Source organism: Ambystoma mexicanum, chromosome 10, assembly GCF_040938575.1.
Source record: "Ambystoma mexicanum isolate Mex_15411 chromosome 10, UKY_AmexF1_1, whole genome shotgun sequence".
Taxonomy (NCBI): domain Eukaryota; kingdom Metazoa; phylum Chordata; class Amphibia; order Caudata; family Ambystomatidae; genus Ambystoma; species Ambystoma mexicanum.
In genome coordinates this window covers 1,185,316,183-1,185,892,898 of record NC_090932.1, presented here as the reverse complement: position 1 = coordinate 1,185,892,898, position 576,716 = coordinate 1,185,316,183, and the positions used below count along the sequence as shown (strand labels likewise).

Sequence of the window (576,716 nt, the reverse complement as noted above, 5' to 3'; positions counted from 1 at the left end):
AACAGCTGGTAAGAGGTGCAAGTTCATGGGCGTCTTATGACAGTGCCTGGCAAATATCTAATTCCCACATAAAAACCCAAACTGATGGCTTTGCAATGCTTGTTTTTAACAAGAACTCAGTGCAAGGAACAGATCCCAGGACACACATACTGATATAAATCAAGTGGCTGAAGGCACACTTGGTTAAAACAGTTTTATTACAACAGGAGCTGGTTTACTGGTTTAGCTGCAATTAAGCCATTACCATTCAGAAGGCTGCTCAGAAAAACAGAGCAAGACTGCAAGAGATTTTGGTGGATATATCTTGAGTCGGGAGGGGCAGGAGGGGCAGATATTGGGTAGGAATGGCCATAGAGATGAACATGCCATGGGCGGGTAAATAAAAAGTATTCCTCCTCACATCTCTCCCATATCATCACTTCCCATGACAATAGTTTTGGCTCCTAAGCAGTGCTTTTAGTTCTCCTATGAACAAAACAAAAAAAAATAGCATTACGAGGGGAGAGGGGGTCTGAGCAATAGCTTATTTTGCTGCAACCTGACCTCTTTGGCTTGTTGGGAGCTATTCTAAAATAAAGGGTTGATAGCTGGTTATGGGAAAGCATGTTTTATGTTATGTCTTAATGAAGGATATTTTAAACAAGCAATTTAGCATGGAAGGATAGGTGGGAGAGGCCGTCGTCTTCTCCACAAGGAGACGTTGAGAGTGAGAGGTAAGGGCCTGCACCCTTGTCTCGTCTGTATTCCTGTCCTAGCCCGCCGATATCTGTGTAGCACCATGGGCCAGGGCTGTCCACAGGCTGGGAGGAAGGGGCATTTCTGTGTCTGCACGCGGCTCGCTAGGATGTCGACATGCGTTTCTCTGGTTTGGGTCCCGGTTGGCTCTGAGGGCCACTTCAACATTGGTAGGCTGACTTACTGTTAGCAAATGTTGGGCTGCATGTCTCGAGGGAACAGCCTATATTTGGGTATCCTGCTTGGCATCAGGACTTGGCAGGCATCCCCTTGGTAGCCATGACAAGTAGATAACCCAAGGGACAGTGTCAAGGTAAAAAGGAGGTGCAAGGGTCTTTGAGAAAAGAGGAGAATATGCCAGAGGATAAACAAGGGTGGTTAATGCTATTGAGGGAAATGGAGGAAGGTAAAATGAATGGGGCAATACTGAGGGGCCCTTAGAAAAAAGAAGGGAAACAAGAGTTTCTAAAGAGAATGGCACATGGGTCAGGAATGTTTCAGGAGCAGTGGCGCAGGGGGACAAGGTGTTGCCCACCATGCCTGACTGGGGAAACAAGTCCCGTCTCTGAGGAACTGAGAGATGTAGGAAGATGAAGAGTTACAGGAAGCATCTGGAGTGCCACTGCAGGAAGTGGGATCAGGGGCTAGTGTTTCCGGGGCAATGCGTCAGGGTATATTGCTGAGGACAGCCAAGGAGCAGGAAACAGGGCAGGTGGAGCTAGAGGTGGCGAATACAGGAGAGTAAGGGTGAAACTGCCCCATTACTAATGTAGCAACGGGGACAAGAACCACACTTTGCCACTGTAGAGATGCTTACAGCTTTCAGCTGCTGACTGTACCTCCCAAATTAGACTGCACACATTATCAATGCTGCATGAGATAAAAACAGGATTGGCTTTTAAGACATGTACATAAATTGCACTGCTGCGACTGGAGTGACTTTAATCAGTATCAGGGACCCCTGTGCAATGTTGAATTCTTTAAAGTTGAGTGACAATCCCCAAAGCAGAAATCTTCAAGGGAGCACAGAAGGTTAGTGTCACGACCATTGGCGCTTGGAGGATTTGGCGAAGGTGGAAGTTCCGTCGCCATTAGACGGTTCCGTTACGTTTTCGCTTCAACGTACGGTGCAGTCTAGTGTTTTCCAACATGGCCGCCCGCCGTGTATTTCTCCATCCGAATCTCAGCGGGCTGGCGCGTTGCAACTTGCTTTCCCGTTCGTTGCGTGCGCTCTGTAGCTTTGTCCCCTCTTAGCGATCTTCCAACCCCAATTCCTGCTACGCTCTCTCCCGCTTGCTCTCTCCCCTTTTCCTCGCTTCCTACTCTATCGGAAGTACTCCCTGCTGGTCGTTTCCTCCTATCAATGTTTTCAGGAGCTCTCTCCTCTGTGAAGCCCATTCACGCTGCTTCGTTTACCTTCTTGTGATTCCACCGCTTCTGCCTGGAGCCGATTTCTCTGGATACTGCGTTTAGTGCTCCACGCTTCAACGGACCTGCTTCAGGAGTCTTCTATCAACTTGTGGGGGTTTTTTGGGCCTCGGAGGCTTTTTCCCCCGATAACAACTGGCTGTCACGGGAGGGGGTCATCGTGAGGTTTCCTCTGTTGAGATTCACGGTGGCTTCTTTTCGAGGCAGACCGTATCTGCTCTCCAAGAAGAAGTCTCAAAGGGAGAAACCACGTCGAAGGAGAACCCACTACTCTTCTACATCAGGTGAGGAGGAGAACGGTATTTCGGGGGAACCTTTCCTATCAAGTGAGGAGGAGGACATTACAGACCTAGTGGGCAAATCTGCAGGCCAGTCACCAATCCTTGATAGCTTGCAACGCCAAAAAGAAGAAGACATGGCCACGCCACAGCAGTTACAGGAGCTGGTGGCCGCAGTTCAGAACCTTAATGTCGAGGTCCAAACACTCAAGGCCGGCAACGCAGCACTCCAACAGAGAGTAGCAACTAGAGAACAACAGGCTACTGATCTACCCCCTTTGCCTTTAGTGTCAGGAAAGTTTGATGGCACTGAGAGAAGGGTAAAAGAATTCCTTGATGCCTGCAATATACATTTCACCTTTAGACCCTATGCGTTTTCCACGGATCATGCTAAGGTGGGTTTCATGATCACACACCTAACTGGGAACGCCTTGGCATGGGCAACACCATTGGTATCCCAGTCAGATCCTGTGTTACAGGATTATACTGCCTTTAAGGATCTCCTTAAACAGACCTTTTTGCGGACGGAATGTGCCCACATTGCTAGTGAGGATTTACTGGATGTGCGGCAAGGGACCTCAGATTTACTATCTTACATAGCAACATTCAAGACCTTGGCTGCGGAAGCTGGGTGGCAAGAACAGGCTCAGTACACGATTTTCCGCAGAGGTTTACGGGAAGAACTTAAGGACGAACTTGCCAGGATTTCTCGTCCTGACTCTTTCTCGGATCTATTAGCAGCAGTACTAAGAATAGACTTCCGCCTAACCGAACGGAAAAACGAAAGAAAGAAGAGCCGTGGCCCAAACTTGTTCTCAGACTCTCACACCTCCACCTCCTCACCTGCTACTCGAAAGACCCGAGACGAACCCATGCAAGTCGGAACCACTAGACCTCCCTTGACCGCCGAAGAGAAGAGGAAGAGACGTGACGAAAATCTTTGTCTGTATTGCGGTTCTGCTGCCCACCTGTTGAGGGACTGCCCTTCTGTGCCCCCCCGAAGGTCGGGAAACGAGCGCCCTCGGTAGTTGGTAGGACGGACTACCGAGGGGTGCTTCCCTGTTCTTACACCACACTTTCCGTGACCTCTGCCAGAACGCCAGAGGACCTCCGCCTGATGGTGATAGGCATCACGCTCCGTTTCAGAGACAAGGAAATCGACACGCAAGCGTTGTTGGATTGCGGAGCCGCAGGAAACTTTTTGGACACCTTGTGGGCGGATAAGGTGGGTCTATTTAGAATTGCAAAAAAGGAGGATCAAAAGGTGGAAGGAGTGGATGGAACACCCCTATGTTCCGGACTCATAACTCATACCACCGAAGTTATACAAGTATCTATTCAGCAACACAAGGAGCGGTTATCATTTGACATAATCCGAGCAGCTCATTTCCCTGTCATCTTGGGTATCGGTTGGCTCCGGAAGCACAACCCAACTGTGGATTGGACAAACAACCTGTTAAGCTTTCATTCCAAGTACTGTTTGAAGGAGTGTTTACCTGAACCCCAACATGAATTGGTCAAGACGGTATGTGCTACGGAACAGAATACCGTAAATTGTATACCCAGTTGCTATTCCAAATTTACTGAAGTATTTGAAGAACAGGTACCCATTGAACTACCTCCGCATAGACCCGAAGACTGTGGTATTGATCTGGTTCCTCAGGCATTGGTTCCTTTCGGCAGGATGTATCCCCTCTCATTGTCAGAAAAGGCAGTTCTCAGGCGCTACCTTGACGACAATCTCGCCAATGGACTGATTCGTTCTTCTAAATCTCCCGCAGGCGCCTCTTTGTTTTTCATTCCTAAACGCGAGAGCAAGGAGTTGAGACCGTGTATAGACTACAGGGGTCTCAACAAAGTGACCATCAAAGACCGTTACCCGATGCCTATCATCCATGAGATCCTGGAAGCCGTTCAGGGCTCTGTAGTATTCACCAAGCTCGACCTACGAAACGCCTACCATCTACTCCGGATAAGAGCGGGTGATGAATGGAAGACGGCTTTTCGCACTCCCTACGGCCTTTACGAATACCAAGTAATGCCGTTTGGCCTAGTAAATGCACCCTCCATATTTCAGAGGTTCATGGACCGCCTATTTTCAGATCTTTTGGGTCAAAACACTGTGATCTACTTGGATGACATTCTGGTGTACTCTCGCAATTTAAAAGACCACATTCTTCATGTTGGAGAGGTCCTAAGTAGGCTTAAACAACATCACCTTCTAGTAAAGCCGGAGAAATGTACCTTTGCCCAGTCTTCTGTATCCTATTTAGGATTCATTCTATCCGAGCAAGGGATTACTATGGACCCCAAAAAGGTTGAATCCATTCTTGGTTGGCCGTCTCCCACCTCTGTCAAAGAGATACAACGGTTTTTGGGACTAGCCAATTTTTACAGAAAGTTTATACCAAACTTCTCACAACTCACTCTACCCATAACCTCGCTGCTAAAGAAATCTTCTGAACCTTTTATCTGGTCAACAGCCGCTGAGGATAGTTTTCTCCACCTGAAACGAAGTTTCTGTTCTGCACCTATACTTAGACAGCCCGATCAGCTGAGTCCTTTCATTCTGGAGACCGACGCTTCAGCGGCAGCCGTAGGAGCTGTTCTTCTGCAATTGGACCAGGGCCAGGAACACCCTGTGGCCTACTTCTCAAAGACACTAACTGCGAGCCAACGGAACTATTCAGTCATCGAGCGGGAGCTCTTGGCCATGAAGCTGGCTTGCCTCGAGTGGAGACATCTACTCCAAGGAAGCTTTCATCCTTTCCAAATACGCACCGATCATAAAAATTTACAGGTCCTCAGACAACAAGAATGTTACAACACTAGACAGGCCAGGTGGGCTCATTTCTTTGCTCAATTTCATTTTACTATTTCCTACATCCCGGGTACTCAAAATCAGATTGCTGATGCTTTGTCCCGCAAAGACGACCTGAACCCTACCTACAGAAAGGAGTTAATGTTCCCACATACCCGAATTGTCTCAACGGTGTCCTCTTTTATGCAGGAGGTAAGGGAAACCTCTTCAGATGTTCCTGCTCTAGACGTCAATAAGCTGCCTGTCTGTAGGAAAGATGGTCTATACTTCATCCAGGGAAGACTGTTCTTGCCCGCGCAGAAACATCGCCAACAGGCTCTTCAGTGGTGTCACGACGCCAGGACCGCCGGACATCGAGGAATTAGAGGAACATTGGAACTGTTAAAACGTTCTTTTCATTGGCCCAACATGAGGACAGATACCAAGACCTATGTACAATCTTGTTTAGTGTGCCAACAGAACAAGTATTCCACTCAAAAACCACTGGGATTGTTACAACAAGAACCTGTTCCGTCGGGTCCTTGGAATTCTATCTCTACTGACTTCATCGTAGAACTACCTAGTTCCCAGGGTTGTACTTGTATCATGGTTACTGTCGACACCTACTCCAAACTCGCTCATTTCTCTCCCTTATCCCAGCTGCCTACAGCCTCATTTATGGCTGAAGTATTCCTCAGGGATATCTTTAGATTACACGGCTTACCCCAGAAGATCGTATCCGATCGTGGTACTCAATACACCTCCAAGTTCTGGACGGCCCTATGTAAGCTCTTGGGCATGGAGAGGGCTCTCTCTTCTGGGTATCACCCTCAAACTAATGGCCAGACTGAAAGACTCAATGGTTCACTGGAACAGTATTTACGGTGTTTCACAAATCAACAACAAGACAACTGGGTCTCTCTACTTCCAACAGCTGAGTTTGCATATAATAATGCTGTGCATTCCGCAACGGGCATCAGCCCTTTTTTTTGCACTTATGGGTTCCATCCTAAATCCATCATACCAACAGCCTGGAATGAGACCAACATCCCGTCTTTAGAGACCACTCTCAATCGCCTGAATGAAGCTCATGACACAGCGGAACGTAGTCTAAGTGAGACTAGCCGACGGTATAAGGAACAATCCGATAGACATCGACGACAAGTGCCTTCTTGGGACAAGGGTACAGAGGTCATGTTGTCCACCAAGTTCCTACCCCGTTGGGTCCGTCCTTCTAAGTTGTCCCCTCGTTTCATTGGACCTTTCAAGATAGAGACAAAGATCAACCCTGTTGCCTACCGTTTAGAGTTGCCAAAGACTCTCCGACGGATACATCCGGTGTTCCATTCCTCCCTCCTTCGACCCTTTGTCCCTGATGCCAGGAAACAAGCTGCTCCCAAGTTAGTGATTCGACCTACTTCTACCTCGGAGGAATATGAGGTCTCCCAGATTCGAGACTCTCGGTACCATCAAGGACGCCTGGAGTACCTCATACATTGGAAAGGCTACCCCTCTTCCGAGGATACTTGGGAACCGGCTGCACAGGTTTTTGCCCCCCGATTGATTCTACGATTCCACCGTCTCCTCCCGGGTAAGCCTGGAGGAAGGGGCCTTCGAAGGGGGCATACTGTCACGACCATTGGCGCTTGGAGGATTTGGCGAAGGTGGAAGTTCCGTCGCCATTAGACGGTTCCGTTACGTTTTCGCTTCAACGTACGGTGCAGTCTAGTGTTTTCCAACATGGCCGCCCGCCGTGTATTTCTCCATCCGAATCTCAGCGGGCTGGCGCGTTGCAACTTGCTTTCCCGTTCGTTGCGTGCGCTCTGTAGCTTTGTCCCCTCTTAGCGATCTTCCAACCCCAATTCCTGCTACGCTCTCTCCCGCTTGCTCTCTCCCCTTTTCCTCGCTTCCTACTCTATCGGAAGTACTCCCTGCTGGTCGTTTCCTCCTATCAATGTTTTCAGGAGCTCTCTCCTCTGTGAAGCCCATTCACGCTGCTTCGTTTACCTTCTTGTGATTCCACCGCTTCTGCCTGGAGCCGATTTCTCTGGATACTGCGTTTAGTGCTCCACGCTTCAACGGACCTGCTTCAGGAGTCTTCTATCAACTTGTGGGGGTTTTTTGGGCCTCGGAGGCTTTTTCCCCCGATAACAACTGGCTGTCACGGGAGGGGGTCATCGTGAGGTTTCCTCTGTTGAGATTCACGGTGGCTTCTTTTCGAGGCAGACCGTATCTGCTCTCCAAGAAGAAGTCTCAAAGGGAGAAACCACGTCGAAGGAGAACCCACTACTCTTCTACATCAGGTGAGGAGGAGAACGGTATTTCGGGGGAACCTTTCCTATCAAGTGAGGAGGAGGACATTACAGACCTAGTGGGCAAATCTGCAGGCCAGTCACCAATCCTTGATAGTTAGGCGACTGTTGCTGAGATATTATGTGTTGAGATCAACCTGTAAACCCTTTGGTTTTTTACTTCCTTCTGTAAAATGTGCTCTAAAAGGCACCGCTTCCAAAAAGAAGGGGTTGGGCTCTGTTGCTTCATCATATTGACAGGAGGGGAGGGGGATTTTGCCCCTGTAGTGAAAATCAACAATCAGCACCCATGGAGATGAAGTCCAGAAACTCTAAGAAGAAAGAAAGTGAACAGAGATAACATTATGCAAATCAGAGGGAGGGCAAAGAACTCGGGAAGGACTGATCAGTTTGTGAGATGGAGAAAAGACAAGAGATGGGACCTGGACACCTCCTACAACACAGCACAAGGGCTGCCATTCCCCAAGCAACAGAGCACAGATGCAAAGCAGGCTCCCAAGGAGGACCAAGAGAACAGACACAGGACATCAGTGATTTAGATGTCGTGGGGACAAGAAGCAATGAAGAAACCGGGCTGCATGGTCTTAAAAGATACGGTTTGGAATGGGGTGATGCTAATGAAGGTGTGTCCAGTATTAAAGAGAGGTTTCACAGAGCCAATAGTGAGGCTTGAGAAAAGGCAGAGAGGTGTTGGCACTAAAGGGCAGTGGGATACAGATATCTGGCAACACAGGGGCAACATGAGAGAGAGGGTAGTGCCAGAGAAACGCCAGGGTTGGGGCTCAGCAGTGGGTGACAACATGTAAACTTATTACCCCTGCAAACCATTCCTGTCTACAGATAGCTGCATCACACTAGATCGAGCCCTTATTTTGTCGAAGCTAGATTATTGCAATGCTCTCTACATCAGCACCAGTAAACACAATATTGGCAAACTGCAAATCCTCCAAAACAATGCTTTAAGAACGGCATTAATCATCTCAAGAACACAGCACACTTCAAACGCCAGGTGCTCCTCGAAATGGATAGCCATTAACGACAGAAGGAAGTTCAAATCCTTAAACCTCACTTATAAATGCCTCACCAATGAAGCGCCAAAATACTTAGTGGACAAATTCACTAAATACACCTCGAAACACCCAATCAGAAAGGGGCAGACCAATAGCCTCAGGATTCCTAAATTTGAACTTAAGAAAGCTGGAGGGAGCAGTTTTACAGTTATGGCATTACAACTCTGGAACTCCATGCCTGACTCCCTAAGAGCAACCCCCTCATTTCTAACATTCAGGAAATATGCTAATTCTGGGTTGTTCTTTCTTGATCACTAAACCGGCCCCTCATACTAGTATGATTTTACAGCCTGAATAGCACTGGATAGAACTTCCCACTTAGACGAAGTTTTAAAGTCATTCATGCCTCTATAACTTCTCATTTTAGGACACTGCTATGTATATTCAGTCTGATGTAAATATCCTGTGATTATCCTGTACTTCTTTATGTCCACATTTATAACCTGTGATGTCAACTATTGCCACTGCCTATGGCATATGACCTATGATGTAATTTCTACCCATAGTGCAATTGCTCGCCTAGAATGTACATAATTTTTACCTGTTGTAAATGTCTGGAACCTTGTAACTTGTGTCACGCCCAGATACCTCAGGGTTCGGAGCGCCATATAAATTAATAAACAAAAAATATGCTTTGAGAAAAAGGTGAAGGGTCTGGACAACACTGAGTGCAGGAAATGTGCAACAACATGACTGACATAGCTGCTTGGATGGCTAAATAAAGAGCATTAGACTTTGTTCATTTTGTTTTATTTGGTTATACAAAATACCCTTTAACACACAACCAAAAACAGTAAAGTACAACCCCAGAGAATTATCAAAGTTCACTACAATTATTACAAAAACAGTTTGTCCAATCTTCTAATCAATACATTCATTCCATATCTCTCTCTCTCTCTCTCTCTCTCTCTCTCTCTCTCTCTCTCTCTCTGTCTCTACACATCAAACATGTACGTTTTTAATTGCTTCTTAAAAAGTGCCATAGTACCACTATCGGCAAAGTGTTTGGGCATTGAATTCCATAAGGAAGGGCCCAAAGGTTAAAACTAGCACTGCCAATTTTCTTCAGTGAGGAGAGAGGTTGGACCAAGCAGACGGTATCATTGGATCGCAACGAGCGCCAAATTATCTCTTTTTGATTTGAAATATAAAACACATTCAACATTACATGAATTTCATACATAAAAACATTTCAACATACATTAGCACCATAAAAGCACAAATACAGATATTTAATCCACCAAACAACATGTCTAAATACATATAATCAGAAAACATGTATCCTCTCATATTCTTCACTATGATTCAACGGCTCCAGCTTCAGAGAGTCTAAAAACCCAACCACTTTCAATACAGTAGAGGTTGTACGCTAAGCCAAACAATCATGGCAAAAATGTTCTGAATCCCCTGCGGTAAATAAATTCAAAAATGTCCTACAAAAACACCTCTCGTTTACCCTGTAGTGTATCACAACACACCAGTAAATGCTTCAGAGTTTCTGGGTTTCTCTGTTCATTACAAAATCTACAAGTGGCATGGTCCGATGAAATCAAACCATATCTAACAAAACATTTATTTGGTAAAAAACAGATTTTATCTGAACCTTAAAAATGAGCCACTTACCTGTCTATCTGGATAAAAAGAGATGCATGAATGCAAGACACCCACATGCTCACGCCCCCAACATAGGTGACTCAGAGACTCATAGCCATGCAATCCTTCAGTAGTTGCAATCCAATCAGATTCAAATAATAAACACTTCACATTTCCTGGATTGTCGTCAACCAAATCCTGCCTGGACAAGACAAGCTTCCTGAGCAGCTATGAGCAAAACATGGAAAATTAATTCATAAATGTAGCTGAATTCTGATCCGAAATTGTTTTAAGATCACAAACAAGAGAGCCCTTCAAAGGATTTAAAATCTTATTATAAAAAGATCAAATGTTCCGGTGAGCTCTACAGGTAAGGTTATCAGGTAATAAAATTGCGGCAAAAATGTCGCCATTAAAAAGAATCGTGACAAAAATGCTGTGGTTTGACCCGGTAAAGGTGGACCGCATTATAGCATTTAAGGGGAGTAGGGTTTGCGGGGGTGTCCCCCGCTACCCTTAAATGGAATAATCGGTCCGGGGGTTGCAGGGGTGTCCCCCGTATCCTTTACATGATTGTGGCAGCAAAAACACAGCATTTTTGCTGCAATATTTTGCATCCACAGCCATTTTTGCCGCGGTTTTAAGACATGGAACTCAGGTAAGGGAATGTAAACCGAGTTCACATCTGATCGCAACTACAGGGATTGAGTTAGGGATCCTGAAAGCGCTCCTACAAATCAAGCCTTCTAAAAATATAAAAAATTCTAAAACACACAATATCTTCAATTCCATATAAAACCTTGGGAACAATCTTCCCTTTGTAGGTTTTTATTATTTATTAATAATGTGTTACAGTTTATATTTAAACTTTACACATGCTGATAAATTATTTAAGTTCATCATATTACTTATTACATATTACATATTGATTCTAAACAGCTAGTCAACTAATCAATTATAAGAGATAAAAATAAAAATAAAAATGTTTAAAATACCATTAAACACAGCATAATTTGGACTTATTACACTTACAATTCTTCAGATCATTCAAACTTAATAACGATTGCACATACTGAGAATACTAGAACACATATGACAGAGATCATGAGCCACTACCTTAATCAATAACCTGCTGTTTAACTAATTCATATATAGATCTTCAAAGTTCTTTCAATTTCCGACCATACTCTAAAGGTGGCGATCTGCAACTGCATGCTCTGAGTGTTCATGAGGCGTTGCCAGAAGGCAGGTTCCCTTATGAACTCCGTATATTTGTAGGTTTTTAAAATTCGTACTACAGAGAATTTTCCATATTTTGCATCAACCCTGCTCAACTGATTAGACAAGGCCATTGCCCAACCTTTCTGCAGCTTGTGCAGTTTTGAGATTATTGGAAACCCAACATAGATAAAATGTTCTACTGTCTCCAATACCTCCTTACCAATCTGCCATTGATACTTTGGCATTTCTTTCCTCATGGTACAATGCATTATCTTAGTTTTGGCAGTGTTTATTTTCAGAGAGTAATAGGAGTTATATTTAGCAAATGACTCAATGAAACACTGCAGACCGATCTGTGCACAATCACAGATTAAAATGTCATCAGCATATGCCAACCATATTGGTTAAAAATTATGGAGTTTAGGAGGAGCAAAAGAAACTAATAATCACCTACGTCTGACACATATACATTAAATAGGCATGGAGCCAAGGTACATCCCTGTCTGACCCCTTTGAAGGTGGACATTTTACGTGAAAATGTCCCATTATGGTTTAGTCTGGCTTGAACATTGGAAAATCTAAAACTGGAAGGGGTACCTGGCTATTCCCTGATCACGCCAGTCAGGTGAAAGAAGGCATAAATAGATTTAAAAAACTGATCAGGTCATGTCCGAAAATATAGAGACCCACTATTTTATTGTATTTGTTATTTGTACCAACGAGAAATGAAAGACATTAAATCAAACGCATGTTAATACAGATGAAAGAAAAGAATACATTCCCAACAGGAAAACAACAAAACTAACAAACGTTTAAATGAACGAATACATTACAACGTGAATGTAATCTTGACTAAAAACGTTACGCCTTATCTGAGGTACAATATTTCTTTTCGCATGCCGTATCAATCGGTTAAGTCAACAGTGGCGTATGATAAGCACTGTCTGGTGATGGAATTGTCGACACGTCTGTGTTTCAGTCTTTTAGGAGGAGTGAGAAGTGATAATTGTATCGGCCTTTGTCAGGCAAAACAAATTCATTCAAATAGTTTAGCACAAAAACAGAACCACAACAAAATAGGCAAAGAAGACATTTAATTTCGCTAGCCTAAGTGCATTATTGCCTTAATGGGTAATCTACCATCATGGCAAATAAAGAAGGGGCGGGGTTAGTAAGAGAAAGTGAAAGATTTTGGATCAGTAGCCCTTCAGAATACTATTATTCTCTTGTTGACACTTAATCGGGTTTCTGGGTCCAGGATTTCGAATACATTCACTAGTCAGTTTATGTCATGTGTTTCCTTGGGCCTATCTTCATGCAATTGCTTTTTTCATATGCCAAGTGCCTCCTGAAATGTCCAGTGATGCCACCCAAGGTCAGTTAATGCCTCATTCACCTGGCATGAACACCATAAGTAAGGACGAGCCTCACATGCCTAACTGCTGCCATCATATGTGAAGTGCAGCCTCAAATGCCCAGTAATACCATTCCATGCCTTTTATGGATGGTATAGGGTACCATATGTGCAGTTTATGGTGTAAATGATTCCATCATGTCCCAAGCACCGCCTTAAATGATCCATAAATGCCACATAGTTCCTTACATGTAGGGTATCCTTACCATGAGTTATGTGCAGTCTGAAATATCCCAGACAATGTCAATGAATGCCTCTGGCAAAGGGTAAATCACTACATGTAATGTACAGTCTCATGGCCAGTTACTGCTGCCATCTGCTAAATGAAGCCTCCAATGGCAAAAAACATCATTTTGTTCCACATATTCATGTCATCCTTGCCATCAGGAGTCTGCAGCCTGTGGCTAATCAGATGTTTGGCCTATAGCTCCAATGACCACTTAAAGTTGACTATGCGTTTTAAGGCTGATGGGTCATGCGGTCCAAAACATCAGAAGAGGCTAAGGTGGCAAGCAACTGCAACAGGAGAGTTGCAGCCTCATATGTCACAAAAGCCTAAAAACATACTTATTTCCTCACACCTAATCCAGCCTCACCACCTCCCCTTCCTTCACCTGTCGATCCTAATCTTTCTATCCTGTCCTGAATACTTTAGTAACTTCTGGCTCACCTCCCAACATTTGAACTTTTAAACCTTGTAAGGCGCTCTAGAATCCTCTGCATGTTTTAGGTGTAGAAAGCATGGACGAAGATACCGGATGGGCTGGGGGTATAGCAGACAGTGGTGTGTCCCGGAGTTTTATTTGTGGTTGGTGGGCAATTACAGTTGCTGATAACAATAACAAAAATGTTGATAAATATTTCTCCACCAACGCTCTCACTCAAGTAAGCACTAAGCCTCATTTCACGTAGTGGGTGCCTCTGGTTGAGGTGAAAGCAACCCCTATTCCAACCAACACAATACGAGTCCACAGACGCGCGCCACATTAAAGAGATGCCTAAGTAGATTCTAAAAAAGACTTCGATTTAAAATGCTGCAGTGCAAACCAATGCATATTTATTTGAGCAAATCACCAAAATATGTCATTTTGGAAAAACAGAGAGACAGGAGATGGCTAGATATCCTAAAAACATGTCTTTTTAACTGCACAATTGATTACAAATCATATTGTGTAATAATTGGATACAAATTAAAAACATTAAAAGATCAACTCTGACATTTGCCAGTCTGCACTTTCCAAGTTCGTATTTCAGCAGGGCTCAATCAACCCTTTAAACTTCTTAGGTTGAGAAATTAAGTATTATTACATTTCCTAGCAAGGACACATATTTTTCAAGCACTTAGAAGCAGGAGTCAGATATGAAGCACTGTACATAAATATAAGATATAATGCCAAATATCTAACCTGATTTTGTGGAACTCTAGGCCACAGGCATATCCAAACATGAAATGTTTTTGCACAAATGACAGGTCTCAGTAACATAAAACAATCAAGTTAACTATTAACAAGAAGCTCTGGGTCTGAGGCATCCAGTCTGCCTGGCCTGTATAAATAAACACTAATCTCCAGCTGCACCGTTGCAAAGAAAGTACGTTAGAAGGGAAAACTTCACAAGGGGCCTCACTACGAGTATGGTGGCGTGGGGACAAATGGTGGTAACGCAGTGGTAACTCTTAAAACTGCATAACTGCTGCATTGCCGAACCACTGTACTACAACTTTGGTGGTAAGGTGGAGGATTTTCTTCAAGCATTTTATCCTCCTCCATACTGCCCAAAAACGGAAACATTCAATGGAATTACTGCCAGCGGTAATTCCTTCGAAGTCCCCATGGAGTCCTACGGACTCCGAAACATTTGTATTTACACTGCCTACCACCACTTGTAATCCCATGGTAATCTGCAGGACCAATGGGCGATAACACCGTTTGGTGGTATTTTTATGTATTTACCACCAAAATACTGCCAAACTTGTAATGGGGCACAAGGGGGTTTACGAAAAATAAAGCGGGTTCTGAAACCCACTGTATTTTCGTTTTACACACTGCCTCTGCATTCCTTGACCAGGGACGGCAGAGGCAGTGTCAGAGGTTGCAGGAGAGTTGCCAGGGTTTGCAGATGCTACCCTGGGTCACCCCCAAATGAAGTCCATGCTTCCTAACAAGTAATATCACTCAGTGGCATGTGCCTTCATGACAAAGCTACTGGTTCAGTGTCTTAGCTCTCATGGTGCTGTGAGCCTCAATTCAGAGGCTTAAGGACAAGATAGGTCCGTGTTCTCATTCTCTCAAACGTGGGACAGTCTGGCAAACACCTGCAGGAGTCCTTAACCTCCAATGAGGTCTTTGCTACCTGTATAGCTGGAAGAGAGGCAGGTCTTGCTTCAGCAGCAGGTCACTCCCAGTGTGCCCTGGGGATTGTTAGGGAGCAGAGTGTGCCTCTGCCTTTGATCAAATGTCTTAACTTTGCTGGTCTTGGACTTTGGAAAGGACTGATTTCCCAAAGGACACACGCAGATTATTCTTAAAGTGTTGAAGTCCAGATATTAATCAAAAAGGAGTCGGAGGTTCCCTCTTTTATAGGCAATAGTCTGCAGGTGGTTAGAGGAAAGCAAGCCTGCTTTAAGGGGTCCAATTAATGTCCTTAAGACAAGTGGTCTTTGCTTTCTGACATCATACTCAAAGGGCCTCATTACGACCCTGGCGGTAAGTACCGAACATTACCGCCATGGCGTAATTAACGTTTACGCCATGGCCGGATGCCGTAAAATGCGGCTCATTCCGACCCATCGCGCACGAGCATTACGCCATGGCGGTAATGTCAAGAATGCAATGGCGTAAAAGACCCCAAAACGTCCCCTACCGGCATCGTACGCTGCGCAAGGTGCACTACCGCCACCCATCTTAGCGGTCACTGCAATTAGCGGTCCCCGGAAATAAGCGGAAGCGGAAGTAGCGTCATCGCAGCGGAACGGGAACGAGCACGGCGGCCATCTTTAAAAACACAATCCATTGCCATCCTCCCCAACCATACCACATCTGACCCTGAGACCCATCCAAACCCATCACACACCCAAATACCTAGCTTAAAATGCCCAAAGTCGTTAAGAAGGCATGCGATCGGCAGCGCCAGGAACGCTTCTCCCGTGAGGAACTAAGCATGCTGGCGGAGACACTCCAGGACAATGCGGCGGTGGTGTTCTCCACCGAAATGACCAGGGCGGCGATTGCCAAAAAAAAAAAGCCATATGGGCTATGGTAGCACAGCGCGTCAGCGCAGTGGGGACCGTACCCCGCAACCCACAGCAGTGCAGGAAGCGGTGGGATGACTTGAGGCTCCGCGTCCGAAGCATCATCTCTGCCAATCGCAACCTGGCCCAGGCTACCGGGGGAGGAGCTGACTCCCCAATAAAACTCCAACCGTGGGAGGAAATATGTGCCAGCACAATAGGCATGGAAAGCATCGAAGGCGTAGGAGGGATGGAAAGAGGAGCGCCGACATCAGGCGATGAAGGTAGGTGCCCCAAATGAAGACATGCTATAGTCACTGACGTCCATTAATGTGTAGCACAATGTTGCCCTAGAGTGTAAATGCAACAAATCAGCTGGACACTGCCCACAGCCACATGCGACCTCCACCCTGTACACATGTAGCATGCACACCCTAACTGCAGACACCCACATACCTCCATCCATCATCCACACAGAAAGGAGACAACCTGCATGCCCCTGCCTCAAATGTGCTTCATCTAGTAACCAAAATCTGGTGAATCATTGCCATTCCAATGTCCGCAGACCCATCAATAACGCTATCCCTCCTTTGCCCCACCAGAGGCTCCGAATCCAACCACGAGGATGAGGACACCCCTGCCTCAAAAGCAGCCAAGAGGGCCAGGACCACCATGCATAGACCCTCCACCTTAGCTGCAGTGAGGAAGACATCGCAGCAGGCAGAATCATCTGCCAGCACACAGGACGCCCCCGCAACAGGCGCCCCAGCAGGCAGCATGCCAGCACCTGCAGCACCACACGTCCCCACAATCTTGGCTACCGAAGGCACCGTTTCTGCAGGGAGCAGCAGCATAGGGGAAACTGCTGCCATAGCAGCATGCTCAGACACTGACACCGATGAGCCCGATGTAGGACGCCCCACTGAGCAGCTTCATTCCCACTGTCTGTACCGGGGCAGCCCCCAGGAGGAGCCCACACAGGGGCATCCAGGAGAAGGGGACTGGCCTCTCACCCCATGCCCTGCAGAAGGTCTGCAGGAGGTGAGCAGCCCCTTCGCCACACCATCTGGAATGGGCATGGCCCAGCAGAGTGAAATTTCCCTTGAGGAGATTGTTTTATGACAGCAACAACTGTCCACGCTCCTCAATGAGCATGCTGCGGAATGTGGGGGGCTAGGGCAGCCATAGAACAATCTACGGAGACCCTAAGGGCCGAAATAGAGCGCAGTACGGAGACCCTGAGGGCTGCAATGGAGTCCACCTCAAGGGACATTTGCGGGGAACTTGCCGCCATGCGCCGTGGGCTCACAGAGCTGTCCCACACCCTTCAGGACATATTGCCTGTGAGCAGCCAGGGACATCCTCCACTGCAAGTTCTGCCCAGAGCAGCCCTGTCCGACGATCAGGACGAACCTGCGCTCCACAGGCAGGGGTGCCCCAGGGGCCGGGAGAGGAGGCATGTAATAGTGTGTGCCCACTGTCACAGGCATCTTTAGCCTCACAGGGTGTGTGTTGGGGTGTTCAGGGGGGAGGGGGTGTGTTGTGGTGTTCAGGGGGGAGGGGGTGTGTTGGGGTGTTCAGGGGGAGGGGGGAGGGGGTGTTGCACAACAATTTACTATTGAAATACACATTTTCCTTTTTCCCAAATCACATGTGTGGACATTTTCATTGCGTATGTGTGCTTTATTAGTGTACAGTCCACAGTGTGCATGTCCCAGAGACACACAGTGCCCCAAATGCCATCTCCATGTGATACACACCAGCCGTGTGTGCTAGAAGCATTGGTTGATGATATCTTGACGCATTTCACGCCCCTCCTGTGCATCGTCTCCTCCATGAGGTGCGGCCCCATCTGCACCCTCCTCATCCTCATCATCAGGTGGTTGCATTTCTGCGTCAGGGGGCAGGGGCACATTTCGTCTGACGCACATATTGTGTAGCATGACACATGCCATGACCATCTTTGCCACCTTCTCATGGCGGTACAGGAGTGCACCACCAGACCTGCTGAGGCAGCGAAACCGTGCCTTCAATAGGCGGAATGCCTGCTCAATGACCACACGGGTACCTGTATGTGCACGGTTGAAGTCCTCCTCGTGCTGGTTCTGTGGGTTCCCGACTGGTGTAAGGAGCCACCTCTTCAGGGGATAGCATGCATCACCTGTATGTGGGCGAGAATGCATGTGTCAGTCATGACGTCTAATTCGAACATGATGTGCCACCATGGCTTGCATCCAAATGTTACTTTGAACCAATTCTAAATGCACTAATTGATTCACACTATGCGACCCGTATATGCTCATGGCTCTCATGACCTGTTTTGCATGCCATCAACCAATGTATGCAGAGGGCTCGAGTGCCTTGTGAGTGCCCATCCACTGTGTTCGTTCATGCCGTTTGTTTTGGGGGCCTGGCACGTGTCCTGTGATGTCAATGCTCACATCATTTCAACATTGCTGTCGGCCTCATCATGACCCCAGTGAGCAATACTGATGTTGATAGGGACATTGTGGGCGCCCTGCTGTCTGTGTAATGGTGTGTTGATGTTTCTGTCCGTCATGTGCCTACTTCGTGCGCATTTATGGGGGACAGGCCTTTCGGTTGATGGTGTTTGTTGATGTGCATGTAGGTGCATTTCGTAGAAGTCAATGTGGTCTGAATTGGTAGAATGCACTTGCAGATGGTTGTGTCATGTTTGGGACACAACCTCATTCACATGGAAGGGCTGCATACATCAGGTATTGGGTTTACTGGTGTTGGGTGTAGTTTGGGTTGCTTTAGGGTATGATCTGGCTCCGTTGTCTCTGCTACTCACAGGCAGGTGGAGTATGCATCATTCCCCCCCCTTTCAGCCAGGTGGAGTATGCAACACCCCCCCCCCTTTCAGCCAGGTGGAGTATGCATCATCCCCCCCCCTTTCAGCCAGGTGGAGTATGCATCATTCCCCCCCCTTTCAGCCAGGTGGAGTATGCATCATTCCCCCCCCTTTTCAGCCAGGTGGAGTATGCATCATTCCCCCCACCCCTTTCAGCCGGGTGGAGTATGCATCATCCCCCCCCTTCAGCCTGGTGGAGTATGCATCATTCCCCCCCCTTTCAGCCAGGTGGAGTATGCATCATCCCCCCCCTTTCGGCCAGGTGGAGTATGCATCACCCCCCCCCTTTCAGCCAGGTGGAGTATGCATCACCCCCCCCTTTCAGCCAGGTGGAGTATGCATCATCCCCCCCCTTTCAGCCAGGTGGAGTATGCATTGGTACGTCGTTCACCTACCCACTTCACATTCCCATGGTCATGACATTAGACTCACCGAGTAGCCAGGATCGTGGGCCTGCATGTTGCTCCATGTAGCGTGGTATTGTGGAGTTCCTCAGGACCATTGAATCATGGGTTGATCCAGGGAATCGGGCACAACAATGTGTGATGATCTTGTTGGAGTCACAGACCATTTGCACGTTGATTGAGTGGAATTGTTTCCGGTTGCGGTACGGTACCTCCATGGCATGTGGAACCACCAATTCAACATGGGTGCAGTCGATGGCACCAATGCAACCAGGTATGCTGGCTAGTGCCTGGAAACCCACTTTGGTGTTTGCAATCTCCTCGGCAGTCCGTGGTAATGAGATGTGGTCGTCTGTGTGCTTGAGGAGGCCATCGAGCACTTGGATAAGCGTACGTGAGAATAATGGTTGTGAAATGCCATGCAAGTGCCCCACTGTGTGCTGGTAGGTGTCTGTGGCCAGGAAGTGGAGTACAGACACTACCTTCAGTAGGGGTGGGATGGCGGTTGGTGTTTCTATCATGCTGACGATGTCGTTGTGTGTCATGTCTACTATGGCGGTGATGGTGTCCCGGTCCAAACGGTACAGGGTGTGGATCTGCTCAGCAGTGAGGTTGAATGGACTGGCTCTGATGCGTGGGATTGGGGGCTGCCTGCGTGTTGGCACTGGCTGGGCTGGTGGGGCTTGCTGGCCCTGCCTTGCCCTCCTTCTCCTCCTGCGTCTCCTCTGTGCTACCTGTTGTTGTTGTTGTTGTTGTTGTTGTTGTAGCACTTGTATTGCTATCAGGTCCTCCAGCCCCAACATTGCTAGTCCTATTGGTATCATTGTGGAGTGTGACTGGGTGTGGGAAGGGGTGGGGTGTGCTCTTTTTGTACTTCCTGAGTCTGTATTGCCTCCACCTGTGCTGTTCCTGTGCACCTGTGGCAGCTGGATTCACTTTACATGGCCATTTACGGTTGGTTCGCGATGGCCTAATTAGCGCCATGCCGGTAAGGAACTTAATGGGCTGGGTGATGGCGTTAGGTGCATGTCCGCTTGGGTCGGCATTCGCGTGCCTTTCCGCCATGCCGGTAATTACGGTGTGGGAGGTCGCGTGCGCGCATCCTTGGAGCAGTTAGCGGCAGCGTTAACTACGATGCCGCTAATGGCATCGTAGTTAACGGTCACGGGTCAGGATCGGACCTGGCGGAAAACGATGGCGGTAATCATTTACCGCCATCGTTTTTCACTTACCGCCTGGGTCGTAATGAGGCCCAAAGTGTTTTGTGCTAAAGGAAGTGGAGGAGGCAGGAAGAAAAGAAAAGTGGGAACCAAGATGGTGGAACTCTTGCCCACTTGTGTTGAGCTCCCTCTGTCTACACTAACCACACTCCCTCCACAGATGCATAGCCTCAAAGGATGTATATATTCAACGGTTTATAGTAGATATTTCGAATTACATTATTGCGAATGCCAAAATGTAGAAAAAATGTTAACAAAAAAAAAATTCTAATGTCTTTTTTTTGTTCTTTTTTGTTTGAAATGTGGGGTTCCCCTCCAACCCTCCCTTTTTAATTTACCTTTTTTTTTACTCTCAAAACAATCAAAACATGTAAATTAAAAAATAATACATTCACATTTTTTTTTCGATAAAATGTTTTCAACATTTTTGTCATTCGAAATTTTTTTTTCGACATAGTAACTTGATACCATATTCAACACCTTGGTGTGAGGCCACTCCTTCTGTGTTGGGTGTGCCCTTTCATTCTTGTTTCCCATGGACAACCCCTGCAGTCTCTGGTCCTGCAGGGCTGGCATGAGCAGAGTCTCTGACCAGAATACATATAACCCTTCCACAGCTGAGCTGGGCTCATAGTGCTGGTGCATGAATATAAATCAGATGTGGCTCTTAATAGTTATGTAAACCCTCCACTACCGTGCCACACAGAGTATGGCTTAAATGTTCAGTTTTGCCTGCCAAGTTAAGAGTTTATAATAGTCATGCAATTTAAAAAAGATGTTTTGACTTAAATGCAACCTCTGCACTACAGTGACTTGGCTGCAACAGCAGCTGTAGAACAGGGCACCTGTGACTTCTGAACCTGCTCTGTGCCACTGGGGAGCTGGTGCTTGTTTGTGCCCACCCTGACTCACACGTGTAAAAATGAAATAAAACAGACAATCTGGCAGGGAATAAGGCACAAAAGCGCAGGCTGCAAGAGTTCAAGGAAAAGTTTATCTAGATCTCTGAGAGCGCTCTGACCACATCAAGGTTACAACACATTTATATAGTACATCTACATTTTTAACATATGATGCTACGTTGGACTAGGATTGGTCAGCCGTGGTGGTGACTTAGGTGTGGGCATCATCTCTTACTCCGGGTTGGTTGCTTGGTTGGCGGAAGGATTGACGTCAGACATTTGTGCTCTGAATGGGTGAAGGTCAGGTCGCTGTGAAACACGGTGGTCACTATCTAAGCTAAGAAAATACATTCAGAGTAATGCATGCACTAAATAACAGTCGATCAAAAGACTCTCAGTAGTGTATCATGTCGTTATACAAATCACTCAAGGGTTTATACCATCTACACATTTGGGTTACACAGGTCACAGGTTTAAGGGCCTTGACCACTATAATACTGTCATTGAACTACAGGGTTAGTCTCACAAGAATCTCAGGTATGTGGCACTTGTTAGTATTGGACACGATATACTGCACAGGGGTCTAATGTTAGTTGGGGGTCTGCTGGGTGGGTTTCATAGTATGTTTGGCAGTCTGGCACATGAAAGGGATGCCTTGCAAGGACACAGGGTTAGAATGGCAATAAGTTTCAATTGGCGAGGGTAAGAGGGCAAGGACACTTTTGTGGAGATGGACGAGCCCTGTGCTTGGCTCATGTTGGTTCACATGCAGGACAGTGATCTCAGAGGAAAAGGGATGTGTTACCTTTATTATTTGTTGCAAACAGCTCCGGCCTCAGCGTGACAATGGAGCCGCAGAGTTTTCCATTTGGAGTGGGGACGAGGGTGGGGGCCATGTGCTCTGAGCTACAGCGGCGGGCAAAAGGGAGAGATGCATTTTGTACTATCGCAGTGAGGCCTGGTTACCAAGATGGAGTCGAAAGGGGGTACAGAAAATGGATGCCCTTTGTCCTGCTCGGTGGTCCCATCTACGCGAATATCACCAAACGTTAGTATCGCATAAGGGCGAGGGGCGTATCCACCACTAGAGGCACTTGGTCCAAGTTTTGTACTGAGAGATGATGGTAGAGAGAGGCCCATTGGCCCCTCTCTCCCACACATTCCCCCCTTTCGTTACATCTAAAGTAACAAATACTTCTACTTTTTATTCTTTTCATTCTCCCTTGGGTAGTACTCAACCTCTGCCACCGCCTCGTCCCATGCGGGGGTACCTTTTATGGGCATCCAAGCTCTGCAAACACTTCTAAGGCTGTTTTCTCTTCTGGCATATACATCTGGGGTACACATTAAGTAAATACCTCCATCCCCATCTAGAGCTACCCTTACTTCTTGGTACCATTGCAACTCTCTTGGTTCCTTTATTGTTGTGTAATGCAAATTATCCACTATATCCCCATATTGCCTGTAAATTGCTGTCATTCTGTATTGTGGTGTGGTGTACTCTCCTGTTTGCATTTGTGCATCTATCATGGTAGCTACCATTGTCGGTCGGCCCAGTGTCACCATCATCATAGCCGAGGTTGGCATGCTTTTCTCACAACACCGTAGTCCCAGTTGGCACACACAAAAGAACAGGAGCACAAAAACGATGATGGGGATCAGTATTGTCATGACCACATTTACCCATGATGGTATCCAGCTGAACAAATTGTCGAACAATGTACTTTCTTCTGCTCCTCCTTCCGCTCTCATTCTCTCCCCTAAGTTGTGCACTGTGCTTATCACATGGGAGAGTGTCCCGTTATCAGCGTCTTCAGTTGGCGTGAATGTGCAACACGCCCCCCCAATTTTTCGGCAAACACCACCGTCCATCGCCGTGAGGAGATCGAGGACATATGTATTTTGCATTGTCATTAGGCGCAGAGCGCGGGGCTCTATTTTATTCATGTTGAACCCTACTTCAGTGTCGTTGGCCAGTTGAATGAGCTCCCAGCGCACTATTTGCAACCATTTGGCGTTTGCTCGTGCTTGCAGTCCAGGGGCAAGAAGTGAGGCAAAGAATGTCTATGCTGGTGAAAAGAGCTAGTATTTCTGCGGGTTCTCAGCAAGGAGTTTCGATGATTCGGATGAGATGTAATTGGAGGATCTTTTACTTCGTGTCAATCTTTTCTTTAGTTCATGTTCTGACAATAGTTAATATGCTGGAGCTTCTGTTCTCATTAGTTGGGGTGCTGCCGATGGTTCAGCCGATTGCCCTGCTGCCGATATGCCAGCCGATTGCTCTGCTGCCGATATGCCAGCCGATTGCTCTGCTGAACCTTGGATGTGGCTCTCTGGTATTACCATCAGGGCTGTGTGGAGGGTGCCTAAGCACAAGTTCCTTTCCACAATGCAGGGAGGTGCAGGTAAGCTTGCTTGCCGCAAACCCAATACATGTCCATTAGTGCAGCTGTGCCTTTCTTCATGTCAGCAATTATTACCGTTTTGTTGCATCTTCTTGCTTCCCCCATGTTCACTTTCCCTTCCCATCGGAAACACAGTTCATGTGGCACTTCTTTTTGTATTTTGATAGGTTTTTCTAATGCTGTGACCCATATTAGCTTTGCGACATGTTGCGACCAGATGGGGTCACATGCACCTTTTATCCATTGGAAAGTGTCATTTGGTAGGCCTCAAAGTGCTTCTGCTTTGCATTGTATTGTTTCTTCGTGCCATTTATTTTCTGCAAATCGTGTCCCCTTGATGACAAGAAATGGTTCCTCGAGGCAAATTACTCCTTGGCGCCGGCTTGTGCATGTTTTCTCATTCTCCAGCTTTTCCAATGTGACAGTGTGCTCTTTATTCTGCATAAAACCAGATGAATTAAACATTGGGCCTCCGACAAGGGCACATCCTGTGGTACTAACATTTTCGGTGTTCCTGATGCATGCGGGATGAGTGAACAGACGTAGCAGCTCTCATTTGTTGCTTGCTTCGCCGTGGCACTCATGTCAGAATATCATTTATTTGATTGATCAGGGTGGCAGGGATCTTCTATTTCATCTAACCCCAGGTCGTGATAGATGTCGTATCTTTTCCCTCCGGCCCCCCTTTTTCTCCTCCTCTTCCCTTCTTGATCATTGTTTTTCACCCTTTTGTAATGCAATGGAAACATCCCAGCCCATGTTGTATCATTACTATTCAATATGGCATAAGTATCATCATCAATAGCAGCAATATTGTGTGAGGTAGGGTGTATGGTTGTCTGTGCATTAATACTAATGTTAATTAAATCATTTGTCAATAATAATCTCCATCATATTCATTATATCCATAAGCATTACTCATATTTACATTGAAATGTAACACTGACACACTTGTTGATCCCACAGTGGTGTATTCTGAGGGTTGCATTCCATCTGTTTTGTTAACATTCATTTCATGTGACTCCTGCCATATAGTCTTCACCCCACTCCATATCATTTGCGATTCTTCTCTTATCATGTTAGCCCCGCTCCCCCCCTTTGCATGTCATCAACAAGAGATAAAAGGGTATAGTACCACGCTGCAAAAAACAACATTACTGACATAAAAATTGCAGCACATTTCAAAACGCATTCAACATCACTGAACCTTTTAGCCCTAATGGTGACCCTGTCGCTATCTAACATTAATTCGCTCTCTCCGCTCATGGGTCGTCGGGCCATTGTTCACCTGGAGCGGCGATATAAATTCGTTAAGTCATCACAATATATACATATATTTACATTCTTGTTCAACTTCACGTTTAATCATTATTTTCAGTCAGGCTTGTTCTGTTACTCCATTGCTCATGTACTTTTGCTGTAGAGACAACCATCAAAAAATGAATGTGGGAGATAGAGAGGGAGAGATAGGTGAGGTATATAGACAATATGCTGGCCAATCGAAGAGGAGAGGGGGTAGAGACAGAAAAGAAAGAAGGAGGAAGTAAGCTGTGCAGAACAAAATACATATCATCACTTTTATCTCTGCATATTCTTTTACTGACTCTTTTGTTATTTTCTTTCAACCTCATTTGTTGTCCCAGTAGCACTGTCTTGCTCCTCCTGGGGGATTGTACTACTGTGTGCCCTCCTCACATCGGATAAGTGCACCCAATACTTCAATCCCTTCACCTTCACTGTGATGGTTGTACTATAAATGACCTCGTAGGGGCCATGAAACCTGGGCGAATTCCACCCTCTCACAAAGCTGCGGACATACACATGTGCCCCCGGCATTAGTGGCCCGGTTGAACTATCTGTGGCCGGTGTAGTAGTATCAGTCATCACATTTTCAGTAAAAGGCAGTGCTATTTGTCACGCTATGCTGCATACTGCGCGTGTTAACTGGGTTAGGTATTCCTTGAACTCTTCCCCCAGCACTGTGGCAGCCCTGTGTGCATCCAATGTTCTTCTAATCGAGGATACTGGCGTGTGTATTCTCCTCCCAGTTACAATTTTGTGGGGGTTCAAATGGTGGTCTTTACACGGTTGCGTCCTAAATTGGAACAGTGCTAGGGGCAAGCAGTACACCCAGTTCTTTTTTAATGTGTTACACAACTTAGACAACTTACTCTTTAATAATCCGTTGATCTTTTCTACCATTCCATTCACCATTGGGTAATAAATTGAGCATAATTTGTGCTTGACCCCCAAGAGTGATGTCACTTCCTTAAAGAGGTCATTCACAAAGTGCGTACCATTGTCTGATCTAAATCACATTGCATATCCCCCATTGTGAAAACACCTCCTGCATGAGGAACTTGGCCACACATTTCGCTTCTGGGTGGGGACATGGGCTCGCTTCCACCCACCTTGAAAAGGGGCACACCACCACAATCAAATATCTTGCTCCGTTACACCGCTCTGCCATATCAGCATAGTCTATGTGGAGCTCTCTAAATGGTCCTGGCGGTCGGGGCAAGGTACCACGCAGTGTTCTTAATGTCATTCCAGAATTATATGTTTGGCATGTTATACATTCTACAATGAATTTTGACAGGTGCTCTTGTAAATTGGGGACGAACCAGTGTTCCTGTATGTCTGCAGCAATGTGTTGTTTCGCTACATGGCCGGGGAAATGCAACTGTTGGAATGCTATTTCTAGTAACTCTATGGGCATTAGAACCTTTCCTGTCGTCTCTTGTGGCTGATTGTATACATCCCCGTTTGCTCCACAGTTCTTGCTCCTCTTGGGACACTCGTCTTTTAAACTCTATTATCTGTGCTATTGGGCTATTATTGTATGCTTCCTCTTGTGGGTCTGTGGTGGTTGCTTTTGTGATGAACTCAAGTGTTGGTGTCACATTGAAATACGAGGCCTCCTTCACAGCTGCGTCGGCTGCCGCGTTTCCCAATGAGATTGCGTCTGTGTTGTTGGTATGGGCTTGGCATTTCACCACTGCCACTACCGATGGTACTGCTAGTGCATCTATCAGTTCATTCAACAATGTTGCATGCTGTACTGGCGAACCGTCTGCCTTCCTGAATCCTCTTCTACGCCACCGTTACAGCCCTGAGTGCACCGTGGTAGTTGCATAGGCTGAGTCTGAGTATATTGTCACCGCAGAGCCTTTGGCTGTGCGCAGGGCTTCAATCAAGGCAGTTAATTCTGCTGCCTGTGCTGAATAATGGGATGGGAGGCGCTTTCGCACAATTGTCTCATATTCATCTTCTTCCACGCGCACTACCACCATTCCAACGTGTTTTTCCCCCTGTCTCAGGGTTTATTGATGCTGACCCATCTATGAAATATATTTCTCCATCCTGTAGGGCATTCTCACTCGCTTTCGGGATGTCGTCCCCTTCTCCCTCATATGTGGCACAATCATGTTCTTTTATGTCCTCTGTCGTGCATGGCTCTGTAATAAATGTTGCTGGGTTCACTGTCTTGCACCTTAGCATTACCGAACGTCCCATGACAATGGTGGCGCGTTTTTCAATCGCAAAGGCCGCAGCTGCGAGGGCCTGTTCGCATGCGAAATGACCTTGCATTACTGGATCTAGTGTCCCACTGTAGTAAGCCAATGGTGTGTGACCTAGTGATGTCTTCTGTGTCAGTACTGCTGTCTTCAGTGTCCCATTGCAGTGTGAAAACAAGAAAGATTCCCTCTCATAATCTGGTTTTGTGAGGACTGGGGCGTCAGCGATGAGGTCTTTTAATTTCAAGTACTGTATTATCATTTCATGCGTCCATTTTATTGTCACCCTATTCTTCTGTGCCTCTTTTAATGCTTGTAGTAGGGGGCGTGTATATGCCGGGTAATCAAGGATCCATGCTCGGCAATAATTACAAATCCCAAGAAATTTCTGCATGTCTTTCACAGTTTTTGGTATTATTATGTTGCGTATAGCAGATGCTCTGTCTGGGAGTATTTGCTTCCCATCTTTTGATATTAACTATCCAAGATATGCAACCTCGACAAGGCAATATTGCAATTTCCCTTTGTCTACCTTGTATCCTTTGGCAGCTAGCACATTCAGTAGTGCTATCGAGTCTTCTCGACACTTTTCTTCTGTATGGCTACAGACAAGCAAATCGTCTACGTATTAAATGATAGTGCTCTCTACATCTATGTTTCCAATGTCTTCCCGTAACACCCTGTTAAAAATGCTGGGGCTTTCACAATACCCTTGCGGGATTCGGCAGTGTTCATACCTGTTGTTCCCTATTGTGAACGCTGTCAGGTACTGGGATCCTGGGTCGAGTGGTATGGAGAAGAAAGCATTCTTCAAGTCAATTACAGTAAAACATGTTGATTCTTTTGGCACACTGCACAATATTGATGCCGGGTTAGGCACTAATGGGAACTCTTTTTGAATGATGTCATTGAGTGGGCGGAGATCTTGGATCATCCTCCACGCCCCTCCCTTTGCTTTTCTGATCAGGAAAATCGCTGTATTACATGGGGAGGTTGATGGCACTATGATGCCTTGTTTCAGGAGTGCATTTATGGTCTCGCTAATTCCCTCCTGCGCTTCTTTTGATATGGGATATTGTTTTACTCTCGGCAGCATTGGACCCGGTTTGAGTTTTATTTTTTATTGGTGTCACCTCATGCAGCAGCCTTACATCGTGGGGCCCGGTGGTCCAAATTTCAGGTGCTACCTTTGTCATGTCTTCCTCAAATATAATCAATGGGGCTTTAACGCTAGCCATCAATGGGTTATGTACCTCTCTGTATTGGGCCATAATATCACATGGTATGCTTATTTCCATTATTATTTCTCCATCATCCTCACCATCAGTGAACAATTCCTCATCTGTTATATCTCGTAGCATTATGTTTGGGTCTATGCATAACACAGTCCTCCACTCGCACCCCTGCGCGTCCAGTCCTATGACCACAATACGTTTGCTGGATACTTTAACTGCCTCAATGTCTATGGACATTATTGTGCCTGGTACAGTGTCTGTGTGTGCAATTGGGTGGAATATGAAATCTGATGGTGTTCTCCATTCTTTTCTCGTTATCTCTGGCACCACTTGTGCTAACACCTTTATACCATATATGAACATGCTTATATCAATGGGTACCCCTCGCACTACAACTTCATTCATCACTGTGCTGATCATCAAGATTGCTCGTACTGGGCATACTCCTGGTGTTGAGCACACTATTCCTCGTTCTGTAAAGGAGATCGTCATATTCATTTTGCTCAACAAATCTCTACCCAGCAGGTTTATTGCTGCATCTTCGTGGTACAGTAAGGGTGCGCGCACGGTTTTTCACCCCACCGTTATATCAAGATCTTTAGTGTAAGGAATTTTTAAAATAGCCCCAGAGAAACCCTGCATCTCTAAATTCCTGCCTGAGAGCGGAAACCGCCCTTCCATAAGACATGATTTCTCTGCTCCAGAGTCTACCATAAAGATAAACTGCTTATTTCCTATCTCTGCCCCCACTAGTGGTTCCTCTTCTGCACATAGGGTGGTGGATAGGACTGGACACGCAAGTGTTCCCTGTGGGCTGTCCTAATCTGAATGTCTTTCTTGCCCTGGCACTGAGAAGACATTATCTCCTATCACGGTTACACCACGGTACGGTGTAGGCGCACCGTTTGCAGATGTTGCATTACAATTATTGGTCATGCTTCCCACTGCATTTTGTCTTGCCACTGATTGTGGTGGTGGTGGTTGCTGTCCTTGCTGTACCTGAGGTTCGTTATAGCAGTAGTCTTGCTGTCTCCTACTTCCCATTGGTAGTCCGTAGGGGCTACCTGAGTGTGGACACCCCCAACCTTGTTCGTTCTCCATGGGCTGTTACCCCTGGAAATACCCTGAAGGCCGCATTCTACAATCTCTAGAGTAGTGTCCCCATCTCCCATAGTTCCAACATGACCCTTGTGGTCCGCCTCTCATTCCTTGGCTGCCAAATCCCCTATTTCCCATACCTCCAAACCCCCCCTCTGGCCCCGGTACCCACCTCTTCCTCTTGCTGGTCTTTCTTGCCACTGTTGCCCACCGTATTGCTCTTCTCCGTTCCACTGTCCTTGCCCTCCTGCGGCCTGCAGCGCTGCTATTGTTGTAGCTCTGTTTCCCGCTCCTTCGTCCCCCTTGTTTTCTCCGTCTGTGGTTGCGCTGGCGTTGACGGCGGCGACCTTCACTAATTTGTTCTGTACCAGTTTCGCCTCGTCTGCCAGCCTTTTTTGTGCTATCTCCTTTTCTCTCTCTTTGATCCTCCTGCAGTGGTGCACAATTATACTCTGTATTTCAGGCTAGCCCTTGGCTTCTATCACAGCTATTTTGTCCAAGGCCTTCTGCACTTCCTTCGGGAGCCCCTTCTTGATGATAAAATAAAACAAGGCGGTGGACTGGTTCCACGCCGTGCCAGTTTCGCTTCTCCATAAATCCTGCACCCGCAGTATGAATTGCGTAAGATCCTCGTTCTTCTCCATTGAGGACTGCATCACTAAATGTCAATCTGGAATATCTGGAAACGTGTGCCTGAATGCATCCCATACTTCTGCTTGAACATTATTGAACGCCGATCCATCGTGGCGGTCACAACTCATCGTTACTCCGGGAAATCCAGCCTATTCCCACACTGTGGGCCTCATTACGACCCAGGCGGTAAGTTACCGCCTGGGCCGTGACTTTACCACCATGGCGTAAACTACGTTTACACCATGGTGGTTGGCGGACTTACCGCCCCATTCCGACCTAGGCGGGGCGGTAAGTCCCCAATCCCCATTTACCCTTCCCCATTCCCATTTTTGCCCCATAGGGCATAATGGGAGTGGGGAAGGCGTTAATTACGCCACCGTAAATTACGGTGGCGTAATTAACTCCATGGTCCCTTAGCGCCATGGATTTTAACACCTGCTCAAAGCAGGTGTTAAAAGCACCATGGCGCTAGGGGACCTCGTAATTGGCGGTAAGGGGTCGGCGCAGCTAACGCTGGCGTTAACCCCTTACCGCCAGGGTCGTAATGAGGCCCTGTGTCTGTTTGATCACCAATTGCTGACACTAATAAGCTCTTCACATCCCCTATCGCTACTCCTGCTGTGTTTTTCTCAAAGGCGTGTATCCATTTCCCAGCCTCTCCCGACAGTGGGGGGAGGACCTTTAGCAAGTTGGTTTTATCCATTTGAGCCCACAGAATGTAATGTGGCCTACCTGCTCCTTTATGTATCAATGGCATTTGTAACTTGTGTTTCTTCCCTACCTTACTTACCGCACCTTTCTTTGTCTTACTTACCATCATATTTCCCCCTCGCTGTCTTAGCCTACCCTGCCATAGTGGTGGCGATGGTGTGTCTGGGTACCGGCGGTTTGGCAATGGGGACCCGGTCTCGGCAGCTGCTTCTTCATATTCGTTTAAGTGACTCCACACTCCTTCTAGTTCTGATTCTTGCTCATTGTTCCCTTCACAACCTTCTCCTCTCTCTCACTGTCTGGGGTGGGTGGGCGTATAATCCTCACGGGTTTGTCATTTAGATGGAACAGGAATTCCCCTGACCGCCACTCTTTCTCTTGCCCTTGTGGTATGCGTGTTCCTTGTGATGATACTGACCGTGCTGGTTCTGAGATCGCTTGCGCCACTTCCCCTGCTGTGTTCAATGATGAAGTTTGTTAGGCGGAAACCTGTGCAGTTCCCTCTGGGACCACTGCAAAAGATTTATGACTACAGGCCTTGGCGGTGAACCCACTTGGTAGCAGTCTGCACCACACAGTATGTGGAGTATACAAAATAGGGCAATTCTTCACAGCAAGACAAGCAAACACGCAACGAGGCTTAGTGTAAAGATATTAAGGTATTTATTTATAACAAAACGTCTATGAAAAACACTAAGGCAAATCACGGCAAACAAATCAAAACACAATTACTCTACGACGATCAATCCCCCTAGCAATATCGACAACTCTAGGTTCTACTGGTACCACTTATTTTCAGACAGAGGTGTATACCTCAACCCAGATGACACTCGAATATTAGTTAGGACGGGAGAAAAAAAGATAGGCAGGTCACGAAATCAACACAGTTCAATCCTAGTGGATAAAATGCAAGGCAGGAAGGCAAGAATTACAATAGATCGTAAAGTTCAGAGGCCAGGCCCACTCGGAGAGAGTAAAGGCGCGATGTCCCAAAAAGTCTCTAGTGGAGATGCATTCGAGTCTGTATTGCAAATTGTTATCGGTGGATTGAACCAGTTCAGAAAAAAAAAGAATGAGAAAGCTTGGAGGCGACCCAACGGAACTGAGAGGATTAAGACACCTCACTCAAACCGATCGAAAGGGAAGCCAGGCGGGTACGGTACCTTGTTGTGGAGGGCAGCTCCGGCGGGGGCAGTTGTTCCTGGTGGTGGATGCACGTCGGGTCTTTGCCAAGAGTAGAGATGCGCTCGTCATCGAAGAAAATGAAGTCCAGTGCACCACCAGGGAAGAGACCAGCCGCGGAGTGCTCTGTCACAAGGCACCACCTTTTGGTCGCGGTTCAGGGGTAGTGGCTATCCGGTTGCCGAGGTGCTTCTGCACGGGAAATTCGACCACTGCGTCCTGAGGCGAATAAAAAGCAAAGGGGACTGGTTGTTCCCACCAGTCAGGGGAAGAGACTCTCAGGCAGGGAGATCTCCTCTGTCGTCGGGAAGTGGTGAGTCGGTTCCGCAGGGCTCCACCGGAGGTGTCGTCATGCAGGTCGGCTCAGCGTTACCCTCGTCGGATTCTTAGGTCCTGTGGCGACTTCTGAAGATCCAGTCCCAAAAGCCCTGCTTTTATGCAGAAAACCCCCATTCATTCAGCCTAGCTGTCAATCAACACATGCTAAGTGGTGAGCGGGAAGGCTCACCACCTGGGCCAATCACTCCAGAGTGCGATCGGAGTTGGCAAGGCAACTCGGTCCAGGGTGCCTAAACCCCCTCCCACACCCCTGTGGTAACCCAGACAGAATGGCACCACTTTGGAGGGTCTCTGTACAGAGCCCGCCAAAAGTGGAACAAAGGGCTCGACCTTTGGTTTAGGAGTCACAGAGACGAACACAGACGCCATTTTACAAACCGAGTTCTGGCAGAAAATACCACTCGATAAACCTATTTAAGATAAGTAGATCGGTGGTACGTCAGAGATTAATGAGAAAAAGTATCAATCTCCAACAATGGGACGAGTCCCATAGGGTTATGTTCGGGGACGAACATAACAAGTAGTTTCCACTGCCACCAGCCAAAACTCAACGAGGGGGACGGGACAGTGCCCCCTCGAGTAACAGATCCAGGAGTAATCGAATTACCCCTACTAGTACGTCCACAATAAGATGGTTTGTACTAGTTCTGTTAGTAAATTTAGGTCTAGTAAAGCCAATGGTGACTTTACATGCCCGGGGAGACCGTAGTCAGTCCCCGGGTATGGAGTCTATGGTGGGGGATACGCTAGGGCGCCCCGTGTTACGGCACGTAGGGTGCGGTGTAACACTCATAGAAAAACATATGAGACCCTATGGAGTAAAAGACCCCACAGCCCATCGAACACATTGACATATCAAAGGAATTACACACATACATGTCGAAGAGTGGGAGAAAAGAGTCTCACTCTTGGCAGGATGGAAAAAAACAAACTCCAGAAATCCAGCAAAGCTGCTGGGGGACTCACTAGGTTAGGAAATTCAGCCTAAACAGAGAATTCTCCCTAACAATGTTAGATCCGCTATGGATAATGGTGGCACCTCTCCTCCCCCTGGTAGCATTTGGCTCCTGTCGCAGAACGCTTGTAGCGCGTTATCTCCATCTGTGCATGCGCTAGCTGGCGGTCTAATTCTCCAGTGATATGTGCTAGATTCACGGGGGGTGCAATTGTTGGGCCATACAAACCTCCTTTATCATAGGGGGGTGGTGCTGTGGCAACTGCTCCTGTTATAGGTGTAGGAGTTGGACATGCTGGTACATACAGGGGCTCACTATATCCTACTGCTGGTCTGGACATTAGAGGATATATTTTAGTTGTATCGCCTTCAGCTGTAGTAGTTGTACACTCGCCCTTTGGCGTTCCGCTTACCTCTTCATGTGTTTTCTGTGTTTCATTCACTTTCTCTTTACTTACCTCTGCTGCAGGCGTAACATCTTCAAACATTCGCCATAGGTCTAGTACTTCCCTTCTGTTTTGCATTTGTTTCCCCTTATACCTTGCTAACAAGTGTGTAGATACTACTCTCTTGTCGATTGACCCACCCTCTGGCCAGATTGGCGTCACACTGTCCCCTTTTATCTCCGTCAACCATTGATCATGGTATTTTTGTATTTTCTCACTGTATAACGGAGGGTGCTGACAAATATGTGCTAGTGGTGTTATTCCTCCCATGATGATGTGTTTCTTTCCCTCCCTCTGTCTGTACTTACCTTTCGACCTCCCTTTCCCCTTAATCACTTCTTCACCAGTTGGATAATATACCACGTATCTTATCAATTACTTGTAATTTGCATGCACATATATGTATCAAGATATATATATATATTAACCCACTTTTCAACGTTAACCTTTTAGTTATTGCATGTTCAAATTCAACAGTTCATTGTTGCATATTTTGCCACTTCAACCACAAATTAATTACTTGGATATCCTTGACAAAAAAATGGACAGAACACAAAAGCACATATAACACTTATCATGCACATGCACTATCTGCGCGTGTTTTCTCCCCGTTGCTCTTTTTTCCACCCCTTTCCCATTTCGCCTACTCTTCTCATTCACTCCCCTCCTCTTACACCCTCTTACTCTTTTCCAAGAATCCTTTCGTACCCAGAAAAAGAATGTTCTAAATAACTACTCTGAGTCTACTCAATATACAAGACTCCTATTATTTTCTCTGTAACTTCACTTATTTATTCTGCACTGGACGAGACAATGCTACGCGGCACCGCCTTCTACCCCGTTCGGGCTAGGATACCACTTATCTTTTTCTCTTCACTTCTTACCAAAACCTAATGGCCATATAAAGGATAGATCGGAAAAGCCTCATCATCACTCACACAGGCCCTACTCTTCCCTACTACACGTTACCACCTGTCCCTCCTATTTCCCCCTTACCTTTCCTTCGTAACCTTCGCAACCGGCACTCACGTGTTCAGTCATGTGACCCGAGGGTCGCCGCTCGCAGTCCGACCCCAGTCAGGCTCGCACCCCAACCAAGCCGTGGCCCGCCTCAGCGAGCAGCTTTTCAGTCGGGTATTCGTCAACCGGGAACCCTTGACCCTTCTTCGTAGTGCGCACAGGCTGGTCGGCCGCGGAGGCGATAGTTTCACTGTGGGTGTCCTGGATCTCGCCGCTCGGCGCCGGCCTCAAGGCACCTCTCCGATCACATTGCAGGGGGTCACCAAATGTTGGTGCCCACCCTGACTCACACGTGTAAAAATGAAGTAAAACAGACACTCCCTGGCAGGGAATAAGGCACAAAAGCGCAGGCTGTGAGAGTTCAAGGAAAAGTTTATCTAGATCTCTGAGAGCGCTCTGACCACATCAAGGTTACAACACATTTATATAGTACATCTACATTTTTAACATATGATGTAATTGGACCAGGATTGGTCAGCCGTGGTGGTGGCTTAGGTGTGGGCATCATCTCTTCCTCCGGGTTGGTTGCTTGGTTGGCGGGAGGATTGACGTCAGACATTTGTGCTCCGGATGGGTGAAGGTCAGGTTGCTGTGAAACACGGTGGTCACTATCTAAGCTAAGAAAATACATTCAGAGTAATGCATGCACTAAATAACAGTCGATCAAAAGACTCTCAGTAGTGTATCATGTCGTTATACAAATCACTCAAGGGTTTATACCATCTACACATTTGGGTTACCCAGGTCACAGGTTTAAGGGCCTTGACCACTATAATACTGTCATTGAACTACAGGGTTAGTCTCACAAGAATCTCAGGTATGTGGCACTTGTTAGTATTGGGCACAATATACTGCACAGGGGTCTAATGTTAGTTGGGGGTCTGCTGAGTGGATTTCATAGTATGGTTGGCAGTCTGGCACATGAAAGGGATGCCTTGCAAGGACACAGGGTTAGAATGGCAATAAGTTTCAACTGGCGAGGGTAAGAGGGCAAGGACACTTTTGTGGAGAAGGACGAGCCCTGTGCTTGGCTCATGTTGGTTCACATGCAGGACAGTGATCTCAGAGGAAAAGGGATGTGTTACATTTATTATTTGTTGCAAACAGCTCCGGCCTCAGCTTGAGAATGGAGCCGCAGAGTTTTCCAGTTGGAGTGGGGACAAGGGTGGGGGCCATGTGCTCCGAGCTACAGCGGCGGGCAAAAGGGAGAGATACATTTTGTACTATCGCAGTGAGGCCTAGTTACCAAGATAGAGTCGAAAAGGGGTACAGAAATGGATGACCTGTGTCCTGCTCGGTGGTCCCATCTACGCAAATATAACCAAAAGTTAGTATTGCATAAGGGCGAGGGGCGTACCCACCACTAGAGGCACTTGGTCCAAGTTTTGTACTGAGAAGTGTTGGTAGAGAGGGGCCCATTGGCCCCTCGCTCCCACACAAGCTACAGATCAGGAAACTGATGCAGTGGGACACAGGTGTATTTTATGATTTTTTCATGGTGTTTATGATATGATATGGCATTTATAACACGCTTGTACACAAGTGAGAGTCTAGTTAGCAGGGCACTCTTTCTGAGATGGAATAAGCCACATCCTTTTATCAGTTAATAAAAATCCCAAAAGCCAGGGCTTCTACACCCTTGCCAGATGGCAATTCCTCACAGCGACATCATTAACTCTTTTATGTAGTGTATAAAGGACAATTCAGACAAATGTGTAAAACATGTGCACCACACCACGTATATGTGTTTTGTTCCACAGTAGTATGTCCTACTTACTGCATGAGGCCAGATGCCCAGAAGCTGCTTCTAACTCCTTCTCATCAATTCTCCATTTCATTACCATATTGCTCCTTCCTGCAGTATGTAAGGTTCTTACTTATAAGGGAGGTCAAGCCAATATCACGCCTACATATATGCATTCTTCTAGTGTTCATTGAACTGCTTTGTATTTGATGTAATACCTCCACATTTCCATTAACCATGGTTTTCACAGTAAACCCGCCTGCCTGGCTGCTTGTTTAAGTAATCCTCATCTTATTTTTTTATCTTATTTATTCATTTAGTGAAAATTACAGGGAGAAACATAGCATTTTTGGCACAAAACCTTTTAACATTGCTTTATAGAGTGGAGGACTATTGTCCTTAACAATGGGTGACAAGATGTTGATATAAGGCCAGATGATGCAGGGGAAGAGGAAGCATGAATCAGGGACAAGGATAGTATAGCATGATATAGGAACGGGATAGTGGAGGAAGTGATAGGTTTTAGCCTTAATGGGTGAGGGATAAGTGATGCAGGGATTTCTTTGAGACGTAGGGGGAGAGGAGAACAGAACAGGAAGATGTGGCATAGAATGCTATGCAAGTGGTTCTTCAGAAACTAGGAGAGGTCGCAGGTTAGATATATAGATCGAGTGGGAGTAGTGTGGACAGGCAGACTAAGAGCATTCCAGAGCAAGGGAGCAGGAAGAGGAACAGAGTATAAAAGAGAGGGAGATCAAGGGGTATGAGAGGTGACTGAGGTTGCGAGCAGAAGCTGAGTAGGGAAGGTAGTCATGAGAGAACAATAGGAGAGGAAGATATAGCCTGTTTGGATGGGAAGTAGAGAACTTCCGTCTTAGTGGTGTTGAGCATGAGCAAGTGAGATGCCATCCAGTATTTGATTGTGGAGAGAAAGTTAGACATTTTTTACCATAGCTTGTAAGATAAGGAGCGAAAGGAGAAGCATGCATGTGCTTATCTACGCACGCAGCCAAATGCACAGCAACAATATGACGAAGAGATTGCACTCTCACAAATGCCAATGCACATAAGTGTGTCACCATTTTAGTCAAGGTTTAAAAAGGATCACAAGATTTCAAGTTTTGTTACCTTTTAATGGACTGAAGGTTTTACGCTGTGATGAAGAACACATTAGCTTTCGAATGTCCAAAAGACCTTCTTCATCAGACACCTGTTACCATCGGTTGAAGAAGGTCTTTGGGACTTTTGAAAGCTAACATATTTTCCATCACAGCATAATACTGTCAGTTAGTCCAATAAAATGTTTCAAATCTAGAAACTTAGTAAATTACATTAACCATTTTATGAATTATTGCTTTTTCTAATATCTGATAGTGAATGTGGCCCATGGCCAGTATAAAGTTCACTTCAAGTATCTTTGCTGTCATATACACAGAGCTCGCTTTAGAAGAACTTCTGCATTAATTATACCCATCATTTCCATTGCACTCCCTTCTGAGGATCTTGCAGTCTAAGCACTAAAATAATAGGCTGCCTTTTTACCAAAGCCAATGTCAGACCATTGTAAGGATAATGATGCGTTATTTATATAACGCCTTAATCCAAAGCTCTTTACAGAGAACATATTTACATACAATATCACCCAACCGAAATTGGTACTCATTTATCGACCTCAGAAGGATGACAGGCTGAGTTGGCGTTCCCGGGATTCGAACCTGCGACTTGCAGATCACGTTCAGATCCCAGCAATGAGCACGCAACCCATTGAGCTATTTTACCGGCTTAGCTATCTAGGCTAGGATGCCAAGACAGAGTCCACTCTACATTGGCTCCACACGCAACAGCAAGCTGACAAAGTTCTAGAACAGTGGTCTTCAAACTGAGGTCCTGAAGGATGTTCAGGAAGGCATCAGACTCTTTAAAAAGAGATTAAGATGACTGTTTTTAATATAAAATATAAGCACATTTTCTACTATCATTAAAGCAGCCACCTTGGGTCCCTGTGGACACCTTTTGGGCCCCATAGGAGGTCCAGCCCCTAGGTGGAGGATGGGGTCCAGAAATAATATTTGTACTCAAGGAGGGGCTCGGTATAAAAAAGTTTAAATACCACTGTTGAGAAGCACTGGGAAAATGTCTGTTGCTGCCGCAATGAGAAGAAAAGTGTGGCACTGCCAAAAATGTGCCCTCTCTTCAAGGCCGCACATCTTGTTGTGGTATTTACAGCCGTTCTCCCACCAAGTGATTGTGTCATAATACAAAATCAAGTGTCTCAACCTGTTAGTGATTAAACATGACGCTAATTCGACCTGTAACAGCAATCTCGTGTAAAATACCTACCATGTTTCAGGGCTGCTAAGTACCTTATTCCTAATAAAGACATGATTATCTCTCGGCTTTTAATGAAAACAAAAGTAACGCAGCCATGAAACTATACATGCAATCATCCAAGCACTATAAAAACACTTTTCGCGCAGTCCTGGTGTTGTGTCCTCACCTATGTTTATGACCCTGTTTGAATGGGAGCTAAGTCCCATTTCTATTGTTGTTCTTTTGTTGTGGGCCGTGCCCCACGGTAGGCAGGAAGAGGCGGGGTCACCGCCTCAGGCGCCAGTTTCACGCCAATGATTAAAGAGATAAGAAGCTACTTGGCCGATTCCCGTGTCTTATTGTATCTGCGTCATTTAATAATTGCCCACTTGTCCCACCACCCCCATGTCAGAGTATTGTGACAGGGCTAAAATCCCTTGTTGCAGTCTTGTTGAAATAATCGGGCCGTGGGGTACTCTATTTGCCCTAAGCCGCATGAAACTGCCCCCCACCCATGATACCACCCTGCCCCTGCTGCTGTGCCCGGGAGTAACACCCAGCCTTCAGTCGATGGCACTAGTCATATTACATTTCCATCATAGCTTATACCCTTTAGAATGCGGCTTGTACAGCATTAGATTAAGGCCGATTTCAATCACATGCTGTGACACTTTCAATAGTCAAGCCACGAAAAGAGATTTCGTCATATCCTGTCCAGATCTTCTTGCTCTCCTCTGTACAACTCCTCCATGCTTCATTCTTGCCATCACTCACTCTGCAGTCCCTCACTTTCACTGCTGGACCCCTCAATCTTCGGGAGAGAGAGAGCAAAAAAACAAACAAAGCCGTGCTGACATGCCACCACTAGAAAGATCCTGGCTGAGATGGTAGCCCCTAAAGTACCTTTTGCCATAGCAAGGTGATGACATCATCATCACTCTAAAGAGAAAGTAAAAGCACTATTTTAAATATGGTTTCCCATATTTTATTTCTCTTTATTTTAATCAACATCTCATCCCTATTTAATTTGCACAATTCAGAATGAAACAGATTAATAAAAAACAGGAACCATATCTATGGAAGGATTTTGCCACATGTTAGGGAGCAATGAACAAAATTAATACTGCAATTTGCAGATTGCAGATTGCAGTTTCTTACGAGTTGCAAGGTAATTTATGTGAAAGTGAATTTCAAACTTTCCCTCTGCCTCGCACAGAAATGTATACATTGGGCCTCATTACGACCCTGGCGTTAACCAATGGCGCTATTAGCGTCATGGTTAACGCCGGTAATTTACAGGATCCGCCATGGTGACATGGGGAATTACCGGCCCATTCCAAGGTTGGCAGGGCGGTAATTCCCCATTTACCATTGGCCCTTCCCCATTCCCATTTTTGCCCCATAGGGCTCAATGGGAATGGGGAAGGCGGTAATTACTGTACCGCAAAATGCGGTACAGTAATCACCTTCAAGGTCCCTTTGTGGGTCCTTACCTTAACGGCTGGTACAGACCAGCCGTTAAGGTCGGGACCCGCAAAGGGACCTCGTAATCAGGCGTTAAGGGATTGCCGTACCGGTACCCTTACCGGTACCGGTAATCCCTTAACGCCAGGGTCGTAATGAGGGCCATTGTTTCTGTCTGCTCATACAGTACACAAGTCGACAGCATATGGGAGCTAAGTAGACACCATCCCCCTACTATATTTAAAGAGGGAACTTGCTCCCCATACGCCAAATATCAGAGCAAACTCTACCAGAGAGGCAGATGGGGTTTGGACAGGGATATCGCACATGAGAAGGTCTGACATGCGAATAAATCTGCTGGAACCCGTCAAGCTGTAAGAAAACATTTGCCTGTTGGGCACTCACTCAATTACACCAAATCTCAATCCACGTTAACTTACTGCAACTCCTTTCCGCCACACCAGAGGATGGAAGCTCTATTGCTTTTGCCAGGTCACCCGCTCTTAACCCATCCACCCCATCCATAGCATTTGCTGATGCAGTGCTCTCCATTTCCATGCCCTCTCGCCTGTTTCCTTTTGGGACAGACTGGCCTGAAATGTTATTCAAGTGATTTCCCAATGAGTAAGATTTCACAAGAGGCCAATAAGGGTTGCAAAAACTTGGCAGCATCTTGTGCTGTCTGACATATAACAGACTCTCCCCAGTTCGTATGGATGTAGAAAAGATCGATCATCTGTTGGGAAGTCTTCTGATTTCCAACCATCCCCCTCTCCCACCAATTTCACCAGCAGAGCATAGTTATCTGACTATGTCTCCTGCAAGCCGAATCCCCACACCTGTTTGTCAATACACACTCTGGCAGATTGGCCCACAGGGGAACTGAGAGATACATGAAGTTCCTCTGAGAGGCCTGTTAGGCTGGTCATGTCCCTCTGTCTGACAGATAACTGATTACCTCAAGCATATCATCTCCACTACCTGGTGGGAATTCTTAAAGTTTATCCATAGGCATTTCCCTTTGGAGTAAAACTTTCTCACCTATCACTGATCCTCGCCACTCCACTTCAATACACAAATAAATGCAGCATATCTTATATTTAATCAGGAATGCTTTCAAACAATGTTTAATTCCATTCCCTTTTGCAATCTGCATTACATATTTGTCTCTCTGAGTTGTTACATTGCATTAAAATCAGAAGAAAGAGTATTCAGCTAGAGCTGAAATCAAGAAATTATTCAGCTGAAGCCAAATGGCTGGTTTTTAGCCAGTATTCAGACAAATACTTACTGGAAGCCAGAGTTCAGTACACCGTTCCCAGAAATGTCCCTTTTTTTCTAAATTATGTAAAAGGGCTTCTGAATGTGGCTGAGGGTGCATTCCGGTACCCATTTAGAATTGGGGTACAACATTTTTGGGTTGAGATGCTAAAAACAATTTCAGAATCTGCCCCCCAGTATCTTTCTGGAGATGCTATTTAAGGTACAATTAAAGACAAGCCAATCAAAGAACAAAGGCACAAAAGTCGAACAGATCACACATATTCATTCATTTAGCTTTATTTTGACTGTGTGCCCTAAAAGCAAAAGTATACATACATAACAAGAAAAAGTATTAAAAAGAGATAAAGCTTAGATAATCACAATTAAAGTGGAAGTTCGCAAAACAATTGTATTGTCCCAGATCGTTCATGTATTTTTAAGCATACTGTAATCGATCTTAACATTTTTTCCTATGCATCTTACCTTAGTTTTCCTCACTTTTACATATGCGAAAACAACGGGTTGGGCGCAGCCATCTTGTGCTAATCGTATCCGTTGATGCATTGCCCTAAATTCAAGTGCCCTCGTGGCAAGAATACAGATTGCCCACCCCTCCACTGACATCACTAGAGGCTTTCACCCCTTTTCACAAGGCCAATGCACGCCTCTTGTCAACATTCTCTGTGCACAAGCTATTGACATCTCTCCATGGAAATACCAGGACTCCTCTTTCCTCGATAAGTATAAACAGACCATTTCTGACCAGACAACATTGCATTTTTCGATCGTCTCACTGTATTTAGTTTCGATCGCCCGTGATATGTCAAAACTGATTTAACTCGGTACTTGCATTTTCTTTAAATATTTGTCATATAATGTATCAATGTCTTCACCAAACCGTATATCATTTCGAAATGTCACAGTTTGTGCTGATTGTGCATTTATTTGCTTTATTTTTTTATTGCAATGTATTTTCTTCTTCTTTACCAGTAGTTCCTACATACAAACAAAAACGTTTTTATTTTTCTGACTGTAGATTTTGTACTTATTCATTTTTTAGGAACAATGGCTACAATACAGCCCTACCAGTACAAGCCTGAATATTCCTAAGAGGAACTAAATGAAAGAGAAAGAGAAAGAAGCGAAAACAATGGGGAATCAGACAATAGTTGGGCAGATGAATCACTCGAGCCTGAGCCTAGTCACATGGAAGACGTTTCCACCTGGTGTGCCTACAATCGTTGCAAAGTCATGACAACCGAGGTGGAGAAATGCTGCTGCCAAGAAAACTCTGGATGCTTGGCCTACATAGCCAAAGATGACACACCACTGCTATGCGTTACCGAGTTGCATGACTTCAGGGAAGCCTGCCTCACAAGGTCTGTGTTGAGGGTTATGATGGTGCTTATGTATGAACTTCACGCAACAGTTTGCCCTCACAATCCAAGTAACGAGTACGTATACTATAGATATGATGTAATTTTGACCACCGAGATGACTAACATTTCATGTTGTTCTCCTACATTGTCGTAACTTTTATTGATCACTTACAAATTAATTTAGTCTGTAAATTGAATACATTTCTCGTACTTATTGCAAATCAGGGTGTTCTTCGCTTACGTGTCTTTCACTTTCGACTAAAAAAAAATATTTGTCTATGGCCCAAACTGTTCTGGCTTGAATGGGTGTTCACTATTGTAATGTGTCGATACTTCAAAGCCCAAGTACCTTTTTCCAGAAAGTTACTTTTCTAAGGACAACTATGCCATCGATGCTTTTTCAAGTTAGGTGGTACACTTATCTGGTTTACTCAATTAAAATATTTATGTTTCTCTTTCACTGGTGATAGAGGCTGGTGACCTACCTTTCGTTTACATGGTGGCTTCATGGGAGACTTGGAATCCGCGTTTGACGAGTAATACCCACCTGTGTCTTTCGCGCCATTTGTACCAAGTTCCCCAGTGACAGCGGAAATTACAGGGTATTTTCACACACTGTGCTGCAACCTCAAGTATACAATGTGTAGTTTGTTTGTGCCATCAACATCACCAAACTAAATAAAATACAAATGAGCATATACAAATAGTTGTTTGAATTTTCAGTGAGTCAAGAACACGGCCAATCTTCTATGAGGGTCAAGAAAGAATGGTGGTGCCCTTTTGCGCTCACCTCGTCCCATTATCCCCCCTCCAGTAGTGGGTGGGAGGGAGTGTTCAAAGTACCAAACACCATGTACATCTCAAAGTGATCCTCCAGACCCCCTCTTCAAGACACCGCCCCAGCAATTAACATATGTTTGTGTCCCTTCAGCAGTGTTCCGGGCCTTTTGCGCTTGCCTCATACCCATCCATCCCCCTCCAGTATCAATGGCAGTTCGCACATTTGGCCGTGCACTCGCAAAGTGGCTGTTTGGGTGGGAACACTCAAGTTGCCAAACACCATGTGCACCACAAAAGGTTATTTCACACAGGAACCATTGTTCACATGGCCTCCTCAGACCCAGTGTCTCCAGACTCCTCTCTTCAAGTATATCCATCGCCCTTCGCCGCCACTATCGATGGTAGTTTGCACCTAAGACCAGGCACTCGCAAGCCAGCTGGGTGGGTGTGGACACTGAAGGTGCCACAAACTTTTGAATAGCTAGCCTCTGTGTAGCATTGAAAATAAACATTATACATTATACAAAATTATACAGACTCTTTGTTTCTGTGTTGGTGGCTTTTATTAACATAACAATAATAAATGAAACATGATTACTGTGTTTCTTGTTAACAAATCAACAGGTGTGCAGCGTTATCATAGTTCTGTACTTTTTGGGCACTTGGACCGAGAAACAGGAACTGACCCTTCTTAGCTCACTGAGTGCCCCCATTATGGGCTCTCAGGTCTGTGTGTTGGGGACCTGCCTCTTGTCTGGTGAGCACTCTTGCGCTTGCTGCCAGCTTCCTTCCAAGCCCATGCCACCACACCTGAGTGGGTCCATGGCCACTCGGGCTCACCCAAAAGACCCTTGCTATCCTACAGCTCTAGTTGCATCCCTTTGTTGCTAGTATGTTTAAAATCCCTGTATGGAATAATTGCATCCCATTTACTGATAGGTGTGTTCCATTTTTGTGGAAATGCTCCGGGTCAGAATAAACTATGCTCCCACCAGGATGTGATCGTGTTTTAAATGGTAGTTTGCTTCTTGTCTCTTTGGTCCACTTTCCTGCCCTACCCACAAAGGAATATCCCATGACACATGCAGATTTGTAGGGTTTCTCTTATCTGTTAATGGATATTGCTTATGTTAGTTCTGGTCTTATATATCTTGTGAAACAATGCGATTTTCAACCTCCTATCCTATTGACTACTTGTGTCCCTATGTCTCCACACCATGCTGATGTAGCTGATACTATGCCCAAGAATTGCATCTCATATTCTATGATATCCGCTGTCCACATGGCCAGGCCAGACCCAGTGTTTCCAGACCCCTCTTCAAGATCCCATCCCTGCAATCAACATATGTTTTTGTCCATTGAGCAGTGTCCCAGGCCTTTCGTGCTCACCTCATCCCCATTCATCCTCCTCCCTAGTATCAATGGCAGTTGCCACCAGGAACAGGGCACGAAAGAAAACCTGGCCCACAGTTCTAAGTCACTATTCATTCCTTTTCGGACACTGTTTAAATATTACCCAAGGGGGAGTATTTTGATGAAAAGGTGATGCAAATTGCGCATTAAAAAAATATATATTCACCAACAGTGTTCACTACTACTAGCCACATATTGAAGTAACTCATCAAACCGGCCCATATTGCCCAGAAAATTGGCCACTTTGATTTTAAAAAAATGGCCCACACATGATTTTTGCATTTGTGGGTCAACCCTGGCCCTATTGCCCTATAGGCAGTACAAGCAGGCCTTCGCCTGTGCGCTTGCAAAGGGGGCTGGGTGGGTGGGTATGGCAGATGTGAAACATTGGCATCGAGTCTGAGTGGGTGTCAATGAACATTTCACACATGCACACCCACTTTTATAAGCCTTTATAAACACCTTGACATTTACCAGGAGAACATCTTTGCAATCCACAAAGTATATCGTCATCAAGCTACCTGTTCCCAGGATACCTTATTCACATTCATATATTATTATTTGTAATCATTAATTATATTGTTTTATATAGATTTTACAGACTTTTCAAGTATGCATTCATGTATCGTTTTCGGTTCCCCTTCTGTGAGCCATGTCAAAACTCTGGGCACAGTCCTGCATATATTCCCAAAGGATATTGATTTAATAAGAAGATGGATTACAAATTGCAGTTTTCCAGTGGATGAGATTGAAAGTAGAGCCCTGGCTGTCTTGGGAGACGTGATGGCCAATCGACTCCACGTCTGCAGCCTGCACTTTATCGAAGATATGTATGAACAATCAAAGTACACAAAAACGCGTCGACACAGAACTCTTCATAGATTGCTTCCAAATGCAATTCTGACTCAATTTTGGCACACGCTGGCTCGGGTGAGTAGTGGACGATGAATTTGTTATGTTTATTGATATGTAGGACATTGGTCTGTATAAATATGTCTTCTCAATGATTTCTCAATTAATTTAAAATAGTGTATTGAAAAGGTAACTTCATGAACAGTTTAGAGTTTTCGGTTTCTATTTCCATCAATGTTGTATTACTCAAGTTTCCCTAGTTACCAGAATCACCCAAATATTAAAATGTTTCACTTTAGACTACTTTTTCTATCCCCGCTTTCGGGTCAATCTAATAAATCAGTGAAATGTGACTGTTAGTAAAACCTTCCATAGTGCCCTTCAAAAGTCACCTAATGTTTTTGAAAATTGTTGGTTGACATGTCCTTCTTTATGTAGAGCTCACTAATGGAAGCACAGACCCTCACCAGTGACGAAACCGCCATCACATCTAGTATTCCAATGGTGAGCCCTACCGATATGCATAAACTGATATTTTGGAGCGTTGGATGTGGCCACATTTCTAATTCTAATGTACCTTTTCCATTGTACTCTTTTCTGACATTGTACTGAAAATGAAGGAGCAAGCGTCTTCATCAATTACTTTTCCGGAGTCAACATCAACCTCAGCCGGCTATCAAGTAATTATATTGTACTAGTCCTTTATTTGTGAATGAACAATACATGCATGTGTTATGCTTGGAATTTAAACACATTAGTATTGGTTATTTACACAAATTGGCATGTATGGGTGTCTCTCAGTATGTACCATCATCTGCATCTCATGTTTTCAGTTTAATTTTGCTTTTTCAACCGTATTAAAATAAGTACTATGTTATAGGGAGATGCTGGAACTTTGACTACAATCACTTCCTCCTTTGCAATATGTCCAGAGTATGAGATATGCGTACTTACAATGTCCTTGCTAGAATGGAAGTAAATTCTAAAAGAATATACGTTGAGACTGAAATGCATGTAACGTTGCACTGTTTCAAACTTTTCTGATTTTGGTTATGACATTACACTTCCTCCATAATCCAGAATAGATTCAAAGGAAACATTACAAAGCAAAGTACTTTTGAAGGCAACATTAAAATCACTATGTTTTGCAGGGTGATCTCAGATCAATTCCATGTGTCATCTCGGAAGGTTAGCAGGTGAAATCTGAAATGTATATTATGCTATGTTAATGTTATGTTATGTTACTTTGCATTTATATAGCGCCTTATGTACCATTGGTATGATCTCAAGGTGATGGTAGGTTGAACGCCCTTGGAAACCGTAGTTCAAGTCAGTAGAGAAGAGAGTGAGAAAGTCAAAAGGTGCGTGTGTGTACCGGATATGTGTGCAGCAGGTGTGGCACTCGTGTGATAGCTTTTTCATAGCGGTAGGTGTGGTGGTTGGGAGATCAGGAGTATGTGTTCGATCTGGCATGGAGATACCAGACTGACTCTGGTTGTGTTAGGCATTAGGAGAATGCCTAGACTGGCGGGTGTGCAGCCAGCTGTGTTTAGTTAGGATGATGGGGAGTGTATGGTAGGTGTCAGTATTAGGACGGCTATGCCGAATGTGTCATAGTATTGCCGTGTTCTAGTTGAGTGGTGGTATATAGAAGAGAGTAAGCGTGGCAATGTGATATGGTGGTTTTCAGTAGGTGCTTGAGATCGAGCGCCTTCTTGCTCCATGCATTCCGTGCACTCCAACCATTCAATGACCAAATGATGTACACAGTTTTCGAAGGTATGTTCATACGAATGTTCTATTTGTGTTGCAACAACACACCTTCTAGTATAAAGTTCACAATCATTTTAAACTACTTTGTGAGGAAGTGCTCTGTGTGATGAAAGATTTTACATTTCAGTTTGAAATTTAACTTTTTTTAATGATTCTTCTCTCCAAGGAATGTACTCAAGATGTCGAATTAGAAGAGGCACATGGACCAGAGGTATACATAACCTAAAATCATATACGATTGAGCAACACATTGGATTGGGAATACATTTTTATAATGTTTCAATGTTTTGAAATCTGTCAAGTTTGTTCTGTTTGTGGATAAGTACATATGTTTGTTTGAGTCAAAAATACATTTGTATGATTTAAACCATATAAAAACACTCTTTTTTCAGCTTGATGTTGCAGTCAGCAAAGCGAAGGCCACGCTTTCTAATCGTATCTTCTGTGTGTGTGCTATACATTGAGCATGTTTTTCTATACATCTGTTAGGGCCCAGAAGGAAGAGGAGTGTAAAGACTCAGACAACAACTGATGTTGCTTGCCAAATGGATTTCACAATGGAGCAACTACTATTTGAAGCACATCGTGGTGCAGTCAATATCCAGACTTGTGATGCATATACCCAGTGGCCAGAAATTGAATGGAATCTCACCAGTGAACCATACAAAGCTACCATGGCCCATTGCTACTTTGTGGAAAATCGCCCAGATGAAACTGAAGACAATTGCTTGCAGACCCTTTGCCACAATCTACACCTTCTAAAATTGTTCCACCCATCAAACATTCAATGTTACCTGTTTCTCCGATTAATGCGGAAATATCACAGCCTGAACTAATAGAGGCTTAAGCTTCAATGCAATTAATTGACTGATCCATTTTGCTCAAGATCTTAACTTCAGTATGCCTAGTTTGGGGGAATTGTCCACCACCGTCGAGTTGCAAAACACAGTACTGCAGGACCATTGGCTATTAAAGGAGCAAAAATACATTGTATTCAACTGCTGCCTGCTAGATATTGTACAAATGATTAAATGTATCATACATTAAGAGGGAACATATGCAGGGGGCCATTGGTGAATTTCTCTTGTGTATTACAAGGCACCAACCTTAAAATCCAGGTCAGCTGTGTCCACCTCCATAACACATTTTCATGGTCTGTTCAACTGATGCTCAGCAAAGTGCCTGCTGGAAATGTACTTTGTTCAGCAGCTTTACTGTTCAGTGGATCGACTTTCAGGAAGATTTCCACTTTCTGTCAATTTGTAGGAGTTGAGTTCCTTGCTAAAACCCAGTATTACAAATATCAGAGGGAATTCGTATTCCCCACTATTAATCATGCCTGGAAACTCAAACAAATGTCAATGGACAGTGCATTCTGTGGCAAAAGTGTCAGACTAGCTGGCGACGGACAGTGTGGCCCATTGAACATCTGGAATCCAAGGGAATGCAAATAGATCTGATAGCCACTGACAGGCTTGTTTCAATAGCCAAGGACATGCAAGAGCAGTTTCCACACATTCATCATCAATTTGATGTATGGCACGTTGTGAAATCAATCAATAAAAAAAGTACAGCTGCTGGTGAAAAAAAAGGGCTCGGAAAACCTTTTTAAAGTGGTCTCAGTATATCAGCAACCATCTTTGGTGGAGCTCCAAAAACTTGTGATGGATCTGCAGAAATTCTACTTGAAAAATGGCATTCTTTGATGCACCATTGTTCCAACATACACTCATGGAAAGAAAACCGACATTTCCACAAATGTGAACTTGGATCTTTATGGAAGGTGCAGGAATGCAAGAAGAAGTGGTTGGTGCCGTGTTCCCCTCCACACACAGCACTTGAGAAGATTGTGTATGATAAAATGCTTTCAAGAGACCTGAAAGGACTCACCGAATTCTGTCATACTGGAGATTTGGAGGTGTTCAATAATATGTGCCTAAAGTACAAGCTCAAAAGGTTGTATTTCGGCATAGACAGTATGGAGGCCAGAACAAGGCTAGCTGTACTTGTGCACAAGAATGTTGGGATGGAACAAGCGAAAACTGCAGAAACTTTCGGGATGCTTCGTTACCTCATGACCTTTACAAAAGGAAGCAAACAATGGGTGGAAAAGCCAATCTACCAGGAAATGGATTTTGAATTTGTGAAAGATCTGACTATGACTGTGTTGGCCATGCATACTCATGGAATGGCTCCTGATTTTGTTCCCAGGACACATACAATGCCACAGAACATTGCAAATGAGCCTTGTCCTCCAAAATCGGAACTTGTTGGAAGGTTGACTTCCAGATTTAAATGATTTGTAGCTGTCTTTAAAATATGCTCACAATCAAATTTTTGATATGTTCCCCAATGTTTAGACATTGTACAGAAACAATCTAATGGTATTGCACTTGCAAATACAATGCTACATAATGTATTAAAAAGTATTTATTTATATCGATATAATCAGGATTATGGTGTATATATGTATATCTTTTACCGTTCCTTCATTTGTATTGCTTATCTTCTTTCTAGAAGACACAAGTCTGCTGTTGCTTTTGGTACTCTTGTCTTGAGACCACACAATCTCCTACTTTCCTTCGCTAAATAGTACCCTGATACAGCTGTACGCTCTTCTAATTGCCACTCCATGACAGTCAAAAACATCTCCAATCTGAGAGTGGGTGGCAGGTCTCTCTCCCCCGCAGGTGCCTGCCTTCCCAAAACGATCCATACCGCTGTCAGACCTCTGGAGCACCTTCTACAGTTCTGCAAACTGGTAAAAACAGTACCCTTCTACACCGATTTCCCTTCACCGGAAATGACCCAACTACTGCACTTACCCCTTGTCTGTTTCTCATGATTCCCACAGGTTCCCTAGCCCATCCTCTGAGCAAATACTACTCAGACCTACTAGTGACTTCAACTAAACTGGCAAAGTTTGGTCCGGACTGTGCCGAGGGTCGGTGAGTGCTCACATTACTTGCCGCTTTCCCCCTGGCACAACCAATCCCTTTTTTAGGCATGAATATCCCATAAAGCTATTCAATTTTGGCTGGGCTAGCCTGCGCTCCCTAACTATTCTCACCTTTTGAAAACTGTTCTGCTGCCAAGGACACATCCTACTCGAATAGTGGGAACCAATTCTTCATCGCATCAAGCCCCTTCCTGACTTGCTACAGCCTTGCCAAGAAGAACCGCTTTTTGCTTCACCTGCACAATCATGCACTTTTACGCACAACTGTACTGCTGAGCACAAGGCTCTCCACTTCTATGCTGGATTAGAAAGTTAGAGAATGACTCTGAAAAATTGTCTAATGCTTCTAGTGTCTTAACCAACCCTTCTCTTTACAGGTTGTGGCTGTGTTTTCCACATGTGTTGCATTAGGAAGCCTATTTTATACATGCTGTATAGTAGGGTATTGAGTGTCATAACTGTTTTCGCATAACTAAAGTTTACTTGTGTCTATTGGTCCGGTCAACAATACATGTATACATGTGTGTAATACATGTGTCTTTCATATACACTTGTCTAAGAGTACTTTGTGGTTTGTTGCTGTGTGTGCTCATTTTGGGCTTCCGATCACTCTCACCCTCCTAAATTGGTCTGGCTTGTCCTGAAAGTTCCCCTGTTTCACTAAACCGTGGGTGCCTCCTAAACTTATGCCCATCAGGTCAGAGCTTAGAAATCCATCTTAACACCCTGCACTAGCCCGTGTACAACCATAAGCTCCTCCTTCCATCCCTTATGCACTAGCACGGACGATAGGGACAAGGCCTAGTCAAAGCATGAATGTAATTTACTATTTTGGAATTATTTTTCACCAACCTGCGTTCCCATTTTGGCTTGTGGTGCTTTGAAATAGAATTTTGTTGTAGAATGTGCGGTACAAATGTCCACCTTGTGCGTCGTGTGGCAACATCACATGATAATGAACGCACTGGAGACCTATTATTTAGTATGAGCATGCAATGTCACCCTGTCTTGCATAATGCTAGAGTGGCCTGCTTCAGGTGTGCAAGGGAGCATGAACGGACATGCATGAACTATAGTAAGCGCCATGAAATATATGCCAGAAGTGTAAGTAGCAAACAAATGAATCAAGAGCGGAACAGGGACATAGTAATGATGGGTGGTTGGTATATAGCACACTAGGATTAGGGGTATGCTTTTTGCCCTGAAACAGTGCTAGACGAGGGAGAGGTGGGGTTTCAAATTAATTTTCTGACAGAGAAGGTATATCCCCGGAGGTAACAGCAACAAATCATTTTCTGGATTGTTCTTACGTTCCTGTGACAAAACATATTTTACATAGCTTTTTTTAACTGTCCGTGGTTTTCTGAACCACTTTCCCGAAGCATGTCTTGTCCAGATTTTTTGTTTTTGTGGCGTTCTTTAAGAAAATCGAAACCTACCCGTCTCTGGCCTCCATCACTGAACACAGGCTGCTATTGTTATTTGGCCTTGAGCGAAAGTCTGCAACTATGCGAATGACACAATGGGGGTCATTACAAGTTTTCCGGTCCTGCAATTACGGTACTGGTCAGCTTGCCAGTACCGTAGTTCCCGGACCAGCAAACTACAAGTTCTGCTTGCGGGTGCCATTACGACCGCCAGGTCTGTCCTGGCGGCCATACCGGCACCTGCGAGCAGAGCATTTCGGATGCCCGACACCATTCTCAAAGGTGCCGGTGCATCCGACCTCCCCATTCCCATTGAGCCCTACTGGGCTCAATGGGAATGGGGATTAATGCATTCCGGCGCCAGCAAATGTGCAATTACTGGGTCTGGCTGGGGTCTGGCGGCAACCTGCCGAAAAAATTGCACGTTTGGCGGCAGCCTGTCTGAGGCCCAATGTGTTGAATTCCCACAAAACATGATAACATTTACTATATTGAAAGTTGACATACGAAACTTTAGTTACACAGCCTAACATCAGGAGAATGGAACTTCCAGAAATTATGTAAGTTCAATTATACATGCAATTAAAAATGGTATGTGTGCTGTATGCAAAATGACTAATTCAGTGATGTGCAAATGTGCGATTTTACCAAAAGAATTGACACAGTACATTATGTTATGTTATGTTGAATATTTATACCGTGCACTATAAAAAAAAAGCAAGTGCATAACTCGCAGTGTGTTCATCCGTATAGTAATGATAGTTATTTGTGTATAGTTTAAAGAGGAGTGAATAGAGGTATGATTTTTTGGGACGTATTGCTTATTGATCTTGCACACCAATATATTCTGTGCAGAGTTATAGGTTGTTAGATGGACCATATTGTGATGATTATTCCTCGAAGACCCACAACCACAACCTCTATGAAGGCTAATAATATTTACACCGCATTGTCCCATGGGATAGCCTGCTGTGCTGTCACAGTTGCATCCTTGTGCACCATAAAGTGGGGGTTGGGGGAAGGTGTGGGGATGAACCTTTTCATTGGCACTTGGTTCTCTTTTCGATCACTAATCTTACCAGTTCCATTATAATGCCTGTGGTTCAACATAATACGTTACTATCTCTGTCTTTATTTTCTGGTAGTGCCCGCTATGTGAAGCGGGTGCATCTGGTTCTCCATCCCATTGGGAGCTATACCTACTTTAGAACATTAACCTTTCATGCACATTGTGGTCTCAACTACTCCCCCGATGTTGTCATGTCTGTGTTTATTCTGGGTGGTTTGTGTTTATGATTAGGTTTCATCCAGTTCTGAATTATATGGTAACTTGTTATATTCGATCATATATATATATTTTTTCTGTTATCTACACAGCTTTATTGTACCGTTCTGTGCATGCCATAGTTTCCAGCTACCGTCGGATGGATTGTTCAATCAACATTGGCGGATAATCAAAAAGGATGCTTATTTGATCACCATTATGTGGGACGATCGACAGGGACCAATCTGCCCTTGGCAGTACCATCAATAAGGAGCAACCTGTCAGCGTTTATGATGTTAAACCGTACTGAAGCTAAAGCATTGCACTTGAATGCAAAGAATCCAAATCTTCTCATGAACGGAACACCGTGTGCATCATTAGAAAGTTTTGCTGGTGTAACATAAGGACACACAAGAATTGGAGTACATGGATTGATCGCAATCGGCATATCATGAGGATGTTATAAAGAGCATTCGAAGCATGCGATGTTCGCTAGCTATAACTTGTATTGCAAAAACATATTGTTCATTTCTTGGACTTAATCTTCTCTTGTGAGCATTCTTTGCAAAATAAAAACACCTGTTACATTGCAGACTAGTGATGTTTTCTTAAAATTAAATGTTTTGATCTCCTATTTGGGACAAAAAAGAAAAGCTATGCGCTGTGAAAGGATATCTGTGTTTATCTTCCTGGTTGTGCATTAAGTAACGTTATGGCGTGAGTAATGATGGCGCACATTTGACTACGCTGGCCAAACACGTCATGAAAATAGGCGGAGCATATCGTTTGGACTAGTGATGTCAGTTTGAGGGGTGGGCGATCTGTTTTCTTGCCACAAGGGCACTTGAACTTAGGACCGATGCATCAACGGATACGATTAGCACAAGATGGCTGTGCCCAACACGTTGTTTTCGCATGTGCAAAAGTGAGGAAAACTAAGGTATGATGCATAGGAACATTTTTTAAGATCGATTACATTATGCTTAAAAATACATGCCCGAACAATCGGGACAATAATATTTTTGAGTGAAATTTTCCTTTAACAGCAACATCACATAATTAAAACAGAGAAGGTAGCCGAAATTTCAAAAAATAATTAAAGAATATATAAAACAGTGTCTGCAAATAAAGAGTTGCAAAATATCAGCTCATTCTTCTAAGGCCGTTGAGCAGTAAAGTGCAAATGCATAAACTGCATATAAATACAATTCCGCACACAAAAATACAACACAGTAACCATTTGCATGGCACATCGGTAGTCAATAGATCTGCTAACTTTGTAAAAATCTTCGCCCTGCTTGCTATTTAAATATTCTTTCCTCCATTTAAAAACTGTAAAAGAGGAGCAGTGTTTAATTAGTGTGAGGGCATCACTCATAAATCTAGCACCAAACTGAGTCAGCATTGGCTTAAACAACGTACGCCAAGCAACATCATACAAAGGGAAAATAAATAAAATGTGCAATTCGTCTTCATCATTGGTGGCACAGACTGGACATAATGTCGACTTATCCTTTCCTCAATGAGCAGTGAACATTGCTGGGAGTGGGAATATACAAAGTTGAAATTTTGGGTAGATACACTTCATCTTTCTAGCCACTTAATAGTCAAAACATGGTTCCATTCCCAAACTAGATTTAACTGAAATGAAGTTAGCTTTTAGGTGGCCTGCTTAACATATGCCAATCTTGTTCTCAAGGCCCAATCACAAACATGCCTCATGAGTACAGCCTTGGGCTGCAGACCAGATCTAGATGGATCAAAGCCATAATATTTCAAGAATACATTTCAAGAACATTGATTTGATATATTGGAGCCACAGCAGAGATCTGCCACCATCCCAATCTAGTACCTCAGCGAGGCCCTCTCCATAAAGCATAGTCTCCAGATTGTAAGCCATTATATAAGGGTTTCAGCATCATTGCATAATTGATCTCTATGTGTCCCTGTTCAAGTACTGCTGGGTCTTGAGGGGCACTGTAAGGTAGTCCTGAGAAACGCTTCAAAATTAATTCTCAGCTAACTGAAGGGAAATACATGGTACGTGGCCCATAATTCAGATCCATAAGAACTGGCTGGTATAGCCTGGGCCTTATATACCCTCAAGGCAGACGAGAGTCTTCTCCCTCCAAAACAGAAAGAGAAACCTGCACCAGATTGCCTAGCTGCTGTGAAAGCACTCTTATTAATATATCTAGCCCATTTCAGATTACTCGAAAGAGTGATTCCAAAGTATTCAAACAAATCCTCAGATTCTAACAGGAAATTATATTGAGATAGTATTTGGTGGGGGCACGCTGGGCACAACCTAGGGAACGACGTGTCATAACTTTGGTTTTTAAGGTGTTTATAGCTACGCCGTTTTTGTTACATATGGCCACAAAGGCATGACTTTTAGCTAAAAGAACCACATCATCTGCAATAAATAGAAGACTCCATTTGTAAGTGCCCAGTCTTGGAGCATCCATCGCCACTGCACTCATAACTGAGACTATGTTCTTTATGTTTAGCATAAATATGCACAATAACAAAGGGGCCAACACACAACCCTGCCTGACACCAGCATTAATAGTAGCTGGCATTCTGCCTCCCATACCGTGCCCGTGTCCAGTCTCGTTCAATGGGGATTTACCGGTGTAGTCCGACCCTGGAGGGACCGGTAATTCCCCATTGAACATGCCATTCCCCATCCCCATTTGAGCCCCCATAGGGCTGAATGGGAATGGGGAGGGCTCTAATAATGGGCTCGCGAATGGCTAGCTCATTATTAGCACCCTGGTCCCTTAGCGGGACCCCTAAGGGACGTGTGGTCAGACCACACGTTCCTTGCGGTTCCCTCCAAGGGACCTCGGAATCGGGCGGTAAGGGATTACCGGCACCTGTCTCCTTACCTCTGCCCGGTATACCTTACCGCCCGACTCGTAATGACCCCCCATGTTTTGTTAATGTTGAACTGAAGACTTTTGAAACAAAAAGATTCATGAAAAAGTTTATTTTTTATTTTTATTGCGGCTCATAATTTCCATTAAAGGGAAAGTGGGTCATAACTATCCGAATAAAAACACAACTCTCTGAATATTCAATAGTTTCTACAAACTATTCACAATGTAAATGATGAAACACAATATAAAATGGAAATCAGATCGAATAAGCCAAACTAAAAGTATCTAAAGGAACACAAATATCCCCAGGCTTGTTTTGGCCATTGTGGATCTCATCAATTAGGGAGAATGGGAATGCCTGGTTAGATATGAGCCAGAGTAGAGCCAGAGTGCCAGGCTTGGCTAAAAGAGATAAATACAAGCTGGGCCAGCAAAAGACCTATACTTGTTGCCCTCCCCCACCTCACAACATAAAACCCAATACATGGAGTCCTGGCTCTACTCCCCACCCCACAACTCCTCCACACCCAAAACGTCATACCCATTAACTGCCTATCCACAATATATAAGACAAGACCAACAACCGTACTCCTCCTTCCCCAATCCCCACAACATAATACTTGCCAATTATGGCAGATATAGCTCACAGAGAGAAAATGATGTGCATGCTAATGCATTTTCTTGGTAAGAGTTGATGCTGGGACTTGAGCCCAGTCTTCACTTGGGGCACTTAACCACATATATTCTATGGTCTACCTTGTATAAATACATAATGCATTCCTTCAATGAGCCAATTAATACTTATTTTTAGAGAGATTACTTGAAATGTAAACACATCACACAATGTGCCAAACTTGCTAATATATGAATCCTTATGTTAAGCAAAACGTATATGATTGTTTTTTTTGTTATGCTTGTACTGAATGGAAGAAGGTAAGTAACAGAAGGCAAAGTAATGGCAGACTAAAAAACCTCCTCTTTGTTTTGCAATTGTTCTTTCAAGGCATAAAAACCCCCAATAATAAAACTGTTGACAAGATCACCTGTTTGTGGTAATTGTTTGGCACAGACCTTTGGCTTGTTATTATGTGCAATGTGTATAAAATGGGAAGTTGCACAAAAAAGAAAATACTTTTGCATGCAAATCCAACAGATACCACTGAAATAAACAACTAGAACTCTGAGAGGAAGGGCACTTCTGTTTACATATGCAGGAATTAATTTCATATCATCCAACGTTCACACTTTGAGGCTTTCCATAGATAATGACCTATCCCCACTCAGTGATGTGTCTGCCACCTTGCACACAAGCAGCTATCTATTGCTGACAGCAATGAATGGAAACAAGGTTTCACATGGCTCTTCTTCCCAGGTATGCTTTCATGATGTTGTAGGAGGCACGTAAGGACACTAGGACCAAGAGCGTGTGCTAGGGTGAAAGGCAAAATGTCACACAGGCCCTGTGCTGAGTGCTGGGCAGGATGTCACACAGACACCACCCACCCCAGGCAAGGTTAGATTTGATTATTATTTTTCAGGGGTGAACTGGCATGATTTCACTTTGTTTTCTTGAGGCCAGTGCCTTGAAAGTCCAGCCATTCTCAAGGCAGCCACTTTGCCATAGCTGGCCCAAGTCTTATCTGGTGTGAGGCACAGCTTTATTCCTTTATCATGGGACGAACATCTGGGTGTAGTCCTTACACTAAGTGGGACTCTATAAACATTTGTCTTGTTATTTCAGTTTTGGGGGAGGGGTGGCGCTGAAATAGCAATTACGTCTGTTACCGCTTCCATTGAGGATATGTCCAGGAAGCATTTGCAAATGGTTATTCCCCATTTCTAGTGGTATGGAGAAGTTAAAAACACCTGAATCAAAGGTCGGACAGGTGAATTCTGAGTGGTTAGGATTGCTCCTAAGCTTTTCATCCATCACTTTTTATTTAGAGGGTGAGCTGTAACCAGCTTAAAAAACTGAAGAAATAAAATAGGCAACTGGAAAAGCTTTGAGTAAAGGTTACAACAAATAGGACACAATTGCATACCAAAAACAGATACATCTTTATAAAGCAGAAATCCTAAAAGCAAAGAAATGACACTATGCTGAACGCATCTTGAAAACAAGCAACGCACAGAAAGAGATGTTCAACATCATCAATCCCGTTGATGAAACAGTTTGAATTAACTTGCCAAACCCCTCACAGAAGCTCTGTGATGTATTGCAAAACCACTTTATAAACAGTTATAGACATCCAAAAAGTCATCAAGACAATGACCTAACCCCAGAGGCAATCACAATACTGAAGTATTGACAGAAGACTTCACTAATCTAGAGAAGAAAGGCAACTAAGCCAGTTCGTCAGTAACCCCTTGCCAACCTGACATCTACAAGAATATCCTCAACAAGGAGGCAACTGCTGAATACTTCTGCAACCTCATGAACCACTTGATGGAAACAGGAACTGTACTTTGGGGTTTCAAAGCTGCCTAAATCAACCACTTCTTAAAAATCAATCAGGAAACACATACAACTCCAACAAATTACCAGTCTATATCAAACATCCCTTACCCCACCAAACATATTTAGCAACCTGCGTATCTGGACAAATCCTGAGACATGTGAAACCAGCCACCTACTGGATAAGGCATAAGATGGGGTCAGGACTATGACAGTAACTGATTAAGCACTACCATCCATTGGGGACAGCCTAAAATGAACTCAGACTCCAACATCACTTCCGCCCTGATAGTATTAGAACTTTTTGAGGCCTTTGATAGAATTGGCCATGCAAACCTCATCAACGGGATCCATGAAGTAGGGGTGAGCAACACATCGCAACAGTGGATAAAACCCTTCCACACAGGAAGAATGGAAATCACCTGGCTACCAACCTTCAGCTAAACATCACACACACCATCCTCTGGTGTTCCACAAGGTTCATCTTTCTCACCACTACTCTTCAATATGTGCATGGCCTCACTCATAAAACTCATCAAAGCTCATTGGGATGAATCCTACAGACTCCTCACTAAACCCGTGCCTAAAGTGTCCTCCCAGGTGGCCAGGGAAAAACAGACACTTCCTGATCCTGACATTGGGGTGGTGTTCTGTGGGAGGATCACCTGGGAAAAGAAGAGACCCAGGGCAATGAGAGGACTCCGTGGGATGAGACGTAGTATTTGTCTTCCTCGAGAGAGGATGTCTCCTCAATGCCAAAGTGTGCAATGGCTTGCTGTAATAATCATCCTTTCATTCCACAAGTCATACATATAAATAGGGGTGAAAACAATCAAAACTCCTAAGACTTGGGAAAAATAAAAAGCCAATTGAAATCCTAGAGAATTGTAAAGCTAAATATCTTCCTAACACCCAAAGGTATAGTGAAAGGAAATCTGTGAAAAATAATGACCTAAAAGACATGCCTTCCTCTTTTCAATCAGGCCTGGTAACTAATCCTTATGTCATTCCCTTTACGGATATATTAAAGTACAGGCGAGGTCTTAAAAGTAAAAATAAAACTCGAAAAAATGACTTTTTCATTATGGACTTCAAGCCCCATAATTCCCGAAGTACTGAAATGAGGAAGAGGGCTAAAAAGGTACTATGTTGTAGGAGTGGTCAGGTCATTAATTCAAATGTCCCACTGTTAGGGAGAAATCTCAGAAAAGTGCTAATTCCCTCTACCTTAGAGACCCCCAGCTACTTTGCTGGATTTATTTTGAGGACTTGATTTTTTTTAACCTGGAGAGAGTGAGGCTCTTTTTCCCACTCATGTATTTTAATGTGATTTTTGAACAGTGTTTCTTTTGGTTGTGGAATGTGACAAAATCCATAGGCATCATCTTTTACATTGTGTCACACAGCACCTTCAGTGCAGTGACAAAGGGGACTTCCAGATTTCTCAAATGTTTAAATACCTTCTCTGGGATAAACTACTGTTTCCCAGAGCAGTAAAGTGAAATTGACTTTACTTACATTTGTAACTTTCTAGACCCATCACACGATATCTTACAATAGGGTGCTGGAGGGGTTACCTTGTATCCCCTTTGTCTAGCTTCTCGTGTAACATTTTTTTGTTACCCTTTGGCTGGTGGCAGTGGTTTACTTTTAACTACTGTGGTGTGCATTTACCGTGGGCTGCATTCGCAGCTGCAGTAAAGCATCCAAGGGAGCCATTTTTGTCAAAATGGCCCTGGTCTTCATTTTTTGCCATTTCTTTGTGGAAATGTCCTTCTTGAGATTTACTCTGCGTGCCAAATCAGGTTTGGTCCCTTTGTTCACTTTGCCTTTGGCGGTATTCACGAGTGAAGCCCGCCTCTGGCTCCAGGGTGTCTGGCAGGGGCAGGAAGTGAGGGAGGTGCCCGAAACTCCCTGTGCTTAGTCGCATAGGAGACCCAAATGTACTCAGTAGTGATTGGCCGGCTGACTGTCCGACAAGGACAGTCACCCTGCTGTGTGACTGACAGCTGGGCTGGAATTAATGGGAGAGAACTGAATAAAAGGCAAGGCTTTTGGCTTGGAAGGCAGAGTCAACCACTGGACGAAGGAACCGAAGAAGAACTTGAAGAGGACACCTTTTGCAAATCCTGGACTATTGGTTTGCCCGGTGAAGCCCTGCTACTGTGCTAAAACTTCAAATTTGTATCGACAGAGAAGCCCCTGCAAGGACGACTTCTCTCCTTGAGTTGGTGGGACTAATCAACTCCAAAGTATGCCACCTGGACATTCTCTCTGAGCTGGTTGACTTTCCACAGAGTTGCTGCTGGAACCGAAACGCCAGGGAGAGGAACACCAGATTGTGTGCGTTGCTTTTAAGCTGGCCAAGAGCTCCAGGAAGATCCTCCCAAACCCAGAAGCAAGGAAAGCCCATCTCGACAGCCAGGATTCGCAGTGTTGCTATTTGTGGTAGACGGGAGGAGCTGAAACACCTAACAGCCACTTGTTTGAAGATTGCTGGTTGCGAGTGGTGAACGTCCCATTGCAGTGCAGGAGTGCCCAGTAGTCTTCGCTCTTGTCCCCACGACTGAGGATCAGGAACAGTGAGAAACAGAAGTCATGTGCTGCACTTTTTCTTCAATACAAAGAAACTGTAAGAGTTTGAGAGAAGTTACCTCTTGTTGTAAAGTTGCTTGCATCTTCTACTACTCACAAGTCTAACAGCTTGTGGCCCTACATTGATTCTTCTTTTTCTTCAAAAACGTCTAAAACATTGTGCAAAGACTTTTCTTACTTACCTGCAAAGTAGTACTTCAGCTCATGTAGACTTTTGCCCATTGACTTTGGATTAGCCTGTTCCACCGAATGACTCTTATTGGGGGATCTGAAAGTATTTGCCTGTTTAAGAATATTTGTGGTACCTTGTATGTTCTAATAGCCTTTTGCTTTGACTTACTCTTAAATGATTCTAAATACAACAGTGATATATTAATGTCCTCAGTACCCCAGCAATTGAAGTCACCTGAGGGTGTAGGTTGTGTCTGTGGGCCATCCCAAAAGGGGACTCACTGATTTAGAGATATTAAGAGTGTGTATTTTGTGAAGTATATTTGAGTGTTACTGTTATATTGCTCCCTTCTGAAGAAGGCTCACCCTAACTGACTGATAAATAAATTAATAATGTTTATTCAAGAAACCTTGTGTGTAAGAGTTTATTTGAATACTTGTCATTGCGAACCTCTGTGCAACTCCCCTACAGCTCACATTGACCCCTCTTGAGATAAGCCTGGCTGCTCAACACGCTACCAACCTGTGTAGTACAGACTTATACCAAAGCTTGCATTCCTATTGCCAGGAAGTCAGGGTTGTAGTGCACCCAAAGGGTAATTACTGCATACAATCTTGCCTAACACCCACACCTGAGGGTGACAGAGAGGCTTAAAGGGACCCTTCAGGTGCAGGCCATAGGGAAGAAGCAGAGTAGTAGAGAAAGCAAGCAGCAGAAGTAATGTGGTTCATGCAGGCAGCCCAGACAGAAGCTGGAAGAGGAAGAAGACGCCAGGCCACTGTGCGTCAGAGAGCGGCTGCCGGTCCAGAGATGGACTGTGTCTCTCAAATCCTAAAGTGCAGAGGCTGCACCGCAGGAAGCAAAGGCGAGGGAAGCTTTCATTCCCAGGAGGCCATCTCATGTGGCTGGAGTTCACCAAGGGCCTTGAGGCTGTCTCTGGTGGCTGGAGTGCATCAAAGGGCCTCAGGAGAAAATGAATCTCCAGTTGCAGGTGGTGTGGGCAAAGGCAGACTATGCAAAGCAGTGTGCTGGGTTGCAAGGAGCAGAAGTCCTGTGGGCGGCCAGGTGACCAGAGGCGCATGTTTTACCCAGTGAGTTAATCTGCTGGTAGTGACCCTGGGGCACTCCGGACCCACTCGCGTGTCCAAGGTAGGTATTCAGCAGGAGAGCAACACTCGTGTATGAGTGAAAGCAGTTCTGAAAGTAATTTTCAATACAAAAATATTGGAAAGCAGCAAACGCAACACTTGTGTGTGATTGAATGTGGGTTTCCAAGCCATTTTTAATACCAAACTATTAAGCAGCAGCAAACGTCTTGTATAACAAAACCAAATGACTGTAACTATAAATGTGTGAGTTCATGGAAACACCAACAACCCGATGGGACGAAAGTGTTAAGAATGAATACCCGCAAGTCTTACCCCAGCCAAAAGCAACTAGAAGCAAGTCAAATTTAATCAAACAGATATTGCCAACGGCAGAAAGGGGCTAACGAAAGGTCCATAAGTGGTGAAACTTGTTTCCCATACTTTGTACAACATAGGGCAAATGTTGGTATAAACCCACCTTGCCAAAGCCAAGAGAGAGGCAGACAAGATATGATATGATATGATATGGCAATTGTAACACACCTATACACAAGTGTTTCATGGCGTGAAAAGCCCTATGCTTGTCAATATTTGGTTACCTGTGCAGTGGGGAAACAAGAGTGACAAAAAAAGGCTGCCCTTCTGGGAAAGACATTCAGAAGGAGATGAGCATTTTTTACAGAAAGTATTAAAGAGCACAAATGTGAATCTTGCTTTCTCTAAAAAGTTGTTAAAGGTTTTGAAACTGCAAATTGTTCAATACTGTAAACCTCTTGGCAGTTGACCTTAACCACAAGAGCATGTCTTGTTGTGAAACGCTGTGCGAGCATGGGAGTACACTTGGATGGAAAACCTTTGGAGGTAGTAGGTCTGGTATGGGAGTAATCCAGGTGGAAGTCGAAGAAGTGCTACAAAGCGGCCCTTACAGAGACAAACGATCTGCTTGTATTTCTGTAGAAAAGAGCTTTGTAAAGCTGCCAAGAAGTTGTGTTTCTTTAAAACTTACCAGTTGTGGCAAATCATCCTGACCAAGACAATTATTGTTGCTATTGATGAACTGTGAAGTTGCTCTTTATCTAAGGAGGATAAATTATATAAGGAAGTGGAAGAGTCTTCTATTTTCTTTGTTAAATCATCAGAGTATTGGAACTTTCTTTTGACCAATTGAACTAGCAAAGCACTGTATTGTAACTTTGCTGCAAACCAGAATGTCCTTATTTTCTTGAACTGTGAAGGAGAATTCCGCTTAAAATCTGGAGAAGGGGAATTCACCCAGGTTCTAAGAAGAGACTGTTGTTGCAATAAGAACTAAATTAATATTGTTTTGAACTGCCAAGCATTTCCGTATTTATTTGTTTTATGTATAAGTGTGAGGGACAGATATCCTTTGTTAGAGTGTTTCCTTAAGTTTATTTAAGGCAGGGAAATCCTCGTCAGGGTAGGGATAGTGAGACGTTTATCCAACCTTCTAAGTTAATAAAATGGCATTTGTTGAGAAAAGCTTACAAAGTTGTCCGCCTCACATTTCTGACCCCTCACAACATAGACTGAAATGTTACAACTATGTAGATGATACCCAAATTATCTAAGAAATCAACATCAATGAGGATATAGACCAACATCTTACCAACTGCCTCTCACAAATCAACGGATGGATGAAAAGCAACGGCCTTAAACTCAACCCAGACAACACTGAAATCATGATCATGCAAAATAACTGATCTCTACAACAGCATATATCATGGCTTACTGGAATGGGTTGCAGACTTGAAGCATCCAATGTAGTTAGAAATCTCTGCATTCTGCTGGAGAATGGCATAAACCTAAAACTCCAAGTCAATGCATTAGTAAATAAATGCTTCTTCCATCCGCGCACGATCAAGTGGATAATACCCTTTCTCACCTTCCTGCACTGAACACTTGCCATCATCTCTCTCGTCATGTCAAGAATAGATTACGCCAACAACATCTACATTGGATTGCCAGTCTACTCCACCAAAAAACTGCAATGGATATGGAAGGCAACAGCAAGACTACTCCTCAGACTCTGCAAGAGAGAGCACATCACACCAGTACTAAGATCCCTAGACTGGCTACCAGTCAAGAAACCTATCTATTTCAAAACACTGTACATTGTTCACAGAGCATTTTCTGGCCAGGAAGCAGAATTCCTGTAAGAAGAAATCTCAATCTGTAGACTAATAAGAAGCCTGAGATCTAGCAATGACATACATCTTGAACCCTAACAATGTTTGAAAATGAAATATGGTGGTTCAGTCTCAACACAAATCTGGAATTCACTTCCCATGGAAATATGCACAATAGAGGAACTTCTGGGCTTCAGGAAAGCACTTGCTACATGGATCCATACCAACCTAAAATGCCAAACCATGGTCTAAGAGAAGCTCACAGATTCAATACAAAAAGGTAGATGATGACGTACTAGGTCCTGTTCGGGATTCCAAGGTCACATGGACCAAATGGATTGGCATACCAGTAAAAGAGAAACCTAACATTGTTGTTCACAGCACAATGGATTTCAGTAAAAAATATATAACAGTCTATGCAACAATGACAAAATGATCACCATATCTTCCCAATAACCCTACTAAAACTCCTCAAACTCCTGCAGACACACCAAACACTAACCAAATCCAAGACCTGCACATGTCTACCACAAACACCCACACTAACACCAAACAGCATAACTCCACACCTCCTCCAATAACTCCCACTACAGCAACACAGTCAACCCACCCTACACCACAGGCACACAAGACCTCCCAAGCTGACTCAATTGTCTGAACGCCCACCACTGCATACCACCAAGAAGCAAACCCACACACAGTGACTGATTTATCCAAACTGAAACTACTTACAGAGCAGCAAAGCACACTTGCACTCTCCCTCTCCTACCACTAACAAACCAACCCATTCCCTGGTCCTCATCACGAGTTGGGCGGTATCCCAACTGTAATACCGTCCAACTCTAATAGTGTCAGCTCCCACTGCTCTGGCGGTACCGCCGGGTCACGGGTTGGGCATTAACGGTAAATCCACATTACCCATTGGGTTCAATGGGGCATTGTCGGCGCTAATACTGTGCGCTAATACAGCCAGCAGTAATACAGAGCGCTAATTGGGATTTTCACCTCCAGAAAACAACTGCAGGTAAAACAGCCCATTTAGCGCCCAACTCGTAATAGGCACTCAGATATGTCTGAGTGCTTGAAGACCCTAAAGCAGTATAAATCAGTATCATCACATTAACATAACATTGTACAAATCAGAGGTGAGACCAAAAGTGTAGTATTATTTCAATCACACCTCTAGAAGCACAACATTATAAACCTGAAACAAGAGTGAGCAGTATTGCACAAAATGTGGACCAAAAAACCTGCAATATCAAATGGAAAAAAGGCCCCAATTAGCAGTACATTTCCTGTAACTTACATGAACAAGTTGTGCCCGGGTCACAAATGTCATGAAAATATGTAGACCATAGATGGGCAAGTTCGAATGCCCTTCCCTCCCCACGCCCCATGTGCACAATTAGGGATACCAAGGGTGGCTTTCAGGAATAAGATTTGTCTTTGAAGACCTGCAAAAAGAAAAACTTTGCAACTGTTTTGAACAGGCGTAGTACAATATGCAATCCACAGAAGGATCATTTCTGACCCATTGTTTTGTTCCTGAGATAGAAGAGGTATGAACTTCTGCTGACCAAAATTAATGTTTTTGTTTTTACTTTCAGAGGGCTACAAATGTCTTTTCCTTTTTTTGTTAACATGGTGGGGGTCCGCCATAAATTAGTTTTGGCATGTATGCCTGACACTGAGGTATGCAAGTGTGCGGGCCAGCACATCATACCCTCAACCTTTACAATGTTTTGGTAACTTTCAGCAAGTCTTGTAGGATAAATTAGTCCACAGAGTTGGAACCCAGGAAGTGTCTGTGCGGATTATTCCCTGATTCTAGTGTTACGAAACATGGGCTCCAGGAAGAAATATTGTGTCCCATGAAAGATCAGCTGCAAGAAGAAGGGTTTTGCCCAGCAGGTTACTTTGTGAATTACAGGCAGATTCATAGTATCGGAAGGCAGAGGGTGGTGGCCGTGGAATGGGAGTTACGGTTCCACCTCCCGTTTGCCTTCCGCCTTCAAAAACAATTTGGCTTACACCACCATGATGTTTTCAGAACCAAAGGCGCTCCTCAATGAAGTATCTCAGGGCGTTACATCTGCTTGTCCCCTCCAACGCGAACACTCATCTAAACATCCAGCCCCTTTCCAAACTAACGGCAGTTTCAAGAGAGAAAACAATATAAAACAGAGGGAGGAAAGAAGTGGGGGCTATCTTCGACTCCTCCAATAATGGGAGACTATAGGCCATTTTTAATCAACAATGATGAGCCACCAATGGACCTAGGTACTGGCAATTAGCAGATATCCCGGTGGCTGAGACTCATTTGGAGCAGGAAACTTCTATGACATCTGCGGCCGCAGTTGAGGAACGTATTGAGGCTCTTCGCTCCTCTAGACCTATAGGCCTTTGTAATCTAGAAAAAAGAATGCCTTCCAGTATTAACCAAGATGATAATATGACATGTATTCCAAAGCACGACTTTAAACTTTCTTTAAAATCTTGTCCTGGCTCACGGAAGGGCTTTACCTCTCAATATTGTCTGGGTCTGGAAGCAATATTGCGGGAGGGGTCTGAACTGATTTCCAGTCACTGAAATGTGCTGGTGTTATTCCCCAAAATTCATCCATTGCTAACGATTACTTTCAGGGATTTAGATGCATTTCTTGATGCTCACAAAACTGATTCGGTTTGTTTACTTGTTTGTTCACGTTTAGTTTTTTTAAATGTTAATCGCTGAATAAGAGTTTTTTTTATTTGCTTGTTTATGATTTGTATGATTTTACAATTATGCACCAATTCCAAGTTAACAAGCTTGTATTGTCATTATTCTAATTAACACTAATAAACAAAAAAAAGAAAGAGAAGCAAAAATGTTATTATTCTAGTAAACACCATTAAACAAAAAAAGAGAAGTTAACAAGCTGAACAATTTAAATCCTGTATTCAAAATCATCCCAATGTATCAATTCAAAAATTGGCAGTTGGGCCCCTAGGAGCCTTAAGCAGGAGCCCCTTACAGGTGAGAAAGCGGGCCCAAAGGAAAATAAAACAGACCCAAGCAATTTGGGTCAAGGTTACAAGTACAAAATTGCACTAAAAGATAGTTATGCGGTGTTAAATATCATAAGGTGAAAACATTTAGCCAATTTGTTGGAGCTTTTTCATAAGGAAATTGTGAACTAGAAAGACTTCCTAATTATTACGACATCTGAATTGAAGTGGACAGCCCACTTTCAAGAACTGTCTGCCCTGCCAACAGGTTGCAGACTCCCTGATTTTGACTCCTCACTGGTACTTTGGAAATGATCTTTTAACAAGGATATAGAGTTTCTTTACATGTAGTCAAAGATGGACTCACCAATATCACTCTAAAAGAGTCTCCTCTATATACATTCTTTATAACACTCGTTATAACAGAATTACACATTAAGCAACCATACATTCAAATAAGTGCTGAGGTTACATTTAGGAGGCATGGCTTTCGGCAGGTAGAGTTAACATGAAAAAAGCTGACAAGTAATGAAATGTCCACACAGATGTATCAAATATGTATACTACATTAGTATAAATAATATTAGTTTACTATTATATTACTAAACGTTTATTAAAAGAACACCCATGCATTAAAAGTCAGCACTACTTGCTTACTCTGCAAACTCAGAACCTACATGCCTACATGCACATTTGTTAACCCTTGCATGGCTACTCCGCAGTGTACACACAGTGAAACTAAGCAATGCAGCACATAAGCAATACTGTTCAAATTGAAGGGGAAGGCAAAGCAAAATAAGAAGGGCTCGAGCAACAATGCCATGCACGTGTTTATAATGATAAGGTAACACTTTATTAGCTTTAAAAGTCCCCCATGCTCAATCGGTGCAGTAACCAGAGTGTCAGTGGGACCAGTGCAAAGTAAGGACCTGGAAAGGGGGTGAAGGCAGTCACAAAGTCCCTCAAAGGAAGATTTGGACAAAGCCAATAAAACCGTGTATTAGATAATGATGCTTTTCGGTCAATATCTAGGTGGCACCTTGGCTCCTTGCATTCCTGCATCACATACCACCCCCATAGCCGGAACATGTAGTGCCAGATACTGTCATTCCCCTCATATAATACCCTAAATTACACAAACAGTGATTCGTTGATTGCAAACTAGGATTGTGCCTATAAAAAAAAACCCAGAAAAGTAAATACATGAATAAAAGTGATTAGAAGAGCGAGAAACCCGCTATAAGCTGACATTTGGGAAATAGATACAGCCCGTCCCAGGATCGTGTGATCTGCTCTTCCGTGGATATTTTCCCTGTGCTAACAATCAAGCCAATTCTGTTGTATTTGTGTGCAGTTTACACCGAGGCTCAACCCAGTCCTAATTATCTAATCGAAGATGCAGACAAATGGCTATGTTCTGTATCTCAATAGGGAAGTGGAAGAGCTGTGCAAGATGAATTTGCACCATTTTTGAGGCAATGCAAATCTTAATATGGTATTGCCCCAGCTTATGGCATGATGCCCAATGTCCCACATTGTGAATTTAGTTCCTGACTCAGATTATTCTCAATCCTGCTCGTTTTATCTGGGGCATTTCCAAGTCGACCTGCACAAGGCCTTCCAACAGTGAGCCCTGACCTCTTTTCGAGTTTGGAAAAGGATTTCTACCATATGTTTTCAAATACTTGGAAAACCATTTCCTTCCTTCGTAAGAAGAGGATGAGGTAAGCGGTACAAGGGAAGCCTGTGTGTGCCACCATGTAGCTTCTATACTTGGTTGTATCTGCTTCTCTGAGAGTTCAACGTTATTTTTTCTTAATTTTACACTTACTGTGCAATGTTGATTCCACTTCCTGTGATGTTATGCGGATATAAGGCTGTGTTATGTCACTTTATTCAATGAAATCAAGGTTAAAGCTCATATAATGTTATTCCCTGCGATGCCAGTGTGGAGTCAAAGAGCAAACAACATAATTTCCCCTAGCAAGCACAATGCATTTGATAAAATGACATCAATAATTCTGGATTTCTAGCAAATGATGGCAGCTTATTCGCAGTTAGGTTATGTGACGTTTACATAGTGGATAACTGCCATTGTTATGGCCTCAAAGCGCTGTGGGTTGTCTGGTAATTGTGAAAACCATAGTCTGAACATTACATGACAAGGCGATAGTGCTACTGTTTTCAAATAACACTTTATTTTAAGATGCCGAACACTTTTGTTTCATGTCATTCGCTGATGGGCCACCCTGCTGTGAGCAGCTACTACTCAACATCTGGCACCCAGAAAAAAGGAATTCCAGAGTCAGAGAACTTTACATCCTAAGCGGGAAACTCAAGTGCAGTCAATGCATATCAAATGATATATCTTTCTCTTACAAAAACTAACATAATTTCAAATGTATAAACTGTCTGAAATGGTCTAAAATGGCTGAGGTCAGTATCAGTCCCCGAAGAAATGTCTTGACAATGACACATGGGATGTAAGTGGGGCCTCTTCAGTGTGTGTGGCAGAACTGACTAATGCAGGACACCACAGCAGAGGTCTGCAATAGCAGGAGGTCAAAGGCTCTTTGCAGCCAGTGCATACCCTCCTCCCCTACTCCATCCCCTGCCCCGGAAGAGTTCTCAGCCAGTATTAATGTAGGTTTGTAGCCAGAGCATGCCACATTTGCGAGCCCATCTCTACCAGGTTCACTTTTGGAAAAGAACACTCAGTGCAAAGAGAGAGGGCACGGGTGGCTTGTCGCGAACGGGCAGTGTGATTATAGGAATAGGAGGCAGGCAGTGTTCAGGCCAAAGTTGAGGGGGTCACTGTGTGAGTTGCGGACCCAACCCTCTACCAACGATGCATGGAGTCCATCCATGTTCAGGGAGTTTTGTATCACCCCCTTCATCCGGGCCTGTGCACAGCAGTAGTGGAACAATATGGGTCTCCCAAGTGGGCAATTTCAGTAAAGTCGGTCCCTACTGCACTCCAGCAACTTAAATTCTACAATTCCTAGGATAGCGATGAATGTGAGTTCCATATAGCACAAGCATATAGCACACGTAGGACAACAGGGACAGGATCCAATGGGGCATATGCCTGATAAGCAACCTGTGTCACATACTTACCTTACACACCCAAAGGTCTCTCTATAGAATTGTGGGTGGAACCGTGCTATGTGCAAATATACAGGGCCTCATCACAAGTTGGGTGGTAGCCCTTACCGCTGCATTTAAGGGCTGGCCCTATAACGAGTCTAGCTTATTTACCCCCAGCTCTGAGATGGTGGTAAATTTGCCGAAACAATTCACATGTTCAGCACAATTACTGCCAGCAGTATTACTGCGCAGTAATTGCACAGAGCATTCCCCATTGGATCCAATGAACCAAATGGGGAATGGGGAGTAATGTTAAGCACCCAACCTGTGATAATACAGCTGGGTGGGTGCTAACGCAAATAAAGTTGGGTTGTATCGCAGTCGGGATACCGCCCAACTCGTGATGTGGCCAATATTGTTACACCTGAATCTTGCACTGCACAATGCTAGCTTTCCTGGTAGCAAAGACACAACTGACAGTCTAACGGGTGCATTGCCAGGCAATTTTTCACAATCCCGCTACCCTCCACCTGAATGCAATGTATTTGTTATCTCCCCCCACTCCTTTCTGAAATAATTGCAGGCCTCATAGACACAATCGTGCATCATGTACACACTGATGTACAATATGATATTTGGCAACTGACATTGAGTGACTCTTGTAACATACTCATTCATCGGCATATAAAGTACTTCATACGTAAAGAAATTGTAGCGCTATCAGATGGTAGCTTGAAATTCCATAATTGTGCAGGTCTTTCTGCATGGTGGACTGTCCTCGTCAGATTGCATGCATTTGATCAATTTGTACTTTACTTGTTTTGCTAATACTTTGTAATTTCCAGAGACTTTTCCAGAGATGGAATTACACTCCACGTTTAGTACTTACCAGCAGGATATCTTGTGGAGCCATCAGTATTGCTTCAACCATACAGTATTCGTCATCAACATTTTTAAACTCACTCGTCCACTGTGCAATGTGCCCCTTACCATGATGCCAAAACCTGCATCTCGCACACATTTTATTTATTCTCCCCCACCCCAGATATGCATAGCTGAAAATTAACTTCACCTCTCGACTCTCCCAAAAGTGGGGCACTAGGTGAAAAGTGCACTGCCCATGCACAAGGAGCCTTACCCAATATGTTGCACTATTTAGGGTCCTGCTGTTTAGGCCCCCAAAGTCATCCATGGCACATAGTGATATACTGTGTTGAAGCTTGCATGTATGTTTGTGTAAGTCCTAACCATGGCATTATTAATGTGCAATATTGGACACTGCAATTTGTGGGCCTGGTTCGAACCTCTCTGGCAGTGGTTCAATTTTCCGTTTAAATGTAAAATGTCAAGATCAAAAATTCCTTTTAAATGAAAACACTCTGTTTGAAATCTGTGTTAGAGTTTTAAAATACATTGTACACAATATAGGGAAAGAGCATGACTTGTCTGGAGCATAAAGATGCACCATAAAAATGTACTATCGTACTGGCTTCACAGCCTGACCTTTTGTAGTGTTCCAGATCACATATGGCACTCTTGAGTATACATTGTTTTTTTAATGAATCAAATATTGGCCCAGGGGGGACAGTGATCCCCAGCTGGGTTACAAAATGTATGCCGTTGCTTTTTACCTTTTGTTTCATAATGCTGGACCCTAGGTCACTAGTGTTAAGTTAATGGTATGTGTTTTCTCAGGGGCCAATGACAATGTAGTGATATAGTTCGACCACTGTATATTTGTATGTATTAATTTATACAGTGATTTTGCCAAAGCACCGAACATATAGAACAAAATCAGTACAAAGTTAATGCAACATTATGCACAATCCAAAAGCAGATAACGTATAGCATGTAAGATAGCAAATGATTTTTGAGATGTGTGCAAAAGAGAGTAGGAAGGGATAGATATGATATGAAGTGGTAAATCATTTAAAAGTGTATAGACTAAAAGCCTGACAAAGCAAAAAAGAGATTGGGCACAGGATGGCCTGGGGGCGATAACAGAAACTGAGATTGGGAGCAAAGGGAACGAGAGAGGACACATAGAAAGACAAGCAATAAAATATTGTGAGGGGTGAGCCCATGAAGACGTTACAGAGAAAGCGGAAAGTAAAGAAGATTTGAAAAATAGCCAGTGAAGAGAATGGAGAGAAGAAGAAATAGAAGAGTGAAGTGGGATTTCTCAAACAGTGTAAAAAGCAGAATTGTAGATGGAACAAAGAGGGGCAAGGGGGTAAGCAAGAAGTCCAACAAGAAGACAGGAACAGTAGTAGCCAAGACGAGAAAGGACTAATGCAGTAATAACAAGTTTAGTGACATGAAATGTGAGCAAAGGGAAAACTTTACGAGTATTAAAGAGTTGGAAAGGATGTGAGCGAGGAATGTTAGAGATATGTGTTGAAAAGAAAAATAAAGAATCAAAAATGACCCCTATATTATGGGCAAAAGAAAATAAAGGAAGAGAAACAGGAGGGGATATAATATCGGGTAATGGAATAGGAGGGGCATAGTAGAAGCAGGAAAGAACAGCATTTCTGTCTTTGATGCATTAAGATCTATGTAATACAAGTTCATCCAAGTTTCAATTGCAAGAAGACCATCCGAAATAGTAGTGTGAAGAGTATCACGGAAGGAGGAAAGGGAAATAAAGAGGTGAGAGCTGTCAGTGAAGAAGTGTAAAGAGATCCCAAAAGAAGCAATAATAGCAGACAGAAGAGATATGTGCAATGAAAACAGATGTGGATCCAGGACCAATCCTTGAGGAATTCCATGTGCAAATGGGAATAAAGGGAACTTTGAGGTACCCCAGGTAACAGAAAAAGAGTTATTAGCCAGAAAGGACCTAATCCAAGAAAGAGCAATACTAGAAAGACCTATAGAGTGAAGACTAAAGAGAAGACTGGAATAAACATAGAAGAGGGTTTAGAGTGCTTAGCAGATAAAAGGGAATTGGTGATGAAGAGAAGACCCTTTTCTGTGGAGTGAAACAGATGACCACCTGATTAAGTAGGTGAAATATGAGAGTTAAGATCAAGATATGTTGTGACTTGGGAATAAACTGCATGTTCTAGAATTTTAGAGAGAGACAGACGAAGGGAAATAGGATGATAGCTTGTCAGTGAGGAAATATCCAGTGAAGGTATTTCCAGTAATGGCAAAATGACTGCACTCTTAAAATCAGTGGGAAAAGCTGCAAAGGAAAGAGACAGATTAATAAGAGAAGTTAGATAGAGTAACAGGAGAGGGAAAAGATGCTCTTTACCCTCTACACTTCATCTGTTTCTAAACGCGCCTCTACCTTTTGCTTTGCCTGCCTCCTTTCTCCTGATGACACTTACACGTTCTTCTCTTTTCTGCCTATGTGCCTGAGCTTTCCACAACCATCCCAAGCTGTCTCACTGCTATCCTTGACTGCATGGCACTTTGGTGCTGTATGCTGCACTGACTCCTCTAAGACAGAAGTTATCTATCTCCCCACCCATAATTCCCACATAATGCCCCTATTATGCACCCACCATTTCCAATATGTTTTCCCTCTGACTTCGCTACACCTACCCTCAAGGTTTGCAAACTGCTGGTCCTATTTGACAATCAATTCAAGCTTCAGCACTTAATAACTTCCACCGCTACTGGTGCAAGACTGATCATAAAAGAAATTAGGAAGGTCCACCCAACCTCTCTCATAAATCTGCCAAAACTCTTTTCTCTACTCTTGTTCTCAGCAGACTCGACAACGGTTGAATCCTCCTACCATGCTCTTACTCTACTCCTTTCACCCTTAAAACTAAGTTCAAAACTTTGTAACTAGAACACTCTAGACTATAACCTCCCCCTCTCTTTCCCAACCATGCCAGCTGGCTCTCAATGCACTGTCAATTCCTGTTCAAATATTTCCTTGTGGTTTCCAAATCTATCCATTATGGGCTTCCCCACCTCAATCTGAGTACCTTTATTTCTCAAACTTCACCACATTGCACAATTGACTCTAAGGCACTCGTTAATCTCATTGGGCCTCATTACATGGACGGTGGTGGACCAAGGTGCTATTAGCACCTTGTTCCATGCCGGTAAAATACCGGCACCGCCTTGGAGGAAAGGGGAATTACCACCCCATTCCAAGGTTGGTGGGGCGGTAATTCCCCCTTCCCCCATTGCCCTTCCCCATTCCCATTTTTGCCCCATAGGGCATAATGGGAATGGGGAAGGTGCTAATTACAGCACCGCAAATTGCGGTACCGTAATTAGCTCCCTGATCCCTTTGCGGGTTGGTCTCCAACCCGCAAAGGGACCTCGTAGTAAGGCGGTAAGGGTTAACGGTCACCGGTACCATTAACGGTGACCGTTAACCCTTACCGCCGTCCGTGTAATGAGGCCCATAGTCCCCACCCATTTTCTGCTGCCTCTCGCTTCCACTCATGCAGCCTTCTTACTCTATAGCACTTTAACTTCCAACATCCTGACATCAAGAACATCACACCCATTCTAGCATTTACATTCCCCCATAAACATCCCCTTTTCACCATTGATGGAACAGCTGTACCAAGCCATCTCATTATCCGTCAGAAGCAATCCCTACCGCATCTGTCATATTCCTTATTCTGAATTTTGACTAATTGTACATTGTTTTATATGTATGTATATTACGAATATATCAGTGTATTTATCTCCATGTTCAGTCAAGATATGATATGATATGATATGATATGATATGATATGATATGATATGGGATTTATAACACGCCTATAAACAAGTGTTTCAAGGCGTGACGAGGCAAGGGAGGGGGAACAGAAGGAAGACAGACAACGATCCTACTAGGCCAGGTGTCAATCAGATCACGCAAGGCAGTGGGGAGTACGACTGGCAGGGAGGGGACCTGGGCCCGAGTTCAGAGGGTGACAGGTAACCAGTGCAGTTTCAGCGTCAGCCAGGAAGTCAGCAGGGCAGAGGGGAAAAAGCAGAAGCAAAGAGAAATCTTTGGAGTGCTTCCAGAACCGGAGAAGATTCTCCTCAAGTTTCAGGGAGGCAGGGAGGCTGTTCCAGAGGGAGGTGTAAGTGATTTCAACCCGCCACTCCACCTAAGTCAATTCCTAGCGTGTGATGCACAGCTGGAACCCTTAATTATTTATTTATGTCTATAAGGTCTTTTATTTCTGAATGATGTACCCTTATATCACGCCCCTCTCTTTGAATCCCCCGGTCACACTGAACCAGGAAGCAGGCTGTTTTGCAAAGTTAAAAATATTTATTTATGGATGTCACAATATATATATATAGATATATATCACTATTTGAATGGTTATACAATGATCACCAATGGGGTGATATCACAATAAACAATCTCTTTAATCAGAAGGAGCAATGGCAGGAAAAACAATGCAGCAGAGAATAATACTTTGTGTGGGTTCAATCAAAATGCAATGTGAATACTCTTTCCCCCTGCACACTACTCAATCCCCCCAATATGTAAAATAAAGAGATGGAAGGAGAGAAAAAAAGGTTTCAGGAATACATCATTCAACAAAGGAGTATCAATCCCAATTCCCCCCAAGCAAACACAGAGAAAAACAGGAATGATTGCAACTTGTCAAAATGGTTTTTAAAGTTGGCTTTGCATGAATGAAAATAAAACACTGAAAATGGATTTAATTGACTAAGATGGCTTCAATACTAGTGGGAGCCGCTTGGTAGGGTATCACACAAACACTAGCAATGATTATTGAATCACTAGCAGGTTGAAAACTTAATTGTGAGGTCAGATGCAATGAACTGCTATTTCACACGTGAGGGATTTGAGCCAAATGAAACATTTGCGGCAAACTTTTCCGCGCGCGGTAAGCACGATTGCAGAAATTTTGTTTCTAGCATAAAAGGTGACGAAGTTATGAAGGTTTTTGTGGAGGTCCTTTTTCAGAAAGAGTCAAAATTAGCAAAAGAAAGATGCGCTTTTTAAAATGACAAACAAGATTTCTTCACACTTGGGGTAGACTATGAAGCCGCAAACTACACGACAGAGCAGCCACCAGCCCAGGATATCACTGGTTGATTTGGCCTGCCGAGACGCTTGCCATTCTTCAGAAAATATATTAGCGCAAAGATGATTTTAACACTACTATTATCAAAGGTATAGGGATGAGAGAACGAGTTCAGGTAAGACAAAAATATTTTCTTCAATGCAGTTCTGGATATAATAGAATGGGTTTGGATAGGATTACTTATGGACAATACATATGCTAGTGACAATTCTATGCTATGGATACTCACTACCAATGTTTGGAATGGACCCGTCAAGGATCTAGTCAAAGGTTTCTGGACTGGAATTCTGCTAGCACAACGAACTGGACTCAAGGCACTCTGGTTTTGCAATCAGCAAGGCACTCTGGACACTGCACAGCGGGATTGGACTGGATCTGACGGGTTCTGGCAATAATTCTGAGCAAGAAAGCAGCACAGCTCAGCCAGGCTGTTCTTTTTGTTCCCCTTAGAGATCTGTGGTCAAATCTGGTTTCAGGATTTTAAAAGACCAAGCTGAGAAGGGTTCAGCTTTGGAAATGGGCCTTTCTGCTTTCAAAGTTCTGGAGTCTGGAATCGGGAATATGGATTTCTCTTGCAAAGTGCTCCGCCAGCAATCGGATGGTGGGTGAATGTGTGTGTCTAGGTCCTAAGCTATCTCTATGTATGTATTTTCTAAAGGGGTGGGTATGCTGAATTATGCTAGGCACACCCGTAGGTATTCTATTGGTTAGGGACTCTCCTCTCCCCTGATTTGAGAAGAAAACAGGGTGTCATCATGACGCTGTGTTTTATGGTCCAGCAAAAACCTCCCCTTTGTTTCTGCACAGGAAATCTATTTTTCATACAAGACATATTTACAATTTTACACACTTGATAGTAATGGCATATTGATATCCCATATTTGGTGGAGCAAGTATTCATCTGAGCCCTGTCACAGTGAGAGCTTGGGTCTAGATTTGGCAATTTTTCACACTTTTGGTGTGGTGTTTCACACATTTTACCCAATGTCGGATTTATCCCCAATTTTACACATGTGTGCGCATGATATCTGGGCATAATCATGTGAAGTTTCATATTTCTGACATCACCACAATTGCTACAAAACCACAAATTCTGTAGTCTTGTCCCTGAACATAGCACAGAGTTCTGAGTACTTTTAAAACGTGACCAGAATTTTCATATTAACAATACTGTCATTGTACAATTTTTACAATTTCGCACAGTCCTGTGTCAGTCCTTTTCAAAAATAAACTTTTCTGTGTTTTCAGAATATATAACACTGTCTGTCCCGCCCCCAATGTTTTGCTGAGTCAAGAGCAATCCCCGCCTCTTTCCTCTAGCAGGGGTTTCTGTTGACACTTGCATCTGCATATTCTTTTCAGCCAAGGGAGTCCTTTGTCTCTCCCAGGAGCAGCAGAGCAAAATCCCCTCCCCTCTTCATTAACACCTGACGGGGAGTTCCTGGGCTTTGATGGGAAGCAGGAGAGATGCCTTTTGTTGGGGCAACTGTGGAATTTGCTTTGAAGTTCTTTGGCTTGCATCAGATTTACTTTACCGTCAATTGTTACATTTTTCTTAGCTGAAAAATAAACTTACAATTTCACAACAGGCAAACAAATCTCTAATTCTAGTCATTTTAAACATAGAGATTAGATAGTTGCAACCTATATTGCTTTTGATGGCAAGTCACTTAATTCCAACCACTTGATTTTAACTGCACAAGTTTAAACTTCCAGTGTAATTAAATGGTAGCTTTCATACAGGCAGCCGAGGGTACTGCACCCATATTTTACAGGTTTTCACAGATAAGCACACTCTTTAATGTGGATATTCTTATTATGGATTCTGCTTCTCCTGACATTGTGTGCTTCTGTTAATTCTTTAAATGAAGTGATGGGTAACACCCAGCAAGGATGTTGGACATTTCCTGATGTTTTGAACCATTATTTTTCAGTTTCATCAGCCAAGGAAAAAAGGATTTCAGAGCACCTTTGGGTTTCCTTGCAATAAACCACTGCCTTTCATGAAGTTTCCATTTGCACTCTGTGGGCAGCCCAATGACAGGTTTCAGCAGTGTGGTCGCCTGTTCCACCACTGATACAGGCAATGTAGATTGGCAGCCAACTTTCTGGTTTCACAATGCAATTTTCATAGGTTTAGCGTGCATAGGGCTTTATGCGGCTATTTGACTGGTTCTGGTGCCACCAGCACACAGTGATGTCGCAGGGTAGAGCGAGTGGGTCAGTACATCCCACAGAGGCCCCAGCCAAATAAAGAGATCTACCACCAACTCGTTGCTTGGAGAAGCGACTGACCCTGAGGGAGTTGGAGGTGGATGAGCAAAGAGCTGGAGAGGGAAGATATTTAGGAAGAGAGAGTTGAAGGTATTGAGGCCCCAGAAGGCCTTATGGACAATGCAGAGGGTTTTGAACTAAATCCTCACAGCCGCTGGGAGCCAGTGCAGAGATTTCAGTCCTGAAGAGATACGATCCCTGGCCTTGAGGTCAAGGACAAGTCACACTCCTGTTCTCGATGAGTTGCAGAGGGCAGAGAGTAGAAGCAGGCAGATTTAGAAAGACGCTGTTGCAGTAGCCCAGCCTAGAGAGAACCAGAGCTCTGGAGACAGTGAGCTTCTGTGGGAAGGAGAGGAAAGGAAGAATACCTCTCAGGAGGTGCAGCTGGTAATGTGACTTCATAGAGACGTCAGAGATGTGAGGAAAGAAGGAGAGTGTCCCCCTTTAGGCTTCCATTTCATCATCACCAACTGCTTTTCTTATAGATATTACAGTATTACTGCACAGAAAGTTGTTAGTGTTGATATTCAAAACACTATGTGACTTAAGAGAAGTGGCACAATTACTTACTTGTAATCTTCATTACTCCAAACTCTCATCTTCCTCGTTACAGTCCTTACTATTACGTGATTCCGCACTTAGAGGTCAGGTGCGTCCCATGGCCCCTAAAAAAATGTTGTGCTCTCGTATTTTATACAACTCCTCCCCTAAGCAGCTAGACAAGTCCCTCTGACTCAATAAGACTTCCTGTCAGATTATCATGCCATTTAAAAACACAATCCATCTCCAGAGGGAGGGATGCGAAGACATGTAACGAGGGAGACCTGGACTTAGAGTAACAATGATAACTGTTAGGTAATGGGGCCATTACCTCCTTGTCCAACTTCCACACCACTGTCTTCATCTCTGAGGATGCACCAACCCAGAATCCTTCCAGAGATGTAACCAAAACGATCACATGTATGTCATACTTTGGCACTTGTTCCTTGCTAGATATCTAACTTATCATAATATAACATTGCTGTTCAGAGACACGGAGCTAACAACTGAAAATTTAAATTGTGTCTGCAGGAGTTAGAGGAACTACCAAGAGCCACAGGGGACCTTGACACCAATGCCTAGAACTCCAAGGAAGCCACTGGCCTCTGACTGCCTCCTTTGTAACTGAAAGGAGTGCAAGAGAAATAGCCCAAGCATTAAGGCAGGGCAATAGGGTAATACTATATGCAACACAGTGTTAACAATAGACGTTATTCAACACATTTACTCAGATACCCAGCCACACTGTCTTCCAATCAGGACACATGGAAGAAAGCGCCTCAGGAGACTTGCCTGAAGGTAGCTGTAGCCACTAACAACCATAACAAAACCTGTCTAGGCAACAGGTAAATAAACCCTGACTGACAGTCAAAAAACTAGAATAAAGAAATTATTTCCAAGACATTTGCGAAAACCTCTGAAATGTCCTAACTGAAATATGAAGATGGAGGATTATGGTTTTCGATAAGAAAAGATCTCAGAAGTGGCAGCTAAACATATGATCTGTGGTGTCACCGAAAATGCATTTTAGTAACCCCATAAACTGGACTTTCAAGTATCAGCTGGCCTCACAGTACTCCAACAAATGGGTTGACTAATCTCCATAAAAGAAGACTACTTTAAATTGTTGGACATCAAATACATTTAGAAACTAGCCATTTTCATTCTAAATGATCTTCACTCACGAACATTATAATCACATAGTGGTTAACATTACTAACCCACACATCTTATATTTGGAATGGCAGAGTGAAGATTGCCTCCATAGGTTGTCCATGAACTGAGAAAAACATTCAAAACAAGCAATGACATATTTGGTTCTTCCGATTTAATATTGATATAATATTGTTATTGATGTCCCCAATGATATCATTTTATATGTCATTGTAAATCTCTTATGTGATATCATGTATGTTCTCATGGGCTTTGCAATGGGGGGATGCCAAGTTAAGATGGTCATCACTTCCCACTCCCACTAAATTTCAAGGGTTTTGTTGCGTTAAATCAGTTCACCTTAGCTCTCTATAAAAATAGGTTTGTTCACTGAATTTCAAGGTTTTTGTTATGCAATGATTTATTTAGGGCCGATTAGCCATGGCCTTTGGCCATGTCAAGTGGCAACAGCTTTGACACTGGCCTGGTGCTTGTTGCACTAATGATTGTAAAGGAGGGAAGTCCACTGTCCCCATCACACTGGCAGAGGTCCATAACTTCCTAGCCACCTCTGGATCCACTGCCCTTTGGCCATTTCCAGTGGCCCATTAGCCATGACCGATGGCCTCAGGGTCTATTTGCTATGGCTGCTTCTATTTAATTCCACTGGCCATTTATGTGTCCATTGTACATGTTGCACCAATTATTCCCAAAGACCCATTGACCCCTGCCTTCTAAATGTGATCTACGCAGGTGTAAAAAACGGTGCCAGTGATTTTTCCCCCACTTCCAATTCCTGCAATAATCATCTCTGGTTGTGCTAATTCCCACGTTATCGTACCATTTGCCAATTGCTGCGAAAACTGGAAAAATGCTCAAAAATGTAAAAGTGAAACCCATCCTCACTGGCATTCACCATGTGTCGCCCTCTTCTTTCATGGTCCCCCCACTTCCACCTTTTGTTTTTCCTTCCATGACCCTCTCCCATTATCCCCTTTCACTCTTCAGTTCGTGGGATGCATTTTCTTTCCAGTGCATCTTGCGACATTGCAGCTTGAATCTCATGCGATTCCCCTTATAATATTTGAATATTAAAAAGTCTTCCTCGTTCACTCTGGCACACACCAAGTGTTCTCCTCCTCTGTTCTTGGTCCCCCCCACTACCCTCAATTTTATTTTCCCTCCATGGCCCTCTACCATTACCTCTTTATACTCTTCTTTAGTGTGAAACTCTTTATTTTCTGAAAGCATCTTGCAATGTTAACGTGTTAATCTCACAGGATTCCCCTCGGATTCCCCCTGATAAGACACAAATGTTGAACCCCAACCCTGCCACTTCACATGGTTTCCTATTTTCTCCTCCCCTTCTTTAGCCTGATGTGAATTCACACCTTTTCTTCTACCAAATAGCATTTTCACCACTTTTCATGTTCTGCTTCCACCGGTATTATTGCGGGAGCCACTCGCACCAAGCAAAAAATGAAACAATTGGTGGCTTTTTATTTCTGAAAAGCCTCTCAGACCCTCTGCTGCAAGGTATCCTGTGAGATATATAAAAAATGTTCTGAAGCAGAGGGCACCTTCTTCTCTGTCGACTGTTTTTAAAACTACTGGACAGATTTACCCCAAACCAGCAAAAGGCACATCTGCCGTGCTTTGTGCCCAAGTTGATTCTTATTTGACCCACAGGTTTTTGCGCTATAGGTGTTCATTTGAAGCAGTTTTTCTCTTTGGGAAATGAATGGGACTAAGTCGAAAGCAGTGTTTTTTGTTTTCTTAATAACTTTTTCATCTGTTAATCAATTCTTGCAAAAATGTCCAGTTTGTGGGGGGTAGAAAATCATTTTTTGGGAGGAAATTTCATCTGAATCCATCAAATAAGTCAGGTTGTTAGCAATACAATTTTGGAAAACGTCTAACATGTACACATGTTTCACCTCAACTATAATATATATACATATGTGTGTGTATATATATATATATATATATATATATATATATATATATATATATATATATATATATATATTCAGTGAACAAACTTTGTTAAAGGGACATTATGGTTAAGTTGCACTAATAATAACCTATGAAATTCAATGAAAATCTTTGATTGTGCAGGGCATATTTCTTCCTGACAGAAGCCAACTTTGAATTCATTCCAGAGTATTTGCAGGAGCATGTGACTGTGGTGTACAGCATAGATCACAGATTTGTAGGAATTGATTAACTTCTTGACCTGTGAAGACTATAGTTTACAGGAAAGGATAAATCATCAATAGAGCATTATACCATTTAAAGTAGAATAGGAAATAGGCTATTTTTCCCCTTTAACTCTTAAGAAAATAACGTCAATCCAAGAAACCAAAGTATTTTTCTAAATAACATAGCTCATTAAAGAAAGTATTCTGCCTTAAGTGGACTCCTAATGAAGTGCTGATTCCTTTTCTATCTCACATGTAAACCCACATGCTCTGTGACCCTTTAAATTAACTTAGAAATTGTCCTCTTCAAAATAAAAGCTGCTATCCTGAACCAAAGCTTGTAGACAAAGTAGCCAAACATAGCCTTCCCAGTATTCTTGTGTCAATGTCCAAACTAGAAACCAACAATGCCCAAAACTTATAGTAGAATCAACCTTAGAATAAGAATGTTATATGTGAATCCAATGTTTTTTATCTGATGCCACCACTTGTCAATTGTATCAAAGAAAGTTAATTGAATAATGTATTGCACAGTTGTGATGAAAATGTTAATGCTTTTCTGAAATGTGATGCCACCAAGCAGTGATAATTTGAATACTTGTACTGGAAATATTACATATTTGTTGCCTAGTATAGTTATTTGGATTTGCTTACATGCAAATGGATATGTGTGTGTATTGTGAATGTAAACATTAGCAAGATAAAAGGAGGCCGGCTGTGTTTCTTTTCTACAGAGGAGCTGCATGTATTTGTGTGTAATATTATGTGTGAATTCTCGCATTCAAAGATAATTTAATTTTTGATTCATTACTTTAAATAAAACAGAATATTTAAATAAAACAAAACTTCTTTCTTCTCTCACATTTGGGGATTTTATTGCTGTGGTGGGGTATGTTAGATAAGAGGATGTTTCACCATAAAAATAATTTTAAAAACTGAGATTTATTTCCTACATTCTAGTCATTACAGTGTGAGATGCCTTAGAAGGCATGTGAGCTGGTAAGTGTAGTACTGCGGCCCAGCAGATAGTAGCTTGAGGCACAGTATTCTGGGGTAATGCTGTGTTTGCTTATACTTTGGTTTACTGTCTGAGTCTTCCTAATCCACCCTTCTATCTTTCAGACCAGTGTCCCTACTCTGTTTACCTCTTCTCTAAAGAATACTTAAATTTGTGTTCAGAGTTAGCTAAGTATATTTGACAATCACTAGCCCACATAGGCCTAAATTGATTTGTTGTTACTATCACCTGCTCTTTCACTGGCCATGCTAGTTTCCAGAATAGACTCTTTTCCATCAGAATTACCTTGGGATATTGAGCTTACATTACAACATTTGGATTTTCTTTTGTGTATGAAATTAGAAAAGTGCACTGGCACAGAAGGATGAAGGTGGATGGATTGGAGGGACGATCAGGGCAAAGCAAGCGTTTTGGATTGATTTACAACCTTACAACCATCACATGTTAGTGTTACACTGGCACAAAGTCTCCAAAGTCCATGTGATTCCACGTGACAGCCATCTCTCCATAATAACACATATAGTTTGGTATAAACTCCCTCTTTTGTGAAAAATAAACCCCTTGCATCTAGACAGTAACTTCTGATCCACATTACAGTCCCTTGTCATTTCTCACCACAATGATAGAATCACCCTACACACAGGCCTACCCACCTCTGCCCTCTCACCAATGACACCAAGAAGTCTCTCCATATTTCTCACAGATTCGACATGACTGGAACTTGGGTAAGATATACACAGTCAATCTTCTCCAACGACCTTTAATTAAAATCTAAAACATTTTCATGAATGTTAGACCATATAGAAACGTGGTGGGTTTGGACGCTATTCAAACACAGTTTGTGTGCGTTTTCCTTTCCCCTAAATAATAGGTGCATTGACATTGGTATTCTATGTGAATGAAAATGTAACGACCTCTAGCCACACAATGGAATGTGCTCTTTGCTCTCAAAAGATGGTCAATTGGACTAAAACTTTGTACTGTGAAATGGAAATTGTACTCTTTTTAAATAAATGTCAGGAGTAAAACTTTGACGTTACAATGGCTTAATAGTTTTGCTTTGATTTAATCGCAAACAACTGTTAGATCAAGTAGGATTCTTATAACTTGTCCTCTCCCCTTTTCTGTACTTTATGTGACCATCTTGGGGTCACCCACACTATCTTCACACAGGATCTTTTCTATTCATGAACCTACACTTTTTTTGCTCATGTGTGGTCTCCTCACTTTGCCTATAGAGATCCAAACCTCTAAAGTATGATAAATGGTTTGGTGTTTTCCCTTTCTGTTTCCTTTTTTAAATTTGAGATTGATCAAGTTTTTATTTGTTCTGTATTGATCACTTTGCATTTTGTGCTCCTCTGTTTTACATTTACTATTTTTGATATGGAACAATAATATGTTTCTATTTTTGTAAGCTGTGTCTTTGTGTTTCATTGGTGCATAATACATGTCTAGATTGGGATTTAGTGTTGTTTAAACCCATAGGTTGATATCTTGCAAACCCTGCACCGCAACAGTAGTTGAGGTATCACCTAATAGCAGCATTTTCTCTTCTGCTGACACATCTGTCACCAATGAGAAACATCCTTTATGCCATGGCCACCTCATCAAAGGCCTCTGTACATTTTACCTATGTAGGGAAGCAGTTGGATGGATATACCCTAGCTACTGCGCCCTCACCACTCTAATACTGGAACAGCAGGAGAAGAGCTACTTGTGGGACCCCCTGTGTTGTCCCTATACTGCACAGAGTGCACGAGAGACAATATGCACTCAGACAACCATACCAAATGTACCCTCACACTGGCAGTGTGGAAGTATATCTGCACCCACCATTGACCATCATGGAGCGCTGAGAGACATCTGACAAGGGAAGAGTGATGTCATGAAGAAGATATTTGAGGACATACTGAAGCTGAAGGGACAAGAGAAACATGTACAAAATGATAAATTAATCATGTATGCAAATAAAGATCAAGAAACTTGTGGATCAATTAGTGTAAATATGCAGCAACGCAAGGTAGATGAGACATCTAGAAGCTTGCCATAAAGGAAAAAATAACATGGCTAGGACAACCATAAATGGAAAATGGACGCCGGTTCAAGCAAAGATTCATTCTAACTGCCTCAGAAACCGACCAAGGCTGCAGAGTCAGGAGATGTTGGACAACAGCTTTGTGAGCAAACGAAGAGGAGGCTATGTTGGCCTGGGATAAAGGATGTTATTTCAGGGAATAGCTGCAAAGCACAAAGGGAGGCAGATGGATATGCCCTGAGTGTGAGACATATTTCTCTTTAGATGAAAGAAGATGAAAACATGCGCAAGAACCAAGTATTGGACAATTACCAGTGAATATGGCTCCTACAAGATGGAGTGAGCAAGCCTCTAGAGGCCACAGGTGTAATAACACCGAGTATAATTGAATTAAATAGCAGTAAATAGTAGGTCCAAATGAACAAATTTGCATTCTCCTCACCCGTGGTGCAGAAGTCAAAAACAAGGGCTATTCATTAAGCTTTAATTGAAGATAAGTCATCTGCTCATACTCTCTTGAACAGAGAAGACTCCAAGGCCAACTACAGATGGGAAACTTGGCTTATGGTCAAGCTGATGAGAGATGATGGACTAATTGGGAAAGTGGGGAGTAATCTGCCTTGACTCAAGCACCTGTGTTTTGGTTTCTGTACGTGCTGCTAGCGAGCCAAAAGTCCAATGTTGGAATGGAATGCCAACCAATTAGTGGGTGTAAGGGGCAGCCTACTATACAATGTTGCATAGACCAATCCGCTGCCATTTTGTGAGATATAATCAGTATCATACATATTTAGAGGTAGTTTGAGGTATGTTTTACAGATAAAAAACAGTGAATGAAGTACTAACCCATATATATTCTATAAGTAGATATGTTCCGCTAACCAACCCCTTCCGCCAATAGGTTTTACTGTTTGCCATGTAGGATGACATTAACGATGATGTATATTGCGGTATATGACCTCTCTGTAATCAAAAGTGTGAACGTGTGAGCAAGCATCAGTCCGATGTCTGCTGGTGTACCCTGCTTTATGAAATTGAGAATAAAGTAGTACTTTGCCATATTTTTTGAGGCTGTCCATTTATTTGGTCTGAGAACTTTATTGGTAATTCCATCTAGCACAAGAGATGCTTCAAGCTGCTAGAGCACAATTTGGTAGCAGAGGACAATTCAAGGTCTAATCGACCTAGGCACAGACCCTGGTTCCTAGACAACCGATTGCTCCTGCCATTAGCCAGAAGACAGCAGAGCTTCCTGTCGTGAGCGGTGTGCAAAATCATGTGAAAGAAAATACAGGTAGCAAGTCCCCCTTTGAAAATTCCTACCCGGTCCCTGCACGTGCCCCGTGAACAGAAGGCAAACTATTCAGTTGAGGGAGAGTCAATGCTGATGACTCGAGCTGAGCCACAGATTTAAGGAGAACATCGAAGGTGGAAAAAATAGGGGGAGGGACTGTGGTGTAAATAATATATATTATACATACATATATATTACATATAGCCCTTCAACAGCATTTAGTTGTATATTGCATATTTTGCACAGCTAGCGAAGCCAGGTATTTGTACTTGAATAGATAATTTTAATTCACATGAATCTCAGAACAAAAAATGATGTGCACTATGCACTGAATTCCAAATAATGCATTGGTTTTGTTTTAATAGATACCCTACATGAAATTATCTAAAATCTGTAATATCTTCCTACCTTTTATAATGCCTGATTCATAAGCATGTTTTGTTTTGTTTTGCCATAATGATTGGCTAAGTCGTTGAACCCAATCAAAGATGGCAGACATGAGTATTAGACTCAAAGGAAGTGTGTGCGACTCTCTATACCACAACCATAGAGCCTATGATAGAATAAATAGTCCTTTTTCTGTGTTCTTCACCCGTAACATGAACAAGTGGTTTGTTACCATGAAACGCATCGTTTTTTGTGTTGTTTTTTTCTGGCCTGGACATTTGATTTATTAAAGTATAACCTTTTGGTTGACATTTAATGGTTTCCTGGCTCAGTGTTTTGCTGAGATTCTCGCATGCAAAGCTGCTTCCTGGAGTGCCTTCCACCTTCCCTGCACCTGTGTACAGGGTTCATTACATACAAACACGCTGAGGGAAAAACGGTGTTGGAAGAGGCACCCGCTCCTCTAACCAGCAGAAAAGCGCAGCATTCGCTTTTTTTCTTCGAAAGGAGCCTCATACTTTTTACTCCGGACAGCCCAAGATTTATGGAAGTACTGTGAAGCAACAGTTCCAGCTCTCGGTGATGGACTTGCCACACTTGTGGCTGGAGGTACCTTGCCATCGGAGGGTGGAGGCGCATCCGACCATAATGGTAGGTCCAACACTGTTTGTTACTGGTTTACTGTATTTGCTATTCAAATAAGCTTCACTTAAACTGGGTTTCCGTCTAAAGGACTGTTTTCTGAGCATTTTGGCTTATTGAGAACTTTGCAAAGGAAGTGCGAACTATTTCTCTGGTGAGACAGCTAACCACAGTCAGTCATCTTACACAACAGATGTCTACACAAAAGGACAGAGAAAACGCACGCTAGGAGCAAGCAGTGTTTTTATTTTGTTAGAAACAAACCTGCGCTGCGGCAAGCAAGCCTAGCAACAAACCACCAGACACTCACAGGGTAATTCATAGAATTTCGCAGAAAAGTGTCGCAAGCGGCTGGTGCAGAGTGTCCGCGTGCGATTGTCTGCGCCAGGCACGTGCGCTAAAACCGATTTCCGCGCACAGCGTATTCATGGATTTTAGGCTCCCAAACCAGCCGTGGCGCAGAGTATCGCAGCTACCCTGCAGCAGCGCCAGTAACGCCCCCAAGAACGCCCTCGCGCAAGGAAAAGCCATCAAAATCGCTAAATCATCGCAAAGGGCTGCGCTAACCCTGGACCAGTTTACAGGGCTGCCAAACAAGGAACGCAAAGCGGGTAACGTGCATATCAGGGGTACGCGTGAAGTTATACACGCGATTAGCCAGGGTGCCAGGGTACGTGTATTTCAGGGGTGCGCAGGAAGTTCAACACGCGATAGTCCAGGGAACGTGTATTACAGGGGTACGCGGGAAGTTCAACACGCGATTGTCCAGGGAACGTGTATTACAGGGGTACGCGGGAAGTTCAACACGCGATTGTCCAGGGACCGTGTATTACAGGGGTACGCGGGAAGTCTTACATGCGATTAGCCAGGGCACGTGTAATACAGGGGTACGCGGGAATTATCACACGCGATTTGGCAGGGTAAGTGAATTACAGGGTTGCGTGGGAATTATCACACGCCATTTTGCTGGGTACGTGTATTACAGGGGTGCGTGGGAATTATCACACGCGATTAGGCTGGGTGGGTCCTCACAGGTGTTCCCTGTACACCCTCCACGGCCCCTGCAGGCAGCCCACAAAACAGGGGACTACCCTGCACACCTGCTCATGTCCCCCTGCACCCCCACCCCCCAGCCACCAGGGGCACCCACCACCAGGCCCCCACCCATGTCTCCTACCACCCCCACCCCCCAGCAGTGCAGGGGCAGCCTCCACCAGGCCCCCATTCATGTCTCCCACCACCCCCACACCCCAGCCACCAGGGGCAGCCTCCACCAGGCCCCCACTCATGCCCGACTCATGTCTCCCACCACCCCCACCCCCCAGCACTGTGGGGCACCTGCCAGCAGGCCCCAACCCATGTCACCCACCACCCCCACCCCCCAGCAGTGCAGGGGCATCCTCCACCAGGCCCACACTCATGTCCCCTATCACCCCCACCCCCCAGCAGTGCAGGGGCAGCCTCCACCAGGCCCCCACTCATGTCTCCCAGCGTGCTACGTGTATTCCATCCAGGGGTGCGCGGGAAGTTCCACTCGCAAATAGCCTGGGCGCGTGTATTTCAGGGGTGCGCGGGAAGTTCCACACGCGAATAGCCTGGGCGCGTGTATTTCAGGGGTGCGTGGGAAGTTCCACACGCGAATAGCCTGGGCGCGTGTATTTCAGGGGTGCGCGGGAAGTTCCACACGCGAATAGCCTGGGCGCATGCATTTCAGGGGTGCGCGGGAAGTTTTACACGCGATTTCAGCAGGGTACGTGTATTTCAGGGGTGCGCGGGAATTCTCACACGCGATTTGGCTTGGTACGTGTATTACAGGGGTGCGTGGGAAGTTCCACACGCGATTAGGCTGGGTGGGTCCTCACAGGTGTTCCCTGTACACCCTCCACGGCCCCTGCAGGCAGCCCACAAAACAGGGGACTACCCTGCACACCTGCTCATGTCTCCCACCACCCCCACCCCCCAGCAGTGCAGGGGCAGCCTCCACCAGGCACCCACTCATGTCCCCTATCACCCCCACCCCCCAGCCACCAGGGGCACCCTCCACCAGGCACCCACTCATGTCCCCTATCACCCCCACCCCCCCAGTCACCAGGGGGACCCTCCACCAGGCCCCCACTCATGTCTCCCACCACCCCCACCCCCCGCCACCAGGGGCACCCTCCACCAGGCCCCCACTCATGTCTCCCACCACCCCCACCCCCCAGCCACCAGGGGCACCCTCCACCAGGCCCCCACCCTTGTCCCCTATCACCCCCACCCCCCAGCAGTGCAGGGGCACCCTCCACCAGGCCCCCACTCATGTCTCCCACCACCCCCACCCCCCAGCAGTGCAGGGGCAGCCTCCACCAGGCACCCACTCATGTCCCCTATCATCCCCACTCCCCAGCCGCCAGGGGCACCCTCCACCAGGCCCCCACGCATGTCCCCTATCACCCCCACCCCCCCAGTCACCAGGGGCACCCTCCACCAGGCCCCCACTCATGTCTCCCACCACCCCCACCCCCCCGCCACCAGGGGCACCCTCCACCAGGCCCTCACTCATGTCTCCCACCACCCCCACCCCCCCGCCACCAGGGGCACCCTCCACCAGGCCCCCACTCATGTCTCCCACCACCCCCACCCCCCAGCCACCAGGGGCACCCTCCACCAGGCCCCCACTCATGTCTCCCACCACCCCCACCCCCCAGCAGTGCAGGGGCAGCCTCCACCAGGCCCCCACCCATGTCTCCCACCACCCCCACCCCCCAGCAGTGCAGGGGCAGCATCCACCAGGCACCCACTCATGTCCCCTATCACCCCCACCCCCCCGCCACCAGGGGCACCCTCCACCAGGCCCCCACTCATGTCTCCCACCACCCCCACCCCCCAGCAGTGCCGGGGCACCCTCCACCAGGCACCCACTCATGTCCCCTATCACCCCCACCCCCCCGCCACCAGGGGCACCCTCCACCAGGCCCCCACTCATGTCTCCCACCACCCCCACCCCCCAGCAGTGCAGGGGCACCCTCCACCAGGCCCCCACTCATGTCTCCCACCACCCCCACCCCCCAGCCACCAGGGGCACCCTCCACCAGGCCCCCACTCATGTCCCCTATCACCCCCACCCCCCCAGTCACCAGGGGCACCCTCCAGCAGGCCCCCACCCATGTCCCCTATCACCCCCACCCCCCAGCAGTGCAGGGGCACCCTCCACCAAGCCCCCACTCATGTCTCCCACCACCCCCACCCCCCAGCAGTGCAGGGGCAGCCTCCACCAGGCACCCACTCATGTCCCCTATCACCCCCACCCCCCGCCACCAGGGGCACCCTCCACCAGGCCCCCACTCATGTCTCCCACCACCCCCACCCCCCAGCAGTGCAGGGGCACCCTCCACCAGGCACCCACTCATGTCCCCTATCACCCCCACCCCCCAGCCACCAGGGGCACCCTCCACCAGGCCCACACTCATGTCCCCTATCACCCCCACCCCCCAGCAGTGCAGGGGCAGCCTCCACCAGGCCCCCACTCATGTCTCCCAGCGTGCTACGTGTATTCCAGGGGTGCGCGGGAAGTTCCACTCGCGAATAGCCTGGGCGCGTGTATTTCAGGGGTGCGCGGGAAGTTCCACACGCGAATAGCCTGGGCGCGTGTATTTCAGGGGTGCGCGGGAAGTTCCACACGCGAATAGCCTGGGCGCGTGTATTTCAGGGGTGCGCGGGAAGTTCCACACGCGAATAGCCTGGGCGCGTGTATTTCAGGGGTGCACGGGAAGTTCCACACGCGAATAGCCTGGGCGCGTGTATTTCAGGGGTGCGCGGGAAGTTCCACACGCGAATAGCCTGGGAGCGTGTATTTCAGGGGTGCGCGGGAAGTTCCACACGCAAATAGCCTGGGCGCATGCATTTCAGGGGTGCGCGGGAAGTTTTACACGCGATTTCAGCAGGGTACGTGTATTTCAGGGGTGCGCGGGAATTCTCACACGCGATTTGGCTTGGTACGTGTATTACAGGGGTGCGTGGGAAGTTACACACGCGATTAGGCTGGGTGGGTCCTCACAGGTGTTCCCTGTACACCCTCCACGGCCCCTGCAGGCAGCCCACAAAACAGGGGACTACCCTGCACACCTGCTCATGTCTCCCACCACCCCCACCCCCCAGCAGTGCAGGGGCAGCCCCCACCAGGCCCCCACTCATGTCCCCTATCACCCCCACCCCCCCAGTCACCAGGGGCACCCTCCACCAGGCCCCCACTCATGTCTCCCACCACCCCCACCCCCCCCGCCACCAGGGGCACCCTCCACCAGGCCCCCACTCATGTCTCCCACCACCCCCACCCCCCCGCCACCAGGGGCACCCTCCACCAGGCCCCCACTCATGTCTCCCACCACCCCCACCCCCCCGCCACCAGGGGCACCCTCCACCAGGCCCCCACCCATGTCACCCACCACCCCCACCCCCCAGCAGTGCAGGGGAAGCAGGCAGTCAGGCAGCAGCAGGTGGGAGCGTGCTCGGGCTCTGGGGGTCAGTAGTTCGGCCTTCCGGGCAGGAGCGTGGTATTCCGTGTGCGTACGCGTGGCCAGCTTGGTACGGAGTGATTTGGCACGTGAAAATCCTGCACGTCAGCGTGAAAACTGAGGAAAGGCCCTCAGCGCGTAAGCACGTCTGTGACGTGACCCGCACAGGTGTTTCCCACACAGCACGTGATGACAGAGCACACGTGGAAAGACTGCACGTCAGAGTGTAATCGCGTGTGATTGGTGGAAATGGCCCTACACGCAGAAGTGACAAAGCATGTAATTGGTGGAAATGGCCCTAGCGCGTACACGCCACGTAAGTGACGCTGGACGTGTGGGCCTGTATAAAAGGTACGTGTAGAACACATTTTCCTTGTACGTGCTTTTCGTGGAGAGCGAGTGGGTGAATTCTGTACTTCTTGTCGTTTCACACGCGATTTACTTCACGGCGTTTCAAGTTCATATTCCCTGTTACCTCTGACAGCTTTTTCTCTTTTTTCTCTTTTACTGGTATACCTGGGCCTGTTCCCTCAAACAGTGTTCCCTTCTACTGTTGTCCTGTCTCCTCAGACAGCGTACAAATCTTCTTTTGGCGGGGGTGTTGCCAACCAAACGTGCTCCTTTTACACGCTCGTTTACCAGGCAGACGGTGAGTCACGCACGTATCTAACATCTGTGCTTGCCCCGTGTGTAGCCTACCCCTTCAGAGGTCATTCTAGGCTGCGTGTGACACGCATACGTTCATTCTTGTGTTACTGGGTGCCACAGCGTAGTGCAGGTTTTTCTTTCTGCACACGTGGTCTAGGAGGGGTTGCGTGCACGTCATCTCCCTTTTTTGGGCCTCCTGTGCGTTGCGTGACCCGTCATCTTTCCCCAGGGGTTACAATCAGCCTTGCTAGAGCACTAGGGTACAATTACCATCTGGTACCCAACCCCTTTGACCCCCAATTGCCCAGGACAATAGTCTACATCCACTCCCATACGCACATTAACATCAGTGCCATGGCTGGGAGGCGAGGATTCCGTAAGGGTGGTAAAGGTGGAAGAGCCACAAGTGGTGGCCGTGGTGGATCCGGTAGGGGACGTGGTCGTAACTTGCAGGGTGAGCCTGTCCCCCCATGTGTGGAGGACCAGTCACGGGCACCCATAATCCCCCCCCCCTTCCCCCCACCCGTTGAGGCTGATGTGACTGACACCATCCATGCTCAGCCCTTGTTGGACCAGCCCATTGTGGCACCAGACCTGGCTGACTCCATGGCTGACTTCCAGGTCAGCAGGGCTACGACACGTGCGCTGGTGCACGTTGATGCCATCATGCCACGTGGATCTGGGGCAGCAAGGTCATCTGCTGCACCAAGGAGGCAGGGCGGAGAGGCTGCAGGGGCAGCTGCGGCTCCATCCACCCCAGCCCTCACACACCCTGCCAGGACAGTGTCGGTCCTAGTCCATGCTGCTGACATTCCCCCTGACACCATCACACTAGAGCCAATGCCTGCACCAACTCCCATGCTGAGTGTGCAATCCCACACTCCTGATACAGAGTCCACCAGGGCTCCTGCCCCTAGTGTCCAGAGCGGCGCAGGACACTCAGGATCACCACCACCTTCCAAGCGGAAGAGGAAGAGTGCTCGTCCGGCACAGGCTGATGCCCCAGACACGGCTACACAGTCCGGCCCATCCAGGAAGCCCAGCTTCACGGATGACGAACTGAATGCACTTGTCGAGTATGTGTCCGGACATGACAACGAGATGGTCATTGTTGCAGGATCCAAGACCACACCTGCACAACGCCAGGCACACTGGCAGACCGTTGCGGACATCGTAAGTGCCCTTGGAATCGTGAGGCGCACAGCCAATGATTGCTATAAGCGCTGGAATGACCTAAAGCGCAGGGCAAAGAGTAAGCTGGCCTCAAGTCATGCCGCAACTCTAGTGACTGGAGGTGGGTCTCCAGTAGTAGACATGGAACTCACTCCACATGAGTCAGTCGCTGGGACCTACGTCACGGAGGAACAGATCCAAGGCGTGGGAGATCTGGCTGATTACGAGGCATTGTCCGGTGAGTGCACATGCATGTGTGTGTCATCCATGTGCATGGTGTGTGTGTGAGGGCTTCTGTTTGTGTGCCAGGTGAGAGTGTGTGCGCCTGAGTCGTATGGGTCAGCCATGTGCTTCATGCAATACTTCCTGCGCAGCTGCATTTGGCCATAGCAGTATCCCTTCTGCCAACAGTAGACATCTAGCCCAACTGCACGCCAGTTGCCCTTGAAGTGTCACCTTGCCACAACATTGTTGCTTATTTTTCACTGTTCATTCAGTCAGATTGTTTGCATTCCCCCACTTTTACTAGCCATGTCGCTGTCCACTAGTCACATGTCTGACATGGCAATGGTGAAGTGGAGTGACTTTGTTACCTGGATATCATTTGTACACACATGTCCCTGTGCAATTGGACCATTTCAGACTGGCAGCTCCAGGAGAAAAATCTGACCTGTTAGAATTAGAAAAGCAATTACATGCGGGAACTGGACTGAATGAATAGGTGCTGCCCTCCTCTCCATCTTCACTCAATAGCAATGGTACATGCCATCTGTGTGATGGCATGTGTGTTTCACCTGGCAATCACAGGCCAATGTGTGATGCCACTGCCAGGCAGCATGCAGAAAATGTGTTCATTTTCCATCTTGGTGTCATCAGTGTGTGCCATTTGCCTGCACTTCATACGCAGTGAGGGTGCATGCATGGGAGGGTTTTAGTCATGTGGGACATGTGTCAATCAAGTACTGGTTCTCTTGCTTCTCAGCCCTCATTGTGTGCCATGGTGCTAATGCCTGTTTCCATTTCTTTGTTTTCATGTCTTTGCAGGGGAAGACGCACCTGATACTGCTGGGGTTGTGGAGATGGTGCAGACCCAGGAGGGATCTGAGGGCCGACCAACCACCAGTGAGGGACGTGGTGTGGTGGTGGGTGAGAACCCACAAGTGCTGCAGGTCGTGCTCTCAAGGGGTGTCTCTGGCTGCACCTCCCCCGAGCTGTACTCAGGTGTTGATTCGATGAGACCTACGTGCCGTCGCAGGTGAGTGTTCCAGGGAGGGATTCTGTTCTGTCTCACCCACCTGCACCAGGGTCAGAACCCTCCATGGGGATGTCAGTGTTGGCAGCTACGCCTTCGGTGGTTACGGATGCAGGGTCACACTCCGCGACATCTGATCCTGTTCCTGGGCCAGCAGATCAGAGGGGGAATGCAGTCCTGCAGCCTCAGGCAGTGCCGGCACAGCAAGGCGCAGTTCGACTTGCCCCAGACAGGTGTGGTGCCCGCCGACGTGGTGGCCGTACGCCACCCGGCAATACCGCATGGGAGCAATCCATTTACGGTATGGCAACCCAACAGGCTGCATCATCCGAGATGATGGCTCAGGCCATGGATAGGGTGGCCACTTCCATTGTCCCCCCAGAAAGGCTGATGGAGCGACTAGAGCAGGCAACCGACTCCATCTGCCAGTCACACAGGGAGGACATGTTGGGGTCCAACAGGGACAGGCGGGCGGCACTGGCGACTCTGCAGGAGGCCATCTCCATTGAGTCCCAGGGCCACAGGGAAGCCCTGAGGCAGGAGCTCCTTCACCTCAGGACGACTCTTGTTGAGCTTGAGGCTTCAACACACCAAAGGACAGAACAGCAGCTGGAGCGTCTCACCCGTATGCTCTCAGCTGAGATGCAGGCAACGAGGGCGGAGGTCCGGGCATCCCATGAGTTGTTGCATGGGGACCTCCGCACACTCATCCTCCAGAACCAGACCTACCACACCCGCATGCTTGCAGCCATGGAGGAGCAGACGAGGGCCTTGCGTGGGCTGCCTCCCATAGTGCAACCACCTCCGGATGCAGCTGCACAGGGTGATAATAGCGACAGCAGTGATACTCCCACAACAGGGTAGCCGTGTGGGCCATGAGCCCATGGAGGTGTTTTATTTTCCCAGGATCCACGCAGGTGGGTTCTGGTGTGCATCCTGTCCTCGGACCTCCTGGGTGGCCTCCCCAACCCCCCCGGGCCCATCAATGGCCATTTTTGATTGTTTCTTATTTTTATTTTTATTTTTATTTCTTTTATTCCCTATTTTTTTGGGACGATTTGTTGGCTTCCGTGGTTCCTGTGGGCATACGCTGCATTGTGGCTGGGAACATGCAGGCTTGTAATGTATTTGGTTCAGATGCTTGGGTTTGAGTCACACACACCCCTCCTGCTTCCCGTTTCCATGGGCTTGCAAAGGGTGTGCCCAAGTGACAGTGAATTACACAGTGACGTTGGACTCCCATGAGCTGTGTGGGCAGTCTGTAGTCAATACTTTGTATACATTCCTAGTGCATATTGCTGTTGTGTTGTACACTGCATGTTGCATTGATGTGTAACTCATCTTCTGTGTCTACCTCCCAATTTGCAGGTCCCTTCCTCATGTCTACACAAGGACCTCTAGTCTGGAGATGGGGTCCATGTTGGCAGCAGTGCACCTACAACTCTACATGGCGCCAACACTGCACAGTTGGTAGTGGTGGGAGTGCAGGCATTTCCAGGTGGTGAGACTACTAATATGTAACATTTGTGATGTCATGTTAATGGTACTACGTGCTCAGGTATGTTGTTGGTCCGGCATTGCTGTGAGCATTTCAGGTGTTGCAGGTTTCTAATAGGGACACTGTACATAGTGAGACTAGTGTCATGTTGTGGGGATTACTTTGTTTACCTGCAATTAGCATGACATGGCACGGTGTGTCGTGTGGCGGTGCTGGGGTTGGGTTGGCTGACATGGCACTGTCCTCTTGTTGCATTTTGCAAGTGGGTAATCATTTTAGCTGCTTGAATGTGTAACTTCACAAAACTGCATTGGTGGTGTCTGTGTGGGTAGGGATGCACACATTGTGACACTTCCAGGTGAACAATCTCAGGCTGATATGGTATTCACGGTTCATTCTCCAGACATTCAGGATCAGTGTCAGGTTGAGTCATCATTGATTGTCAGATGGAATGTGCCAGGGCAGTGTGCACTCCACAGGGGTGTGATTTCTATGTGAAGTAATTAGCCACTAGCTGTGTACGGGCTGCCTCCCCCCGTGCCCTTTCCCCTCCCATGCGCAGCGGCTGTGCATGTGGTTGGGGATGTGGGGCCACCACCATGTCCACGGCCAGGCCCCGGCGTGTTGCAACGTTGTGCAGGACACATGCTGCCACTATGATCCTGCACACTACTGGGGGAGCGTATAACAGCTGCCCGCCAGAACGGTCAAGGGAGCGAAAGCGTGACTTTAGCACTCCGAATGTGCGCTCCACTATGTCCCGGGTCGTAATGTGGGCTGTGTTATATCTTACCTCGGGTGGCGTGGTGGGGTTCCGAATTGGCGTCATCATGTGGGGGCTGAGAGGGTAGGCACTGTCCCCTGTGGAGGTGGTGATTGGTATCATTGGTGGGGTTGTGAACTTGCTCAGTATCCAACATGCATGCATGTGCAGTGGCATACATACTCACCAAGCAGCCATGTATCGCCATGCCGCCCAGCTTCTAGGTCCCGGCTTAAGGTGGACATTCAGTAAATGAAGCTGTCGTGGGTGGAGCCGGGATAGTTGGCATATACTGAGGTGATGATTCCCTTGGCATTACATGCTACCTGCACGTTGATGGAATGCCAGTGCTTGCGGTTCCTATAGATGTGCTCAGATGCCCTGGGGGGACGTAGAGCCACATGGGTGCAGTCGATGGCACCTAGCACTTTGGGGAATTGTGCCACACCGTAAAAATCCAGGGCGGCAGCATGCCTTTCTGCAGGTGTTCTGGGCAGGTATATGTGCCTGCGGACTGATGGGCGTGCAGTGATGATGTTCAAGACCTGGTGTAGGCAGCGTGACTGGGTGGGCTGTGACACCCCACCCACTATGGCACTTGTCCGCTGAAATGATCCAGTGGCTAAGAAGTGCAGTACATTGAGGACCTTCTCCAGGGGGCTGAGTGCTTGGGAGCACAGGGTGGGTGATGTGAGGTCATCCTCCCACTCACTCACCAGGTCCAGTATTATGTGTGGTGGAAACCTGTACCTCCCATACACCTGGTCATCAGGCATCCCGAAAAGGCTGGTTCTGGGTGTGAATATTCTGGCCCTGACTATCCTCCTCCTCCTCCTTTGGTAGCCCACTGCCACTGCTGCTAGGAACGGTATGTTCATCCTGGCGTCTGAGCTTGTTATTGTTAAAGTGCGCAAATTTATGCTTTGCGCATGTTCTAGGCGAGCGTGTGACCCGCGCACCCCTGGAATCCAGTTCCCAGTCCAATAGCGTGTGGAAATTCACACGCACCACGGGATACAGCGTGTGACCCGCGCACCCCTGGAATCCAGTTCCCAGTCCAATAGCGTGTGGAAATTCACACGCACCACGGGATACAGCGTGTGACCCGCGCACCCCTGGAATCCAGTTCCCAGTCCAATAGCGTGTGGAAATTCACACGCACCACGGGATACAAGTTCGCTGACGTACTTGCGTGTGTAAGTGCCCGCGCACCCATTAAATACACGTACATAGGCCAATCGCGTGTACGCGCACTTTTGTCCAATTACACACGATGACACTCTGACGTGCAGTATTTCCACGTGTGCCCCGTCATCACATGCTGAGTGGGGAACACCCGTGCGGGTCACGTCACAGACGCACTTACGCGCTGAGGGACTCTGGTCCAATAGAATCGCGTATGCGTGCTGACGCGCTTACGCGCTAAGGGCCTTTCCTCGGATTTCACGCTGACGTGCAGGATTTTCACGTGCCAAATCACTCTGTATCAAGCTGGCCACGCGAAAACACACGGAAGACCACGCTCCTGCCCAGAAGGCCGAGTTACTGCCCCCCAGTGCCCCGAGCAGCCTCCCACGTGCCATCTGCTGCTGCCTGCCTGCCTGCCTGCCTGCTGCCACCGTGCCCTGCCATTTGGTGCCTGCACATCAGCCATCTGCAGGGGTCCAGTTGCTGTGTCCACCCCTGCTGGAACTGAAGACTCCCGACTGGGATTACATCGCTCCACAGCCCAGCCCCAGGACCCAGTTGCCCACCCACACCTGCCTCTGGGGTTGCCATGTCGGGCACTTCCACATCTGGCACCAGTGGCAACCCCAGGCCAGAGGGGCAGAGGGGCACCAGCTTCACTGTCACCAAAGTTGGTGTCCTGGTGGAGCATGTTCTGGGGCAGTATGATGCCCTCTTTGGATCGTCCCGCGCCAGCAAGGAAGGACGGCAGAGGATCTGGGCCGACTGTGTGGTTGCCATCAACGCAGAGGGGGTGGCAACCCGCGACGTCCTGAAAATCAAGAAGCGCTGGGAGGACTTGAGGTCCAGGACCCTTGTGAAGGCCCGGCGCCTCGTGGAGGGGGGCCGGGGCCGCATGAGTTCCATCCAGATGAGGGTCCTGGAACGCGTACACCCAGCGCTCCACGCCCAGATCCTTGAGAGGGAGGCCCGTCTGGAGTTGAGCGGTAAGTGTCCAAGCATTACTGTGTCAGACAGGGCATGTTGCGGTGTGCTGGTTCTATGATACTTGCCTGTATGTGTGCCATAGGCCATGTATGCATGTATGTGTGCAGGGACATCATGGTAATGCATGTGCGACCAGTGATGTGTGACCCACATGGTTGTTGCATGTGTTCAAATGCCGCATGGGGAGCCCTATGCAGATTTTGAACATGAGAGCATGCCAGTCTCTGTACCTGGACATGGGTGGGGGTGAGGGATGGGTGCTGATGCCAGGTACATATATGGTAGCCATGTCTGTGTGCCTGACCTGCGTGTCTGTGACTTGTGCATGCCATGGATGCATGACACATGTGTGTGACAATGCACAGATTCAGTGAAGCAGCCAAATTACCCTTGTATCCGCTGTGTTTGGTGTGTTTGGGGCCAGATGGATGTGACTGAGGTGAAGTGTGTGCATGTGATAGGCATGAGCCATGATGCATGTGAGTTACATATCATTGAATGTTTCAAGAGTCCATTGGACATGCATGGAAATGTCCATGGCATGCACCATGCCTGTTACTGTGTGTGTTTTGCCTGGACTGACCCATGTGTTGTGGAGGGACATGATGGAAGTGTACTTTGACAGTGGTGCTCATCTGCTATTGCTTCCTGTCTAGGGGACCATTGTACAGTGCCCTGATGCTTGTGTTCTTTGTCTCCCTCTACGCAGCGGCTAGTGAAGAAGAGGGCGGAGACGGCGCTGTGGAGCAAGGCGGCGGGGATGCCCCCACGGCTGCAGCGGAAGGGGTGGGTGAGCCCCCACAGGGGCCTGCTACGGTGGGAGACGGTGAGGAGCCATCCAGGTTGGTGGTTTGCACAGAGGAGGAGGAGGCCGCCACTGGGGCACACATGGGGCCTGGTGGGGGCATCCCTGCTGGTGCAAGTGGTGCAGTCCAGGGCCAGGGGCAGGAGGCAGCACAGGTCACCGTGGAGGGGCCTGTGCATGTCGCTGTCCCTGACCCTGTGAGTGCACCACCATGCACCAGCAGGGATGCCCCGTCCCAGGCCCGTCCGCAGGTAGAGGGGATGTCCATGTCACCTGACTCCCCTCCACCTGCGGACGTGGGAACCCCTGGCCGTGCGGAGAAGGTCCTGATTGGGGTCGCGATGCGCACGGCTGTGATTCGTGATGCCGTGCGTGCTTCCCGGGAGGAGCATGCACGTCATCACGAAGTGCACCGTGCCGACGTGGCCCAATTGGGATCGGCCATGTTCGGGGGTTTCCTGCATGTGTTGGCCAATGTGGCGGCCCTCTCCTCCTCTGTGCAGGCTATCCACCAGTCGTTCTCCTTGCCGTCTTCCAGCCCAGATGCCACCAGGGCCCCCTGTGGACCTGCCCCGACCAATGCAGCCAGCTCGGTGGGGATCCCATCCCTGCCACAGTTGGGAGTCGGAGGTCCAGCAGGGGTGGACAACACAGCAACTGGACCCCAGCAGATGGAAGATGTGACAGCATCATCAGGCAGGGCACGTGCACGACGGCGTCGGTGGTTTCCATCAGCCTGGATGCCGTCGTGCTGGCAGAGGCAGTGGCGTCGGAGGCAGCAGCGGGCTCGACGTGGGAGGCATCATGGCTCGGGGCCATCAAGATCAGAGGGGCAGGCATCGGCCGGAGGGCAGGGCAACCCTGGGATGGTGGTGTCTTCCGTGTGGGAGCAGTTGGTCCAGCGGATAGGTGCGGAGCGGCAGCGGGCGGAAGAGGAGCGGCTCGCCATGGTCAGGGCGGAGTTCTCCATGCGTCGGGCGTTGAGGCGGGCTGAGTGCCTCGAGGAAGCTCGCAGGGAGTTTGAGCTGAACATGGGGTTATCCCTGCGAGACCTCGGGGCCAGGACAGAGTCCCGCCTCCAGGACATCGACATGGAGTTCGATGATGCCCTGGCCAGCAACATCAACAAGTGAGCCGCAGGACTTGCCCGCTGCCTTTGTATATAGTTATATAGTTAGTTAGTGTTAGGTTTCCTTTATTTGTTTTTATTATTTTGGACCGCTCGGACAATGGCCACTTTTTTGTATATATTTTTTTCATTAGGTAGTAGTAGGTTTCCTTTATGGTGTTGGGCTCATGGACCCTGGTACATTCCTGTATTTAGTTTGTTTTTTGAAGGAACATTTTCTTTTTTTCATTATTGTGTTCACCATGTGGAAATGGTTTTTCATTATTTTGCTTCTACTTGATATTGCTTTGGTCAACATTTGTTTTTGTATTCCTTTTTCGTTTTTTGATTTTTACTTTTGTTCTCCAATATGGACCATTTATTTTATTATCCACATAGTTGTATGTTTGATTTGTTTACTTATTTTTAATCTTTAATACATTTTTTATTTTTACTTCCACTTGTCTTATTTTGTCTTTGGTTTCATACATGTCATGATATGGGTTTTGACATTCACTTGCAGCCATTGTGTATGTGTGTGTGACGGACATGTGTTCATTTACATACTTGCCATTGGGGTTGTGTCATGTAATTGCATTCACTATGTGGGTGGATGCAATCCTTGCCTGGGTGTTTGTGCTGGGTTGCTGCCCATTACTGCCATGATTGTGTATCGTCAGGACCTGGGGGCAGGGGGACATGGGTGGGGGCCTGGTGGAGGCTGCCCCTGCACTGCTGGGGGTGGGGGTGGTGGGAGACATGAGTGGGGGCCTGGTGGAGGGTGCCCCTGGTGGCGGGGGGGTGGGGGTGGTGGGAGACATGAATGGGGGCCTGGTGGAGGGTGCCCCTGGTCACTGGGGGGTGGGGGTGATAGGGGACATGAGTGGGGGCCTGGTGGAGGGTGCCCCTGGTGGCTGGGGGGTGGGGGTGGTGAGAGACATGAGTGGGGGCCTGGTGGAGGGTGCCCCTGCACTGCTGGGGGGTGGGGGTGATAGGGGACATGGGTGGGGGCCTGGTGGAGGGTGCCCCTGGTGGCTGGGGGGTGGGGGTGGTGGGAGACATGAGTGGGTGCCTGGTGGAGGCTGCCCCTGCACTGCTGGGGGGTGGGGGTGGTGGGAGACATGGGTGGGGGCCTGGTGGAGGGTGCCCCTGGTGGCTGGGGGGTGGGGGTGGTGGGAGACATGAGTGGGGGCCTGGTGGAGGGTGCCCCTGCACTGCTGGGGGGTGGGGGTGATAGGGGACATGGGTGGGGGCCTGGTGGAGGGTGCCCCTGGTGGCAGGGGGGTGGGGGTGATAGGGGACATGAGTGGGTGCCTGGTGGAGGGTGCCCCTGCACTGCTGGGGGGTGGGGGTGGTGGGAGACATGAGTGGGGGCCTGGTGGAGGGTGCCCCTGGTGGCGGGGGGTGGGGGTGATAGGGGACATGAGTGGGTGCCTGGTGGAGGCTGCCCCTGCACTGCTGGGGGGTGGGGGTGGTGGGAGACATGGGTGGGGGCCTGGTGGAGGCTGCCCCTGCACTGCTGGGGGGTGGGGGTGGTGGGAGACATGAGTGGGGGCCTGGTGGAGGGTGCCCCTGGTGGCGGGGGGGTGGGGGTGATAGGGGACATGAGTGGGTGCCTGGTGGAGGCTGCCCCTGCACTGCTGGGGGGTGGGGGTGGTGGGAGACATGAGTGGGGGCCTGGTGGAGGGTGCCCCTGGTGGCGGGGGGTGGGGGTGATAGGGGACATGAGTGGGTGCCTGGTGGAGGCTGCCCCTGCACTGCTGGGGGGTGGGGGTGGTGGGAGACATGGGTGGGGTCCTGGTGGAGGCTGCCCCTGCACTGCTGGGGGGTGGGGGTGGTGGGAGACATGAGTGGGGGCCTGGTGGAGGGTGCCCCTGGTGGCGGGGGGGTGGGGGTGATAGGGGACATGAGTGGGTGCCTGGTGGAGGCTGCCCCTGCACTGCTGGGGGGTGGGGGTGGTGGGAGACATGGGTGGGGGCCTGGTGGAGGGTGCCCCTGGTGGCTGGGGGGTGGGGGTGGTGGGAGACATGAGTGGGGGCCTTGTGGAGGGTGCCCCTGGTGGCGGGGGGGTGGGGGTGATAGGGGACATGAGTGGGTGCCTGGTGGAGGCTGCCCCTGCACTGCTGGGGGGTGGGGGTGGTGGGAGACATGGGTGGGGGCCTGGTGGAGGCTGCCCCTGCACTGCTGGGGGGTGGGGGTGGTGGGAGACATGAGTGGGGGCCTGGTGGAGGGTGCCCCTGGTGGCGGGGGGTGGGGGTGATAGGGGACATGAGTGGGTGCCTGGTGGAGGCTGCCCCTGCACTGCTGGGGGGTGGGGGTGGTGGGAGACATGGGTGGGGGCCTGGTGGAGGCTGCCCCTGCACTGCTGGGGGGTGGGGGTGGTGGGAGACATGAGTGGGGGCCTGGTGGAGGGTGCCCCTGTTGACTGGGGGGGTGGGGGTGATAGGGGACATGAGTGGGGGCCTGGTGGAGGGTGCCCCTGCACTTCTGGGGGGTGGGGGTGATAGGGGACATGGGTGGGGGCCTGGTGGAGGGTGCCCCTGGTGGCTGGGGGGTGGGGGTGGTGGGAGACATGAGTGGGGGCCTGGTGGAGGGTGCCCCTGCACTGCTGGGGGGCGGGGGTGATAGGGAACATGGGTGGGGGCCTGGTGGAGGGTGCCCCTGGTGGCTGGGGGGTGGGGGTGGTGGGAGACATGGGTGGGGGCCTGGTGGAGGCTGCCCCTGCACTGCTGGGGGGTGGGGGTGGTGGGAGACATGAGTGGGGGCCTGGTGGAGGGTGCCCCTGGTGGCTGGGGGTGGGGGCGATAGGGGACATGAGTGGGTGCCTGGTGGAGGCTGCCCCTGCACTGCTGGGGGGTGGGGGTGGTGGGAGACATGAGTGGGGGCCTGGTGGAGGGTGCCCCTGCACTGCTGGGGGGTGGGGGTGATAGGGGACATGGGTGGGGGCCTGGTGGAGGGTGCCCCTGGTGACTGGGGGGGTGGGGGTGGTGGGGGACATGGGTGGGGGCCTGGTGGAGGCTGCCCCTGCACTGCTGGGGGTGGGGGTGGTGGGAGACATGGGTGGGGGCCTGGTGGAGGGTGCCCCTGGATGGTGGGGGGTGGGGGTGTTGGGAGACATGAGCAGGTGTGCAGGGTAGTCCCCTGTTTTGTGGGCTGCCTGCAGGGGCCGTGGAGGGTGTACAGGGAACACCTGTGAGGACCCACCCAGCCTAATCGCGTGTGTAACTTCCCATGCACCCCTGTAATACACGTACCAAGCCAAATCGCGTGTGATAATTCCCGCGCACCCCTGAAATACACGCGCCCAGGCTATTCGCGTGTGGAAATTCCCGCGCACCCCTGAAATACACGCGCCCAGGCTATTCGCGTGTGGAACTTCCCGCGCACCCCTGAAATACACGCGCCCAGGCTATTCGCGTGTGGAACTTCCCGCGCACCCCTGAAATACACGCGCCCAGGCTATTCGCGTGTGGAACTTCCCGCGCACCCCTGAAATACACGTACCCTGCTGTAATCGCGTGTGGGACTTCCCGCGCACCCCTGAAATACACGTACCCTGATGGAATCGCGTGTGGAACTTCCCGCGCACCCCTGAAATACACCTACCCGGATGGAATCGCGTGTGGAACTTCCCGCGCACCCCTGAAATACACGCGCCCAGTATATTCGCGTGTGGAACTTCCCGCGCACCCCTGGAATACACGTACCCTGGATAATCGCGTGAAAAACTTCACGCGAACCCCTGAAATACACGTAGCCCGCTCCCCCAGACCCGATCGCGTGAAAAACTTCACGCGAACCCCTGTAATACACATAGCCCGCTCCCCCAGGCCCGATCGCGTGAGAAACTTCACGTGAACCCCTGTAATACACGTAGCCCGCTCCCCCAGGCCCGATCGCGTGAAAAACTTCACGCGAACCCCTGTAAGACACGTAGCCCGCTCCCCCAGGCCCGATCGCGTGAAAAACTTCACGCAAACCCCTGTAATACACGTAGCCCGCTCCCCCAGGCCCGATCGCGTGAAAAACTTCACGCGAACCCCTGAAATACACGTAGCCCGCTCCCCCAGGCCCGATCGCGTGAAGTTGTACCCTGCTGAAATCGCGTGTGAGACTTCCCGCGCACCCCGGTATACACGCACACGTATTTTTTGTCAGCGGGTGTCCGTGTTTGTGGGTACCCCTTTGTACGTCATTTGTCCTGGAGGGCCACAGTATAGGACATTCATCATGGCAGTATATAGGTGCTATTTGTTGGCGCACCTTTTGGCGCACATTTCTTACAGCCGCAGAGACGCTACCGCCTGCTTTCTTGTGGCGGTCGTGTTTGTGCCTGTGCGCTGGTTTGAGCGTGCGCTTTTTTGCCCTATTCTATTCCATGAATACGTGTTGTAGGCGAGCGTGTGGGCGTTCCGCGCACTTGTGCCCTGTACTTCCCCCGTGACGCCCACGTTTTTGCAAGTTGTTCCCCATTCCGAGTGTTACGCCCGTGTTCCGCCTACTTTTGTTGCGTGTGCCGCGCTATGTGCGAATTTCGCTGTGGCCTGTGCGATTTTCGCTGTGACCTGGCGCACGCTGTTAGATGGCCTGTGCGCCAACGTGTGCGGCGCACTTTTTTATCGCACATCCGCTGGTTTTCTCGCGCACGGCCTTCCATGAATCGACGTGCGCTGCTTTTCGTGCGATTTTCGCACTTGCACTGCGATTTTCGCTTTTCCACTGCGATTTGCACGTTTTTGCCCACTTGCGCCGCGCTAATTATTCCATGAATCGGCCTGTCAGTGTAATGAAGAAATGAGACTTCTTAGAGAATTGGAAAAGCTCCAGAGAAGGGAGATAAGTAAATGGTGGGAAGAGTATTCGCTGCAAAACTATATTGACGTGGGACGGATTCCGAGAGGCTTACGAATATTAACCACACTGACAACTCAAAAAGACTAATCAAAGTGAAGAAGGAAAAGCCATTTGAGTAAACATGGAAAAGGGACTGAGAACATTTGAGGAAGAAATCAAGCTGCGGAAACAAAGAAAAATTCTCTGAGATAAGGAGGATTATGAAAAGGGAAGGGTCCTCACATTTGCCAAAAAGGTTCGATACTTTGAGGAAAACATTCCCAACAACAACACCTAATGTTGAGGACTCAGCATTTAGTATACCATCATCCTCTGATTTGGACTCTACGGAAAGTGAAAATGAGCAGCCCCAAAGAAAATGAATTTTTTAGAAGAGATGAGACTCTTAGGGATGGATGGCAGAAGCGGAAACAACAAAAAAACAAGAGGACGAGGACAGGGAAAATCGACCAAGTCTCGAGGCACAAGAAAACAAGGAGGGGCAAACACCTCAGACACCGCAGCAGCGGACAAGACGGACAGACAGACATGCTCTGGAACAAAAAACTGATGGGAATACAAAACCAACAACCAGACATGTCCATTGTCAATCTAACATCTCATGTTTTCTCAATGGAAGAACAAAACTTTGCCTTCATTTTTGCCCCTCCACCTCGTACAACTACGCTGAAACAAGAATAGACTTTGATGGGTATATGCCTAAGATCCGCCTGAAAAAATTATTTGCAGTCAATCCTCCCAAGACCAAAGATGATGAACCACGACTGGGATACACTCCTTTGGTCATAGAAGACATGCATGCATTACGAGATCTCATACATCTAGAAACCGAATGGCAAGAAAATGAAGACATAAGCGATCCCCAATGGGAAACTTATGAATATTTGCACTGATTGGCCTTATAAGAGTAATCTCAAACTTAAATCATGCTTAAACCCCATGTTGAACCCTGGTGGTAACATAGAGGCGTTTCAAGATCTGGTTATAAATGATCTCAAAAAGCTTAGGAAAACCAAAATCGACATTTCTAATAATTTAAATCGACGAGAGCATGAGATCCTTTCCAGCATGAGAACATTGGAAGATTACATCATTAAACCCTCTGACAAATGTACCAACATTGTCATAATGAACAGTTCTGATTATATCATTGAAGCTAACAGACAATTAAGGGATCACAAATGTTACAAGCTGCTGGATATGGACCCTACATTAGAAATGAATGACAAACTTTTCGGGTTACTGATGAAATGGAAAGAGAAAGGCCTATTGGAAGAAGACATGTGTAAATACCTGCATCCCAAGTTTCCAACAATGCCCACAATTTACTTCTTGCCAAAAGTCCACAAAAATTAAACAAGACCACCAGGGAGACCCATAGTAACTTTATGTGGGCATTACTTGAAAATGTGTCAAAACTAGTAGATGAAACATTGATAAAAATTTGTCACCAGCCTGCCGTCATATTTACAAGACACAAAGGATTTCCTAAATAAAATAGATGGCATACCCTGGGAAAAGACATACCTACTAGCCACATTAGATGTGGTCTCTTTATACACTTCGATTAAACACAAAGATGGACTGAAGTCTTGTCAGTACTTCCTTAAAACCAGATCATTGAACTACCTGGAGCATGGAAAGATGATTCTAGAGATGATCAACCTTTGCTTAACAAACAACAGCTTTTTATTTGATAATTTTTACACCCAGTTGCAGGGTACAGCCATGGGGACAACATTTACTCCCCATACGCAAATTTAACAATGGGATGGTGGGAGAAGTTTGCAGTGTGGGTCCCCTCTAACAGTCACCAGACGGACAAAGTGGTCCTGTGGCTGCGTTGCATAGACGATCTATTTGTAATTTGGGATGGACCCATTGACGAATGGTTGGAGTTTGTCAAGTCACTAAACATAATGAATATAATCTGCAGTTTACCGAGTGCCACAGTAAGCCCACTATTGTCTACTTAGACATACTCCTAACTGTGTCAGAAGATAGTCTAGTGACTGAACTGTACCGAAAACCCACCAGCTCCAACACACCACTGCATGCCAAAAGCAACCACCCCACATCATTAAAGTGGAGCATTCCCTATGGTGAATTTATCCGCATTAGACAGAACTGTTCCCAACTGGAAACTTATGACAAGGAATGTAGAATTATGGCCCTGAGGTTTCAACAAAGAGGTTACCCAAAAAAGGTGTTGGAGAGAGCTTATCTCAAAGCATGACAAAAGGATTGTTCTATTCTATTGATGCCCAAGGTCCAAATTGAAAAGGAAACGGAAGAAAAAGACACACGACTCATCTTGACATTCATAAAGCCTCTAAGCACATTCGCCATATATTACACAAACATTAGCATGTACTTAAGCAAGATGAGCATCTGGGGCGGACCTTGGGGGCCAATGTTAACATCACCTACAGACGTTCCACCTCTCTGAGAGATAGCCTAGTATCAAGCTACATGAGTCCCAGAACTACATCAGCGGTCCTAAGCTGGTTAAGTGCCAGTCCAGAAGGCTTTCATAAATGTTCAAAGTGTAAGGCTTGTAAGTTTGCAAAAAATATCAAAAACTACCAACATCCAGTATTAAATAATAATGTGATCATAAAATCTAGGATTACATGTGAAACAGAGTATGTTGTGTATGTCCTTACCTGCCCGTGTAATAAGTGGTATGTCGGGAGTACGATCGGCAAGCTAAAACTTAGAATTTTAGAACATATAAGAGCAATCAAAAATGTGGATCCAACATACCCTATGGCCCTACATTTCCAAGAAAAGCACAGAGGGAAACTCGAAGGATTTGGGTACTTTGGTATACATACCATCAATAAGACAGCAAGGGGTGGCAATCGGGAACTCCTTTTGAGACAAATGGAAACTAGATACATTTTAGGCTATGAGACCAAGAAACCACAGGGCCATAACTTAGATGAAGAACTATACACATTCCTAGGTACCTAACTTCTTCATGCAGCACCTTATGCAATTTAATGCACAGACTTTTTAAAAAGATCCTAGTTTCCAGCGTGATCTTTTATGTTCCTGCCCTTTCAATAACATGTGCTTTTAAGACTTTTTTCACTATGAATTGTATTACTAGCCTCGTGCCTACATAATTGCAAATGTTTTTTGTTGTTATTAGTAGTTTGTTTGCAGCATTCTCAGGAGATATGTTTCTCACAAGCATTAAGGTTAGAAGGTCCTTTAAAATCAATATATATGGAGGATTGAATGCACTTCAGACCTTCCTTTTCCTTTTTTGCTTCTTTCTATTATTTCTTTTTCATTTCTTTCTCCTGTCAGGGTGAGCAATGTATTTCTTGTTGAAATATTTATGAACATAGGTGAACTAGTAGTTGCATGCATATTTTTTCCTTTTTGTTTTTCTCCATCTTTGCTTGTAACACTTCTTGGTTCAGCAATATTATTTGTGGTCCGTTTTGTGACTGAGGTTTTTACTATGCGTAGGCAATTGACTTAATGGTTGTTCAGAATGTTTAACCCATGTAGTAACCAATGATTTGTGTGTATTTTCAAAGTACAGTATTTTTATGCACTAAGCACTTTATTTTATTCAAATATAGAGAATAATGTTGCGAGGCTGTTTTGCCGAGATTCTCGCATGCAAAGCTGCTTCCTGGAGTGCCTTCCACCTTCCCTGCACCTGTGCACAGGGTTCATTACATATATATATATATATATATATATATATATATATGTATATATATATATATATATATCGTGAAAACATGGAGGAAAGGAAAGCTGCACTCCAAGCATGAGGTCAGCAGGTCCCAATAAAAAAAATTACAAACTCGAATCCAATATACAGAACGAAAAGTATTAGGCAAAAAAACACACAGCAAAACAAAACAGGACGCCAGGGCAGTGTCCTCAACGACGCGTTTCGCGCTCCTCCTCCGAGTGCTTGATCACGTTAGGGAGACGTGAAAACAATCGATATATATAAAGGTAACAGGTTTTTGGAGGGATTATAAAGAAGAGAAGAAGATACCTCAATTCCCGACTCCAGGGGAATGGAAGGATTTGCAGTAAAAAGACTCCAAATAGGTGTGTTAAGGATACCTGAGGCAAAGCCAACAAGAACAGTGCTTATCAAATTCCAAAATGGGGTCAACATGAGAAGAGATACATTTACTAAAGATAGTAAAGTATGGCATATGCAGGGGGAAATGTATTGAAGTGCTCATGTGTTGGGTTATAAATATGTCAATGTTAAGCTTTTATGTGTTTTAACTAATAGATATAAAATGATAGTAAAAATGTTAGGGGATTTTTAGATTTTTTATTTAAGAATTCAACGTCAAGCAGAAGGATATAAATCAAAGGAAACCAATAAACAAATAAAAATGAGACTCTTAAAATATTAATGATAAAACAACAAGATATAAAAAATTGATAAGAAGTTTAAACGAAGGAACAAAAAAAGAACATTGTTGCATAAAATTTAAAAGAGGATAAAATATATATATTTTCCAATAAATAAGCGACAATTGATGGTACGCGCTCAAATTGATCAGTGTGGTTTATTTGATAACATAAAAAGAAGACTCAAAAATAGGCTCAATATAGACAGGCAAATTTGACTTGCCTCTATGGGGGGACACCTCTTTTCCGCTTACGCAGGGCATTACAAAGATATACATCTAAGATATGGAAATATCATTCAGAATGGGTCTGAGGCATGACTAATAAAACATTCATGCCATGGCCTCAGGATGGATCATTGTCAAAAACAGTATTGCGACATATGACAGCATTTTTGCATGCCACATACAAGGGAAAGATATTGCAGAAATATTGGCTATTTTAGCGTTATTGAATATGTATTAGAGTGAGAAAGAATATCCAGCCAAGAAGGAGTGAATGCTTTATCAGCATAAAGGGGAGAATAAAACGCCTTTGGCTCCCCTTTCCACTGAAAACAAGAGCGTAGCCACAAAGGAGAAGGGATTTCATCCCTTAAAGGAATTGAAAGCAGTGGCAGGATTCTTTAATCAGACATATGAGTCCCTCGCTTACAGCAGTGAGGACAATGTGGAAGAGAGCAAGAATAGAGAACGTAAATATATATCGACATGTTATGAAAGTAAACAGCATGAGGAGAGAAAGGACAGATACGATAGGCAGATGGAGATAGGAGGAGAAGCAAGGAAACAGAAGGAAATTAAGGACAAAGCTAAGAGAAAATAATAGAACAGAATAAATGGATGGGAGGTGCAATATTACTCAAGTTGGATGATGAGGGTATTGATGGGGTTTGAGAAAGAGAAGAAAGAGAAGAGTGGGAAAAGAAAGAAAGGGAAGAAGAGAGAGCATATAAAGAAGAGATAGACAGAGAATGCAAGCAAAGGGAAGAACAAAGAAGATGTGAGGCAAAGAAGGAAAAGGAGAGGCTAGAAGAGAAGAGACAAGAGGAGATAAAGGCACAAAGAATGAAAGAACGTAGGTTGCAAAGTAGGCGAGAGGAAGATGAATTAAGTGAAATGAGGAGAAGGGAAGAAGAAATGAACAGAAGCAGGGGACTAAAAGATGACGAGATAGAATATCTATGTCATAGAAGTATAGTGCCCATCGAAGCACAAGAATGACTTCAGGAAGAGTGAGGGTCACAACAGCCCCGCAGGGAGCTGCAAGGGATACCAAGAATATGAACATGGGCATAAGGAAAAGACGTAGAAGACACAAGGACAAGATTTTGGAATTTATATAGGTAAATGAGGGATAAAGAAGGGCATAAACCCCAAGAGGACATAGAAGGATTTCTTTCAAGTGAAATGGGAGGAAGGTCAGATGATGTCATAACAGACAAGCACAGAACGCTGTCTTTAAGCAGACTAGATCTTGATGATGCAGAACAAGATAATAGCCATACAAGCTGGGGCATTATGATATCAGATGAAGAAATGGAAGAAAATGAAACAGTGCGAAGGGAGAGCGTATGCAGAGTTTCGAAAACACTGAGTGAAGAAAATAGGGGTAAATTGGTCAGATTTAGAAGACTCCAAAGAGGGAAAACCGGAATCTACACCATATGCTGAGCGACCACAAGCATGATCGCGCAGTACAAGGGATGTATCCCCGCCCTATGTAAGCAGGTTAAGGGCATTACCAGGACAGAGACAAGCGGGCAAGACTAGCCGAAGACGAGGAGTATAGGCATGTATGATTACAGACCAGGATTTTCACAATTCCCATTATTAGTGAAAGGGGAGGATGACCACAATATATACCATCGCCACAAATGGATAAATATAATTTCAGATGCTAATTACTGAGTTTAATTTTTGGTGCTGGAAAATGGATTTTATGAGTTAGAGGGAATGATGTCAGGAAAGATGTTAACCATAGGTGACATAGAAGGCCTGCTGGTAGCTACCATAGGAGAGAGAGCTGACGACATTTAGAAATGAGCAGGATACGCAGGTGTGACTGCACAAAACACAACACACCATGGAGTGCCATTTAATAATTGCAGAGCAGATGTATGTTGGGTGCTCAGAGTACAATATCCTGATACATCAGATATGGGTGCGATTGTGAATAGGAAAATGGGGGAGGATGAACAACATGTAGCTTTTATTGAACATATTCAAGAGAGATCATGTCTTGAGACACGTGAACCGCGGGATTAAACAGTGGCATTATTTTACCATATTTTGTGTCAGGGACTGCCCGAGCTGGTTCAACTGCAGCTGAAGAAACAGGTGGGCATGGAAGCGAAACCATGGCCAGAAATACAATTGACGATCATGCATCACTGACGATTAATGCAGGAGAAAAATAAGAAGAAAGCTGAGAGTAGAAAGCAGGAAGAGGTGAAGTTAATTCATAACAAGTTGCCAAAAACAGCCATAGAGGGAGCGGTATTGACAATCAATGAAGATGGGGTGACACAGCAGTAAGGCAAGGTGTTAAGTATTTCAATCAGGCGATACACCTCGGTCTCAGCCTAGTACGCAGCGCACAACTGAAATGCTTATTTTGTTATATTTATGGATTCAATATTTGAGAGATACGCCACTCATATCACACCTGTTTTTCAAATACCCCGGGTCACGATGGACTAGGAACCAGGCTGGTTGGTAAAGGCAATATTTATTTATTTATTTAAAATTCAAAGATCATACACTTTTTAATATGGGGCAGCAATCACCAATGTGATGATAATACAATAGGAATGTAGGCAATGCACTTAAATTAACCCTTTAGCCACACAGATAGAAAACACCCGAGAATAGAGACACTTTTCAATTTTGGGAAAGATAGCACTCAAGTTAGGATTTACCCCTGCAATATTCCTAAACCCACAAATAATCATTTCTAAATAGATAGAAGGATGCAGCATGTAATCAGGAATGAGGAATAAGGAACCAAATTTGAATCCAACCTTCCCTCCCCAAACGAGAGAGAAAAACAGATTTGAACCCTTGCAAGGTTAAAATGACACTCGGAAATGGCTGAATAAAACAATGAATGTGTGCAAAAATCCTTAAATAAGTTCCATTCTCTACGGGAGCAACACTGGAAAGTTATAATCAATCATAAGCAATAGATTGAGCAAAAGCATACACATTTAAAATGAATGGAAGGTATAAAACAATTAAAAGTAAAAATAACACGTGTAAAACTTTGCAAAAATGTGAATTCCCGCCTGAAATTAACCAGACGGTTTTTGTGAAAAACGGGTGAAATTCACTGATTCAATGACAGTTTTGGTTGGGGTGTACCTATAAATCTTAGGTACAGTCAGGAAGTGAAATGACGTCTCTAGCTATTAAACTGAGGGAGATATGCAATGTAGAATAAGAGGTGTTTTTAGCAAAATTGGGTAGTGAAAATAGAACAGAAACTCAGTTTGGACAAGAATAGTTTTACTCTATACTAGAGCATTCAGGCTAGAATACCAAAGAGGGACAAAGTAAGCTCCTGGGTTAATTCATGAGTTCAACCCTAGTTCGCCAGCACCTGGCAGCGCAACCAGTCCGATCACTCAAAATAGGATTGATATTTTAGGATTTACAAGACAAGATAAAAATTACTAAAGAAATGGCAGGGTTGCAATAAGTATTCTGGCAATGTTACAAGTTATTAAGGTAAGGATAGGATGGTTTAGAGATTGGGATAGGACAAAGCAAGGCAAGTTATGCTATGGTTCTATGGTTCCTATTAATAATCACAGTCCACTTTTAATTTGGATTTTGGACAGTCAGCGCTCTGGATCAACACACAGATCTGGTCTAACACAGGACAGCCGGACAACTCAGTGTGACAGATCAGCAGGGCAATTCTGGTCACTGGATGGTACTGGACTGGCACTTCTGGTTACTGGATACTACAGATCAGCGGGATGGCAGATTTGCAGCAGGTATGCATGTAGTGGCAGCAGGCCAAGCTGCTTTAGGAAGCTTCCCACAATTTGGGTAATGGGATTCTTAGAATGGAGGTTTCAGATTGAGGCCTTGCTGGAAATGGGGTCAGCAATGAATAGGCCTTGGCTTTGCAAAGAAAATCTGGAATCGGGATCAAAACAGGATGAAGGAAACAGGAACCAGACACCACACAGAACTTCAGGAAGAGAGTCAGGAATCAGTCAGGAATCAGTGTGTCCTGAGTGCTAGTCAGGGGCCCTTATTTATAATGCCAGATGACATCATTACAGTATATGAAAGGGGCAGGACTCACTACGCCTGCCTCTAAAAACAAGATTGGGCAAGGGTAGAAGTCTCCGCCTAGCTCTTCGCTGATTGGATTTCAGGAAAAGGATGTCATGTTTATGATATGATTTTTTACTGTATCTAGAAACATCCACATTTACTTTACTGACAATACAATTTTGCCAAAAACAGATATTTATGCAGTTGTCACTTCTTAGTAAATCAGATACACAGGTTACATATTTTGTGCAGCACAGATTAGTCCAAACCTCCAGTCTGTGCGACCTTGTTTTGCCTTTCTGACACATTTTGGTAATTTTAAACATTAAAGATTTGGCCCAAAATAAGTTGACATTTGCAACATGGATGCTTTTCTGGTAATACAACATATATCACCATTTCTACCAAGTTTTCAAACACAGCCCACAATTCCACTTTTACACTGTGAAAATGCCACATTTTTACCAATTTTGACAGCTGAGATATAAGTCTTTTTAAAGTTCTTTATAAGATAGTCTTAAGAGAAATGGGAGTCATTGTCTGTCATTTTTTTCTTCCCAGCTAACACCAACTGGCAGTTGCTCCCAAGCAGGATGGGGGGCCTCTTTCTTAATTGAAGTTTTATTGCCCTTCACACTTGACAGGTGAGTGTCCCAAGACTTCTATTGTCACAGCCTGGAGCACATACAAATGTCTGATGAGCTTGTGAACTCCCATTGTCCTGTCCCATAGAACGTTTTTCAAGCTGGCAATTAGCACTTTTGGTGTCCTGGAAGTTTATGTTATGCCTCACTTCCTAAAGGAAGTTACAGGGCTGGAACTTGAACAATTGGAAGACCAGGTTTTTTTTAGAGCTTGTCAACTCAGCTCAGTTGATTTAAAAGTCTTTATTTCCTGATCTTTGAGTCTTGATTTAACAAACCGGTGGAATAAAAATAGCCTATGCATGTATTATCACCAGCCACATAATCCCTTTAAATTGCTAAGTAAGCAGGCCTTCGCTCAACAATTTACTTTGAAATAGGACATTTTTCTTCAGTCAGCAAAGCCCATTTAACCACATGTGTTTAAAAACTGCTAACATTTTTTCTTCTCATTTCGATTTTCATCTCCAGCAAATTCACACACTGCCATGCAGCTATGGTTATTCTCTTGAATGCTGGAGTTGTTCTGCAGCATGGATACATTTAAACATTCATGGCTCAGCTATTTAGAGTCTTTCTCTGAACAGCTGATTTTTAGATACTTTTGCAAAGCAAATAGACGCGTAAACTGAAAACAAAACCCCTGGTTGATTTCTTTCCAAGCTAGGATGACTGGGCCTGTCATTCAGGAACTAGACATGGTTTTGATAATGCTCAATGACTTCTCCTGGGCATGGTCGGGCCTTTTCAATCACAGCAGTTTCACTGATTCAATGACAGTTTTGGTTGGGGTGTACCTATAAATCTTAGGTACAGTCAGGAAGTGAAATGACGTCTCTAGCTATTAAACTGAGGGAGATATGCAATGTAGAATAAGAGGTGTTTTTAGCAAAATTGGGTAGTGAAAATAGAACAGAAACTCAGTTTGGACAAGAATAGTTTTACTCTATACTAGAGCATTCAGGCTAGAATACCAAAGAGGGACAAAGTAAGCTCCTGGGTTAATTCATGAGTTCAACCCTAGTTCGCCAGCACCTGGCAGCGCAACCAGTCCGATCACTCAAAATAGGATTGATATTTTAGGATTTACAAGACAAGATAAAAATTACTAAAGAAATGGCAGGGTTGCAATAAGTATTCTGGCAATGTTACAAGTTATTAAGGTAAGGATAGGATGGTTTAGAGATTGGGATAGGACAAAGCAAGGCAAGTTATGCTATGGTTCTATGGTTCCTATTAATAATCACAGTCCACTTTTAATTTGGATTTTGGACAGTCAGCGCTCTGGATCAACACACAGATCTGGTCTAACACAGGACAGCCGGACAACTCAGTGTGACAGATCAGCAGGGCAATTCTGGTCACTGGATGGTACTGGACTGGCACTTCTGGTTACTGGATACTACAGATCAGCGGGATGGCAGATTTGCAGCAGGTATGCATGTAGTGGCAGCAGGCCAAGCTGCTTTAGGAAGCTTCCCACAATTTGGGTAATGGGATTCTTAGAATGGAGGTTTCAGATTGAGGCCTTGCTGGAAATGGGGTCAGCAATGAATAGGCCTTGGCTTTGCAAAGAAAATCTGGAATCGGGATCAAAACAGGATGAAGGAAACAGGAACCAGACACCACACAGAACTTCAGGAAGAGAGTCAGGAATCAGTCAGGAATCAGTGTGTCCTGAGTGCTAGTCAGGGGCCCTTATTTATAATGCCAGATGACATCATTACAGTATATGAAAGGGGCAGGACTCACTACGCCTGCCTCTAAAAACAAGATTGGGCAAGGGTAGAAGTCTCCGCCTAGCTCTTCGCTGATTGGATTTCAGGAAAAGGATGTCATGTTTATGATATGATTTTTTACTGTATCTAGAAACATCCACATTTACTTTACTGACAATACAATTTTGCCAAAAACAGATATTTATGCAGTTGTCACTTCTTAGTAAATCAGATACACAGGTTACATATTTTGTGCAGCACAGATTAGTCCAAACCTCCAGTCTGTGCGACCTTGTTTTGCCTTTCTGACACATTTTGGTAATTTTAAACATTAAAGATTTGGCCCAAAATAAGTTGACATTTGCAACATGGATGCTTTTCTGGTAATACAACATATATCACCATTTCTACCAAGTTTTCAAACACAGCCCACAATTCCACTTTTACACTGTGAAAATGCCACATTTTTACCAATTTTGACAGCTGAGATATAAGTCTTTTTAAAGTTCTTTATAAGATAGTCTTAAGAGAAATGGGAGTCATTGTCTGTCATTTTTTTCTTCCCAGCTAACACCAACTGGCAGTTGCTCCCAAGCAGGATGGGGGGCCTCTTTCTTAATTGAAGTTTTATTGCCCTTCACACTTGACAGGTGAGTGTCCCAAGACTTCTATTGTCACAGCCTGGAGCACATACAAATGTCTGATGAGCTTGTGAACTCCCATTGTCCTGTCCCATAGAACGTTTTTCAAGCTGGCAATTAGCACTTTTGGTGTCCTGGAAGTTTATGTTATGCCTCACTTCCTAAAGGAAGTTACAGGGCTGGAACTTGAACAATTGGAAGACCAGGTTTTTTTTAGAGCTTGTCAACTCAGCTCAGTTGATTTAAAAGTCTTTATTTCCTGATCTTTGAGTCTTGATTTAACAAACCGGTGGAATAAAAATAGCCTATGCATGTATTATCACCAGCCACATAATCCCTTTAAATTGCTAAGTAAGCAGGCCTTCGCTCAACAATTTACTTTGAAATAGGACATTTTTCTTCAGTCAGCAAAGCCCATTTAACCACATGTGTTTAAAAACTGCTAACATTTTTTCTTCTCATTTCGATTTTCATCTCCAGCAAATTCACACACTGCCATGCAGCTATGGTTATTCTCTTGAATGCTGGAGTTGTTCTGCAGCATGGATACATTTAAACATTCATGGCTCAGCTATTTAGAGTCTTTCTCTGAACAGCTGATTTTTAGATACTTTTGCAAAGCAAATAGACGCGTAAACTGAAAACAAAACCCCTGGTTGATTTCTTTCCAAGCTAGGATGACTGGGCCTGTCATTCAGGAACTAGACATGGTTTTGATAATGCACAATGACTTCTCCTGGGCATGGTCGGGCCTTTTCAATCACAGCAGTTTCATAGTACATGGATGGATTTAGCCTCAAAACAGCATTTTTAAAGGTTGTAAAAGGTGTCATTTTAAAGGGAATTTTGGGGTTTTCAGCAAGGCAATATTGACCATTTCACTTACCTCAATGTTAAATGTTGCAGAGCACACTGGCACACTCCTGCGGTGTGTACTCTGTTCCTCCCCACCTGAAATGTGTGTGGCAGGGTTATGCAGCCATTTTCTTTGTTGGTTGTAAAAATGCAATTTTGAGATCCGGGCATGCACAGGTGTTAGCGCAGCCATTTTGCTGTTTCTTGCACCAATGCAGCAAAGCGATGTGGTAAAGCACATCTGAGCGGGTCAATACATCCCACACACGTAACATAATATATCCCCTAGATCAGAGTGGGTATAATTATTGGCCAAGAGGAACAGGGAAGGGGCCTAGAGGAGGAGGACGAGGTGGATTTCAAAACCCTCAATGAAGGGGAGGATTTAATGGTCGACAATCGCAAACATGTTGGAATTGTGGAAGAATGGGTCACATAGCCAGAACATGTAGTAGCAGAGGAGATATGCAGAAAAATTGTCAAGCTCCAAGAGGGGGGTGGGCTATGTTCCACAATATAATACAGAACCACTGGAGGATTATGCCCAAGATCACACGCAGACGTTGAAGTTCAACGTCAGCAACTGCAGACACAACAGTCTGTAGTACCACAATGGAATATGAATACAGCAGTTCAGCAAGCACCCACACCCAAATTGGGGAGTGTGAGTTTGGTAGGAGGAAATCCTTTCACAGGTACAGGGATGAATATATATCCACAATAGGACAGCCCATTGAGTGAACTGATGTGTTCAGTACTATCAGTGACACCAGACCCCCAAGAGGAATCAAGGGTCAAGGTGACGATAGGAGGCAAGACATTTTCATTTCTGGTAGACCTTGGAGCAACTCGTTCCTGTGTCCATGAGGAAAAATATCCAATGGCAGGTATTGCCATGAATGCTGAAGGCACACCCCTAAACGCTTATGCCAGAAAACATACAACCCGCTAGAGAAAAAAGTCCCAAGTGATTCTTGCAAGGATAACAAGTTTTAATCTCACAGAAAATATGTATGCCAGCAAAGAACTCCGCTGCTCGAGAATGGTCTGATGAAAGATAGTACAAGCAGAAGGTCATAAGGAGGCACACCATCATTACTATGACACATTTATACAATAAGAAACTGCGTGGGTGGTTGGTGATACCCTATACATGGGCAGTCTGCTCCATAGGATATACCAGGGTGCTATTGTTCGCAGCCCAGTCCGTCTGTCTTCCATCACGTGGGGTCAGCTGGGCTCATCTCTTAAGGCAAAGAAGGTTACATTCCTCATTAGTTACTATTGTAAGACAATGCTAATCTATCATTATGGCGTGCACCTGGGAAGCTCTGGGACTGGCACAGTGGGAGGCTTAAGTTCCAACTGACCCACACATTCTTCTCTCATTCTATATCGCACCATCCGCACCCAAGATTTTTACTGTTGCTTTGGACTATGATTTATTCCACCCTGTACCTCATATTACAAAGTTTGTCATTATGAAATAGGGTTGTGTTCTTTTAAATCTTTTATTACCATAGTGTTTATAGTTGGTGGTCAGGGGTCACCTACTATCGCGGAATTCTGGGGTCCCAGACTGGGGCAGTTTTGGGTGTCATAACTCTTGGTGGGCTGGGTGGGGGTTGGAGGTCTGCTTTTGGCCTGGCTGTGATAGACATGCATTGCAAGGCACTTGGTACAGTCTCACGGCCTTGCAGGGCAAATTCCTTCTTGGGATAACACATATTCTCAACAGCTATGGAACAAATTGAAGTTTCAATGGGAGCTAGTAACGTGGGTCTCTCTATCATCAGCACTTGGGCCTGTTCAGGTTTTTTCATAGGATCAGTGTTTACCACATAGCCATGCAGAACCAAATGTTCCTACCATAACTACAAAAATGGTGCTTCGTTATACGTGTGCACTAAATCTATGCATTTGTACTATTGCATTTGTGCAGGGTGTCTTAACATGCCCCCTCCCACCTAGTACATTGTAAGTGTATCTACGGGATTCACCTAACCATAAAGTGCCTAGGGCATTGGGAGATGTTCATTTCTTTTCCAACAATGCACAGGGATTCTCTGGGGGGATGAAGTTATTTCCTTTCACAGAAGAATAACCAATCTCTATGGGAGAGCACAGCGTCTTGATGCCATTATTATATTCTAGGAGGATGCCATTTAACATACTAGCGATGACGAAACTCATCACGACGATACTGAAGAAGGAATAGTGTGTTCCAGCCCAGGGATACATTATCTGTCCGTGATGGATTACAGGCCAGAAGGCATTACAAAGCGTTCCCTTAGATACAGATGTATTCCTGTATGGAGTGACTGTTTTATCATCATGGTTGCGCAGACTGATAGACAAGTGGTTAAGGATACCTGACGAGTTTTTGTTCAGACCATAAATCGCTTTGGATGATGAAGAAGGGCAGATTTAGTTAGAAGCAGCAATGGTTAGAGAGAAAAGGGTGGTTCTTCATGGGGCTGATGATGAGGGAAGAGGGTGGCAAACAGTGATAGCCCTCAGTGAAGGACACAGGTTGACAGATCTGGCAGACAAAGAGCTGTTTAAGCGTGAGTATTCAGATGATGATTTAGTATTTTTCACACGTTTCACCCATTGGATTAAAGTAGAGAATAGAGAAATACCACAGAGGATGCTGATAGTAAAAAAGACACAGGTATTTCTTCAGGAAGATGTAGACAAAGTGCTGAATACTTTATGGACCACAAGTCCATGTGATATGGGTCTATTAAAAGTGGTAGGAGCAGTTAAAATCAAGCTTAAACCAGGAGCTCTTTTACCACATGCAAGCAATACCACATGTCCAGAGACAGGCGGATGAAGGTACATTTGAGACAATTTCTTCTTTAATGAAGCAAGGCATATTGGTGCCATCTGATTCTCCATGTAACACAGCTGTGTACCCAGTGAAAAAATCAACAGGGGTTGTGGAGATGTATATAGGATATTCGCCATCTAAACAATATAGTCTAAGCTGAGTTTCCTTAAGTTCCAAATCCTGCAACAATATTGTGCAACATCCCATCCAAGGCCAAGTATTTTACAGTCATAGATTTAAAAAACACATTTTCAATTTCTCTTCACGAAGACTCACAAGATTTGACTTCCTTTTTGTATAGAAATATCCGCCTGAAACATACTTGTTTGCCCAGGGGTACTGTGAGTCCCCTTCGATCTTCAGATGCACTTGGGTAATGCCCAGCTCAAAAGTGCAATAGTTCAATATGTGGGTGTGCATTTTGATGTGCAGTGAGACAGAAGAAAGATGCAGAGAAGATTCAGTTAAGCTCATGACTATACTCTCAGAGAAAGGGTATAAGGTGGACAAGGCAACGTTACAATATTGTCAGAAGGATGTCTTGTATATAGGACAGCTGATTTCTCATGAAGAAAGGAACATGACACCTGAAAGAGCAGAAGCAAGTATGAAGACCTTGAAACCTAAAACATTGAGGGAAAAGCAGCAATGTCTAGGTCTATGTAATTATAGTAGGGCCTTGGTTTTCAACTACAGTACTTATAATCAACCACTTTTAAAAGGACTTAAAGAAGCACAGGTGGGCAAGAGTATGATTGTCAGATGCAAGCCAGTGAACACAGCAACGTTCACAGCTGAGCCAGTGGAGGAGGATGATTAGGTACATGATTGTACAATGTATATTGACAATTACAATGAAATTCCCCAAGTTAGAGAAAATGCTATTGGGAGGAGGGAAGTTGCTTTCATTGATGGTTTTTCAAAAATGTATCAAACAACTGGCGAAAGGCATACTAAATCAGCAGTTGTGAAGCTGAACCGAGAGGGTGAATTTGAGGTAGTGACAAGCACGGGACTGCCCTCGCATTACACAGCATAGGCTGCAGAATTAGTGGCACTTATCGTCGCGCTTCAGAGATTCGAAGATGAGGAAATTATGGTGTACTCTGACTCCACCTATGTGATGCCAATTGTACACACAGGTTTGTCACACTGGAAAAGGAGGGGCTTCCTCTGCGCAGATGGAACACCAGTGCAACATGCAACCCTATTGGATAAACATATTGAAGTATTAGCACTCCTATTTACGCTTGCAGTCATAAACAGTGCAGCCCACGCTAAAAGAGAAGACATTATTTCCGCGGGAATGAAGCCACAGAGTTAGAAGCCAAAAGGGCAGCCTATTTCATAGAGATCACAAATATTGAAACCGAAAGTGTTAAACCGATGACAGGACGATGCATGGTGGTAAAGGAGGGCTTTAACATTCTGTCATTAGTCCAGCTAAATGAGATACAAGGATGAGCATTACAAGAAGGAAAGGATTTATGGAAAAATGTGGGTGTTCTTTATCACCAACTGAGGAAATTTGGGGACGGGTGTTACGCTCACCTAGCTCCCACAGGGGCGTCGATCAGAACTGGACAGCTGCGGTTTCCATCCACTTGACGCATAGTGCAGAGATGACAGATTGGACTGGCCCACCTAATCTCGTCTGCTTGACCTGAAGAAGTATTCTCCTGAAAGTGGAGAAAGGGAATTAGCCACCCGTGGATTTGAGTGATACCCCCCCCCACTGTTCTCCCCTCTAATCACCTTCGATGTCTCTTTTTATATTCTCACCTTAGGTGAGCTCTCCATCCAGTGTAGAATGCAGGGGTGCGTAGATAACCAGTTACTTCAATGGTCCGAAGAAATTGGAGAGTTCCAGAACAATATTGACTCTGAGGTTCCTGGCGAGGAGCCATAAGTATATAGTTCGTAAGAGTTCAAAATGTCTGACTTTCACTCTTGTCCGATTCCTTGCAGCTTGCAACTTGACCCTAGAGAAGATTGCCTTGTGCGGCTGGTAAAGTTCAGGTAAGAGTCTGTATTATCCAACACTGTCCAGTAAATGACAACTGTATGTAATCTGTTGCTTTCTCCCTTATTACAAGTGCAGAGTGAGAAATTATGGCATTTTGAGGAATAATACCTCCGGCGGTAAAATCAGGTAAGTCTATTATGGTGAAAGAATTTCCCTTGGTTTGTTCTTTCAGCTCACCTGGCTGTCCTTTTGTTCCCCTTAGGTGCCGGAGTTCGGCGAAGATGAATGGAGGCTGCGCCGGCCTGTGGAGATGAAGAATGCCTCCGGCGGTAAATTCAGGTAATTCTATTGTGGTAACTAATATTGCCTTATTATTCTCTCGGCTCACCTTATTGTTCTTTATTCCCTTTAGGTGCCAGAGTTTGGCGAAGAAAGGATGAAAACAGAGGTGGATCTTGGAGGTGCTGCGAAGACTGGTGAGTATAGCGCGGCGCTGCAGCAGGCGATGCGACACGCATCAAATAACGTCTTTCTTCCTATTCAAAGGCGCGATGGATCCAGAATCAGGTGAGGAAATAAATATTGTTCTTGTTCTAACCTTTTTCCTTCTTTCTCCCTTTTTTTCTAAGAGCTCCAGACTCGAGGCGGGTGTGGCAGAAGACTGGATGCTGGCTTGCAGGCACGGTGAGCGTTACTCTGCAGGATGCAGAATAACGCGAAGCGTGAGCTGCTCTTCGGCGTGGTTTAAATAGCCTTCAAAGTAGTCGCAGGTACGAAGTTCCCAAGACCACACCCGAGTAAGAAAATAGTCCCTGAAATAAAGTAGTCCCCCTTCAGACTTCACATTGGTTTGAATGCTGAGCAGCATGGTCTGCATGAGGCACGTGAAAGTAAATGAGCCTGCCGCCTGTGGCGCCAGGACTGACCCCATCTATGAGCCTGGAGCCTACGGTTCCAGGACCGTACCCAGATAGCCCCTAGCCGGGGCTGCTGGGTTTTTCCCAAGTATCTGGATGCCTGCTCCCGGGACAGATGGACCTGGTCCGGATGCCCGGGGATAGGAATCATGACAACGGGATAGCACTGGAAAGCCAGTTCTGCCTCTATCATTATTGAGGATAGCACTGTAGCAACTCCACTATCCCACACATACAATTTAAGAGAGTCTAGCTGCTACAATTGCAGAAGAGTGGTTCTCGCCAAATCTGTTAGAGTATGTGGCACAGTTTATTGTAAATTGCATCATGTGCCAGAAATGTACTACTGGGTACACTTTGCTAACCGTGAGAGGAGGAAATCCTAGACCCAATGGGCCATTTCAGCACCTGTAGACATGCAATGTTTACAGATATATGCCGGTCATGGTATGTCCTTTTTCTAGATGGATCAAGGCAGGTCTATGCACACACCCTGACACCATGTGTGCTGCCAAGTTCCTTGTGCATGAAATCTTTCCAAGACTGTCTATCTGTGAGGTTTTGCGGTCTGACAATAGACCACATTTTGTAAATGAGTTATTTGAGCAAATAATTATCCTATTAGGCATTAAGCATACATTTCCCTCAGTTTATCATTAACAGGTGAATGGAACAATTAAATGGATTATTGAAGGAAGGATCGCAAAGATTAAGATGACCCTAAATAAGGGATGGCTACATTGCCTACCCCTAAAGGTATACGCCCTAAGAAACCAGCCTGGCTCAGATCACCATCTAACTCCTCATGAGTCAGTGACTGGATGCCGCATGAGAACTCCCCTTGCCCCTCCAACTAGGTTGAAAACGTATGCCCATGATGTAGCAAAGGCATTAGGTGAAGAAGTGCATGATTACCTAACAACAATGACTGCAAGTGTTTCTTTCATGTCTCAACAGGTCAACAACCAGAGGGAGAGGTCAAAGAGAAGCGACCAAGATAATCAAGCCATTGGAGTACAAGATGTGTTATGAAAAAAACTCTCTATACCCATGGGACCAGGTTCTGGCACAAATGTTTGTATGCACTTGCAGCACACCCACTTTGAAGGTCAGTATGAGGTGGAAGAAGTTACTGAAACAGCTGGAAAATTAAAAGGAAGGCGATCTTGCCTACATCTATATGACATCACGCCATATAAAGGAGAAACTCTGACCCCTCCTGAAGATACCAAAAGTGAAGCAAGAGAAGACGTTCCACACATGCAGACTCATTCGATGACCAGGAGCAAAGACAAGGAAAGTGAAGAACACATCCATATTTTGAATTAGGGGCCAATATCTTTCAGCATTTGATAAGGAATAAATAGACTTGCAGTTATCCTGGAACTTTCTGTTTAGTAAGGCCCAAGGAGCATTACATTGAACTACTGGACCTGAAAGAAGAAAAGCATACTTCATCTCTTTATGTTATCTATTGCAATAACATTACATACATTCTTGATTGCTGTTTTTACCTACATATTACAGACATATCCAGCTTTAGTAAGAAGACATGTGAATATAGTAACATTTTTGACAATCCTAAGAACAATTATATTATTTTCAGAATAATTCTAGCAATTATCTTGCCGTTCTTCATTTAAAAGTGTGATTAATTAAGAATGACAGAATTACACATTCAGAAAAAAGATAAAGTGAGGAGGTTTCAGAATATAAGAGATTCATTGCCATCAAGAAAATTGATGAGCTTTCATGGAATACTAATTGTGATGTCATTTTGGGTGATGATTTCTGTCTTCTTTCTGATCATTATGACATTTAGGCCAACATAATGGGAAACAATGAGATAGTTACTATTATCCCTGATGGAATTACGAACAGCATTTTATATAAACTTACTAGGCATTTAGTTCGATTTGAAAGGGATTTTGGGGAGGATCATGAAGATTTAAATACATATTTTGATAACCGATACTATTGCTCATAAAAAATGTGGGAAGACGAACGTCAGACAAAAGCTGCAATGTGTGTTCCCTAATACCTTATGCTTTGGGAACCTCTAAAATATTCATAGCAACAGAGGAATCAGTGAAAATGGCACATTGCCTGATGCACCTTACATTTTGCCTAACCAGAGGACAGTTCCAAGGCAGAACAGCATCCATAGTGTGGGCAAATAAAGCAATATCGCAAAGAGAAGACAATTATGTACAAGATATCAAGTCAAGAGAAAATCCAGAAACAATGCATCACATCATGAATATGAACAAACTGGAATAAATGGAGCAGAAATCAATATCGAAGAAAAAAGGATGTTACAATGCAAGGATAAGAAAGGGAAGGAAATACGAGAATGCTGGGAAAGAGGACAACTACAAATCAAAGGAGCAGTGCTTACTCCTGAAGGATCGGCTGATGGATTGGTTGTGTGCAAAGCAAGAGCAGTAAATGGACAATGGGAAGTAGTTGTGACAAATGCATCAAAAGAATGCAAAGACCAATGGCCTAAGATTGCAAGATTGCTGACATGGGTCGACGATGAGGGAGGACCATTGTAGATACTGCCCCTGATGAATGGGTCTTTATGCTTCCCGAAATAATGGCACAGTGAAGGTTGGAGAAACCATAAGAGTGTCATAGTCTTTGATGTACCAGGCATCAAGGAAGGAACAGCAGTCCTGATGGACCATTTTTGGGCCTGTGGATCTAGAGCATATATAAAGTTGCTACCAAAAGGGGGAGGAGTTTGTTTGTTGGTGCTGATAAGCATATCAGCATTAGTAGTACCACAAAGTGACCTGCAGATTACAGACTTCCCAGAAATGAACACACTCCTGAGGAAAACAAGATCCTTCCATCAAAGCAGACATAGGAGAGATAATTACTTCTCAGCAAAATCAGTAGAAGGATATTATGACATTCCAGATGAGCATAAATTGTCCAGAAGAACGGCTGTGATATTCACAGTGATATTCCTGCCAGGAATTCAGACTGCAGTACATCCTAAATTGTTACAGGTAACCAGATGAGAGCTGCTGCAAATGATTAACATGACAATAAAAGCATTTAATGCAATCAGAGAAGAGTTGAGGTCAATCAGGCTAATGGGCCTCAGAACAGGTATGTCCTGGACTTAATAACAGCAACGGAAGGAGGCATGTACACCACGATCGGGCCTTCTTGCTGTACATTTACACCATTCTATGATGAAGATAATGGGACTTTGACAGAAGCAATAACGATGTTGTCAACCTTGCATACGGAAATGGTGGATGAAGTAGCCAAGACTGAGTATGATGGCTGGTTTTCGTCTCTGTTTTCATGAATTCCAAATTGGTTGGCGGATGCCTTCAAATTACTTGGAGCAGTATTAGTATTTCTATTGCTAGGCTTTTGTCTCCTAAGGATCATCTTGGGACAGTGCAAGCACACCCACTTTGAAGGTCAGTATGAGGTGGAGGAAGTTACTGCAACAGCTGGAAAATTAAAAGGAAGGCGATCTTGCCTACATCTATATGACATCACGCCATTTAAAGGAGAAACTCTGACCCCTCCAGAAGATACCAAAAGTGAAGCAAGAGAATAAGTTCCACACATGCAGACTCATTCAATGGCCAGGAGCAAAGACAAGGAAAGTGAAGAACACATCCATATTTTGAATTAAGGACCAATATCTTTCAGCATTTGATAAGGAATAAATAGACTTGCAGTTATCCTGGAACTTTCTGTTTAGTAAGGCCCAAGGAGCATTACATTGAACTACCGGACCTGAAAGAAGAAAAGCATACTTCATCTCTTTATATTATCTATTGCAATAACATTACACACATTCTTGATTGCTGTTTTTACCTATATATTACAGTCATATCCAGCTTTAGTAAGAAGACACGTGAATATAGTAACATTTTTGCCAATCCTAAGAACAATTATATTATGTTGAGAACAATTCTAGCAATTATCTTGCCGTTCATCATTTAAAAGTGTGATTCATTAAGAATGACAGAATTACACATTCAGAGAAAAGATAAAATGAGGAGGTTTCAGAATATAAGAGATTCATTGCCATCAAGAAAATGGATGAGCTTTCATGGAATACTAATTGTGACGTCATTTTGGTTGATGATTTCTGTCTTCTTCCTGATCATTATGGCATTTAGGCCAACATAATGGGAAACAATGAGATAGTTACTATTATCCCTGATGGAATTACGAACAGAATTTTATATAAACTTACTAGGCATTTAGTTCGATTTGAAAGGGATTTTGGGGAGGATCATGAAGATTTAAATACATATTTTGATAACCGGTGCTATCGCTCATGAAAAATGTGGGAAGGTGAACGTCATACAAAAGCTGCAATGTGTGTTCCCTAACACCTTATGCTTTGGGAACCTCTAAAGTATTCATAGCAACAGAAGTATCAGTGAAAATGGCACATTGCCTGATGCACCTTACATTTTGCCTAACCAGAGGACAGTTCAAAGGCAGAACATCATCCATAGTGTGGGCACATAAAGCGATATCTCAAAGAGAAGACAATTATGTACAAGATATCAAGTCAAGAGAAAATTCAGAAACAATGCATCACATCATGAATACGAACAACCTGGAATAAATGGAGCAGGAATCAATATCGAAGAAAAAAGGATGTTATAATGCAAGGAAAAGAAAGGGAAGGAAAAACGAGAATGCTGGGAAAGAGGACAACTACAAATCAAAGGAGCAGTGCTTACTCCTGAAGGATCGGCTGATGGATTGGTTGTGTGCAAAGCAAGAGCAGTAAATGGACAATGGGAGTAAATGGACAATGGGAAGTAGTTGTGACAAATGCATCAAAAGAATGCAAAGACCAATGGCCTAAGATTGCAAGATTGCTGACATGGGTCGACGATGAGGGAGGACTATTGTAGATACTGCCACTGATGAATGGGTCTTTATGCTTCCCGAAATAATGGCACAGTGAAGGTTGGAGAAACCATAAGAGTGTCATAGTCTTTGATGTACCAGGCATCAAGGAAGGAACAGCAGTCCTGATGGACCATTTTTGGGCCTGTGGATCTAGAGCATATATGAAGTTGCTACCAAAATGGGGAGGAGTTTGTTCGTTGGTGCTGATAAGCATATCAGCATTAGTAGTACCACAAAGTGACCTGCAGATTACAGACTTCCCAGAAATGAACACACTCCTGAGGAAAACAAGACCCTTCCATCAAAGCAGACATAGGAGAGATAATTACTTCTCAGCAAAATCAGTAGAAGGATATTATGACATTCCAGATGAGCATAATTTGTCCAGCAGAACAGCTGTGATATTCACAGTGATATTCCTGCCAGGAATTCAGACTGCAGTAAATGCTAAATTGTTACAGGTAACCAGATGAGAGCTGCTGCCAATGATTAACATGACAATAAAAGCATTTAATGCAATCAGAGAAGAGTTGAGGTCAATCAGGCTCATGGGCCTCAGAACAGGTATGTCCTGGACTTAATTACAGCAACGGAAGGAGGCATGTACACCAAGATCAGGCCTTCTTGCTGTACATTTACACCATTCCATGATGAAGATAATGGGACTTTGACAGAAGCAATAACAATGTTGTCAACCTTGCATACAGAAATGGTGGATGAAGTAGCCAAGACTGAGTATGATGGCTGGTTTTCGTCTCTGTTTTCATGAATTCCAAATTGGTTGGCGGATGCCTTCAAATTACTTGGAGTAGTATTAGTATTTCTATTGCTAGGCTTTTGTCTCCTAAGGATCATCTTGGGACAGTGCAAGAAGACAGCCAAGAAAGCTATTGGGATGAAGATTATGATTGATATAGACACTGGAACCGGTGAGCAGATGCAGAAAGCGGAGAATACCCATGAAAATATAAAGAAAAACACCCTTGGACCTCCAGGAACAAAGTTCTAATACCCTAAGGATAATAAAAAATATGTGGGACACTGGATATTCTGTCCACCATCAGGAGAGTGCTGTCACATGCACTGGAGTGTGGATGACCATATAAAGAATGCAAGTCACCTGAGGGGGTGCAAAGATATGGATCCCAAATAAACAACAGTATGAAGTGAAGTTGAAGGAGACTGAAGAGGGGGGCATGTAGAGGAGCAGTTGGACACATATAGCCTAGCTCCCATCCCCTCACCACCATTATACTGGAAAGCAGGAGAGGAGCTGCTTGTCGGACCCCCTGTGTTGTCCCTATACTGCATTGAGTGTACAAGAGAAAATATGCACTCAGACAATTCTACCGAATGTACCCTCACACTGAGTGAGTGGAAGGATGTCTGAAAATACCATTGGACATCATGGAGCGCTGAGTGACATCTGATGATGCCAGTGTGATGTAACGAAGAAGATATATGAGGACATACTGAAACGATATGAAAATACTTAAACATGTCGATGCACTGAAGTGACAAGATAAACATGTACGAAATGATAAATTAATCATGTATGCAAAAGAAGATGAAGTAACTTGGGATCAATAAGTGTAAATATGCAGCAACACAAGGTAGATGAGACATATAGAAGCTTGCTATAGAGGAAAATCTAACGTGGCAAGGATGGCCATTGCTGGAAAATGGACGCTGGCTCAAGCAAAGATTAATTTCTGACTACCTCAGAAACAGACCAAGCTGCAGAGTTAGGAGATGCTGGAAAACAACTGTGTGCAAACGGACAGGAGTATATTTTGGCCTGGGATCAAGAATGCTATTTCAGGGAATAGCTGAAAAGCACTAAGGGAGGCAGACGGATAAGCCCTGAGCGTGAGACATCATTCTCTTAGATTTAAGAATATAAAAACATGTGCAAGAGACAAGTAGATTTAAGAATATAAAAACATGTGCAAGAGACAAGTATTGGACACTTAACAGTGAATAAGGATCCTACAAGATGAAGTGAGCAAATCTCTAGAGGCCAAAGGAGTAATAACACTGAGTATAATTGAATCAAATAGCAGTAAATACGAGGATGAAGTGGATGAATTTGAGGTATCTTCGCATGTGGTGCAGAAGTCGAAAACAAGGGTTATTCATTAAGCTGTGATTGATGATAAGTGATGTGCTGATACTCCCTTGAATGTCCTAGAACAGAGAAGACTGCAAGGTCAACTTCAGGTGGGAAACTTTGGCTTATGGTCAAGCTGATGAGAGATGATGAACTCAATGGGAAGGTGGGGAGTAATCTCAAGCACCTGGGTTTCGGTTCCTTTACGTGCTGCTAGCCGAGCGGAAAGTCCAAGGTTGGTTGGGAATGCCAAACGGTCAGTGGGTCTATGGTGCAACCTGCTATACAATTTTGCACAGACCGATCTGCTGCTATGTTGGCCTCCATAATCAGTATCATACGTATTTAGAGGTAGTTCGAGGTATGTCTTACAGATAAGAGACAGCCAATGAAGTGTCTACCCGTATACATTCTAAAAACAGACATGCTCCCCTGCCCAATCCCTCCCGCCAATAGGTTTTACAGTTTGCCACGTAGGATGACATCATAGATGATGCATATTGGATTATAAGGTGTGTGTGTGTGTGCGTCTGTAAGCATCTGTCCGTACCCTGCTTTATTAAATTGAGAATAAAGTAGTACTTTGTCTTATTATTTGAGTCTTTCTGGTTATTTGGTCTCAGATCTTTATTGGTAATTCCATCTAGCACAAGAGACTCATCAAGGTGCTAGAGCACACCACATTATGCATGCACTCATCAAACTACTTTGATTGCCACAGCAAACACTCATTACCTTCAAGACTACATGCATCATTTAAAAAGTCATCCCTTTGAATGCTTCCATCTACCAGGCGAACAAGGTCACCATCTCTGGTGTGCATCACTGCACAATAAGCCAGGAACTGACCAGATTAGAGATGCAAAGGTGCAAAAAGTAAGTTAAAATCAGGTTACATCTCACTGATGATACCCAATGAGACCAACATATGTCTATGGTTGCGTGTGGGCTAGTGCAGAAGCAGTTCAGGCTGTACTGCCTTGGAGTTGGACCATCCCCTGTTTTCATATGGTGTGGGCCCTTTTGCGATGGCAGAGCAGGATGAAAATCGGTGTTTTCGAGGGTTTCAAAGATGAATGTCAGTGGTTATGACTGATTCAAAATCTTCCATCCATCACTCTTCAGAGTTGCACTGCCTACATGCAATATGTATGATCACACAGTATTTAGCACTACAACGATATTTCCTACTAAGTAAAGATGTGCTTCGACAGTCACTCATCTCATTGTAGTGTTTATATTCACAAAAGTATAGTACTGGAACTGCAATGCATGCATTGTTACACTAGTACATGTTCCTCTATTCCCATTCATGACATCATAGCTCATGATAAAAACATGTATCTAAAGAAAAGGCAAGTCCTTTACATACAAATGCATCAGTTGCGCCTGGTGCGCTGGGTTGAAAAGGTGCGCATCTTATCCTGATGTGTGTGTTTTTTGTGCAACACTTTCATGTTGCATTGAAAAGACATTAATCTGATTCAAATGACTGTGTTTTCGTGCATCGCTTTGGTGTTGGTGGAAAGCTAAAACACCTCATTTACATTGACAACTTTGGTGTGCCTCTGAGCCATGTTGCACTGAAGAGACCTGGCTGCATATCAGACGTTTCCAGTGCAACACGACGAAAAATGGTGTAAACAGCACAAACCTGGGGCCAGAATATCTAACATTTGCACCAATGCTAAAATTTGAGTAAATGCTTAGATTACACTGAATGGAGCAAACAACTTTTTACCACATCCCGTACTATCTAAAAATGCCTGTGCTGGTGCAGAAATTAATAACAAGGGTTTGTGTATTATGTTCTCTGAATAATAATAATAATATAAAAATAAATACTACACTTCTTTTCATTTTCCACATCAAACATAGGAAATAAAACAGATGCTTAATTTTTGCCCTAGTGAAAACATGTTTTAGTACGATTGGGGTTAAACCTACTTGCTTCATTCCATATTATCTAAGCAGCTAAATTCACTTGGCCTACTTTTTTCCACAAGGACACGTTTTGATAATCAGGTCATTGCTTTGACTATGTTAGAAGACATGTCTCTCATTCAGAAGCTGCTGATGTCATGTAATAATAAGGCACATGTCTGAAAAAACGCACAAGAACGAAACAAGTGTCCCAGGAAAAGATAACACTTGTCACAAACTTCCGCCTGTGTGGAAGCTGGAGAGAAAAATGACATGGATGGGAAAGGTCACACAGGAAATAATCTTCCCCACCACAGGTGAAGGTCTTTATCTTCTTCAAGGAATAGCAAAGGGATGCAATATTGTCCCTCCATGGACACTTTGCACCAGTGGGGCCAAGCACATTTCCCTGTGATGGTTCACCTGTAGTGTGAGCAACGTGAAGAAGCACTGACCACGAGGCAAAGGGAGTGCACCCCACCTGGAGGTGGGGGTGGTGGTTGCTGCGCACCAGGGTGAGCCTAGAGCGAAGATATGTGGGCAGACCTTGCTCTGAATGCTGGGGGTGGAAAGGTACCACCACTGAATAGCCCACAACATAGGAGTGGTAAGTGTAGCACGCCATAATATACGACAGGGTCAGGGACAAGGGCCACAGTCATCAAAATACTGAGGGTAATATAGGGTACCGCCAATAACCAACCCTCCTAAATAACACCCTTCTGCAGACACCTACCAAACTCTGAACTAAACACAACCACATCTCTACAGCAAAACAAACTACACGCACTTCACCATACCGCAGCAATGAAACAAACCACACGTAGCCTCGCACAACAGCACATGACAGCCACCAACCGAAACACCTGGCTACACTCGCCGAATGGTGTAAACCAAACTGAAGCTGCCAACAGAACATCACAGCTCCCTTGCCATTTCTCCCACTCAGTCCTACTAACAACCCCTAACCTCTCGCCTTACAAATCTGCCAGAGCGCCAAGGGACCACGCAGGTGGTGACAGTGTGCGGTATAAGAGCCTTTAACTTAACCTAACCTAAAATGTAAAGTGCTGGATCAAAGAAAAGGCGGCTGAGCAGAAGTCGCATGCCAGTGCCTCTGGTGGCAGATGCAGTGCACCCATAACCATCACGAATCGTAGCTGAGGGCCTACTGGCAGCAACCCAGTAGCTGCAAAGGAGAGTGGATGAGCAGCCAGGTGACTTTGTGCAAGTCTGTGTGCGTGAGGAGGTGGTGCATGGTTGGGGAGTGGTCATGGGGTTGGTAGGCACTCAGCAAAGGGGATTGTGTACCTAAGGATGTGCACATTATGCAGGTCTCAATAAGTCTCATGTGGTGTCCGCTCATTTGGTCGGAAAAAAAAGATCGAATGACTATTTGGTCGAAACCAAATGGTCGGAAATAAAAATGGTCGAATTTTTTTTATTATTTATTTATATATTTGTTTTCGTTTTGTTTGGTTAAAAAAAAAAGTAATATATAAAAAGTGGGGTTGTCCCCCCAAACAAAAAAAAGTAAAAAAAAAAAAAACAAATTTGACCATTTGGATTTCGACCATTTGGTTGTCGACCAAATGACTGGTAACCGTTGCATGTGTATGTGAGCAATGGGGGGGACTGGGAAGAGAGGGGATTCATAAGGGAGAGTGTGGGGCAGGTGTGCATGTGTGGCGTGCACATGGATGCATGAAAGAGGGAAAGGTGTGACAGAGAGGCGTGTACATAGGATGGTGCACACGATGGGGTTTATGTGGGGGCAGTGCATGGGGCACATGCATGCTTATTTTGCACAGGAGGGGATGTGTGTTTGAGTGGCAAGGTGTGTATGACGAAATGTGATGCGTGCATAAGAGGGATAAGTGTGTGAGCTGGTGTGCATGAAGGAGTTTGAGTTGGCTGACATGTTATCTTTAATGACCTCACTCAAGGTGTAAAACGTGTGCACAGATTCAGCAGTGCTATGATACGTGCAATATGTGGCTCCAGGTTAGCTGAATTTGCCGGCAGTAAAAAAAAACTGCCAGTGCCATTCCAGTTTTCCCCTATACAATAGGGGAGGAAGGGGTCTGCAGCCTTTAGCTCTCCAAATGTTTTGGACTACAACTTCAATGATCCCTCACCATTGACTATGCTGGCTGGGCTGATGGTAGTTGTAGTCCAAAAGATCTGGAGATCCAAAGGTTGTGAAGCCTGGTTTAGGGGAACAGATGAGGGCATGTGTGGGAGTAAAGTGTGTGCAGAGGGATTCCCTGATAAAGAAATGGGGGTGCTGGCAGGTGCATGTTTTACTGGTGGCATTCTATTGCGGGTGAAAGGTCCGAGAATCGTGTAGATCAGTGGAAAATACTGCCCCATATACTTCCTTCACAGACCAAGAACCGCAGAACGTCATGGGAGAAGAGCCTAATGAGAATATGCCAACACGGGAGGGCGCAGAAGAGGAAATGCGGGATGGAGCATGGAGCATGGAGGAGGCACACGGAAGAGACACAGGGCCCTGTGGGTGCTGGCGTAACTGACCATGGTCAGCCAGCTACTTTGCAAATGCCAACAACACCAGGAGCGCCAAAAGATGACCAAATAAAACGGGAAGAGGGAATTTACCATGGTATGGATGATGGTGCGACATTTCCACCTGCCCATCAGGCCATGAATCCTGGTAAAAGTGTCCTTGCAGCCGCATCTCCAGCACTGTCCTGGTCCAGACACGGAACCCGTAAGCAAACATCAGAGCACAGCTGTCTTAGAAAAGAATCTCTCAGGGTGAATGTCTGCAGGCAGATCACTTTTGTGAGCAGGCGTTTTTTCGCAGGCAGGTAGGTGTTCCCTGCGTTCATCTTGTGATACCATGGCAAGTCCCTGAATACTCGTTTAATGTGATGCCTTGTCTGGAGCTTTTCTCAGCACTACCCAGCATCTTTGTCCTTTGTTGCTTCATATCTGGCTCTTGTGAATTCACAACTGAAGGGTGGGTGAATGTGCATTTCATGAGCTGTGGGTGAGCACCCTTCACTTTCCCAGAACAAAAAAATGAGTGTGAATCAGGAATATAGGTGTTAGCACTGCTCACGTGTCCAGGTGAGGCCCCCACGTGTCCAGGTGAGTCCCCCGTGCTGTGCCTTCCATGGATGAACCCTGAGAGCACCTCCTTCGTGTTTTGGGCGTTTGTTACGGATTAATGGCTTACATGTAGGCAATCGTAACCCATCAAACCCCTTCACTCATCCTCTCCCCATTGTGCTGACCACTCAGGTATACTGTCTGTGCAAGGTGTGCGTGTCAGGCCGCGTGTCTATGGGATTGGCAAATCTGCATTTACAAAGAGAAAAATAAAATGTCAAGAAGCTGAGTGTGCAGAACAACGTCGGCATGGGATGGGCTACTCGTCCTTGGCATTGGGCACCCTGAGCGCCCCGGCTGGTGAGACTGGAGAACCACATTGAGGAAAATCTTCACGTAGAACTTACAAAAGGCATGGGGTCGCCTCCCTCTGGGCCCTTAGATCATACAAAGTGCAGTAGAGCCAGTCAAATTTTCACGGAAGCAGGGAGGTTTCGCTGCGACATTTGCACCGAGCAACCAGTGCAAAAACAACACTTTGCACCAATTAGTCGGAGCAAATGTCAGTGCAAAATGCATTGCACCAATGCAAACCTGTGCCTTGCACCAATGTAAAGCGCTGGATGTGATCAGGTCCTACAGGTGTGGTGGCAGAACTGAAATACACATTAGAAAGGAGTGTGGGAGCCCATCTACTGAGAACAAATGTGGGTCAAATACCCTGTTCTTTGTAATTTATTTCACTCAGCAGGGTCTACAGCCACGTTTTAGCTCACTGCAGCCTTCAAAGAGAAGTATCCATGTAAGAAATATCAATTTGCATATCAGTCTTTGTCCCACCCACAAGGGCAGTCCAGCACCAAACTGCTAGACAATTCTCCTCTCAACAAGAGTACCATCAGCAACCCAAGACACATGTTTCGGCCATGTTAGGCCTCCTCAGTGAGGTGAAACTAAGCCCTTAGTATCAATTGACAGTGAATGTGATATGCAGGAGCAAGAGAGTCTGGTCCTGCCACTGCTTCAAGGGAGACCTGCCGCTTTAATCAGGAATCACAAAGAGCCCCATTAACCAAAGAGACCCTTTGATCCACAACAGACAGGAAATTGGGTGGGTCTTAGTATAACATGTTTTCACCCCGTAACCTTTTCTGTCGCAAAGTACCCTGGTTATGACTTCACACATACAGGAGATTGTTGGTGGGGAGCCAGGATTGGTTCATTAAGGTAGGCTTAGCCTACACCAATCCCTGTGGTCCATTTGGCTTTAAAATAGGGCAGAGCCCCTCTGTTGGCATATCAACTGAAGGCTTCCCCAGAGGACGAAGGAAGCACTTATCATTGGACCCTGGCTGAAGGTACAGTCTGACGTCTGCCAGTGAAGGAAGGCCAGGATCTCCAAGAGGGAAGCAGGACCCCTCCCCTAAACATTTCCCAGGGAACAGAGGGAGATACTGAATTCAGAGGACCCTTCAGCAGCTCCAGAACCAGTACCCAGCCAGCACACAGCGAGCCCTGCTGGGCTCTGCAGCAAGCTTCCTAGGAGGGAAGTGCCAGAGAGTCTCTGAACCCGAAACCAAGGATAAGTCAGCTGCCTGCAAAACACCCCCCAGCTTTAGGCCATCTGCCTTACAAGATGACATGAGACCAGAGAAGAGGCTAGGAGAAGATCATCGATGAGCATCTACTGACGTTTGCCTTAAAGGACATTTTCAAGACAGTCAAGTCCCTCAAGCTGCAATTGACTGCAACACTAACTGTTGTTACGCCGCAGTCACTTAAAGCCATCTAAGAAGTCTCGACAGATGCTACAGAACTGCTGACCAGCATTGCGACAATGATTCCTGACCCTGAGCTTCCGTGTAGGCCAGACTGCAGCCCTCTGTCCAGCTCCGCTCGCCAAACTGTTTGCCGCCTGATATCCGCAGCCGTTTCCCATCTTGAACTCTGTCACAGAAGCCTGCAAAGTGCCCTGAAACCAGCTTGACCCAGTCGAGCACCAAGGAAACCTACAAGCAAAAGATACATTGTGGTTCTGCCCCCCTGCTCCTCCTCCAAAGGCCCCATGCAACATTTTAAGACCTGTTGTTCCCTTTGTGCTGAAGCCAAGAAAACTAGAACTGTTGCAATTATTTACTATACCGACCACCCTCCTGTCAGTATCCAGAGTGCATGCCTTTTCCTTCTTTGAAACTGTCTGTCCTCTGCACTCCTTTACAAGGTGGCTGTATTTTGTAGTGTTGCTGGAACTGTCTGTAGTGGTAATAATAAATTAGATATTTCTATATAACCTTGACTGGACAGTCCCTTTTATCATTGGGTAGTAATTGTATTTTTTTGCTGTGTTGCAACTAACCAACGATCCACAACCTTTCACAGATAAGCCTGCCGTACCATCCACTTTACCAAAATTAGACAAGGAGGTGTATAATTTGCTTGTGTTTCCAATCTGTTTGGATCATTTCTGGTGTACTAGAGGGGTGGGGCTGATTGATGGTTTAGAACCTGATATTCATCCCTGGACTACTGGTGCCCCAGAAGTTGATTTCTCACAGTTGCTGTCATGACCCCTAACAGAATGGCAGGCTTTCATTTATATTCTTACCAGAAATGCTTGAGTAACACTGGCCAGCAATGGACAATGAGGGTGGCTGGTTGGCGTAAGCATCTATTCACACACATTGAGTGCCCCTGCCAAAATGGCAGCCAAGTTAGGACTCTGCCTGGAAAGTGAGATGGCACCCAAGCAACCCATACAGCTTGTATCTGCGGCGCTCTAGTGGCCAGGTGCAGCCCAGGGTTATAAATATCCCACCCTCGGCCACACCCAGTGCTTAGCGTTCCTTCCAGCAAGAGTGCTAGTGGTGTAGCACTTGCCGTTCTTCTGACACATGTGCCTGAGGATTTTCAGTTTCATTCATCTTACCTGCTTCCATCTTAGCAGCGGTCTGCTTGCTTTCCGGAACACCAGCTTGCCTCAAACACTTACACTGAATGAGCGATCACCAGCAGCAACACCAGTGTTCATACGTTCACGCCTCAGAGTCAATTGCAGGGTTCTTCTGCACTTGCAAAGAAAAGACAAATCAGTAAGTCCTGAGACCGTTGCATCCACACTCCCGGATCCCTGACAAATGCTGCTTACCAGGCATCCGCATACCGCTTCTGCACAGTTGACAGCGCATCGCGCGACTTCAGCATATCATAAGCCTTCTATCAGAAACTTTCTAAAGACATTGAGGACATTTAAAGAGACAGTGAAAACATTTAAAAACATTAAAAACCTCTGACTTTTCGCCGAGTAATACAGTAAAAACCATTCAGTTGGAACTTACATGAAGCATCTTGTGTGCCGCAGCAGGACTGGGCCATAGCTATCCAGTGAAGAAACTGGATCAGATGTTATCCTAACCGGTGTGAGTTCATCAGCCAAAACACTGAAGGTGAGCTTTGATCCTCCCCTAATACTCAACCTAAGAGGTAGTGGAAGAGAGGTAGAGGGGGGAAAGGTGTAGACAGCAGACAATAACGCACTTCACTTGTTTACTCTTAGGTTCCATCAGAAGTTTCATCGTTCTTCCTCATTCCATTGAGACACATCGCCAAACCACTCCCAACTGCGGTGCATGCTGGGCAATAGCCTGTCAGCGAAACAGTGGGGAGGGAGTGGCTTGTGCTAGCATCCTGCCCTCTCCTGCCTTCAGAGGACCTCCCAGATGCTGGGGCTCTCCACCTGCCACATGGGGGCTGCCACAGAACTGCTGGGGTAAACCTGGTGTATTTACAACTAGCGCACGTGGCACTGCATTTTTTTGCAAAAATGCATCTAAAATCGATATTTCCATCGTGCCTGCTGAGGATGGACTCCGAGGAGCAGCGCTTCTCATCTTTAATGCTATTCAAGACTTGAATTCTACTTTATGCTACCCTGCCTCACTGCGTTTGCTGCCTCCAACATGGCTGCTTGTTTTTGTCACCGAACAACTGCAGTCTTGTGGATTGGATTGGCCCTGCTCCCCCTCCCATTGGTTGCACTTGGCTTTGATAAGCCAATGAGGGAAACCGGGAGGCGGGAGCCGGCCATCCACCTAAGGCCCACAACAAAGGCCCTGTCTACCAGTGTCCACCACGGTACTCCGCAGATATGCATCAGCGAATGCCCCCCGTCCCCTTCCCTTGGTCGCAGTGTGAGTGAATGCCCACCACCCCCTCCCATTGATTGCCAGTGTGAGTAATGCCCCCCACCCCATTCCCTTGGTCGCCAGTGTGAGTAATGCCCCCGTCCCCTTCCCTTGGTCGCAGTGTGAGTGAATGCCGCCCACCGCCTCCCCTCGGTCTCCAGTGTGAGTAATGCCCCCTACCCTTGGTCACAGTTTAAGTAATGCCCCCCTCCCTCTCCCTATCCCCTTGGTTGCCAGTGTGAGTAATACCCCTACCCCCTACCCTTGGTCACCAGTGTGAGTAATGCCCCCTTCCCTTGGTCGCCCGCGTGAGTAATGCCCCCACCCCCTCCCCTTGGTCACCAGTGTGAGTAATGCCCCCCACCGCCTCCCCCTGGTCACCAGTGTGAGTAATGCCCCCCACTCCCTCCCCTTGGTCACAGTATGAGTGAATACCCCCACCCCCTCCCCTTGGTTGCAGTGTGAGTGAATGCCCCCACCCCCTCCCCTTGGTCACAATGTGAGTGAATGCCTCCCACCCCCTCCCCTTGGTCGCCAGTGTAAGTAATGCCCCCGCCCTCTCCCCTTGGTTGTAGTATGAGTAAATGCCCCCCCACCCCCTCCCCGTGGTCGCAGTATGAGTGAATGACCTCCACCCCCTCCCCTGGTCGCCAGTGTGAGTGAATGCCCCACCCCCTCCGCTGCCCTGTATGTCTCAACTCCCCCCACTCCCTCTGCTGCCCCCTTTATGTCTTACCCCTACACCCCTCCTCTCCCCCTGCATGTCCCCACTCTCCACCCCCCTGCCTGCCCCTGTTTGTCTCCATCCCACTTCACCTACCCCCTAGTCATTTCTTCCACTCCTCTCCTCCCACCCCAGTAGGTTTATGTAGTTGCCCGCCATACCATGAGATTTGCTCCAGGCTGGTGCCCGTTGATTGAAGCCTATGTACTAGTATGCACTTGCCACCGTCCAATAAGGGACTGGACCCATGCTATTCTATGTATGACACCAACTACGCACCTATGTGTAGCTTCTCTCCTATGTATTTGTGCTGGACACCACAAACTTGCCCATTAAACATGACCACGCATTCGTGTGCTGCTGCCGCCATGAAACCCTTAGGTAGCACCTAATGTATGCATACTATTCTTGACCTCGCAACTGTTTTGTAGCTGCCGCATTGCAACATGTGGCTGGCACCATGCTCTTGTCCACTGAAGCTGACCTCGCAACTTTATGTAGCTGCTGCTGTGTAAGATGTGGCTGGCACCATATATTTGCCAATTAATCTATGTAATCACTGTTATGCTCTTACTGTAATTGTCTGAAGCAACATCTATGTATGTATGCCCTCTAATTACACTTATGTAACCAAGCAAGCCTTCTTAACAGCGCCACGATGCCCGAGGGCAGTAGGCGCTTTACAAATTCAAATAAATAAATAAATAAATAAATAAATAAATAAATAAATAAATAAATCCTATTCCAGGAGCCACGCCACCATATCCTGAGAAACACGCCCCTTGATCCGGACCAGGAACTCCTTCAGGGCCCTAAGGTAAGCGTTACAGTTGCTCCACTTGTTTCATTTCAAATTAATCAAGCCAAGCATAAGATCCATTGGATTAAATCATACTTGAGGTAGTCTCAGCAATGGTTTAGTTCTACTTGATCGAAAATATTTGACCTTTTCCTATTTGATCACATTTTTTTGGGCTGTTTGACTGAAAATGTTGGGGGCCTACACTACCCTCCCTCACTTCCCGCCACCATAACCTATTCCCTTCCCCCTCCCTGTACATTTATTTAATTTAATTTTACCAAAAAGACGATAAATAATTTGGTCAAATGGAAAAGTTCATATGTTTTTCGATAATGTATGCTAATGCCTCAGCAATGCATGAAAGGCATTCATAGGGCCTCATTACACGGATGGCGGAGAACCATGGCGCTTTTAGCGCCATGGTTCATGCCGGTAAAATACCGACACCGCCTTGGCGGGAAGGGGAATTACCGCCCCATTCCAAGGTTGGCGGGGCGGTAATTCCCCCTTCCACCACTGCCCTTCCCCATTCCCATTTTTGCCCCATCGGGCATAATGGGAATGGGAAAGGCGCTAATTACGGTACCGCAAATTGCGGTACCGTAGTTAGCTCCCTGGGTCCCTTTGCGGGGTGGTTTTTAACGCCTGCAAAAAGCAGGTGTTAAATCCCCCAACCCGCAAAGGGACCTCGTAGTAAGGCGGTAAGGATTTACCGGTACCAGTATTTTACCGGTACCTGTAAATTCTTACCGCCATCCGTGTAATGAGGCCCATAGTCTTTCCTAGTGGCTAATGACTAGCTCTCACCAACTTTATTCTCTGAAACTTTGCATGTATATGAAGTGACTCTGAGTCATAAAACCTACCATTTAGTTGCCATTTCAGAAAAAAAGAAGGGTTATGATTCTGTAATACAAGAACGAAAATGTGTATTGAGGCAGGCTTTGTGTTTACTAAATGCTTCATCTAACCTGCCTTGGTCAGAATTTCATATTCTTAAAAAGAGAAGAAAACAACAATATACAAATCAGTTTTGAGCTCATCAGCAATATAATCAGACTGCTAAGTGGCAAAGGATGTTACACGTTTTGGGTACTAAAGAAGAATGTTGGGCTCTGATTACCAAAAATTCAAACTATCAAAGCTTTCCAAGGGAATTGTATTTGGGAGGAAATATCGGTATCATATTTTAGAAATGTGTATAATTCGGGTCTACTTAAGAATCCATATAATAATATTGAAATTACTCCTAGTACTGCTCTAGTCCCCTGGAATGCCTGCCTACCCTGATTTTAAATTTTTCTTCGGATAGTTGTGCTTTGTTGTCAACATATTATTTTCGAAACTTGTGCAGTCCTCTCAACTACCAATTACTTAGACAACTTCTTATATTATACCGATTTATATAAAGGGGCCCAGATCAGAACCTAGTAATTATCCCCCGATTGCTCTACAGGATATTACCAGTAAAAACTTGAGTTCTTTTTTTAAAGATCCTGAGGCCTGGATTAAAAATAATAATGTCATACCAATATAAGAGACAGGCTTTCATAACGAATGAACACCGCTATGAAAGGCCTACTATTCAACATAGTCAAGCATGATGCTTTGGAGGTGAAAAATAATCCTATCTTGCATCACTTGACCTCAGCTCTGCCTATGACGTATTGTGGTGCAAACTGGCATTGCGGGGCATCCCTAGGGCCCTCTTACGTATGATACAATTGTTATATTCGAACACAATGGTCCAGGTAAGAATTAATTTACATGGAGTGGTTTGAGCTGCAATCCACATGTCTAAGGGACTTAAACAGGCCTGTGTCCTTAGTCTCTGCCTCTTAAACCTTTTAACAATTCTGATCTTATAGTGAACAGAATTAACAACAATAATGTTAAGATTTGATCTTTTCCCGATTCGTGGGAGCCTATCTGGATGACCTCATCATAATGGATTGCACCCAAATAGGCTTACAGTGAAGTCTGGCTGTGGCACTGGAAATTCTGAAAATAACACTTTGAAGGTTAATCCATCTAAAGCTAAAGTTTTACACTTAAATAGGAAACCTATTAAAACGTAGCCCTTTATGAGGTATATTAGGTGATCTATATAACCAATTCTGATGGAATCCATATGTTTAGGATTCCGTATAAATGACTCAGTTGACACCAAAACTACCATTGGCCCTCATTACGACCCTGGCGGAATACGAAAAACGATGGCGGAAATGTAATACCGCCATCGAATACCGCCCGTTGCGATTATGACCCGTCACCGTAAAGTACGATGCGATTAGCGACACCGTAATGAACGCCAACGCTAACTGCACCAAGTACGCGCACGCGCGCCGTGCAAAACCGCAATATCCGCCATGGCGCAATGGTACGCGAATGCTGACCCCAGCGGACATTCACCTAACGCCATCAAGCATGGCGGAAAGTACCATTCCGCCATGGCGAGAACTACGGCATCGCGAACCAACCGTAATGGCCCTACTGAGTGCCTGTACTCCACTCCCTGGCCACATTGCACAACTTCTCGTAGGCGCAATGCAGTCACACCATGCAACCAGTGAAATGTACAAGTCACCCATGCATGCCAACGAACAAATGCATGCAGGGGCCCCAAGTGCCCTGTGAGTGGCCATCCCCAATTGGCAACACACCATTGCCGTACTGATGCAGCACAGGCATCTGAAGGTGCAAGTACATCAAAATGAACTGAAAATTCCATGACAAAAAACAACAACAGTCCCCCATCGCTTGCCACCAGTGTAAACCAACAGTCAAAGCAGTAACCTGAGGGAGACTGCACCAGCCCTGTACACATGGCAGTAGTCAAACCAACCATCAGCATAAGCACGTACCACACAACTGTACCCAGAAGCCGGAACCCAATGCAGAACACCTCACAATACATCGCGCCACAAATCGGAATATGCCACATTACTAGCAAAGAATAACGCTACACGGTTAATATCTGAATATAAATTTAATGCACATCAAAATCACCAAGCCCATACAGCCATTTGAGCATAAACTCACAAATGATCAGCATTACTGTGGGCTGCATCCGCAATAAATGACCAGCTTCCCCATGTGTGACGCCCTGTACCTCCATGGCACACAGGGGCTACATCCACGTCCAAAAAGGCAACATGGAAGCGCCTAGGACCGCAGGCCCGTCCCATGAAGTAGGCACTAGTCCAGCTGGAAGCTAGGTATGCTGCACCTAGCCACTAGTACTGCGTAAGGGCATGTGGGCCATTGGCGATCGTCCCATAAGATCGTAATGGTGCTCCAGTGATTAACTCGAAGCTGCAGGTGTCGACTGTAGAAGCCATCTGCAGGAGTGGCGTACAGATGGCAGCGGCAGAAGGGGAGGAGATACCTGTCACCCAAATGAAAAAAATATAGTATGGGCATCCGAACTTCATATGTATTACTCACTACATTCAATACACCAAACCTACAACCATATGCATGCTAGCCCACTCATAAGGATCGATTGCACCCAAAATTCACTTGCGAATCATTACGACACAAATCGAGGTGAATACACTATTTCAAACGAGTGTCTGTGTGCATGCGCCTGTCAGAACAGGATCCATCAGATGGGATCATCAACGTGCATAGACACAAGTGATTGAAGGCGCGTCGAGACAGGGAGGGTTCAACAAGGGCAGACAGACGATGGTCCCACTATGGCAGCCTTGCATCACATAGCGCAGGGGAATGGGATACATTCCAAATAGCCATGTACATGGCCGACTCCCAATTAAATCATCTTCCCATGCATCCATTCATCATTCCCTCATCCCGTAATGAAAACGCCTGAATATTCACTCACATAACATTCGAAATTTCCATTGAGTCTGTGCGTAATGCAGCCTTCAAAATCCACTGTGCTCCTGCCCGGATTCCTTGTGTAGTGAAGTCACATGTATTTGGGAACGTCCTGCCTTATCGTCCACTACGCTATAGCGCATCCCATTCAAATCATATCAATCATTGCATTCCCGTCATGGGCCCTGTCCCAAGGACATTCAACAATAGAACGTTACATTTCCAGTCAGACCTGTGGGCGTCTCCACGCCGCTAGTCGAAAACCGAAAGCGCTGTCCTTCGAATTCCTAATTTGCAACATCACGTTGAAAAGGCATCTGTGAACGCTTGTATTCACAAATACATCTATGCAGTGCGGCTGTGTGTGAAAATGGTAACTGCCCTCAATCACTGAAGGGACTCCCCGCCGTCGGTGAACGTCGGTACAGTGCTGCATGAGGGTCCACCGTTGATCGAGCACTACATTCCACTGACCCTTCACAAGTCTGCCCGCGAATGCAAATATCGTATGTGCAACAATGGGACCATAGCAGAATTAACATATAAACCAATATTCCACAGCCTTCGGGATTAAGAACATGAATGCAAATGCAAGATGCCATGCGTCGAATTGCAGCGTCGTGTGCGGGACGTGCTCGCACGAAAGGCATTGCAGCTGACAAAGGTGGAATGAATCACCACAGGTGAAGGCTATACAGCCTGAAAACACATAAATTGCATACCCAAACCCCTCCCACAACCACACCCACTCCAGAATGCTACCGGCAGGACTAGCGATGTTGGGCCTGGGGGACCTGATTGCACTGCAAGTACTCCAACTTCAAGAAGAAGACGAACGCCAACGACTGCAACAACCGGCCGCACAGAAGAGACGCAGGAGGAGGAGGAGGAGGGCAAGGCATGGCCAGCAAGCCCCACCAGCACAGCCACTACCACCACGCAGGCAGCCCGCAATCCCACGCCTCCGAGCTAATCCGTTCAACCTCACAGCTGAGCAGATCCACACCCTCTACCGTTTGGACCGGGACACCATAACCGCCATTGTCGACATGACACGCGCTGACCTTGTCAGCATGATAGATAGCCCAACCGCCATCCCACCCCTACTGAAGGTGGTGTCTGTACTCCACTTCCTGGCCACATGCACCTACCAGCACACAGTCGGACAGTTGCATGGCATTTCACAGCCCCTATTCTCACGGACACTATTCCAAGTGCTTGATGCCCTCCTGAAGCACTCAGACGACTACATCACTTTACCACGCTCAGAGCAGGAGCTTACAAACACAAAAGTGGGATTCCATGCACTTGGCGGCATACCGGGTTGCATTGGTGCCATCGACTGCACCCATGTGGAATTGGTTGTCCCACATGCCATGGAGGCCCAGTACTGCAACCGGAAACAATATCATTCTATCAATGTACAAATGGTGTGTGACTCCAACAGGATCTTTACACATTGTTCTGCCCGATTTCCAGGATCAACACATGATTCTATGGTCTTGCGGAACTCTAGAATACCACGCTACATGGAGCGACACGCAGGGCGCCGATCCTGGCTACTCGGTGAGTCTCATTTAATGCATGAGTATGTGGGGTAGGTGATGCGTGAATGACCTGGCAGGAAGGGGGGGGGGGTGCGTACGTAGCAATGACATTCCACAAACATCCTTTCTTGTCCACATACAGGTGATTGCGGGTATCCACTGAAGAGATGGCTCCTCACACCAATCCGGAACCCACAGGACCAGCATGAGGAGGACTACAACCATGCCCACTCACGTACCCGTGTGGTCATAGAACAGGCATTCGGCCTACTGAAGGCTCGTTTCCGCTGCCTCAGCAGGTCTGGCGGGGCACTCCTGTACCGCCATGAGAAGGTGGCAAAGATGGTCATGGCATGTGTCATGCTACACAACATGTGCGTACGTAGGAATGTGGCCATGCCCCCCGACGCAGAACTGCTAGCACCTGAAGATGGTCATGATGAGGGTGGGGATGTGGCAGCACCTCAAGGGGTCCGCGAGGCACAGGAGGCCCGTGAATTACGTCAGAATCTCATAGATGCATGCTTCTAGCACTCACGCCTGGTGGCTGTTACATGGACACGGGACTTGTGGCACTGTGTGTGTCTGGAACATGCACAATGTGGACTGTACGCCAAGATAGGCCTCGTACACAGAGATCAATGTCTACACATCTCATTGGATGATTGTGAAGAGTTGTATTGCATATGTGAAATGACATTACACACCCAATCGACCCGCCACCCAATGAAGCCCAACACACCCCCTACACCCTCCCACCTCCCCCCCGAACACCAGTGTCCAAAGACGCTCATCGTCAGTGGGCAGACGCTATTGCAAGCCCCCTCTCCGGGTATCAGGGGCACCCCTGCCTGCGGAGCGCCGGTTCCTCCCAGATCTACGTTGGGGGCTGCCCTGGACGGAACTTGCAACGGATGATGTCTCTGCCTGCTCACGTCCATGCATGTCCCTAAGGGTTTTTGAGAGCTCAGTGAGCACACGGCGCACAGCGGCAAGTTCACCACATACGTCTTTGGACGTCGCATGCAGTTCCCCCCTCAGGCTCTCGGTGCTTCTCTCCATTTGTCCCCTCAGGCTCTCGGTACTTCTCTCCATTTGTGCCCTTAGTGTCTCTGTACTACGCTCCATTTCTGCCCTAAGTGTCTCAGTAGATGTTTCAATGGCTGCCTTAGAACCCCCACATTCATCACCATGCTCCTTGAGGAGCGTGGCCATTTGCTGCTGTTGCACTATCATCTGCTCGAGGGACTGTTGCCTCTGCTGGGCCATGCCCATTTGCGGTGGTGTCACAGAGGGGCTGGACGGCTCATGTTGCCTTGCAACAGGCCTTGTGGGGGTTGGCCAGTCGTCGTCTTGTGGGTGCCCCTGCGTGGTGTCCTCATGGTGTACGGGATGAAACATACAGGGGGATTGGGACAGGTCATGGATGGATCCTACATCTACAGCACCGTTTTCTGTGTCGGAGCATGCTGGCATGAAAGCAGTGTCACCTATGGTGCTGCTGCCACCAGAAGCAGTGCCTTCTGTGGCATCCATTGGGGGGACCTGTGGTGCTGCTGTTGTGGACATGTTGGCTGCTGGGGTGCCTGTTGATGTCCCCTCCAGTGTGCTGCCACTCGATTTGTGCTGCTGCCGTGTCTTGATCCGTGCAGCTGAGGTGGAGGGTCTTTGGCTGTTGGTCTTGGCCCTCTTTGCAGGTGTGCTGGTAGGGGTGTCCTGAAGCTCGTCGTTGGAATCTGACCCTGTGGTGGAGTAAAGGAGGGCGAGCGTTATTCATGGGTCTGTGGTAATTGTAATGGCAATTGTATCACATGCATTGGGGTGGTACCTGGGGGTGATTTGGGTCAGGGCCTTGGAGGTGGTCTCATTTTTGTGTGCATTGGGGATGCAGTTATTTTGCAGTCTGCAGTTAGGGTGTGCATGCTGCACATGTAGAGTGTGTTTTTTGGATTTTTAAATATTTATTTATTTAATCTGACTTTTAAGGGGCGCTGTCATGGCAATGTATGTGGTCGTTCTCCTGGACATGTGTTTCTAGTGCACTATGGGGACACATGGTACTGCACATGGTTGGTAATTGTGGATTTGGCATAGTTTTATTTGGGCCACCTACCTGATTCTTCTGATGTCTGCACTCCTTTCTCCATCCCTCCGACTCCCTCTATGCTCTCCATTCCAATGGTGGAGGCACAGATTTCTTCCCAGGGGGTCAACTTGATGGGTGATTCCGATCCTCCCCCGGTAGCTGTGGCAATGTTCCGGTTGGCAGAGAGTATGCTCCGGACGCGTATCCGTAGGTCGTCCCATTGCTTTCTGCATTGCTGTGGGTTGCGGGGTGCGGTCCCCACCGCACTTACCCGCTGTGCCACCAGCGCGCATATGGCCTTCTTGTTCGCAAGTGCCGTCCTGGTCATTTGCGTCGAGAAGACGACGGCAGCGTTCTCCTGGAGGGTCTCTGTGAGCACGGTGAGTTCCTCGTGGGAGAAGTGGACCTGCCGCTTGCGGTCGCACGCTTTTTTAGCTACTTTTCCCATATTTATTTTTTTAACTGGGGTGGCTAACGGGTTGGGATGTGTCTCAGGGTTGGATTTTTAATGGTTGTGTTGGGATTCTGATTTTATAGGTGTACGGCGTGCTGTTTCCCGTTCCGGCCCCATGTTTTTACTTCCGTTTCCGTATATTTACGGTCACCGTATTTTGCGCTGACCGCTCATTACGGTGACCGCTAATATGGGTGGCGGAATTGCACCTAGGGCGACGTACGACGGCGGTAAGGGGCGTTTTGGGGTCATTTCCGCCATCGCGGACTTTGCACTTCCGCCATGGCGTAATGCTCGTGCCCGATGGGTCAGAATTAGCCGCACTTTCCTCCATCGTGCAGTGGCGGAAACGCTATTTACGCTATGGCGGTCATGTCAGTTGATTTCCGCCAGGGTCGTAATGAGGGCCATTGTCTTTAGTCCTAAAACTGAAAAGGTTTTATTTCGAACATGGTCGCTTTTCAGATCATCCTTTGTTTCATCTATATTTTAAAAAGATAGTACCAATCATGCTTTATGGAATGTAGCTGCTCCCACCTTTGCCCTGTGAAATCTTAAATAAATGGGACAGCCGCATTTGGCGCACATTTGTATCCTTGCCCCATTGCTTGCCTATACAGACTGAAAGAGCTGAACTGGATATTCCATCTTAATGGTCTCTTTCTATACTGAGAAGGTTTAACGTGTCAACTATTGTTCTTGAGGAAGAGGGGCATAATTTAGTATCCTAGTTTGTGCATTGAACGCTACATTTTAGAAGCATGTTTTGTATCCACTTAAAAAGGGATTGTGAATTTTGGCTGAACTGTTTGGATATTAAATTGTACAATTTGAAAGATGCCAGCTATTGTGACTTATAATTGGAAGAAAAATTATGATTATCTTCTAAATAGGTCCTTGCTGGAAGAATGTATGCTTTGCATTCCTGAACCATTTAAAAAACACATTCCTACCTAAGCAGGTTCCCTAGTAGGACTTGCCTGAGACAGTTTATGAATTTTAGTTTTAACCTGCTTCCAACGAATTAAATTTGAGGTGCCCATACCCATACTCATAAATCGCTCAGGAGGGTTTGCTTTTGTAATAAAGATAACCCAATACAAACGTTGAAGCGTTCATTCAAATTTTGTAAAGATACAATAGCAATGCAAATAAATTTTAAAAACTTCATTTTAATCATTTTGTTCAAACTGAATTTTCATTGATGCTGGGTCAACAGACATTAATTTATCTGTATATAAATTTTGTACGGATCTTTTTATATCAATTTTTATATTGCATGCACCTTTGTATGTACACTCTGTGAAAGGATTTGTAATTAACCATTGCACAAATAAAAAAAAAATGAGATTCCCAAATAAGTGAAATGGCCCAGTGCCACGATAGTGAAAACCCTTTGTGACTTTAATGCCTGTGGAATAAAAAACATGGGGCCTCATTACGACCCTGGCGGTACGGAACAAACGGGTCCGTAAAAGGTGCTGGCGCCGTTTACCCTGTACCGCCTCATTACAAGGTCCCCTTGCGGGACTCAGGAAGTAACGCCTGGTCAAACCAGGCGTGTTTACCGGGTCCCGCGGGGGGAAGAGGGAGCAAACAATGGGCCAACTCGTAATGGCCCATTGTTTGCTCCCTCTCCCATTCCCATTCAGCCTATGGGGGCTGAAATGGGAATAGGGAAGGACCGGGTCCGGGTCCTTGGAGGGAGGAATTACCGGGCCTTCCGAACTCGGAATGGCCCAGTAATTCCTCATTCTGAGGACCCGGACGTGATTTCGGCGGCAGCCATGCCGCCAATAGGGGCATGGCTACCGCAGAGGTCGTAATGAGGCCCATGGTGTTTATGGAAGGACAGATGGAAAAAATCCTGAGGCAAACCCCTGACCTGCCTGCCAAGCAATAGAAAGACAATATTGATGGGTAAATGTTTTAGGCAAAGCCCAGGTGGTAGCTCTACAGAAGTCGAGCAGAGAAACCCACTTTACCTCTATCCACTATGTGGCCATTGCTCTGGTAGAGGGAGAGGCTGTAATAGAGTAAGACAAGGAGACTGAGTCCTAATCCAACAGCTAATAGGTAGGGAAAAAAGACTCATGCCCCTTATTGAGGCCTCCAAATATCAAAAGGAGACTGCTTAAGGCCTTGAAGTGAGAGGTACCATCCAGCTAAACAAAGACCACTTTGGGTGCCTTTGCCTCTACATTCTTTGCTCCTCCTCCTCTTGCGGCTGACTACACCCTGATACAGCCCTTTCTAATTTGCATCTTGCTATTTCTGACACCCTAGCCATCCTTGCCCCTGTCATGAGAATGTGGCTGAAGCCTACCTCCAAGTGCAATTCTTGGTATGATTCTGACCTTGCCGTCCAGAAACGCAAGTGCAGGGTGGCTGAGAGGAAGTGGAGGGCTTCAGGTGCATCCTCTGATAAACTGGCATGCTGCTACCTCCAAAGGCAATAAAGACTCTCTGTCCTGTCCAAGAAGAGAGCACACATTCAAGCCCACCTCTCTGCGGCCTCTAACAACACGGCCGTACCCTTTAAAATCTGCAAGGAATTGGTTAATCCTGTTGCAGTCTCTACCTCTCCTGTTCCCTCCCAGGTCCTCTGTACGGCCGTGGCCTCTCACTTCTCCACTAAAACCCAGGGCATCCTGTTCTCGATCTCCTCTTCTTCTCCCTCTTCCTCTCTCTGCCCCCCTTTGGCCATCCATCCTTCCCCTCCTTAGTTCTATTCTTTCTCTCTGACAACACCTAACAAGGTTTCGAGACAAGTCAGATCTATGAAAGTGTTGCCAAAAAGGTGCTCCCTTGCTCCTCCAGAACCATCAAGGACCATATTGACATCCTTGCTCCAGCCTTGGATGATTTCTGTAATCACTCATTTGCCACTGCAACTTTCCCCTCCCCCCTTAAGCACTGTGTTGTGCACCCCCTCCTCAAGAAGCTGTCTGACGATCCTACCTGCCCAGCAAACTATCGCCCGATCTGCATCACCCCTTCCTGTGCAAACTCTTGGAAAGGTTGGCCATCTTCCAGCTTACTCTCCACACTGAATCTGTTAGTTGCCTCCATGTCCATCAGTCTGGCTTCAAAGCAGCCAGGGGCACGGATACTGCTATCCTGAACAACTGTGAAGATCTGCTCTCTAACTTTGATTCCAGCATTCCTTCCGTCCTCATCCTCCATGATCTTTCCTATGCTTTTGACATGGTCAACCATGCCATCCTGATCAATCGACTCTGTGAGAACCTGGGCATCATGGATCGGGCCCTGGAGAGGTTGACCTCTTTCCTCCTTGACTGCCCCTCCCAGGTCCGACTTGGTCCCTTTCTCCCTGCCACCGCTCTTTTGCCTGTGGCGTTCCTCAGGGCTGTATCCTCTGGCCCTGGTTATTCAACCTCTACTTGGCCCCTTTGGATCTCCTGATCTCTGCATTCTCCTCTAACTTTCAGTGTTACGCGGATGACACTCAGCTTTACTTCCGGCTCCCCTTAACATCCTCTCCTTTCGCTCATTCCTGACTGTCTATCCGTGATCCAGGATTGGTGCACCACCAACGATATCTGGCTTAATGCCAGTAAGACAGAGATCCTTCTCATTTGGACCCCTGCGCCTGCTTTCCCCCTCTCACTCTGGCCGACCTCCTTGGGGCCACTTCCTACGCCTTCCTGTGAGGCAAAAGACCTTTGGGTCATCTTTGACTCCACTCTCTCTTTCTCTCTGCACATCTCAGACGTTGCCAAGAAGTCCCACTACCAGCTGCACCTCTTCAAAGGGACTCTTTCCTTTCTCACTTTTCCCCAGATGCTCACTGCCTCTAGAGCCCTGGTTCTCTCTAGGCTGGACTATTAAAACAGCCTCTTTCTCAATCTGCCTTTCTCTACTCTCTGCCCGCTGCAACTAAACCAGACCAGAACTGCAAGACATATCCTTTGCCCCAAACCCAGGGAATGTATCTCTCCTGCTCTGAAATCTCTCCACTGGCTCCTGGTGTCTGCAGGGATCACGTTCAAGATCCTTTGCATTGTCCACAAGGCATTCCCGGGCCGGGTCCCGCGTTACATCCAACGATCTCTCCTAAAATACCTTCCTTCTTGAGCCCTTCACTCATCTACCTCCAACTCCCTAAGGGTCAGACGCTTCTCCAGGCAGAGAGTGGGCAGTAGATCTCCCTCTCCTTTGCAGATGCCTCCCTCTGGAATGGCCTCCCTGGCCCTCTCAGACTTGAACCGGAACTACCTGAAGTTCCAGAAGCAGCTCAAAACTTTCTTCTTCTCCTCTGCTTTCTCTCCCTCCCCTGCTGACCTACCTGATCTACCTCTCTGTCTGCTGACAGACTGCTTGGCTACTCTCACTGGGTACCAGGCTCTCTCCTGATCAGCCACCCTTGCACTGTCTCAGGGCTTAGTACACATTTAGGGTCTGTAACTGTAACTCTACAGTCCCTTGTCTCCTTGCACTAACCAGAGCCACGCTACCCTGGCTGCACTTAGTCAGAGCACTGCTGCCCTGTTTCCGTCCCATCTCCCTTGCACTTTTCTCCCTCCTTTTCCCCTTGCACTTCTCGTTCTCACACTTGCACGATCTGAATGACACAAGGCATAGAACGATTGTTTGTCTTGTCCTCCCTCTGTCTTCCCTCCCTTGTCTTGTTGCACCTAGAAACACTTGTGTACAGGTGTGTTATAAATGACATATTATATCATATCACACCACCTTCCTCACATCCAAGGATGACAACTGTTTCCTGGACTCCGCAGGTAGGTCTGGAGAAGTGTTTGGGAGCACAATTTCCTATGAGTAAAAAGTGGAAATCACCTAAGGGCAAAACATGGGATCACATGGTAAGGTGATTGCCTCTGGCTAGATGGGGAGTTAAGAAGGAGAACATAGGAGGGTCACCAGTTCACCTATCCTTCTAGCCAAAGGTATGGTGAACTAAATTGAAGTTTTAAGAATCCAGTCCTTCAGTTCTGCAAATTGAAGAGGCTCAAATGAGGACCCTGGAGGGCCTCGAGAACCAGGTGGAGGTCCCAAGGAGGAGTAAGGGATTTCACCCTGTGGCGAGATGTGGTAAAATTGCACAGAAGCATGGAGATGATTCTTGGACATCTGCCCAAGGAGCCTGGATGGCACGAATGGCCTGCCACTGAGCTCTGAGGGGGGAAACAGAGAGACCTGTCTGAAAACCATCTTAAAGAAACCTTGTTATATCCAGAAACCCACAACAAAGAGGAAGAAGATTATTGCTGCCACACCAGACTGCAAAGGTACCACAGTGCACATCAGAGAAATTAAGAACAGAGAGCTTATTGGTCTGAACTGCCAAGAATAAAAAAACAGGCCCTGACATTTTAGACCCTTTCTCTTAAGGACCATACTACCCATCACCAAGTGTTGAACGGCATTATGTCTTTTGCCAGGATTGATGGTGCAGAGTTAGGCAGAAAAAGGGAGGAGCGCTTTGAAAGTTATCAGAAGGAGGGTAAACCATGACCTCCAAGTCCAGTAAGTAGATGCCAGGATATCCTGGGCAAGAATGGGTCTGACCATCTCATAATTCTGGGGATCAGGGGGAAAGGAGGCAACATGTAAATGAGATTGGAATGCCAAGGGGTGGAGGGTGCATCATACTTGTAAAAACAACAGGGTAAGTTCGAGAACACAACAGGAAGTCAGCAGCCTTCCCCAACCATTAAACAGGTCAATACGTTATCACAAAAACAACGGTTCTTTGGGAGAATGGATTACAGTGCGCATTTCAATCGTAAGTCAACACACAGTAAAAAGGAAAAACAATGTGCTAGCTGTCCCTATGGGAAGAACACCATGTCCCTGACAGAAGTGCCTGGCCCTAGTTTGCATATGGTGTAGCACCTATCTAACAGGGATAGCTAAAAGAGTCTGTCCCTTATCGCTAGTAATTGTGACATACAATTCCAATAAAATACATCATGAACACATCCGATTGGCTGTTGGTCAATCGACAGAACTGGCTATTGGATTCTGCCAAAAAACAGCTCACAAATGCCAATGCAGCAGCTTGTCACTTGGGGAGTGCTCTAGTGCCAATTTATTGCACCGTTGTGTATTAGGGTCACCAAGTGCGGTTGGTGTGTTCCACAAATTAAACTACCAAAAAAGTCTTGTATATGACAAGCATATTTGAAAGGCTCACTCTGCTTGAGTGTGAACTGTGATTTTCTTTTCTTATGTCCCCATATTAATGTTAGTGATAATAGAAAGGTCATGGGAGCCCTCATGACCAAAATGGCCGACCGGTTTCGATTGGCAGGACAAGTTAGGCCATCTTCTTCAGGACCGTCGTTGTAGTCAGAAATGTATTCGGGTTCCAGCGTGCCTGTGTATTAGACACTGCGGGCGAACACCTTCATCATCTGTAGGGAGACAAAAAAGTGCGGGAAGGAGGGTATTAGTCAGCCCATTGCTACATCTTCCTCTAAGTGTAGCGGCTAGAAAGATAACAGAGTAACTCAAAGTGTAGAAATTAATCTGAATGTGTGGTAGTGCACTTGCTCTGGTGGCCCACTAGGACAGGTCGTGGGGAGTGGTTACAGGTCATTTGGTCGAAAATAAATGGTCAACAGGACAAATGGTCGACGCAATTTGGTCGAAAGACAAATGGTCACTTTTTTTTTTGTATTTTCACTTTAGGGACGGTATTTACTGTGAATACAATTTTATTCCAGTGCCACAGACAAGCATCTGAATATGATCTGTGCCTGTTTCTTCCTCCTCCTCCCTGTACAATCCATGTGAATTGACTCCTACATCACAGGTGAGACATCTGTCATCGTAAATTGTTTGCATGCTTTTGATGCACTAGTTTGGCACCCAACCATTTTTGGATCGCCAACCACTATTTTTCCTCAACAAGTGATTTTGCACATTAATAGCTACTAGCTAACACCTACTTGCCTCCCCCCAAACACACCTCTCCCCTTCACTCACCACAACCTGTCCTTGTGAGCCACCGTAGCAAGCGCACTACCACATAGTTAGGTCATTAGGCACCATTGTTGCCAGTTCAACATTCAGATTAATTTCTACACTTTGAGTTAATCTGTTATCTTTCTAGCTGCTACACTTAGAGGAAGATGTAGCAATGCGCTCACTAATACCCTCCTTCGCGCACTTTTTTGTCTCCCTACAGGTGATGAAGGTGTTCGCCCGCAGTGTCTAATACACAGGCACGCTGGAACCCGAATACATTTCTGACTACAGCGACGGTCCTGAAGAAGATGGCCTAACTTGTCCTGCCATTGAAACAGGTCGACCATTTTGGTCATGAGAGCTCTCATGACCTTTCTATTATCCCTAACATTAATATAGGGACATAAGAAAGAAAATCACAGTTCACACTCACGCAGAGTGAGCCTTTTAAATATGCTCATCATATACAAGACTTTTTTAGTAGTTTAATTTGTGGAACACACCGACCGCACTTGGTGACTCTAATACACAAGGGTGTAATACATTGGAACTAGAACACTCCCCAAGTGACAAGCTGCTGCATTGGCATTTCTGAGCAGTTTGTTGGCAGAATCCAATAACCAGTTCTGTCGATTGACCAATAGCCGATCGGATGTGTTCATGATGTATTTTATTGGAATTGTATGTCACAATTACTAGTGATAAGGGACAGACTCTTTTAGCTATCCCTGTTAGATAGGCGCTACATCATAGGCAACCTGGGGCCAGGCACTCCTGTCAGGGACAGGGTGTTCTTCCATAGGGACAGCTAGCACATTGTTTCTCTATTTTACTGTGTGTTGACTTCTGATTGATATGCACACTGTAATCCATTCTCCCAAAGAACCGGGGTTTTTGTGATAACGGGTGCATCATACTCGCAGGCTCTCTTTTCTAGTACCTTGGCGCAAAACATGGAGAGCCTTTGGTTGATTTTGAAGCCTCAAGGAGGCTGACGTGCTTGACCATGAACTGGAAGGCTGCTGGGCTGATCAACATCTCCTGCAACAGGATACATTCTTGCTACGGGAATCTTCCAGGGTGTTGTGGGTTTCCCCAATGTGTCAGTCCAGGTAAAACACTGTATTAATTTTGTCTGACTGAACCGTCCATCACAGATCTTGAATTTGTTTCATCGTGCAGGACCTCTTCAGTGGTTCCAGAGGCCAGGGGATGTTCAGAATTCCTGTGTCCGGGGGGCAAGAGCTGAATTCCATTCTGTAGCCGCCCTGGATCATTTTAATACTCATGTAACTGTAATGGAGGAGTTCCAGGTGCCACTGCAGAGACTGAGTCTTCTCCACCCAGGCTGATGAGAGTTAGTCCTAACAGTGAGGAGCATTCTGTTTTGGGAGGGGAAGCTGCTCTGATCTTCTGAGCCAGAGGTGGCTGCCTATCCCTGAATGGCAGTCTGCCCCAGAAAGCTGACTGTTGGTCTCTCGATCGGAAGAAGGATTGCTGACACCAGGAGGACTGTGTCTTCGGTTTCATCTTGAGTACCCCAGAATGCTTCCCATCCTTGTGCCACTGGTGCCCTATGCCTTACAACTCTTCACCAAAGAGTTTAGAGCCCTGCAGAGGGAGGGGTATGCTTCATTTTTCTGGGAATTCTCCATCTGACATGGATATGCCCCATGGATGCTACTGCTGTTCCCACAGTCAGTGAGGCTGCACAGGCCCCTTTGTGAGCCATACTGGATAAAAATAAAAAATCCACTTGATGATGCAGTGTCCAGAAGGAATGCATTCCTGGCCTACATCATTGTACATCATTACCTCGCTGTGATACCCAAAGGTCTGGGTGAGTAACAAATGTAATAAAAAATATAAAATAAAATTGCGGGAGTAAAGCAGAATCCTGGAATAGAGAATGAACAGCAGTTTCCTCCCAAAACATAGAAGGGTGGTCCAAAGGCTGGACAAATATGCGTTGGTTTCCTGAGATGCAGGCATGGCTTGCTCCTCGCCGCTGAGGTGATAGTTTCCTCATAAACCTTGGGATATGGATGTTGTCTGGCTTCCATTTCTGAAGAAATATTTCCTGATTTCGGCAGTGAGGGGAAGGCCTTTCTTTGTTTTTCTTGAATTGCCATGCAGTGGGCTTGGAATTGATAAAAAAAGGGGCTTCATTGCCTGAGGACTGCTTTCTTGAGGGAACATCACCCAACACCTTGCCAACAGACTCTTGAACAGGTATTCCCCCTTGAGGCCTTGCGTTCCTCAGTTGAGTCAGAAAAGGAATCTGAGGATGATGAAGAAAGGGAGGCAGAGGTGGGGATGAAGATGAGAGTCTGCTGTGGTGAGCCTTGGTCCTACCCTTTCGAGTAGCAGGTCTTTGCTCTTCCCTAAGAGTCTACCTAATTAGTGCCTCTAACTTCAGGGAGGATCTGCTCTTCTTCTTTCTGGAGGCTCGGCAGGAACTGGATTCACCAGGGGAAGAAGGTCCCCTGTTTTTTTTTTTTTCCTTAAGGTTTAGAAGGGGCCATGCTATACAACACCACGATGCCTAGAAACAGCGTGTGACATGCCGAAGCTCCTGGCATTTGATCTGAGTGGAATACATATACAAACTTTCCCTGACACACCTTTTATATTAAGAAAGACACCAATCAGACCTTAAATCTCTCTTTCAGGCACAGTTACACTGCTGTCAGCCCGTGGAGTATTTCATCAGGTCCTAAGCCGGTCAGAGCATTGGGCTGGTGGAGCAGGACCCTGCCCCAGAAACTCCTCCTGCTGCAGTCACCCAGATAACAATTCTGCTTTTCCCGGCCAGGCTAGTGCCTTCCAGCGTACCCTGCAGGGAAACCCAGATCAGCAGCCCAGTTTGAAGTTCACAGGCCCACCTACTACGCACACTAGATCATCTGAGCAGCACCAGCCCCCACAGCCCGCAAAGGAGGTGGGAGGATCGCAAAATCAGATCAATCAATGGGACGATGTGACGAATCAACTTCCGGGGCACAAGTGTTCCAGGGATGAATATCAGTTTCTAAACCATCAATCAACCCACACCTCTAATACACCAGAAGGAATCTGAACAGATGGGAATACAAGTAAATTATAACACCTCCTTGCCCAATTTTTCGTAAAGTGGACGGAATGGCAGGCTTATCTCTGCAAGGTTGTGGATCGTTGCTTAGTTGCAACACAGCGGAAAAACAATTATCACCCAATGATAAAACGGACTGTCCAGTCAAGGTTGTATAAAAATATCTACTTTATTATTACTACAACAGACAGTTATAGCACACTACAATTACAACCCACACTGTAAAGGAACACAGAGGACAGACAGTTTCACGAAGGAAAGGGATGCACTCTGGATACTGACAGGAGGGTAGTTGGTAAAGTAATCAGTCTTATAGTTAAAGATTATTTGGTTCCAGGACCAAAGGGGCAAAGGGTCACAACTGTCTCTAGGGGTCTTTGGAGAAGGACCAGGGGGTGCAGAAGCACAATATACCTGATGCTGAAGACGTTCTTGGTGCTCGACAGCGTTGAAGCGGTTCCAGGGTGCTTCGCAGCCCTTGAGACAGAGTTAGTGGCAGGAGACAGTTTGCCAAGTGAGGCTGGATGGACGTCTGCAGGTTATCCGGCGTGGAAGCTCGGGCCAAGAATCGTTGTATCTGTGCTGTTTGGCAGAACTGGAATGCTGTTCGAGGTATCTATTACGGCTATGGTGACTGCAGCGTGACAACAGTCAGTGATGCAGCCGGATGCGGTTCGAGGAATTGACTGTCTCAAAATTGTCCTTACAAAGACGGACGTTGGAAGATGCTTGTGTGGCACTCCTCCTAGATTCTTCACAGGGCTCATGTGCTTTCAAGGCGGATGGCCTAAAGCTCGGGAAGGTGTTAGCAGGCAAGAGCCTTCTACTTTGTCCAGAGGTCTCTCTGGCACTTCCCAAATAGGAAGCTTGCTGTCAGAAACTAGCAGGGCACGCTGTGTGCTGGCTGCGTACCAGCTCTGGAGCTGCTGGATGGGTCCTCTGAGTCTGGTATCTCCCTCTGTTCCCTGGGAGATGTTTAGAGGAGGGATCTTGCTTCCCTCTTGGAACTCCTGGCCTTCTTTCACTGGCGGAAGATGTAAGGTAGATCAAGGTAGACTGTACTTCAGCCCGGGTCCAAATAAGTCCTTCTTGTTACTCCTTGTTAAGTCTTCAGCTGATCTGATCAATGAGGGTACAAGCCCTCTTTTAAAGCCCAACGGGGCCCAGGGATTGGTGTAGGCCAAGCCTAACTTAAGCCAATCCTGGATCTCCACCAACAATCTTCAGCGATGCTTCAGGTCAGAACCAGGGTGCTTGGCAACAGACAGGGGGAGGATGACAACATATACTTCTAAGTCCCACCTGTTTTCCTCTCTGCTGTACATCAAAATGTCTCCCCAATTAACTGAGCTCCATGCAGCGCTTGACCACAACATGAGCCTCCTTTGAAGTAGGGAGTTGCAGGCACACCTTTGTCTCCTACAATTCACATACTTATCTGCTCTGAAAGGAGTGGTTCCAGACATGACATTCACTGCCCTTTCATACCAAGGAGGGGTGTTAGTACAAAGTTGACACGTTGCATTACAAAGAGGTGTTGGCGCCTGGTCTCCATTGTCACTTCCTGCACATAGTCGATCCTCGAGGCCTGCTAATTAACATTCTTCAGTATTCATCTCAACCAGCAAAGTTAGACAATGGAGATGCAAATCCATGGTGCCTTAAAATTCTAATCAGGCTGCCCATGGCCAAAGGGTTTTGATGTACCCATGGCTGTCAGGTGTCAGCTACACATGACAGGGGAGGGCGGCGCTGGTAACCTGTGTCCTCCCAGAGTACATGACTATTTTTCTGCTGTGAGGTGAGCGTGGAAAATGTGTGCAGGAATGGCCTCATCATTAATTCTTTAAAACTAACAAAAAAAGCCCAGGAGAGCACACTCTTCCCATGCGGATGGTCAAATTCCTCCCACCGACTCCGGCAGGCCCTGCACAAAAGAGGAATGGCAGCTGAGGGGCAGCAAAAAAAACAGGACATTAGGAAGATGGGTGTCCATCATATACCCTTGTCTACAGCCCTAGTCTTTGGGCTGGATTTGCCGGGATCCGGCAAAAAAAATTGACAAGAAATGTTTTCCTGGATCTCGGATCCATAAAATAGATTTGCACCCTTCAAGCATTTTACGCTTGCTATCTACTTTTGTTGCTGAAACCGGGATTCAAACTCATGTCGGTGGGGACCAAGGTCAAGAGACGTACCCACAAGACCTCTTAAATGTCTGGTCAGGTTACTTGGAAATGTACCTGTTAGGATTGTAGTCTGCAGAAAATATTGGAATACAGCTTTGTAGGTTTAAAAGGTGTGCACCTTTTATACTTTGCTTGCAACATTATAGGAAACGCTCATCCTCTCTTGGATTATTTTGCAGGTGTCAATGATTAATAATAATGTATTTCCTATAAAGGGCTACACGCCCATAGGTCTAATAGCACCAAAATAACAGAAGGCATTATTATCCTTCAGAGTGGAACTCAATGTGTCCACCTGGGAAGGATGAAAGGCTGAGTTGACACAGGAGGGATTCAAATCTGGCACAGCAGGCTGCGCACAGATATCAGGGGTCAGCGCTTAGCTCACTGTGCTGTCTCATGAAAGGGAAGTGTTTATTTATGGGGGCATGAGAAAACTCTCCTAGTCCCTCCTTGAATACCCCCCCCACCAGCGCTGCACGCCCCTCCTGCACCCTTTCCACGTACAGGTGGGAAACCAAAGTTAATAATTTTCATTTCCAGCACTTCTCGTGCGGTGGTCTGGGGATAACAAGCCTTTTTTCTTATTTGAGTTTGCGTCAAAGACTCCTGCGGGGGAGACCGACATCCTTTATTTAGTAAGGAGAAAGAGGCGACATGGGTAACGTAATGTTATGTTATTGGGATTATATACTGCGCAACGCTTCGACGAAAACTTCACTTTTGTTCCCATTCCCCTCCCCCTCCCCGGAAAACAACGCCCGCCCTTCCATTGAGGCGGCATCTTGTCGTGCTCCATTCTGCAGCCCTGCAGGCGGCCGCTGAAGTGATGCGCGCCAGGTATTTCCAGGCTCTGTCATGCTGCGTCCAGTTGTCTGGGATCAAGTGAGGCATTTCTTAATTTGTCACAGTGAATTGCTGTCGTGCTAACAGGAAGGAACCACGGAAAAAAGTGGGAAATACATTTCAAAGCAAAAGTAGATGTTGCTTTTTCTTCGCTGCGCCATTTTTGTCAAAAACTAAACTTCGCGCAGTTTATTGCATAACATGAGGGTCAAAAGACGTTGGCCGACGCTACCCTCTAATTAGCCTGGACGGGATCCTTACATTGACCTTTCACCCTATCCGATGGCTGACCCCTGCACCTTGATAGCTCATTGGCCAGTCGCGAGGATGATGGGGTTGACTGGGCAGGTCGGTGTTATTGAAGAGGGACCCTCTATGGATGTGGGAGGCGTTGTAAATGTTTTGGAAGATGAGTACCTTTTCCTGTACAGCGCGTGATATTTATTGCACCTCGGTGACCCTCTTCCTCGTCCCAGTACTTACTTGTTAATGCTTATGACAAAAACCCTTTCTCCAAAACCCTCTTTTTTATATATAACCACTCCTCCATCCGGGATGGAAAACAGTTGCCCTTCCCCGAATTCCCCTGTTGCAATTTCTCTCCTTCCAGAGATCCATTAGTAGTCCAGCGGGGCAGGGCTCCTGGTTTCCTTAGTTAAGACCTCACTTCTAGTATTTGTAGATCATATATTAGTCCAACCACGTTGGTGGGCGCAATTTCTGTTCAGCCCTCCACCTTGTTTCCCTTGCTCTTCTTGGGGGCGGGCTGGGGGGTAAGTGACGAGTTTGTTCACGAGGTTGGGGCAGTTTATTGTTCTAGGTCTTCTGTTCCCCTCCGATCTATGGTCTTTGGTATACGCAGTGCTGGGAATGGATTGTTTTTATTGGGTATCCCACCAGGTCGGAGTAGGGCGGGGAGGGAAGGGGTGGAAGGGTTGAAGGAGGGGGCATTTTACTCTTTTACTCACCCCCCCAATAAACATTTGCCTCTCAGCCCTTCAGAAGATAAATCATATACACCTGGAGAATATCCCAGTTTCTTATAACGTTGTCAGCAAAGTATAAAATGTGCACACATTCTACGCCTAAAAAGATGTGTTTTAATAATTACTGTAGAGTGCAATGTTAACAAGGGATTTCACAGGCCTCCTGCTCAGAACCTCAAGTGGTTTTGTGGGGGATCCTAGCGACCACGTTTCGAATCCTGGCCCTGCGACATGGTTTAAACCAAACAGTACGCAACAAGCTTTCTAAAATAAATGTAGAATGCAAATGGATTTCCCTGGATTGGGGAACCAGATCGCGGGAGACATTTTATCCCGTATCCGGGAAGATCTTGCTCAGACCGTGTTGGATATTATCAGGAGTTTCATCAACTATACAGAAAGCAGCCGTGAAATTCGATTCTAAGCGGTCGATTCAGTCCATACACAGTGTCCCATATATCATGAAACCTGTCTGAGATCGATAAGGCTCCTGTGAGAGGCTCTTTAATCTCGCGTGAGCTATGGATTTAGCCATCAAGAAAGAGAGATTGCATTTATATTGCCCACTCTATGGACATAGCATTCTCAGAGAGAGAGGATGTGATGTGTCTAAATCCTGGCTTCACCACGTTTAAAGATTGTGTGATCCTGGGCATGTCACTTTACTCTCTATACCTTCCTTATCTACCCGACTTTTTTTTAAAGAAAGGTGACTGCAAGCATTACGCGTTGTATGAAAACGCTGCAGAATGTAATGTGGGCTGTCTGCGCCCCCTCCCTGCAGGATACTCCGGCCGTCCCCAGCACGGGGAAGCCCTCGCGCCTGGAGCTCGGGTGAGGGGCGGTGCAGGCGGGATGAGAAGTGCAGGCAGGTTGTGGCTCTCTTCTTCTGTCACATGACCACTTTATTCGATCCGTCACTCGCTGTATCCAGTCTCCCCCTGAGGTCCCCGGCCCAGGACACACACACAGCCCCTCCGCGCCGGCTGCTATTACACGCAGAAGATGCTGTGGGGAGGTCCTTCTGCCCGCCTTCTCCGCCCTCACATCTCTGCCTCCTCCTCTCCTCCAAGTCCCCGGCTCTCTGTGTACAACAGTAAGAGGAGCTGAAAGGGGACGGTCTGGGGAGACGTTTTCACACTGCGGGGCGCCGGCGGAGCTGCCCCTTGGAGAGACCAGGCGAGCACCCACTGCTTCCGGACACGTGAAGCTGAGAGCTGCGGCGCTGCGGGGAGGAAAGGGTCTGGCGGTCTCCCACCCCACAAGAGTGGACAGAGGGTCTCCTGACACCTGGGGCTGATGGTGGGGCGTTTGGCACCCCAGAAGAGGACTGGGGGCGGAGTGCACGCCTAGAAGTGTACTGGGGACGGGCACCTCCGGGAGACATCCATTGACACCTGGGACCGAGGACTGCCACCATCTCAGGGGAGAAGGAAAGCTCCTATCTGCAGACTCACCTTTACCAGGAGGAGAATACAGTGAGGGGCTGCTGAGGAGGAGCGCGGGACATCGCTCACTCGGAGAAGTCCACTGGGCTGCTGTCAACCTCTGGATTGGGGGGACTGCCGTCATCCAGAGAGGGCTGCCTGGCTGTTCCAACCTAGTGGAGGACGGAGGCTCTGCCGGCACCCCTGCCTCTGGGCTGCTGTCATTCCAAGAGGACTGCGGGCTGCTGTCACCTCGTGCAGTGAGGGGGTGCCGGCCCCTGGCAAAGGGCTACAGGCTGCTGTCAACTCCTGGACTGGGCGGCAGGTGTCATTCCAGTAGGAGTGAGTGCTGCTGTCACCGCTTGGACTTGTTGACTCTGACCACTTAGAGGAGGACTGAGGAGCTGCTGTCACCCGCTAGACTGAGCTCCGCCTGGCACCCCGCGAGGATTGAGTACCGGGAGCAGCTCTAGCCCCCTGGACTAGGGCGCTGCTGTCAAAGGCTGTCAGCTGGGGAGGCGTGCGCGGGCTGCTGTCACTCGGGGAATGGAGTGTCAGACTGGACTCCTGCCTGTCCTGCTCTCCGCCCTGGCAGTCCTGGCTGGCTGCCTCGACCTCTTCCAGTCAGGTGAGTCTGGGTTGCACATGTCCTCCAACCTGAAGGGGGGCGAGGGGTCCAGTCCCTGTGGCTGCTGTTGGGGAATTAGTGTTCTTGTCTGCTCGTGTTCCTATTATACGCATATGATAAAGTGCTTCATGCGCCCCGAACTGGCTTCGCAGAGCATCCTGGTGCACTGGGGGTCGTGCACAGCAGACCATAAAACAGTATAATACTCCACGACAAAACACAACACTCTGGCGCCTCGGAACACAGCATCGTTACGTACACGGACTCATATATTTCACATAAACCATCACCTCTCTACATCAGCACATCGAAGCAACACCCCATGCGTAATACAGACCGTAACGCAACAGCACGACATCATAGCAACACGCCAACACATAACACCACCAAACGTAAAATCACGCCCTAGCGCGTTATCATTAATCCGACATCGCAGCAAACATCGCCACTTCGCAGCAACACGCTGTCAAATGATAAGACAACAACTTACCATCCTGCACGGACCCTGACATCACAAGATCGCACAAGGTTACATGACATCACACTAAAACAACTGCACATCATAGCAAGAGCCCAGCACATCATAACACTATGACTCGCCATCATATCGTACAATCATAGCACCGCATCCAGAAGCCTCGTATCACAACAGGGCAGACTTGCTTGACATGATGAAGTCATATTCACACAATCTAACATGCCACCACATCACACCCACATCCCAACAGACCATCACAGCATAACGCGATGACACAGCACCACCCCATCCTAACAGCACACAGTCACACCACCCATCATAAAACCACATCACAACAAGACCCCATGACACAGCCCCTCAAAATAACACCAATAGCTATCACAGCACATCATCGGATCATCACACCACATGCTATCACACGCCGACACCGTGCCCACCCCCCGTCTGCCCCCATACACACTGGTGCTTTGCGGGGGGTGGGGGACACTGAGACGACGAACCCTCACCTCTCTCATTGCCAGCTTGCCTGATTCATGGAATTATCTTTGCGTAAAAAACAGATGTGCGCGCCATTCTGCCCGAAAATCCCCGTTTGGAGTATGGGGATTTTCGGGCAGAATGGAGCGCAAATCTGCGTTTTACGCGCAAATAATTCCATGATTCAGTTGTTGCAGGGGCTATGTGGAGTACCCGAGTCTCCAGTCCCCGTGGAGAGTGAGTGGGCGCAGAGGGGCAGGTGGGTGGGGGCACCTGTCAAGCAGTGCAACTTAAGGAAACGCGTGTTGTGCATCCACGGGAAGAGGCAGGCCCGAGCTCGCCTCCGAATCCCTGCGCATTTCGCATGGCTAATGGGGCAGAAGGAGGAAAGGGCGGCCGTGCTCACGTTGTTTGTAAAGTGCGCAAAGCGCCGGCTCCTTGAGCTCGGGGGGCCGCCGGGTTGGTGTGTGGTCCTGGGAAGTGACGCGCAGCGAGGGGAGTTCCGTCGCTCGGAGGGGAGGCCGCCGTGGGCGGTCGCGGAGCCCCGCACGGCGTCCCCTGCTGCGCTGCGCAGGCCACCGCGACTCGCTGAGCGCAGGGAGCCGCTTGTCGCAGCCGGGCGGTGCTCACGTTACGCGCAGCCGGGCGGAAACAGACACCGGGGAGTTCAAGGCAGGAGAGCTTAGCCAGGACTTGATTGCTAAGAAAGAAAAAACATTTCTTTTGTGGTTGTGGTGAAAAAGAAAACCAGTTCAGCTAGTTAAGCGCCCAGGTTCAAGGTGGGTGGGGGCAGGGGCGCGGTAAGGTTGCAAAGGACGGCATGTGTGCAGTGGAGCGCCAGGCTGCGTTACAAGTTGGGGCGCTCCAGCTGTCAACATTAGAGTGGGGGTTAGGACGTCCACGGTGACCCCCTACCCCCTGCCATCCCTCTGTGGGATGACTGGTCTGCATGGAGCAGCCGTGAGCTATTCTAGAGTTATATCCGAACGGCCGGAAGGCTTGGGACAAAGCAGGTGTATAGAAGGTGACCAGATTTTCAAAATAAAAAACCGGGACAGCTGCAAACATCAAAGTAGGACCACAAAACTACCCCTTTACCCTCCTTCAACAACCGTTTGCTGGTCGGATCACACAGTAAATAATATATACTTTCCAACGCCAGCACTGCTCCATGATATAAACTCTGTTGTTCTACCTGTAAATGTAAGCATTAAAAAGCAAAGGTGCCTTTACATACGTTGATAAATACCTGCTTCTTAGCCAGTCTCCCGTGGCACGATGTTAATGCATGGGGCCGTTACCTGAAAAGTTGGAGGTTTGAATCCATCACGGGATGACGGTGTTGTGGTGTAAAACTCTCCATATATTTGTTTGATGTTTAAATGTCCTGTAATTGGTCACTTCCCTTTCCCCAAAACCGGGGCCGGTTTCCGGTTTTTAAATAGAAAAATCTCTCGGGACGGGCCAATTCTGGGACTGTCTCAGCGAAACCGGAACGTCTGGTCACTAGCGCTGGCCAAATGGCGAGCACTTGCCGGGTCCGTGATCCGGCAACAGATGTCTGGCCGGATCTCGGGACCAGGCCTGCCTCAGCCCCGGCCTGGCCTAATGCGGCTCCGAGCCCCCAGGTTCGCCAAGGGTCAAAGACGCCTCAGGCTCGGTGATGAAATCTGCGCTGTGTGAGTCCACACAAAGCATATTACATTACCGAGCCCCCAGCATCGCCGAGGGAACACAGCGAGTCTGAGGGGTGGTGAAATATGCCAGCAAAGATTCTGGTATTTGTAGTCTCACAGTCAAGATGGGGGTAATGTCACAATTGTACACATTTTGCCTACCATTTTTCTCCTTATGTTTTTAAAAGATATCTTGAAACGTACACAAACCACGGTAAGGTACGTACACAAATGTGTATATCCTTACATATATTTGTGTGTGTACCTTACTATGGCTTGTGTAATTTTCAGGCCATTTTTTTATAAAGCAGAGCATTGTTGAAAGTTGAAAGGCAAACAGTGGGGTGTGGGGGGGTGAAAAGTGGAGATGAGAGTGCAAGTGAGCTTTAAACATTTGCCCAGGATATCATGGGGCAAGAGGGTTTGCAATCCTGAAGACTTATTTTTCCTGATTGTGGCCCTTTGCTGCTTTTCAGGGCACAAGGAAAGGATACATGTGGGTGGACAATGTTGCTTTTTTCAGAGGGCAGACACAGCACCCCTTTGGGCAATGGCATAACACAAAATGTGGGGGACCCCTGCAAGGCCTGTTGAGCCCCCCCCCCCACTGGGCATGGGCAGCATGGGCCCTCCTGCAAGGCAGAGGCTGCCCATGCCCAGTGCCAGTGCCCTTGGGCGTTTTTGATGCCGACAATCTTGCTCAAGTGTTTGGCTACCAGGATTGCACCCAGGTTGCACATTCCCAGTGCTGAAGCTTACCCACAAGACCACATAACATTGTCATCAAAGCACATGACGCATATTTGGATATTTTGTTTTTTAGGGAATAGTGCACTATAGATTAATGGGTTTAAAAGGTGAGCACCTTTTATATTTTGCCAGTGTAGTTATTGTACAGAAGCAGCATGAAAGAAATCGCAGCATTTTAAAACTATTATTTTGAACATTTCCTTTGGGCGTAGTTCAACTCCCAGTTCCTCACCCTCTGAACTGTCTCCTCAGAACCCCGCCCCCTCCTTCAAACTCCGCTCCCACCCCAGCCCTTGTGAGATCCCTCTTTACATTTGTTCCATGTCCACCACTGCTGGTCACCCTTGGTGTATGGTCAGTTGAAGGCATGACATGTGAATGGCTCTGCCCCAGCCCCCTCTGCTTTCAGAGTTAATGGCTTGCTGGCATTCACCCGCATCTGCCCCTGCCCTCGCGTGCTTCAGATGCACCGGCTTGTCTGACATGATGTGACTGATTTTGCCACAGCGCTCTCGCGTTGCAGAGATGAGACATTGGCTAAGCTGACTCTGACCCACCACTGCTGTCTCTACTGCTGTGCTGGCTTTGCTCCCCTGCCACTGGCTGCATGACTGCATGCGGCAATTTCGCCCCGGAACCAAACCCTTTCTGATGTACCTACTGGTCATTTACACAGCTGTAGGGTGACCAGATTTAAAAAATAAAAAACCGGGACAGGGCAACTAACATAAAAGTAGGACTAACTCTTGAAAGTGGCTGCCAATGTACTACACTTCAGTAGCATTTGGAGGAGAAGGGGGTGTAAGTGTTCAAATAAACACGTTATTGATATTTTATTTCTATTGCGCTCGTACACAAGTGATTCAGAGCGCGAAATGTTATGTTATATGCATTTATCACAAACGAACACTATCTTAAGTTGTAAAATGCAGCATTTTTTGTGCATTCCTGCCTGCCAGCTAGGAGGACCTACTACCAAAAACTGGGACCACTGCAGTTTCCAATGGGAGCATAATCTTGAGAAAGGGGGACACAGCAGCAACAACCGGGACAGTCCTGGCAAAACCAGGACATCTGGTCACCCTACACAGCTGACACTGTCCCAGCTCTGCCCCCTCATTCAGAAGCGAATGTCCTTGAAATGTGGCTGGAAATGGTACTGTCCCGAGCCCAGCGCGCTATCATGGAGCGCCTACATCCTCGGTCGATCTGGGAGAGAACCAATGCAAAAGAGCCTGCCATCTCTGCGCGCAAAATTTTGTGTTTTTTCTTCAAAGTGTTTTAGTGGTGGGGGCTCATTTCTGTTAATCTTTGTGGCAAAACGTGCATTTTGAGCACTTTGGGTCTGTAACATCGGACAAAACAACTAGATAGACAATGCACTCACCCATCAAACTGGGCCACATAGCAGGAAACAAGTGGCCAGCACTAGCCCTTTGGGACAGTACTTTGGCATCGCCCTAGGCCAGTCCTACCTGATGTACCAGCCTCTCTGATGCGTTTGAGCCTGTTGAACCCCTGCATCCTCCCTGAAGTAGGAGCGCCTTTGACAGGTGTCCGACCTTCTCCCACTCCGCCAAACCCTAAAGTCCTGACTCAATGAAGCGTCTGAACCTGTTGCACTCCTACACCATCCCCAAAGCTCTGTTCTCGTCTCTAATATTTGGATAACACTATCCTAGGCTCAGACTTATTTGGGAGACACCGGGCACTGTTCCGTTCCCCAATGCAAATCTGACATGTGACTGACAACTTCCCAGCCCTACTGCCTATCAGCAAGGTTGGCCTCTCTGGCGTGTGGCCATCCTGGGCCTAGCCCATGTTCTGGCTTATTGTCACAATGTGTTTCCATGTGCTCACTAGGCGGTCAATACCCAGGGGTCAAGTCCTTAAAAAAAGGTGGAGGGGCTCATTAACATACCAATTGAATGTGATGTCACCAGAAATGAGTTTATCAAGGTGCCCTCTGAACAAAGTGTGGGAACTCCTGAAAAAGTGGGGAGGGGACTCTGTCTACCCACATGTACATCAACATGAGTCCTACCAATACCTGGTTGCTCTAGTGTGGAATTGGCAGAATAGCACTCACAGGTTTTGCCCTGTTTTGAAGTGATAGCAGGAGCAAGCTCTGGAGAAGGGCAAATAGCCACAGGGAGCGCAGAAGCAGGGACGGTGTTACAGCCTCTCAACCTTTTGAAATGAAAGGGGCCTCTTGCCCCATCACAACTACCCCCATGTTGTCAGTCAGCAGTCTTGTAACACTACAATACATTCCTTTCTCTATTTTCGTTATATGGCTTAAAATCTGAGCTCGGATATACAGAAGTGTTATCACCTCATTGGGCCTCATTACGACTCAGGCGGTAACCATGGCTCTAGTTGCGCCATGGTTGCCGTCAGTATTTTACTAACTCCGCCATGGTGAATGGCGGAATTACCGCCCCATTCCAAGGTTGGCGGTGCAGTAATTCACCATTGTCCCTTCCCCATTCCCATTTTTGCCCCCATAGGGCTCAATGGGAATGGGGAACACAGTAATTACGGTACCGCAAATTGCGGTAGCGTAATTATCTCGAAAGTCCCTTTGCGGGTTCCTTGTTTAACGGCTGGTAAAACCAACCGTTAAGCTCGGGACACGCAAAGGGACCTCGTAATTAGGCGGTAAGGGTTTAACGGCGCCGACACCTTTTTATGGCGCTGTTAACCCCTTACCGCCTGGGTCGTAATGAGGCACATTGTCTTCTAACACTGGTTACTCCACACCAGCCACTTGCTGACAAAGAAGGGTTTATAATTCTTCAGTGGGCATTTACTGTTTATGATCCCTGCTGGCTGGCCGTCTCGTGATAATGAGCAGCTACTAATGTTATCTTTGTCGTCAAACGTGCATGCAAAACCTACAAGCAGGGGGCAGAGAACACACACGGGTCTGTGCAGAAAACACTCAAGTGCATACAGCATGCTCTGAACATGTATTTTTACTCTATAGAAAGCACATATAAAACACTCGTATCTACCTACACAGCTCACGGGATATAGGTGCAGTGCAGAACACACATGCTCGTCAACAATCACGCACATGTGTGCCTTTGGCATAGCTTTATATAGTTTGCAAAACAATTCATTGTGGTCACTTCAGGAGTATTAAGTAAGCATGGGAAACTGACTAAAATTACTAATAAGTATAATACTCTATGAGACACACACGCTTACAATGAAGAACTAGTGATGAGAAGGAGAATAACGAGAAAGAGTATCAGACATCTTAAATCTCAATCTTGACGTCTTGTGTACGATGCTCTAAAGCTCAACACAGAGCTTCGTCCATCCTATAAAAACTGGACTCGGAGTACCAGAGCTCGAAGACTACAGATGGATTCTGAATCCATGTAAAATTGTCTCAAAAACAAGAATTCAAGAGCATTTTGGAAATTGATTAATAACTTAAAGCCTACGCACTCTGATATCCAAATTAATGCAGTTACTGAACAGTTTTGGGTGGATCATTTTATGGCTCTTTTTTCTCCTACCACTATTCACGAGACCATCTCTGTGCACTCTTATCTTGGTGATGCCCCATATATGGATTGTGAATATTTTAGACCTGGTGTTGTATACAGAACATTACAGAATCTTAGTTCCTCTTGCACAACGGGGTGGTAGTGGACTCTCTAATCTCTTATTTAAGAGTGATTCCATCAAATGGGCAGAAGTGTTGTCAACACCCTTTCAAAACATCGCCTTCGTGGTCATCTGCCTTTGTCACTCCCATTTACAAAAGTGTGGATAGATCTTGCATTCGAAATTATCATCCAATTACTATCCAAGATGCAGAAAGTAAAGTATTTGCTTCCATTCTTCTTTGACATCTGGAATCTTGGATATCTGTCTATTTGTGTTGCCTCTCTTGATCTAGGCTCTGCTTTTGATGCAGTGGGTAAAAATAAGCTATGGCTTAAGCTTCAGAAGTGGTGTATTCCACCTGGTCTTCTCAGGCTCATTGTATGTGTGTACTCCAATACTAGCATACAGGATTGACTGAACACAGGTGGTCTCTCTAGATCCATTCAAACTGCTTGTGGAGTTCACCAGTGTTGTGATTTGGCCTCCTGCCTTTTTAATTTATATCTTGCAGATATTGATGTTAATCTAAAATCGGCAATTTTGGTTTCACCCAAACTATGTCACTTTAGACCACACTCCCTGGCGTATGCTGGTGGCTTCCTATTATTTGACTGCACTGGAGTGGGTCTGCAAAAACTGATAAATGCCTTTCTCAGTTACGTTGAGAAACACCCCTTGAAAGTCAATCGGGAAAAGACAGTGGTTCTACAACGTTCTAAACTTAGAAATAAGAGCACTTATTCTTGGAGGATTAAGGACACCAAAATAAAGACAATATTTTATGACTCATTTAGGATTCTTGATTTATTCTAAATCATGTATGGGACATCTGAAACAATGGTTCAGGGACCACATTCATGCATTGCCCTCTCAAACAAAAAAGGTTGATCACAAGTACTGCACATGTTCTTTATAAAAAGCCAGCAATATCTTTTTACGAGAGAAAATTGGTGCCAAAATTAATATATGGCATAGAGACTTATCCAGCCAGTGTGACAAATTGTCTTTCTACTCTTGAGGCCATATTCTGGCAAAAAACACTTTGACTTCCAAACTCTTTATCAATTGATTCCATACGACATGAACGTGGCATAACTTCTTTACAGGCAAGAGCTGACTGGAAACTTTTAGCATTATATCGACAGATTCTATGTCCGATTAAGGGTTCCTTATTTGAAGACTTTCATAACATCGTGCAAACTGAGGGATGTGCCTGGGCCTGTTCAATAAAGACTAGATGCAATATCATACTTGGCAATATGAATCCCACCACTGAAGACCTTGTGAATTTTCCTGCAAAAGTAAAAATATCTCTATGTTATTTTGATTGGACTACTACAATAAATTTGCTGCCTCATATCAATCCCTAAGACATCTCCATACTGATTAAAAAAAAGCTAAGTAACACTGCACCCTTTTTATGCATCTATCCTGATTGACTCACCAGCTCTATCTGTCTACGTTTCCGGTGGAATCTTATACTTATTAAACAAACTCTTGTTCGACATCAAATTATCTCTCTCAAACAACCCACCTGTCACTTTTGCCTCATACCTGGCATAGTTGAATCATTAAAGCATTTGGTAACTGAATGTTTGGTGTTGGAGGATGTTCGATCACGCTATTTTTGGAAATATCCAACCACATTGCATACTGTTGGTATAGGACCATTCTGGCATTTATGTCTAGCTGGGTGCACAACCTCCTTGAATTTACAATTGGACACAGCAAGGTGAATCCTGGACCTTTTTTAAAATTTTTAATTTCTGATTTTTTGCGTATATTTCTCTATCCTGTACATGGTTTGAAATTAATTTGAAATGTATTTGAATAAATTGATTTTTTAACTTTCATTAACTTTTTTAACTAATTGTAAGCTATATACGATTAATAAATAGTCCATAGACGCCCCTCTGCAAGAAAGAACATGGCCCATTGACCTGTTCTTTGGGAAGGTACCCACTCAAGAGTTTGCAGCCACACTTTAGCTCAATGTACCTTTCACAGGTGGGAAATATCCATTTGCATATCAGTCTTTGTCCCGTCCACATGGGCAGTCCACCACCAAAATGCTATGGCAATTCCCTTCTGAACAAGAGTACCAACAGCAACCCCATACACGTGTTTCAGCCTTGTTGTGCCTCATCAGGGAGGTGGAGCTGTGCCTCTCTGAGTACAGTGAGCAAGGGGTCCATGTCTGGATGACCCTAGGAAACTTAGTGTGACTAAACCTAAGTCCCTTAAAGAATCACAAAATAGTCCATAGGCGCCCCTCTGCGAGAACGAACACGGCCCATTGACCTGTTCTTTGGGAAGGTACCCACTCGAGAGTCCGCAGCCACACTTTAGCTCACTATACCTTTCACAGGTGGGAAATATCCATTTGCATATCAATCAGTCTTTGTCCCGTCCACATGGGCGGTCCAGCACCAAAATGCTATTTTAATTCCCTTCTGAACAAGAGTACCAACAGCAACCCCATACACGTGTTTCAGCATTGTTGTGCTTCATCAGTGAGGTGGAGCTGTGCCCCTCTGAGCACAGTGAGCAAGGGGTCCATGTCTGGATGACCCTAGGAAACTTAGGGTGACTAAACCTAAGTTCCTTAAACAATCACAAAATAGTCCATAGGCGTCCCTCTGCGAGAAGGAATACAGGCCATTGACCTGTTCTTTTAGAAGGTAACCACTCGAGAGTCCGAAGCCACACTTTAGCTCACTGTACCTTTCACAGATGGGAAAAAGCCGTTTGCATATCAGTCTTTGTCATTCATATGTTGTTATTATAACCATCATGTTGAAATGGGCCCCCCTACACATATTTAGCCGGACCTGCAAAGGAGTCCATGTTTGGTGTAGCCAAATCACAGGTTTGCTGTGCCCTTCAGGTGAATGATCTTAGGCCCAAATCTACCGTGACCAACGCCACTGACCTCTGTTTGCACAGTCCTGAAACCGTATTTATAAGCCAAACTCCAATTCAGCCCAGGCGATGATTCAAATCTCTGATCCGCATCGAAGCCCAATGCACCATTTCTAATTTCACCTTCGCCCGATGCACGGCCATCACCAGTGGCCAACACGCCTAGCAGAAAACTGGCGCAGTACACGCATGAACCCCCGAGCTGCTAAGCCCCTGCGAGCCCTGCCACTTTTAGCATGTAGCCATGATATTACATGGCCTTACTGGCGGGCACTGTGTTAATGCGCGCTCAAGATCTGTAAGAAGGTGTATTTCCCTCAAAGAGCTTCACCTCGGTCTTTGAAAGATTGCTGTGCACATCATTTTCCAGGGCAACACATGTTCAAAACACGATAAGCTTGCTTCAACCCCAGAAGGGTGTGAACGAGGATTGTGCCTTTCCCATGAAACCCGGCTGGACGACCGTCATGACTCTAGCACCACAATATGGCTGTGTCTACAGTATTTACAGAGCACACGTGTGTAATGTCCCTAGAGCGTACAGAACACACCGTATGTGCAGAATAAGACATGTGTAAAAACATGCAGTGTTCATAGCACACATCTGCATATTACACACACATGTATAAGTGGCACAGAACGCATATGTCTACATACGTAAAACAATGTGTATACAACATTGGTAAATGCACATGTGCATTATGCAGAGGGTGTGCAGATTGCTCATGTATGCATACAGTATGTGCAGAACACAGACACTTGTACATACCAAATGCGCATAATGCATCTTTGTGTAATGTGCATAGTGTATGCAGGACACACACGTGTGCAGTAGTAGTTCATTTTTAATTGCCAAATGGCCGGCGAGCTAAAACCAACGAAGAGACAAAAAAGTGCACAGTAGTGCCCCCCACCCCAACCCCCAGGGCAGGAGAAACTAAGCTGACGTGCATGCCAAATGGGCCATGCATGGCTGCGGCATAGAGCACCCCAAACAAAGCATGGCCCATTGGGGAATCTGGTGAAGTCACCGCATGGAGAGGAACCTCCCCTGTGCCATCTCCTCACACAGCCGCTGGAAGAAGCGTTGGGGACATCAAGGTTTCAGAGCCTCGGATATGCAATGTCTTCATGCCTGGGACTCTGGACAGGTTGGCTCAGAATGAATCGAGGTCCGATGTGCAGGCCATATGCGGTCTGAAACGGAATGCCTGCAGGTGAAGCAGTGGGAGTGGGAGTGGGCGCAGGAATGGTGCAAGCACATATGCATGCCAAAAAAGGTGTGTGTGTACATGTGCACATGCGCCTGTGGGTTTGTGGTGGTGCATGTGTGTGCATGTGAACATGTGTGCGTGTACGGCCGGGGCAAGGCGGATTTATTGTTGTGACACTCCGACACAGGCACTGTGCTACAGTGGCAATAATAGACTTTATTGTGGGGCCATGGCTGATGAAGATGTAATTCGCAGATATAATGGGGACATGCAGCATGAACATGTTCTTTTACAGGGAGATGCTCGCATTTATTGTGGGGACATGCATCATAAAAACGTGTTTTACAGGGTAATGCTGACTTAAATTGGGGGACGTGCATCATGAAAGCTTTTACAAAGCAATGATGGCATAAATTGTGGGCACAGCATCATCTAAATACTTTACAGTGGCATCACTGGCTTATGTCGCGGACACAGGCGTCATAAGGTATGTTTTACATATTCAATACTGGAATATATTGGGGGCATGTGTATCATGAACCAATGGAACATGTCATGGCTTTTTACACATTTTTTGCAAGAATAGTTGAGTAATATGCATAATTTCAACACATTACTGTATTGTAAACATTTTTATGTGTGGTAAACTTTTCAATCACCCCTTCAGTGCCCCTGGTTTCTCATTACCCATAGTTGTGACAATTTGTAGAAACTATGTATGCCCCATACACTTAAAAAAATAGCCATGCTTGTATTGGCAGAGCATGCATGTTAAACAGTGTTGAAACCTATACAAGCTAAACATGTGTAATTGACCTTGTGTTTGCTGAAAACATGCGTATATACACCATGTGAAGAGCACACACATGATTCTGTGCACAGTAAGTGAATGACACAACACAGAATCGTGTAGATAGTCTGGACTCAGATCACACATGTAAGGTGCATACATGATCTGCTGGGAGAGAAGGTGGAAGGTAAGGGGATCGGGGGCAAAGGGACTGCTTTCTACTTCTTGCTGATGTTCTGGCTTTAGTTTTGTTTCATGTGTTGTTGAATTATTGTGTAATTGTTCTAGCCTGTCTCTTCAGCTCTTCTACATCTTGGGGCTCTAGGTCTGCCTGCTTGTCCCCAGCTGTATGTGTCCTCCCCCTCTCCTTGCTTCCCAGCTTCCCTTGTATGCCCCCGCTCTCCCCAGATTTCCCAGTGTCTCACGGAGTCTTTCTTCTTCGCTTTTCCTGTCCCCCGCTTCCTACTCCCCAGAATTCCCTGCCCTTACTGCTTTCTTTCTCCTCACCCCTCTCTTCTCTACTTCCTTTCTCTGCCTCCTCTACTTTCTGATCACCATATTCTCTCGGCTTCCTCTCTCCTCACCTTCCCTTCCCATATCGCCCCATGAATCATCTCCCTTTAACCCCTCACATCCTGCCGGTTTTGTCTTCCTTCACTTCTTCAGCTCTAGGCTACATTCTACCCATCGCTCTTTGTTTTCTATGCCCCATTTCGCCTCTGCTCTCCCAAATTTTCCATGCCTACTTCTTCCCATTGTTCCCCTCTGACCCATCCTTCTTTCTCCCAGTTTTCCCTGCTCCCTCTCTGAATTGTCTTTCTTCAGTCGCCCCGTCTTCTCTACTGCGTCCACAGGCACCCTGTTCCCTCCAATTTGTTCGTCCCTTCCTTGAGTTACCCTTCACCCTTCATTTTTACCATCTCATTCTTCCTTCTCTTGTTGAACTCCTCTCATTTTGCTCCCCTTCTCTCTCGCTTCAATCTTCCTTATCTATATTTCTTCTCCTTCTCGTTTCACTTTCTTTCTTTACTTCCCTCTCTTATTATTTCCTTTATTCTCTTGTTTCCCTCTTCCATCACTTTGCTATTTCCTCTCTTGCTCCACCCTCCCACTGATTCCATTTCTCTCTCTCTCTCTGCTCATGCTTCATTCTCTCCTTCCTTGCCTGCTGTCTCCTTTTAACTTTTCCTTCTACTACTTTCCTCTTCCCTAAAACACTTTCAGTTGTACTAGTCCATCTCTTGCTTCACTCTTTCCTTTCTTTCTTAACTCTTCCCCCTCTCATGTCATTGTTCCATTCCTTTCTTCGCTCTTTTCTCTCTCCCCTCTCTCTCGTGCTCTCTCCCTCTCTCTTTTTCTAATTTAATTCTTGCCTTCCTTCGATAATTCTTCCCTCACATGTATTGCAATACCAATACCCCTTTGCTTTGAAAGCTTAAAAATACACCCTTTGTCTGTATAGGGTGTTGTGAAATGCGTACAAGAAAGTAGTGTATTATATCAAGAAAAACCTGCAAATGTGTTCAGAGTGAAAATCTCAGCAGCCACTGCAATGATTTTCACACCTTGTTAAGATAACCTTATTTCTTCTTACTGACCACTGAAAAAAGACTAAACTGCACTATGTCTGAGACTGTTCAGGTGCACCCCCTATTGGTTATGGCCAGAATGGTCAAACCTTTCAGTGAGCACGTCATTACAATCTGAATAGAAAATGACAACTTTGCTGCAGTGTTGATGTCCTGCTCTTTGGGGAATTCCCCTTTCTGATTCAATGATTCCTGTCATAGTAGACTTGTGGTGATTGGATGTCCGCCAGAGTGATATCATCGCTTTTCACTTTAAATAGGGATTGCTCTTGACTAACCGGATCGACTACCAGAATGGCCACAGCTACTCAAATGCCTTTGCTTGAAGTGGGGAACTGTCCATCTTACAGTTTTGCTCAGCAAGCCACTGCATGTTCTGAGTTAGGAATAGCCCTCTGCTCATAGCCCTCTACCCATGAGAAGATAATGGACCTGGAGATGGCAATAGCGTCTTGCCTTCAGAAGCCTTCAAGACCTTGACATGCATGTTTTATTCAATCAGAAAAGGGTATAATCTTGTGGCACCCTCTGGGAGCCTCTACAAGAATGCTAGCCTGAAATACTCCCCTTTGCAAAGCCCTGCCTAGCTGAGTACCCAGATTCATATTGTGAGCTTCTCTTTGCATGACCCTGAGGAGCGCTTGTCATGCCCTGGTTCTTTGCTAAAGCTTGATCCTGTGGCTACCAACCACACTGAACGCTGGCCTAATGAGGAAACAGACATGTTGCCTTGTAGCAGTCCTGTATGGAAAGGTTGGTGCAACAAAGTGGCCAGTGCGGTCTCAGAAGGCTTAAACGCCTATCTTGTCCCTCAAAGCATTCCTATTAGCTGAGAAGTGGCAATACATCCTTTAGGTTCTACGGTGCAAGGTCTCTTTGCGTCCCTAGTAGACCCTTAGAATTCTCAGGAAAGGCTCTGCACAACGCCTCCATTCCTACACATAGATTTGGACCTACTGATTAAGGCGTTCATCACCATTAACTTCTTGGAAGATCCTCAATGTCTTCTTTTTCTATGGCCTGTCAGCTCACTCCGTGCTTGCATGATACACCGCTGGCATGCCGTGGAAGTACCCGCAGCTGAACCTGGGTTTCCACATGGCTTCGTAGTCTGCACCGCGTATGTATTCCGGATTTTGTTATCTGGGTTCACATCAATGGATCGTAATGTTATGGATCGTGTCCAATATGTATACTGCGCCCATCAGCACAGTCTTCGTCGTCCGGCACCTGCCTTTGGCCAAAAGGTGACATATTGTGACCCCACAATGGTGCCAACCAGACCTTAGTCTGTGGCGAGGGAAGAGTAGTGTTGGGGGAGGGGTGATAAGAAAGAGAGATTAGACAGTATAATTAACATATTCAGAGGGGAGGACAATTGGAGACAGGGCGCTATTGTGAGTGCATGGATGTGTGTTTCTCAATTAGATGTGGCAGGCAAGAGAGAGGTAAGTAAAGCAGGGATCTGCAACCATTGGCTCTCCAGATGTTTCAGAATACAATTCCCATGATATCTGGCTATTGACTATGCTGGCTAGGGATGATGGAAGTTGTAGTCCAAAACATATGGAAGGCCAAAGGCTGCAGACCTCTGGTCTAAATAATGTACTGGGCGATTTAGATCAAAGCTTTACTGTGAGGGGCTATCTAGACTGAACTATGCAGGGCACTACATGTGGTTGTGTGATGTACTTGTGAGGTGCGCAAGTGGGTCCTACTGCCCAGTGGTTGGTGCAATGCATGAGCTGCGGTATAAGATAACCAGGGTTTGTAAACAGTAAGGCCCGGGGTGGAGTTCTGCGTTTCTTCCCCAAAGGCACATTCCACACAGTCACCTGCTTCGTCGTTCTTACCATGTTGCCGCCTTTTGATACCCTCAGATGAAGGGCCCTGAGGAGGAGAGCCGTGGTGGGCAGTGCAGGGAGGCGCAGCTGCACAGATTTTCGGCAGCATCTCTTTTTGTTGGCGCGACATCTGATGGCTCCCGCCGGCCGTGGGCTTTGCCGTGGAGCAGCTGCAAATTCCACGGTGCAGTGGAAATCGGAAATGAGGACAAGCCATTGCTCTCCGGCCGCAGCCTGAAAGAGCGTCGCGCTCTGGACGTGTGGGAGCACGTTGCGGCACGGCGGCATGGGGGAGCAAGCGAGGAGGCCCAGCCGTCACGGCTGGCCCAGAACAGTTGCATAAACATCAGAGCGGAGCCGTGTGGGGTGGATCAAAGACCGGATACACAGTGGAGAATGATCCAGGGCAAGGACTGAAGTCTATTTAAAAGATCCAACACGTCCCTGGCTCACCCCAGACCCGCCCGAGGAGCAGTCTCTCTCTTCACGCTGCGTCTTCAGACTGGAGTCAGTCATAAGCCTACTGATCTGGCCGAGAATCACGTGACAAGAGATTGACTATTTATTGGCCTAACAGATGTGTGGCCTGATTGGACATCTCCCAATTCCTTAATAGGTCTGACATTTAATTTGACTCAACAGCAGCCCCCCTGGACTGTAAGAGGTGCCCTTTACAAGAAACTGACACCCTACCAGTCTTCTAGCAGCCTACTAGTCATTTCCCCCTTTCTCAATGGCCTGACATTTTATCTTGTATCTGACACACGCCTACTGGTCTGTAAGAGGTGCGCCCTACATGCAACAACAGCCTCTTACATATGCCTACTTTGCGCCTAGAAACACGTGTGTACAGGTGTGTTATAAATGACTTATCATATCCTGTTAGCCTTCCTGAGCCCCGGTAGGTCTGGCCATCTCTCTATTTTTCTGTTGTCTGGCAGGCCTCTGAATTATGAGACTAGGAGTCAGTTTTCCCTTTTGAGACCTCTTAGGTTCTTGGTTGTATAGCTTTCACTGCCTCTGAGTTCTAGGAATGGACACTCGCTGTACAAGCGCTTTGGAGAAAAGCGCTATATAAAGAATCAAATACAAAGGGGGCGGGGCGTCTTGCTGAGGGCAATAATTATGTCCCTCACCTTCCCTTTTGCTCTCTAACATGTTGACAGCTACGTGATAAATGTCCTAATATAATTTCAGTTGGCTTAAATGTATTATCATTGTTTAACGACGTCTAGCCAGTTATAAAAAAAGAACTCATTTAGAATTCATCACACACACAAGGCTACAAGAGGGGTATCTGGCATGGATCTTAAAGCTCCCCCATGGAGTACTAGTTACCCACCACAGAACCCACTCTCAAGGACACATTCCGCTACGTCACAGCCTCCCCTCCCATCACTACTGCCCAAGCGACCACACAGCATCCTCTCCTCGGAGAATAGCTCAGGGGCAAAGTGCTCACCTTGGAAGCAAAACAACACGGAGCAACACAGGTCCGATCCCCGGATGCACGCTTAGAAACCTCTGGGTATTAAGCGCGTTATAAATAACCTATCATATCATATCATAACTATCCTAACACTGCAGTCCTTTCCACCACAATATCCACTTCCAGCACTACGGCACATCCTGCCACAGCATCCACTGGCTCTACGGTCTGTTCCGCCACACCGTCTAGTTACAGCACTACAGCCCATCCCAATGCAGCATCCACTCCCACACTGTGGCCCAACCGATTACTACATCCACTCACAGCCAGTGGCTGCTCAACCACAGCATCTATTCTCAGTGTAGCAGTTTGCCCACTAAGATGTTGATTGCCCCCATTGTGTGTCACCTTTCTCATTATCCCTAGTTATTGCAAGAGTCTTGCAGTGGTGTGGGCAGCCTTCTGTTAGCATACCATTAGGCCCTAAAATACGATGCATTTTTTTCACCTGTGTCTGAATTTTCGATGTACAGAAATCCAAATACCCATCTTATACTTTACTGCAATTATTTACAAAACTAGAGCAAATCGAGCCCAATAAGAAATGCATCTGGACAACTATTACTATTCCAAGCCCTGACACTAATTGCTGAGACTAAGCCACCAGTATACTCATGGGCTGGAGCTTATGGAGGTCTGGACGGCTGAGCATAGGTGGTGCCAGGCCTCTTGCTAAGCCAAAGCGCAAGATGGTCGAGATCTTCATTGCTGGAATGGGGCCCACGTATCAGTCAACTATTCTCCTGAGACTAACCACCTAACCACCCAAAAACCACTCTCTCCATACATAATCCTGTGGAAAATGGGAGGGGCGATGTGTAGAGTTCACATAGTGAGTGTGATCTGAATTCCCTGGGTCCACCACGTATAATCAGACTGTCCAGTGCACTGGAGCCTGGAGTCGATTAATGGATCTGGATTACCCATCTTTTAGGATAATTGTCAACTGCAAGATCCATATTCTGATCCCAGTAGCTAAGATGGATGTTTCTTCCACAGTATCCGGGTAAAGGTAATCTGTTGACCAAGGAGGGATGCACTGCGAAGTAATTAATTTAAATTCATTGGTGTGAACTGTGATTGGTCATGAGTAAGAGTTGGACACAGAGACATACTTTGTTATGAACTTTTATTCAAGAAAAATGGGTTGGAGGAAAATCTACCTTTCCCTATAACTGTGAGGGGTTCCCTGCCGCAACCAAAATAACTAGTGTCCAAGCAAGAATGTCCAAAAGAAAAGTCCTCTGACCTGTGTCCAAAACCTAAGATGAACCTCCCATTCTACACTAATCATAAAGTGAAAGGGTGCATGTTGTTTGGGCTGCTTCCTGCTGCTAAACCTTGCAGTTCAATTTAAAGTTCCAAAATGGTGCAAAAAGGAAAACGACCAATGTTCCACAAGGTTATGAAAGGGTTTGCTTCCCCTAGAATTCCATAGTTCCTTAATAACACACAGTCCCACGTTATCAACAGATATTCACTTCCTTCTTCTGGTCTTCCAATGTTGCCACAAAAAAAGAAATGCCTTTTTCTCTAGTTGACAAGGCTTGCAGCATCAAGATATATTTTACAAGAACCGATGTCTCCGATTTACTCGTCTTACAAACAGTCTTACAAACTATTCAAGCCTGGATGGCTTCCCACCTTCTCTGCCTTAATGATGAAAAGATGGAAATTCTCCTTGTACACACAACTCACTAAGTAAACTAGATCCAGCCTCCAAGTCATTCCATATCGAGGGAAATACTATCACAGTCTCCAAAACTGTCAAGACCCCGGGTATGCACTTAGAGGCCACCTTGTCTCTAAATAGAGAGGCCAATGCCATTGATTCATCAGCAGGACACACTTCCAAGCTGATTAATGCCTGCAGACCAGTTGTTTCTACCAACAGAGATCTGACGCTAGCCTGCGCACTTATCGGTTCCAAACTGGACTACTGTAATGCCCTATTTGCAGGATCCCACTTTCAGAACATCAACAAACGACAGGTCATCCAAATTAATACCCTAAGAGCGGCACTGCACATCCCAAACTGAGACCACATCTCAGCTGCTAGAAAGAATGTACACTGTCCTCCAATTGAAGAGAGAATTATCTTCAAAACCTTGCCATCACGCACAAGTTCCGATCGGGCACTGCCCCTGATACCTTGCACAAAAGCTCAAAAAGCACAGCCAGACCCTCCCGCTCCTACTTCTCCCACTGACTCACCATCCCTAACTTTAAGCGAAAGAGATGCAAAGGTCAGAGCTTCCTGGTTATCGTCTCCAAGAATTGGAACTCTCTACCCCTATCACTAGATCAGGACAATCCTACTGCTCCTTCAGGAAACATCTTAACACTCTTCTCTTTATCCAGAGTGCGGCTTGATCCAAGCACACTTCTAGTTTCCGATGGACTGAATTTGTACTGCCTGATATCTTGATGTTCTGAAACTACACTGTTTGAATCATACTTATGTTGTAACCAGCGCCTTGATGGGTTTAGTGCGCTTAATACATGTAAAAAATAAACAAATAAATATAGCTTCTCCACTCTTGACAATCACAAGGTTCAATACATCAGTTTATATGGCTCACAACACCAAGAGATTGTCCCTTCTCTCTCAAAGAACAGAACTTCCTCTCTCTTGTTTGCAGATTTGCCAGGGTCAAGAGATTGCTACTCCTCTCTTGACGGAACAACTAAAATATGTACAGTTTTAATGTATTTCAAAACAGTATAGGTCGTGTACTCTTCTGCCAGGTTTTACCTAAGTAGCTCAGGTCACAATTCTCCAAAACAACACACCTGGTATGGTCTCCTGCCAAGCTTGATTCAAGCTTCTCAGTTCATAATTCCCCAAACAATGCACCTGGTATCCTGTCCTGACAGGTTATTTTCAAATACCTCAGTTCATAATTCTTTAAAACAATACACCTGGTTATATTCACATTCACTTTAATTATATCTGATACACTTATATTCTTCTTCAAGTGCCTGCTATACTCTCCTCCCAGGACTGCTCAAATTCATAGCTTTCTGTGTTAGGGTGCGAGTCCCTGACTCACCTTCACTGTGCCTGGTATACTCTCCTCCCAGGACTGCTCAAATTCATAGCTTTCTGTGTTAGGGTGCGAGTCCCTGACTCACCTTCACTGTGCCTGGTATACTCTCCTGCCAGGACTTTGCCAAACCTCACACAAAGTTCCCTTCCACCAACATTGGGTTCTTCTAACCTCCCTGTTGGCTGTGGCCAATGCTTGTTTGGGTTCACTGTTTTCCCTGTTCGGGGTTTCCTGCTTTCTCCAGTCTCTCACTTTCAATATTCTCAATGCTGGCTGAAACGCTCCAGCTCCCTTGGCCCCATTCTCCACACAGAGTTCTCTCACTTCATTCCCACTCTGGTGCACGAAGCAAAGAGCCCCAGTGTTCTCTGTCCCTTGCTTGGGCTCGCTGGTAATTTCTGGCTGCTTCAGCGTCTGCCGCAAGTGCTGTCCAGTGCCGCGGTCTTCCTTCTTCCTGTTCTCTCTTATTCTCTCTCCCCTCTGGTTTTCATAGCCAAGTCTCCTCTGCTCTGTATCTTGTAACCACGGCCTTTCCATTTCTCAAGCTTCCCTCGCCAGCATCCTCTCAACCCCTCTCCTGCTCGGCTGCACACCACATCCCTTCTGTTTCGCGAATCACATTGAAATGGGAGTTTCTCTCTTTTCCATGTTGCACCTGAGTTTTAAAATTGCTGGCACAGGTCATATGATCAAAAAGACTAGACCGCATCATGTGCTTCCTGCTGCTGGCACTCTGCATTACTCTCGCTCTCTTCTTCATCTCAGTGGATTCATAGGGATCTCTATATATTTGCTTATGGGTTTCAAAATCTTCATAAACATAGTATGCCATGTAGGTTTGAGATTAATGTAATCCATTATTCCTGGTCCTTTCAAATGGTTATTGGGTGTTTTCCAAGGCAAACTTTCTCTACTCTCCCGAGGTTGTTCCCCCCACAAGGTCCTCGCAGAGATAGCCACCCCCAGGGTTGAGGTCAAGTAGCTTCTGCCGTTCACTGGCCACGTGGGGAAGACCTTTCCTGGTGAGTCAGTGATTGCTTCTTCAAATTCTTCACAGAACCCAACATACAGATGTAGATACAAGGTGCAGAAGACTGAAGGCACTGCTATGCCATTTTAAAGTTCTGTATACGGTGTAGAGGACTCTAAGTCACTGGGCCATGACATTTCAGTTAACCAACTGTTGCATTCTGGGCGTTGTAGTAATTAACGTCAATGTAATAATTGGTAACAATTACTTGAAAGGAAAGCACAACATGGTAAGGCATTGACAGTGTGACAAACGACCACCTTGTCTGCTTAAAGGGGATCCCAATGTATTTAACAATAAGGTGCCATATTTGGCACATCAGCCCAACAGATGCTATGCCAGGTTCACCCACCGCAACATGACTGAGGATGGAACCAGCAACATTGTTCCATCTTTTCATGAGAGCAGCAGAGCAAACTGGGACAAAGGAAACAACTGAACTGATAGTGGCCAGTTTCAAAGCTGTTTGATGAGTTGTGAGGGTTGTGAGGCACAATGCCGGAAAAGTAGCTCAGCAGGTTGAGTGACTGTTATTGGAATCTGATCGAAACCTTTAAGCCAATGAACTGGTTGAAACCCTTTTTGAGACAACTTGGTCCATCATTTTGTTGAGAAAATGAGCGATGCATGTTTTTGCTACTCTGTTTCCATTAATTGTACTTAATTATTATTAGGTTACTTCAACCTGTTAGGTAGTGCTTTGCAAGTCGGATGTATTGAAAGAATTACGAATGCAGTAATTGAAAGAAAAACATGCAGAAAGCAGTATGTATTGGTTCTAAAACTGAAGATGGAACAGAACACGATTTAAGCAGCTCTCCTCTCTAAAGTGCAGACATTGCAACCAGGAAAGAAACAGTTTGTGATTTTGAGCAAATATTTTTATTACACTATTCCAAATAGTTCTTAACTATTAAAACCGGAATCAGCCAGAGTTGATTGGCTACGGGTGTGCTGAGGAGAACGTCCGATTCATACATAGTTTAATAGTTTATAGTTTGCTCCAGTTTGCAAGATGAACGCCCTCTGTATTCCCTCGTGGCAAAATCGCCAGTGAGTCATGGCTTTCGCACAGAAAAGTGAAATATTTTACATATTACAATGGGTAACAGCACATGTATTCTAGATGTATGTTTATGTACGAATATATGCATATTCTACATGTTGGTGTGGTTGCCAGTTGGAAGGCATCACCAACATTGCTTGCCCGTATAGTTTTGGCTCATCTGCAGTGCTTCAGCACCACCCCGAGAGACAACATAATAGTTTCCAGTGCATAGGGAGAAGGGGATAATGGTGACTGTATAGACAATATCGCTGGTGTGTTGGCAGGGGAGTTGCTAGGTCTGGAAAAGACCCGGGGCTACGCTGATGTCGGAACTGTTGGGGTTGGGGGCTAGCTAGCCTTTTGGCTGTAGCTCCTGAGATTCTATCCGGGGCTACAACCAAAAGATCAGGGGCCATAGCCCCCTTAGCCCCCCCCTAGCAACGTCCCTGTGTGTTGGGTTGCCTAGCTTTATCTCATAAGTGGCACTTTAGCACGACAATTGGATTCAGCTCACAGGTGGTGCTTTAATTAAGTAAATGAATATTAACATCATGTTTCATGGTGGATTATCCAGCTTCTAAGGGTGGGGCCATGTATCAAACCCATGTTGCAAGGGGTCATCTTTTACGAAGGCGAGCGCGTTGTCACCGAGGTATACTTGTGGCCCAGCACCACACTTCGTAATGTCACTGCAATTTGCTTTGGGTCATCAACGGTAGTTTGCGCCACAATGAGTTTTGGGTCATAGATGGCACCTTAGGGACACAATTAGTTTTGGTTCATAGGTGACCCTTTAACACAAACATTGGTTTCTGTTTATAAGTGATGCTTTGGTCCCACCATCAGTATGGGCTCATAGATGACAGAGGAACACCCACATTAGTTCTGCTTAATAGATGGCGCTTTAGATCCAGAATGTGTTGTGGCACATTGTTGGTGTTGTTGCACCACAATTACATCTGGTTTAAAAGTGGTGCTCTGGGGTGCCACAATGTGTTTCTATGTGGGGCCTGCCATGCTGTGGGCAGTGCACACTGCAAATCCCCGGGTAGGATGAAGGGGCCGGGGAAATTCCAGAATGCAGCACTACCCACACAATGGAGCTGTTTTTCCCGCAGTTTAGGCCCCCAACCGGTCCCTTTTCCAGAATGATCTCTGCATTACCAGAGCACACCTGAAAGCAGGGCAGGGAGGCGGGCTTATTCTTTGAACCCAAATCAAAAAAGCAGGAAATTGGTGAAGTAACCAAGTGTAGAGGGCGATTTCCTACACCTCACCTAATGGATTTTCATTGCGTCAGAGCGTGTTCTGCGGCTACTCACAGTGCCTAGGCCTCGTCTCGAGATGAGTGTCTTTTCACATTATACTTAACTTTATTCTATTTATAGCGCGCATCCATAAACCCGTAGGTGTGAGGGCGCCAATACAAACGAGTGTTGGTCGGCGACTCTTTTGAGTAAATTATTGACTATGAGACGGTCCCTTGCATCTTGCATGGCGTCTTGGAAATCACGCCCCACCCCACCCCCCCAGTAACGGCTGCATGGGAGTCTTGCTTGTGCGGCCCAGAACACAGCCAAAGGCGTTGTGCTTCAGCATTCCCGTTAACATTTTTTCTTTTCCTTACCATTTTACACATTATATTCTAGTGTTAAACTTAATCTCAATCAATAAACTGAAAGTAGATATTAACAAGAGTTGATATAATTCATTTTGCACAATCAAATACCTTGTACCCTGGACCAAATGAGCCATTTCCATCTCCAAGGAGCTAAAATGAGAACCGTCCTGGCAAACATAACCTGCCCTAGTTTTCGTGTATTTGCCTTAACCCCGGTTCTTAATTCTTCGAGCTAAGATGTATTACTCTCGCTGTAGAATAGCTAATTCTGCTGTGTTTATAATACCTGTCGTTAAAAGTTGGGTCCAAGTCCGGGAAGGGGGAAAAATGTTCACATATGTGTTAAATTCGTTTGAGTCTGGGGCAATCAGGTTTCCTCAATGAGCGTGTCCCACACTTTGTGGCGCCATAGATTGAGCGTGGACATTTCTGGGCCTTTCCATTGCTGGTCAATAGTAAGGCATATAATAGCCACGGGGTACAGGGATCTGCAACCTCCAGCTCGGCAGATGTTTTGGACTGCAACCCCCATAAGCCCTAGTCAAAACAGTGAATGAAGAGGGATCCTTGCAGTTGTAGTCCAAGAGGCCTGCAGAGAACTGCCCTAGGGGTGCAGACTCAGGAAGGAAAGAATAATGTAAACTGACCTCCAACGGCTGATCTCATGGCCCCTAGATAGCATCCCCCAAAAGAAGAATGAGGGTTCAGATCAACCTCTTACTTGTGAAATGGCGGTTTCCCCCAGGTCACCCTTTTCTCCTGGCTCATTAATAACCCAACACGCAAGTTAACAGCCCGCGCGAATCAAGGGTCCAGTAACATGAGGAGTGGAGCCATTAGCAGCAGCATCGGCCCATCACTGTGGGTTATGCCACAATTAGCCCCTGTGATGACAGTATGTGGGTGCTATGGCCTTTTTAAAATAGACCAAAAAAAGTAACTTACCTTAGTTATTTGTGAAGCTGCCGTGTCAGTGCAAGTCCATTTTCAGTGTTGGCTACACTGACACAATGAAAAGTGATTTACAATGCAAGGAACAGCTTTGTGTATAACGAAGGTACCTTTCCTTTTTTTTTGTGTGGAAAATGTTTAAAAGCCGGAAACACTCGCGTCTGGTTGGCATGGTTGCTAATGGTTGTGTGGTGAGTGGCGGATCATTGGCGGAGCAGGTAGGGGAGCAAGGGTGAGGGGGATATTGGATAGGGACAAGCATAGTGTGAGAGAAAAAGGGCTTGTGCCGGTGAATAATGCCTGCATTCTCTCACACTTGATTGGGTCTGCTCTAATGATTGGCAACCACCTCTGGCTAAGCACATGAAAGACCTGGGGATCATTCTGTCTGGGACCTCCCTCTCTTCATGTTCTATCCTTTGGATGGCTCGCCATAACGGGTGCCCAAACTTTGCCAGTGAATACAGTCATAAGCCTAGGAGTTATCATAGATGAAGAGCTTACCTTCCAAACACAGTTTAATGAGGTGTCTCAGAAAGCCTAGTTCCAGCTCCACGTGTTACGGAAGGATTATCCCTTGCTTAGAAATGCCTCAGCAAGTAAATCTCACGACACCGCTAGTCTTGCCTTGACTAGACGATTAGAAGAGCGTGTGCCTGCGGCTAAATAATGACTTAATCCACCGACTCCAGATGGATCAGAACAGAGCTACCAGAACCACTTTGGGACTGACACCTGGAGACTGACGCTCTCTGTCCTTAATTCACAGCATTACACTGGTTACCAGTTGAACTGAGGATCACAGTGGAAGCTTGATGAATGGTTCACCGCAGCCTCCGGAACCCCCAACCTAAATATCTTGCTTTTAACCTTTGAAAATACCTACCAAATAGGAGCCTTGTGTCAACAAAGGGAAATAAGCTAATTCTGGCAATGAAAAAATGTCTTCAACAAGGGGAAGAACACTTGATTGGCATGCCCCAAACTTTGGAATATCCTCCGAAGCACCCTTCAGCTCGGAACCTATGTAATGCTAATTCAGGAAAGCTAGTAGGGCATGGCTGCTCATGAAAACTGTCCCGGTTCAGCAAGGGTCCTCAATAAGGAAGGGCTCACACCAATGGCAGAGACAGCTTTTGGTGCTAGTGGGGCAGACAGCCCTGAGGGGTCACCAGGTATCTAAATGATTCACGGCCAGTCATGGTGGGTAAATCTTTTTAAGTGGAGGGCCCTAAATTAGTGTGAGTGGCGGAGTATAGCAAGGGAGAACAGAAAAATATAAGAGGGTTTGGGGTGGGTGTATTAGTAAAATAATTTGTTGAAATAGTGCATTTTCCAGAACATTTCTTTAGAAAAATGGGGTGAAGGGCATACCATTTGAAATTGATTCTCTACGGTAAGACATACACACAGACAGGAAATGCCATGTCACCAACTGTACACAGGAGCATTTAACATTATTTTAGGAAGCTGTAATTGCCATCTATCTATGCCTTTAATGGTCACTGTAAATCACCTGCATGAGCCCTCAGAGGTAATAAGCACAACCTCTGGCGGCTTCATTATGCAAAGTGCGCCTGATATGGTCAATCACAAAGAATAATGCACCCTTCCCGTGACAAATGGTAGACGATCTGATAAGTACAAGTGACTGAAATAAAAAAAAAGGAGGACTTGCACTCTGAGGTAACGTGTGCATGCACTAGATGGCAGCTCTAAACTTTAAACAAAAAAGATGTTCAGAGCATTTGAAGCAGATCCTTCTTTCTAAATGTGGCCAATCAGCTCCCTTGAAGGCCATGTACATCACCTGCCCCTATCCACTACTTGGACATTCGCCTCTGATGTGCACAGGCAAATGGGGCACTTGTGCCAATCCACCTCTGTGCCCACCCTGTGCAGTGTATGTGCATCTATCTGAATGGTGAACATTTTGCATATGCACGCATTCGGCCCGATTCATACATCTATGGACTGGAGGAAATCAGGAGATGGCTGTGAGCATCTCAGGTTCACAGCTGCCACCTTACACCTGAATCACAAAGCATACACCTGGAGCAAATCTTGGGAGGCCCGGGGCCAGGGGTGTTGGTAGGGCTTAGGGGGGTGGTGTCTGAGGAGGCTATAGCCCCGAGCCTTTCGTCTGTAGCCTCAGATAGAAGCTCAGGGACTACAACCTAAAGGCTAGATAGCTCCGAGTTACAACAGTCCCGCCATTAGAGTAGCCTGCAGATCTTTTCCAGACCTAGCAACACCCCTGCCTGGGGCATCCGTGAGATGCCTTAGAACACATATTTGTGAGTTGGATTTGTACACCGGCATTTCAGGGATTCTCCGGGGGGGGTGCAGATTTGCTGCAGGGATAGCCATAGTGAATCTAGCTACGCGAGCAGCTGCACACCTGAGATGCCCATGGGCGGCTATCTTTTCCAGTGCAAATGTTTGGGAACCTGCCACGTTGTGTTTGTTTATAAGGGCAGGAGAATTTAGAAGATGTGAACTCGTTTGTGAATCATGCCCATAGAATGGTCTAGGAGCTACGACAGACAGTTACAGAGATTGGCTAGAAAACAACAGGGAAAGCTTACAAAGCTAAAGTGCACGGTACAACCGTGTTCATCCTTTTAACCGTTAACAAGGTAACGTATGGTAGCACAACAACAACAGTTTTATAGGAAGGCAGGTATTCTAAGTGCATCTAAGGTAGGCAAAACAAATGAATCAATTAGAGTGCTCACACTCAAAACACATGAAAAAGGGGGGGACCACCCGGCTCGGCGTACCTTACCCTAAGGAAGAACACCCTAACCCTGGCGGGGGTGCCTGTCCCTGGGTAGCGCGTGGTGTATCGCCTACTAAAAAGATATAGAGGAGAGTACTGTCCCTCAGCCTTCTATACTAGTGGCAGTGTCTGGAGACAGACACAGGTCGTCCAACTGGAATAGCTAGCAATGCTGAAACAACTAGGCAAACGTGCAGCTTCACCGACCTCGCTCCCGCCATCTTAGCAAAAGCTGATGTGGGCCTTCTTGAAACCGTGCACGTCTGTGCTCACTCCATCTCTGGGGTCCTCACTCCTTCTCCAGGCCAAAAAAGATCAGAGAGCTCCTGCTGCAGCATCCTGCACACAGAGTCTCCTTCCTGCAGACACACATCCCACGCTTCCTCCATCTGCATGCTGCTGGCCAGGGATCAGAGGGCTTCCCACTCACTGTGGAACCCAACCCTTCTGCCGCCTCCACCACCTATCCTCTCTGGCATTCAGATGCTACCCCTCTCACAGCTGGCAGTGCATCTACAACAGGGTGCAATGCTCCCCCCCGCAGTACAGCAAGCGGTGCACTACTTAACACATCCACATTACCATTAGACAGAGTACATAGGGCTGCTCGGTTATTATTATTATTATTATTATTATTAGGCGATTTATTGCAGAATATCAGAAACTGACTCGCTATCTTTCATGCAAGAGAAACATGTTGCAAGCAAACATGATTATTCAGCAAGCAACCAGGGTCGGATTGGCCCCTCGGCCTTTTGGCCCGTGTCTGGGCCGAAATCGTTCCTGGGGAGTTAAGGCCGGTTTCTGCCAATGGCTGGGCCGGTTTGGAAAAAAAAAAAATAGAAAAAATATATCCATATTTTTTTCAGTTTCTTTTTCTTTTTCCAAAAAGCCTTTCATCCTTTTTTAGGTCGATAAATGAGAACCAACACAGGTTGGGTGATACTGTATGCATATTTGTTCTTTAAAAAAGAGCTTAAGCGTAAGTGCTATACAATAAGATATTCTCATTTGGCCTTGGATGTCTGCTTACATTCACAGTAATTTAGTGTACTTAGAAACAATGCTATTTGATGCCACTTCCTGTTTTGTCTAGCGGTGAAAGGTCATGTTTCATCGCTTCCCGGGATGTCACTTTGGGGTGGGGTCAAATGACATAACTTCCGGTGATGTCATCAGAGGGCAAGGGTTGTGAGGCAAGGGGTGTGCCACTTTTTTGAGGCTAGGGGTGTGCCACTTTTTTTGGTAGACCAGGCCTATTTCTTGTACTAGTCCGACACTGCAAGCAACCACACAGTTTTGAAAATATACTGTTTACGTAAGTCGTTTTAAATTAAAAATGGAAATGTTTATAGCTAGATTAATTTGTCATTAAAAGTTCTAAAAGGTATCCAGCAATTAATTTGTTTTAAATTGATTTCCAAAGTTCCCTGTGAAAGAATAAAATCCCATTGAAAGAAGGGGTCACATTTGGCTGGAATAAAGACCGGCAATACAATGTCTCTAGCGAAACTTTGAAAAACGAAATACATCCGCATTTTAGTCAACCCTGGGATGTATTTCTCTCAACTAAGGCAAGTTGGAGGAGGCAAAGTTTGTTAACTTCGTAGTCATTGCCTACTGGTGGATAATGTCTCTTTGTCATGCACAGGGCTCCACTGTAGGGATAGAGCACCTGGTGGATTTCAATTCCAGTGATGTCCTAAGTGGAGGCCTGCAAGGGCTCTGTTCCTGCAGGCAGTAAGAAGCACAACCCTCCAGTACCATTGAGGGCCCTTGTGGTGTTAGCACACTAGGTAAGTGCTAATCCTCCTTTATCACTTAGATGCGGTCATCTTGTCTTCCTGTGGGCTGTCCTGGAGGCAGGACTCAAGGACAGAAGCGCTAATCAACTTCCCTCCTTGCTTCCTGCTTCCTATAGCGTTGTGGAGGGCCGGCGCTGCACATCCAGCAGATTGAACGGGGCCAGATATGAGAAATTTGACCATTCGCATGGTGGATATGCGCTTGCATGGGCTTTTTTGAAATTTTAAATGAAACTGAATGATGGTAGGTCAACCTTTGGAAAATGTGTGGGGCTAATCTACACACATTTTCCCTATGCTCACTGCACAACATACACATAGACCTGTGTACTCTGGGTGCACACAGCCAACAGGCGCAGTCCCCCTCGTAAGATTTTGTTGGAATATGACAGCCTACTGTACATCAAGGCATCTCAGAAGGCAAAACATTCCTTGGCTAGCCTAATGAACTAACAAAGGCTCCATGGATCCAGCCTGTCCTTTGTTAGCTGCTAGTGACAGCTTTGCATACTAATCAGAGTTAATTCAAGCAGGCCCATGGGAGGCTTGGTCGCAGGATTAATAAAAGATATTAAAACCCAGACAAACTTTGATATGCACTGTGTCAACCTGAAGTCAACTCTCATGATCAAGGGCAGTGACCTGTCATGTCTGGGACTATGTATTTACAGTAGTCATCCCCACAGGGGGACCCATTCAGAAGGTATGAGTATGTGGTTTGGCGGTGACTACATTTCTGGTCTCGCACAGCTTCAAGAGAAACCTGGTGTTTAATCAGGAACCAAAGAGAGCTTAATTAACCAGAGAGACCCTTTTGTCCACAACAGACTGGAAGATGGGTGGGCTTAGTATTACATGCTTTCACCCATTTACCTTTTCTTTTGCAAAGCACTCAGGTTTTGACCTCACACATACAGGAGATTGTTGTGGGACCCAGGATTGGTTTATTAGGGTAGGCTTAGACTACACCAAACACTGTGGCCCATTTGGCTTTAAAGGAGGGCTGAGTCCCTCTTTTGGGCAGATCATCTGAAGAATAACTCATTTGGGCCCTGGCAAAGGTAAAGTCTGCCTTACAGCTTCTGCCAATGAAGAGGGAAGCAAGATCCATCGCCTAAACATCTTCCAGGGAACAGAGGGAGATACTGAATCCAGAGGACCTTCCAGCAGTTCCAGAACCGCGACCCAGCCAGCACACAGTGTGCCCTGCTAGGGTCTGAAAGCAAGCTTCCTAGGTGGGAAGTGCCAGAAAGTCTCTAAAAACCAAACCAAGGAAAAGGCTGTTGCCTGCAACACTCTCCTCAGCTTTGGGCCGTCTGCCTTAAAGGATGACACAAGCCCAGTGAAGAACCTAGGAGGAGTGCATTGACAAGCATCAACCCATGTCTGCTTTAAGGAAATTTTTGAGCCAGTCGAGCCCCAACTGCACCCCTGACTGTTGTCATGCTGCAGTCACTAACATTGTCTGAGATGCCTCGACCAGTGCTTCAGACCGACCAACCAGCACTGAGACAGCGATTCCTGACCCCGAGCCGCCGTTTAGGTCAGTCTGCAGCCATCCATCCAGTCTCGCTCACCAAACTGGCTGCCGCCTGATACCCGCAGCTGTCCCCCGTCTTGAACTCTGTTGCAGGAGCTGCAAAGTGCCCTGAAACTGACACGACCCTGTCAAGCACCAAGAACCTATATAAGCGCAAGGTACATTGTGGTTCTGTCCCCCTGGTCCTTCTCTGAAGGCCACTAGTGAGATTTTACAACCCATTGCTCCCTTTGTGCTCAAACCAAGCATCCTCGAATTATTGCGATTAATTACTTTACTGGCTACCCTCCTGTCAGCATCCAGAGTGCCTCCCTTTTCCTTCTTGAAGCTGTCTGTCCTCTGCATTCCTTCACATGGTGGGGTGTATTTTGTAGTGCGCCAGAACTGCCTGTTGAATAATAACAAAGTAGATATGTTCATACAACTTTGACTGGACAGTCCCTTTTATCATTGGGTAATAATTGTATTTTTGCTGTTTTGCAAATAACCAACAATCCACGACCTTGCGGAGATAAGCCTGCAGTTCTGTTTATGTTAACAGAATTGGACGAGGAGGTTTATAATTTGCCTGTATTTCCTATCTGTTTGGATCCCTTCTGGTGTACTAGAGGTGTGGGGCTGGTTGATGGTTTAGGAACCGATATTCATCCCTGGACCACTGGTGCCCCAAAAGTTGATTTCATCATAGATGATTAGATTTTTGAAATACAGATTTTGTCAAACTATGAGTAGATTTTATTTACAAAAAAGGTATGCTTGAGGATTATTTTGAGAAATTGACGTCCTGCAATGATTTATAGGGGTGATGTGAATCTTTAGATTTGAGGGTTAATGGTTTGGGAAGTGGTGTAATGTGTTTAGCTGACAGTGATTGTGTGGATGCATGTTTTTGTTTGTCAGTATTATCTATTGTCTTTTGGTGGGACCTGGATTGTAATGTGCGATTAGCATCACTCCAAGTCGGGTCAACCTATAACTTAATTTGAAGAGTGATCTCTTGGCAATTTTTATAATTGGCTGTTTCAACTGGATGGCCACATTTCACACCTAGTTAACAAAATGGTGGGGTAGGATCCATGCATGGAGACCAAAGGACCTGTGCTGGGACATACACTTACCACTGTGTGCCCACCCGCCGTAATTGGCTACTATTAAGATCCCAGTCTTCAATACACTGGGATGCCATCAACCCTTGTGTTGTAACGTGGATGGGTGTTGCCATTGTTTATGTGACAGTCACAACAAGACGGTGTTCCTATTAAACTATTATGGAAAAAAATCCCTAAAATTGATACCTACATAGATCACACCATGCAACACTAGGTTTTGGCTATTTTAAAGTTTAAATATGAACATATCATGATTAGATAAACACACTAGCCATCGTCATTTAGGCATATGATCAAAGGGCATGTTCAAATTAATTCAAATCAATAGATATTATTTAATCAAAGAACGTATAGGAAAGGACATACATGTTATGCATATTATTCCAGGGTTCCCAATGGAAGTACAGGTTTCCCTTTATGTGGTGAGTGTTTATCTGACAGGTCAGACATAGGGGCCAATGAAACGTCGCGCCAGAACATTCCGGTATCATTTGACAGATAAAAACAGACAAAAATGTTTGAAAGACCAAATCAAATTTATGCAGTTTTTAAAAACTTGATAGTAGCCATAATATTTAAGTCATTCATCAAACTGCCGTGGCTGCTTGTCCAGCTCACATATTGTTGCTATGCTGTCTCTAAACTCCTTCGCCCCCCTGCTCCCCATCGCTTGACTACCCAGTGATGGAGCACGAGACACAGCTTCTCTGTCTTCCTGCTACAAATGGGATAGTTCACTGCCTTATCTTTCGCCCTTAGGGGTGGCATGTGCGTTCAAACCACAGTGCATACCGGCCTAAACACTGGTGCTAACATCCAACAACTTCCAGTGTACACGGGCCTCAGCGGAGAACAAAAGCAGTTCATTCACAGGCGCCTTCCTCGCACAGTGACCACATCAAACGAAAAGGCAGCCAATCAAACGTATTTACAGTACTCCCACACATGACACCACCCGAACCAGCAGCCGAGGCTGGCTCTTCGCATGCACGTTCTCAATAAGTCCAATATTATTGAAAGGGCTTTTACCAGTGGACGTGTAGCCACTACGCAAGCTGATCCAGGGCCTTTTTCGGCATGCAACACTATTACAAAATGATTTTATGAGATGCATTTATATATTATATGTCTTTTATCTATTTGATATTAATAAAAACTGTTATATTGTGTATGTGTTCTCAGTCCTGCCTCCATTATAATTGTTTATAGCCGTTCATCTGAAGTTCCGTACAATTTATGCATGGTGGAGTTCCACTTGACACCACTTCCTTTTGGTATTTTACACTATTGCAAACTGCAGCCATAGCCAGCCAAGGCCCTTGTGTTTAGCTGCACCTGTATGACAAAGAACTCTATCCTCAATGTCAGAGATCTACAACCTTTGGCACTCCAGATGTTTTGGACTACAACTACAATCAGCTCTAGCCAGCAAAGTCAATGGGGAGGAATCATGGGAAGCATGGTCCAAAATGGCTGGAGGGACACGTCCCCCCGGGTTACAGTCCTTTTTTATGTCAAATGGCACCCTGTACTATGTCTGGAGTCGAATATGTGTCACCTGATTAGTAAGGATGCCCCAGTGCATCCAGGAGAAAGTGGCAAAGGCCTGGGCATATAGTGGGCCACCAATGTGTCCTCATTGCCCATCCAGTGACGGATAGTAGGAATCCCTTGGGAGCTGCTCTCGAATCAGTAACCTAAAGAAGCAACTTAAGAAGTCAGTTATGAGGCAATGATAGGGAATCTGCAAAGTATCTCTCATCACAAATCCCTGTCACACTTCCATTAAACTCATCCCCTTTCCCCATCACCACCATGACGACCATTTCCACGACTAGTCCGGGATCACACTGTCTGGGAAAGTGCAATTAAAGCATACTCATCTTCCTTCTAAGGACCATTTCCAATCAAGTGCAAATCACGTGTACTCATCTTCCTCATAGGGAACATTTGCAAGACCTATCAGCGATCACATTGTCTGGGAATGTGTATTTTAAGTGTACTCATCTTCATCCTCAAAACCATTTCCAAGACTTTAAGGGAAACAGCGAACCATGAAAGTGCATGTCAGGCGTGCTGCATAAATCTACTTATGCCAAAACCTTTCCACATTCTCAGCCTCCCAGAGAAAGCATCATTGACCCTCAATCCCTCTTTTACACAGTCAACATTCTTTCAGCTGAAGATACCACATGAATATTCACCTGTAGTTGATCAACAGGTCAGTGAAGCTGAGCATGGGCAGGTAATGTATAGATGTTTCCCACACCTGGCTAGGGAACTCTCTGATTTGGGATGTACAGCCAAGACATCATGGACTCCATCAACAACATCTAGCAGTACCTCCCAAAAACCCAGGCTCTATTTTGCCTTGCTAGGGTTCTTTATTTCCCAGGTACCACATAGATAACCTTTTTGTGGTTGATCATCACATATTTTTCTTGGCAGGAAGGGGATTGTGGGCAGAGGGGGATTTAAATGGGGTTGTACCATTGCCAGCAGAAGGCTTGCATATTGTTAAGCATCCTCACCCCCCCACCCCCCAGCATAGTCAGAGACATGTTCTGTTGGTGACCTGGCATTGATTGGATTTTTTCATGTGTTACCTTCCAAAATTGATTGTAAATTGGATGACATTGTATAAAGGAATATAAAAAGAGCAAAGAACAAAGTCTGTGATGTCATAAGAGAATATGAACAACGTCTCAAGATACTGGCAGAAGAGGATGTATGGATCTCATAGAAACTAATGACGAAGTAAAGAATCGAGTGAAATCATAAATATGAAAAAGATTCTACGTGCACGAAGTGCTACAGAGAATCAGCTGTTCAATAATTGTACAGAGGCTGAAAGGCAAGGTAGACTGATTCATTATAGAAGCTGGCTATATGTAGTGAATAGAATGCAGGCAGAGCCACCATTATACAGGAGCTGGACATTGGTAACATACATTTTAGTAAGCCAGGACCAATGAAGAAGAAAGGGAGAATTGTGTCAATGCAAGAATATGCTGAAATCATGGAGCTGCATGGCGAGGTTGTCTGGACTGGAGTCAAGACTGAAGCAGCCAAGGTCTGCTATCTATTCTGGAAAGTGAACATGTGAAGGATGAATCATCTCTTGTTAAGGTGCAAAGAAAGAACACCAAGAGTGCCAGGTTGTATTCACTTAAGACTTTTAAAACCTACAAGATGGTCCAAATCATGGTCTCCGGACATGTGAGCCAGGGATGAAAATATAGTCAAACTTGGAGTCCTAGAATAACAATAGTGAATACCCGCACTCCCATGTATTCCCAGATACAAGGATACTTTGCAAGGCCAAGTTCAAAGACAATCTTCATGGCAGAAGGCATGGAAAATGATAGATGTTGGGCTAATTGGGTGGGGAGGGAGAGTCAGGCCCACCTCCTTTCACCTGGGTCTGGGCTTGCGTGCTTCTAAATAAACCAAATGTTCCAGACATGGCATAAGCGTACTCGTAAATGTAAGCGCTGATGGTCCCCTACATAGAGTAACCATTTCTTAGTTTGGACAATTAGGTGGCAAAGCCATCTATAAACTGAAACAATTGCATCAGAGTACAGATAGAGAGAAATGGCATATGAGGAGAGACACTCTGCTTGGAGGTGTTGTTTGGTTATTTGTCCAACCATTGACTGCTCATGGCCATGCTAATCCCTATGGCCATTCCCACCCAGTTTCTGACCCCCCCGCCCAATAAGCCTACTCATGGGAACTTTTGGAGTTTGCTTTAATCAAGCCTTACAATCAAACTGTGTGTTTGAAGTGCCTACCAGTGTTTTTTCAAAGCAGTCCTCTGAGAGTTATTGACTTAATTGAAGCTTTAAACATGCTACTGATGTAATAAAAATGTCTGAACCAGGTCTGCCTTCAGCCACTCGATTTATAAGCACTGTGCATGTCCTTCACTGAAGTCCTGTTAAAAATAAGTATTAGCAAAGCCAACAGTTTGGCGTGTGTACAGGTACTAGGCATTTGCCAGGCACTGCTATTAGATGGCCATGTACACACACCATTTTGCACCTGCTACCAACAATGGCCAGTTAATACCACTATGCAGTGCCTGGCAAGTGCCTTCCCCATGCCTACACAAAAGCCCAAACTGTTGGCATTGCCAATGCTTGTTTTAGAAAAAGACCCCACAGTGGTATGTTCCACTACCATACATTATCAATTTCCAACTTTACATTGAAGGTGGAAATGGCTGGAAAAACACATTTTAAAAATACCCTTTGGTGGTGGTGGTATTTTTAGAAGCACTCTGAGCTATTCCAGAAGTGCCACCCCTGCCAAGAAAAACTCTTAATAGGGTGGATTTTCTGAAACATGAACCAAGGAGATGATACATTCCGATGGTGGTATTTCCCAAAAAATCATTACTCCACTTTGATTGACCCCCAAATGCCTAAGAAGGTAGGCAATGGAGCTATGTTTTAACTCATAATCATAATATTGTGGAGAAACAATATTTTTCTTTGTGCGTCTGGGTGAACTACTAATCTCCACTCAGCACAGTACACATTGGACCTGATTCATGGAAGTTTTTTATATTGGCGCAATCCCATAGGGAAAAGTTCTGTGAATCAGCCCCATAGTGTAGTGTTCAGAAACTATTCCCCTGTACTCTGTGCATGATATGAACAGTATTTCAGATATTGGGGGTCATTACGAGTCGGTCGGTAGGGGATACCGGGCACCGGTAAGGAGAACGGTGCCGGTAATCCCCTACTGCCCGATTCCGAGGTCCCTTAACAGGAACCGCAAGGGACGTGTGGTTGGACCACATCTCCCTTACGGGTCCCGCTAAGGGACCTGGGCGCAAATAACGGGCTTGCCATTCGCAAGCTCGTTATTTGCGCCCTACCCATTCCCATTGAGCCCTATGGGGCCTCAAATGGGAATGGGGAATGTTTTGTGCAATGGGGACTTACCAGTCCCGCCAGGGTCAGACTAAACCGGTAAGTCCCCATTGCATAACACCGGACACGGTCACCGTATGGGAGGCAGCCACGGAGCTAATTGCTCCATGGCTACCGCCATACTGGTAATGACCCCCACTGTCTGTCTGAAGGTGATTTTCTAAAGAGTGGTAACAACAGCATTCCATTTTAAACACTCCCAAGGCAGAGTGTAAGGGAGTCGTTTTACAATGTGCCAGAGCTTAAATTAAAGCACACGTGCGTCTGCTTTACTGTCCTGCCACAGCACATTTTGCTGATTTTCTGGGGCGCAGCAGGGCAGCAGCGCAGAGATCGCGTCTCTGCTTTGCTTTCCTCCTCCGTGTGGGACGAGTATTTAGTTGTATGCCTGCATGAGATTTTTATGCAGGCATACATCAAATGGATTCCAATGCAATGCCCCTCTCATTAGCACCTGCAAGTGAGGAGGTTTATTCCATTGAAATCCTTTACAAAATGCGGCCTGCAAAGCGTATTTGCATGCACTTTTGTATTCCTCCCACAGTGGAGAGTAAAAGTGATGAGTAAAAGCAATGCCACCTTCATTTATGCTTTATGTTTGTTTGTTTGTTTAGTATTTATTATGCATGCCGGACCCAAATGTATCAGGCCGCGAGCAATAAGAAGTCATACAGCCTGGTACATAGGTTACAAAAGTTACAGGGTAATGGCATCTAAGAAAAACATCTAATAGAAAACCTCTAAGCTAGTAAATAATAGTGTATAATACATATAGTAGACAGTGGTGGGACAAAACAACAGGCAGTCAATATTCAGAGGTAATGTACAGTTATTTTACACGTGAGATCAAGTTCAGCGAGTTCATTTGTCAGAGTTTATATTTTCACTCCACTTTGAGAGTGTTTAAAATTGCACGCAGGGGAACAGCAACATGTATGTGCATGCGTTGATGGTCGCCTGCATTCGGTTACCATTTCTTAGAAAATTACGCCCCATGTGTCCTGCTGCATTAAAACATTCAACGAATAGTAGAGTGTTTACACTGGCTTGGTCTTTGGCTCCACAACTCACAAAACAGTGCAGTGTTTACAGTAAGCCTGTATATCTGCTGATACTGAGCACAGTGCACACTGAACAGCAGTACCATCCTGCCTGCCTGCCTGCTTACTCCTTTCTCGATGTGCATTAGTGCAAAGTGTGTAGTCTGTGTGCATGCTTGCCTAAAAGCAGCATATGGTGGAAATAGTGCAACAGCTACAGTGTGAGAAACCGCCTGGGTGTGTTTGGCTCCACTAAACATGAGCAAAGAGTGAAGTGTGCATGACGTGTCTCTGACTAAACACACTTGTAAATCGTGCTGTGTCCATAGGCTGGACGTGTGTCGGACCCACTATGGACATTGTGCTAGCAGTGCATTGTTAAAAGTGTATCTGTGTGTGTGTGGTTGCTTAAAGTCTATATGCTGCCAACATTGCTCCCTAAAATACCTGAAGTCATAGAAAGGCCTATTGGCTTTGTCAATGCTTATCCGGTTTTAAGTGTACACTGCTATTTTTTTTGTTTTTTTTTGTTGGAGTGTGTCTTTTGTTTAGCCTGCATAGCACACACCGCTGGGGCATTTTGATTGAGTCAACCACATGTGATGGAGTGATTAATTGCCTACGCCTTTCATCTCCCTGTGTGGGTGTCAGTAAACGTGCATTGTGTTGTAATATTTGGAACAGCCAATACACTTGTAACCTCATGATTTAATAAGAAAAGAGGCGATTGTACTTGAGAACGTTTTAATGCGGTCTTCCTTAACAAAAATACCTCTATTGTCCCCTCTAAATGAAATGCCATTTCAAACAGCACTTGCCAAACCATCTTTAAGACGTCTTCATAGCCTGGATCGCGATCAAAGAGGCGAGGAACTTCTGGAGACCTGTTCTGCCCTGTGACAGCCAGGGTGAGCACTCTGCCATGTCTGGCTCCAGGGTTAGGGAACAATGTGGGAAGCTTGCTAGATGAGGGTTGTGCGGCTGGTGCCAGGCACTCAACTCACCAAAACGCCAGGAGAGGGATGATCACAGACCTGATAACATCATAGGTCAGGACAGCTTCTTTGACACAAGGACAAAGAAAGAAGGGATGTCATGTGTGCGACAGCCTCGATAACATCATAGGACGAGACCTTATATATGTAAGATACTTCAGCATGCAAACCAAGGTGTTGTGCTATATTTTTTATTTGTTTAACTTATTTTTATTAGCATTCGACTTAAAAATAAACCTTTTGCCATTCTCACTTTTGACAATTACAAACATGATATCTCCATGTGGTAGTTAAAATCTTTATTGGGAAATGAAAATTCCCATCAAAGAACATACAGTAAGAATAATATAGCAATAAAATCCATTTAAATGCAATAAAAATCTTGCCATCTATAAAATAGACTAACATAATTTATTAAAGCATAAAAATTGCTTACGTAACATAAGAGCTCACTCAATGCATCTATACATTATGGGCTGTCAGCAAGTACAAGAACCTATGTGCTGGTTGTACATGCCTGAGCTTGGACGCTCTTAATGCCGGAATTATAAAATCTTTCCTTGTTTTTTACTGACTTAGGACATAATAACAGGAAGTGCAGCAGGCCATTTCGATCACTGTGACAGCAGGGGCAGCTCCTTCTCTCAGTACAATTTATTGATGAGAAAAATGCCTCTTCCCGAGTGAACAAAAGATTTGCTCTTAAGGCCATAATCACTGCCCTTTTCCTCGGGATGGTGAACCATTGGATGTAGGCTCTTGGTGGAAAGAATGCAGTAATAAAATTGTACACTTTCTTTCTGCATTTCACTTTTGCTCCTTATTCCCGCTCTATAAGGAGAGAAAACATGTATCTATCCCTTATCTGAGTTAACTGCCTGTGGTTCGTCACTAAACAAGTGCCCAACACCGCGCTCTTGTAAAGATGACGTTATATATTTCAACCAAGGCGTGGCAGCACAGGAATTTGTGACTATAGGCTCCCTCACCAGGGCTCTGGTTATGGACAGTTGTGGTCTCTCCCATAAATGTAACCAGTAAATCAAAGGTTGTATTGCAACAAGGTCTTCCACATAGGCTAATTCAAGTTCTTTGTGCAGCAGATGCATTGGAAATCCTTGTAGCAAGCCCATGATTTTCCTAAAAAAACACATTTTCAGTTATTTGAGTTGTTTCTGTTTGGTGATGACCCCACGCAGCCGCTCCATATGTCAGCAACAGTATTGAGTTTGCCTTATAGATTTGAAGGGTGTGATCCATGGGCAGACCACCCAATCGTACTCTGAATCTCAAGATTGAGCCATTAATTTAGGATGCCTTTGCCGTCTGTTGCTTTACATGAGAAAGCCAGCCCAAATCACTGCAGATCGTCACCGCAAGGTTACAAAAAGATTGGATCGATTCAAGATGTTTCCATGCTGCTAGTATGGCATTTCCTCATGGTTTACTGTTGCCAATGCACATAACCTTCGATTTCCCTGCGTTAATTGCCAGGCCATTCTCTTTCATATAATCATTGAATCCATTTATGAGTCTCTGAAGGGTGTGTTTTATCCTGCCCATTAGGACTGCATCATCTGCATACAAAAATGCACACACCCTTTGATTGGCTATCCTTGGGACATCGCTTACCAAGTCGGCTAAAACATTCAGTAATGAATTTATGTTGAGATTGAAAAGGAGTGAGGCCAGGACACAGCCCTGTCGCACTCCACAAGAGATCTTAAATGCCTGTGTTTCTTGGCCTTGGTTTGCCAGTCTCACTTTTGCTTGCAGATTAGTATGCATGTGAACCAAGATGTTTAGCAGTTCACCTGGTATTACCACTGAGTGCAGTGTACTCCAGAGTTTACGATGGTCCACATAATCAAAGGCAGTCCAGAGGTCCCTAAAAGCTAGGTAACTTGTGCCCTTACGGACGTCAACATATTTGTCCAGAACCAAGCCTAGATGTACTATCTGGTCAACTGTTCCATTACTCTCTCGAAAACCATATTGGTACTCCGAGAGGACCTGGTTCTCAGTGACCCCAGCCATAATTCTTTAATGTAATAATCACCCAAACCACTTGGCTGAAGTATCAATTAGGGAAATTGGATGCTAGCATCTTGGATTGGTTCTGTCTTCCTTTTTGAAGATTGGAACAATGAGTGCTTCCTTCCATGAATTTGAAAAATCTTCAGGTGCATTATTATGTTAAATAACAGAGTAGCATTCGGTACCCAGATCGCTTTCTCCTGTTTGAATAACTCTATTGGAATAGAATCCGTTCCAGCCGCTCTATTGTTTGCAGATCCAGCAAGGGCCATTGTGGCGTTGTCCATCGATACCAACAGGCTCGTGCCCATATTATGGATGTTAAGGGAGGTCACTCTGCCTCTGGTGCCATCAGCCTTCTCAAGGTCGGTCTCGATTTTCATATAGTGCAGAGAAATGCTCTATCCTCCTTACCTCACCCACCAATTCGGCGTGATCTTTTGCTGGCGCGTTCTCAGTGAACAAACCATTGGCAATTACCTAGTCCCTTGTGTTGCCCGACAAGGCAGCCCTCTCTAATTTATGCCAGGCAAGTTCTGCTTGCTCTAATTTGCAAGATTTTAACATGTGCTTGTACAATGCCCTTGCTTTGATGATATGTGCCGGGAACTATTTCGGCATCTTGGTATCTGTAAAAGTACCTTTTTTGTCAGTTTACAATCATTGTTAAATTATGCTGAACTATTTGGGCTGTATAGCCAAGCTGTGACAGAATTTCTAAATTTTTGAGATATGCAGGTCATTATGTCTGTCTATTCTAGACATTTACTCTCAATGGAGGTCTCTAGGTTCAAACATTTTGCTACATTTTCTATGGTTGTGTGCATTACCTTCAACACTAAATGATCGTGGTCTACCATGCCCCACCTTACTGTTTTATTCATAGCATTATTGGGTAATTTTGTCCCAACAATGGGTCTCTCATTCTCCAGCCATAATACTAGAACAAGAGGGTCCTGATCACTTTCGACCCTGGAGAGTATCTGGAAATCCTTTATCCAGTTCCAGCCCTCTACACCCAGGATGATATAGTCGATTATCGAACGATATTTCTTATTCATGAAAGTGTGTTTTCCTGGAGTATCGGACATACATCTCTCGTTCACTGCTCTAAATCCCAGCCCAGAGACTAGTGTGATCTATAGTATCAAAGGCCTAGCCAGATCTATGAAGGCTAATTAAATCTTAGCATATTTTTTCCCTTATCCATGCTTTTAGCATGTTAATCAAAAACAGATTCAGAGCTGTTCCTACTCCTTTCACTAAGCCCGACTGCAGTAGGTCAAAATTGCCCTTTGCCGTGCTCCAATTTCAGAGGGCCTTTAGGAGCAAAGCTGCAAAGATCTTTCATGCTACGTCTAGAAGGGCAATTGGCCTATAGTTTTTAGGATCTGACCTATTGTCGTTCTTAGGTTTGGGACCATCACAGAGGTTTTCCGTGGCAACGGTACTCTTCTGGTATTTTTTACATAGTCATATAGTTCCCACGAAAATGTCGCCCACAATGGGGGATCTTTTTTCAGCATTGCGTTTGTCATTCCGTCCGGGGCCCGTGAATTGCTTAATTTACTTTCATTCCAGGATGTCTTCTTTGTCAACAGGAAACAACAACGAGCGACAACCCTATCAGGATAGTACTATAGCAACAACCCTAACACAAAAGGAAAAACTACCAACCTACCCACTCAGACAAGGCATTGGGTACGGGTGTAGCTAGGTCGACAGTAGATTGATCCAGGAGTACTAGTTTGCACCAACCACAAACTGTGATGCAGGGGCTGGCCAAAATTGAAGATAGAAATGCAAAGACTAGCTAACTTAACGTAATGACAGAGAGATGAGAGACAGACTTATCATGCTGAAACTAGATCACTGAAAGGAATACAACCCTGTCCAAATCCCGAAAGAACGCACAATAGGACTGTGCATTTCTCGAGACAACAATGCTACTAATCAACCCTTGAAAAACCTCTAAAAACCTCATCCCTCTTCACACACCTCTAATACCCTAGCTTAATGCAACCACACCTCTTAAACAGCAGCAACCCGCATGCACTTCAGCACACCGCAACAACAAACACACCACACAGACCCTCACACAACAGCACACAACGGACTTGGACCAAATACCACACCAAAAGGCTCATCGAATGGTGTTAACCGACCTGAAGCTGACAACAGTAGATCACAGCTCCCTTGCTCTTCTCCAAACTTTATCCTACTAACATGCCCTCACCCACCCCCCCTTGTCTTTCTGATCTGCCAAAGCGCCAGGGGACCACTCCGGTGGTGATAGTGCGGAGTACAAATATCCTTTAACATTAACATACATCACACCTCTGGGTCTCATCCTCCCTCTCATTTGGTTCAGTTTTCGCAAATAATAAGACATGTATTACCCAAACTCCTGCCGACACAGCATTGACTGTCAATGCCACATGCATTGTATTTAGTGAGTTGTTGAGTTGCCATATTTCACATGTATTTTTAGCAGTGATATTTTCCAACATAAGTGCCGAATTTCGCTGCAACATCAGCTGTTTTCTTGTTCTCATCCAACTGTGATGCTGTTGTTTTAATTATTTTATAGAGGACGCTGATTCTTACGTCTTATTTCGTATTTTGATCTTAAGGTCCTTTTTGCATTCCCCAGATCTTTATCATATGTGTGCAGATTGGCAAATGAGCATTCAGATCAAAATGTTCTAAACTCGATGAAGTCCATCAGGATTTTGGAGTAATCGGGGCCTGTACAGCGTGGTGCTCATTTGTCAATCCCGACTTGGCAATACATCTCTTTGTCAACTGCTCAATTCTTGATGGGTATATCATCAACCTATTTCTTCCAGATGTTACTCCCAACATTACTGGATAATGTAGTATGCCATATGTTGAGATATTGCAAGCTAGTTTTGGTATATGGTGATCACTCAACCTGGTCTGCACAATTTCCAAAGACATAGCTTGGGGAACATATTGCGGGATGCAAAGATGTAATCAAGCATTTTGCTTTCCACTCCTCTTTTCCGCATGGTTTTAGCTGGGCTAGCCCCCTCAATTTGGCCATTCAGCAATTCGATGTTCCTTAAGTTTAGGCCTTCTCTCCAGGTATACCCTCTTTCTTCCGCTAGCGTCGAGGATGAATTAATGTTTTTTATTAGAATGTTATCTTGGTCGAAGCAGTGGATGTTCAGATCGCTGCATATTATTATTTGCGGATCACACCACAATTCGAGAGAGCAATCTAGGAGGTCCGTGACAGTGGTTGGAAAATGTATGGCCCCACTTGCAGCCATGTTCCAATATAGATTTAATATGACCATCGTTTTTTGAGTTTTAGAGTTGTCTCCATCAATTTGCGCTGTAAAAATCTGAACATAATGGTTAGGATTCTGAACTGTCAGTACCTTCATTTTGGTTTCGCATTTTAACGCTATTAGTAGACCTGACATTGGTCTGCCTTTCAGCCTTTTTAAATCTGGGTTCAAGTAGATAGTGTACCCATCTAGTACAGGGGCTTCTCTCATCCAGGTCTATTGAAGGCAAATAATATCGTAACAATCATAGTCCATTTCTCCACTTCCAAACAGGTACATGAATCCTCTAGTGTTCCAGCTTCCCAATACAAGGTTTTTTTGTTGTACTAGGCTGGCTCAGTTATGGTCTAGTTCTTTTTGCAGTCAATGCCTCTACCAACCAATTCCAATTTTCAACCTCACTATTATCTGTTTTCTGTTCTCCTAATGATATTCAATTAACCCTTTGAGTACCTTCCATTGTAATCATCATTGTGGTTTCATGTTTTTTAGGTGCCCGGTTCTGTAAATCATTTCTATGGTATGTCTGGGGTAGTCAGGAGATCCACCCATCTCTTATTTCTTCTGATCCTCATGGTCTCTGGTTACTGCTTTTTGCGTTACCCTATGAGCTTTGTTCTCAGCAGTTAAAGTGGTGTAAGTGGTGTGTTGTGCTATATTTAAAAAAGAACATGAGGTGCAAGGGAGGACAACACTTGGTAAAAGTGTGTGTAACATGAATGAGTGTGAGTGTTCTTGGGTGGCCACATAAGGGGGCTCGGAACATGATACTAATTCCAGATTCAAAAGTGGATTTAGGATTAAGCAGATCTCCATGTCTAGTCAAAAATCACCCTGCAAAACTCTTCATCCAAATTCTTCTGGTGTTTTATTCATGAATATTGTGTATGTGTATGTGTGTGTTCCAGCCAATAAAAATACTGTTCAGCCTTCTTTCTTGCCAATATACTTGATTTTTGTAGGCTGATGTTTGATCTTTTTTTGGGACGGTCTCCCACCCACAAATTTTAACCATCTGCACGGGGAGAGTGTGCTTGCCTGGGCTTTTTTTATTTTTTAATAAGGAAAAGGAATGATGGGAGACCAGCCTCCAAGGACTGTGTGAGGCCATTCCAGACACAGCCCACCTGGTTTCCACACAAAACACATAGTCACATGTACTCCAGGAAGACACACCCTACAGGCGCTTTCTTTCCAAGTCATATTTAGCTGGAAAGTGACAGACATGGGTACATCAAAGCATCTCAAGGAGGGGGAACGCAAACCTTCCTCCAGCATGGGCAGTCTAATTTAAAAATCAAAGGCCCCATGGATCTGCTTTCCTTTATCCTCCAGCTGGTGGCATTGCATAATAATGAGAGATGATAGACGCAATCCTGAAGGGGCTTGGTTGCTGGAATAGACAACAGGAAAGGTGGACCTAACACCCCTTTGGAATGCAATGTGTCAACTTGAAACTAGTTCCCACCCCTCTGTATGAAAGGCAGTGAAATGCATGTCCGGGTCCACTATTTACCGTATGCAAACCCCTGCATCGCTGAACCCTTTCAGAGGGGAGAAGTATGTGGTTTGTGGGAGACAGAAAGTCTGCTCCCAGCACAAACTTCAAGGAAACCCTGTGCTTTAATCAAGAGTCAGTCACAGAGGGCACTGTTAACCAGAGAGACACTTTGATCTACAACAGACAGGAAGATGGGTGGGACCGAGGTATATGTTGTCAAACCCTTTTCTGTCCTGTTGGAGAGCACTCTGGTCCTGGCCTCGTGCATAACAGATTGTTGGTGGGGGCCCAGGAATGGTTCATTAAGGTGGACTTAGCCTGCACCCTTCACTGGGGCCCATTTGGCTGAACCTCTCACTTAGCAGATCATCTGAAGACTTTGAAAGGAATAAGAAGGACTCATTTGAACCTGAGCTTAAGGTACTGTCTAGCTTACATCTTCCGCCAGTGAAGGAAGGCTAGGAGTTCCAAGAGGGAAGCAAGATCCCTGGCCTAAACATACACAGGGAACAGAGGGAGATACCATGCTCAGAGGACCTGTCCAGCAGCTGCAGAACCGGTACCCAGCCAGCACACAGCGTGCCCTGCTAAATTCTGCCAGCAAGCTTCCTAGTTGGGAAGTGCCGGAGAGTATCTGAACTAAGGACAAGGCCATTGCCTGCAAACACTCTCCTGAGCTTTCGGCCATCTGCCGTGAAAGGGCGCGTGCCCTGCAAAGAAGCTAGAAGGACTGCCACACAAGCATCATCCACTGTCCATCTTTTTTTTTTATCAAAGATTTTATTGGTTTGAAACATAAAACAACATTACACTTATCTCTCTGCAATACAGGGTAGTGACGTGGGAAGGGGGGGGGTTTGGGGCAACAGTGGGTGGATCCAAGGGGGGGGCTGGAAGGGAGAGGAACATATGCAATATCTACATTTCCAGGTGCATGTGATAGGATGGGAATAGAGAGAGACAATCAAGAAACCAAAAACATTCAAAAACTCAACTTTCGGGACCATAGTCCGACAGACCGTCAACTTGACATTAGATGACCTCGTGGCATAGGCTATTCATGGCAGAGGCATTACCCCCACTCTCCCGGGGCATCTCTCGGTCACAGAGGCTGTGGAGCCACCCTTGTCCTTTAGCTAGCCTCTTCCCATCTGCTCCATATTTGGTCCGCTTTTTGCGGGCAACTCCTCGCCGCGTACACTCTATGTTCCATTATAGTGCATATGTCCACATCCGTGACCCACTGGTGATACCTTGGCGTACGTTCCGATCCCCACAGTTGCGCAATGTTCCGCCTGAAAACTGCCATTGCAGTCGACCAGAACAATTTCTCATAACGGGAAAGGTCAGTTTCGCTGGAGATCCCCAGGAGAATGAGTTTTGGGCATCTCTGTATCTCTTTACCCATAACGCTAGACAGTTTATCACAGCATTTCTGCCAGAGCCGCTGTATCTTACTACATTCCCACAAAATATGGAAAAAGGTACCTTCTTCACTTTTGCAGCGTAGGCATCGTGCGTCCGCGGATTTGCACCAGCGTAAGAGAGCCACTCTCGGGTAGTAGGTGCGGTGCAGGATCTTCAGTTGGACCAGTCTTAGCCTTGAGGAAATGGTCTTTTAAGGACATTTTGAAAACAGTCAAGTCCTCAAAATGCATCCGGCTGCACCGCTGACTGTTGTCATGCCACAGTCACCAGAGCCATCCGAGATGCCTCGACCAGCATTCCAGATACACCAACCAGCACAGAGACAATAATTCTGGGACCGGAGCCACCATGCCGGACAACCTGCAGATGTTTGTTCAACCTCGCTTGCCGAACTGCCTGCCGCCTGGTATGTGCAGCTTTCTCCCACCACTAAATCTGTTTCAAGGGCTGAGAAGCACCCTTGAACCGCCATGAAGCTGTCGAGCACCAAGAACTTCTTCAACACCAGGTACACTGTGGTTCTGCCCCCCTGGTCCTTCTCAGAAGAGCCCTAGAGACAGTTATGTACCTTTGCCCCCTGACTGCTGGAACTGAATAACCTTGAACTGTAAGACTGATTACTTTACCAACTACCCCCCTGTCAGTATCCAGAGTGCATCCCTTTCCTTCGTGAAACTGTCTGTCCTTTGTGTTCCTTTACAGGGTGGGTTGTATTTTGTAGCGTGCTAGAACTGTCTGTTGTAGTAATAATACATTAGATATTTGTATACAAAATGTACTGGACCGTCCCTTTCATCATTGGGTAATAATTGTAATTTTTGCTGCATTGCAACTAACCAATGATCCACGACCTTGTGGAGAAATGCCTGCAGTTCCGTCCACATTTCCCAGAATTGGACAAGGAGGTCTTATAATTCACTTGTATTCCAATCGGTTGAGATCACTTCTGGTGTACTAAAGGTGTGGGGTTGATTGATGGTTTAGAAACAGATATTCATCCCTGGACCACTGGTGCCCCGGAAGTTGAAAGTTCACACACTTTGTTCTCCTTGCTTCCATTTCCCCACTCCTTTTTCGTAGACAGGTTAGAGAGGTGACCGCTCATAGTCATCTGAACTTCTTTCAGTCAAACTACCACTAACGCCCAACCAAACGGCCACCATCCACCTTATCTACAGGCCCCCAGTTCCCGCACCCTTGTTTGTTGGAGAATTATCTACTCTCCTCCTCGACAACACTAAAACCAAATGATCATACTAGGTGACCTTAACCTAGGACTTGGTGACCCGAATGATTCCACTGCAACTGATCTGGAGAATGTACTAACTGACTTCGGCTTCTCTATGCACGTTCAAGAACCTACCCACGTCAAAGGCAGGATCCTTGACTGGCTAGCCGGCTCCAACTGCAGTATTAACGTCCTCTCCAATTCCCCTTGCCTATGGCCTGACCATTACATCATCACCTTTAATATCGAAGCAGCCCCACGTATCCCGAATGAGATAGCTCCAGCCTTACCCACTAGGAACAAAAGGGACATAACCAAGGAGAAACTTCTCCCTCTGCTACTCCCATCTCTCAACACGGCCACACACTCCTGCACTGATCCCACCTCCCTCACAGACACCTACAACCTTAGTATGCTCTCGGCCATAAACGGCATAGCCCCCATCAAATTGAGGAAGCCCAAACCACACGCACATCTCAACTCCTGGTTCACACCAGAGTTAAGAGTGCTCCGCAAAGCCAAACACTGCGCAGAAAACCACTGGAAAAGCCTTCCCTCTGATAAACATAAAATGGATTCTACCTTGCTTCCCTTCCCTACAAAGATGCCATTATCACAGCGAAAAAACAGTCCCTTAATAACCGTATCCTGCAAGCAGATTCGAACACAAAGGAACTTTTTAAGATCCTAAAAGAACTCGAATCTCCAGTCACCCCTCCGGACACCTGAACTAAAGACAATAAATGGTGTGCCAACATCCATTCAGCATTATTAAATAAAAGTTCGACGCTACAATCTAAAATCAAAGAAAAACAAGACAGTCTGAAGCTGGACAACTGTCCACTCACCTCTGCTAGGGTGCTCCCCTTAGACACATCTAATATCAAACCTTTTGCGTTCTCCCCTCTCACTATTGCCGAGGTGGAAAATATCTTCCTGAGAATCAAGCCTTCCAACTGTCAAGGTGACCCATGCCCCGCTCCTATCATCAAGGAATCCGCCCATGAGATGGCCCCATTCATCACGGCCTTCATCAACTCCTCCTTTAAAACAGGCATTGTCCCTGACAACCTAAAAGATGCATGGGTGGTCCCACTGCTCAAAAACCCTCTCTACACCCAAATATACCCACCAACTTCAGACCCATAACCAGTGTCCCGTTCCTACTCAAGATCTTGGACCGTGCAGCATACTTGCAGATCCAAGACTACCTGGAATAGAATAATCTCCTAGGTCTACGGCAGTCTGGATTTCGCCCGAGACATGTGACCAAAACGGCTCTGATAGACTTCAAAAACCCAAATCGAGGTCCTGAAGGACAAGGGCAAATTAGCTATGCTATTCCTACTCGAACTCTCTGTGGCCTTCGATTTGGTCAACCACCAAATCCTGTGCCGGCACCTGCACTCGGCCGCCCACTTCTCGGCCTCAGCCTCGGCCTGGATCAAATCCTTTCTGAGTAACAGATCCATGAAGGTCTTCTCCCCTACAGCAGCTGCGGACCCCGCTCCGATCCTCGGCGCTGTCCCTCAAGGATCTTGTGTGTCCCCGACACTTTATAACGTTTTTACCAAACCACTCTTTGATGCACTTGACTATCTGCGTGTCTCCTACACAAACTATGCGGACGACACCCAGATACTCATCCCCATCACGGGAGACCTGGTTGACACATAGGCCCTTAACGACATCTACCTGGTCATTCAGGCTTGGATGGCCCAACACCAATTATGCCTCAATGATGACAAGATGGAGCTCCTCATTCTGGGCTCTGCGCAGCGTCTAAGCAAACTAGAACCCTCATACCAGTCTTTTAACATAGATGGTAATACCATCAAAGTCTTAAAAGACACAAAAACATTAGGCTTCTACATTGACGCCACTCTTACCTTATCTCGACAGGTAAATGCAGTCAGATCAGCCTCTGCATATACCTGCAAACTTATCACAGCCTACAGACCATAGCTGACCACTCCTAACAGTGTCACACTAGCCAGAACCCTCATCATGTCTAAAATGGACTATTGCAGTGCCCTTTACCTAGGAACTAGTCAAGGGAACCTGAACAAACTTCAAATCACCCAAAACAACGCCATTAGAGCAGCATTAAACATCCCACGCAACCACCACATCTCTGAATCTAGAACTAACTTACGTTGGTTACCCATCAAGCAGAGAATCTCCTTGAAAACTCTTGCCCTCACACACAAATGCCTAGCTAACAAAGCCCCCCGTTACCTTAGTAGTCGGATCTCACTCCATTCATCAACCCGACCTCAAAGAACTGCCCAGACCCACTGTCTCTCGATCCCAAGATTCAAACTTCAAAAAGCTGGGGGCAGGAGTTTCCCTGTCCTTGCCTCCAAGCTTTGGAACACCCTCCCTGTCACCAGTAGATCTGAAGACTCCTTTAACTCCTTCAAGTCTAAAACGAAATCCTGGCTTTTCAACCAGAACTGAGACACTCTTATATATGCTTCTGCATACCTTTGCTAGATCCACATGTTCTATTCTATGCCTTCAATGACCAACATCGGGCAACTCACGTACTCAGATGAATCTGTATTTTTTCATGTATTCATGTTTATAATGTATGAATTGTATTGAATATTTTTTGTATTGTATGCATGTTTATAATGTATTTATTTTATATAAGTCTGTTTGTAACCCTTGCACAAGTAACATGTATATAATGTATGTATATATATAACTCTGTATGTAACACCTGCATAAGTAGCGCCCTGATGCCTCCGGGCCGGATGGTGTGCGTTATAAATAAACAAAATACAAATACAAATATTGCTCTCCTCTTTTTCTCCAACGGCCTTCAAACCACCGCTATTCACCCTTAAATGTCCCCATCTCCCTCCTCTGCATTCCATCTAATCCTCTACTTTATGCTAGCTTTTTCTTTTTTCGAACCCATTCTCCAGGCTGGCCTTCCTTCTCCATTACCCTCCAATGCCCTGCCCCGCTGGTCCTTTCCTTACATTTTTGTTAAAGGTTCTTCCATGCTCCACGCGTCACTGGAGATTTGATCGTCATCAGTTGACACAACAGAAGTGGAAAATAGTGCCCCAATGTGCTGTTCGATTTATCAGTCTTTGTTTAGTTTTTCAGTGAACGTTTTGACACAATTTCAGAGTGAACGCAGTTTATATGAAACTGTTTTTTGGCACTTCAGGATACAAATTCAGACCATGAAGCTGTCGCACATTGTGTACACATGTACCATTGTGTAACCATCCTGTAGGTCTGATAAGGGCTTTGGGGACATGGGTATCCACCCACTGTGTGAATTGCTGAACGGAGGCGGGAAACAAGAGTTCCACAGAGTCCTTCCATGTGTCCCAAGTCATCATTTGTTTCCAAGAGACTGCCACAGATCGATCTACCAACCTGGGAGCAAACAGAGGAGTGTCATAGAAAGAGCCAGATGCTGGGAGATACAAGAGAGAGAGACATGAGAGTGTGAGATAAGAGTCCCCCGAGGGTGATACCTCAACAAGGCCAGAGACCAGACAGACAGAGGGAGAGAAAGCAGTGCCTACGGGCTTTTCTCACACCCTGGCAGAAGCCAGGCTCAGAGAAGAAGAAAAAGTCAAGAGCCTGTTGGAGGCAATGTATCTGACTATGGTGCAGCTCAGAGCCAAAGGGAAAGAAACTAGAGTGCATGTTGCTCTGACCCTGGCAAAGGACAGAAAGGCAGGAGCCTGCTTAGGGCTCTCGTTCGGAGCCTGGAAGAGGCCAGACAACGGAAGGAAGAGACAGCCAAGAGTGTGGCAGAGGACATACACAGTGAAGAAAGACAAAATCCAAGAGCCTGCCCAGGGCTCTAGCCCAGAAGCTGGATGATGCCAGACACGATGAAGAAGAGACAGCCATGAGCCTACTGAGGGCTATAGTCCAGAACCTGGATGAGGCCAGACACAATGAAGAAGAGAAAGCCAAGAGCCTTCGGAAAGCTCCAGTTCAGAGCCTGGCAGAGGCCAGACACAGTGAAGTATAGACAGTCAAGAGCCCACACAGAGCTCTAGGTTTACAATTCAGAGCCTGGCATAGGTCAGAGACAGTGAAGGAGTGAAAGGCATGAGCTTGCTGAAGACTGTTGTCGAGAGCCTGGCAGGGGCCAGACACAGTGAAGGAGAGAAATACAAAAGTCTACTGAAGACTCTGGCCAAGAGCTTGACAGAGAACAGATACAGGGACAGAGGGAAACGCAAGTACCTGCTGAGGGCTCAAATCCAGAGCCTGGCGAGGCCAGATAAAATGAAGAAAGACAGCCAAGAGCCTGCTGAGGGCTCTAGTTCAGAGCTTGGCAGAGGCCAGAGACATTGAAGGAGAGACATCCAAGAGCCTGCCGAGGGCACTAGTCCAGAGCCTGGCAGAGGCCAGAGACATTGAAGGAGAGACAGCCAAGAGCCTGCCGAGGGCTCTAATCCAGAGCCTGGCAGAGGCCAGAAACATTGAAGCACATCCAAGAGCCTGCTGAGGGCTGTAGTCCAGAGCCTGGCAGAGGCCAGACACATTGAAGGAGAGACATCCAAGAGCCTGCTGAGGGCTGCAGACCAGTGCCTGGCAGAGGCCAGAGAAATTGAAGGAGGGAAAGGCAAGAGCCAGCTGAAGACTCTGTTCAAGAGATTGACAGAGGACAGACACAGGGAAGGAGAGAAAGTCAAAAGCCGAGCGAGGGCTATGTCGCAGAGCCTGGCAGAGTCCAAAGACAATGAGAGCGAATCCTGGGAGAGCCTGCAGAGTATTATATCCCAGATGCTGGGAGGAGACCAGGCATTGTGAGACATCAGAGGAGACTACGGGCCGGCAGGCTGGCCACGCCTGGTTGCTTCAAATTGCACAGCCTGACAAAAATGCAAAGTAAGGGAGAAGAAAGACTTGCTGGTAGGAGTGTGTAAAATGGTATTATCATCAGCCCAGTAGAGGGAACCTATGGATCGAGGGTGAGAATAGCTGAGCTTTACACATACTCTTTGGCATGAGGGAAAAGTACTTGTGGTAGGTCATGGCAAGATGCAAGCGGATTGGTATAATCCTGATACTGTAAAGCCAAGAAGTGAGCGGGGCACTATAACCCTAAAACTGTACTGGTTTACCAAGAAGTGTGCTGGGTGCAATATCCCAAGGCTGCATGCTAGTTAAGGACCAACATTCCCCTGGTTATACACATGAGGCACCCCGAGTTAAACCAACCAAACACCTTTATTACTAGTTTCATATTATGTTTTTTTCTTTTATATAGCTAGTCTCCTTGTCCTTGTGAGGGTAGTCATGTTAGGAGAACATTATAAAAGGAAAAGATAGCGATACGTACAATGGACATGTGTCCTTCAAAATTCCCAAAGAGGTTAGCTAGCCAGTCACCATGCAGTCCCAAGTGTGGTCCCACCAGTAAGGGGATCATAACAAGGAAGAAGGGTGGACACACTTGCAGTAAACATTTCATAATAGGAAGTTGAATTGTTAAGGTAACTGTGGCATTACTAACAGCTAGGTAATCATACAAAGTATACTTTGATGTGGTCAGAACAACAATGTCAATGGTGCAGAGAAAGCCGAAAGATTTAAATGACGTGATGGGAGATGTTCTCCACGTGTGAGGGTTTAGCTGTGGTGGGGGGGCATGGCCCCCTTGCTAGCCGGGCAGTCATGCCAGTGGCGTGCACGCTATTCATGATTTCATTTGTTGGAATATTTGGAAGCTCTACTAATCCTTTCAGATGCAGGATATGGGTTCTAGCAACCCAAGGCTTTTGGCAAGTAGGTCAGTGATGAATTGTTAAGTGGACAGCTATGAAAGGATGAATGAAGGGTGGTCCACCAGTAGATCTCAGGCCAAGAGTTACTGTGCCCCGCCATTCAGGACTGGAGCAAAGTATTCAGGAGTACTTCTGGTGGCTAGGAGTGCACAGGGTGGCAGAACTGGTTGTTAGACAACTGCATCTGCTCTGAGTGACAAAAGTCAACAAACAAGTGCATGAAGCTTATAACTTGTCGACGTATCAGTTGAAACCTGCGAGAAGGTGGTCTCGGGCAGATTTGGGGCTTGTAATATGCTATGGAACTGACCCTCCTGAGAAGGCAACTCCCATAGAATAGGTTATCTGGCCATATTCATTCTCAGTAGAGCGTCCTTCACGTTTTCTAATATTAGTGATCCATAGAGCGCTTCATGGCAGACTCCTCCAGCTATAAAGCGCTAGACTCGGAAAATCAAACCCATGGTGCACGGAATGGCCCTGTCCTGAACGTGGGTGTATTGTCCCCGAGCTATCCTTCTAGCCCATTCAATTGTATTTTGGGCAAATGGCATGGAATGGGGTTGTGTTAAGCATTGCTGATGTTTGCTGTTTGCTTTAAATGGTCTTCGATGAAGTGGTTACCAACAGAAGAGGGACTGATTTCACTGATGTACTTGAAATAGGTCATGAAGAGTGTGAAGTTCTGCCATGCATGTTTTTGTGAGGAAAAGAGTCCGCAAGCTTCACTGTGTAGCATTTCATAACCTTGTGCCAATGGGTTTGCTTAACAGTGAGTCATCTCGTGCACGATTTGAAGTGTCTGGAGATGATGCTGGAGATGTGATGAGGGTCTATTCTGTGACCGTACAGGCAGCCACAGGATATGCACCTAAATTGCATTCTGGGTAAAGGACTATCCCCGAAATGCACTCCAGCACCCTTATGTCAGCAGGCCCCAGTCTTCCGCCCACGTCTGTGCTGGATGCTAAATCACAGAGGTGCTGTATACTTGCAAATGCAGGAAGGGCTGAGCTTTCCAGCACCGGAGCTTCTAGGCCGATCCTCCGACTACATGCATGCATCCATTCTGGATAGGGGCAACTGTGGCGCTGCACCGGAAATGCATCAAGTCTGTTGCATCCTGCTGCCAGGCATTAGGATGAGAATGTCTTGGTATGGAAACAGCTGAATACATGGCGTGGGGTGGGGCACATACATGACCCCGGTGGGCTACATGATTTGGTGGCTGGCTTGTCAGGACAAGGGTAAATTAACCTATGAATCAGTGTCATGGACAGGCCGTAAGGGCTGGAGAGAGCCAGTCACAAAATCTGGCGTTTGCCTAGCAGGTAACATACGCACCCCTGCCCCCAGTGACCTTCCAGAATCACAAGCTTGCTGGGGAATGTTCTGACTTCCCTGCAGCCGTAGAGATGTATGCGGTCTAAAGGTGAAAAATGACTGCCACATCTGCCGCTTGGCAAAGCTGCATGCACACACACAAAGAACAATCACACACACACACACACACACACAAAACTGGGACTGATTTGAGAATGAAGATGTCAGAATATATTAGTGTTCTGGGATTGGTAAAGTGGAATGGTCTGTGGTTGTTCCAACTCAGAATGTACTGTGGCTTTTAAACTCGGGCTTTATCAAACTTCCAGGGTGTATCAAATTGGAAATATACTGGAATTGTCAAACTGCGACTGTATGTCGATTGACAACGTGGGGTTATATTGGGATTGGGAACAAATTTGAGGATTTTTCTCACCGGCAAAGTATTGGGTTGGATAATCAGGCAATTTATGGGGAAAGTCAAAATACACTGGCATTGTACAAACTGAGAGTATACACAGATTTGTGAAAAGTGGGAATATACTGTGATCTTCCGAATTAGCTTATTAGTTGAAATGACTAACACATTGCAGTTAAAAGGGTTTTTGTTGCTTGTTTCCACCCACCCATATTATTGAGTGTGAATGGTAAACTTGCCTGAACACTTCAATCACAAGGATGTCAAGCTACAACACACTGTCGATCAAGGTGCAATGCATAGGAGGTTGGTGAATGCATCTTTGAGGGCTGTCAGTCTTGGGTTGACACAGCTATGTATAAAGTAGCACTACCCTATGGGACAATGAATATTTCCTCATCTGAAGAAAATGGTTTTCTGCTCATTTGCATACCCATAGCACAGAGCTGTGTGGCTCTAATCTGAAAGTGAACTTCTAGTGATGGCTACTAGGTGGCACTGTGCATGTGTGGTGTTTTAACTAAAATGGCCTATTCCACTTTTATAATGCGGGTGGAAGACTTTTATTCTTGCTTTTTTCAAACCCACTATAATATTGACGGTGAATGGCATGCTGGGATTTGCATGAGCGTTTCTGGTGTGGTTGGCATTTCCACTCCTAATTTACATTCTGAAGGACAGGCTCTATAAGGCTTATTACCTGCAATGGATGCTAAACACCCCTATGTCAGCAGATCGCATTCCTCCACCAGGTGGGTACCAATTCACATGTGTGTTTCAAGAAGGATTGTGTGGTGCATCTCTTGCGCTACTAGCCCCACTCTCCCATAACATGCAGATCTCCATTGCAGATAAGGGAAACTGTGTACAGTACAGAATCATATGGGCACTGTGCTTATAGTATTCAGCTACCAGGTCATGCCATGAGGATGTCTTGGTGTGGAAGGAGCTAAAGAACTTGCACATGGTTGTTCTCCATTACAAATCAGGGTTATGTCTGTTATTTGCCTGACCCTTCTCCAGCCCCAATAGCTTGCATTTGGCAATCTTATGATTTCTCTGTAGCCATAGTAGTTAAACATTGCTGTCAATTAAACAATAAACACCACATCTAATTATTGGCAAAACACACACACATACACCGCAAAGTCACGTCACCTCCCATAGTTGTACACACACAGCACACATGCAAATCATATAAACCCCAAAGAAAGACCATCCAAACACAGTTCACTCACACAGTTATGAAGACACTATCATTGAACAGACACGTTCATGCACCCACTGTTTACTACACATGCACAGCAGCATGCATACGAAGGTGGACAAATCCCCTTCTCACATACACCACCGAAGCAAACACAAACACATCACATAGGCACACACCCACCACAAACATACTCACATGCAAACGAACACATCCAAGGATACTTGCACGCACGGCACACGAAAACACACACCGAAAACATCCAGGCACAGATATAAAAAATATACACCCACACACACTGATAAAAAAAAGCACAAGCACGCGCAGATACAATCACACTGCTCAAACTCACACCTCACACACAGATCCCAAAAAATATTCACGTTTCCTACTCATAGACCCAGACACACAATTGCACACACACGAAAGCCTGCACAGTCACACTCCAAGCAACATGTGTGGTTAGAGAGGATGCCAGACAGAGCGCTGTGGGAGACAATGCCAGGTGCATGTGTTGACAGGCGGAAATATAAGCATGCCACCCCCAGGCCTTCTGTTTGTGGAAGCAGGCCTGGCTATTCAGATGAATCCATTAAAGCAAATGAGGAAATATGTTTTTCTCTTCTCCCCCACCCTGCTTTTCTCTCATCTCCCCTCCCCATATCACCGCACTCCCACACAAATTGTGTATGTGGGTCATCCCTCTGCGTGGGAGCAATTCTTTGTGGTATGGGAGTAGGCTCCGCCTCCTCCTGCCAGCCCAACCTTATTCAGAGAATTTCAATATATTTGGGTCACTCCATTGTCTCAGGAGGGTGGAGGCCTTTGTTGCGCTGGCTTAGGCTCCAACCCCTTCCCCCATCTCATCATATCAGTCACAAAGAGCAGCATATGCTAGCTAGTCTCGCCTGTCTTTGCTAGAGATTTTCCTGTGCTGACAAGGACTCCTCCCTCCTCTCTCACCCCACTCACAGAGAAGTACTCTTTAAGGGTCGCCTGCTTGCTCTGTTGGGTAGCAGTGCTGTGTTGCGTTGGTGTAGAGCAGGCACCAGCCCGTCTCCCCTCACTCAGACAGTTGTATGTGGGACACACCTTTGTCTCTGGTGCAGAGCAGGACTTTATTTTGCTTGGTGCAAGCTCACCTCACTCACAAAATGTGGTGTGCATAGCCAACCACAACTCTGTTGAAGAGAATGCCTTTGCTTTGTGGGAGTGCGCCCTGTCCAGTCCCACCTCCACGGGCGGACTGGCCCTCAGGGAACACGTGAGATTTCCCAGTGTGAATCTGCACCGCGGGCCTCTGCACCGTAGGCCTCTTCACCGTGGGCCTTAGCACCGCAGGCATATTTTATTTCCAAATGTTCTAATGGGAAAGGGGTTGGGCTTGCTCACACAGTGTAATAGGGGGCCACTTTGAGAAACATTTCAGGACCCTCTTTGGTTCCCAGCCCATCCCTGCCCAACTCACACACACATATATAAGGTGATGCATATAGCCGCCCACATCTCCAGTGGCGGGCCGGCCTGCGTGGTGATTTTGTGGGCCCTCAACGAGGCTGCCAGCATCTCACCTCACAGATAATGTGATACACTTCTTATCTGTATGTGGGAGGAGCAGGACTTTGTTGTGTTGTGTCCATTTCACCACACTGAGAGACGGTCATGTACGTAGTCCCCGAAGCCTGTATGGCGTATAGACATTTGGAGTGTTGGATCGGCCCCAAATCACCTCATTTGCTGATAATTGATCAATATTGTCGCCCGTCTGTGGCAGACAGAATTATTAGGCTCTCTGCCCAACCCCACCGAACCTGTCTCAAGATTTTCTTTAATTTAAAAACCATGTCCCATATTGATTTTAGATAATAAACAGCTTGATTCTCCACCTTCCCATTATTACCTTTGTCAGACACCCCAGGGTAGCCTCGATAATAAAGAGGCGTAGCCAACCCTGTAACAACAATCAAAACAAAAACTCCTCCAAGCGGAGCTGACATATAATTTTGCAACCCTGCAGTTTATATATGCGAGAAGTGCTGGAGGTATTTATTTGAATGTTTGATCCCATCGGGGGCGGCATTGGTGATGATAGAGCTGGAGGGAAGGGTGGATGAATGGGCTTGGGGTTATAGTCCTACTTTTATGTTTGTGTCCTGTCCTGGTTTTTGTAGTTACACAATCTGGTCACCCTAAGACAGCAGAGCTTTGCAGCTTTGGGGTGGGTCCCACCTCATCTCACTTCACCTCACTCTCACAGACAGAGGTATATGTGGGTCATGGGGGGGCAGGTGGTGGGAAGCCTTTGTTGTCTTCCCGTGGGAAACCCCCGCCCTGCTTGCCATCCACTCTGTTTCTGTGCGCTCTGTCATTACACAGCCTCTGCTGCCTAATTATACGGCGCAGACCAAATTAGAGAGTGCAGCAGCATCTGGGCCTCAGCGCCTTTAACTGTTGCCATCTGCAGGGGCTTCGAGGCGAGCAGGCGGCTTACGTTAGTCAGCGAGGCCTGCTTTGCGGGAAGGAAGGAAGGAGCCAGCGGCTGGGAACCTAACGAGCAGGCCCCAGTTTCGCACGTACTCCAGAAGCTCGTTGCAAGGTCAGCAGGTCAGGCACCCTGTGTGACAGGGCGTGGCGCGGCAGGTTCCTTAAACTCACAAGCATGTGCACTGGCAGCAGGTATAGCCGGCCGACCCACCCATCTATCCAGTTCGGTGTACTTCCTCTTGCTGTCACGAAACCGTGGTAGATTGTCATTATTAATCAATACTTATAGAACTGGAGGTGTGCGCTGGCCCATTTAAAAAGTCTGGTAGTGGCACAATGAATCAGACGTTGCTTCAGTGTTGCCAGAAAAATTGTTAACTGTGCATCCAGTTGTAATTAGTTCTATAAATGCGCTTGATACCCGGAGGTTTCTAAATTCGGACAGGGGATCGAACCTGTGTTGCTTCGATCATCTTGCTTCTCAGGCGAGCATGTCGCCCCTAAGCTATCGTCCCGGCCCGGGTTTGCAGCGAGTAAGAACGCTCATAGCCTTAAGTGCCCGCTGCTGCGATACGTCCCCGATCTGCAATTCAGCCAACTCAGCCTCTCATTCCTCCGAAGAGTACCAATTTTGGTTGGGTAATAATAATTGCAAATGGAAACGTTCTATATAAAACGGGTTGGCCAAAGTGCTATCTAAATAAGAGATTGTGGTCCAATGTTTCTGTCGGATGCACAGTGTCAGGATTGCCAGCTGCACGATTTTTTTAATTAGTATTATTATTAGTATTATTATTAGCGTATTTATTGAGCGCAGACCTAGATACGAAAAGCAACGGAGCGCTTTACAATCATAGGGGAAGAACATGTTGAAATAAGAGAGGGGGCGCTAACAACAGGGGAGGGAGAAGGTGGGCCCGATTTTCTGCTGTGGAGAAATGCACCATGTGATGCAGTGGCAAACAGGGTTTTTGGTGTATTGCGATTCATCCTGTGTCGCCCTTGAAAATTGCAAATGCATCTTTTGGGGTTTTAGACACTTTCTGTGGCAACTGTTGCCCTACAAAGCATCAAGAAGGGAAAGTGTACAGTAGGGAGGGGGGAGAGCACCCAAAGTGACAAACCATGCTCCAAGTGCACGCCACGCTGCCTGCCATTCTTGACGCATGCCATGTACACACATTGCAACAGCCACATCCTAGCAACAGAAATTAAGCTGAGTTGGCACACCACTTCTGGGGTGCGCGCCGGAAGGAAGGGTGCTGCAGGAGAAAACAGATTCGATTGATCGCATCCCTAGGGCTACCCGGCACATTTTAGCTTCATTCATTTATTAAACGCCAACAAGGAACCAATCATCTCTCCATTCATAGATATTTCAATGCTAATGGTGAAATCAGGAGAGCAACTCCGAATTTTAGACTGTGATATGCTACAGACATTCACAAAACATCTAAAAAATCAAGAAAAAAACATGCTATTATGGCAGGTACAAAACTTCTTACATCAAGCATAAAAATGTAGGACTGATGGGCGGCTATGAAGAGCCCAGTTAAAGAGAGAAATGCAATGTGGAGTTCTATTTTAAGAGCACATACACGTAGTGAAGCTTGGATAAAAATAATCAATAATAATAGTAATCTATTTCTTATACAGTATTAAACAAGTTTTCCCATTTGCCCCAATGCCTGATAAGTTATTAGGAACACATTGCAGTTGGAAATATTGGCCCTGAGGAAGAACTCTGTTTTTGAAGGTCGAAACACGTGTCAGCAAATTCCACTTGATATTTGAATATTGAAAATTAAAGTTATTCTCATAGAAAGTTTAAGTGGTTAATGTGTTGGTAATTACTAATCAGGCATTGGCGTGAATGGAAAAACTGGTTTCATATTGTATTTCTTCAGCTTCATTGGGCTTGAAGCCTTACACTTCCCTACCTTTTGCAGCCTATTAGTGCCAGGTTTAACAAATGGTTGGTTAAATTAATTAGGAGAGTGGTCAGTGCAGTGGAATACAAGCCCACATTGCAATTATATTATTTCTTATATAGCGCTACAAAACCCATAGGTCTCACAGCACTCAAATAACATAAGACATTATTAACCCACAGAGTGGTACACATGGGAGGATACCATGGGTGGTACCATGGGAGGATAAAAGGCTGTGTTGACCCTGACGGGATTCGAACCTGCCACAGCAGGATGCAGACAGATATCAGGGGGAGCACTTAGCTCGCTGTGCTATCTGACCGGCTATGATGGTATGAGCATGCACAAAGGTGGAGTTCCGACGTGTTTGGTGTTACTTATGAACAAAAGGAGATCCAATGGATCCAGTGCCGGCTGATGGATTGTTAGACACTGCACTATTTGGTGGTCTTACTGAAACTTTGCACCAGTGCAAAGTGCAGTTATTAACACGAGGGCAAAAGCTGATCTAATGCAGAAAATATTTTTTCGATGTATTTTACACCATGGCAATGGGTGCACTGCTCCTAAAATGATTGCAAATGTGCCCTGGTGCAAACATTCATTGTAATACTATGGGCCTGATTCACAAAAGCGTTTTATAAACGGTGCAATCCCATTAAAATACACTGCCCCTATATTTTTCTCAAACTAGTGCAGATTTTGGTGTAGAGCTAATCGTGCTTTCCCCAGTGCAAACTTGCAGCAATATAACGAATATGTCTACAATAAAAAAGAAGAGAAAATTCAGTAGGTTTAATAAGATGCAGATTGAAAGAAATAGGCACCGTTATATCACAGTAGCTGGTTTTATGCTGCAAATGGGATCTATCAGTTGGCTATCCTCTTCTAGTTAATTAGTAGTACAAACCCTATGTGAACTGCAAGTAGATCCAGTAGAAACCTGTATTAACTAGTCTGCAGTGCTGGGCATTGGGCTGGATTTTGCCAGAACTATTTGCACCCTTTATGTGTTTCCGACCTGCTTAAATGTTGGCATTTGAACCTGCGATGTTAGAACCAGGTTCTCGACAACCACAGCACCACTTTAACATCTGGTCAGAATGTAGCGGGGGGATCGTACCAAGTACCTTATAGGATGACACGTCTAGGCGGGCACACAATACACGTATTGTATAACTTTACTGAAGACTTGACCCACCATTTACCTGTCTCCAACTGTGACAGGTCAACTTCCGGGGCACCAGTGGTCCAGGGATGAATATCGGTATCTAAACCATCAATCAGCCCCACACTTCTAGTACACCAGAAGGGATCTGAAAAAGATTGGAAACACAAGCAAATTATAAACCTCCTTCTCCAATTTTGGTAATGTGGACGGAACGGCAGTCATATCTCTAAAAGGTCATGGATGGTTGGCTAGTTGCAACACAGCGAAAATACAATTATTACCCATTGATAAAAGGAACTGTAAAGTCAAAGTTGTATACAAATATCTGCTTAATTATTATAACAACAGACAGTTCTAGCAACACTACGTAATACAACCCACTATAAAGGAATGCAGAGGACAGACAGTTTCAAAGAAGGAAAAGGGATGCTCTCTGGATACTGACAGGAGGGTAGCCAGTATGGTAAATAATAGCAACAGTTCAACGTTACTTGGCTTCAGCACAAAGGGAGCAATGGGCCTTAGTATGTCTCTAGAGACCTTCCAGGAATTACCAGGGGGAAAGAATCACAATGTACCATGTGGTGTAGGTGTTCCTCGTGCTCGGCAAGGTTGAATAAGCTTCAGGGTGCTTTGCAGCTTCTGTGACGGAGTTGAAGACGGGAGTCAGCTGCGGGTATCAGGCAGGAAGACGGATAGGCGAGCAAAGGTGGACGAACGGCTGCAGGCTGGCCTAAATGGCGGCTTGGGGACAGGAATCGCTGTGTCAGTGCTGATCGGCAGGTCTGAAGCACTGGACGAGACGTCTCAGATGATTTTAAGTGACTACGGATTGACAACTGTCAGCGTTGCAGCTCGAGGAACACCACTGGCTCAAAAATGTCCTTTAGGGTGGACATCGGTAGATGCTTGTTGAGGCACTTCTCCCAGCTTTTTCAATGGGCTCATGCCGTCCTTTAAGGCGGACGGGCCAAAGCTGAGGAGTGTGTTGCAAGCAGCTTCATTGTCCTTGGTTTCGGGTTCAAAGACCTTCTGGCACTTCCTACCTAGGAAGTTTTCTGCAGAGCCTAGCAGGGCATGATGTGTGCCGGCTAAGTATTGGTTCTGGAGTGGCCGCACGGTCCTCTGGATTTAGTATCTCCTACTGTTCCCTGGGAGATGTTTTGATGAGGTATATTGCTTCCCTTTTTGGAGGTCCTGGCCTGCCTTCACTTTCGGAAGATGTAAGACAGACTGCACCTTCCACCATGGTCCAATGATGAGTTTTTGCTACTCCTTGCAAAGTCTTCAGATGATCTGCCAAAAGAGGGGCTCTGTCCTCTTTTAAAGCAAAATGGACCACAGGGATTGGTGTAGGCTAAGTCTATGTTAATGGGCCCCCACCAACAATCTCCTGTATGTGTGAGGTCATAACCAGAGTGCTTTGCAGCGTAAAAGGTAAAGGGGAGAAAACATGTAATACTAAGTCCTACCCATCTCCCTGTCTGTTGTGGATCAAAAGGTCTCTGTGGTTAATGAAGCTTTCTGTGGTTCCTGATTAAAGTGACAGGTCTCCATTGAAGCTGCAGCAAGACCAGACTCTCTGACTCTTTCAAACCATATCCTCATACCTTATGAATGACGTCCCCCTGCGTGGAGGACTACTTTAAACTTGCAGTCCCAGACATGACAGTTCACTGTCAATCGATACTGAGGGCGGGAGCTGGCTTCAGGTTGACACAGTTGACAGTTGCGTATGAAGGGTTTTTGGGGTTTCCTGTCTCCTTTGTTATCCTCTGTAGCCAGGAACCATGTGGGCCTGTTTGAAGTGCACTCTATTTGTCTGTTAATTGATGACACCAGCTGCAGGACCCAACAAAAGGACAGGGCGGATCCATGGAGCCTTTGAAAGTTAATTAGGCTGGCTGTGGCCAGTGGAAGGTCTGACCCACCCCCTGCTGGAGATGCATTAGTTACTCCTCCTGTCATATCCCAACCAAATATGACAGGGGAGACTGTGCCTATATGCTGTGTCCACCCAGAGTACACAGGTCTATTAATATGTCGTGCAGTGAGCATAGGAAAATGTGTGCCTAGCCCCACACACTTTCCATAGGTTGCTCTACCATCATTCAATTTAATTAAAACATGCGCACCCACCATGCAGGTATTTGAATTCCTCACACCAACCCCTGCTTACCTGGCTCCTATATCAACCCGGTGAGCCCAGCTTTGATGTGGAGGAGGAATGAAAAGACAAAGACGAGGGCAGGATTGCCCCCAAACACTGTTACTGACAAAAAACTGCTTAAAGTAACCAATCACACGGAAATGCAGATAAAGGAATGCTGGCGTATGGTTCTTTTAGTTGTTCTATGCTTATTTATACTTCCCCTTTTCGGTACACCAGCAGAGTTTTTTGAATTTTGTTGTAATAAAAAAAAAAGATGGGGAATCACGAGTAAGAGTAAAGGAGCCCATGCGCAAGGTCCTGTACTCTAACCTTTTTCTTTTTCGTTTCGGGATCCCTGGCGCTGCTTCTTGTGCCAGGGATCCTTTTCTTTTAATCCCTGCAAGGGAATTACAAGAATGCCTGTGAAATTGCTTGTTGGGATAGTACCCAGCAAACATAATTAACTACAGTTGTTTACATTTAAAAGGTGTGCATGGTTTAAACATTTCTTGCAGCATTAAAGAAAATTAAAGACTTCTCTCGTGGTTTATTTCCCTGCGGTTCATGATAAGGCACATTTTTATTTGTGTTTGGGGGTGGTGGAGGGGGGCCCGCGGCGGGCGGTGTTTGAGGAAAATCTTCCCTCTACCATGTTTCCCCACTCTCCTCCCATTACCTCATCACCCCCCACCCCACTTCCCAGCTATGTCTGCTTGGGACCTGCCAGTAAATAATGTATATATAGAGGGATGGCGTGGCGGTATTTATGAAGCATTTTCCAGGTGGAACGTCTGGAAAAAAGGAAGGTGAATTCTTGTTCTGTGAATCACGCAGGTGATGAGCCATATAGACACACGCCGTGCGTCCAGAGCCCGGGGGTCTCTGGGAGACGCGTGGGTGGCGTGTGCACGGATGGCTGTGTGAGGTGCTAACCCCCTCAGCCCTATTCACTGCACTCAAGCCCCGGGGGTGTCTGGGAGACGAGTGGAGGGCGTGTGCACGGATGCCTGTGTGAGGCGGAAGCTCCCTCAGTTCCATTCACCGCCCCAGCTCTGGCTGCACCCCCTCGGCCCCCTTGGTGAGATCGTTGCCGCACCGAATCCGCCTCCCTTTCTTCTTGTTTTCCTAAACAACGGTTCAGTCACACCCTCTCATTATGGGCGTCTCTGGAAAAGCATAGGAGGCTAGTGATGTTAAAAATGCAGACAGGCAGATCCCAGCCCGCCGACGGCGTGCTCTTCACCGCCCCTTTCCATCCTCTATGTCACCGTGCGCCCAGACGCCCATCGACTGCCTTCTGCTGTGCGCGTATGGCGGGTGGAGAAGCGAGGCCTGGGCGCTTTACTATTTCTGGCCTGAAATAACAAGCGGGAGGGGGGCAACAGGAGGGGGTACACAGGTGTAATCATCGATGCCTTTTCTCGCACACTTATGATCTTAAGATCCAAGACCTCCACGTGTAAGATTGTGGGGTACATAAAACAACTTTTAAATTACAGAAACAAGTACCCTGCCTGGCTTTTTTAGAGCCAAATGCTGTCGATGTGTTTACCACAAAGTCGCTCTTGCAGAACGTTTTGTAAGACGAGAGGAAAGGAGCAGTGGCGGGGCCAGACTCTTTTGACTGTGGTGGCCTTATGCCGGGGTGGCATGAACTACGAGCGCACACACATGTGACATATAATGATCAAAGTTTAGGATAATGAGGTGGCACCTGGGGTGGCCAACTGGATTCCAGGGGTAGCACGTGCCCTCCACGGACAAGCCGCTGGTAAGGAGGGCCGGACAAAATTCGACCAATCACTCCAAAGCCATTGTGACCGCAAGAGCAAAACACAGTTGAAGCTAAAAATGTAAGGTTCAATTAAGGTCTTCTTAAACTTTTGAAGTAGTCATTTTAATGCACCTGGGGGTATGAGGATAGCTCAGGGGTAACGCTCTTGGGAAACAAGACAACTCAGTGCAACACAGGTTTGAATCCCAATCCTGCACAGGTATTAAGCGCATTATAAAATAACAATTATAATTAATAGTGTGAACATATCGGCGACGCGTGACTACGCGCATCAGACGAGTATCACCTGGTTTTATGGCAAGGTGTGAATCCTTCTATGCCCTTGGAATGCTGCAGCAAAGGGTTATTTCCTCTTTTTAGGCTATATGTCCCAAAGATGAAGGTCACGTTGCCAGAGCTCTCGAATTTCCCGTGGCCATGTGTGAGAGTGCCACCCAGCCTCGTTTTTGCTCTGAATTGTGGTACTTGTAGGTTTCCTAAATTTCAAATGGAAAATAAAATAATTAGTTCCAGAATCCATAGGGAAAAAACAAGGACTAGATGGCCTTCTCACACAAGGTCATGGGAGACATGGGAGGTCTGCCATGCCTGAACCTGCTTTGCACTCTTTCAGAGCGCTCTCAACCAGTAACACCTGCATTGATTGCCTCCCTGATGAGTGTGAGAGGCACAAACGTGCCTGTAGGAGATTGTGGAATCATAAAAATACAATATTAAGGCTTTTACACCAAGCAAAGGAAAATACACCGACACAGGCTAGAAAAAGATTCCCAGAATCTTTATTACAAAACTGAACAGTTACCAAACAAAGTACACAAATAGCTATTTGGCCGTCAATACATCACAGAGACCACCAGCAGGGTTCAATGTGAGCAGTGAGCAGGAATTGCTAGCTGGACATCAGCGTATTTATACATTTTCGTTATAACGATGTCCAGCCTCTTTCAGGTTAATTATGAACTGGGCTAAGGTCGTGCCAGGTTCGTTTCCTAATTTACATATCTCGTGCATACGGTTTACTTTTCAACATATTTACTAACACACACTATTATTCCCGAGTTTAACGTTACACTCTTTACACATTGCTTTAATACAGATCAAACACATGTTTCACATGTCGTATTTGGATAGCGTTATTGTTCTTGTATTCTTGTAGGTTAACATCGCCAATTCAAGTAATCCCCTGATCCCGAGGTCAACGAAGGACAAGGTCTACATGACCCTAACATGTAGCCTGAAGGCAGGTTGGACATTAACTCTCCTACAGAGGTTGAAGAGGTTAAGGCAAGAACAAGAGCACACAAAACGGCCATTTTAGACTACAGGGTGACTTTATACAATAAACTAAAATGGTGGCTTTAACCTAAAATGGAGGCTTGATTCAATTAAGGTCACGATCTTGTAATACGAATTTCCTCGCAAAGCGACTGGGCATAGGCCAACATATACAATGAGGACAAAACAATATTATATCAGTTCTAACAAGATCACCACCTGTTCAGAGGCTGAATGAGCTGGGAACCAGAGTGCACCTATATAGACATGTATATATTACCAACTATGGGATTCATTGTGGGCTATATCTTTAAATGGGGTTGTTGTCAACCCGTTTCTTATCTGGTGATCCTTTGCAGTGTTTCCTACATAGTGCCCACATAGAGCACAGCAGACAGCACTTTTCTCAAGAAGGTTTTACTATATCTGTTGACACCTAGAGCCTGATTCGAGGAACTTTTAGCACGGTACAAAGTGACTTTGCACTGGCAACAAACACCCTGGTTCAGAGAGTGGTGCAAAGTGTATTTTTGCAGTGCAAAGACACTTCACACTGCAAAAATACACGTTGCACTGCTCTGTGAATCAGGGGCCCTGATTTATGGGATTTTGTAGCGCAGTGAAAAGTGACTTTGCACTGCCAACACACACCCTTATTTACATAACAGTGCAAAGTGAATTGTTGCAGTGCAAAGTCACTCTGCACTGCAAAAATACACTTTGCACTGTTATGTAAATCACTTTGCACTGAAAAGGTGCTCTTTAAACGGTGCTAAATGTACCCCGATTCACAGTGCAGAGTACTTTTACATTACAAAGTGATTTACAGAACAGTGCAAAGTGTATTTTTTCAGTGCAAAGTCGCTCTGCACTGCAAAAATACACTTTGCACTGCTCTGTGAATCAGGGTGTTTGTTGGCAGTGCAAAGTGATGTTTCTCCAGTGCAAAGTCACTTTGCACTGCGCTATAAGTACCATGAATCAGGGCCCTTTTCTTATGTGGCAGAAAGACTGGTGCATGGCTTCCACAACGAATTTCACTATTGCATGTACCATTACCATTGGGGCTGGTAAGATAGCTCAGCGGGTTGACCGCTTGCTGCTGCCGTTCGAATTCCTGCAAGGCCAACTCAGCCTTTCATCCTTCCGAAGTCAATAAATGAGTACCATCTTCGGTTGGGATGATAAATGTATGTAAATATGTTCTTTGTAAAGCACTTTGGATTAAGGCGCTATATAAATAACAATTCATTATCATTACCTTTAGATTATACAACACATTGGCCTTCCTAAAAGAGTGTAGAGACATATTTTGGAGATTGTGTCCCTTTTTAACACAAGCATGTTTTTACAAATCTGCACAGTCTGTCTTGAAAAGCGGGGGCACATAGCAATTGGATTTGTTTGCCACTCCTTTCGGCAGGGAAGATCAACAAGGTGTGCTTGGTATACACACGCTCGATTCCATGCACGCTTTAGTATAAGTTTGTCAACTTCCACATAATCCTCTTGTTTAGCACAGTTGTGGCAAATCGTAGAAACTGTCTTCAAAGGCGGGTCTGTTTTGATATTTTAGGTTGAGGGCCATTGTGTGCTAATTGAGTGTTCCCGTTGGTCGCTTTCCAAAATGAATGGTGTATATATTGCACAAGTTTCATGACAAGCGAATAGATCATAAACTGTTGCGTATTTTTGACATGGTATTGCCAAGTCCTCCATTGGATGAATTAACAATGCAACTAAATAACCTAGTTGACTTACTGACTCTCTGTAAAAAGTCATTGGAATATTGATGCCCTAGGCAGACAAGAAAGTGTTATTATGATGAACAAACTGTTTGTCACAGTCAGCCTATAGACACTATTCTGCATTTGACTAATCATATTCCGGGGTACCAGTGGTGCAAGGGTGAATATCGATCTTTAAACCATCCATCACCCCATCACCTCTAGTACACCATAACGGATCCGATCAGATTGGATGAAAAAAGCATACAATTACAATTTTAAACCTCCTTATTCAATTATGGTATCATGAACGGAACATCAGGTTTATCTTCTCTAAAGGTCGTGGATCGTTGGTTATTCGCAAGACAGCAAAAATACAATTATTTTCCAATGATACAAGGAGTGTCCCGTCCAAATTGCTTAAAAATAGCAACTATATTATGGTCACACCAGACAATCTAATAACACTACTAAATACAACCCACCCTGTAAAGGAATGCAGAGAACAGGCCGTTTCCAAGAGGGGAAAGGGCATCCACTCTGGATACTGATAGGAGGGTAGTTGGTATGGTACCTCATACAATGGCACAAAATACGCCGGGGCGTGAAAATGCGTGGACTCAGACCTTCTGGGAAGGACCAGGGGGACAGAATCACCATGTGCCACTTGCTGGAGCTGTTCTTGGTGCTCAACAGCATTGAGTCAGCTTCAGGGCGCTTTGTAGGCTTCTAAAGCAGCACTCGAGATGGGAGTCAGTGGCGGGTTATATTTTGATAGTAGCTTGAAATGCACCTCATACAATGGCACAAAAAAACGCTGGGGAGTGAAAATGCATGGACTCAGACCTCATGGCGAGTTTGAACATTAAAATGCATGTTTATTTTTTATAGAATTTGATAATGTGCTGGTGACCTGGAAGGCATCACAGTGCAAAGGCAGGCAGGATAGCAGAGGAGGGTGCAGACATTAGAAAAGTGACTTCATGACTTTCTACCTAAATATCTGGAGATCTTCAACATACCTAATCTCCTCCGGCAGATCACGGCATTGTCGGGTGGCAAAGACACTGAATTATCTGTCAAAGGCACCTACTTGCTTCAAAAACAACGCACATCAGTGTGGTGGGACATAGCTTGCACATGTTTTTTTTCTTCTCCAAAACCTGCCATTGCAGCAGTTTCTCAAATAAAGATAAGCATGTCCAGAGTGTTTTGAACATCAGCGCTAATAATGACCGAAGCCTTCAAGCAGCCATTGAAGGTCGTTGGGAAGCAAAGATCAGTGTTCATATCTATGAGTATTAATGAGAATTCTGGCCAGGACATTCTGCAAGACTCCTAAACGATGGGAGGTGGACAGGTTAGCGCCTATGGAAAGCACGTTGTAGTAATCAAGCTTTGCACCAAAAATGGTGCAAGTGATTGTGGTGCAATGGCACTCAGCTGTCTGAGTAGCATGACATAGAAATAATGGTACCAGTGCTGGAAATGGACAATATTTACTCAGGGAACCCTCTGCTCCTTGCAGGGGTAGGGCGGTGGAGAGGAAGAGGCGGGTGGGCATGGTCCCTGGTCAGGTCACAGAACACATAAAGCCCCTGCCTGGTCCTTTGCAAAAAAGCAAAGAGCATTATGGGAACATAGGAATGCCCACAATTTTGAATTTGAAACATGCCTGATAGTGATTCAGCAAGAAACACTTTTTGAATGAATAGTGTAAGTTGGACTTTGCTGTTTTCATTGGTCACAATACTCACCATAACCAAAAAATGTCTGTAAATTGAAAGACGTATATACCAATTTGGACAACTGTAAAAGAGCATGTGAGGCATTCTGCATTCAGTGTTCCAATGCCAAATCTTCTGAAGTACGGGTTGCTCAGCTTGAGAACAGAGCTGGGTGTTTCTTGGGCTAGTCACTGGGCTTTGTCACAGAGCAGTGCTTTTTCAAGACACACTTTTTGTCTTGTTCTGGCCCAATTTTTACCCTGAGTTGTACGTAAGATGTTATTCACCTGCAAATCCATGGACAGAAATGGATCAAAAGGGGCGCAAAGCATTTTGAAAATTCTCTGAACTAGAAGGATCAGAAATAAGAATATCAAGTGAGGTGCAAGGGCCCTGCAGTGTCACCCGGTCCTCTCTGCCTAGGGTGTATACCCAGGAAAGTGGAATGGTACAAAACACAGAATGTGGGCACCGCAACGCATGTCACTTTGATTTGATAAAGAAAGAGGAATTACTTAGTTGTTTAAGAGCTGCTCAGTGTAGATCTCAGGGCGCATTTCTTTGTGTACCTTATCTCCACCACCACTGAGTTACTTTCAGAATCCGTCTTGATATTGTTGACCACGTAGTGTAGGCAAATAATTCTGCCTAACAATATATCCCTGTGTACTGATATAACCAAATACAAAGGAGTTTATTCTTTGGGAGAATGGACCCGGACTGGACTGCAGGAAGACTGGAAACCGGACTGGACTGCAGGACCCAATAGAGACTGGGCTGAATGTGACCTTTCTACTACCTAAAAAAGAAAGGAAAGGTCCAGATTAAGGGACAATAACAAGAACATGACTGGAGTACAAACAAGAATATCCCTTACACTAACCTGACGGGTTTTGTGAATGAAGCACGGAACATGTGAGGTGTAAGAATATTGGCCCATTTTCCAGACGCCAGAGCTGAACCTAAAGAGTAATGGATTAAAATCCGTTCAGTGTAGGAGGCAGAAACACATATGCTAATGAAGACAGAAATGTAGTATAGAGAGGATCTTACCATTCAAATATTTCAGCTCGTTTCTCAGTGATGAATGGATTGAAATCAATTACACAAATCAGCCAAAAGGTTTTTATGAAAAAGGACTTTTCTCGATGAAACGCAACGTCTATGGCCAGGAAGTCCAAACTTGTCAGAAACCCAACGAAACGAGGACTGTCCTCACTCCCCAGCCAAGTACCAAGGCAGTCTCTAGTCCGTACCGGTATTGGAGATGGAGGAGTACCTCGAGGCTAATTGTATGGATTTCAACAGTTGAATCGATACGGTCGTGCACATCGTCAAAGTTCCGAGTTTTGTTTCCAAATGTGGGTATGTCCATAAACCAGAAGGAACAGGCGAGGGCAAGTATTGTTGGATTCTGAGTCGGCAACAGTTCGGGCACAAAAGTATCCAGGGAGGCAGTGTGAGGAATCCGTGAAGCAATCTGCGGTCAAGTACAGTTCAGGTAAGCCAAGTGATCGTGGGCAATGCAGCAGACAAGGACACAAGAAATGAGCAATCCAGGAAACTTAACAAGATATTCAGAACACCAGGAAAACAGGAAACAACAAAGATAGCGCACACTTCTCAAATCAGAAGCATCAACATTCAGTAAGGATGGGGCTTAAGAAGCTATTCACAAGACGGGTAGTGCGTGTCTACGTGACTACGTTACTGGGAGCGTCCTACTCTCCAAGCCACCTGCCAACGTTTCTTAAAGGAGATGCAATATTTACTTGCAGCTGTCCTTGGGAACTGTGTAACTTGGTATTTAAAACGTGATGTGAGCCGTGTGGGTTTATCAGGAATGGGGAAGCATTTTGTGTGCAAGCTAGTATTCTAGGAATGAGAGACCTTATTTTCTGATGAAGTACCAACAGACTCAGAAACGTGCACTATATTCCAGACAGGTACAGGCCCCAGAGAGAAAGCCTGGTAAACATCCTACACTTCCCGTGACCTCATCCCATTATATATATATGAACTTTCAGAGAGTTGGGATGCAGGAGGAGGGGGGAGGCTCTCCTATTTTGGGGCAGCCTGGCCAATACTGGAGAAGCTCGGTGCTTGACTTCAGGCTGCTACGGTGGGACAAAAAAACACCTTTGGAGAGGTAAGAGGATTATGAGCCCTCTACTTAGCACATCCTCAAAAAACTTTTTAGGCGAAGCCTAGAAACACAAACAAAACAGTGCCAAGGGGCTTGCTTTGTTCCCTTTTCAATAAGTGTCCCAAAGCTTGCAGCATCAATCACCAGTTATTACTCAGATTCCAAACAAGTTTACAAAAAAATATATATCATTTATTAATTTTCTCATCATTAAAACCTGGAGTTTGTTCACAGTGAACAATAAAAACTTCAATAACCAGGCAACTGGTATAAAGTGCAAGTGCTAATAACTTGTACCCCTTCACATTTGGAGGTAAAACAGCAGAATAAACAGAAAAAATGCAAAATATTCATAACAGATACCAAATAATAATAGACAGTGTGAAAAACCAGGAGTGAATCGAGATTGGGATCACTCCGGGGTAGTGTTGTGCAAGGGTCACCAAAATCAATTTAATCGCGCACTCCATTAATAGTAATTCAAATTCAGACATACTCATTCATTCATCACTTTCCCAACATGTTTCTTTCTGAACGTGTGTGTAAGCAAAGCAAACAGAAATTCTTCAGGAGTAGTCTGCCGTCTACCAAATCCAAAAGTAACCCACTGTTGATTTAGTTAGGGTACAATTCTTCTAGTAACAACCACAATTTGATTATTGCAGGGTCAACCAAGAAACATTAAGTAGAAAGCCAAATAACAAATACATTGGCTTAAGGCACATATTCATGTGGATTGATAGTCCAAACTTTTCACGTCCTGTGAATGGTCCAAGAATCGTTTGAGACACAACAGCAAGGGAGGGACTCCATACCTGAAAAGGGAACAAATCAGGGTAAAAATGAGTAATGCCCTGATTATTTATTCTCTACAGAATAGAAAGAAATGAACATTAGAGGTCGACCTAGTTTAAGACTGCTGGTCAACATATGATGTACCTTCCTTAACTGATAGGTACATCACTTTAGTGGTCTAAAAGAAAGCGGTGGCACTCAGTGTGGATGGAAGTACTCAAGGGATTAAAGTTGAGGCACCAGCAGTTACGTGATGGCAACACTGTGCAAGAATGGTGGAGTAAATTGATCAGTGTGTTGACTTAAAAGAAATTAGGTGAATAGGAAACTCGTCAGGATACAATTGTACATCTGTGTGCTAAAAAAGCTTGATGTAAGAATCATCACTTACGTTAATGATGAAAATTCATGAGGAAATTCAAACGAAATCATCCGAGTTAGTCGGTCTTCAATACCGTGTGGCTGCAGTCCGGAGTTATGCAGAACACCGCTGACTATTCTACATCAGAAAAACAAGGGGGAGCAAAGCGAAACGCATCCATGTCAGTGCATGCTGGGTATGGTTCAGATATAAGCATTCAGTAGTGGAATGAACTGCTTACCACTCCTTATCCATTAAAGAGTGCACAGTGGATTAATCAGTACACTGCCCTTTAATCTCGTATTGGAGTGCTTATCACTCTATCCGTGTGCTGTGGACCGGAATCTGGTTAAGTGTCCTATGGCTGTTAAGGTACTACAGATGCTGGTTCATGTCCTGTTAAGAGTGAAAGCACAAATGCGTTGGAATGGCCCCGCGGCGTAAAAGAAAAACCACAATTGGTAAACGCAAGCATTATTCGGAACCTAATGCGGCTCGAATTAATACGTGAAAGAACCAGATCAAAGTCGCGGCACACGAACAAAAAGAAAGAAATGAACAGCTGCTGTTGCTAGTCAAATACGGCACTCTATTTAGCGTAAGCGGATGTCCGTGTCCTACTAGCAGGGAGGACTAAGGATTATGGTGTTCGTATATCTTATACCCAAGTTTGTTAATCTTACCGCGTTATACTTTTCCTCCAGTAGTACTCCGTCCAGGCTCGCAGTGCCATTGCTGGAGTGTTAAATCAATCACATGACTTATATGTGGAAATAGACGTGTCTCTGAACATCTCGCGTATCTTGTGATTGGAGGCGCTAGTGTGTCTTGTGATTGGAGCATACGTCAAGCTGATACATACAGCTGATTGTTCGTGGTTATATGCAGCCCTTCATTTGATTCTTATGTCGATGTTTGTCCGTGTTACCATCGTAACTAATGGAGTGACCCCCATTCGAGAAACAGCTACCTAGCCACGTGCAATGCTTGTGAGTCTATTATGTTTGTTATATTAGATTACGTTTCATTTTGCATGTGGATAAAGGTTACAGGTACCAATCCAATTTCTCATTGAGGCCAGTCCTGGAGCGGTTGGTTAAGAAAATAAGTTGTTCTTTCTTTAAGAGAATCATTTTGTCCCTGTTGATGTCCAGGGACATCACTGGTCTTGACCTGTCTAGGGCACTGGTTGCATTTGGCATGTGCTTGAAACGCATTGAAGATGCAAGGCACAGAACCCTTTCATTTTGTGTGTGCTGTGTTTGGGGCAGCAGATGACAGCAGAAGCAGAAAACGGCAAGGCTGTATCTGTGTGGGCAGTTGATAGCAAAGCAACTGAGTTAAGGAAACAGAGTATTATGACTCGACGGTTGATGACAGAGAGGATTTTCACAGCTATCCCCTTATGATAATCACTGGTACCAGCTAAAGCGTACACCATATTTCAGACTAATGGGATCTTATGGGCCAAGTAGGACAGTTCAGAACCACAATCAATGATGTCACTCACCTTCATTCCATGGGGAGGCCTGGCACAAATGAAGAGGTAAAACCATCGACCCGTGAGGATCACTGGTAGATGGAAGGATAATGCCAACTATTGTTCTATTGGTGATGCAAGGGTAGAGGTTACCAAGAATTAAACTATTTCTTTCAAAGGATTGAAGGAGGCCAACCCCAACTGCAAGAGCAATGCCTCAAAGAAGAATCACCCAACCATTAACTTAACAGCATCATTGACATGTAGAACACTAGTCCTAACACCAACCTATAAGGATCACTGATTTACCAAAGGATGTGCAAAGAATCCCTTAAGAGGAACAATGGCAAAAGGGGGAATGCCACAGCCAATACCTATGAGGATGGTGAGCAAAACAGATGTTACCTCACATAGCAACCTACAACATCTGCTGGCTCAACAGAGGACACCATTATATGTCAATGTATGAGGGCTGCATGCTGGTCGGATAATGGCATTAAACATCCAAAAAGGCGCATCACTTTCCCAAGAGTAGATGACTCCAATTATCAATCTGCCAGGATCAGTGGCACAAGCCAAGTTAACCAACATCATCAACACTCAAGGATCCCTGCCTCAAGTGAGGGTGGGCTAAGCATTAACCCACAAGGCTCAGTGCCTGATGAGACAATGGCCCCAACCATTAACACAGGAGAGCGGTCTCTGTCATCAGTCTGTGAGGCTCAGTAGCACAAAGCAAGACAACCATGAACATCAAACTTCATGGATCTCTGGCTCAATTGGGGTTTGCCCAAGCATCCACTTAGGGGGATCACGGCTTGAAAAAATAGCCCCATGCACGAACCTAGGGAGGAAGGCATCAATCATCCATCTGTGAGACTCTGTGGCACAACGAAGACTGCTGCAAGCATCAATTCCGTATGATCCCTGGCTCAGGAGCGGTGGGCAACAATTACCTTAGAAGGAGCTTTGGCACAAAGGAGGGACATCCTATCTACCAGTGAGGCCTGCAGGGCCCATAACGGACAACTCTAATCATCAATCTGCGAGGATAACTGGTCCAAGGGTGAGGGGGCTACCAACTACCAACTTGGCACAAGGTAGTATGGGTGCAAATATATACCTAGGAGGATCAGTGATGTGAGGGGTGGAATCCACAATTATGAACCTGTGAAGATTTCATGCGCAATGAAGGATGCCCTGACGATCACCATAGGAGAATTGCTCCCACCAGGTAAGAAGTCTACACCCAACCCTTAAAATGATTGGGGGCACATTTGATAGCAACATCAACCATGACTAACAAGGTGATCTGCCACACAGTAAAGCACTCTCTGTAATCAACTTATGGGGATCACTGGGTCACTGAAAGAAAAGCCCAAATATTAACCATTATTGGTGATTCAATGAAGAATGGCCTCAACCATCAGCTGCTGATGATTACTGGCAGAAGAGAGAATTCCACAACCATTATCAAAGAAACACTGTGGAAATTGGGGAGGTTGCCACAATCATTACCATTGGAAAATCACTAGTACAGGGAGGGACCCAATCCATCAGCCACAATAATCACTGGCTAAAGTGAGAATGACTAAAATAACCAACAAACGAGATTCACTAGCACCAGGGAGGAACACATGTACCATAGACCCATGAGGATCCAGCCATCACTGAAGGAGAATCGCTGAAGGAAGGGAGGGAAACATGTACCACCGACCTATGAGGATTCACTCATCACCCCAGGAGGAACTCTGGCAGAAGGGAGGAAAACATTACCACAGACCTATGAGGATTCACTCATCACCCCAGGAGGAACCCTGGCAGACGGTAGGAAAACATTACCACATACCTATGATGATTCAGCCATCACCCCAGTGGGAACGCTGGCAGAAGGGAGGAAAACATGTACCACAGACCTATGAGGATTCACTCATCACCCCAGGAGGAACCCTGGCAGAAGGGAGGAAAACATTACCACAGACCTACGAGGATTCAGCCATCACCCCAGTAGGAACGCTGGCACAAGGAAGGAGAACATGTATCACAGACCTATGGGAATTCAGCCAATTAGATCACTGGTAGAAGGCGGACAAATGTGCACCATTGACCTATTATGAGTCAACCATTAACGCAGGAGGATCATTGTTAGAAGGGAGGAAAGAAAACATGTGCATAGATATGTGAGGATCCACTCATCATCTCAGGAAGATCTGTGGCAGATGGGAGGGTAGAATATGTTATACACCTATGAAGAACCAGCCATCACCCCAGTAATATCTCAGGCAGAAGGGAGGGAAGCATTTACTATACAAATAAGAGGATCCATTCATTACCCCAAGATGATCTCTGACAGAAGAGAGGCAATGATATTCTATACACCTATTTGAATCCAGCCACCACCAGAGTAGGGTCACTGGCAGAAGGGAGAACAGCATTTACTATAAAAACATGGGGATCATTCATCATTCCAGGATGATCTCTGGCAGACACTCCAGGGTGATCTCTGGCAGAAGGGAGAACGCATTTACTATACATATATGAGGATCCAGTCATAACTCCAGGATTACCTCTGGCAGAATATACTATACACCTATTGGGATCCAGCCATCACTAGGGGAGGGAGGATCACTGGCAGAAAGGAGGGACAAATTTACTATAGACCTATGAGGATCCAGTCATAATCCCACCATGTTCTCCACCGAATTAATTAATTTACCATACACCTATGAGGATGCAGTCATCGGCCCAGGATAATCTCTGGCAGAAATGAGGGGAAAATGCACTATACACCTATGAGGATCCAGTCATCACCCCAGGATGATCTCCACAGAATGGATGAATTTACCATACACCTATGAGGATCCAGTTATCGGCCTTGGAGGATCTCCACAGAAGGTAGGACAGAATTCACTATAGACCTATGAGGATCCAACCATCAGCACAGGATGATCTCCATCAGCACAGGATGATCTCTGTCAGAACTGAGTGAAGAATTCACTGTGCACCTATGAGGATTCAACCATCAGCACAGGATGATCTCCGGCAGAAATGAGTGAAGAATTCACTGTGCACCTATGAGGATCGAACCATTAGCACAGGATGATCTCTGGCAGACATGAGGGAAGAATTCACTATATACCTAAGAGGATCCAACCATTAGCACAGGATGATCTCTGGCAGAAATGAGGGAAGAATTCACTATACACCTAAGAGGATACAGCCATCAGCACAGGATGATCTCTGGCAGAAATGAGGGAAGAATTCACTATATACCTAAGAGGATCCAACCATTAGCACAGGATGATCTCTGGCAGAAATGAGGGAAGAATTCACTATACACCTAAGAGGATACAGCCATCAGCACAGGATGATCTCTGGCAGACATGAGGGAAGAATTCACTATATACCTAAGAGGATCCAACCATTAGCACAGGATGATCTCTGGCAGAAATGAGGGAAGAATTCACTATACACCTAAGAGGATACAGCCATCAGCACAGGATGATCTCTGGCAGACATGAGGGAAGAATTCACTTTATACCTAAGAGGATCCAACCATTAGCACAGGATGATCTCTGGCAGAAATGAGGGAAGAATTCACTATACACCTAAGAGGATACAGCCATCAGCACAGGATGATCTCTGGCAGAAATGAGGGAAGAATTCACTATACACCTATGAGGATCGAACCATCAGCACATGATGATATCTAGCAGAAATGAGGGGAGAATTCACTATACACCTATGAGGAACCAACTACCAGCACAGGATGATCTCTGGCAGAAATGAGGGAAGAAGTCACTATACACCTATGAGGATCCAACCATCGGCACAGTATGATCTCTGGCAGAAATGAGGGAAGTATTCACTATGCACCTATGAGGATCCAACCATCAGCACAGGACGATTTCTCACAGAAATGAGGGAAAAATTCACTATGCACCTATGAGGATCCGACCATCAGCACAGGATGATCTCTGGCAGAAATGAGGGAAGAATTCACTATAAACCTATGAGGATCCAACCATCAGCACATGATGATCTCTGGCAGGAATCAGGTAAGAATTCACTATACACCTATGGGGATCCAACCATCAACACAGGATGATCTCTGGCGGAAATGAGGGAAGAATTCACCATACACCTATGAGGGTCGAGCCATCACCACAGTAGCATCGCTGGCAGAGAAGAGGGAAGAATTCACTATACACCTATGAGGATCCAACCATAAGCACAGGATGATCTCTGGCAGAAATGAGGGAAGAATTCACTATACACCTCTGGGGATCCAACCATCAGCACAGGATGGTCTCTGGCAGAAATGAGGGAAGAATTCACTATACACCTATGAGGATCGAACCATCAGCACATGATGATATCTAGCAGAAATGAGGGAAGAATTCACTATACACCTATGAGGAACCAACCATCAGGACAGGATTATCTCTGGCAGAAATGAGGGAAGAATTCACTGTGTACCTATGAGGATCCAACCATCATCACAGTATGCTCTCTGGCAGAAATGAGGGAAGAATTCACTATGCTCCTATGAGGATCCAACCATCAGCGCAGGATGATCTCTGGCAGAAATCAGGGAAGAATTCACTATATACCTAAGGGGATCCAACCATCAGCACAGGATGGTATCTGGCAGAAATGAGGGAAGAATTCACTATACACCTATGGGGATCCAACCATCAGCACAGGATGGTCTCTGGCAGAAATGTGGGAAGAATTCACTATACACCTTTGAGGGTCGAGCCATCACAACAGTAGAATCGCTGGTAGAAATGAGGGAAGAATTCACTATACACCTATGAGGATCCAACCATCAGCACAGGATGATCTCTGGCAGAAATGAGGGAAGAATTCACTATGCACCTATGAGGATCCAACCATCAGAAGAGGATGATCTCTGGCAGAAATGAAGGAAGAATTCACTACACACCTATGAGGATCCAACCATCAGCACGGGATGATCTCTGGCACAAATGAGGGAAGAATTCGCTATGCACCTATGAGGATCCAACCATCAGCCGAGGATGATCTCTGGCAGAAATGAGGGAAGAATTCACTATACACCTATGAGGATCCAACCATCAGCAGAGGGTGATCTCTGGCAGAAATGGGGGAAGAATTCACTATACACCTATGAGGGTCCAACCATCAGCAGAGGGTGATCTCTGGCAGAAATGAGGGAAGAATTTACTATACACCTAAGAGGGTCAAGCCATCACCACAGTAGCATCGCAGGCAGAAATGAGGGAAGAATTCACTATACACCTATGAGGATCCAACCATCAGCAGAGGATGATCTCTGGCAGAAATGAGGGAAGAATTCACTATACACCTATGAGGGTCGAGCCATCAGCACAGGATGATCTCTGGCAGAAATGGGGGAAGAATTTACTATACACCTAAGAGGGTCAAGCCATCACCACAGTAGCATCGCTGGCAGAAATTAGGAAAGAATTCACTATACACCTATGAGGGTCGAGCCATCAGCAGAGGATGATCTCTGGCAGAAATATGTGAACATTTCACTACACTCCTCGGAGGATCGAGCCATCACCACAGTATGATCTCTGGCAGAATGGTTGTCCCCGGGGCCATCACCCTTGGCTAAATAATCAAGGCAATTTTTGTTTCTTGTCACGCCACGCTGCTGGATAATTTCCGCTGCCCTGGTGCCAGTTCTTTCATGCTTTGGCAGAATGACTCCGGAGGATGTGTACTCTGCTCTGTTTGGGCCTGAAGAGCGACACGAAGCAGAGCTCGGCTCCTTCAAGTGCTGAGTGGAGTTTAAGCGAAGCAGCTGCCAAGTGCATAATGCTGTCCTTGTTTGCTGAGCATTGTTGTCTGCCTGCCGGGGCTTGTCTGGCGTTTCCTATTGTCTCGCTGACAAAGCACAGGCTGTACAGGCCGTGTACAACATGATCGTGTTTGGAGAGGCTCCCGGCCAGCGCAGATACAGTATGCGATCCCCTCCAACAGGTGGTGCCCGCCCGGCCGGCCGGCCGATGACAGTTTCGATAATGCAACTAGGAAAACAGCCGTCTGCTTTGATTCCCCGCCATCCTTGAGGGGCAGCACAGTAGAGGCACATATCACAGTGCCGTCTAGTTCCCTGTCAATCGGTTACATCCTGCCATTTTGTGATCAACTGTACACTGGTGCCCGGCTTTAACTGCCCTGTGTGCACTGGCAGGCTGTGGTAAATGTAACCATAGTCGTGCTTTAGAAGTTTATCTGCTGACCCCTTTGTCAGAATCAGAGCTCCCTGGAGCGTCTTTCCTCCAAAGATAATTTTTAGTGCTATGAACTTCCCCATGGAACTCAACTTCCAACCGGCCAATGGCGAAAGATGGGAACTCGGCCTAGAGAAAGAGTGCAGAAACTCCTTCTAAATCAGGTAACATTGGGGCTCACTTTAAACATGTTTTTGGGGGACACTGCACCAGGCGGCATATCAGAAGCAGTCTGAGGTGCGCATGGTTCTGTATCTTATGTGCCCCCTTTTCCCCAACAAAATAGCATTTTCGAAAACTATAGTGGAAAAATTGCATTTTATAACACATACACTCGTCAACAAAATAACACAGTATATTTTCTAAATATTTTACGTGTGCTATTATGGAATGGAATTATGTGAAACGGTTTAATTCTTTAAACCAAATCACTAAAATAAACACCTTTGTAGTACTGTTGTGGGGCACTGACATGTTCGATTTCTTTCAAAGGGCAGTCGTAGTATTTCTGAGGCCCCTTACGCCAAAAGACATGTTTTAGCATTAGCAAAAGTGATGTCACAGGAAAGAGCCTTACAAGCAGTGTCATCAGTCTTTGACACTAGAGGGCATTTTGGAACTATAACTTTGAGGTGTGCAATGTGTGACTGGTCACTAAAATTGTATATGGCGTAACACTGCAGACTAATAAACTATGAAAAAGGAGTTCTGTTCTTTTGATAGCATATTGAAGCATCTGGCAATAGCATAAATTGCAAACTGAATCACTTCCTGGGCCTCCGAATGTTGGCAGATAAGACACAGCAAGATTTAGCGATTTGCCCAGAATTGGTCTATGAGTTAGGCATGGCAGCACGTATCTTCCCAGTTTTAGTTTGTTCAAATATGTATTGAGGTTTGGGCTACAAGAGTTAAATTAATACTTAATTTAGAAGTAATGCTTTGAAAGGTACACAAATCACATAATAAATTAAACAGACTGCATATAAACCATTACAGCAACACCCCAATCATAAAGACTATGATAACAGTTGCATACTCCCCATCATAAATGGAAGTTAACACTACCAGCATGCAAAGTAATGCAAACCTTTACAAATACTGTATTATCAAGACTTAAAGACACGCAGTAAAGGGAAATACATTGAATGATAAGGCAATCTGCGTGTTGTCATTATTTCACACATTTTTCAGCATTATGCACCCCTTCCATTTCCTGTCACCCAAAATTGAACTTTGTAAGGATGCATGGGGCACAAGTAAGTTTGCCACTACTTTATTGTGAAGAGCAAAAGTGGGACCATAGGTATGAGGCATCCTCAGTGACATCCTCTCCTGACCAACAGCAACTGTTTACACCCACCAAAGATACACCATTCTAAACGGCCATTTTAGAACAGACGCTTGGCACCAGATTAACTATATACATGATTGACTTACACCCTGCTCCATTGTAACCGTTGAATATTAAAATAAACATATATATTTTTTTCTTAAAATGATATAGTTTAGTATAAACTTTTCATTTATAGAATTTAAAATGTTACACATTGCATTTCTCTAAGGACATCCGTCAGCTCAGATATCTGAGGTCTTACAGAGGATAATTTACAGGTCGAGTGGCCCGACAAGTGTTCTGATATCCAGGTTTAAAACGTTCTGGAAGAATTGCCTGTGTAGATTAGTAAAATAAACATATAACACACCTACCCGCCTATATACACAAAAGCGTAAACATATAACACACCCTCCCTCCTATACATTACAATACCAACATTTATAATATGATAAATACTCCAACAGAGGTGGTGAGCTCGCCCTCACCTTGTCTTCTTTCCCAACCTTTCTTGGTTCTAAATTCTTCCATCCTAGGGTGACCAGATTTAAAAAAAAAAAAGAAACCCGGACGAGCCTTTGAAATAGAAGTAGGACTAAGGTAAATACACATACAGCTTTAGTCCTACTTCTATGTCAGTGGCCTGTAGCGGGGGGGGAGTGGTGTGCTAGCATGCACACTCCTCTCATTGGAGGAGAGCGCTGGGGAGCGGAAGGAGGAAGAAATAGGGACGCGAAAAGCATTTCACGACCCCATTCGCGCAAAAAGATTTGCGCCGGCACCCGATTTCGGGATTTCGAAGAAATCGCGTGCTGGCATAAAAAAGGGACCATAGCCGAAACCCCAGACAGGGTTTATAAAATAAAAAACCTCCTGGGACCCCGGGACGTCAGGTGATTTCCCCAGAATGTCCCGGGAAATCCCGGACGTCTGGTCAACCTATTCCATCCTCTATTATCACTGCATTGTCAAGAACCTTCCTGACCACTAGCGGATCATTATATTTACTCTGGTCTTTGGATACAAACCCGGGTTTCTTTATTCACACTTTATCTCCTTCTGCTATTTGAGTCTCTTTTGCACTTTTTACCCTATCATACCTCAGTTTCACCCTCAACACTTTTCCTCTCACATCATCTTGGAGCTTCGCCTCACCCCACTCAACAAAGTGTGCCCTACCAGACCGGGAGGACTCACAAATATACAAGGTGTCCATCTCCTCAACTCTTCAAAGGGCACTAACCCAGTGTTAGAGTCGGGAGCCAACCTGTATGCACAAACCCTCTTCAAACAGATTCTTCCCAACTGCTCCCATGTTTTATGGACATTCTAATTCCCTCCATCAGGGTCCAATTAAAGCGTTCCATGTTACCATTGGTCTCTGGGTGATAGAGTGCCATCTTCAGATGTTTCACTCTTATACTAGACACTTTCACTAGGCACTTCTCCATAAATCTAGATGTGAGTTGTATCCGATTATCTGTAAGAAGTCACTTGGGAAATCATGTCCTCTACAAAATATTCTGTCAAGACACTGCACAGCCTCCTCTGAGTTGGCTTCACTCACTAGTTCTACATCCACCCACTTATAATATAAATGAACCACAAAATAATAATAATTTAGCATTGATATAGCGCTACGAACCCTCAGGCATCTGAGCGCTGCTTATTTTTACCCACGGTGTGTGGTGCTCATTTATCAACCTCAGAAGGGTGAAAGGATGAGTTTGGCAATGCCTTATTCAAACCTGCGCTGGTAGGCTCTGCACGGATGTCAAAGCAAGCACTCTACTTGCTGTGCTATCTGACCGGCTGACATATAAAACGACATATTTTCTCCTACCCCTCGCTCCTAGAATTCGTCCTAAAATGTCTAGGGCACAAATTCCCATGGAATTTCCAGCAATTCCTGTGGCCTCAGAGGCTGCACATCATTTCTCAATGTCTTATCCAGATCACCACACACCACACATCCTTTGATAAGCTCTTCTATCCAATTGACATCCAACCCTGGCCACCAATAATCTGCCCTCAACCTCCCTTTGGTCTTTGTCATCCCCAGATGACCTTCATGTCCCAATTCTAGCAGCCTCTTCCTCACTCCCAGCGGTGGAACCAGGCATCCCACCTTGCATAGAAATTCACCTTCCAAGCTAAGCTCCTCCTTAGCCTGGTGAAAAATTCAAAGTCTGTCTTTGCTAGTCCACCCTGCCCAATTATTCAACACCAGTTCTTCCCCGCCATGTGCTCCATCCTCACGTTCCGCTTCTTTCCAATCCTGCTCACTAATAACATCCTCACAGACTAGAACCTCCTTCATCTCCATCACCCTCCACTGCTGGCTCATCACCATCCCTGCTCACTGCCCTGGATATAAAATCCGCCAACACATTTTCTTTACCTGGAACATGTTTTACAATAACCAGTGAGCCGGCATGGATGTTACCCATCTAACCATCATTCATGACACTCCATCCAGTCCCTTGGACATGAGCAAGCAACATGACGCTTGTGATCAGTGAACACTTTGAATGCTCTACCCCATAAAAATGCCCATATCACACACAATGCTTCTTTTTCTATCACTGATTAGCGTGTTTCAGCTCCTCTCAATACTCGTGACGCAAACGCTACAATCCTCTCTACACCACATTGTCTTTGAAGTAGGACTGTACCCAACGCAGTATCACTTGCATCTGTCATGACATATATATGTTCCACACCTTGTATCAAAGTTGCTCAATGCTGGAGCAGGCGCTATGGTGTTCCTCACTTCATCAAACTCCACCTGACAGTCACCTGACCATAGAAATGGAACACCCTTCTTACACAAACCCTTATGTTAGCACACCAGTCTGTGTACCACCTCAGGAATATTTTGCGTAGTATTCTACAATATGCAAAAATGAAATGACCGCCTGTTTATCTTTTGTTGGTTGCAACTCCATCATGGCAGATCCTAGTTCCTTCTTTGGTTCAAGCCCCTTCCGCTAAGTGTGTGCCCTAAATAGTCTATTGCTCCTAATCACAACTTGCACTTCTCTTTGGGCAGAGTGAGTCTCACACTGCTGAGTACACATAATACCTGAGCCATCCTTTGATCATGTTCTTCAACACTGTTCCGTGTAATTAGTATGTCATCCTGAAAATATAGAAGGTCTCGAATCTCCTTCTATATACCATGCATCACTCTCTGAAAGAATGATGCTGCTGACAAACACCCAAACGGCTTCTAGGTGGGAAGGGCAAGAGAGTCTCTGAACCAAACCAAGGACAACGCTGTTGCCTGCAGCACACTCCGCAGCTGTAGGCCGTCTGCCATAAAGGACGACACAAGCCCAGTGAAGAAGCTAGGAGGAGTGCACTCACAAGCATCAACCAGCATCCACCTTAAATAAAGTTTTCATGCCAGTCGAGCCCCTCGAGCTGCAATCGACTGCACCAATGACTGTTTTCCCGCTGCAGTCGCTAACGTCACCGGAGATGCCGCGACCACTGCTTCAGACCCACCAACTAGCACTGCGTCGATTCCTGACCCTAAGTCGCTGTGTAGGCCAGTCTGCAGCCGTCCCTCCAGCCTCGCTTGCTGAACTGCCTATCGCCCGATACCCGCAGCTCTCTCCCGAATTGAACTCACTCTGCCATCTATCATTGGCAGATTGATTTTAGGCTTTTTCAGTTGTTTACATTAAGAAGACAATTTGAAAACTGCCAATGTACACCAATCAGAAGTGTTTAAAACGATCTCATGTTATCACCTATGTAGATAATGTGTTCTAAAAATGCAATGCTTAGTGACTTGGGGCTGTGTTTGCCCAGCGGTGCTGTCTAATTCAAAACACCAGCATTTTGGGAAATCTGCGGATTTGTCTCGAGCTCATTCTGCCTTTGGCCTGCTGGATCTTGGAGAGAGTCTGACCTACCCATCCGCTTGGTGGAAAGTCTTAAAGGCAACGCTCTACAAGCATAGTGACTGCTAAGCATGGGGTCGAGATCTTGAGGGGAGAGAGAGCCACTCCAACGGAGGATCTTTAGCAATGCAAGGCTAGCAATTATGGATTGATGGGGGTGCGCTCAGCATTCAGAGAATTCTGGAGGGCACTCCTGCGATTCTTCAATGCTGAGGAAGGTCGTACAATTCGAACGGATGGTTGACTCGGGATAGCTTCCTTGCACCCGCTTCAGACACAACCCATCAATGCCCGACAATCCAATATCCACGTGGTTCACTTTTAATTTAAAAAAGATAGAGGTCATCAACATTGTGATGTGCGTTTGGCAGTCAGACCACTGGGACATATACCCTATATTCATGCAAATGAGATCCGGGTAGGCACCTGGATTTCATTGGGAGACATTTGAATTGGATATTAAAGCTGTTGAAAACATTGGGAAGATGGTAAAAGTGCATATTGCCCAGCATGGGAGCAGATATGTCCTTCTGCATAGCTAACCATTTGAGGAAGGTGGCTATAGGTCAGCTGTCTCAGGCTGCTATTCTTTGCTCCGCTCCATCTACCACTGCCCAACAAGAGTGGAGGTCTTCCTCCGTCACCATGGTCTTCAGAGAGCCCAGGCTTGCCCCAAGAGCTACTGAGTCAATCGGATGAAGGTGACACCATCCATTTTACCACTGGCTCCCAGAGCATAACCCACCACACGTTCTACACCCTTCTTGTATTTTCTGCCGAGTTCCAAACAAATCAATCTGCGGTGAGAAAGAGACACTTTCTTACAGCAACATCCATTCCAGGTTTTCTTTGGAAGTGATGAAATGCGGTATCACCTCATTACTGCGCGGCACAAAATGCCAAAGACAAAAATACCAAATTCTTTTCTGAACATTTCAACATAATTATATGTGGATGGGGTGGGTTAGGGTAATACATAATGTAGGGGCAGTATGGTGTGCCTGCAGGGGGTCTCCCCGCATAGAATTGCGTTGAAATAAAACCACATAGATCCATTCATTTTCTAATTTTCACGCTCTGCTCGCCTACCTGCATCTATTTTCTTCACATATATAGTTTTTGTTTCATTTGGTTTCTTTTAATTAAACTCAAATAAACAAATGAAAAGTATGAACTTTCCGTACAAACTTCCAAATGCACACACTTCACCAGTCTTCCTATGGGTATATTTCAGAATTCACTGGCTTTGTTTTCATCCCTTGCTTTTATTGGCTCTTTCTGACTGAAGCCTTGTGCATTCCCACCACTCGCCATGCCCAGCCCCCCCTACTGGAGCGAGCTGGGACAGCCAACTACATTTAATCTGATGTAGGACGGTCGAGAGCTTGGAGGAGCGGCAGACCCCTGCGCTATTGCTTTGTCCAGTCGGTTGATCCGTTCATTCCTGAAGCCTGGCACATGGTTTGCTTGGGAATAAGCTTTGAAAATCCCCATGGTAAAGTATATACTAGTGGGTGGGCAAACCTTGTTGGTAATGGCGCTGGAATATGTTAGCATTCTGGATAGGGTTACTTGTTGAAGAACGTCATAACACCTTGTTGTGGTCATACTTTGAATACTTTATTGTTGATTTTTGTGACCATTGTCCTAGCAGGTTCAGTGCTAAGTGCATGTGAGAAGAGCCAACACGTGTTTTGACCGAAGTCTTTATCAAGGCTTTGCATGTGCAGTGATGTGTGCTTGTATTTATGACAAGATGAGAGAATAGCGGCGCAGCAAGAATCATGTACACGTAGTAAGTATATACATTGTGCATGGTGAGGTGCCGTCGCAGTGAAAGTATAGTTATACGCATTGGTAGTACACAATTGATTCAAATATAGAGTCACATTGGTTTGTAACAAACATTTGTTCATGAAATGTACCAAGGAGGAGACAAGAAGGGTGGGGGAGGGGAAGGAAGGGGTTGGTTAGTGAGTTTCTTGAGATATGCACAATTTACTTAAAGTCACTGGCTGGTTATGAATGGTCCTTACTAGAAAGCAAAATGATTGAAGGTCCTTCTATGAGGACGTTGGAGACCAGGGGAAGTAGTCTGCATCCACATGGGAGGGCTGGTTTGCCACTGTAAGCAAGGGAGAACCAATATCCGTTAGGTGGCAGCGCGTGGGCACAAACCATGTTTAGTGCTCAATGTAAAGCAGTGCTATATTGTGCGTATAGCTGGAGCCTGTGGGTGAGAGTTGCACTTAGGGTGGTGCATGGGGGCCGTCCAAATAAGCTGGTGTGGTTCTTCTTATCAGTGTCCGGCGTCTGTGTGTTGACACAGGTGTATGAGGAGCATGGTATTCCTGAGGATCAGGCGGTGTGAGAAACAACGTGACAGTTCTGTGCGCGGTGCACGGGTGACGGCACAGGTTCGTAATGGTATAGCAGTGCCAAGAGGGTGGATGGTAAGATCCCTGCTTGCAGCTGCGTGGCGGTGCTACGTCCGGTGCCTAGGTGATGGCACAGGGTCAAATTGGCATAATAGTGCCAAGAACGAGGACTGGTATGGACCCCCGCTCAGAGGGCCCTGCCAGAGATAGCATGGAGCAAGGACCAACGCTTGGGCAGTGCTGTTGGAGCAGTAGGATAGGCCTAGGGGTCATGATGGGTCGTAATGGGAGCTCAGGGGCCCTGTATTAGGGAAGGCATTGCTGATGGCACAGGAGGGCGGTATGCGTCTCGTCAGTATCAATATGTGTGGAAGCACTGCCTGTCTCGAGCCTCATTAGGGTCAGTTAGCAGATTTAGGGCGCGATGTTCAACGGGGCTGGTCTAATAATGTTTTAACGAGATCAACATAACGAAGCACACCCAGAAAGCAGACGTGCACAGATGCCAGATTCTCCTAGTTCTACAAGTATCAACAGAGGAGTACAACTTCTATCCTATCCCTCTTCCCTCACTAACCAACCCCACCTACTTTCCTAACACAGCCATGTGAGCGCCTGTAGACCATGCAAATGGCAGCGGTGCGCTTTATAAACCATCATAACATAACAACTGTTCTCATAAAACAAATTTTCAAACATTACACACTGATCCATCCTATTCTTTAATTGAATTTTGTTTATTTAATGCACACTGATGTCATTTCGATTAGAAATAACGTACATAGGGGGTGATGAGGATCCCATAGGCAGTCCCTGGGTGTGGTGCCTTTACACAGGAAGGTGAGAGTATGAATGAGAGTGAACCGATTGATGAGCGGGTATCATGGAGGGACAATGACTGGGAACATAAACATAATTACTTATTTATAACGCACTTAATACCCAGAGGTTTCGAATTGCGGACTCGGGAATTGAACCTGTATTGCTCTGCATCACCTTGCTTCCAAGGCAAGCACGTTGCCCCTGAGCTATCCTAAACAAGAGACAGGCCTAATTAGCCTAAAAACAAGAGGGACTAGTGACATTACACAATATTGGCTCTATATATATATATATATACAGGGCCTGTATGCAGGATGTTCAATGTCAGGGTAAGCAAAGATCGTTAAAAGGGGGGGTCTGTGCAGGGGTGAGAGGATCCCATTCCTTACTTACTAAGTGAGTTTTTGGTTGTGTTTTAAATAGTATTAGGCATGGGCTGGTTTTGATGAGGTGAGCCATTCCAGTGAGAAAAGGAGATAAACTGGGAGAAAGTGCAAGAGGTAGAGAAGATAAGAGGATTGTAGGGTGTGAGGCGGAGAATAGAGAGAGATGCAGTCACCTAGGTGGCGGACCACGGATAGATTTTAAAACCAGGAACAGGATATGAAAGTGAGTGATTGTGCATGGAGAGCAATCCAGCATGGGGTTGGTGTGATGAGTGGTGAAGGAACTCAGTGGGTTGTAGAGGGTATGAGTGTGAAATGTGAGAACCCTGTTAAGGACAGAAAAAAGAGTAGCGAAAAGGGCCAAGTAGTGGACTGGAAAACTATTTAAGCTTACCGAGTACAGGGGTAGAGATGAGGTTTTTAATAGAAATATAGGAGAGGTGTGAGCAGATTTACCAAACATTAAGGAGGTTATTCAGGCAATTGCCATTGCCACAATGAATAGGTGGAGTCGTTTATCGCTGTTAAAGTGAACCCTATGTTTAGAAGCCTTTGGGCCATGGTTTGAGGAGTTCAGGAGGGAAGGAGATGGGACACCAGGGAGTGAGGTTGACTTTGGAGGCAAAGAGAATGATAACATCTGTTTTAGGAGAATGAAGTACCAGGCAACATAAAGCCATCTATTGGCAGATAGGAGGGACACAGTTGGTGATGCATTCAGAGAGGACAGGGCTGAAAGAGGGAAATGGGAGAAGATTTGTGTGTCATCCTCAAATAGGTGATAGTGGAAGCCAAATGACAAGATTAATTTACTTAGGGAGGCAGTAACTAGGGCGAAGAGGAATGGGTCCAAAACTTATCCTTGGCAGACTCCAAATTGAAGGGATGTATTTGAGGAGGTCTTGGAGATTGAGTAACTGGAGAAGGAGTGGTTGGAAAGATAGGAGACCATCTAGTCAAGTGCAGTATCCTTCAAGGAGGGAGGGATGGTTAACTGTGTCAAAGGCTAAAGAGAGACTGAGTAGGGTGAGAATGGAGGAGAAGTGAGATTAGTGAAAAGTGGTGAGAAAGTTAGAGATGTGAGAGAGGGCAGGTCCAGTTGACTGTTTGCTTCAGAAGCATAATTGGAGGGGATTGAAGAGCTAATGGTCCCCAGGGTAGTTGACAATGTCAGGACATCTCTTTTAAGGATTTTGTAGTGATGGAGAAAGAGGAAGACAGAGCGATAGAAGTAGGGAAGAGAGATGTTGAAGAGGGAGGAGAGCTGGGAGCATGTGACAGATACAAGATTGTTGATTATTTCTGGTGCAAATTTGTCAATGGGAGCGCAACATGGGGTTTCTGACCACAGAATGGGCCTCATTCCAACCCAGGCGTTAAGGGGTTTACGGCGCCGTAAACGGCGCCGACCCTTAACGCCTGATTACAAGGTCCCTTAGCGCCATGGTGAGTTTAACATCCATGGCGCTAAGGGACTTTGGAGATAATTACGGCACCGTAATTTACGGTGGCATAATTATCTCCTTCCCCACTCCCATTATGCCCTATGGGGCAAAAATGGGAATGGGGAAGGGTAAATGGGAAATGGGGATTTACCGCCCCACTCACCTTGGAATGGGGCGGTAAATCCGCCAACCACCATGGCGTAAACATAGTTTACGCCATGGCGGTAAAGGTACGACCCAGGCGGTAACTTACCGCCTGGGTCGTAATGAGGCCCATTGAGTATGAGCTCGGTGGGGGGAAGTGAGGAGGAAGTAGTGTGGAGATGAGAGAGGCAAGGTGGTAAGAGAAGGAGGAAAGAGAAAGCAAAGATCAAAGAGTGGATATAGTGTCACTTATTTTGGTGATCTTGCAGGAGAAATAGAAGGCAGCAACATTAGCGGATATCTAGGACAATGTGGAGTGGTTTTGGGGCAGTGAGAGCATGGCTTCGACAGTCATAGAGAGTTTGCAGGGTTAGAGCAGAGACAGGATATGATGTCAGTGTAGTTTGAAGATTTAGCAGTGTCCAAGGGTGTTGAGTGCAAAAATAGTTTTGTAAGTGCTAAGAAGAGTAGAAGAGTAGAAGAGTGAAGCTTTTGCCAGAGGAGAAGGTAGAGAGAAGGTTGTTTTGAGCTGTCTGATGTTGGAGTGATCCGTTAGGGCAGTGGAGGTTGCAAGTGAAGTATTAAACTCTGAAAATACAAGTTCTATGCCGTGGGCAAATGGAAGGGAGAGGGTTTGTCGGCAGAACTCGACTTAGTGCAAGAATCAGACATGGACTTGGTTATGGATTCTCTTTTGGTAACAGATGAGGGGGGAGTGTGATTGTGAAGTCAATAAGTGAGTGGGTGGAGGGGGATAGGTCAGTGGGGAGAGAAGAGAAGTTGAGATATAGAGGATAGAGGGATGAGATATTGGAAGGGGCCCTGGGTTGGAAGCTTATGTAGACTGACCAGGTAGTGGTTTCATAGAGTAAAGCTACCCTGTAATTGGTGTGCATTGGTCATTTTGAATATGTTGCTGCCACCTACTATGACTAAGGGGACTCAGTTGTGACCACTTCAAGTAGTTCATCGATTTCAGAGAAAAAGAGGTTAGGGGTGCCAGATGGGTGATAGATGAGGAGCATGACCAGAGTGTTGAGGCAAGAAGTTGGACAAAGATATGCTCAAAGGAGGAGGTACAATCAGATGGCAGAAGGATAGTTGAGGGGGTGCCCTTGCTCATAGGTAGGCCAATACCACTGTGCTTTTTGTGAAGTAGAGGAATGGGAAAATGTAGCAAAGTCTGGTTGGATTTCAGCTAAAGTGGCAGTGCCCCGAGGGGAGATCGAGGTCTCTGTAATGGTAATTACAGACAGTTTGAGTTAGTGGAAGTAAAGGTGGTTGGTAAGGAAAGATGTTTCAGTACAGATGGGTTGGGTATTGCAGAGACCCAGGGGGTGACCAATATTGGAGGGGGAATCTTCCATTAATCAAGGGGGTATTATTTTCTCTGCATTGTATTGCCATATATCTTTTGGAAAATATTTCAGCTTTTGCCACCAATTCTTTTATGTATCTGGTTATTTCCATTTCTGTGACGCATTCTAAAAAAATCTTTATGAGGTCGACTTTTATTTGTTTCTGTGTTTGCTTGTTATGATGTTTTATATAAGGCATGTTGCAACACCACATAAAGGCATGGTTCAGACAACCCCAGTGACAGAGAATCCGCTGAGGCTTGAAGCCCTAGGCGCATGAGCGGGGCAATGAGAAGTCCAGACCACCCTCAAGTATCTTCTTCTGTAGACAGGATACCTGATTGGCCATGAGGACAATCCCCAGTTAGGGTAGGCTTCAATTTCTAAGTTTCCAATTGAGACCAACTGCCCTGTGCATCCTCTGCCAGCACGCCTCACATCATACTGCGGGGTTCCTTTCAAGGTTCTGCTGGATATGAGAAGACAGCACCTTCTGAAGACAGTGATACCCTCTTTTGGGGATCTTCTGTACATACCACTGCTTCTCATAAGCATTCCCTGTTCTGTAGTTCCTCTTGTGGTAAACGGTGGCAGGAAGGTCAACCCTGTAAGTGCACCTGAGAGACGGAATCAATGTCGTTGGGAGCATTGTTCTTTACATTAAATGGTTCAGGGACGAGTGGGGTCAAAGACTTCTGGGATGGGAGGGTTCCATGAGATAATATCCCCGCAAAAATGTTGCCATACAAGAATGGAGCCATTTTTGCTGTGATACTATCACATGGAGCCTGCGGGGGACACCCCTGCAACCCCTACTTTTTTAAATCGAGTGAGGGACACCCCAGCAACACCTCCTCCCATTTACCCCATATATTATCCCCCTAAATAATGTCACCTATGCCGTTTCCCGGCGACCATATGTTTGTCAACATTATTTAGGGGGGATAATATTACCTGATACCGATGGGAGTGGGTAGATATAAGTAGGACCTGTCCTCATCAAATAGGTCTACATCGAGTCCAAAGTTTCAGGTTAGTAACGGACTATAACACAGTATAATATGATATGATATTATATTTTATTTGTATCGCACTCATACACAAGTGTTTCAGAGAACGACAAGGCAAGGGAGGGGAAAACAGGGGAGAACACAACAACTTTCTTACTAGGCCCAGTGACATTTGGAACGCTCAAGTGCTTGAGAAAGGGAAAGGGGAAAAAGTGCATGGAAGAGGGAGATTGTAAAGTGGGGAGCAGAGGAGAAACAGAATAAATAGTAATACATACAAAATAAATAGATAACGGGGCAATAAACAGTGGTAGTGCAGCCAGCAAGTGGCAAGTGCTATGCTTACGGCAGCAGACTGGGTAAGTCTGATAAGTGCAGAAAAAGTAGAAAAAAGGGGTTTGGGGGACTGTATGTGTACAGATACAGTCCCCAGTGCAAGGGGTGGCCAGGAGGCAGTGCAAGAGGGTGGCAGGGTGCGCAGGTAACTGGGCCATGGGGAACAGAGGGTGGCCAGGTGCACAGTGCCAAGAGAGAGCAGATCAGCAGGGGAGAGAGGGAGCGTAGGCAGAAGCAAAGAGGAAGATCTTGAGGTGCTTCCGGAACCGGAGTGGTTCTCCTCAATTTTCAGAGTGGCAGGGAGGCTGTTCCAGAGGGAGGCCCCAGCCGATGACAAAGATCTGCCCCCAGCTCGTTTCTTTGAAAAACGACTGACCCTGAGGGAGTTGGAGATAGAGGAGCAAAGAGGTCGAGAGGGGAGGTATTTACGGAGGGATAGCTGAAGGTATTTTGGACCCAGGCACCAGAAGGCCTTGTGGTAAATGCAGAGGGTTTTGAATTTAATCCTTGCATTCACTGTGAGCCAATTGAGAGATTTCAGAGCTGGAGAGCTATGATCCCAGGACTTGAGGCCAAGGACAAGTCCCGCAGTCCTGTTCTGGATTAGTTGCAGAGGGCAGAGAGTAGAGGCAGGTATATTTAGAAAAAGGCTGTTACAGTAGTCCAACCTAGAGAGAACCAGAGCTTGGGAGACAGTGAGCTTCTGGGGGAAGGAGAGGAAAGGTAAAGTACCTCTGAGGCGGTGCAGTAGGAAGTTTGACTTTTTAGAGACATCAGAGATGTGGGCAGAGAAGGAATGTGTGGAATCAAATATGACCCTGAGGTTCTTAGCCTTGCATGTAGGGTTAGGAGGAGGGTCAAGGGAGGCCGGCCAGAGAGTGAGGGGAAAGGATGGTGAAGGTGTGCTGATGAGGAGTATCTCCGTCTTGCTGGCATTCAGACAGAGATTGTTGGTGGCACACCAATTTTGAATGGCAGTTAGGCAATCAGAGATGAGAGTGGGAGAGGAGATGGCCGAGGGCAGCCTGAACATGAGTTGAGTGTCGTCAGCGTCACACTGGAAATTTGAGCAGAAAATGGCAATGCAATGTGCAAGAGTTGCCAGATATTGGTTGAAAATACAGGGCGAGAGGTTATACCCCTGGGGAACACCAGAGGTAGAAAGGAAGATAGATGATAGGAAGGACTCCAGTTGGACCTGAGAGTGCAGCTCGCATTTGCCCCTCCACGCCCCACCTGCATTTATTAACAAGGCGATTGGTAACAACACCAGCTTATTAATGTAGCACTTGAAATGCCACTCAGCCAGGAATTTCCTACCATGTGCCTTCCTGTGAGTGAGTGAGTGAGTGAGTGAGTGAGTGAGTGAGTGAGTGAGTGAGTGAGTGAGTGAGTGAGTGAGTGAGTGAGTGAGAGAGTGAGTGAGTGAGTGAGTGACTGTCTGTCACCGGGCCCCATTTTAAAGAGACGTCAAGCTCATTGATTTTAATGTGGACGTTTTCTATGGAGTCTATGGAGTAAGGTTATTATGTTCTTATCCAATACTTGCCGAAATTCCAATAATCCTAAACGTGCTCTCAATCTCTTCTGACAAGTGACAGGTCTCATCCACTGCTTGGCAAGCTGTGGCCAAAATAACATGCCTTCTAATAAGTGTGTGTTTGTGGCATCCTGAAATGGTTGACTACCTTTTTACTTGTGTATTTTTATATTTGTGTAGCTGTCGGTGATGTATTATGTACGCTTTGAATAATATCACATTTTGATTGGACCTCATATTTCGAAGCACTTTAATAATAGCCCTTCTTATTATCCAATGTACTGCTACTCAATGTATAGACTTTGTAACCAAATGTATAGACCACGGAGTGATGAAGGGCTGAGTAACCCTTGTCAGGATACGGACATGTGAATGCGGGTCGCACACAGATGTCAGAGGAAAGCATGTAACTTGCTGAGCTAACTTATCAGTGTACTCAGAAGCAGATGTTCCATAGATGGATGGATAGAGGCGTGGTTAGGTAAAGGGTATATGTCAAATGATTGATAGAGGGGACGGCTTTTATGAGCAGAGTTCTCTTATAATCCCATGTGTGCCTCCATGGGTGGAAAGACAACTGGTTTTGGCAGGCAGCTATTTGATATCTAGTCAGTTTATATGGAATGTTGATGGGATTTTATGATATGGTGTTCTCTTGATATGGTTCGGTGCTATACAATAATCTGTAGCTGTAATGTGGTGCCCGAGTACCCCATGCGTCTTGGTTGAGCCTGAAAAAGTCCTCAGATTAGCCCAACAAATAACTAATACTCAGTTCAATATTTTTTTGTCGAAGATATTGTTTTGTGTCTGTAGCACAAACATGTTATTTCTTTCTTTTTTGATTTTAAGAACCGCCTTTTGAGTTTGTGAGCTGGCTTGAGATCAGGGAGATAAGACTAAAGAGCAGTGTGTGAAATAAATAGGGTCAGCCCCCAGCGCCCCCGCCTCCTCTGTAATCCCAGACGTGTGAAATACACCGTAGCCCCCGGCCTTAGAGACCTCATTCCTTCACCTCTCATTACTCTGTAACCCTCACCTGGCATTATCCTTGCATTGCCTGCATACCTGGGCTCCCTGCACGGAAGGACCGCCTTTCTGCGCAACAGCTGAACAAATATCCATGCACGCTCACCTGCCCCACTACCGACACAATGAGGAAGGTGATCCCCGGGGCACGGGCGCTAACAACCGCCCACCTTTCAGCTGAGGGTGTAGACGAACCGTAGGGACAACAAATCACCATTGAAATTCATTCTGTATGAAGGATTCTAGGGTTCATCCATTCAGAATAGTCTAAAATAGTCTAAGCACAGAGCTCTACTTAGAAGCTGAGTTAACCTTCTGTAAATACCAAAAATAAAGGGATAATATAACCTTCATGTGTAGCTATTACCGACCGCAGCCATGACCTACTATAAAACATATGGGGCCTCATTACACGGATGGCGGTAAGGGTTTACCGGTACCGATATTTTACTGGTACTGGTAAATCCTTACCGCCTTACTACAAGGTACCTTTGCGGGTTGGGGAATTTAACGCCTGCTTTTTGCAGGCGTAAAAATCCAACCCGCAAAGGGACCAGGGAGCTAAGTACGGTACCGCAATTTGCAGTACCGTAATTAGCGCCTTCCCCATTCCCATAGAGCCCTATGGGGCAAAAATGGGAATGGGGAAGGGCAATGGTGGAAGGGGGAATTACCGCCCCGCCAACCTTGGAGTAGGGCGGTAATTACCCTTTCCACCAAGGCGGTGCCGGTATTTTACCAGCATGAACCATGGCGCTAATAGCGCCATGGTTCATCGCCATCTGTGTAATGAGGAACATGGTCTAGAAGAAACTGGTGCACAAATTATAGTGTTAGATTCAATACAAGTGAACGAATCCGGATGCATTTAGGATGGCATTACTACTGCCCCGTGATGCTTCCCTCAGATTGCCAGGCCAGGGTCCAAGTGTTGAGTGTGCCTGACCCTAACAGGTCAGCCACGCTGCTGTGTACCTGGACTGCTGCTGCCATTTCCCGCTCTCAGCCTTAACACCGTTCTCTCGTATGAGACGCCCTCCCCAGCCCTTTGGGACATCACTTTGTTTTTGTGTCATCCATAACCTTAGTATACACAATGGTAGCCATCTTGGTACCCCTTGGTGACAGGGGCTAAATTCTCTTGGCCTGCAGTTTCACGAGCGTCTCTTGGGAATACAAATGTCTCATATGCTGCCCTCTGTTCCACATATATCCTCCCAGAATATGCACAGCCATTGAAGGTGTGCAATGCCACATTGATGCAGCATTTGACTTCTTCCATGGGACATGTTCCATGCAGTGCTAGAGTTTGGTGCCAATCATTATCGAAGTAATACTGGGACAACTTTAGTTACCTGGCTCTGCCCCCAAAGCGTTGCATGTGTGTAACCCCACATTCATATTGGGTCACTAATGGCCTCAACCTATCGCATTTATTTACACACAGGAGGAGCAATGCTCTTTTGAGCACAAAAGAACGTACAATAGATAAGAAATCAGAATTGATGGGAAGCTGTGAGCTTCTTATAATGGGTTGAGTAAGAGGGAAATTCTGACCAGGATGTGGAGGGGAGTAAATGAAACAGTCTCTGTGAACAATACATTTTTATAAAGCATTTGGATCAATTGGACTCTTTTTAGGTAGTTTTGGAGAATAGGAAATTATTACACATTGTGATGCTCGGATGCATGAGGGGCATAAGATGTTCTCGGGCTAACTTAGACATTTTGACGCTTTTCTGCCTGAGCATCCATTTAAATTTTACGACAGTGTTCATTCCAAAAATGTTACTCTGGGAGTGCACAGCCTGAGCGCTGAATATGGCCTAGTCAAGAATGGACTGTGGAAAGGGTGTATGTATGCTGATGACAAAGGGTGAGGAGGGATTCACGAAGACCGTTTAAACTGAATATTGACTGCCTGTTATTTTTAGTTATCGATTCAATATTCTTGCTCATCCAACATAACATCGGACGTCTAAATCACAGAAAAGACTTCTGTTTTGTGCTCACTATACTCGGTCTGGGTTCTCGATGGAAATTCCACGGGCGGGTAGCATTATAAAGTCAAGAATAGACGCTGTGACAAGTGAACAGGGTAGAGGCAAACAGGGTGACTGGAGAGTGGTGGGGCAAGAGCGGCCTTCTGTATGGGGCAACACTCTATCTCCGTGTGACAGCTTTCAGTGATGTCAGCACGCCTTTTGTCCCGGAGCACTCAGTGTTGGGGGCCTGCTCCGGGTCACCGGGCAGGCCCGATACTCATGTCGGGAGCACCCGACGGATTTCCGTTGTACGGCGCTCACGCCGCTGAAGACGCAGTGGGGGTCACCCCACAGGCTCCAGGTCACTGGAAACTCACTGGTGGCTGGGGGCACCCAGTGCCCGACGGCCCCGGCTCTGGGGGCCCCCAGGCCGGGGTCGCCACGGCCTGCCATGATCACATGGCCATCCTTCAGTGGAGGTCGGCATTGCCCTGCAGGGGCGCCGGCCTCGTGGTGGGCCCGGTCACTGGGCCTACACCATGCGGTGTTGCGCCAGGCAGGTGCACGGAAAGAACCACGCTGGAGCCAGAGTATGGTGTGACTGATGAGCCGGAAGCGGCTCGTTGCTTTTATTATGTTGGTCACGTGGCTACTGCCACGTGACCCATGACAACATCCTGGGAGCTACCATGCTCCCAGGAAGGTTACTATGCAACACTCAGGCTTTGATATCTTCCTCAATGCCTCGGCGTTGTTGTTGGCCACAGTGCATTACAAAACATAATGCACAAAGGACCTGGAGATGGAACATCCTTTGATTTACTCCCTAAACCACAAACGGCCATGAACAGCCATATTCTATGAAGAGGAAAGGTGTGACGGGCTACTGGCACTCTTAAATGAGGGTCGGATTTCAACTGTAGCTCCTGTGGGAGCAGTGCCCAGAAGTGGACTTCCTGGAAGGGTCTGAGGCCTACAAGGAGCTTTAAGGGAATGCCTACTGTCATGTGGGAGGCTGGATTCTGCTTGGGCAGAAGCTGAGCTGTCCTGCAAGTTCAACTATATAGTCAAGCCTTATATACCCGTTTCAAACTGGGCAACAGGTTACCTTCTTCTGGCTAAAGAGGGCAACATTGGGGTCTTAGGTTCAGCAGTGTGTAGAGTCGCTGGGCCCGATTTACAAACATGTTTTAACATGGGAAAGTCCCCTTGACATTTGTTTTGCAAAACAGGCCCTATGTGAAGCGTCTAATACCGGTTTACATGTGGGTGTTGCAGGACTGAGAAAGGCTGGTTTATGGCAGTGCTGAAACACTTAGCATTACATATTAGCTGGCAGAGAGATTACTGCAATGGCCCAAAGCAGGGATTACAATCATCTGTGGTCTGGCACTGAAATTATTGCAATAGTAAGGTCCTAAGAATGAAATAATGTCTGACACTGAGATTATCGGAGTAGACAGGAGCTCAAATGAATTATTGGCTGGCACTGAGATTATTGAAATAGCCAGGCACTCAGAATGCAATTTTGGCTGGTAAAGAGTTTATTGGAATAGGTAAATGAAATCATGGCTGGCAATGAGAGGATTAGAATAGGCAATGTTTTAGTCATTTAATTGCCAGCCAGTTTTACTAATATGAGATATTAGCTGGCACTGAGATTGACATAGCGATGCACTATAAACAAATATTTTCTGACAATGTGATTATTGAAATAGGCTGATACTAAAAAGAAATATTAATTGGTATTGCGATTATTGGAATAGTCAGGCACTTAAACTGAAATGATGGTTTCTACAGAGATTACAGCAGTGCTCTGGCATTAGAATAATAATGTTTAGCACTGAGACACTTTTAGTGTGCAGTTACAATTATTAAATATGTATTTGCACTCAGATTGTGCACTAACTATTAAATGGTGTTGGAATAAACAACACTGTTTTCAAATAGCTCGAGGATATACAGACGAGAACCTGTGACAGTTTCCAGAACGTGGAAGAATTCCACATTGCCTGCACAAGAATGGTGTAGGGAAACAGCCAAAATCAACAGATATGTTCAACCACTCACCATAAAATGGCACCCACACATGGCATGAAGAATTGGGAAAGGGAAAGGGTGCCATTTCCACTCAGATAGTTAAACAGTAATTAATAGTACACAAAAGTAACTGTAGCACACAGGCTGCTAATGAACCACCTTCTCCTCCGATCTCTTCAAGATACTCCAGAGAAGCTGTGCATATATAAATGTACAACAACCATACAGGTGGTCGAAGATGCCCTCAACATTCTTGACGACAGCCACCCCTTCCTCCTGGTGATTCTGCTCAACATCTCTGCACCTTTTGACACAGTGGACCAACAGGCGCTCACGGACACCCTACATCGTTGAATGGGGATCAGCGACATTGTCCTATGCTGGTTTATGTCCTACCTCAGCAACCGCCAACAGTTTATTCAGATGGACACCTCTAGATCACCAATGCTTTCCATCACCTGTGGAGTCCCGCAGAGTTCCAACCTCTCACCAGTGATCTTCAATCTATACATGGAGCCGCTGGGAGCCCTCCTAGCCACCCACAATATCCACATCCACCAATACACTGATGGCACACCGCTATAGCTCAAGATCGACTCCATCAAGGACAGCCATCGGCTCAAACCTGCCTCTCGTTGATCCAGTTTTTGATGTCTGGTGCATACTTGAAGCTCAACCCCTCCAAGACCGAATTCCTACACCTCACCAACAACACCAAACCCCGAGATTTACAAACCTGGCTATTAACCATGAATCCTGAGGGCGTCACATACGAGCACACCTCCTGTGCTAAGTCCCTTGGGGTCCACATTGACAAACACCTCTCCTTCAAAACACACATAGCAAGGAAAACTCATACAGCTTGGTATCAGCTCTCCCTCCTGCAGAAAGTCAAGTCCTTCCTCCCTCAGGAAAGCTTTAGATCTACCATTCAAGCACTGGTCCTATGCCACCTGGATGGGGGAAATCCCCTCCTCTGAGGTCTCCTGTCATCCTCCCTTGTGCCCCTGAGAAATATCCTAAATGCATCATGCACACCACATCAAGGGTCTACTCACATACAACCACATCACTCCGGCCCTTTTCGACCTTTACTGGCTCCCACTGCATGCATAAATCACCTTCAAGTCTTGCTACATCATCTATAAGGCAGATGCCCTCACCTCATCGAGCTACCTTGTGGTGAAATTCAGCATCTCCAGCAGACAGCTCACCACCAGAAGCCAGGACACGCGCAAACTTGAAATCTGCTGCTGCAAAAAGGAAAATACCAGAAAACGAGCCTTCTCTGCCTAAGCCCCAAGACTATGGAACCTCCTCCCCGTCTGCATCAGACTCAACCCCATGCTCCTACAATTTAGAAACGAGCTCAAGACCCACCTCGTCAACAGGTCTCTTGTCCTTAACACCTAGGCCATCAAGTCACCCCATGCACCACCTGACTCGCTAGACACCATCTGCCCCTCTGCTCCCCGCCACCCTGTACAGCTGTACCCCTCCTCTGTTCCCCTCTGTATCCTCCCACCGCTGTACATCTGTTCTGGTGTTACCTCTGAAAAGCATTCTGTTATGCTTCTGTACTGTTGTATACCTCTGTAAAGCGCTCAATTGCTTCTCGTAGCTATGTCTGCGCTCAATAAATACAATAATAATAATAATAATAATAATAATAATAATAATAATATTTACAAATGTAAACCAACAGAACTGAACATTAAAGTATAACAGAGTTTGTTGGACCGGTGGTGCAAGATGTTTCTGGAATTTACTCTTTAAAGCTCACTGCAAGATCGCAGAACCAGTAATCCTTGAGGAAGCATTGTTTGCTTGTCCCCCGTCAAGCTCGCTGCTGTGTCCTAGTTTGTCTGTCCTACTGGCAGGGTGACTGGTCATTACAATGTTGCTGAAGGTGGTGTGCAACAGAGCTCAGAGAATGTTGGGTGAATGATTTGAATGAATGTTCTGGGTGCGCGTCAGCAGGGTGCTGATCTTGTGTGAATGAGATGACCGGTGGGTGTCTCTCTCTCTTAATGTAATTTAAAGGATTACATTAACTGATTTCCTCCTTGAAAGAATAGAGCCCTCCACCTGATCATAAACCTGCCTGAGTTTCTCATGCACGCTGCACGTACATCACAACATCATCATCATTACACATGCCTATTTGAAGAAAAACGTATTAAAATCTGCAACCAACAAAGAAGCAGAAATACTCCACCCCCTGCCACCCCTCATTCTCCTAACAGTCATGCAAGCCATGCGATTTGCTTAATATCCAAATGATCATGCTCAAAGTCCTCCAAGAAGCAGCATGGCATCAAACATTCAGCCTTCCACCTGATCCCTGCAAAGGGGCACTCGTCAAAACATTAGCTAGTACACTACTTCTGCGCAACACGGCACTCTTGTTCTCGTGAATACAGCGTCGTGTAGTGCATAATGCCAGGGGATCACGTGATCATAGCCTCCCTCTTGAAATAGTTGATGGTGGCCAAAAGAGTTTTCTCATTCAGACTCCTAGGGCGGTAAGTCAAGAGGCAACTCCAAACCTTTGTAGTAGAAGGTGCACTTCATGGAGGTATTGTAACTGAGGGGAAAACCCTCTAAGTTAGGACATAGGCGTTAGCAAATATTTTATAACAAAAAGGGTGTCCTAAACGTTCAATTCCTTATGCATACATTGTGCACTCATTTTCTGACAGGGGTTCACAATAAATGAGCACTAAGTACCCAATTCAAACATCAAAAGAAAGAATACTAATTTTATCTTTTATAAAATTGGATATGGGGGTGGGAAAGTATTTGCCCATCTCTTCCATTATCTTTATTTCATTGTTATTTCATGTGTTCACACTTTTAAAGACATGCTACTTGCTTCCACATGTTTCTATACAAAAAAGCATATGAACGGTTAGAACACCCTTTTTGTTATAATATAATGCACTTTTTCAAGGTTCACAATTAGGATGAGAACCTCTGCAAGGGCGTATGCCACCCCCAGACAAAATCCCATGTGGCACCCCACTCTCTTACAATGGGGATAGACTTTATGTTTTACAGGGAGCCATTTTGGCCCCTGCTTCACCTTAGCTTGTGGCAACCTAGGCGGCTGCCAATAAATGTCTCACGATGCTTAGATTTCAGCTGTGGAATGCAAGCTTCCCACGATGAAATCTAGGAAGACGGTCTCCCAGCGTTCGTTGACTGAAAACCTGTTACTGCCCAATCAATGTGCTTCTTATGCCATGAGTGGCCATACGATCCTCATCAGTGAGTTAGAAAAATTACCCCAGTCTCTAACATAGCCCTAAAATAGCCCCTCCTCTCCCCTGCTGATTCTACTCTCCCTCTGCACCATGCACCTGGCCGCCCTCTGTCCTCCGGGCCCAGGTACCTGCTCATCTTGCCACCCTCACGCACTGCCTCCGGGCCACCCCTTGCACTGGGGTCTGTATCTGTACCCACACAGCCCTCCCCTTTTCTTCCTGCACTTTCAGACCTACCCGGCCTGCTGCCATAAACCCAGCACTTGCCACTTGCTGGCTGCACTCCCATTATTTGTTGCCTTTTTATTTATTAATTTATTATTATTTTTGTTTTTTCCTCCTCGCTCCGCACTCTCCTTTTGTTCCCCCTTCCATGCACTTTTCCCCTTCTACGCTGCACTTGCGCATTCTCAATGTCACCGGGCCTAGTAAGATCATTGTTTTTGTTCTCCCCTGTTCCCCTTGCCTTGTCGCGCTCTGAAACACTTCTGTATGAGCGCGATAGAAATAAAATATCAATATCAATATAAATCGATCTGATCCTCCCTTTCTGATCTTAACAAATGGATAACAATTGGCCGGTCTACTTCTCTGATTAAAAACACCACGTATGGCTTGAACACTATTACATTCTGCCTAACATCTCTTCTTTCAAATGTATGCATACGACAGAGATTCACCGCCGGCATTGAGTGCAAATCAGCAGTGGATTAACATACCCAAATATTGTAAAAACACACCTATTTTTCGGGTTTAAATTTTTTTTAAAAATCTGAATGGATCCATAATGGAGATTTTACTGCTCGGTGATTGGCCACAAATGTTATAGCTTTTGAGTTGCCCCATCGCCTGGTAACAACCTCAAATTCAGCAAAATCAGTGAACAAATTTGGGTGACATATTCAAACAAGACCTTTCCTTCACCCCAAAGTAACTTTGTTGCATAAACTACAAACAACCAAGTCATGCCACTACGGGCATTTATCCCGTCACTCCAGTCAATCCACAATAGTGAGCTAACAAGCACATGAGCTGGTAAGATAGCTCAGCGGGTTGAGCGCTCGCTGCTGCGATCTGAGCGTGATCTGCAGGTTGCACGTTCAAATCCCGGCAAGGCCAACTCAGCCTTTCATCCTTCCGAGGTCGATAAATGAGTACCAATTTCGGTTGGGTGATGTTGTATGTAAAATATGTGCTCTGTAAAGCACTTTGGATAAAGGCGCTTTATAAATAACACATCATTATCATTGCAGCTGATATTACTCACGCACACTGAAAGTCAGGCTGATTTTCCTAGGCTTCTGGAGCAATGTAGCGTCCAAATCGTCAGGCCATTTTATTTTAAGTTTATTCAGGAAAAGAGCCTGGCTATCAGAAATAAAATCTGTCCAGACACCACCACAGCTGGGCCAGCAAATTCTGGTCAAGCACTTCCAAATCAGCCTGTCAAGTGAGCTTCAGCACAAGGTTCCCCCCAACCAGGCAAGCAAGGCCTTGGACCCACAATCGAGAGACTGCAAGCCTTGAATACATTCCTAAAACGACAAACACTTGGCAGGGAAGCCTCGTAGTGTGATAGGTAGCCCCTCAAAGGCTAAGCAAAATTAAGCTTATGAACAGACTAGACTAATATCACTAGTCAGTCAAGTGCGGATCAGGCAACCCCATCTATTGTAACGGGTTGAATTTTCTAAGCAGCAGGGGGTCGGTAAGAGGGATCGGTTAACAGCCACTCCAGCATAGGATCCGGCAAGCAGAACTGTGGCAGCAGCACGGACTGGCAACTGGGCACTGATCAGTGAAGATGGGGATTTGGGCAGCAAAGTTTTCAGTACCCAATACAGCGTGATAAAAGTGTACCAAAAAAGTAATGGAACAGTGACTCCAGCGGGGGACAGTAGGAAGGAAAGGATCAAAGTGCAACACATTTTTCAAGGGTCGCAGTCATGCTGGTGATATCCGGTGGTCAAGTGGAGATGTGTGCTTTAACTTGATAAAGAACAGTTCCAGAATGGGGAAAATGATTACATAAAGTAGTGGAGCTGTTAACAGTAAAAAATAAAAGTAGTAGAACACCGCACCCGACCGTTCGCGGTCACTTCGACTGCTGCCGATACAAGAGGACCTGCAACTTCTCAGTGGATCATTGGTGAGCATTTAGTTCAGAACTTCTTCCACTATATATAAGCAAAGGTTGTCTGACAGGGTCCGGTATCTAGCTCTAAATCTTCGGCTTTTATGGAAAGAACCAAAGAGATGCTACTGGCTGGCTGCCAACCACTGAGAATCAGCACGCTAACCGGGTGCATGTGGCTCGCACATGTCTAGCCTAGAAGATATGCGAAATACACATCCGTACACAAAGGCTGACCCCCCATACTGTAGTTATCGGGATTGTTTTGAGTGATCAAGAAGAAACATAGGTCAATACACCACTTGCACCACCTGGGGGTGTGAACCATGGCCCTAATCACTCCCTGATGCAGTATGTAGGCCAATGTGCAATTTGCACCACCCTGGGACGGGTCCGCGTGAAAATATCCCTGCAAAAATATTGCCATACAAGAACGGCGCAATTTTTTTGCAGCGATATTACCCCATGGAACCTGCGGTGGAACCCCAATAACCCCCATATTTTGTTTAAGGGAGCGGCGGACACCCCCCGCAACCCCTACTCCCATTTACATCATACATTATCCCCAGACGTTTCCCGGCGACTGTATGTATGGGGACAATATTTATGGGGATAAAATTACCTGATACTCCTGGGAACTGATGCCCTGACTTGATCGCCCCCTCTTGCAGCATGTAACAATGCACCACCTACACCATTGTTTGATGAGATACTCTGACCTGATCACCGCCTGCTGCAGTATGTGGACAAATGCGCCACGTGCACCACCCTGGATTCTATTGGCCGCGCTGTGCTTCTCAGTGAAACACAGGCACACTGCTGCAATGTGATACCTAATCACCCCTAGAGTAGTATGCAGTTTGTAGGCCATGTGCCTTGTACACCACTCTGGGCATGGTCCTCTGACCCGATCACCATCAGCTGCAATATGCAGGTCAGTGCGCCACATGCACCAACTAGGATGTGATACTCCACCCTTCTCGCCCCCACTTCTGTACCATATTCCACTCATTCTTGATTACGGGGCTCTTGTAGGATTAGACGTTTAACTTCAATGAGAAACGTGGTATTGCGTCAAAAAACTTAATCAGGAAAACAACGAGCCTGAAAACATCAATTTTTTTGGGCTGACATTTTGTGGGATTTTCGTACTGTTTTAAAAGAAATAGATGGTGGGGTGGGGAAGGGTACAACTAAACGGTAGGGGTAAGCGGGGGAGGGGTTGACTGTCTCTCCTGCATTAAAAAAGAAAATAACGAGAGAAAAAAATCGTAAATCGGCCAAAACAATTCTCTATTTTCGGCCTTGTTTTTGCCTGCTAGTTTAACGTAGATCCTAGAAAGGTACCTGATATGTTATGCAATTAGGATGTATAGCACACAGCGCTCACATTTGCGTGGTCTCCAGACGCTCGGGCGGTTCTGAATTAGCGAGGAAAGCACAAGATGGCTGCACTCTTATCTTTGATGCGTGCAGCCCGGAAGTACCCTGAGCACAACGTGCATGTGAGATTCTAGGTGTTTTGTATTCCAAGCATCAATACATGAGATAAAAGTCACTCTTTTTCTTGTAAAAATATGTCTTTGGGATATATGTTCAAAAAGAGAGTCTGCAAAAATACTCTGGGGCTCCACTCTGGTATGGTTTGTGCATGCGTCCAAGTGGCTCTGGCTCCTTCATATTAATAATACATCATAATGTAGAGGTTCAGCCCCTGCTAGCTACCTTCAGAAGTGCCCATGTTGTTAGAACAGTGGACTTCAAACTGTGGGGCTGAGCCTGACGCCCCCCACACCCTCAATTGGGTTCCCAACCCCTCGGTGGGGAGGGGAACCCAGAAACAATATGTTTTCCCAAGGGTGCTCAGTATGAAAACGTTTGAATAGCACTGCGCTGGAATAATAGGCAGAAGGCTATAATCGCAAAACATCTTCATGCCTCTAGGCGCTATCTCTTTTTCTGTTCATGTTTTTGTCTAGCGTTAAATCTGTGAGATGAGCTTGTGATGGAGGTACTAGCCGAACAGTTTGAGGACCTTTATGAGTTTTAAGGCTTGTGGAAAGTGTGTCTAAAGTTTCGGGAGCTGTTTTCCGCATGTTCATACCTTCAGGCTGCTAACAAAGATCTGTTTAAGAGAATGCTTCCTGGCTTTCTTCTGCATAAAAGTATTTTTCTGGCATCGCGTCCTTTTGCCGAAACCTGTTTTTCCGACTAGTGTTTTGCCGCTGGAGTTTTGCTGAAAATGCCCATCGAAATATTTTGGTGGGGGTGGGAAAGGTTAAATAAAGGGTTGGGAGAAAGGTAAATTTAAAAAATATTTACATTAATGGAGGCTTTGGGGGTGGAACCCGCCCATAAATAATTTTTTTAAATTGTCGATGACGTTTTTCGGCAAAACTCCAGTGGCAAAACACACGTCGGAAAAAAGGGGGTCGGCGAAATGTCATGTAACCATTTTCATTTCTCCCAGAGATTAGACAGTTCACTCCAACTGTTCAATGTTTTGGCATGAAAGAGCCTATTGTTTCACCCTTAGGGCCTGCTTGATAAATTGCTCCCCTGATGCTGCTTGCAGCCACTGTGACCACCTGATGGCCAGTGGGCTGTGGAGCACTTCTGCCATCACTTCTGCTGCTTCATTCTGTGTTTCGCCTAGCAGGGTCTTAGGGAGACCCACAGAAGAAAAGTGGGTTGAGCACTGGCTGCAGAGAATTGTAGCTCACCTCACCTGTTACCTTCCCCGTCAATATGATTGCAACCAGTAAGTAGATTAAAAATTGATGTATTTAAAACATTTCAAATGCACCATTTTACGTAGATTGTTCTCAAATGTGCACCACCTGGTATTATGTTATTTTATTCTGCATTTGTAAGGCACTTATACATCAAGAAATTGTGTTTCAAAGCACCCATAGGTCAAAGGGGAGGGAACATGGGAACAAAGGCAAATAATATACAGATGATCAGGGAAGGGCAGTCCTACTAGGCCTTGTGAGCATTCAGAAGTGCAAGTGCAGGGAGAGAGAGAGAGGGGGACAGGGACGGGGGTAAGTGCTATGAGGTCCTCAGAGGGAAGTGCCAAGGAGTCGTGTGCAACAGGAAGTGCCTGGCAGAGATCGCTTGGTACAGAGTGATCACCTACCAATAATAGGTGCAGGACTGTGAAAAGACAAGCCAGAAGGCAAGTGCTGTGATGGTGCAGAAGGCTGAAGGCGATTGGGGCGATGGTCGGGACCCAGAAAGAGACATAAGGTTCCAGGCCATTAATCTCAGCGACTATGGGGTATTAGCACGGGACTGAGAGGGAAGGGTTGAGATGAAGAGGAAAGTCTTGAGGAGCTTCTGGAATAGGAAAGGGAGGATACCTCTGAGGAGGTGGAGTTGAAAATGGACCCTCTTGGCAAGGTCCAAGATGTGAGGGAGGAAAGAAAGAGAGGAGTCGAAGATGACTCTTAGGTTTCTGACTTCAGATGCAGGCGACGGGGGACAGCCCATAGAGGGTGGCCATAGTGAAGGGAGGAAAGAGGGAGCCTGGAGTCCCATAGGAATTATCTCAGTCTTGTTGGCATTGAGGTAGAGGTAATTTGAAGCACACCAGGACTGGATAGCAGATAGGCAGTCGGGAATGAAAGAGGAAGAAGGAGGGGCATCAGAGGAAAGTAGTGAAATAATTCCGCGTGAAAAAGACATGAACTGGGATTCATGAACGTGGGCCACTTTTCTCACCCTAAGTAACCCAGGGTAATCCAGACGTGGACCCCTTGCTCACTGTGCCTTAGTGAGGCTCAGCTTCACCTCATTAAGGAGACCCAACAAGACCACAACATGTGTCTGGGGTTGCTGATGGTACTCTTGTTCAGAGGAGAATTTAATAGCATTTTGGTGTTGGACTGCCCTTGTGAGTCGGACAAAGACTGATATGGAAATGCATATTTCTCCTCTTTGAAGGGTGCCATATTTCTCCTCTGTGAAGGGTGCCATAGTTCTCCACTTTGAAGGGTGCAGTGAGCTCAGATGTGGTTGTTGACCCTCCGAGTGGAAGAAATTCCATAGAACAGGGTATTTGTTCATTATCGGTAATGGGGCTCCCAGACTCCTTTTCGGTCCCCCAGTCTATATTTTGTAGCAACCTACCTCTATTTAACCAATATAAAAACCTCTCTGTTTTCCATGAGCAGCTGGCTACTTCCGCATGCTGGACCATGCTGGGCTATGCTTTGAGATATGGCAGGATGCTCACAGGTAGTCATTAAACATGGTGCCTGGTATGCCCCTTAGCTTAGAATTAAGACCCTCTGCCCCCCGCCCCCTAAAAGCTGCAACCGAGTAATTTCCTCGAGGAAGCAATAAAGTGGGCTAGCTTTAGGGAAGGCAACTGTCTAGAATGCCACCAGCAAATGAACAGATGGCACAGTGGCCTCGCAAGCAGTAAACATTACCCCTCCATGCCAGCGTGAGGGGGCACAAAAGTGTGGTCAAAATCTTTGGGAAATTCTGGAAACCATGTTTCCAAGAAAGCAAAGATACCTATATTAACATTTTGCAACAAATTATAAATAACCATAGAATCGAATGAGGTTGACCTCTAATTAGGATCTTCCCAATTCCGTGTACATTTTTATCATTTTTGAAAAGATGAACATCTGAGTCTTGCCCCTCAACTTTAGAGGCATGGTCTTCTAGTTTACTCGGAGATCTCAGCAGGGACCACTTAACTTCCCGAGCTACATCGAAGAGGGGTTATATTTTAGGCTTAGGTTCCCCCATTCTTTCAGCTTCTGAATATTTACCGCAACCGGGGGTTGAGGCAGGAGAGGTTAACCTTTGCGCAATGGATGTAGGTCATAGGAAGTGTATTATTACAGCTAACTTTTAACATTTCGAAATGTATTGTATTTTAAATCGCCATTATCAAATAAATATACTAAATAAATAACTATATACAATATTTCAGGGTTATGGTATTTCAGGAGTCCCTAACTTAGTCTCCATCCCTAACTTTCCTTGCCTTTGTGAACATGTGCTACAAGGTGGGGTAGTTCTTCGTATGGGTGGAACCAGCTAAGAGACAGGAGGAGAAAAATAGTGCTTTGTTGGTTCCAGATATGGGCAGGTAAGGGTGGGTCAGTGGCTTCTTCCCGTTTGGGGGTGGGACCAAGACTGATTTGCTTAGAGTCTTTCCCCTTTCTGTAATGGCATGACAGGTAAAGAACAATGGCATGGAGGGTTGCCCAGAGCAATTGCCAGAGATTTAAGTTTAATTATAAACCTCCCAGCCATCACCTCTATGTTTTGCTTTGTCACCTAGAGTGGGGTGGGTATGCCCAGATGTGGGTCCATGCCTGCTGTGCCTAAAAACCCCAGCTACTTCTCACTGATGACCCACAATGAAGCAGAAACATGTCTGGGGATGCTTGTGGTCTCGTGCAGAAGGGATGTGACCTAGCAGTTCACAATGGACTGTCCGTTTCAGGGTGGGACCAAGTCTGATTTTCGTATGGTCTTTCCCCTTTCTGTAATGGATTGGTAGGCGAAGAACGAGGGTTACCGAGAGCAATTGCCAGAGATTTAAGTTTAGTTCTAAAGCTTCTAGCCATCACCTCTATGTTTTGCTTTGTCACCTTGAGTGGGGCGGGTATGCCCAGACTTGGGTCCGTGCCTGCTGGACCTAGAGACCCCAGCTACTCCTCACTAATGACCCTCAATGAAGCTGAAACATGTATGGGGATGCTTGTGGCCTCGTGCAGAAGGAATGTGTCCTAGCACTTCAGAATGGACCGCCCGTTTCGGGGTGGGACCAAGTCTGATTTTCATATGGTCTTTCCCCTTTCTGTAATGGCTTAGTAGGTGAAGACCGAGGGTTACTGAGAGCAGTTACCAGAGATTTAAGATTAATTCTAAAGCTTCTAGCCATCACCTATTTGATGTGCTATGTGACCTTACTGGAGCATAAGACCGAATTTGATCGGTTGCACAAATTCTTCAAATATAGATACATTTAATTTTATGAGATGCTTCTTTGGGGCAGGCCAATGTCAGTCATTTCTTAGTTTTTACCCATCTATTTTTGAAGAGTGGACATGTTTTTAAAAGGCCCTGTTTAGTGTGTGCAGGGCCTGTCTATTCGCATGACCTAAATGCACCCTTGTGCTGATCCTTATTAAACCACATCTGACTTGGGGCGCCCATTTACCAGCAATGCTCAGATCCCTTTGTGATATTGGTGGGCTCTGCTCTGCATTTGCTTCCCCACAAGGCTGCGTTTCATCAGCCAGGATGGAAATATTCCCGCATCTGACAATGCTCATTGATGTCCTGCTTTGTGAAGCAGAAAAACGTTTGGCGTTAATCTAGCCAAGGATGGTTTTGATTTGGAAATATCCAATTGCAGGGAAGCAAATAAAACAAAACTAGGTGGAAGCATTGCATGGTCTCTCCCACACAGCTTCGAAAGTTAAGAATTGAAAGGGTATGATTTGAACGTCACTGCATAATGTGTTCTGGTGCCGGGGCAATTTTGCACCCCTACTGGACCATTTTTTGCATCAACACTTGCACTGAACAACCTCTACAAAACATTTGCTCCCAATTCCCACTAATGAAATGAGAGGCCCCGAAAGTTTTTATCGTAAAAGCTCTCCCAAAATAAACTTTGAGGCTGTAGAGGACCAGAGATATACTGAGTTTGGGAGGGGCTGGCCTTAGCAGTTTTTTTTTTGTTTTTTTCTTTTTTTTTTAAAAGCCATATACATTTATTGAATACGTGATGGAAATTATGATTTGTGAATCATTGTGATTCACCATGACCTATGTTGAAATAGATATAGCTGTTATAGGGGTGCTTTATATTTTAGTGTGTTAAGAAGTAGACATTCAGAATGCTGTATCACGCAGTAATTGTGAATACAGACAATTGATCTCAAAGGTTTGTATATCGCACCTATGAAATTTGGGCTCTGAGTGAGCTGCAACTAGACCAGGAAAAGTAGAAACCTGAAACCTGTTATCATTTATTTAAATATGTTTTTTTACAGTTGTTCTTCCCGTTCTTCTTTAGCCATTTATTCTCTTGTTTTATTTTTCTGTTTCGAAATTTTTAATGCCGATTGCATTTGTATGGTTTTAGTATGCACTTAATGGTATTTTCCTTTTTTCTCTCTTTGATGTGATGACATTTTAACTTTTGTATGTAATGAATTTGTAAAGGTTTAATTTAAACCATACACAATAAAAAAAATGTAAATAAAAAAAAATACTTGGCTGCACAGAAGCTAGATGGGATACAACCCTATTTCCTCTCAGGCCAGTCTGTTCGAAGAACATTTGCTCGTAACATTTGGATGACATTTGACTGCTAATTTTAGATGGGGTTTGGGTTTAGGTATATAGATAAGTGGGAGGCGTGGCTGGGGTGATTGCAGCCCCCTCTTACCCTGGAATTTCTACAGTATAGTGTGGTTAAAAGAAAATGGAGGAAAGGGCCCTCGAGCAAATTGCTGATACATCTCTTATCTGATTGGTGCGTCTCACCCAGGAGTGCTCTCAGCCTACAATGAGAATTTACCCACAGTTCTTATCCGGGTTTTACATAATTGATGAACTACTGTATGTTTCTGAGAGTTTTGGTTTCTCTTGTACTGCGTGCCCAGTGCCTGCCTGGACAAGGTGTACCCTTCAATGAACCCTGATGAGAGCGAAGCACGTGTGGACTTTTTTTGCAGGTTCTCTGACATGGTGTTTTATTAATCCGGAAGCTGAAATCCTCCGCCTGGAATGGCAAAGGCCTGTGCCATTTTCTTGCGTGGCGTGGAAGGTGCTCCAAGAATCCCATGCTTACAGGCGTTGCCAGAATGCAGATGTGAGCGGGCAACACAGGGTGTCACTGGTGCGACTGCTGTATCTCATTTTGGGTGTGCGCCAACTCAAAGGGAACTTAGCCAGTGTTCCTTTCCTTTCCTGCCTCTGAATTATTTATGGACCACCTGAGCTGGCAAGCGTTTTGGTCTCATATCTTTGATTATTATTTAGAAATAGTGGAACCCCTGCAAATGGAGTATAGACAACAATCCTGACGCACTTGGATGAGGGGTATCCAAGTGCATTATTCCTAAAGCTGAATAAGTCGGTCAGGGTGCCAGGCCAAGTCTTTACTTAGCCCCGATTTCCAAATATCCCATCCTTGATCATTAATTGTTTAAATTTTCTATCCGATTACCGTGGTGGTGGCTGTTTGCTAGGGTGGTAATTTTAACCATGGTGTTTTCACTGCGGCCGTTTTTGACAAACATTTTTTTTACATATATGTGTTGTGTGTTTGGGATAGGGATTTCGGGTGGTGGGTGGCAGGCTAAGATGGTGTTAGATTGTAATTGGTTGTTTATAACGCTCCGACCCGGGGATCGAACCTGTGTTGCTCCATGTCATCTTGCTTCCAAGGCGAGCGTGTTGCCCCTGAGCTATCCTCCCGAGACTGGGATGGGAAGCCCCTATTTTTTTGAAAAAATGCTCAAAACGGCAAGGGTAAAAACAGCTGCGGCAAACAACACGTGACACCTTTCTATTTAGGTTTAGGCACTGTGCTGCTACATTTAATCATTGATTTCACTGTCTATTGAGGGCAGCGGTCAGCATTGTGCTCATATTTAAAAGTCCACATTACAAATTCTGAGCAGAGTTCAAAGCAGGATGGACAGGCGCCTTGAAGCAAAGACTTTCCTTGCGGCGCCTGTCAGTATTGGCTGGTAATGTGCGAAAAGAGGAGAGATGACTGAGGGAAGGAAGATTGACACATAGAGACACAGCCATTCACAGCAGATCCGCGCCGCTCAATCAATTTGTTCTGCTCCTTCAACTGCCTGCTACTAGAGCCTGATTTACAAAAATGTTTTAACATGGGGAAGTCCCATTGAAAACATAAATCGTGCTGATAGTCTCCAGCTCTACCTTTGCTCTCACACTGCTCTTGAATCTGCCCCAGTCTCGTTTCAATAATGTTACTGACTTTGCTGAACCATATCCTGCTGTAGGTCATTCATGTATTCATTTACCGCCCTATCCGAGAGGTCAGGTAAAAGCATTGTGGAATGCGACTTTCACCGTCTGCATTGGCTTTACGATTATTTCCTAAAGAATACTGTATGGCGGGGATAGCTGTAGTTTAGAGGTGAAAATGCACATAGTCTCCAAGAGAAATTGCACAATAGAAGATCGAATGAATTCCAATGAGTGATGCCCTAGCAGGGTTGTCCAACTCCAGGCCCAGATCCATGTTGGGTTTTCAGGATACCCCTCATAAATATTCATAAAATAAATGTGCATACAATGAAGATCGAATGAATTCCCGTGGGCAATGCCCTAGCAGGGCTGTCCAACTCTAAGCCCAGATCCATGTTGGGTTTTCAGGATACCCCTCATTAATATTCATAAGATAAATGTGCATACAATGAAGATCGAATGAATTTCCGTCGGCAATGCCCTGGCAGGGTTGTCCAACTCCAGGGCGAGATTCGTGTTGGGTTTTCAGGATACCCCTCATTAATAGTCATAAGATAAATGTGCTTACAATGATTCTAAATGAATGCAAATTCTCCCTCATGAATATTAATGGGAATATGCATAAAGCCCATCAGGATCCTGGCCCTTGAGGCCTGAAGTTGGACAACAACCCTACCCTAAAGGCAGGGACGGCCTTAGAAGCTGCAGCACCCCGAGCAGTAACACAAAATTTGGTGCCCCTCCCTCCACGCGCCCCTAGCCATGCGGCAGGGGGTGGGGGAGCGCCATCATTTTCAATAGGCACAGCAGGCCCCCTGTTATTAAATGCGAGAGCGGAGCGCATTTAAATTTAATTTGGTGCCTGCTGTGCCTTCTCCCACCAACCCAGCTCAGGAGAGACCATGAAAGACTCCCCGAGCTGGCGTGGTGGGGGTCTAATGGCAAGGCTTCGCTGGCGGCCGCCCGGCCCGCCCTGCCCTAAGGCCGGCTCTGCCTAGAGGCACAGCCACGATGTGGCTGTAAAGGCCAGGGTATGTATACGCTACTTTATAGCACCAGCATTTAGACTGTTTCTAAGCACTTCTAAGTTGGGCAAAAATGGGAACTGTGGCGCAGAAAGACGAAGCAGTACTCTTCAGATCAAGAAATGCCATCCAAGGGGGAAAACTAGGATTAAACTCAGGCTTCCTGGTACACAAGCAGCCATTTAAACGGAGGCTCAAATAAGATGGGGGCCTGCAGGAGTAAAGCTAGAATATGTGCGTGTCTCAGAAACTGCACAGATCAACCTTCCAGCAAAGGTGGCCGAGTCTACAGCAGTGACTGAACAAAAGGGTTAGGCACAGCTACTGCAACAGTAAAGCTGGAGACCAAGTTATCTGGATTGGGCCTGCAGGATTAAAGCTAGACTACTGTGTTTGGATACGAAAAAGAGAGCAAATGCACAGAGCAAACTGCCAGCAGGGGCTGTCGAGTCAAAAGTAGCAATCGAATTAAAAGGGGTCGTGCACCGACACAAGTGCTAATGTTGGAGACCAAGTCGACATTTTGTATGAATAAAGAACCCGGGAAAAGTGCAGACAAGGTGTGTGTACGGAAGTGAGCCGCCATTAAATGCTGCCTGGCTCATGCTTTCCGGTGTGCCTGGGTACTGTCGATACGGTAAATCTGCTCAAAGAAATGTTTGACGCTGTATAAGCCGGATCTAAATATCAATTACCTCCTGGATTTACGGAAAATAAAATGTGAAAATTGCACATTGCAAAACTGTAAAACTTTCGGATGGCTGAACATACAATGTCCAGATATCACATTCACAATGCATACATGTTCCAAGTCCGACAGACTTCTTCATCGGGTGACAATATTTCGAGAAATAGAAGCACCCCCCCTTAAACTCCCCCCGCGCCCTTTCCCCCTCGGTTTCACTGAGGTGTTCTCCAAATGTGTGTTTTTGTTACGTTTTAGCTCAACAGAAGACCAGGTTAGGTACCAAGTGTGTGCAGGTGGCAACCTGTGCAAACCCAGAGACAATTCTCAGAGATAACCCCGTTCGCGTCTGACAAGAGAGCCTCGCCCGGGACAAAGGGAGTGTAGATAGCCCGTGAGGGCATGGCAGCCCGAGGGTGAGAGCGGCCGGCATTATCACCAGCACACAAAGCCTGACAGATAACGCGGACCCTGTGACCTTAGGGAGCAGGGGTCACGTACGGGTGCCTTGTGAGTTCAGATGCTTACCCTGCTCAGGTGTATTGAGAGGGGAGGAGCCAGGTGGTGAAATATTGCACTGACAGCGAATTCCTCGGAGAGAGGAGGTTCCCGGGCGTCCGCGTGCGCCCCTTTCACCGTTCTGTAGAAAAGCAACCCCACCAGGGACGCGAGTTAACTCCTTCCCAAGGTAGACTGGCCTACAAGGGAGATACCCTGACACCTGGTGGACAGTACGCCTGAATTCCGTGTATTCATTATAATTTCAATAATGCGTTCACACTGCCTTGAGGCCGCTTCACAGCACTTCCATGCACATTGTGGGTAAGAGTTACAGGCAAAGTGTTAAGGGGATGCGGGCCACCATATCTGTATGCAAAGGGTTTATGGTATTTTTCAGAAATTCCTTCAATGGTCCTTAGGGCCTGCGGGGTCAGAAGAGACCTACATGTGGCAGAGTTTTGCAAATAGACTAATCTGGCCTCATCGCATGGAGAATCCATTCGTTAGGGTGACCATATTGTCATTATAAAAAACCGGGATAGGCTACCAACATAAAAGTAGGACTATAAATTGACATTGGTTATTATGGCTACTAATTGTTCAGTATTGGGAAAGCTGGTGGGTGGGGCAGGGATTACAGACATTCTCCTGAATGGTGCCGGGTTGGCTGTGAAAGACACCATAGGTTTTGTTCTGATTGCAATTGGCCTTGCTTTATAACAATTTTCCAAGCAGCCTCTGTGGCAAGCAGTTAATGCACGTGGCTGTTAACATCACGCTTGCGGGTTCGATCGCAAGTTCAGGGAGTTCAAATGTAAGCATTAATTCGAAATTACCACAATATTATGACGTTTATTAGGGTGGTAAAATGTAATCCATCCCTGCAATGGCAGGGATTGTATCAGTGCCCACCTGCTCTATCCCAGACACGGTTTTTAAATTAGAAAAACTCTCAGACCAGCGAGCAGCCCACATCTGAAAGAGTCCTGGCAAAACCAAGATGCCTGGTCACCATAGTCCGGCTGCTTTAGAGTCCATGGTCACTTGGTAAGCGGTAGGTCGTTTAGCAGGAAGTTGAGCACAGACTTAAGGAAGGCACTTATGACTAGGAAGAGGTTTTTTAAAGGAGTTGGCTGCGTAAATGGGAGCCGTGCAGTGACATCAGTCTTGTGAAGTTAGGTCAATGGTTTAGTATGTCAACATGACTGACTCCCATCTTTGCTGCCTGCATGCGCAGATGTTATGTTTTTGGGTATTACAGGCCACGCTGCTGCCATTTTCAGGGTTTCTTGGATATATCGCTCTCTCTCTCTCTTAAAGGCCAGGCCATCTCAGACAGGTCTGCTCAACCCTCTGCCATGCCCTGCTGCCAGGTTGGTGCCAGCAGGCAGAACAGGCATTGTGACAAATCAACTTCTGGGGCGCCAGTGGTCCAGGGATGAATATTGGTTTCTAAACCATCAATCAGCCCCACACCTCTAGTACACCATAAGGGATCCAAACAGACTGTAAACACAAGCAAATTATAAACCTCCTCGTCCAATTCTGGTAACATGGACGGAACAGTAGGCTTATCTCCGAAAGGTTGTGGATCATTAGTTAGTTGCAACACAGTGAAAATACAATGACCCAATGATTAAAGGGACTTTCCAGGCCAAGGTTGTAAAAACAAATCTACTTTATTATTATCACAACAGACAGTTCTAGGACACAACGAAATACAACCCACCCTGTAAAGGAATGCAGAGGACTGACAGTTTCAAAGAAGGAAAAGGGGTGCACTCTGGATACTGACAGGAAGTTAGACTCTATAGCAAATAATCACAACAGTTCAAGGTTACTTGGCTTCAGCACAAAGGGAGCAATGGGTCATAAAATGTCACGTGGGCCTTTGTAGAAGTACAAGGGGGGCAGAACCACAATATGTATCTTGTGCTGTAGATGTTCTTGGTGCTCGGAAGGGTTGAATAGGTTTCAGGGCGCTTTGCAGCTTCTGCAACAGAGTTCAGGATGGGAGACAGCTGCTGGTATCAGGTATCAGGCAGAAGGCAGTTCAGCGAGTGAAGCTTGACGGACGGCTGCAGGCTGGCCAGTACAACGTTCATTCATCGTCCATTTTTCTTTCACTGATTTTTTTGCTGAAATATTTCAGCTGAAAAAAACTCATAGAAAAATATGGCGCGTTGGGTAGGAGCATATAAGTGGTAGGGGTGGTGGGAGTATAGTGAATAAATAAAAGGCAAGGGAGGTCTGGGGGGTAACCACAGCAGCCCAAGGTCAGAAATCCTTGTCTCAGTGTTGGTCAGCATTTTTGAAGCACTGTTCGAGGTGTATCGGACAGCTTCAACAACTGCAACGTAACAACAGTCATCGGTGCAGTCAGTTGCAGCTCGAAGGTGCTCGACTGGCACATAAACGTCCTTTAAGGCGGACATCAGTAGATGCTCATCGATGCACTTCTCCTAGCTTCTTCACTAGGCTTGTGTTGTCCTTTAAGTCAGACGGCCCAAAGCTGAGGAGTGTGTGGCAGGCAGCTGCCTTGTTCTTGGTGTAGGGTTCAGAGACTCTGTGGGACCTCCCACCAAGGATGCTTGCTGCAGAACCTAGCAGGGCATGCTGTGTGCTGCCTGGCTACTGGTTCTGGAGCTGCTGGAAGGTCGTCTTGATTTGGTAGCCCGCTCTGTTCTCTGGGAGATGTTTTGGGGAGGGATCTTGCTTCCCTCTTAGAGGTCCTGACCTTCCTTCACTGGTGGAAGATGTAGGGCAAACTGTACCTTCAGCCAGGGTCCAATGATGAGTTCTTCCTTCTGCTTCTGCTGAAGCAGTCAGATGATCTGCCCAAAGAGGGTCTCTGTCCTCTTTTAAAGCAAAATGGAACACAGGGATTGGTGTAGGATAAGCCTGCCTTAATGTACCAATCGTGGGGCCCCACGAGCAATCTCCTGTATGTGTGAGGTCATAACCAGAGTGCTTTGCAACAGAACAGGTAAAGGGGTGAAAACATGTAATCATAAGTCCCACCCATCTTTCTGTCTTTTGTGGATCAAAGGGTCCCTCTGGTTAATGGAGCTCTCTGTGGTTCCTGATTAAAGTGGCAGGTCTCCCTTGATACTGCAGCAAGACTAGACATTCTGCCTCTGTCAAACCACGTAAGCGTACCTTCTGAATGGGGTCCCCCTGCAGAAATGACTACTGTAAACATGCAGTGCCAGACATGACATTTCACTGTCAATCGATACTGAGGGTGGGAGCTGGCTTGAGGCTGACACAGTTGCATATGAAAGGGTGCTGGGGTTTCTTGTCTCCTTTCTTAGCCTCTGCAGCCAGGCCCCATGTGGGCCTGTTTGAAATAACCTGTGAATGGTATGCAAAGCTGCCAGCAGCTGCAGGCACCCACCACAAAAGGTCAGGGCGGAGATATGGAACCTTTGTTAGTGAATTAGGCTGGCCATGTCAGGGGGAAGGTTTGGCCCTCCCCCTTCTAGAGATGCATGGTGTACTCTTCCTGTCATATCCCAACTAAATATGACAGGGGGGACTGCGCATGTAGGCTGTGTCTATCCAGAGTTCATGGGTCTATGCGTATGATGTGCAGCGAGCATAGGAAAATATGTGTGGATTAGACCCACACATTTTGCAGAGGTTGATCTACTATCATTCAATTTCATTAAAAATGTCAAAAAAGCCCAGGCGAGCACCCTCCCACTCTGCAAATGGTCGAATTCCTCACATGCATGATATGTCAGCAGACCCAGGTGATAATCGGGTGCAATGGTTGTAATGGTTGCTGACCCCAAACTCATAACACATAGCTCAAACACTCTTAGATTCTCAGCTCAAACATTTACTATTACCCAATACTAAACGATGGCCATGAAACACTGATGCTGCTCCACTGGTGGGCTCTAGTGGAGGTATTCAGCAAGCTAGATGCAGTGGGGCTATTTAGCTAGTGTGGTGCGGGCAAACTCTACAGAATGTGTGGAGTGGGGCAGTTATTGTGCAACAAGGTGTGATGCAATTCAGCTGCTCAGGTTCAGGTTTTCTGCAGTGGAGTTATTCAGCAGTTGTGGTGCAGTGGTGCAGTCCATCCAGTCTAGTGAATTACAGTAGATCAGCAGGCGCATCACAGTGGCTGTGTTTTGCAGCAGGGGTGGGGCAGTGGACTTACTCAGCAATCACGGTGTGATGGAATTGTTCGGCAGTTGTAGTGCAGTGGCGCTGTTCAGCAAGTGTGCAGTGAAGAAGTTCAGACGGTGTATCAAAACTGAGGTGTTCAGCAGCAGGTGTGATGCCGTGGACGAGGCGAGTTGGAGTTGTTCAGCAGTTATACTCAGGGATGGACTGGCCCATAGGGAACTCTGGAGATTTCCCGATGGGCCTCTGCTCCCTGGGACTCTTTGTATGGTATTTTCAAATGTTCCCATAGGAAAAGGGTTGGGCTTGCTGAAAATGTGTAGCATGGGGCCACTTTGAAAATTATTTCCAGGGCCTCTTTTGCTTCCCAGTCCACCCCTGGTGCTGCAGTGAAGTAGTTCAGGAGGTGTTGAAAAATTGCGGTGTTCAGCAGAAGTGATGCCGTGGAGCGGGGCTGGTCGGAGTTGTTCAGCAGTTGTAGTGGAGTGGAGTGTCCAGCTGCTGTAATGCAGTAGAGCTGTTTAGCAGGCTGCCCCCATCATGTCGCGACCACCACTTTACTATTACTATTCCAAGGGAGACACTGTACTAACATTTCACATGAACGCTTTATCGTTATGTTTTTATTTACTCAGCTTTTATTGCCAGCTGCCAGACAAAAGATAAAAATGCTTCTTCACTCATCACTTTTTAACCTCCTGTAATTCCTCCGGGTAGCATTCCATTCCATTTCATTGTGTTTGAAACATTACTAGGAGTACAATGGGCCATATTAAAATCAGTTTAAACAATGTCTCCAGAAGAGGCACTCCAGACCCAACTGCTAGGCCACGCCCCCTTTGCCTAGGATAGTAAGGTTCTCTAGACATGTCGGCCTTAAAGTGCCCTGATGCGCATCTTAAGTCCCCTGGCGCTGTGGGCCTGCGACCCACATCACAGCCTAGGAACAGTTATGTTATGTTATTGTGATTCCTACCAGGTTTTTTTTCATGGTCTCCAGGCGCCCTCTCAGAGAAAAGCAAACAGTGACGTTTGGAACAGCTCGCCCAACTCTCCTTTACCACAAATGTGCTGCCTTAACTAGCATCACATAACTAATTCATCTACAAAACAGTTGTTTGGAAGAAAGCTGTCGTTTTAATTCCCTCTCAGCATAAAAATGTGAGAGAGTGCTACAAGCGTGGCATGCGCAGACGCGATACATGACAAAGATTGTCCCGTGCAAGGAACAAAGTGCGCAAAATGCCAAATGGGAGGCCATTTTGCAAGAATCTATTTAATACTCTGTGGTAGTATTCGCACAAAAATATTTCTGAAAGGTTTTAAGAGTTCAATGGATTTACTTTGAAAGAAAACGAGTTCACGCAATTTAACTAAATGCTTACATTTAATTAAAATCTACAGTCAAAGCATATTTGGAACTTCGATGGAGAGCCATCCGGGCGATCTCGCTTCAGTGCAGGAGTTCGTGAGCCAGTCTGACGCTATTTCTGTTTAGTTGTATGTATTGGGTAGCTAAAGAGGCAGGCCAGATCCCACAAATTATCAGGGTGTGTGAGAAGCTCTACAGAGATCCAGTCACGTCTCTTAAACTACCCGTTTATTTCGCACCCGAAATTCTGACGCCTGCCCCTGGAATTATTGTTGGTCGTTATTCGTAAAAACCCGTTACAAAGTCTGACCGCGCAGTTCAATTTGGGACGGAATTATATGCGAGTGTAACCTGCCCCAGCCCGCCGTCTTTCTCCAAAGCACCAGCCTGTCAGGAAAGTCGGTCCCTATTTCCAACCCTCAAATGTTAGCAATGCTATATGCCACTGCCTCAAACATTCATCCAGATGTTCCGCGTTCTGCCTGCAGAGGGCGCTTTACCAGTCTATGCAAACGACGGTTGATGTGCAAGGTTACGTAGTGTGCGACGCTAAGGTCAGCCAGGGCGAGAGGGAGGAGGAGGGGGCAGGGAAGGAGTCAGAGGCAATGAACTTGGCATTAAAGGGCCACTAAACACACACTCGGCGTTTTACTCTTTGTGAAATGAGTCCCAGGTGGCTCTGCATTCTCTACTAACTTATTGCAGAGCCTCGTAAAAAACGTGGCGGGAAGGAATGCTCACCAGATGCGCCTCGGCGTAGGCCCGGGCAAGGCGGAAGTGCACTGCGGGCCTCACTGCAAGCCCAGACGCACCTCAGGGCCTGAGTTGCGCAGTGACGTAACGGGTAGCAAAACGCCGCCCACCATGACGGCGTGTTACGCTGCCATGCGCCGAGTTTGGTTCACTGAAGCACTTGAATGAGGGGTATCCCACCTCAAAAGGGATGCTGTTACTCATTGTGCATGCGGCTCTGGAGTAGAGGTTCACGTGGGGAGTAAGGGTGGAAAGACAGAAGAAGAAATGTGCTTAAAGTACCTGTGAAATTAATGTAAACATATCATTTGCTTCAAATTCCTCGTCGGTATTTCTTTGCTCACTGCATTCCATACGCCATACCAAAGGGCCGAAGATACCAAAAAGCGATTCAGTAAATCAAACAGAGTTTTGATTGTGTATGACATCTTTTTGGTGGCATATCGTAGTGGCAGTAAAAGCATAGCTCTTAACTCACACGTTTTGGAGGGTGTCATCCACTTTGGAAATAGATCAGTCACCGCCAAGCACCATACCCATATAATTCAATGGCCCTCACCCGCCTATAATAAAATCCTCTGCTTTTACCTACCCTGTGCCTCAAAGGTTGAGAGGTATGGTACAAGCCCTGAAAGCGCAGCAAATTTCTTCCTCGAAATCGACTGTAATCTATGTTTTGCAGAGTAAGCGCATCAATGCCAGTTGCCATGTTGCTGTTGCATTGTTATCATGCCAATGAAGAGTGTAGCACATCTGGCATCAGCCATTGCATGAATGGTGCTCCACAATACAGAGCCTCCTTCACGCACCAGCCCAACATCCCGGAGAAGACAAGACGCACCCCCCTTCTTCAAAACATGTGCTGTTTTCAGGGCAAAATCAAGCCCCGAGTGCAGGCCCGGTTTGAGGAAGACGGGTGCAGTGCGACCCATGGTGCAGGCACAGAAAGGGGTAAGGTAGACTATGTCCATTTGTAAGTGTAGAGCCAGGTGGGGGACAGCAACCACAAAGCGAACAGCGGTTTATGCACTGGTTAGGGAGCACAAACTTAGTTTGAGCCGTAGTCAGGGCTGTCACGAGGTGGGTGCAGGGGGGGCAAACTAACCCCAGGCCTCGCACATGCAGGGGGCCTCACGCCCCCCTCTCCTAAGTGGAAGGCAGCACAGTCTCCTGTGTCCGTTATTAACACGGGGGACTGTGCTGTCTGCTCTCTGCCCCTGCAATGACTTTGCTGTTTGTTGTGAAGCCGTTTGGCTCCGCAACAAACAGCAAAATAATGGGAGACAGCAGGGCTCAGGAGTGAGCTCTGCTGCCTCCCGTCATTCAGCTGACAACGTGGACATGCTGAATGACAAGAGTGGACTCCTCTCCTGTCAGTCAGTGTGTTCATGTTGTCAGCGTGATCACGCTGACTGATGGGAGAGGAGTTCCCTCTTGTCAGTCAGTGTGTTCATGTTGCTCAGCATGACCACGCTGACTGACATAAGAGGAGTTCTCTCTTGTCAGTCAGTGTGTTCATGTTGTCAGCGTGATCACGCTGACTGATGGGAGAGGAGTTCTCTCTTGTCAATCAGTGTGTTCACGTTGCTCAGCGTGACCACGCTGACTGATGGTAGAGGAGTTCTCTCTTGTCAATCAGTGTGTTCACGTTGCTCAGCGTGACCACGCTGACTGTGTTCACGTTGCTCAGCGTGACCACGCTGACTGATGGGAGAGGAGTTCTCTCTTGTCAATCAGTGTGTTCACGTTGCTCAGCGTGACCACGCTGACTGACAGGAGAGGAGTTCTCTCTTGTCAGTCAGTGTGTTCACGTTGCTCAGCATGACCACACTGACTGACAGGAGAGGACTCCTCTTCTGTCAGTCAGTGTGTTCATGTTGTCAGCGTGATCACACTGACTGATGAGAGAGGAGTTCTCTCTTGTCAGGCAGCATGTCTACCTGTCAGCTGCGTGGAAGCTTTTTAAGGGTGCATGGAGGTAAGGTAAGTGTTTTTTATTTTAAATTAAAAGTGTATATGTGTATTTAAATTAAATTAGTGTGTGTATGTATGCATGCATGCGTGCATGTTGGTGTTTTTGTCAAAGCTGTGTTTGGTTTTATGTATGCATGCATGTATGGAGTTGTGTGACTGGTGGATGAATGCATGTGTGAAAGTGTTTTTTGTGAATGTGTGTTCAGCACCACCCCTAAATGTAGCCGCCCCGGGGACCACTTCATGAAGGGGTCCGTTCATGCCATCAGAGGTGCACCTAGCTAAAATGTCAGGGGGGAGAGGGGACTAACACTTCAAATGTTGGGAGAGGCGCTAACGTCAGAGGCTGTGAGAAAGGGCAAACTTCCTTGTGTGGGGGCACCTAACATCTTTCCACATTTCGAATGAGACTATTCTAGTGAAGCTTCAATGTTACAAGCAGCTAACCCTTGCCTTCATTTCTGAAATGTCACACTTAAGGACTGCTTTGAGAATGAGATATCTCATGTCACCACTTCCCTTCTAATCACTCCCCTAGCATGCAAGTGCTAACTCTACATCACGATTTCAATTGCCTAAAAATGTATGAATATGAATGCAGGTGTTAACAGTGAAATTACTTCTCATGGCCATGCTAATCCATATGGCAATTCTCACCCAGTTCCTGCCCTCCCCACCCAAATCACCTCCTCACTGGAACTCTTTAAACATGCCTTGCCATCAAACTTTGCCGTCAATGTGCCAGCAAGTGTTTCCTCAAAGGAGTCTTCTGAGATTTGATGACTTCATTGGAGTTGTAAACACGGAACTGGTGTAATAAAAATGTCTTAATCAGGTCTGCCTTTGGCCACTCAATTTAAAAAACACCCTGCATGTCTTTCGCTGAAGTTCTTTTAAAAATAAGCATTGGCGAAGCCAACAGTTTTGGCTTGTATATAAGTATTAGGTATTTACCAGGCACTGCTATTAGCTCCTGAGGTACTCAAACCATTTTGCACTGGCACTATCAATGGCCAGCTAATACCAATACAGAAGTGCCTTTCCCATGCCTACACAAATGCCCAAACTGTTAGCATTGCCAGTGCTCTTTTTGCTTTACCCTTGATGCACAGGACTATGAATCAATGTTAAAGCAAACATACTACTTGGCTAAATAGGCCCACATTCAATGTAGGCCAATCTAGCCAATAATAACACTTATGGTACATAGTCAGCCTGGATATACTTTCTGTGGCATGGCACTTTTACTAGCTCAGAGTCCGTACATGGTAATAATGGCGTATATATTGATGCAGCCTGCATTGACATAATTAGAACAACCTGCATGAATATATTTTTATACTAGCATATCTCGCGTGGAAAGGTGGCATGAAATGTATTGGAAAATGTTCCTATGCACAAATTGTGATTTGCAACTATTGGGAATTTCCATGTGCTTCCATACAAAACCAATTGCAAACTGTATGGATTTCTACCCAATTTTGCAAAGAAAGTGCTGTAAAATGCATATTTTTAACCCAATGTTTCAAACATTTTCTTGGGAGTAAGAACCCCCCCCTCAAGCAACCCTTGTTTGGTTTGGGCTCCCTCACTGTGCTCTGTGATCCTGCCTAATTGGCACAAACATTTAAGCCTCTTAAGTTCAGAAGTGTACCAGCCTCCACTGTACACCATTTGTCACTGTATATGATGTGTGTTTTAATGCGCACACAGGGGCAGGGTGCTCCTTAATGATAAAATATGGCATTTATAACGTGCCTGTACACAAGTGTTTCTAGGCGCGACAAGGCAAGGAGGGAGAAAAAAAAGAGTAGGACAAAACACAGATCTTACTAGGCCTTGTGTCATTCAGATCGCGCAAGAGCAGGGAAGGGGGAGGGGAGAAGTGCAGAGGGTGGGGTAGGATGCAGAAGTGCAGAAACAAAGGAGAAACAAGAGAGCAGCCAACGGGTGGCAAGTGTGGGTACTCATAAGTGCAGCCAACAGGTGTAGAATAAGAACAAGAGCGGGGACTGTAGGATTACAGATACAGACCACAAGTGCAAGGGAGCTAAGAGGCAGTGCAGGATTGCAACAGGATAGGCAGGGACCTGGGCCCAAATTCCGATTTTGACCAGGGGACCAGTGCAAGGATCAGGCAGGTGATCAGCAAGGGAGAGGAAGAGAGAAGGCAGAAGCAAAGAGACAGGTCTTGAGGTGCTTCCGGAGCCGGAGATGGTTCTCCTCAAGTTTCAGTGAGGCAGGGAGGCTGTTTCCAGAGGGAGGCCACAGCCGAAGAAAGAGATCTGCCCTTAACTCTTTGCTTGGAAAAGTGACTGACCCTCAGAGAATCGAAGGTAGCGCAGTGGAGAGCTCATGCCATCTTATATATATTTATTCATATGATACAAAAGTTAGTCTGGCATGAACCTTTCTTCAGTAGAGAAATCTAACTTTTCTGTAGTTGATGTGGAGTTGTAGTAATAAACCATATTTGGCATCCTGCACACAAACTCAAGGGGAGATTTCTCGAGTCTGTTTGCGGAGGTGCCGCCGCTGGCCGAGTGCAAAAAATTGTAAGGGGGCCTCACCAAATGTTTTGCCCCGGGCCTCACCACATCTCCTGACAGCCCTGGCCGTAGTACGAGCCTCACTGTGTGCTCAGGCAAAACTTCTGCAAGCCTTACCGCAGGCTCTGTATGAGGCAATAATTACAGTGTAATCCTTGGCGCAGGCTAAACTGTGTGATTAGGGTATTACTAAGCACAGTGCAGGGCAGGCACAGGCTCGTGCTAGGAGCTCCATCCAAGCCTCAAATGTAGGCCCAGGTCAAGTCAGGCAAGGAGAGCAATGCAGAATTACAATGCTAAACTTTTGACTGAAACTGCACTGGTCACCTGGCTACCTGCTGATCTCGGGCCCAGGTTCCCTCCTCCGCCAGCTGCACTCCTGCACTGCCTCCCGGGTAACTCCTGCACATGTTTCTGTATCCCTACAGTCCCCACCAGCTCTTGACATGTGATGTCTGCACTTACCCTGCACTTGCCACTAGCTGGCTGCACTTTTACCTACTGTTTTTATTTATCTTATTTATTTTACTGTTGATCCTATGTATTGCACTGCCCACTACCCCTGCCCCCGCACTTTCCCCCCTCCCCTGCACTTGTGCAATCTCAATGTCACCTGGCCTAGTAAGATCAGTGTATCTGTCTTCCCTCTGTTCCCCCTCCCTTGCCTCGCCACACTTGTGTATAGGCGCGTTATGAATGTCATATCATATCATATCATACACTGGGGTGAGGTGGCCTTTTGAGCTTTATTGAAGGCCCCGGCTGTGGTGTTCGCTTCAATAGAGATGATGCAAGGAATTTTGGCACCCCAAGCCCAATGGCACTTTTCCACCACTCTACCTGCTAATTGAGCTTTGTTTGCTTGGTTTAGGGACAATCTGGTGGACCCAGATGGTTATGCAGTAAGTGACCATGTCAGACCTGTGTCCGAATATTCTTATCTCTTCCCGGCATCAACAGGCCTTTCCACAGCCTTGGTGGCAGTGTCTCTCTCTATCATAGCTCCTTATGTCTGAACTCTGAATTCCCCTATCAATCTCCAGAACATGGGCGGTAGGGAGTCCTAGTAACACTGTGGTTGATCCTGATGAGGGAACTTGTGCCACAGCTGGAAATAGAAGTGCATGCCATGTGGTGTTGGTTGTTGAATCGTTACCAGCTGTGTAGAACCTTTGCATGAAAGCCATGGAGACTACAATTCCCAGAGCCCTTTATGTGGACTTGTGACTTTTATGTGAAACATGTTACAGTTTCTATTTGCTCTTTCTCTGTCTGTTGTGACTTGGGCTGTTTAGGTCTATTCTTTTTGTTTTTGTCACTGGCCGCTCTACTATGAGCCTCTTTACAGGTCTGCCGCCCACTAAAAATGCCCAAAAAATGCTGGTAGTACCGGCTCCAGCATTTTTACTGGGCCGGCACACTCTGAGTTTGGCAGTAGGGGCAGTGAACTACTGGCAGGCCTGATCTGCCCGGATTCCAGGCCCCCATCAGCAAATAATTGCTGCAATTACCGGTTATTGCAGCAATCCCATTCCATGTTGCCGGCACCCGTAATATCCCAGTAACACCGGGATATTGGGCACCAGTAATGGTAAGGTGGGTTTGTGGTAACCCGCCGGTAGTGCAGGTGGGTTACCGGCAAACCCATAATGAAGCTCTATGTGTCTGGGCCAACCTCATCTGGGCCACAAACCATAGCCACACCTTTTTGCCTGTTGCACGTTGTAGGTAGCTGACCTGGTCACTCCCCTAAGGAACAGCCCTGCAAATGGAAAGGAAAGATGGGCTATTTTGGGGCATATCTACCCCTGTAGAGGCAAATGTTTCTCTCTCTTATGTGTTCCTGAGGCAAATATTCATGTTGTGCTGCTTTTCTGTGTCCCCTGGTCTCGGCAGTTTAGGGACCCGTGTTGCTAGGCAACTGAAGTTGCAGCTCCGTGGAAGTAAGCTCCCCTGATTGTTGGAGGCTTCCCCGATGATATTATTTCTTGTCATGCCTTCACTTACTTAATGCCCAACTGTGTAATATGTATCATTGGTGTTGTCTGTTGTTTTGTGCTCTGCTTCGAGCTTTTTGTGTAACATTTTTCATGTGCACACAGAATGTATTTGGAATGGAATCCTGCTACTTTGCTGGTCTTCAGTACATCCTAAAGTTCCTTGTTCCTTATTGAACGTACTGCTTTTAGCGTTGAGCTCTTCAGGGCCTGAAGGGTGGTTGCTGATTAACAAGGACCAATTGCTTTGTAGTAGCATAGATTGTAGCCTTGGCAAGGAGCACTATGTGATCCTCAGTACAAGTCTAGAGTGGGCCGAGGAGTGGAATCCCAAGCTTGGGCCAGGAACGCAGTGTGATCCTCAGTACAGACCTAGGACAAGCAGAGTAGTAGAATTCCAAATTAGACCATGGAGTACAGTGTGATCCTCAGTACAAGTCTAGAGTGAGAAAAGTAGCGGGATGCCACACTAAAGCTAGGAGCACAGTTTGATCTTCAGTACCATCCTAGAGTGAGCACAGTACTAGGATCCCAAACAGGGCCAGGAGCACAGTGTGATACTTAGCACAATCCTTGGGCGAGTAGAGTATTAGAATACCAATCCTGGCTGAGGTGCGCAGTAAAAGTCTCAATCGAGCCCATGGCAAGAATCAATTGCTGTCTCAGGCCTGAATGAGAAGGGTACTGCGAGCCTCAGTACAGATAAAGGACAAGCTGAGCATGGTGAGTGTGAGTGTTGGCCATGGCACCATGAAGAGCACTGTGATCCTGGTAATGGTTCCGTCTGATCTTGGCGAGGAGCATAACACAAGCCCCTGACATAAACATCCTTGTTGTGTATGGCCTGTTGGGAAGCCATTAGCATCTATTTATTGGTCTTTTTGTTGTGTCCTCCTACTCTGAGGTGATGGCAGAGTAGAGTATTATGGATTTCAATTTTAACTACTATAATGTCACCGCAGGGGGTCACAGAATGCTATCTGCCAAGTATATTATTTTCCTTTTTGAGTTGCTGTGGAATGAGGGGTAAGGAACTTGGTATTTTTTATATTGTAAATAGTCATCCAAGCCTCCTCCTTTCGCACCCTGTAATGTTGATCCCCTAAAAAAAGCAAAGGGGGTGGAAAAGGCATGTCTTTGGGAAATCCAAATACACATTCTAAATGAGCAGATATCGCTTAACCCATTAATAAACCGGAAACTTACTGAAGCATACAGAACAAGGTTTACATGGCATCAATCAATGTACAATAATCACATTCGAGACATATTAGTCCATCTATCAAGTGTCTGTTTCAAATTATGAAACATCAGAAATAGGAACATTATTAGCCACTTTTTTCACCAACTTCTTTAGAGCCCTTTTCTTACAACCACCAACCGGTTTTGACTTTTATGGCTCATTAATTCAACATAGAGACTTTATAACGAAAACTTTATATAGAATGAATATATAACGAACATTATATAACGAAAAAAATAATGAAAATGTATGTGGGGTGGGGCTAAATCATGTGGGGAAAAGGTTGGGGTGGGTTTTTAGGAGTGGGAAACAGGGGTTTGGTGGGAACCCCCCCCAAAAATAGAAAAAAAATTGCGTTGTTTTGTTATATGTGCATTTGTTATCTAAGTATTCATTATAAAGACATGTAACCATATTTCCACGACTTCATCAGGGTGATACATTGATTACATGGTGATTCATTTCTTAAATGGCAGATCTAGAAAATAATATATATATTTTTTAAAGCGCTCACAGAGCCCGCGGGCATCGTGGCGCTGTTACAGGTATTGTTTGTTAGTTGGGTAATTGCTTTTTTTTTTCATTTCTTAGTTGCACATTATTAACCCGTTTAAATACCCACAGATTTCTAAGCACGGACGCTGGGATCGAACCTGTGTTGCATCGTGTCGTCTTGTTTCCAAGGCGAACACGTTGCCGCTGAGCTATCCTCCTGGGACAAAATTAGGTATTAGTTCAGTCACTAACTGGTGCTCTTATTTTTTAAACCTATGTATAATTTAGAGTCTTTACTTATATACAACAGTACAGTGAATGTGTAGCCTGTATGGGGAGAATGACAATAAAAAATGAAGGCTCAGTCACCTCGAGTAAGTGACCCCCACCACATCAAACAAACACCAGATAGACTACTCACGTTTCCGGTGATGGAACGTTTTTCAAACCTTAAAGGTTAAAGAACGATTAAATTTTAATTATACATCATGTCCTTCAACTTTTATTTTGTTTATGAAGCGAGAGAGAGAAAATCTTCGACAAAGATTCGTTGCCATGTGACTCAATGCCGCCAACCATTACCATGTCATTAAGGACAGGGCGAGAATATTCACGCACCGACAAGGCTAACCACTCAATGACATCCACTTCAGCAACCATTCAAACTTTCCTTCATCCTCAGTCATAGCGATTGACAATGATGGAAACAAAAATAGAACTACAAGATGGCATGGAATGATGTCTAAATTGGTGCCATTTTAAAACTCTGTAGAAGTGGCATACTTCACTGGTAATATGGTGTATTCTTACAGATTAAAATCAGTTACTACATCCAAATTCACAATCAACAACAGATATTGGAAGCAATACACTACATCACAGGTGTTTGAGAAAGTAAGCTTATTTAATCGACTCCCACTCTTCCAATTGGTTGAGACCTCATTTGTACGATTTCAGTTTATACATCCATAATTCCTCCCTTTAATTTATTTAATATATCTTAAACTATACCATCTGCGATTTTGTCAACAGCAATCCAGAATATGACATCTATTCTATGGTCATTTTCTAAAATAATGTGCGACCAAAGGTGCATTTAGATAGTTTGTTCGAATATTTTAGCAAAGTTAGTTAATTCAAACGCAGATGTGTCGGGTTGTTTTTCCCACATAGATTTTACTGCACAGACAGATTATTTCATAGATGATTTTTATACTTTTTCATATAATATGTGTGCGTAGTTCAAACACTTTCCTTTTGTGAGTAAAATTAGTTGTTCTTTTAGAAAATGTACAGGGTATGCAGTCTCCCCATGGCACATGGCCCTTGATTAGTCGGGTAATCCAAATAGAATCAATGGTCATCACTTGTTTATTTACAGTGTATGAGGCCCTGATCAATTTCTGTTTTAAACTCTTGCCTTTTTTGAAGGCATTTAAAGGCATTGAGAACGAAGGTTCAAATGTGCATATGAGAGGCTAATTCTTCAGAATGGTGCCCTTGATAGCATTACTAAATTGGCAAAATGTAGTCACACAAAGAATGAATTAGTCAGTGTTTTCTCTCAGATAAGTAGCAAATTCTCACAATTAGGATATTGCACTCTTTTTCTACTTTGTCGAATCAATTGGTATAGGTAATCCCGATCCAAAAGCCTATTTTGTAAGATGTTGGCCTGTTTTTTTTAATTTGATAGTCTCATTGAGGTCCTGCAAATTTGTTGGAGCATTCCATATGGCAAATTACGTGGGGCTTGCGATGATGACTAAAAAAGGAAGTGTAGTATTTGTATAGGTGGATTTCGGAAACAGGTCCACTTTTAGTATACGTTCTTCATGTGAAATTACCAATCCAAAAAAGTTATACTTTCCAAACTAAATTCACAATTACATTTTAGATTATCGTTTAGACAGTTAATCCATTTAACATATTCCTTCACAGTTGATGTACTAACCTGCTAAAGTATGAGAATGTCATCAATATACCTCCTATAGAGAGAAATTGATTGATGAAAAGAAATGGCTTCTGAATAAAATGTGTGTTTTTTCAAAAAACACCATGTATAAAATGGCAAATTTATGTGCAAAAGAGCATGTCAGGATATTCCTTTTATTTGAATATAATATTCATGCTTAAACATGAAAAAAAACGATTATTTAACACTACTTCAGCACCATTTAAGTCATTTGGAACATTGTGTGGTGTTGGTCTGGTTTTGAGTGCCATTAATGCCTTATGTTGAGGTATATTTATATACAGGGACTCAATGTCTAAAGTCACCAGGAATTGTTCATTTGAATAAAGTGAGGAACCTTCAACTAAATTAATCACATCGCTGTGTTTTTTAAATACATGTGTATGGTGGTTGTTTCAATGGTTTGATCAAACAAATCGGCATATTGAGCTAGTGGCTCCAACATTTCCCCAAACACTGACACCATAGGGCACCCTGGTGGGTTTATGGCATCCTTATGAATCTTTGGAAGAATATAAAAAGTAGGGATTTTCCCATTAGATAAATTAATTCATATTATTTTGTGATAGTATCCCTCTCTGCAATGCGGTATGCGAAATATCCTTGGTTATTTGTTCAATACGATTCATAGGATTAATCAGAGGTTTTGAGTAATGACCTGGGCAATCCACAACATAAAATAATAGAAGGGCAGCTGTTAGCTGTTAACTTCTGGTGTGTATTCCGCCTCAAGTTCCGAGCAACCTCATAGCTACACTCTCTTTGTCTATCACTCGGAAGCCCTTAGTGGAATATATCCCCTTAGTTGATTGTACCCTGCTATAATTCAATACATATTCCATCCACTATAACAGGCATGAGCATCTAACCTGCCTGCTGTGTCTTCTAGCCAGATAATATATGCTCTATTTGTTATCTAGTGTATATTTTAGATTAGGCATATATTAATTGGTTACATGTCAATTTAATGAATGACATTTTAACGGATTAAACTATAACAACAAAAAAACAAACAAATTATTTTATTTTATTTAGGCCCCCACAAACTCCCTGTTTCCCCACATTTCTAACCCCGCCCGAACCCCCACCACCCCTTTTAACCCCTTACCCCATCCCATATCTATTTATATTTTGATATTTTGTTCGTTTTAATTTAATTTGTTATTTTAAATTCATCAAAATCACTGCATACCATAATAATTGTGTTTGAAAACCTATAAATGAAATAATTACATGATTGCCATAGTTGAGAAATTTCATGAGTTTTATCGAGTTTAACATCTTTCTAATTGCCAGAATCAAGAAAGGTTGTATTGAGCAGAAATCAAGGAAATTAGTATTGTCTAATGGAGATGTATATTTGACACTAATGGCCCAGGGCTTATGAGCATGCAGGTCAGATCATCTGACTCTGATGGCATCCCTAATGGAGGTATCATCAGAGATATATTTCAGTAACGGCGGTGATCTACGTTCAACCCTCGGGCCATTGGTTCCTACACCAGCAGGCCGAATGCCAATCTGGTCATTTATGCTCTCTGGGTCTTCCAACTGAATATGCTCAAGTTGCTTAAGCCGCTGATTTGTACATGACTCCAGAAAAGCTAAAAATAACTCAGCAAAATCTATACAAAAATATAATTTCTAATTAGTGTCATCTTTTACGCATGCTGCCATGTGATAGGCTTGGATATAGATATCAATCAGTATCTCCACAGCCACCATCAAAGCACAGTCACCTCTTGGATTCTCTTGGCATCCGCAAGAGTCAGTCTGGTAATATTAGTCTGGCAGAGGCTTTTATGCCTCCCGTGCCCAAGGAAAGCCCAGGCTCTTGATTTAGCACCAACCCCACCTAGAATCACTCCATAAAACCAACACCAAAATAACAAAGGCACTAAAACCGCTTACTACACCACCACCCTGTGCCCCAGCAAGAACTTCTCCGTCCAAGCATTAATGAACACCAGAAGCTTCAACAAAGACCAAACAGTCTAGCGGCCAGTTTTGGATACAATGCATGCTAAACATGCAATCACAATCGCGCAATCACATACTCACTTACACTTCAGAAGAAATCCAAGAATTCCTGACCTCCTGCACAGCAAAAATGTTTACAATCTGCTGTAAATGTCCTACAATGTAGCCTGTTATCACAAATTTCCACTACTGCAACCAAGCACAAATCCACTGACCCACTTTATTACTTCAGTCCAATCCACCTGAGGACATTCTATGGGTAACAGCTAGTATGAATATCCATCTACTGCAATTTGGAATGGCACCCAACATCACTAATTGCATTCGCTGTGTCAACGCTCTTCACCCCTTGTGCAGATCGAAAATCATTCATTCTCTGTCACTTCTCTTCACCACTTCTGTATATCAAAAATCACTAACTTGAAACAGGCCACTTCATGATCTCCCTAAAATGCACTAGTAAACTAGTAAACTCGATCATGAGAATCCACTCAAAAAAGAAGAGAACACTTTGGGCCTATCATCAACGCATCTTTCCCCTAGAAAAGATCATAGAAAAAGCAGCCATAGCCCAATAACATCATCACATGCTTTTCGACAGACGTCGCAAACCTAACAAGTCAAACCCATACCCCTAAAGTGATCACGATTCTTGAGAAATCACCTGAGCTGATTTGCTCTGCCTCAAACTAACAGTAGCGCTCTTTCCAAACAAATACTCACACAATTGTAATCAACATCCAATCATTCAGTGACTTTACAGGCCTTTTCTGAAATGTGTCAATTCCTTTCTCTAAGCAGGGCCTGCAAGCTTTGGCTCTCCAGAAGCTTTGGACTTCAAATAATTCCAACCCTAGCCATCATAGTCAATGGAGGTATCATGGGAGTTGTAGTCCAGAATATCCGGAGAGTCAAGGGTTGTAGACTCCTGCTCTAAAGGATCTAAGACTTCAGAAAGGACCTGAGGACCCTGCTATCCAAAGAACATCTCACAATCACTGATCGCCCCACTCAACCCTACTTTACCCACTCCGGATATCACCCTTCCATGCTCACTCTATCCATCCCAGCTCCTCTGCTACCTCTGCATTCCACCTATAACCCATAGGGTACATCCCCTATGTAGAGTGCTCTGTTGCTGCCCAGCTAGGATCATGCTTTATAAATTCCACACAAAGATACATACATACGAGCTCACACAAAATCATCACAGTTGATTTTCATCATTAGCAGACAAGGCAGGTTTCATCGATACCCAGAAATGTTACCAACAGAAACCATAATATTCTTCTATGACATCTCCACGATGTGGTGCGTCAGTGAGAACCAACCATCCACATCTTTGCAAAAGTTCAAAGGCTGAAACATCATTTAAAGCATACAAACTTGCCTCTCAGAAAACATCCTTAGGTGTTCTTGATAGAGAGTTCCAATACTACAGATGTCGGCTACCTGTGTCTCTCCAGATGTTTAGGACTATGACTCCCATGATCACACACCATTGCTATTCTGACTCGTGCTGATTGGAGTTGTAGTCCAACAATCCTGGTGAGCCAACAGTTGCAGACCCCTGCTGTGCGAACACATGACATACCTAGCAGGTTATAACATTGATTTTGTGTTTTGAATTACTTCAATGTCTTGCTTGTCTATCTGTATTATAACAGAAATCATTAAGTAGCAACACACCCTCTGTTCCTAAAGGAATGAATGACCGGATAATATTGATTAGAAGAGAGGATAGATACACAGTGAAAATGTGTATTTGTATTTGCATTTTGTTTTGTAAAGTGTACTTATGAAAAGTCACACAAAGTGGTTCAGTGAACAGCAAGAAGATGGGTCATTCCCAAACACCCTGAAATTTAATAGTTGAAAGTAATAAATGCAAGAATGCTCAGTTTACTACTTAAACAAATTCTGAGTAAGGCCATTACATTCTGAGTTTGTACTGAAACATGACAACAACATACTGGGCCTCATTACACGGTAGCCGGTAAGGGATTACCGGCACCGGTAAGGGCACCGGTAATCCCTTACTGCCCTACTACGAGGTCCCTAAGCGGGTCCCTCCCATAACGCCTGGTTTTACCAGGCGTTATGGAAGGGACCCGCTAAGGGACTTCAGAGCTAATAACGGTACAGCAAATTGCGGTACCGTTATTAGCTCCTTCCCCATTCCCATTGAGCCCTATGGGGGCTCAAATGGGAATGGGGAATGGCTCCCGGAATGGGGACTTACCAGGTCCTCCAGGGTCGGAATGACCCGGTAAGCCCCTATTCCGGGAACACGGACCCGGAATGCGGTAAGGGGGTAGCCATGGCGCTAATAGCGCCATCGCTACTGCCTACCGTGTAATGAGGCCCACTGTCTTTATTGTTCAGAACGCTATTTGATATAGAAATCTATCTAAAAGCATAGCCTCATTGTTCAAATATGTCTGGCAATTTATATTACATGCACAAAAACATTCATAGAATCCTTTAAATGTGAGCACAAATGCTCTTGGCCGCATACCAGTTTGTCATTTATCCCAAGCATAGGCACATTGATTGTCTTATTATTTGTGAGGAATTCGACCATCCGCATAGAGGGCGTGGGTTCGCCTGCTCTTTTTAAAATGTTTTAAGTAAATGGATGATGGTAGACCTGCCTCAGGAAAATGTGTGGGGCTAATCCACTCACATTTTCCTATGCTCACACCACAACAAAAGCATAGACCTGTGTACTCCAACATGGATACAGCCTACAGGTACAATCTGCTCCTGCTATATTTAGTTGGAATATGACAGGAGAGGAGAGCACAATGTCATCCAAAGGAAGGTGGGGCTTCCCCCTGCCCTGGACAGCCTGATTAACTGACAAGGCCTCCATAGAACCGCCCTGCTCTTTTGTTAGCCCTGCAGCTGGTGGCAGCGATTAACATACCAGTAGAGGGTACTTCAAACAGGCCCCATGGGGCCTGGCTGCAGAGGATAACAAAGTAGACAGGAAACCCAACAAACCTTTCATACGTAACTGTGTCAACCTGAAGCCAGCTTCCGCCCCTCAGTATCATTGACAGTGAACTAAAATGTCTGAGTCTATTGTCTAATTCTGGTTATGACCTCACGCATACATAAAATTGTTGGTAGGGATCACAGGATTGCTTCACTATACTCACCAATCACTGTGTCCCATTTGGCATTAAGAGAGGACTGGAGCCCCTCTTTCAGGCAGATCATTCATCTGAAGACTTGACTTGAAGCACAAAGAAAAGCTCATCCTTGGACCCTGGCTGAAGGCACAGTCTGCCTTACAGCGCCAGTGCAAGAAGGCCAGGAACATCCAAAGAGAGAAGCAAGACCCCTCCCCTTAGCTTCTCCAAGGGAACAGATGGAGAAAAGAATTCAGAAGACCCTCCAGAACCGGTACCCAGACAGCGTACAACATGCCCTGCTAGGCTCTGCAGCAAGTTCCCTGGACAGGGAGTGCCAGATCTTCTCTGAACCCGAAACCAAGCACAAGACAGCTGCCCGCAACACACTCCCTAGCTGTGGTCTGTCTGCCTTAAAGGACAACGCAAGCCCATTGAAGAGGCATGGAAAAGTGCAATGACAAGCACTTGCTGCCTTCCACCTTAAAGGACATTCTCGAGCCAGTCGAGTTCCTCCATCCAGAACAGCCTGCAATGCCAACTGCCTTCAACCCTCAAGCTACTGTCATCAAGCCGCAGTTACTGAATGAACCAGAGATGTCCCGACCAGCGGTACACAGGGTTGGACTTGCCTCTAGGAAACTCTGGAGACTTCCTGGTAGGCTTCTGCACCCTGGGCCTCTTTTGTGTGGTATTTCCAAATGTTCCCACAGGAAAGGGATTGGGCATGCTAAAAATATGTAATATGGGGCCACTTTGAAAATTATTTCCAGGGCCTCTTTTGGTTCCCAGTTCACCCCTGGCGCAACAGAACTGCTGATCAGTTTTGAAACGATTCCTGACCCTGAGTCACCATGAAGGCCATCCTGCAGCCATTCGCCAAGCTTTGCTCGCCGAACCTTCTTGCCATGTGATACCTGCTGCTCATTCCCCCCTCGAACTCTGTCGCAGAAGCCTGAAAAGCGCCCTGAAGCTGACTCAACCCTGTCTAGCACCAAGAAAAACCACAGAAAGAGGTACATTGTGGTTTGTCCCCCTGGTCCTTCGCAGAAGGCCCCTGGATACATGTTAAGACCCTTTCTGCCTTTCTGCTGAATCCAAGAAGCTAAAAAAAACGAGTGTGGTTATTAACCGTACGGACTACCCTCCTGTCAGTATCCAGAGTGCATCCCCTTTCCTTCTTAGAAACTGTCTGTTCTCTGCATTCCTTTACAGGGTGAGTTGTATTTAGAAGTGTTATTAGATTGTCTGTTCTGATAATACAAAAGTAGATGTTTTGTCTACAACCTTGAGTGGAGTTGCCAACAACCAACAATCCACACCTTTTAGAGGAGATAAGCCTGCTGTTCCATCCATGTTGTAAAAAGTGGACATGGAGGTTTACGATTTTAATCGTATGCTTGTTTAATCCAATCTGTTTCGGATCCCTTCTGGTGTATTAGAGGTGTGGGGCTGATTGAAGATTTAGAAACCGATATTCATCCCATGACCACTGGTACCCCGGACTCTTATTATTATTATTATTTATAATTTTCAAGAGTCTTGCAAAGAACAATGTGGGCCCTTGCAGTTGCTTTGATGATCTCTGGCTCTTCTCCTCCATGTAGAGTTAACTCAGATTGTGGGTCAGTGCCACTGGGATTGTGGATGGTCACATTGGCACGCCATGTGTTTATGGACTGTTTGTACAGTTGGAAGGGTGTGACCGCTAGATCAGAGAGTAATGGTGCACTATTTCTTTTTCAATATGTTTTTATTATATTAAACAAGACATAGGCACCGTACATGGGTATGAAGTAAAACAAAGATAAGTATTCATTTTTACAATGGGCCTCATTACGACCCAGGCGGTAAGGGGTTAACAGCGCCGTAAAAGGTGTCGGCGCCGTTAAACCCTTATCGCCTAATTACGAGGTCCCTTTGCTGGTCCCGACCTTAACGGCTGGTTTTACCGGCCGTTAAGGAAGGAATCCGCAAAGGGACTTTCGAGGTAATTACGGTACCGCAATTTGCGGTACCGTAATTACCTCCTTCCCTATTCCCATTGAGCCCTATGGGGGCAAAAATGGGAATGGGGAAGGGCCAATGGTGAATGGGGAATTACCGCCCCGCCAACCTTGGAATGGGGCGGTAATTCTGCCATTCACCATGGCGGAGTTGGTAAAATACCGGCGTCAACCATGGCGCTAATAGCGCCATGTCTAACGCCAGGGTCGTAATGAGGCCCAATGTGTGCTGCCCCATGCGCCCCGTCCCTGCAATGTCCATAAATGTCTCCTTATTTCTTTCCACCACGCTTGCGGCCCAGGTCTGTACTTCTGCCTGGGCCGCCGCCTGGGGATTTTTCCGTTGGGGCGCAGCTATAGCACACTAGTGTGGCTCCCAGGACATGTTAGTTCGTAACTTTCTCCGGACTGTTCATAAACCCCCTCGATCGTTCCATGAAGTCATCTATTTTGAAGTCGATCTGTCCATGTCAGCTATGTGTACTGTGATATTCCTGAACTCAACACCACTATAAACTTAACTCCAAGAACTCTCCCCCTTTTTCTTCTCACCCCCAACCCCGCCCCCCCAAGGTCCCCATGTCTCACCCCACCCTTCCACTCCCAGGCGTTGTGTCGTGTCATCTCTCCTCGTGGCTCCCCTCTTCGATCTCTATGCGATTGCGAATAAAGGGTCTCTCCCATTCCAGCTAATTTCAGTTCCCCTTCCTCACCTCTTATGCCTGCAGCCTCCTGTGCATTTATGGCTGCATCAAATCCTGTGTGGAAGCTAGCTCATTCAACAACTGACCCCAGTTCACCGTCAGTGTATTTTCCCCTTCTGGGTCACTATGCTTGTTTAGGTATTCCACTTCAGCTATACCCCACCTCCGTACCTCATGCAATCATCGTTGCACTGATGGCCCAGCCCCTCTTTTCCATTCTATCGCAATCCGCCTTTTGGCCAGTATTAAAATGAGTTGTGCAATTTTATTATGATTTCTATACCTCTTTGCTCCGGTAGGAGACCCCACAGGCACACTTCATATGAGCCATCATAGGTGCCCCCTAGCAGGGCATTCATTCTACTCACCACCTTTCCTCAATACTCCACCACTAGTGGGCAGTCCCAGACCATGTGCCAAAAGCCAGCGTGTTCCCTCCCGCATCGCGTGCAAGCATGCAGCGCTGTGCGGTTCATCGAGTGTGTTCTCTGGGGTGTCAGATATACTCTGTGCAGGTAGTAGAATTGGGTGAGCTGGAACCGTGCATTCCTAGATGACTTCTTGACTTGCTCCCACATCCGTGCCCACTGTTCATCTGAGATGTGCACCCCTGCGTCCCTTTCCCATTTGTCTTTGATTGCCAGCTCCCCATGCCCCCTGGACACCTGCATTGAATTATACATTCTCGATACCCTGCCCCTGCCGTCCTCCAGAACTATAAGCGTCTGCATCACTGGGTGTTCTTCCGATTCCTTCGGTATACCCTCCTATAATATGGTGCACTATTAGACCAGGCGGGGCCCATCTTTTGAGGAAAGGTTAGTCAAGTCACTGTACCACTTGTAGCAGAATGACTCTTTGGAAAAGGGAAGTTACAAGTCTTTCCTCAACCACTTTCCTTCTCTTGAGATCTTAATAATGGCTTTCGCGCCCAGGGGTGTGTGTGGGGGCGTACATGGCCATTAATGGCCCACCAGCCCAGGCGACAGTAGGCCTGAGCGAAGCCATGTCCGCCCCTCAATGGAGCGTGAAAACCATTCGCACCCTGGGGTTTATCCAGGGTGCAAATGTTTTCTTTTTCCCCTCGGGAGATTTGTGCTGATTGTGCAACCAATCTCCTCAGGGGGTACAAAAATGAAAAAAAGATGTCCGTCGCCATAGGGAAAAGAGTCTAAGTCCCTTTTCAATTTCTATGGTAGTGGCTGGGATTGGAAAGAGCGTGGGGACCGGTGCTCAACTCTCCGGTCTCACAGGTAAGTTGGGAAGGGGTAACAGAGGGTAGAAGGGGTGTCGTTGGTTTTGGTGGTGGGGGTGGTAGGGAGGCAACAGGGTCAAATACCCTGTTGACTCCCCACATTAAAAAAAAAAAATGTGCCACCCAGTTAAGGGCCTCGGGTGGATGGAACAGCGAGCAGAGTATGTACATTCTCGCCTGCTGTTCCAGCACCCTGATTGGCTAATGGCCCTTCCCCGGGTGTGAACGCATTTTCTTGCCTGTACCCTCCTGTCCTGGACATAGATTTCAGGTACTACAATAGTGCATTGCTCTGTTCTCTAAGTACTATGCATTTAAGCACAAAGACATTTCGCAATGTACAGTGGCCCTTGAATTTGATCCCTCCCTTAACTGGAGGCCAGTGTAGAGCAGTGAAGGCTTGGACAATGTGTTGGCGCTTCAGGGTGTCTAATGTTACAATTCCACATGGAAAAGCATGTCAAGCGGACTATGAAATGATTTAGTCTAAGGAGTTATGTTACGTTATTGGGAGTTATACCACGCCCTGCTGCCATTTGCATGGTCTCCAGTTGAAATGATTGGCCGTCCGTCCCCTTGCTGCTCCTCCAGTTAGATAACAGCGTCTGGGGATACTGATTGAGCGTCCACTGCACTATTCCTTATGTCTGAGCTGCTATTTATATCTGTCTGTCTTTCCAGATTGCTACACGGCGAACGGTGCGGATTACCGAGGGAGTCAGAATCAAACATCTCCACAAGGGGGGAAGCCCTGCCTCTTCTGGAACGAGACATTTCAGCATCCTTACAACACCCTCAAATACCCCCACGGAGAAGGCGGCCTGGGAGAACACAACTACTGCAGGTAAGCGGCAGATCTAGGTGCAGCACCAGGATCAAGTGGAACATTCATGGCTCTGACTCCCTCTGCCTCCCAGTCCTGATTGGCTGATACTGAGATACTGTATGCTTTCCTATGTTTAGTGGTGATTTATGACCAGGCATGTGCAATGACCTATTTTTCCAATTGATACTTCCCTTCACGAACCCAGAAATGACAAGATTCCAAAATGGCAATCTGCTTTTCCATGTGTGATGTTAAGTTTCTTCTCCTTCATTAGTCCACATATCAATATCGTGTGTTTATCATGTGGATTTGCCTTGACACTATCAATTTACTATGAAAATGTACAGGCCCCATATGGAATACTGTATAGGTGGCTGAAGCCCCACTTGGTTCCACAAACGTAAATGCACAGCTCAGATGAGATGGAACTCAGGGAGGGATTATTCTCATTACCTTTCATCCCGCTCTCATAAGCATTGCACCGAAGTGTCAACACTTTAGCCACTTGTAACAGAGCGCCACTCCCCCCTAAAGGAACAACGTCATCTTCAATTCAGAAAGATATCGCAGCAGGCTGAATGCTTGCGGCTGAAATCCTGTGCTTGATCCACGGGTTCAAATCCCAGCAAGGCCAGCTCAACCTTCCATTTTTCCAATATCACCAAATGAGTACCAAATATGGTTCATTAATAATAATTGTATGTACAGAGCTCTGTTGAAAGTTCATTGTAAAAAACTCATTATTATTCATATAACGCTTAGCAGCAAAATTCAGTGGATTGCAGTATAAGTATTTAAAAAGGCAACTTTATTTTCTCTGATGAAGACAAGCGGTGTGGTCATGAAACCTGGTATATACACATGATTCTGATACCCTAATTTAGGTAATAACTCGTTTCTCTCCCTTATTTATATATTTATTTTTCATTTTTTTCATTTATAAAGTGCATGGTACGGTTCGTAATGTGCAAGAACAGGCATGTGATTACAGCATAGTAGTAGGAGGTCGAAGCATACTTTATCAAGCCAAACCTCACGGTACAGGGTTATTTTGGGCGTGCATAGCAGACAAGCATAGGTGACAAAATAGGTATGTGTGCATTGAAGAAGTATTTAAAATACTTAAGGAATTGGAGGCCCTGTGCCCTCAGGCCTCTATGATAGTTAAAGACAACACATGGTGTACGTCTATGAAGGACGCCTTAAACAATAAAGTCAAAACAATTCAGGCTTATATTAGCATAAAAACGAACCTACTGACAAGCAACTCTCAGACAAAAGCCCTACACAAAGTACAAAATAAACAACGTCCACTCCTCGATTATGCCCCGATCACGGAGATGGATTTGTCCAGTGGGCTGAACCGTCTCAAACCTACATCATGTAGAGGATATATCTGTCCCTCTAAAGTGGTCAAATTGTGTGCCACTCAATTGATCCCTTTGCTCACAAAGCTGGTTAACTCCTCCTTTAAAGAATGCTCAGTACCATCTTGCCTTAAGCAAACATGGATTTCCCCATTACTGAAAAAGCCTTCTCTGGATCCAGAGATTCCAATTAACAAGAGACCCATCTCAAACTCACCCATCTTGCTTAAGATCTTGGATCGGGTGGTGTATATTCAGGTGCAGGCACACTTTGAAAAATTACAGGTTTTAGGGAATAGACAGTCGGGCTTTCACAGGGCCCACAGTACAGAACTTGCACTGACGGAGCTTAAGACCAACATGCTGAACATTGTGGACAAGGGATTCACTGCCCTCCTCATGCTAATTGACCATTCCGCAGCGTTTGACTTGGTGGATCATACCTTGCTGGTCACCAGGCTTGTGCATTCTGCCAGTTTTTCCCCAGCAGCAGCCAAATGAATAGAATCCTTTCTGTCTGAACGAACTGCAAGGGTCTTTGTCTGTCGACAATGGGAGAGCAGATGACTTTCAGGTATGCTTAGGGGTGCCGCAGGGATCATGTCTGTCCCCGGTCATGTTGAACTTATTCATACTTCTGCTGTTTGACACTGAGTCCATCAATAGGGTCTACTCTTTGATCCAGTACTGGATGTTGGAGAACAATGTTGTGCTAAAGATTCCAACACGCAAGTAATGATTCTTGGGACAGCTACTCGCCTGCTGGAAGTTATCCCCAGCCTACAAGGAGGTGGTCATCGCTGGATGTATCATAACTCCCCTCTCGAAAGTGAAGACATTAGGGATGGTGAGTGATCAAGAACTGAACATGAGGGCTCATGTGTGCTCTCTGGTCTCGTCCACATCCTATTACCTTAAACTGCTCGTGCAGCTGAGACCTTTTTTGTCACAGGATAACTTTGCATCTATTGCCAGGGCCATTATCTGTGTCAAATTGGACTATGGGGCCAGTCTGCTGCAGGGTATAGGGAAAGGAGAAATCATGCGCCTTCAAATGATCCAAAATAACGCGGTCAGAACAGTAAAGGGGCTGAAGAAGCGTGAACATGTCTCAGATGCCATGAAAGAACTTCACTGGCTACCTATAGCCAGCAGAGTCACTTTCTGCCTGTTGTGTATTACACAAAAATGCCTTTATGGTCTAAGCCCAGCCTACCTCTCTAATCGCCTTGCATGGCTGCCAGCTAGGAGGACATTCAGATCAAACAGTGTGGGGGTACTCAGCACACCATGGCCCAAACTGGTAGGGGTCAATCAGGGGTAATTTCTCTATGCTGCCCCTAAGAGTTGGAATGCGCTGCCTCTCGATTTGAGGCTATGCCAATCGTTTTCTACTTTGAAGAAGGACTTTAAAACCAGGCTGTTTGGATCAATTCCAGGTAAACCTTACTGCTGCACTCGGGCCCGGCTCGATCTAAGGGCCTACCCTTGTTCCTAGGAACAGTCTCTTCTGTTTATCTGTTATGATTGTATGTTGTACATCCTGTTGGAGCTAGTATGCCCTCGGGCCTGTGACATGCGCTTCATAAGCATAAATAAATATATAAATTGACTGAAAAAGCCTCACCTCATGGTGCAAGGGCTACATCAGGCATGCAGACGAGCAAAAGTGACAAAATAAGTATGTGTACATCGACTGGCAAAGCCTCAGCTCATGGTTTGGGAGGCTACATCAAGGCATGCAGACAAGCAAAAGTGACAAAACTGGAGTGTGTGCAATGACTGGCAAAGCCTTTCCTTATGGTACGGGGGCTGCATCAGGTGTGCAGACAAGTAAAAGGGGCAACATAGGTATGTGTACATCGACTGGCAAAGTCTCACCTTATGGTACTGGTGGCTACATCAGGCATGCAGACATGCAAAAGTGCCAAAATATGTTTGTGTGTGCAATGACTGGCAAAGCCTCACCTCATGGTACGGGGGCTGCATCAGGCGTGCAAAAAAGCAAAAGTGACGAAATAGGTGTGTGTACATAGATTGGCAAATATTCACCTCATGGCAAGGGAGGTGGATTGGTTATTATGTAGATACAAGTTAGCATGTTCCATTGATCACTATACCAGGACAAGGGAGGTAGTCATCTGCAGCATAGAGTGAGTGTCCAGGTGAGTGAGTCTAATTACAAGCCCTATTACCAGGTCCAAGTCCATCAAACCAGGAAAAGCAAAGGTGAGTTTGTGATTCATCTCATGCAACTGGGAAAGCCTCTCCCTGAGAGGCCACAGGCTACATCAGTTGCACTAGGACTTGGCGGTAAATCCTGTCAAGGTAGAGTAAAAGCAAAAAATATGGATGCATCACGCTTGCTGTAGCATGCAACTGAATGAGGCATCAGCGGTCACTTGCAGGGCATTAGGGTGGATGCAAGTGGATAGATATTATGGTAATAAAGTTAACTCTAGTTGGGCAGAAAGTCAGCATTGTCCAGTATGTTGCAGAGGGTATGAGGACAGGGTAGAAGCTAAAGAATAAGTAGGCAGTAGACGGGCGGGTCAGAGGAGCAGCCCTCCTTACCTTGCTTTGCAAAGGTCATAGTGGGAGGCATCACATCCGGTCGACTCTTCATGCATGTGGACGGTGTATTAACGATGCTGGAAGGGGTGTACATCTGAAGATTAGTTCTGTAGCGCTGTATGCCCCTGGACAGGCCCAGAGCGTGGTTGAGTACGACCCTTAAAGGGGGCCCTTTGAGGGGTCTGGCTTTGCCTGCCAGCTCCCTGCACAGGAAACACATAACAAGGGCCTCAGCCAATCCACCTTCTGCAGAGGCAGAATCTCAGACAATTAAAGACTCACAAATCATGTAGCCACCACGGTGGCCATCATGGTACTTGCAAACACGATGCCGCAGTGCAGGGAATAGAGAACAAAGCCCAGCAAGGGCTTACCTGAGCCAGGGTACGAGGCCAAGGAGATCTTCAGTGTACAGGATTGTAAAGCACTGTCCAGACCGGGGTTGAGTACGACCCTTAAAGGGGGCCCTTGGATGGGGCCGGCTTTGCCTGCCTGCTCCTTGCACAGGGAAGACAAACAATATTGTCTTCATTGTTCTATGTGAGCCTGTGTGCTTTTTAATTTAGCACGTGCTACTGTTTCGCCCTTTCTTGCGCTTTCGCAAGGCACTTTTTTTACTTCGAACAGTGTGCCAATTTGAATCAAATTTTACATTTTATGCATGCATTTCTTTGTTATGACACACAAATATGTTATTTTTCTCTCAATCAATTAGAGGTTTTTTCCTTTGTTGTTGTTCCTGAGTGAGCAAACGTCTGTGGTTCTTAAGTATCGAGTGATAGTACAATGGTTTGGGGTCCGGATTAGTGGTCGGATTGTTGCGACTGCATGCAATCCATCTTCTGGCATATGCCAATCTTGTCTGTAGTTGCGTATATCATACCCTTCTGGGTGTGTTTTGGCTGGTCCTGTATTCAGGTCTCGTCCGCTTGTGGTTCCGTTGGTTGTTGCCAGTGTACTATCACTCGATACTTAAAAACCACAGAAGTTTGCTCACCAACCACTCCAACTCATTGCTTGAAAACGCAATTGACTCCTTAGCCCCTCTCAAAGCATGAAAAGCTAAAAACACCAGTCACTGCAACACCTCATTCACCACTGACCTCTGTGCAATCCGTGCAAATAAAAGAGCAGCTGCAGCCACCTGGCAGAAAGTCCCTACAACAGCTAATAAAGCCCTTTTCTGAAATATAGCCCTCCAGTACAAGCACACCATTCACGCCACCAAAGCTTCTACCTACAATGAGAGAATAGCTAAGGTCTCCTCAAGTTATCAAGAACTATTCATAATCCTCTGGGAGCTAGAAGCCCCTGCCTCCCCCCTTCTACCTTGGTGAAAGATAACCTCTGATGCACCAATGTCCAAGGTGCCCTCATTGGGAAAATCACACAACTACAATTCAAAATCAGCAGCAAGCTTACCAGCATAACCAAGACCCGGCTTCCTAACACCCAGCCCGGCTCACTAGTCCACATTGCTCCTTTCAAGATCCAACCCACCTTGGTTCCTGACCTGGCTGCCATAACCAAAGGGCTTAAACCCTCCAGATACAAAGGCGACATCTGCCCAGCTTCCATTGTATAGGAATGCGCAGAACCGCTAGTTCCTCTCATCATCGCCATTATCAACGCCTCCTGTACTGTACCCGACTCCCTCAAATAGTCCTGGTTTCTCCACTACCAACTACTGGCCCATAACCACCATCCCTTTCCTTTTGAAAATTATTGACTGAGTCGCCTACCTCCAAATTCAAGACTTCCTCGAATCCCACCAGATCGTGAGCCTACAGCAATCCTGTTTCTGCCCCAAACATGGATCCGAAACAGCCCTCTTGGACCTTTAAAACCAACTTGATGATGCCGTGGATGCTGGCAACCTCTCTCTTCTTTTACTCCTGTGCCTCTCGGTCACCTTCAACCTAGTTGACCATCGGACACTCTGGCACCATCTCACTTTCTCTGCCCACTTTTCCTCCAGAAGCAGCCAAACCAGAAACGGCCAAATGAATCTAAGCCTTCCTGGCCAACAGAACCTCCAGAGTCTTCGCTGGTGATACAGCAGCCTTATCCTCCCCAATCGTCTATGGTGTCCCACAAGACTCCTGAGTCTCACCCACTCTCTATGACGTGTACACAAAGCCTCTATTTGACCACCTTGACTCTTTTGTTATTACTTACACAAACCATGCCAACACCCAAATTGTCACTCCCCTTTCCAGTAACCATACTCAGGACACCCTCAAATTAAATACCATCTATGAAATGATCAAAAATTGTGTGGCCTCACAAAGCCTCTGTCTGAATGATGAGAAAACAGAACTGCTTCTCATCGGATCCCCTGCCCATCTCACCAAACTTGACACAGCCTTCAGTCACTTCAGTATTGATGGCCACTGTATCCCGATTGCCACATCTGTAAAAACCTTGGGTGTCTAATTGTATGCATATCTCACAAGGACTCACCAGGTCAATCATATTGCCTCCACTTCAGCCTATGCCACGAAACTCATCACCGGAAGCAAACCTTTCCTTTCCACTGAAAATAGCCTCACGATCGCACGGGCCATTATCCTGTCAAAGGCTACTGTAACACACTGCTCTGCTGCACCTCTGAGAAACACTTAAACTACAATTCATACAAAATAACACACTCCATGTCACGTTAGACCTGAATAAGTATCACAACATCTCTGATGACACTTAAACTACAATTCATACAAAATAACACACTCCATGTCACGTTAGACCTGAATAAGTATCACAACATCTCTGATGCCAGAAGGTCTGCTCACTGGCTCCCTGTCCGAGAAAGAATCATGTTCATAATACTTTTTTATCAGCCACCACTGTGTGTCAAACAATGCACCATCGTACGTGGCCCTCAGAACGAACAGACACGTGCCCACCAGATCCTTTCGATCCACGCACAATCATTGCCTCGGCATACCCAGATTTAAGCGCAAAAGAGCTTGTGGATCCAGCTTTCTGGTTCGTACTGCCTTCTTCTGGAACAACCTTGGTCTTCCCTTGCGCGGGGAGCCTTCCTTCCACCTGTTCAGGGAAAAATCTCATAACGCACCTGTTTAACTAATTACACTGTACCTATTTGTCAGCCAACATTACTTCAACACCTTGAGAACTAAGCGTAATGTACCTGTCCTGACTACACACCCTGTAACCGCGCCTAGATGCACATGGGCTTTGCGTGCTACTATAAATGCAGGAATAAAATAAAATAAATAAAATGGGCGGAAATGATCTCCTAAACTTTAACTATTTATAGTGCCTCCGCCCTCATCATTTCAATGGGAAAGCCGGGGCAACCCAATTAAATCTATCATCAATCGAGGATCTAGTCAAAGACTTACATAAGATGATGCCAGAGTCTGCATATATTTCACAACTGCAAATAATAGATGATACAGCCATCATTTATTGAACTATAACATATTCCAGAGCAGCCTCATAGCATACTAGTTGCACAGATCCGTATAAAACAGCAGATTTCAGATTATATAGAATTTGGTGCTACACGTAGTTAACCTGGTAGCTGCCACCTTTAGAAGCCTGACGCCCATTACAAGGAGAACATACATTGGTAAGTAAACACAGGCTCTACTCCGATTCGTAGCAGAATGTTTACAGAAATGACACTGTGCTGTAGAAGCATCAGGGCTGAATAATGTCACTGTGCTGTAGAAGCATCAGGGCTGAATAATGTCACTGTGCTGTAGAAGCATCAGGGCTGAATAATGTCACTGTGCTGTAGAAGCATCAGGGCTGAATAATGTCACTGTGCTGTAGAAGCATCAGGGCTGAATAATGTTTTAATAGGCAGTATTCACCCATGCCTGTGGGCGGTGGGCGTTAGTACTCAAGGAGTTCATGCTTTATTTCACTTGTATGAATGCACTGCAATGCGCCAGTAAGTCAGTGTCATGGCATGCCTCTTCTGATTAAAGATGGTGCACAAAGTGATGGCGCACAGCAGGTTGTGATCGGAGGGGCGATGAACCCATTTGTTTCTTGGAGAATGGGGTGGATGGATATTAGCTGAGGATGAGGAGGAACAGGGGAGGCACCCGAGGAGTTGATAGAAGTAGTAGCTTAGTTTGAGGCAAGGACGTAATCATCCCTTATTTTCATCTCTCCACCATCAGGAACTAACATTGAGACATGTTTCTTCATTCCCTTAACAGCACTCTTCTCAATTTTTGTGAACTATTATAATACATGTTTTCGGCGTCATGATACGACCAAATGCATGCAATATCACCATCATTGGTTATAGATCTTTGTTCGTCAGCTTTGGCTGTGCAGGTCTTTTCCCTGCAGTGTTTGTGGCAAAACTCTTTCCTTTGCTTCCTTTCCCCTGTCCTCCTTCTTAAAAGGTAGGTGGGTCCCCTTTTCACTGCATTTGCCCAACTCTCATATCGTTTTTCATCGATGGGGGGTCTCCCCTTTGCCCTGTCGCAACCTGCTGTCCCACACTTCCGAATCTAGTCGCTGCTGTTGCCTGCCTTTTGTTGCTTGGTTCACCATCAACCTTTTAGTTGCATCGTGCCATCTTGGTTACACCTGCCATCCTACTCCGCCTTACTCGCTCATTCCCTGCCTGCTCCCCGACTAGGACCCTTATACCCCAGCAAACACACACACAACCTTTGCATCACGGTAAAGACCCAAGATGCAAAGCATTGCATTAAAGACCTGCGCTTTGAAGACGCACCACTTCATCAACATACATGAGCTGAACCTGTGCCATCTGGTCAACATACATGTCCTTGTTAACAGTTCTTTGGTTTACGTTTGTCCACGATTTGTTTGTTGGAATATTTTCTTTGTGAACAGAAGTCTCAAGAGACACACGAGTGTAGAGAACTGCAAATTAAAGTGTACAAACCTTGGGTAGATTGCAAATGACAATAAAGAAAACTACTAGAAAGAAGAGAGAGGTAAGGAGAAAAAAAATCCGAACGCATTTTTTTCAGGTTTTATTTTTTCAGGTTTTATTTTAGTTTCGTATAGAAAAAAAAGTTTGTTTTAAAAAGAAAAAAAATGCATTCGAAACTTTTTTCCAGATGCTTTTGTGTCGAAACGTTTGTATTTAGAAACTGTCGAAAAAATCACTATAAACCAGAAATAATAATTATCAGGAGCGAGAAGGAGTAAGACGAAGGAAGGAGGAGGTTGGAGTGAAAAATGCTAACCCGTAGTCAAAATATCCTTCACTATAGATATGTCTACCTGCATATCCGGAAAGTTAATTGTCTGTATTGTTTACATTATGGTCACTGTCATCTCAACACGTGCTTTGGGAAGAACATTGGTCCAGGTATTGCACCTATGGAGCCCGCGTCATTTCACAGCTTGTGCATTCTCCCTATTCAACACATGCTGCTTGTGCTGTCAATTGAATTTGACATTGCATGTTCGACCGGGCATATCAGTTGATATTCGTATTAGTCTTCCAATCAGGCATCATCATCAGTATTGGTACAATCCTCGTTATGTCTTGTAATGTGGAAATGGGAACACTAGGCCCCAGTGGCTACAAAGCCGGGTGCAAAATGCAACCGCAGTAGCAACACCTTCTGAGGATGGATAGTTATGTTGCAACCCAACTCTTCTGTCCAAAAGCCCTGCATCAAACACCAGGTGCAGAACCCACGCGTAATGTTTCTTTATCCACCCACAACTATGTCCATTCAATCTTGGCCCTGCACGTGCATAAAAGGTTCCATATAGAAAAGATAGAGTGAGGATGATCGAAAAATAGAGGCTGAGCGACTGAAACTGTTATTTATGTATCTCCACTCTCGTATCTTTTCCAGTACCCAACATCCAGCGTGACCCATCTCATCCTCCCTGATTATTCTCAAACATTAATTTTGGTAAAGCCCCACTCAGACACTTGTATATTTGGACACTGAGACCAATCCTTCGTCATATCTTTTACTGTGCAGGACCAAGGCGGAGAAATATAATGGGCCTCATTATAACCCAGGCGGGACGGGGTTAACGGCGCTGGTAAAGGTCCCAGCGCCATCAACCCCGTCCCGCATGATTACGAGGTCCCCTCGCGGGACCCGGTCTGCACATCTGGTTTTCACCAGGCGTGCAGAGCGGGTCCCGCAAGGGGAGGAGGGAGCAAACAACGGGCCGCTCGTAATCTGCCCGTTGTTTGCTCCCTCGCCCATTCCCATTCAGCCCTATGGGGGCTGAAATGGGAATGGGGAAGGTCCGGGTCCGGGTTCCTAGAAGGAGGAATTACCGGGCCCTCCGAACTCGGAATGGCCCGGTAATTCCTCATTCTGGGAACCCAGACCCAGACGCGATTTCGGCGGCAGCCATGCCGCCAATAGCAGCATGGCTACCGCCGAGGTTGTAATGAGGCCCAATGACAGAGACCTTTCATGGATACAGGTCTTCTCTCAGGTGCAAAGGTGTTGAAAAATGATTTCCACCCTCACACTGATCTATTATGTTTGCACCTTTGCATTTCAAGTCTTTCCAGTGGAATGTTATTTTACCAATGTTATTCACTTTGTGAAAGTGGAGTGATTATATCTTCCAAGTGCCCCTTTGGGTCTACTTAGTTCTCAGAGGGAGACTTTGGATCTCATTAAGAGTCTAGCAGTAGTGATAACAAAGGCAGTATTTGTAAATACGCCCTGTTTTACCGTTCCACCTGATTTAGGGTAGGGGCACCTAAACCCAATAAAATGACCTGCTTGAGAATGGAGCTAAAACAGGTGGTAACTGTGGGTTAATGGTTGCCAATATTATCACATGTGGTAATACGGTCTATCCCCAATGAAGTTCAGTGGGACTCCAAAAATAGGGAGTAACTCTAACTCTAAATCGGTTGGTAATTGATATTTACCACCCGTGGTTAAGGTAATAGGTACAAGAGATAACCCCCAAACTCGTAATGAGGACCTGAGTATCTTTTCCTAGCCCTCAGAATTCTAAAAATGTCACACCTTATGGTAGTGTTCTGGTGCTACCTTTTGCTTTGGTGGCAGAATTATGGCACAGTGAATGGCTGCCCCGGAAGTCATACTTTCATCAATACTACTGTCTCTGCTAAAAAGCTCTCATCTCCCTATAGGATGTTCAATCATTCTCTTGGGAGGCTCATGTATTTTCCAGGCATGTCCTGTCCCCAGCTCTAGAAATGGTGTGGAGCTTCCTCCCCACACTACACAGAAGAGGACTGAGAAGGATCCTTCCATCTGAGGCTTTGTGCAGACACACTTCCAGACTCTCCAGGTTGTCATCATGTGGATCAACTGCATCACTTTTGAACTCTGATTCTGTCACGATCTCGCTCAAGAACCAAACACCAAAATTCAACAGCCTCTGGGAGGACTGCCATTTGTTTGCGCATCTGCCGAGATGTTTCTTCTCCAGGCAATCAGCCCCTACCAAAGTCACACTGGCGTGCGGCCTAACTGAGCCAGACCCACAATGCATTTCTCTCAAAGAGTGGTGTAGAGCTGAGGCCAATGTCAGGCAGCACCTGCTCACTGTAACATGGGGGGTTCACTGTTAAGTCACCAGAAACCCTCTGACTCCCAAGTATGTTCCAAGAACAGTGGTTTACACTCAAGAGGACAGAAGAGCTGCTGAGTAACCCCAGCTAATGTGTTATTAGGCGTTACATAATCATTGTGTATGTGCATCTTATATCAGTTCTGTTGAGTCAATGTAAGCATTGCTAGTCCTTGTCATCCTCACTGTAGCCCACCCGGCCCATCCCAATATGTGATAGCAGGGGAGGCATTTATCAGAGTTCAGGAACTTGTTTCGCACTCAGCTGAAGTTTAGGTAGATTATTTGACACTTACAATGTAATGGCAGGGCAGATGACCGAGACAGAATTGTGACATTTCTGACACATGTGCAAAATTGGATGAACCTCAACAAACTTTGGCTAAACCATTCCAACAAAGGGATACTTCTGCTTTCAGAATCAGCCCCAACCGCTCTTCATTTATACTGGCCACCTCAGTGGATCCGAAACACTTGCCTTTACAGAATGTAGAGAATCTAGCTGTAATTATTGATGCTGACTTGACGTAAGGGTCTCAAATTAAACCAGGCACAAAGTCTGCCTTCCACGATTTATAGCAACGTCACTGAATCCTGACAAGAATGACCACACCTCACAAGAACTCATTCCTGGATGTCATCAGATCACAATCCTCTCTACACTGGACTTCCAGCAAACATCACCCACAAACTCTGGGGAGTCCAGAACTTTACAATTCAGATGATCCAGCTATCAAGTCGTTGCACTGGCTCTTGATTAGGGAATGATTCCAACACATGACCTTATGCTGACCCCACATGAAAGGGCACCGGCATACCTTTCCAAGCTAGTGCACCCTAATCAGTGGCCAGATGCCTATGGCCCTCCTTCATGAACTTACTAGCCATTCAAAAAGTCATAACTTGCAAGGCACCAACCTCTGTAACTCCTTCCTCTCCATCCTAGATACGAAAAGAGCCATTTCCTCATCTGGACTCACCTACACATAGGTATTTGTGGCTGATAGTGCCTTTTTCTAAATCTGCATTGCAGCCTCTCTAGTCCAAGGGGCAACCGAAGAGGATCTGAATGCTGAATGCTGTTTTAATCTGCCTTTATATGGACCAACCACTTACCACCAATTTATTTACCTCACCCTCACCGCTGTTTAGCCAATACGTGGCACTTCTTGCCCACCTCATTGCCGCTCTCTGCCCCAACTTTCAGTGCTATGTGGATGACACTCAGCTCATTTTCAGGCACCCTTCCGCCACCTCTTCTGTTTCTCTCATCTCTGACTGCCTGTCCACTATCCTGGAGTGGACAGCCACAATCTCTGCCTTAATGCCAGTAAAACTGAGATTCTCCTCATCAGCACACCTGCTCCCTCCTTTTCTGTCGCTCACTGGCTGGCCTCTCTTGGCCCTCTTCCTTCTCCCACCTGTGAGGCCAAAAACCTTGGGGTCATCTTCGACTCCACTCTCTCCTTCTCTGCTCACTTCTCTGACGTCTCTAAGAAGTCACACTACCAGCTGCACCTCCTCAGAGGTATTCTTCCTTTCCTCTCCTTCCCCCAGAAGCTCACTGTCTCCAGAGCTCTGGTTCTCTCTAGGCTGGACTACTGCAACAGCCTCTTTCTAAATCTTCCTGCTTCTACTCTCCGCCCTCTGCAACTCATTCAGAACAGGACTGCAAGACTTGCCGTGGCCTCAAGTCCAGGGATCGTATCCCTCCAGGACTGAAATCTCTGCACTGGCTCCCAGTGGCTGCAAGGATTAAGTTCAAAACCCTCTGTATTGTCCACGAGGCCTTCTGGGGCCTGGGGCCTCAATACCTCCAAATCTCTCTTCCTAAATATCTTCCTTCTCGAGCTCTTCGCTCATCCGCCTCCAACTCCCTCAGGGTCAGTCGCTTCTCCAAGCAACGAGTTGGTGGTAGATCTCTTTCATCGGCTGGGTCCTACCTCTGGAACAGCCTCCCTGCCTCCCTGAAATATGAGGCAAACCATCTCCGGCTCCAGAAGCACCTCAGGACCTTACTCTTTGCTTCTGCTTTCTATCCTCCTCTCCCATGCTGAACTCCTGACTGAAACTGCACTGGCCAAACGGCTACCCTCTGTTCTTGGGCCCAGGTGCCTTCCCCCGCCAGCTGCACACCTGCACTGCCTCCCTGGTAACCCCTGGACTTGGGGTCTGTTTCTGTATCCCTCAGTCCCCACCAGCTCTTCACACTTTATGTCTGCACTTAATCCTGCACTTGCCACTATTTGGCCACACTTTTCCGTACTGTTTTATTTATTCTTTACTTTTGATCCTAAGTATTGCACTGCCCCCTTTCCCTCCCCCGCACTTACCCTCTCCCCCCTCCCCTGCACTATCTCAATGTCACCTGGCCTAGTAAGATCGTTGTCTTTGTCTTACCTCTGTTCACCCTTCCCTGCCTCGTCGCGCCTTGAAACACTTGTATATAGGCGCGTTATAAATGCCATATCATATCATTTCATACCCTGGGTCATTATTTAAACTTGCTGCTCTTCCCGTGTAGAACTCTGGAGCTTCTGCAATGTGGTATGAGCACTATATAAACCCCCCAAAATAAATAAATACACATTTCTGCTGTTGTCTTATCACACATGAATTTTCTGTTTATTTGTCTTGGTTATCACGCCAGGCCGGGATCATGGGTAAGGTGCCTGAAGCAGCATTTCATCGGGGCAACTTTTTCATGTCTCATCTTTGTTACGTCAATATCCCTGTGAATATTTTCAGATTACACATTTTTTTTCTTTTGTTTTACCTCAAGCATATCTACATGCCTGGAGTCTGTACACATTGTGTATTGAAAATTGGTATTTTTAATGAACCTATTCATCTTTTCTAATGAGGGCATGGTGCAGGGATAAAAAGTAGTGGAGTGTAGCCAAGCATCTTAATTGCATGATTTGGGAGCAGACATTCTTCAAGCACTGCCAGTACCATCATTCACTGCCTGTGCTATTATGTACATAATTATGATTAAGTATATGAATATATAATCTAAACCAATTAAGTGAGAGGAAGAGAGAATACCACTCCACCAGGTCATATGCCTTCCCATCATGAACTGTTACTTCCATCCACTAATTGTTCACCCAGAATAGTAATTGTGATGAATTGTCATCTGGGAAGGGTGTGAAAGCCCTGGCTGTTTTTATTTTATTAAATAATAAAACGATGCAGGTTATTCCATTTCTGAAAGGGAAATCTGCTAATCAGATCCCCCTTAAATAAACTCCATGCCAAAAGCCTATTGAGAACTTGTGCCCTGCTGCATCAGTATCCTGATTCACAGCACCTGCTCTACCAGTGGCACAGAGCAGGCTCTGAGGCCACAGGTGCCCTCTTAACTGCTGCATTGGCACCCAAGTCTCTGCAGTGCCGGGACACGGCATTTAAAATATGCACCCCTGTTCCAAACACAACATAATCCTGAAGATGATTTCCTGGTGGCACATACTACTGCAAATATATGCCATACTTGAATTAGGCTATGGTGGCCAGGATCTCTCAGCGTTATCCCATCCACATTACATTTATATTCCGCATGTGGTAGCCCTGTGGGTCCTGTTCAGCTGTGGAAGGGGTATGTGTATTCCCCACGACAGTCTGGCCTGTGCCCTACAGGCACGAAGGTAGCCTGGTGGGGTCACTCTCTTTGTTCCTTTACTCTGGAGCTTCTGCAATGTGGTATGAGCACTATATAAACCCCCCAAAATAAATAAATACACATTTCTGCTGTTGTCTTATCACACATGAATTTTCTGTTTATTTGTCTTGGTTATCACTCCAGGCCGGGATCATGGGTAAGGTGCCTGAGGCAGCATTTCATCGGGGCAACTTTTTCATGTCTCATCTTTGTTACGTCAATATCCCTGTGAATATTTTCAGATTACACATTTTTTTCTTTTGTTTTACCTCAAGCATATCTATATGCCTGGAGTCTACATGCCGATAACACCCTTCTCCCTGGGACAGCTACTCTACAAGACACTGGCCTTAGAGCAGAAACCAAGAGGCACCCCATTCACAGAGAGCCAGGCCTCACACCAGGGTGCCACATTTCTAAATTTCCTTTATCTTATTTAGAATGAAAGGGTTGGGATTAGTACCCAAAGACAGATCCGTACTGTTTTGGGAGGGTTCTGCCATCTTGATTCTCTCTGCCTCTTTTTCTCTTTCCTACCCTCCACTTCCTCTGGAGCAAAGCATTTTGGGTGTGACATTAGAGGGACAAAATCCATACATTCCAAGAGCAGGGATTGCATCCATAAAGCGGGCAAGCTTTAGTCCAATCACCTGGGGCTTTTGCCTGTAAATAAAGGGGTCTCCCACCACTTCTTTGAATCATCTGGACTCATCTTGAGCCATCCTGAAGATGTTGTTGGACTCTGCTGGGAGAACTGTCTTCTCTAAAACCCTCCAGTTGTGAGTTGGAGGAAGGTGTTCCAATGGCAAACTAACCACCCCAAGGGACCATTGGGGGTGAACATTGTTGCTGGACCATAAGCCTGCCTCTCTGCCAGCAACCCTGTGCATAGAACCGAACTGCTCTGCAGATCCCCAAAGGTGTGTGCCAGCCTTCCCTGTGTTTGGGAACCTGAGAAATGGACTAACATTGAGCCCGGAGTAGGACTCACAGCACCTGGAAGCCAGAACAGCCGAGATCCCTATTGTGAAAAACAACCGCTTTAAACCATCTTTCGAGCGTGCCTCAACCCTGAGTGATCCAGCAGGAGCCACCAATGCTGCCCTTTGGTGTCCAGTGTTCTTTGAGCCACCATCCACCGTTCACTCTCATTTGCTGCCTCACCACACCAGCAAAAGCACATTGTGGCCCCAGCTCGAACTACTAAGTACTGCTGCCTTGCCTTGCTGGAGTCGTCATCCAAAATGCCAGCTTCTCCACAACCAGTTTGTGGAGTCGACCAACCCGACCCTGGTGTTCAACAAACTGCGATCTCAGAACCTTTGCATCAAACCACCTCACCTGCACAGCTTGGTACCAGCGCTACCGTCACCAATCCTTGACCGCAGAACCAGACCTGGTAACCACCTGATCTGCACAGCTTGAGTAGACGCTTCAAGACCGGAGCTCCCCTTTGGTTCGACCCCACCTCAATGCCAACTTGCCACTGGACCATTGCGACTGACACATCTGTGACCCAAACAAACACCACAGTAGAGGCCGAGAAGCCTGGTTCCACGCTGTCGAACCCCCATGACATTTGAAGACGGTATTTGAAAGATATCTGTCCCCTTGGTACATCTTTGAGCCCTAGAGACTGGCTAAGTCATGTTTATCACTTTTTTCAACTTGAAGAAATATCCTTTTGAACAATGTCATCTTTTGAATGCCTTTCTACCCTTGTCTAATGACCCAGAGTGCTGCATCTATTCTATCTACGCATAAACTGTGTTTCTTCTAGAGGGGTAGATTTTTACAGTGTTTCTAGTTAATGACACTCCTCTCCTGCTGCTCTCCCATTCTCTCCTTCTTGTGTTGTATCTCCTCTCCATCTCTCCACCTCTGTCTCTCCTCTCCTTCACATTCTACATCTTGCCCCCTTACTGCCTCTTGCCTCTCTTCGCCACCTATTCGTTGCTCTTTCACTCTTGATTTGTCTCTTCTCTTTGGTTCCATTAAAGTTTCCTCTCGCTCTCATTTGTTGTTTCCGCTTTTCATTCTGTCACTTCTTTTAGTCCATCCTCCACCCTGCCTGTTCTCTATCCCTGTTCTGTCTCCTGACCCTTTTCTGCTTGTGTTCTCTCTTCTTTCTCTCATTCCCTTTCTCTCTCCTTTCAATTTTATTTCCTCCTCCTCTTCTTTCAGTTATCTCGCCATCCTGTCTGTGCAGCCCTCTTTCTCTGACTCTCTCTCTCTCTCTCTGTCTCTTGTTCTATCATCTCTTGTTTTTGTCCAGCAAACCCCATCTCTCTCATTCTGTCCAACTCTCGCATTGTCTGTCCTCTCCATCCCTCCACGTCTGTCTTTTGTCTCTCTCTCTCTCTCTCTCTCTCTCTCTCTCTCTCTCTCACTCTCTCTTTCTCAATTGCCAATATTTCTCTTTTGCCCTTCAGTATGGCTATTTTAGTTTAATTCCCTTTCTGCCACTTCTCTCATTCTTATCTGTCTCTCCAATCATTTATCTTTTCTGAATAATATTTATACTTCATCCTCTGGTCAGATCTATCCCTGTCATGACTGTCTGTGTATGTCAATTTCCTTCTGTCTCCCTCTGTCGCTATCTCTCGGTCTCTCTGTCTCTCTGTCTCTCTCTCGTTCTGTATCTCTTTCTCTCTCTGATAATCTATCTATCCCTCTCTCTCACTATTCCCCTCTTCCTTCATTCTGGTCTCCTTCACCTGTTTTCTCTCCATTGCCCTCTGCCCGTCCCTCTTATCCCGTGTTTCTCACATTCTTTCTCTATTATTTTACTCTTTATTTCTCACACTCTTGAATGTTTTCTGTTCTCTCACACATGCGTTTCTATGCTCTGCTTTTCTCGTTCTCTACTCCTCCTCTCCAGTTCTGACACTCTCTTTCTATCCCCTGTTTTCAGGCAGTACACTTTTGTTTGTTCCAATTCTCCGGCTGTTCTCTCCAGGCAGCCGCTCCACTTATCTCTGGTGCGTGGAGGGGGTCTAAGACCCCATTCAAAATCATACTGCTATTCCAAATCAGATATCCTATATCTTAATAATGGTACCGGTGAGCGTTCCCAGCTATCTCATAGTAACATTTAAGTAAATGCTATTGCTAACTCTCAATATTCAGTAGGGGCAAACAAGGCCTGTAAAACAATCCCTTGAAAACCTTTCTTTTCAATTATCACTCACTAATGAAAAATAGATTTCTGCTAAGTGAAGTTACACTGGAAATCGATGCAGCGCTCATTGCAATCACTGAAAAATGGTTTAATGTTGGCGGTTTACACATGCTTAATGAGGTGATCCCCAAGAACAGAAAAGCTTAAGTCCAAAATGATTTAACCTACTACGGGTGGCATCAACTTAACTTATATAAAGATGTACACTCTCCCTAAATATGATACACTAAACCATCGTGAAAACCTTCTCTAACATGCAAAACTTCACATTTCCACAATTTTCCCGCTAAACGTGCTACTTGTCTATCGATCTTCAGACTTTATCATTTTTATTGGCAATTATATAGCAATCCAATCTATGACAGCTTCTCCGCTTTATCTCATTGGAGGTTTTAAATAATGGCTGGAAGACCAGGACAGTATGAAAGCACATTCTTTATTAGAAACAATGCAAAATGTGAAGTTTGTCCAACATGTAGGTTTAGAACACAATGAGGGGGTCATATTCTTGATAGAGGGTTTTCTAGAGAAAATAACAATTCAATACAGAACTTCAGAGAATATCTCTGAACCAATCACATTCTAATCTTTTTTTTAAGATCTTCCCCGATGAATTAATGAGTCGTATGAATTATGCACATAAGTTAGTGATGTATAGAAAAAGTCCAGTGGAAGTGTCACACCTTATATTGACACAATAGATCAATCTCCTTTAGCTCGAGAGGATCCTCTTAAAATACTGTTTTTTAATTAAATTGTCACTTAAGTGGGATCTTGCAGAGATTGTCCCCAATAAATCTATAATCCCAAAGACTCAACCTGGTCATAACCAGGATTTGGTCACAGAAAAAGTAACTATTAGACAGCTTGAAAGTAACAAAAATGGATAGATCTAATTATGTTTAAAAAATGCTGTCTGCGTTTACGAAATAAATACTGTCAGTAAAGAAAACAACGATCTTGCTAATCACCCCCAAACAATTCAGCTGAAGAAGTTTTCTTACCCTTAAAAGAAGTCCACCCCCCAGTGGCTGGATCCTCATCATTAAATCCCTCTGCTGAGCTTTGTAATAAGATAGCAAAATATTTTCAACGTAAAGTAAAAGATATCAGAGCACCTCTTATCTTATAAATTCAAACTCCAGATGTGGATGAATCTTTAACCACATACAATATTTCAAACTAACCTTTTCAATTTGAAACTTTAATCCCTATAATTGATGGTGAAATTCACCTAATCCTTAAAAAAGCCAGACCATTCGGCTCTCCACTTGATGTCTGCCGGGCAAAATTGCTAAATCCATCTTTTCAGATTTGAAAAATGTTATTAAACATCTGTTCAACCAATCTTTCCCGAATGGAGTAATATCAGCTGACTTTAAGAAAGCAATGGTACTTCCATTGATAAAAACCCTAAACTAAATTCTAATGATCTCTATAATTTCAGGCAATTTCACAACTGCCTTTTCTTGGCAAATAATTTGGTTTTTTTTGCAACTGCCCAACTGCCGAAGTGTGTGGCAAAATATGCAATCTTGGATGAATGTCACCTTGACTTCCACCCACTAGGGGTACAGAAACCTTTGTTCTAGCCATGTCAGATGACATTCGAAGACTGGTACATATGGGCTTGATAGGAACCCTTGTCGAATTAAATTAATGAGCTGTATTTGATGCAGTAGATTAGGACATTGTCTTCGGCTGCCTGTTTAGGATGGTGTCACTGGCAAGGCAATGCAGTGGCTAGAATTCAACTTAACAGATTCAACTCAGGTAATCATTATTGCTGATGTCTGCTGTGGGGTTACCTTTAATCCCTGTGGTATTCTGCAAGGCCCTGCCCTTCCCCCTTCTATTCAATCTATATCACCAGTCTTTAACTTAAGATTCACTCAATCATGGTATTGACTACTATGCTTGCACTGAGAACATGCACATTGTAATTTGTTATGCTAACCCTGAAGAACCTTTTTCCGAAAGGATAACTACAGTTACCCTATGGATGGATGCCAATCGCCGGATGCTTATTTTTTTCCAGACAGATAATATTTTACCCCGTTAGCCCTTAGGCTTTTCCTCTCTTCTGAACAACTGACCTGTGTTCATTTTCCCAACCCGGGGTGCCATTTTGAACTTTGTGTGTGTGGATGGACTCCTATCTTGACTTTGACAGTCAAATTAGCAAAGTGACCCAGACTTTCTTCCATTAACTAAAACAGATACACTATATTCCGCCTAATTTTGTTCATAAGCATAAGATCCAGATCATGAATGCTTTAATTTTGTCCTGATGATGTTATTATATTTAGGTTTATCTTGGGCTCCTGAAAAGAAAACATCAGTAACTTTAAAAGATTCAGAGTCAGAGTGCAGCACCAAGGTCCATTTTGAGATCCTGAGAAGAGCCAGCATTTAAAAAGCATGTATTAAACTCCACTGGATCCAAGTATCAGAGAAGGTTAAATGTAAAGAATGTTGCCTCTTTTTTTAAGGCCCTCGATTTGGTGGGACCTAACGCTGTTACTAAGAAATGTTGTCTCTACAAACCTACTAGTGCACCTCACTCTCAGAGGCTACATTTTTCAGCAGAGCCTTGGCTCCTAGAATCCAGAAGGGTGGTAAATAATTTGCACATCAGGCTGCACAACTCTTTAATGGTCTTCAGTTGTCTCTCCGATGATATATGACTATATGTTTGTTAGAAAAAAATGTAAACAGGGTTATTTTCAAAGTAATTCTTCTTAATCCTAGCCTTTTTCTCTCATATAAACCGCACACAGTCCCTGCCTCCTTATCAGCAGAATGTTCCAAATTACAAAGAGATATGGAGCTTTTACAGCAAAAATGCATAACAAATAACAGCCACTGGCTAGTAATTATTTTCCAGATGTCAGATTCACACTCCCCAGGCATGTTGATGAGCCCTCCCTGGTTGATAAACTTAAAACTAACGCTTATTTTGCTTAACAAACAACCATAGCTCTTTTGCTTGACATACGACCGTAACAAAATCTAAACATTTTCTCCGTAAACAACCATAATAAAAGCTGAAAATGGCCAAAAGATTAGTACAAGAAATCTGGGTAAATTAAAACACGAGAATCTGGGCAATTACTCTTCTTGACACTCAAGAATTACAAATCCTCAGTGACAAAAACCTGTATTTCAATCATCATGCCACCCAAGAAACAATCGACTTTTGGAGACACCAGAATCGAGACAAGTCAGACAACAAGACCTATACGGATGACACTCAGCTAATTTTCATACTACCTTCAGCTACCTCCTCTCCATCTCTCATCTCTGACTGTCTGTCTGCTATCCAGGAGTGGTGTTTCACGCCAATGAACTCTGCCTTAATGCCAGTAAGACCGAGATTCTCCCCATCGGCACTCCCGCTCCCTCCTTTCATGTCACTCTCTGGCCAGCCGCTCTTGGCCCTCTTCCTGCTCCCACCTACGAGGCTAAAAACCTTGGTGTCATCTTCAACTCCACACTCTACTTCTCTCCTCACATCTCTGACGTCTCTAAGAAGTCATACTACCAGCTGCACCTCCTCAGAGGTATTCTTCCTTTCCTCTCCTTCCCCCAGAAGCTCACTGTCACCAGAGATCCGGTGCTCTCTAGGCTCGACTATTGCAACAGCCTCTTTCTAAATCTGCCTTCCTCTACTCTCCGCCCTCTGCAACTCATCCAGAACAGGACTGCAAGACTTGTCCTTGGCCTCAAGCCCAGGGATCATATCTCTCCAGGACTGAAATCTGTGCACTGGCTCCCAGTGGATGTGAGGATTAATTTCAAAAGCCTCTACATTGTCCTCAAAGCCATCTGGGGCCCGGGCCTCAATTCCTTCAACTCCCTGAGGGTCAGTCGCTTCTCCAAGCAAAGAGTTGGTGGTAGATCTCTTTCTTCGGCTGGGGCCTCCCTCTGGAACAGCCTTCCTGCCTCCCTGAAACATGAGGAGAACCATCTCCGCTTCCAGAAGCACCTCAAAACCACCTTCCTTGCTTCTGTTTTCTCTCCTACGCTCCCCTGCTGAATTCCTGGCTGAAACTGTACTGGTTACCCGGCCACCCTCTGATCTCGGGCCTAAGTCCCCTCCCCCACCAGTTACACACCTGCACTGCCTCCCTGGCACCCCCACAGTTGGTGACTGTTTTCTATATCCCTACTGTCCCCCACCAACACTTATCCCTGCACTTGCTGGCCCTACTTCTATTGTTTTATTTATTCTATTACCCCTTGTACTGCACTGTCCCACCCGCCCTCCCACTCCGCACTTCTCTCCTACCCCCTTCCCCAGCACTTGCGCGATGTGAATGACACTTGACCTAGTAGGATTGCTGTCTCCGTCTTCCCTCTGTTCCCCCTCCCTTGCGCCGTCGCGCCTTGAAACACTTGTGTATCGGTGCGTTATAAATGCCATCTCATATCATATCATAACAAGATGATGAAGCCAACCAGGTAGCACAAAGACTGCAGGACACCCCAGAACAAAGACAAACCAAACAACAGGTCGTTGAATGTGGACAGACAGCACAAATACAGTAGGAGACCCCACAACAAAGGCAAACCAGACAACAGCTCTATGCAGCCTGGCATGCTTCGAAATGACAGCAAGGGACGCCAGATCAATGTAAATCAAACAAAACTCCAGAGTAAAAGGGCCAGGCAAGCTGAAGTAACCTTTTTTTTGTTGTTTATGTCCATACTGGGAAGACATGCAAGATTGTGTATACTGAGTTGTTAAGTGACAATGCAAAGCATTCCTAAGTATGTACATGTATGGCTATGCATTGATAAAGAATAAAGTACTATTTAGCCAATGCTTATGTCTCTTTGTTCACCGGTGGAAATCCATGACAAAAGTTTTATTACTTTTTAACCCGGGCAACACAAGTACGTCTGCTAGTTTTTAATAAAATAAAGAATTACACTCATGTTGTTAAAATGACAACAAGGTTGTGATGTATTGTTACTAAAAATGGAGCACATATCCTTGTATGTTAAAAAGCAAGATCATGTGAATCTCCTGTTTCCCATCTGTACAATCTTAACGTTGATTCAGTATTTCGAAAACAAAGTAGATAGACATTTTGAGTGTGTTAGTGGATAGAAATGTTTAAATAACACACACCTTGTTCAGAGGCACTAGAACCTACATGACGGACCCACAGAACCAGGTGCATGTGAATGGAGGGGTTGCCATTATAGCAACGAAGGAACACCATCTTTTTGAAGCGCCCTGCTCTTGCAATGGCTATGACATTTTACACCTTAAATTAAACCCCAACCATAACAGCTGCATACATTTCATCGTTCTCTATCGTCCCCCAGAGTACATGACCAGTTTTAATGATGACATTATTCAGTTACTAGGTCTATTAAATAAGCCAAATTGTGCAACCATATTCCTGGGAGATTTAAATGGATGGCGAGGAGATATTGTGGACAAGGAAGCATCATCCCTGGAATCAAACTTAAATAACATCGGGTTTATAGTCCACAATAATGAACCTACTCATGTCAAAGGTAATATCTTGGACTGGGTAGCATCAAGCAAACTCAGCATTAATATTACCAATACCAAACATGTATTTGGTCTGATCGCTCTTTTGTGGAATTCTATATTCAGCTTCCAGATAAACCTAAGCGGAAAAAGAATGTATGTAAAAAAAAAAGACTCTGCAGGATTCATAACAAAATCAAAATATGTGATCTTTCAGAGTTTATTAATAATATCATGGACTCCACTATGGACTCAGACCCTCCCTGCCCTCTTGCTGTGTCATATAGAGCCACTGTGACTCATATGTTGGACCATGCAGCTCCTATGAGGATGAGAACTGTAAGACACAGTCCCTGTTATAACAAGTGGTTTACCGCATATTTAGAAGACCTTAAAAAGAAAAAAATGACAGGCTGAACGTGCTTAGCAGCAGCAATCCAAAACAGAGGCACACAAAGTGATATGGAAAACCTATGACAAAATGTATAAACCAGCAATTTATGAAACCAAGAAAAATTACTTTAACAAACATATAAATAATGTGGATGGTGATGCAAAAAAAGTTTTGATATTCTAAGAATGGACGGTACTTAGAATATTCTAAGAATGGACGGTACTTAGAATATTATAAGAATGGACGGTACTTAGAATATTCTAAGAATGGACGGTACTTACGAGACAGATGCCGACAAACTGAATTACGTCTACCAAAGTATTAATCAATGGTTGTCTTCTCATTGGATGTGTCTCAACAATTCCAAAACGGAGCTATTGATCATTGGATCTCCTCAATCCAGATTCATACTTGACGCTAGATATTCAAGCTTCACTATTGAGGATTGCACCATCTTGGTCCTCGATATAGTGAAGGTGCTTGGTGTTTTTGCTGGAGGCATCATTGGGTGCAGATGCCCACGCTAATAACATTATAAAAAAACCTCTCAATATCATCTAAGATTCCTCCGACAGATCAAGTCATTCCTCTCAGTGCAAAACTGTGTTACCCTAGCTCGTGCCACAATACTCTCAAGAATCGACTACTGCAATGCCCTATTAGGAGGTGCTAGTAAATGCTGTATCCAGAAGTTGCAAGTAGTTCAAAATGATGCCATTCACACTGCAAAATGTCTCTTGTGCAAAGCCCACATATTAGAAATCAGGAAAGAGCTACATTAGCTACCAGTGGCTGCCAGAGTGCAGTTTAAGAAAATCACTCTGAAAAATAATTGTGTTTACGGTAATTCTCCTGTATACCTCAGGGATAGATTGACTAAACATGAGCCCAAAGGAGTCCTTAGGTCCAACAATACAAGCCTCCTTATTTGTCCCAGAAATAGACGAGTTAATGGAAATGGCATTTCTTTCCCAGTACTGGTCACTTCTGCCTGGAACTCCTTGCCTTTGGACCTCTGTCAGGAAAGCAATTTGCTTTCATTTCAGAAGCCTCTGAAAACGTTATTGTTCAAATCGGTTTTTTTTGTTCAAACAGTTCTTTCTGTGTGGAACTTATTGCTTTGTCCCGTCTTTGGTATTTTGTCTCACGTGTTTTTGTGCACCCTGGTGCCAGCAGGCTTTTGGCGTGTAACAAATAAATAAAATGATTTACTCACTAAATATGATCACTTCTTTCAAACATCTATGTATTCAGTGCATTGGAAATATAATGTGTGCCAAACTCAGTAGTAAAGAATTCCCAGATGTTGCAGCCTAAATAGCTTGCCTTGGTTGTAAAGCATTCAACAAAGGCGTATGCATGCACTATGTGAACACTATTCACTCTTTATACTATATATGTGTTGCCCTTGAAATTATATACAGTATCATATAAATAAGGAAATAGAAGTTGTAAGTATGCAAATCTGTTTGGGTAGTTGTAGGGTACCAACTGTGGGTATCATCACAGTGATGGCAGCCTTTGAATATTTTATTCTGAACCATCTATGGGCTATACAAACCAACCTGTGGCCCATAATGGTTTCATATAGCCCACATATTGTCCAATGAGAGCGCTCTTTGTGCATTCGCAGGGCTGTAATGCAAATTAGCACATGACTTCCAATATAGACCTACTCTCAGCCATTCAGATTGCTCGGAATGCAATCTTTACTCACTGGTATAGACCTCACTGGAAAGATTGTGATTTGAGCTGCAGGCTGAAAGCAGCACAGAAACAATTGTCTTCAGTGGAATAAAGGTAGAGAAGAACATGTAGAATTTAAATCCCCAAACTAACACACAACAATGAAACACAACATATATCAAGTTTACATTGTAAAAGTCCCATGCTCATTAAATTAACATTACAAGTTACTTGTGTGTGCTAATATTTTACCAACAATAACAAGGCTACCATTTTAGATGCACAGCTCTATGTACTAATAGCCGTATGGCCCTTCGGCAAGGGTCATTATCGCCTGGGATAATGACCCTTCCCAATTTATAGCCCTTAGCTTCACCTTTGGCAACAACTTAAGGCAGTTAATGTTGCTGCAATAATGACACATTGCTTAGCTGTTAAGATTAATTATAACATTGGAATGTTGATGAGCCATTGTAAATAATGTGTCCGCAGAGGTCCTTAACCACTGTTGCACAGCTAGTTGTTTCTCTTCCAACATTACTCAACAATGCCCAGTGTCCCCTTTAGCCAACATTTCACCATTACAATGTCCGCTGCTGCAATGAATTATAATGACTTTAGTGCGCTGGTCAGAAGGCTGTAACAGGATTTATCATCCCTTATCCTTGTTATGCCCCCCCCCTCCTGTAAACCCCGGTTAGCCTCAGAACCATAATTGGTGTGCCCGTTTATAGCAACTGTTATAACACTCACACCCTGAGCTGTATTGCTTCATCGGTCCTTATTGTCTCTTATCCCCCTTTGGCATTGGTTCTTTATTTTATTTATATTTTAGCCCCATTTCTTTCATTGTGTTTATTTTCATTACACAGTAGGAGTATTACTACATTGGATTATACTAATACCTGTTATTTCAGCTCTTAGGAGGATGAGGGATTTGGCAATGTGTGCTATGTAAGAACATAACATTATTGTTAATTCGTAGTATTATTATGAGTAGAGGCATTAGAACACTGTGGATTTGCTACTACACATTTCCATTCTATGTTTAACATAACAGCATTCTGTGTGATAGTGCACTTTTGAGATTTCAGTTAGAGGTGCCTGGAATGTCTATTATTAAATATATTAGATACACATATCTAAACTTGTTACATGCATCTCAGCTTCCCTAGTGGTTGATGTTCTGCCTTTCATTTCTAGTGCTTTGATCTTCACCAAATACTACACTGCTGCCTGAGCCCCTTTCCTGTTTCCTACACACAGTGCAACTAATAATGTCACTACTAAGTGTAACGTTGACAGCATCTCTGGTATAATTGTCCCCACACTAAGTAATTTGCAAAGTGCTCTCACAAACATTAGCACCGGAAGGGTGAGAATCCTGAGACCTTCAATGGACTACAGGCATTCATTACCATCTAAGCACATGTCGTGAGTCTATACTTGCCTGAATGTAACCCTGAAGTTGGACATGGTTTCAAATGAATAGAAACATGAGCCTTCTATGTCTGTGGGATGGCAGATTTGATAGAAATCCTTTGTCAGAGTTCTTTATCACTTCTTAGAAGGCTCGATGCTCTTTGTTGAGCTCCCAGTACATTTTTAGTTTTTTCAAGCCAAAGGTCCCAGGGAGGGGGATAACTGTGAGGCTCCAGCGTCCATCACCAATATGTACTCTCACATCATCACTTGCTAGGCCCAGTGAGATAGAAAGGAGACAATCAATGACAGCACAGTGGTAGATCTTGCTCTATCCAATAGAGAAGTACCTTCTGGTTTAGCAGTCCACAGTTCACTGGAAGTTAAGGCTGGTTGTTCAGATGCCACCAGATTCGTTTCAGCCCCCTTCATTCAGGAAATGCCGGCGTGACTGTCCAACTCCCTGTCTTTGCTCTCAAGCCCATCCTCCAATTCATTTGTGACATTTGATCATGCTTGCAGTCTTCAAAAACAGGTTCCGTACCAAAATATAAATGTTTTGGAGGCAAGAGTGTCAGATCTTGATTTTTAAACAATGACACTACTTTGACTCATTTGGGACCAAATGAAACGGGACCAGGGGGAGGAGACGTGGTCGAGTGGCAAAACCCGTCAACTACAGAACCTAAATACTTACATTGACATCTTAAATGTCAAGCTTGGCTTCATTGTCAATCCTGTGCAAACCCCTTCATCTTCTTGAGCATTTGTTTTCATATCTGTCAAAATTAGAATTAATTACAGCAGGCTAAACGCCAGTAATGCACACAATATAAATAACAGGATATTTACATATGCAAATGATACATTTCTAATTTGTGATATGCTGGTTGCCAAGGCGTGAAATTGATTTTTCACAACCAATCTGCAATTAGTTGTAGTGGAGATGAAGTCCTCTGAATAGTGGCAATTGACCTTAAAAATGTCTTTACCGCCATAATTGGCTAGAAGTTATCTAAGGGAAAATCACTTTCTGCCCCAGTCGAACCATGCAAGACTTTAATCCCCCGTTATACTCCTATTATGGGCTCAGGAGCTATAAATCTGTTAAAGTTTATCATTAGGGTATTGAGCAACGCTGTAGCACATCTGCAGGATATTGCGATGAATGTTGTACAATCTGCCACCAACGTGGGACTTTTATTAGCCTGGCCCAAGGCATGTACAACCTTCTATACTGTGTTCTGCTGTAAAGTGTCTCTTGTTAAAGGGCAGCATAGGTGGTATTTTCTACTGCTCAATATTTTTCCATTAATGACGAAATATAGCATAATTCTTTTACTTTGCATGCAGCCTCCAGTTTGGGATTCCCCTCTCAATTCCTTAATACATTTGTCACTCTCCCACTGTCAGTGGTGCTTTCTTTGTAGACTTGCATCCATTCTTCGCTCCCACCTTGCACCTTGCAGTGTCTTACTCTCTTCTGTTGTACTGCCTCTTCCCATTATTCATCCTCCCCATGACTCCAAGGGGGCACCTTCTGACCCATGTCGATGTCTGACCCCTATCTGTTCAGACAGCCAACCACACGCTAGTCTTCCTCTCTTCTTCCTGATCAGTGGGCACACATCATGCCATTCCTCTTCTGTCTCATCCAGCTCGTTGGGCTCTCATTACCCTATTGCTTCTTCGTTCCTTAATGCACCCTTGAGAGCAGGTGGGCACCCACCATCCTGTTCTTTTCTTTTCCTATTATGCTCTGAATTCGTCGATGACCCAAGTCCTTTTCTGTCTCACAATACTAAGGGGACACACATCACACCAGTACTTCTCCGCCCATTTTCCTCAGTTGGAGCACATCATGACATTCCTACTCTTTGTTACTCCATTCATGGAGCACTTTCAGCCCTATGCCCCTCTGCCAACCAACCACAAGGGGCACCTGCACTTAAATTCTTCTCTTCCCATCCTGCTCGGAGTCCAAACATAAGTCCTACCCTACACTCTCACATACTTCTTAGAGGGTACCCATAACCCCAATCTCCATTTCTCCGATTCTGCTTATGCGGTACCGATAACCCAATCTCCCCTCTTCCATACTGGTCAGAGGAGACCCATTGCCAAATCCTCTTATATCCCCTATTGGTTAGGGGTACCCTCCATCCCAATAGCTCTGTCTCGCATACAGCTCAGAAGGTACCCATAACCCAATCCCCTCTCTCCCATACTGATTTGAGAGGACCCATAGCCTCAATCCTCTTCTCTCCAGTACTGATCAGAAGGTACAAATAGTCTGAATACCTTTCTCTCCCATACTGCCTAGAGCGTACACAGCGTCCCTAACCCCCCCTCTACCCACAATGCTTAGAGTGTAACCCTAACACCAATCTCTCTCTCATACTACTCTGGGGATAACCATAGCCACCATTCTCCACGATCCCATACTGTTTATAGTGTAGCCCTCTCCCAAATCCTCCTCTATTACATATTGCTCAAAAGACATTAATAACCCCCCTCATGCTCTATCACATACTGGTTTTGTGAAAAGCCTAAGGGTCTTTCTCAAACTACTCCCATGGGATCTTCTAGACAGGTGACCAGAGGTGGCCCATCGCTTTTGGATCCCAACCCTGGGGGTAGACAAGAGAGGGAGGGTCACCTGGGTAGAGGGTCCTTGTGGATGGGGGTGGGAATACCCAAGGGTGAGACATGGTATCCCCCTTCCTTGACAGTGACCTTTCAAATCCCTGCTCAGCCTTCATGTGATATGCTCAAGCACACACTCATCTGTTCCCCAAACACTATCCAAATACTGAGATGAAGAAGAGGAAGTCAAGAGGAGTGCAGACTTCCTATGATAAACACCACTATGATACTGGGATGAGGAAGATGCAGATCAAGGCACATCCCCCATTGGGCCTGTCCCACTAACAAGGCCAGGCAGGGTCAGGCAATTGATTTCAACTCTGCCCACCTGCAGCCTGTTAAGTACTCAGGTGAATATAAAAGGAACACACATGCTTGGCAATTAGAACAAGCTGGATGGCGAACAGGAGAGGTAGCAGACCCAGAGCTGCCCAAATCAAGGCAATGGAGAGCGAGATGCCGGGAAGCTGTAAGACTGCTGGGTGTAGCAGGAGAAAGTGCACTGATAAGGTCATGTCTCCAGAGAGCCTGAGGAATTACGAGACAGAAGCTGTGGTGTGTGCTATTCCCGTACTTTGTGTGGCCAGAGAGGTGCTTGTTCCCCTCGGTAAAGCAGAATGCCCAGGAGGGTCTGAGGGGCAGTTGGAGAGACCCTGCCCTCAGGTGGGAAAGCCGCTGAAGGAAGTAGCAGCAAAGTCCATGACCGATGAATTTCTGAATGAGAAAGAAACCCAGCATCAATTGAGAAAAGATTGTATACTTTGTAACGGTGTGACCGCGAGTGAAAGAGCACTCGTTCCTGAAAGCTGTCGGGACACCACTGAGAAGTGGACAATTATAAAGAAGGTATGAACGTATTTAAAGTAGAAGAGTGGTGCTGTATAACATGATATTCATTTGAAAGTCTCTGTGAAGGAAAAAAGCATTGCAGCAGGAGTGGAGCTGTGCGCGAGTGAAGTGTGAGTGACATAGAAATCCTTTTGGAAAGCTCCACAGCACATTTGTACGTTGAAGGATAACCAGGAGGGTCAGAGCTTGAGGCAAAGGAAGCCTGAGAGACCCTGTGAAGAAATGAATCCAGATAAGAAAATGGTCTGTGAATTTTGCCAGATGAATCCTGAGAACCTGTTGAAGTATCTTATCCTGAGTGTCTTGAACTTGGGGAAGGGAGCTGTGGAAGAGCTCCATTTTCACACTGACTTTGCTTTGAACACTATTAGGTTGGCCCAATCCCACACACCATATTATTTTGTAGATGTGAGGGCAAGCATAGTTTTCGACACAGGCACTAGTTTACTTTTAACTGACATGCTTACACTTCCCTTAGTTTTCCTTTCTTTAGGGAACATTTCCACCTTAGAGTTAAGGCAAGATAGGTATTTTCCAATCCTGACCACTAAAAATAAAGGTTTTGCAAATCTATGTATTTGTCTGTGTCATCATGCATGCCTCGCAGTTCCAAACCCCCAAACCCCCTTTGAGGGTACACATAACCCCAGTACCCCTCACACTGTTTAGAGGTTACCTATGACATAATCCTCAACTATGCCACTCATTTTAGAGGGTACTCATAATCCCAAACCCCCTCTCTCCCCTACTGATTAGAGGGTACACATAACCCCAATCCCCCACTCCCACATACTCCTCAGAAGGCATCTATAACCCCAACCGTCCTCTGTCCCAAACTGCACAGTGGGTACCTGTAACCCCATCCCTGCTCTCTCCCATACTTCTTAGAGGAACTTCCCATACTTCTCATAAGGTACCCATGACCTCAATTCCCTTCTTCCCATTCTTCTCAAAAGGTACCCAAAACCACAATCCCTCTCTAGCTCATACTGTTTAGCTGGTACTGTTGTTCCCAGTCCCCCAATCTCCCATACTGCTCATAAGGTACCCGTAACCCAAATCCTCCCCTCTCTTATACTGCCTGGAGGGAACCCTTAACCCCAATCCCCCTCTTCTCATATGTCTCATGAAGTAGCCATCATTCCAATCACCCTCTTTATCATATCATACTGCTTACTGAGTGCCCATACCCCAATCCTCCTCTAGTCCATACTACTCAGAAGGTACCCTTAACCCCACACCTCCTCTGTCCTCTACTGCTCATCCTTATTCCGCTCTCCCAAACTGCTTAGAGCGTACCCAAAGTCATAATTCTCAGACATAACCGCAGTCCCCTTCTCTTCCATACTGCTCAGAGGGTACCAATAACCCCACTCGCCTTCTCTCGCTGTGCTGCTCAGAGCGTACCTATAACCCCAATTCCCCTCTCTCCCATACTGCTTAGAGGATAGCTAAAATACTGATCCTCCTCACTTGCATACTGCTCAGAGGGTACCCATAACCCCAATTCCCCTCTCTCCCATACTGCTTAGAGGATAGATATAATACTGATCCCCTCACTTGCATACTGCTCAGAGGGTACCCATAACCCCAATTCCCCTCTCTCCCATACTGCTTAGAGGATAGCTAAAATACTGATCCTCCTCACTTGCATACTGCTCAGAGGGTACCCATAACCCCAATTCCCCTCTCTCCCATACTGCTTAGAGGATAGATATAATACTGATCCCCTCACTTGCATACTGCTCAGAGGGTACCCATAACCCCAATTCCCCTCTCTCCCATACTGCTTAGAGGATAGATATAATACTGATCCCCTCACTTGCATACTGCTCAGAGGGTACCCATAACCCCAATTACCCTCTCTCCCATACTGCTTAGAGGATAGATATAATACTGATCCCCTCACTTGCATACTGCTCAGAGGGTACCCATAACCCCAATTACCCTCTCTCCCATACTGCTTAGAGGATAGATATAACACTGATCCCCTCACTTGCATACTGCTCAGAGGGTACCCATAACCCCAATTCCCCTCTCTCCCATACTGCCTAGAGGATAGATATAATACTGATCCCCTCACTTGCATACTGCTCAGAGGGTACCCATAACCCCAATTCCCCTCTCTCCCATACTGCCTAGAGGATAGATATAATACTGATCCCCTCACTTGCATACTGCTCAGAGGGTACCCATAACCCCAATTACCCTCTCTCCCATACTGCTTAGAGGATAGATATAACACTGATCCCCTCACTTGCATACTGCTCAGAGGGTACCCATAACCCCAATTCCCCTCTCTCCCATACTGCTTAGAGGATAGATATAATACTGATCCCCTCACTTGCATACTGCTCAGAGGGTACCCATAACCCCAATTCCCCTCTCTCCCATACTGCTTAGAGGATAGATATAATACTGATCCCCTCACTTGCATACTGCTCAGAGGGTACCCATAACCCCAATTACCCTCTCTCCCATACTGCTTAGAGGATAGCTAAAATACTGATCCTCCTCACTTGCATACTGCTCAGAGGGTACCCATAACCCCAACCCCCCCTTTCTTTCATACTGTTTAGAGGATACCCATAACCCCAATCCCCTCTTTCTTCTCTACTTCCAGTGGGTACCTGAAACTACAAACCCCTGTATCCTCGGAATTGTTCAGAGGATACCCATAGTGCCGATCCTGCTCTCTCCCACACTGCTTAGCTGGTACCCTAACACCTTTCCTCTTCTCTCTCATACTGCTCAGAAGAAAAACATGTGCCATGTCCAGTGCCTCACTGGCATGTAGAATGTTCTTTTTCTCTCTATGTCTCCACGGTTCCTCCCTGTGGGCTGCCCTCCTCCCATCTTGCTCTTTCAAGTCGCTGCTGCATCCTTCTTTTCATTCAGCTCCCAAACCACTCTTCATTTTCTTTTTCCTGCAGTCGCAGCCAAGACTCTCCTTCCTCCGCTCCCCCCAAGTCCTGTTCAATTTCTGGGAGGGAGCAGCTGCTCATAGAGTAGTTAAATCCTATGGAGTGAATTGGTTTGGTGCATCGCCAGCCCCTGGCATAGAGGAGTCCTATGAGTGCCAGGTAAATCCGCTATATTTAGCCTGCCGGATTGGCACAGCTTACACCATTTTATGGCCTCAAGTGCCTGAGATAACATTTTTCTTTCCTCCTGGATTTCTGAGCAAGGGGCTGTTGACGAGTCGGCCAACTTGCTGCTCCACGGCTTCCAGCTGGGCTAGCCAGCTTTATGCCTTGTTAGCCGCTTGTAAAACCTCACAAGATCTTTATAAATGACCACCCAGCGGGGGCCTAGAAGAGAAGACGGCTTGTGGTATCATGAACGAGCCTGGTCACCTGAATGCAATTGCTCATTGGTGCCTCATGGAACGTGCATGGATTGAGTGACCGTGTAGCCATGTTCACCAAACCAGCGACACCAGTGGATTTTACAAAAAGTTCCAGGGATAAACGGATGGGCAGAATAAACCAGAGCTATCAGATGGGTAATGTCGCCCGAAGCATGCCACCCAACGAGAAAACATACAGGGCCTGATTCACAAATCGTTTTCAATGGAATCAGACCCAAAGACTGTACAGGTGATGTGACAAAGAGGTCATGAATTGAATGGACATGTAGACTCACCACAGGGGGGCCCGGGGCTGCATCAGGGTATCCAGCCCTATCATCTCTAAAAAAAAAAACATTGAAGTGCTCACAATATGTTTTTTTAACCCACTATCCAACACCTTCACCAAATATTCTAGGACTGGAGTTGGTTTTTATATTTGCACCAGTCCTAAAATATGTTGGGAAAGGTGTTTAGTGGGTTAAAAAAAATATTGAGTACCCCTTGATGTTTTTTTCCCAGCGATGAAATCACATATAACCCGCATCAGTACCTATAGCAGTCTGTATTCACACATCCTAGATGCAATCACACCCTGTGGACGCATGGCCAGGCTTGGACTGGCCTATAGGGTAATTGGGTAATGTCTGAACCAAAAACGCTAAATGCTGGTGTGGGCTGTTTTTTTGGGTCAAAGTGGGACACTTTTATGTCCGAGGTGGGCCAGTTTGATGAGCTACTTTACCATCCAGCTAGTAGTTTTGACGAGTGTTGCTGAATACATATTCTTTAAAATGCAAAATTTGCATCACATTTTTTTCCAGAAACTCCCCCTTGGGCACTATTCAAACAGCCAAAAAAGGAATGAATTGCCATTTGCAAATGTACGCCACTTTTTCATTGGCGCCCGAAACAACTGTACGGCCCAGTCCGACCCTGCTCATGGCAACTTGCCTTTTCTGTCCTCCCAAATTAATCGCACCATCTTCACTGGCTTAACGGGAGTGCAGTCTTTCGAGAAAATCCTTCACGCTCTCCCGCTTATATCCTGAGCGCACACATGTATGAGAGAGTGAGGGTGTGATGTCTCTGATTATGTATCACTCTGGTTCCAGCGTGCATGTTGGAAGAGGGTACGCTGGAGCCAGATCTACGGTCAAGTCTCCTGTAATCTTCGTATTCTTAGTTCAGTTTCTTGAAGTGTTGATAAGGTAATACCCAATGGTCCACCCCAACCCATCAGCCACAGAGGATCAAGCTGCCACTCCTCATCCATCACTCAGTGTTTCGCACGTCATCACTCATGACATCACAGCCTCTTTCTCTCATGGCAGTATTTAATCGGCATATAACACAGCTGCCCCTCTTATGCGAGGACAATTAAACGCAAGAGTTTTGTCTCGGGAGGATAGCTCAGGGGCAACGTGCTCGCCTTGGAAGCAAGACGACATGGAGCAACACAGGTTGGATCCCCAGGTCTGTGCTTAGAAACCTCTGGGTATTAAGCGCGTTATAAATAACCTATCATATCAAAAGAGGAAGATCAGTGCATTCAATCCAAAGGGAACATTTCACAAGTCTTAATAACCCCGCTGGAGTAGGGGGCCACGTTTCTCTGTAGACCTGGGGACACACCGGCTGCAAGGGGCATGCATTTAGGGTGCACTCTTATAATATTATAACATAGAATGCACTTGACTATCATCCGATAAAAATCGGGAGATGGTATGAAAAATCACATACATAACTGGCACAATTGTAGTTGCTCTGGCTGAAGCTTACAGGCTACATTTGCTGAAGCGGGCGCTTGGCTTAGCTAAAGACAGTTTGCAGCTGGCACGAGATGGCCTTACCCTTACTTTTCCACAACACTACTGCATTTGGTATGTTTTCCAGTCATGCACGCCAGGCCCAAAGTGAGTTGGGTAAACGCAGGCTGTTACAGCAACTCATGCCTGTAAAAAATGGCAAACATGCGGTTACGAAAAACATATGCTTGGCAAAACTGTAAAAATAGGGATGTATACGGTTTGGCTGTGGCACAATTGTTTGTGGATGAATTGACTGTGGTCAATTCGGCAGCGAATTCAATTTTGCCACTGACAAATCCGGGCAAACGGAAACCCCCCCGCCCCCCACCACACCCCCCACGTCCCTCTACTTACCTTTAATGGTATCCGCTTATCTTCTTACCCTGCAGAACTCGATCCATCCCGCCTACGCGGTTGGATCCGATGCTGCAGGGTCCGCTTTGTATTTTTTTCTTTTTTTCGGCCCTGACTCCAAACCTCCAGAAGCAGGTGACACCCCTGCTATCCCCAAAAGCCATCACCCCATGTTTGGTAGTGATTACCCAAACTGATCGTTTACAAACGAGCAAATGGTACTGGCCGAATATGACCAGATTTACCATACGATCGTTTGTATTTGATCAATACCAAAAATATTGGTGAAAAATTCCACATGTATGTGAAACAAATGTGTGACAAAACTAAAACGTTGGCTAAACCCTGCCACATTTAGACCTGTAAAGTACATGCCTTTAAAAGCTGATCGCTGGCATTACTTTAAAAAAGCGGCCAGGTGCTCCCTTGTCAAATAGAATCACAGCCCTCTTAACAAGACTAGCTATCACCTGACTGCCTTTTTAGTTTTGACTCTTAGATGCAGTGGTCGAAGTGTACGAAAAGAAGTAGTGGAACTACGTTCCCTGCTGGTCTGCCCAAGCTCCCCACAAAGCCCATAGCCACGCCCACTCCTACGTGCAATACAAACCCCCCAAACAAACACACCTGCTGTTTAAGGGAATCTTAACTTCTTCCTACACCTTTATTTTAAAACGAAACCATTTCGGTACGGTTTCTTTTTAAAATAAAAGTATAGGAACAGTAAAACTTTTTTTTAAAAGCAGAGAAATACTGATTCCAACCGCTCCAGCCCACTTCGACCACTGGTTAGGTGGTGCTTTAGCACAACCTATAAGCCACAAGATTTGCATTGGTGTACAAACAGGAGGGACATGGTATGTAAGTAGAGCAACAGCCTAAGGGCATTGTTTGACTATTTAACAACCCATAACAACCCATTGACTGCCCGTGGCTAAGTTAAAACCTACAGCCATTGCCCCACACTGTTGCCCCTCCCTGCCCAAAACACCACACCTGGGATCTCTTTGAGCTACTCTGTAATGCAGTATTATAAACCTTTTTGTTGTATTGGGTTTGCCTGTGCTATGGCTTACCAGACTGTGCTATGGCTTGCCAGACTTCTGAGAGTTAATGGCTTACTTGGATCTGTAAATAAGCTCCTGGTGTAATACAAATGACTTAACTAGACGTGTCTTTTGTCATTTGATTTGTAAGCAATGTCTGTGTCATAGCCTATGTTCCTTTCACTGAAGTGCTGTTAAAAGCTAGCATTGTTAAAGCCAGCCATTTTGGCTTATGTTTTGTGTTAAATAGGCATTTGGGAGGCACTGCCCTCATATGCCCAGGTACCATTTCCCAGCTGTTGCCTTTTTTGTGGCAAGATGGTACCAATATTGTGACAGTGCATGGCAAATGCCTATCCATTGCCTACAGAAAAGCTAAAACAGTTGGCTTTGCCAATGCTTAAATTGGATCAGGTTGTCAAGAAGTGTGTAGCAGCTCATCTTTCTCATCACTTATCCAAACAATGCCAGTTACTGAACTATCAATCTAGCTTCTGCCCCCGGTGTAGCACAGAGAGCGCAACCTCTCAAATAGTGAACAATTCTTTGCATTTACTGGGCGCCAGAGGGGTCTGCTTAGCTCGTTCTCCTGAATTGTGTTTGATATGGTCAACCGCAAGGTTCTGATTAACATCTTACCCTCTCGCACAGTCTTCCATGACCAAATCCAGGCCTGGTTCTCATCTTTTCTGCATCATGGTGTGTAGCTTGCGCAGGTGGGATCAGCCCGGTCGGATCTCTTGCCCACACACATATATGCCTAATTTCTCAATCTTTGTTGGGATCCAACAGGTGAGAAAATATAGCATAAACAAAAAGCAGAGGGAACCCAAACTTGTTTAACAAAACACTAATTATATTTTAAAAAACTCAAAAAAATCCTACATCAAAATCACAAAAAAGACTGCTAATTTAACAAAAAGTCTTGCCCATGCAGTGTGGAGTTCCCGTGGGTTTAATCCTTGCTATCATGTTATTTAACATCTACATGAAACTCCCTGGAGCACTAATACTTGTAGGCTATGAGGTTCAGCAGTATGCAGGCAATACCCAAGTTTGTTTTAGGGTGTCATATTCAGCTGTTATCCTCCACTAGTGAGATTGCCTCGATGCCAATGAGAACTGGATGTCTGCTTTACTTAAAACTAAAACCCTCTTTTGGTCTCCTTTATGTTTCCATGCACTAATTCAAGGGTGAAATTTGTCGCTGTCCCCTTGTGTGTTCACCTCTAATCTGTTGGCCTCAGCTAAATCTCTGGGAGTTGCCTTTGACTCCATATTGAATTTCAAATCTCTCTTCTCCCTCAATCCTACTTCTTTTCTGCATCAAAAGATAAGACCAAGTGTTACCAGTTTCATCATGCTTGGCTGGCAGATATGTCACATCTGCAGGTCTTGCAGCTTGTGCCCTGGCTCAGCTGCAGACTGATGTACATGTTGCAGTGCATTTGAACTCAGGTGTACAATACATCTGATGAACTATCCACTTTATTTTGTGTTCATTGACTACTTATTCATTTCACTTCATTGTTCAAGATCTGCTTCATAATATTTAAAGCAGTGGTTCGGGGCAACATATTTAGCGGAAAACCTGCAACACCCGAGGGGGTTGACGGACTGCTTACTAGGAGTAGGGACACTCTTAGGCTGACATGTCCTTATTTCAGACATGCTCGTTTTTCAGCTCAGGCTTTCTCTGCGGTGTCTACTTGAGTTCGGAATGCACTACCTGCCTTAATCCAACACCTTCCTTCTTTACTTGAATTTAGAAAGTCAAACAATATTTATTTTATTGTCCTTACTCACCTATACAATCTGATGTAATTTATTTACTTGTATGTTTTTAATTTTATTTGACCGTTTTTATTTCTCTTCCTTTGTTCTTCTGACTTACTGTTTTGTCTAAAATTCTAACATCTGATCATCCAAATTTTAATAATCATAATATATCTATCAATTTTACTGTACAGGTCCCAGCTGCTTCCATGCTGGGATACACTTCATATGATTTAAAAATAAAATATTATGAATGGTGGCTAAAACTCTGCCACATGTGGACACTTAAAATACATATATGGTAAAACCTTGAAATAATGTCTCAAATCGTGTCCAATGGGGACATGTTAAATATTGATTAATGCTTAAAAGGCAAAATCCCTGTACTGGCTGAACATACCACAAAAGGGATTATAAATTCATACTGTAAATGTAAAATATGCATTCCTAGAGCATAATGAGGACATGCTAATTTACAAGCAGGGCAATGTTTAGAAGATCACCAATATTATGACCAATTTATTTTAGCGTAAGTATGTCGAGGAACATAAAAAGCTTAAGTAACTATAACAAGTATGTTTAAGTCTAAATGCAATAATCCTGTTAAAGGAAAACTGTTAGGCTTTAACTAGTACAGGAAGTTGTCAGCTACCGTCGCATTATAAATATAGAGATAAATAAATAAATATCACACTAAATTGCTGGAATTCCATGAAGAACAGGTCTGCCAGGGTACAACCTATTTTGTCCAGTGAATACAAAGCTTTCCTGTAGGTCTGTAAGGATAAGACATACTGGAGGGTGGCAAGATAAATCTTGGAGCATAAAAGCATCCTTTGCCCAAGACACTTGCCTTTGTTATGTTATGTTACGTTATGTTATTGGGACTTGTGCCACGCACCGCTGCCATTTTTCATGGTCTCGAAGTGCTTGGTCGGATCTGAAAAGGAAGGGGGTTGGGAAGGTTAATGGAGCAAGAGAGCTTTGATGTGCTGTTGTTTGCTTTAGTTCAGAAAAACCAGTCAATGTGTGCTGGTATGAATTTGGTAGATTAGCATGTGTGTGTTGTATGCAGATGTTTCCTGTGTGTGTTGGGTGTTGTGGAGATATGGTAGAGTGTTTGTAGTTTTGGTGTTTCGTGTCTGAGAGTTGTGTCAAGTCAGATGTATAATTGGTGGTGGATATGCTGATTGCTAGAGAGCCAGACAGATTTTAGTAGGGCTGAATGGGCCATTTAGGTTTGTTGCAATGGGTTGGCCCTTTCGCTTAGTCTTTTTCCTGGTGTGTTCCTGGTTGAAATTTGAGTGGTCCATTCGAGTGGAGTTCTCTTGCATTGTGGTGGGTGGATTTTTCATCACTGCAAACTTTTCTTCAGCTCGTAGTGTTAAAGACCATGTTTTTTTAAATAATTTCCTGAACTTGAGGTGATCCTCTGTTTTTCATACTTCCTTTGGGAGCGAGTTCCAGAGTTTCACCACTATGCAAGAAAATGCTGATCCCCAAATGTTTGTTTTGAGTATTGTTTGTGTTTGAGGTGGATGTCATTGCTGGATCTTAGTGTTCATGTTTGTTTGTACATGGTGATTTTCTCCTGTGTTTATTCCTCTCCTTAGCTGTGGATCGCTCTGTGTGTAATGTAGAGAAGTTTGTAGAAGATTCATTTTTGACTGGCAGCCAATTCAATGTTCTCAGTGCTGTTGTGATGTTTTCTCTTCTTGTGAGTTTAATGAGTAGTCTTGCAGCTACATTCTGTATTCGTTGTAGCTCCCGCAACAGGTATTCTCGCATTCCAAAGAAGATGGTGTTGGCGTTGTCTATGTTTGATATGACGAGAGAGATGATGGGGAGCGTTCTGTGTGTGAAGGAGAAGGGACGTATTTAGTTTATAATGTGTATGTGGAGAAGCATTTCTTAACTACTTTGTTTACTTGTGGCTCTAGTGTAAACTCATTGTCCACTAGGATTCCAAGACACTTGACCACGCTGGATGGTTCTAGTGAGTTGCCTAGTTCAGTGGACGATGGAATGTGCTGGTTATTTGCCAGGTCATTGGGTGTAATCATGATTTTCAGTTTTGTCTGGGTTGAGTTTAAGGCTGTTGGTGCTCATCCATTGGTTTAGTTCAATGATGCAGTTGGTTAGTGTTGGGTTTTGCTCTTCACTGGTGTTGATTTTATAGATGATTTGGGTGTCGCCTGTGAAGTATAGCAGGCAAGGCCATGTTTTGTTATAAGGTTGATCAGTGGAGTCATGTATATGTTAAAGAGTTACTGTGAAAGCGATGAGCCCTGTGGAACTCCACACGTTGTTTTCTAGGCGCTGATTTGAATGGCTCTAGCCAGATTGTTTCTATTCTTTCAGCTAGGAAGGATTTTAACCAGAGGAGAGCAGTGTTGCCAACCCCAATATTTTCTAGTCTTTTGATGATAGTGTCGTGGTTGACTGTGTTGAAGTCTGCTGAGAGATCAAGTAGCATTAGTGCAGTGTTAATGTTGGAGTCTGTGTTGGTCTTTAGGTCGTCCCAGATAGATAGTAGCGCAGTTCCCATTCCTCTCATGGGTCTGAAGCCTACTTGTGCCTGATCCGGCAGCTGGTTGTTTTCCACGTATTCCAAGATTTGTGCTTGTAGACATAGCTTTCTAGTAGCTTTGTTGGGTATTGTATATTTGAAATTGGTTGGTAGTTGGTAAGGTCTTCTACGTTTCCCAAGGTATCTTTAAGGAGTGGTTTGATGTAGGCCTATTTGAAGGCTTGTAGTACTGATCCTGTTGCTAGTGAGAGGTTGAAGAGATTGAGGTGTATTCTTGCCAGTGTTCACTGGGTGAGGATGGCTTTGCAGACATCTGGTGGGCAGGGATCTGCTCTGGAACCTGCTCTGTTGCTTTTGCTCACCAGGTTACTGAATTTGTCTGGCTGGGGGCATACATGTCCAGAAACAGCCTACCGGCCTGATCTTAGGCAAGCCTGAGAGAAGCAAAGGCCTCTGTGGGGGCTGCGGCCCATTACTGGTCTGTACACCATCAGGAGGGGTATGATTGCTATTCGCACCCCGTCGTATGCCCGGAGTGCAAAGAGTTATTTTTGTTTTTTTTCGGGAGATGGGCTCACTGCTATTGCACAAACCCAATCTCCTGAAGAAAAAAAAAGAAGATGGCCACCACCATTGGAAAGGGACATAGCCCCTTTTCCATTTCCCTGGCGGTTGCAGGTAGTAGCAGCGGGACCGCAGGTAAGTAGGAGGTGGGAGGAGGAGGGAAAGGGTATGTTTTGTTTTGGGGTGGAGGTGGGGCTCCCTGTTGCCTCCCCACATTCAAAAATAATTAAAAGATGGCACCACCCAGGGAAGGGTCTTGGGTAGCTGGAAACAGCGGGCGTTACACTGTATTCTCGATTGCTGTCCCAGCCACCTAATTGGCTGAGCACACTTCCCCGGGTGCGAATATAGCCGTATAGACTAAGGGAGGGGTCAGGAAGGGTCATTATCCCAAGCTTTAATGACCCCTCCCATGGTCTATCAGGTGGTAGTAGCAATACATGTTTTGGAGTTTTTGTGGTAAAGTTAAAAATGGTGCTTTTAGAGTGAGTAAAGGAAATAGACAAACTGAGTTAGTAAATTAATTGTGGTTTTATTTTGCAGTATTTAATAAACATGGTTGTTTTCATAAGTTAAGCATTTTAATTGCCACTTGGATGAACTGGAACACGTTTTACACGAGCATTTGTTAGGTGTCATGTAAAAGTAAACAGTTTCTCTTCTCTGTAAGAAAGTGAAAGCATTTTCCAATGTTTTCTCTTTCTCTTTCCTAGGTTAAATTGCATGCTGCAGCAAAACAAGGTCTTCCCAAAGAGAAATTGTCTTTCTGAGACAATATTTTGCCTGGAAATTGATTGTTGTTTCCCTTTCTTAGTATTTGTATACATTTTTCATAGTGCGCCGAAAGCAAGAGGGCATCTGGGCACGACAAGTACACATCAGACAAACCCAAAGGACAGGGCAATCAAGCTCCTATTGGGCCCAACAAAGGAGGGGGATCCATTACTTGAACAGAAAAGATTTCAAAGCTCTGCGGAAAACCAAGGAGTTTTCTTCCAACCTGATGGCCAGTGGGAGAGCGTTCCTCAACTTCGCAGCACTGACTGGAACGATCTGCCTGGTTCATTAGATGGTTTAAGCCTGGACAATTCATCTGCCCCAAGTTACAAGGGTGCAGCAATCTATTTGGTGAATAGCGGGAAATGCAGGATATTAGATAAGACGGTGCCATCCCAAAGAGGCAGCAATGTACAAGGGTGCCTGTTTTAAAGGTAATGAGTTCCCGCACCAGCAACCAATGAAGATTTCTCCTGTGGAAGGAGATGTGCTCTCGTCTTGGAATTTTCTTGATAATACGTACAGCATTATTATGTATCATCTGACATTTCTACGGGCAAAGACTGTTAGCACCAATTAGCACAGCATTACAATAGTCCAGCCTCGAGAGAATGGTTTCTTGGGCTATGGAGGCACAATTCTTTTCATTATCAAAAGATTGAAGAATGCTGAGAAGGGGGAGGTAATACTGACAGTTCCTGCTGATTTGATTAACGTAAGCTTCTGCACTCATGGAGGATTCCAGCAGAATGCCCAGGATTTTTACCTTGCATTGTACTGGAATAGATCAACTCTTGATGTTGAAACATTTGCAGTCAGGGCTCAATTTAGAACAGGCTGCCTGGAGCTGAAAGCAAACTTTTCCATTTTACTGCTATTGCGGCGCATCCAGTTCCTAGTCATCCAAGACTCAATAAGATCATAGGTACCAAGAAGGTTGATGGAGCCAAGTGTGTAATTGCTGCTGACCTCGAGGACCAGTTGTGTATCATCAGTGTAATTCGTGAAGAATACGCCTACGTCCTTGAGGAGCAACAGGGGACAGACTAGCTCCCTGTGGCACACCACACTTGATTGTTGCAGAGGAAGAAAAGGCATCGCCCCAGTGGATTCTGGATAACCGGTTGGGCAAACATTATTGGATTAATTTGACGGCTCCCTGTGAGCAGTTTCTTAGGTGTTTTAATGATTGGAGAAGACGGTCATGATCGAGCAGATCGAAGGCAGCAGATAAATCGAGCAAGACCAGCACTCCAGCTCTTCCATCATCCATGATATTCAGCATATGGGTTTGTAAGTCGATGAGTGCCGTCTCAGTGCTGTGTGCTGGCCTAAAACCATTGGATTCCACAAAGCTTTGAAATTGCAAAGCGACAAACTTATCGAGAATGTATAAGAGGAAGTTACAGTTGATTCTCGGTCTGAGGCTACTTGGATCTTTAGGGTCTAAACCTGATTTTTTAAGCAAGGTGTTACCATGACTGCCTAAATTGAATTGGTGATAAGATTATCCTGAAAGGAGGAGTTGACCAAGCGAGTAAGAAACGGAAGGAAAAGTTCTTGATTTTCCAGAAGTATTCTAGGATGAAGGATGTTTTTGGAGCAGGAGGTAGGTTGCATGGTGTACTACATATTTCTCATGTGAGAGGTAGTGATCAGTGAAAAAGTAAATTTGGGATTGTCATATGAGGTAGTTTGAACAACCAAAGGTTCAATGATCGAGGGGGACATGGCCATCTTTTCTTTAATTTTGTCCCTAGCCTTTGTTATGTTTACTTCCGAACAGTCCATGATTGTAGGCTGGACTGGTATGGACAGGGCCTTGGGCTTCCCCAAAGATCTGAGGATCTAGAGAGTGTGCCAGTACAATTTGAGGCCTTGTTGATTTTGTAATTGAAAATGTTTTTCTTAGTTCCAGGATATTAGACTTATAGAGTTTTTCCACGGCTTTCCAAGCATTCTTGTTTTCTAAAGATGGACAGGTTAGCCACTGATCTTCCATTTTGCTTTTTTCCTTCTTCTAAGCTCTAAATTTGGGCAAGCACCAGTTAGCCCTGACCCACTTCTGCTGGAGCAGGGCTTTTCTATCGATCATGTCCAGGCAAGTGATACAGAAAGTATTTACCAATGTTTCTACTGTGTCTGTGTCGGCCGTGTGAGTCATAAGAAATGTTAAACTGGCTGAAATGTCGGATGGAAGGACCTTGTTAAAATTCAGACTAATTACTTTTTAAAGATTATTTGAGATTTTCCGAAGGGGGTCCTGTGATTGGATATGAAAATTGATGGTGTAATGATCGGACCAGATACATGATGTAGTGCAGTTGATATATGTATTAAGATTTTGGGACACTACCCAATCAAGTACATTATTGTTTGCAGTAGTGAGTTCACCGTTGCGAACTTGGTAGTTGATATTATTAAGTGCTCGTTCCAGCTCAATGGCTTCCTTGTCAATGGAATTCCCCTGCAAACGATTCAGGTCTCCTAGGAAAAGAATGACACAGTTTGGCCTATTAAATTTGATCAACAGGTGGGCAATCTCGTCGTTAAAGCGCAGAATCACTGAGGATGATGGATCAAAATAAAGTTGATACAATTCGGACTGGTCGGGGTTATTTTGATATGAAGAATCTCTCACTCCTGACAGAGGCATAATGATTGAAAGAAACTATATTTATTCTTAGCAATAGAGGCTGCCCCCGCCCCCATGGCAGTGCTCCCTGTTTTTACAGAAAATGGAATACCCTTCTGGGATGGCCATGTCAATCATAGGACCACTGGAGTCTGAGATGCACATTATATCAATGTCTCTGTCCAAGAAACGATTGTGGATGCTGCAAGCATGATTATTCAGCCACCCAGTGTTGATAAGGCTCATTCTAATTACCTCGTAACCCCTACAGAGCAAGATGTTTTCTTCTGACTGTTATTACCCTGAGTAATTAGGGTGGGGTCAGCTTGAACAGAGGAAAGTGAGCAGAGATGAGCAGAATGTTTCAAAATTAGCTCCGCCACCCACATGTTGAAACAACATGTGAACCATGCTCCGGTGTAGTTGCTTCAGAGGCTGATGGGATACCTAGGTCGATGTACTGTATAGGTCAGAGCTGGGCCATAAGGCTCAGTATATGTACCGATTGTGACGGTGTAATGGAGTTTACCATGGAGCCAGGTTTACTTTCAAGCATATTGGGCAAGGTAACAATATCATCTAGCTTCGATTGTACGTATTTATTGATGATTAAAAGGTGGTGGGCCTGTTGTGCGGCGAGCAGTAGAATACGTTTCTCAGAGTGGCCCATGGTTTTCCAGCACAATTTCTGTATACAGCTCCTCGCAAAGGACTCGAAGACATAGAAAAGGTTGGTGAAGTCAATTGGTATCACCGTATTAGAGCACAGGAAAACTGAAGTTATTGGGCCTCATTCTGAGTCCGGCGGTAGCCGTGCCGGTAAAAACAACACAGCTGCCACCAGAGTCATTTTTTTCCAGTGCCTGGCAATGGGTAATTACCGGGGCATTACAGCCCAGGCGGTCCTGGTAATTCCCCATTGCCAGGTGCCGGAAAAAAAATTATTCCCCATTCCCATTCGAGTCCCATTGGACTTAATGGGAATGGCGAGCACGGTAGCACCAGCACCATTCATAATGGTGCTGGTGCGACCATCAAGGTTTATTTTTATGATATTTTGATAGTTTATTTATATAGCGCCTATACACAATGGGCCTCATTACACGGATGGCGGTAAGGATTTACCGGTACCGGTACAATACTGGTACCGGTAAATCCTTACCGCCTTACTACGAGGTCCCTTTGCGGGTTGGGGGATTTAACGCCTGCTTTTTGCAGGCGTTAAAAACCAACCCGCAAAGGGACCCAGGGAGCTAAGTATGGTACCGCAATTTGCGGTACCGTAATTAGCGCCTTCCCCATTCCCATTGAGCCCTGTGGGGCAAAAATGGGAATGGGGAAGGGCAATGGTGGAAGGGGGAATTACCGCCCCACCAACCTTGGAATGGGGCGGTAATTCCCCTTTCCGCCAAGGCGGTGCTGGTATTTTACCGGCATGAACCATGGCGCTAATAGCGCCATGGTTCTCCGCCATCCGTGTAATGAGGCCCAATGTGTTTCAAAGCGCTTCAAGGCAAGGGAGGGAACTACAGAAAATACAATGACATTCTTAACATGAACAGTAAGGATGTGAAATTAACTATCGTACTCGGCCTGATGACATTTCAGATAGTGTAAGAGCTAAAACATAGATAAGGAAGGGAGGGGGAGAGTGGGAAGGAAATGGAAACAGACAGGCGACTACCGTACTAGGCCTGATGGCATTTCTGGTAGAGCCGGAGAAAAACAAAAGGTGAGGGAGAGGGGTGCAGAAAGGGAGGGGAGGGACAAAACAAGTGACTATCGTACTAGGACTGACAACATTTCAGATAGTGCTGGAGGGGGTGCAAGGCAAGAAAAACAGGAGGAGACGGACAAGGTTGCTATCATACTAGGTCCAGGTACAATTCTGATAGAGTAAGTGCATAGAAGAAAGTAAGGGGAGGAGGGGAGGAGATAGGAAAAGGGAGAAAGGGAAAGGAGGAGATAACAGAGAGTAAGCAGTCAAAAAATGTGGAGAAGCAAGAGGGGAGAGAGAATACAATTCCAGAAGTCATTAGTAACACAGTGTTGCAAGCCAGGATAGAAGATGAAGAAGATGGGAACAGCATGATTCAGGGCCACGTGAGTACAAGATGCAAAGGAAGTCCAGCATGAGAGATGAGAAAAGGTGACCACCGTGAATCAATGAAGTCCATAAAAGTCAAATCCAGCATTGGCCACAAGACAGTGATGGTACAACCAGAATGTATCAGGACAGACTCCCGCAGAAGTAGGCTGGAGGGAGGGCGAGGGGGGAGCAGGGTAGAAGAATCAGGCAGACCTAGCGGGCAGGAAGGCACCCACTCACAGAACTCGGAGTATGCCGGTCCAGTAACAACGGTGCCAGTAGCTTACCAGCACCGTTGTTACCGGGCCAGCATACTCATAATGAGACCCATTGAGTTAATACCTGGAGAATTGAGAGAGAGCTAGTGTCCAGTGTGTCTAGTTCGTCGAGGACCGGTGAAGACCAGCTTAGCACTGGTGCGCCTGAATTTGGCCTAAATAAGCTTGGCCAGATGGGAAATGTAGTTTTATCTGCCCTTAAGTGTAGTTCAATGAGAAACACACACCACAGGCTACTGGAAATTCTCGGTCAGTGCCTTGAATGGTAAACAGAGTGTAATGACAAGGAGATCGTTCTACACACAGATTCAATTTAGCAATTTAGCAAACAACACAGTTATTCAACGTGCAGAGCTGGAGGTACCCTAATGAGGTTTCAAATCTAGATGTTAACAGACACAAAGTTACTATTTCAATTTCAGTTCTGCACAGATGTTATCATATTTTATTTATATGATATGATATGTTATATATATTGCGCCCATACACAAGATTTTCAGGGCACGACGAGGCAAGGGAGGTGTACAACGGAGGACAAAACACGATTTTACTAGGCCCAGTGACATTGAGAACGTGTAAGTGCAGGGGAGAGGGAAGGGTGGGGCAGTGCAAGGATCATGGGAGAAGTGGAAAAGGCAGATGCAAATCTAGTGGTGTTGATGCGTGCACGCCAGAAGTACCCAATTCCTGAGTGCTGGTGTGATTTTAGGTGGGTAGTGGTTGAGGGAACCTTGGACATGTGTATAATCCATATGGGAGAGCCCAAGAACAATCAATTGGGGACAGCCCTGTACCTAGTTAGGCACAGTGAAGGTAGGGGGTGACAGCACGAGAGAAGTGAGGGATAGTGTTGATCCGTTCGTGTGAGGTTCGTGAGCAGTTGCTGCCATGTGCAATGTTTGACTGTGATTTAATTGGTTTTGATTGATTGATTTTGTTTATTTGGACAGTGCTTATTTCCTCCGAGGAGAATAGCCAAACAGAGACTGTATCTGGGTGCAGATGTTTTTTTAAAGGAAACGAAGATAGCCATTATATATATATATATATATATAGTTATAGAAACAGGTGGGTTTTAAGATGATTCTGAAATAGGAAAACGAGTCAAGCTTCCAAAGGTAAGGGGGGAGCAAATTCCAGGCGTATGGACCAAGAACAGAAAAACATCTGTCACCTCTGTGCACAAAATGAGATATAGGTACTACCAGCCGGTTTTGGACAGACGAATGAAGGGGTTGTACTGGTTGATAGAGTGATTTTAGAAACAAGGTTAGTGGGGACCAAGCCGTCAAGACACTTAAAAACAAGACAAAAGATCTTTAAAAGGATCCTCTGTTGTACTGGTAACCAGTGAAGTGATCTTAAGTGGGAGGGCACAGAAGCGGTTTTCTGCAAATTAAAAATCAGTCTAACAGCTGAATTGTGGGCAACCTGCAAGCAGTGGATTTGGCTTGCAGGGATCCTGGTGAGAATAGCGTTACAGTAATCAGGTGTGTTTGATTTTTATTTTGTGTAGTGAGATGAAGATGTGAGGTAGATAGAGGGGGGTGTCATGTGGTTCAAAGAGAGGGATCATTTTGGTTCTGGGTTGTTGCTCCTGAGTGTTTGGAGTGTTTAGTTATCATCTGTTAACATTGGTTCTTGCTGATGATGGTAAAAATAATGAAAATACAAAATGTTATATTTGAGATTGCATTGTATTGTAAATATACTATACTTTTAGGAAACATAATGTGGCACTCTCTTGCAATATTATGTGACGTTGATAGACAATATCATGCTTAATTCATAGCAAAGTGTCCTGTAGCACTAATAGGAAATATTGTAAGATAATTTTGGGACATTTAATTGTGAGGCAACTTCATGAAGAATAAAGAGGAATTTTATAGGGATCACTAGTAGCTTTTTAAAGTCATTCTCACTGACCCTTTTAGTTGGAGTTATTAGATGGGGGTAAGCACCAACTATACGCCTAAACTATTGCATTAGCATACAGCTAGTGGGATTTGGCATGTGAGGAGGGATATATTGCTTGTAGGTGTAGTTTGTTTATTTTCACACCCATTAACTGCCCATGGCCTGCTAATCTCTATGGCAATTCCCACCAACTTCCTGCCCCTCCCCGCCCAAAACACACCCTCCCGGGATCTCTTTTAGCTAGCATTATCAAGCCCTAGCCATCAACTCTGCACTCAAAGTGCCTGCCAGTGTTTTTTCAAAGCAGTCCTCTGAGAGTTAATGGTTTAATTGTAGCTGAACATGCACTACTGGAGTAATACAAATGTCTTAATCAGGTCTGCATTCAGCTACTTGATTTATAAGCAGTATGCATGTTCTTAAGTGAAGTCCTGTTAAAAATAAGCATTGACAAAGCCAACAGTTTTGGCTTGTGTGTAGGTATTAGAGGGGCTTTTGACATCCACTTCTATTATAATCCTGGGTACTCTCACCATTTTGCAGCTGTTTCCATTAATGACCAGTTAGTAGCAGTATATCAGTGCCTAACAAATACCCGTCCCATGCCTACCCAAAAGCCCAAACTGCTGGCATTGCAAATGCATGTTTATCATGATAAGGGGGCAATTCCTATGCTTTGTTGGTGCTGTTTCAAGTCATCTTGCATAACCAGGTGAAATGCTATTGAAAATCTGGTCATTAGGCTCATGTTTTCCAAACTTTCTTTTTTGGTTGACCACCTAAGCCTCCTATCAATTGCTAATTAATCATCTTGGTCCTGATTTTTGACTTTGTGCACTAGAATGCACGGCTCACAAACTAAGCCATGCCAATGAAACTGTGTGATGGCCTTGATGCGTTTGCAATGCAGCAATGAAAATGAGGACCACAGTGCAAGCATCACTGTTCACAGCACAAATATGCTCTTCTCCACACTGCCTCATTGTTGCAATGACTGAAAATCCCTGATGAGCTGCACTTAACATGTCTAAAGGTCTGCATGTTTGCACCATGTTTATATAATCTGTACCTGGCAGACTTGAACGATAACTTAGAAAAGGGTGCCGTGTCAGCCCCAAAATTGGGGGATTAGGAATTAGCTAGCTCTCAAATGCTGACAACGTGGCACTTTTTGATGCCTCACCCATAGAGCTACTAAAACAGGGGGATTGGATAGCTACTATTCACAAAACGCGACGATATAAAATGCGTTCAACCTTTCAGTTTATCGACATACTGCTGGGAGATTTGCTGAAATACCTTTGTTGTTATCCCTGCCCTGTATCAAGACAAGCGTTCCTGAGATTCTGTTTGAACGCTTTGCCAACTGGAGAAGTTCGATATGCTCGATCCATGACACAAGAATGAACAAACAATACTGTACATACTTGTAATGTTGCAGAAAGACCAGATACACTTCAACATCTTCTGGCTGAACGCTCTGCCTTGGCTGATATTAGAACACGACACTTAGGTTGTTTCTTCTGTAATGATGAGGCTGATGTACTTTCAGAAGATATGTACGAACTCTGTCTGCTGGAGCTGAGTTATTTTTAACCTATGCTGTGATTCAAATGATTAAGGAATTAAATCTTCATAGATAACATAACCATTTTGTTCATCTATGGAACCATATATTTGGCTCTTATTATGTGTCTGAATGGTAGAAATTGTCATTTTATTCCCTTCCGTCGGTCCTTTTAATGTGCTGATTTGTAATGGATTACACTTTTATGATGTATTGACTTGTAATGTACGGATTTTTCCTGTTTCTTTTTATTTCTTTTTATACAGTGCTAATTTGTAAATGTGTGTATAAGATCAAATACTTGATCAAATTTCACAATAAAAAAAATATATGAGTGAGCAACTCTAAATTATACACTCAGTTTTTACCAATTTAGTAGGCCCTACACACTTTAAAAATGGGGAAACTCCAAGATCAACTCAACAACTGTTTTTTCATCTTATAAGCTTTGACCAATAAATGAGGGCAGACATGTCTTAAGGGTAGACTAAACACATCTTTGGTGGCCATTAGAAAATAGCTATATGTAGTTGTGGAGCCCCCTTCATTACATAGCCCCCTGAAACTTTTATAGAAAGTTGCTGGCGTTTTTTCATTTTTTATTTTTCATTTAACATCTTGTTGTTAGCACCAGCATCTTCTGCAAACTGATATCGTAGTGCCAGTTTATGCCGCTAAAATGGTCCTGTGCCAGCCCCAATCCACTGCAGTTCATCCTGTATGTGCGCTGCTGATTGCACCTGGCTCAGCATATAAGTAAGGGATGGAGATAGGGAGGGAGGCCTCGATGACATAAGGCGATATGACATTATCTATGGGGAATCGGGGATTCGAGAAGGTGTTCGGACATTTAGTCGAAAGACATTTGGTCGACGTAATTTGGTCGAAAACCAAATGGTCGAATTTTTTTTTTATTTATATATATATTTTTTAGGTTGTAATTTAGGGGAAAAAAGGGTTTTTTTAGAAAAAAAAGGGGTTTGGGGGGAACCCCCCCCAAAAAAAAAAAAAAAGTGAAAATAAAAAAATAAAAAAATCGACCATTTGGTTTTCGACCAAATGGTTTCGACCAAATGTCCTGTCGAATTTTTTTCGACCAAATGTCTGCCAACCTTCGAGAAAGCTTGCACACCTGTTGGGACTATAAAACAACAGGCTTTCTTCTATCTTCTTTAGCTTCAAATATTCTTCAGTGCCTTTAGTCTGATTCCCATAATGTGGTGGTAGATGCCCTGAATAATTTGGAATTGGACCTGGCCAATGTATGGTTCAACGGGCTGATATCTCATCTGCTGGATGTGCCCCGGGGTGCTCAAAAAGTCTGCAGTTTGCCTTAGCTTGGGCAAGCAGATGAGAAACTCTGTCAGCCCAAGCTCTCATCACTGGCTGCCTGCATGGTGCCACTTGATCTTCAAGATCCTGTGGCTTGTCTTTATGTGTGTGCAAGGCTTATTCCCTTCTTACTTAGCTTCCGAAGATTATGCCACATACCCCGTCCTGAAATGTGTGTTCTGTTAAATCCTTTTTATCCTGTATCCAATTTAAAATCGAGTGTAGAAAGGAGATTTGCTATTCAAGGCCCCCACGTCTAGATGGCACTTCTGAGATTTGCAGCCTAATGTTATGACATTCTGCAAGGCTGCAAAAACCTCTCTTTTCTGCTAGAAATGCTTGTAGAATAGTTTGTCCATCAGCCCCTTTGCCTCCTATAGTCCGCTGTCTTCAACTGCTCGGACTTAGTAAATTTAAGTTTTTCGTGTTGCACCTAACAAATGCAAAATCAAAATCAATCAAGAAGCCATGAGAGCCATATCAACTTGGAGGAAGCACGTCCAAATACTGCCACCCTAAACAAAATCCAGACGGGTTTCCCGAATGACCCAAACAATATTTATAGAATCGCCATTCAAATGTATTAAAGGTACTTCTTTCATAGGAATTCATTGTGGAGATTCTGAAAAACAGACTGGATTTTACTATTTGATAGGATCATGGACAAATAGTTAACATCCAAATGTCTCGAAGGCATGAAGTCTGCATTGAATGCCATTGATGCTGAGGATTTCTAAATTCAGCCCAAAAATTGGGAACAGAAAATGACTTTGGGTGAGCATCGAGACATGTGCCAGCCTTTGTGTTAAATCACCTTGGTGCTAGGGCAGGTCGAGTTGAAATGTCTGGTTAAAGGCAATTACAGCACAAGAGAAATCATAATAGAACACACCAAAGAGTTTAGTTGAAAATAAATTATTACTCCAGCGGTAGCACCCAGCGTTGCCCGGGTCTGTAGCTGACATGCGCGTTGGGGTCTGCTATAGCATTGTGTAAGGTTTATTGTCTCAATCTTCCAACATTGCCTATACTGATAGAACAGAGCCAGACCACCCCTCCTGTGCAGGGTGAGTGGGTGCGGTTGGTCACATTTCACTATCACCAGTATACCCCAGACTGGTATGCCGACCATGCGTCCTAACTTCCTATTTTTGGAAAAGATACAAAATCAGCAATCTCCCAAAATCACCTATACTGATAGCACAGGATCGGTCCCCACCCTATGCAGGGCGAACGGGTGGGGGTTGGTAAAATGTTACTATTGTCAGTACACCCCAGACTCCAATGGCAACCTCAGGCCAAAATTTAAGCCCACCAACGGTTGGCGAATGGGTGGGGTTGGTCAAATTTCACTATCGCCAGTACACTCCACACTTGTATGCCGACCTTTGGCCAACATTTTAGCCCACCAACTGTTATGGTGCTGGAGCCAACCCCAAACATGCAAAAACACTTTCACAAATATATATATAAAGACAGATTAAGAACAGTAACAGCTGGGTTGGTTGGAAAGGTCTTCTTTTTCAAGAGGACTACAGAAAATCAGGAAAGGTTCAGCATCCCAAACCCGTGAAAAAGGTTCCCAGCCAGAGTGGCAAAGCAGAAAGAATTGTCTCATGAAAAGGCCCAGCATAAACAGTGGAACTGCATGAAAAGGAGTACAAAAAAAAGAAATGGAAAATGTCTTCTCAAAGTCCTTGTTTAGTGGTAGCGTATTCGATTTAAAATTTAAGACTACTGCTCTTGGATTGACTGAAAATTATATTAGGCAGACCCCAACCCCCGCGCTCTAATTGTAATGAAGTGGGAAGGCCAGTAGTCATACCATAAGGAATCAGAATCACTAAGGGTGGACACGAGCACCTTCTTTAGGAGTGCTGATTGGTTTGGTTGGGTCATTGGCTAACCCTGATTGGCTGCTTCCTCACCTTCCTGGTGATGACGCTGCAAAGATAACTTTGTGGCATCCTCTAGGTTAACTTTTAAACACAAGGCAGCGCTTTCACCAGGGGACTAAACGTTTAACCCATAATGCATCTCGGCACAGAGTTTGCCCCTCGTTATACAACCAAGGGATCTCCATCAGCATTCGAGAGACCATTGCTCAGCGCTTGGCCACACCCTCTCTGTCCAGCAGTGCTCCTCTGGACTCACATGTCCTGCTTAAATGAGAGAACTGCTGCACTCTAAAAGTTAGGGGAAGACAAGCAGAAAATATTTCCTTATCTGTGTGGAATCTGGGTTTGCCACAACTTTGCACTGTGCATTAAGGGTTTTGAGAGGCTTGACAGGAGCGGGAATTTGGAAGAGAAAATGCAAGATTTTTCCTGATTCTTTTTTCTCTAGATCAAGGGTGTGCAATCTGCAGATTTTCAGATGTTTTGGACTATGACTCCCATGATCCCTGATCATTGAGGGTGCTAGCTATGTAGGCATGGACCTGGCAACTGTGCGCTTTACAAGTCATAGGGGGAAGTACACATTGTATGAAGCAGATACAGGGGAGAAGGACGATATCGAAGGGGGGAGGGGCAAATTGACTGCAATGGATCTACAAGCAACTAAGGGAGGGAGGGAACGCAGGGGTGCAGCTTGTTCAGTCTCCGACTGGGTGGTGATGGGCAGCTGCCCAGAGGACCAAAGAGAGACCAGGTTTTAGGCAAGAATGCAGAGGGAACAGGTGGCCTAGAAATGGGGACGCTCCCTGGTGAGCAAAGGGTGCCCCATGCAAGTGCACACCTCTTATCAGACACACACACCATCATTTACATTCACTGCTGCAGGGCATAACAGACTGGCACAAGGATGCAGTGGCACAAAATAATTATTTGGCACAGGCAGTAAATAAAAGCACCGGTTCACTGGCAGTGAGAGTTCACGATGCACGCCTACCGCTCATGGAGACTTAGCAGCACCAACTCGGTCCAGCAAGTATGTTCTAAACTGGCAATCCAGGCCTCCAGCGCATTCGTCAGGATAAAATCTGAGGATCTGGTCTAAACATTAGCAGGTGAGCTCCTCACACCAACAACATCAATCCGAGAAAAAGCTTAAAAGGACTCTGCAGAGCCCAAATATCACTCAGACACTCTTCTAGGTGTGCCAAAGGGCGAAAGCAAAAGCAAGCACCAAAACGACCATTGCAAGACCTCAAAGCAGGATTCTAATGAAGGACCGCCAAATAATAAGCCATGAAAATGAAAGAGAGCACAGGACAGACCTGCTCCCTACAGCACGCAAGACTGAAATAGTACAACATGGAGTGTTGTATAGGCATGAAAACTCCCAGACCAGAGACGCCAACCTAAACACACAGAGAAAACAAATGCATGCGCAAATCACACATGTGGCCATTGCAGTGTTCCGTTTGTTTGTGTGTGCATTGCTTCTCATGGTGACAGTGCAGGCATGTTTCGCAGCCCCCTCTTTCGCTGGGGATTCCTAGGGTTGTATTTCTGCTGTTCTTCTCGCGAAGGTTTCTTTTTCCTTAGCGGATATGTGGAACCCTGAGCGTCCCTGGTGCCTTTGTATTGAGGGCAATGTAGGTTCGTACTTCCTCCATTGCATACGGTTGCCATGTTGGGATTTCTCTGGATTTCTGACTATATCCCCACGGGGAAAAAAGGGATAAATGGAACTTCCTGAGCCAACACTTCACTTGCACTGGGAATTCCAATGGGTAGCATCCTACTCCATCATTGCTTTGCTCATCTGTGCCATGAAAAAAGGGGACCAACCACGCGTCACTCAGTCTTGAGCCAAAGGGGAGCAGTTCAGACGGAACAGGCAGGCCGTGCCACCGTTACACGTAATCCCAAGTAATCCAGACATGTCTCGGTTTTATTGAAGCGTCAGTCATTGGCAGAGCGAACTCGGACTCACAGCTGCTCCTAAGTCATTCACTGGGGGTTGGGGCAAGCATGATTTGCATACGAGTGCTCCCCTTCTGTAATGGCAGAGACAAACTGCAGGTTGGTGGACTCTAATACAATGTGTAGGGATTCTCAATGCTGAAGAGGCATTGGTTCACGCATTTACAGCCATCATTACTTAGCTGTGTTGATCTGCATTGCTACTCCTGCCCCTAGCATCTGATACCATGAGCAAAAACATTAAAAGCAGCCTGCGGTTCTCTCTGTCCTAGTTATTCCCAGATGCACCTACAGGTGAACCTGGCTCACGAGGTGCATGCTAGGAATAAACAAACATTGGCAATGCCAAGTGTTTGGGCTTTTGTGTAGGTATGGGAAAGAACTTGCCAGGCACTGATGTATTAACTGGCCATTAATGGTCGCACCTGCAAGATGGTGCGAGTACCTGGACATATAATAGCAGTACCTGGCAAATGCCTAATACTTATACAGAAGCCAACAGCGTTGGCTTTGATAATCCTTATTCTTCAGCAGGAATTCGAGTGGCTGAAGGCAGACCCGGTTAAGACATTTTTATTACATCAGTAGAGGTTTTACATTACCAATTAAGAGATTAACTGCCGGAAGACTGCTTTAAAAAAACACTGACAGGCACTTTGAGTGCACAGTTTGATGGTAAGCTTTGAATAAAGCTAGCTCAAAGAGTCTGAGTTTTGGGTGATGAGGGGCGGGAAGTGGATGAGAATGGCCATGGGGATTAGCATGGTCATGGGCAGTCAATGGGTGTGCAATCAACCAAACAACACCTACACGCTTTGTGTCCCTCTTCTCCCTAGCTGTACTCTAATACAATAGTTTTGGCTTATAGGTGGTGCAAGTGAAACCTAATAGCCCAAACTAAACAATAGAATCAAAATCCTACATTCATGCTGATCCATCTGTTGTCAGTCAATTTAGATTGTTTATATAGCGGTAGTGTATCTGGCCACACAAATGTGTTTTATATGTGAGACATTTTTGGCAAGTAATCTGTAGCCATGTGGTTTGTTATATTGTCCCTTGTGTAGCCCCTTATAGTTGCTATGCTGATTGTAGGTCTTGTTTTATGTACCTGAGGAAGCCCTGCTTGTTGTTTTCATATTATGATCTGATAGGCTGTGCTGCTCTGATGTGAATGTTTAATAATACAGTATTATAGTGTTATTATTGCGATGTGGAGGTTGGTTGTATAATCAGTTAGGTTTCATTCTTATTTATAAATACGGTACTGGAGAGGGTTAGTTAATCTATCGCCTTTCCAATGTTTTAGCCAGCAACTGCCATTGTCCCTCACACCTGGTTATGCAGACTAGGGCTGATTGGAATCGTAGGCCAAAGCATCTGGAGGGTGACAGGCTGGCTACTGCTGCACTGGAACATCCTATACATAAAGTTCTATTAGGAAGTCTGAGTATCAGTAACTGAGCATGTGCACAGCCATTCCTCCCATGAATGCTGTTTGGAATGATTGATGCATTATAATAGCTTTATAACATAACATAACCTTCATCTTGCTTCAGGATTTCCGGACCATAGTTCAGGCCCTTGTGGTCTTGCACATCGATGGGGAAAATACCCTTCTGACAGAGGTCACAGCCGTCACTTGGCTCCCCTAAAAGCAGGCCTCCACGCTGCAGTACGTCTTAATACGGGTGCACAAAAAGTTGACCAAATCACTCCCATCGCACGCAAACTACATTGGCTTCCTCTCCAGGCCAGGTTACCATTCAAGGCTGCATGTTTCATCTATAATGCAGTCATGAGTAGCAGACCAGCGTACCTACTGGCTAAGCTCCACAAATATTTTGGCACACCCTCCTCATGCAGCAAATCAACCAACCGGCTCAAATCACAACTAGTCTGCAAAGAGAGAACCCACAATCATGTTCTTGTCACCGACCCACTCTCTAGAACTCTATCCCGCTATTGACTCGGGATGATTCTGCAATTCTACAATTTTGCAAAGCTCTCACAACATGGCTTTTTCAACAGCACCTGACCAAGGACTAATCCCAATGGACGCACAGACCACAATTCACAGCACTGTGCTACTGTTAACAATTGGCAGCCCAATTGCTGGCTATCTACACCTTGTTCAGTGATCTGCTGTTCTCGAGCTTGTTCCACTCTTTAAACAGATAAATAAATACAATAACCACCCTTTGACCACTCTGGAATGACTGATAATGTACCCTCTCATCCACGTCCACTTAAGGTTTTAGGTCATTAATTTAATTATCTAAATGTTATTATACGTATTAAATATGAGATTTTGTATCTACTTGTCATGTGCAGTAAAGGTTTCGAGCCATCACTCCCTCTGAGACCACTTCCACAATATAGCCCTAGAAAGAAACAACACCACTGCCTCAAAAATAGTGTTGCTCATGCCTCCCTCACCCCTGACCACAAATGGGACATTAGTACCACTTTCCACCCCCCCTCCGCTCATCTCCTCCTTCACTCCTATCTCCCAACTCGAATTTACCAATCTTCTAACAGCCGTGCATCAAGATCCCCCGGAGACCCCTGTCACCCCTCTCCTGCCCTCAGACTCTACTCAAAGAAATCCTGACATCCACCTGTGTCGGAACTTGGCAATATCCATCGTCAACGCATCTCAACTTTAGCATTTTCCCAGCAGAATTAAAAACCTCCTTCATCAAGCCTCACCTTAAAAAGCCCCTCTCGACCCCCTCAACCTGACCAATTACAGACCCATCCCAAACAACTGATTCATTGCTAAACTACCTGCCTGAGCTGCATATTCACAACCATGCCAGTTCACAGGATTGAACCAGATCCTCAACCCCACACAATCTGGCTTCAGAGCCCAATGAGGAATTGAATCTTGCCGAATTTCCATCTAGGTTGATCTTAAAAGACACTCAGACTTGGAAGGCTGTGCCACCCTACTCCTACTTGACCTCTCAGCAGCCTTTGACACCATTGACCACCTCACCCTCACAGACAGATTGCACTCTCTTGGCATCAGGGAATCAGCTCTGAAGTGGATATCCTGCTTTCTCTGCAACAAATCCTAATTAGAACACCTGCCTCCTTTCTCGCCTACACCGGGCCCAGTCATCCACGGTGTGCCACAGGAATCCTCTCTCTCCCCAATCCTCTACCTGAGCTCTTTCCCACACTCATTCGATCCCAAGGTCGAACCGTCTACATCTACTCAGATGGCACACAAGTCATCTTCAAAATCCCAAAGGATCCCTCAACCTCATCACCCAATCTCACAACATACCTCTCAGAAATGGAGGACTGGATGATCAACCACCTCATACTCAAGCCAGGCAAAACCGAGATCATACTCTGCGGGAAGACTGCCCTCTTTCCCGAACCCACCCTGTGGTCACTCTCTTTAGGCCCTGCGTCCACCTCCTCCTACACAATAAAAAACGTCTGATTCACCATGGACGTGGACCTGACCCTCACACATCCCATTAACTCAATGACAAAAGGTGCTACTTACACATTCACATTGTCCACTGCTTATTTCCCTACCTGACCTTCTCTCACAGAGTCTCCACAACAATGGCTATCATCCTTTCTCGCTTATACAATGCCAACTCCCTGTACCTGGGAGCCACTGCATCACAGCTAAGTAAACTCCAACGGGTATGAAACACTGCTGCTAGGCTCCTCCTAGACCTAGGCCCTACAGAACACATCTCACCCGCCCTCCGCATCTTTCACTGGTTCCGTATCGGGTGACAATCCACCTTCAAGGCAATATGCATCACCCACCGGGCACTCCACAACACAGGACTGGAAGATCTGCAGCAAAAACTCACAAACTACAAGCCTAACAGAAACCTTTGATTGGGCACAGCACTTCCCCTTGTCATACCTGTGACAAAATCAACAAGAATAGGGGGCTCATCTTCCTCAGTCCAAGCACCCACCATCTGGAGCTCAATCCGTTTAACCACCCTTAGCATAGAAGATCAACTAGCCTTTAGAAAGGCTCTCAAAGCCTGACAAACTTAGCACAACTCCTGGAAGAATCTTTCTCACGCCATAAAGGGAAGGCCGTGCACCAGAGGAGTCGACAATGGGGGGACACATCCCCCCTCCCTCACTGAAGGAACCCAATGAAGCCTTTACAACAGGCTTGGTAAGATCTCCACCAAACAGGTATCAGTCTCTCATCTAAGGAACAGAAAGCATGCATCCACAACAAAAGATAACCACATCTGCACGGGCTCAGCCCACTCACCTGCATACCTATCAATAAACTCTACTCGATTAAACACACCCATAACACACATTACCACTCACCTGCATACCTATCAATAAACTCTACTCGATTAAACGCACCCATAACACACATTATCTTATTCTATATAATACAGCTGAGACCCATGCAGAAATTCAGACCAGCCTTTCACATAATCTGGCCCTTCTGACTATCCCACTCCTCTGACAACTTGCATTGGCACCCATTCTCTCACAAAGATAACTATGTGTAGCCTCCAATGGACCTAGCAACCCTGATCGGCCTTTGTGGTGGCTAAAAATGCACACACGTATTTTAGAAATACTTCCTCCACCTCCTACATCTCTGACTATGGTTTTCCGTAAGACGTTCAACCCCTCCGGGTCCTGTTTTGACACCAGAATATAATTCCGGGTTGAAAACAGAGCACACACCCCGGGCCCACATGTATCCCCTTTTAGGATGTTTCTAGGCCCCCGGCAGTCTTTCAACACATGCAATGTAATACATGATGACTCGGATTCTCAGTTCACTTTCAAAACTATATGTCTAGAAACTGCTAATTTAACGTTGTTAAAATATATACTTTTTGTCCTGTCACAGGACTAGGGAGTTACTTGTACACGTTTGGGACTGGTTGAAAACGGGCAGCTTGGAAGGGGGTGAATAGTGGGCGAAACCAGGAGAAGACCCCTGGCTCTTTTTTACAACCAGGAAACCGACCAAGTATGTCCACAGATACCCACTAGGACCAACTCTGTGAGGACACACATCATGCGTTGGCCCATTACTACACAGTGCACCCTAGCCCACAGTTATAGCACCCATGATGCACGCGAGGAGTGAGGTCAGTGAGTCCTAATCCATTAACCTAGTATCAAGTTATCAATTATCCAAAAGATCTACATGTGCATGCTTACTGAATGGCCCTGTGGGGGAGGGGGGCGGTGTAGGAAAGCAAGCAAATCTCCCCTTACAGCATGAATCTGTAGTACGACAACCTCATAGTTGGAGCTGCCTGACCTCAGTGGGACATGCCTGACTACATTACAGCATGTATAATCACAATGCTTGGAATCCAGGAGTTATAAGAGTTCTAGAAGAGAGAGCTGTGGTCAAAACACAACTGCCCAGCTCCCTTTACTGGTAGCAGACTCCCTCCTCCTTTCTTACATGTAACTTGTTTATGTATTAAATACTGAATATAATAAATATAATTACTTTACAATAATGTCTCCTACCGTTATATAAATATATAAATCCCCGTTCCGGTCTACTTCATTGGCGACGAGGATGGGATCGGCACTTCATCCATCGATACGGAGCTGCTCCGCTCATGCCCGGGTGTAGCAGCGGCTCCGTCTTCCTGATCCCGAAGGTAACGATCGGTATTCCGTCTCAACGCATCGTCCCGGCGCCACGTTTCAATCGATCAGTAAAAGATATAAGTAATTCGATTGTTGCTGGGCTGCGCTGCACGTTGCCAAGCTGCGACGATTTTTCTTTTGTAAGGCACTCGATCGAACTGCTGGGTCGCACTACACGTTGCCGGGCTGTTTCAGCCTTTCCTTCAGTTTTCTCCGCGGACACTGTGCATTCATGTTCGCGCATGCGCTGAATGCGCAGAGGAAGAAAAAAAAAAATCATTAAAGCGACAGTGCGCTGTTTCTTGTTGTCTATTTCTCCAATGCAAACCGGTGCATTGGAAACAAGTGAAGAACCAAGTCTCATTAGAAGCATATTACATGCTGGGGTTTACATCACAAGTTCAAGAAATCGTTTATGTTGAGGATCACACAAGTGTATGTCAAATTTGTAAATGTTAATGAAGATCCATTTCTATACTGACAAGAGGCGGTTGAACACAATTAATTTATCAAAATAAAATAAAAAATTTGAACTGGCACAGTTTGCATGGTGTGATTCCTGACAGAATCATACACAAACTTGTGGTTTTCGCCAAATCAAGCTGACATGGCATTTAGCAGTGTGCCTCCGCCTGCTTTCTTTATGCCCAGCACTGATGAACCTGTCTTGCCGTGGAAGAGGTGGATAAAATCCTTTGAACATTACGCAGGTGTGATTTGTGGCCCCAATTGTAGTGCAGAAAAGAGGAAGTCATTACTTTTGCACTGTTTGGGTCCAGTTGGACAAGAAAAATATGAAACACTTCCAGAATTACCAGAAGAGGAGAGTGTGGATCTAAATGAATACCAACAAGCTGTAAAGAAAATTGACAAACATTTTGAAAAGAAGGTGAGCATAATTTTAGAACGTTACAAGTTTGGCAAACGCACACAGGAGGAGGGAGAAAGTGTGGAAAAGTTTGTCACTGCATTGAGGAAACTAGCAAAGTCATGCAATTTCAATGAGCAACTGGATGAGAGACTCAGAGACCAATTTATGTTAGAGTGTCGCAGTAGTAAAGTGAGGGAAAGACTGTGGTCAGAAAGTGATCCTTCCTTTGACGTTGTTCTTCGTGTGGCAAAAGAAGTAGAACACACTGAAGAGTGTGTCAAGGAATTAGAGAACAAGTTGAAACAAGTAAAAATAGGAAGCACCATTAGTAAATCGCATGATGCACCTGAAGAGGAGTCAATTTCCATGATCAACAATAATAGTAATAAAAGGAGATCTGTCACAAAACAATACAATTTGTTGAAAGTGGACAAAAGGTCAAGCAAATGTAGTCAAAAAGGGTCATCATACGAGAGTTCCAGGAAAAACATTCCAGAGAATCGATCAAGGAAAGTGGAAAGTAAACGTCAAGGAAGGTGTTATAGATGCGGAAATGTGAATCATTGGGCTGATGACCCGGATTGTCCAGCACTAAAGATCATTTGTAGCAAGTGCAAAGGGAAGGGTCACTTCTCCAGATGTTGCAGATCACGTGAAAATGCTATGAATTGGACAATTCTGACAGTGATCACAGTGAGAAAGAAATTCAAGAGGATTGTGTATGCACCATAACTGATGATGATGACGATGAAGAAGTGTTGGAAAGTCCAAGGGCCATGGTGTCTATTGACGGAAATGAAGTATGTATGATGGTTGATACTGGTGCAAAATATACGCTTCTGCCAAGACGATTTTGGAACAAGACTAAACATGAGTTTTTACATGAGACGGATATCAATCCAAGAGCATATGGAGGTGTGAAGATCAATGTTATTGGTTGGCATTGGGGAAAGTTGAAATTTAAGAACAGAGTTGCCAAAGGCAAGATATACATTACTGGTGAAGGGAAAACTGCCCTACTCAGTTGGACCCACCAAAGTAAATTACGAGTGAAAGTTGATTCCACCAACACGGAATCAGTGTTGTCTATAAGTGGTAACAATTCTGAATCGATTAATGGTAACAATGGTATAGGTAAAGCTGGTTTGCTAAAAGTTTTTCGAGATAAAATTGGATGCCTGCAAGGATATACTCATCAGATATTACTCAAACCAGACCAAAAACCTATAGCTCAAAGATTGAGAAGCATTCCGTTAGCCGTACGAGAGGAAGTCAGTAAGGAGATAAGGAAAATGGAAGAAAATGGAATCATAGAAAGTATTGATGCCAGTGAATGGGTTTCACCACTTGTGGTAATAAGAAAAAAATCAGGAAAGCTTAGAATTTGTGTTGACCTACGTGAGTTGAACAAATGTGTCATACCTGATCGGCATCCGTTACCAAATATACAAGAAATTGTGTCTACCATTGGACCTTCTAAAATATTTTCAACTCTTGACTTATCATCTGCTTACCATCAAATCAAACTTCACACAAGTTCAAGGAAATTGACTGCGTTCATAACTCCTGATGGTTTATATCAATTTAAAAGAATGCCGTTTGGATTAGTATCGGCGGCATCAGTGTTCCAGAAAGTTATGCATGGGATGTTCAAAGATACCAAGGGTGTCATTTGCTTTCAAGACGATATATTGATTCATGCTATCACTCAAGAACTACATGATGAGAGACTATTGCATGTATGTAAAAAATTATGCGATGCAGGCATGACTTTGAGCAAGGACAAATGCAAAATAAATTGCACAGAAATTGAATATTTGGGACATAAAATTACAGCAGAAGGAATTTTTCCAAAACCACAATTAGTCAACAGCATTGTGGGAATGCCAAGCCCAAGTAACAAGGATGAGATTCGTACATTCATTGGTATGGCTGAATACTATTCTAAATTTGTCAAGGGTTTTGCCATCCATACTGTTCCATTAAGAGAGGCACTTAAGAAGAAAGTGTTTGAGTGGAATGAGGAATGTGAAGATGAATTCAAGTATATAAAGAATGCGATAAATTCTGCTCCTGCATTGAAGAACTTTAGTACCAGTGACAAGATTATCATCACTACGGATGCCAGCAATGTAGGCCTGGGGGCTGTGTTGTCCCAAGAGAAGGATGGGCATGAAGCTATAATTGCTTTTGCATCAAGACTACTCAAGGGAGCAGAGATTTCATATGCCACCATAGAGAAGGAAGCGTTAGCCATCAAGTGGGCATCTGACAAATTTAGAAGCTTTATATGGGGAAACCAAGTTGAGTTTCGAACTGATCATAAGCCATTAACCCAAGTGTTCATGTCAAAGGGTCTCAATAAAGTTTCCAACAGGATGAGAAGATGGGTCATGATGATGCAAGAGTTCGAATACACTGTGACATACGTTCCAGGAATAAAGAATGTGTCTGCTGATTGCTTATCTCGTTTAACTAACATTTCCGAGGTGGTCGATGAAGATGATGACATGGATGTTGTCTTCTGTGTGGAAACTTCTTCCATATCAAAGGATGATTGGGATCATGCCGAATCAAATGATCATAACATCAAGAAATTAAAAGAATTGATTCAAAGTCATGAGTGTATGAAGAAATCTAAATTTGAAGAAGCCAATTTAAGTGCTTTTTGGCCTGTTGCAGATGAACTTTATGTACAAGGGGATTTTATGATGAGAGGAGATAAAGTAATTCCTCCAATGGAGCTTCGTTCAAAGATTATAGAACTAGGACATGAAGGTCATCAAGGAGTCATAAAGACCAAGCAAAGAATTAGGAACGACTATTGGTGGCCTGGCTGCGACTTGCAGATTGAGCGATATATTAGGGAATGTATCCTTTGTTGTGATGATGAAAAAAAATGTGTGGGTTCTAGGCAACCAATGGTTATTACCGACATTCCTAATAGTGCTTGGAGGGATATAAGTATGGATGTGTTGGGCCCCATATGTTGTAAAGGTGTACAAAAGTATTGTTTGGTAGTCATAGACCTCCTCACCAGGTGGGTAGAGGTTTTAATTACTTCCAGTGTCACGGGCAAAACTGTAGTTGATTTTTTATCAAATATTTGTGAGAGGGAAGGGTATCCAGGAAGTATTCTTTCCGACAACGGTACCCAATTTAAGTCTAAAGAAGTGGCAGACTTCTGTAAAAAATTTGCCATTGAGCATAAGACCAGCTCCATTTACCATCCTCAAACTAATGGATTAGTGGAACGCTTTAATAAAATATTGAAAGAAACCATCAGGATGGCTTGGGCCAATGGGATGGACTGGGAAGATGCTGTCAGGGAGAAAGTAATTGCACATCGCTTTACTCCACATACCAGTACAGGTGTGTCTCCCTTTGAGCATAGTAGGGGAAGGAAGGCAAACACAAAATTGGCTCCCATTTGGCTCATCAAAGAAAGTAAGGAAATAGAGAAGAATCTAGTAAATGCAAAAAAAAAAATTAGAGAAATGCAAAAGAAAAACAAGATAAATTATGATAAGAAAGTACGTAGCAACAAATATGATATGTCCACAGCTATTGGTAAATTTGTCAAGGTTTTACTCCCTCCTGCTCTAAGAAGTGGACCATGCAAATGGTCCAAACCCATTAAGGTTATAGAGGCTTTTCGTCATGCTGTCAGAACAGAGGATAAAAGAATATGGAATGTAGAAAGAATTTGGATGTGTGAAAGTAAGGTTCTTAATGAAAAAGAAAAGAGAAATGTAGGGGATAGGATGGATAGAAATGTTAGAATTTCTAAAAATATGAACAGTAGGGTGAAGAGTGATTGTTATAGTTTTGTTAAGAAGAAATGTGATGGCAAATCTGAACAAGCTCAATTTTCTTTGCCAACTACCTCCAGATATGATGGAGGCATGTCCAGATCTGGCAGAGCTTATCGTTTGCCGAAGAGGATGGAAGACTATGTGGAATTTGCATGAACCAGATAGAACTTCTGGTTGTCAGTTTCTGTATATAGTTTGTGAACAATAGAAAGGGAAGGAGATGTGTAGTACGACAACCTCATAGTTGGAGCTGCCTGACCTCAGTGGGACATGCCTGACTACATTACAGCATGTATAATCACAATGCTTGGAATCCAGGAGTTATAAGAGTTCTAGAAGAGAGAGCTGTGGTCAAAACACAACTGCCCAGCTCCCTTTACTGGTAGCAGACTCCCTCCTCCTTTCTTACATGTAACTTGTTTATGTATTAAATACTGAATATAATAAATATAATTACTTTACAATAATGTCTCCTACCGTTATATAAATATATAAATCCCCGTTCCGGTCTACTTCAGAATCTTGTTTGTCCAGAACCAAGATCGCTGTGTTGTGCATCCTGAATAGGAAAGAAAACAAAAGATGGATGCAAGTGTCTTGCAACGCAACAGAGGCTTTTTTTTAGCTCTCTGCAGGTGGCACCCTTCCAAGAATGGTGGAAGGCGGAAACCTCCAAAGTCTGCGGCATGCGCTCCTGACTCATTTTTCTTCAAAGGCGGTTAAATATGGTTACTCTTTAAATACTCGCATAAGTACAGGGTTTTCCTGCTCTGGACAATGTGCCAACGAGCCCTCCATCTGCACGCCTCTACTTCTCCTTTAATTAGACGCTGTCTGTGATTTCTCCCACACTTCTTCCATGCCTCCTAGAGGGAGCCTTGAGTGCCCTATAAATAGGGTATTGAAAGTTCAGGGCTGAGCCTTGAAGTTCGCGGATACCTTCGCTGTGGAAGCGGATAGGGCCTAAACGCCCTGCTGTCAACGCGTCCTGGGCCTGAGCGAGCGTCGTGTCATTTCACTCAATCCTGCTCTAAGGGTGGAGTCCAGGAGCTGAAGCGCTGCTGTCAGAAAAGCAGTCGCGATCTTAATTAAATAGCCTTGGACCCCTTATACGTGTGCTGTCTGCGTAACCAGTCAGCTGTCCCTTTAACTAGCAAGGGAGCTCAGCGAGTTAAGTCCTGCCCCTGACATCTGTACTCAGCCTGCAAGGTGAACGCATTGATTACTGCTGGATTGGGTAACAGTGGCCCTTTTACAGTGCTTAGAAGCAGGAAGAACCTGGCATAAACTGCTATATAAACATGTGATGTGATTTTACATAGGCAGCGTAAAAACAGTCCTATCAATCAAGTAAGTAGCTTGTAGCTTCCACCAGTAAGTCTTAGGGGGGTCCCACAGCAATGCTGACTCCACGGAACAGAGTTTCTTTCGTGATGGAGTCGGACCCTCACGTATGTGTTTCTGCCAGACAGAGTCCCTGCTGCTCCAGGTTTCCACTGCTCCATGTAGAACTGGTAGGAAGGGGATGGGAAAAAGCAGCCACGAGGCATGCCGGAGGAGGAACATCTGCCATCCAAGCTAAAACAAGTCCCACCTGTGGGTAGGGCAGAAGTAGTGAGGTAGACTTCCTCTACCACGCTCTCAACTTCCTCCATGGTAGACCTCCTCCACCACACTCTGAAATCGGACCAGCGTGTACCAATTGTGTGTGCATGTGTGTGCACTTTGTGTGCACAACTGTGCATCATCTGCGTGTTTGTTCAGACAGCGCTAAGAACTGAAAGTGCTATGGTGTTTTGTAGGTAGCAGGGACAATGAAGCCACCTTATCTGGCTCTCTGCCAGTTGACTCACTCCAGGGAGTGTGGAAGATCGGTCACTTTCCCTGGCTCTCTGCCAGTTGACTCACTCCAGGGAGTGTGGAAGATCGGTCACTTTCCCTGGCTCTCTGACAGGTGACACACTCCAGGTAGTGTGGAAGATCGGTCACTTTCCCTGGCTCTCTGACAGGTGACACACTCCAGGTAGTGTGGAAGATCGGTCACTTTCCCTGGCTCTCTGACAGGTGACACACTCCAGGTAGTGTGGAAGATCGGTCACTTTCCCTGGCTCTCTGACAGGTGACACACTCCAGGTAGTGTGGAAGATCGGTCACTTTCCCTGGCTTTCTGCCAGGTGGCCCACTGCAGGGAGTGTGGAAGATCGGTCACTTTCCCTGGCTCTCTGACAGGTGACACACTCCAGGTAGTGTGGAAGATCGGTCACTTTCCCTGGCTCTCTGACAGGTGACACACTCCAGGTAGTGTGGAAGATCGGTCACTTTCCCTGGCTCTCTGACAGGTGACACACTCCAGGTAGTGTGGAAGATCGGTCACTTTCCCTGGCTTTCTGCCAGGTGGCTCACTGCAGGGAGTGTGAAAGATCAGTCACTTTCCCTGGCTCTCTGACAGGTGACTCACTCCAGGGAGTGTGGAAGATCGGTCACTTTCCCTGGCTCTCTGCCAGGTGGCCCACTGCAGGGAGTGTGAAAGATCAGTCACTTTCCCTGGCTATCTGCCAGGTGACATGCTCCAGGTAGTGTGGAAGACCGGTCACTTTCCCTGTCTCCCTGCCAGGTGACACGCTCCAGGTAGTGTGGAAGACCGGTCACTTTCCCTGGCTCTCTGCCAGGTGACACGCTCCAGGTAGTGTGGAAGACCAGTCACTTTCCCTGGCTCTCTGCCAGGTCACCCCCTCCAGGGATCGTGGAGAATTGCTCACTTTCCCTGGGTCGCTGCTGGTGACCCAGTCCCGGAAGTATTAAAGATCACACTTGAGACACATTTTCCTCATTCCTCCTTGAGGCGCCCTAAGAAGCCTACAGTGCAGGAGAAATGTTAAAAACTCTTAACGGCGCCAAGGTGTTAAAATGTTAAAAAGTTCCAGTAGGAATATCAGACAATTTGTCTGTATTCAACCGCAAGCTAAAAGATCGGGCTTGAATGACAGCAGAGGTATTAATGTGCCATTTTAAATTCTTTGGCATTATAATCTCTAGACCTTGGGGGAGGATAAGATTACTTCTGCGAAAGGTATGAAAAGGAAATGTCACCCATCAGAAATATAGTCGTGCTTTAAAGGAGCTGCCTTATTCGGGAATGCAGGGCTTCAAGAATGTTTTCATTGCCTGTTCTTTCTTTTATTTGTTCCTAGAGAAGTGTGTTTAACCCCTTAACTGCTGGCTGGGTTATTATGCATGTTGATAAACTGAACCAAACAATAACACCTTTTGAGACCAAAACATTCTGTATTGCCCAAGATCTTTTGAACGTAAGGGGATATTCTCCTACCAGGACTGAGGTTCTCCAAACATTGGCCAAGAACTGGGATTTGCACCTTCCTTTCCACCAAGAATGATCTTTCTCCCTCAATTACTGGGCTCAAACCTCCTCTTCCCGATTGCCTGCCATCTGCCTGGGAGACCTCACCTTCTCTTGCACATCAGTCGGGAAGATGATGTTCCTTGTTTTATTTTTGTTGTGCTCTCTAACATTGATCCTCATTCACAAAGATCTCCACTGAAGTTAATCTTACTACTCTGATGAGCTCCCTGATTCACAAAGCCTAAAACCGGAGCAACTCCGGAGATGCCTTGAGCATCTCTACCCGCTCACATACTCAGTGCTTCAAGCAGAGGTTCTATGCATGCGAATGACAGTGACTGGAGAAATACCCCTTCACAGTCCTTGACAGTTCTGTGTAGTTCATCCCCCCAAATATGAAAGTGCTCATTTTCACACCAGTAAGTTTCATTGTGTCAACTGGATCTATTTTTTATTTTAATGTGCCTGCCCCATCACATCCTCCCTCCCCCTTACAAACCCCATTCCACCTTTTCCCACCCCCTCTTTATATATGTATCTAATTTACCACCACAATGAAATTTACTGGCCTGAAACCTACCACTTGTCTATGCTTGGGGATGAAACCACTGAATGTAGTGCTTTACATGAGGATTAGGTATATACTGCCTCATTCCGAGTTTGGTGGTGATTCGGAGATAAATCTGCCAAATTACAGTCAAAACCGGTTACCGTTGTTGCCACTCAGTCCCGTGTATTTACCCGTGGATTTTCAGTGATGCTATGGCACGCTTAGTCTCCATATTTGAAATCCATAGGACTCCAGGGGATTTCAGCAGATTTACTGCAAGCAGTAATTCTGCGGCGGTAAATCCACTGATGTTGGCGTTTAAGTGGAGGATTTACCACCTGTATCATGATGGAGAAAAATCCTCCACTGCAAGGCAGATCTCGCAGTTTGGGGGTGCAATACAAGTGGTGGTAGTTTTGTTACTGTCAGAAACGTGATGGTATCCAAACTACACCACATTTCTACGGCACCGCCATACTTGTAACGAGTTGCTAAGTGGGAGGATAAATATTGGGAACAGTTATTTACAATGAGTTGGATTGCACATTGAGTTTTGCAAGGGGAAAGCGGAGTAGGGAGGGGTTGTTCTATGCAGTGGGTGGTGGTAGCAGGTTCTTCAAGGAAGAGGACATGGAGTTTCAGGGTGGATTTTAAATGTGTTGATTCATGGTTGATTGTAGTGATTTGGGTCTCAAGGTGAAGGTAGTTCCAGTTGTGGGGGCAAGGAGGACAAAGGAACGCGAGTGAGGGTCAGAACAAGAATAGTGTTAGAATATTGAAGGGGATTAGGGGACCTGCTGGATGGCAGGGCGTCAGTGGGGGCGTAGCGAGAGATAGGGCTGTCTAGGTAAAGGTAGGCAAGGCCATGGATATGTCTGAAGATGAATAGGAGGAGTTTCAAGAGGGAGGGTTGTTGCAATGAGGCCCATCACGCAAGGAGACAGTGGCAAGAGATGGGGGAGGAGCGGGGCAGAGGATTACAGCGAGTACAGGTAGGTTTTGGAGCATATGAGTAACAAAGCCCTCGAATGGTTTCTGCTAGTGAGATCCCACAGGAAGTCGTGTATGAAATATACTGCTTCTTTGATTTGCATGAAATGAATGGTCTACATTTGAATCCAGAGAGATTGGAGACCACAAGCTCGGAGTCTATTTCCTGGATTTTGAGAACTGTCCTGCCTACCGGGAGGACTCTTGGTTTTCTGGCTCTGCAGTGTTGCTTGTTTTGTGATTTGGAAGTTCAGATTTTCTCTGGGCTATGTATGTGCAGCTATCTGTTAAAGGTCTATGAAGTCCAACTTGACATCCTGACTCCCTGGTACATCCCTTTTAAGGAGTGTAGCTGATAATGGCTTCCCCCGATGACAAGCAATAGAGCCACGTGTTGCGTAGAGACATGCAGGAGAGCTTACTTCCCCACACTGCATCAATGATAGCAGACATTGTTGCTAAATACTCGTTCATTTTTGCTCTATCTTGCATATGTGAAGCCTAAACTTCATGCTTTAAAAAATATTGTAACAATGTTGAACTTGTTTTAAAAAGCCCTGCCTTCAATGGCATACCGGGCCCATTTGCATTAAAGTGCTATATAAAGTAAATAAAGATAAACGTAAACATTTAAATAGTGCAGGAAGTGGCATTCGGTGGGCACCCTAGCTGGCTTCTAACATCAATTCTTCTTGTCTCTTCCAGAAATCCTGACGGCGACGTCAGCCCATGGTGCTACATTGCAGAGCACGAAGAGGGCGTGTACTGGAAGTATTGCGACGTTCCCACCTGTAGAAGTAAGTGACCGTGTGCAGGCTCCTGGATGCCACAGCCAGTCCCCCAGCTCACGCAAAAGACCAACAGAACGAGGGAGAGCCTTAGGCTCCAACACAATGAATGGAAATAGGTTCACGTTACTACTGGCCATGAAGCTTACGGGGATCCCTTCTCACACTTGTTTTGGGGTTTGAAATAGTTCCAACCAAGCCTAGGCATTGAATGAAGATGAAGGTCTTGAGCTCCAAGCTGAACTGCGGGAGTGTTGGCGAGGTCTGGCTTGCCACCTGGATCTTGTTCCAGTAAGCAGGGGTGTAGCAAGAGCAGGCCACTTTCTGTTTCTGTCCCCTTGTGAGTCAATCCTGTCTCCAGCCTTTCCGCGGCCTGGCTCTTGGAGGAGCACGAACCCCCCAAGCTTCAGTGTTGTGATGGGGAGATTTTTAAGTGTGTTGGCTTCCTCCAAGAGCTTATCAATTTGGCTTTCAGATAAAAACATCTATTTGTTGTTTGACATGCACAATGTTCACATTTTATATTATGCAGGCTAATTGTGGTTCTGTGTAATTTTAGCAAAAACTATTTCAAAGAACGATTATTTTAACGAAAGAAAATCATCGAAAAAAATCTTGAATTTCTGTTTCTATATGGGCCCCCCCCCAATCCTACTGTTTCCCTATGAGTGTAGTACCCACCCCAAACCTCTCCCCACCTGTTTTATCACCTTACCACCATAAATATTTTATTTTTAATTCAGTGTTTTTTTCGCTGTTTTGTTTCGTTAAAAAATCCCTCTCTGAAATAGTTTTCGGCGAAATCACTGGATACCGCTAATTGTATTCTCTTCATCTCTATTCATTGATGTATTTGAGAGTTGTGTTAAGCACTTTAAAGCTCTGGTCTGCTCTCTCTGGCTGCTGCGTTGTGCACATCTGGCACTAATGTTGGTTAGTCACTGTAATTGGCTGAAAGTTTGGTGGGTGATTTCATCTGGAGTTTGAAGGGACGTGGCTGTTCGCCAGTTGGTTGGGCCTTATCACTGAGCTGAGATTATTATGATGGTCCCTATCCAGTTTGCTATGGGGGTAAGGCTATGTTTTGGTTGCTATGGATGTTAAACCAGGAGCAACTAGGCATGAACTTGGTCGGCAGCTCGTGAGGAAATAGAGGACTTCTTCTAACAATGCCATGCATTCCTAGGAGCCTCACGCCACCTCAGAAGGCATAACAGCGGCAGTGCCATATTCCGGAAGTCACCAGGAGTAACTGAACACCTCCTGCTCACTTTCTGATTCAGTAATGTCCAAGTTGGGTAGGTAGGCAAGTCTCACAGACACGCAGTGTTCCCAATTTAGAATAGTTACCTTTTTATCTGTCAGAAATACCAAGGGCCTGATTTATAAACAGGTTTTTCAATGGGATTGCACCACGTAAAAAGCATTTGTATATCAGGCGCTAAAAATAATGAGCCGATTTTAACCAAGGTGGTGGGCCGAGCCCCTCGGTAATGGGTCGTGGCCCAAGTTAAGGGCCAGAGCGAAGCCAGGGTCCATTAACGAGGGCAGCAGTGCCGTAAACGACAGGGTCGGCCCGCCGCCGAGGTTAATATCGCCATTAGCACCCATGTAGTTACCTAGTCCAGAAACTGAAGTCCAGTTTCCATGATATCAGGGAACAACTATGGAATGCGCCCAGGAGTTTATTCTAGTGGTTTGTCTGACTTTGACAGTTCTTTATTTTATGGCTTAGCCAGTCCCATCTTGATGGAGGGGGCAAGACGTTTGGTCGAGAGTCAGTCTTGCACGAACAGGAGGGTGCTTCTTTGTTACCATTTTGGTTAGAGAAACTATTTTGGTTTTTTGGAACAGAATCGTTTGGAACAGGCAGAGAAAGGAACTCTTCTAGACATAGACCTCTATTATATTATTCTTGTCTTTTGTTCCATGTCAGGTTCCTCACGATTCTAGAATTGACATTTATAAGACTAATATCCTGTTGAGCAGGAACCGGGTACCATACTAGTTCTATATCATCAGAATTTACTTGGCACAGGGACGGTACTGAATTCAAAATTAGCAAAAGTGTTGAACGGTTAGGAAATGGATCTGCAAATACCCTATCAAGCATTGTAACTCTAATATGCTCATCTTGTAACATAGAAGGATTTGGTAAATAGCCCTCTGGTCTCAGATCTTCATGAATGATGTCTAAGGGCATCAGATCAAATGTGGGAGCCAGAGTACTTTGTGAAGTCTGTTTAATAATATTGACTATAGGTTCTTTCAAGGATGAGTACTGCTGTAGTGCACTCAAAGTAGTGTTTGATATAGTCGGAGGTGTAGATTTTAGTGATGTAAAATTTCTACTTGGAAGTGATGTGCCTGGCAGTAAGTCATTCCTTCTTTGATCAAGAGTTTTAAACAGAGTTGAAGGAATGTCAAAGTTCACATGGAACGTCGGTTGTATCTGTTGTAGGGCAGGTATACCATTATGTAGCCCATAATAGACATCATCAATGATTGGGTCATTAGGATGAACAGCTAAATTCATAAATTGATCCTGGGTGACATTTATCTCTTCATTCTCTATGGAAGCAAATGGCAAAAGGTCAGACTTCTTACCTTTGGAGAGATCACCAGCCTCGATTGACAGCGATGCAGAAGGTAGCGCGGTAGATGGAGCCTTAGTACTTAGTTCTGGTGATATACTGGATGACTCTAAGGACAAGAGATCAGCAGCGACCAAATTGGCAATAACATTTTTAGTTTTGGATTTGGAATTTTTGCTTTTAGGCAGAGAGGAGGTTTTTTTAGATTTCTTTGGGGGTCTTTGTTCGATGTCCAGGTTGCGGTTGGATGTGTCAAAATTTTGTGAAGTACGCTTCCTGTTACCTCTCCTTCTTCGCTTGTTAATGCAAATAGGTTTTGAGAATATATCATATAGAGGTTTTTCAATAATTTATAGTTCAGGAGAGTTAGTGATTGACACTGTAGGACTAGTGGGCGGTGAAGGAGTGTTTGTTGCATGTTCTACATCGATTACTTCATCTATTGGTGATTTCTCCAAGGGCATTACACATGAAGGCTCGACCGTTGGTACAGATATAGGCAAATTATTTGTATATGAAGCAATCCAGTCAATCTTTTTGTGCAGAAGTAGAACAGATTCATGTTGCACTGTGGATCTAAGATCCAATACTTCAAAGAGTTTGACAACCAAATAAATACTTGTATTAATGGCAGTTAATGCCGCTTCTAAAGCCGGATTAGAAATGGAAGGGAATCCAAATGACGGTAAGGGCTTAGAGAATGCAGCGACTAATGATGATTGCGAGTTACCAGGTGAAATGATGTCGTCAGGAACATCGGTGGTGTAAAGCTCAGGTGTTTTGGATAGAGCTGAGATGTTCATGTTCTTAGAATTTGAAGGACAATGAAAAACCGAGTTATTGGACGGAACTTCTACCACTTGTGTTGTGTAGAAGAGGAGAGAGGGGGAGGAATTGGAAGCGGAGTATCAGATATTTCCTGACAAGAATGAGCCTCTTGCCTGGCACCTGATGGCTCGGTAAACAGGGGGTTTGCTATTTGCGAGTACAATGGTGGAGGCATAGGAGCTTGGGGAGGTTGCTTGAGATTATGCGTAAGTGGCGGGATGGAAAATTCAGTAAAGTAAGCAGGTGTACTGAAATGCTCTTCAGACAAGGAGTTAGATGCCATTGACACGCAGCGTTGCATAGTTGCGTCAGACATACAGGATGGTTGGACTGTGTTCTTTTTTCCACGTTGTTCAAGTAGAGCTAAGTTAGCTAATGCTCTTGAATCATTAGTTTTCCTGAGAGTGTCTGTAGTTATTGTTTCTATATGGTCAGAATTTTTTAGAAAATTGCGGATGGCAGGGGAAAACGCAATATTTGTTTTTGAAGTTGTACCTAGTTTGGTTGGGCAAGCACTTACCGGGGACATAGGAAGACTCTTCCGGTGAGATATTAGGCTTGGAACACGTGGCATGCCAGACGTGAGTCTATTCATTTAAGCAAACTGGGAACAACAACTATTTTGATAATAAAGTGAGGCGACGTGACAAGAGCTAATTAATAATTAAACCTTAGAAAGAAGACTGAGAGGAAGTAAATTAAGTAAATTAATTAACCGCCCACCGACAGAATAATCTACTGCAGCGGTCAGCAGTCATTACTCTGCGGGTACTCGGCTGGGTGGTGCGCGCAGAATCCGAATTTGAAGAGTGGACGTCAGCAGGGGGCGGGGCTTATTTCTAAAATGCAGAAATAAATGTAAATTAGGTGTTTTAGATAACTTTAAGGGCAGTATAGCAGTATAGCAGTATAGCAGCGTAGTAGTCTTCCACAAAGTTACCCAAAGTCCACAAAGTCCAAAAGAAGTTGAAGTAAGTTCAAGTAAACAATTCTTCAAACGAAGGCAATGAACCAGCAGGGTCCGGCGCAGACGTGCAGTCAGTACTCTGCGGGTACTCGGCTGGGTGGTGCGCGCAGAATCCGAATTTGAAGAGTGGACGTCAGCAGGGGGCGGGGCTTATTTCTAAAATGCAGAAATAAACGTAAATTAGGTGTTTTAGATAACTTGAAGGGCAGTATAGCAGTATAGCAGCGTAGTAGTCTTCCACAAAGTTACCCAAAGTCCACAAAGTCCAAAAGAAGTTGAAGTAAACAATTCTTCAAACGAAGGCAATGAACCAGCAGGGTTCGGCGCAGACATGTAGTCAGTACTCTGCGGGTACTCGGCTGGGTGCACACGCGCAGGTGCGCACAGAATCCGAATTTGAAGAGTGGACGTCAGCAGGGGGCGGGGCTTATTTCCAAAGTCCACAAAGTCCAAAAGAAGTTGAAGTAAGTTGAAGTAAACAATTCTTCAAACAAAGGCAATGAACCAGCAGGGTCCGGCGCAGAACGTGCAGTCAGTACTCTGCGGGTACTTGGCTTTTTGTTAAACGCATAGTGGTATTTGAAGCCAAACTTTTGAAGAAATTATTGCGCCTACCACAAAATGTTAATATGGAATATTTGTATCTAGAGTTTGCCATTAGAGGTTTCTGGTATGCAAATACCTGTCAATGTGTCCTGTCCTATGAGAAGGTGGTCACACTATCCACTGATACGATCATTGTGCCATATGTGAAAGTGTATCTTAGCCTAGAAGGTAATGTGTTGATTGGTACGATAGGCACCCTGCAAAGATTACATCGAAAATGGGAATTTGGGTGTGCTCCAGGAACCCTAACAATAACTGTCCTAAAAAAGAGACTAAACAAGAAAGTGTATGACTTTTGGCATGAACAAAATACGATTAATCTTGCATCGAAAGCCAATAGTGGCCGGTAACTTGAAGAGTATTTGACTCGAACCGTGAATATTGAAGCTTATCCCAGTACTAGCATGTTTCGTTTTTATTTAATGATGATATTTAATAAGACGGAGGCACTGGAGATGAAAGGCGATAGATTAGGAATTCCATGTGTACTTAGGAAATGTTGTTTATGTGGTGATAATGTTGTCCAGTCAATCTGCCACGTTATCATGACCTGTGCAAGTTTAACTGATCTGAGAATTAAGTATTTTAAATCTTTTAATAATGGAACTGACATGACAGATATATCTGACCTGTGGATGATTTTTATGAGAGGAAATGATATTAATCTTATTTACTACTTTGTAGTATTTTATCTAAAGATTGTGGTGATTTTAAAATGTATTAAATGATGTATTTTGGAAATGTAAATGATTTTAGATTTTTGTATAAATGTTGTATGTTTATGTGTTATACAAAGCCCATTGGCTAGAAGTATATCTAATAAATAAATAAAATTAAAAAATAAATATACGGCACAGTGCCGTGCAGTGCTGCTGTCACTGAAGTCCAGTTTCCATGTTTATGACTGCGACATCATCATCATGGAAAAGGTACTGATAGCAGCACTGCGCAGCGACACGCAGCACAACAAAGGTATGTTTCTTTTTATTAATCCTTTAAAAAAAATAGACACCTTTAGCACCCATTTAGGAAATTGCACAGGTGCTAAGTGGTGAAGGGGAAGCAGAGAATGGAAGGAAAGGGGGTGCTGGCTGCCCAGGCAGCGCGGAACATGATCTTGTACCATACAGTACTGATGGGCCAGCACCCCCTCCCAGGGTGCTAATTGTCATTATTATATGTTGATTATTATTATTAATTTGTTAATAATAATAATAATAATAATAATAATAATAATAATAATAATAATAATATAATAATAAATCTGTTATCATGTGTTATTTTCTGATGAAATATGTTCTTGATTCCTGTTTCATGTTCATCACAGTTCTTCTTTAATTAAGTGCATTGTTAACCAGCATTGGCAATACCAACAGTTTGGGCTGTATGTGGGCATGAGAAAGGCAATTGGCAGGCACTGTGTATTTGTATTAACTGGCCTTTGATGGTAGTAGGTGCAAAATGTTGTGAGTACCTGGGCATCTAATAGCAGTATCTGGCAAATGCCTAATACTTATGCACAAGCCAAAACTGTTGGCTTTGCCAATGCTTGTTTTTGACGGGAAGTCAGTGAATGACACTCATAATGCTAATAAATCGAAGGGCTCAAGGCAGACCTGGTTAAGACATTTTTATTACACCAGTCATGCATTTACCCCTCCAATTAATCCATTAACTCTCTGAAGACTGCTTTATAAAACACTGGCATGCAATGTGAGTGCAAAGTTTGATGGTAAGGCTTGATTAAAGGGAGCTCAAAGAGTTCCCATGAGCAGGTGTTTTGGACGAGGAGGGCTAGGAACTGGGTGGGAGCAGCCATAGTGATTAGCATGGCCATGGACAGTCAGTGGGTGGGCAAATATTCAAACAACGCCTACAAGCTTTATGTGCCTCCTCATATGCAATTTCTCCCTATCTGTTCTCTAATACAGTAGTTTTGGCTTGTAGTTGGCTCTGCCACCTAATAGCCCAAACTAAAAAGAATGACAAAAAAATACAACTTAGAGGTAAAGAAGTAAAAAAGTAGAAGCGCAGAAGGAGAGAAGGAGAATGAAGAAAATGATGACTGGATTGAAAATAGAAAATGAAGGCAGAGTGAAAAAATGAAGAAGAAACTAGGTAGAACAGTGTTAAGGGGTCGGAGGAGTTGTTAGCAGACATAGAAAAAGAGAAAGAGAAATGAAGGAAAGGTTGGCACAGAAGCAGAAAGAAAAAGGTAGACTAAAATATCAAGACGAACGGAGCGTGGTGGGTTACAGATGAGATGGAAAGGAAGGGAACCACAGGGAAGCAAAAAGAAGGAGTGGGTCTCTGTGTGTGGTGCCATACATACAATGAAGAGTGTTGGAAGTGGGGAGAAGAGTCAGGGATGCCAGAGAGCGGAGAGGAGAACTGGGATTGACAGAGGTGTGGTTTCAATGGATTTGATTTATTTGATTTGATTTAGATGTATTTCTAATGCGCCCATACAGCAAATGGTGTTTCAAGGTGCACAAGACAGAAAAGAGGGGGTTGGGGGGCAGGGATGAAGAATAACAAAAATCGGTCCTACTAGGCTTTGTGTAATTCGGGTCGTGCAATGGCAGTAACAAGAAGTGCAGGGGAGGAGGGTCCACATGCTAAGTGCGAAGACGGGGCTGGATCGGGCTTAGTAGGGGTTTGAACCTCACCAGGCTAGTACAGGGGGGGTGCCCATAAGGGCAAGTGCAGGTTTTGGGGTGGGGGAGGTGGCAGGGGAGAACGAAGTGCTGGGGTAGACTGGGGTAGACTGGGGTAGACTGGGTGAAGAGGGCCTGATGCCCTGTAGTCAGTTAAAATGCAGCAGAGGGGGACATTAGTAGGGGATGCGAGAGGCAAGGAAGAAGAGAAAAGGAGGTTCTTGAGAAGCTTCTGGACATAAGGAGATCTAGCTCAAGCCTGAGAGGGGCAGGGAGGGGCAGGGAGGCTGTTCCAGAGGGAGGCTCCTGTGGAAGAGAGAGATCTACCCCCCACTCTCTGCTTGGAAAAGCATCTGATCTGCAGAGAGTTGGAACTAGAAGAGAGAAGGGTCTAGCAGGGAGGTTTTTCAGGAGAGGGAGTTGGAGGCCTTGTGGGTGCGCAGAGGGTCTTCAACTTTATCCTCGCAACAACCAGAGCCAGTGGAGAGATTTTAGGGCTGGAGAGGTGCAGTCCCTGGGCTTGAGGCAAAGGATAAGTCTTGCAGTCCTATTCTGGATTAGTTTAAGGGGCGAAGGGAGGATTTAGGCAGATTGAAGAAGTGGCTGTTACAATAGTCCAGCCTAGAGAGGTCTAGAGCTTTGGAGACAATGAGTTTCAAGGGGAAAGGTGAAGATCGGTAGAATGCCTCTGAGGAGATTCAGCTGAAAGTGGGTCTTCTTGGCAAGGTCTGTGATGTGAGGAGCGAAGGAGAGAGAGGGGTCGAAGATGACACCAAGGTTTTTTGCCTCATAGGAAGGTGAGGGGAGGGGGCCCATGGAGGGTGACCAGAGAGTAGGAGGGAAGGAGGGAGCAGTGGTCCCAATCAGAAGGGTCTCAGTCTTACTGCATTAAGGCAGAGATTGCTAGCAGCACACCATGCATGAATTGCAGTCAGACAGTCAGGAATGAGAGAGGAAGAAGAGGAGGAAGTGGAGGGAAGCTTGGAGGAGAGCTGTGTGCCATCTGCATAACACTGGAAGTGAGGAGAGAAGGTCGATACCAAATAGGCTAGAGGGGCAAGGTAAATGTTGAAGAGCCACAGCAAGAGGATAGAGCCCTGAGGGTTGCCATAGTTGGAGAGTATGATGGGGAGAGAAAAGAGCCAGGTTGAACCTGCAAAGGTCGGTCAGAGAGGAAGGAACAAAACTAGTCCAGTGCCAGCTCGTGATGCCCAGGGTATCACAGAGTTTATTTATAAGGGTTGCATGACTGACCGTATAAAAGGCAGAGGAAAGGTCAAGAAGGATGAGAATGGAAGGAGAGTTGAAATTGAGATTTGAGAGCAGATCTTCGCTGATGTTCAGGAGTGGAGTATCCATGCCTCTGGCTGCACTGAAGCCAGACTGGTGGTCGTGGAGATAACAGATTCAGTATGATGGGTCCGCTGGGAGATGACCAGCTTCTTCAAGAGTTTGCCCATAAAGGGGATACTGGAGATAGGGTGGTAGTTAGCCGGGGAGGAGGGGTCGGCAGAAGGCTTTTTGAGGTGAGGGTGCACAAGGGAGTGCTTGAGGGGTAGGAGGAAAGAGCCAGTGGCAAAGGAGTGATTGCGGAAATCAGCCAGGGCTGCAGAAAGCAATGACATGCTGTCCTTGATAGTTCTGGAGGAGCAGGGGGGCACCTCTTTGGAGGAGAGTTTAATAGAGAAGACTTGTCTAGAGATCTCATGGGTGAGAAAGAGCACAGTAGGAGAGAAGGGAAGAGAGGGTTCAAGGGAGGCCTGAGAATTGGTGCGGAAGAAGGGAGGGGTGAAGAGCAGGAGAGTGTGGACAGGATGTCCTTAGTTTTGGTTATGAAGTGAGAGGCCAGTGCAGAGAGTCTGGGATGGCAGAGGAGAGGTGGAGACCTCAGAGGGATAGGCGAGTTCTTTGCAGATTTTGAACAGATGAAGAGAATGAGGTACAAGCATGAGTGATAAATGGGGACAGATAGAGGTGCATTGGGGATTGGGTAGGATGGATTAGGCAAAATAAGAGGTGGGGTAAGAGGAGAACTGTGAGGAATGTAGATGAGAGTGTGATAAAGTGTGAAACCTTTAGAGGGAAGCAGAAATAACGAAAGAAAGAAATAACGGAAGATGAGAGAATGTGAGAAATCAAAGTGAGGATTCTAGAATGGATGGCAGCGGAGTAGCAGCTTAACTCAACTGCTCTGGACCTCTCCCTGAAGATATTTATAGAGAAATTGTAAATGAGTTCTAAGAAAAAGATTGGTGAAGCTGAAAACCCTGCCTCAAAGAAACCCAAGCAGGTTCCTGTGATGGAGGATACCCCCAGCCTTTCAGATGTTTACAAGACCATCCTCCTGGTGGCTCAGGATGTTTCTGAGATTAAGCTGACCATGGCTGAGCTTAATTTGAAAAACGGACAACTAGACAGCAGGGTCACAGAGCTGGAGAAATCTTCCACATCAATGAGCTCTGAAATTGCTGGTAGCTTCCAAGCCTACAAGAGCCTGAAGTCAGATTTGAAAAAAGAAAGAGACCAACGTCTGGATTTGGAGCTGAGGATTAGAGCAAGAAATATCAGATTGGTCGGTTTGGAAGACTCTGGTGATGATGAAGACCTGCCTTCCCTGGTGTTTCAGGTTTTTAGAGACAGTTTTCATTGTGATACCATCAAGATTGAAGACGTTGACAATATCTTCAGGATTGGTAAACATCTGGGGGGCAAGGCTAGGCATATTTTGGTTTCTTTCATGAACCTAAGATCAAGAGAAAGCTTGATGAGAACTGCAAGATTGATTGGAAATGCCTCCTACAAAGGTAAATCCGTCTTTGTTTATCCTGACTATCCTAAGGAAGTCTTACTCATGAGGAGATCTTTTAAGGGGGCCAAAGACTTGGCTAAACTGCTCTCTCTGAAGACTTTTCTCAGCAGGAATTGTGTCCTGACTATTGTGTTTCCTGATGGGGAAAAATCTACATCTGATCCTGCTCAGGCACTGGACTGGTTGGATACGTTTAAAAGGGGTCATCCTATGCCTGTGGTAGCCAGTGCATGATTTGGTTGCCTTCCGCCCCCCACCATGACTTAACTTTATTTTTTTTTCAATGTTTTAATTACTTTTATTGCGACATATGGATTTCACAAGATGGCGCCGACTGGATATGGCAGTTTACATTTTTTCGAAAAGGCTTGGAATTCGGAGCTTAGTTGGTGTTCGGCATGACTTACGTCTGGTTCCACTGCTACGATCCGCGCTTCGTGCTGTGAGCCGTGGTCTTATTAGAGGAAGGAACCTAGCGGCGTGGTGAGCGACGTGCCGTCAGCTGATAAGCCCGCTTGCAGTTACGGGAAGGGGACGCTCGATTAATGCTGCGGTGGCCTGCAGTGGGATGCGATGTATATTCGGGGCCAATCATCGGATTCGAGCGGTGCCTGTGGACCGAGAGGAATGCGGGACAATGGAGTGTGCGGGATTTCATTTATGCAACCCTCCCCGTACTCTCACTGCCTTCGTGAGATGTCATCTTCCGGAAGGTAGGGGGTGAAGTGGGGGTGCCTGCCATCGAGGCGGGAGACATGGCGAGGCTACTGTAACGCGTGCGACATTGAGAATGACTAATGGAGAATCATATAAGTGTGGCGCATGCCCATATTCTACCTCGGTTGCATCCGTGGCTCCTTCGGTTCTTTACCACCTACACGCAGTTACATTGGTTTTCCATCTATGGATTGTATTAAGACATTTAAATATGTTATGTGCTGGTTTCTACCCTCACGCCTGGAAAGGTTCATACTAGGTGGTTCCAGGTGGACTTATGAGTGTACATATATCATGGCTCATATAAACCATTTGGTTGTCCCATTCTAACTACACATTGGGACGAACCAATCCTTTTTCGGTGTGCAAATATGACATTACATGTCTTAATAATTTTTAATGCAGAAAGACTCGTTGACTTGTTCATATAGCACACAGTTTGGGGGTCTTTTGATGTGGTTCTATGCATGCTTGAAATGTATTCACAACGCTTGTATATAAGTGTGTATTCAGTTATGAAGGCATGTAGGTGTAAACTTTTCTTCATGATGGGTCATGTCATATTGGTCCTCTGGTTCACTCTGGTTATGTGATTGATTACTCCCAGACATGGCACCATACACCTTGGCCTTTACTTAATTGTTGCACAGTTATGTATTCGGTTTTGTGGGTAACATTATGGTGGTTATTAGAGGGTGGGATGTTTGATAAGGCCCTCTGGTTTTTGTCTGGTGCTATAATTCTCTTAACACATTTGTGTTTGTCATTGGTGGTGGGGGTTGGGAATGCATTAATGTTAGTTTTTATTTGGATTTCACTTATGCACTGTTTGATTTTCATGAGTAGGGCGATGTTTCGTTGAAGTTTAATTATTGTTTGTTGACTTATTTTAATATCTAAGATGGTTTTATTGGATATTGGGAGGGGTCCTGGGAATGGTTCCGAATGTGGATTCAATTGTTTTTTGAGCTGAACAGACTTCACAGTCTTATCTGTTCTTTTGGTTTGCTAGTTTGTGTTTTTGGTTCATTTTTATGTTTTTATTCTTTTTCATGTTTCTTTTCATTTTCTTTTTACTTTCTTTTTGCTTTGGATGTCCTTGACTTTCAGGTTATGATGACTTCTTGTACAGGTGGGACCTCAAATGACCTGTGTGTTGTCTCTTGGAATGTGAATGGGGTCAATAATATGTTGAAGAAGAAGAAGGTTTTTCAAATGTTACAAGACATGCATGCTGACATATGTTTTTTACAAGAGACTCATATTTTGGGGGATGAGATTCCTAAGTTGGAAAAGGAGTGGGTGGGATCAGCTTATGGATCCTCCTTCTCGTCAAGGTCGAGGGGAGTGGCCATTTTGTTGCGTAAGAAACTGCCTGTTAAAGTTTTGAAGGAATGTGCCGATAAGGATGGCAGGATGATCGCATTACTGGTTGAGATTCAAGGGGAGTTGTTGACCCTCTGCAATGTGTATGCTCCCACAGTGGACGATGGCTCCTTCTTTAGAATGGTGGCACAGACCCTGTTAGATTTGAATAATCCTAATATTCTGCTTGGGGGTGACTTCAATACGGTAGTTGATCCTGATCTGGATAGAAGCCAGGTCAGGCGTGTGTTACGTTGTGATTATCATCATCAGGCGCTTCATTCACTTCTGGAAGAACATGATTTGAAAGATATGTGGCGTCTGGAGAACCTAGACAAGAGACAATATAGTTTCTTTTCTAGTGCGCATGGTGTGTTCTCTAGATTGGACATGATGTTTACTGGTGGGAATGTTTCTGAGAGTGTTGTCTCGAGTGGTATTGGTAATATTTTATTGAGTGATCATGCCCCTGTTGAGATGAAGTTGAGACATAAGTTTCAGTGTAAAAGAAGTTTCTCATGGAAGATGAACACGTCTATCCTGTTAGATGATGACATTTTGGAACGGATTGTTTCAGAGGCGAATTATTTTGTTATGGAGAATCGCACGGAGGAGATCAGTGTTGAGAACACGTGGGAAGCCTTTAAATGCTGTATGCGTGGTGTCTGTTTGGGGTTGTCGTGTGGTAAACGGAAAAAGGAGGAGTGTAAGAGGCGGGATCTAGATCTACGTATTAGTAGGATCTCCAGGGATCTGATGCTCGATCCGACTAATTCTGTTTCTTTAGCAACTTTGAAGAAACTTAAAAAAGAAATGGATGACTTTTTGACGATAAGGGCTGAACGAGGCCTGTTCTATTCTAAATGTACATATTTTGAGAAGGGTGAGCGTTGTGACAGATGGTTGGCATACAGGTTTAAGAAAAGGATTTCGGAGTCTGCAATTACGTCTATTATTGACAAAGATGGTAGAATTACATTTGATCCACATAAAATTAACTTGACATTTCGTGACTTCTATGAGAATTTGTATAGCAATGAGGCGGGTATTACCGGTGAGGGTGAGAACTTTGTTGGTAATTTACCGATGCCGAAGATCTTAGATAACGATCGGGATCTACTTGGTGTTGAGATTACGGTGGATGAGATCAGAGGGGCGATTTCTGCGCTGAATACAGGCAAATCCCCGGGTCCTGATGGCCTCCCCTGTGAGTTTTATAGGATTCTCCCAAACTCAGCCTTGGAGCTCTTGAGAGATGTGTTTGTTTCTAGCAAACAGACTGGGACGCTGCCTAAAAGTACTAGTCATGCGTCTATTTCGGTATTTTTGAAAAAAGGTAGAGACTGTAATCTTCCGGCCAGTTACCGTCCGATAAGTCTAATCAATACAGATAATAAGATTCTTGCTAAGGTCCTAGCTATGCGCCTGGTGCAATTATTGCCTACTTTAATTGGAGAGGAACAATCGGGTTTCATGAAAAATAGGCGTACATCTAGTAACATCAGGAGGTTATTGCTTACTATGGAAATGGCGGATAAAACGAACTGTGATGCCGCTGTCCTGTCGCTTGATGCAGAGAAAGCGTTCGACAGCGTGAACTGGGATTATTTATATTCTATACTAAGGAGGATGAATTTGGGTGAGGAGTTCATCTCTTGGGTTGCTCTTCTATATTCCAGGCCGACTGCTGCCGTTAGGACTAATGGAGTAATTTCAGAAGGTTTCAGATTGGAGCGCGGCACGCGTCAAGGTTGTCCTTTCTCGCCTCTGTTGTTCATTCTGGCAATTGAGCCTTTAGCTGTTAGCATCAAACATGACCCAGATTTGCACGGAGTGAGTTGTTGGGGTGTAACTCAAAAGGCGTGGCTTTATGCGGACGACCTTTTATTGGTGCTGAAGAATTTGCAAGTGTCCATACCCAGGTTGATGAGGCTTTTGTCTGAATTTCAGGATTGTTCGGGCTATAAAATTAACCGTTTGAAATCGGAAGTGTTGCCTCTGACGAACAGATGTGACAAGACCCTGGTTACGGGGCAGGGGTTTAAGTGGTGTGAGGGCCGCTTGCGTTATTTGGGAGTATGGCTGACGTATCCTCTTTCCAAGATGGTAGATGAGAATATGAGTGTGGTTATTCGAGAATGTAAATCGGAATTACAAAGGTGGTCCTTGCTTAATCTTTCTTTGTGGGGTAAAGTTAATGCCCTGAAGATGAACACTACTCCTAAGATAAACTTTATATCTAGTATGCTTCCTCTGAATATTAAGTGCTGTTACTGGAATGATCTGGACCGCCTAGTTCAGGAATTTTTGTGGGACAAAAAGCCACCAAGACTTAGTCTATGGAAGTTGCAGCTTCCAGTTCATTTAGGTGGACTGGGGGTACCAAATTTTCGGGCCTACCATTTGGCCTTTTCTGCAAACTCTTTTGTTCCATTTTTGACTAGTGAACTGGACGACTGGGCGGTGGCGGAGTCGAGTGCCTATGGGCCGCTGGGACCGTCAGCCTTGTTGACCACTAATACTAAGATTCAGGGTGGTGATTTGCTGGCAACGTCATTTTTGCGCAAGTCTTGGGTTGCAGTTTTATCATGGCTTGGTCGGGATGCATTCAAGTGTAAGAGTGCCTCCATTTGGTTGAATCCTAAGATTAGGGACAATTTGAGGACAGTTTTTTGGCCTGAATGGTTTCTGATGGATATTAAACTGGTTTCTGATTTGGGGAATGATGAACGATGGTTGACTGCAGCGGAGCTGAGAGAGAGATGGAACTTTGAAGGTTTATCGGACTCTGCATATAGACGGCTTAAGCGGGCGGTTGGTGAGGTAGACTGGTCCGACTCTTTGGATGTGAGCGCATTGCTGACAGATTCCAGTGGGAAGTGTGGTGGTCTTGCCAGTCGGCTTTACAAGTTAATGGTGTCAAACTTTCGGAGCAATGACAATTTACGGCGAGTATGGAGTGAGAAAATAGGATCAGAGATCGATTTGGATGATTGGCAGAATATGTGTAGTAATGTATCTTTGTGCTCTCTGAATCTAGGTGAACGATCTCGACAGATCAAGATCCTGAACCGGGTATATTGGTGTCCCGAAACATTACATAAAAGAGGCATGTCCGACAATTCTAACTGTTGGGGGGGTGTCCAGGCAGTCGGGTCATTGGAACACATGTGGTGGGATTGTGTAAGAGTCAGAGATTTTTGGAGTGAAATTTGTAATGTATGTGACAGGATAGTAGGAGGTGAGCTGGACCTTAATTTTAGGACGGTAATCCTTGGCGATGTTTCCGGGTTGGGTGATGTCAGCTCAGCTCACAAGAAATGGATTTTTCGTGCATTCATTGTGGCCAAGAGGCTGATTCTCCGTGGGTGGAAAGGGCGGGCCTCACCTTCCTATGACGAGTGGATACAGGAAATGCATAACCTGTCACGGACGGAGAGATTGATTTACAAATTGAAATGTAAATGTTCCACATATGAGAAGATCTGGAATGTGTTTAATGATTTCTTTTAGTTTATTTCCTGATTGTTTATATTTTATTGACTCTTTTTGTGTACTTATTGTTTTTGGTTTTTGTACATATTGCTGTTGCTGATTTGTTGTATATGATGTATATAATATAAATAAATAATTAAAAAAAAAAAAAGAGAAATCAAAGTGAAAGATAGGTTAAAATGGAGAGGGAGCAGGATGTTAAAGAAGGGAACCAAAGAGTGAGGAGGGTGCGCAAGGGGGTTTGACGAGGACAGATGCATGAATTTAAGTTGGGACATGTATCCAAGTGGCAAGAGAAAACCTAGGAGAGGTAGATGAGGGTGCTGGTGAACAGTTTGGATGAGAGGGATGGGTTTTAGAAGAAAGGTTGGTGCAAGCGATGAAGATGTTTTCACAAGAGACAGGACGAAAAGGGAGATACCATATGTGTAAGAGAGAATGGAGAGGGTGAGATGGAAAAATGTGGGGCAGATGTGGAGAGATAGTGAAGAGTGTGAAGGGAGAGGATGGTGAATAGAAAGTTAAGAAGAGAGAGAGAAAAGTGATAAGGAGGAAGAGCATAAGAAAAGAAGATAGATGAAGAAGAGGTAAGAAGAGTGTGAGTAGAGAGAGAAATTGGTAGAGACCAGTGAGAGGGGAGGGAAAAACTGGACGGGCGACTGGAAAAACAATGTAAGGGGAAAGAGCTAGCGAGGGATAGAGAATAGAAATAGAAATGAGTGAGACGGAGAGATGACAAACTGAGAAGAGAAAGGAGGTTCAATGACGAAATAACATAAGAGGGAGGGGTTGAATCTTAAAGGGCTTTACTGGGAGCCAGTTAGTCTTGAAACAGCGATATATGGTGATTTGTCCTGAATTGCACATATTATGGTGATTCAGGGAAGTCATGATGGAAACCCAAGTCCATTGGCCCAAAATTAATAAATTATCGATGCCAGAAAAATCATTGCCAGCACTTCCCACTCAAACATTTCGATTGTGCTCTGACTTAAATAACTAACATTACTTGCCATAGTTAACCTGCATAATATTTGTCGGCAGTTCCCTTTTCTGGGCCATCGAATATCAGCCTTATTTCTGACACTCCTAAAAGACCAGGGGGTGGGTTAGTTACATGCCAGTAGGTCAGGCATGTGACTGGCTTTCGCCCCAGCCCAAATGGCCTTTCAGAGGCACCAACATGTTGCGCTCTCTGTTGACGTGTCACACCCTCTCCCAGCCAGTAAATGACACATGCATGTGGGAGCTACCTGTTAGAAAGCATGTATAATCTGAGTAATTGGAAACAATTAAATAGACTTGGAAAGAACAACATCAATATTTGGATTGAGGGCCCAAGATGCTTACAGCTGTCAAAAGAGTGGGGGCTTTCCATGAATGTGTAGTAACTGCTGGGCAAGACGACGCTGAAGCCCTGTTCAGCAGATAATGCTGACAAACAACACTTGACATTTGTCAACAACCATCTCTGAAAAGTATTAAGAAACACAGCTTTCTATGTGACCCTGTCCAGTTGTGGATCTACTGCAAACCCTAACTTTTTAGCTCATGTCATGTTGCTTACCTCTACCCTACTTGTAGTTTTATTGTCCCACTGTAAATACAGGACTCCAAGTACCAGAGTGCAAAGTGATGTAAGCCTAAAAAACCCAGGCTGGCTGGCCATCTCACATCTAACATGGGAAACTTGATATCTCTGTAAACTCTTCTCTCGTTTATATTTCAAGACTCAAAGGTAGACTCCAAATCAACCCTTCTCAGCAGAACACCTACTTTGCTAGGCCTTTACACCGGCATGCAGCTTGTTGATGATGTTGTGTTATGCTACAAAGTGTTTATACTGCACCGGATCTGTACAATAATGGTCTCAGAGTGCCGAGACTTGTTTGAAAGTTGTTGTGTTAGGCCCCACTCATGGGTATCCTGACAGTAGCCTCCAGAGAAAGAGGAGCCGGGATCAGGGTAGGAGAAACAGGACAAGTATAAAAGGAACAGGGATATAAGCAGTCACGAGGCAGTTTACAGGTTGAGGAGAGATGTGTGTGGTAGTTTGAGTGCATGTTGATCGAGCCAGCATGGATCGTGTTGTGATAGGTGAATTCAAACAGAAACATAGAGAAAAGATGTGTGATCAGATGGGTGTCTGTCCTTTATTTAATGAAAACCTTGAACCGAAATTGTATGAAATGTTCTAACTTAGCATCCTATTGTATGAGATAGAGCCATGTTCCACCTATAATGGTACAGCTAAACATCCTCTGGTTCTGATCTAGCAATAATCAGCAGATAATACATAGTTGAATGACAGCAAAGATGGATCGATGTGTGCAGTATGAGCTGGAGAGTTCCAAGTGCCAGATGGAATTACCAATAAATGATCTCAGACCCAAATAACCGGACAGACTCAAAGAAGATGGCAAAGTACTACTTTATTATCAGCTCAAATAAAGTAGGGAAACCTGGTGAACAAACGAATTGCAGCTCACTCACTCTCAGTGACATTTTGATGATGATACAAAGGCTTTATACTTCGATGTTCCTCACCTATGACATCATCCTACGTGGCAAACAGCAAAACCTATTGGGTGGAGGGATTGGTTAAGGGAACATGTATACCCACATATCGTTTAGGTGTTTGTAACATAAGTGGCTGCCCCTTATCTAGTTGGCACGCCTCTAACCACCTCTAAATACATATAATACAGATTAATAGCAAAATAACAGCAGTGGATTGGCTTCTGCAACATTGTATAGTATTCTGGAACATAGCACCTCATGATTGGTTGGCATTCTCTCCCAACCTTGGACTTTTGTCTTGTTAGCAACACGTGAGCAAAACGGAACTCAGGTGCGGAGAACAGCATCAGACTACTACCTACTTGGTCAATTAGACTACCATCTCTCATCAGTTAAACTATGAGCCAAGGTGTCTTCTTTGTAGTTGATCTTGCTGACTGTTCTCTTATCTGGGACTTTTAAGGGAGTGCAGGTAGATCACTATCTTCAGTGAGAACCTAATGAATAGGCAATGTTTTCGAGTCCTGAAGCACGCGTAAGGAGACCACGATTTTGTCCATTTTTATCTTTTATTTGATGCAATTTTATTCAATTATACTGGGTGCTATTAATCCTCTTGGCTTCTGGAGACTTGGTTGTTCCATTCAACATATGCTTTCTACGCCTTTAATTGTTCAATACTTAGCACTTGCAGATGTCTTCCCTGCTTAATTTAGGAGAAATATGTGATGCATATGAAGCTTATGCTCTTTGACTCCCCTTGTGCCTCTTCACGTGACATCCTTGATCCCAGGCCAATAGACATTCTTTGTTCCTCGTACAAAGCTGCTTTCCAGCGTCTTTCAGCTCTACAGTCATGTCTGTTTCTGAGGTGCGGTCATTCTTAACATGAGTCCGATGTTAATCTGTTTCCTTCTGCAGAAAGCTTCTATGTGTCTCATCTACCCTGCGTTTCTGCGTATGTACATGTATTGATACTCTTCAACCTTATCTTCTCAATGAATATGATTTCTTCATTTCTGCAGACATGTTTCTCTTATTACTTCAGTTAGATCTTTATTCGTTCGTCAAATATTTATATTGTTTCAGTGCGTCCTTGTATTATCTCTTCATGACATCACTGTGCTCTTGTCTGCAGTCTCTTATAGCTCTTCTGTGTCCAGTGGTGTATGAAGACATCCTTCCACCACGTCAGTTCAAGGGCATATTCGATACCGTTGTCTAAGTGCATAACGTCTCTCATTTATTTGATGCAGTATTGGGACGATACCAAGTGTCACACACTCTGCTCTCTTACTGCTATTCAAGTATGACGGAGGTGAGGGGGCGGGCACTAGAGAGTATGTGTATATTTTCCTCTCTACAGGTGAATGTAGAGACTTTGTATAATACCATGTCCATTATTACAAGCAGAGGAAAATGTTAAGCGAATTGCCAAGTATGTTAGGTAGTGTAACCTATTCACAGTCATAAAATGACCCTGTGAAAATGTAATTGACTGCAACCATTGACTAGTTCTGCAGCCCTATGACAAAGGCATACAGCCAGGGGCATAGGGACACACTTATTTAGCTCAATAGCTCACATCTTATGCAAAGGTATCATATTATGGCATGGCGATCTATTAGCAAACAAGTTGTGCATCCCAGTTATGAGTGATCTAAACATGCTTCCCCAGTGCCAGGGTTAACTTGACACCTGTCCATATGATGTGACTAAACTGTGTTGTCAGACAAAAAAGTGAAACCGACTTCATTTAAATTGACGTGATACAGTTTAAAAGGTGAAGAGCACGGTATTTCTTGGTTGTTCGGCGGGAGTTTTAATTCTTAGAAGCATTATTATTGTGATAGTCTCACTGGGGGCAGTAAGGCGTTGTGTCATTAAGAAACAAATGTGCCAATGTCACGGCTAATCATCCACACATCCTAAAATCACAGCTGTGTCCGCAGCAGCCTGTGGCTAATTATCAAGCGTTCAAAACAAAGACACTGGTAAAAAGTGAGCATCAGACCGCCATCTCAGCTGAAAGCCCTGCTGCGTGTGCAGCACATGCGCCCTCATGACGGCTCTGAAGGGCCTCTCTCCCCAAGACTTTAAAGAGTTGGCTTCTTTGCTCATAATTAAGTCTTCCAGGCAACCCTTCACCCTTTCCCGGTGCTTTGCCCTTGTTGTCTTTGCTTTATTTTTCGCGAGTAAACAAAGGGAGCCAGCATAGGTGAAACATTGATCAATTTATTTATTTATTTTTCCACTTATATAGCGCACTAAGCCCAAGGGCATCAAGGCGCTGTTACAGGGCAAGTTTCAGGCACCACTTGACCAATTAGTTCGGTAGTTTGGGGAAGCTCCAATTCGCAGGAACAGCTTTAAATAAATAAATGGACTGGGCAGGGCCCCATCTTTGGGGGCTGCTAATGGCTTTGCCAGGTCTATGGGCCTCATTACATGGTAGGCGGTAACCATGGCGCTAATAGCGCCATGGTTGCCGCCGGTATTTTACTGTGTCCGCCTTGGTGGATAGCGGAATTACCGCCCTACTCCAAGGTGAGCGGGGGTGGTAATTCCCCATTCACCAAGGCTCTTCCCCATTCCCATTTTCGCCCCCATATGGCATAATGGGAATGGGGAAGGTGCTAATTACGGTACCGCAAATTGCGGTACCGTAATTAGTTCCGAGGTCCTTTTGCCGTTAAAGTCAGGTCCCGCAAAGGGAACTCGTAGTAAGGCGGTAGGGGTTTACCGGTACCGTTGCCCTTACCGGTACCGGTAAACCCCTACCGCCTACCGTGTAATGAGGCCCTTTGACTTAGGGAGACCAGGCCCACTTAAAGCCCTGTTGTAGATTGCCGTGGCAGAAACTCAGGAACAGTGAAGTGTACCCTCTGCAGTGGGCTGCTGGTCTCATACTACTTTGTATTCAGACTAGGAGCAGATACATTTCTTGTTCGGAATGGCGATGGGCAAAGGCACTCAGCTCCACATCCGATGCCAGCCGACTGAGGCGACAGATGGCTAATGCCCTGCGTACCTACAGCGATCTGGGTCATTATGGCGCTGTAATCGGAATTCAGGCAGAGACACTTGTGGGAAGTAAATCATAGAGGACTGTTTCAGCTGGTCAGAAATGTTCCACTTCCATCATCTTTTTATATTTCCACTGCTTTCTCGTTTGTAATGTGTTTACACGGTCCTTCCACTGTAAATACCCCTGCACTCAGCAGCCACCTTCCCAGAGCCCAGTTCACCCCAATATGTGCGTCAGCTGTGCTAGGTTGGAAATGTTTGTTTGTTTGTTTATTTATTTATAGCGCGCGCCAGAACCAAGGGTATCTGGGCGCGTGTTCAAGAATACTTTAAGCTTACATATTACGGTTACACATTTCAGGAAAGTTACAGGGTGCATTTGACAGTAAGTGATGACAATATACATGGTTACATACACGAGTGATTGTACACAGGTGATTGTACACAGGGGTGTATATACAGTATACATTGAGAGTCGAGGAGCAGAGGTGGATTAAGCGGGGTGATGAGCAAGGAAGTAAGCGTTTCGCTGTAGATTAACAGGTGGGTCAGGCGTGCGTGGTCCTAGTGTAGTCAGTTATAGGTCATTTTCTTTGAGCCATTTAATGCAATTAAGTCTGAAGTGTGGATGAGATTGGTCAGACCTTAAGGAAGATGGGAGGGAGTTCCACAGCTGGGCCGCTTTGCAGGGAAGCTGGTGCCTCCGGCTGTGCTCAGCTTGAATGGGGGCACAACTAGTTGGTTGGTGTATGCTTCTCTGGTAGGTCTGTTAGAGGTTCTTTTTTTGAATCTTTCTGTTAGGTATTTGGGGGCTAGGTCATTAATACTTTTGAAAGTCAATGATGCTGTTTTGAGTTTAATTTTATCAACTGTAGAGAGCCAGTTAGATTGTCTTCTGACGTCTGAGATATGCTCTCTTCTTGGGATTCGTAGGGCGGCGCTAAGGGCATTGTTCTGCAGGGTTTGGATTTTTTGCAGTGTGTGTTTATTGGACCCTGTGTATAGTGTATTGCAATAGTCCAATTTGGATAATACCAGGGCTCTTGATAGGGTGAGGCAGCTGGCGGTGGTTAGATATGGTTTAGCTGCTCTAATCAGCTTGCAGGTGTAAGCGGTGCTAGAGGCCATTGCATTCACCTGCTTTGTTAGGGAGAGGCAAGAGTCGAGGTAAACACCTAGTGTTTTTACTTCTTTCGCTACTTTAATGGTGTTGCCATCTATGACAAATGATGAGTAGTCAGTGTTCAGTCTTTTGATATTTTGTGTGTTCCCCAGTATGATGAGTTCCGTTTTGTTATCATTCAGGCATAGACCATGACGGGCCATCCATGCCTGGATGATGAGGTATATCCTGTTCACCAAGGCCAAATCCTGTTCATAATCCCCCGAAAGTGGGATGATAATCTGAGTGTCATCGGCATAGTTTGTGTAGGTGACACCCAGAAGGTCCAGATCATCGAACAGGGGCTTCGTGAAGATGTTATACATAGTCGGAGAGACACAGGATCCCTGGGGGACGCCACATGTGATAGGTACTGGGTCAGCCACTGCGGAGGTGGAGAAAACCCTCATGGTTCTGCCGCTAAGGAACGACCTGATCCATGCAATGGCATGTGTGGAGAAGTGGGCTGCTGTTTCCAAATGGGTACAGAGTACATCATGATCCACCAAGTCAAATGCCGCTGAGAGGTCCAATAGGAGGATTAGGGCAGTTTTTCCAAGATCTCTCAGTTCATCGACTTGGGTTTTGAGATCGATGAGTGCAGTTTCGGTACCATGTTGAGGCCTGAAGCCTGATTGTCTGGTACCTAATAGTTGGTGCATCTCCAGATATTTTTGGATCTGTAGGTAGGCCACTCTGTCTAGGATTTTTAGCAGAAATGGGACTGTAGTGATTGGCCTGCAGTTAGTCGGGATGGCGGGGTCCAGGGTTTGCTTTTTAAGGAGGGGGAGGACCCATGATTGGCTAAGATAATGCCTCCTGATGTAAAGGAGGCATTAATAAGTTTGGAGATAAATGGGGATAGGTCCCTGGCCGTGTCTTTTATCAGTTGGGCTGGGAATATGTCGCCTTGACAGTTGGTTGGTTTGAGCGAGAGTATTATTTTTTCAATCTCTAGGATGGTTACTTTGGTGAAGTTGAATTTATATTCTGGTTTGGTGGAGGTAGGTGGTGTACCACTTAAATTGGTTGAGGTGGGTATATTTTGTTTCTTTTTCTCAATTTTGGTTTGGAGTGTGGCAATTTTGTTGTTTAGGGCTTTTTGTCACAGTTGTCTGGAGTAGGGATAGGGTTTTCCAGTTCCTTTAGTATAAGGAATAGTTCTTTGGTTCCAGATTTAGCCTGTAGTATTCTGTTGTTAGAGTTCTCTTTTTTGGCCCTCCTTATTTCATTTTTGTAGATCTTAGAGGCAATGATGAGAGCTACTTTGTTAGTCAAATATAGTTCTTAACCATTAGAGCAGGGGTCGGCAAACTCTGGCTCTCCAGATGTTTTGGACTACGACTCCCATGATCCCCAATGATTGACTGTGCTAGATAGGTTTGATGGGAGATGTAGTGCAAAACAACTGATGAGTCCAGATTTGGAGACCCGTCCCCTGCACTAGAGCCTCGTGGAATCAGCAGATACTGACTGCAAACAATGTGCACCCCGTTTGTTTCGACTGCCTTGCCCCTGCCTTGTTATGTCATTGCAGCACGCTTCAGTGTCTCAAAGCACTACAATGCAGCTATAAGGTAGTATGTTAGAAACAAACATAACTACAGCCTCATGGGTTATATAACCACGTTCTTCAAACACAATGCCAATCTCTCCTACAACCTCAGGTGTTCAACAAACTCTCTCACCAAGCACAATTCAACCACACTTTCTCCATCAAAATGCACCCTTACGTGGCAGTTTCATGGAACCAGCAGTCACCTTCTACAAATACTGAGCATCCTAAACGAAAGCCTTATGGGCTCAGCAGTCATTGGCAGCAAGCACAGTGCCCCCCCCACCCCCAATGTGACAGCCAGGGTGATGTTAGGTCTGGAAAATAACTGGGGCTATGCTCATGTCGGGACTGTCGGGACTCGGGGCTGGCTAGCCTTTTGGTTGCAGCCCCTGAGCTTCTATCTGGGGCAACAACAAAAGTGCCGGGGCTAACACCCCCCCACAACCTCGCTAGCAATGCCTCTGGTGACACCCTCATGCTTCAACTTGTGTTGGCTGAATAGTCTGTGACCCAAGAGCACCCACGCGATGGGCCTTTACTAGTCAAAAAGCCTCACCATCAGGCCTCGAAGAGCTCATCCTTCGAGGGGGAACCTTAAACTATGGTCCAGACAAATACTAAACTGCAGCTGTGCTATCCGGGTCCCTGTATTTGTTCAAATTCTTGCCTAGTTAGGCCTTGAATTGTTTCCCCTTTTCCTGGGGGGACTCTGGTCCCCAGAGCCAGAAAGGGATGCAATTCCTAATGTGCGCTTCAAACAGCATTAGGTCCTGCGGGCAGGGGCTATGTGCCCTGTGTTTCCCTATGCAAGTAATCTTGCCTCGACGATTGCCAGGAGCTCCCCTGGTTGATGGCAATGTTCTCATTTTAAGTATAACATGGCCATACCTAGGGGTGAAAAGAGGCCCTGAAAATAACGTTCATAGTGGCCCCATATTGCACATTTTCAGCAAGCCCATCTCTCCTCCAATGAGACCATTTGGAAATAAAATAGGTTACCACACACAAGAGGCCCAGGGTGCAGAGGCCTACTGGGAAATCTCCAGAGTTCCCTATAAGCCAGACTACCCGTGGCCTTGCCCCAGAGGTGCAGCTACTCCTGGTTTCAGCAGTCACATATAGCACACGCAGTACGCCCCAATATGCCAAAGCCTCCTCTGTTTATTGGTCACACATTGTAACTACAGCTAGTGCAGCTTTACATTTCAGCAGTGTCTAGGCAATGCCTAGTCGGTGCACCCCACAACTGTAGCCTCGGGGGCTCGGCAGTCTGTCATTGCAAGTACAGTAAGTGCAGGGCAACATGTGTGTTAGCAATGACTGACAGTCTACTTAGCAGTTCTTAACTTTCGCCAGCGCTGTCAGGTGCTTTTGAAACCGGGGCTGAGGTGCTCAGTTTCTGGCAGTGTTGTATGAGATGCCTGTATTGTTGCTTGCACTGAGTTGTCCTATCCTGCCCCGGCAAAGCACGTGCTTCTCATTACAAGGAGAACGCTTCTGGGTACATCAATTCCGTTTTTCCTGAAATTGACTAATTCTGTCTCTGGCTACTGTTCCACTCTGGGTTGGTGCATGGCCTCCGCTTCACGAGTGTCTCCGTTCTATAGCTGTTTAGCCCATGCAATTAGAAAAAGAATATACAATTCAGCATGTGGGCTCCTTTCTTGGGAAGCTTGCTTTCTATGGCCACTAGCACAGTGGCACCCCTTTCCCTCAGTTGGGCAGACACCTATTAAATAAATGTTCGCAAGAATTCCGTAGCTGCATGCAGAGGGAAAGGTTACTTGTGCTTTTTCCCTGGTAGCACAGACGACTTGTGTTTTAGGAATTGGGTACTGAATTGTCTCCAGTCCCTATTGTTGCTTTGTTGAATTCAATAGGCCTAAGATGTGTTCCGTGCACAATTTTGTTTCACATTCTCACGCGCTTAACATGATACACAAAGGTTGAACATGATGAGAAACAGTCGCAATATCCCAAAACAAAAAAAACAAAAAACCTGAAAAATCTTCCTGGCAATTGGCCACTGCGCCGCTGGCTCAACAAATGAAGCGCCGCTGTCCATCGCACCCCCATAATGCAGCCTGATGAGTTCAGCAGTCATTGACTACAATCAGAGTGACCCCAACATTGCATTCTTATGGTTTTGTAAGGACCGGCACTACAATACTACAGCTGCATGCGTTTAGGAGTAACTGGTTGTAATCCCAGTGCACTGCACTAGTGCAGCCTCGTGGGTTCACCAGTGAAGAGCTGTAAGCTCGGCGCGCCACCTTACTACTGCCTTATGGGTTTGAACAGTGCCAGGCTCCAATAACGACATCTCAGTATTACTCTGTGAGTATGGGTCCTCATGAATTCCGTTTTAGAGGAGTTCCAGCTAAATCAGTTGTTTTTCATCCAATTTTTAATCTGGCCAAAAGCCTTTTCCAATATGTTATTATCATGGGCAGTATGGGTAGTAAGTTTAAACAGTAATTAGCATCATCAACCGAGCAGTGATAGCCCATCTGGAGGACTGCAAGCAGGTCATTAAATGTTTTAACATAGACATTTAACAATATGGGAGAAAGAGAGGGCCACTGTATTTCTATTCAACACACTTTGTAAAAAGGCCATTAAGGGTCAGTCAATATCGACAGCCAGAAAGAAAAGAATCGAACCAATGTGGTGCAGAATTTGAGGCACGTGCCACAGGGCTCAATCTTTCGATTAAAATCCTATGGTCAAGAGCATCGAAAGCTGCAGCATCATCTATGATGATCTGTGCATGTCCTGACTCCATCATTATTTCTCCCTGACCTCCAGCAAGGCAGCCTCAGGTCCAAGGGCCAGTCTGAATCCTGGCGTACATCTGCTCAGCAGGTCCCGTAAGTGGATGGCAGCTACTTTTTCTAAAAATGTTCATAAGAAAATCAATCTTGGCTACTAACTAGTCTATACTGATGTGTTCAATATTTATTTTCAATAATGGCTGGACCCAGGAATGCTTTAAGGAGGTAGGAATGAGGCCTGTAGAGACGCCCTGATCACTCTTAGCAAGAATAGAAGAATGGCATCACTACATTCCTGTATAATCTGTGAGGGGAGGGGGTAACCTGGCCAAAAAGTATGTCTGACAGAAGTAACTACTTGTCGTAGATCTCCTGGAGAAATTCGATTAAAATAAACATATGGTATGATAGGATCAAGAACGGCTCATGTGTTCATCTCCCTCCCTAGAACAGCACCTCAATATTACAACCTGATGGGTTATGCAATCACTGGGGGTCATTCCGAGGTTGGAGGTAAGGGAAAAACGATGCCAGTAAAGGATTATCGGCAGCGCTTACCGCTCCGGCCTATTCAGACCTGCCAACCCGCTATTAGCGGCACCGTAAATAACGGTGCCTCTAATAGCGGCATGGGCGCGGGCACGCGACCCTTCATGTCGCCAATACCGGCATGCCATAAACTGGAGGACATCACAAGTCAGGCAGACATGCAAATACCGGCATCATGAAGGCGCTCAAAGTGGAGACTGGCATGCCGTAAATACCGGCATCACGGACCAACAGTAAAATGCTGTGTGCAGTGTTCCCAACTGCCACAGGTGCACACCATCAGCACAGGTGGAGGCGATGGAGTCTGGGCCTGTACAAAAGGAGCACACCAACACACCACACCCCTTTCCACACCAAGATTAATACAATAGTAGCATCAATACCTGAGCTGGAGGACATGCTTGCATTGCAAAACCAGCAACAACACTGACAGCAACAGCAGGCACCACAGAGGAGACACAGCAGGAGAAGGAGGGTGAGACAGGCCCAGCATGCCCCACCAGTTCAGCCAGCGTAACCATGCAGGCAGCCCGCAATCTCAAACATCAGAGCCAGTCCTTTCAACCCAAACCTGGAGCAGAACCACACCCTGTACCGTCTGGACTGGGACACCATCAACACTGTCGGGGACATGATACACGACGACATTGTCAGCCTCATTGAAATACGCACCGCCATCGCCCCTCTACTGCCCTCCTCAAGCACACAACGGAATGCATATCTCTACCACGGACTCCCCAGGAGATCCTTGAAACAAAAGGTGGCCTCCATGCACTGGCAGTCATGCCAAATTGTATAGGTGCCCTTGACTGCACCCACATGCTGCATGCCATGGAGATGGTGTACCGCAATCGCAAGCAATACCACTCCAACAAAGTGCAGATGGTATGCAACGCCAGCAAGATCATCACACATTGTTGTGCCCGATATCCTGGATCAACCATAGGAATGCTGCATGTTACCATGGGAAAAATCAGCGCTGAATGCCTAACATTGCAGAGCCTACTGCCAACGCTCCCCATCAGAAACTCCTACAGAACGCTACACATCACTAAATGGACCCGGACACAGCTGTATGCGTACACAATGCATGAGCAACAAGACAGCAGAGCACACCATGTATCATCTTCAAGATGCAACCCACACCATTATTCCATGGCACAGGACACATTGAGGGCATAAAAATGGCGTGCATACAACCAGGGACATGTGCATGTGGCCAACGATAATCTGCCGGCATGTGTGACTAGTACAGCTGTCCATCATGAATCGACTGACATGCACCTTTTTATCTGCCACCCATGCAGGTGACAGTGGCTATCCCTTGATGAAGTGGCTCCTCATCCCTGCTCGAAAACCCACATAACAGGCACGAGGAGGACTACTATCGATCCCACACCCCTACCCGTGTGGTCATTGAGCAGATCTCCGGCCTGTTGAGTGCATGATTTCGCTGCCTTAGCCCCTCGGGTGGGGAACTCCTCTAGAGGCATAAGAAGGTGGCCAAAATGATCATGGCATGTGTCATGCTGCAGGACAAGTGTAACCGACGCATCGTTCCCTGTCCCCTGACATTGGACTGCAACCACCTGGTGATAATGAAGGGGATGAAGAAGAAGCGGCAGCACATCATTGGAGTGCCGATGCACAGGAGGGACGTGCAGTGGGTCAGTCAGTGATTGCACAATATTACTGACACACATGGCTGCAGAGGGTGACATGATAGTTTGACAGAGGGAACTGGGTGTGGGGGTACATGCACACTATACACTGTATATGAATAAATGACACATGCGTAATGATGAAGGTCGACTCAGGCCTTGCTTTTGACACAACGGGTGTATTTAAATTAACAATGAAAAATGTATTGGGCAATAACCCTCCACCACCCATACCCCTCTCCCCCTCCCCCCACAGCACCCCCACACACCCTCACCCTCTCCCCCTCCCCCACAACTCCCCCACACACCCTCACCCCCTTCCCCCTCCCCTCACTACTCCCCCACACATGTCCCAACAAGTCTCTAATGCCTTCATCAGGCTGGCTAGACTATTTTTTTGCACTCCCTGGACCTGGTGGCGGCATGTCCGGCTGGCGCAGGGTGCGCAACGACCGACGGAGTGGGCTGATCTGGGTAGAACTTGATGAGGATGGTGTGGCCTCCTCCTCAAACTGGTTTGCCGGACGTACTGACTCCATGGCATTGGCGATGCGGCTGAGTACCTGCCACAGGGCGGATACCTCCTTGCACAGGCGGCTAGTATTCTCCGCAAATATCTTGCCCATGGAGGTGGTGTTATCACTGATTGTCTTGCCTAGAGAGGCGATGGTCTCCCACCACTCCTGCCTTGCCTGGGAATTGTCCTCCACGAACTGCCGCACAAGGACAGTCAGCTGCTCATAACGCTGCGGCCCTGCGGGTGCACCTGTGGAGGTGGACGGTACCTGGGTCTCATGTTCGACCTCACTGCTCTCCACTATGGGACTAATGGCCCCTTGAATTAACTCCCCCCCAGAGTGCTCTGGGGTGGTGACATGGTCTGAACCAAGAGATGTGATTTGGGGGGATGGCAGTGGACTGGGCGTGCGGGGCAGTTCGGAGGAATCCTCCACGGGCACCCATACATCTTCCTGTGCCTCCCCCTCAGCCTGGGGTGCTGTTGCTGCCACCTCCCCAGCCAAACTGGACACTGCCAAGTGTGGAGCCTCAGCTGTTTCCTGTGGCTGTGCGACAGGTGTTGGCGCTTCTGCCTCAACGGCCCTTGGCAGCACCGGTGCCCTGGCAACTTCAGGTGTTTTGAGTGTTAGTGCACAGCGGACCTTGGGTTGGCCCTTCGAGGTGGGTGTGGCTTGCTGTGGGGGTGAGTCCTGGGCATCGCTGTCATGGTCTGAGCCTGTGGGGGTCGGAGAGAGGGACGGCATGAGTGATGGTTTGATAGGCATCATACATAAATTTGTACAATTGATCATCCACACAATCGAGGATAAAAGGCATTTGAGTTTGGATGATCACGTTGTTTCATACATGGGTGGGTGATGCAGGCATACGTTGGGGTCACTCATATTGGGGAAGACGTATGGTATGGGACATGCATATTTGTTTGGGCCTGCATGCAGTGTGACTTATGCCATTTACATTTTGTGTGGTATGTGTCAGGCACGGCATTGCCTTGCTGCAGGAAACTGCATGTGTCTGTGATGTGTACAACAACTTTGCTGGCAGTGTGTATGTTTTGGGCCATGGCTTGCCTCTTTGGACAGACGTATTGGTGGACTTTCATCAGTCTCTGCATTACAGTGTTTTCTTAGGACACTCACCTCCATCCGCCGATGTTGCGGCACCACACTCCATGTCTCCGACACCTTCTAGGCCCTCAATGCCATTCAGGCTGGCACAGATGTCCTCCCATCGGTACAGCTTGATGGGGGAGCTGGCTCCTCCGCCTGTTGCCATTGCCTGGCTCCTGTTGGCAGAGAGTATGTTCCGTACTCGCAGCCACAAGTCGTCCCACCACTTCCTGCAGTCTTTTATGGTGCGTGGCGTGTTCCCGACTGCGCTCACTTTCTGCGCCACAAGTGCCCAGATCTCTTTTTTATGAATGATGGCCTCCCTCTTCATGTTCTGGGTGAACACGACGTCAGCATGTTCCTGCAGGGTCTCAGCTAGCATGGCCAGCTCATCTTCATTGAAGCGCTCCTTGCGCTGGTGGGAGGCGCCCTTCTTAACAGCCTTTGGTATTGTGGTGTGTTAGAGGATGAGTTTCCACAAACAGCTATGTCCCACAGGTCCTGTGTGCTGAGGATGGCAATGGATTGTGTTTTTAAAGATGGCCGCCGTACTCCTTCCCGTTCCTGTGCGATGACGCTACTTCCGGTTCTGCTTATTTACGGGGAATGTTATTAGCGGTGACCGCTAATACTGCATTGGTTCATAGTGCAATCTGTGCTATGCATGATGCCGCTAAGGGCCTTTTTTGGGTCTTTTACGGCATGGCGGTAATGCCCTTACCGGCATGGCGCAAAGCTTGTGCCCGCGAAGTCGTAATAGCCCTCTATTAGCGGGCTCTCGACTACACGGACACGCTATTTTTGTCATGCCGGTAAGGACGGTTACTTACCTCCAACCTCGGAATGACCCCAACTGACTCCCTACACAAGGTACCACAACAGTGCAGCCTCATGAGTTCAGTGATCACTGCCTACAGGTACAGGGCACCCCACACTACACTACAGCTTCAAGCTCCCAGGAGTACTCAACATGCAATGTAACAGGTTTAATGGATTCACCAGAAGCAAGACCAGTCTTTTGATGTAGAGTGCAGAAGATGGCTTACGCGTCTGTGTTTGGAGCATCAATTCAGGGATTCCATACAAGAGCGCATGAATCCATCCAAGCGTCCTTAGGAAGGCTCGGCACAAAACTGATGGGCAACAGAGAGACGAAACGTAAGATCTTAAGTAGACGAGTAAACAGTGTTAGTTGTGAACCATGTAGATTCACAACGGAACAAATATTATTGTTCAGATGGCAAAATATTAGGTTGAACCTTCAACATATATTGTCAATGATAACATGTACATATGCCTGGACCATGTTATGTGGAGTGTGTGTTGAGAAGTGAGAGAGAACTTTCAACCCAAGAGCGGATTAGCTGTTCAAAGGGAGGTCTCATGGTGTAATAACCTTGCCTTGTCATAGCCAATGATGTTGAGTTGCCAGTCCTGTCTCCTTCTTACAGGCATGTGTCCACATCCCTACACAGAAGAAGCATTGTCAATGCCAACAATTTGATCTTTTGTGTAAGCAATGGAAAGGCACTTGTCCAATACGTATACACAAGCCAAAACTGTTGGCCTTGCCAATGCTTGTCTTTAATAGGACTTCAGTAAAGAACACGCATGGTGCTTATAAATCGAGTGACTGAAGGCATACCTGGTTAACATTTCTATTACACCACTTGTGCGTTTACAGCTCGAATTAAGTCATTAACTCTCAGAACACTGCCTTGAAAAAAACACTGACAGGCACTTTCAAGTGCAAAGGTTGATGGTAAGGCTTGAATAAAACGAGCTCAGAGAGATCTGAGGATTACGTGTTTTGGGCAGGGACAAAAAGAAACTGAGTGGGAATGGCCATAGGGATTGTCATGTCCATGGGCTGTCAATGGGTTGGCAAACACCCATAATACACCTGCAAGCTATGTGTCCCTCCTCATATGTCCTGCCCTGGGAGGATAGCTCAGTGGCAAGGTGTTTGCCTTGGAAGCAAGACGACATAAAGCAGCACAGGTTCGATCCCCGGGTCCGCGCTTAGAAACCTCTGGGTATTTAAGCGTGTTATAAATACGCAACTAAGACAAAAAACAAATTCCTGTAACAGTGCCTTGATGGCTGTGTGAGTGCTTTAAAAATGCAAATAAATAAAAATAAAATAAAATATGCCATTCCTTCCTATCTATACTATAATGCAATAGATTCAGCTTACAGGTGGCACAGATGACCCCTAATAGCACAAAATAAAAACTGCCATGTATTGTATTGTTTTGCCACTCTGAGGATTTCAAGAATCAGAAGACCCATCTCCATCTGTTGGGCATGGAGGGCAGGATCTCTCAAAAACAGAATTTGATGTCCACCATATGATGTTTTCCCTGGGTTCACCAGTTCGACCCATCAATCCCTTGATTTAAAATAATGAATGCATGTTTTGCGTGGCGATATTGACAGAAGACAAAGGTCTCCAGAGCTATCAGGCCTGTGATTTCTCTTAACTCCTTCAACACTGCAGCCTCTGATTAGACTCTGTCTCTGTCTTTGCTTTCTCACTATGATCCATCTTGTATCACAGGCTTATATATTTAACAACGGTAGGTCTGATGAACAAGAGCTGGTTGCGATTGGTGGAGAGGAACTCCATCGATGTCTAACGCCAGCAGCCTGTCATCCCATAGGAAGACATACTGTGGGAACATGAGCTTTGCCTTGTCTCAAATGAGTGTTCTCAGCTTCTGAGGCCCGGTACATGTAGCAAGGGTTTTGCATGAGTGCCAAAGCCATCACTCGCTACAGGCCTTGGCCTGGAATTGGTTAGGAACCTTTTGTGACTCTGTTTACACTGCCTGCATTTGTTTACGGCTTACGAGTGATTGTTCCCTTCCGGGAATGTAAACTGGAGAGCGATTTAATTGCCCTAACAATGACTGAAAAACCCCTCATGACGTGAAAGCATGTGTATTCTTAGCGCATCTGACCATCCTTCATGTATCTGAGAGGTTTTGTTTGCCCGCAATGTTTATCTCCAGCTCTCACAATGGGTAAAAATCAAAATGGCTGACATCAGGGCCCCTCAGAGGGTAACAATGCCTGCCCTCACTCAGACAGGCAGATCATGCATTGGGAGTTGCCAAGTGCAGCAAAAAGTTCATGTTTGAAATTAAAATTGTGCAAAATTCTTCTCTGAAACACCTTTATAAAGTCATGTTTTGGTCTAAACCACTCTTTTCACTGGATTGCTGGAGTAAGACGTACTAATTCCTGCCAGCATTCCAGCAGTCCAAGCTGATCACACACAGTTTCTGACTCCCATCCTTCCCATTTCCTATACACCCCACAGCCATGTGAAACATTTTACTACAAGGGAAAATTGCCAAGTCCATAGCTTCAGACATACCATAACATACAATATCAACCCATCGAATCAAATAGTTTCCAGAAATTAAGACTGTAATAAAACATTAGAAAACCAATAGTTTTCAAGCTATGTTACCACGCATGGGCAAGGCAAGCATTGGCAGTTTTAATTTGACACAGGGGAGGAAAACTTCAAAAGAACCCAGAGTAATTATTTTGAGAGTTTGTCAGCTGTATCATACCACCTTGAATTCTTGACGCGAATACGACATACTGGGGTTAGGATATTTCAGCTTGGCAGAGGGTGAGGGGTCCCGTCTTCAAGGACTTCGGGAAGGTCAAGTCAGGCTCATTGTCACAGAGATTCTGTGAGACAAAGTTCCAGAAGTGGGACGTAAGAAGGTAGAGTAGACTTTCTGGTGAAGCAGGATGTGTGGAAATTCACTGTTGAAAGACCACCAGGTCTGCTAATAGATGCCAGACAGCCAATCAGAACTCTTACCATACCATTGGAAAAAGGCACCACATTTACTGTGACTAGGAGCTCAATAGATAGGGACCTTTGGGCCTAATTACGAGGTCGCTGGTAACCCCCTGGTGCTACAGGCAGGTTGCTGCTGACCTCGTAACACTGTTTCCGCCACCTGATATCCCGGTGCCATCACCACCAGGATATTACAAGTCCCTTCGGCCCACGATATCAGGCGGCAAGAGCTCTAAGTCCCCATTCCCGTGGAGTCCAGGACACAGAAGCACGGGCACCATTGCTAACACTGCTAGTGCTTCCGTGAAAACCCTGCCTACAGGGGCCGGTGCTCCCGGCAGGTAAGCCTGCCCAGAGCACCGTCCCCTGCAGGCATTCTCATAATCTGGCGGTCCATAAAGGATGCCAGCACATTTCTACCGGCACCCTTATTTCCAGACCGCCAGACGTGGAATAGTCAGGAGTGTCGTTTTGATAGCAGTGATATGGTAAAGAAGAGTGCGTTTGTGCCAGCCAGACCCAAGTCACAGTTACAAACGTAAGAAATGCATTGATAGCCCTAGAATTAGATTAAAATCATAGAGAGAGGGATAATATGATATATAAATGAAAGGTGGGAATTCACTGGCTGAACAATCTCCTGCATAGGGGAAAGAATGATATGTGTATAATGGCCGATACATGTGCTTGTTCCATATTTGTGTGAAGGACTGCTACATAATTTATAGGGATTACATGTCAAGGACATATAGTGATGTCAGTAACCATTGGACTACACCCATGGGTTTGCTCTTTAGTATTTGCATTCATAAACAGATGCTAAATGTCTGTGCATGTGGTGCGATCTATTGTTCCATTTTAGTAAAAACGCTACAGGAGATAAGAGACTCACAGTTTCAAAATCTCCCGCAAGGTCATTATCATAGCACAATCTCAGTAATATTTCTGCAACAGTCACTCACGCAAAGTAACGGTGACCTTTCAATAACAACCTTTTCTTCCAAGGTTGTGTGGCTTTACAAAACAAACACTGGGGCTTTGCTGGAGTGTAACTTCCAAAATCTATGTCAATCATTCTGCTGGCTCATTTACGCCTGAAGTAAGTCGACAACCAGCATTTCACCTTTTTTGAACAGGGGTTCCCTATTTCACCTCCCCTACCCACCTGTCCCCCACCAGCTATAACCCTTGCCCTTGCACCCCTCTATGTAGCGGAGGAAGCTTAACAGGAGTGCCACTTCTTGCATCTTTATTGCTGGCATCCTGTCACTGGATTAAGGAACGGGAAGGAACTTTCCCTAGGTTATCTGAGGAAATAGTGGAGTGGGTAGCACAATTCTCTCAGATGAGTACAGGCAGGTCTTCAAACCACACACAAGATATAGAGTCTAGTGTGAAACTTTGTGCCATGTTTGGTGCATGAACAATTCATTAGAACTTGAAAAATACAGTATCGCTTGAGCTTGCCTGTTGTTGATTCTGTATGCTATGCATTGGTGCACTTGACTTTGATGACTGGAGTTAAGTTATAAATTATGTATTTCCTTCAAGGTTATGCCTCCCGGCTGCCCGATACTGTAGATTTCACCGAATCCAATTTCACTTACTCAGAAATCTTCCAAATTATTTTCTTCGAATTGGTTAGGTAAGTAGGTACATTTTAAAACATAGATGGGGTGGTGCAAGGGGATAGGATAAGGTAGGGGAAAGTGGGGGTCTCCCCCGCATAATAAAAGAAAATGTTAAGAATTCTTTTTCTCGAAGATTTCTCCTTTAGGTGAAGTGGATTCTGTGAAATCACGGACATTCGGGCTGCCAACCCTTCATTCATTCTGAGGGATTCTTCTTTGGGAAGAGTATGGTTCTGGTCTGTAGTTGTCAAGTTTTGCGAGTAGGGCGCAACTGTGTGTAGATCTTTTGCGTTATTTTATCTTTGAAGTGGGGTAGTCTTCTGTGGCATAATTGGGAGCATTGGACTTTGCAATACTATCCTCTTCTGTGACTCCACCTATGGAATGAGTTATATCCACCATTGAGTTCATCAATAAGACTACACGCCTTCAAGAAGAACTTTAAATAAACAACATTCATCAGGGAAGAGCCCTGCCCCCTAAGATTATCCATCCTCTACTGTGTGTTCCCCAGCCTCATCCCAGATGGCTGAAGGACTCCCAACCATCACCGCAGGCACAGCGTAGGGGCACACACCAAGGACACATACATAAAACTATCAAACTTCGGAAACCATTAATCTCCCCAACAGACCCAACTCTTGACCCTATGTCATCAAGACCCCTGCACCCTCTTTGCAGGGACTGTGCCCCATCTCTCTAATTAGACCAATCCAGACCGCATCATGACCAAAAAACGTCTATCCATTAACCGGACCACAGAAAGATAATGATAGAACTATCTGTCTTGTCTCAATGCTAAAAATGAAGTCTACAACTCTACAAAGGGGGTTCAGTTGGTGATACGGGTATGCATTCGAAAATGCCCAAATAACTAAGTAAACAAACAAAAATAAATAAATAAATAAACAAAATGGTTGTTCAAAACTACGAGGTTCCTACCTTAGAACAAGGTGAAGATCCTCAATAACGTTTTTCAGGTTTTTCTAGAGAGCAAGTGAAAACACTATGGCTGATATTTTTCGGGCTCTGCTTACACGCCTTTAGAAGATATAACATTCCGTCCAAATGTAACCGTGGTCCGATGAGGCTGGCAGTTGCTCAACTTGTCATCAAGGCCAGGCTAACGAAACCTTGTGAATTCTTCACGGACATGTTCCTGTTCTGAAATGCAGTACAGCACGATGTCATCAAGATATAGGATCACAAACATATCTTAAATATTTCGTAAGGCATCATCCAGGGCATGCTGAAAAGTGGCGAGGTCATGTCCTGAGTTCCTGTCAGCTCTTGCTCGCGCAGGCACGCCGGCCTGCACTTCTGCCCAGCTGTTCTTCCAAGTCACGGATCTCCTGCACTCCGCCTCCCATCTGCCAACACAGCTCCTCTATCCCTCAACACCCCTGATCACCTGCCAGCCTGCATCCCTTCTCACAGTGGAGATGGTTTGGGTGTTGGGTTGCTGTCTCTAAACTTCCTATGGGCCTTCAAGCCGTGACACCTGTCCGCCTTCTGCTTGGATTTCTTGTGCTTCTGGATAGCGCATCTTTCTGCGTTGACCACTTCTGTCTCGGACTTTGTGCACAAGCTTGGATTTTGTCTATTTGTCTTAATTGCCTTACACAAAGGTTTGCTGCACCGGTGATGCCTTCCTTTATTCTCCCCTGTGATTCTTTTAGTGTTCCAGGTACCCCTCTCCTACAATTGTTAATAGAGAAGACATGGTTTTGTGGTTTTGTGGGTGAACGTGCTCCCGGAGACCTGTGTTTAAAACCCTGTTGCATGTCATTCGGGTTAAAACACTGTATCCCGCTGTGCCTCATATAAAGTGTCTATACTTTATAACTTTGTATGTTATGTATGGGCAAAATATTCCTGCTACTATAAATGTTGTAAGCATCCAGGTCCATGCTATATAGAATACCAAAAAAGAAAACTATATAAGTGTTCCCCATCTTTAAAATCGGGTTTCCAGGTTTTGGAGCCCATGGGCCTCATTACAACCCAGGCGTTAAGGGTTTAACGGCGCCGTCAGCGCCGTTAACCCTTAACGCCTGATTATCATTTTAACGCCTGCTTTTAGCAGGCGTTAAAATGCAAGGCGCTAACCCGCCTTGGTGCTAATTACGGCACCATAATTTACGGTGCCGTAATTAGCGCCTTCCCCACTCCCATTATGCCCTATGGGGCAAAAATGGGAATGGGGAAGGGTAAATGGGGAATGGGGATTTACCGCCCCACTCACCTTGGAATGGGGCGGTAAATCCGCCATCCACCATGGTGTAAACAGAGTTTACACCATGGTGGTAAAGTAGGGAACTTACCGCCTGGGTTGTAATGAGGGCCCATGTCGTTATGCCTGTTCCTAAAGGAAATCAGACCAGAAGGCAGTTCCCCCTCCTCGCCCCACTGATACGCCCCAGGCTTTCTCCATTGCTGATAACCGCATCCCACACTGCCATATAATGCATGGGTTGTAACTAGATGTGCCAGATGTCCATTATACCTCCGCTTCGAGATAAAGCTGCCATTGAGGTGCCCTGGTCAACTCCCAGCAGCTTCAACTTTCCCAAAAATAGCTGCTCACCTTTGTCTATTAGCTATATCAGAGATGGTTTTCGGGGTGTTACTTTCCCACCTTATACATTAATGCAACTAAATGAATATGAATCTGTAAGTATTTTAATGATAATTGTCATTTATATAGTGCCTTTTACCATTACTGTAGACTCAATGCGCTTGTGGTGGGTACACCCTTGGGGACCGCAGTCCAGAGAATGGGATATTCTCACAGAGGTTTATAATGCATGTGTGCATATGGCCAAGAGTAGGGATTAAATGGGCTGGCTAAGCTCCAGTAAGTAACCCAAGAGGTCAGACATGTGGGTGGGTGCACAAGTGTTTGCGAATGCAAGAGACTCATTATGTGTCCAGCTAGACTGACATTTTGTCGTACGTTGTTGCTGTATTCCATTGGCTGAGGTGATGATGCAAGTCTGGAGTAAGTATGCTTAAAAACGTTAAGTGTCCAGCAAGTATGAATTTTGTCATAGGTCATAGCTGCATTCTAATGTGTGTGGATGGATAGCTGTGGATGTGGCAGATGTCCACGAAGTGGGGAGTTTATACGTACCTGGAGCTTATCTTTGATGTTGCTGTGTCATCAGAACTTTTGTAGGGACAAAAAAACAGCTTCCCTTGTATACTCTTCTAGGCAATATGGGGGGCTACCCTCAGTTCTTCTAAGCACAATAGACTGGCTGTCCTAGTACATCTTCTAGGCATGACAGGCATGCTACCTTGGGATCTAGGATTCTGTGAGCGTCATAGACAGGCTACCTTGAAATCTTACTAAACATCTTCCAAGTTCTATAAACGATACTAGCAGCCATCTACTAACTGCAATATCAGGATACCAATGCTGACTTAGGATCTTTAAGTGCAAGTATAGGTTGCCAGCTTAGATCTTGAGCGTAAAGGCGGGATAACATTATCGGCGCAGCGGGAATGTCCACTCCCAGATCAGTCTAAGGCAACACATTGGCCACCCTCTGAACCGTCTAATTAGTCCTTCTAAGTGCGATACAAGTGCCAGCCTTAACAGTTGTTCATGTGAAATGTGACTACTAATTTTACGCTGATTCTTCCAATGCAATGGCATTACATCAAATATCAGGACTTTTCAGCTGCATATTACTTAATTTTAATTGGTTTCTATGTAACTATAATTATTAGTGATTCTGTCTATCGAATAACACAGTTTTTCAGAAAGCTTGAACTCCAACCTCTAAATGTTCCTTCTAATGGGGTGACATTTACTTGGGAGCTGAAAGGAAATAGAGCAGCCACTCAGGTACAGGAAACATGGGTCCACCTGCATGTGGCTGTAGGAAAGACGGCAAGAAGCTACTGATGGTATCTTGAGTAATACTTTTCCAGGAATATGCATTAGGAAACTATACAATGTTTTGTTTTTACTTTGATGGCTGCAGTCCAGGCCCAGGCTGGTTAGATTTTGATAAGTACTCCCGCACAATAGAGTGCTCATTATGTTTTGTAGGGAAGGTTGTGGTCTGATATTATCTCTGCATTTCCAGCTTTGTTTTGCCAACCTGAGTTCGACCATTACTGATGATTTTCTCTTCATTTCCGAATGCAAACAGATGTGCCCTCGAAAGTCGAAATGTAGGTTGACAGATTCATGACCCAGATGTGACAGCAGCTGAGCCCAGCCAAGGAGAAACGTGTGGGGGCCATCGCAGCTGACAAAGAAGCCTGAGATGAAGGCCCTTGTCTGCTGGCCTTGCTCCCCAACACTTTCATTCGAGTGCGTTGAGCAGATGTGACTCTCCCCATCCAGATGTTGGGGATATGACTGTCACACAAAAAGCGTTAAGGCATTTAAAATATCATCTGCAGGCACAAGTTATGACATAAACTCTAGTTAAGCCTGTAGGATATTTCTAAGTGTAGCCTTTGTGTCTGCACCCTTTGGCTCTCCGCATATGTTTGACTACAACTACCATCAGCCCTACCAGGCATTGTCAATGGTGAGGAATCATTGGAGTCAAAGTCCAAAACTTCTGGAAAGTCGCAGGTTGCTGACCCCATAAGAGTTAAACCAGATTTCAACATGGACTGAGACAAATTGGGCCTCATTACAAGTTTGGCGGTAAGGCAACAACGGTGCCGGTAACGCTACCAACACCGTTGCTACCGTACCGCCATACTATGAGTTCTGCTCGCGGGTGCCCTTGCAGCCACAAGGTCTGACCTGGTGGATGTACCGGCACCCGCAAGCAGAACGGGACTGTAGCACCAGTACTGTTGTTAACGGTACCGGTGCTACCACCTTCCCCATTCCCATTGAGCCCTATGGGGCTCAATGGGAATGGGGATGTACCGGGCCCGGTACCCACGAAAGGGCAATTACCAGTTCTGGCTGGGCTGGAATAGCCTGGTAATTGCCCATTCGCGGGTACCAGACCCAGATGCCAGTTTGGAGGTAGCCTTGCCGGTTTTAAAGGGAAGGCTACCTTCAACCTCGTAATGAGGCCCAATGTCTGCTGCCACTGCTGCAGCAGGTGTTTCCATTAGAATAGGCTGATCAAGCAGTCTATTGAATGAAACAAATGGAATCCAGCATCTCAGAAATAGCACAGTCTGATGTGGCACTGGCTTGTCGCAGACAGGTCTTGGGTTTGAATCCCCAAAACAGGGCAATAATAACAAATGTTTTTTTACTGTCCCATCATGGGGAACTGTACCCGAGCCCTGCTGCTGACAAGCCAGTGTCACATTGCATTGTGCTTTTTCATAGGTGCTCAATTTCTTATGTGTTTTCAATAGACTGCATGACACATGAAGCCTTTTATGGGCTTTATGTGTCAAACGAAATTGAACACCTAAGAAATAGCACAGTACCTCTGCTGTTTCGAAGGTGCTGTATTTTATTTGTTTCATTCAATAGACTGCTTGACACATAAAGTGCCTATTGAATGAAACAACAGAAATTCAACAACTACGGAATAGCACAGTGCAATCTGACATTGGCTTATCATTGGCAGTGCTGGGATTCAATCCCCAGCATGGAAGGAAATAAAAAGTAGCTGTCAGTGTAATGTGATCCATGGCAGCGCCCCAGCTTGATTGAGGTTTTGGGAGACTACCGGGCCTAGCCCCAGCCCACTTAAAGCCCGATCCTACCCCCTCTTTCTCTACAAAACCCCATCCGCTCTCTTTAAATGCACCACATACTCTTCCCCACTACCCTACATCCTTTATTCCCAACCCCACCCTATCTGTCTACTTTCCTATCCACCCACCCTATCCACTCTCTTCCTTCCTCTTACACTCTCACTTTCTTACCCTCTCACTCTCACTCTTTCTCGCTTATATTTCCTCTTGTTCCTCATTGATGGCACCCTCTATCAATGGCTTCCTGCCTTGCTCTATTCCCCTTCTCATTCTATTGCACACCTGCACCCCTTATCACATTCTCATTTTAAACTTGGCACTCTCCTCCTTGCGCCTTGGTGCCTATAAATACAAAATGCAAAGAACAGAAGTAAACGCCAAAAGTATTGACATTGCCAATGCTTGTTTTGTATGTTCCGAGCTGCAGGCCTCCCAGCTGCGCAGGCGTTGCACTGCTGTGCAGGTCTGAGATGCAGACCCCACATGCCCAGACGCTGCTCTCCCCCTAAACCCAGTCTCCGTCTGCAGCTGTTCCTTGCTTGCCAGCTTTGAGGCTTTGCCGAAATTAAGGGAGAGTCCGGGCCAAGTCCCGAGAGCCTTTAAAATACGGTAAATGTGTTTTTGTGTTCTACTGGTGCCAAATAGTTTAGCAAGGGATTGGACACAGATGAAGGCAGGGCTGGCTGCTTGGGAACTTTGCTTTCCTTTTTTTTACATGCTTCCATTTAATTGTGACTTTAGTGCTGCTGAAACGAGCCACAGTCCTCTAAACCCCTAAAACAGGTGTGACGCAAGACCTCTTTACACACACACAAACACACTCTCTCTCGCCATCTCTCTCTCTTTTTCTCTCTCTCTCTGCCCTTAATTTACCAAGACCACTACTCGTTCAAGAGAGTGAAATCAGTTAATTCATCGTGCCCATTCAGTTGTTGGACTCTCTGCTTAGAGGACTTTCTTATTGCATACATAGGGACATGTATGGTGCTAAATTTCAAGGAAATATAAACTGTAAAATACTTATTATGAAACAAACAACTATTCTAAAACGCACTCTACTTCTAAATATAAAACAAATGGACTGACAGCAATTATTGGTCTCAAACCCAATCTCTGGAGAACCATTTTAAAGTACATTTGGGACAGATACTCATTCTTTTTATAGCAAAAGTGAGGAGATGCATCTCCTCATTCCAAAAAAAGGAGAAGCTCAATTCACAAAGGACATCTGAATGAGTGCATTTTAAATGCCCTTTTTTCCTGTTTGCGCATTTGTGCAAATAGGGGGCGAGTTTCAGGGTTTTTAAAAGCACATCCAAATTCACAAATGAGATGCACTTTTAAATGCCCTGAAATGAGGGGCCTCCCTCTGCGCCTCTTATTTTTACTCATTTAACTGAGCCGGGCCCTTTGAAGGCCTGTCTCTGTGAAATGTGCTCCGAGTAACCACGTGACTGCTGGGAACCTGTCATACACACTCCTGACACTAATGTATGCCATGGGGCTGGACAGCGCATATTTGCACCACTGTTCAGCCCCTCTGAAATGTTCAGGTCACCTTTGAGGACAAGGGGACCTATGCATTTCTAAAAAAGAGTGCAAATGAAACAAGGGAAACTGGGTACCTTTCATCTGCGCAATCTTTGGAGAACCTGCCCCATTGCCTCTCAAAACATATTATATTAGGTTGTCTAGCTACCCAAAATTGCTGCCTCTGGTGTAGGCCATTCCACTATGAACAGCTGATGGACTGGCTCTTCTGCTAGGACGTTTAGGTATTCTGAAACCCACAGAGTAGCAAAGACCTGCCTCAGCTATTCTGCCACAGAGAAGGGACTTCTTACTAGAATTCTGATTCCACAGTAGAGAATATGTCTCCTTCCACAGTGAACATTCAACTGGTAAATGTCCTATACAATCTCCTACCCCAGAGGAGAGAAGATAGTCTGCCACAGAGAGGGCATTCTAACGGGAAGCCTACTTTGAACTCAAAAGCCACAGGGAAGCAGTGACCCTCTGCCAAAGAGAAGCAGGGACGTCATTTAGGGGTCACCAGGGAGGATTCCCTTGCTACCCTTAAAAAAATGGGTTCCTGGGCTGTGGACAGCAGCATGTGGCTCTTTGTTTCTGGAGTGACTGGTTTTCTGATAGATATTGCTAGTAAAATAGCTCATTGGGTTCAGCTCTCGCTGCTGCAATGTGTGTGTGACCTGCAGGTTGCAAGTTCGGCTCCCGGCAAGGTCAACTCAGCCTTTGATCCTGCTGAGGTTGATAAATGAGTACCAACGCATGTTGGGTGATATTGTATGTATATTTGTTCTAAATGAAGAGCTTAAGCGTAAATGCTACATAATAACACATTGTTATCGTTTGCCTTGGACGTCTGCTTGCATTCACAGTAATTTCGGTAATATGGGCCTATACACAATGATTTTAACGATACATATGGTGATCCATTCCTGTATGAAGTGTATATCACATTACAGTGAGCCATCACAGATCCCACCCACCCCCGCAACACAAAGCCATCATCAGAGCCTCACATAGAACCAAAGGCTGCCATGGCAACATACTCTTCACATCCCCCAAGGCGCCATCGCACGGTGCCAAACATACCATTACATAGCTCCAGAAATGTCATCCCATAGCATCAAAATCACTAGAATGTTGCCCAGAGGGCGGCGCTCCGCTGGAGGTTGAGGACATCCCATAACCGGAGCACAGTATGCTTTAACCAGGATTTGACATAGTTTAAATATCAGTACAACAAGAGATTTCCTGAGAGCAACAGGCACCAAGCCACTTTCCTAAGAACCAGCATGATATCCCCATCTTGAAATAGACCAGGGTCTAACCCTTTCATACTGACAAAACAGTGATCATAAAAAGGAACATTCTTTTTCAAAAGCATAAGATCATTGGTAAAATGTGTATTTAGACGTGCCAGAAACTATGCAATACTCTACTAAATTGTAAAACAATACCTTAATGACATAGAAAGTTATTATTTATGACTTAAAGATGCTTGTGATAAACGGAATATATAAGACAATTTGAAGAAATAATGCACTATCTGATACTAACCCACCACCACATGTGACTATAAACAGGTGTCTTGAGAGACACAATTGAAGATTTTTTAAAACAAATTATTGAGATCTCTTGCCCTTGACAAAGCCCTAAATTGGGTGAAGCATTAGTACGTGCCACCACCTGGTTAATGTTGGCTTGACTAGGAACTCATCTTAAATCATATTTTTGGAACTTAATAAAATAATTATTTTTTGGTTGTTTTCTGATTTCATTTGCCTTTGTGCAGTACCAAACTACACAATTTTCTTATCCCTACCCTGAATGATTAGGGAAAATCGGTCTCAGTCTGGGAGCAGCAACCGGCAAACTAATGTCACAACACAAAGAATATAGATAAACGCGTAGAGGCGCACATAGCTGCATTTTCTAATTTTCCTACATTCATAATTTAAATTGCACGTAACTTTTTTTACTATAAATAAAATTGTTAACTTGATACATTTTTTGACAATTTTTGTGATCATACCAACGTTTAACATCTTCAACTATGGAGATTCAGCGTAAAAGATGGATAATTCTAAACCTTCGATTGACATGTGGTGGGGGATGAGAATATAATAAGAAGAGCAACCTGCAAACATCATTGAATGGCCAACTATTTTTAAAATGTAAAAGTCGGTGTATTGATGTGGGTCTCAGTAGATGTTGTTGCTCAGCTATTAAGCACCCCAGGTTTTGGCAGGTAGGGGAACTACGGCACACGGAAATAAAGTGATTTGCCCAGAATCACACATCATGTGAAAGTAGAGAAGCTGGGACTAAACCCTATATATCCAGGACATTTACCAATGTAGCTGCTATCCGAATAGGCTATGTGTATTAACAGTAATATTCTACACAGGTCACATACTGCTCTACAGTGAAAGCATGTCCCTGTCATTTCAGAAATCTAAATATTAAAATCCTTCCTAAGAAGCTACAGTATGGAAAAGAGTAATGTTGTAATCAGAACCTTGACATAAAGAGAACCCCACCCCCCATAATCCAATCCCCTGCCCAATTCAAGCCCCTCTTTCACATCATCCCTCAGGTTCCAGACCCCTGCATGAACACGGCTTACCCATGTGCACACTCTCCTCATCGACAAATTCTCTGCATAGTCAGACCCCTTGCTTTATCAGAAAACTGGGCATTGACATATGCTGAATTTTATTAATGCAGTGACCTAAATATTCTCCACAAATGTGTTTGAATGATTGAGCATAGTGCGAAAGTACAAACCAGTGAAGTGGGGTTCGTAGGGTTCACCCTCTGAAAAGTTGCTCAAAGGTATGGGTTACAATGGTTAAAAGTACACTTTGTGTGAAAGAATGGCAACACATCCACTAGATGCCAGGTCACCAACAGTATGCAGGGGCTTTTACCCGTTCATTGCCACGATCGCTGTGCCCCATTGTGTTCTAGCACCTTGAAGCATCTCATTTGCTAGATGGAATTACCAATAATGATCTCAGACCCAAATAACCGGATAGAATCAAAGAGTATGGCAAAGTACGACTTTATTATTAGCATAAAAATAAAGTAGGGCAATCTGGCGAATAACAGCACTTACCCCCAAGCGTGATTATACAAAGGTATTATTCCTCAATATGCGTCATCTATGATATCATCCTATGTGGAAAACTAATACCTATTGAAGGGAGGGATTGGTTAAGGGAACCTATGTACCTATAGTACGTATAAGTGTTAATAAATGTTTTGGCTGCCCCTTATCTAGTGAGCACACCTTGAACCACCTCTAAATACATACTGATTATTGCGGAGACATGGCAGTGGGTTGGTCTTTGCAAAATTGTATAGCATGTTGCTACACAGACCCTCTGATTGGTTGGCATGCTTTCACAACCTTAGACTTTCGGCTCATTAGCAGCATGTAAGCAAAACGAAACTCAGGTGCCGCAAGCAACATCACACTACTCCCCACTTTCCTAATTAGTCCATCATCTCTCATCAGTGAGGCCCCAAGCTTAGGCTTGTCCTTTTTAGTTGACCTCGAAACCTGTTCTCTGTTCTGGGGCATTCAAGGGATTGTAGGCACACCATTATCTTCATATGGGCTCAATGAATATCCCTTGTTTTCGACTTCTGAATCACGTGTCTGGAGACCACAAATATGTCCATCTCGACCTTCTATTTACTGCTATTTGATTCAATTGTGCTGGGTGTCATTCCCTTCTTGGTCTCTGGAGACTTGCTCCCTCCATCTTACAGAGGTTTTTGCATCTTCAATTGTCTAATACTTTGCTCTTGCAGATGAATTCTGAATATGTCTTACGTACATGGTGTATCCTTTTGGCTCCACTTGTGCCTTGCAATTATTCCTTGAAGCAGCATCTGTGTTCCCCGGCCAATGGATTCCTCTTTATTCCTCACGTGAAGCTGTTTTTCCAGTGTCTCCTAACTCCGCAGCCCTGGTCTGTCTCAGAGGTAGCTTGATTTGTTTTAATATGAGTCCAACGTCCATCTTGCCATCATGGCCACACAAGCCATTTTATGTTTTCCTCTGCAGCAAGCTTCTATATGCCTCATCTACCTTGCGTTTCTGCATATATACACTTATTAGTCAGCTAGTTACTTATCTTCCTTGTATATATGATTTCTTCATATTCAATTACATGTTTCTCTTGTTACTTCAGTTACATCTTTATTCTTTGAGTATTTGCGTATTGTTTCAGTGAGTCTCAGTATCTTTTCTCTAAAATGTCACCCTGCTCTTGTCAGATTTCACTTATAGCTCTATGAAGTCCAATGATTTGTGCAGACATCCTTCCCCCCTCTCAGTGCAAGGGTACATTCGATATGGTTGTCTGTGTGCATTTCGTCTCTTATACACTCAATGCGGTATTGACGGAGGTGAGGGGGTGGGAGCTAAGGATGACATGGCCACCTGCTCCTCTACACCATCACATCAGTATTGCCACTGTAATAAAATATATCTATCCTGGCTGTGCAAATATATTCCAGTATACTTGCGTAAGAGCACCCTCATGTTTGCTTTGCCCACAATGGCAGTAATGCCACTGTAAGAAAACATGTCCATGTTAGTGGCACCAAAATATGTCACTATTTCCACGGAGAAGCTCCCTCATGTTTACTTTGTCCTTAATGTCAGCCAGGCGGGCAGAGCAAATTCATGACAGTATTCCCAGATAATTACATAAATTGGCTTTAGCCATAATTCATGTAATGCCACTCTCAGAAAACATGCCATGCTGGCCATGCCAATATATGCCAGTATTCCCACATAATTACACAGTCATGCTCTCTTTGCCCATAGTGACACTAAATGCCACTGTAAGAAAACATGTTCATGCTTGCTGGACCAATATATGTGGTATTCCCACAATTACACACTCATATTTGTTTTGCCCGTAATGCCAGTAATGTCACTGTAAACATAAGTGTGCATACTAGCTGCACCAATATATGTCAGTGTGCACACATAATTACACACTCAAATTCACTTTGCTTATAATGCCAGAAGTGTAAACCACTCACATATACGCACACATTCACACCCATACACATTCCTAGGCACACAGACCCTTCACATGCAGCCATGCATAAATACAGGCACACACAGATATACAACGTTTAAATAGTAAAATGTGCTTACATGCTCATCACTACCTACTCATCTTACCTCTGCTCCAGAATACAAACCCAACAGGTAAGAACAGGGAGTGGTGTCAATTTAACACCTTTTCCAGAGTCCCGGTTTCTGGCATGTGGAGAGCACCTGAACCTCACCACTCCAGAAGAGAATGTACTCTGAGAATATGCAGAAGAGGCCCCTACAAGCGATCCACCCTGGAATACCCCAACCAGCATGGCAAAAGGGTTATGCAATGTTGGGGAAGCAAATGACCCCCAGCCTTTCATGGCTCATTGAGCGTGCGCAGCTGGAGTACCCCATTACAGGGGAAACGTTTTTTCCCCACAAAAAATCCAGCCCGCAGGGCTTCCTCGGATGCCATCTGCAGCGTAGGGGGAGAGCTAACTTTCTCACTCTGCCAGCTTTCGCTCCTCCATAATGGGTGGTGGGTCAGCACCCTGTTGCCCATTATGGACAAGTTGCCATCGGACTTGGCATCAGCAGAGCTTTGGCTTATCAGACACCGGGCCTAAACAGAGGCGGTACATAAATAGAACTCTGGTATGATTAAATAGTAGTGGATTCACAGGTTTGGGATAACTAGATATCTGTTACACAATAGAACACTCTCCTGTGTCAGTTTTGAATGGTGAGTGTGAAATAAGTGTTTCATGAACATATCATTAAAATGAGATCACTAAAACTAAATGGTATCTATTTTAGTGTAACTCTAACTGAGGTGTATAATGTTTATGTCCCGGCAGGGGACTGGTTCTGACCCTGTAACAATATAATTGAGGCGCCTTAGTAGGAAGGGAAGCCCACATGCAACATGTACAGGTACATCCTCTATTTGTTTCTTTCTTTGATTAGAGGGACTTGGGTTAAACTGAAACCGAAATAATAACAGTAACCTTATTGGTTCTTTGCAGTGAGGGGTGTTCCAAGAGTGAATTCACCACGAGGTGGAGTTATAAAGAGTTCAAAATACTTGTACATATAAAATAAAGAAAAATGAAAGATAGAAGAAAGAACGTTTGATTGCGTACCCGTATTTGGCTCCTGAAGATTGTTGGGCAATTTTCAAGGTGATAAACAATAGACATGTCATGATTTTTGCAATTTGTAAGATTGTTTATACATTGATATATTTTAGTATAGTTATTTCATTTTTAAGAAGCATTAAAACTGTGATACATTTTACTCTGGAGCATTATATGAGTTGAAATCCCTCTACTGGATTGAACTGAGAGTGATACTCTAAACAGCTGTGTTGGTTGTTTAATATCTGTGAGTCCGGGGGAAGGTCCGAGTGTGTACAGCCTCCTGTGCTCTCAACTACCCAGGATTCCCCCTTTTTTACCACGTTAGACAGTCAGAGACATGAGTGGGAGTTGGTTTTGGTTGAGTGTTTGCCCCAGAAACCAAACTGAATGGGGTCACAGAGTTGAGTCGTCCTTGAGGTAACTGACAATGTGGTTGAAGAGGACTCAATCAATGATTTGGGAGTCGTGAGGTAAGGTGGGGATGCGAGGATAGAAAGAGGAATTGTTGTGTATCCACTGTGGGTTTTTTGATTACTAGGATAACAGGCTACTTTATATCAGGTGAGGAAGATACCAGTAGGGAGAGATGCAAGAGAGAGGACATAGGGGATCAGGTGGCGGCCACAAGGATTTGGATTAAGTGTGTTGTGAAAGGTTTGATGGGAGTGCCTGGTCGATTTGGAAGAGTGCGCCTAAAAAAATACAGGCGTGACGGGAAGTAGCTTAATGACCACCTAATGGGGATTTCAAAAGATAAGCAATTTGAGAGCTGTAAACCAGGGAGCTTCATTAAGTTTATGTGGTCTATCTGTTCCCCATCGGCAAAGGGGGTGGGGAGGAAACAGATACACTGTCACACATTTGATGAAGAAACTATGTCAAGGAACAAAATTATGAATAAAATGCTCAGAGGCATAAAAAATTCTATGCTGATTGATGAGCTCAAGAGAAAAGAATCTAGATCTCTCTTGCAGAACAATAATTCTTGGTCGGTGTCCAGAAAAATCTGGAGGCTTCAGCAGGACAGTGACACATTCTGGAGCAAGTAGGGAAGAGAGATTCTAGAGAATTCTGGTCTGTGATTCATCAATTAGAAGGGAAAGCGGAAACTAGACAGTGCAATCTAGTATCTGAAGCAGACTGGATTCAGCATTTAAAAGAGGTATTTGAGAAACCACAAAAAACTGCTATGCAGAGCAAAAGGGAAGTGGTTTGGGGCCTTACCTTTGATGAGCAATATATCATTAATTTAATTGGGAGTAGCTCGACCTCTAGGGCAGCAGGCCCAAATGGTTTGACATGTCAGGTGCTAAAAAATGACCCACCGTTATGGGCCAGGCTGCTGAACTGGCTGTTTAGGGAGATCATGGCAAGACAGGAATTTCCAACATCCTGGAAATCTGCAATTATCGTTCCTCTGTTCAAGGGGGGCGATCGGACTGCGGCGACCAACTACTGCCCGATCGCCGTCCTGGACATCGAGTAAAATCTTCATGAGGATTTTGCTGGGAGAGTTGGAAAGTTGGGAAAAGAGGGTGAGAGTCCTGTCAAAATGCCAGACGGGTTTTAGGAGGGGTCTGTCCACAGTGCTAAATGGTGTGGTAATAAATCTTATGGCGAAAAATACAGTAAAGAAAGGGGAGCAAGAGTTGTATGGGGCATGGATGGACTTCTCCAGAGCCTTTTATCTCGTGGACGGAGGTAGACTCTGACTAAAACTTAAAGACAAGGTCATACTAGAAGGAATTCTGGATCTGCTCATTGAACTCCATAGGAACACAACAGTCAGAGTATGGATGGATGAGGAGGGTCACCTTTCGGAAGCAGTGGAAGTAGAATGGGGAGTCCGGCAGGGCTGTATGGGAGCGCCTCTCTTCTTCAATTTCTCTCTATCCGATATGGGAGAGTTTCTAACGTCATCAGCCCTGGCAAGTCCGGTGTTAAATGGTGTTAAAATCCACTGGCTTGCTTGTGCTGACAATGTTGTTTTACTCAAAAAAACAGCAATTGGGCTTCAACGCCTGTTGAGTAAACTACACTGGTATGCAGAGGAATAAGATCTGGCCATAATTCCTACGAAATCAAAGATAATGGTTTTCAGACATAGAAACAAAATGGTTGCATTTCCACAGTTGGTGGTGGGAGGTCAACATATCCCAAGAGTTGAAGAGCTAATTTACTTGGGGTATAAAATGTATGCATCCCCGACTGCATGTAAACAAAATACAAAATATTCTCACAAAAATAAAACAATTATTGTCCTGGATAAAAAAGAAATACTGGTGAGATATTGCAGATTCCCTCTTCTCCCACTCATAAAATTCTATCAGGCCAAATCAGTCCCAATTGTACTTTATGGTACAGAAGCAAAACCATCTCGTTGGGATGGGAACTGGCAAAGATGGGAGGGTCTGTTGTGGAAGGATGTCCTAGGATTACCAATGTGTCTTCCTGTTCCAAACATTAGGTTTGAACTGGGTCTAAGATCCTTGAAAGCTCAAGTGGGATGGAAATTAGTCTCCCTGTTTCGGCTCATAACTCTAGCCCAAGAAGGATCAATATATCCAGACATCATAGCTCATCTCGAAAATAAGAAATCAAAAATGTTAATGGATCTTGACTGTCAAGTTAAAGAAAGGTTGGGCAAGGTGGATATTGACATCAAAATCTTAATCGAGAGTCCAGTAAAAGCAAAGAAAACGATGGGATGAGATGGACTGGACAAACACCATTGATGAAATTCAATCTGTAAAGAATCCCAACCCATTGCAGAAAATGGACACAAAACTAGGGCACTTAAACAAATATCTGATAAAGTTCTCGGAGTGGAGGATCAGGAAAAAATTCTTCAGACTACGGCTGAATGTAATACATAATGGGGAAGTCCTTGCAAAAAAGAGGGCAGGGAAACCTGGCAATTCAATTGTGTAAACTCTGTATAAACCCAGAGGAACAATCCATCAGACATTTATTTTTTTATTTTTATTTTGCATTTTTAAAGCGCTCACACAGCCCACAGCCACGGGCATAGAGGCACTGTTACAGGAATAGTTATTTTTTTAAAAAGTTGTTCAATTGTTTTTGCCTTAGTTGCGTATTTATAACGCACGCAAACACCCAGAGGTTTCTAAGCACGGACCCGGGGCTCGAACCTGTGTTGCTTCGTGTTGTCTTGTTTCCAAAGCGTGCACGTTGCCACTGAGCTATCCTCCCGGGACAACATTTTCTTATTGGATTGTGAAGGATCATGGCATGCAAGGCATATCTCCTTTGAAAAGTTTGGGTTTGAGTCCCCACATTATATCATTATATACCAGAAATGTTCTGGGATAGGATAATCTCTGGTCATGCAGAAGGACTGAAAATAGCAGTGGTTCGAATGTTAGAAAGCTGTAATATTACCTTTTAAGTTGTCAAGAGCAGAAGTTTGTGTGGAAACAGATAAGTAGAGCGTTAACGCTCACCTACCAAAGTTTAATATGCATTTAAGAAAGGTTGGAAAGGATGAATGAATATTGAGATATTGTTATAGATGAATGGAAAAAATGTTAATCTGGAAGTTTGCTTTCTCCTATATCGTCTCAGTTATTTTTTCTCTTTTAGGTCCTCTTAATCTCTTCTTCTCTTTTTTTCTATTTCCTCTTTTCTCCTTTCTAATTCTTAGCTTTTTTTTTAAAGAAATGTGCAAAATTGCTGCTTCAGTAACTTGTGTATCACTAATATTGTGATGTTATTCTCTTGGTCCTCTTATTATTTTGGGTCATTTGCAAATTTGCAATTTTTAACATGTATAGTATGGCTTTTAGTTTTCAGTCTTTGTAAAAGGTTTTGTAAACCAAATAGAATAAAAAAAAAAAATAAAAAAAGAATGCCTGGTCGATTTGATACTAGGGTAGTTAGGCCCCTCTCTTTGTGTTCTTGAAGAAAAAGTGTGATGGAACGTAAGAGATGGTCTGGATGGTCATGGAGAGTCTTTGCAATGGTGAGACAGTAACGAGAGGATACAAAGTCAGTGTAGTAGAAGGTTGTAGCAAGGTCAAGAGCAGTGTTGTGGGTAATGAGCGAGTCATCCTAGGCATTAAGAAGGGTATGGACATATTCTTTGCAGAAGTGGTGAAGTTGGAGACACAAGGTTGTGGTTATTTGCCAAATATCTGTGATCAAAGGTTGAGGGCAGTGGTGAGAAGGGATGTAGCAAGATGCTGGGTAGTGATCAACATAGCAGGTTATGTATTGATTGGGGCAGGTGGCCTTACGTAGGCAATAGCCCATTTAGGTCATGCTCCTCCGCTCCCCTGCTGACCTCCTGGCTGAAACTGAAACTGCACTGGTCATTTGTCTTCCCTCTGCTCTCGGGCCCAGATCCCCTCGCTGCCAGTTGGACACACACCTGCACTGGCCCCCTGGCAAACCTTGCACTCTGGGGCTGTTCTGTATCCCACAGGCCCTACCAGCACTTGACACCTGATGTCTGCACTTACCCTTGCACCTGCTACCAACTGGCTGCACTTCTTATTATTGTTCGTATTTATTGTTCTAGTTATTACTGTTATCCTATGCACTACACTTCCCTTCCCCCTTGAACCTCGTACTTCTCCCCTTCCCCACCTCCCCTGCACTTGCGCGATCTCAATGTCACCTGTCCTAGGAAGATGGTTGTCTCTATCTTCCCTCCGTTCACCTCCCTTGCCTCGTCGCGCCTTGAAACACTTGTGTATGGGCGCGTTATAACTGCCATATCATACCATGCCCCAAACTCTTTAGGCCTCACACCCTCTTTAAAGCCCCCTCTCAATTTATCATTCTACTTAAAGCACTTAATGCATCTAACTGTGCTCTCCCTCTCGAACACTCCCCTCCTTGACTTTTCACAACCTCTCTGTCCCCCTCCCCCCCGTGCCTCCTCCTGCTTTTGTTCCTTTACCCTGCTTGTCCCACTCCACTGGAAGGCTCTCCTCCTGCCCATCTAAGCCTTCTCTTTGGTAGAACCCATGCAAACAAGGCCCAGAATCAAAGTTCTAGCAATGGATCAGAAACCCAAACTCTGACAAGCTCCTATCCAAACGAGCCACCGAATCCAATTTGCTGGCAAGTTTCTCTCAGACTACTCTGCTTTGTTGCGATGGAATCCCTGTCCCTGGTTTATGATTCTATTCTTGCCTATTCACCACCCAGCATTCGTCATTCAATACGACAATGCTCCCATGCAACGGCACCTTATCCTATGGCTGCCTCTGCTCATTCTTATTGTCTATTTCTGTTTGGAATTGACATCTTGTTCTCGCATATATGCAAATGCAGATACTACTCATATGATCACCCTATGTTGTATGCAACTTTGAGGAAAGCACACCCAAAATGTCATGTCACTGATTCTACCCAGCCTCACCAAAGACTATGCCGTACTCACTGGTTCCCCCCATACAATATTGCCTATCTCAGCTTTATCAACCCGTAGAAAGATACATTGCTGGTCCAGCCCACCTGACACGTGACTGCATCTACTTCCAGCTTAGCCTTTCAAAGTTGCAGCGTCACCGAAATATCCCCCTTACCTAGGTTCACCCCGATCCCCAAAGCACTTCCACCTATAAGCATTGTGCTGCTGTGCCATTGTTTCTTTCTTCCTGCTCCCTCTCTTTCCTCTCTCCGGATGCCCTGGCAGCTCCCTTCACATACCCTCTGTCTATATGGGTGGGTGTGTGTGTGGGTGTGTGTGTTGTGTTTGTGTGTTTGTACACAGAACAACTTGTGGCTTTGTCAATGTTTGTTATCTATATCATGCAGTATTCGCTGGGTGCTTCCCAATTTTATATTCATGTGGGCCTGTTTCAAAAGGGAATAAAATACCTTAGAAACAAAAACACAACAAAACAGGCTACCCCACCCTTAATCACATAGGTATGTGGACTTGCGCTATGGAAAACACTGAAGTATATCAATGATCAGTCCTCAAGTCAGAGAGATTTAAGAAAAACAGATTAATATGTTATATTCCAAAACACAAATTACGTTATTTCACAAACCATGATACACAGTACATCAGCATACATTTAGGACATTATATACTACTAAAGCATGACCTAAAAAAACACTCAATTAAGAACCAACCTGACAACTACGTATTGTCCTTATGAAGGTTACTTGGGATGAATGAACGTGGCTGCTGATGTTAGGCTCAGCTTCCCCAAGGAGCAAGAAACACAGTGTGTCGACCAATGAGTTGACACATTTGGTGACAAGTCAGCCCTGCCCCGCCCCATTATTATCTTTCTTTCATCCACTGGAGCGACCGACCATAGAGGGCGAAGAATTACTCTTTGTGGAATCTCTGTCACAGATACTAACCCCACATCTTTGACGTAGTTGTCAGGTTGGTTCTTAATTGAGTGTTTTTAGGTCATACTTTCGTAGCGTATAATGTCCTAAATTTACAAATACTTAAGAACGTGATTCATTTGACATTTTTTCTTCCTTTAATCTACAGACTAAAGCCTACACACAAACATAAAGGCGTAGTTTCATGCATTCAAACATTGCTCCCACAAAGATTATATATATTGCAGTGTTTTAAGAACATCACACGTGAGTGGTGGACCGTATACTGGCCTACATATTTTAACAGGCCTTCTTCAGGACAATACAAAATGTTGCTGTTCAATTTATGTGATATGTAGAATAAATGAATGTCATCTATTACCTAAAAAGTGAAGTTTATTTTTTAATTTACATTGCTAACTATGACAAGCAGTAATATGTGTATAGCAGAAGCCTTACTTAGATCACACTCAACATACTGTGAGTGAAACATAGCTTAAAGGAATGGTTCCAAATGTTTTTATACATGTATCTGAATTAATCTCTTATTGAGAGCTCATTGTTTCCGATAAAGCTGACAACTAAGTAACAGTACAGAAAGCAACAACTAATAACAGAAAAGTCATTGTTTAATCTAAATGGCCCTAATGTGATTCCTACCATGGGCAAATGAATCTGAGAAATTCTTGCAAACTATATGTTTAATTTCACGTAAGTGTTAATCGATGCAATATATGTATATATACATTTGTTCTATTGGTTTTCTTTTTTTTGGGATACTTTGAAGAGTGCAACCAAACACCATGAAGGTGGTCTCTAACAATCAATAATCCTGATAACACAATAAACATAGATCAATGTATTGAATCAACCCTTTCTAGCTCAATAAAGCCACAATAGATTTGACTACCTAAATCATTTCAGAAAACCCCTGAACACCTGGCTCTTCATTCACTATTAGACGCTCCTGTTCTCTCCCCCTTCTCCTGTTGCTTGGCTGCTCGTGCTTGTCACAGCACCGAGCAAGAATCCATTTTGTAGTCTACACTTTATGTGCTTCTAGATAAATACATAAAAATCATTGTTCAATTGATTTTAACTGGTTGAATTGTTTCTCCTTTTAAGTGCAGTTATGAAAGGGATGGAGAGGAGAATTGTCCCTTCTTCCTTTTGATTAAAGCGTCCATAGTCATTCTTCTTCAGTAGTATTTTATGTTATTTTGGCCCCTGCAAATACAGTTAAAACTTCTAATTTAACTGGTTGTGCTGTTTTACCGCTCTAAATTTATGTCAAGAAAATCAACGTGTTGCCTAATTTGAACACCAATATTTGTTATTGTCCTGAAGAAGGCAATAAAGGTATGCGAGCTAAAACAATGATGACCGCTCATATGTGATGTTCATGGACAATTGCAATACATGCAATCACTGTCTGAGCAATGTTTGGTCTGCATGCAGCCATGCCTTTCTGTTTGTGTGTAGGTTTGTGTCTGTAGATTTAATGGAGACGGGAAATGCAATCTTCTAAAAGTATGAGATGTTTTGCCTAAAGTAGAAGACACCATTGCCAGCTAGAGAAATGGATACATCTGTTGTCGCTCATGCAAAATAATTATTTTTATTCGAGTACTAGTATTTTTCCGATGAAGTATCTGAATACTGTTTTCTTTACCTTCAATAGATTGTGGTAAGAGCAAGTCTTGTGAACCAGAAGCTCATAAAATGGCATGCAGGTCTCTTATCTTATTTCATTTCAATACTTTGCCCTTGGGATGAGAAAAAGGTTTGGGTGGATTTCAATGGTTTGTGAAGTTGATCAGTGTCTTGGGTAAAAGAATGAGACATGAAACGGGAAAAATAGCTATGCAGTTCATCTCCCGAAACCAGCCTAAAGGCCACTGCAACTTTTGATACAGTACCAACCACATTCAACCATCAGCCTCCCATTCCAAACGTTTGTGTGGATTAGTTCCAAATCCTTTATCCTTTCAACTCCACGAGTTACCAGCTGTAAAGAATGGATATGAGTCTTTACATGAGTGAGTGAGTCAGTGAGTCAATGAGTCAGTGAGTGAATGGGGGAGTTATTCTGTATCAGTGTACCATGATTATGTTTACTGTATTATTTATTTTCATTTAATTTTACATTTGTATAGCACCCACACACAGAGGTATCACAGTGCTTGTACAGGAATTGTGAAAGCAGAACAGACAAAGCAATAAATAGCATTGAAAAACATACAATGTCACCATGGGTCAGTTATACATATTTGTTGAAAAGCCAGGTTTTTACTCGTTTTTGGAATTTCAATCAGTAGAGTTAATTTCTGATGAAGACAGGGGGATTGTTTTAAATGGTGGGGGCAGTCACGCAGAAACTGCCCCCCGTGCACGTTTGCGGTTGAATCTGGGTCTGAGTAGCGTTCAGCTGCATGAAGACCAGAGGCATCTCGTCACGGGTTTAGGCATAATGCGGGGGATGAGATAGGAGGGGGCGGTCTGGTGGAGACATTGGAGGGCTAGGACAAGTGTTTGGAAGTCAATTTTTGCTTTTATTGGAAGCCAGTGAGCATCCCTTCTTTCTGCTGTGATTTGGCCAGAGTGTTTAAGGCCTAGTACAGCTCTTAGTGCCCTATTTTGGGGACGTAAGATGCAAGATGGCCAACCAAATGGTGATTGTATCTGGGAACTTGCATGCACTAAACACAGTTATGGCTTAAGCTGGTCCCACACTACTTATGGGTGAGTCAATCATATGTCAAGAAGGCTTTTGATTAATCTATCTTTGCACATAGCTAGCATGAACTCGCCTAGGGTTTGTGAAGGCTCTAGACTTTCTCACAATTGATTCTTACAGTTCACTCTCAACATTTCCATTTGCATTTTTTTAAACCAAGGGCAATAGCTGAGGCATGCATGGGCCGCAATGATTCCTTTGGAGTGAGCCTTCCCTGTTGAGCGTTCATACTCCTCAGAGAAGTATTACACATTCCACAACCGCTCCGAGAGCCCATGCTCTGCCAGGAGTGGGGTCAGAGTGGAAATCTGAACTACACAGTGAGGCCGACACAGTGGATGATTGTGTTTAGGGTGCTGCTGCTTCGAGCAAGAACCCCACAGGAAGAGCATGGGCTGAATGTGATCCAGAACAGGAGACAAGGCGGTAAGGGAATAATAAATCACAAGGAAAATGTGGCTTCCAGGACCTTCTGGGAAAGCTCTGAAAGGCACGTCCCGGCATTTTCTCTAAAACCAGCAATCTGGGCAGATGACATCTTGGAAGATTTCACTGCTTCTTTCGCGGTGAGACCACTGGATGCAGGCCAGCCTCCTGTGGTCAGTCAAGTGGCTCTTCTAGGAGGTGTGTGGCGTAAAAGCTGGTGGTGTGTGTTTGGATGGGGATAATCGCTTCCCACAACGCTGACAGCAGTGAGAAGGCAGTTCCGCTGACGCACTGAAAGGGCCACTTTCCCTGTTCCTTTCTAACCACTCCGTTGCTTACATTTTCAGGCTGCTTCTTCCTCTTTTGGGAAGAGTGGCCAATTTTTAGGAAGGTCACTGATAAGTGACTTGCCTCTAAGGGGGCAGAAGGTGTCCTTATGGGGAACAGTGAACTGGGGTGAAGGTGAACTGAGGAAAAGGTGAACTGGAGGAGACTGAAAACTGAGAAGACGGTAAATGCCAACTGAGGAACAAGACGAACTGGGGACTGAGGAGAGACAGGTCAGAATGTGATCTGGATAGAAGGCGGACTGGGGAAGAAGGTGAACTCAGGCTGATAAAGTGATCTGGAAATAAATGTGAACCAGTGAGCAGGAAGATCTGGACGAGAATGTGCACTAGATGATGGCAATGCCATGTGAGAACAAGGAGAATTGGCATCAGGCCCAGAACTCTCAGGTTTCAAAGGTCCACTTGGCCTCATTCTGAGAATGTTACATGTAAGTGCATTGGTCTAAAGCCCTGTGTTGCTCTGTGTCGTCTTGCTTCCATGGCGAGCACGCTGCCCCTGAGCTATCCTCCCGAGGTCAGCAACCTGTGACTCCCTGATGTTATGAACTTGAACTCCCATGATCACTCACAATCGAACATGCTCAATAGGGCGGTTGGGAACTCTAGTGCAAACACATCTGGAGAGAAAAGGTTGCAGATCCCCGGTTTACAGGGGTGCCTATGGAAGGCCATTGGGTCTAGGAAACAGTCGCTTGCATGACCAGAGCTAAACGGTTCCCTGTAGACCAGTTCACTGACGTTGGTCAAATATCTGACTTACTGTTTCCAAACTGTGTAGTACAGACTTCCGAATTCTCAATAGATGTCCAAAGGCTCGTGCTTCGTTCTGTCACTGAAGTAATAAGATACGCCATTTTCTTTTATCGTTTCGGGAATCCAGGAACTACATCATTGGGGTGAACGGCCTTCCCATCATGTATCCCCGTCATCCTCTTCTTTTTGCCAATATGCACTGTCTTTCATTTGCCTCCATGGAGTCATTTGGGCCTCCTTTTGAAGATTGGGGCTTCGCATAAACCATAAACGATTGACAGCAGTGGGCGTTAATAGCATGGCATCTGCATCTACAAAATGTGCAGTATAAACCCATCCACGAATCCCGCTCACTTCTCTGACTGCGCTCCCCCACCTGGGATCCGATCTGAACATGTGTGAGCCAAAGCAATGGCCTTTTAGGAAAAGGGGGACCCAATTGCTGACGCCCAGCGGGGTCCCTGAAATGGACGGAGCGCTTCTGCAGGGGAACGGGTGCACGATTCAGCATGATACAGCTTGAAGAGCAACATTTGCGTTGAAGCTCAACGTTCACCAATCCCGTACGAATTCACCATGAGCATCAGACAGGCTTTTTTTTCTGACCAATGCATTTGGAAAGTAAATATTTAAGTGTGTTCCGTATCTTACTGTTTTGCCAAAGTAAAGTATGCAATGCTCGCCAGAGAAAGGGTCTCGCCAACATGTGTTCAAGGTGTTTTCTCCAGGCCACTTTTTTTCGGTGAGGTAAATATTGTACATTGTTAAGTGGCAGTGTTTCAGGCCATCTTGGCACTTCTTCAGGCCCGCAGGGTTCTTTGATGCTGTGAGGCTAGACAATGCTCAGACTGAGGGCTTCATCTCTATGGCCGACATTACTGTGCGAATTTGGCAAGGCAACCGCTTACACACTGCCCTCTAGAGCTCACTTCATGAAGTGTCCAAAATGACCACTCAGTCTTTTTCTTTCTTTCCTTTCCTCTGTGCTTTTTCTGAACAGGCGCAGGTGAAAGCCTGAGCGTGTGCTCACCTCTGTGACTAGAGGATGCACCCACACATGCAAGGGCATCCCTCTCTTGCCCCGGAAACATCCAGATGTGGGCAGTGGGGCACTGGTAGAAACAATGCTGTGAAAATGGGGGCTTCTGCGAGGGGCACTGTCAGAGGCCCCCTTTGTGAAACACAGACACATTCTTTTTGTGAGTTTTCCAAAGTGCCTGAGTGGAAGGAAGCACAAATGCAGAAATAACTGCCACTTGGGCTCTCTATGCTTAGGAAATGCTTTGCAGCACTGAGCCAATTGCTATGGTTTAATTTCCACCTCTAGAAAACGAATCTCCTATGTTGTGCCAACTAACAGGGGCAGCCCTTATTTTATCATCCCTTGACAGTCTTTCTTACTGCTATTTCTACCAGGCTTTTTATTGTATTGTTTTACATTTTTTTGTTAATTAATGCATCAGGGTGTCATACGTTATGGTAATTGCAGCAGAGTTAAACAAATACATATGTGGTGTGCTTACAAGTACTTTTCAAATGCACTGTTGCGTTAAACCTTTCTGCCCAAGTTTAGTTTCACGTTTCAGGGCCCTCGATTCATGGACATTTTTTGCACACTTCAAAGTGACTTTGCACGGCTGAAAAGTGACTTTGCACTGCCGACACAAACCCTGATTCACGGAACTGTGCTAAGTGTATTGTTGCAGTGCAAATTTCATTTTATACTGCAAAAATGACCATGCACTGACTTTGCACTAAATTTGCACTGCAAAAATACACTTTGCACAGTTCCATGAATCAGGGTTTGTGTCCGCAGTGCAAAGTCACTTTTCAGCCGTGCAAAGTCACTTTAAACCGTGCACAAAATGCCGTGATTCGGGCCCTAAGTACTTTAGAAGAGTCGGTATGGATAAGCAGGTAGGAGGCATTCAAGGACACTACACAAACCAACCCCGTTTTATCGAAATCGAAGTAGTCGCGATATTTCGTGTCCTTTAATTGATTGCAGGAATTCAAGGATATGGGACTGGCCGAGATGTTCTGGCCTATGGCACCCCACTCAGGCAGTATTACTAGGCACATGATAAACGTGTGGCTCAGTGGTGCCTTCTCCACTAGCTATCTACAGCGCGTGTCCGCTTCTCCTAGGGCCTCACTATGAGTTTGGTGGTATACGCTCCGTTAGTCCCGCCAAAGGGTATTGTGGCAACAGTAATTTACCACCTGTTCTAGGGCAATGGTTATTACCCATATTGGAGTCCTACTGGACTCCACTGGGAACATGCACAATTACTGCATGCTGTAATTACACCTGGGCCACTACCGCCATTGTAAGTGGGCCTAGGAACTTCATTTACAACCAGGGTGTATTATATAGGTGCTTGAACCAATAATTGTGCGAGCTGTAAAATAGGCGGTATTCCGAAATACTGCTTGTTTTACCATTAGCGCACAACTGGTAATAAAGTCCTAAGACACGTAGACCCATCCAAAAGAGTAAGGGCATTTCATCAGCAAAACACTGAAACTTGGATTCGTGAATTAGTGAGATGCTCCCTGGCATCGAAAGAAAAACTGAGCGAAATGGCGATAACCAGCGCGCAGCAAGCGCTACGAATAGCCCTTTTAAATAAGGACAGGTTCAAATAGGGTGCGTTATAGGAACAATTCCAAAGAAATCCCATGGCAAGTTGAACCCACATTTTGGCAAGCAGATTGGGCAAGAGGGGTAGCCTTTAGAAACAATTCTAAAAGGAGAGGCCATCAATTTCTACACCACCTAGATGCAGAGACGTCATCTGGGGGTCGCATTTATGACCCCTGAGGCCTCCCTTTCTTCCCCTGTGGTCTCCATTGCTACCCCTAAAAAATGTTTTTCCTTGTTTTTCTCCTTTTTAAAACAAATGTAATCTCCTGGGCTGTAGCCAGCACCATGTGACTCTTCGTTTCTGGAGTGGCTGGCTTTCTTGTTCAGGCCTCTTAAAAAAACAGGGGGTTCCACAAGTTTAACACTTTGAGCAGTGACCCTAAATAAGAAACAATAGGAATAACAAATATTTTTTCTTCCTGGAGCTCTATACAATAATTTCTAGACTCCTTAAAGGTTTATTTCAGGCACACTTCAGTGGGTCAGTCACTGATTTAGTCTGTTCTAAAACACCTCAACTCAGCCTTTCATCCTTCTTAGGTTGATAAATGAGTACCAACACAGGTTGGGTGATATTGTAGGTATATTATTTCTATATAAAGCTATATAATAACACATCATTTCCATTTGGCCTTGGACGTCTGCTTACATTCAAAGTCATTTGGTATTATGGGCTTATACACACTGATAGTAACGATGCATGTGGTGATCCATTCTTGTATGAAATGTATATCACATTATAGTGATATCGTAGCCATATTTTCCATAGTGTACTTAGGAACATTGCTATGTGATGCCACTTCCTGTTTGGTCAAGGGGTGAAAGGTCGTGTTCCATCGCTTCCCGTTATGTCACTTTGGGCGGTGTCAAATGACATCACTTCCTGTGATTTCATCAGAGATCAAGGGTCGTATAATGTCACTTCCATTAACACTGCCATTTTGGTGAAATGACGTCCCTGCTTGGATGCCATAAAACACAGCATATTCAGTAGCCTTTGGCTCACCAGAAACCTCCTTAAACACTCTCCAAGTATACAGTACACCCCACCGACCCTGTGCACTACACCGCACCACAGTTCCCTACTCCTTCCTCCCTTTGGTGCAGAAGTGCGTTCGAGCAACACACTGGGATTATTCACAAACCTTAGACCATTCTAGCATTTTACACCCTCCTAAACCCACTTACCCAGAAACCTCCTTAAACACTCTCCAAGTATATACTACACCCCACTGACCACGTGCACTACACTACATATCGCCACTCATTCCTCTCTTTGGTGCAGAGGTGAGCTCGAGCAACAAACTGGGATCATCACAAACCTTAGACCATTCTGGCATCTTACACCCTCCTAAACCCACTTACCCAGAAACTGATTTTCACACAAACATAGCATGAAATTGAAAACATTGGGAAAAAGTGAGAAACCCATTTTCGAACCAATACTGATATATTGCCATACCGACCATACATATGTATGGTACTTATGGAAAAGTAAGCACAGGGATAAAAAAGGGAAAAAAGAAAAAAGCGGAAGGAAAACGTTAAGGGAGATGTTAAGCACACATTGCAAAAAAGGCAAAAGAAAAATTGAATTTTGCTCTTTTGCAGCAAAACAAATCATGTCACAACCCTACATACAACCCACAAAAATCAATTTCTTCTGCTCTTAATTTTTCAACATATCAGCACATGCAACTCGCCTCTATCTCTGTCTGCATTAACCCTTCTCACCCCTCTCGTGATTGTCACAGCGCCAAGAAGCTGACTAATAATAGTCAAACTGCGCTCTACAGCACATTACATACAAGGAATCTTGCCTATACTACAAGCATGTGAACGTTACATGTCATGTCCATTGTGTGGCTCTGAATACATTAACATACTTGGGTAGTGCCGTAAAATGGAACCTATCGCTCTTTAATCCCTACATTCGTGTACAACTCTTTGCATAGACCAGAACGCGTTCTTTTAAAAAATACAAGACATTGGGCCTCATTCCGAGTTTGGAGGAAGCCATGCTGTTTTTAGCGGCATGGATACCCCCAAACCGGGTCCCGGGTCGGGGTCCCGAAAATAGGGAATTACCGGGCCATGCCAACTTTGGCGGGCCCGGTAATTCCCATTCTCGAGATCGGGACCCGGTACATCCCCATTCCCATTTGAACCCCGTAGGGCTCAATGGGGATTATGATAACAACTGGGCCGTTAATGACAGGATCCGTTGTTAGCATCCTGGTCTGCTAGCGGGTCGCGCTCTGCACGTCTGGTCTGGCCAGGCGTCCAGAGCGGGACCCGCTGCAGATCTCGTAAGGCGGCAGCCCGGAATGAACGGTGCTGTTCCCTGTTCCGTGGCCGCACTCGTTGTAATGAGGCCCATTGTGAGTAATTCATGCAAACCTGAAAGACAAAAGTGTGACAAATAGTGTGCTTGTGACACTTTTTATAGACACCAGCACCTGGAGATTGGATGGCAGCATTACTTAAAACTGGAACGTGTGATAAACCAACATTTCATTACAACAGATATACGAAAAGCATCCTGACAACTGTGCATTTGAATAGCTACAAGCACCCTTTTGGAAGCCAAATCATCTGTGCAATTCTTCCAAACAAAAAGCTCTGTGATTCGAAAAGAGGGTTCCCACCAGGAAGATGGTGACCGCCAGAGCCGTGACCGTTTGAGAGCACGCTCATCAGACACACGTTGCCACAAGGAGCAATGCGCCAGGACCTTGCTGCTGCGCTGTGGTTTCTATGGTGAAAGGCGAGCTGTGAAGAAGCAGAGTGCTGTACAGCTAGGGGATAGAGTGGTAGGGCACAATCACATTGATGCAATTGGAAGGATAGACTAGAAAGGGCCGGCTTGGGCGTTCCTGGAGAGAAATGATACAGGGAGTTACAGGCGTGGGATACTGGGTCGGCGGGAAAGGTGGACAGATATTTCTTGGTGGATCCCCAGCGATGCTCCAGCTGAGGCTGTATTCCTGTGAGTTTCACAAATCTGACATTCCTAGCTCTTGAGTCTCAGCAGATAGTGCAGCCTGTGCCTTCTTCATTTGTAAATGCCACTCCAAGGGTCTCCTTTCTTAGTTCAGGGGCCCGCCTGCACCATCTCAGACCGAGCAAAGGTTGCTTGCGGGCAATAAAGAGCAGCTGCAGGGAGGATGTGTGGTCTATGCCGTGTTGTTGGATGTAAAAAGGTGCCGGGTCTTCTCACAGGGCTACATGGCTCCTGTGGACGTGTTAATACCCCCATTGTGAATCAGCACCTGAAGTTCTCGCATTTTATCATCTTCAATTGGACCTTGCACAAGTTCCTTCCCCACATCACAACTAGAAACATGCAAGCACAGAGTGCCTGTTCCCTTATTATCTGCACACAGCAACACATCAAGGCAATTGTATACCATTCCCTCTGCTTCTCCTAAGCAAACCCAAACCATTTTCTTGCAGGTACTAAAGTGCTAAGAGACCATGACAATGGATTAAGGGGAGCTGCCCTCACCCATGCGAGACAGATTCCTCATATAATGAAAATTGCTATTTAAATTATGTCCAGAAGGATAGTAACCAATCACAAGGGGAAGGCATACATTGAACGTAACGATTATGTGAGAACTTCTACTAAGCATATTTCCTAAAAGATTGACATGAATTTAGGATTAGATGTCCAGTAGTTATAACATGTGAAACTGACAGATCTACAGAAATCTTGCTGGTTAGCAGCAGAGTTCTTCAAGAACCTTGGGAGGAAATCCACCAGATCAACCAAATATAGCCAACTCGCATGCTACCACCATGCAGGAAGTCACATCTGGACCACTTAACCCAAAAATTCCAGAAGTGTAGTTTTCTGGATGATTTTAGTGTGTGCTATAGCCTATTCTATTTCCATGCAGCAGTCCTGTCTCTATGCAGATGACCCCTCATTGATCCAGATGCACTGAACCTTCTGCTGATGTGTTGTACACTCTCAACTCCTCCTAATCCCATTAGCCATGATTTATGCTCACTGGTAGGAGAGGTGACGCAACTAAAGGCCCCTTTTATGTCTTCTTTTGTTTGCTGCTTCTGTTGTTCTGTTAATGTTCCATGGTTCATCAAGGCACCCTACACTTGGAATTCAGGATTTGGGTTGTTTGACCGAAATAAAACGATTTGCAGCTGAATTGACTGTAGTCAATTTCGCTGCAAATCTGTTTTCACTTCGGCAAAACAAATCAAATCTTGCCATACACCAAACTCCCCTGCCCCTTCCCCTACTTACCCTTTTGCTCCCCACCGCCACTTCTCCCCTCTAATGCGGGTCGGATCTCATGCCGCAGGGTCCCTTTTTCTTTTTTTCCCTTTTTAATAAAACCATTCTTTAAGCAGTTGGGTGCGGGGGACACCCCCCGCAACTCCTGCTAACATTATAATGAACAAGGATGCGGGGGAAACCCCAGCAGCCCTCGCTCCCCTTTTTCACTACAATGCTGTTCGAATGGGAGATTTGATCATGATGTTTGTATTCGATCAAATCTCCCATTCGAACAGTTTTATTTTGGTCAGATTGGGTATTACCGGAATTCATACTGTACTGCAGTCACTTATACTTCAATCTAAGATTTATGCTGTCCAATCTTTAAATGAAGCCTGAGGTTTTGGCCAGTCCTGGCCAAGACTGACTGAACACTCTGTGAAACCGCGTAGACCTTTTCCACAAAGGCGTGTGTAGCAAGGTGGGATTGTGTCTTGTGATGGTTGCAGATTAGGGATCCACCTGTGCCTTCACTGCAGTTCCATTGAATGTGACTTTCTGCGGATAGGTAAAAAAGTAAGGAGTTGCCATTTGGCATGGATTCACCCTCACCAAGCCTCGCCATCTTCCACAGGAGACAATTAGCAGGAATTTTGGCTTGTGGAAAACAAGGGTTTTAGATACTGGAGGCCCTGACGGGACAGTTCTAGTTTTTCAATTCTTTTACTATGGGAAGGCTAATGTGCTTCACTTCTTGGCAATAAGGAGGTGTTCCCACCTGTTCTTGGTTCCCCTTTTTCAGCTCTTTGCTCCTGTCCCTAGCTGTTTATGGATTCAACATCACGTTGCCCAAACATGTAAGGCTGCCCACATTATCACGCAATTGCCCTCATAGAATTCATGGCTCACAACACTGATAACCACTCGCCCGCCCCAAAGACTTCAACACTGGGAATCCCATTTGAAAAATATCTGTCCCCCCACATTTCCAAAACAACCTCCTCTTTCTAAACAGTACTGGTGATAAACAATTCAGCAGCCTCCTCATTCTCAATATCAAAGGCCCCACAGACCTAAACATTGTACTCCTCATTCTGCACGTTAATGGCACCACAGACCTAAACATTGTGTTCCTCATTCTGCAACTTAATCGCACCACAGAGCTAAATATTGTGCTGTGCATTCTGCACATTGATTACACTGCAGATCTAACCATTGTGCTCTGCATCCTGCACATTGATGGCACTGCAGATCTAACCTTTGAGCTCTGAATCCTGCACATTGATTGCACCGCAAATCTAACCATTGTGCTCCTCATTCTGCACATTAATGGCACCACAAACCTAAACATTGTTCTCTGTATTTTGCCCAATGATGGCACCACAGACCTAAACATTGTGTTCCTCATTCTGCGCATTAATGGCACCACAGAGCTAAATATTGTGCTCTGCATCCTGCACATTGATGGCACTGCAGATCTAACCTTTGTGCTCTGAATTCCGCACATTAATTGCACCGCAGATCTAAACATTGTGCTCTGAATTCTGCACTTTGATGGCACCACAGACCTAAACATTGTGCTCTGCATTCTGCACATTAATAGCAACACAGAGCTAAACATTGTGCTCTGCATTGTGCACTTTGATGGCACCACAAACCTAAACATTGTTCTCTGCATTTTGCACATTGATGGCACTGCAGATCTAAACATTGTGCTGTGCATTCTGCAAATTGATGGCACCGCAGATCTAACCATTGTGCTCTGCATTCTGCACTTTGATGGCACCGCAGATCTAGACTTTGTGCTCTGCATTCTGCACAATGATGGCACAGCAGATCTCAACATTGTTCTCTGCATTCTGCACAATGATGGAACCGCAGATCTAACCATTGTGCTCGTCATTATGCAGATTAATGGCACCAGAAACCTAAACATTGTTCTCTGCATTTTGCACATTGATGGCACTACAGACCTAAACATTGTGCTCTGCATTCTGCACATTGATGGCACCGCAGATCTCAACATTGTGCTCTGCATTCTCCACATTGATGGCACCAAAGACCTAAATATTGTACTCTGCATTCTGCACATGGATCGCACCACAGACCTAAATATTGTGCTCTGCATGCTGCACATTGATGGCACCACAGACCTAAACATTGTGCTCTGCATTCTGCACGTTGATGGCAACACAGACCTAAACATTGTGCTCTGCATTCTGCACATTGATGGCACCACAGACCTAAACATTGTGCTATGCATGCTGCACATTGATGGCACCACAGACCTAAACATTGTGCTCTGCATTCTGCACATTGATGGCACCGCAGATCTCAACATTGTGCTCTGCATTCTCCACATTGATGGCACCACAGACCTAAACATTGTGCTATGCATGCTGCACATTGATGGCACCACAGACCTAAACATTGTGCTCTGCATTCTGCACGTTGATGGCACCGCAGATCTCAACATTGTGCTCTTCATTCTCCACATTGATGGCACCAAAGACCTAAATATTGTACTCTGCATTCTGCACATGGATCGCACCACAGACCTAAATATTGTGCTCTGCATTCTGCACGTTGATGGCAACACAGACCTAAACATTGTGCTCTGCATTCTGCACGTTGATGGCAACACAGACCTAAACATTGTGCTCTGCATTCTGCACATTGATGGCACCACAGACCTAAACATTGTGCTCTGCATTCTGCACGTTGATGGCAACACAGACCTAAACATTGTGCTCTGCATTCTGCACGTTGATGGCAACACAGACCTAAACACTGTGCTCTGCATTCTGCACGTTGATGGCACCACAGACCTAAACATTGTGTTCCCCGTTCTGCACATTTTAGTGCCCTCAAATAATTTAGAAAATGTACTCCTGCTTCTGCACCTTTCTGTCTCTAAAGTGTTTCAAAAATGCTCCTCATTCTATGCCTTACTATACCTACATTGTACACTTCTGCAGCCTCAAATATTTCAACTATGTGATGGTCATTTTACATCTTTTAGACACCAAATGTTTCCAAAAGCTGCCCTCATTTGCTCTTTGCTGCCACCAAATCTCTTAACAAGCTCGATACTTTTCTGCCCCAAAGCTTTAACCATTCTTTCAGATCATGCACCACAGTGGCACTGAAGATTTGACTAAAATGCTCCTCGTAACATGCTTTCAATTGCAGTGTTACACTCCTTTTGTGGTGCAAGGTCCCCCAACTTCCTTGTGGTATTTGTGTCCCTTGGTATGTTTACAGTGCTTTAGTGCTTCTAAAGAATAACAAGGTGAACCCAAAACCCTTGTTAATAATTATTATACTACAATGGGGCTCATTTTGGGCCGGTGGTGCTTGTGCACAGAGAGAAAGAAAACTGCTTAAAATGGGTTATGCACTGGTTTACTCTCCATGAAATTTTGGTGTATTTTTCAGCAGGGGTGAGGGCAGAGGTTGAAATTCCAGATCCCGCTACCCCATCCCCTCCAACTCACAAATACAAGAGCATTTCTGCCCACGTGCAATGTTTGTGCAGCCAGAGATGCTTTAGCTTCCTTTGGTTGCTGCATGTTTTTTACACCTGGAAAAATCAAGATTCACCAGGAATCCGTGTGGAAGCCTCCCGCCATTAAAGCACGTGGTTGGCCAGGGGGTCGGGGTGCATTTATGACCCATTTGGTTATTGGTGTGAATACGGTTTGCCTGGGTGTCTGTGTTACATTTACATCCACAAACAATATGGATGCAAATTGCAACTACGTGCACAAAGGTGCAATTTTCACTCCGTAGTAATTGCTGTACCATGTGAGATTCCCCACTTATCAGGAGCGGAGCCCCCAGTGCTTCTCCTAGGTGCCTGGAGTATCCCCCATGCTTCCCGCAGGGCTGGTGCTCAGTCAGGGCTGGCACTGACTGAGCACCTGCCTTGGTATTTAAAAAAGTGGTGTGCCCACATGTGTAGTGCCACGCTTCACTCATAGGGATTTCTTTTTTTTAAAAAATATCAGGGCTGGCACTTAGTTTGAGCGGCAGCCCTGATATTTAAATGTGTGGATCTGGTTGCTTGGCAACCAGATTGGCATTGCTGTGCACAGGGCTGGCACACCCCGGAAGGACTCGAACACCTGGAGGCCCCGTGTATCTAAGTCCTAGGCCAGCAGCTTCATGTACCTTTTCTTAAATAGGTTGTAGCAGCAGTTTCATGCTACCATTAACTTTAAATCACATGCATGAAGTTACTGCCACAACCTATCTGTGCCAGTAATGGTCACTTCAAATCATAATGAAGGAAGGTGTTGTTGCACCCTATCTATGCCAGTAGGTAGGCCAGTAATACTGGCATAGGTAGACCGTGGCAGCAGCTTTGTGTATGTGATTTAAGGTTAATTGTCACTTTAAATCCCATGCATGTAGCTGCTGCCACAACCTATTAGATGCTGGTTAGATAGCACAGTGAGCTAAGCGCTCACCCCTGATATCTGTGTGCAGCCTGCTGTGGCAGATTTGACACCCGGCAGGGTCAACTCAGCCTTTTAACCTTCCGAGGTTGATAAATTGAGTACCACTCTGTGGGATAATAATGTCTTCTGTTATTTCAGTGCTCTAAGAGCTATGGGTGTGCAGCACTATATAAGAAATATATTATTATTAGTATTATTAATGCCACCAGTCTTTGCGGGGGATTTAGTGACCACACCTTACATAACGACCAATCTATGGCATTGTCTGAACCTTACAAACTAGCCTGTCTGTGCCAGTAACCCAGGAAGCATGGCAGTACTACTAGCATAGTTAGGCTGTGGCAGCAACTTTATGCAAATAATTTACACTGACCAGCACTGGCATAGATAGGTTGTGACTGCAGCCTTATGCATGATGCATGGGATTTACAGTGACTAGTACTGGCATAGATAGGTTGTGACTGCAGCCTTAAGCATGATGCATGGGATTTACAGTGACTAGTCCTGGCATAGATAGGTTGTGACTGCAGCCTTACGCATGATGCATGGGATTTACAGTGACTAGTACTGGCATAGATAGTTGTGGATGCAGCATCATGAAAATGGCATAAAGTACTGCTGAGTAGTGTATTGTTCGTGACATGACAGTTACTGGATGTTCCCATGTCTTACCCTAAAACTATGCTGCAAGATGCATATTTTAAGCACATTATTTGAGAAAATGTTTCCAGGGGTGTAATGCGGGCACCTCCCCCTTCCCCTCTGATTCTTCTTAATCATTCTGGGCTCCCTTGCTACGCTCAGTCACTCGTGACCATTTGAGCAAATAGTTAGGCCCCTCTACTCAAAATATTCACCAGGCATGACAGCCCATGAATCATGAAATGTACTGGATATTTTGCATGTTGCCCTCAGAGAAACAATTGTACATTTAACTAATTTTGCCACATTTTTCTCATAGATTGTGCTGTAAAATGCACCAGTTCAGCATATTAGTTAAAAAAAAATGTTTCTTGGGGAATCCCCCCCCCGATCCCCTTGTAGGTATTTTGCCCTCCCTCGCGACGCTTGCATGTATTTGAGGAAATATTAAGGTTCTTCTGCTCAAAATATTACCAGGCATGACTTCCCATGAATCATGACATTGAATGGATATTTGTCATGTTTCCCTAGAGAAGCAAGTGTAAGTTGCATAGCACCTCATACCGTTTTTATCATAAATTATGCAGCAAACTGCATTATTTAAGTACATATAATTTTAAACATTTTCTGCAGGCGAAAACCCCCTAACCCCTTTTAATTATTTTGGGTATGCTGGGTTCACACTAATTTGAGGAACTATATGGGGCCCTCCACTGAAAGCATTCAGCACCCGGGAGGGCTTATCCATGAATCATTTAGAATCTTGGTGCTCCTTCCTGAGCTATCCTCCTCCGGCGCCAAACGCAGCCTCCTCCACTGCCACTTACTTATTGGCCTACTCTAGCCTGCCTTTCACAACACATGTAAATGGATCTGTTCACCAAGACCCAGCCTGCTTCCCTTTCTGCCAATGGCCCCATAGAGTGCATAGGAATTGCACCAGCCTTATGTGCTGAAAAAGAGACAAATATAGCAGGAGAAAATGATTCTTTAATTAGTCGCCTGAAGCCCCCTTCTTTTTTGGCTCGGCAAGGACCCTTGAGTCTGGCAGTCAGGCTTTGACTGCAACCTGCACAGTGTCACATCACTCTGGGCGTGTTCCCAGCAGATGGCAGGCTCCCAGGCAGCATGAAATAATGAAGGAACCTGACTATTCATGTTCTGCTGCTACAATGTATGAATGGGCAGTCGTCCCCAGACACATGAGCAGGTCTGGTCAAAGGGTCACCACTTGACGGTGTAATGTAGGTGTGCTTCAGAGGTAGTGTCTTATCATTTCTCTTTGCGGTGGAGGTACACTGACATTGTTTTGGAGTGTGATATGGTTGTGCTTTTCAGGTAGGCAAGTGTAAATTGGACCTGGTATAGAGGTGGGGACTGGCATGGTTTCACTTTTTCACTAAGGTACAATATTATTGTTACATTTGGGAAATTGATATATGGTACTCGACTCAAGAGTGACTTGCAAAGCAGTGAGTGATATACTGGAATTGCTGATGGAAAAATACTTTTGGTCTCTCCAAAAAGCAAATGTTGATTTATATACAACTGTTCATAGACAGAGAATTTAGTGGAATAGATTGGGTCTGTCATCTAAATTACTGTCTGTATAAAATAATGAAGTGATGGCGTAGACTGAGGTCTAAACATGACCTTCATGCCCCCCACACGCACACGACTCTCAACACAAAGGCGGGCCAAAAGGCTGAGGTCCAAAGTGAGAAGTCCGGAGGCCAGCCCACCACCATTACCTCTGCCTTATCGCCATTAAGTTTAAGCTAGTTCTGGTCCATCCAATCCCTCTCGGCTCTCAAGCAATCATGACGACCTGACAAAACCCTACCCTGGTCCTGATCTAAGCAGATCAGGATTTTGGTATCATCGCATAAGAATAGCAATTGAGGCCGTAAGAGCGGATGAGGCAGACCAGTGCCCAAATGTATATGTTAAACAAAATTGGTGCACTCTTAGGCCCATCACTGTGATCCTCGATGTATCACAGGTGTGAGAAACGGTTTTCGCTCAGGCAGCTGTTCAGACCATACCCAATCGATGATTTGGATGACATGGAAAGGACATCGATAGAGCAAGGTGACTAACTGCAAAACTGGAGATTAATGTCATTATCACTGACATAAAGACCTAGCTGCACTAGTACATGAAGTACATATTCATCCATTCATGAAGTTACACGGACATGCACTAGTTTATTGCATATAGGCACGAAGCACATGCTTATGACCCACGTAGGAGAGAGAGCAGACACACATACATATTTCTCTACATCCATACCCTTTGCCAGAGCTGAAACTGCAAGATGCAAAGAGTTCATATATTTAGTTTGCACATGCTTGACTGCCACTAACATAGAGAAGCCATAGGGAATGATATGGAAGCTATACGTCTCTCAAATGTGTGACAGAGAGACAGGCTTTGGGTACAAGGAAAGGCTGACATGATCACCGCAGCCAAAGGACGAGCAGAAACAAGGAACTCGCAAAGGACAAATGGGGATGGGAAAGATCCAGTTCCAAGACAATAATCCACTTGCAGAAAATCAGACTAAAATCCTCACAATTACAAGCAGGACAGCTCAATTTCTTGGTCTCAAAACACGTGACCCAGCCGAACAGGTCAACGCCCATTCAACCAAGGTAGACAAAGAGGACTGTTCCCATTGAACCAAAGGGGAAAAGTTGCAAGTGTTGGCCACAAACTGCCAACTGAATGCACTATCCCAGGCTCAGAGATGGCAACATTAGGGAACAAATTGCACCTCCATGTACATTCCCATTGACTTGAAAAGGTACACTCAGTCTAGTAACCATCCAGGGTCCGAGGGATGGAGGAAACATTCTGTCCAATCCAGATTCACCTTTCGTGTGGGGATATATTTTGTTGTACGGGCCAATGGGCTCTCTGTGACCCTGCAACATTATAGATTAATACTAGTAGAAGTGGTCCCAGGTGGAGCCACTAGATATGGCTAGCCAATTGTAGAACTAACCGATGTAGCTCCCATATGTAACATACCCAAATTTACCAATGTAAATGTGTGATAGGTTTCTGGGTTGGAACCTGGATTTCTGACATCATACTGGAATAAAACCGGGTAACATGTGCTTAGAAGACGAGAGCTCCGGAGGATACTTGTTTTTCTGGTGTCATCCCTTTCATTTTGTTTGCTAATAAAAGACAGTAACTTTGCCCCATGACTGAGTCTTCCATTCTTGTGGCGGGGAGTCTTTGATGGGCCCACATGTTCTCTGCTAATAATTGGGGTGACTGCTAGAGATCCCCGCCCACACCTATACAATGGTTTTGGAATCATAGAGAGGGAGCTTAGCAGCTCAAAGTGTTGCTGTGGAGTTGACTTAGAAACCTTTGTCAGCTATATTAAGGTTGTCGTGAGAACATAACATTGTTGCCGCAATTCTTGGTTTGACCAAATGTGTAGAGGGCACCACACTTGATGTTTGTAGCCCGTAAGATACGTGTGCACTGTATAGTCTGTGAGCCTTATGGAGCACGCTTTGCTGGACAAATGAAGTGCATTATGTGTTAGGTGCCTTAAGAATCTAGGCTGATAGCTGTTGTGCTGTATCTCCCAAAGCAATACTACCTGATGTCCTTCTTCATGTTTTCCACTTTTTCTTCTGCAACGAGAACTGTATGACATCATGATTGCCCAGGTTTTAAATCACACAAAACCAACCTTTTGAGACCTTTTATTGGACTGACTGAAAATATTATGTGAGATTGTACAATGGATTTGCTTTCAAAATCCCATAAACCTCCTAATCAGATGGCGGTTGTAGAGTGAAATAAGTAACAACAATCGCATACTGGTCATCTTCAGTTTAAACTTTGGGTGAAGGAAGAATATGCATGCAATGCAGGCCTGGGACGGCCACCTCATATGCAGAGGCATACATCTGGCAGCAAGGGAGGCGCATAATGGTACATCCAGCAGTGCTGGAAAATACATTTTAAGAAGGTACACATTACTCACACAAAAACTTTGCATGTCAGATGTTTAAAAGAATAGAGACTAACGATGTGAAAGTGGGGCTGAATAAGTTTGAAAAATGATTCATGCAAACTTAGAAACCTCTTGAAACAAAAGTTTTAAAATGCACAGATTGTACGCAGGAAGTGTTGTTTCACATTTACCTCACACAGAGTCTAAAGATGTTAATAGGTATAATTAAAATGTTATTGCTGGAACTAACTTTCAGTTTTTCTAAATACAATCTTGGTCTGCTTCTCCCCAGAAGCCTCACCATTTAATTGCCTACAGTGATTTGCATGTCCAATTAAATTTAAGAGTGACACTTTACACCACTATGGACCTGATTCATGGAATATATTGCGCTGTAAATAGGGACTTTGCGTGGCAAACTGCATGCAAAATCCCGCTCGTTGCTTCATGGAATCGACTGTGCAGGACTTTTTTATACTTTGCGTGGACTCCCTGCAGGCTTGGCACGTCTCTGCGAGCGGCCGAGTTCCTTGCATGAGACCCCATGCAGAGCGTGGCCGTGGCCTGCGCAGAGACCAGAGAAGGGGGCGGAACATGCAAAATAAGGACGAACAAGGGAAAATGTGGGCTTTACAAGGGACGGCCTGCAGGCAGTCCACCATACACCCACAAATGTGCACAACCAAGTGTATTCATGGATCTGACTGCGCAACCTCTCATGGAGGAAATGCCCACACAAAGTTCTCGATCTATCTGCCACCCGAAGGCAGGTGTACAGACACTTGCGCATAGGAATCAGCACGCAACGGTGAGATTGCATGTTGGATTTAGGGGTGTGTGCACGCAGACAGGGTTCCAATCTAATTTAGGGGTGCGCGTATGCAGCGTAACAGGGTGCAGGAATGGTTTACAGGGTTTTGCACGCTGATTGACCAGAGTATTACCTGAGTTACGGAAAATGGTATGCATGTTGTCAGAGTGCTGGTAACAGTTGGGGATCCTGTGCATGGTCATCGAGGTGCTGGCTTGGTTGCGGGGGACCCCACGCAGTATTACCAGGTTACATGAGTTTGCGCCAGGGGAGCCCGCAAAGGTAGGAGTATATGACTGGATTTGCTTTGCATGGGGGTGTGATGGGGCATTCCAGCTGCGACTTGTGTAAAGGGTTGCATTGTGGGAACAATTCCATGAATACGCAGGCTTGCACAGAGTCATTGACGGTGCACAGGCTTGGCAGGATCAATGGAACGTTTCCATGAATCAGGCCCTATGTATTTTAAAGTCAGAGCTTATTTTATGTATTTCACAGCCTCCATAGAATGTCAGGACTGTGTAGTAATTCCAGTGAAGTTCCTTAAACTTACTAGCTTGCATACAGTGCGACCAATGCAAGTTATTTTTCCCAAACTTTGAATGGTGCAACATTACTTTGGCATTCCTCTTGCTTGATAATGGCTTGCTTGCTTTCATACAATGAGAGAAATACAACATATGTAACCCACGATTAATTCAATGTACACTGTTCTCTCAATGTGCCTGATGCACAATAATGGGTGCCAATCATTTGATCTTAGTCACCCAAGATTAACGTTTTTCATGACTTTTGTCCTCGCCTATTAGGGGTTCTAAACAGTAGTGTCCCATAACTGTTGGTGAGAAGTGTTACTGACAGGTTGTCTCATAACTGTTGGTGAGAAGTGTTACTGGCAGGTTGTCTCATAACTGTTGGTGAGAAGTGTTACTGGCAGGTTGTCTCATAACTGTTGGTGAGAAGTGTTGGTGAGAAGTGTTACTGGCAGGTTATCTTCTCACACTTCTGATGCAATCATTTTGATAGTCCTGGACTCATTGTTGGCCGTAGCGAGTCATAATTCCTATTTCTCTGTTCAGAACTTGGTTTTTGGGCAGAGCATCTTTAAATGATTGGTCTTCCATGTCATTCTGTGCGTGTAGTATGTGAGAGGCCATCTTTCATTATCATCACCGGCAGATCCTGCAGTGTATGCCGACCCTCAATGAAGTGGTGGCAAACCAGTGTTTCTGTTTTGTGGTTTGTAATGGTGTATGTTTGTGGTCTCATTATTGCTGATTTAACTCTCTCGATCAAGTTTGAAAATTGCTGAGATTAGAACTGCTCCATTGCTCTTTGAATAGGGTGGCCAACTATGAATGCCGGAAGTCTGCAACAGCTAAGACCATGAGGCTGCACTTAATGAACTTCTGTCACTGACTCACTCCAGCTGAGACAATACTTTTGGCTCTCATTGCCTTTTTATTTTCATTATATTTATTGAACAACTGGGTGTTATTTTGACAAGTCACATCGTTGAGATTACTGGCAAAGCAGTAAACTACAGTATCACCTACTATTCGCTAATTTTATATTCAGTTATCCATGAATATATACAATTGTTCTTTTTGGTGATGCTTTTTATAAGTATAGTTCAGAGATCCTTACATTCTCTGGAATATGTGCACAATTTGCCTTGGAGATAGCAGCCCTAAACATGGCAATGGGGTACGACCTCCTTTCATTGCGGAATGTTTTGTCGCGGGGGGTTTTACCATGATTATTTTAATGAAAAAAACTCATCAAATTTTTTTGGGGGGGTAAACAAATATATATGGGGTATGGGTGGTAAAAAACCGGCAATGGATAATTACTTGTTCTGACTTAGTTCATAAAACATATAATATTATGCAAGCCTTATAGAGTGAAACAGGGCCAATTATTGCAGGATAATTGGCTGCCCCAAGTTATGGCCTGAGGTGAAGCCAAGAGCCATAATTTGGGAAATGGACATTATCCAAGGGTAGTATTTACTCCTCCTGAAGTCCATAAAGCTATTAGTACATTATTGTAATAGCATTATAGGTAAGTGATTTGTATCAGACAAATACATTTGTTTGTGGCCAATAGCAGAGATATTTGACTACATTATAAATATTCTGAGTCGCCATTAATAACTGCTGCTCCTGTGCACATCGCTGCTTGTATTCCACTTTTTTTGCTCCCCAACATCTGCGTGCGCTGATTATGCAGGAGGCATATTTGTGAGGGAAATCAGACTCAACTTCTATTCTATGTGTTATCATGGGCACCATCCTTTTAAGGATAAGGTAGAGCTCCTGCAATATTGGCATAGATGCCTGGCATAAAGGGCTTGTTTGCCAAGGAATTCTAATAGTGGCGACGACTACTGTGGCGTTAAGCCCCTGTTCCGAGGGCTAAGATGGGGGTAATGGCCGGCAACCCAAGTTAATGACCCGAGCAAAGCGAGGGCCATTAACAAGGGTTCTGAGCCGTTACCCCCATTCCAGCCCTTGGAACGGGGTCTAAAGGCCCTTAGTACCCCAGGCTACGAAAGCCGTAACCCGGTGTGGTAAAAAAAAAGTAGTTTCCTTTGTTCCTTGGGACGTGTGCGGCCTCCCGTTGAAAGAAGGAAAATACTTTTCCAAGATGGCCACCATGGAAAGGAAAGCGAGGCTCATACGGAGCCCCTCGTCCCTTTCCATCGCAGCCTGCAGGAGCGTAGAGGAAGGAACGGCAGCAGCGGGGAGTGCCGCTGCCTCAAAAATAAGGTAAGTAGGTGGTGGGAAGGGACAAAAAAAGACAAAATAATGGGACAGAGGGCGGGGGGAGATGGGGTGGGGAGAGCTGGCCGCCAGGTAAGATGGAACGCAGGCTTTCGCCGGCTGTTCAATCCCACGTTCCTAACCACCTGATTGGCTGGCTCCTCCTGCAAGGGTGTTAATGTAATTTACAAATTACTTTCACCAGCAGTGCTGCAAACTTCTACTGTATCTGATCAGTCATGTCTTTCTCGCTTTCCTTTTTACAGTGCCTGGGAACTTAGGCTGCTACAGGGATCATGGCGACCCGCCCCCTCTGACTGGCAGCAGTGAAACCTCCAATAAGCTGACGATCCAGAGCTGCATCAATTTCTGCAGGAGCCGGCGCTACAAGGTGAAGATGTGTGACATTGAGCAGGGGATGTGGGTGGGGCGATAACACACTGGAGGGGGCTAACACTGCGGTAAACACTGTACAATGTGTTATACTTACTAGAGGAAATGGGTTGAAGTAACACTTTCAAGAATTAGAATTTAAAAAACAATACGAAAGTACAAGGACCTGAAGGAAAGGCATTCGTTTCATAAACTTCACCGCAGGTGGGGGGTGAAAGCTAATATCATCCTATCATTTTTTATGTATTGTTTCATGCTCTGATCCTCACACATGTTCTCATTACAATTTTGGTGAGAGTGGTAAAAACAGGTAGTCATTCTGTTACCGCCTGTTTTAGCACTCTGCCCAATTATGGGTTTGGAAACCCATATTCAAGAAAACGGCCTGCTTTTTAGTGGAGCTACTGCGTCCACAAAAAATAGTGGTAATGGTGCTGCCGGTATTACCACCAGTGTTAATGCTGCCACGCCACAATGAGGCTCAAAGGGACTTCTGAAGGGGGATCAACAAAAACCTATAATGATGCAGAGATGTACTGTTTACCACCAGTGGTAACAGTAATTTACTTTGGCGATGTTATGCTGCCAAACTAGCACTGATGCCCCAGGTATTGTTATAATTACGTATTTTAAAGGTGCTCAATTTACTGACCTTTTGAAGGATGAAAGACTGAATAGTCACCATCAGGATATGAACCTGTGAGTGGAGGTTTGCACCTAGAAATATGAGAGCGTTTAACTCAATGATTTGATGGGCTGGCTTGTAAGCTGGGCATCAGGAGTGTCAGAGCTCGTCTACGACACTGATCCATTTGGTAAAGGTGGAAAGACAGGGCACAGCAATTGCCAGTCAAGAGAAGACGGTTCTTCATTGTTAATATCCGCCAACCACAAGATGGCCCCTACGATCACCACGTCAGGGCAAGACGCGAGGGGCGTGCTTGCCACTGTTCACATTAAACGCTGTGTGAAACGGGTAAGCCGCGATTCGCAACTTTCTCGGTGGCCACGGCGCTGTGTTTCTCGCTTTCTCTGTCCTATGTTCCTCTTTGCCTCTGTACCTCCTTGGTTCCTCTCATTCTGTCATTTTTTGGAGCATTTACTACTTATCCGATTCTTGACTGCCGCTTCCCCATCAGTTCTGCTTTTATTGGCTCTGGCTCTCTCTCCAGTCTGCCTCGCTCGGCTGCCTGCCTTCGCTCCTGTTTGCTTCACTTGGCTGCCAGCTAAAACCAACAACCTGCAAGGTTTTTTTCCCCCTTCTTGTGAGGGGTTTTCCTTGGACCTGGCCTTTCTGATAATGTTAGCGCTCTGCCCAGCTGGGAGACTCAGGCTTCCAGAGAGGACTGTCCCTTTCTCATCAGTTCGCAGACTGCCCCCAAACCACCGGTAAGGCATTCGCCTGAAAGATTGTGATGCCACAATTCTGATAAAAACATGGCACAGCGGCAGAAGCTAGTAGCAGCAGTGCAAAACCTCACAGCTGAGGTTCAGACACTAAAGAATGAGTATGTTTATCTCAGACAAGCTCTTCAGAATCGCAATGCCTTGCCTGTGGGGTCCTTTGGCTCGTCCAGCTCAGTGGAAAAGTTCACTGGTGATCCAAAAAAGCTGAAGGAGTTTCTGGACTCTTGTTCGGTTCAGTTCTCTTTCAGGCAGGTTTCTTTTCAAAATGGGGTTTCTGATCACACACATGGCCGGCACACATGGGTAGCTTTCCACAATCGGTACATCACTGGAGAGCACATACCCTAACTGTAGGGTCTGAATACTGTCTTGCCAACTGTATTCAAGAAAAGCATCCCATCTCTGTGGATTAAACATCATAACTGTCAAAGGCAAATATCCCTGGCAATTGATCACGGAAATCCTTGACGCTGTACAAAACAAAAAATTGATTTTAGGGGCACATACCACTTAATCTAGATAGAGCCTGTTGATGAGTGGAAGATGGCTTTCCGCAAAAGCCAAGCTACTGTTGTTTATTAGCAAATAAACATAACAGGGATCACACCAGAAAAACAACATTCATCTAGAGCTCTCAGCTTCTAAGCATGAGTCACCTGGTTTCATTCTGATTTGACGTCACAAATCCACGTTCCCTCCCAGAAACCTAACAGACATTTGTATTGGTCAGTTTGGGCAAGTTATATTTAAAGAATGTATAGGTTAGTTTCATAATTGGTTAGCCCTATCCAGTGGCTCCTCCTAGGACCACCTCTACTATCACCCGCGCTTGATCACACATATCCTTGACGCTGTACAAAACACTAGCATTTTCACCCAAATTGATCTTTGGGCCACATACCAATTAATCTGGATAGAGCCTGGTGATGATTGGGAGACGGCTTTTCACACACACTATGAGTACTCTGTAATGCCCTTTGGATTAGCTAATGCCCCAGCCATTTTTCAGCGCTTTCATGGACCACATATTCGCAGAGAATAGCATGGCCGGACTCCTCTAGCAGTTACCCCGATTATTTGCAGAATACACTTGGGTCCCTCAGTAACTCCCAGCCACAAGAACAGAAGACTCCGCCATGGGGCAAAGTTGCTGTTTTTTATTAGCAAAGAAACATAACAGGGATCACACCAGAATAACAAGGTTCATCTAGAGCTCTCAGCTTTTACACATCTGTCACCCGGTTTTATTCCTGTTTGACGTCACAAATCCAGGTTCCCTTCCAGAAACCTAACAGACATTTGTATTGGTAAGTTTGGGCAAGTTATATATAAAGACATTTTAGGTTAGTTTCATAATTGGTTCCCCCTATCCAGTGGCTCCTCCTAGGACCACCTCTACTATCACCCGTCTGCATTGTTGCAGGGTCACAGAAAGACCACTGGCCCTTGAAACAAATGATATCCCCACGTGAAAGGTGAATTTAGATTGGGCAGAATGTGTCCTCTCAGCCCTGGGACCCTAGACAGCTGTCAGACTGAATGTACCTTTTCAATGTAATGAGAAAGAACATGGAGGTGTGAGGCGTTCTCTAATGTTGCTATTCTCTGATCACCCAAGCCTGGGAGAGTGCAGTCAGTTTACGAATCATGGGCAACACCTGTATCTTCTTCTCTCTGGTTCTCTGTGAACAATTGTCTCTGTTTGGGTCACGTGTGTTGAGACCATGAAATTAAGCCAGCTCATCTGTAATTATGAGGATTTTAGCCTAACTTTCTGCAAGTAGCTCACTGGGCCTCATTACGACCCAGGCGCTAATGGGTTAATGGCGCCGTAAAAGGCTGCGGCGCCGTTAACCAATTAGCGCCTAATTACGAGGTCCCTTTGCGGGACCCGACCTTAACGGCTGGTGTAGACCAGCCGTTAAAGTAGGGACCCGCAAAGGGACCTTGGTGCTAATTACGGTGCCGCAATTTGCGGCACCGTACTTAGCGCCTTACCCATTCCCATTGAGCCCTATGGGGCAAAAATGGGAATGGGGAAGGGCCACGGAGGAAGGGGGAATTACCGCCCCACCAACCTTGTAATGGGGTGGTAATTCCCCCTTTCTCCATGGCGGAGTCAGTAACTTACCGGCATGGACCATGGTGCTAATAGCTAATAGCACCATGGTCTTCCGCCAGGGTCGGAATGAGGCCCACTATCTCGGTAGCTGGAATTTTCCTGCTTCCACTTCGTCCTTGGCTGGGTGCCCTGTTTCTGCTCGCCTCGAGCTGCAGCGATCATGCCAGCTTGTCTGTGCAGTCAGAATAGGTCTCTCCTTTCTTGTTCTTTTCAGAGGCCTATGACATCTATAGTATTCCTCATGGCTTCTCCATGTTAGTAGCAGTCAAGCATGTGCAAGGTAGATGTATTAATATTTTGCACCTTGCAGTTTAAGCTTTGGCAAAATATATTAATATAGAGATATGTGTGCGTGTGTTCTTCCTCTGCCTAGGTGGGTCATACGCATGTACATCATTTCAATATGCAATAAACTAGTGGAGGTCCATGTAGCTTCATGAATGGTTCAAAAAAAGGTAGTAGGCGCTCCTCTCCAGAAAGAACATGGCATGATAACCTGTTCTGAGATGAGAGTTTGCAGCACACGCTTTTTGCTCACTGTACCTTTCACAGATGGGAAATATCCATTTGCATATCAGTCTTTGTCCCGCCCACATGGGCAGTCCAGCACCGAAATGCTATGGCAATTCCTCTCTGAACAAGAGTACCAATAGCAACCCCATACACGTGTTTCAGCCTTGTTGGGCCTCATCAGTGAGGTGAAGCTTTGTCTCTCTGAGTACAGTGAGCAGGGAGTCCACGTCTGGTTGCCCTCAGGTAACTCAGGGTGACCAACCCCAAGTTCCTTGCAAATATTTCAAAAAAAGCTTCATGAATGGATGAATATGTTCTTCATGTATAAGCGCGGCTATGTCGTGATGTCAGTGAAGATGTCATTGGTTTCTGATTTCCCTGTCATTAGACCTGCTAGATAGATGTCAGTTCCATGTTGTCCAAATCATCAATCTGGTGTGGTCTGAATGGTTGTCTGAGAGAATATCGCTTTTCACACCTGCGATACATTGATGATTGTGGTGATGGGCCTAGGAGAGAGGCGCATCTATTGTTTCGCTGTCTACATGTCCAGAGTCATACGGGTGGCATGAGGGTCAGATTTAGCACCTCATTTACAGCAGATATTCTGTTTCATTCTTTAATTGTCCATCTGGATGATATCCTAATATTCTTCAGACGCCCTGAAGACCACACGTGTCAAGTCTCTGAAGTCATTTGTGGGCTCCAAAAGAATCACTTACAAGTAAAATTTTAAAAGTGCATCTTCAGTGCTGTTTCCGTACATTATTTGGGGTATATCTCATGAGGGAGTGTCTATTGATCCCCACAAGATGAAGGCCATACTGGACTGTAAGGCTCTGTCTACGGTAAAAGAGGTTCAGAGTTTTCTTGGGCTGACACATTTCTAAAAGGTGTAGTTCTAAAACAGCTGGCAGATGACAACGAAGAACATCCCTTGACATATTATTCAAATACTTTGTTGCCTTCTGAGATCAATTACTCTGTTTTAGAAAACGAGCTCTTGACCATCAAATTGGCTTGCCAAGAATGGTTGCATTATTTAATGGGGGCTGAACAAGAGACGGAAATCAGAACCAACCACAGAAATGTGCTTTTGCTACTGTCCTTGGTCTGCAGGAACAACGTCAGGCTCGGTGCGCATATTTTTTCTCCCAGCTATGCTTTCATCCCACCTACATCCAAGGATCACAGAAAGTGCTTGCCGATGCACTTGCCAGATGTGATTGTTCTTCGCTAAACCCATAACAAGTTTTGGAAAAGATGTTTACAGAAAATACCATTGTCATGTTGGTGACCGCCTTCTTGCAAGAGGTTTGCAGAACTCTGTGCTTTCGGATTCTCTTTCACCTACACTTGAACTTACTAATAAAGACAACCTGTTTTTACGAGTGCAGCTTTGTATATTCTTACCATGTCATTGAGACAACATTCCTACAGCTATGCCATAACGTTAGGATTGCAGGCCACAGAGGTGTACAATCCAAATTTCACCTCATACAAAGACACGTCTGATGACCTCATATGTGCAAGGATGTGGTTTCTTAATGTCATTCCTATGAGATATGCGCACAGGCTAAAACACCTATAATCAAACCAGTTGGCAAATTGCTTCAACCTACACTCCAAACACGGCCATTGAATAACTTGCCACTGACTTCATCGTGAACCTCCCCCTTCTGAAGTATCTATGGACCCCTGCAAGGTGAAGGCCATACTAGACTGGAAGGCTCGACATGATTTGCTATAATGGTCACTGCAATGCCATTTCTAAAATGGCCCATTTCACATCCTGTACGACTCTTCCAATTGCCTCTGAAAGGAGTCAGATATTCTTCCAGGAGATATTCAGACTTCATGGACTTCCATCAGCCATCATTTCAGACCGAGGGACGCGATACACCTCAACATTTCGGGGAGCTTTTTGCAAAAATGTGGGTATTAAGAGATGTTTGTCTTGCAGTTACCATCAACCATTTTACTGCAATTATGGATTTCATCCTACTTGGATTTCTTCTTTACCTGCGCAAAGTACTTTGCTAGCAGCCGTTGAATATTCTCTACAAGAACTACATCAAATCCAGCAACACACCTTTCAATCCTTAAAGGCATCTACAGCAGAAGCCAAAACGTGTGTGGATCCTCATAGGTCTCAGACACCTCCCTACCAGATTGGGGATAGGTTCCTCCTGCTGTTTGCCTGCACGTTTTACCAAGGGTAAATTCTCACCCAAATTATAGGGGCCCTTCAAAAAAATGAAGGTCATCAAATCCCGTGGACTTTGGATTGCTGCTTCCCTTAAATATACACCCAGGCTTTCATTCATCCCGGTTGAAGTCTTACCATGTACCGTCCCCTCTGCACAAACCCAAGAGAGTACTGCCTCCCTTAATTCGTGACCATCAAACTGAATACGAGGTGGCCCAAATTTGTGATTCCTGATACTATAGAGGAGTGTTACAATACCTCATCGATTGGAAGGGTATGGACCTGCTGATCGCAGTTGGGAACCAGCCCAACATGTCCATGCCCCAGCCCTGGTGCGCAGGTTTCACAGTACTCATCCTTGGAAACCCAGTGGACAACAGTCTGGAGGGAGGCATGATATCAGAGTTTGTCTCTGACCCTGCTCCCTTTGGGACAGGGGGAAAGGCAAGATGCAGCAATTGCCAACCAAGTGAAGAAGGTTCTGCATTGTTAATATCCGCCATCCACAAGATGGCCCCTACAGTAACAGCATCAGGGCAAGACGTGAGGGGCAGAGCTTACCACCATTCACATCAAAAGCTGTGTGAAACGGGTAAGCCGTGTGTCTCAACTTTCCCAGATGCCACAGTGCTGTGTTTCTAGCTTTCTCTGTTCTATGTTCCGCTTTGCCTCCATACCTCCTTGGTTCCTCCTGTTCTTGCCTCCTGGCTGGCTTGCACTCAGTCCCTTTTTTGGTGTATTTACTACTCATCCTGATCTTGACTGCCTCTCCCCCTTTACTTCCGCTTTTATTGGCACCCCCTCTCTATCCAGTCTACCTCGCTCAGCTACCTGCCTTCGCTCCTGTTTGCTTTACTTGGCCGTCTCCTAAAACCAACAACCTGCAAGGTTTTCCCGCCTGGACATGGTCTTTCTGGTAGCCTTAGCGCTCTGTCCACCGGATAGCTTTGGCTTCCAGGGAGAACAAGGCCCTTTCTCTTCAGTTCCCGGACTGTCGCAAACACCTGAAAAGGAGCTGTCCCTACAATGAAAAATAAGGGTAGGTCTAATGGATTAAGCTTAGTGAAATGGCACTAGGACTACAAGTGTAACCCCTATGTTTTTCCTCCCAGGAAGTAGGAAACATGAAGAACTGAGGTAAGTGTATGGGGTACGGGATAGAGGGAAAGCAAGAAGGCAGCAAAATATTGCAACAGCAAACAAAAAAGGCAGCATATTGAAAACATAGTGAATAATCAAATTTCTTTTCTATCTAGGGGCTTCTGCAATGCACAGCATACCAGAATCTTTTTTTTAAAGTTATTTATTTTTAATTATTTGTAAGACACAGCCTCTTTGTCCTTTTTCTAACTAAAGACCTGTGCACCCAGAGTATCGAAGGATAGAGAGCCTGGGGGCAGAACCAGATGCTGCAGCTCGTCCCCAATGAGTCCATCCATTTGAGCAGTCTCCCTTCACTCCGTTGGATTCATCCAGGCTTCATTATGTTTAGCGTAGCCTGGTGTTGGGCCATTCGAGTTCTGAATCCATGCTTGCATCTGGTGAATTCATATCAGAAAGACTTCATTGTTCTCTGATCTCACCTCAGGTCCCTCATATATACTTGAGGTCACATGTACGCGCATGTATGTGAACTGTGTTTTACGTAGGTGCCAGCCTAGCTGGGATTTTAATCGAGCGCTCTACAACAAAGGGATCCGGTAACCGGTAAGTTTGGCTTTTGCTTCCTTGTGGATGGAACCCAACTTTGTTTGAAGGTCTGGTCACCTCTGTGACTACTCAGAATTGTGTGTTATTTAGTTGTCCTAGAGAGACAGAGAGCTGCCAGTCAAACACGCTGCTCACATATAATACAAAGCTTGCCTTGATACCTCGTTCTCCCCTCTGGTTTTTGCCTCATGAGCGCTAGTCCAACTGAATGGGTAGAGACTGGGCTTCTCATTCTATTCTGAGCTCATGGTCCCCTGAAGAGTGGACCACTGATTCAGCCTCCAACTTCCGTCCGCATACGCGCATTACGTAGACGTGGCCCCAATGTCTGCCGTTAGAGTCTCCCTATCCCTTACATCCTTGTACCCCAATCTCCTGCAGGTGGGTCTCCTAAACTTCTGGAATGTCCAACATTGCACTAATGGGCGTTATGAGTATCACATGTTGACAGTGGGTTTAGGTATTGCTGGTACATGCGCTCTTGTGTAGGAGACTGTTTCTGTGACAAGTACATTACAAGCAAGGCTTAGATTGATCTGGAAGAGCCTATATAATGGTACTGGCACGCAAAGCATGTCTCATGAATATATCCTGATTTGCATATGGGCTTTTCTATAAGATCTGTAACCCAGGAAAGCGTGTCTTCTCTTGGTTGTGGGATCTTCTTGTTCAGAATATCTTCAAGTTATTACTCATTGTACAATGTTAGTATTTTTGTATACAGATAATTTGTTATATTTCCCTTTTTTCTTATCAGTCACACATGGATATAGTGATCACCTGCAAAGCACAAAAGCCAGTTTACTTTGTGGTGTAAACGTAGACATTTTCTAACAATCCGAATCTTCAAAACTCTCTGCCCTTTGAGCAGATTATAAGGTGCATACTAAAGGCCTGATTCACAGAATTGTTTTATAATTAAGGCTTTCGGTTATATGGTATTTATTTTTCTGCCATTTCGGTCTGTATTTATCCATATTACATTTTTGGCTTTTTTTTGTATTTATCCACATTATTTGTCATATAAAAAGATATTTCACAACCAGTATTTTGCTGCATTTATTGTAATTAAAATTGCATTTATTAAAGCACGCATGCAGCCATGATGGAAAGAAATGTTAACTCATTTTTTTCAATAACAACAAACGGTTGCTCCTGTGACTGCTGCCTTAAAATATATACTGTCAGCAATTTAAAAAACTTTAATGCTATTTTTATACAACTGTTACACTCTCCATGCTGCCAATCTGCAATGTGATTGGCCTTTGATGTATGAGTGACATCATAGAGAACCAGACCTAAAGATCTGTTTTTGCATTTTTTTCCATTTCTATAAATAAATATAGACAGAAAGCAGACTGAGTTCCGTCTGTATTTATGTCTAAAAATCAGTTAAAACAGAAAACTGGAAGCCTTATTTATAATGGTGCAATCCCATAGGAAAATGCTATGTGAATCAGGCCCATGTGTGCCAACCTGTGCACTCTGGACACCTCAACATAGACATAATAACGCCTAATAAGACATAGTAGTACACACTAAAGTGTTATGAAGCAGATGGACTGTTTCATCGCATGCTACATAATCACTAGCTAATACTCCTATAACGAGATGCAATGAATTCAATGTATCATGTCAATAGAATCCTGACGAATAGTGTGCAACCTTCACTAGTCACAACATTTAAAGCAATGATCGCAGACTAGTGTGACCAGACGTCCCGGTTTTGATGGGACTGCCCCAGAATTGGACCCTCTGTCCACCTGCCCCAAGAGATCTTTTTGATTTAAAAACTCTGACCTAGTTTTGGGAAAAGGGAGGGTGACAGTCCCTGTTTTTTTTTTTTTTATCGCCAACAATTATAAACTAAATAAGCATAATTCTACATTCAGAATGTTGCCATTGAGGGTAAGCTCGAACCCTCAACCTTCCAGATACCAGCCATATGCATTAACTGCTAGTGCAATGAAAAAATAGTCCATAGGCGCCCCTCTGTGAGAACAAATACGGCCCATTGACATGTTCTTTGGGAAGGTACCCACTCGAGAGTCCGCAGCCACACTTTAGCTCACTGTACCTTTCACAGATGGGAAATTCCCATTTGCATATCAATCATTGTCCCGCCCACATGGGCAGTCCAACACCGAAATGCTATGGAAATTCCCTTCTGAACAAGAGTACAACAGCAACCCCATACACGTGTTTCAGCCTTGTTGGGCCTCATCAGCGAGGTGGAGCTGTGCAGAGGTTGGCTAAGAAAGGAGTAAATAGCCCGACATCTAATGCCAAACAGAGCAACAGCGCCCTTTTTTATGTATGTTCTTATGTCAAGAGTAAACAGCAATATCTTGATCCAGATACTGTGGGATATTTGGGATAGTGGGGTTAGGAGGGGTCACGTTATGGAGGGAAGATCAGAGGGTTGAGTGGGGTAGAGCTTTATTTATAGTGTTGGCCGTCAGTGTTTTTTTATCTTGGAAATCTGGTCACCCTATCGTAGACTACAGTGAGCATAAGACTTCCACACCCCAAATGTCCTCACCTACTTCCTGGCATTGGCAGCTAGGTAGAAAATGTGCCCGGGCACCAAGGCAACATACAAAGACATGTATTTATTGTTCGCTTGTTAGGCGATTATACAGCAAATATATTCTGTTTCAAAGTGCTCACATGGCAACAGGGAGGGGACATGGGGATGAGAAACATTAAAATGCATTTTATTAATGAAATACAGTGGCGGTGGTGGGGCGAACCTATTATGCCTTCTGAGTGTTCAGAATGTGCAAGTGCAAAAGGGAGGGGGAATGGGGCTAGGTGCTGGGGTGCTTGTGGGTGAGCAACAGGTGAAGTGCAATGTATGGTAAGTGCGAGCCTCCAGTATGCAGGGTGTGCCGAGGCAAGTGCTGATGATAGACAGAAGCTGGGGGCGATTTGGTGTGGGGGGTCAGGGCCACGAGGATGCATAAGGGCCCTGGACACCAAACAAGCAACTGTGAGATTAGCAGAGGAGAGAAGGGGGCGGTAAAGAGGAAAGTCTTGAGGCGCTTCCAGAATTTAAGAAAGTCCTGCTCAAGACAAAGAGGGAGGACGTTCCAAAGAAGGGAGCTAGCTGAGGAATGTGATCAACCCCCTGTCCTCTCTTTAGCAAAACGCTTTACACACAGAGTTGGTGCCAGAGGAGCGCAGAGGTCTAGAGGGGGAATATTTAGTTAGAGAGAGTCGCAGATAGTGTGGTCCCCGGCCCCAGACAGCCTTGTGGATGATACAGAGGGATTTTAATTTCATCAGTAAAGCAACCGGGAGACAGTGAAGACTTTTTAGGGCAGGAGAGATGCAGTCCCGGCCAACGATAAGTCTTGCTGCCCTATTCTGGATTAGCTGGAGGAGTCGCAGAGTTGAAGACAGTAGATTCAGGAGTAGGCCATTGCAATAGGAAAGCCTAGAGAGAACCAGGGCTCAGGTAACATCGAGCTTCTGAGGGAAAGTTGAGAAAAGGTAGTATTCCTTTGAGAAGGAAGAGCTGAGTGTAGGACTTCTTGGCAACGTCATAAGTGTGAGGGAGGAAGGAGAGAGAAGAGTCAAAGATGACTCCAAGGTTTCTGGCTTCAGAAGAGGGAGCAGGGGGAGAGCCCATGGAGGAAGGCCAGAGTGAAGGGAAGAAGTCAGGAGCAGGGGTCACAATGGGAAGGATATCTGTTTTGCTGGCATTGAGGTATGATATGATATGATATGGTATTTGTAACGCGCCTATACACAAGTGTTTCAAGGCGCGACGAGGCAGGGAGGGAGGGAAACAAGGGGAAGACAGACAAACGATCCTACTAGGCCAGGTGTCATTCAGATCGTGCAAGTGCAGAGGTAAGGGGAAAAGGAGAAAGTGCAGGGGGGGGAGGTGGGGGGGGGAAAGTGCAGTACAAGGTAAGTAGCGTAATAAAATAATAAATAATAAATAATAAATAAAAGGGCCAGCTGGTGGCAAGTGCGAGGTAAGTGCAGAGCAAGTGCTGGGAAGGGGGTTGTAGGGATGCAGTGACAGTCCCACAGTGCAGGAGGAGCCAGGGAGGCAGTGCAAGTGGAGAGTGGCTGGGCCCTGGACCGAGGTCACAGAGTGGCCCAGATGCAGGTTTAGTGCAGACTTCAGTGGGGAGTTTAGCAGGTTTAGCAAGGGAGAGGGAGAGAGAAGGCAGAAGCGAAGAGGAAGGTTTTGAGGTGCTTCCGGAACCGGAGATGGTTCTCCTCAAGTTTCAGGGAGGCAGGAAGGCTGTTCCAGAGGGAGGCCCCTGCTGCGGAGAGAGATCTACCCCCAGCTCGTTGCTTCGAGAAGCGGCTGACCATGAGGTAGAGATCATTGGAAGTGCACCAGGTCTGATAGGCAGTCAGGGATGATGGAAGGTGCAAGAGGGTCAGCGGGAGGTTTGAAGAAGAGTTATGTGTCATCTGCATAACACTGGAAGTTGGGAGAGAAGGAGGAGATGAGGAGTGCCAGCTGAGTAAGGTAGATGTTAAAGAGCCAAGGCGAGGCAGTGCTCCCAATGGGAAGGATCTCTGAATGCTTTTACACACTCTTTGCGTACCAGGAGCACATTTTGGGAATATGTGTGGCTATTGGTGCATGTTACAACACATTGAGCTAGCAGCATTGGTCAAAACGACCAGCTGCACATTGAACTAAGTCATCAAACTGGCCCACGCACTGGCCTATCAGTCGGGCCCTTCAGGAATTGTCCTGTTGCCGTATCGGCCATTCCGAGGCTTCCCCGGTATATTGCTCTCCCCTCACCTGATTGGTGCACCTAGTATCATAGCACTTCCTGTGCTCTCGTTAACAAACCTCCCCTGGCCCTAGCTCGGATTTAACTGGAGGTCAAACTGGGTAGCAATGAATTCAAGCAGAATTTAGTAGCAACCGGTTCCTCCAGGGCACCATCTCTGCGATGGGGAGCACGTTGCATTTGTGAATTATTGAGAACTAGAAATGTATTTTTACAGCAACAGTAATGGCTTGGATCCGAGCCCAGAACGGTCTTCAGAAATCATTGCGTGAGCTGACAATCAAGCAGAATGTGATGAGGGAGCAGATGGCCAAAGGACACCCCAAGGAGAGACACCCGAATATTAAGGGAACTTTGCTATGGACTGGGCAGCAGAGGCCTCTGAGTGGAGATGCCAAGTCTGCGTTGTGCACTTCTGACATGGTGCTGGAAGGGGGTGGGGGTTGGGGGGGCCGACTGCACTGCCTGAGCTGAAAACCTCTGACATAAATCCTTGCAGCAGGAAGAGGCATGTATCTGAAGTTTCAGCCTGAGATCCAGGGTCTCTAAAGTTAATTAAAAAAACTCTCCTGTCTAAAGCATCAGTGTAGTTTTCACACTGAGGATGTCACTGACAAAACATACGTGGGCGAGAGGCTAGGGGTTTGCTGTGCTCCAACTCAGGCCCTAAGAACAAGACAGGCCGAAGCCTGCTATTAATACCCCTGGCTTACCTGTGGGTAGCTCAGGCTGAACTCCCCCAGAGGCACAGGGAAATGTAGGCATCAAACAACTATAGTGCAGTAGGTCTAACAATTAAAACACGCTAAAGTCCAAACAAATGGATTTCTAAACCATATAAATGTATTATTTTCCACAGAGATAAAACAATAACATGGTAGAGATCAGGATTATAAATAATGTTACGTTGGATTGGATGAAACTAAAAATGTAAAAAGCTAAGGAATGGAAAACTCAAAAAAATATATAACGTAGCATATGTACACATCCACTAGAGGACCTCAGCTAACAGGCTCATCTCTTAGTCCAGAAAGTCTATGGAGGAGCCAGTCAGCAGCACGATAACTGATCACAAACGTTACCTTGGGGGTTTCATTCAGAGTTTGGGTGATTTAAAACCTTGCAGTGAGGAAGGACAGCATGCACCACAAGTAACAACAAGGGGAGTTCAGAAGCGCTGAGATGATGAAAGGATTTCAGAAGTAATACAAATAAAACTGAAAACAGGAGCAGTGAAAACCTGGACATCAGATGCACTGCAGAGGACAAGGTTATCTCCCTGATCGCTGTTTTAAGGGAGTGTTTGTTTTCCCTTATTAATAGTCTAAGAGATCATTATAAAGGAATCGTGTATTGCCACTCCGCAGACATAATTCCTGCTCAAGCACAATTAATGCCTATAGATTGCGTTGGCATGAAGGCAATGCTGCCCTTACATCCTGCACATTTTCAGATGGTGCAATCATTTCAAATCATGTTAAACTAATGTCACACGTGTGTTCTTTGTTCTAATGTGTACACAGTATTAGGTCACCACCGCCATATCAATTCTGATTAGGCAAGAGTTATTCAAGGAAATGTTTTAAAAGCCCACTTGTTTTATGTGCACAGTTTAAAGGCAAAACTTAAGTGTGCAATAAAGGGTGGGCCGCTCTGGGTACAGAGTCCCCTCAAGTTCCCAGAGCCTGCATTCTAAAGTAACTTTGTCCATGCAACTAAAACTTAAGGAGTTGGCCACTGAAACCGAGGCACGAGCCACCAGCCAAGATACAAAAAAGGGATGCAGTAGGTCCGGCTCTACTTCTGACCCTTCTCCTCAAGCCCTGTCCAACGCCTCCAACCTACAACTTGCACTACTCTGGGACCAATTATTAACTCATCCTACACTATGGGAGACTTTCAAAAATAAGTTGTTATACCAATTTTAAGTAATTTAAGCTGAACTTGTGCAACTACACCAATTTCACAAGTGTGCCGCAGCACCCTTTCCTGGCACTGCTACCGAGACGAGCAGTGGTTGGCCATGCAACTTCAATCAGGTGTCACATGTCAAGACTGCCATACTTCACCACAGTCTCCAGGTACTGGACAAGCTCCACATAAAGGTGCCTGGTTTCTTTGCCAGTGCCCCACATGTCATGAATCTATCAGCAATATTCCACGCTGATGACCAAGCTAGCCACTTAAGCCTGCTTTCTATTTCCAGCACTCAAAGCCATACACTGCAAAGGATTCTGTCTTTTCTCAGGGACCTCAGTGAGAGGATGGTCCAGCCCCATTTCATTCCAGCTTTCTGTTATTCCCTGCGGCCTTGCTCTTCATCCGCACCTTTTCTGTTTACCATATTTGATCAACCACTGGCTAAACCAGGGTTGTCCAACTCCAGGCTTCGAGGGCTGGAATCCTGATGGGGTTTCAGGATATCCCTCATTAATATTCATGAGCGGAATTGTGCATACATTTAGAATTATTGTATGCAAATCTATTTCATGAATATTAATGAGGGGTATCCTGAAAACCGAGCATGGATTCGGCCTTCAGGAACTGGAGTTGGACAACCCTGCCGATAAACCAAACCACTGTGTTTGGTTACAATTTTTCATGTATGCTGACAACACCCAAAGCCTGAAGGGTATCTCATGGCAAAAAAAATCAAGTCTCATGTCTTTTTTCACTACGGTGAACAACTGGGTGTTATTAACTCAGTTAAGACTACACCCTCTAACTACAGAGAGTTTGGCTTGTGGCCCTTAGTCTACCACATGGAAAGCAATCCTGTGGGCCACGGAACCGGAACTAAGCTACCTGAATTCTACGAGTCCACTATATCCCTGAATGCCAATTTTCTTCAGTCAAAGGGGACTATTTTAGGTGGACCAGATTTGGAGGCAGATTGGCTCATAATGAGTATGGCGGTGTGTGAAAAAAAGTGGTGGTAACAGAATGACTGCCACTTTTCCCGCACCAGCATAGTACGTGTTTGGCCCTGGAATGGATGCATCATGCTGGAGGTGAATCCTGCCACTTTCTGCCGAACAATCAGCAAAATCAGCAGAATTACTGCAGCAGTAGTTCCACCAGCAGTAATTCCACTGGAATCCCCAAATAAATGGGGACTAACACTGCCACTACCACTTGTAATCTGGTGGTAAATCCGCCAGACCAAGTGCCGTTAATGGTAAATCCGTTGGGTGGTTTTCCAGCAGATTTACCACCGGAATACCACCCAACTCTTAAATGAGAACCAATGATTTGCCACAGCAATTGAGCCATATCTCTTCATTATAAACTGTATTCTTTTCAAGTACTTCTCTTCTTCTGGTCGAATGTGTGCTTGGAAAAGGTTGTATGTGATGGATGTATCCATCCAAGTACAGGCAAGGCAAAAACTTTTTTCTTTTTAAATCACAATTTGCAAATCAGTTTTAAAAACGCCAACATTCCTGTATTGACCACACAGTGAATTGGAGAGGATTGTCTTACATTGAATAAGGATTTGTAACAAAAAGTTTATTTCAATAAAGTATCCATGCATTCTTTACACACATTGTTGTCTTGATGAATGGCTTTTTTCTTTTTTAAGTGTTTTTTTGTATTTTCCTGATGTTCACACACACAAACCATGCACATATATATATGTATTTGTCCAAAACTGATGGCTCTCTAAGACAACATTGCACTCAGATTTAGCTGCGTTAATTAAACAATACTTTATTCCAAATTCATGGCATAAAATAACGTTAAATCTCACTACCGTTGTTACACTACATGGATTTTTAAAAATAAAAGTACTGCAAAATACAGCTTTTAGTATTTCCGAAGGTCTGCATGTTTCGAGTTTTTAAATCCATTTACAGTCCTCTTCTGGGGAATGGAAATTGAATGGGTCCAATAGTGGTTCTTGCTGCTATCGGACAGGGCTCTATTACATTACAGAGGCCGTACAAAAGGTGCATTTTCACACAACCGCCCGCCACCTCCGCGGGCCCCAAGCAAATGTGTGTCCCTTAGCCAGCATTACTCTACAAATTAAGAACAACAGTTTTAACTTCTGGGAGAGATAGTTTGAGGGCCTCATTACAAGTTTGGCAGTGCAGCAAAATAGTGGCAGTAATTCCATTATCGCCACTTTTTCCGCTTTTGGCGGAATGACCAATGGTGGAATTACAGAGTTGTAATTCCGCTGATTTTTGGAGGAAAAGTGGAGGATTCCTCCACTTTTCCTCTAATAATTGGTATAATTACCACACAGTAATTCCGCCAGTGTTAATTGTGCTAAAAATCCCCAATGGGGGAATTACACCCACAGGACCAAGTGATGGTGACAGTAATTCCGTTTGACAGTATTCCTGCAGATTTACTGCCCAGATGCCGGCAAACTCGAAATAAGGCTCTAAAACATTTACCTCCACCTCTGGAGGATTTTAGTGGAGGCATTTCACATCATAATTGTGTGCAATTTTAGACGGTATTTAAAATACTGGCTGCTTTTTGCATTACTGCCTGACTCATAACGAGGGCATTTAAAGTACTGCCTGTTTTTATTTTCATCACTACCTACCTCATAATGAGCGCCATCGTGCACATACCACATATCATTCAAGCAACTTGCATACATACATGGTGGAATGTATGCATGCATAGATACACACATGCACAGAATCAGTCATGAATACACAGTGAGGGCAGAGCGTGATCACAAAACCCATACATTTTGCTAACTTCACCCTAATTAGTTTCCAACTTTGCACTTACTGTTGTTTCTGCATCAGTGACACCTTGGGCCTCATTACGAGTTCGGCGGTAAAGGGGTTAACAGCAACGGTAAGGGTGCCATTGCCGTTAACCCCTTACCGCCGCATTACGAGGTCCCCTAGCAGGAGCCGCTAAGGGACCAGGGAGCTAATTACGGGCCCGCTATTAGCGGCCCCGTTATTAGCGCCATCCCCATTCACATTCAGCCCTATGGGGGCTCGAATGGGAATGGGGAATGGTTCTCAGAATGGGGATTTACCGGGTCTTCTAAGGTTGGAATGACCCAGTAAATCACTATTCTGAGAACCCGGACCCGGAATGCGGTAATGATGCCCGTTGTCTCTGCTGCCCACTGACTATAGTATACTTTCCCAGTTCACATCTGTGTTCTGCCATCATCACCTTGCCAGTGCTTGAGAAGCTAATTTGAAGTACTGGACCCACATCTGAACCCTATTCGTGACAGAGAGGAGGAGCATCCTCATTGCCACGTGCTTAGATGCCGCCTAATGTTACTGTCCAGTGTGATTTCTGGGGGGGGCCCTGCTTACCTGCTTGGGGTGCAACCATGGGTTCCACGTCCAAAAGCTTCCTACTCCCATAAACTCTTCTAGATTCTCCTGCACGCCCCCAGAAGCGGTACCTGCAGCCACGGCACATTCCCTTCCCCTCTGACAGGTTCACCGCAGAAGTTACAATGTTATTTTGGCAACAGAGACAGTGGGTGGTGTATCCTGTACCGCTTCTAAAAGAGACTGCCCAGGAAATGCTGCCCAAGAGAGACCACACCGCAACAGGCAGGGCACGCGGGGGACACAGAAGTGAGACTGTGGAAGGGGGTCGTCCGGAAGGGGCAAGCTAATGAAAGGGCTCAACAAGGGGGTTTGGATGAGGATGAGGGGGTGCGAGCAGACAAGGAGGACAAGGTGCAGGGGCATTGGGAACATGCCATAGAACCTTCTGGGTGAACTCCGCAGTGGAGCCAGAATCCCACTGGCGGGATAATGACATAGAACCTTAAATTATATTGATGTAAGGTAGCTTTTAACTACTTGTTCTCTGGTTATGATGTAATATGCATGCCCCTTTCCTGCCAACTCCAAATGTACCATTTACTCAGAATGATTTTATCATCCATGCCAAAAAGGTCATGCCATGCAATCAAAGCGCGCCTGAGACACCATTTTGCATCCCCTGGTGTGAGCTGCAGCATCTGCTTTTTCTTAATTGCTAGGCTGGTTTCCCAGAGCCTCCCTTGTCATTGCTCCTTCTTGCATTGCCATGCTATTCACATCTTTTTTTGGGTCAGGTTTGGTAAAGGGTACATGCTGGCACCTTGGGTTTGCCTAGGCCTGTCTGCAGGGCCGGCCTTAGCACTGCCAGCACCTGGGGCGAGTCAACAAAATTTGATGCTCTCACTCCACTACCCCTGCATCCCTTGGGAGGTACGGGGGCACCAAATTAAATAGAGCACTGCTGCAAAACTAGCAGTGGTGCTGTATTTAATTAAGCGATTAACTCCCCTCTCTGTGCTGGAGCGGAGAGTTAAATGCTTCAATGGAGCTGTGGCTGTCAAACCAGCATGGGGCTGCCTTTCAAAGGCCCCATGCTGGTTTGACAGCCGTGCCCTATTGTGATAAAATATACCCCGCTCTCGTCGAGAGCAGGGCGCATTTCAGTTCAATAGGGCGCATGTGTTGCCAGCTCGGGAGGAGCCCTTGAAAGACTCCTCGGAGCTGGCGTGGTGTGGGACTGATAGCAGGGAGCCCCGGGGCGGTCGCCCGGGTTGCCCTGCCCTAAGGTCGGCCCTGCCTATCTGATATAACCTTGTTTTAGTTTCATGGTACTGACGTTGTGTTGGGTCACATCACGTGCGATATGAGATGTTTGCAGGAAGTGTTGGCACCGTCCCACCTCATGCCCTGTTCTTTCATTGCAGATGGCAGGGATGGAGTCAGGGTATGCCTGCTTCTGCGGGAACGACCCTGAGTACTGGAAATACGGCGAAGCAGTCAGCACAGAGTGCAATAGCGTCTGCTTTGGGGACCACACACAGCCTTGTGGTGGGGATGGCCGTGTTATTCTGTTTGACAGTAAGTATGTCACACCTTACCCTCTGAGGGACATGTCGCTCTGTTTATATGCAGCACTATGTAGTGTTGGCCAGGTGGCACTCTTAATTGGCGATATCACCCTAAAGCATTAAAAATATTTAGCCTATCTTGCTAAGGAAACGGTATCTCTGTGACAATATTTTATACCCAATCTTTTGCTAGAGATGTCAATTTGGGCCACATTATGAGTAGGGCGGTAAGGGATACCGGGCACCGGTAAGGAGACCGGTGCCAGTAATCCTTTATCGGCCTACTACGAGTTTCCTTAGCGGGTCCCTCCTTTAACGCCTGGTCTGACCAGGCGTTATGGACGGGACCCATTAAGGGAATTCAGAGCCAATAACGGTACCGTTATTAGTGCCTTCCCCATTCCCATTGAACCCTATGGGAGCTCAAATGGGGAATGACTTTTCCAATGGGAACTTTCCGGTCCCGCAAAGGTCGGACTACACCGGTAAATCCCCATTGAACGAGACCAGTGCCGGACATATTATTGGTGGCAGTCATGGCGCAAAAAGCGCCATGACTACCACCAATCTCGTAATGTTCTGTGTTGCACACCGCCCATTTGGACTTTCAGTGGGTGAAGCAGTGAGAATGTGACACCCTGTCCTTTGAGAGACATGTTTCTTTGTGGCAAAGTATATGTGGCTCTTTGGGGTGTTGACCTGCTGCTACTCTTTATAGTATCCAGTATGCCAGATCCTGTAGTACTGGGAGATATCACCTTGTAGCATTAGCCTGCCATGCTAGAGAAATTATACTCTCTGTGACAATGACTATTTTACACCCTGTTCTTTGAGGGAAATGTCACTTGGAGTTCCACTTTCTACATTGCATACTGCCAATTTGGACTATCAGTGAGTGAAGCTGATATTCCATATTGTCATATGCTGTCTTACTGGGAGATGTCGCCTTGGAGCAATTAAGCTATTTAACCTATCTTGCAAGAGAAAGTATGCTCTCTGTGACAAAGAATATGTTACACCTAATCTTTTGGGGGAGATGTCACTTTGTGTGCCAGTTGGTATATTGCATCCTGCCCCATGTCGACTGTCAGTGGGCATGTGACACCCTGTCCTGTGGCAACACGTCACTGCCTGGCACTGAGCATGGCACACCCTTCCTTGTGGGGAAATGGCATTACGTATGGTTACAAGGAGTCAGTATGGGATAAGGCTCAGCAGTGGAACCGAGGGGCCTCGACTTGAACTCTTAACTAGTGGGGGCTGTGCTTTCCACATCAGACAGAAAGCCAAACAACCCTTCGCACTCATCTTATTTATAAATGAACCATGCAGCAGCTAGCACTGCTGGAAAGCAAGCTGGGGGCTATTGCACGTGGTGGGGGAAACCCCAGTGCCACAGAAACATACAGAAACGGGTCATTGCACTTGCCAGACAGGGCTGCAGCTGCATGGCAGAAGACTCTCTTGGGCATCTGCTGGGGTAACTGACATTTCTTCAGGCATGCATGGTGCCCCCACTCTGACCTTTAAAACATTCCAGCTTGTATCTGTTAGATGTTTCTACAAATGATCCCTTCAAACTGTATAGCCTGTTATACTATTGGTCGCTTTCTTTTGTTTACCAATAAAACAACAGCAACACCTTACTACTAGTCTTTGCATTTTCTATGCAACCATATACTTAAAAAAAAAATACAGCAGCTAAGTATGTTAATTCAGTGCTGGGTGGTGAGCTACTTCTGCATTGCTAAGAAATCAAGAGGTCCTGAAGTTGTGGTTTCATTACACCCGAAGTTGCTCGATATCTGCAGTTAACCCATTATCTTCAGGCAGATACTTTTTGACGGCTGACTAATAGTTTAAATCGCCCTATTGTGACAAGAATCCAGGTAAGGATCTGCCGAGTTGCGACAATGTACCCCATTAACTTTCAGACAACTGTGCTGGCAGAGCAATAGGATTATTTCAAATCCCCTAAATGAGACACGAATTCCGTTAACACAAGGTATTTGCTTCTGGCTATGGATGGGTTGGACTTGCCAGGTAAAGTAAGTGAGGTTGAGTCAGTGAAAAGCCACATTTGCAATGTAAAGCTCCTTGGGTAATGAGGGCCATGTGCTGCGGTATAGTGATGGACACATTCTGTTGTTCAATATCAGCACATTTTGCAACAGAAAGGGGGACATAGGCTGCAGTAATGGACTTTTTAGCTGATGCATTAATGACAAAGTCTACAATACAATGAGGGGAACGTTCTGCAGTGCATTCATATTAACACGGGGAATTACCTAGCACCTCATACTGGAGTCTTCCAGGTTCTAAGCAGTGTAATAATCAGTGTCACTTCTATCAACCACTTGTGGTACTCTATTTTATTGACCTTGTGGAGGAAGGGGGAGATGGCTGAGTCAGCTCAACTGGGGTATTGAACCCATGTTGCACAGGTTCTATGTGATATTTTCGAATATTGAAGGCCGGGCACAAAAAAGACAGATTTGTTTTTGACAATTGTGTGCGGCCTTCAGTATTCGAAAATATCACTTATCAGGGGCAGGGGGGTCAACCGCCCTGGGCCCCATGTAAAACGATCCCTCACCTTTCAAAACACCCATCTTTGCTCCCCCGCCTCTTCACCGACATAAACATTCATACACAAACCACCCACCCCTCACAGACACACAAACAGAAACACACACACTTACCCGCCCACCTGCCCCTCCCTTCCAGGAAACAAACACTCCTCCTCGACCCACACAAACACACTTACACTTACCTTCTCCCCCGCCCCTTCCCCCTCAACATATAGTCACAGACACACAGACTCACAAACACTTACCTCTCATACCCGCGACTTCCGTCTTCCCCTACCCGGCCAGGCCATGCCTGTGAGCACCTGCGCGCACTCTTGTGCAGCAGGGGCATGACAGTGCGATTTAGAAAGACTGCTCTGAGTCGTCTCTTTATTTTCGAAAAAGAAGGCATTTTCAGTGAGGACCATTGCACACATCATGCTCGTTGAGATGAGTACATTGCACTTGATCTACCCTAGGACAAATTCTGCTGTGCAATATGAAGGAGCATAGGCTGCAATACAATAACGTGTATATACAGAAGTGCAATAGAGGACATATTATGCGGTAGCGTAAGTTGCATATTTTGTAGTACAATGTCATACATTTTCCACAGTACAATAGATGGAATATTCTGTACTCCAATTGGTGTCATGCTACGTAGTACAGTAATTAGCACATTATGTGATCGAGTAACAGGAATATATTGCATTACAACAAGGGATGCACAAAGGGCCTCTACACGGGTTGGGCGGTAGCCCTTAAATGTGGTGGTAACGGTGTTACCGTTGCATTTACTGCTCCGTCCAATCTCGATTCCGGTATGTTTACCCCCAACTCACAGCTGGGGGTAAACACGCCAGAATAATTCAAATTTTTGGCGCAATTACTACTAGCGGTATTACCGCACGGTAATTGCACTGAAAAATTCCCCACTGGGTGACCCAATGGGAATGGGGAGTAACAGGTAGTGCCAAACCCGTGATCCAGCTGTAATACCGCCGGACAGGTGGGCGCTAACACAAATAAAGTTGGGCAGTATCCCAGTCGGGATACAGCCTGACTCGTGGTGGGGCCCAAAGTCTACATAACAATAATAAGTATCTTGTGCAGTGCAATGGGGGAAACTTGCTATAGTACGATATCTTGCATAAACTGAGGCGCAGTCTGCAATGCAATATCTGCCATATACTATATCCCAGTAGGTACTATTTCCCATCGTACAATAATGAGCATAGTCTGTAATAAAATATCAGGAATATCCTGCAGTACAAGAGACATGTTTTACAGTACAATTTCATTTCAATTTATTTGAGTTTATTGAGCACTTTAGCCAAAGTGCTGAACGTCATTTTAAAAATGGTACAGAAGGAAATGGAGAACAATTTACAGCAACATCACAGGGTAGCAATTACCGGTGATGAGAGAAGTGTAAAAAAGATGCAAGCAGAAAAGAGAAGTGAATGACTGTTGTAAGCAGAGCGAACGGACCGGGGAGGAGGTTACATACTTTCAGAACCCGCCGCAAACAAGAGCAAAAGCGGGACTGAGTACATGAAGGACGAGGAACAGCCAGAAAGAACTGAGAGACAAAAAGAGACAAAGGATAGGAAGATGGAGAGGAGCCAGTGCATGGATATATTTCTAGACAATCAATACACAGAGGAATCCGAGGTGAGCAGAGAAAGAGAGTTAGAGTAGAGTGGGGAGAGAGGGAGAAGCACAGGCCTCAGTGGAAGGACAGAAAAGAAGGCGGGTAGCATAGCTGAAAATAGATGAGAGTGAAAAAAAACCAGCATAGACAGGGAGATCAAGAAGGAGGGACAAACAATAGTCAAGACCCGACAGAAATCAGAGGGATGGTATAGGTTTTGGTGTCATAGAAATTACGAAACAGGTGATTTCGCAAATATTATAGAGCTGTGGATGACATGTGAGGGCTTGAGCCAAAATGTCTGAAGAAAATGTGAGAGGAGAGAGAGAGGTTACACCAAGATTGCCGGCAGAAGAAAGGTAACCAAGTAAGAAAAAAGGAGAGAAAACAAGAGAGGCAGGGGAAGGAGGGAGTGGTGTGAGTGCAAGGTGCAGGATTGGAAAGGATGTCGGCTCTAGAAGACTTTAAGGGAGGAAAGTGAGAGAGCATCCAGTTTCTGGTAGAAGGAAGGAGATAGTAATAGAAGATTGCAATTGGTCAATCGAGGAAGAAAGGAAAGCAAAAGAAGTGATAACTTAGAGCCAACGATGTGACACTAAAGAAGCAAGAGATGAGTGAAGAGAGAATGGAGGAGGACCAAGTACTGAGTGTTGAGTGCCAGAGAAGGACAGAGGGAGGGAAGAAGAGGTGTTTCTGACCCAGGAGACAGAGTAGGAATGGTTAAAAAATTGAAAGAGAGAAAAGACAGAGTAGTGCCTAGAAAGCAAGGGTAGGGAGAAGAGAGCATAGAATAGACTATCATCAAAGGCAGAGGACAAATCAAGAAGTAGCAAAAGGGAAGAAAATGTAGCAATGCAAGCAAAAGTCAGAAAGTGTGTCACGTGAAGAGGAGCAGTCTCGGTAGAATGAGAAGGGCAGAAACTAGTGGGTAAGAGAGTTAGAATCTGCAAAACTTGAGTGCGGCAGGACAATCAAGAAGTGCAAAGAGTGTAAATGGATAAGCAAAATGGTGGGTTAATTCTGTGGCGATGTTGGTCAAGATAAGGCTGTCACAACTGTCCAATAGTCTCTTTGCTCCTCATCAGATCCTTCTTTACTAGAAGAGGGGGATCCAATCCTCAATAACTTCTTTCCCTTCTTCTTTCTGGAGGTCTTTCTTTCTTGATAAAGATATGGTATGTCACGGAGGGAAGCCACTATGCCTGACTGATAATACAGATGGACAAGAGGCCCCTTCCCCGGTTCAGCCGAGTTGGGGGGAAAAACCAATGACGGCAAAAAAAGCCTGGAGTGTTGTGGTGTAGATTCCTGTAGGTACCTCAGGTCCTGTACAAGTTGTTTATAGAGTGGGGCTCATCATGAGTTGGGTGGTAGCCCTGAAATGGGGCAGTAACGCTATTACCACTGTATTTAAGGGTTCGCCCAATCACGAGTCTGGCAGCATTTACCCCCAGCTCTAAGATGGACATAAATGCGCCAACTTAATGCCCATTTTCTGGCGCTATTAGCGCAGTGCTTTTAGCGCATACTAATTGTGCAGGAAATTATTCATTGGGTTCAATAGGACTAGGCCTTTTAAGAAAGCATCATGTACAAATAATCGATGCTTGTGAAACATCAAGCCCTCCTTCCTTTCAAGGTTAAGCTTCTTGTTCAAGTCTGGAGGCAACGTGACCCAGGCTTCCTTAACCTCGTATAAGAAAGAGGACACCAAAAAGACAAACTTATTTCTCTGGAAAAGATATTTCTGTGGGTGACCTTGGGTGTTGCCTGTTCTGACAGCGAGACAATGGGCCTCATTACACGGAAGGCGGTAAGGGTTAAAGGTCACCGGTAATGGTACCGGTGACCGTTAACCCTTACCGCCTTACTACGAGGTCCCTTTGCGGGTTGGTACTTTAACGCCTGCTTTTAAGCAGGCGTTAAAAACCAACCTCACAAAGGGACCAGGGTGCTAATTACAGTACCGCAATTTGCGGTACCGTAATTAGCACCTTCCCCATTCCCATTATGCCCTATGGAGCAAAAATGGGAATGGGGAAGGGCAATGGGGGAAGGGGGAATTACCGCCCCGCCAACCTTGGAATAGGGCGGTAATTCCCCTTTCATCTTATAAGCTAATAGCACCTTGGTCCACCGCCTACCGTGTAATGAGGCCCAATGTGTCTGCTGAGATGTTCTGGCTGACTTGTATGTAGGTGATTGAGAAAACAAATTGGGCAAAGTAATGGACCCACCAAGCTTTTCTGGGGTTAAGGCATTCCATTTGTTGCAAAATCCACAAGTTCTGATGATCAGTACACATTTCAAACGGATGGGATGCCCCTTGTAAGAGGTGACGCCATTCTTTGCAAGCTAATTTCATGGCAAGCAGCTCCTTTTCGATCGCTGAGTAGTTAGCTTCACTCTGGGACAGGGTCTTCGATAGATAAGCAATAGGATGTTCCCGACCTTCCACCTCTTGTTTAAGAACAGCTCCTACTGCAGCAGCAGAGGCGTCGGATACAATTATGAATGGGAGAGCCTGTTCGGGTTGGCGAAAGATAGGAGCGGAGCAGAACAAAGACATGAGGTGCTGAAAGGCAGACTCTGCCAACTGAAGCCAGGGATGAACTTGCGGTAAAAATTAGCAAGACCTAAGGGCCGCTGTATGTCCTTCACAGAAGCAGGAGTAGGCCATTTGAGTATCACCGTCACTTTACGGTGATCCATTTCAATACCCTGATCAGACAAGATATACCCTAAATAGGGCACTGTGGTGACTTCAAATAGAAATTTCTCTGGTTTGACCAGGAGTTGGTTCTTCCGAAGCTGAAGTAAAACTTCCCTGAGTTGGATTCGATGTTCGTGCCATAAGGAAGACAAAAAAGATTTCATCGAGATAAATGATGACTGAGTCGAATAACATATTAGAAAAGAGCCTGTCTATAAAGTGTTTAAAAAATAGCTGGGGCATTGACCAAGCCAAACGGCATCACCTGGTACTCGAAATGCCCAAAAGGTTTCCGAAAGGCTGTCTTCCATTTTTATCCGGCCTTTATATGTAGAAGATGGTAAACACCACATAGGTCTAGTTTTGATAAGACCACGGCTCTTTGTACAGCCTCCAAAATGTCTCTGATAAGAGGCATAGGACAATTATCACGGACTGTAACTCTGTTGAGACCCCTATAATCGGTGCATAGTCTTAGCTCATGAGTTCTCTCTTCTCTGATTCCTTTCCTCTGGGGTTAGAGGTCCTCGTGTCAATCCTATTTGCATGGGTTCATCCCTAGGGGCTCCACCAGATGGAGGAGCATAGCATGTTGATCCTAGGGCAACCAGAAAAATTCCTCTGTTCTACTTTTTTTGAGTTCTTCTTTCAGTTAAACGATAGTGTATTTGGAGAACCAGGGAGAACAAGTCGACCAATGTATCAGGATGATGAGTGCGGGCTAGTTCATCCTTGATGTCCTCACGCAAACCTCATCTGAATATGGTACATTGTGCTGCCTCTGGCCATCCGGCTTCACCAGCAATGCATTTGAAGGAGGTATTATAAGACAATAGATCTGAAGCACCTTGACAAACGTGCAAAAGGTCATCACTTCAGGTCAGCGGTACCATTCATAACGGTACAATTGCTACCATCCTGTTCTGTTTGTGGGTGCCGCTCTGCATGCCCGGTCTGACCAGGCGTGCAGAGCAGCATCCGCAAACAGAACTCGTAATGTGGCGGTACAGTGATAACAGCACTGGCATCACTACCGGTGCCATTATCACTGTACCGCCACTATCGTAATGAGGCTCATGGTCTGTCACGAAGGGAAGCCATTATGCCTGACTGGTAATATAGGTGGAAAAGGTGCCGCTTCCCCAGTACAACCGAGTTGGGGGGAAAAGCCAATGAAGGCAAAAAAAACCTGGAGTGTTGTGGCATAGATTCCTGTAGATACCTCAAGTCCAGTACGAGTTGTTTATACAGTGCCTCGTAACACAAAAGATCCAAAGAAGGGGCAGGCAAGATGCCTACCCTGAAATACCAAAGCTGCAGCAGAGTGAGATTGGAGAACAATGAAAACGGAGTCAGACGGCAGCAGGCTGAAATTCCGAAAACCCAGGAAGCTGCCAGGGTCCTCCGAGGAGGAGTTAAGTAACAGAACAGTTGAAAAGAATAAGAGGACACAAAGGAGGACAGAAGTCTGTAGCAAGAGGAACCGAGGAGGAAGAGCCTAGCATCTAGCGTCTTACCTGTCGTAGAGAATTAAAGGGGTTGCAATGCACTGCGCTCTGTTGGAAAGTGAAGGATATCCAATCGGACTGTGGCCATCTTGGAAAAGACTGGATCGCTACTGCACATTCTTCAGGAAACGTGGCGGAACTCTAATGATGGAATGTCATTCTCTTCCATAGGTGCCAGGGGGAAAGCGCTGTGACAAAGGCTTATTGAGAATGTACACCCCACTATCATGTTAACCCGATTGAGGCGATGTGCCTCAGCAGAAAGAAGAGTTGAAGTGAAGGTAAGGTAAACAAGTAAAGAAGAACATACTGTATAGATTAATGGAGATGGGCGAGGGCCTAAATTGGCAGACTTAGGGTTAACACATTTCAAATGAAAGACTGAGCTGTGTTTCCATGATAAGGGGAACAGACAAAGGAGAAGAGAGAATAAGACAGTTAGGTGTTGATGGAGAGGGGATGAGGGAAAAAGGACAAATACAGTTTCTCAATCTTGGAAGTAAAATAAGAGGCAAAGTTCAGAGAGGGTAGAAATAAGTGAATGATTAGGAGCGTATGACACAAAACACTGTTTGAGAAGACGTAATACACATAAGTGTCGAAGAGTAAAGGTGCTTAGAAGTAAATGGGCCTCATTACGACCCTGGCGCTAATGGGTTAACGGCGCTGTAAAAGGCTGCAGCGCCGTTAACCCATTAGCGCCTGATTACGAGGTCCCTTTGCAGGACCCGACCTTAACGGCTGGTCTACACCAGCCGTTAAAGTAGGGACCCGCAAAGGGACCTTTGTGCTAAGTACGGTACCGCAATTTGCGGTACCGTACTTAGCGCCTTCCCCATTCCCATTGAGCCCTATGGGGCAAAAATGGGAATGGGGAAGGGCCATAGAGGAAGGGGGAATTACCGCCCTGCCAAACTTGTAATGGGGTGGTAATTCCCCCTTTCTTCATGGGGGAGTCGGTAAGTTACCGGCATGGACCATGGTGCTATTAGCACCATGGTTTTCTGCCTGGGTCGTAATGAGGCCCAATGTGTCTAGATTATAAGAAGAATAGAGAGCGGAAAATGAGACCAGCTCTAATGTGGAGTCAGTGTTTCCATTGTTGTTCAGCTTTACAGAGAGAACAATGATTAACTTTCAAAGAAGGGATTGACAAAGGGTGAAGAGGTTTGCAAGAAAGGACAAAGGTCGGAAAGGGATTTAGCAAGTCCATGGAGTAAGAGATAGCAACGGACAATAGAAGAGAAAGGGAGTCCTGGTGAAGGGTAGAGAATTTGAAAGATAAATAGAGGAAATAGGGAATATGCAAAATGAAAGTCAAGATATCAAAGATACTGAGGGTGCGTCACATGAAGGAGCTACTGAGAGTGGGGGGGGTACATTATTGAAAAAACGGGAGCAGAACATGTTCAGCTGAAGGAAGGGGGTTGGAGAGGATCAGAATCGAAACTGGTGAACATTAGGTCAAGTGAGGAGCAAGAAATATGCAAAACAGGGGCGTTTAATTGCATCAGGTGAAAAGTGTTATTGATGAAAAGAAAAGAGCAGGCTGCAAGAGGACTTATAGGATTGAGATAAAATCACCTATGAGAAAGAAAAAAGCATTCAGAGGTGTAGAGAGAGGAGGCAAATCAAACCCTTGCAGGAGGAAAAGAGCAAATCCAGAGGATGGTATACAATCAGAAAAACAAGAAGGTGGGGGCTCAGAAAAGTCGAGAATGTAGGAAGAGAGGGAGGATGTAAGAGTGCAATAATAAAGCGAGTATGCAGAAGAAGAGGCGAAATAATGTACTGTAAAATAATGGGCATGGTTGCTGGTGTTTAATTTCAGATAAAAGCGATCAACTGCTAACTGGAGAAACACAGAGATGTACTCATCAATAGACACTGCTCCAGACCCTTCACATACTAGGGCGGCTCCAGTGGAAGGCCAGTGCCCGTCCCCCTATTCACCATTTGACCATGGGCTGAACTGTTCTTGCTGTTATGTGAAGCTGCCAAGCTGTGCCCCAATGTCTGAATCATAGAGCATCTTGTTCATTCCTTTCGTAATCCTTTCCCAAAACAGTGCCTATTGTAACCGCCAAAGAATCCGAGTGCTCAGAGTGCCCCGAGTGACCATGTCCGCCTGAACGTCATATTTGGGCAACATTCAGTGACCTCTGAATGCATCAATCCACTGATATAAACAGACTCTGACTGCATCAGACCAGCGTGTTTCACCGCTGCCCTCTCTCTCGTGCCTTAAATATTTCGCCTCAAACAAAGGATACAATACCCAGGGAGGAAAGCTTGTCAACTACACTTGAGCGTGCCAAAAAAAAGGAACGCTGCAACAAACACTCAGACATTCACCCATGCAAGAAGTCACCTAGTGTTCACTAACACACGCCACAAATACAGTCATGCACACAAACCCATGAAATGAAAGAATAGACTGAATCCTGGATCAAATATTGATTTCCCCGGATTCCAAATCCAGACCAAGTTGAGATGCTACAATTATTTATTTTAGTGAAAAAATAATTTGAAAAGAATTGAGAGTTGCATTTTCACTTTTTTAGTTGGGAATTATCAAAAATCGCAATTATTTATGAATCGTACCTTTTATCCTTACACATAAAAGCCTCTTAATGTACCAGTGTCAAGGAGCCAACATGCCTCGTTAATCTTGCACGCATCCTAATGCTTCAAGATGGAAAATAACACTTTTAAAAAAAAATGTATTCTTTATTAAATTTTTCCAGGACCAACAATATCAACATACAATTTGGCATAATAGTGACCATATAATACAATAAAAAGGCACAACAAAAACCTTCTGCTCAATCACATCCACCACCTTGCAATGTATATCACTCAATATTTTTTAGTAAGCTCCACTTTTCCCCCTTTCCCCCTTTTTCCCTCCCCCTTCCCACTCCTCTTTCCGGAGTACGTGTTTTCACTATGACAAAAATAATCTGTGAATTTGAATGAGATGGTGACAAAATACATGGGAGCCATTCTAAATCTACATGATTATGAGTTTCGGACAATATCGCTGTCATACTCTACATCTCTTACATTTCGTAAGCCTTATTGATCCATTCTATCTGGGTCAGAGGGATGTTGCCTCTTCAAATATGTGGTCGAAATGGACGGGAGCATGCAGGAAGGAGTTGAAACTTGCACTTCAGTGCACTACACGGAACATTCCCTTAAACAGCAGGTGCATGTGTTTGAGGGTTTGTATTGTACGTGGGAGGGGACATGGTGACGGGTTTTCTGGGGAGCGGGGTCAGGCCAGCAGGGAACACAGTTCCACTACTTATTTTCGTACACTTCACCCACTGGTTCCAATGAATCATTATGCACACCCTCGCCGATAATAGTAGATTTCTTGCCATATGAGACAGTCCGTTATTACAGCCCCCTGAATCCTCCATGCCAAATAATATCAGTAGCGAGGGTGGAGGACTTTCTGTGCCATCTTTCGCCTCTACCGATGCCAAGACCTCTTTCCAGAACACTTGGACTAACAAACATTCCCAGCAGATATGCCAGTAACTGCCTATATCTCCACAGCCTCTCCAGCCTAACAGACTTACACCCATCAGGTTCCCATGGTATCTAGCCACTATGCATTGAGTTTCTGTTGCAGCAAGATCCTTGTTACCTCAACTTCCAAAAGGATGATTTCTTTAAGGGTTCAGATTATTACACCCGATACCTTTCTGATGAATATGTCTGAATTTACAAATAGATTCAGGCCTACTGCGGAACCCCACATCTCTATGTCATTAATGACTTGCGAATGCAAAGAAGTTAGCCTGCTAAATAAATATTAGGAGGCATTTGTTTGTCCCATAGGTTGTCTAACTTTCTTAATGTGAGAACTCAATAATATCCGTGATGAAAATTAAATTCCTAGACAATAGCAGATGTTTACTCGGTCGCTTTCAGGTAGATTCTGGGCACGGGGAATCTACTTGTGATAAGTATTTACGCCCTGCACACTTGGGTTTTGATATCCTGCCATTGTAGAACCCTTCGGAGGCAGAAACCAACATTGGGATGGACCACCCTGTTTTACCATCCATACTGCATTGTCTGCAAGTAACAGGAAGGGGAGCTTCAAATGACTCCCTCAAGGGGCTCCTGGTGTTAACTCCTTGTTTCGCCTGCCCCATTTATCAAGATACTGCGTAACAGGGGTGCGAGAACAACACAACAGTGACTCAACCCCCTGATTATTTGCAACAAATCTATTTTGCTATCTTCCTTACCATTGCTGATCGCTTCTGAATTTCCTTTGTGTATGGGAATGATGCAACCCACGAGGCCCCTGTCTATCCCAGAGGATGTTAAGGCGGATCCCACATGCTGCCTATTTACCACCTTAAAAGCCATGTGATGTCCATACACGTTAATATTCCTGACGGTTTAGTAGCAGTTACGTTTCTAGAATAAACTACAGGGTAAGGGCTTGGTCTACAGTACGCAAATCACTTTGGAACCCATAGTGGCTTGGTGATATATGGTGTCCAGCGCCCAGTCTATAACCCTTTAACGTAACAGGATTCAAGGCAATCAGTCAATGCTTGCAAGCAGAAGCGTTTCTGGGGGTGGGGGGGGGCTGAGGGGGCTATAGCCCCAGGTCTTTTGGTTTGGTTGTAGCCCAGGATAGAAGCTCAGGGGATGCAACCAAAAGGCTAGCTATCCTCGAGTCCCGACAGTTCCGACATTAGCGTAGCCCGGATCTTTTCCAGACCTAGTAACAGCCCTGCTTGCAACTTAGCCAGATATATATCGCTCTAAAGCAGGCAGGATGCTGGAATTCATGTTTTCAACAAAATCATGAAAGAAAGCAAATTTGTTGAAAGCACTTTTTAACAAATAAGTCATGTTCTTTCCCACCCGGTTAAACATATATTCCTTTAAATTAACATATATTAATGCACAGTCAATTTTCATCAGAAAATTACCCTTTTGGTAGCTTTTTAGATGGTAGGAGCCGTGCCGCACCACTCCGTTTTCTTTCCTTTCTGCCCAAGAGCCACTTTTTATAAACTGCCCCTCCAATTCCACTTATTCCCATAGTGGTCCCCCGCCACCTGTACATGTTTACTAATCCATTTAGCCCTCACTTGCCCCACTCGCCGTCTTGTGGTTTCCTTCTCTTTTAGTCAGGTCTTCTCCCATCCTGATCCTCTGGCCCCCCTGGAATTCGTATGATATGCCTCCCTGGAGGGCAGAAGGTTCGGGATGACAAGTGTGTTTTTCTTCCCTATGGCCGGCCATACACCCGTTGCTATCCTTAGCACAATATGTCTCCTTTAAGTAAACAAACGAATAATTTGCAAGAAATTGTGGGACCTTTTGCTTGTGTACATCTAAATATAATCAAGACAGGTGAAATTATAGCTATCAGAGCCAAGTCAAATTCTAGTGATGGGAACTGTACTATATGTAATGTTCAGGTAGTTCAATCACTGAAACATATATTGACGGAATGTGGGAATACCTGTGAATTAAGGTGTGCAATCTTGGGTATTTTTGTGGATAAGCCGCCAGCCTGGTTATGCACTAACTCTTTTTGGAAAAGGTTAATTGCAATCCGGGTTGTGGAAGTTTTGAGAACCTTGAGTTTTCTTGGTGAAAGGAAATCGTGATGTTAATGTATTGTCTCTTCAGTTTGTATATATTTTTATATATTGTATGTACTCTGATTTTATAGTGAATATTACACTGTTGCTTTGTTTTGATATGTGTAAAGTCGTAAGTACGGCTACATTACACTACAAAAACAAAATGTGGAAATACACTGAATGGTGGAATTTTCATGCAACCACAAACAAATGATGATGCCACCCTACATGTTTCAGTCCAAAAGGCGACCACTGCAAGACATTCTTCAGGGGAATAAAACCTACTGAACATCTAACACTCATTGAAAGAACACACAATCTGAATCTCATTGGGATCAGGATTGTACATGTCCACTTCAAGTGCTTGACTTATCAGTAATTGTGTTTACCGACCCATTAAATACAAAACTTTATAGAAAAGATGCAAAGAAGTCAACATTGTGTGTCGGATGGTCCAACAGCCACAATCTACTATGAAAAACAGAAACCAAAAAAATTAAGGTTAAAAACCAAGAACACTAATGAAAAATAACACACTCTCCAAAGTTTAACAAACCACTCAAATGAATTATATGTGTAAGAAAACACCTTCAACTATAATAAAAATATCTGCTTTAACTGCTACATCGGAATTGTTGGCATCAATTCAGTTCAAAGACATAAACCACGTGTCAATATTAGCAAACAAACAGTACAATATGTCTCAACAGCCCATATGTAAAAATCACAGAGGCTGCTTTCAGTAATGTAATGATCTAATACAACCTATGCTACCAAAACAACATGGCGCAATCAGGTGTGGAAACAAAATCAAGAACAAGAACCCGAAATCACGTGATGGAAGCACGTAACGTAACGTGGTTACCATGATACTTGACATTAAACAAAGGAAAGATAAAAGGGCAACTAAATAAAGCTGCAAGATCCGTCCCCCTTAGCTAGACCTACGGACGTTTCAAAACATAAACGATCTTGCAGCAACCATGTGGGCCCTCCTATAAGCATTGAAACTCACCAAAAGAAGACAACTGTAAACATTAAACCTTAAAGACCAAAAAGTAATACAAATCAGTATAATATTTTATTAAATTAGCATACAAAATCACATAATTTCATCAAAAAAGTTAAAAAATACAGTGGCTATCACTAAAGCACTTAAAACGCTATTTAGAATCACATAAACATTAATACACATAATACAGTGCGCAGTAAACCCGAAAAAATCGGGAAACTAAAAAAACTCTGATACAAACAACTGGCTTTAATAACGAGTTGTAAGAACAGAGTGTGAAGACCAAATTTCATAAAGAAAATTTTTATTTGTTTTTAATACTAACCTAAGGGGTAGCCCCTACTTTACCGGGTACTGCCTCTCTATACCAAATGCCTAATTAGATGAATCCACCTGAAATTTAATCGGTGGTTCTAAATAGTTAAATATAACTTAGTAACATTTGAATGTTGGCAATGATACAACATACTCACAAACCCTACATGTTTCATTCTCAGATAAAGATAATACAAATGTGAGAAATTCATCAGGGGTAGAGCAAAAAAAACAAAAAACATTCATTGGTCTTGGAATAAAAACTCCCAAAAAAGTCAGGTTTTGTTTCCTTCACGGTGAATTTCTTTTACCGTCGACGATTAACACATGGACTGTGCTGGGACGGGTGGGCAAATATATCTTCTTAGTAGATACAGATAGATCTTACATCAGAAGCGGCTAACCGCTCACTCTCGCCTGTTCCCCTGCATCCAGACAGATCCTTGGTCGCCTCAATCTGTAAGCCGATTCCAGTGCAGGAATGTTAAAAAATTACAATCGGCTTTGCGGGGTTGTTAACAAAATAAGTGCCACGTTGAACTGGGTGGTTAACAAAGTAAGTGTCACGTTGCACACGTTTATTATGGTCCTCGGCAGCAGGCACTTCTTTGTCTGCTAGAAGGTCTTTCTCACGTCTGTATCCGGGTCACGTACTCGATCACCTACCATGATACTTGAACCACAAAATATCTGAAGGGTAAAATATGAGTGAAAGTAGGTGTCATGGAGAGACTCTCCTGAATGAACTGGGCAGTGTATTGCGCTGCGTCAGAGAACGTGCTCACATATCTTGCCTAGGGAGCCAGATGAGTTTGAGCAGCAGGGTGAACAGTCGGGCTCCGGAGATGGCGATATTCTACTGTCATATGAGCATTATGAATTATCCCATGTACCTCATGCTTAACTCAGATAATCCAGCACAAAGATCCCACATCAGGATTCTGGGCCCACCCCGAAGGATAACCAGATTATTTCCATTGGCGTGGTCACATGCACAGGAAACAGGGTAGAGCCTAGGTTCCTGTTCCTGATACCAAATCAAGTGAATACTCCCTGCGGATCACAACCATGAGTGCAGGCGTGCACAGCAGGGATCAGTAATCGCAGCCATCATGGAAACAAGGCATTGCCATCCTTGTGCAATGGTTTCTGGTGGACTGCGCCTTCTTTTAAGCAGTCGCAAAGAAGAATGCACTACATCGCAATCAAGCCTCTCCCTGTGCATCACCGATCCACGTAGAGGCTGCCTAGATTCCTGCATGGTGCAGAAAACCAAGTAGCGAAACTCCAGGTCAGTGTTTTCCCACAGAGTTCCTGCACCATGCAGGAAATCATTGCAGAATGGAGCGGATGCGGGAAAAAAAGGACTCCCACCCTTTTTCTGCATGTTCTTTTTTCCAAGTCCACCCCAGTCAAAATGAGAGTGCTTACTTGGATGTGAGGAGTTGGGTGGAACAAAACATGGATTCTCAATTGTGAAACCCTCAAACACCCTAGACAGTGATATCCAACCTTTATAACCAATTTAAAACGCAATTGAAATGAAATGTACATCTTATATTTTTCTTTGATGTTATGCTATATTAGTAATGAAACTGAAGTAAACGCACTGATTGGTTCATTTACAAGCCTTATCTGAAGGTAACCCCAGTGACGTTGCTGCGTGTTCCTCATGTCGGCCCCCGAGATGCAGAGGCATCTTTCTTCAGGCGCCATGGAAAGGGAGATGGGACTAAACATCCAATCTCGCTATTCCATGGCGGCCATTTTATTGTTGACCTTTTTTTTTCATTTGTTGTAATGGCCGCCATGGAAAGGGAGAAGGGACTGTTTGTAGTGCATGTCTGGTAATGCCCCAGGGGCCATCGTTAAGGCCCTCACTACACTTGGGCCTGTAATTATGGGCCCCAGGAGCATTACATGATGGGGTAATACTCCCCCGCTCTGGGTTTATTGCCTAAATGTTGGCATCCCTGTAGCAGAAATCTGTCATTGGGTTAGCCTCGTAGCTCTTTGATACATCTGCCAGTGACTTACGGAGCCGTCCAGTGCTGCAAGTTGACCATTGTCTAGATATATAGTTGTATATGTGTGTCAGTGGAGTGTGTTCTTTGCTAATGGCCTGCAATGTGTAATGGTCCGAACTTCTGAACAGCATGTTGCTACTACTACAATTGAAGGTACGCGTAGCTCAGGTGAACATGTGTTTGATCGATAAAGCCCAGGCAAGCACACATAGCATTAGAGTGTGGTCATAAGGGGGCTCTGTATTATGATGATGGGTATTAAGCTGCCATGTGGGATAGTCCTCAAATTTCCATGCACTATGTTTACTGTATTCCTTGAATATTGAGGATTCCATTGTGAACAGACATGATGCAAACAGGAAGCACTACAGATAAAGGGGCACTCCCTCAGTAGACTGCCTTATAATAGAGGGTGGATGTCTGAGTGAGAGTTTACCAATTGAAGTAGGGGTAGTATTATAGGACATAGACTGGCGACAGAGACTATGAATAGATCTAAATAAGGTAGGGCCTAAAGCGTCTTCACAATGTGCCACCGTGGCTAATGCATGGCTATGAAACATGGCACAATATTATATTTGCTGCTAATAGTTGATACTGATGCCTGTTACTCCCGATGATGAACAAGCTACCATAGTAGGGTTAGGTGAAGGGGGATCCATGTGTCAGCGCCTAACCCCGGGGCAATTTTTGCCAAAAATCTGTTTCATGGGGCTGGCTTCGGCACTACGTGGCATCACTTGGCTATGCAGTAGGTGTCCCCTGCCCCTTCTCTGATGTGGTGGACACCGCCACATCACCCCAGGTACAAAGCTCGCCTCCCCGCACCCAACTCCTTCCTGTCATGGAGGGTCACACTCCTGCAACACCTGTACTCCAGCCAGGCTCACTCACTCCTCGCAGCACCCCCCACCCCCTCTGCTCAGCTTAACCCCCAGTCTGAATCTCACTCACCTGCTTCCCGCTCCTTACCTGCCAATTCTGCTTCCAGATCTCACGGAGGCATGCACAATTTCGCACGTGTGCTAATTCTGACAGAGCGCCATTCATAAAGTTGGCCAGTCGAGAATTAGCATTCAGCAAAGGTGGGCTGAACGCGCGAAAGGGATGTGGGAAGGCGAGTTATGCGCCGGTGCTGGACATTACCAACTGTTATATTGCTCTATTGTTGGTGGACATTAACCAGAACCCTCAGGTTTCAGATGTTACAGTAGATGCTACAATAGACTGGAAGGAAAAAGCCAGCTACTCTGTTAGTGAGATGGACTTAAATGCTCCGCATTCCTTTTTGACATAGAGTTCCACTGGGTCACAGTCTGCAACAAGAAGTATGGATCCGTCCAATCACACTATCAGGAAGCGTAGCTCTTTCTTGCAGGACAGGACTGGTAGGAGGAGAATGATCTTCGGAGGATATCGGGTCAGGTTTGCCTGACGGACATCAGCACTAATTCTGGCCCTGTCCCTGGTCATGAATCCAGACATGGCCTCTTTTGTTTTGCTTTAGTCACTCATAGTGGGACGGGAGTGCCCACTCACGGATCACAAGCCTGCTGAGACCCAAACATGTCTGGGGATGCTTGTGGTCTCGTGCAGAAGGGATGTGACCAATCAGTTTGGGCTGAACTCCCCCTTTTATGGGGTGAGACCCCGCCTGATTCGCAGATGATCTTTCCCCATCTGTAATGGCTTGGCAGGCGGAAGAACGATGGTCTGGAAGGCTGCCCAGAGCTACACCAAATGTCATGATTCATTCTAAACCTTCCATCCGTCACATCTTTTGTTTTGCATGAATTCACTTACACCTGGATGAGTATTGTGTACAATTAAATGTAGGCTGTCTGCTCTTTGACTATTGCCATGAAATGCACGTTGATATGTATAGCAGGATCGACTAGGTCCGAGGAGGGTTTCTTTGAGAGTCTTTTTACCAGTAGCTTTCGAATTTGGCTGGAGATATCCCGAATTAAAAGAAGGTATTCGGGATAGCTTGAGCAAGTGCAGAGGCTGGAGCAAAAGAGAGCATTTATTGACTAAAGCGAGGAAAGCATAGCTCAGCAGTGAAGCCTGCTTTCATTCATGCTGCCACTAGTTCCTCGAAGTGACAAGGTGATTGGGGCGAATGGTCTCCAGGGGGAAGTTAGGGCTAAGCAAGGGGGAGACTGGGAGAGCTCATGGGAGTTGGGGAGATTCATGTTTGTATAATAGTTGTGATGTGATTGCCCGATGAAGCATAGGGGGATAGCTCAGGGGCAACGCATTTGTCTTGGAATCAGGACAAGGCAGAAGAACACAGGTCTGAGTCCCCTTCCCGCACTTAGAGACTTGTCTCCGGTGTTAAGTGCATTATAAAAGGTTAATTAGCTAATGAGGATGCATAATGAAGTAACCAGAGAGTTGCAAAGCACTTGGGAAGGGATATTAAACTAGCACATGCTAAATGCTTGCTAAACTCTGGAATTAAACTGTAAAATTCCTTGATTGTTAATGTAAATGTTAAAGGTATATGTACCGCGCAACATCACCAATGGAATTGGTCCCCAGGCGCTATGGTGGATCGTAAACAAGAAGGCGGGGTGGGTTAATAGGGTGAAGAGGGAGTAGGAAAGTGTTGGCAGCTTCAGTCTGGTTTTCAGCATGTGCTGAGCTTTGGTGTGAATATCAGACCAATGCGAGGCCTCGTGTGTTGTTGGTGCGGTTTATGTGTTGTTTGTTTGCTGTTGCGGTGTGGTGAAGTGGGTGCAGTTAGCTGAGCGAGAAGATGGTTGTGTGGATTTTCGTGTGAGGGTAGGTATGTATGAGCAAGTGTAAGTAAGTATGAGTAAGTGTGAGCATAGGGTTAGTGGGTTATATATCTCTTAGTCCTAATAAATCTTTCTACATGTGTCCGGTTGTCCTATTGGTAGGCATCTTTTCCCTTTTTCTTTCTTGTCCATCTAATTGGGCTGTGGGAAGACTATTCTATTGGAAACATGGTCTGTTGGGACTTCCGTATGTGTCAAAGTTGTGTTGTGTAGTGAAATGCTGTCAGTGGTATACCTTTGCATCACTGTATCCTTGTCCAATAGTGCAGTCACTGCATAGCTCAGGTATCTAACCGACTGAAGTCTGCTGTTTGGTTGAAAGGTGTCTTTGATGCGCACTGCCTGTGTGCTAGCGACGAGTAGGTGTAAGATGTGATTGGCACAGTAATCCAAGTTGGCGCTGCAAGCTTGTTCCTCTGGTTAGATTGCACTAAAGTAGGCTGTGAGGTAAGTACTGGGTGAAGTGACCAGTGCTGCATCGGCCCATACACTATTTGAGCAGGGCAATAGGCTTGGAGTTACTAATATTTTGGTTTAGGCTGTGCATGGGACAGGTAATACTAGAGATGTGTTCGGAACACGAATCTACACACTAGTGCTATGCATGAAGCTGTAAGAGATTATTGAAACAAGGGGGGTGTGCATGAGTAGTATTGCATAGTTAGGGTGTGTGTGCACGCGCAAAAGACAGAGAGAGAGATTAGAGTTGAATTGCACAGGTAAATCCTTATTATAAAAGTGCTGCATGCACAGAGCTATTTGTGTGGTTTTGGACACAACGCACACAGGCACTGAATGTGTTGCATACGTTTAGTTGCAAAGGTGTTGTGCGATCTAGGGATGTTACTGCACAGGTTGTCTGTGTGTGTGCTGATTCTAGTTTCATCGCTCATTGCTCAGACACCCTTGTACAGGTGAAAAATATAGTAGCTGTCTTGTGAGCGCTATACCTTTCCACATCTGAGTGGTGGACTGGTGGTTGCTTCACTGAGGCGAGTGGTTGTCTGCTCATCGTGTTATGATGTCATAATGCAGGCACATGTTTCTGGGAATATTCTCCTGCCAGTGAGGTCTGGATAACCCCCCTGCCCATAGCTCAGCCATGTTCTTCTACTTTGGAGTAGTTTCCCCTTCGAATCAGTGTTGTACCTTTCTTGCAGAAAATTCTGCTGATTGCTCCCAGGAGGACCCACTGAGAGACCCCCACCTGCCCAGTCACACATACACAGCTGGGAAGCGATATCTTTGATTGCTCCCCTGAGGGCAGCGACAGTGGAGAAAAGAGACTGCCTTCACAAGCCAGCCACCCTTGGCAGGTTGCTGTCCTGCCGTGTGCTGCAGTGAATCCCCCAGGCAAACACCCACCTCTGGGTAGCCCAATTTGCCCCCTTCATAGATTAGGCAAGCTGGCAACCTCCCGGCATAGCACCCGGCATATAATGGGGTTTCCTATAAGAAGAGGAATACCAAATAGGGCCCTAAAAACTAATGTTAGAGCTTTACATATGTATCTATAGTAAACATGAAAGTGCATTCTCTAAATTTTCCCTTCAGGGTATCACACAATAAATACTCTGACCCCAAGTGGACGAAACTGATGATTTGATTCTGAGCATGGGGTGATATGTAAATGTACTGGGATGGAGCAGTATTGTTGCAAGGGGTTATGCAGTTTACTACAGCACACATTACAACATTACAAGTGAGCCACTAAAGTTTGCAACACACTGAACTTCCACTAAGCACCATCATCAAGTCAGGGGTTCTGAAGCACACAGAATAAGTCCAGCCATCACCTCTTTGCTTTGTCACCCGTGTGGGATGGATATGCCCAGGTGTGGGTCCCGTGCCTGCTGGGCCTGGAGACCCAAACTACTACTCACTGATGATGCCCAATGAGGCCGAAACATGGCTGGGGATGCTTGAGGTCTCATGTGACCTAGCAGTTTGGGCTGGACTGACGCTTTGCAAATGGTCTTTCCCCTTTCTGTAATGGCTCGGCAGGTAAAGAATGATGGTCTGGAGGGTTGCCCAGAACAATGCCAGATTTTTAAGATTAATTCTAAACCTTCCAGCCATCACCTCTTTGTTTTGATAAAGTCAAGATTATGCACCACACAGCAGTGCCATTGATTCATAGACTGGCAGCACGTGTTACTAGCGATCCGTGTAAGGTCCCAGCATACTGTGCGACTAATCAGCTTGCCCATCGAGTCAGTGGTTCATTAGCACACATCACTGCCATTTGGACATGGGCCCGCAGCATGCATTACTAGTGGCTGAGCGACCCTGATGTAGCAACTTTTTGGGCAATATAATAACTGAAAGCACTCCTCAGCATACAGCGTGACCGGCATGCCACTTCCAGGTGTTTCTCTGTCCCAGTGCCTCCGAGCCTGCCTCCAGGGTGAGCTAATTGGGCCTACTGACCCATTGAGGGAATAGGTGAGTATCACTGCACAAAGGGCGTGCAACTCCATTTCCCACATCATATTCATGTTGAGTGGTCCCTTCCTGGCTGAGCAACCCCGATGTAGCAGCTTTTTGGGCAATTAATAACTGAAAGTGCTCTCTTGTATACAGCATGACTGGCACACCACTTCCTGGTGTTTCTCTGTCCCCTCGCCTCCAAGTCTGCCTCCTGGGCGAGCTGATTGGGCCTGCTGGCCCATTTCAGTACTCCACTCAAGGCAACCCTTCTGCCCATGGAGCCCCTGCGGCAAAGGGCTCCAAGGCAAAGGGCAGATCCTGCAGAAGCAGCTCCAGATTGTGTTTGACAGTGTTCGCCAGTGGAGACAGCAGCACAGCCATCAACCAGCAGCGACTAACAAGGAAAGTGAGGTCCGGGCAGGGGGAACTGCCCTTACTGCTCCCCATTAAATTGACCCACCACTCTTATTACCTAATAGCTTGTAGGATGATGCATGTTGCCCACAATTCTATGTTAGCCATATCTGCCATTTAGGGCAATTGTGTCAGTTAGCCATATCTGTCATTTAGGCCATTTTTCTCAGTTGGTCATATCTGGCATTCAGGCAAATTGTCTTAGCCCTATCTTGCATTTAGACCAATTGTCTTAGCCATGTCTGGCATTCAGGACAATTGTCTTAGTGAGTCATATCTGACATTTATGGCAATTGTGTTAGTTAGCCATATCTGGAATTAAAGGACAATTGTCTTAGTCATTACTGCCATTTAGGCCAGTTATCTTAGTTAGCCCTATCTAGGCTCTTCTCCCACTGGCCAGGTGTCCCACTTGCCAGGTATCCCAAGTCTGGTTGTCAGCGTTTGCTGTTGTGGCTTCAATCTGGCCTTTTTGCCCACTTGCTCTCATTGGAAAGTATGTTTTTTCCCTCTGTCCTGGAATCTCAAATCTGGGTATTTTGTATTTTCTGTTGTGACTGAAATCTAGGCGTCTTCCCTATATCCAGGAATCTAGACATCCTCACCTCCATCAGCTGTGGATTCCCACTGCTGGGCACTCCACCACCACTGCTGGGTCCAGCTCGAGCCTCCCTCTAGCATTACAGCTGTGCTCTGATTAAAACAACTTGAGAACTAAGTCTCTGCATATTAAGGGACTGCAACCTTAGGTGCTACCCCACCCCAAAATACTAAGAATTTAGGGGTAGCTAAGCATAGTTAGCAGGAAGAAGAAAAGCAGTCACAAACTGCAGTGGTCTAATAAACCAAGGAATGCATACATCACATAAACAGCCCAAAAGATAAGGCACACACCCAGGAAGCACCACCCATCTCTGCCTTTAAATCCTCATCCAACCCAATCCGCTAGCTATCAGACTGTGAGCCACATCCGACCATGCCCCCACGTCCATAACCTCAGACCACTAAAACCACAAAGAAGCCAAAGGACAAATACAAACACAACCCCAACAAAACTCAGGAAAGTGTGGCCGGTGGACAAGAGCCCTTCCGACCCACACACAATAAGGCAAACTCATTAAAACTTTAAGGGCCTCATTACATGGATGGCGGTAAGGATTTACCGGTACCGGTAAAATACCGGTACCGGTAAATCCTTACTGCCTTACTACGAGGTCCCTTTGCGGGTTGGGGGATTCAACGCCTGCTTTTTGCAGGCGTTAAAAACCAACCCGCAAAGGGACCCAGGGAGCTAATTACGGTACCGCAATTTGCGGTACCGTAATTAGCGCCTTCCCCATTCCCATTATGCCCTATGGGGCAAAAATGGGAATGGGGAAGGGCAATGGTGGAAGGGGGAATTACCACCCCGCCAACCTTGGAATGGGGCAGTAATTCCCCTTTCCGCCAAGGCGGTACCGGTATTTTACCGGCATGAACCATGGCGCTAACAGTGCCATGGTTCTCCGCCATCCGTGTAATGAGGCCCTAAGACTTCAAAAGACCACAATATGCCACAACACAGAACGGTATGATGCAAGAGAAAACTAGGAGAAAGAATAGATCAAATGGAACCACACCATGACACCATGCCAACAAACACAGACACAAACACACACCCATAAGCATGTCAGAAAAGAGAACAAACTCTAAAAGAAGGCATAAATCTTTATATCTCACACAATACCTCACGACGCACCACCCACCAGAACAATTTACCACCACCAATGATGCTAGACACTTCAGCAGGATACCAGGACTGCACAGGAAAAGAGCAGAAACATCCGGAAGGAACAAGAAGGAAAACAATGCCCTCATCCATTTATCACAAAAACTCTAGGGCACCAAAACCAACGGGAACAAGATACAGAAGAGGAACCAAAAGACGTCAGGAACCCAATACAATACCTTGCCAATCTACTCAATGACGAAAGAGACCCTGCAGAACACACCTCACATCTTGAGAGTAACAAGGAAACTCACCAACAGGACCACCATAAGACGAAACCAAGAACACAAAAAAGCACTGTTAAAAAAATACACTGTAATCTGATCAATGCAAGATCAATGTCCAAACATGCTACAAAGATCTACAATCTACTCTACGATGGTGGAATAGACATCCTAGTTGTCACAGAAACATGGTTTATTGGCAACTAAAAAGTCACACTACACAGCTTGAAAGGGGCCCCTACGGGTCCCTTACGTCTATGGACACAAGGCGAGTCACCACACACGATAGATACGCCATACACGAGGTTGTATTCCCAAAGCTAGGGTTTATTGCAAAGCAAAAAGTCTCAGTTGGCCAACTCGGTCTCACGCCCCGCAACGTGTATCTCTAGACCTCGAGGGACGCAAGAGAGTGAATTACGTACATCAGTTACATATATACAAAATGCATATCAAACAATCAGCTATGACATGTTTAACACCCCCCTTTATTGGGTTTCTTTGAACTCGGTGTGATGATGGACAGTTTCGACAATTATGACACCTTCAGTTATCTATTCTAGCAACAAAATGCAATTTATAAGTGCAGAGGCATCTTTCAGTTGTTGAAAAGAACACAGTGCTTCTGTTCTTAGACGCGAGCTACATATGGGGGAAGAGTCGCATTCCAGACCTTGCTATCTGTTAGGTGCTATTTGTGTCGTGGGAGCCGACATGCTCTAACAGGGCTCAGTAAAGGGGGGTCGTAAGAAGAGCATAATTCAAGCCTTTAGCTGCTTTATTCTAAACATATTCTACAATATAACGAGACTGGCTGGCAGCTGCGAAATGATTAAATGCCCTGCAGCTCTGCTTCAAGGCTACATTCGGGAGGGAGCCCGGCATTCTTCCTGGCGCTGCCTACATTGTGTTTTATCAAACTCTTGTTATCCTTGCGGCCCTGTGGCCTTGTCCTTTTACGTGCAGACAACAATGTTTTACAGTCGAGCAGTGTAAGCAGAAAATGTACTGCGAAGCAATAAGAACAGAAAGAAATGAGCAATGGTTAGAAAACAAAATGGCGATTCTTGTTACATCAAAATGGCCATTCATTGGCAAACTCGGAAACCTATATGTCTGTCATATCGTGCATGAGACAGTTGGCCCACGGCCATCAAAATACGTTTGCCATTACATATGAGAGGTATCCATTTTTCTAGGCTGACAAACCCTCCTTTGGCCGTATGCCAAGCGTCTCATCCATTTATTGTATCCTCCTCTAATGACGATAAGTCTGAAGTGCTTATGTCAGAATATTGCATGCTATCGTAAGCATCATCATCGTCATTAATATCTATAGCCATCAATTCTTTTACTGTTTTCATCTCATTTGTGTCTTCATCAGCCCGACCATGAGTTTGTTTTCTTTTTGTCATCATATGCATACATCTCTTAGTACATCCCTCAGTTACCTCAGCGCAAACTATTGGTAGGCAGTGTATGCAACAACAACACGTTATGAATATTCCAAACACCACTACTAATATCGAAATCAACTTCCATCCCCAGGAACGCAGTATTCCCCAAAACCAGGACTCTATTCCCCAGTGTCCTTCTCCAGTGGGGAGTTTGGAACTTAGGACATGCATTTTCTTTATTGCTTCAAAGATTGTAGGGGAATAGTCATCTACAAATACACAACACACTGATCCCACTATTTTGCAAATTCCCCCACGATCAACCAGGATCACATCAAGAGCCATTCTATTTTGCAGCGTCATTAACCTGATTCCTTTTTCTTCCAACGTCATGTTAAATAGTACATCTGTCATTGTGTTTATGGTATTTTTTAGTATTCTGGACAGCTGCCTTATATTATAGGAGTTCAAGATCTGGGACAAGAATGGAATGAATGATTTTGCTACGTCAGTCGCTATCAAAACACCATCGCTACTCCTTTTGACTCTAGATCTGGATAATCTGGCCATGTCTGCTGTTTCTAAGAGGAACACTCCTGGGAACAGTAGACCTAGGTAACATGTACCTCCCTAGTTTCTGGGCAAACAAGGATATGCTTTCTCTCCACATATAAAATAAACTGGATCTCCCACAAATACTGGTTCTATTTCCCATTTCAATACCACTATATTCATGCACCCAGTAAATGTTCCGACTGAAAAGGAGCCTTTCTTTTTTAGACAAAAAGGGACAGTTCTTGGGTTATAATTCACCGGGTAAGAAGGGGGAACTGCATCTTTGTCCCCACCTGTTCTTACACAAAACGTCATCACAGATGTTTTAACTGGTGGGGACAATCTATCTTGTCTATTTTGTCGGGTTATCTTTCGCGTACTTTTCCTCATAGGCACAGGGGTCATTACTTGTGCTTTATGGAATATGGAACAACCCACAGGCCTCATTATTATTTCCTCAAACTCATTCATGTTGGTTCTGTCTAATTGACCCATACTACTCTCATTCCATTTCCCATAGAACATTGCACTTAAAGATGCACTACATGCAGAACGTAATGGTAATGGCTGTACATACCAACCTATTCCTTTCCCAGCATGCTGTGGTAAATGGGCACATACCCAGCAATTTGTTTTCTTCAGAATTGCATGTGTCATATTCATAATTAATAACAACGTGTTGTTACCAAACCCTTCCCTGTGTCTTTCTTCCATTGGGGACAGGGTATAAGTAATCACCTGAACTGGGCTTTCAGTAGTGGATATATTAACTATTGGTAAAAACATTTCCAGTGGGTGTATCGATTCCACATACCATAATACTAGTGCTGTCGTTATCGGTGCTACCACCCTCATAAAGCACATAATTATTGTCAGTGCCAGCATACAATTCTTTTTACCATGCGTTTTTCTTAAGCTTACAGTCTCTACAATTGACTCATTCTCAGCAGTGGTGCAGGAGGAGGCTGGAACCGGTCCCGACATGTTTCTCATCATCCTTCTTCTTCCTTATTATGGTTTGTCGTGGATATCTCTCTTCCTTGCACTTGCTCTGATGTCAATAAGTTCAACGGAATTGTCACAGTTCAGTTCTGCCAGTCCTTTATAGCCTGGATCTGCTTATTTATTTTTAGGCAAGATCACTTGTCCTTTTTCATACTGCTTAGAGGACTTTTGATCAGTTATCTTATTGCCTTAGTACCATGTGCGCCCAGCTTGTCCACTCTGGTTCAGGACACGTGCACTTTTTATGATCGCACCGAGGAGCCGCGAGTCTTGAATTGTCCTACTTGCACAATTCTCACGCTTCTCTCCTCTACACCTCTAGTTCCTTCTCCGTCCATGAGCAGAACCAGAGGTTGACATAAACACCAAAGAACTGTGGATCACTTTGTCTTTCGAGGCCGCAAATTGTATCGCCTTACTCCTGGTATTGTGTGATCCGTGAACAGTACCGGTGCACTTCCAGATTCAGGCTCAAAGTCAGCCTGTGGCGCTACTGCAGGTGCTGGTGTGCGCCACGCCACTGATGCAGATTCAGTCTTTGGCGTGCTGGCAAGTGCTGGTGGGTGCCAAAGGGGTACACATTTAGTTTCTGCTGGTATTTGCAAGGCAGATTTCGTGTCGGCCAACAGTGATGTCGATTCTGCTGGGCAACGTTGGGGCACTCTTTGCTCTTTCCCCTTTTTGGCAATCGTCTCAGGCTTTGTTTTGAGTTTTACTTCTCGCTTGGGCAGATTTGGTGGCGGCTTACTGGCAACAGTTTCTTCCGTTTCCGGGACCGCTGTCTCTTTCCAGTCGTATGGGTCAGGCAAGTCTTTCAGTGAAGTTGGAATGTTTTTGGCATGGGTGGCATGGATCCACGACTTCCGTCCATCCACCCGTATCGCCGTCTGCGTTGCCAAGAGTACTTGATAGGGCTGGGTGCTAACGATGACTTTCTTTCAAACTTTTTAAGCAGCACCCAGTCTCCTGGCTCCAGCGCGTGCCCCGGACCGGTGTATCTCACTGGTAATGCTTCCTGCACCTGCTGATGAATCAAACGCAATTTCTGCATTAAAAGGCCCCAATAAGTACTAAGCACAGGATGTTCTACCTCTCTAAGTCATTTTGGCTGAGGTGCGCACCAAACATTTGCCGGCCTCCCCATTACGATTTCGTATGGGGAGAGCCCAGTTTTAGCCTGTACAGACGTACGCATGCATAATAGCGCTATTGGTAATGCATCCACCCAACTCAACTTGCTTCCTGCACATATTTTGCTGATTTTTGACTTGAGAATCCCATTGTGCCTCTCCACAAGACCGGCCGAACTCGGATGCCTTGAACTATGGACTCTCTTATCAATCTGAAGACCCGCACATATCTGTAACACCACTGCTCCCACAAAATGCGGGCCATTATCTGACCATAAGACACGTGGCAAGCCAAAAATGGGAAAAATATTCTTTAAGCATTACTTTTGCTGTGCTCATTGCTGTGCAGTCTTTAAAAGGATATGCCTCCACCCACTTACTGAATGCACAGATCACCACTAAGACATATTTCAAATTTTGGCATCTCTCCATCTCTATGAAATCAAAATGGATCACCTCAAAATGCATAGATGGTGGGCCAGAACTGCCTATTGGAGTCACTGTTCCCTTTCCTACATTGGGCCTCATTACACGGACGGCGGTAAGGGTTAACGGTCACCGTTAATGGAAACGGTGACCGTTAACCCTTACCGCCGTACTACGAGGTCCCTTTGCGGGTTGGAGGAATTAACGCCTGCTTCTTGCAGGCGTTAAAAACCAACCCGCTAAGGGACCTCGGAGCTAATTACGGCACCGCAGAATTGCGGTGCCGTAATTAGCGCCTTCCCCATTCCCATAGAGCCCTATGGGGCAGAAATGGGAATGGGGAAGGGCAATGGCGGAAGGGGGATTTACCGCCCCTCCAACCTTGGAATGGGGCGGTAAATCCCCTTTCCGCCAAGGCGGTGCCGGTAATTTACCGGCATGGTCCAGGGTGCTAATAGCACTCTGGATTACCGCCTTCCGTGTAATGAGGCCCATTGTGTTGTAAACACGTGATACAGTTCTGCACCAACCTCTCTGCATTCTTCTTTATGTTCACATTCTGCCATACTGTAGATAGGTGCTGTATTATCTTTTTCGCACAGATGCGAGTAGGGCTATGGGCCATTGTGACCATTGCAGTCACATATGAATTTGGCAACATCCAGTTTCTAGTTCCCTTGTCCACCCAACAACCCTCCAGATCTAACTCAGCAGAGGCCTCTGCCCACCATTGTATTTCGTCGGCGGTAGCTTCAGCCTGCATTTCTTTGACAGTGGCAACTCCATTTTCTATCATACAGGGTACTTACTCAGTCTGAACAGTCATCATTTTGGTATTTAAATCAGTGGCAGTTTGTTTTGCAATTATATCTGCAAACGCGTTTCCCTCTCCTACTTTGCATGTTACCTTTTTGTGTGCCTCGCATTTCACTATTGCTACGCACTTTGGAAGCGTGAGTGCAGACAGCAATCGTACAATCAAAGGGCCATGTTGAATTCTGGCACCATGTGATGTCAAAAACCCTCTCTCAGCCCAAAGTCGACCAAAGTTATGAACCACCCCAAAAGCATACTGACTATCAGTATATATATTCACATTCAAATTTTCAGAAATCTCGCAGGCTCTGGTCAATGCTATTATCTCTGCGGCTTGTGCCGAGTTGTAGGGGATTCTTTTGCTTTCTACAACACTCTCTAGGGTAGTTATAGCATACGCGGCAGTTGTCGTGTCGTCAGGTAATATAAAACATGAGCCGTCACAAAATAACTCTCCATCTGGCTCTTTCTGTGAGGTATCACTTAAATCAACTCTCCCATTGGTTTCTTCCTCAGTGACCATTAGGCAATCATGGGGGGGTGATTAATTCTCCCCAATTTCTTTTATGGGTAGTCGCATTAATTCTGCAGGATTCAAAGCGCTACACCTCATAATTTGGATATGGGGCGCGAACAAGATAATATCATATCTTGTCAATCTAGCAGAGGTGAGGTGTTGCGTCTGTGTTCTATTTGATAGAATGTCTATGGCATGTGGCACCATCAGAATTAAAGTATGCCCCAATACCATCCCTTCTGTTTGTTTCCCTGACGCAGCAGCTGACGCGACAGATCGCAAACATCAGGGTAGTGCGTGCGCAACAGGGTCCAGCGCAGAAGAAAACTAGCCGCATGGCCTATTTCTTCCACCTTGTTCCTGTGTCAAAACCGCCAATGCATATCCTTCACTTTCACATACAAACAGTCTAAAAACCTTCTCATAATTTGGCGTGCCCACAACTTCTGTTTGTTTCACTGACGCAGCAGCTGACGCAACAGATCGCAAACATCGGGGTAGTGCGTGCGCAACAGGGTCCAGCGCAGAAGAAAACTAGCCGCATGGCCTATTTCTTCCACCTTGTTCCTGTGTCAAAACCGCCAATGCATATCCTTCACTTTCGCATACAAACAGTCTAAAAACCTTCTCATAATTTGGCGTGCCCACAACTGGAGCAGAACATAATGCAGTTTTCAATTGATCAAATGCTTTCTGACATTCCTCATCCCACTGTAAAGGCATAACCGCATCCTTTCTAGTCAAATTCACCATCGGTTTCACAATTAACGCAAGATTACCAATCCATTGTCTGCAATATGAAGCCATGGCTATTATGGCTCTGACTCCTTTCTGTGTCTTTGGAATAGGCATACAAGAAATACTTTCTATGCGTTCTGGCGTTAGCCTTTTCCCTTCTTTCGAAAGTAGGTAGCCCAAATAGGCCACCTCCTTTAGATTATATTGAAATTTCTTCAAACTAGCTTTATGGCGATGTGCCGCTAGGTGTGACAGTAGTAATACAGTGCTTTCTTTACAAATCTCCTCTGTGTCAGCAGCTAATAATAGATCGTCTATGTATTGCAAGAGTACGCAACCCACTGGTAAGTCTAGCATGTCTAGCTGCTCTTTCAATGCTCTACTGTAAATACTCAGACTTTCCGTGTAACCTTGCGGAATCCGCGTGAATGTAAAGGATCGTCCTCCTAATGTGAACGCGAACAAAAATCTGCTGTCCTTGTCCACCGGAATGCTAAAGAATGCATTTTTTAGATCAACTACACTAAAGTATTCTGCTGAAACAGGTATCATTGTCAATATTGTAGTGACATCTGGCACTAAAGGAAATTGTGGATCTACTACTTTGTTTAGCGCGCGCAAATCAATTATAAAACAGTATGGTACTTCATTACCTCCTTTTTTATAAACTGAAAGAATCGGGCTGTTGCATGTACTGCCTGTAATTTCTTCAATTACCCCTAATTTCACCAAATCTGTAACAATACTCTTCAATCCTTTCTCACCTTCAGCCGAAATTCTGTATTGGGGAATTCACGGTAGGGTAACACCCTCTTTCAAAATGATCTTTACTGGCTCTATTTTCAAGCATCCTACATCGTTGTTATGCATTGCCCATATACAGGTTGGCACTTTACTTAGTTCTCCTGGTAAAGTTTCAAACATGAATTCTGACACAGGGGCATCTTGTGGCCAAATCGTTAGGAACACCCCGTCTGCCGTGCAATGTATAACAGAACCTAATTTTTTCAATAAATTTAATCCCAACAAGTTCTCCCCACAATTTTCTGTTAAAAGGAAAGGACAATGTTCAGTGAATGGTCCTATAGTAACTGGGACTGGTTGGGACACTGGGTTTATGACTGGTGTACCTGTGAACCCTACGAAAACATTCTTTTGCCCTGACAGTGGTATATCTGGAACCAAGTGATGGTCTATTGAACACGTTTGCGCTCCTGTATGTACAAGAAAGCGGTGCTCCTCATTCCCGACTCTCATTTCTACGTAGGGTCCTCTCTGATTCACGAGAACAGACACTGGTTCCGATCCCTGTCCTGGGCTGTCCTATTGGGGAAATAACACATCGTCCGATGTGTAATCATTACTGTTACTGTAATACGTCTTTGGCTGTGTATCGAAAACGTTCCCACTCTTCCCTCTATTTCCCCCACTCTGGTTACCATACTGTTGGTTTTGCTGTCCCTGACTCTGGTTAGGGGCACTTTGGTTTTGGGCTTGGTTTTGATTACTTCCATTATCGTGGTGCTGCTGCATACTATTCCTATTTGGTCTATTCGCTCCTTGGTGTCCTCTATGCTGTCTCCTCTGACCAGACCCATTTCTATTCTGCAGATGCGGACATTGCGCTCGCCAGTGTCCTTCCTCCTTACAATACGCACACTGATTTGGTCCCACTGTTCCTCCATGCATATTCGAATTACTCCTTCCTTGTGTGTTCCGTCTCCCTCTATTGTGTCCTACTACTTGCTGCAGGAGCACCCGTGTTTTCAGATTTACCCTATCCTTCTCCTCTTTTTCTTTATCCACAGTCACTCTATTCTCATAATATTGGGCCATGTGTAATACTTCGGCCAGCGTTTTTGCTTGCCATGCACTCTCTGATGTCATTATTAGGTTCTGGGTTGGAAGTTTTAACCCCCTCACATATTTGTCAACAAATAACCTCTTTCCCGCTTCCGAGCTCACATCCTGCCCACTGAAGTCTAAATACTTCTTCAAATCTGTTAAAATAATCTGTAGCTAACTCATCCTTGCCTTGTACACATGCAGTCAATTTGTCCCATTGAATTCTTCTCTCTGGGACAATTTGTTTTAATTTCTGTACTATGCGTGCTGGTAATGCTACCAAGTTCAGTCCCGGTGTTCCTCAAACCGCTCTATTCCTGTCTTCTATTATCAAGTCCGCCCATGTGGCGCAAAAGGTCGTTATGTCATCCACCTTTCTTATTTGCTTCCATATGTCTGTTGGCAGGATCACTGGGAATATTAGGTCTATATCACCCATGGTAAGCACGGATGATTGCAGGCAGGACTCTACTTCTTTGTAAAACCCTGCAGGATTCTTTCTTATATCAGGAATCGTCTGCTTTATGTTGTTCACCTCCTGTGTGGAAAAGGGGACATGCACATATTGGGCGGTATAATGGGCTGGTGTTACCTGCGCCGCTACATTGCCCGCTGCAGGAACCTCTACTTTGGGCACAAAGGTAGGTGGGACCTCTCTCATAGGAAATGCCCCACTTACTGTCCCTCCCCCTTCTCTCATGTGTAACAATATTCCCAGATCAAGTGATAGGGCTGTTTCTCCTGTCCCTCGCTCTAGTGCTCTTTTATATACTGCCATTATTTCGGGTGGGCTGGCCTTATTGTTTTTTATATCTTTGTCTAATAAATGTTCAGCCATCGACTGCAGTGCTTTTCTTTTCATGGGCATGGAATATTCATCAAATATCTCATGTATCTCCATTGTGGGGATACTGGGATCCGACATCCATCTAAACGCTTCTCGTATACATACTTTCAACTTGTCGCCCCTCTGCACTGACGACATTGAATGTTGTTGTTGCATATACGGCTCTACAGTTTCCTTCCTATGTCTCCCGATATCCCTACTCCTGTACCCAGGTGTAGTAAACATTTCGGCATAATCATTATCTAATTCATCTTTAAGTTCAAAAAGTCCATATACATGTTCTCTCAATTCTTCATCCCTCTCCCTACAGCGTGCTAATGCATTCAAATCTAACAATCGCTGTGGTTCCCAATTAACAGTTTCCATTTCTCCACCAAATATTCACCCATGCATTCCAACACTACCTGTCTTTCGTTGCATCTTCGGAAGTCATACATCGAAGCCAATGCTGCCGTCCCATCATTCCCGTCTATATACATCTCTGCCTGTTGCTGCAATTCCACCTTCCTTTCTTTGCTGATCGCACTGCGAGTTACCCTTCTGCATCCACGTTGTTCACCCCCGCCTTTCACCCCCGTGGTTTCAACTTCAACCCCAGGAGGAACGGACGGTACCGAGTCTGTGTCTAAGGCGGGAGGTGCAGATGGGACAAGGGGAACAGGGAGTGTCTGTTGTAGGCCTGGTTGGCTAATAGGAAGGGTTACGTGCGCGGTCTGTGGCTGTGGGAGGGCTTTAGCTACAGGAGGGAGATTTTGGGCTACGGGCGGGGTTTGGGCGCTAGTTACTGACGTGTCTGGCCTCACTTCTGATCTTGGGCCTTGTTTTGTATGGGTCAATATGTTTTCTATCAATTCATCTGCTATGTGTAATTCTCGTTGTGGGTATATTTTTTTTTATATTCAACTGGTCACGCCTACCTGACCTCCTTAGACTCTCAGTCCACTCCTCCTCTTCTTTTTCTTCCGCTACTTCACCTTTCGATTTATGCCTGCACGCATGCTTCGCTCTACTTCTAAATTGGAGCATTGCTTCCCTTCTCCAGTCTTTAACGATATCAAATGCTGCAGGACGCGCTTTCTTTCATATCAACACCCTTTCCAAGTTATCTATTCTCACTATCTCAAAACTACCATTAATCGGCCACTGATGGTCTGTTGCTTTCTGGTTTGCCTATGCCAAGTCTCACAGAATATTATCGCACCCACTCCATACTTTACATACATCTCATATGCCGGCGTTCCCCCAGGTGGTGCAATTTGGCCATCTTCCAAAGATTGTCTACTACAGCGGAAAAACCTTGCTAGGGTGGACAATACCCCAGGCATGTTTCAACCTTCCCCCTGGTTAATCAACCTTACCTAGGACGTTTGATTTTGCAAAGTCAACTCTCAACCAATATCAGGATTACTTTGAATCGGGGAATGACTCACCTGATAAATCAATTTGTCCTTTCGGACACAAGTCGTCTGTATACTGACGAACCCAATGACGTTGTGTCTGCGTTTCTTGGCTTACGCCTCGTTTCAGGACCCTTGCCTCCTTGTTCTCTAGCTAGGCACGTCGATCAGGGATCAGATAGATGTGTGCAGATCTGCAAAGGAGTCTCTCATCACTTCTACAGGGTGCCCCGAACACCTCTTGAACCTGGCTCGATCGTCCCGTCCTCGCCGTTCTCTGCCTTACTCAATTACAACGTATGCGATGTAAAAAGTGGGGGAGGGTCCCTGTTCCGGAGCCATCTTGAAAGGGGCCCCTAGGGGTCCCTTACGTCTATGGAAACAAGACGAGTCACCACACACGATAGATACGCCAGACACGAGGTTGTATTCCCAAAGCTAGGGTTTATTGCAAAGCAAAAAGTCTCAGTTGGCCAACTCGGTCTCACGCCCCGCGACGTGTATCTCTAGACCTCGAGGGACACAAGAGAGTGAATTACGTACATCAGTTACATATATACAAAATGCATATCAAACAATCAGCTATGACATGTTTAACACCCCCCTTTATTGGGTTTCTTTGAACTCGGTGTGATGATGGACACTTTCGACAATTATGACACCTTCAAATATCTATTCTAGCAACAATATGCAATTTGTAAGTGCGAAGGCATCTTTCAGTTATTGAACAGAACACAGTGCTTCTGTTCTTAGAAGCGAGCTACATACGGGGGAATAGTCGAATTCCAGACCTTGCTATCTATGAGGTGCTATTCGTGTCCTGGGAGCCGACACGCTCTAACAGGGCTCAGTAAGGGGGGGCCGCAGGAAGAGCATAATTCAAGGCTTTAGCTGCTTTATTCTAAACATATTCTACAATATAACGAGACTGGCTGGCAGATTCGAAATGATTAAATGCCCTGCAGCTCTGCTTCAAGGCTACATTCGGGCGGGAGCTGGGCATTCTTCCTGGCGCTGCCTACGTTGTGTTTCAACAAACTCTTGTTATCCTTGCGGCCCTGTGGCCTTGTCCTTTTATGTGCAGACAACAATGTTTTACAGTCGAGCAGTGTAAGCAGAAAATGTACTGCGAAGCAATAAGAACAGAAAGCAATGAGCAATGCTTAGAAAACAAAATGGCGATTCTTGTTACATCAAAATGGCCGTTCATTGGCAAACTCGGAAACCTATATGTATGTCATATCGTGAATGAGACGGTTGTCCCACGACCATCAAAATACGTTTGCTGTTACATATGAGAGGTATCCATTTTTCTAGACTGACAAGCTGTCTATCCAACAACTTCAAATGCACACAGGTAAACAGAAAAGGAAAAAGAGAAGAAGGACTTGCAATAACCCACAAAGAACACAGGCAAATAAAAACAGCTGACCCGCTGAACATCAGAAACGGAGACTCCCTCATCCTTTACCCAACAGCAAACTCAAAATCAAAACTCATGTTCCTACTCATCTATATACCACCGACCTACGATGCAACCTTCGTAGACACCTTCATAGAAGCCATCACGAACCTGGCCATCAAACACGATCACCTGATAATCCTTAGGGACTTCAACACATAGTTTGAAGAAGAGAAAGAACACTCAAAAACATCATTAATCTAGCAGCTTCAGACAATTAAAGTATGCCAGGTAGTTAAAGGAGCGACACACAGCAGGACAAACTCTGTCGCAATCTTTGCCAACAGAAAAGTGATCTGTGTGCCACCAATACAAATACTATGGAGCGACCAGATCATCATACTGTTCCTGATCCAACTACAAGCTAAAACACCCAAACAGCCCCAAATGCTTCCCACGATCTGGAAAAGAAACTGGAATACCATCAAAAGCAGTAACATAAAAGAACAACTGGAATCCTCAAAACTATCAACCACAACCCTGGACAGAACTGACGTAGAGCCTGGAAAACCCCATCATCCCATCACTAAAGAAAGCCGTGACAAGGTTGTTTACATCCCACCTCAACACAATGAAAAAAACAAACTGAAAACTTGAACTAGAATGGAGGAAATACTATGACCAGGCAAAAAGAATAAACTATCAAAAACAGATCCGCGAATACAAAAAGGAAACTCTCAAAGCTAAAAAGAAATACTACGAAAACCGAACCACAAAAGCCACCAACACCCAGAAAGAACTATTCAACATTGTAAATGAGATTAGAAATCCACTTGGATGCATTAACACACTGGTACCGTCACAAAAACTATGCAATGATCGCACAGACCACTTTAAAAAAAAAATCACCAACATACATTGGATCAGACAAAGCAGACCAATCAACCAGACCGTGCACCATGCCCTACCTATCCTGGAACCACAGAACAATCTGCAAAACCTCACCCAAATATCAGGAGAGAAATTACTCAAGCTGGTGTAAAGCATATATAAATCAATCCTTGCACAGGGCATACCAGTGGAATGCCACAGAAACCTCTTCAATCAATCACTCTCAATGGGCAGAGTACCACATGTGATCAAATCTGCATACATCAAACCACTCCTCAAGGATACAACGGGCAATGTGGAAGACCTATCTAACTGCAGACCACTATCAAACATTCCGTTTGGCCAAAATTGCTAGAGACATATTTCTATGAACAAACACTGGAACACGTAGAAAACCACCCACTACTGGAACAGGCATAAGTCGGCTTCAGACACATGAGAGGGCCAGAGATGGCACTTCTCTCTATTTGGGATGACCAAAAGACCAAAACAGATTCCAACGCAAACTCGGCACTGATACTACTCGACTTCACTGCAAGAGACTGGAAGAAATAAGGATCATCGACACAGCACTACTCTGGATTAAATCTTTCCTATCTGAAAGAACGGAAAAAGTATGAATAAAAGCATTCAAATCTGTGCCACGGGACACCACCTCTAGTGTACCACAAGGATCCTCCCTATCCCCACTTGTCTTCATCATCTACATGATTCCACTAATCCACCTCATGAAAAGACACAGCTTCACCTGCTACAACTACGCAGATCACACCAGAATCATCTACAAAATCTAAGATGTACAAGAGGAGATCACAATGCTAATAGACTGTCTCAGAGAAATATACGAATGGATGAACACAAACAGCCCAAAGTCAATCCAGGCAAGATAGAAATCATGATTATATCCAAAAACCAAGCAAGCAACCAATACATCCCATGGCCCACCGAACTAGAACATTGCCCCACCATCCCAAACTGTCAAATATTTTGGTATCCTAATGGACAACAAGCTAACCTTAGATCCACAAATAAACATGATAATCAAGTAATGCTTCTTCCACCTGGACACGAACAAAAAGATTCTACCATTCCTCCCCTTCATGCACAAAATAGCCACCATCTCCCTCATCATGTCCAAGATAGACAACGCCAACAGCCTACACTTCGGAATGCCACATTATCTACTGAAGAAATTGCAGCATATACAGAATGCAGCGGCCAAACTTCTCCACAAACACTCCCGAAGGGACCACATCACCCCAGCACTTAAGATGCTACTTTGGCTGCCAGTCAAAATTAGAATTACAATCAAAACAATGTGCATAACACACAGAGCAATCCAGGGCCAAGGAGCAGAATTCATACAAAAGAAAATCACCATTTACCAGCCAACCAGAACTCTCAGATCCAACGATGACATCTGCCTGGAAACTAAACCATACACAACCGAAAAACGTGGTGGATCAGCATTCTCTTGCCTCGGCGCCAAACTTTGGGACTCCCTCCCGAGAGAAATACGAACCATGAAGGACTATCTAAAATTCAGAAAACTCCTCAAATCCTGGCTCTTCAACTTAGAACTGGACGAAAACCAATGAACACACACATGGCAAAACGGGTGACTAGCCCAGACTACGATAAAGTGCAGGGAAGCAGAGAGGCCTCCAAATGGGAGGGAGACCCATGCGCACACGTTCCCATAGAGGGCCCTACCAAAAACAAAGGAGAGAAAAAGGACCAACCCAAGTTGAATCTCAGACAGAGGGCATTAGAATTAAAGAGGAAAGAGTGGCGACCGAAGAGATAAAACAATGGGCTCAGAGAGCTCAAGGGCACAGGAAAGAGGTCCCCCACCCTCAAGGGGCCCAGGGATGTCATGGTGGCGGCACACCAGGTTGCAACAAGGGACAAAGGGGACAACGCAATGTAGACACCCATGTCTAAAAACGTGGAAAATGGAGGAGGTATCACCACCAAATAGCCCTGCAAACAACCCACAAGTCTGCATCGACAATAGGAGTGAGAACCTTAGCACATCACAACGCACGACACTGGCAGAGATAACAGATGGGGGGTATGATAAAGTATCACCACTAACCAACCCCATTTAAAAACTCCCCCCTTTGCTTACATCTCTCAAATTTGAAACTAAACACAACCATACCTCTACAGCACAACAAGTCGCACATACTTCACTACACCAAAACAATCCACACACAGCCTCGCACAACAGCACATGACATCTACAGACCGAAAATTCACACCTACACTCAGCAAACGGTGTAAACCGAACTGAAGCTGCCGACAGTACATCACAGCTCTCTTGCGCTTTTTTCCCGCTCAGTTGTATTAAATTATTCCCCTGCCCCAACACACCTCAGCCTCTTGCTTTTCAGATTCACCAAAGCGCTAGGGTACCACTCGAGTGGTGATAGTGCGTGGTATAAATGTCCTTTAACATAACATACATCCTTTAACATAACATACAGCGCTACCAATCAGCATCACTCTCGAGCCAGTGGTTCTGCCGTACGCAGCAATCCTACAAGTGATGATGCACAGCATTGCCTTTGAGGGATGGATCCTACAAAGCACAAGATCACCAGTGAGCCATTGAAACCTGCGGGAATGCCCTGCCGATCATCATATCATCAATTCCTGGGTCCTGCAGCACGTGGCAGTGCTATAATGTCAATATTCTAGGCCACGCTACGCTGCCATTACGTCGAGGCACACAACATTACCATTGAGCCATACAAGCCTGCAGCGCACTGCGCTACCAAGGGGAGCTTCAGTTCTACCATGCACAGCACTGGCATTAAGTGAGGATTTGGTGGGACTCAGCCACTGTTGAGCCATGACTCTTAAACCACGGGCGCTCACCAAATAGCTATTCACTACCATTGACCCAGCTTGAAAGTCGGCCCATTTTGGGCACTAAATAAACACGAGGACTCACTAGAATGGGGCCCCTGGCCTGCAATAAACCACCTAGCCATTGAGTCCAGGAGTCAGGTCAGGTCACAGAGAGGCTATTTCTTAAAGCTTTGCGGGCCCGCTACTATTATTAGTTCGAGTGTCGCGCGATCACACAGCCACCCCCTTGGCACCGCATGAATGATCTGACACCGCGCGCTGGGCTCCCATGGCCCAAGCCGCCTCCCTGGCCCTGCGTCAGATGCCAGGCTGGGGAACGCGGGCTATGCATGGCATTGAACGGCCCGGCCACAGTAAATCCTGCCCTGGTGCCACGGATGCTGTGCCAGCGGGAGGAACAGAGGCCGGTTGGGTTAACATAGTCCCGAGGCACCTGCTGCTGCGGGAAGTGCCCCCCACCCCACCTCCACATCCTCACTCCAGGCATCACATGCCAATGCTCACATCAAAGTGTATTTATATGAGGGCAGATCATGCTCTGAGTGACGAGCCGTGTCTCATCTAAGAACAATGACGGCACAGGGTGGCACGCTGCTGGAACCGGTCACATGAGAAGGGGGTGGGGGGGCAGTTTCAGGGAGCACTCACGGCGTGGGCGAGTAGCCACACTTTGAGCCAGGCCTTATTGTGAATGGCCACAATGTGAACCAGCATTTGCACTCTGGGCTTTAGGGAGTGTTCAGCCAACATGTGCCATCTGGGTAAGCTCTCTCTTCGACATTCTCAGCATCGAGCAGGCAGGACCGGTGTAAGTGAGCACTCACAGCATGAGGGAGAACTACCTTCAACTCTATTGGCAGTGCTGGACATGGAAATGATGAACTGTGGTATGGGGGGGGGGGGGGTGCCTCAGCGCTTCCAATAAATAAACATTTCCATTTCAGGAGATGAATAAATTATGAACAACTGGAAAATAACCCAGGAATGGATGAGCATTTCCCATGAGGTTGCGAGGCAACATTTTAAATATTCAAAGCTGTACTTAAATGTTTTCTGCGGAGTACAAGACTAACAGGCAGGTTCACAAGGGGCCCTGGTCAGACGTCCCAGTGGCTAAGGGCCTCATTACGACTCAGGCGGTAAGGGTTTTACGGCGGCGTAAACAGCACCGACCCTTACCGCCTGAGTACGAGGTCCCTTAGCGCCATGGCGGATTTAACACCTGCTTTTAGCAGGTGTTAAAATCCATGGCGCTAAGGGACCATGGAGTTAATTACGCCACCGTAATTTACGGTGGCTTAATTAACGCCTTCCCCACTCCCATTATGCCCTATGGGGCAAAATGGGAATGGGGAAGGGAAAATGGGAAAATGGGGATTTACCGCTCCGCCAAGGTTGGAATGGGGCGGTAAGTCCGCCTACCACCATGGCGTAAACGTAGTTTACGCCATGGTGGTAAAGTCACGGCCCAGGCGGTAACTTACCGCCTGGGTCGTAATGAGGCCCTAAGTCTCTTCTTGACTTTGGTTCTGAGGACATGGGTTCGAATCCCGGCGGCAACAAAAGCACATCGAAAACATTAAAACCTTTAAAGGGTGCACATGGATACTTGGAGACATTCTTGCTGGATCCCAGATGCTGGAAAATCCAGCCCAATGACCAGTGCTGCCTATTGGCTTTAAATAAAGGTCAATTGGACCAAACACTGCAATGTGAACGAACACTCATTTCAATATTCCCAACTCAGAGCAGATGTGTTCGCCCAAGTGAGCGCTCACACTGTGCAGCAGCACTCAATACATTGCCCCAAATTCAGGTCATGAATAGGCATTGACAATGCAAGGAAGCGCACACTTATGCTTTGCCTGCATTTTCCCGGCACAGAGAAAGTAAAGCCATCACTCAATGTAAGCAAATACTTACTTCAAAACTATTACCTTCAGGGTGGCTTAATACGAGTCAGTACCCCCTTAAGACTACCATCTCAGGGGCTAGATAAAGGTGAGTGAGCTAAAGGAACTGAGAATGCAAGGCAGGCTGGCATTGAGGTTACATGGGAAGATATGTGATATAGTGGCTAAATTGTTGATTGTGGGGCAATAAAACCAGGCTACTAATCCCGACTTCTCCAGTAGAGCACAATGTGTGACCCTGGGTAACTCACTTTATTGCCCTGTGTCTATGCTCCATAACCTGGCAATAGTTGGAGCACTTAGAACAAAAGTTAAACAATATTACATTAAACAAGAGCAGGGATTGAACTGAAAACGAATGTCTAATGTGACATCATCCCCCGCCCTGCTGAAGGCCTCCTAGGGGCTAAGACTAGTGGGAGGTTATTGGCATGGCGGCAGTAGTAGCTTTGATTCTGCCTGAGGGGGGAGCATAATCTTGGCTCTGAAAAGCCACCACTGCATGACCCCCTCCGCTATTCCCACCTTATTGGCCTTGTCATCAAAACCTTGTTTGTTGATAAAAAAAGAATGTTCTCTCTGCAGCCTATGACCCTTGGCAGCAAGGGCGCGGTGGCACATGACACAGTGAGCATGTTTGACCTTTTATTCTGACTCTTAACATCTGGGACAGGTGTTCTAGGTCAAATGACCTTCACTCACATCAGAAACATCCTAGTGCCTTTTCTTCTACAATAACAACTTGACTGCAGTACTAAGGTAGCCCCTTGGGGCAAAGCAACTCCGACTTGGAATTTCATGGTGGAGTTCGGATTCCCAAAAGGTCAAAAACGAAATGTGTTAAGAGAATCGCAATATTCTCACCAGTTTAGCCCAGAGTGAACACACTATGTCACATCATCTGCTCTATGTCTACCTTTGCTTGATAGACTCACTGAGACTGGGCTAGCTCATCGGTGCGTCGCTGCAGGCTTGCCTGCCTGTAGTGCATCATTGGGTGCTGGAAGGGGTAGTGTGGATAGAGGCGACAGTACAAGCAAGAGTCGCCATGCAGCTCTGTAGCTGCTGCTACTGGCAGAAGTGATCTTCACTATAATTCCAGACTCCACAAGATCATCTCCAAATGCAATGGCCCTCTTTGCACCTCCTCCCCGTTCCACTCCCAAGCACTCTGTGACGCTCCCTCTGACCACTTCCACAGCATAGCCCTGGAAAGAAACGTCACCATTTGCACTAAAATAGCATCACTCCCACCCTACCTCCTTGCATCCACGTCCGAGCTCTCAGACCTCATCTCCACCCGCTCGCTCTTCTCCTCTTCTCTCCCACCCAGAACTTCTAAAGCTACTATCTAGCAGCCATCAGTCAGGATACCCTGGAGATCTCTGCCCTCCTTCTCTTCTACAGGAAATTCTATCCTTAACCTGTGCAAGCAGCATCGCTAGATCGACCTTTAATTCATTTCTCACTTCAGGCACTTTCCCAGATACTTTTAAGACCTTGCACATTAAACTCCTGCTCAAAGAACACACCCTTGACCTACTTCTATTGGTCAACTACAGACCGATCTCTAACAACCGTTTCATAGCCAACCTACTTACCCAAACAGCTTGCACCCAGCTATGCGCTTTCACAGAAGCCAACCACCTCTTTCCCCCTGCCCAGTCCAGCTTCAGACCCCTACAAGTAACTGAATCATGCCTAGTCTCCATCTGGGATGATCCCAAAAGACACTCAGACATCGGACGGTTGTGCCGCACTAATCCTTCTCGACCTGTCGACAGCCTTCGACAGCATTGACCAACTCACCCTCACGGACAGATTTCACTCCTTCTGCATTAGGGTTGCAGCCTTGAAGTGGATCTCCTCCTTTCTCCCCAAAAGATTTCAAATAATGCACATGCCTCTTTTCTTCTCGACTCCCCACCCTGTCACCCATGGAGTACCACAGGGCGCCTCTCTCACCCCTGCTCTTTAACCTCTACCTGAGCCCCCTCCCAGCTATCATCTGCTCACACGACCTGTCATGCTATAACTATGCACATGACACCCAAATCATCTTCAAGATCCCTAAGGACCCTTCCAACCTCACCCTTGACCTTGAATCTTGCCTCACAGAAATCGACCACTGGATGACCGCCAACCACCTTCTTCTCAACCCCAGAAAATCTGAAATCATCATCTGCGGGAAGACTTCCCTCTTCCCAATCCCACCCTTTGGCTATCCTCTCTAGGCTCACTGACCCCCCCCTTCACCTCCAACTCAGTAAAGAACATTGGATGCACGAGCTCAGACCTGACACTATCACAACATATCAACTCAGTCTCAGACTCCTGATCTCTACACCTACACATCCTCCGACGCATCTTCCCCTACTTGACCTTCCCACACATATTGTCCACAATCATGGCCATCGTCCTCTCTCGCCTAGACACCCTATACCTGCACTCCCTTGCATCACAACTTCGAAAGCTCGAATGTGTTCAAAACACTGCAACAAGCCTCCTTCTTCCCCTAGGCACCAGAGAACACATCTCACCCACCCTCCATGGCTTTCATTGACTGCCAATCGGGCGACAATCCACCTTCAAGGCTATGTGCATGACAGGGTTTGAAATTGAGGGGAGATGCAAGCTATTTAGCTGCTGCTTGTAGCCTAGAAGAGCCTGGTTAGCTTGTCACCAACAACTGCCAGCAGCTACTTTTGGGTCCCCAGGCAAACTGATGCCAAACAAACACACCTATGTGAATTTAACTCTGTGCATTCGGGACAATCTATCAATAAGCATTAGGATTAATCTATATGACAAGCATATGGGGTCCTAAATAATAGGCAACATGTTAAATTTGCATTTTATGTTGAAGTTAGATTTTCAGAATGCTTTGTACTAGCTGCTGGTTCCCCAGTGGTAGCTCCTGCTTGCTGGTTAATGCCGAATACAAAGAAGCTGCTTTTATCTCCTGCTTGCTAAATCTTAATTTTCAATCCCTGGTCACCCACCGTGCTTTGCACAACTTCGGTCCAGAATATCTGCAACAAAAGCTCATACCTTACAGGCCCACTAAAAGGCTTAGATTAGGCATAGATCTACTTGTCATCCCAGTCGCTAAATCAACCGGAATAGAGGGATCCTCCATATACATCCAAGCTCCCACCATCTGGAACACTATCGCTTTTAGCATCTGCTGCATAAAGGACCACCTCGCCTTTGGGAAGGCTCTTAAAACCTGGCTCTTCCCTTCTACAACTTAACTGACCTAGCCCTCCTCCGGGGTGAACTTCCACCCTTGAAAGATAGGTGGGAACAACAATGAGTCACTTGAATATACAACAATACAGCTCCTAGCATGCACAGAAGGTACCCCAGTCAGTCCATATGGCACAATCTGCATACCCTCATCACAAACAACAACAGCCATAACTCTTTGGTACATATAGCACTCCATCTCAATGGATCATAGCGGTATCCCACCCAGGGCATGGACGCCCACCCGCATACATCTGCAAAAATCCACTATTCGACTTCAAAATGCACATCACCGCTGCCATTAGAATGCAGCTGTAAGTGATTTCAATCCAGCACTCCAACTAAGTCAATGCCTGGTATGGGATGCCTAATGGAAACCCTTATTTATATATTTTTATGTCAAAAGTGTGTTTAATTCTGGGTGATGTACCTTTATTTAACGTCCTCTCTTTGCATTCCCCCGATCTCACTGAACCAAGAAATAAGTTTGTTTTGCAAATTAAAAGATTTATTTGAAAAATTGAACAATATATATATATATATATATATATATATCATACTTTTATAAATATGGATAATAGCTGAATATCACACTTATGAATATGAACAATGATCAGCAATGGGTAATATTACAATATCAACAATCTCTTTAATCAATTAGGAGTAGGAATAGGAAGAATAGTGTAGCAGAGAATACTTTGTATGGGTTCAAGAGAATGCAATGATAGGAAGAGATGCAACACAGAAATAAAACTTGATATGACTTCAATCAAAACACAATATGATCACTCTTTCCCCCTGTTGTTACTCACTCGCCCCAATATGCAATATGAAGAGATGGAATGAAGGCACACAGGTATCAGGAATAACAATTAACAATTGCAGTTTCAATCCCGATTCCCTCCCCAGCAAGCTTAGAGAAAACAGGAATGCTTTTAATGACAGGTCAAAATGCTTTTGAATGTGATTTGCAATGAATGGGAAAATGCTAAAATTGATTTTAATTCGCTAATGGGATTCAGAACTAGCGAGAGTTGCTTTGGATTGGTTCGGGTCAACACTAGCAAAGATTATTGAATGGTTGGCAGATTGAAAACGAAATTCAGCAGTTGAAAGCAAGAAATAGCTATTTTTACATGTGGTGAAATTGAGCCAAATGCGAAATTGCGACAACTTGAAACGTGATTGCGGAAAAACTACATGGAATTGGTGTGTTTGAACTCTGAGGATGTTAGCTTCAAAATGACATTTAAATTTTGTTTCTAGGACGTACGGTTCAAAAGTTACAGAGGTATTTGTGAAGGTAGATTTTTCTCAGAAAAGAATCAAGATTTAAAAAATGAAAGATTGCGCTTTAAAGATTGGGAACCAATATGAACTTATACTAAGGGGCTATGAAAGTACAAGATACCCAACGGGACAACCACCAGCACAGGGCGCCTTCACTCTGATTGTTGTGCGCCAGGACACTTGACTTTCTTCAGAAAATATCGGCGCACAGATGATTATCACTACAATTATCACAGACTATATAATGAGAAGAATACAGGTTGGACACAAGATTCTATAATGCAGTTCTGGATAGGTTGAAATGGATTGAATAGGATCACTTTAAACTAAGAGATGACTATGGACAGTTCTAGACTAAATACTCACTCCTTTGGCTTTGGAATGGAATGGGCCTGTCAAAGATCTGGTCAAGGGTCTGGCTCAGATTCTCTCGCCACCGGACAGGTCTCAGGCACTGGGTTCTGTTCTCAGCAAGGCCCTCTGGTCTGCGCTGCCTCTCGAATGGGATCTGAAGGGTTCTTGGTTACAGCTCTGCTCTACGGGTCTGGATCTTAGTTCTAGCACGGGGTTCTTAGCTAGAACAGCAAAACAGCTCAGCCAGGCTGTTGGATTTTGTGGTGCCCCTTGGAAGTTTAGGGGTTAAAATCAGGTTGCTTACGATTCTGAAGGCCAGCTGAGAAGAGTTCAGCTTTTGGGTTGGGCCTGTCTGCTTCAAAGTTCTAGAGTCTGGATTCTGGATCTATGTCTGGAGCCTGGATCTTCCTGCAGGGTGCTTCGCCAAGGAATCAGTTGATGAGTGGAAAGTGTGTCTTGTCTGTCCTCAACCGTCCCTATTTGTTACCGAAGTGGGTGGGGAGGCTGATTATCTATGCCCAAACCCTCTAAGGATCTGATAGGTCACAGAATTTCCCCTCTGCTGATTTGAGACAGGAGCAGTGTGTCATATGTGTCAGAGTGACACTGTGTTGATGGTCCAAAGGAAATCAATCCCCTTTGCTTTTACTTAGGAAATCTATGTTCCCCAAAAAACATATTTCCAAGATGCGCAACTTGTTAATAATACATAATTACATGACAGTTTACTTAAAGTACATTGCTGTCCAACTCCCATCTTCCTGCGAGCTTTAGTTCATAAATGACAACTTTTTTGCACTTTTGGTGGGTTTCTCAATGTTAGTTCTGCCCCAATTTTTATACATGCATACACATTCCATCTGGGCATATTCCTGTAATGTTTCATGTTCCTAAAATAAACACAATGGCTGGAATATGAATAATTTCCAGGGTTCCGTCTCAGAACATCGCACAGATTCCAGATTAGTCTGAAACTGTGAGCAAATTTTTCATTTTAACAACCTATAAGTTTCATATTTTTGTCAGTTCAGTACAATTTGCTATAAGCATTTTTCTAAAACATACATTTACTTCCACTTCAATCCACATTTTCAGCCTGGCCCGCCTCCAAAGCTGGGCTGAGTCAGAGGGTCACATGGCTTGCCTTCCTGCCAGAGCTGTTGTTGTCAGTCACACCCGAATTAGCATTTTCTATTCAGTTCAAGGAACCCATTGTTTCTTGCTCAGGGCAGCAGAGGAAATATCCTCCCCTTCTGATTAACATGCCAATGTGCAATCCTCTCCTTTTGGTGGGAATGAACAAGGTGGGAGATTCCCAGGGAAAGAAAGCCTCTGGGGAGTTTTAGCTAAATCAAGTTACCTTATGGTCAATTTTAACATAGTTCCTTGTGAAAACATTACATTTATAATTTAAAATAAGCAAAAATATCTTTAATTCCAGTCTTTTTCAACATGAAAATCAAATGTGTGGCACTCTATATGGCATTTGATGAATTCCCATGTTTGACACATTTAACTTTGAAAACACAAGTTTCTCCTCTCAGATTTAGAGATCGCCAGCGCTTGTCGGAGGCGAGTAACGGTACTGCACCCATTTTTGACAGATTTCTTTCCATCAAGTATCCTTAAACGTGGATTTTGTCCTGATAACATATGATTCTTGCTGATGTTGTAATTGTATGAGTTCTTGAAGTAGAATGATGTGGAACACCCAACAAGGAGGTTGGATCTTTTGGGTGGTTTGTGAGCCATGATTTTTTCCAAATTTTACAACCAAGAAAACAAATTTCCAAACAGCTCTGTGCTTCTTTTTGGCAATCAGCAATCAGCATTGCTTTTTTCAAGTGGTTTCAGGCTACTTTGTGGGTAGCCCAATGGTGGGTTTTGGCAGTGGTCTCCTGTGCTCACTGAGATAGGCAAAAGTGGATGGTGGCCTATGTTCAGATTTTTACTGCGCAATTTTGGGGGATTTTTAGCAAGCAGCATGCTTTCCAGTGGCCATTTCTGATGTTTCTGCTGCCAACAATGCACAGTAATGTAGCAGGGCCTGGACCAGTGGGTTGAAACATCCCACACAGCAGAATCCCACAAGAACAATTTGCTCCAGCTGGGCACATTATCAGTCTCCTTGACTCATCTACATCTCTCATGACAGCCTATCACAGCACCCATCCACTAGCCAGATCTTCTTGGGTCACGGTCAGGGACTTACCCTCCCTTACCTACCTTCCTGCTGGCTAAAATGCTCAATTATCATACCTCGGACTTCGGCCCTCCAAGGACATTCAGCCACAGTGCTTTGAGGCCACACCAATGACACTAGGCACTATACAAATGCCATATAACATACCTTCTTCCCAGTGCCTCCTCAGACTTGAAAGCAAGAATTGTGATTAATAGGCATCTGACCTCAGATTTTAATTTAACTAAAGAAATTAGGTATGGGTGCCCAGAGCAAGTACTGTTCTCAATGTACATAGAACTCAGTGACTCAGTGGCCAGTGCTGAGGTAAGCAGAAGAGAGCCCAAAGTTTAGGTGAACAGCAGGTGATACCCAGCTTGGCGAAGCCAAACTACTCACCTCACTGAACTCAAGTAACACTAAAACCCCATGCGTGGTGACTGTGCACAAGGACAGCAGCCATGGTTGCTCGCAAAGACATGCTACAGAGCGCTGGTTGGAGCTCTGCGTGCTGAACCCGCTTCCACCCCCCTCTACTGCTTCTCTGTTCCGGAACATAAAGTGCCCAGCCCTGTGCCACCGAGTACCGGGGTTGTGACCAATTTGGTGTACCCACAAGCCAAAATGTTCCCACACCTGAACTGACCTCAGCATCATTGTCAAGGCCTGGGGTCACTTTGTCACAGTGCCTCCTCATCTATCATTCTATGGATCAGTAGCCCACCTATACTGCTTGCGCGAAAGCCACCCAGCCATTGTGCCACATCTCCAGGACCTACATTTCTCTGTGTCCAGTAAATGCATTGAAAAGTGCAAAACTAAACCGGCTTGTTCAGCAGCGTGATTTTTGCAGCGACCATATCACATACAAACCAATTCTCCCCATGATGTACTGGAAAACCTGCCTGCACTGAAGAAGAAGTAAGCCGGCTCTTCATGGTACTAAAGTGGTGTTTCCTTCCAACCGAGTCGCCACCTGGTATGCAGAAAAAGGGGGCGTCCCTGCTGGTTTTTCTAACAAATGAATGAGAAAACGTTCTTAATTTGTGTTAGCCAGAATTAGGCCACACAAACCTTTCTTATACCGGGACATATGTACATCTCCTGCATGGGTTAATGGAGGAAGAAAAAATATTTTTACACATACATTATTTTAGTTATCCATAATATTTTATTTTATCGTTGAACACAAAAAAAGAGGATAACAGTTCTGAATGGCAGGCAAAGTATGTATGAGGAGAAATAAAAAATCACAAAAATACCACTTTAAGACCTATTTGTGGCGACGCTGATGGATAATAGATTCCCTGGAATAACCGATGAGAAGACATTTTAGATGATTTTGCTCCTTTTAAAATGGACCAGCGATACTCAAAACGGGCGTGTAAAAGGCGATTTACACATGAAATGAATTGGCCCCATCGTAAAGTCAGCCATCTTGAGTGACAGTAAAGACAATCCTGTAACCAAGTTTTAAAATTCCTACTAAATCAACATTGACACTTTTAAAAGAATCGGATTTTGAGAGCTAACAATACTTGGAATTGGGATCAACAATGTTCTCAATCTACAAAAGAACCGTTCCCAGCCCTAGCCGATGATAGTCGTCCACCAGGGGCTGACATTAGCACGACTGCGTCTCAACTTCTAGTTGATGCCCCTGACCCTGTTTTGTACATTAAAAAGAAAAGATCAGATCCAATCTGATCCAGTAGGAAGCCAGGACCTCTCCAACCATTCATGAGGAGATTATGAAAACAACTGAACCAAAGCCTTAAACATATCAGGGATGAAGATGTACTCGATCATTGATCTTCCTGTAGCCGCTCAGGCTTACCTTGGATGCGGTAACATTTAAAGTAGCCTGAAAACAAGCAGCTAGGAGACCGCACCTGAAAAAGGTGTCCTTTGATCCAACAGAACCCAGAAATGTTTGACTAAACTCTCAATTGACATATATGGCAAAAAAACAGAAACAAGTAGTGGTACATCAGCTACAGTGGTACATGAATGGCTTCATCCTACTTGACCTGCTCAGCTTGGCTTTTAGACCTGCATGCAGTACTTAACTCACATTGACAGCCATCTTGGACCAGATAGAGAGTAAGCCAATGAAGGCACTGCTGGTCCTTAATATTGCTCAATTTGTCAGCCGCGTTTGACACACGTTAACCATCAAATCCTCTTTTCAGACTAGAAAGCCACGAAATATGTGGAGTAGCCTCAAAATGGCTACGCTCCTTTCTCATCGCATGCAGCTAGTCCAGTTTGGCACTTTTCCTACTGAACTCAAACCGCTAAAATTGAGGGGTGGGACAAGGCTGAGCATTATCTCCCTTGTTATTCAAACTGTACATCCTTCGCTTCCTTTCTCATCGCATGCAGCTAGTCCAGTTTGGCACTTTTCCTTCTGAACTCAAACCTTTAAATTGAGGGGTGGGACTAGGCTGAGCATTATCTCCCATTGTTATTCAAACTGTACATCCTTCGCTTGATGAACATAATTCTGCAGTTTAACTATGTTGATGATATTTAGCTTCTGGTGAAGATATCCAGAATCAAGGATGTAATACCGGCAAGAGTGAAGGAATGCTTAATGTCCATCAACGTCCATCAAGAACTGGATTGTGGTGAATTTCTTAAAAGCAAACCCAGGCAATACCGAGCTACTGGCTGCAAATGCAGATTTGAACCCCTGGAAATCCTCTTTCTGTCCTGACTCATTTGGTCCCTGTCCCAAATCCAAAAGAGGCAGTCAAAAACATGTGACTCACCCTTGATTCTGAATTTACTTGTCTCTGAATCCTGCTTTTTTCACATGTAGAGGTTAAACATTCTCCTGCTGCTGGCCTTCTCCTACTGGGTCCTGCTTATGAATGCCTTGGTCTCTTCCTGGCTGGATTTTAACGTTAGTATCTACCGTGGGTGTTTGGCAAAACTACTGCCATGCTTACAATGAGTTCAGAAGGCCACAGTGAGTCTCAGGTTACAAAACATCTGAGCACCTCTCTCTTCTCTGGCTTCCATTTAAAGAAGTACCCCTCCTCTGTGCCCCTCTGTATCCTACCCCCCGCTATATATCTGTTTTGTTGTTACCTCTGCAAAGCACTCCGCTATGCATCTGAACTGTTGAATACCTCTGTAAAGCACTCCGTTCTGTATCTGTATTGGTGCATACCTCTGTATAGCACTCCATTGCTTCTTGAAGCTAGGCCAGAGCTCAATAATTACAATAATAATAATAATAATAATAATAATAATACTAATAATAATAATAATAATAATAATAATAATAATAGGCTTCAAAGCCATGTGCCTACTTCATAAAACTCTGCAAGCCACCAACCCGTCTTTGCTTTCACACAAACTCCAACTCTGCTGTCCCCACCTCTTAAAAACCCAATTTGACAGAATAATTATACTCCCAATCTACAAAAGAGAGGTGCTTCTAGGCTACTCCTTTCCTGTGCTTGCATGGAAACAGTGCACTTCCCTCCCTCCATCTTTACAAATCAAAAGGAATCTATTGAGTTTCAGGAAACGACTTTAGACCTATTTAACTTACCCTGATTATCACCGTAAATAGTGCCCTCACCATGTGACCATGCTCAGTTCCTCTGTAGCGTCAAGATGCCTTTAGGCGAATGTCTGCACTTTACAAAACCCCTGCCACAGATATACATACATACATATATATCAGGTGACAATCCATATGCAAACATTATAAAGATTTGTGTTTAAAAAAACTGTGATCAGCTAAAAGAATATACCTTTGTAATGTATTCCTCAATAAATGGGCAATAGGTACTGGCGTATATTCGCAGGTTAATCCTTAGGATCATAGATGGTCGACATGTATGTTTTGACGGTTGCATCTACTTTAAGCATCTTCATCTGGACCTGGAGAGACTAAAGAGGACATCCCTGGTTAAACAGAGATGCCATTAGTTCTAGTTCAATAGAAGAGAAGCCATTTTAGATGTAAGCTCTTGCTGAGGCTGCCATCCAAAGAATATTAGAGGGTAGTGTTCACTTACTGTAAGAGATTTCTATGTAAAATGAACATCAGACCCAGTCCACGAGGAGTCCTATATAAACAGATATCCGGAAAAGGTATTCTTTCTTTCTAACCAGTGTAGAAGAGTAACAAGAATACTGAGCTATTTAGACAGAGTAGCGAGATCCTTACTGGCATTATGCCTCCTAAAGTGTAGTCCATATTTGGAAAAGGAGGATCTTTTCAATTCATGTATTTTCAAATGTATTTACCTTATTCTTACCTGGGGAGGACAAGATGCCCTCCCTAATTCTTTTGGTCAACTCCAAATGACAGTGGGCCTGATAACAAGTTGGCCGGTATCCCAGATGGGATACTGCCCAACTTTATTCGAGTTAGCGCCCACCCGTCCAGCGGTATTCCCGCCGGATCACAGGTTGGGTGCTAACTGTAAGTCCCCAATTTTCGCCACAATTACTGCGCTGTAATACTGCCAGCGGTAATTGCGCCGAAAATGGGCTGGGGGGTAAACACGTCAGACTCGAGATTGGTCAGACCCTTAAATGCGGCGATAACACTGTTACCGCCGCATTTAAGGGCTCCCGCCCAACTCGCGATGAGGCCCAGTGTTATTTTTTACTTTTTCTGGTGAGTAGGTAAATGTCACAAGGTAGTCAAGGGGATAGAGGGAGAGTCATGTATTAAAATAATGGTTCATACAAGAGGCAGCAAAATCGATGAAAATACAACTTTTAAGACATATATAATCACATACCTCATATGCTGCAGTCTATTTGTCTACTTCATGGTAGACAATTGTATATTTAAACACTCGATCCTTCCAAGAAACACATTGGTAGTTGCCAATTAGAGAGGTGTATGGTTTGTCTTCGTGGGAAGATGGAACATATAGTGAGTATATTCAGGGGTACAAATCGTCATTCCTTTAGACGTGCTTAATTTTGACAGTTCGAAAGTATCACGAGGAAGGCGGATGGAGATAGAGTTTTATCTTGTGAAAGCTTGGTTGACACCTGGGGATTCTGCTTATTCTACATGGATGCTAAAGAGAGGGTGTCATCTTTGGTATTTAGACACTGATCACCAAGTGGCCACCAGTGGCCAATATGAAGCGTAATGACATTATGCACACACATGCAGGCTCACACACAAATGACATGACATCTTCATGTATGCATGTATGTCGCGCCTTTACAAAGGCAGCCTACGCAAAAGACCTGAGGCAACAGGGTCATGTCGGTCACCATATTTCACGAAAGACTGCACTAATGGGACCAGTATATCAAGACACTAAAGCCCAAACAAGAAAGGCATGAACGCACTTAAATAGTACACATGCAGAATCGAAGCAGTTAGGATATATTCTTCCATATTAAGAGAAGCCGAGACCACCCATGCTGGTTACTTGATCTGAAAACAAAAGCATTCTAACAAAGAGGGCAATGGTTTATTCGAGTTTCATAGTTACCCTCCTCCTTTATTTGGACATGTAGATAAAAGGTGGACATCCAGAGATACTTGGTGTCCATGAAGAATTAAGATTTCTATACCTACTGTTCAAGGAGACTGGTAATAAAACAGATACATGTTGTCTAATGGTAGTTACCATGAACATTCAGGTGTTGTATGACAGTCTCATTCCATCATCCCCTATCTCTTCCATTTCCCATCATCTATAGGCCCTATCACCCTCCACAGAGACTGAATAATGGTCTTGATTCTCTTCTTTCATTTCTTCTTCCTCTCTCCTCTGCCTTCTTAAAACTTGGTGGGCCTCATTACGAATCAGGCGTTAAGGGGTTAACGGCGCCGTAGCCGACCCTTAACGCCTGATTACAAGGTCCGTTAGCGCCATGGTGATATCGACGCCTGCTTTTTGCAGGCGTTAAAATCCATGGCGCTAAGGGACCATGGTGCTAATTACGCCACCGTAATTTACGGTGGCGTAATTAGCACCGTCCCCACTCCCATTATGCCCTATGGGGCAAAAATGGGAATGGGGAAGGGTAAAATGGGAAATGGGGATTTACCGCCCCACTCACCTTGGAATGGGGTGGTAAATCCACCATCCACCATGGTGTAAACGTAGTTTACACCATGGTGGTAAGGGTACGACCCAGGCGGTAACTTACCGCCTGGGTCGTAATGAGGCCCGGTGACTTTATTCTTTATCTCTCCACTACCCATTCCTGGCCACCTCTCCTTCCTCGTCTTTCCTATCATCTTAACAAAGTTCCCTTTCCCCCCCTCTGCTGTCTCAGGATCATCACTCAGCCTTATTGTTTCCCCCTCAACCCCCTCAAAATACAGGGTCTGTGTAAACCCCATTTACTCCTCTGACCACTTTCTCCTCCTGATATCCACCTACCTCTCCCCTTCATCACTTTCTCCATCACCCTCTATATTTTCCTACCTTGACTTGTATTCCTTGTATGCTTCTGACTTTCCTCCCTGGCATCCTCGTTGCCTTCTACTGACTACTTTCCATCTTTATCCCCAGGAGCAGCTGGACACGTCATTCCTAGCTCCCACTCCTTCAGCTCTGTCATACTGGAACAGAAGGAGAAGAGCCCTATGCATGCCCACCAGCTAAGGGGTAGCCGATCAAGTTATTAACACTCATACATATTATAGGTACATATGTTCCCTTAACAAATCCCTCGCTTCAATTGGTTTTACAGTTTAGCACGTAGGACAACATCATAAATGATGCATATTGAGGTATAAAACCTTTGCATAATCACATTTGGGTGTGTGTGCATGACCTGCTGCATGATGGTCGCCAGATTACCCTTTATTCTATGTTGATAATAAAGCAGTACTTTTCCATACTCTTTGAGTCTGTCCGATTATTTGTGTCTGAGATCATTATTGGTAATTCCATCTAGCACATGAGACACTTCAAGGTGTGAGAGCATAGCATTGTCCCTTCACACTAGTCTCCTTTTCTGCTTAACTTACTTTTTCCTTCTTATCCTTCCCCCACTCCTTTAAATCCCTCAAAACCCTGACATTCACCTTCTGTCCTTTTCATCATGTTGTTGTGAATGGATACCATACACCACAGACAGAAGACACCACCTGTGAGAACATAAAGACAAGTTCCCTGGCAACCCCAGGAAAAAAAGTTCTACTACCCTAAGAATCACAAGAAATATGTAGGACGTTGGGTATTGTGTCAACCAACTGGAGAATGCTGTCGCATGGCCTGAAATGTGTATCAGCATATAGAGAATGCAGGTGACCTGAGGGGGGTGATTAAAATATGGATCCCAAAGAAACATAAATGTGAAGAGAGAATGAAGAAAATTGAAGAAGAGGAGGTGGTTTAGGACTCGACCAGAGGGGGGAATGTAGAGGAACAAGTGGACGCGTCATCCCAAGTTCCCACCCCTTCACCTCTGTCATACTGGAACAGCCAGAGAAGTGCCCTATGTGGGACACAAGATATCATCCCATCACTGCATTGAGTGTATGAAAGATGACATGCTCTCTGACAACCATATTGAATGTACCCTCGTACTGAGAGGGTGGAAGGATGTCTGCATACACCACTGGACATCACAGTGAAATCATAAATGAAATCTGACGAAAGCAGAGTGACATCATGGAGGAAAGATACTGAGACGCACTGAAACAATAAGCAAGTACTCAAAGAGTAAAGATGTAATTGAAGTAATAAGATAAATATCTAATCAAGATATGAAGAAATCATATATGCAAAAGTGATAAAGTAACCTACTGACTAATAAGTGTACATACGCAGAAATGCAAGGTAGATGAGACATATAGAAGCTTGCTGCAAAGGAAAACATAACATGGCTATAGTGGCCATGATGGAAAGATGGACGGTTGACTCGTATTGAAACCAATCAAGCTGCCCCAAAAACAGACCAGAGCTGCAGAGTTAGGAGACGCTGGAAAAACAGCTTTGTGTGAGGAATAAAGACTAGTCTATTGTCCTGGGACCAAGGATGCTACTTCAAGGAATAATTGCAAGGCACAAGTCAAAAGGAGTCAAAAGGATGAGCCATGTACATAGGACATATTTGTTTTCGAATAAGTAAAGAAGAAAACATTTTTAAGAGCCAAGTATTGGACAATTAAAGATGCAGAAAACCAATGCAAGATGGAGTGAGAAAGTCTCTAGAGGTCAAGAAGGGTAATGACTTAACTGAATCAAATAGCAGTAAATAGAGGGTTGAGATGGACAAATGTGTGGTCTTCTCACACGTGATTCAGAAGTCGAAAACAAGGGCTATTCATTAAGCCCAAACGAAGATAATGGTGTGCCTACACTCCCATGAATTTCCCAGAACAGAGCACAGGCTTCAAAGTCAACTACAAAGGAGAAGCCTTGGCTTGGGCCTGACCGATGAGAGGCGATGGACTAATTGGGAAAGTGGGGTGTAGTCTGATGTTACTTTCGGCACCTGGGTTTCATTTTGCTTACGTGCTGCTAACGAGCTGAAAGTCCAAGGTTTGGAAACTATGCCAACCAATCAGAGGATCTATAAAGGAACATGTTATACAATGTTGCAAAGACCAACCCGCTGCCATTTTATTCGCTATAATCAGTATTATACGTATTTAGAGGTTGTTCAAGGCGTGCCCACCAGATAAGGGGCAGCCATTGAAGTTATTAACACTTATACATATTATAGGTACATATGTTCCCTTAACCGATCCCTCCCTTGAATAGGTTTTACAGTTTGCCAAGTAGGATGATGTCATAAATGACACATATTGAGGTATACAATCTTTGCATAATCACATTTGGGGTGAGTGCGTGTACTACTGCTTGATGTTCACCAGATTGCCCTAGTTTATTCTTTGTTGATAATAAAGTAGTACTTTGCCATCCTCTTTGAATCTGTCTAGTTATTTGGGTCCAAGATCATTATTGGTAATCCCATCTAGCACATGAGACACTTCAAGGTGTGAGAGCACAGCATCCTCGCTTCACACTAATCTCCTTTCTCTGCTTAACTTACTTTTTCCTTCTCATCCTTCCCCCTACTCCTGTAAACCCCTTTAAACCCTAACTTTCACCCTCTGTCCTTTCCATCATGTCTACTCTTCGTGAAGTGAAACACGGCTGGAAGAAATCTCAATCTTCTCATGACTTCATTTATTCTTTCCTCTCTTCACTTTTCTTATAAGTACTTGAATGGGAAGTCTATTTCCATGTCTCTTCTTATTTGAACCAGCACTTCCTACTGCTCCTTCTTCAGTCAGGTTTTCATCCATCAAACATCACATTTCCAACTCCCTTCTTTCTGTTTGTCATGATAAACTCTCATCTATACTCATCCTTCTAGAATTATCCACAGACGTTCATATGGTTGATCACCCAACTCTTCTCTCTACTATAACCTCTTTTGGATTTGCTAGCTCAATTGCAGATCACATTTATTCTGTTTCATGGGATGTTCACAACTCTTCTTCATGCTCTCTTCTCTACAGTGTTCCCAAAGGTTCTGTACATGGCTCCCTACTGGTCCCACTCAGCACAATCCCTCGCTCTGCCCTTATTTCCTCATTTAATCTCTCTTGTCAATTCTATGCCAATGATGTGCAGAGCTTTTTCTGACACTCACCTCAACAATGTCTCAGTCTGTCTTTCTGCCATCCAATTCAGGATGTATTCCCATTTACTTCATCTCAATACTTCTAAAACTGAAGTCTTCTTATTTCCCAACCCCTCTTTGCCTCATTTCCGCCTCCCCCTACCTACACCTAATCGCGCCTTTCCACCCTCTCTTCTCTGTTTCTCTGCTACTGTGAATAATCTTGATGTTACTTTTGGCTCTTCTCTTTTCTTCTCCTCTCATCTCTACCACCACCTGGATTTGTCAATTTCACCTCTTTAACATCGATAATGTTCATCCTTTCTTTTTTTCTTGGCTGCTATGCTACTTATTACATCTCTCATCTTCTCTCATCTTGATAATTGCTCTGCTCTTCTCTGTGGCCTCGCCTCTTCCCACCATCTTCCACTTAGCTCAGTCTACAACTCTGTCACTCGTTTCCTCTTTTTTCTACCCTCATACTCCACTGTTACATTTTCCCTTTTTTCTGTTTGCTTTCCACCTTTTGATTCTTGTCTTCTCTGTCTTTTTAGCTCTATTGTCTATAGGTGCGTCCATGGTCTCGCCGCTATCTAGATTTCTTCATACATTTCCGTTTATTTTCCTCCTCATTCTCTTAGCTCTGAAACTTTACATCTTCTCCTAGTACCTAAACCTCCCTGGGCCTCCTTTTCGCTTTCGTACATTGTCGCTTGCGGCTTCTGAACACTGGCACGCTTGGTCCCTTTCCATTCATTCTTCTTCCTTGCACATTCTTAATACCTGTCTCAAAAGTTATCTTCAGTCTACTCTCCCTGACAGACGAGTCTCATCCTTGTGTTTCCTTTCCTTCAATCATCTTGTATTCAGCTTTGCTTTATTTATTGATGTTCCATTTTTGTTGATCCATTGTAAAGTGCTTTGGCCAAAGCGATACATAAATCTCAATAAATACTAATATCAATTTCAGTAGTGGTGCCCATTCCAAGTGATATTTGATGCCCCATATATCGGTCTGCATGTGGTAAAGCCAGCGTTTTTCTTTATATGTTAGATCCTGTGCCAGGTTTGCCCCCTTTGCTGCATACCACCTCCAATACCCACCGCTGGATAGGATCCTCACAATGATCGTGTGCAAGAAAATGTAGCACATCGGATGTTGTACTGTTTCCGCATCTAATGCCTGAACTGTTTTCAGTTATTCCATTTTTAATTGCTTCTATAGTTGTGCCCACATAATTCAGACGACATGGGCATTCGATAAAGTACATAACAGATTTTCTGTGGCGAGTCACCCACCCTGCCTCCATATCATAAGACAATAGAAATGTCCCAGAAATGTAACAAGTGGGAGATCTTCACCTGCAACATGCAGGAATAGCAAATGAGTGAGTTTTGGCATTGCAAGGATTGATTGAAAGCGTTGAGGGCCTGGTCAAAGATGAAGAAATGCGCATTAGGAAAACTAAGGCTGCCAGTGCTGGAGCACCATGCATACCGCTAAACTAAACTGTCAAAGGGAAACATGACCACATAGAATAACATTGTGCCTTTGTTATCCCCTGCTTGTGGCAACCCCACCTTTGCTCAGAGCCTTGTTTATTTATTTATTTATGTATTTATGTATTTATGTATTTATTTATTTATTTATTTATTTATTTATTTATTTATTTACTTATTTTAATAACGTGTGTAATACCGTACCCGTGTTCGGTTTCTAAGTGGTCTTGCTTCCAGGACCAGCATGTTGCCCCTGTGCCATCCTCAGTTTGCAGTCAGAAATCCTTTAGGACCTCTGTTTTTTAAAATAAATTCTCATTCATAATGCGTTTTATTTTTACTTTCTTTATAAATATCTGCTTTCAGAAAAGTAACTACTTCTGATTGGATATTCCTCTTTATTGGGTTTGTTGGCACTTGTCTTATGCTGTATCGGGTGGCATATTACGCACACCCCTCCTAATGAGCGTGGGTCATAACTGCTCGACCACCGGTGGGTGAGTCAAGGAAGCTACAGAGCCCTGTCTAATCTCTGCGGACACCAGCCTCAGCCCCCAACCTACCGTTTAAGTGCCATAGTAGCGCCCCCTAGAGACTTCTTGTTACTCCCTCCTGGTGTCTGACTTTGGAGAAAAACCTGAACACTTTCCTGTCTGAGGAGTGGGAGTGCAGATATCATGTGCATATCCTCTCATAAGCACTTGCCTTTTGTGCATGTCAGTAATACAATTAAATCCCCTACCACAGTGGTATGTTCATCCCCAATTTCTAAATGCCCTCTCATGAAAAATATTGACTCCTGTGCATGTCTGTAATCGAAAACAAAGGCCCTCAAAATGAAGCCCGGTGTGCTTTGTCTAAAGTCTTGAAAAAGCAAATTTTCTGTCATGATCATAAAAGCCCTACAGTTACAGCAAGGTTAATTTCAATTCCTAATTTGAATTTCTCTTGTGAAATGTATGGACATCTGAGTTTTTCGGGGAAATCAATCACAGGCCCTATTATTATGCAAGGTTAAGACCAATATGTTTATGCGGTTTCATTAAATATCTTGAGTCCTGTATATTTTTGTGGTCGAAACAAAATATCTGAACATTAACAGGAGATTCAATTCAAACTCTAAATCCTGTCTTGTGCTAAACCTTGCCACCGGTGCCTTTACGTCATAGAATATGGAGGCCCTTTCATGTACTCGTGTTCGAGAAACAAGATTCCCAAGCCTTGGAGCAGGCTCAACCATAGTGTCTATATCCTGCCCAGCAGAAACCTCTGACTCTACTGTGTTACTGTACTAGACAAAAGCCTCCATCATTGAAGTGGGATAAAATGTCACTTTGAAAGCCTTCTGTCATGGAAAGATTTGTTACCTGCTTTTTCGGCCACGCAGATGGATTGCACTTTCAAGGAGTGAGGTTTAGATTCCATTTCAAAGACCCCTCCACTAAAAGTATTCACGTATGTGCCTTTCTGTCATACAACGTCTATACAACTAAGCCCTCGCCAGTCCCGTAACTATTTACAAAGTACAATCATACCCAGATGCACAGAAATCATTAACAGAAAATACAATGTTTTTTTTTGTAATTCGTTAATATTGGTGTATAGGGGACGGTTGATTTATTGCTTTAAAAAATATGTTTTTGGCAAATAAATGAAAATCAATCAACAGGTAACTAAGGACAACCTTCCTTGCCCACACTCAATTCCCCGTCTATGACAGTTGTTTTTTTAGTATGTTCTGTAATTTTTTTCATTGTGTTTGTTGTTTTTGGTATTGTGTATTTTCTTAAATTGTATGTGTATTCATACACCTATGACATACCTCAGATAAATTACCAAAAATCACACGATTCCCGTTTCCACGACCTACACATGGAGGGAGTACACATGTTCCACCATGTTTGCATGCAGCCATAGCTGATGATGCGCTACCACATCCTGCCTTCCTGGGTTCTCGCCACCATTTCTACACCATAGCATGATCGACCCACATGCATGGCACACCACTCGTTCATATGCAAGCTCACATTTAGGGTGACAGCTTTAAGAATATAGACATAGAGAAAGAATCTCCACATCTTCAAAGTGCACATCATAGGCCCTCAAACAATCCATCAGCAGATTACCAATGTGTAGGGGGACACTACACAGACACAGCTAATGGGGTTCAGTAGCTTCATCCATAGCAATGGAAGCGATGGATGATAGTCTCCTCCGCTGTGCTACGCAGACTGTGAACAAGGGAATAATAAAAGGAAGAGCTGTGAGGGAACGGCTTACAGTTTCTCTGGACCTGGCTTAGTCCTCTCTGGTAATGTTCCTAATGTCTCTCCTAAGGGCGAACTTGACCCCAGGATTCGGCATTCAGTGATGGAGGATCTCCACTATTGTCTAAGAGGGAGGAACCTTGAAACACAATAGTGAAAACTATGGCTAACCATGTCAGAGGGAGGATTAACAAAACCAGAGGTAAGGGATATACTAAGAGTACTTAGTGTCCTAGTTCAAGTTCAACTCCCTACTCTAACAAGGAGGATCCCAGGGTTGCCACACCGGCGTGGTATTATTTCAGTTCACAGAAAGTCTCAGGGTGTTTAAAGAACTCCAGCACTCATCTTTCTAAACTAGAGGGTTCCTCTGGGTGTAGATTTGATTGACCCCTGATAATGAGGCCCCCTCCTGGGATCTGTCAATGCAGATAGTGAAGAACATAGGATTCCCAATTTCCTCGGCCAATAGGGCATACTCAAAAAGATTAGCAACAGGAATCCCAACCACTCCCTGCTAAGGTGATGTTCAGACTGAAGTTAATTCTCACCAATCAGCCAAGTGTCCCCCTGCTAGGCTTGAGCCCAGATCATGCCTTAATGAGTTGTTCTAGTTGTTCATTTCCGGACAGTCTCCAGCCCCACCAGTTCAGTGTTGCTCCTTCTCAATTTCTGGTGGCCACAAGGTCCCGCCAGTGTTTGGGAGTATAGCCCCCAGTAGGGGAATGTTGCTCGGTTTCGTTAATAGCTCCTGGCCTCTGCCATTCGCTGAGTGATAGCCCACAGCAGGCTTATAACAACCCCATCTCCATCACAGACTGGCCAATTCAGCAAATATCCCTGCAACTCGTCCCCACGCTGTCTCTGCAAACACACCTATTTTCTGGAATGCAGCACTTGCCCCCCACGTGCATCCTTTTATACTGACTCCATAAAATGAAGTGTCCCAATAAGTCCTGCGATTGGTTGGTCACTTTCCTCCTTAATTCTGGGTTGCTGGATTGGTCAGAACTTTGCGGTCTTACTTCCCTTTCAGGTTTTTCCTACCCTCATTCCTCTCATTTGTTGTGGATCTCCATGTTTACTAGATTCATGAATGGTTCGAGCTCCACGGGTCAAAGGTTTAAGTGTGACAGCAGCCATCTTATAATCAGGCTGAACTGTAATGGTTTTAGAGCAGTCCCACCGGCCGACACTCTTCTAACTGTTCTACTTCGCTATTAATGCATGCCTCAATGCTCATGCCACCCGCTCTTTCCACGTCCTAGTGGGTGACCACTTCTCTGTCTCTCCCTCCATGAGATCAATGCCCGCCTTGCCCAGCTGCTTGGTGCCTGGTGAGCAGGCTCCCAAGTGGTTTGGTGAACGAATGATGTGATTGATGCAGTTACTGCACCCTCTATACCATCATATGTATGATGTTGGTCGACGTGTCTCTAATCTGTGCCACATTGGCTTAGCCACGACTCAGGTTTGGGAGACCCCAAGTTGCCACTCTTATAGTAAATAGGCCTTTCATGGGAGAATTTGCCTGGGAGATGTGCTGGGGGTTCCTTGCTGGTTGGGGTGGGAGGAGTCGTGGGATCCCTCACACACCACCTGTTGGGGTTGCATCACTCAATGAGTGTCTTGCCTGACTCTCAGAGTCCTCATCCTTCTCTATGGTGCCACCTCATGTGATTCCATCACATACCCTGCTCACCTTCCCATGACAGGAAGGGGGGAATGGCAAGTATCAGGCCATGTTAGCTGGCATTACTGGAGATGGTCTGTGTGCTGAATGGATTAATTGCAAGAACTGAAAGAAAACGGGTTCCTGCCCGAAAAGTAAACAGAAGCAAAAAGCAACACAAAGAGGTCTACGGGGTGTCCTCCATTGTATGAATGTTCAAATACCCTTTATTGTTTATTGAATTCATCAGCTGCCAGCATGAAATGAAATGATTGCCACTGGACATACGTCCAGCACAAAAAACATCGACCAACAAGCATGTTGGTTGGCTTTGAGCCTCCCAGGATTTTCATTCCTGTGTATTAACCTGCATCACTCCGCGACTGGGGCTACTGCTGGAATTCAGCGGATGTACCTTCTCTTGTACCTCATGGTTTTTTTTCTCTTGTTGTTCACAGCCCTCATCGGAGCCTGCGGTGGGAACTATAGCCTTGATGCGGCAGTGATCTACTCACCGGACTTTCCCGACAATTATGCAGCGGGTCGGGTCTGCTACTGGACCATCCAAGTTCCTGGGGCCTCCTGGATCCGGTTCAACTTCACTCTCTTTGATATTAAAGACTCTACTGACATGGTTGAGCTGCTGGACGGCTATACCAACCAGGTGCTGGCACGGTTTGATAGTAGAGCACGTCCGCTGCGGCCCCTTAACATTTCCTTGGACTTTGTCATTCTCTACTTCTTCTCTGATCGCATGAACCAGGCGCAGGGGTTCGCGGTCATTTACCAAGGTAAACCAACATGTCGATATTCATTGTTTCATATCAAGTTGCATTCTAACACCATTGATTATCAAGGTGACCTCTAACATCACTGATTATCAAGGTGCACTCTAACACCACTGATTATCAAGGTTCACTCTTAACACCACTGATTATCAAGGTACACTCTAACACCACTGATTATCAAGGTACACTCCAACACCAATGATTATCAAGGCGCACTCTAACACCACTGATTATCAAGGTACCCTCCAACACCACTGATTATCAAGGTACACTCTAGCACCACTGATTATCAAGGTGCACTCTAACACCAGTGATTATCAAGGTGCACTCCAACACCACTGATTATCAAGGTACACTCTAACACCACTGATTATCAGGGTGCACTCCAACACCACTGATTATCAAGGTACACTCCAACAGCACTGATTATCAAAGTTCACTCTAACACCACTGATTATCAAGGTACACTCTAACACCACTGATTATCAAGGTGCACTCTAACACCACTGATTATCAAGGTGCACTCTAACACCACTGATTATCAAGGTACACTCTAACACCACTGATTATCAAGGTGCACTCCAACACCACTGATTATCAAGGTACACTCCAACAGCACTGATTATCAAGGTTCACTCTAACACCACTGATTATCAAGGTACACTCTAACACCACTGATTAGCAGGTGCACTCTAACACCACTGATTATCAAGGTGCACTCTAACACCACTGATTATCAAGGTACACTCTAACACCACTGATTATCAAGGTGCACTCTAACACCACTGATCATCAAGGTACACTCCAACACCACTGATTATCAAGGTGCACCCTAACACCACTGATTTATCTGTCATCTGAAAATGTAAGCTAACATCAGAAAAGCAGGTATGCCGTACCCCATAGACCACTTGCGAAAATACTATAGCAGCGGAGGGGCTGAAGTCTGCGTACTAAAATCTGAATGTACTCATCATTTATTTACACGCACGTTAATGCAGAATAACATGCTTTGTAATGGACAATGCAGCAGATAATGCATTTATAGAAAAAAAGCATTGTAAATAAAAACGTACATGCCAAAGACATGTTCATCAGAATAACGCACATAAAATTCACCCTGTGCAATACATACTTCACAGTAAATACACACGCAGAGAATGCAAATAGGTAAAGTGCTTCTACATAGGCAGTCCTTTAAAGTGCATCAAAGATACATGCATCTATCATCATTAGATTCATCCATAGTCGTGGCGATTCCATGAAGTTAAGAAATGAATTCCATCACATTTGGAACACTCTGAAACATGAGACTTCATGCCTTCAAATGTAACCAACCGGATTCAGCGTAGGCAGCTCATTATTGCATATTTTCCTCAGGGTATAAAATTACTAGAACACAAAGGAAACCACGCTTAAGCAGGACCAACTCTATATGCCAAGCCGCTATCCAGCATTTACGGGGCAGAGTCAAGAATATTTTTTAATACTCACAGGCATACGGCCAAACATTCGGTAACGGCCGGAAAAAGGGGAGAGGAAACAATAATAAGGAAAGTGTTCCCTCCACCGCGTCAACCAAAACCACACCCCAAGTGAATCCACACCTAGGACATTTACTCCATGGCAAAGATCCAATATGAAGTTACTTGAAGACAGCAAACCTAAAGAGGGGGATACATTTAAGAGTGCAGAAATGGAAATTGCTATAAATTCTGACCGGTTCCATGTAAAGATTGAAGATCACGAGGGACAGGATGGATACTTGCAGGACTCCACAGATGATGGGTAACAAGTTAATGTCATAGGGTCAGGCTTCTCAGGCGTGGATTTAAGAGAATTCCCTGCAGAATTTCTCCAGTATCTCCATCAATGTTCCCTCTAAGCCGTGCGCATATGCGCTGGCCCACCTTCCTTCTGAGTCCCGCTCAGAAGAATTATAGCAGCGCACACAGACAATTCCCATCTTCTCAAGAAGTAACAAGACACAAGCCACATCAGTTATCTGGCATTTGCTTTCTCTCCTAATAAAACTAAATTATACTAACTAGTTTTGATAGTCTGGTATTGCCTATTCACATTACACTACTATAAAAGCGTGACCGTACAAACTAAAAACCCTAAAACAGAATACACCCTTAGGAGGTTAAAGCAAATGTGAAAAAGTGTCTCCATGAACATAAGGTCCAACTCAGATATGCCCAGATACATCAACTAAGTAACCTTTCATCCCCACCCATGACCCCTATACTTGACACTACACACTTGTACCTTGTACCTATTGTATCTTCTGTCTCAGTCCACAGTTAGATATTACCTGACAAACGTGCCTCTACCTATGTTGGCTCTGTGAAAGGTTACCAGATTTGTACCTATAACCACTTGTGTTATGTTTGTAATATGAATAACAACCAAGCGCCAGAATTTGTGTTACTCATGGTGCCTTAGCAAAAGCATTATCCACACTATATAACTTAATTGTGAGCTAAAACATCATGTACTAACTATTAAAGTAAGCAGGATACTTGGATGCTTAACCTCACACCATGCTTCCTATTTGTACATATGCCACAAAAGTGCTTTGAAACGGTACCCTTGAAAGCTAATGTATTATTAAAATCAAATATTAGTTTGCCTAAGGATATTGAGTAATCAAATGTCAAACTCAGTCTGCTACTTTAGCATTGCTAACATTATCCTAAAAGTGGAGAACAACATTGCAATATATTTCTTGGCCTCTAAGGGGGCTAATGGGCAAGGACTATGCCTGGAATTACTCATGCATTGTATTAGGGCAACAGATATTCAGATAGCTAGAATACTTTTTGCACAATCTGCATCATTTCCACGTTTTGAGAGTTCCCTTGGTCATGGACCTTAACAAATTAGAGAGAAACTCTCTGGTATTAAAACATTGTTTCACTGAGCACTTGTATAATCCTACTGTGTAATACTATGGTGTGGTATGTTGCAAAAAATCTTGTTTGCACTGCAAAATAATTGACTACATGCAAATTCATGTAAATTCTTAAACTGGCAATACAATCACCGGGAGGCTTTAATCATGTCTTGATTGGAAAGTATTGTGGGTATGCAAATATCCCAGTGAGTGTTTTAATGCTGCAATCCCTCACTGTTTAAACAGCACTTTCAACTAGCTGTGAATGGCTTGGGGGTATGGACCCAAGAGAAAACTCCTTGAGGGGTTAACAGCAAATTTGCAACTTTCAAAAACCAAGTCAGATGTTTCAGCAGTACAGCACAGTGAAGGAAATATGTTTGCTGAAGGATAGACAACTCTAGTAGCAGCCTAGGAAACTGCACCTTCTGTTTCCTTCCGTGCTCATTAGCTGAGGGCTTTTCAATATAATAATGTGTTCTGCGTTTAGTGCCCTTAGCTTCCCCATGCATCTTGTGTAACTGATAACAGCAAATTGCCAAAGAGGGGTCCCTAGTTACAAAAGATGGAACTCAAAATGTTGTACCTTTGAGAATGCTATTCTTAAAATAAAAGACAAATGCGTGTGCTTTACTTCCACATGCTCCATGAGAAACCTCAGTAAGGCTCTTGTTCAATTTTTATCTATACTGTAGTGAGCAACAGATGACAAAACCATAGGCTGTATTATGTGTTTTGTTCTTTCACTTCCTATGTCAGGTTTACAATTAGGGCTCTGATATTTTACTTCCTACATGGAACCAAATGATTTTTCAGGGAGTCAAATTATTTGCTTTGCCGAAAGGGATATTTTATGCCTATTAAAAGATTTATTTCCCCTTATAATTCCTCTTGAAATCGGGCAGAAATATAAGTAGAGCTCTTTCTCATGCCACTGCTCTGCTGGCCACTGCTTCGAAAATGTCAATGGAGCTTTGTGGGTGGAAGAGGGGCGATATAAGAATATGTTCATTGTTTACCATTTTTGTTGGGCACAGTTTCCTGTGTTTAGGGAGTAGAAATGGGTGGTGGTATGCCTCTTAGCTGCAAGACTGGTTTTGAGGAAGTTTTATCACAGCTCTGTACACAGGACAATGTAGTGTGGATTGTAAGTAGCAGCACAGGAATTCTTATCATATTCTGTGGTGCAGTTATTCTGATGCAATTTTCATCCTTAAACAAATGATGTTCTCCTGGCCTTTGAATTACTGCATTAGTGGAGGTTCTTTCTAGTTTGCATTATTCCATCTGCAATATTGTATCCTGTCTGAATGTTTTGCCAGCCACATCAGTAATGACGAGTGATTTATTGTTGTACTACAGATGAGGTTTTTTACAAAGGAATAAAATACTTAAAGCAAGGGTCAAAATGTCAAGTTGCAAGGTACTAGTAAGCCATAAAAAGTCACTTGCCAACTTAATTCAACACGTGCACACAGCACACCATTTCTTACTCACCAAGAATCAAATACAACTAGCCAGGGCTAGTGGGAGGGGCACATATCGCGCCCTTATTAATGCATTGTCTCAGAAGGAGTACTTTTGCTCGGTACTGTGGCAGATCCTTAAGTCTTAGACTGGCTGACGCTTTATATCAAATACATTATTTTGTTTAGTCTATCTTTGGAAAACATTATGCAAATTACACTGTTTACACTGATTTGTAAAGAGTTGCAGTAGCTGGAAAGGAGAAACTCCCTTACAAACGCTTTGGGAATGATAACTCACTAACTATGCATGCTCACAAAGTGGCTGACCTCGTTAGTCAGTTGTGCACATGGAAAACAATGAGCGCCAAAGGCCAGCCATTTCCGCACGTAGAGAAAAATAATTAGAGGGAACATTGATCTCCACTAGTTCTCAACACTAATGTCTCCTCTGCACACACTCCATGGCATTGCTCCATGCAATGCATTGGGAAAACGTATGACCCACCGACACTTACCTAGAGTCCTGCTGAAGCTCAAGTAATATGTTGCCTTTATTTTGAGACATGGGCAGTCACAGTATACCCATTTCCACACCTTAATGGCTTGCACTAGTCAACGCTGGATCATCGGGTAGCCCATCGAAGACTGCTGGCTTTTGTTTACTGTATGTTGACAGCATTAAAATCTTTGAATACACTCTGCCATATACAGAACCGAAGCTCCTTTGTTACACATAAAGTATAATCCCGGACTCTAGGGTTCACTATCACATAAAAAAGGGCAACTCAAAGACCTATGGCTTTTCCCTCAATTATGAAGATAAACTCACAGTCCCAGGGATTATCCTTATTACTTTAAGGTAAGTTGCCTGGCCCAGTAATTCACTGTCTAATACCACTAAAAATTCCCATGGGTTCATCATTACACCACAAGATAATCTAGCATGGTTTCACTTTTAAATACTAAGGCAAACACCCAGTACATAAGCAACATATACTATGGTAGCCTCTGGCGAGTCCAGAGCTAGATAACACAGAAGTCATTTGGATTCACTATCATAGACCATTGTAAGTGCTCAGGTGTTCATTGTCACGTAGTAAGGGAAACAAAGTCGTTAACCATCCTATACCAACGTCACCTCATAAGTGTTCACCCTCATATACCACGTTAAACTCACAGAGATTCACTGTCATATACTAAAGCAAGCTCCCGGGAATAACCATCAGATACCATGGTAGGCTCCTATGGATTCAGAGCTATAGTCTATGGTACATTTCCTAGGATACACCTTCAAAGACCAATGTAAGTGATCAAGTGGTCATAATCGCATAATAAGGTACACTAGGAAGTTAACCATCATATGCAAGGGCACCCTCACAGGGGTTCACCCTTATGTACCAAAGGAAACTCCAAGGGGTTCACCCTCATATACTAATGCGAACGTTGAGGGCTTCACAATTTTATACAAAGGCAAACATGCAGGTGTTCATCATCATATACCAAGTCAGTATTCCAGGTGTGCACCCTCATATACCTAGTTAAACTCCCAGGGAGTCACTGCCATATAGTAAGGTAAGCTCCCGGGGATAACCATCTTATACCATGATAGGCTCCTAAGGATTCACGGCTATATTCTAAGGTAAACTTCCTAAATTCCACTTTCAAAGACCAATGTAAGTGATCAGGTGCTGCTCATCACAGACTAAGGTGTACATGCCAACATTCTTCACCACCTAGGAGGGAGATTCTGCTCCCGAAAGTGGGAGAAAGGAATTTATCCATAGGATTGCATTGGGGGTTTCATTATTTCAGGCAGGAGTTAAAAAAAAAGAATAGGGAGTCTCCCGCTTAAATCGGGAGGGTTGGCATGTATGCTAAGGTTAAACCCAGAAGTTAACCATCATATAAGAAGGTAACCGCCAGGGGATTTACCCACAAATATTGAGGCATTCTCTGATGGGTTCCTTTTAATCTACCACATTAGACTCCTAGGGAATCATTATCAATTACCAAGCGATCCTTTCAGGGGTTCGCCCTCATATATGCCAAGGAAACTCCAAGAGGTTCACCAGTATATATTAGTATATATCAAGGCAGGTGTTGACCATCATATACCAAGGCAATCACCAGTGGAGTACCCTCATATACTAAGTGAAACTCACTGGGGTTCACAATATATACTATGGTATGTTTCCATTGGATACACATCACATAATATGGTAGGCTCCTTACTGTTGACAAATATATACCAAGGGCAATTCCTTGAGATTCAGTATCAAAGACCAATGTAAGTACAGGTGTACAGCGTCACACATTAATATGAACCTCAGGGTTAACCATCGTATTCCATGGTAAAATAGGGGTTCACCTTTATGTACCAAGAGAAACTCCAAAAGGTTTACCATCACATACCAAGGGAAACTCCAAGGGGCTCACCATTATACCAAGGCAATCTCCTAGGGGTTCACCCTCAGATAGTGGCTCATTGTTATATGCAAGGGCACACCATAAACCCTGTGGTGCACGATCACATTCCAAAGTAAAGACCAGTGTGCTCACTTTCATGCACCGGTAGTGTACGACAGTCAATTCTAAGGGGAGCATTTCCATACAATGTACCAAGCTAAGCTCCAGGAGCAAAGTATTACTGGGTGACATTGTACTTCTCTCCGGGTAGTAGAATGCTGCTTAAAATAGTCATATGATTTTGAAACCTGAGCTGAAATGATATTAGTGCAGACGTGCCAATAACAGCACCATCAATTGGTGGAAAACAACAACATGCTTGCTCAGGGATACATGCTTGGCGGTCTATAATTTGCAGTGCAACACTACATTTAACTGCTCGCATTTTGCCCATGTGGAGCAGCAGTGCTTTCTGTTACCCTACAATTTAAAACAAACATTGGCAATGCCAACAGTTTAGGCTTTTGTGTAGGCATGGGAAAGGCAATTGGCTGGCACAGCTGTAGTCGTATTACCTGGCCATCGATGATAGCCGGTGCAAAATGGTGTGAGTACCTGGGCATATAATAGCAGAGACCGACAAATACCTAATACTTAAACTGTTGGCTTTGCCAATGCTTGGTTTTACCAACACGTCAGTGAAGGACAAGCAGAGTGCTTATAAAGAGTGTGGCTGAAGGCAGCCTGGTAAGACATTTTTATTACTCCACTACTGGGTTTACAACTCCAATTAATTCATTAACTTTCAGAAGACTGATTTGAAAAAACACTGGCAGGCACTCTGAGTGCAAAGTTTGATGGTAAAGCTTGAATAAAGGGATCTCAAAGAGTTTGCATGGGGGTGTGTCTAGATGAGCAGGACAGGGTGGGAATGGTCATAGGGATTGGCATGTCTATGGGCAGTTACTGGGTGGGCACATAACCAAACAACACCTACAGACTGTGCGTCCCTCTTGATATGCCATTCCTCCATATCTGTACTCCAATGCAATAGTTTCAGCTAATACGTGTCCCAATAAACACCTGATGGCTCCAACTAAAAGGCCAGCTATGCAGGTCCCAGAAAAGCCACCTTGGCAAATTGCAGCCTGGGCAAAATATGACCAGTCAAACACGCAGCAAGTGCAAAATACCGTCAGCCAAAAAATGTTGCCATTACCAAAATTGAAGTCCTCAAGTGTACGCTTGTGTAAGCGAGAAATGTGCAAAGGGGGCGTAGACACAGAAAAGAGCTGTAACTAGCTGGTGGCTGCGATATGGGAAAGCAAAACAGACATAAAAGAGGAGAAATAAAGACCTGTGTGTTGTGGAAAAGGAGGTGTGGGAGACAGGGAGACCCGGGTAATCAGAAAGAAGGGCCACACTGCGTTGTTCCCTAATAAAGCTCCAAGAATGTGGTTTTAAAATCAGAGAGGTTTTATTGGAGTTTTACTGTCACTAAACAAAGGCCGATAGCTGTGTGCTAGACTGCCCCTGTGTCCTTTATCTGCATCCATGGCAGCGTTCCCGCCTCCAGAGAACACAACATGGTTAGCCACGCCACCAGGGGTGCAGCCGAGGCTGCTCCAAGCTCGGACTGGCATAAAGGGCAACAGGGTAACTAAAAACCCAAATTGCTAGCGTGAGCCTGTTTTTTGGGGGTCAAAGTGGGCCACTTTTTTGGCCACGTAGGCCAATTTGATAAGTTACTTCTCCGTGCAGTAGGTCATTTTTACCAGTGTTACTGAATAAATATTCGTTAAAATGCACAATTTGCATCACATTTTATCAAAAACCTTCGCCTTTGGTGCCACTCTGTCACAAAAGGAATTAATTGCAATTTTCAACTGTGGGACACTTTTTCATCACTTCCTGAGACAATTTTCTGCCCCAGTCCGACCCCGAGCTGCTCTACAAACCGAGTCTCCCACAGCGTCCGACATTCATTCGTGCAAAGCGGTGCCCATTCGAGTTCCCGCGCAGCTGACGTCTATCGGTGAATAAGGTACCACCCAGGCCCAGAATTCCTGGCGTGCAGCAGCCCGTGAAGGCCTGCAGGGGGCTTCAGAAAAGCATGTTCTTGCAGGTCTGTTGCCGTGGGCGACAGGGATTGGCGTCGCAGCGATTCCTGATCCTGAGGTGAGGGGAGCTTGGGAGAATCCGAGGTACAAGCCCTGCCTTTCCTCACAAATGTTTATAGCAATGAAAGGAGAAAAGGCGGAAGAGAGCTAATCTTCTGACTGCGGCACAAAGCGTGTTCCAAACATCTGCCGCCTGGCATAATGGGACGGGCGACCTCTTCACTCCAAACTCCTCCCGTTTGACACAGGGAGCGGGCGAACGGCCCATCAAGGAGAATGAATGAATGGCCGTGCTTTGCTCTCCCTCCCGTGGCTGTCTGTGGTTGTAGGCAGGGGCGTCACCCCCGTGAGCCGTCTGCTTCCCCCATTTCTTTCCCTAAATTCGCATAGACAGCCAGAAAGCAGACTGCATTCCGCTTTCATCACTTTGTTCGCTTTCATCACTTTGTTCGGCCCATCATTCAGCTATCCTTAAATAGCACAGCCTAACACGTAGTAGTGCTACCTCACGCCGGCAGGCCTGTGCGCATGCCCACGCGGCCGCTGCTTCCGGTCAGTCAGCAGACGCCTGCCACATCATGAAAGTTGCCTCCTGGCTGTCCTGGTGCCTCCTTTTCTCAGGCCCACCACCCAGTGCCCTCCAGCACACACCACCTCCTACCTGCCCCCTCATGCCTGCCATGATTGCCCCAGGATAAGCAGGACGCCCGAGGTCACCTTTTAGAGCTCCCACTCATGTACAGACATGTGCAAGTCTCTCTTGGCACACTTGCTGCTACACTATAGCCGACATGGTCTGCTCTGTCTCTCCGGGGGTCAGCTGTTAACCTTCCACTGTAACTTGTATCTCTCCATAAGATACTCTCCTTTGACTTCCGGCACAGATATTTGCAACAGTCGCCATTGCCCGTGTTACTCTCTCAAAAGATTGTGCGTATCCACAACTTAACAACCTAGCTTTTTATAGGTAAGTCGGGGTAGTTACAGTGGATAAGTGAGTAGGAGGACGCAACCTCACCTGCTTTCATTCATGTAATCCTCCAGCCACCCACCTCAAATGGGTCTCTGCAACCATTGCCCTCTGTGAAACCCTAAATTACACTTGTCACTGATACCCATCTCACAGAGTAGCTGCTCCTTAGCCTCCCATCTTCTGGGACAGCCGACACATAGCCAGTTACCCATTCTAGCAGTAGGGACTGGTCCCCAAACCATCAAGCACAGTGCCAGGTACGGCGGCTCCTCGGTCTTGAGGTGCTCCACGCTAGTATCTCCCCCGTGAAATCATTCAAATAGCTAGACGGGAAGCATTCTTTTCTGAATTTGAAAATGTGGGTCACAGGTGCCAGCTCTCTGCCCAGTGGAAACTGGTGATTTCTTTTAAATTGTAGGGGTGTAAATCGGTGGCACAAGTATGAGAGATCGACCCAGAATAGTGTGGGAGACCAAATCAAGCAAGGGGTGGTTTGTGGGCGTTCTACCCTGAAACATTTTTTAAATACTGGGTTCAAATGGTGCATTATACACTACACTTTCTGTGAAAAAATCAGTGAAAAGCCTGACAGTTTGAAATAGCTTTTGGAGGGTAATTCATGAGAAAATCCAATAGATACAAGTCACCAGCAGTATTTCCCAATGCATTCTCATAATGCAAATCAATCAATCAAAGAATACTTTATTTTCGGCACAGGGTCATAAAAGCAGACACACATTTTTCATGATGCCTTCCCCCACAATGAATGTCAAAATAAAAAACATGTCCATACTGGCTGTGCCCATACATTTCCATGTTGGCTGCATATATGCTTGCCACTTTTCCCATACGAGAACTAACTCATACTTGCTTTGCAGAGTGCCAGAACTGATACTATAAGAAAACATGCTCAAGGTAGCTCTGCCAATATATGCTAGTACCCTCACATAATAACATACTCCTGTAGGCTTTGCCATTAAAAATGCCATGCCACAATGAAAGAAGTATTCATACTGGCTGCTGCAATGCAGGCCAGTGCAGACACATAATAATAATGATCACGGTTGCTTCATTATAGATGCCAAGTTAAAAATGCAATGTCACACTAAGATATTATAGCTAGACTGGCTGCACCATAATGCCAGTCTACCCAAGTAATAACGCTTATCATGCTTGCTTTATAATAGATGGCCAGTCAAAAATATCACACCACAGTAAGAAATGGCTAGGTTGGCGGCAACAAAATGCCAATCTAGCCATGTTATAATATTTTTCATGATTGCAGTATCAATGGTATAGCAAGTATGATAAGTGTTATTATGTGGATGAAGTGGCCATCTATGATACAGTATCATAGATGCACAGTAAACAATGACATGCCACTTTAAGAAATGGGTAGACTGGCTACACCTAATGTATTAAAAAGATGAGCCATTTTAGAGATGGAAAGGAATCGAATAGAATTGAAGAACACTGAATGAAGCAGTTTACATGCATTGAAGGAAATTATAAAACCTGACTAAATAAATAAATATGTGTATATATTGGAGAGAGGAAGGAACAGAAGGTGAATGAAATGACGAATGTGTTTCAGGAGAGAACACATAGCGGTAGGGTTCCCATCAATATACATTATCATTAGTGCCAGTACACTTCAGTACTCTTCAGAAAATACCAATATAAATCTTCAAGAAAGTCATTAAACCCATAAAAATGCTGCTGAAATAGTTTTTAAAAAACCAAAATGATCCCGCTTTCTCCAGCATAGGCTAACGATGCCACAAATCTTACTGATATTATATAAAAAACAACTCTGGTATGCTCATTACTCTGTTATCCTAACCATTGTGCTATGTCAAATTTAGTTTAGATTTTCCCCTTTGATGTGCTTGTTCTCTGACTACAGTACTAACTTTTCTAAATTGTCCCGGTTTTTGGTTTGAGAAATCCGGTCACACAATACTTCACGGTTCTGAATAAATAGAGCATGTTGCATGTTCAATCTACAAGAGTGGCCATGCCCCCATCTGAATGGTTGCTTTGCAGTGTGCATTTGTCACCTCAGCATAGTGTTCTTTTTCTTTTTCCAGCCTTTAAGGAGCTTCTCCCTGACAAGGAGCCTCACCCTGACCCGCCTCGTCCCAACCAGACGCTGACTGAGGGGATTACGGAAAGAGCCAATCTGAGCGGCAGTGTGGCGCATTCCTCCAAGATCCTGTACGTCATCACGACCACCCCCAGCCAGCCCCCCAGAAGCATGCCAGGTAAGGCCAGCACTTGGTAGTATGGTATGGTATGCTCGATGCCAATGAGAAATGGGCTGATATTGCAGGAGCGCAGTGGCAGGTTTCAGGGTTAGGGCATGTTTGCCGACATGTCTTGCTGAGAATAAACGTCTAAAAAAACTAAAGTTATTTAAAAATTAAAGATATTAAAACAAGTTTGGTTATTTTGTGACTTGCTAATTTCAAACATGTCAGGCTTTCTCTGCAGCTATAATCTGACCCTTTAAACATGATGGAAATATTTTGTGCCAAATAATATTATACACCTAACATGTAGAGAGTTATTTTGGGAGACGGTGGGAAATACTTTCAAGGGCAAACACCATATTGATAAAGGGTTAACTAACAGTAGCAACATTTGAACAAACCCTTAACTCTCAGTTTTACACAATTATTAATAACTATTATAACATTCTAACAGACAACTAACTGGGATATCAAAACAGAGACACAACTTTATAGTTGTGTACCAAGCAATACTACTTTTTTATTGTTAAAAGTATTTGGAATAACATTTAACAATGCAAACACTACTAACAAACCGTTCTAAACTTTCAAAAAAAGTAAAACCAGTAAAAACATTTTAGCAAAAATCACAACTCTTCGAAAACCTTACATTGTTGGTTCGTTGTTGGTCATGTGCCAGTAGTGAGTAGTGAACACGTGACCCCACTGTAGGAGCTCTTCCACCGGCAGCTCCAAAAAATGGTGCAAAGGGAAAATACCAGCAGGGGAAAGCAACGAGCACCACTAGTGATATCAAGAACAAGTCCATCAGACGCACTCGATTGCAATGATTTCCAAGTCCAGGTCACGAGAGCGTAAGCCACTCCATGTTTTCAGGTTATCCACGGAAAATACCTTTGAAGACAGTGAATGGAAGTGGAAGTTACTTGTGCGGTCAGAGGTCATTCTGAAACCCCCATCAGCAGGCATGGAGAACCCTGGCTGCTCTATTTAAAAGTATGCTGGAAAATGATTTTTGATTTGAGAGACTTGCCACACTAATGGCCAAAAACAAATATATATAGTTGGATGGCGGCCATCACCCTATAGTTAAGACGAAACCTATGTTGCAAAAATTCTATCGCTAATACCTTTTGACCCATTTGATCTGTCTTTATGACATTTTTAAAAGTTGTTTTCATGCCTGTTATGCACACAATTGTATCCTGGCCTTTATCCTCATCGTTAAGCCTTGGGCCTCATCCGAGGTTCAGGGGGACACCATGACTAGTAAGTAAATCAAGGGCTTTGCCTCTTAGAAGAGCTGCAAGCGAGGTTTTCCAGTCAGGTACCTCTTTAATGCCAGTGCATCCACGTAATAGCACTTATCATGAGAGTTTTCATTTTTTCCTGAAATGGAAGCAAAATGTGGCACAACACAGTTCGAGGGGAAGGGCAGGTCAAATTCTTGTTGCATGTCCAAAGAAGGTTTGCCATGTAGTTTGTTGTCTCATGAACGTTGGGGCTTCTATGCCTGACACATCTCACTAGGACCTTCAAAAATAGAATTGTTTTCTATGAGGTGGGTTTGTGGAGGTCGATGGCTTTCTGAATTGAACAGGCCTCCTTCAACATGCAACAGGCTTTTATAAATAAGCAATGTAGAAAGACCAAGACAGCGGTGGTGTGATTCCAGCGGCATGTGTCTTACATCAGAGGTGTTAGTTGCTGGAGCATGTACTCTCTCAAAAGAAAGAGGCTGCTATACCCAACACTTCTCTGCAAAAGGCAGTGCCTCTTTTATTCTACAAAGGGCAGCTACAACCAAAACTTTCCCTCTTAAAGGTGGGGGTTCCATGTCCAAGCCTTTCACTAAAAAAAGAGTTCATGTGACCATACTTTCCTCTCTCCTTGACTGGTCCATACTCACTGGGAGGTGACTGTGTGAGGCCTGGCCATCATCCACTGCAGAAGAGAGCTGCTAAGCATACATTACCCATTATAAAGTGGACTGCCACGGCCAAGGGCTCAACTGGAGAAGAGGGCTGCTGTGGATGTACCCCCCCTAATGAGGTGACGGCTAGGACCAAGTACGCCCCTATAGAAGAGAGCTGACATGTATACACTCTACACTAGTAAGGGGACTACTAGGGCCAAGCCCTCCACTTCAGAAAAGAGATTCAATGCATACATTCCCCACTATAAGGAGGACAGCTAAGACCAAGGCCTTAAGTGCAGTGGAGAGCTGCTATGCATATGCTCTCCACTAATAAGATGACTGCTAGGACCAAGCTCTCCACTACAGAATAGAGCTGCCATGGTTACACACTACCCTAGTAAGGAGACTGCTAGGGCCAGGCCCTCAACTGCACAAGAAAGATGCTATGGTTACACTCCACAGTCCAAGCCCTTCACTACAGAAGAGAGCGCTATGGATGCACTCCCCACTATTAAAGAGACTGCTAGGGCCAAGGCCCCAACTGCAGAAGAGAGCTAAAATGGATACACTCACCACTATTAAGGGGATTGCTAGGGCCAAGGCCCCAACTGCAGAAGAGAGCTGGGATTGATGCACTCTCAGCTAGTAAGGGCACTGCTTGAGCCAAGACCTCCACTCAAGAAGAGAGCAGATGTTGATACACTCTCCACTGGTTAGGGCACTGCTTGAGCCAAGACCCCCACTTAAGAAGAGAGCTGATATTGATGCACTCTCCACTGGTTAGGGAACTGCTAGAGTCAAGACCCCCACTCATGAAGAGAGCTGATATTGATAAACTCTCCGCTAGTCAGGGCACTGCTATAGCTAAGACCCAGGCTCAAGAAGAGAACTGATATTAATACACTCTCTGCTAGTAAGGGCACTGCTAGCCCCAATACGACTCCCACTCAAGAGGAGAGCTGATATTGATACACTCTCCACTAGTATAGGCTCTGCTAGAGCCAAGACCCCGACTCAAGAAGAGAACTGATATTGATGCACTCTCTGCTAGTAAGGGCATTGCTAGAGCCAATAAGACTCCCACTCAAGAGGAGAGCTGATATTGATGCACTCTCCACTAGTAAGGGACTGCTAGAGCCAAGAACCCCACTCAAGAATAGAACTGCTATGGATACACTCTCCACTAGTAACGGTGGTGCTAGAGTAAAAGACCCTCACTCAAGAAGAAAGCTGATATTGATACAGTGTCCACTAGTAAGGGCACTGCTGGAGCCCAAACCTCCACTCAAGTGTTTGGGACTCCTGTACGGCTATTACCGCTATTCATCATGTTAATACTGATGGGGATTGTGACTTTCTTCCCTCCAGGATGGACGGTGTATGCTCTGACGGCACTCCTCATCCTCACTGTCATCGCTATCCTGGCAAAGATACTTCTTCATGTTTCCATCAAGTAAGTTCAAATCATCAGCATCCTGCACACCCATCCATTATAGTAAAGCTGTGTGCATGGTTCCTTTATAAATAAGGCATAGATAGCTGATACATGTGTTCCGTGAATTTCCAACCTCAGATGCCGGGGCCTTCTTATGGCTCGCGCTGCACTTCCAATCGACAAGCACCAAGGCCTACAGCATTGGGTACAAGTCTTGACCTGGTTCACACAAAAACCCTACCCACTCTCCCTGCTTTAGAACACTTGATTTGATAATGCTTTAAATTTCTCTGAGATATTTCACTTATTTATTTAATGTAGGTATGTATTGAGTGCAGACTTAGCTTCGAGAAGCCGTAGAGCACTTTACCAAAATGCATCTCCTCTAATTTATGTCAGAAGGTAGAATATGATTGGTTCCTCAAAAATGCCCCTTTTTGGAGGACGTCAATATTGCCAAGTACATGCAACAAGGGAGAGTTGGAATGCATAGAGATGGGCGGGCTTTTACAACAATGGCAAATGCCAGGGTGGATCGTGCCCACACATATCACTGTGACTATTAAGGTCTTGCAGAAACGGAAATATCAACAGGCCCCTGCATGCCAAACGCTAATGTAAATATCAAAAGAGGAGCAGACATTACCCTGAAGGCACTAACCTGCCCTGTGAGTAGGCATTACATGCATCCACCATGTAATGACCTTTCACCCGTTTCACAAAACAGCAAGTGGTGTATAGAGCCCACCCTCAGTCATTACCTGCGATGCATTGGCCTGTAAACCTTGTTAAATGCCCTTGCTGCACTCACGCCTTAACTCCAACTTTGGAATCCATAATTTCCGGCATGTCTCTTGGATAGGGTTTACAGTGCTTAATTCTATATGCAGATTATGTCTCTCAGCACAGAAGACACTGTGTATCCATATACGTGTGTGTCTCCAAAGGCTGCCCTGGGCTGATTTACCTCTCGCCTATCTCTGCTATCTGTCTGCCTTTCTACCCCTTTCAGGCAATCTCACCCGATATGCTGCTCTGTCCAGTGAAGATATTGCTCACTTAGATTAATCCTCACCTGCACTACCTAAATACATTCCCTTAAATGTGACCAGCAGCTAACTCTGTCACATCTGTCCATGATCCTTGACGTTGTCCTGCAGCCTTCTCTGCAATTTTGGTGCCAATTGCCATCTGTCCAACCTATTTCATCCCTTGCTATTATTGTGAGTAGTCAATGTGTTCACAACAAATCTTATTTAATGTCTCTTGGCATCACAGCATGCATTGATGGTCCAGGCTGGCCAATCAACTAAGCTTTGTTAATGTGCCTAAGTGATGACTTGTGACCTATTTGGCCATTCTGACAATAACTCGAGGGCTCAGAAATTCAACATAATGGAAACCTGCTACTAAAGACCCGCGACAGCAACAGAAGTTCACCAGCACGCCCTGACCTTTACGTTGCACCCTCTGGGAATCTCCTCTGCAGCCCTGGCTAGTCCTGCTAGAGTCTGGTGTAGTGGTAACCCTGAAACCAGATGAATTCACACCACTGGATCCTAAGCCTCATTGAATCTGCGTGGGTGGTTGCAGTTCTCACCTGCGCATCACAAGGACTCCACACACAGGCCAAAGTCACTCATCTGCATTCACCTGCACCTCCTCCTAGCCCACTAGTAAGACCAAGCCCACAGCACTGTGAATGCACCTAATTTCTGAACAGAATCACTATATGCCCTCATTGCGTTGGCAGTCTCTATGAACTTCTGTGCACACAGAGGCAGTATTCAAATACTGTTGCCAGTAGAACCTGCCATATTTCTTAAATTGGGTGACAGTTCTCTGGACAGATTCTTATGTTTAAATAAGAAGTAAAGCAAAACAACAAAAGAGGGGATGGCTGGACGGTTTAGAAATAGTCTTAACCTCTCGCATTGCTCTGGGCAACCCTCCAGACCACCGTTCTTCGCCTGTCATGCCATTACAGAAGGGGAAAGTCCATATGCAAATCAGGCTTTGCCCCACACCCAAAGGGCCAGCCCAGCCCGATTGCTAGGTCACATCCCTTCTGCAGGAGACCACAAGCATTCCCAGACATGTTTCGGCATCATTGGGCATCATCAGTGAGGAGTATCTTGGGTCTCTAGGCACAGCAGACATGGGAACCACGACTGGGCATACACGTCCTACCCAGGGTGACTTAAGCAAAACCAAGGAGGGGATGGCTGGAAGGTTTTGAATTCACATAAAAGTAAAACCACATCTATGCCACTAAGATTACACACTCGGATATATCATCAAGTGTGCATTTGGTACAGGGGGGCCAGTGTATGAATCCTGGGGGTGTTGGTGGCTAGATTTGAGTGAAGTGCAACTGACAGTCTATTCATATTTAGTGTCGTTTGCTTTTCCTGAGGGGTGCCTTTGTCCCGGAGCAGCCCATACTCACCTCCCCTGTTGTCATGCACTCCGTCATTACTTCTCCTAACTACTTACTGACCATGTTCTGCCTACTCTGACCCCGACCAAGTAACCTTAAGGAGTTTCTTTCATTTTTTCCAGGTCTCATGGCGTTACCTCTGCGGGGTCCTTGGGTCAGTGCCACCGAGGCTCTACGGGAGATATTTGGACTATATTCTACAAGCCCTCCACTTCCATCTCAATCTTCAAAAAGAAGTTAAAAAACCAGCACGACGACCGTAATCCCTTGGTTGGAGAATAGGGACCTATCTACGTGTGCCAACAATGTGGTACCTCTTTTACAGGGGACTTTGTTCAACTAAGAGTGTGTTGGGATAATTCTGGATCTCCAAATTATTTTCCTACCAAAAACTGGACACCTTTACAGGGTAAATGGCAGGTGGCTGGTGCAGATCCTCCATTGGTTGTCCATGAATTTGGGGACTAAGAGAATGCTGGGTACAAGCTAAAGAGGTTTTCCAAGCCTACCCGAGCTTGCCAGGCGGATCAAGATGAAAAAGGAAAAAGGAGAAGTTTGCATACTCTTCAATATCCACCATTAGATGAAAGAGAAAGCCAAAAATGTGATGGAGGGACAGCTAGTAGAATAACGCACCACAATACAGGAGCGGCCTGAGACTTACTGGGGCCACCTGGTTCAAGCAATCTCAGGATTGCAAACATGGCAGAGAGAAGAGCGTGTGTGTGTGTGTCTGATTTCTGCAACAGAGATTTTCAAAAGTGTTTGACTATTGCACACAAATCTTCTGCTCATCATCCAGGGAAAGAAACCAAACTATAAATGTTGACCAAAATCACCCAGTGAAAAATATCAACAAAGAGAAAGTCCAACCTACTGCCAAACCCACTCTCACATCAAAAAATCGCTATGCAAATTGCCGGAGAAGAGCATACAAGGAGATGTGGGTACAAATAATGCTGCATTGACTTTGTCCATGCCTGACTTGGTGCCTGTGGTACTACCCTTGTCCGTAGGGAATAAGGACCACCCGAGGGACAATACTGGATGACCACAAATTTATTGAAAATAAACACCTCTGGAGCGGGGTCACTTGGTTGCCTTTTTCTTCATCAGTCTCAGAGATTAATGCTTCCTTCTGTAGGAAATGTGCTTCCCCTCACAGGTGGTCATCGCTCAGCTGAGAGCTCGCTCCCTTTCAGAAAATGCACTGTCTGTGCTCTAAGGAGAGAGTGTGTGTTTGTGTGTGTGTGTGTGTTTGTGTGTGATGTTGTGGAAGAGTTATCAATTTAGCAGTTTCTGTCTGTCCTGAATCCCTTTTTTAATCTGTCCAGAAAATATTAAAATGAAATGGACAAGTGGTCTTTGCCTTACCAGAGGTCCCCTCAACGTAGATCCTCAAATGTTCACAGAAATGGGATAAAATTCACATTTGTATCTGATCTCTTGCTTCTTAGGGAAATTCCTGAAACAGTCACTCTTGGGTAGACAATGGCCAAATTCCTGGAGTAATCCTAAGTTTTAATTTCAGAAATGTTGGACGCTATGTGGAAGAACGTACCTGGGAATTGAAGCTATACATGGAGGGGCGTGCATTAGAGACCACACACATTACAAGGATGTGAAAATTCTAGAGCGACACAGAGATGTGGAAAATATGGCTTCCGGTGCTGTTAACCTAGGAGAGATCCCTGTCCGGAATGCTCCGGCAGCAGTAGCAGCACAGCTAATGGCCATTTGGAGAGTTCACAACCAATCAGCAGATAGCAGCATCAATTGATGTCATCACGTTTTACAACCACGGAATTGATGTTTTTTTAAATAAATATGTTTCATAAGACAGTGTACACTCAAGTGCATACAAAGCACAGAGCAGCATCTGTTGTACAGAAATCACAGACCCATTGGGACACCTCTGACTTTTAAGTGGAATGTGGCCAGGGCTGGCTCAGTGCAGTACCCTGCAGGCTCCCATGGTGCCACCAGGAGTACAGTGGGAAACGTGACCCGAAGGCAGCAACTGTGGTGCATTGCTAGGGGAAGGTAGAGCTAGTGTGAACGAATTACTTGCACTGTCCTTGAAGGGGCTTCAGTGATCCAATCCAGAAAATAAATGGTAATGGATAGCAACATGTTACGATCATGAAAGCAGCTTCTTCAGGCAGAGACGGTGCAGGGACCACGTAGTAGGTTACTCACACATAGTCACCGATTCCAGTTGCGTTCAGGTTATAAAAGACAGTAGCTCACCCACCGGCCCATCCTTAGCCATCTCATTTGACCTTCAAGAAACCTCACACATCATCAATCATCCAACATTCCCTGAGCTGTCACTCAGGCGCAGACACCAATATTCTTCTATATGCACGTGTGGAAGTCCAGCGGGACCATTCTCACGGGACACCACACAACCCTGAACAGGAAGAATCTCCCGCTCAGCCCTGCATGAGTTGTGTATGCCTAACACAGCGCTTTACAATTGTGGTAACATAATATCCGCTCTTTATGAATCAAGATATTCCATGCAACACTTTGCGACTAGACGCAAGATTTCACACTGCAAGCAACATGGCATGTTCATGAGGCAGTCCATTTAATGGGTTGGGAGGATAGTTCAGGGGCAACACTTTTGTCTTGGAAGCAAGACAACGCATAGCAACACTGGTTTGAATCCCGGTCTTGTGCTTAGAGACTGGTCTACGGTAATTAGTGCGTTATAAACAATTAATCATTTAATTTCCAAACCCTTCATTATGGAAGCACTGTACACGCACGCTCATTGGATAGATTGTGTGCCTGTTAATCTCGTTTTTTTAGGGTAATACTGACACACATCAACACCGCAAGGATAGGTCAATGACCACTGTCTGTGTACATGTCAAGATCTGGGAGCACATAATTGGAAGTTGCTGAGAAAGAGAGAGAGAATTGTCTTTGTCCATTGACAGGCATTGGAACAATAGATAATATAGCTGGGTGAAAGAAAAAACAGATACTAAGTAGCAACATTTTGAACACTAGAAAAAAAATCAGGATCCTTCCTCATAAATACAATAAGCTCCATTGATGTTACTCTGGCTAACCCTGGACTTCAACCTGGTGAGGGCTTTTCCATTCATGAAGAAGTTACTATGAGTAACCCTGCCTTACTGGTGAATTAACTCTCTTAAATCTGTAGTAGGTTTTAATAACTTCTTTGTGAATCAAATAGCCCTCTCCAGGGATAAGTCAGGAGTGACTCAGAGTTACTCATGGTAACCTCTTTCTGAATCAGCTCTGTGATACGGAAATGGTGTCAAAAGATGACACAGACAACTGAAGTATAGTTCGAAAACCTTTATTTTACGGATCAGTATGGTGTAATGCCTAACATCTCTAAGGTGGGAATGTTCCTTAACTAAGAGAAAAATAAGGGAAAGCCGACGTCTGTCAGTCCAAAGCAAAATACTGTCTATGTCATAACCTATGCTTGTCTTCACTTCTATACAATAACAAGGTGCATGGCACTTGGTAAACTCGATAGTGTTCAAAGTAAAAATAGTTTCGCAATGGAGTTCTTCTGTAACTCCCTTCCCCAAGTTCAAGGCACTTGGGATCACAAAGTTTCACAGGCTTCTCAGGATTCACTTATTACAAGTTCACAGTACCATAGTTCACATGTTCCTTGGGCTTATCCGGGTTCCCTTTTCCCCTGCCCAAGTTCAAAATTCTTTGATTTCACACCAATGTTGAACTTGTCACGTTTCACTTTTCAAAACACAAGATTTCAACTGGTTTCCGTAGGGGTTCCCTTCCCCATCTTAAATGACTCCTCTTGGTTTATTCAATTTCAACTTTCCACACAGTTCACTTATTCAATGTGGTCTACCCTGGTCGTGGCGCAGTTGTCATACTGCACGGTCCACCCACTACAGGTCACGTAACCAGGTCCCCTGGGCTTTAGCTATGCCCTCTTGTTAAAGTTCATTAGCAAAAATAAGATTATCTTTCAACATTCATTTTCTTTACGAATTATTGTTTCTTCATATTTTCTTTACTGGGTTTCTGTGGTTCTACTGGGTCACTCCCCAGCCTGAAAACCTTCCCAGTATATATTTCTTTATGGTGTGGTCTCTGCGGCCCTCTTGGATCACTCTGCCAGCTGGGGGCCACCCAGAAGCTTAATTAATCTTTTGCTTGATTTCTGTGGGTTTCCTGGTTCACTCCCCTGGCTGGAAACCTTTGGTTATTCTTCTTTATAGCGGGTCTCTGCGGCCTTCCTGATCACTCTCCCGCCTAGTGCCACCCCAATGCTTATTTATTCTTCGTAGAATTTCTTGAGATTTTGCTCACACTTCATCTCTCGCATAGCTCCCCTGTTCTCTTAATGCCCTTTTGCTCAAACTTCAAAGCTTCTCATAGCTCCCCTTTTCTCTTAAGGTCTTCCTTCTTGACACAGAGGCTGTTCACTTTAAACTACATTTCACATGGAGAGTTTCAAAAACGTCCCTTCCCTTCATTGAAGGAACGTGACCACTCTGATACAATGTATACTTTAAAACTAGATAGAATAGAAGTTCTTTCACCAGCATTTGCAATCAAAGTCACACAGAGCTTTCCAGCCTCTAACACTCACTGGCTCCCCTTTGATGACCTTCCTTTCTATTGTGCTTGCAAACAAACTTTGTGAAATGCCTCTAGGGGTTCTTTCTCTACCATTCAGACACTCAAGCACCAACACAGTACCCCAGGGGGTGAGCACTCCTCTTGGTGGGTGGAAGAATGGCCTCTCAGCTGGCCTCTTTCTTCTACCTTGCCTCTGTACCAAGGAGCTCCAGCTCCCAAGCCATACCTGCCAGGAACACAGCCGTCCAAATCCCCAGGTGTGGGTGCTTTCCAGACTACAGCACTGCACAACGCTGCTCCCCTAGGAGGCATGCCGCCTTTCAACTTCTCTTCTGGCTTCATGACCACATCTGCTTCTGTGACTTCCAGGACTCCCACTGCTGTAACCCCCCCTCCCAGTGGTATACTTAGTTTCAATTGCTTGATGTTGCCTGGCCTTGTTATTGGGATATTTCCATTGCGTATGCTGGTATGCCTCTGTTTGCATTTTCTGTGTTCCAGTATCATAGTGGTTTTTCACATAGGAAGTCTGTATTCCTCCTGACTCCAGCTTCTTCATTACAGTACTTAAGTGGTATTTTGAGAAACAAAGACGGTGTGACTTAATATAACCCATGAAGGCTGAGGATGGGTTGGGTAGGTCAATGTCAGTGAAGGGGGTATACCATGTCTCACCTTCAGGTATCCTACCCCCTCTATTCAATGCCTCTCTATCCAAGTAGTTCTGCCTTGCAGACTCAGCCTCTGGGTCGGGATCTGGCAACTTTGACTTGCCTTGGTTTCCTTAGGGGGGCTAAATGTGAGAACACCCTCCGATTTCTCACAGCCCCTAAGTCTCAATGTTTAAATATGTAGCGCATATTATAACACATGTAAATATTGAGACTAAACACAAAATGTACTTCAGATAAAAGACCCAAAAAGCTGCTGTATGGCACAAAACCTGGAGTGGTTGGTTTGTACCTCGTAATAATCACTAATTAATTGTTGCTTAAATATACTTCAATATATGAATCATGAAAGAACAACTGGAAATAATTACAATAAAGAATAAAAGAAAACTATGCAATTGAATGGAGCAAAATGCATGGATGCATTTGAAATAACATGGAATTTATTGTGGTATGAAAACTTGCAACATGTTTACATTATTGTTGGTAATATGATTATTGTTCAAAGAAGAAAATGTACAGACTTTACACAAGTCTAATAATGTATTGATGAATGCATTATTATCGTTTCCCTGTAGAAAGCGGGAGGGGGCTATGACCAATGCCTACACATAATTTGTGATAGTGTCATTATTATGAGGTAGAGGTGAGGGTTGTGCAACTATCTATGTGATTACTGTTGTTGTCATCATTAGCAAGTGGTAGGAGATTTGCGCAAGGATTGCCCCTGCGTGTCAGTAGAGATAGAGCGGTGCACATGTCCAATAAATGGTTGTTGGAAGGATTACCATTGCATGGTGGTAGAGATATGGTTGGGGGCTGTCCACATGTCTGTAGGCTATTGTTGTGCATATAATTAGAGTTGAGTGCTCAGAGTGATAGGGTTGGGGTTGTGCACATGTCCAACAAATGGTTGTTGGAAGGACTACCATTGCATGGTGGTAGAGATATGGTTGGAGGCTGTGCACATGTCTATATGCCATTGGTGTTAACATCATTAGGGTTCAGTGCTCAGAGTGATTCAGCAGGGGGATGTGCACATGTCCAATAAATGATTGATGGAAGGATTATCATTGCATGGCGGTATAGTTAAATGGGGGACTCTGCACTGCTCCAATAAATGGTTGTTGGAAGGACTACCGTTGCATGGCAGTAGAGATAGCGTTGGGGCTGTGCACGTGGCTATACGCTGTTGGTGTTAACATCATTAGAGTTGAGTGCTTATAGTGATAGAGCTGGGGGCTGTGCACATGGTGAATAATGTTTTGGGTGTATGTATCAGTAGGGAGTGTGGGAGAGATAGATTTGGGAACTACACAGAGGTCTATAAATAAATTATGGCAGTAGTCAGTAAGATCTTCAGTCTTTCCGCGTGCCTAATAGAGTATTGGTGGCATTATCTTACCAAGCGCCTGCCGAGTAAAGCCGTGGGTCGCACACTTCTTTATATTATTGGCATAAGTGTCAAAAGTGTCATCATTGTCGAGTGTCGTGACAGCTAGAGTTGGAGGCTGTGCACGTCTGCATTGCACTGGCAGTCATATCAAAATGTTTGTCAGGATAAGTGGAGTGGAGGTGGTGCACGCGTCTAAAGGCGGTGGTCTTCTCAGTGGTAGTATGCTCATTCTCCATGCATCTAAATCTACGTGTAGTCATGTTTAGTTGAGTCCCTCCTTCGCTTCCCCCCACACCGGTGGATATGGATCCTGGTTTAGTAAGATCCTTATGTGCACGTGGATCCTGTCCGTAATGATCAATACCAAACAATGACTTGCTAACTGGTGGGTGATGATGGAGTAGGTGATCTTGAGAGGAGACTGCACAGGGCTGGATACATACATCTCACCAGCGCCTGATACTTTCCCAACCTTTTCCAGGCAATGTTGCACTGACAATTGCAGTGAATGAGTGGCAATACCTTTCCTCCAGGGCCGGTTGGTGCGATTGTGGGTCAAAATTGGCAATCACTGTTTCAATTGAGATGACCCAGGGCCAAATAGCATGCATTTCACTGGGTAGAACAAAGTAAGAATGATGTGCTTGCATGTCTGTGTTGTTCTGCTACCTTGATGGTAGACAGTAGGACTGATGTGCTGCATTGCATGTCTGTGTTGGTCTCCTCAATTGATATTATATTGAAAAGGGCCCTATTGTACCTGGTGACCGTTAATGACAGTGAATGACATGTTCCACCAGTTGTGGTCTTTTGGGGGTTTCAATGTGTATTCGAGGTGAATACACAGCAACTAAACATTTCACAAGCATTGACAAAGCCAATAGTTTGGGCTTGTGCATAAGCATTTATCAAGGGTTCCCCATGTGTTTGCTAGTGCTAATATATGGCCAGGAATTCACGTGCTTCCATACACACAGCATTTAACAAGTCTTGCTATGGTAGAGAAGATAATGCTTTGATTCCCGGAGAGTTGCATGAATGGGTAGTTACATCATGGATCATGTCATGTATAGCTTGGGGTGGGGGTGGAGGGGTAGGGGCGATAAAGAGGTGCTTCAAGGCTGCACCGTAACCCCTCAATTCATGCTGTGTGGATTTGGATTTTCCTGGGATCACGCACTCTACAGCATTGCGTGCTGTGTCTATCGTTTTAGAAGGCCCTGCTTTGCCTGTGGAAAGCCATTCACATCATGTTGATCTCCTCAGGTCTCTT

The 576,716-nt window shown here is 45.1% G+C and overlaps 1 protein-coding gene across 1 annotated transcript; it reads left to right on the top strand.

Moving 5' to 3' along the window:
- Positions 1–166,500: 166,500 nt before the first annotated feature.
- Positions 166,501–569,859, top strand: KREMEN1 (kringle containing transmembrane protein 1). The gene is made up of 9 exons (XM_069619171.1): positions 166,501–167,460; positions 312,336–312,498; positions 385,156–385,247; positions 465,447–465,571; positions 485,001–485,154; positions 550,530–550,862; positions 562,817–562,990; positions 566,265–566,349; positions 568,894–569,859. Exons 1-9 carry the CDS (start codon positions 167,379–167,381, stop codon positions 569,051–569,053), a joined length of 1,368 nt encoding a protein of 455 aa, XP_069475272.1. The 5' UTR covers positions 166,501–167,378; the 3' UTR covers positions 569,054–569,859.
- Positions 569,860–576,716: the final 6,857 nt, after the last annotated feature.

What these genes read in the sequence shown, in the direction of transcription:
- KREMEN1 (XM_069619171.1), top strand. Translation starts at nt 167,379, where the DNA reads ATGGAGTGTCAGACTGGACTCCTGCCTGTCCTGCTCTCCGCCCTGGCA. An exon ending in GGAGAACACAACTACTGCAG is followed by an intron (nt 312,499 to 385,155) that starts GTAAGCGGCAGA and finishes TGTCTCTTCCAG; the next exon opens with AAATCCTGACGGCGACGTCA. An exon ending in GTTCGCGGTCATTTACCAAG is followed by an intron (nt 550,863 to 562,816) that starts GTAAACCAACAT and finishes TTCTTTTTCCAG; the next exon opens with CCTTTAAGGAGCTTCTCCCT.